At 40.1% G+C, this 576,716-nt stretch overlaps 2 protein-coding genes across 5 annotated transcripts; one reads left to right on the top strand and one right to left on the bottom strand.

The window, feature by feature from the left end:
- Positions 1–17,940: 17,940 nt before the first annotated feature.
- On the top strand, positions 17,941–103,933 carry COL9A1 (collagen type IX alpha 1 chain). Of its 3 annotated transcripts, none has more exons than XM_088840927.1 (38): positions 17,941–17,963; positions 18,464–18,537; positions 19,684–19,761; positions 19,895–20,027; positions 25,937–26,333; positions 41,771–41,858; positions 41,971–41,992; positions 43,831–43,903; positions 44,175–44,210; positions 44,347–44,409; positions 50,413–50,466; positions 50,734–50,769; positions 53,190–53,213; positions 53,540–53,593; positions 54,794–54,847; positions 55,483–55,515; positions 56,237–56,293; positions 58,439–58,492; positions 63,062–63,115; positions 64,406–64,459; positions 67,325–67,378; positions 68,762–68,815; positions 68,930–68,983; positions 69,110–69,163; positions 69,947–70,000; positions 71,045–71,089; positions 72,111–72,164; positions 72,269–72,322; positions 81,084–81,137; positions 81,719–81,790; positions 82,230–82,265; positions 83,132–83,176; positions 84,552–84,584; positions 88,061–88,207; positions 88,476–88,530; positions 90,045–90,233; positions 96,895–96,972; positions 103,657–103,933. In XM_088840927.1, the coding sequence occupies exons 1-38, from the start codon at positions 17,950–17,952 to the stop codon at positions 103,842–103,844; spliced, it is 2,772 nt and encodes a 923-aa protein (XP_088697053.1). In that variant the 5' UTR covers positions 17,941–17,949; the 3' UTR covers positions 103,845–103,933. The 3 variants fall into 3 exon arrangements, with proteins under 3 accessions (XP_088697053.1, XP_088697052.1, XP_088697054.1); XM_088840926.1 differs by lacking the exon at positions 41,971–41,992 and adding an exon at positions 42,567–42,582 and having other exon boundaries at positions 17,950–17,963; positions 41,771–41,859; positions 43,829–43,903; XM_088840928.1 differs by lacking the exons at positions 17,941–17,963; positions 18,464–18,537; positions 19,684–19,761; ... (2 more) ...; positions 41,771–41,858; positions 41,971–41,992 and adding an exon at positions 42,424–42,501 and having other exon boundaries at positions 43,829–43,903.
- Positions 103,934–112,520: 8,587 nt separating this feature from the next.
- On the bottom strand, positions 112,521–565,696 carry COL19A1 (collagen type XIX alpha 1 chain). Of its 2 annotated transcripts, XM_055433811.2 has the most exons (51): positions 565,603–565,696; positions 552,723–552,797; positions 551,786–551,885; positions 506,187–506,310; positions 504,316–504,591; positions 497,267–497,347; positions 490,305–490,448; positions 488,816–488,851; positions 452,390–452,398; positions 449,096–449,140; positions 446,363–446,407; positions 370,386–370,439; positions 358,570–358,623; positions 356,355–356,390; positions 302,337–302,390; positions 245,513–245,566; positions 220,794–220,847; positions 202,646–202,690; positions 196,724–196,786; positions 191,439–191,474; positions 190,364–190,399; positions 190,221–190,274; positions 189,335–189,388; positions 183,814–183,867; positions 183,050–183,139; positions 182,244–182,288; positions 182,062–182,139; positions 179,893–179,928; positions 179,732–179,785; positions 179,579–179,632; positions 178,210–178,251; positions 175,301–175,405; positions 175,159–175,212; positions 174,873–174,926; positions 170,274–170,327; positions 168,859–168,912; positions 166,671–166,715; positions 164,303–164,353; positions 164,173–164,217; positions 163,727–163,753; positions 159,394–159,447; positions 154,783–154,827; positions 147,703–147,747; positions 147,539–147,601; positions 142,776–142,811; positions 142,595–142,639; positions 139,448–139,618; positions 137,651–137,717; positions 125,848–125,976; positions 112,825–112,902; positions 112,521–112,648 (listed from the first exon to the last, which is right to left on the bottom strand). In XM_055433811.2, the coding sequence occupies exons 1-51, from the start codon at positions 565,691–565,693 to the stop codon at positions 112,521–112,523; spliced, it is 3,423 nt and encodes a 1,140-aa protein (XP_055289786.2). In that variant the 5' UTR covers positions 565,694–565,696. The 2 variants fall into 2 exon arrangements, with proteins under 2 accessions (XP_055289786.2, XP_088697051.1); XM_088840925.1 differs by lacking the exons at positions 175,159–175,212; positions 370,386–370,439; positions 452,390–452,398 and having other exon boundaries at positions 490,323–490,448; positions 565,603–565,693.
- Positions 565,697–576,716: the final 11,020 nt, after the last annotated feature.

The following is a 576,716-nucleotide window of genomic DNA, read 5'->3' as shown; positions in this document are numbered from 1 at the left end:
CAGTGTGCTTCAGTTTCAGGGTGTGTGTCTGTCCTTCTTCTTTGAGGACAGATAAGGCATTATTTGGCTCTGAAAGTTTCCTTAGTACTCAGCACTGTGATTTAAATATGCTGTTGGCTGAAGTGTTGACTGCCGATGAATATACAAGGCTGGCTGCAGGAGGTCATAAAGGAAGAGACATTATAAATACTCAAGGTCCCTAACCTGTGAGAGTTTAAAATTTGAGACACATTTTGATATGAATAGAGCCACTTGAAAATATAGAAAAGATCTTTACTACCACTTTTTGTAGTTTCAGCAAAAGCACCCATGAAACAAATCTTTGGACACAGTTTGCTCAGCGAGGGCACCAAGTTTGTGGTCCGTCCAAGGACAAATCTTATCAAAGGGGTTTTTAGCTTGGGGATTTATTTATTCAATTTTTTTAATGTTTCCAATATAGACTATGTTTTTGTACTTTTAAAATGTGGACAAATAAGCGAAACGGGGAAGTAATTACACTACCATGGAAGCTTGGGGTTTGTGAAGAAAGGAAATAATTGTGTCGGAGTAGATGCATAGTAAGGTGAAAAATGTACTTAAGATCATTGCTTATGTGTGTGAGTGTGTGTGTGTCTGTGTGTGTGAGTGTGTGTGTGTCTGTGTGTGTGTGTGAGTGTGTGTATGTGGACTCAGAAACAACAAATTATAGGATGGACATTGGCTCTGGCATCAGATAAATCCAAGCTTAGTTTTGGCATCTCATCTGGAGTGTCCTTTAGAAAGTTTTCTAATGTCTCTGAGCCGCACTCACCTCACTTATAAAATGGCAATAATGGTGAGCTGTGGAGATGGAGAGGATAACACCTTTTCAAGCATGAAGCAGTTCCTGGCATAGCAGAGGGATCTTTTCTCCCATTCCCTCCTTATATTGCACTTTTAGAAAAAGCCCTGGAAGCCTGGGAGGAGCCCTTCGTGGAGACAGACTGGAGTGACACCAGCGGTCCCCCTCTTCGCGTCTGTCAGCGTCCTGTACTCCCCGCCCAGCAGTCCTGCTGGTCCATCCTGGACGGACCTCTGCCTGGAATCCCTGAGCGCTCTATTGCTGGAGCCGTTTCAGCTTGTAGGGGCTCTAAGGTTAGCCCTCGAGGACAAAGACTCTTTATCACCTGCCCACGCGTCAGTTGCCTTTGCTATTCCTGGCATCAGTGGTGGCTCCAAGGGTATTTGAAATGCAGGGAAGGAAAGAGGCAGGGCTCCCCCGTGGTGGCCCTTGGAGCCTCCGGAATGTCTGCCACGCCTCTGCTGCTTTGCAGTTAGTCAGTTGGTTGTGAGTTTAAGGTCCCATGTGGCTTTGAGTGAGAAAAGGAATGTCTTTCAAAAAACCATGGACTGCTGGAAGAATCTGCCCCAGTTACTCAAAGGTTCCTTTCTCCACAGTTATTTTCTCTTTCGAGGTTACTGCAGTTAGATTTAAAAGCTGTAATCTTGATTTCAGGGCTTTCTATTCTGTACGTGACACATCCTTGCATTTAAATTTTGGGAAAGAAAGTGTTCTTTGCAACGTGCATTTACAGAAATCTTGCAGCTGTGTAGAATATGATCACAACTTGCACATAGAAGAGGAACTGGAAAACACATTCTAAATGGTAATAGTGAGTTGTCTCAGTGAGTGATTTTTCCCCTTTTTTCTTTCTCTATCTCTATTTTCTACTTTTCCATGTGTGTGTGCGTAGTCGCTCAGTCGTGTCTGACTCTTTGAAAGCCCATGGACTGTTGCCCGCCAGGCTCCTCTGTCCATGCGATTCTCCAGGCAAGAATACTGGAGTGGGTCACCATGCCCTCCTCCAGGGGATCTTCCCAACGCAGGGACTGAACCCGGGTCTCCCGCATTGCAGGTGGATTCTTTACCACCTGAGCCATCAGGGAAGCCCTTTTCTGTAGTGATCACATATTACTTCTAAAATGAAGAAACCAAATATATATAGAGAGAGTAAGGAGAGAGAGTAAGCAGCAGTTTCACTGTTTTATGCTGGTGGATGGCATTGCCTTTTCTTTGTATCTGCTCAAGATTCAGTCAATAGACTGGGGCACCTCTGTTGTCACCATGAACTTAGGCAGCCCCCTTCCACCTTCATCCATTTATCTAGTGGGAAAACAGGACGGTCACACCTGTCTTGTTGGATTGGTTTGAGATACAAAGGAGATTATGATGATAAATGTTCTTGAAAAATCACAGTGCATTATGAAAGAGAAGGTTTTATTGGTGCTCAAGTGACTTTATGGGGCTCATTAAGAGCAGTTTTGTAGGAGGAAGAATCATGAAAGTGTAGCAAACAGTCACAGATGTGCATACGGAAGGGAAGCGGGGTCTTTCAATTGGTTTCCTTTGATCATTGCGGGTGGGTTTTCCACCAGTGGTATATCATCTAGGAGTTTTAGCTTCTAGCACAACCACACTACCCACACAAGGAAAGCTCTTCTAAGGCGATCTCAACGAGCCATCACTTGTCCCGGCAGAGTGGGGCTGAGTGAGAGAAATAAGTTGAAGAGAGTGAGTTACACCAACAAAAACATTTATGGCTGAAATTTGTTGTGTTCCAGTCACTGTGTTAAACTCTAGTATAACTCTTATAATATACCTGTTAGGTAGATGCTTTTATTATTCATGTTTACACATGGGAAAGCTGAGTTACAGGGAGATTCATGATATCTTCAGGGTTTCCCAGCTTAAACAGGTTAGTGCTGAGATGTGAACCTAACTATAACCCACCCTCTTAACCTTGGGGATTGAGCGATAAGGCTCAATTTGGTGGTGGGGAGGGATGGAGAAAGTGGATGACTCAGCTCTTGGGGCAGAATTAAATTTAGTTGTTTCCTTAGTGTCTTTGTCCTTCAATAGACTTTCTGAACAATCAACGTGCATTGTATTTGTACATTTGCTCTGAGAGCAACTCCAAAATGGAATCATTTATAATACTCCAATGCATACGTATAGAAAATAACCAAGAATGGGATGTTTGCTTAAAATCAAAAGTTGTCTCCTTTAAGACTGGAAATTAGAGCCTAATCTGATGCCTTAGTTTAGGTTTCGAATTTCAGGATTACACTGCCATCTAGTGCAGACAAAACATTTTCCCAGAGTGTGGAAGCTAGTGTGGAATATATATGAAATTTCGTGGGATGCAACATTCAGTTCAGTTCAGTTCAGTTGCTCAGTCGTGTCCGACTCTTTGCAACAATGTTTATTTAAGCATTCTTTCATAGAAGAGAAAGAGTGATTTCAAAATCAAGGATCTTTCTATATATACTGATAAAAGATACCATGGAATTCAGGGACACACTTTCTATTTAATAGGTGATAATAATATAGAAGGGAAGGCTTGAGTTCCTATACTTCATTTAATTTCAAGTAAATTTCTATAAGATATACCTAATAAAAAATTAATGCAGTTGTTTTTTTTTTCCCATGAGCTTTAAAGTTCCTGTAAGTCTTATGAGTTCAACTGATAATTATTTTAAAAACTTTTTCTGCAAATACTTATTAAATGCTACAGTCAATGTTAACTGTGAAAAGGAAAAGTAGCTTAATGGAGCTGAAAACATTTCTTTTATGAGCAGCCTTTCTTAGCCAGTAGCACCAGTGGCACCCGGGAGCTTGTTAGAAATGTAAATTCTCATGCCCATCTAAAATCTCCTGAATCAGAAACTCTGGGCGTTAAAACCCCAGGATGTGGTTTTAACAAGCCATTCAGGTGGTTCTGGTATGCCTTTGGGAACAACTGTTAGAAAAGGAAATTATAGTATGTAGAAAAATGTGCTGAGGGACCAGAATGTGAAGTCTTTTGGAAGTAGAAGAAGAGGCTCAGGATGCATATTAGCTTCCACAAACTGAAGACCCACAGGCAGCAGATGTAGCAATATGTATTGGAGGCACATACTCGGTGGAGGGGAGTTGATTTTTCTCTTTCTTGGGGAAATGGAAACGCTCATATTAATATTTCAGAGGAAGCAAAAGTAACATGTTGAAAGACTTAGGGTGGGGATGGGGTTTGTGTTAAATAACACATTCTTCTATTAATGGCCCATGACAAGAACACATTTATTTGTGAGGGATTTCAGAGAGAAATGGCTTTCATCATGGGGCTCTATTTGCTTGCTATATATGATTAGGCTATGATTACAAGTATAGAATCAAAATAAGCAGACTAAAAATGAGCTTTGACTGTGGAGAAATTTCTTTATAGTAAAAATAACCCAACACAAAACTGAGGAGGTCCTAATTTTAGCAACTCTTCTGATTATCAATCACCTCTCAGGCAGATTTCTATGATACATTTCAGGCTCTCACTGTAGCTAATCTGTGGCAACCTCACACGACTGGTATGTGCCCTTAGGCATTTTGGGTCTTTTATTTTTGAAGAAAAGAGATGGAAGAAAGGTTAAACCTAGATACTATTTGGAAGCTAGTTTTTAAAGTGCCTCTTCTTTATTTTAATCTATAATGTAATCTATAATGTAATTAAGTATAATATATAATATATGTAATAAATATATGTATATATTTATTAATAATAAATAATAAATATATAATAATAAATTTATAATAAATTATATTTATTATAAATAAATAATAAATATATGTAATAAATATAAATATAATGTAATTAAATGTGGGACTCGTGGCATCTTTAATGTTATAAGTTAATGTAATATCACTTCAAATGGATACTTTTTAAAAAGACTTTCATGTAAAAAGCAAGGAACTTGTCCTGCCATCCAAGAGTCTTATTGGGCACCTCAACTATTGTGCCCCATACCAGGAAAAAAGAGGAAAGATACCTCTTGGCATTTCTAGTGCCTGCTATATCTTAATCCAGTGTTTTTCAAACCATGGGTTGCAACCCATTAGATGGTCCTGAAATCAGTTTATTGAGTTGATCATCATCACTCAAAAATGTAATAGGATAAAACAGAAAATAGAACATATCACAATTACATATGTAAGTACTGTCTTCTGAAGCTTCTGTTTCCGTTGTGCGTATTTATGCACATTTATCAAATCCATTTAATCTATCTTTCAAGAAATGCCAGAACCATCTTTCTGAAGACACACCTAAAAACGTTGTTCTTGTCCATAACCTCGTCACTCATTTGCTGAACAGCCAGAATAAAGTCCAGACTCCAAGATTTTCAGGATCCCCGACTCATCTCCTCTTTATGGCCCGCCTAATTGCATTTTAGAAAGCAGCACCATCTCCTCAGTTACTCAAACGTCTGCTCCCCAATCCGGTCCTTTTCTGATGTACCACTCATCAGTCTTACCTCTCCACTCCCGCCGTATCTGAGTCAAAACTTACCCTCTCAGATCAGACTTTGCTCACTCCTCTGTCCAGATCAGCCTCTAAACCAGCCCCTCCCTTCCTCCAGCACACTTGGCCATCTTTCATAATTTTCAAATACTTAAAAAAGGTTTAGTTCCAGCTGAAATTATCTTGTTTATTCTTGTAAACATATTTATATCTGTCTCCCCACCAGCTCAGTTGGTAAAGACTCCGCCTGCAATGCAAGAGACCCCAGTTTGACTCATGGGTCAGGAAGATCCACTGGAGAAGGGATAGGCTACCCACTCCAGTGTTCTTGGGCTTCCCTGGTGGCTCAGCTGGTAAAGAATCCGCCTGCCATGAGGGAGACCTGGGTTCAATCCCTGGGTTGGGAAGATCCTCTGGAGAAGGGAAAGGCTACCCACTCCAGTATTCTGGCCTGGAGAATTTCATGGACTCTATAGTCCATGGGGTCACAAACAGTCAGACAGGACTGAGTGACTTTCACACACCCACACATCCCCACCAGCATGTAAGCTACCCAGGGCAGGGACCTGGTCTTGCTCTGTCTTAATTATGTGCTGAGGTCAGTTCAGGGCTCATGGTAGAAAAGTCAGAAACAAATATTTACTAAGTGAGGAACTTCTCTGCTGTTCCGGTGGCTAAGACTTTCCGCTTGAAATGCAGGGGGCACAGGTTCAATCCCTGGCCAGGGAACTAGATCCCATATGCCACAACTAAGAGTTTGCATGCTACAATGAAGATCAAAGAGCCTGCATGCTACAATCAAGACCTGGAGCAGCCAAATAGATAGATAGAGCGCCCATGCCACAGAAAGCAGGCACGCCCAGACCACACCGGGGATGCCCTTTGAGCACCCAGCTCCGGTGGCTAGGGTAGATTATATTTCTGAGCCCCATGGGACTCTAACCCTTCAATATTGGCAGAAGTAGCTGATTTGCCTAATACACAGAAATAAGTACAGAGAGTCAGGCAAAATGAGGAAATACAGGAATAAGTCCTGAATGAAAGAACAAGGCAAAACTTCAGAAAAAAATCTTTATAACATGGAGATCAGCAATCTACCTGATAAAGAATTCAAAATATTGGTCATAGGGATGTTCACCAAACTTGGGAGAAGAATGGATGATCACAGTGAGAATTTCAACAAAGAGACAAAAAATATAAGAAAATACCAAAGAGAAGTTACAGAGTGGAAGAATACAATTACTGAACTGAAAAATACAATGGAGGGACTCAACAGCAGACTGGACAAAATGGAAGAACAGATCAGTGAGCTGGAAGACAAAGTAATGGAACTTGGAGCAGGAAAGAAAAATGGAATTTAAAAAAGTAAAGGTACTTTAAGGAACCTTTGGGACAACATCAAGCAGACTAGCATTTACCTTATAATGGTCCAAAATAGCAAAGAAGAGAGAGGGCCATAAAAGTTATTTGAATTTAAAAATGGCTGAGGCCCCCTTAATCTTGGGAAGGAAACAGACATCCAGGTCTAGGTACCCTAGAGAGTTCCAAATAAGTTGAACCCACAGATATAGACTAAGACATATTATAATGAAAATGATAAGAGTTAAAGATAATGAGAGAATCTTAAAAGCATCAAAAGGAAAATACCCCATAAGACTATCAGTATGTTTTTTAGCAGAAACTTTGTAGGCTAAAAGGGAGTGGCATGAAATATTTAAAGTGGCCAAAGGGAGGAAAAAAACAAAACCTTTAACCAAGAATTCTCTATCTAGCAAGTTATTTTTCAGAATTAAAAGAGAGATTAAGAATTTTCCAGATAAGGAAAACCTAAAGAAGTCCATCACCACAAAACAAGAAATCTTAAAGGGACTTCTTTTAACTAAAAAGTTGTGTCTGACTCTTTGTGAGCCCATGGACTGCAGCACGCCAGGCCTCCCTGTCCATCACCAACTCCCAGAGCTTACTCGAACTCCTGTCCATTGAGTAGGTGATGCCATCCAACCAGCTTGTGCTCTGTTGTCCCCTTCTCTTCCTGCCTTCAATCTTTCCTAGCATCAGGGTCTTTCCTAATGAGTTGGCTCTTTGCATCAGATGGCCAATGTATTGGAGCTTCAACTTTAGCATCAGTCCTAGTGAATATTCAGGATTGATTTCCTTTAGGATTGAGTGGTTGAATCTCCTTGCTGTCCAAGGGTTTCTCAAGAGTCTTCTTCAATACCATAGTTCAAAAGCATCAATTCTCTGGCGTTCAGCCTTCTTTATGATACATCTCTCACAACAATACATGATTACTGGAAAACCCACAGCTTTGACTAGACAGACCTTTGTTGGCAAAGTAATGTCTCTGCTTTTTAATATGCTGTCTAGGTTGGTCATAACTTTCCTTCTAAGGAGTAAGCATCTTTTAATTTCATGGCTGCAGTCATGGTCCACAGTGATTTTGGAGTAAAAGGAAATAAATTTCCATTGTTTCCCCATCTCTTTGCCATGAAGTGATAAGACAAGATGCATGATCTTAGTTTTTTGAATGCTGAGTTTTAAGCCAGGTTTTTCACTCTCCTCTTTCACGTCCATCAAGAGGCTCTTTAGTTCCTCTTTGCCTTCTGCCATTAGGGTGGTGTCATCTGCATGTCTGAGTTTATTGATATTTCTCCTGCAATTTTGATTCCAGCTTGTGCTTCATATAGCCTGGCATTTCTCATGATGTACTCTGCATATAAGTTAAATAAGCAGGGGGACAATATACAGCCTTGACATACTCCTTTCCCAAACTAAAAAGAAACAGTACTAATAAATAACAAAAGACATACTAAAGTATCTTACCAGAAAAGGTAATTGTATAGTAAATGTAATGGATTAATCACTTATAAGACAATTATGATGGTTAAGAGACAAAAGTACTAAAGTGAACTGAAACTACAATAATTAAGTGATGCATTAACTGCAAACATATAAAAGGTGATGTCAAAAATATAAAACCTAGTGGGGGAAGTAAAAATGTAAAGTTATGGAACATGTTCAAATTTAAGTTATCAACTTACAACAGACCATGATATACATAAAATATTATAGGTGAATCCCACAGTGACCACAAATCAAAAATGTGCAGTAAATACACACAAAAAATGAGAAAGCAAACTAAACATTATATTAAAGAAAGCACTCAAACCGCAAGCGAAGAAAGAGAAGAAGAAAGAAACAGAGAAGAAATACAAAAATGGCCAGAAAAAATTAACAAAATGGCAGTAAGTACATGTCTGTCAATATTACTTTAGATGTAAATGCAATAAGTTCTCCAATTAAGACATAAAGTATCTAAATGAATAAGAAAATAAAACCCATCTATATGTTGTCTGTGAGAGACTTCAGAAGGAAAGACACACTCAACTGAAAGTGAAGGAATGGACAAAGCAATTCCATGACAATGGAAAGGGGCAAAAAACTGGCAGAGATATATTCATATCAGACAAAATAGACCTTAAAACAAAGACTGTAATAAAAGTCAAAGGAGGGCATTGCATAATGATGATGAGTCAATCCAGAAAGAAGATATAACACTTATACATATATATGAACCTAATATAGGAACAGCAAAATAGATAAAAGTTAGTGAACTTATAGGAAAAAATTGAGAGCACTACAAAAATAGCAGGGGACTTTAACACCCCATTTATATCAATAAATAGTGATCATCATGGCAAAAAATCAGTAAGGAAGGTTTTGCCTTAAAGAGCACATTAATCAGATAGACTAAATATATGTAAATGAGGAACAGAGGAAGAAATACAAGAACTGATTAAGTGTATTCTGCTGCTGTTAGATGGCATGTTCTAGCAGAATACATATTCTTCTCAAGTGCATATGGCCCGTTCTCCAAGTTAGATCACATGTTAGATCACAAAACAATGTCTCAATAAATTTAAGAAAATTGAGATCATATCAAGCATTTTTTCTGATCACTATGGTATAAAATTGGAAATTAATTACAAGAAGAAAGTGGAAAAAAATGTGGAGATTAAACAATATGCTACTGAATTATCAAAGGCTCATTCAAGAAATCAAAGGAGAAATTAAAACTTACCTAGAGAACAGTGAAAACAGAAATACAACATACCAAAATCTATGGGATACAGCAAATGAGGTTCTAAGAGGGAAGTTCATAGTAATAGAGGCCTATCTCAGAAGACAAGGAAAGATCTAAAATAAACAATCTAATTTTATATCTATTAATAAAATATCTAGAAAAAGAACAGATGAAGCCTTAAGTTAGTAGGAGGGAAATAATAAAGATCACAGCAGAAGTATATAAAATAGAGACTAAAAAGACAGTAGAAAAGATCAATAAAACTATTAATAAAAGTTGATTCTTTGAGATGATAAACAAAATTGGCAAGCCTTTAACTAGACAAACCAATAAAAAAAGAGTGATTATTCAAATAAAATTAGAAATGAAAGAGAAGTTATAACTGATACCACGGATATACAGAGGACCACAAGAGATTAGTATAAACAATCATAAGCCAACAAGCTGAACAACTTGGAAGAAAAGGATAAATTCCTAGAAATATACAATCTGCCAAAACTGCATCATGAAGAAAAAGAAACTGGAATAAACTGGTTACTAGTAATGACATAGAAATCAATGATCAAAAATCTTACAGTAAACAAAAGTCTAGGACCAGATCTCTTCACTGATGAATTCTACCAAGCATTCGAAGAAGACTTAATGTCTATATGTCTAAAATTCTTCCAAAGAATTGAAGAGTAGAGAATGCTTCCAAATTCATTTTATGAGGCCAGCCTTACCTTGATACCAAAACCAGACAAGGACAACACAGAAAAGAAAATCACAGGCCAATATTCCAGATGCTGAAGAATTGATGCTTTTGAACTGTGGTGTTGGAGAAGACTCTTGAGAGTCCCTTGGACTGCAAGGAGATCCAACCAGTCCATCCTAAAGGAATCAGTCCTGATTATTCATTAAGGACTGATGCTGAAACTGAAGCTCCAATACTTTGACCACCTGATGCGAAGAACTGACTCCTTGAAAAAGACCCTGATGCTGGGAAAGATTGAAGGCAGGAGGAGAAGGGGACGACAGAGGATGAAATGGTTGGATGGCATCACCGACTCAATGGGAGTTGGTGATGGACAGGGAGGCCTGGCTTGCTGCAGTCAATGGGGTCACACAGAGTCAGATAAGACTGAGCGAACTGAACTGAACTGATAAGACACATATATGGACAATTAATTCATGACAGGGGATCCAAGGAGAAAGGAGAGTGTCTTCAATAAACGGTGTTAAGAAAACTGGACAACCACACGCACAGAATGAGACTAGACACCTGTCTTACCCCACACACAAAAATTGCCTCAGAATGGGTTAAAGAGTTGAACATAAGACCTAATATCACAAAATTCCTAGGAGGAGACATATACAGTAAGGCTCCTTGACACCATTCTTAGCAATGCTTTTGTAGCTCTGACTCCAAAGGCAAGAGATAGAAAAGCAAAAGTAAACATACGGGGCTGTATCAAACAAAAAAGCTTCTGCACAGTGAAGGAATCCATCATCAAATGAAAAGGTAACCTACTGAATGGGAGACGGTATTTACAAATAAAATATCTGATAAAGGCTTCACATGCAAAATATGTAAAGAACTCATACAATTCAACAACAAAAAAACCAGACAACCTGATTAAAAAATAGGCAGAGGATCTGAATAGACATTTTCCAAAGAAGTCATACAGATGGCAAACAAATACATGAAAAGATATTCAATATCACTAATTATTAGGGAGATGCATATCAAAACCATAGTGTAATATCACCTAACATCTATCAGAATGGCTATTCTCAAAAAGATAAGAAATAACAAGTGTTGGCAAGGATGTGAAAAAAAGACCCCTTTTAAACTGTTGATGGGAATATAAATTGGTTGCAGCTACTAATTTTAAAAAATTGTGTCCCCCCATGTTTGTTGCAGTATTATTTACAGCAATCAAGAAATGAAAATAATCCATGTCCATCAATGGATGAATGGATAAAGAAGGTGTGATACATATGTACAAGGGAATATTGTAAGCTGCTGCTGCTGCTGCTAAGTCGCTTCAGTCGTGTCTGACTCTGCGACCCCGTGGACAGCAGCCCACCAGGCTTCTCTGTCCCTGGGATTCTCCAGGCATGAATACTGGAGTGCGTTGCCATTTCCTTCTCCAGGAATATTGTGTACTTAGCAATAAAAAGAATGAAATCTTGGCATTTGTGACAACATGGATGGACCTGGGAAGTACTAATCTAAGTGAAACAAAGAAGAAGAAAAATACTATATGATTTCACTCATATATGGAATCTGAAAAAAAATCTCAAGGAAACAAATGAAAATAACAACAACAACAACTCATAAATGCAGAGAACAAATTGGTGGTTACCAAAGAGGTAGAGGACTGGAGGGTCAGCAAAATGGGTAAAGGGTCAATTGTGTGGTGAAGCATGGTAACTAGACTTCGGTGCTGATAATTTTGTAGTGTATATAGATGTCAAAATATAATGTTGGACACCCGAACGTCTATAATGTTACATGCCCATTTTCAGTTCAGTTCAGTTGCTCAGTTGCAAGTAAAAAAAAAAATATATATATATATATATAAACTGAGAAATTTCTCAGCACTCCTAGACCGAGTTCATGCTTGTTTTCAGTGATGGTGCAGTGTTCTTGCCTGGAGAATCCCAGGGATGGCGGAGCCTGGTCGACTGCCGTCTATGGGGTCGCACAGAGTCGGACATGACTGAAGCGACTTAGCAGCAGCAGCAGCAGCAGCATCATATATATATATATATATATATATATATATATAAAGTGAGAAATTCCTCAGTGCTCCTAGACCGAGTTCACGCTTGTTTTCAGTGGTGGTGCATATATATATATATATATATATAAACTGAGAAATCCCTCAGTGCTCCTAGACCGAGTTCATGCTTGTTTTCAGTGATGGTGCAGTGTTCTTGCCTGGAGAATCCCAGGGACGGTGGAGCCTGGTCGGCTGCCGTCTATGGGGTCGCACAGAGTCGGACACGACTGAAGCGACTTAGCAGCAGCAGCAGCAGCATATATACATATATATATATATAAACTGAGAAATTCCTCAGTGCTCCTAGACCGAGTTCACGCTTGTTTTCAGTGGTAGTGCATATATATATATATAAACTGAGAAATCCCTCAGTGCTCCTAGACCGAGTTCATGCTTGTTTTCAGTGATGGTGCAGTGTTCTTGCCTGGAGAATCCCAGGGACGGTGGAGCCTGGTCGGCTGCCGTCTATGGGGTCGCACAGAGTCGGACACGACTGAAGCGACTTAGCAGCAGCATATATACATATATATATATATATAAACTGAGAAATCCCTCAGTGCTCCTAGACCGAGTTCACGCTTGTTTTCAGTGGTGGTGCATATATATATGTATATATATATATATATATATATATATAAACTGAGAAATCCCTCAGCGCTCCTAGACCGAGTTCACGCTTGTTTTCAGTGGTGGTGCAGCCTCTCTCACTGGTTATTTTGCAGTCGTTCCTACGTTTGATTCCCCACTGTGCCATGATCCTCCTCAGGGCAAGGTTGTATTTATTCGTACTTTTTCTCTCTTCAACTCCTGACACTTGGTAGTAGTGGCATATACTTGGGGTACACTTCTTGATTCGAGAAGTGTTTGTCGAAAGACTGAGTGCTCAAATGAAAGAAAGTAGATGATCAAGGAAGATAATTATTTATGATGATGTTCCCCAATTTAAATTGTAAGTAAATGAAATTCTGGGTTGATAGAAAGGAAAGTATCAGCGTGTATATATGTTATATAGAGCACAGTGTCTTGAGGGGGGTTAAGAGAGGTTAAAGCACAATTATTCTGTATCAAATACTTTTGTTTATAAAATGGATCATTTAAAATATCAAGCTGTCTTGGTGCATCTACAGCCTGACATAAATAACCAGATTTCACTTCCATATGGTTTTTCAGGATTAGAACTGTTAGGGATAGTGAAGCAATAGAGTTAATGATGAAAAAACTTGTGTACCTATGATTTTAGGGTGCAGCCTGACCAGATGGGAATAGTGTAGGATCTGTACTGCTCCCTTTGAGACCCTAATGTCATATGAGTCACTCAGTTATGTTCAACTCTTTGTGATCCCATGGAATGTAGCCTGCCAGGCTCCTCTCTGTCCATGGACTTCTCCAGGCAAGAATACTGGAGTGGGTTGGCGTTTCCTTCTCCAGGGGATCTTCCCAACCCAGGGATGGATCCTGGGTCTCTGGCATTGTAGGCAGATTCTTTACAGTTTGAACCACAATGATAGTGGCTAATGTCATGTTAGGAAATATGACTAATAGAAAATGGGGGTGGGAGGAGGAGGGAAAAAGTGTCCTTAAATATGCATGTTAGATAAAAATGTCATATATTAATATATTTTCCTCTGGATTTACATTTTTTTCTTAATGGAACAGTTGCTTGCATTTCACCATCTTAAATAAAACTACCAAGCTGGAAATATGCCAAACCACCTATAAGCAAATCCATTTTCTTCTCTATTCTTTTATCTTTTTTTTAAGTTTGCCTTCAGATCCTAGCTATAGAAGATTCTTCAAAGTCAGATGGGGCAGGAGCAAAAGCAGAGGTGAGATTGCTAAAACACTTAACAAAAGGATTTCTAAAAATACATAATTCCATGGGGAAATCTGCCAGTTCTTTCCTGGAGTAATATATAAGAGGACCTGTTTAGCAAATAGATAACTTCAGTGGAGAGGGTGCCTTTGGAGAAAGCCCTTTTCCCTGTGGATCTAGGGTTTGCTTACCCTGTGTGATTTTGGGATGTCAAAATATCTTCTTTCATGTCTTACCAGTAGAGGGTCAATTCGTTTGTTTGTTTTTTTTAATTGTCATTTTATGTGAATTTTATTAAAGTAATTTTAAAGTTTAATGGCAGCAGATAAAGGCTGATACTACAACCTGGTCTGTGTTGGTTTCTGCCACATAAAGGAGATCTAACAATGATTTTGTACAGGAAGCAAGCATATGCCCCTTTAATTACACAGAGTATAATTAAGTTACTAAGAGGAGAATTGGGACCCATATGGCCCTTTAGAAGCAGAAGTCAGAACATAACAGAGATGAGGATTTCTGTGCTTTCTAACCAAGATGCTGTGCACTAGAAGGTTCTTTTTATAACTAGAAACCAGTGCAGAATTTCATCATTTCACTTGGTCCATTCAAAAGCTTATTGTTCTAAGAATGGCTGTGATGCTGTGAAAGATGCTGAAAAGCTAAAGATGCTAAAAGTTAAAGATGCTGTGAAAGTGCTGCACTCAACATGCCAGCAAATTTGGAAAACTCAGCAATGGCCACAGTACTGGAAAAAGTCCATTTTCATTAAAACCCCAAAGAAAGGCAATGCCAAAGAATGCTCAAACTTTTGCACAATTACACTCATCTCACATGCTAGTAAAGTCATGCTCAAAATTCTCCCAGCCAGGATTCTGCAATATGTGAACTGTGAACTTTTAGATGTCCAAGCTGGTTTTAGAAAAGGCAGAGGAACCAGAGATCAAATTACCAACATCCGCTGGAGCATGGAAAAAGCAAGAGAGTTCCAGAAAAACATCTATTTCTGCTTTATTGACTATGCCAAAGCCTTTGACTGTGTGGATCACAATAAACTGTGGAAAATTCTGAAAGAGATGGGAATACCAGACCACCTGACCTGCCTCTTGAGAAACCTGTATGCAGGTCAGGAAGAAACAGTTAGACTTGGACATGGAACAACAGGCTGGTTCCAAATAGGTAAAGGAGTACGTCAAGGATGTATATTGTCACCCTGTTTATTTTACTTATATGCAGAGTACATCATGAGAAACGCTGGGCTGGAGGAAGCACAAGCTGGAATCAAGATTGCTGGGAGAAATATCAATAACCTCGGATATGCGGATGACACTACCCTTATGGCAGAAAGTGAAGAGGAACTCAAAGGCCTCTTGATGAAAGTGAAAGAGGAGAGTGAAAAGGTTAGCTTAAAACTCAACATTCAGAAAACGAAGATCGTGGCATCTGGTCCCATCACTTCATGGGAAATAGATGGGGAAACAGTGGAAACAGTGTCAGACTTTATTTTTGGGAGCTCCAAAAACACTACAGGTGGTGATTGCAGTCATGAAATTAAAAGCCACTTACTCCTTGGAAGGAAAGTTATGACCAACTTAGATAGCATATTAAAAAGCAGAGACATTACTTTACCAACAAAGGTCCGTCTAGTTAAGGCTACGGGTTTTCCAGTAGTCATGTATGGATGTGAGTGTTGGACTATAAAGAAAGCTGAGCACAGAAGAATTGATGCTTTTGAACTGTGGTGTTGGAGAAGACTCTTGAGAGTCCCTTGGACTGCAAGGAGATCCAACCAGTCCATCCTAAAGGAGATCAGTCCTGGGTGTTCATTGGAAGAACTGATGTTGAAGCTGAAACTCCAGTACTTTGGCCATCTCATGCAAAGAGTTGAGTCATTGGAAAAGACCCTCATGCTGGGAGGGATTAGTGGCAGGAGGAGAAGGGGATGACAGAGAACAAGATGGCTGGATGGCATCACTGATTAGATGGACATGAGTTTGGGTAGGCTCCAGGAGTTGGTGATGGACAGGGAGGCCTGGTGTGCTGTGGGGGTCGCAAAGAGTCAGACACGACTGAGCCACAGAACTGAACCGAAGAATGTCTGTGATAATGCAACCCCTACTTTGATCATTTTGACCCAGTTTGTCATATTTGTGGAATAGCACTTAGTGGATTGCATCATGATGTCACTCTCTATTTACTCACGGAAGTGTGGGCTCTTCTAGGTCAAGGGCTCCAGCTTATGCAGCGGAGTTTTTCTGTCCTCAGTCTGAACAGAATCTTACTTAAGAATGAGTCATCGCTGATGTCTCTAAAGACTAAGTGAGGTTTAGCTAGAGAGTCATTTCTTTGGGCTAGTAAACTGCTCCATTTATATAAGATAAGCCCTGGTTGACTTAGAAGAGTAAGCTAAGGCAGGACCATCTGTAATTCTGTGACTCAGTCAAAATGGCTGCCCAAGGAAATCGTCTTGGGTAGATGGAAAGAGAATGACAGGGATGCATGGAAAACTCCAAACAACATGAGGAAACGGATGTCCCTGCACTGTGGGGAGACAGGACTCCAACAGGTAGGTCACGAGTAGAAAAGCAATGGAAAGCAAATGGGTGGTGGAGTTTGCCTAGCTCCCAAAGCCTTCAGTGAGCTGAGGGAGGCAGAAGAGGAAAGGAATTTTTTTTGGGTGGGTAGGGGGGCAAAGGGAACAAACAAAACATAAGAAAAAACACTGGTTATTTTGCAGTGAAACAAAAAGGTTTAGTTAATTTAAAAATTAAAGAAATGTCAAGGAAGCAAAACTACGTCATGTTAGATACCATGACTCGTTAAGATTTTTAGATCCTCTGTCCCTGAAAGTCCTTGAGTTTGGGCTGGACCGTCCTGAGTGGGTGGGGTGGGGACTCACTCTTGACCTACTCAGGTTCTGGGAGAAGGTGGGTATGTCTGACTCAGGACTGACAGAAATCTCTCTCTCCAGATCTGCGTTCCTTGTAACTTGCACTCAACTTGTTTTTAGAGCATAAGATGTTGCTGATTTCCAAGAATATTCTGCTCAACTCATACTGTAACTATAGAGTTTAGGACGAAATAAGACCTGGGGCTTGAGATTTTATCAGGATCTCCAGCCATCAAGTGCAGAGAGCTCACAAGTGTTGAGTACATTAGCCGTGCAACTTTGAAGTTACAAGTTACTTCATTTTCTGTGCCTCAGTTGTCTCACCTCTAAAGTGGGAATAATTTTAGTCTTACCCTATAATGTCACAAAGCTAAAGGTTATCAGGCTTCAAGTACTTTCAATAGAAAGTACTTTCACATGGTGAAATATTAACTACAATGACACTGATGATGGGAATAATGATGGTTCTCCTGAGCCAAGTGCAAGACTCTGCTTGCTATCCAGTTTAATTCTCTAAACAACTGTTTGGGGTAACTTTTTTCAACTTGTTTTGCAGTTAAGGCAACAGAGCTACAGACGTATTAACTAATTTGCTGGAGGAGATACAACTGAAGAGTGTCGGAACAAAGGGGGTTCAGAACAAGGTGGACTGGGTACCGGGGCCCCGTGAATCCCCACATCCCTACTTTCCTCTAAAAGCTTCCACTGTATTCCTGTAGCAGTTCTCGAAGTTTCCACTGTGTTCTTATAGCAGCTTGCCTGTGAACTTCTCCACATCCTGATTTTTTTTTTTTCTTTTCAGCAAATGTTCCCTTGCTAGTCCCTCCTTTGGTATAACCTCCTTAGCTTTGGGGACACACCCCTGACTAGGCCTGGCCTTACTGGGCGGCATCTCCCCACCCCTTCCGTCTGCTTTGGCTTAAAGTAGCACCAGATGCCTTTGGTCCACTCCCTTTGCTTTTAGCCCTCACAAGGGCAGGAGGGACCAAGGCTGGCCCAGAACTCAGCCCTGGGGTGGCACTGAAGGGGGCTTGGGGGAGTATCGACTCCCCTACGGTCCCGTCTTCAGTGGGACTGTTGGCAACGAAGGAAAGCCAGTTGGGAAAATGAAGAGCTTATGGTAAGACTTTGACATGGAAGACAGTGGTGGGGAGACTGGACTCGGGGGAGCTCGGAGCCAGGGGTCTGTGTTTTTACAGTAGCAGTAGGAGCGGAGGAGAGAAGGGGAGGCGGGGAGAGGAGGGAGATGGAGAGATAGACGAGAGAGCGAGAAGAGAGGGAAAACGACAGAGAAGAGAGACAGTTGCCAAAACGGAGAGGCAGAAAAAGAAGATGAAAGAAAGCAGAGACAGAGATATAGGTGTAGAAACAGCAAGACAGGTAGGTACGGAGAAAGCGAGACAGGAAAAACCAGTCGTTTCATGATCATTTTAGAATAGGAGTTGGGAAATTGAGAATTCATCAACTCTCTCAGTTGAATTTAATAAAGAAAATGGAAAAAAATGAACTAGACTGAGGACCAGTCACCTGCACTCATCAGGTGTGCCACTTTTAAAATAGTGACACAGTCCCCACCTGGAAGGACTCCTGTTTGAGACATTTTTCTTCTCTCCTTTTTAGGAAAATTCCAGTTCTCTTCTTTGTATGCAGTTTCCTGGGGACCTGGGCATCAGTGACTGTCAAGCGTCGCCCAAGTAAGAGGTCCCAGTTTCTCGATTTCAAAATACTACTTGTTGCCTGAAAGGACTAGGCAGGTCTGTGGCTGAGTGAGGCCACCAGGGTCCCTCACACCCTCCTTCAATCCTGCTTTTTTCTGTGGGTGTATTTTGTGGCCGTGTTCAGTGCTGCATGTGGAAAAGTCCTGGCTGTGACCACAGTTGGGCAGGAAACCTAACGTGTGTCTAGCCCAGCACTTAACCTGGTTCAGATGGTGGTTGGTAATGTTAGATGGATGGATGAATAGATAGAAGCCAATGATCTGAGGCCAGATGAGGTATAAAGAGTATGTTTGATGTACTGAAATTGCAGGCCAAAGCTATGTAACTGGAAGATGCTTTTTCTGAAATCTAGGAAGTGTCTGCCACCAGGTGAGTCTCAGAAGGGCACTGGGTTTGGACAGTTACAAGAAGCCTTTTGTGCTGTTGAAAAAAGTGGCCCTCCCTACAATCTTTTACTTGCTAAGAAGCACCAGATTTCATTCTGGGATTTTTCATCCTCTTTGTGATTGAGGGTTTAATTCCCATGATTTCTTTTCTTCTCCTCACTACCCTTCCCCATTCTAAGATGTTGGTGATATTCTAGATGGAACCCTTATTTGATCTCTTAGAAGAAATTTATGAAGTCAAGTGCATTCTCTCTATTTATCTAGGCTTAGGGAATCTTAAGAAATCCTCAGCTCCTTCCTCTACTTGACAAAGATTCTTAAGAACTCCACTCTTCAGAAGTACCATTGAATTGGCCCTGGATTCTCCCAGGATTTCTAAAATTTGTGGTGCTTAAAGCAATATATTCTAGCCCAAACCAAATAGGCTTCTGACACTGTGCCATTCAGAACATCATGCAGATGTGGTTCCAAAAAGAACAAATTCCAAACTTCCCCAAAGGGAACATTTTCCCAACACATGTTATTAAAGCAACTTTGTGTCTTCAACCCAGGATGGGTTGAATATGAATAAATTATAATCATAGAGTTGTAGAGTTAAAGCCAAATATACTACTAGTAATGAAGCTGTTTAGTATAATATTGCACTTTAAATAGTTGCTCAGCTCTTATTATTATTGGTATATTCCTATGATCTCTGTAGGGGCTGAGGTAAGATGACATGCTATCTCTTTTGCAGGGTTCCCTGTTAATTCAAATTCCAATGGTGAAAATGAACTCTGTCCAAAGGTCAGGATTGGACAAGATGATTTACCAGGTGAGTAGCAGTGTATCATATTGACAATCCATGCTTTCTATAAATCTACCTGATACATGTTTTATTTGGAAAGGCTCTGGAGAGGAATTAAACCAGTCTTATTTTACTTTTATCTTGTGTTCCCTTTCTGTAGGATTTGACTTGATTTCTCAGTTCCAGATAGATAAAGCAGCATCCAGAAGAGCTATCCAGAGGGTAGTTGGATCAACTGCCTTACAGGTGGCTTACAAGTTGGGAAATAATGTAGACTTCAGGATTCCAACCAGGTAATACAAAAAAATACTTGATTTAGTTATTTGCTTCAAACACAGTTTAAAAAAATGAAAATCTATCCAATGTTAGAGAGTCTTTCTCAGCTCAATATTTCTTGGATCATGATTTTATTTAAAGATGAAGGAATTTATTTACCTACCTATCTTTAGTGCCCAAATATGTGAATGCTTTTCATGTTTTCAGTGTGTAATTTACTTTCCATTCCAGGAAAAAAAAAATTACTGAGACTATTATACATTGATTCAGGACGTGTTCTTATTACTTTGCTCTCTGTTTTTCTATAATTTGTCTGGCTTTTGCCTGAAAGGACCCTCTGTGAAAAGTGCCAGGGGTTAAGCATAAATTTAACTAGAAACCACCGAGTGGTTAGAAGGCTCACAATGGCGCTGTTCAAGCATCCCAGTGCTGAAATAGATCCACACATCCAATGCTTGGCTCCTGTCAGGAGCCAGACAAAACCAAAACTATAATAATGATAAGAGAAACGATGGCAGTGATAATACTTTTAAAAATCCTGTATCTCTTTCCCTGGAGCTAAGCTTTTTCTTCTTTAAATCATTTATAACTGAGGTGTTTTAATGCATGTGTAAGTATTGAGTCATTACGTTATTATGAATGAGCTTCAGGGTTTTCAGCTTTATATCACTTAAATACCTTAAATGTGATAATGATGCTCATTGAATGTTTTAGGGCACTGTAAAAAATATGGTTAAGATTTCTTTAGTATATGAACAAGAAAATTAGGACTTCGATAGAAATTAAGATGTAAAGGTAAATAATGACTAATTAGAACAGTAAAAGAATATCATAGAAATGCTAAGCATTTATAATAATGAACATTTTGGCAAAATTAGAATATTCTGATATAGTGCCAGATTACATATAGAAATTCATGTTTTGAACATATTATGTTTATAAAATAATAATAGTACATGTATAAGCTCTTTTTCTAGATTTACTAATCAACATCAAATTGCATCCTTATTACAATTTTGTGGTGGGGACATTTTTATCCATATTTCATGGAGGAGCAAACTTAGGCCAGAAAGTTTAAGTTACTTGCATAACGTCACAGGGTGAGGGGTGCTGAGAGGACTGAAATCCAGGCAGAATTGTTTCAGGGGCTGTGTCTCTAACCACTACCACATAGTGACCCTGGAAACCAGTTGCATTTGGAAAGATTAACAGTTGGATTTTTTATATATTTTCTTTTCACGTACAGAAGAGCTGGATGTATTCTTAAATAAGCTTTAGAATACTCTGATTTTTATTTCTTTAATAAAATAATCGAACATGACACCAGATCCTTAATGCTGACCTTTCTTCTCTAAATTTAAGGCACTGTGTGGACTGTCATTAACTCTAAGTTCCGAGGTGGAGGCCATGCAGCCTTCCTTCCTCCTGCTTGTTTTTCTTGTTGTTTTTCTCTAAGCACCTAAAGTGGTCACGAAATATTTTTCATAGGCTTCAACTAATGTCCCATATTCTCTATCTTTCTGACTCCCTGTCCCCACAAAGACTAAAGGCTCTTGTTTAACTTATTAAGATATGAAGAGAGAAGGAGGAAGGAAGTAGAAGAAGAGAGTAGGAGAAAGAAAAAAAAGGGAAGGAGGAGAGGCAGAGCTGAGATGGATGGAGTCCCTTGGGCAAGTTGCTTAAACTGCCTCTGACCCAGTTCGCTCAGGCTAAAATCAGGAGTAACAGTGACAATGCCACTGGTCACCATGGAGTAAATATTACTACACCGAGAGGGCTCCAGGAGAGCCCGGTACACGGGGGCACTGGTGAAGTGTTTACTGTGACAGTGGAGAGCAGTGGAGGGCAGAGGTGCTGATGGGGCCTTTTCACCTCAGTGGACTCTTTCTTTCTGAGTTGCCCTGCACCAACCAACTGAAGTCGCTCAGTCGTGTCCAACTCTTTGTGACCCCATGGACTGTAGCCTACCCAGGCTCCTCCGTCCGTGGGATTTTCCAGGCAAGAGTACTGGAGTGGGGTGCCATTGCCTTCTCCAGGGGACCTTTCTGACCCAGGGATCGAACCTGGGTCTCCCGCATGGTAGTCAGACACTTTACCATCTGAGCCACTGGGGAAGTCCAAGCAGTCCTGCTCAAAAAAAGCAGAAACTGGAATTGTTCTCAAACCATGCATGCAGTAGATTGTCTTGACTTTTAAGGGGATTTATGTGCTGGAGAATATAGGCTGATCTTCATGGGAAGAAGACTATAGCACATGGAGCTAACATGACAGAATCATAATTTGTGGTTATCTTTTCAATTTTTAAAAAAATATTCATAATCACATAATTTTTATGCTTTTAATTCTTTATTTTAGGCATAAGAGTTTTACATTCTCATCTCATGCTTCAGATATGTTGTATTTGTTTGCAGCAACAAATACAGTCTTTAACTTTTCATGGGTTAAGGTCATATGCAAATGTTCCATGGTCCAAGGACTTCTTTTCTTTCATTCAAACTGTATGATTCCCCTTTTAAGATATTCTGTGCAGATTGTAACATAATGAAATAAATCATTTATAGATTCAGCCTCTTTTAAATTATGTATGTTGTCAAGTTTACTTATCGATGTGCATAGCATATTTTCAAGAACCGAATCTTAGGTATTTAAAAAAGACAATGGGACTAACTGTTCTATGAATTAGGCTTGTGAGGATTTTTAAATGGTCTTAGGTATATTCAAGTACATGTATAAATATAACCAATTTGACCACTGAAAGGAATTGTTTCTTCTTACCATGTTTCTCCTCTTACCTTTTAATGCATTAACTTAGTTTGAAAGATTAATAACATGACAATCTTGATTATATTTGTATACACTATTATTATATTCACATATATGGAGAGAGAGAGAGCTGTATACTCTTGGCTTAACAATATGTCCATAAATGAATTCTTCTTTAGTGACCCCAACCACCTACAATTAAAAAAAAAAAAAAACACAACAACTTGCCATTACATGACCAAGTCAGAAGTAAAGGACGACATTTTGTCATGTCCTACCTTCAACATAATCTCTTTGCTTATTTAGCAGGAAAATTTGATGAAGCACAAATTGGGAGAGATCCCTCAGTTAATCTCCTAATTTCTTTGCAAAGGAGTCATGTGAAGAAGTTACTGTGACTTCTAGAATCAAAACAAATAGAGTTGTTTTCTTTGATGAATTTCTACAGCCTTCCCCAGTACATCTTTAAACAAATAATAGATGACACGTACAGTTTTTAAAAGCCTAGGAAGTTAATGCTTTAAGTAAGAGGAGACAAAACATTAGGGTTTATCCTCTTTCTTAGAAAACCTCACGCCTCAACAATAACTATTTTTAACTACCCACCCCAATTCTTTAAGTATCCAGTAAAATCCAGGTCAATTATTGAAAAGAATACTCAAAAGACTATATCTGTAATTTAAATTGCAAAATCGCCAAATTTCACCATTGAATAAAACTTTTAAAATGTATCTCCTAGTTCCAAATTAATTTAGTTGGTTAAATGAGATGTATAACGTTCTGTAAGGTTTTATAATTACACAGTAGGCAGCATCTTAAACTGTCATCAGTGAATCTCTTAGTTTCTTCTCTAGAGGGCTTTCTGGAGTAGGTATAGTCTGAAAAATCTTAAGTCGAAGGAAATAATCTATGTTAAAAAATATTGAAATATGTATGTTAGACATCCCCATCTGGGGAAAATAGGATAGTAAATAGTTGCTGTATATATATTTTCTTCTTTAGCTCCAAAGTGAATCTTTTTAAATGTAGATGTTTAAACCTCCCATACACATGACAGATATAAAATATATGTAGAGAATTGAAAGCTTTTCAAAGAGAATAATAAGCATCACCAGTAATCAGTTAAAAATAAAAGCTGCAAATGAAATTCACCCATTATTATAAATAAAAGACAGTCATATTAGAAAACAATGGCTAAAAGAAGTACTTGGATGATAAGAGTACTCAAAAGAAAAGCTTCACATTTTTGTTAGTTTTATAAAACTAACAAAACAATGACACTTGTTGACCTAGTTGACCCATTTTATTGAGGATTTGCAAAAAATTTGAAGTGAAAGAAGCTATATGTTTGCTTATACTAGAATGAAGATGATAAAAATTTTATAAAGACAGAAAATCATAGCAAGTTGAATATTTTCACTTATAGCTAAACATTCTTGGAACTGAGGTATTTTTTGGTTTAGGGATTTTTGACCCCAACAGTATATTTTAATGTAACTGGCATTGCACATATGGCAACACAATACATTTATATGTGTTGGGGCTTTCCAGGTGGCTCAATCGGAAAACAATCTGCCTGCAATGCAGGAGGCCTGGGTTCGATCCTTGGGTTGGAAAGATTCCCCCAGAGAAGGAACTGGCAACCCAATTCAGTATTCTTGCATGGAAAACCCCATGGACAAGAAGAGCCTGGCAGGCTACAGTCCATGGGGTTGCAAGAGTCAGACATGATTTAGCGACTAAATGATCACGACCACCACCATATTAGTTTGTAATAAATAACCCAATATCCACTTGGATATTTCTTCTTGTCTTTCCTTCTTTACACAGAAGAGGGCTATAAAACTGGAGTATGATCTGAAAGAAGATTATCTGAGGCTTTGGGTCCTGGTTCATAACTGTTTTAAGCAATGTCAAACAAAATTAATTGGCATCTAGTTTTCCTAAACTTACCTGGTGGCTCAGATGGTAAAGCATCTGCCTACAATGAGGGAGACCTGGGTTTGATCCCTGAGTCAGGAAGATCCTCTGGAGAAGGAAATGGCAACCCGCACCAGTACTCTTGCCTGGGAAATCCCATGGACAGAGGAGCCTGGGAGGCCACATGGGGTCGCAAAGAGTCGGACACGACTGAGTGACTTCACTTTTCCTAAGATTTATCCTTTGCTTAATAATTTTTCTGTGCTTATGAGGAGGAAAGTAGAATGACACAACCTTGAAGACAGAGATGTGGAGGTGATATTTACATTTCCTAGGTCCTGAGTTTTAAGTTTGGTCTTCAGCCTTGAGTCGCTGGGTATCATGAGAAGACCACCCAAGTAGCTGGTGCTGCTCCAGACAGCTGCCTCCAAAGATGAGAAGGATGCAGGAGGAACACTGATGTCTTATTGCTGCCACTTAAAGCAAAGAATTAGGAAGGGCCACCGTTTTAACTGGCAGATTGGGGACCAACTGGGTTGCAATAGAGAAGTAAGAACTGGTCACCTTTCCCTTGTCACATGCCCATTGACAAGCAACCAGCTGTTACTGTAACTTCATACTTTGAAGTTCCTGGAAAAGAGAAACATGTTCAGTGTGAAGGGACTGATCTCACATCTGCAAGTGACCGATCCTCAAAATGCTTATGTGACTCTAGGTTATTTTTGGGGAGGAGAAGATCCAAACAATTATGAAAAGAACAAATACTCTTAACATGTTACATCAAAATAAAATTTTAAGAACCTGCTTTAATTAAACATGTAAATTGGTAGCGCTTGTTTGGATTTCAAATGTTCTCTTCTGTCATTTGTGGAAGAATGTTGCCAAGAACTTTGCAAGAATGTGTTTTTTGGCAGAATGTGTTTTTGAGGTGGGATTGCTGAACAGTAGCTCTTTAGGTAGCATTAAATAGTAACACTGTTGAAATTATGTGGCATTTGGGGACCTTCCTTAGCTATGAGGGAGTTTCGTATGTAATATTTATTTTAAGGTGGAACTTTAATGCACATGAATGGACTTCAGTAAAGGTCTTTATGAACAGTCATGAAAGAACAACTAGCACATGGTTTTCACACTGTGGTGTTTCCGTAGGTCTAGAATCTAAAATAGCATAATTAGGAAATATGGTAATACACCTGAGTACAAAAAACAAGAGTTATATTTACTGTCTTAAAATTTCACTCAGGCATTTATATCCCAGTGGGCTGCCTGAAGAATACTCCTTTCTAACCACTTTTCGGATGACTGGAAGCACACTTGAAAAGCACTGGAGCATTTGGCAGATTCAGGATTCCTCAGGGAAGGAGCAAGTTGGCGTGAAGATTAATGGCCAAACAAAATCTGTTTCATTTTCATACAAGGGGCTGGATGGAAGTCTCCAAACTGCAGCCTTTTCGAATTTGCCCTCCTTGTTCGATTCCCAGTGGCATAAGATCATGATTGGCGTGGAAAGGAGCAGTGTGACTCTTTTCGTTGACTGCAACAGGATTGAGTCCTTACCTATAAAGCCAAGAGGTCAAATCGATGTCGATGGCTTTGCTGTGCTGGGAAAACTTGTGGATAATCCTCAAGTTTCTGTTCCGGTAAGTATACAGCCATACACTAAGGGAGATTAAAACGAATCCAGAATGGTGAAAATTAAGACCTCAGCATCTTTAAAAATCACCCGAATATCTTAAACAATAGGCAGTTATTAAGTTTTAAAAAGGTTTTTCAATCAGTTTTTCAGAATGTCTTTCATGCCTATTTTGAGCGTGGCATGGAATGGGGAAGCAGAGCCAGTTGAGTAGACAGGTCCTGGTCCCGAGTAGCTGAAAGTCTACTTGGAATATGCTCCATGACCACCTGAGCGTAGCATGGAATGGGGAAGCAGGGCCAGTTGAGTAGACAGGTCCTGGTCCCGAGTAGCTGAAAGTCTACTTGGAAGATGCTCCATGACCACCTGGAGCACCCAGAATCCTTTGAGGCAACCTGCAAAACCCCACACTGGTGTGATACATATAATGTATAAGTAACCAATGGCCATATTCAAAGTAAGGTTAAGATGATGGTAGATTCAGTTATTCAAGAATCCCATTCTTCTCAGAAGCAATGGAGCTTGACATGGAAGGATTTGAATTGGTAAAAGAAGAGGAGAAAGTGCATTCTAGCTGAGAGCAAAAGAATGAAAGGAAAAAGAGAGAGGAAATAAACCATGTTCAAAGATTGGGAGCCTGGGTGGTTTGGATGAAGTGTACAAGTAAAAATGTGAGTATGTGTGTGAGGGGGCATCGAGGGGGTCAGAGGTAGTAATTGCAGGATGTGAGAAGTGAGGTTAGAAGTCATATGGTATCTGACCCAGAAGATGTAGAAATAATGTAGATGACACAATATTTCTTTAGTTAGAAATAGTCAAGTCTTGCTTGACATGTTATGAAAGTAAAGGATTTTAGAGCTCTGTTTGTGATTTTGCTATAGAGACCTATGGATACAAAGATATGGAATTATATAAGGACACATAAACTGTGCCAACTAGTACCATATAGTTCTATCATTTTGAATTGTTAAACTTGCACTGAGTTATCCTTTGAAAGGATATTATATAATATTACAGAAATTTAAAAACTAAATCTTACTGGGCAAGTGATCTTTTGGGAAAAACTAAAGAATTTAGAGCTCAATAAATAAATGCCCAATCCACTACACTCTCTGCTCTCTCTCTGGTACAGAGTTGTAAAATTCTAGTCACAGAACTCGTATCATGGAGTGTAGCAGGGGTGGCGCAGTGATTTTGAATGGTTCCTGCACGCTTCTCCAAAGAAAGAAAGGTTAGCGGGCATCTCAGTAATGGAATTGTTCAAATAACCTATTTTCAAGGGAAGAATTGTGATTAGTGTGAAGGGTAGTGTGAAATTTCTATTCTGTGATGGACAGGAAGCAATTTATAACTGCCACATTACTGCTCTGGCTTGTAGACACTTGAGCAAGTATTTCTCCAGCTAATGAGTTATCACACCTCAAGTGGCTGGGTTAGAAAGCCAATGGGACCACTGGTGCACCATCTTGAAACTTTGTGCAGCAAAATCTTTGAAATGGCACTGGGGTGGCCTTCAGACAACCCAGCCTCTGCCATGTTTGTGTTACTTCTGGACCATGAGCGAGGAGAAGGAGACTTTAGAGTACATCCTCACTGTGATGACTATCAATCAAGCACTTATATAATTGATTTAATTCACTGTTCTTAAAAATATATCATCATAATTCTGAAATCTACATGCTAGGATGCTATTAAGCTGTCTAATGGCCAAAGCAGTAAAGTCGTACTATTATTAATTATGTTATAGTCTAGCCAGTCATGTCACAGCTAACTGTGGGTTATCTGCCAAGTATAGTCTCACATCATGGTGGAGAACAGTTAGGACCAGTTATCTTTGATTTTATTCTGCCATGTGCAAGAATGCAACAAAATACCTGGCAGCTGGAGTTGCATTTGCTTTTGGTCCACCAAGGAGCTTTTCAGAATCAGCACACTGTCCATGTTAAAAGTATTTGCAACAGGCATGAGCAATTTTTTCCCTTTGTACTGAATTCTGACTCCATCACAAGGAAACACAAAAGAGACTTGAGCCTAAAGTCTCATTAAAGCTCTGTATTCGATGATGTGGTATGGTGACTAAAAATAGATCAAGGATATAGGCCCTCCAAACCCTACTTACACCCAAGGATGGGCAGTGACAACTTCAAAAGTGAAAGTGAAGTCACTCAGTCGTGTCTGACTCTTTGCAACCCCATGGACTGTAGCCTACCAGCTCCTCCATCCATAGAATTTTCCAGGCAAGAATACTGGAGTGGGTTGCTGTTTCCTTCTCCAGGGGATCTTCCTGACCCAGGGATCGAACCTGACTCTCCTGCGCTGCAGGCAGACAGTTTACTATCTGAGCCACCTGGGAAGTCCAAAGTTGTCACCAAACTGTATTCCTCAATTTTTACCCTGTATAAGACAAAGAAGTAGAAAATTCTACATAAGTAAATCCTATTTATGCCTTTTTAGCATCTTAATATCCCTAATATACCATTTAAAGTTTTAAAAGTGCTTTTTTCCCCTCTCATTTACTTACTTTATCCTTTCAACAATTTCATAAGATAGCAAGCACAGATAGGATTAGCTCCATTTTTTTCAGTTGAAGACACAATTTCACATAGATTTTTGACTTGTCAGAAACAGTGTTGGGCATAAAATTTCTAGTCTACCCTATTTTCTCTGTGCCAACTAACTTTCCTTTGAGAAAAATAGAAATATGTGTAACCACATATCTTTCTTTATAAAGGATATCATCATTTTCATTTTGGAAGGTATTTGTGATTTGCATAAATTTTTTAGAATCTACTTTGCAGGACAAATGAAATTCTTTATTTTAAAAGAAAGAAGTTTATACAGTAGAAAACATGACCTTAGACATTGGTCCTACTTGTATTCATTTAGTGGACTTTCACTTTGTGCCTCTATACTGGGTGCACGAGGTGCCAGCCACAGGGCTGGGTGTCCCAGTTCCTGGGAAGGTGAGTGGCTGAGAAGAGTGAGCGATGATAATGTAACACCATTAGGACCAGGAAAGTGGACGAAGGGACACTCTCCTCAGTCAGATCAGGGCAGGCAGGCATAGGAGGGAAGTCCAGGGGTGTTTCCTAGGGGAGGGGCCTGTGAGAGGAATTTGGAGGCGAACAGACTTATCCAGGATGAGATAAATCCAGTGTTCTAGGGAAAGGGACTCTCACATGGGAATTCCCGTATTTGTGAATTCTCCTCTTTTCTAGCTTCATTAATTTCCCTGCACTATTCCTCACTCTTCTAGACTAAGAATAGTCTAATACTCATGCGAGTCTCCAGACAAACCCAAATGCCCATGAATTGTCCCTACACTCTTGTTTTTATTTTAGTTTGTGGTCTGTGATCTTCTCCCTTTGGCTGTAATCTGAAGTTGCTGGCAATTACTGGCCCTTGGAAGACTTACAGTGGTGAATGGTGCTATCTGAGTATACTGAGGGGTAGGAGACATGTACTGCTGGGGCACTTCCCTCTTGATTGGAGACAGCAAATATTCAGTATTACTTGTGAGAAATTTCAAATTAAAATGAAATGTGTCAATAGCATGAAAACAAGTTGCAGAGTATTTTTCCATTTTTCTTCATGAAATTGGATTCCTTCTAATCTTTGACACTCTACATGAATTGAATACTTTTTGCAGGATCAGCACTTGCTTTTCTTTAGAAAAGCAATCATTCCTTCTAAAGGTATTAATTGATGTCAAAAGGTAGCTCTCAGAACTGCATAATGAAAATGCAGTGGAAAATGACATTTGATGGAGCGCTGACGCTAAGAGACTCATTTATATTGCTCTTGTTTGTGATTTCTCCCAATCTAGCCCAACTTTTGTCTCTTTCTCTTTTCTAAATTGGAAAAGGGAATCAATTTCAGGAGGTTTCAAGACAGCTGCTCACATGCACTACAACTCAAATGCCTTCACATCATTCATGGTTATTTAGTGGGCTCAGAGTGTTTATATTTTTCCCAATGTACTGCTATAATACATGGTTAGTTTGATTTCATAGCAATAAATTCCATATTTTCTATTTGCCTTTGTGCCTATATTTTAGGTTGGTGCCATTTATTTCACTGCAAAGCTCAGTTTCCTGGCATCATATCATAAAAACATGTTATTTTATGGCACGTTCTTTATTGTTTGTTGTCAGTAAGATTGCCCAGGAGAGTTATTTGGCACAGCTCTATTAGAAAACAAAGTTAGCCTTTCTACCTTTTTAGGATGTACACTAGGGGTTTGGGCTTATTTGAAAGCCCAAAGGATGAAAGTATATATGGCTTTATAAATACATGATTCAAATCCTTTATCTTATGCATGTTTTGAATAAACCAATGCAGAAAACATGATTAGTCAGACAAATACAATGTTTTTAAAAGTATATTTCAAATGGGTTGCACTATGTTTCTTTTGTTAAATTCGGAGAAAATATAATTAGCAAAACTCATGATGCAGAAGCCACATCCTTCTCTCTATCCCACAGAATTAAATCATACTAAATTCCCTACTGTAAAAGCAAACAGAGCTTCATGAATGATAACACGGGAAAAATAAACTATGAGGCTGTGATTAATATAATTTTGGTGTTTGAAAATATTATAGGGAAGTTATGCTTTTGGTGATTTAAGAAATGCATGATATCTACAGTACAAAATATCTAAGCTATTAAGTTTGCTCATTACATTGTTTTTGACAGGTACTTTTTAAAAATCCTCTTTCAATTGGAAGTATTAAATACAAGAGAAATGATAGTGTTACCTGTACGTGTCCCTCAGTTCAGTTCAGTCACTCAGTCGTGTCCGACTCTTTGCAACCCCATGAATCACAGCATGCCAGGCCTCCCTGTCCATCATCAACTCCTGGGGTCCACCCAAACTCATGTCCATTGAGTCGGTGATGCCATCCAACCATCTCATTCTCTGTCGTTCCCTTCTCCTCCCACCTTCAATCTTTTCAAGCATCAGGGTCTTTTCAAATGAGTCAGCTCTTCGCATCAGGTGGCCAAAGTATTGAAGTTTCAGCTTCAACATCAAAATACTTTTTATAACACTTTGATGTTGTGATTTGATGAGAATATTTTTGAATGCTGTCAAGTTTTTCGAGATAAAGCCTGCTACACTATAGACCACATTAAGAACATCAGCTAGATTTTCTACTAGGTGGCAATGAAACAAGAGGAACACACAGAAAAAAGAGCTCTGCTTACAGAGGAGAAGTCATGATGGGCGAAGGTGCTAAGGATAACTAGAGTAAAACCTAAATGATGGCCAAACTTGCTTTCAATGGAAAATTGAAAATATGAAAATTTTTATCGGCCTCAGCTGTGCCCAGACTGTTGCAACTGAAAACAATCAGTGTTATTAGTATTTCTATTTTTCTTAAAATGTATACAGGCTAAGAACATACAGAAATCTTTGTCGTGTCTTCTAGGTGGCTAGAAGGCAAGAGATTGATTCAATAGCACTTTTACTTCCCTTCATGTTAATCTCTGTGTGGTTAGTTTCTTAGGTTACAACATGGTTTCCATAGAATCCTGGTCTTTCAAAGATACAGGAAACTAAGTCTATGACTAAGTCTATGTGGTTCAAACCTCTCAGTTTATACATGAAGAACTTGACACCCAGACAGGGGAAGGGGCTTTCCGTAAGCTGTAATCAAACCAGAAGGCAAATACTATCAATTCTTTCTTCATTATTTTTTAATCAATATCTATGTGTACATTTAATATTCAACAACTACTTATTAAACATCTGCTAAGTTATAGGCGGAAATTGAAGCTACAGTGGTGCTTGCACTCATCCTAGGGAGAGGAGACAGGGATAGGTGAGTAACTGAGTAACTTTATAGTATTACCAGGTGGTCACAAATGCTATGGAGGGAAAAGAAGAAAACTGGGGTGCTTGGAGAGAAGACCTCCTTGAGGGAAAGAAACCGTTTAGTAGAAGCCTGAAGGAGTTGGGGGAGTGAGCATATATATGTGGTCTAGGGGAGGAGGATTTTAAGAAGAGAGAATGAGTTAAAAACCTGGTGTTGGTGTTGTCCACTGTGTCTGAAGCAAGCCTGGAGACCAGCGTGTCCAGGATGAGATAGAGAGAAGCCGGCCCTGAGGCTGGAGAGGGACCAGACATGAGAGTGGGGAGCAGGTCAACATGCTGGCTTTCCGGCCATGTGTGAGATGGAGAGCTGGCAGATGATTTCAAATAGATAAGCAACATGTTTTCTTCATTTTAAAGCAACTCTTTGGCTGAATTTTGACAATGTATGACAGGGCATTTAGGGGCTTCTTAGAAGGAGACCCTTTTTTTAAAGTATAGTTGATTTGCAATATTGCATTAGTTTCAAGGGGGCAGTATAAGTAGTTGATCTTTCTTGAGATAGTCTTTTTCCGTCTATAGGTTATTATGAGATGTTGGATGTAATTCCCTGTGCTGTACAGTAAATCCTTGTTGCTTATCTACTTTATGTATAGTAGTTTGTGGGCTTCCCTGATAGCTCAGTTGGTAAAGAATCCACCTGGAACGCAAGAGATCCCAGTTTGACTTCTGGATTGGGGAGATTCACTGGAGAAGGGACAGGCTACCCACTCCAGTATTCTGGCCTGGAGAATTCCATGGACTGTATAGTCCATGGGGTTGCAAAGAGTCAGACACAATTGAGCAACTTTCACTTTCACTTGTATTATTTTTTAGATTCCACATAAAAGTTATATTTGTCTTTCTCTGTCTGACTTACTTCTAAAAGCATAACATTCTGTAGGCTCATCCACGTTGATGCAAATGCAAAATTTCATTCATTTTTGTGGCTAATATTCTATTGTGTGCGTGTGTGTACCACATCTTCTTAAGCCAATTGTCTATTGATGGGCACTTGAATTGTTTTAACATCTTGGCTATTGTAAATAGTGCTGCTAGGAACATTGGCTTTACATTTTTTCTGAGTATATACCCAGGATTGGGATTGCTGGATCATATGGTAGGTCTATTTTTACTTTTTTAAAGGAAACTCCATACTGTTTTCCTTAGTGATTGAGCCACTTTACATTCCTACCAACAATGTAGGAGAATTCTCTTTTCTGCAATCCCTCTCCAGCATATATTACGTGTAGACTTTTTGGTTGGTGATGGTCATTCTGACCAGTGTGAAGTGATACCTAATTGCAGTTTTGATTTGCATTTCCCTAATAATTAGTGGCACTGAGCATCTTTTCCAGTACCTGTTGCCCATCTGTGTGTTTTCTTTGGAAAAATGGCAGAAGACCTAAGTAGACCAATTCATTTTTTGATTGGATTGCTTGCTTTTTCCATATTGAGTTATATGAACTGTTATATGAACTGAGTTATAGGAACTGTTTGTGTATTTTGGATATTAATCTCTTGTAAGTTGCAGTCTTTGCCAATGTTCTTTCCCAGTTTCTAGTTTGCCTTTTCATTTTATGTTGGTGGTTTTCTTTCTGTGTAAAAGCTTGTAAGTTTGATTAGGTCCTATTTGTTTTCTCTTGCCTTTATTTCTTTTGCGCTGGGAGGCTGATCTAAGAAAATATTGTTATGATTTTTGTCAAAGAATATTTTGCTTATTTTCTCTTCTAGAGGTGTTATGGTTTCAGGTATTATATTTAGGTCTTTATCTTAAGTGTTTTTGTATATGGTATGAGGGAATATTCTAATTTCATTGCTGTTCATGTGGCTGTCCAACTTTCCCAGCACTGCTTGTTGAAAATCCTGTGCTTTCTCCACCACATTCTTACATTCTTTGTTGTAGATTAATTGCTTATTGGCTGGTTTATTTCTAGGCTCACTATTCTGTTACACTGAGCTATGTGTTTGTCTTTGTGCCAATACAACACAGTTTTGATTACTGTAGCTTTGTAATATAGTCTGAAGTCTGGATGGGTTATATCTCCAACTTTGTTCTATTTTCTCTAAGTCCTTATTAAACCTTTCTTCCATCTTCTCAATCCTTTTCTCCAGGTTATTTATCTGTAACTCCATTTTGCTTTCAAGATTTTGAATCATTTTCATCACCAAAATTCGAAATTCTTTATCAGGTAGATTCCCTATAGCTTCCTCTTTTGTTTGTGTTGGTGGGCATTTATCTTGTTACTTTACTTGCTGGGTATTTCTCTGCCTCTTCATCTTGCTTATATTGCTTTGCTTGGGGTGGCCTTTCCCTCTTGTGGAGTTCTCTTTATTATGTAGTTTCCTCACTGTGTGTGGGGTTGGATGGGTGACTTGTCAAGGTTCCCTGGTTAGGGAAGGTTGTGTCGGTGTTCTGGTGGGTGGAGCTGGATTTCTTCTCTTTGGAGTGCAATGTAGTGTCCAGTAATGAGTTATGAGATGTCAGTGGGTTTGGAGTGACTTTGGGCAGCCTGTATATTGAAACTCAGGGCTATTTTCCTGTGTTGCTGGAGAATTTGCATGGTATGTCTTGCTCTGGAACTTGTTGACCCTTGGGTGGTGCTTTGTTTTAGTGTAGGTTTGGAGACGTTTGATGAGCTCCTATCTATTAATGTTCCATGGATTCAGGAGTTCTCTGGTGTTCTCAGGATTTGGGCTTAAGCCTCTTGCCTCTGGTTTTTGGTCTTATTCTTGGAGTAGTCTCTAGACTTCTCTATCTGTCATTTCCAAGGTGGTTCCCTCTGTTTTAGCTTCTGTTTGCTGGTCTCGTCAGTGTCTAATTTCCGCCCTGATACTAGGGGGCGGGTGGACACTTTTTAAGGCTCAGTTGTTCAGTCCTGTTCTGGGAAGGGAGGAATGCTGCAGACAAATATCTCTGGCGTCTGTGGGGAGTGCTCGTAGCATCTCGGCCACACTGGGTTTGCCCCCGCTCACAGCACGTGTGTTGTCCCAGTCTACACTGCACAGGCTCTAGGTTGCTCCGCCGGGAACTGTCCGAGGCCGGCGCTGGGTTGTATGCACTTCCCAGGTCTGAGTGGCTCAAGTTCAGTTTCTTGTGTACTCCACAAAGGTGCAGACTTGGCTGGGCCTGCGTTTTGTGCCTTCCCTGGTCCGAGCAGCTCAGGTGACCAGGTGTTTGGCGAGCGCAGTCGCTGCGACTTATCGCCTCCCCAGTCCCTGCCACTCGGTTTTCTGGGTGTACAACCGGCGCACCTTCTTAGGTGGATATCGACCAGCCCGAGCCCAAGAAGTCTTGATTAGCAACAAGCCTGCCTGCAGTTTGTATCGGATGCCTTTCTGGGGCCGCGGTTGCCCCCTCCGGCTCTGCCCGACCTCCCTGCCTGTCTCGGCGGGGGATGGGGGATGGGGCAACCACAGCCAGCTCGCTCTGCTCAGTCCTTTGTTCTGTGAGCGGGGTTGGTGGAGTTTTAGGTTAGAGCTTTCCGCCTTTTCGTGGGGAAGCTATCCCAGTCTACTTTGCTATCCCCTGTTAGATCTCTCAGATTGTTCTCACAGCATTCAAGCCCAGTCCTCTCTAAGCAGTTCAGCCGGCTCCTCCCTGCCCAGCCCGCGCTTGCTAATGGTGTATTCAGGCGTCTGCACTGCTTCTCCGCTGGGAGTTACCATTGCCGGGTAATCTGTGGGTTTTAATTATTTCTTTCTTTGTCCTCCCGGTTATGTGGCCCTCTGAGGTTCCAAGGCTTGCCACAGACTAGCCAGTGAGAGTGTTTCCTGGTGTTTGTAAACTTCTCCCTTTTTAAAGCCTCCCTTCCTGGGATGGAGCTCCATCCTTACCTCTTTTGTCTCTCTTTTTATCTTTTATGTTTTTTCCTACCTCCTTTCGAAGACAATGGGCTGCTTTTCTGGGTGCCTGATGTCCTCTGCCAGCATTCAGAAGTTGTTTTGTGAACTTTACTCCACGTTCAAATGTTCTTTTGATGAATTTGTGGGGGAGAGAGTGGTCTCGCCGTCCTATTCCTCCGCCATCTTGTTCCTTCCCTCTGTTCTATTTTCTCAAGATTGACTTAGCAATTCTGTGTCTTTTATGGTTCCATATAAATTTTAGGATTATTTGTTTTAGTTCCATGAACAATATCATAGGTATTTTGACAGGGATTGCATTAAACCTGTGGATGGGTTTGGGTAGTAAGGCTATTTTAACAATATTATTTCTTCCAACCCAAGAGCTTGGGATATCTTTCCATTTCTTTGTATCACCTTCAGTTTCCTTACCAGTGTTTCATAATTTTAAGAGTATAGCTCTTTCATCTTCTTGGTTTAAGTTTATTCTTGGGTATTTTTTCTTTTGATGCAATTTTAAATGGGATTTTTTTACTTCCTCTTTCAGACATTTTATTATTAATGTAAAAAACAGAAGATTTCTGTATATTAATCTTATATCCTACTATCTTGCTGAATTCACTTCTTAACTGTAAGAGATTTTGTGTAGAGACTTTAGGGTTCTCTGTACAGGGTATCATGTCCTCTGCAACTAGTGACAGTTTTACTTATTCCTTTCCTATTCAGATACCTTTTATTTCTTTTTCTAGTCTGACTGCTGTGGCTAGGGCCTCCAGTAATATGTTGAATAGAAGTCATGAGAGTGATTATCCTTGACTTGCTCCTGAATTCAATAGGAAGACTTTCAACTTTTCACTTTTGAGTATTATGTTGGCTGTGAGCTTGTCATAAATGGCCTTTATTATGTTAAGATACGTTCCCTCTGTACCAAATTTGAAACACACTTTTTTCATGAATGGATGCTTAATTTTGTCAAATGCTTTTTCTGCTTCTATTGAGATGATTGTGTTATTTTTATCCTTTGTTTTGTTAATGTAGTGCATCGCATTGATTGATTTGTGTATGTTGACCCATCCTTGTGACCCTAGAGTGAATCCAACTTGATCGTGGTGTATGATTCTTTTTATGTATTGTTGGACTTGATTTTTTAATATTTTGTTGAGGAAAAAAAAATATTTTGTTTTTGTATATATATTCATCAAAAAATTGCCTGTACTTTCCTTTTATGGTCGCATCTTTGGCTTTGTGTCACTCTTCTGAGCTCTGTATGAAGGGGAGCAGGAAACAAGATGGTAACTGAAGGGGCATATGGCACGAGAGGAGGACACCCAGGACACCTCACCATGACTCAGAGTAACTCTTCTTGATACTCTGCTACAGTAACCGCCTCATGCCTCAGAGGACCAGCACATCATCTCCCTAAATGCCCTTCTACATTAAGGCCACCCTCCGTCATCCCATCCCCATAGCAGAAAATCTTTGATGACAATCCTGTAATTATCTACTCAATAATATTCCAATTATTTTCCTTAGAATTCAAGGGGGAAAAATTATTTGCTCAGGGAGTCTGTCCCTTCTCTCTGCATAACTTTCCACCCTTGTGCCTAATTATTGTCACCTCCTTCACCTTCCTGATCTCCGCTTAGGAAAACCTTACATGCCCTTTAGGTCCCCACTCAAGTATTCCAGATTATATGATCCCCCTTGTTGATGGCTTTAGCCAGAAATATATCTTTCTCATCTCTACTACCATTGTATTTATTGTCAAAGCATTTTTCAGCTTAGTTAGTGTCCTATAGCCTAAACATTTTTGTGTCTTCCATAGTCTCTCTCTTGAAGCACATGAATGTTTTATATGAAGATATGCTGAGTTAAAAATGAGTACATGTAAAGCATATTTAACCACATTCCAGCACTATGTCTGGAACTGCATGGCCTAGTCTACATAGAGATAGGGGAGTTTTCAATTTCATGGCAACTCAGAGCCTCCTGCTCAGTTGCCAGGAAGCTTCACCTAGAGGAGTTCCCTTATGATGGCAGAAACCAACATTTCCTCATAAACTAAAAAGAAGCATGAAATCTGTAAATTCAAGTAATTTTTCTAAACCTTTTTTGTACTGTCTAGACAAAAATGTTAATGAAACATATCTCTTGTTCAAGAATTTATCTTTGAAGAGCTAGTTTTTAGGCATTGTGTATAAAATTCAATAATTCAGTTTGCAAAAAAAATTAAGCCTTGTTCCATTCTCCTTAATATTGAGCTAAGTCCCATAGTTTATCATTAGAATTCTCTTTCAGGAGGAAAAGGTAGTTGTCTGCTGTTAGTTTTTGTTTAATTTTTATGAAAGTCTTAAGTAGTTTATTAATATTTATTGGTAGCCTAGCAAAATAAGTAAAAATCTGTAGCCCTAATAAGAATTAAGAGTTAGGGCCAAAATTCCATGTTTTAATGTGTTGTCTTCTGGACCCTACTCTATCTTAGGGGATCGAATTATACCTTTTATGAAAAAGAATTGGGTAATGATGAATTTGGGCAGATGTAGGGTAGCAGCAGCAGTAGCAGCAAGGTAGCTTACACTCACACAACTGTTTTTCTTGAAACAATGCAAAAGTATTTTATGTTGAGAAAGATAGGTTGGCCTAGGGCACTTTATGTTCTGCTTAACAGATTTATAAAAAACACTTTACTTTTTCTCTTCTAGAATTTTTTCTCAAGTGTCACATACTGTAATTCCATTGTGGAAAGGAAAATATCTGTGGTTTCTCTAGAATATTTCCTTAGTGCTTGGCTTCTACTGGGACTTCAAAAGTAAAAGACTAAATTAAAGTATTTGTCACACATATTTTGTCCATGGGTATTCAAAGAGAAAATGACTGCAGGTTTGAAAATGAGATGAGTGGAAATCAACATTTTAGATGTATGATGAAAGTGACTTTTACCAGGAAACTCTGCCAATCTGCCTTCAAAATAATAAGCATAGAAATTGGAATTAATATTGCATGCCCCCAACAGTTATTGTATAGTGTGTAGGTGGTGGTTATGAGGAAGCAGAGATGTGTTCAGAGACCCCTGACCTGGGTGGCACTCTGTCATAACCCACCTGTATTCACAGATGAATTCCATTTCATTCCCTTTTATCCTGCATCACACTGCACCGGGCATACTTACACAGGTGTACCCATTTATCCAGGGAGAATTACACTTCTGAGAAAATAGCTTAATGAATTTTTTTGCATTTGCAATAAGTAACTTAAATGAACTATCTATACAAAGGATATAGGTTTCCTGGTTAGCCATATAATTAAACTTTCTAAAGGTGTTTAAGGTATGAATTATTCTTGAGAATCAAAATATCACATGCATACAGTGAATGCCAGTTTGGTATCAATTTTTGAAGGACTTAGTAAGTAAATAACATTGTATTAGTGGTCTCTTCTGAGAGTTAGGGATGGGGAAACACTTTTTCTTATTTTGGTAAAATACTTATCTGGTCATTAAAGAAGAAAAATCATGTTTCCTATATGTCATATTTTGTCATACACATGAATATGTAACTGCATATAGAAGCAGCTGCTAATTTGGGGAGCAACAGTAGAAATTTTGTTTCTGGATATATTTCTATAATAAGCATGCAAATAGGGAATTTTTTTGTCTTATGGAAATTTCTTAGTCTAGTTCTGAAGTTTTCTAGTACATGTTGGAAGCAAATTTATGCAGTTTTTATTTCTAGATCTGTCTTTTCTATTCATTTTCAATGCAAATGTTCAATCACTAAGTGCTAGGGTTACCTGCTTGAAAAATCATACTTCATTCTGGAGATAGGATGTATTCTCAAAGGAGGCTGACCTTATTTTCAAGTCAGGCACATTTGGAATTCCAGTTCTGACATTTACTAGCTATGTGACCTGTGGCAAATGATTTAACCTCTCTGAGCCCCTTTACCCATATATGACTGGCTTCCAATAGCTGTTGGAGGCTGTGCCTCATGTTTAGCAATCATTAACGGAAAGGCTGGTCCATTCTTTCTTTTATCTTCCTTTTAAAACTTCCACTGCAGTTTAGAACAGAACAAAAATAAAATCCCTCCCAAGCAAATCAGACTATTCTGATTAAAAATAAAGTGTTTGATTAAAGTGATTTCCTTAGCTGCAAGATACTGTGTGGTTTGGAAAGCAGTTCCTTTGTGGGATGTCAGTATGCTATTGTAAAATAATTCACATCAAGAATACATAACTGTGTATGCTGATCTGTCATTATTTTCATACAATTTGTAGATAACTTCCCATTTCAAAATAGGTTTTGATTTAGCTTTCTTTTCATCCCAATTAATTCATTTTCCTAGTTGTCCACATTTTCTGGAGAAAAGGTATGGGAGGGTTGAGGGAAACAAGAAAAACAGAGGAAGAGAACTCCAGGGCAATTAGAATCATGTGAGAAGTGGCATCAGTGTGGGAATGTCAAAGCTTCATGTCTTATTTTCACCCCTTTATAAAATGAAAAGCCTCCTTTTGTTTTACTTTCCCTTCCTCTGTGGGTAGAAGGGAAGGAGTTCATCTCTCCTTCTTTTCAAACTTGATCTTTCATCTAGTAATCTCAACCCTGGATGCTTTTGTAACAATGGGAAAATGCATCTAACAATTCTAGATCGGGTAGATTGAGTCCTTTCCGCATGAGGGATGGAGGGCAAATCACCGCTGGATGAGAGAAAAGAGATCACTTTACCTTATATTACTTTACACTTAGATGCATTGTGTTTAGCTTTGGGACCTGGTCACTTAGATATCTGCATAATGCCAGGAGAATCAACTGATCAAGAAATAGGGATTTGATTGGAAATGCCTGGCGAGGAATTTCCTCAGTGAAGAGGAGCCAGAGTAGTACCTGATGGCAGGCTTCCCTTGGGTACACCAACTTTTTTTATACCTTCTCGCTTGAGGCTTTCAGATTCAGACCTGGCCATTCTTCCTTTTTTCTATTTCTTTTCTGTCCTACTTTTCTCTCTCCCTTAGCACCTGCTAAAATGTAAGAAGCTGTCAGGACACACCTGACTTTTAGTTGTCTAGGAATTTTATCTCTCTTCAACCAATGAAAATGTAAGTATTATGCAAAGTTCAAGTATTTTTTTATTTTCTTGTTTTTCTCTGAGTCTTAGATTTCTCTAATTCCTTCCACTTCTAGATCTTGTTTCCATTTTAGGCAGAGGCACTCCATGGCCAATATCTATCATGCATATTCTCCCAGGGACCTTTTCCCCTTTTCTGTTTCGTTCCTGGTGCCACCTCTTTGCTCGCTGTTTCTAATCTTTTCCTGAGTGAAACCTTATTGAATATGTCCTCTGTGGAGTTCAGTAGGCCTTGGTTCCCATCCAGACTCCGACGTTTATTGGCTTGTGCCTAGAACAGTTACCTCTTCTCTCTGAGACTTATTTTAATAGAATCTACCTCTTGAAGGTTGTGGTGGGAACAGAAATAGGAAGTAAATATCCCTGGTGGGTTTCTTGCCTAGGGCTCTGCTGGAGCAATGCAGAGCTAAGTCATCTATATCCAATGATAGGAGAAACGTGGGAAGGATTTCCAGCCCATTCCTCCTGGAAAAACTGTATTCAAGGAACAAGAGTCCTAGTCCGCTGAGATGAACTGATGACCTGACACAACAGTTGGACCACATTTACCATCGCATCTCCCTTTTAAATGACCCACTTCTGTTCTTCAAAGAGACCTCACTGACTGGCTGTTGTCTTTCTCCAGTTTGAACTTCAATGGATGCTGATCCATTGCGACCCCCTGCGACCCCGGAGAGAAACTTGCCATGAGCTGCCAGCCAGGATCACGGTGAGTCCCTAGACTACCTGCAAAGGCCACTTGCAGCCAGCTTGCCTCTCTACACCGCCGCAAACTCTCCCCGCCCTCACTGTTTGTCTAGAAGAGTCCAGGCTTTTGCTGCACAGGCCAGACATTGAAGAAGCGCGGGTCCCACCCACAGTCTGCGGGTAGAAACCACTTGCGCGGGGGAGGGGGCGGCGGAAGGGATATGGATCCAGCTTGGGTGGCTTACGACCCTCCTCAGCCCCCGGACCCCTCACCCCCCAGCCTCTCTCCGGGAAAATGCCTGTCGACTACTCAAGCCCCCGGTGGCACACAGACTACCTGAGAAGACTCTGGGGGCCGCGAGAGGCTCCCTAAGGGCGGGTGGGGCGGAGGCGGGGAAAGGGTTAAGGGGGACTGTTGTCATTCTATCCGTCCTCCTGGGCCGCCAGCTCTCCTCCAATCCCCGGGACCCTCTCGGGGCCGTTCATAAACAGGAGGAACTCACGCCTCCCGGCCCGGCGCCCCCTTGCATCCCCGGCTCACGGGGCGCTCTTGGCGGGGACGAGAGCCGCTGTGCGCGCGGCGGGGCGGGCATGGCCTGGGCGGCGTCGGGCCGCAGGGCCCTCGGGCTGCGACTGCTGCTGTCGGGGCTCTGCTTGTGCGCGGCTCAAGTAAGTTGTGCGCGGGTTTAGGGGGGCCGCCTTCTCACTGTCTCCTCCCTCTTCTCTTCTCTTATCCAGACCATCGACCAGGTAAGCCGAGGGCGAGAAGCGCTGGAGTGTTCCAAGCGCGCGCAGGGCGAGGCGGGGGTGCAGCCGTCGGGGGAAGAGCGGGGAGACGCGAGCATCCCGCGGGCGGCGTGGCTCCGCTCAGCCTCTGGCGACGCACCTGTAGCGAGCAAGGTGGGAGGCGGGGGCCAGAGGGGACACCCCGAGGGTCTGAGAACCGGCGCCTTCTCACCGACCCGGCCCCACACTGCAGGCTCAGGCCTGGAGGCCCGAGGAGGCTGGGAGCCGGGGCTTTAATTTTCAGACGTGCTCTCCCCCTCCCTCCGTCCCCTCCCCGCCCCTAGACCCGGGCGGGCCCGGCCCGGGGGAGGCGCGATGCCAGGCAACCCCGCATCCCGCCTGCGTGGACTCGGCTGCCCGGGCTCACCTCGGAATTTGGGCCGCCCGCACGGGGCGGGGGCGGGGGGACCCGGCGCCGTTTGAGGTTTCACTTACAAAGACCCCATTGTAACCTGTCTGGTCACCGGGAGTTTAGAAAAACCAAGGTTTCCCTGATGAAAGAAGCCTTTTTATTTTTTTTTTCAATTCAGAAGAGAAAAAACCTAAAATTCCCACATTTCCTAAAACAACGCGTCCAAACTTTCAGAGGCCAGCCTCCGTCGAGCGCCATCAAAGCGTAAAAGGGGTCACACCCTGGGGTCGGCCTGAAATATGGCGTCTTTTTGAGGCGAGGTGCACAGACCTCTTTCAAGAGGAGGATCTGAAGAGAGGCGGGCCCTCGCCGGGTTTCTCGGCCTCCCCTGTCTCTCCTTAAGAGGGCCCGCCAGTTTTCTTCTGAACAGATCTACACAACTGTCCTGGAGTTGACCCGGGGTGGCGCGCCTCTGTTTTGAGTTGTGTCACTTTGTTCAAAAGGCTGACCTGCATTTCCTGATTAAATTCAGGAATTCAGTGACCACCATCTTCATGACCCAACCCCTTAAATAAGAGGCCCCCTCTTCTCCGCAAGCCCCGCTGGGTTGAAAGCTCCGTAGACCGGAGGACCCCACTCTGGGGGCCCAGATTCTGCTCTGTCTCATTGTCAGCCTCGTTCAGAACCTCGAGGAGGGGAAGCAACCGCGTTTCCTTGGAAGTCTGGTCCCCGCGTGTTCCGCTGGGCTCGAACGCGGCCTCCACGGGGCACTGCCTTTGCGGGGAGGCGGTGCGCTCGGGCCCACCTTCTTGTGCTTGCTCTCCGTGCTCCCCTAACCCGCGTGTGCTCTTTTGTCAGAGGGGCCCCCCGGGTGAGCAGGGTCCTCCGGGGCCGCCGGGTCCCCCTGGAGTCCCGGGCATCGACGGCATCGACGTAAGTGTCCACCTCCAGCCCCTGCCCCTCTCCCAGCGGCCTGGGTGGGTTTTTCGAGAGGGCCCGAAGCCCCCTGCCCAGAGGCGGGATGGGACGTGGGTGAGGGCTGGGAGTGGGGCCTGGACGCCTGGGGACTGCGGGGCGAGGTGGTCCTGCGTCCCGTGGCCCGGGCGGTTGATCACAGTCCCGCACCATCTATCCTGTCCCTGTCCCGGAGGGGCCCCAGCACCCTCCACTCACCCACTGCCCTGCTTTCCCTCCTGCCTTCCAGGGTGATCGCGGTCCGAAGGGTCCCCCGGGTCCCCCGGTAAGTACATCAGCGCCTTGGCTCTCCACTTCCATCCTTCCAATGTGCTCTGCAGACCACACTGCATCCGATGAGGCTCAACTTTGCCCCGTTTTCTCTTCCTTCTCTCTCCCCTCCTTGCCCCCTTCCTGCCCAGGGTCCCCCTGGAGAGCCGGGGAAACCAGGAGCTCCAGGCAAGCCTGGCACACCGGGTGCCGACGTGAGTAGTGGGTGCTGGGGACGTGAAGCCAGGCCCAGTGTGTGTGTGAGAGAGAGAGAGAGAGAGAGGAGCGTGCAGCGTGCAGGCGGTTGTGATTCAAACTAAGGCGAGACTGGCTCTGATCGTGGCGGTGCCCGCGGGCTCGGCGCTGAGACGCAGTTTCTGCGTGGGGGTCTGGGGAGCGTGGTGGGGCCCGAGGAGCGCGTGGCACTGGCGTTTCCTCCTCTCTCCTCTGGGAGCAGCGGTGGGTACCCGATTCTGCCTCTCAGCGGCCACTCCCCACTCACCCCATTGTGGGGGTGCTGGGGCTTCGCTCTTGTCCTTTCCCCGGCACCCCCTAAGTGAGTTTAGGGAAAGGGCCTGCAGGTAGGGGAGGACAGAGTCCCCCTAAACCCCAAGGAGGAGACCAGAGAAAGACAGGCTGGGGGAGAGGCTGCCCCCGGCGGGAGTGTGGGGCAGGGCTGGTCCTACGCCGACACGGGCACAGCCACGAGGACACATGTGCATCCACGGCTGATTCATGTCCCTGGATGGCAAGAAACGCTACAGTATTGTGAATTAGCCTCCGATTTAAATAAATAAATTAAAAAAATAAAAAAATAAAATCTAGAGAAATCCAGCTCAGAAGACTCAGATTTGATTGCTTGATGGTTTCCAGAATGTAAGTAAAAACAACCAAACCAAACCTAGCTCTCTGTCTTTCCTTGGTTTGCAGTCACTGACAGAAACAAGCTGACTAGGGTTGCGTGAAGCCTGGGACCAGCAGCGTCTCCCCAGCGTCCCCAGTCACACACCTGCCTTCCTCCGTGGGAGGCAGGCTCAGGTGCTGAGCTGTGTGATAAACCCAACACTAGTTAACATTTCTTCAGGGAAAAGGACTTCAGGTCTCTCCTCTCCTCTCTTTCCTACTGGACTATTGAGAGTTTGCTGAGGGCCACTCCTTGACTTTCTGGCTGGGATACAAAGTAAAGTGATATCTGGACCTCTGCTCTCAGAATACAGACAGTGCTGGGTTCCTTGAGTTATCCTTCAAGTTACCAACTTAAATGGTTTCCCCAAACTAAAGACTTTTCTAAATCAAAGCCCTTGAAAACCTATGATTATAGATTCTGAGAACTTTTGACTAGAGTTTAAGACAGAGTCTTCATTTTGAGCAAAAGAAAAATAGCTAGATGTTAGTGGTTATTAAGATGTGCTTTCTTTATCGAGATTAGTATACTGGGGATATTTGTCTATGCTAGGGACTAAACAACAACAGCAATGACAATTCATTGCTTTAGGAGACTGACTTTGTTTTATGCTTTGAAGACCCTAGTTTGAACTTCCTATGCAGGCAAAATGGCAGTGCATGAGGTCACTAGCGAATAATGTTTGTACACGCAAACTGAATATCAGCCTAATATTTGTATAATATGAATGGAATTAACTTGTTTGCTATCAAACATCTCTTTGAAACACAGTGAATTACTTGGAACTGTCGCATCCAAATAAAAAAGTCTGATGAATGCAAATAAACCAGTAGCTTAAATTTATTTCTGCATTCCTTTCAACCTTGGACCTTATTTTATGCGAAAAGAAAATGGATGATTAAATGACTATATTATTATTATTATTAACTTTTGTCATGGTTGAAACATAAATGAATGACCTGAAGTCTTGTCTTACTTTTGAATTGCATAATTTCAGACTAAGGACTAAACTTGTCTGTATCTGGGTTTCATGATGTTTCTGTAGCAGGCTCAACAAATTCTTCCTCTAGTACCATAAAGTCATAAAGACAATGTCTGGTTTTACTTTATAAAGTAATTTCCACACTCAAATGGAAATAGGATAAAAAAGAAAATTCTTCAGTCTTTAGAAGTACAATGTAACTAATAATTGCAAGTACTTTTTTCTTTGTCTATAATTGCTGTGTCATAGCACAGATTTCCGTTTCCAAATAAGATTTCCAAAGTTAAGAGGTGTAAAATAGTATGGCTTCTTATATCATAGAACTTTAACTCTGTACGATCCTCAGGGAGAAACTGATGAGGGCATTGAATCAATTTTCTGGGATGGCAGAGAAATGCAACAGAAAAATAAAAAGAGAAAGGAGGGAGAGAAAAAAGTAACAAGTTCATGCATGTGCCAATATTTTAGACATTTCTTAGAACTAAGCAAAAAATTATACTGATTTGCATTTGTGTAGAACTTTTTTAAAAGTGCAGTCACAAACTTACTCCTGTTTTTGGTAATGTTACCAAATGGTTAATCAGATGGTGTTTGGAAGAATCTGAAAAGTTATTATCCTGAATTAAGTGGATTTTTGACAGAAAAGGTAAATGAGTCATGGCAGCTAGTCTTGTAGGATTATGGCTTGGGTCTCCTGAACTGAGTGGTGGAATGCAGGAAGGAAATTAATAGTGAGGGCTGCTTGCTTTGCCAAGCAGCAGTGGGAAATTTCAGAATACAGTGGGCTTTAATTTTATCCCGTATAGAACCTTATCTTCATAAACATTCATATGAAAGCAATTCTTTCTGCCACTGGCAATATATTCCTCTGTCATTTCTTTGACAGGTAAGAATGATTGCAAATTGGAGTTTTATGCATATGTTTGTAAATGGAAGTTGTGGGAGACTTATATACATATATATAAAACTCTAAGTTGGTTCTTTTCCCTTATAGACACATAACATTAAAGAAATCCAAGCTTGGTTGCAAGCTCTGTACTCAAAGGACAACTGTGCTGTTATCATTAATAACTTACACTCTTACAGGCACTTATGCTGTGGCATGCTTAGCTCTAAGAGCTCTAAAAGAGTATTTTTTTTCCGTTCTTATATCATCTGTTTAAGATACAGAAAAGAGGAATTAGAATTAAATACATGAATTATAGTTCAGTTATGCGATGTTTTATAGGAGAGAGATTAGAACATCCTCTGAATGTATACAACTATTATCTGTGATGTTATGTGATTAGGATAGTGAATAATAAAGACATTATTCTGAGAGGCAGTGTAAGGGTAAATAGTCAGGCATCAGAGAATGTGAGGGGGCTGTGAAGCACAGTGCCTGTGCTTAATACCTAGATTTTTTGCTTTTCTTTTTTTCAGAATCTCTTCTGAATGAGATTTTAAGCTCCCAGAGAGCAGGAAATGTTACTTCATTAGCTTCTAGGATAATCTGACTACATAATAATGATAATAATAAGAAAAGCTAACATTTACTTAGCATCTGCTGTTCCAGGCACTGTTGTAAACACTCTGTGTACAGTATCCCAGTGAATCTTCAAAGTTGCCATGTGAGGTAGATATTAACATTATACCTGTTTTACAGATTAGGAAACTGAGGCTCTATGCAGTTGAGTAGCTTGCCCACAGTGGCCTAGTACTAAGTGGCAGAGCTGGGATTTGAACTAAAAATAAAGATGATGTGGAGTGACAGGTGTGAAATCCCTCCACCCAGGAGGCTAGCCCGAATCTTCTGTTCAGTAGCCTTCTGTAATCTTCTGTGCTGTATGTGTTAGATGCTCGGGCAGTGTGCTCAGATTGTAATGGACATGGAGTCCTGTCCTCATGGAGCCTGTGCTTTAATGCATGGCTGTGTCACAACAGAGTTCACTAGATTGGATGCCAGAGCACATTCTCATTAACTCACAGCCTCCTCTGTCTTACGGAAGACAGTTGAGACAAGAAGTGTCTGGAAGCAGCCTCCAGGTTATCTAGACACTCTGTTTCCTTATTGTGCAGCTGAAGTTCTGCCTTAGGTAGTAGCTACTGCCCTCCAACTTTGCCAGGGGTTTTAGCCCCTGATTAAAGGTGGTTAGTTGGCAGTGTATGTTGGAACTGACCAGGATGGGTCTTGGAGGGTATATGCGTGAAGTGGGCATTGGAAGTCCCTTTAGTCAGACCTGCCCTGAGGTTTATAAAACACTTGTGTCATATGTGTTTACAGAGAGCTCCTGGGGGTATGGTTTCTTTGCTCACATACAGAAGCCAGTGTTCCATTACCATAGGTGCTCAGCAGCTAAATCGTTAAGGCCTGTTCCCAAGTTAGAGCATTGTAATTATACTAGAGAGACTGAAAATCAAAGTCTGTCAAAAATCCTTCCACGTGTGTTTAATAGCTTTCTTCTTTGGTAAATTTCCAATAATTAATATTGTCAACTTACTCTTTTCTACTTCCTTTGATTCAGTCTTTGGAGTTATAAAGGAAATTAATTGATGCAGAGAAATGTAAAAATGGTGACTGGTGAAATAGTTTTCTATATGCTGCTGCTAAGTCACATCAGTCGTGTCCGACTCTGTGCGACCCCATAGACGGAAGCCCACCAGGCTCTCCCGTCCCTGGGATTCTCCAGGCAAAAACACTGGAGTGGGTTGCCATTTCCTTCTCCAATGTGTGAAAGTGAAAAGTGAAAGTGAAGTCACTCAGCCGTGTCTGACCCTTAGCGACCCCACGGACTGCAGCCTACCAGGCTCCTCCATCCATGGGATTTTCTAGGCAAGAGTACTGGAGTGGCTTACCATTGCCTTCTCCGAGTTTTCTATATAAGTTACATGAATGCATTTTCTTGATATTTATGCAGACTGACAGATTAAATATGTACTTTGGTGATTCATTTTTAAGTCACCAAATATTAAATATTAAATAATAATTAAATATTAAATATTCCTTTAATATTTTCAAGGAATTACTTGATTAACATCATTTTAATTTTTTTCAAAGTCTTGCTAATAGATTTTGCAAGTTATTTATATATGCATGTATATATATGTATGTGCATATATGTATGTATATATCTACATATATTGGTACATATATTTGTATTTTGTAGGGTGTAATTTCAATATTGTATTATAAATGACAACATCTAAAGTAAAGGAAAAACTAAAAAGATAAAAATGTGTCTTCATCCCTTGTGGAAATTCAGATGTACATGTAGTATTATCATGATTTGATACCTATTTTATATTAAGCTGATGGTAAAATAAGTCCTGGTAGGGAAAGCAACAATGGTTGGAAGTGATGCTTTAATAACTACTTTAGCATTATATGTGGTGTGATAAATGTATTTTACAGTAATGGACTTAGAGTCCATACTGAGTGGCACACATGAAAATGTGTATTTAATGATAGCTATTTCACTAAAGGAGATAACCTAGAAACATGCTCTCAAATGATTCAACTTTAAAAGTTACTGTTTTCCATAAGCAGTTGTCATTGCTAGGAGGTAACTGAGGGGCTTTAGGCGGCTCAAAAGCAATAATGAGATTGATTAGTTTTATCACTATTGAAGGAACATTTTAACTCTCAAGGTGTTATTTGAGAGCTACAGAGACATACATATATAAAACATTTTGCTTTATAAATGAAATAAAGAGATATATAACATGGCTAAGAGTCAAAGCTAAGTCCTGTTGTCCCATTCAGTTCAGGTCAGTTCAGTTCAGTCGCTCAGTCGTGTCCAACTCTTTCCGACTGCATGGACTGCAGCACGCCAGGCCTCCCTGTCCATCACCAACTCCCACAGTTCACTCAAACTCATGTCCATTGAGTCGGTGATGCCATCCAACCATCTCATCCTCTGTCGTCCCCTTCTCCTCCCGCCTTCAGTCTTTCCCAGCATCAGGGTCTTTTCAAATGAGTCAGCTCTTTGCATCAGGTGGCCAAAGTATTGGAGTTGTCCCATTAGACTTACCTATTAGATCATTGTAATTATTACTTCCCATGTTTTCAAAACAGAGACAAAAATACTAAATTACTGAATCATGTGATAAACAGTGTATTTAGTGGGAAGTTATGAACAGGATACAATTTATTAACAGAAAGTAACTATAGCAGTCAGATGTCATGTCAGACATTACCTTTGAGTAGGAATATAGAAAGGTTTTTCTTTATAAAGACTTGCACCATACATAGGTAAACTATCCTGCATGTAATTAATAAATAGAATGGAATTATCCGCTTAGTGGCTTGCCTAAGGATGTTGTATTAGTTCTAATATCATCTTGCTTTGTTAGGGATTAACAGGTCCTGATGGATCCCCCGGCTCTGTTGGACCAAGAGGACAAAAAGTAAGTTAGCCACCTGGTATTAATTGCTGGTATCAATTAAATGCTGAAGCATAATTTTATTGTAGTGTTTCCAAATCAGTTAACAGATTAGTTGTGAAGTGGCTGAAATACACTTGTTCAACCAAAATCATGTTTTATAACAGTTGAACTAAATTGCATTCAAACACTAAGATGGAGTGTTTTAATGATTTTAATATTTATGCAGTTTGCATACTTACATGCTCATGCTAATAAAGCTAAGTACAATGGAGCTATTTTTATTTTTAGGGAGAACCTGGTGTGCCAGGACCTCGTGGATTTCCAGTAAGTAAATGTGAAGTGATTTATAATCTTCCTTTAGGTAAAATTCTGCCATTGTGAAATTTTTCAATTTAGTTTTCTATATAATATACATCACAAAGAGATTACGACTTATATGCTATGATAGGCATTCTGACTATGAGTAGAAAATTTCAGAGCAATTTGAATGTATGGTGTAAAATACATACATCTGTTAGCAGGTGGCATTTACCATTGGAAATAATCCCCTCTCTGTTCCCATTGATGGAAACTGTTTCTTGCATAATAGCAGCAAATCTAAGTATTCGGTGTTTAGACCTCGGCATCACACCACTTTCTTCACAACTGGTTTTATGTCTAACGAGATACCAGCCATGTTATCACATCTGCTTCCCCAGCGAGTCTTTCTCCACGTTGCACAATCCAGCAGACTTCTGTTATTTCTAGCCAGAGGAGAACTGGATTCTCAGGCTGCTATTTTTTTTTTTCTATTTGTTCTTCATCCCTTTTTTGTTCTTGCTATTAATCTGTGTTTTTCCTCTTTGTTTTCTATTTGTACTGTTTCCTTTGCCATATTTCATCTTTTCCATTGTAAGTCTATTTTCAGAGATGAATAATTTGCTGGCCTTCCTTCCACATTTTTAACTCAGAGCTCAACATCTTATAGAGATGCCTTTGAAAAAATTCATCAAATCTCTAGGTCTCTTGATAATGAAATAACTTATTGATTACTTTGGTATCTTCAAGTGTAACATTTATTTCCCACATTGATCCACATATTATAATGTTAAAATAGAAGTAATTTTTCAAAGAATGCCTTGAAAACTCCCCATTTACCACTGAAACATATTCATGTGAAATTCATGCTTGTTGTAGCTGTCTAAATAATTAGAAATAATAGCATCATTATCGGAGAAGGAAATGGCAACCCACTCCAGTGTTCTTGCCTGGAGAATCCCAGGGACGGGGGAGCCTGGTGGGCTGCTGTCTATGGGGTCGCACAGAGTTGGACACGACTGAAGTGACTTAGCAGCAGCAGCAGCATCATTATCAGAAGATGTGATTCCCCTGGATGCTTCATATGTGGATGGATATTTTAGAAAATATCTAAGTCTATCTTAGATATTTCTATCTAGAAAATATGAAGTCTGAAAGTACAAGCTGTCAGGAATATGGTGTCAGAGACAGCTGTGCATATGAGGGATTTAAGCCCACAGAGGAGAGAGAGTGACGAGGAGGCCCAATGCTGGGAGACTGAGCCCTGAAGGCAGCAGTGCTCAGTTTTATTAAATTCAACCAGCTCAGTGTTAGAGCTTGTTGTGTGCTAGGCCCTGTGCTTGGAATTGAGGCTTGGAGGCTGCATAAGGCATGATTTCAATCCCTGGTTACACACAGTTTGATGTTGCTCAAGAGATAGTAAATGCAAGGGAGTGGGAGACAGAATGACTGGTTTTAAAATAAAATTCAGCATAAATGAGGATCCCGCTGGAGGTCATTTCAGGAGGGACACCATTTTGTTTTCCATTTCCACTGGATTTGTTGTCTGGACACATAGCCTTACCTGTCAAGGGGTGTGTTCCTAAACACTTTGGTTCTCCCCTTCCTCTCTGTGCTAAACGTTTGGCAATTTCCAGATATCATATTATAAATTTTAGAGCAATGTTGTCTTACTTTTAATGTTGGTTTCTTATAAAACACAAAAATGATATCATTTATATGTGGAAGATAAAATATGCTACAAGTGAACTTCTTTACAAAATAGAAATAGACTCACAGGCATAGAAAACAAGCTTGTGGTTACAAAAGAGGAAAGGAAGGGAGGGGTAAATTAGGAATTTGGGATTAACAAATAGAAACTGCTGCATATAAAATAGATAGACAACAAGGACCTACTGTATAGCACACGTCCACTGTTTCGTAATGAACTGTAGTGGAAACGAATGTGAGAAGTCCAGTTGTGATGCGCCTCTGCGAGTAATGGTGAATTCTCCTGACAGCGAGCACGGATGACCTCTGCTTGGTGTGCTGAGTCGCTCAGTTGTGCCCGACTCTGTGCGACCCCATGGACTATTGTCGTCTGCTAGGCTCCTCTGTCCATGGGATTCTTCAGGCAAGAATACTGGAGTGGGTTTTCTTTACTTTGCTTTTCTTTAAAAAAAGAAAGTTTGAGAAAAATACTACCAGTTAGCTTAGACATCAAAAAAACATTTGAGGAGCTGAAGCAAGCTTCTTCATTTAGAAGTGGAGCTGAGTTTGCTTTCTTTACCCAGTCCTTTCTTTTCGAATGAGCATCTTACGTTTATTTAGTATAGACTTTGTAGTTTATTTTTGAACTGAGTTAGTTCTGTATTTACAGAAGTAACTTCTGTATTTACTTCTGTAACTACTGTATTTATATGAAGTATGGGTCCTGTATCATAATAACTTTTATTTTAACCTTTTAGGGCCGTGGTATTCCTGGACCTCCTGTAAGTATCGTTTCTTGGTTTGTTTTATGTAGTCTATAAGAACGGCCTATTTCTCAGATCCCAATCTTAGTCTCCAGTCAGCCCTCTAGGAATCTTAGGTGGCTACTATGACAGCATCCTTATTCTACTAAAAATATTTTATTAATTTAAGAAATTTCTGTTAATTTTAAGTAATTACTCTTTGGTCAGATGAGTTATTGTCTCATGGGAAGCCAAAGCTAGCTTTGAGTCAATTCTGAGTCAGTTGTTTATCGTATTTGATATCACTTGTCATAAATTGTGAAAACATCATAAATCACCACGTCCCTCTAATTTGTTGATTTCAGGGTCCTCCTGGGGGAGCAGGACTCCCTGGAGAGCTTGGCCGTGTTGGACCAATTGTGAGTACCAGATACACAGACACAGCGTGTTGATAGGATGTTTGCTGACTTAATAGGAGATGTTACTGGGGATGGCAAACTGTCCTATGTGTGTTTCCCCCTGCAAATCCAAGGAATGGCAGATAAGTTTAATTCCAGGTTAAAATGCTGATGAGGACCAGGGTAATGATGCTATCTCATTTTTGTAGAGTGATTTTAATTTTTTTTTCCCCAAAGTTCTCAGCTGAACTTTTTTTCCCGATTCCTAGAATTAGTGATTAAGCCAAGAAGTGTCGCCTTCATTTTACAGACTCAGTTGGGATTGGGGTTCAGTGTCTTTTCTGAGCGAATAGTCTAAAATCATTCCCATGTGTGTTTATGTTAGCATCGTAAAATCTTAAACCAACAGTCGATAGAGAGCTGAACTGCATGGGAGAAATTGATGTTAATATTCAATAAATATTCCAAAAATCTTGAATTAGTGATGTTATCTGAAGAATCGATAATAGTAAATCCGTTGAAAGCGGGAGCCACATATATATCTATCTAGCTTCTCTGTAGGTGCTGCTGTTTGACAAATTTATTTACTGAGTGCAAGAAAGCATATAAAATGATTATAAAGTGGATTGAAAGGTGCTTTTGGTTAGTGATAGGATATTAGAAGGACAAGGTGTGCGGGGAGGAAGCGCTGGTGATTAAGTCTAACTGGAATCCGCTTTCATCTGAATGGCGTATTCAGCCATCTTTGCTCTTTGGTCGCGTTTGCAAGTGCGTGCGGTGACAGAGTGAGGGACAGCTTCGGGAGAAGAGTCCAGGGCTGACTGGCCCTGCAGAGGTTGCCTTCCTGTTTACAGTGTCAGGCAGGCGTGGGCTGCCCTTAGCTGGGCGGCGCTGGCAGTATTGACTATTCTGGTTCCCCTGAAAATCAGCTAGAAAAATGCGTAGCATTTCTAGAGTAAAGTGATCAGTGTATAGAGAACTGGCTTTTTTCCCCAAGTCTCCCTCCACCTTCTCTTACTTTGATGGGGCTGGAACGCCTTTATTCTTCTAGCTTTGTGGAACTAATTGGATTGCGGGTCACCCATCGATTTTGGTGGCAGGTCTATGCAGGCTGAGTTCTGTGGGGTTTGTAGGAATGTCATTTTCTCATACCTCACCTGTTTTGTGCACTGTGTTTTGACGTGTGTATAACCGCTGTGTCACACTTTTCAAATAACTTAGGGCGACCCTGGGAAAAGAGGACCACCGGGCCCCCCTGGCCCCCCGGGACCCAGTGTAAGTTATTTGCAGTTTGAATTTCTCTGTGTTTGAAAGTTTGGATTATAGAACCCTAAGAACCAAAAATGAAAGTACTTTTAAATTGAATCATTGTCCTAAAATTTCAAAATGGCTATGATATTTTCACTCATTCAGAGCATGGTCTTTTAAGGCCAGTATAGTTGAGAAATCACAATAATTTGAAAGGTGATTTTCAAGGGAATGGTTTATGCATTATATTTGAAGTGCTTTGAGGCTTTTGACTTCTCAAATGCTTAAAACTTGGACATATAAAAGGAACATTTTCAAATGAACTAGTTTTTATGAAGGATTTACACAATGAGCAATATGAAAAATGAGGTTAATTGGGAGATAATCCATACTTTTAACTTATGATTCAGAATTCTCCATATTTTCTATTCTGTCATTTTACTTCTCTTCAATCCTGTGAAAGAAATAATGTACTAAAATTTAGATTTCTCCGAACAGAATAGATCCATGAGTGAAGTTTCTAGAATATTAGCATATCTTAGGCTATTTATTCCTTATAGCTTATTGAAAAAATACATTTACTGTATTTGTCAAATGAACAAATGAATTAGTAGGATGAATTAAATATTTCACTATATTCTTAACTTTAACATTTTCTTTAGGGAACAATTGGCTTTCATGATGGAGACCCATTGGTAAGACATTTTCCTTTGAATAAAATACAGTTTTAAGTCAAAGACCAGGAATTCTATTTAGAAGATGAATTCTCTTTAAGATGATCTTGCTAGAATACATTGTGTTTTTATGTTTTATTTTACTCAGATGGCAGAGCAATTTGTTGGACTGGTGGACTGGTCACTTATACATACTCACACTAACTTTTTCATTATAGAATTATCTTTCTTTTTCCATAATCTTTTTTACTTTATGGAGGAGACCTGCTTTTCACCAGAGCACTCCAGTTTTAGAAGATCTAAGTCCAATAATACTCTCTGAGACTTGTTTTATTTATAGACTGATATTCAAACAGTGAGGAAAATTGCACTAAATGCAGTTTTGGTCCATTTGTTGGGTGGAACGTGACCTTTAGGACAGAGCTGTTGTATTGGAGGGGGAGAGGTTGGTCTGCAAATGTTTTATTTCTTGAACAAATTGAATCTGAAATAATACGGCAAAATAGTAGCATTCATTAAATCTGGATAGTGGATACATGGGGAAAGGGTTTGTTATGTTCTCTGTATGTTTCTGTAAGCTAGGAATATTTCTGAGTTTACAGGTAAATAAAAAAGGAAAGAGTAGCCAGAGTTATTAATGAATAGACTTGCATTGGGATTCTGCAGCTGGAAACCCTAAAAGATGAATGATTTTATCACGAAGCAGAGGCTCTCGGTCACTCTCTTTCTGTTTCTCTGGCAGTGTCCCAATTCCTGCCCACCGGGTCGATCGGGATACCCAGGTCTGCCAGGCATGAGGGTAAGACAATAATGTCTGTGCTGTATTCTGACTTCAAGAGTATGATCCATATGAAAAACAGAGGCTTTCCTTGAAGCATTGGCCTTGCTCGTGCACAGACCCCACTCTGACGGGTTAGGCAAGTCTGTGTCTCTTTTTCAGTGGCTTTGTCTGTGGTCCTTTTTCAGTCCTGGAATTTCTTGCTGGTGTGCCGACAGGTGTTTCTAACAAGATGCAGATACTTGCCTGTTCAGTGTTTCTGTTTCTCAGGGAAGAAATATCAATGAAATGCACTGGATTGAGAGACTCTAGAACACCAGATGAAGGTTCAGAAGTTTACTCCAATAGTGAGAGATGGGGGCCAGGGACCGTACATATAATGCATTTCAAACTGTTTTAGTTAAAAAGAAATTGGAAAAAATGTGCAAAATAGAGGAAAAAAAGATACTTTCCAAATGTGTTTTTCTCTCACTCTGCTGTCATAATTGCTTCAAAATTGCCCATTGGAATAAAGAAATACCAAATGCTAGGGTTAATCGGCTTTCTCTCTCCAGTCTATGAGTCTGAAATGATTTTGAAAAATTCCAGATCAGGGGAGTTATGCCAAGATCCAAAAGATTCTGAGGCACTGGGTTTCCCATTGCAGCTTTCTCTGAGGTTAGCTTGGGTATGCGCCCACAGTGCAGAAGATGGGGGCCTGGATGGGTGTCTTATTTTTCATGGAAACTTGAACATTGAAACAAGAACGGTTTTCAGGACAAAACTCTGATAGACAATTTTTGTAATGTTTATTTCATGTTACTGATCCAAAGTGTTAGGACAGGTGTCCTGACAATGAAAGACGGGAATTTCTTCTTGTGCTCTGCAGCCTTTGCTGTTTATAGCTGTCTATTTGTACTTATAAAGCAGAGACATTACTTTGCCAACAAAGGTCCGTCTAGTCAAGGCTATGGTTTTTCCAGTAGTCATGTATGAATGTGAGAGTTGGACCACAAAGAAAGCTGCTGCTGCTGCTGCTAAGTCGCTTCAGTCATGTCCGACTCTGTGTGACCCCATAGACGGCAGCCCAACAGGCTCCCCTGTCCCTGGGATTCTCCAGGCAAGAACACTGGAGTGGGTTGCCGTTTCCTTCTCCAATGCATGGAAGTGAAAAGTGAAAATGAAGTTGCTCAGTTGTGTCTGACTCTTAGCGACCCCATGGACTGCATGCAGCCTACCAGGCTACTCTGTTCATGGGATTTTCCAGGCAAGAAAGAAAGCTGAGCGCCGAAGAATTAATGCTTTTGAACTGTGGTGCTGGAGAAGACTCTTGAGAGTCCGTTGGTCTGCAAGGAGACCAAACCAGTCCATCCTAAAGGAAATCAGTCCTGAATATTCATTGGAAGGACTGATGCTGAAGCTGAAACTCCAATACTTTGGCCACCTGATGCGAAGAACTGACTCATTTGAAAAGACCCTGATGTTAGGAAAGATTGAAGGCAGGAGGAGAAGGGGATGTCAGAGGATGAGATGGTTGGATGGCATCACTGACTCAATGGACATGAGTTTGAGTAAACTCCAGGAGTTGGTGATGGACAGGGAGGCCTGGTGTGCTGCAGTCCATGGGGTCGCAGAGTTGGACATGACTGAGCGACTGAACTGAACTGAATTTGTACTTAAACTGTGCACAAGAAGGGGTGAAAGCTGTACATCTGGGGAAGCCCTTCTTCTGCCTCCAATAAGGCCATGGGTGCAGAGGAGGAAGAGGGTTTTCGGAGGAGGCTCCAGAGAGCAGGGGCAGCCGTCCACTTCTGGAGAATGAGTTACTGATGGTGGAGGAGATATCACCCCTTTGACCCAGCTGTGAGAGGAAGTTGGGAAGAAGGGATCTGGACACCAGCGGGCAATGTCACTATCTTGTTACTGACCTAGGTAATGGAGAATTTGTTACTCCAGGACAGAGTTTGTTAACTGAAACTGATACCTATTATATACAGTCGTGTAGTACACTTGGTGTTTTAAAATTCTTCTAAGGCTGTCATTTCTTTGTGACATAACCTTTCTCTTAGCAGCACGTTGACTTACATTTAGAGGAGCAAGGTAACTTTATGAGCCATCTGATCACTTTCTGTGCCAAATCCAACACATTTGTTTATTTCTCTACTTATGTATTTTTGCATTTGTTAGGGTCATAAAGGAGCTAAAGGAGAGATTGGTGAACCCGGAAGACAAGGTCACAAGGTAAGGACAAGGAATATTTAGTGGGTACATTGTGATTAAGAGGTTGTAATGACTTTCATAGTAAGGGCTTGTAAGGATTAACAAAGCATGATTTTTGCCCCTTCCTTTTCCAGTGATGATTGACAAGTTCTCATAGATGCATCAGTATTCTGACTAAGCATCATATCCTAAGGTTGTTCAGTTACAAAAAAAAGAACAAAGAAAGCACCATACACTTTCATTCCTTCCTGTGTTGCTACTCCTTGCTTTCCTTTTCTGATCAATAATACTCATCTCTTTTCCTTGATCCTTTTGATAGTCAAATGTTATTCAAGCTGGTTGTTCCACTCCACTAGACAAAATTTTATGACAAGTGTTGCTGAGACAAGCGAACAGGGAAGTTGATAATTGGCTTATAGCTTCTCAAGTTCTGAAATAATTTTTGTTTGTTTCTGACTTCATTTCAATATAACTTAGGCTTTGAGTCATCTGGAAGTTAGCAATAGCACTTATATTGTTTTTTGGGTAGAAACTTGGAATCCACAGCACAACTTATAGTGGTGCTAGTGTGTCCTGCAAGGCTGAAATGTAAAGTAAGGTAACCTATTTATCTTTTTTCATCCACTAGGATGAAATCGCCTAGAGTAACGAAGAATTTGACTTCTTATATGGTAGAATATTTGTCCCTGTAAATTCCATAATATTTTTACAAAATCAAACTGTTCTTATTAATGTGGGTCATCTAGACTTTGTTGAATATGTCCATTTACACCTTTACAGGGTGGCAGAAGTCTGTCTTTCGAAGTTAAGAGCTTGAGAAGAAATTTATTAATATCTTCAGGCAGTAATATTCTTGAATTCCTTAGGAAAAACTATTGAACAATCTCAGATAATGAGGATAAATAAACCAATTTTCTGTACCTTATTACAGTGTGAACTTACATTTTAAAAGTCTTTTATCACTTAGGTTCTGAATAGTCGAGCCATTTTATTCATTTGGCATATCACAGGTGGATTCTTGATGACAAATTGGAGAAATTTATAAAAACATCAAGTATTTTGGATGTTTTTCTGTGTGTCCGTTCTTCCATTGAATTTTTAAATTTGTAACAAAAAAACAAAAACAAATATTTATTAATCCCTGTTATGTGCCAGGGTTTATTCTAAGTGCTAAGGGCACAGAAATGAATAAATATGTCTGATGTGGCTAATTTAAGTATGACATATCCATATAATAGACTATCATCTAACCACAGAAACAGGATATTAAACCACATTGAAAGACACCTTGAAGTAATATGTATAGTAAAGCAGATTTAGTGGACTTCTGCTGTTTTGATGCCCTATATCCTTTCCTCTTTTTTTGGTGACCCCTTCTCTTTGGGAAACTTCCACTCCCCCATCCCATGGGGTTTGGGAATGAAATAGTCAATCAGAGGTCTCTCTAATCACCCATGAAACTAGTATTTTTGAGACTTATGCAAGCTAGTTATCTGGACTTCTTAAGTGGGGAACCTGCAAAATTCTTGGTGTGTTAGGTAACTGGCCAAAATTTTCATGAAAAAGCTTTTCATAATTAAAAATTGTTGACTGTTCCTTTAATTTATTTCACATGCATGGGTCACTTAAACTTTCAGTGGCTCTCTTTGAAATTTGATCTATGAAGATAATATAACTCCTTGAAAAATGAAACCTGAAAGGGCTAATGGATGCATTTAGTTGTGAACTGAAAGCAGAAAGATGAAGAATTACGACTAGGGTCTTGAAGTTTGCTTTCAGATTCACAATTCTGCATTGAATTTACTCCACAAATTAGTTATGAATATTTTAAAAAATTGGTTATGAATCTAAGAATGAAATGATAATAAATTGCTATTCCTAAGTTTGTCATTTAGCTTTGTGGTTATTGATTAGTTACTGTGTGCTATTCACCTTTTGGTCAAATATTTAAATCAATTATGTTACTCTAAGTTTTAACAAGAATCAATGGGAAAATACCCAAGCTCTACTAATGAAAAATTATAATCACTGTTGTTTTTATACTTAGGTGGGGAAATACAAGTAGTATTTAATTATACATGTTTTGATTAGCCACTCCATGAACTAACAAAAATCCACTGTAAAAGATTCTCAGTTATTCAGAAATCAAGTGTAAATGATTTAGGTATAGCCTAGTTCTTTGCTTTGTGTGGCCAAATGTTCTATATTAATACTGATACTAAATTTTTTTGGTATTTCTTTGTGTATGTGTGAAAAAAAAAATCTCCAAATACAAAGTTGCAGCCTGTGGAACAAGAAAATTAGTGAATTGAAGCATGTAATAAACAATAGAATTGGATTTTAATCTACTATAATGTACATATATTAAAAATTAAGATATTTTTCTAATAACTAACTTCACAATTTAAGTTATTTATTACCATAGGAAATGTAGGGTAGTATATCTATTATAAAAAACAAAATCCTAGTCAGAGAGAAAATGACTTTCTCAGAGTGCATAAAGTAATCTTTCTGTAAGAAATAGTAGTACTTGAATTTCTGTTTAGAATATCCTGACTTTTAAAAATCTATCAGAGGGACTTCCCTGGTGGTCCAGCCTCTAGGACTCAGTGCAGTTCAGGGAGCCTGAGTTTGATCCCTCGTCAAGGAACTAGACTCACATGCTGTAGCTAAAACCTGGTACAGCCAAATAAATAAAGTAAAAAACACGTGTATCAGAGATTATATAATTTATATAAAAAGTCAAAGCAATAATTAGAAAACATGATGAAAGAGGATTCCATTAGTAGTAGCCACCAGATAGTCAAAATACCTTAGAACACACTTAAGTATTCAATTTGAAGAAAAGAACAAAACTTTATTGATGGAAAGAAAAAGGAAACATTTTGACCAAATCAGAAGATATACTGAGTTCCACAATGGAAAGATTCAGTATTGTAAAGATTATTTCTCTATATAATCTATTAATTTAATGAAGTTCTAATACAAAGCAAGCAGCCTTTTTTTGGTGAAGATCCGCCCAACAATTCTAAAATTCATGTCTAACGGTATACATTTAGGAAAACCTGAAAAATAAGAGTAACTATAAATGAAAAATAAAAGTAAATGAGTTCTCCCAACCAAAGATTAAAATGTATTATAGAATCTCAATAATTAAAATGTTTTAGTATTGACAACATGATATAGTAAACCAGTAGAGCTTAATAGGAAGTCCACAAACAAGTATATTTATCAATTTAATATATGTTAAAAATGAATTTTCCAACCTATGTGGGGAGAATTTATTATTCAGTAAATGATATTGAATAGAGTGCAGTAAGAAGGAAAATAGAAGGGGAAAAAGGGGAAGCAAAGACAGATTTTCTCTTCTTGGGCTCTAAAATCACTGCAGATGGTAACTGCAGCCCTGAAAATAGAAGATGCTTGCTTCTTGGAAGGAAGGCTATGATAAAGCTAGACAGTGTATTAAAAAACAAAGTCATCACTTTGCCGACAAAGGTCCATCTAGTGAAAACTATGGTCTCCTCAGTAGTCATGTACGGATGTGAGTGTTGGACCATGAAGAAGACTGAGCACCACAGAACTGATGCTTTCAGACTGTGGTGCTGGATAAGACTCTTGAGAGTCTCTTGGACAGTGAGGAGATCAAACCAGTCCATCCTACAGGAAATCAACCCTGAATGTTCATTGGAAGGACTGATGCTGAAGCTGAAGCTCCAACACTGTGGCTACTGATGAGAAGAGCCGACTCATTAGAAAAGACTCTGATGCTGGGAAAGAGTAAAAGCAAAAGGAGAAGAGGGCTGCAGAGGATGAGATGGTTGGATGCTTCAAAGGACATGAACCTGAGCAAACTCCGGGAGGCAGTGAGGGACAGGGAGGCCTGGCGTGCTACAGTCCATGGAGTCACAAAGAGTCAGACGCGACTTAGCTACTGAATAACAACAGCAAGACGGAAAAGAGAGATTTCTCCTTTATATTTACATAAAAATAAATTTCTGATAATTGAAGATTTCTGCATAAGAAATTAAATGATGTATGTAAAATTACTAGAAGAAAAATACAGATGAATATCTATTTATTTTTGGGAGGCAGATAAGGCTTTCCTAAGAGTGACACCAAAGGTAGAAGTCATGGGAGAAAAGACTGATTTAAATAAATTTAAAAATTGTGCATGGTATGAAAACTAATAAAAATTAAAATGAAAATCAATAGAAATATAGTTTATGGAAAAGTCTGTGTAGTGGGGTCACACTTCCCTAATAATACCCCCGCAGCACGCACACCCTTCCTCTGAGTCTCTGTGTCTCTTCTGCCCTCCCGCGCCTCCTCTCTCTCTCTTTAGAAAAATTTGGAAAGGATAGCATTTAAAATGTTACTGGTGTTTATAGTTGAAAAGTGGGATTGGGGTGACTTTATTTCTATACTTGTTTGTATTTTCTAAATACTCTTCAGTTAATATGGATTACTCTTATAAAATAATTTAACAAAGTATAATAGACTAATTCAGGGGGTGCAGAGTTAGACTGGTCCCACTTCGGGTCAATTCCTGAAATAGCATTTGGTGCCCTACTCTGTGTTGCTTTTCAGGGTGAAGAAGGAGACCAGGGCGGACTGGGAGAAGTTGGAGCTCAAGGACCTCCGGTTAAGTATTTTTCAGTCTTACGCTGCGTGATCCCAGTGGTCACTGGAGGATATCATTACTTCTGGAGTTTGGGAGAGGACACACAAAAATATTTCTGTAAAATTCACAGTTTTTTCACTTTTTATATAAAATACAGCATCTGTCAAGGAACACACAGATTTGTAAAAAGAATGCTTTTTGGAATATTTATGCAAAAGCTCTCCTTGAGAGATAATACATGTCATTCCCATGTCTCTGCTATTGACCCAAATATTTCTGGAATTCTTTTTGATTTATGATCAGAGTCAGTAAGTGAGCCACAGTCAGTAAGGGAGCCTCTTTAATCTGATTTGGCCACATCTCATTTTGTGTCCTGAGCTGGATCATCTTGAAATGTATATTTCAGGTTGTTCCTAACAGTTCTACAGAGAATTGGGACTGATCTGGATGTAAAACAGAGCTGGTGTGGGGACAGTGATAACACAGGGAAGTGACTGGCCTAGAGCCCATTTGTCTTAAGCCAGTGTGGACAGTTAGCAAGTTGTCTGGAGGTGCCCAGTCCGCTTTCCTGATGGCGTGTCTGCCCCTGTTGTTGTAGGCAGCATGTCTACAGCATCTGTTTCTGGATCCCTGCAGTTTTGGGGCCAGAAGTCTAGAATGGTAACATTCAGGATTGCAGTGGATTCTAGAAATAACACTCTGCATTCTCAGTTTGAGGATTACCCTCTGCTGTGCCTGAAAAAGGATAAAATGGGTTCCTACTGCCCCACACCGAAATTCAGAGTATCTTTTATTGTAGAAACAGTGTAACAAAGAGTGATGTAAGTGGTTGATGGAGACCCCAGCTATATCTATAGGAAGAAGTTTTCCTGGGCTACCTTGGGAGCCTAATTGCCTTGGATGGCATACGTTGGTGGGGAAAAGTTACTCCAAGGTTTAAAATCACTACCCTGTGACATGTAACCAAGTTACAAACCACAGAGGAGGCAAAAGTGGCAGTGCATTCTGTGTGTGAGTTAAAAGTCAAACACTTTATGATAATTCTTTTATGCTAATGGTATTTTCTTTTTGTGTTCAGTCATTATTCCAATTCCAGATTTGTATAAGTCTCCAGAATTTTTCAAAAGGAGTTTTACCTTCAGCAGAATTCCTTTTGGATTTTTCTTCTAAATTAGGAAAGCGTGTCACTCTTCTCATAGTTACCTTTGGTTATGATAGTATCCTTCTGGGTCAGCTTTTGTGATGACATCAAAGCATATGTGCTTCAACTCAAAGAATGTACTTCTCTCTCTTTTTGTTTACTTTTCAAGGGAGCTCAAGGTTTGAGAGGCATCACCGGCGTAGCTGGCGAGAAAGGGGAGAAGGTAAGATGGTGATGCTGGTCATCAGAATCCATACACGTAAACGTTTACGTTTTGGGCCATTTCAGAATATCTTCTTATCTTCAACAGCATCACTTTTTATTTCTTATTGGGTGCTTTGTAGAAGTTTGGTTAGGTTCTTACATTTCTGTATAAGCATAGATGATAGAAATGAGTCATCCACAGGATACTTGTTATGTACTGTGTATCTCAAGTTATTGAGGGTAAGCAGGGTGAGCAGGCTGTTGTCTGTCGTATCTTGTCATTGTCAGTAATTGACCCTGAACAGTACCTGGGGTGCAGGGCAGAGGCGGAGGAGGGTGGAGAAGGAGGGGAAGGCAGAATGCCTGGCCAGACGGAGGCGGCATTGTCATTGGTGGAGAGGGCAGGGCAGGGATTGCTTGGCTGCTGCTGCTGCTAAGTCACTTCAGTCGTGTCCGACTCTGTGCGACCCCACAGATGGGAGCCGACCAGGCTCCACCGTCCTTGGGATTCTCCAGGCAAGAACACTGGAGTGGGTTGCCATTTCCTTCTCCAGTGTGTGAAAGTGAAAAGTGAAAGTGAAGTCGCTCAGTTGTGTCCGACTAGTAGTGACCCCATGGACTGCAGCCCACCAGGCTCCCCTGTCCATGAGATTTTCTAGGCAAGAGTACTGGAGTGGCTTGCCATTGCCTTCTCCGTTGCTTGGCTGAGTGGATAGCAAATGTGAAAACAGCTCAAACTCGCATGTTCATGATGAGCTCAGAAATATGTCTCTTGCTCTGTGTGTGTGTTTACATGAGCGAGGGGGTGTGTCTAACCTCTCGGATTTTAAGAAAACAGTCTGCACTTTTTTAGAAAGTCTATTAAGAAAACCCATTTGTAGGGCTCCAGAAAATTAAGAAAAAGGCACTTTGCCCATCACTCCATCTGACCCTCACCTTATTCTTCACCGGACCTCTGAGACTAATCCTTGTTGCTCTAGACAGAAGCACACAGCCTGTCATTCACAACCAGAAAAGGAGAACGTGCACACTGCAGGCGCTCAGTAAAAGAACTCCAACCTTCTGAGAAAATAGATGTACAGTTTTGTGGATTGAAGGAATTGCTTCGTGAATAAGCAGTTCATTGAATTATAGTTCAGTGAATAATTCCTTCATTGTCATTTTTTTTCAGGTTTTCTCTGTCTCTTTAGGTTTTCTCAATGTACTTGGCTCCCTCTTCCATCTCCTCTGGAACATTTCTTTTCTAAAAGCATTGTGTTTTTAAAAACATATTTTTACATTTCTGTATTCATGTTACCTTAGGTAACATTTTGTTGGTGCTCTTCTGTTACTAAGTAACAAATCCCATTTATTTTGAAGTTGCTGATACCCAGGCTTTTGCTTATTTTCTGGGTTTAAATCATCTCCTAAAATATGTGACCCTTATTTTGAAACCAGTTACCGTTGTTGGTATGCTGTTTATTTGAGGTATTTTGCTACTTGGTAGTTTTCAAAATTTTCTCATTGCCTCTGACTGTGGTCAGATTGCTTTCAATGAAAAGAAAAAAGCTCTTCTGGTGAACTCAGACCCATGCAGTGGTTACCTAGTAACAGCAGTTTGGGTCTGAGCTGGTGCTGAACAGCAATGAGAAAGAGAGAGAGAGGCATCAAAACCTTTCTGTAATACGAGGGCCAGCTCTGCTACCCTCCAGCAACACGAGCTTTGAATTCAAAGGCTTTTTCAGGTCTCCCAAACCTCTTCCTTCCTAGTGGATGGAGAACACCTTCTGCTCTATTCCAGTTTTTAGGGATGAAAGACTTTCAAGGCTCTGTAGCTATCTCTGCTTCTTTGATTCTACCCATGTCTGAACCTTCTATCAAAGGTTTTCTAATTTTTAATTCTTATTGAAGACACCATCCACCTGGTTTTCTTGGCTTAACATCTACCCAATACCTTTCTGACTGTTTTTTTTTTTTTTAATTTCTTTCATCATCTCCTTCTCCCAAGCCTGTTCATTAGGAGAGGGATTTTCTCTTCAAGTGCCCATCTGCCTTCTCATACAAGTGGTAAATGAGAAAAAGATTTCAACAAGGGGAGGCCGCTGTGTTTTGCCATGTAGCGTAAATGGAGAGCACTAAAATCCCCATATTTTTGTTTTGAAATGATGTTTTGATCCTTATAATGAAAATAAGGAGGGGATGTGTACCACAGATAAGGAAGTCAGAGATAATTTCAGGATAATTAGATTTATAAAGCTCTGTGGTTTTAGCCAGCATCACTTGGTAGGGTGAAGCTGTTGTGGAGAAAACAGATCAATCACTTTACACAAACTGAACCTACTGTCTAGTCAGGGTGGAAGAGGGGATGCTCACATCTTTTTTGCGGTTTATGGCTCCAAATCACAAGCCTGGAGTCCTGATTCTAAATGTGGGTGGGAATCCAGAGTCATGGAATCTCTCTCCTGGGTGTGGCAGCTGCAGGGTCCAGGGCAACTGCTATTTAGGTGGCGCCTTGGTCTTCATCATCAATGAATTCCCACTGCAGTCCTGGGAACCCCAGAGCATGATGATCAAACCTTCCCAATAGGCTTTCCAGGTTCTCTCAGTAAGTAGCTCACGTCAGCAATCAGGAGAGGGTGTTGTGTTTGTTCATTTAAGATATCCAAGGTGGTATCAAAGATTGGGTGTGGTACTTTTGATGGAATGAGATGGAAACCAGTGTTTTCACCACTGAGGTTTCTGATTAAATACTCCTTGGGTTCACTGATGAATATCAGTATATACTGCAACACAAGACAGAAAGCCTCTTTTTTACCTGGATGTTGAAATTCTTTAGAAAGACTGAAGTACCCTTAGCATGCATCACTGATCTCGAGTTCATTCACGTTGTCTTGCTTATTTGCAGGGTGCTCGGGGCTTAGATGGAGAGCCTGGGCCTCAAGGGCTCCCTGGTGCACCTGTAAGTACTTTTCATGGGATCCACTGATAGATTTTTTAGCAATGATCAATGGTAGATTTTTTGCTATTAATATATGTATGTATGTGTTCAGGTATCATTTATATATGAATCAAGTGAAAAAATGGGCAATAGTTTTTGTACTTATTAAAATTTTAAAAATTAAGTCACACATCTTTCTTTTTTCTTTTGTACAGAGAAATGTTCTTCTGACTTGACATGGGTCTTGTTTTTCTTATAAGTTTACTCAAAATTTCTTTTTTTTTGCTTGCTGTGTTTTTCCTTTCACTCTGGTTGCAGGATGCCAGGAGTCACAGTAACTCTCTCATTTTAATTTCTTGGATAGTTCTATGCTTTTCCTCTCGTATGATGTCTGATCTCATTATTTGATATTTTGATGGCCATGTGTAGATGTGTCCTTAGTGTGGACTGCCTCACATCTTTTATGGAAGTAAATAAACCAAAAAATAGTTTGTTGATACTCATACCACATAAAAAAGTAGAAAAGGTATAAGTGAAATAGAATTTCCAACTGTCAAGGTCCAGTGGGAAAGAAAGAATGTAATTGGAGGCTAACATCATAAGATCAAGCTACAGACATGGTGTGCCAAGCAGACCTTAAAAGAAGGTGGACCTGCAAACGTGTGAGGTGGGATAGAGCAGCGAGGACAGGTGGGGAGCAGCCCTGTTGGGGTGATGGGGATGTGCTGCTGTAGGGCTGCCACTGCCTGAGTGTGGAGCTCCTGTTAGAAGCTGGGATAGATGAGCTGGGATAGACAAGGTAGAAGTACGTTATGGAATGCTTTATGCCAATCTGGGCAATCGTAAGTGATCTGGTAGCAATCGGAAGCTGTTTGAGGTTTCAGAGCAGCTCAGCAATTCAACCAAAGCCGTATTTTAGGAAGACACGTCCTCTCATCTGTTACTGCCTGATCATGTATCAGCATCAGCTGGATAGTTCTGACAGAAATCATTATTATTGACTGGGGAAGTAAGTAAAATACAGAGAAAAGGTTGGCAACTCATCCAAACCTCAACCCACCACGATAGTCAGTGAGGCTAGAGGATGTGTGGACAGAGTTCCTGATGTCAAGGCTACCTGCAGTGTGGACCTTGATTTTATTATACCTATTTATCCAAAGAGTGCAGAAGCATTATGCATTTACAGTGAAATCAATTGACGTGTAAGTCTTGGTGATCTTTATGGTAATATCAATTTTTAGGACAATATAATTTTTATAAAATGGTTTCTTGAGGCATCCATGATAAATCAAAGCCATTGAGATGAAAGAGCAATGTAAGATAATTTGGATAGAATTTCATCATTTCAAAAGCCTATCAATAAGTTACTTCTGCTCACATGAACACAATTTTATTTTCATGCAGGGTGACCAAGGACAGCGAGGCCCTCCAGGAGAAATAGGTCCCAAGGGAGACAGAGTGAGTCGAATCCACGTTAATCACCAACAGCATGGAGGTCGTGCGGATATCCTTGACGTGACCTGAGTACACGTGGTAACTGTCTCTGTTCTGTCTCCTCCTTCTGCCCTGCAGGGGCCTCAAGGTTCTCCAGGAATTCCTGGTCTCCCTGGGCCCAAAGGGGACACGGTAAGTCCTGAGCTGTAGTCATCAAGCTCATTCTTCAAAGTGGTTATTGTAATAAAACTTTAGAAACTAATGAAAGGAAGAGGGATGTGCTTCTAAGGGACACTGTGTTTCTTTGTGCATCTTTAGGGCTTGCCAGGTGTGGATGGCCGTGACGGGATACCTGGAATGCCGGGAACAAAGGTAGCCATGCAGTTTAGTCTCAGGGTGATGGGGTGGTCTCTGCCCTGGCCTGTCAAGGAGCTTCCATCACTATGTCACTGGGACATTTATTGAGCTGGCTTTGGCTTTTTTCCCTCCTTTTAGTTTTTTACATCAAGGGTCAATTCAAAATACTTCTCAGAAGTCAGAAAGAGAAAGGCAAATACCATATAATATCACTCACATGTGGGATCTAAAATATGGCACGAATGAACTTATCTGCCAATCAGAAACAGACTCACAGACATGGAGAACAGACTTGTGGTTGCCATAGGGGAGGGAAGAGCTAGCAGTTTGGGGGTGGTGGATGCAAACTATTATATATATAATGGATAAACAATAAGATCCTACCGTATAGCACAGGGAACTATATCCAGTCTCCTGGGATAAGCCATAATGGAAAAGAATATTAAAAAGAATCTACGTATGTGTATATTAGTCACTTTGTTATACAGCAGAAATTAATGCAACATTGTAAATCAACTATGCTTCAATTAAAAAAAAACAAAAAGAATGTTTGCTTATTTTCAGAAGCTCAGTAAAACTGCCTTGTCGATGAACATAGGCAGAAGGAAATCACATATTTTGATGGCATTTCCATCCCAAGTCCTATCCCACCTTCCCATCCTGAACAAGGTCACATTATAAAAGTGCACGTAAGGTCAGCTATGCAGATAACCCTTTTACTTAGAAGGTGTTTGTCTTTCCTTTTCTTAAAAGAAAGACAATAGTTCATACAGGTTCAACAAAATTTTTCTTTTTCAGGGGGAACCAGGGAAACCCGGGCCTCCTGGTGAAGCAGGTTTGCAGGGGTTACCTGTAAGTATTTGAGTATTTAAATGTTGATTGGTTTATATACATATTTTGAACATATGCATTTGGGGGAGAAACATATGTTTTAATAAGTTCTGGGGAAGAAAAGATGCTTTAATTTTGTGTTTTTACAGTTGTACATTTTTGTACTTTTTCTCTGAATAACTAGTTATTTCTCCGACAACCACACTAAGATTTAACTTTATATTTTGCATCCATTCCTCTGTTTAGTTCACTCAATTTTCTTTATATCATTTCCCCAACCCTGAGCTGTGGTCCGGACTTTATCCTTCCTCCTACTTTAACTAGTTCTGAAGCCCTAGAACCAGGGTTGAGCCATAAGTTTGAGAGTATGTTCGGGGAGCCATGTGAGCTATAAGATTTCATCTTTTGATTGTGTGCTATTTAGAATTATTTGAATTGGTATTTTCCTGCGTTACTGTGGTAGGAAATTCATGTGGATTATCCCATTTGTTTTCTTGGCTCTTTTTAGGCACATATTTCAAGTTAAAGGGGCTACTTGGTAATGTTGAGGACTGCCCTCTGGTTTATTATGATATCTGACACTTTAAAAATAATCAGAGAATATTAGGCCTCCAGATAGCACCAAATATCAGTTAGACCCAGGATTTTCCTGCCATTCTGTTTTTCTACTTGCTGCTGAGTTTTATTGACAGGTTCCTGTTTTGTATTTTGTACATGAAATCATGCCAGGAAGGCTTCCTGGGGACCTGAAAATAGTACCAGATTCTAATTTGGAAGTTCATCTTTAAAAAGTAACTTTAGTTTAGAGCTAGAATTTGCTTCCAGGGTGTTCAGACATAACAAGCCAAAGTCTCGTGGCTGGTGGATAGGTCTGTAGTCTGTGGCTTGTGGGTATTGTGGACGGTCAGTAAGTTCAGAATTGGGAACCTAGGGAGGCTCTCTCCCACACTGCAGCTTTGAGGTTGTCCTGATGCCCTCAGCCCCTTGGCAGTGTGCAGTGGGCTTGGCATCCCACGGGTTGTCAGATGAGGTGATTGAACACACGTTCCATATGCATTCTTTCAGGGTATACCTGGAATTCCTGGCGCAAAGGGTGTTGCCGGTGAAAAGGTAAAAGATGAACTTTGCAATTAATATTTTTCTCTATTTTTATTCTTTTACTGATCTATTTTGTTTATCACTTAAAATAGTTCCAGCCTGCCTTTGAATTTATATTTGACCTTAAGAGAAATCAAAGAGAACTGCAGCTGCAGAAAGAGTACTTTGACAAGGTGTTACTGATCAGACTTCCTTCTTGAAAGAGTCATCCTTTGCCACTGTAAAACAGAGGTTACATTGCTCTTTACCACTTAAAATAGGGAAGGTATTATTAAGCCACAGAGGTTTTGTCAATGAATATTAAGATGATTTAGTGAAACTTAAAGCGTATTGTTTACAGAATAATCAGTGTTAAGTGGTTATATGCAAGCACTTAAAAACAATAGTTGAAAGAAAAATTTACAAAATATAGCTTTACTTTAAATAAAACATACACTGTGACTAATGTAGAAACTGGCCACAGTTCGTTTACGTGGCTCCAGCCTTTCAGTCATAGTGGCCGGACAGTCTTGAGCTGAGGTGTCCCCCAGTAGCAGACCGTGAGCAATTGATGGTGGAGAGGGCATCCCAGATACTGCTTTCCCCAGAGCTTGCTGGCACATCCCTTGTTTCCTCATGCTGGCATGATCCTTTACAATTTAAATGGTGTCGCTGTCGGGTTAAAATGGCTCAAAGAAGTGTATTGGAGGTGGAAATGATAAAGAAAGGCATATTTAACTAATATTGTAAAAAAAAGAAAAAGCCTCTGTTATTCTTGTCTGGCTAAAGACCTTCCTTTTTTGACATTGGACCTTCTCTTTTTAACACTTTTGAAACCTTATCATACTTCCAGGAATGACAAAACAGTATTCTAAATCTAAAGAACTTTGATGTATACACCAAGAAAGAGAGTCTGCATCCTCCCAAATTCTCAGTGTAAATCAGGAAGTTAATGCTGTTTAAGTGTAGGAAAGACCCGGTCTGGGCAAGTCAGGTTGATCGTTCTGCTTATTTACGTTCTGAATGAGTCCGAATTACTGTGTTCTACCTTCAGGGTAACACAGGTGCTCCAGGGAAGCCCGGTCAGTTGGGGAATTCTGGCAAACCGGTAAGATGTCCTAAGTTCCCTTTTCAGGCCTTGTAACCTGTTGTCATGGTGAAGCAAAGGGTTAGGGAGTTTAACTGTTTCTCTGCCTGCCTTCCTTGTAACAGGGCCGCCAGGGGCCGCCCGGAGAAGTCGGACCCCGAGGACCCCGGGGCCTTTCTGTGAGTATTCCTTCTCTGCAGACCCTCCTGGATTGCCTCCTCTGCTCCCACACCCGCCCTCCCTCCTTCCTTTATTCATCCCTCCAGTCTCTCATCCACAAATGCCTTCTGACATGTGCTAATCCAGATTAACCAGTGAAACAGGAATGCTGTTTAGATCTACAGTATGCTTTTTTTTCCTCTAGAAAGCGGAAATAAAGATGAAATATTTTAAAAAAGAAACATGGTGACCCTTTCTACTCTCATCCCATGTTGAAGGAAGTATTTTACCGTAATATAAAACAGCTCTATAGAGATATTATTCATATACTATATAATTTACCCATTTAAAGTGTACGATCCATTGAGGTTAGTACATTTGCAGAATTGTGCAGCCATTACCACAGTCTGTTTTAAAATGTTTTTATCACCTCGAAAAGAAACTTCAGATCCACTTGCAGATTCAACATTTCCCCTCTTTCCCTTTTAACACTAGAAAACCACTCATCCACTTTCAGTGGATTTGCTTGTTCTGGAAATTTCATATAAATAGGATCATGCAGTATGTGGATTTTTTAATGATTGGCTTCTCTCAGCATAACGCCTCAGGGGTCTTCTATGCTGCCCCGTGTATCAGTACTTCATTTATTGTCAAATAACATTCAGTTCTATCAGTTCAATTCAGTTCAGTCGCTCAGTCGTGTCTGACTCTTTGAGACCCTAAGGACTGCAGCACACCAGGCCTCCCTGTCCATCACCAGCTCCCGGAGTTCACTCAAACTCATGTCCATTCAATTCTATAGACATACCTTATTTTATTCGTCCATTCAGCCATTGATGGGCATTTGGATTATTTCCACTTTTTGTTCCTTATGAATAATGGTGCTGTGAACATTTTTCTACAGGTAGAAAATGTAGACTTTTTTGTGCAGACTTGTTTTGCTTCTTTTGAGTACCTGTGTAGGAGAGGAGTTTCTGGGTCATGCAGTAACTCTGTGTTAATCTTTTGAGAACCTGCCACGCTTCTTTCAGTGTGAGTTTGTGCATTTATTTTGCAGCAAATATAGCTATATACATTTTCTCACTAGATACATTCTTAGTCATCTTAGAGAGTGACCTTAACCATTAGAGAGGAACTGATGCACTCAATTTTAACTTTAAAAGATTCTACCTTGTCTTCATTTTAAGTTCTTGTTTTCAAAGCCTGCTGGGTAACAAAAACAACTCCAAGTGAGGACACAGAAACATTTCCAGGCATCATCGTTGCTTTTTATCCCACTTTATTTATTTATTTATTTTTGATTGAAGGATAATTGCTTTGCAGAATTTTGTGGTTTTCTGTCATACACCAACAAGAATCAGCCATAGGTACACCACCATTACATTTTAAAGAGCATTTCTTGACCATGTTGAGTGAGGGTTTTCACGCTTCAGAAAAGTGAAATATCCCTGTTGAGAGTGGAGCTTCTATTGTGTATCTGTCCACTGGCTTCTGTCAGGTGGTTTCCAGACATTTCTCTGCAGCCAAAGAAGCTAGCTCCTGCCCCTCACGCCTCACTTACCCTTTTCTCCTCTGTTGCTGGAAACTGTGAATTTCTAATTAAAATACTTTCCCTAAGTTGACTGTCAAAGAAATGAGGTCAGAGCTCGATCGCATTTCTAAAATCACACAAAGATTGAACACTGTGGGAGAGGGGCGCTGGAGTTTTAAAAAAGCGGACTGGCATGTGTCATATTCGTGTTATAGAGCAGAAAATTGAGGACAGTCCTGCTGATGGCAGGACCCCCTGCAGATGGTGGGGCCCCTGCTGATGGCCGGACTACGCACTAAACACAAACCTCGTGGGTGGAGCATGCTTGGCCCATCCCCAGCTCTGGGCTATGGGATGTAGAAACTGATGGACTTCAGCTGGGCTGCAGAAGGAGATGGGTTGGGGGTGGTGTTTCGTCCTCCCATGGTGGGGAGGCAGCTCAGAGGGAGTGATTGCTGTGTGAGTTTTCGAGCCTCACTGCAGTGTTGATGGTTCAGTTTCTGTAGAATCCATATTCTTCCCACCATTGCCCTGTGTGTGCGTATGTAGTCACTTCAGTCACGTAGGTCTCTGTGATCTGGGCTGTAGCCCGCCAGGCTCCTCTGTGCATGGGACTCTCCAGGCAAGACTACTGGAGTGGGTTGCCATGCCTTCCTTCAGGGGATCTTCCCAACCCAGGCATCGAACCCGCGTCTCTTACGTCTCCTTCACTGGCAGGCAGGTTCTTTACTGTTTGCATTACCTGGGAAGCCCTGTCTCCTCACCGAGGCTTGAAGCCACGGTGTTCCTCCTCCATCACGTTCCTACCGCAGGGGGACCTGCTTATCCGACCACTGCATCTTTACGGCCTCCCATCTGCCTCTTCCTTTGAAGCCCGTTTCCCACCTCTCCCCATTCCTGGCCCTCCCATGCCAGCTCAGGCAGTTCCCCTCTGCTTGCTTCCTGCATCGTTTCCTGACTTGCCTTCACTACTCACGTCTTCCTTCTTCTGCCCGCGTCTCCCAGCAGGATGCTGTTGGTATTTAGGCCAGGATAGTTGTTCCTGCCCCAGGACTCTGGCACAGGGGGTAGTGTCCTGCATTACCAGAACTCCGGATGTGTCCCCACAGTCCTGGGAGCAAACGCAAAAGCCTGGAGAAGTGTAGGACTCCACATCTGCACGCATCTCCAGGATGATCTTTGCAAAGTTTCCGTCATCACTTCTCTCCTTCATGTAAAAACCTTCAGTGGATTTCCATGGACAAGGAAAGAGTCTGAAATCCTACAGCATCTGTTTGTCCCCCAGTTTTATTTCCCCTTTCTCCCTTGCTCAGAGCCCATGTTCCAGCTAAGCTTGACTTTTCTAATTTCCAAACACTCTACGCTTCTTAGTCTGCCTGTTTATACTTTGTGATACCCTGCAACTGGGATGGGTTTTCCCCTATTTCTCTAACCCAGCATCCCGTGTGTCCTCCTAGATATGACTTAAGTGTTAATTCTGCAATGGAGTCATCTCTTATGATGCCCTATTCCTCTGAGAGACATGATCACTCCTTATTCTGACCCTGTAGCCCTTGGTCTCTTGTTGCCCCCATGGTGTGGACACTGCAGAAAGGCAGGGAAGTGTCTGATCCATGTTTGTGTTCCCTGTGTCTTTCTATCCAGGGCCCACTCTAAGGTTGTGCTCAATAAAGATTCCTTGAAATGCATTGGATGGGAGGGATGGTAACTCTTGCCATGCTGCTTCTGTTCATGATAAGTGACTTCTCACCTACTATAAATTTTTCGGAAGAGTATTATGGGAGGTTATAAATATTATAGTTCTGGAGCAGAATTTTAACACCAAATCTCCTTACTGAAAGAGGCGTTTGTTCTGTCATTTTACATCATTAAATTCATTTTCATAGGTAAGTTCATGCCATGTCAACTATTTTTCACAAATTTGATCAGTTTTTCCTGCAAATCTCAAGTTGGGAAGCTGAGTAGAAGAAATGAAACCACTTCTGATGTGTCCTATGAAAGAATCAAGGCTAACTGAAATATGTCTTTGAAGTTAAGTTGTGTTCCCCACTTTCGTCACCTTGTTCCACCAACTTCTGCCAATGCCACAGCAAAAAATATTGGCATTTTGGCATCTCTTGTGATTACACACAAGCACACATTTTTCCCACTTGGCTTGTGTTTCTGGCTTTTTCCGTTACTCTGCTCTGCAGGGTCAGCACCTGCATCGGGGGACTCCTGGTTTAGAGCCAGCAGGTGGCTGGGACCTCTGCTTTGGTGTTACTGAGCAGTGGCTCCTGGTCCATTTTTCTCTTCCAAGCTCCTCAGAACTTGCCAGAGCTTTTGTCTAGTGGGTTAGGTTTGCTCTGCTCTTGTGGTTTTGACTGGGATGAGTGCCATGCTGATCCATCCCAGGTTTTCTGAAGTTTATGCACCCCTGGAGTGTGTGGAGAAGCCTGTCTCCTTTCTCTTGAAGTCCCGACCCTGACCCCATCAGCAGAAGCTTCAACACAGAGGGCCCACTTGGTGTGCTGTTGAGAGATCTACGCCACCTTCCTGCCCCACCAGGCTCTGGAACACTCCAGAACACTCCTGTCAGTGCTTTATGGACCAGCTGTGATGGTTATAGTGTGAGCAGATTGTTGTCTGCCTCTGTGTGTGAGGAGATATTTAAACCTACAATAGAGAGAAGTATAAACTATCCAATGTGGCAAAATTGAATAGATTAAAAAAATATTTTTATGGCAAAATGATCCTTGTAGTAGGACTAATATGATCTTCAAGTGTTACTATGAAAATGATTTGTAAAAGCAACAGTCTTTAGGAGTCATAACTGATCTTCTAGGTTAAACATATTTTTGCCAGAAATAGGCACTTAGCGTATAATGCAGACTAAGTATAGTGATAGTTTCCCTCTTCTGAAACTGTGAAGGTGCTGAGGATAATGCTCGTTCTTTAGCTAGTTAGCATTTTGGGTAATCAAGCAGATACATCGACCAACACAATCTAGAGCATGGCAGAGTAAAGCCCACTCTTTTGGTAAAATAATTATGACAGCCCAAGTGTAATTGGATGGAGGAGCCTGGTAGGCCGTAGTCCATGGGGTCGCGAAGGGTCGGACACGACTGACCGACTTCACTTTCACACATTGGAGAAGGAAATGGCAACCCACTCCAGTGTTCTTGCCTGGAGAATCCCAGGGACGGGGGAGCCTGGTGGGCTTCTGTCTATGGGGTCACACAGAGTCGGACACGACTGAAGTGATGCAGCAGCAGCAGCAGCAGCAAGTGTAATAAAATGGATTCTTTTCTGTGATATTTTAGAAGTCTGATAGTTCCATTTTAAAAGGGAGACTTCCGGATTGAAGTATCCATTTGTATTTATTGAAATGAGCTTTGCAAAGTAGCTGCTAGTGTTTGCTTATAAAAAGAGTGCCTTCTTGGTGATCAATGGTCTGGACAGAAATTCAAAAAATAAGGACTAGAGACATTTTTCCCTAAGCATGACTTGTGCTTTTAAAGAAATTTGGGAGGTTTGAAAGGCACAGAACATGTAATGAATCATTTGATTGAAAACCATAGTTTTGACTGATGTCTTTCTTCCTTGGATAAAACCTTGGATGAACATAGTAACTAGCATATCTGTGGTGCTTACTATGAGCTGGATATTGCTCTAAGTGCTTCATGTATCTATTTAATCCTCTCCAAACCCACTTAACAGATGAGGAAACAGATGAAGAGCTTCCTTGTAGCTCAGATGGTAAAGAATCTGCCTGCAATGCAGGAGACCCAGGTTTTATCCCTGGGTCGAAAAGATATCCTGGAGAAGGGATTGGCAACCCACTCCAGTGACCTTGCCTGGAAAGTCCCATGGACAGAGGAGCCTGGCGCCTACAGTCCATTGGGTCGCAAAGAGTTGGACACGACAAGACTGAATGGTTAACACTATTGCTACTAGGACAGAAGGGTTGAGTTGCCTGCCTGGACTGAGCTGGTGCACAGCAGAGCTGGACTTCAGATCCGGTCCTGGGGCTGCTGCTGCTGCTGCTGCTAAGTCACTTCAGTCGTGTTCAACTCTGTGTGACCCCATAGATGGAAGCCCACCAGGCTCCCCCTTCCCTGGGATTCTCCAGGCAAGAACACTGGGGCTGAGTGCCGCCAAAGTCAAGGCTTTGCTGGATATCTTTTGTTTGAAGTTAGCTTGGCAAATTCTAATAACACAAAACATATTTAGCAAATTTAAGAGTTTAGTGTTTTTGGAACTTCTGCAGTGAGCATTCAACAAAAGTCTAAGTAAAGCTGGTGAAGACATTCAAACAGAACACGACCCCCAACAGATTCCTGGGTCTTACCTATACCTTCAGAATCAGGACTGGGGGCTGAGGGATGGCCGGTGGAGCGGAATGGAGAGGTGGGGTGGTGAAGACACCAGTGAAATATATTTCTAACAACTCCTTAGAGGATTCTGATGCGCAGGCAGAGTTGGCAATTACTGGTAGAAGTCTGCATCTTTTTTAAAGCTTTGATTGACTTCTTAAATAGAGATGAATTGGCAGATGTATCTTAACATGTTGGAGATACATATGGTGGCTCAGAGCACTCAAGAGGAAAAATAGAGCATTTCCTTAATGGTCTTCACATTTTCAGTGGGAAGATTTTGCGTTCTGTTCTGGTTCCTTCCAATTCTTTTGTTAAAAACCATGAGTTCTGTCGTGAGGTTTGTAATATCAGCCCTGTGGCAGAATAACTATTTCCCTATCAACCTTCCTGGCCACATCTGAAAATATGGTTTCACTACAGCTGTTGAAACATTAGAGATTTATCATTTATTTAGCACACATGTGGTTATTAGGTTAGGGTGAACGGTTCCCTGCAGGATGTATTTAGTTTAACCTGAGTTTTTAAAGATTACTGTTTCTGTCTTAATGGCTTATGCTCATCTTAGTTACAGGTGAAATTAATGGACTAAGGGAAAGAATATGAATGTTTTTAGAACACATAGAAATCTTCAGAATGGCCATGAGAATATCCTGCCCTAACATTTGTAGCTGTTTGGTCATTGTGAAAATAAACTAACTTTTTTTTTTAAACAGTGAGATCATTTCTATAGAAATACCTAAGTTCAGAATGGCAAAGGTTATATAGGATGGAAGTAGAATAGAAACAAAGACCCACATGCTATGTATTTGTGCAGGGGCAGGAGAGTGACTGCTCATCATTGGGTTCTGAGCTCTTCATTGGTTTTACCAAGGGCTGCCAGGGCTTGGAAGAGACTTAGGAACTGAATAATAACAACTTGTGAAAGACAGAGAAAATAAGATTCCAGCAGAGAATCTTTGTATTTGCCCGAAAAGATGATTAATCTCTCCAAAAGTAAGTGAAAGGTTATGTAATCCTTTATTTTCATTTAGCCCTTTGGTTTGTGGAAGACAAAGGTATATCAGTCATCTTTGTCTTGGATAGGATGGCATAATGGTTCATTTACTTAGAAATGAATACTTGAGGTTGTGTCAAGAACCTTGCTTTCCCTTTCTGACACGATTAATTATGTTTTCCACCAGTGACTATTAATTGTTCTGGGAAATAAGGTCATTTTATCTCAATGATATTTAGGATCTTAATCAGAATGCAGTTCAGAAATAATCGGAAAATGCCAGCAGAGCAGATATACTGAAGAAAATCTGCCTTGAACTTCGAAATGCTGGAGCAAAGTAATGGGGCGAAACCCAATCTTTATGTGTAGAGACAAGAAGAATCTATCATAGTGGCTGGCTTTTACCCTACTTGCCTCCTTCCAGCATCTGTCCTCATGAAGCACTGCTTTGGGCTTCCAGGCTGCTCACAAAGGTTAAGGACCAATGTGTCATTCAAACTCACACATTAGGCAGAACATTCATATGAAAGTTTTTGTAAAGCACTTCACTGTCCTTCACTGTCTATCGGATTTTGCTCAAACTCATGTCTGTTGAGTTGGTGATGCTATCCAACCATCCTCTGTCACCCGCTTCTCCTCCTGTCCTCAATCCTTCCCAGCCTCAGGGTCTTCTCCAATGAGTCAGCTCCTCTTTGCATCAGGTGGCCAAAGTATTGGAGCTTCAGCTTTAGCTTAAAGCCCTTAAGAGCATTTTGTTTAAATCACCTATAAGTCATAAGAAATGGCTGTCATGAAATTATAGCTCATAGAAGCTTGTAATTTGGCAGACATTTCTTGATCCTTTAGAGCAATTGAAAATGCAGAAAGTTTATGGATCTTGACATTTTGTTCTTTTTATAGATGAATGAATAGCGTATGGGTCAGATCAGAATAATCTTATCAGAAGCACTTATAAATATCAAACATTAATATGAAGTTGCCATGTCATTTTAAACACAAACTCAAAAGACTACCTTCATTTTTATGTATATCATCCAGGAAATGTAATTATTTATCCAGCAACCTCAGTGTTCAACTTAGCTGAATATTCATTAGAAATGAAACAAGCTTTTAGCAGATTTCATAAAAGTGTATGAAATTCTCAGGGAAAGAAATTGAAGACTTCGTGTGATTCCTTTTCTCAAAGGGCTTAGCGATTCCAATAAAAAATTGAAATTGGTTGACAGAATGAAATTAGAGTGTTCTTTTGGTGCAACAACATTATAAATTGTACTTTCTAAAGTCTTTAATCTTTTAAGACATATGTAGAATGAGTGAAGCAAAGAATTATTTCAGAAACTTTCTGAATTTCTTCTATGTATGTCTTTTTGAAGTTGCAGAGGTAATTTAAAGGCAAACATCTCTGTCCTGAGTCTTTTCACTCTTTTGAGGTTCAAGATCATTTGTCAGCTACTGCTTTAAAATGTACTGTAGACCTGAAATTTACACTGGGTTTTAGACAATTATGTGGGATTCAAAATTTTACTATGCCTCTAGAACACATAGTCTAAATGGGAGGATAAAGCATGTACACAAATAAACATAATCTAAGTTGGATGGTGATGTATGTACTGAAAACTCCTAATTGCTACTTCCTGTGGATGTTTCAGGAGTTATGTCTATTGAACAGTTTCTATTCACAGTGAGCAGCGTTAGGCCTGTCAGAGCTCAGGAGGAACACCGAGGAGGCTACAGACAGTTTATATGAAGGTCTCTGCCTTCAGTTGAAGACGGGAAGAATACTTTGGTGACCTTTATATATGTGTAAACAAAAACCTAGGTAGCTTGGTTGCTTTGTTGATGTAGTAAACATACATTTGCATTTCGGCAGGTTGACTGTCCTGCTTGTGTGTTTCTAGGGCAGCAGAGGTGAAGTAGGACCAGTGGGACCCCCAGGGCCACCAGGTAAACTGGTAAGTAACATTTCTGGTCTTCAGCAGTGGATTTGCTTTATGCAAAACAAAGTAAAATTTTAAAAGGGAACAAAGAGAAAGAAGCAATTTGCAATGGGTAATTGAATCATCCTCATTTGGTTTCTGTTCCTGTGTGAATGTGTGAAATGTAAATGGGGAATTTCAAATTACATCTAGGAGACCCTCAGAGGGTATTTTAATCAGTGTGGTCTGTAGCATTTATTTTAAAACTGGGGGAGATACGAAGTGCTCCATTTGGCCATGGTTGTTCTTGGACTGGGAGAGAACCGTATGTGAAAGCTGCCTTTCACTTCTCCAGCGGTGATGTTTACACAGCTGGGGAGGCAGGGACTCAGCTCAAAGAGCCCACTGTTGGGAAGGGGTGCAAATCCGGGAATTGGGGAGCTCAGAAATGGGATGGAGGAGGGCCTGACTGTCTTCTCCTGAGATCTGGGAGAGTGGGAAGTCTGAGCAGCAGCGTTAAATCAACCGCAGCACTTTTATTCGAGGCGTGAGTTATGTCTGGTGTGTGCAGTCAGCGTCGCAGTAACAGTGGGTCTGGGGGATGTGTTTTATTTCAGGGTTCTCTTGGCAGCCCTGGCCTCCCTGGCTTGCCTGGCCCCCCTGGACTTCCTGGGATGAAAGGTGACAGGGTAAGATACCTGGCCTTCTGGAAAGTTCCTTATTTGGAAGGGTGATTTCTACTATGTTGAGAAACCAAGCTTGCTTTTGGCCCAGTGGAGAATTTTTCTAGACATTGCCATAGAGAACTATCATGAAAGATTTATAAAATTATGGAGAGTTGAGATTAAAGGAAAAATTTCAGCTGTAATCACACTTCCTATTCATGTCTAAATTTCTGTTCTTACTTGTCACATTTCACATGGATGTGGTCAGAGGGCACGCATGTCGCCAGTGATTTTGCATGGTTGTCAGTTTCTCCAGGTCTGATGCGACTCTGGCTAGACAGTGAGGAGATGGAGATTATTCATCCTTGTTCCTGTTCACCAGCCCAGTAGGGGAGTTGGTTCACTTGAGATTGTATAGTTAAAAACCTCAAAATACTGACAAAGCGCATTTGATTCATTGCAGGGTGTAGTTGGTGAACCTGGTCCGAAGGGTGAACAGGTAGGTCCCCGCATTGGAATCCTGTGAACCGTGTGTTTAATGTGTGCTAATGTGTTTTACCAGCAGGGGGCACTGGCTGATCTGCCGGTGTGGGTAGCATGTGGAGGCTCCAAGGGCTTTATTTATTTATTTAAATTTATTTATTTATTTTAATTGGAGGCTGATTACTTTACAGTATTGTAGTGGTCTTTGCCATACACTGACATGAATCTGCCACGGGTGTACATGTGTCCCCCATCCTGAACCACCCCCCCACCTCCCTCTCCATCCCATCCCTCAGGGTCGTCCCAGTGCACCAGTCCCGAGCATCCTGTATAGTGAGTGAGACCCAGGGTCTAATTAGGTCTGTAACCTTATCTACTGTTTTAATAGTCCAAGCTAACGGTGGCCCTGCCTTCCAGAATACACACTATGCTTTCTTTGAAAAGAGTGGCTCTCTCTCCTTCACCAGATGGGGTTACTCCAGTCTGATGGAGCCTCCATAGCCTCATCAGAGTGTTTTGGTTTTTCTTCACTAAGAACTTAGCAAATACAATGTATATGAATTAGAGTTAGTTTTTGTCCTGAGGTTTTTTGTTTCCCCCATCTTATAAGAGCCCTTTTTAAGTCTTACCTAATTATCCAGTTGCTGACACAGTCATTCATTCTTAACTTTAGCTGAAACTCAATGTCACCTTCTGGCTTTTCTCTGGTCTGCCCTGGGTTGGACTAGCCCCTGACAGCTAGGTTGGAAAACCATTAAGGACATGTCGTATTTCTGTGTGCCTTAGGAGCATTGTGGGAACTTCTGAATTTTTATCAGTGTTGACTGGGTAAATTTGAACCAAGGGACTAAGAACTTTTAAAATGTGACTTTTAATTTTTAGGGCGCCTCTGGTGAAGAGGGTGAAGCTGGAGAAAGGGGTGAACTCGTAAGACATTTTTCGTGGATATTGGTGGAGCCTCACTGATTTTGAACTGTATCAGATATGTTTCCTTCTTCTTTTCTCTGGCCCTGATATCCTTGCTGACTTCTTTCAGGGTTAAGATGTTTCTTACATAAACTTGCAAACCACCCCCCAGAACTGAGCCAAGGTCAAATAAAATGCAGGGGAAATACCCCGGTGTTGGTAGACATGGCCTAAAGCACCGGGAGGACCAAGTGTTCCCTTCAGAGGGCACGTTTGCTCATTTTTTTTCCATCTAGAAATTCCAGGTGATTCTTATATGACTGCAGAAAGTCTGTGAATAGTGCCTATCATGGAAAAAAAGCTAAAACTTTATTGTGGTTTATATTAATAGTTTATTGTAGATAGAAAGCTGTGACTCACAAGCTTGACTGTGGGTGTTTTCCACGGTCTTTTTGAGTCTAAAACCAACTCCAGAGGTGGGTTCTGCTGAACCTCCAGGAAGGCAGGGAGAAGGAGAATAAGTCATCACTGCCTGTAGCACTTCTGTCTGATGGCTTTTCCTTCCAGTTACAATGCAGTCAAATGGGACCTACCTAGTGTGGAAACTTACATTTTGTCCTTTGCTGTGGGACTGACAGAATTCTCAGAAAATAGTTTCAGAGGATTTTTAGTTCAGGAGAAAATGCTGAATAATATTTTATTCAGGTTTTTTAGGATTTAGAGTTAATATAAATGTAACATCTGAATTAGACACAGCTTCCTAACTATTAGATAAACTAGAAAAGGATGATTTCAATTTTATATTCTGTTGAAACTGTTCATTTTATAAGCTGAAAGAATGTTTAAAAATTATCCTGTTTTGTAATGTACATGCACCAATGTGCTAAAGTGAGCTGAATTCATACTTAGAGCTAGTGGTAGGAGATATGCAAGTTTTTTTTTTTTTTTAAAGCATGCATATTTGATTTGATAGACTTTGAGGGATTTTTGAGAACACTGCTAGAGTTTCAAAAATGAAGTCATCTGATTTAAATGTCTATTATGTTTTATAACCGCATACTAGTTTAATATCTTTTTACTTACATGTTTTAATTCTCGACACTTAGCATTTTAAATCTGGATGGAACCTTGGAGAGCCCTGATTCAGCCCTACTATTTAACAGACGAGTTAGCCAAAGGCTGGGGGTTTACAAAGTTTACACAGGGTCATGAAGTTAAATAGCAGCACTGGGACCAGAATCCAAATTTTGACTCATATTTTTTTCCTGCAGTGTCAGGGTTCTTCTGTTCATGGTTTTCTATTGACTTTGGCAGCATGATAACCTTTTCAGTGTTTTTTAGTAAACTATCAAATGTGAATACATTGTTCTAATATGATTTCATTTTATTGATTTAGGGAGATATAGGATTACCTGGCCCAAAGGGATCTGTAAGTATAATGAATAGTAATGGTATAAAAATAAAATATCAATAAAGCTATAAAAACAGAATTCTTTGCTTTATGAAATCATTCTGTAAAATTCAATTCTAAAAGGACTTACCTTTAAGGATGTTAATGTATGAATTTATGCTTTAAGTAGTGGATTAGTCCAAAGGAGAAAAAACTCATAACAGTGTAAATGGATCTGCCTTTTGACCTAACCACTCTAAAGGAAGTTTTTTTTTTTTTCATATTATAAATGGCTCACTGAGTATATATTGTAATTTCTTCCACAAATGGATTGTTTTACAAGAACTGACCTGTGCTTTGCAGTGACAAGAACATAACTGAATTTCATTGTCAGTCATATCATTGCAAATATTTCAGTAATTTTCGTAATCTCCTGTGTGTTCTAGTTGGAGAAGTAAGATATAGGCATGGTCCACAAGAAAATATGGATAATTATTAGGGCTAGAAAATGATCATCTCCTTCAGTTTATCACTTTTCAGAAACTAATCTGATGTTCATAGAGATTAAATGTATTCAGAATTATATAATCGATTAGTAGCAAGCCTCGGAGAAGGCAATGGCAAGCCACTCCAGTACTCTTGCCTAGAAAATCCCATGGATGGAGGAGCCTGGTAGGCTGCAGTCCGTGGGGTCGCTAAGGGTCGGACACGACTGAGCGACTTCACTTTCATTTTTCACTTTCACACATTGGAGAAGGAAATGGCAACCCACTCCAGTGTTCTTGCCTGGAGAGTCCCAGGGACGGGGGAGCCTGGTGGGCTTCCGTCTGTGGGGTCACACAGGGTCGGACACGACTGAAGTGACTTAGCAGTAGCAGCAAGCCTAGAATGACTTGCTAATTTGAAAGGAATATACACCTTAATACAATAACAAATTTAAGATATTACAAGGAGAAAGGATGAAGCTCAGACTTCAGTGTCAAGGGCATCTATCAAGAACTTCCATTACTCCCCAAGACCTTCCTTTGTCTGGAATCCCTACCACTCCCCTCTGTCCAACAGATGACAGTCAGTGACATCTAGATGAAAAGATAAAGCTGACATATCTATCCCTCATATCCGCTTAAAACCCTTAGAGAATAGCATTTGTAGAATAAAATCAGACCCTTGGTAAAGAACACAAAACCTTCAATGAAGCGGTTGCAGCCTCACCAGCCTCATCTCTGACCTCTCTGGATGTCATCTGTTTGTGGCTCTTTTTACTTGGCATATCCTGTTTAACGACGTGTGCTGTTCTCCTAGTTTGGGGCACTCTTTCTCTTTCCTTAGATTAGTACCTCCTACCTAAGCATTTAGCCCAATCCTCAACTCAGCCTTCTCCGGGAGGACACACTCAGCCTTGGTTACAGTGCCCTGCCCAGGGCTCTTCACGCAGCCTCGATATGGAAAGTTTTATATTATCTTTCCTGTGTGCATACTGGACTTCCCTCGTGGTTCAGAAGGTAAAGAATCCTCCTGCAATACAAGAGACCTGGGTTCGATCCCTGAGTCAGGAAGATCCCCTGGAGAAGGGAATGGCTACCCACTCCAGTATTCTTGCCTGGAGAATTGCATGGACAGAGGAGCCTGGCGGGCTTCAGTTCATGGGGTTTCAAAGAGTTGGACATGAATGAATGACTAACACACACACACAAATGCACACACCTGTATACATACAACCTCTAAACACATGTGACAGTCAAGCTTCAAGAACATCTTTATGCCTTAGAATGGTTTAGGATTGAGAAACACTGTAAAGGGTAAGCCTGGATAGAATCTGATAATGGAAATCCTACTTCACTGTCTAGAAATAATCAGAAATGTTCAAAGGTGAGAATTCAAGTTATAAAAGAAAAAGGTGGATGAACAATGCAGTTAATTTCATTTAAATTTGGCTGCAACACTAGGAATTAGCTTTCGGTTGATCACCTCCCTTTCCACCCCATCTTTTCTGTCACTGTCCAGGGAATACTGATGAAATTAAAGTGTACTTTTTGGGTTTCCCAGGTGGCGCTAATGGTAAAGAACCTGCCTACCAACGCAGGAACATAAGAGATGCGGGTTCAATCCTTGGGTTGGGAAGAGCCCCTGGAGCGGGGATGGCAACCCACTCCAGTATTCTTGCTTGGAAAACTCCATAGACAGGAGTCTGGCAATTTATAGTCCAAAGGTCACAAAAACCTGGACACGACTGAGCACACACACACACACTGGACTTTTTTAGAAGTTGCTATACCTTGCATTCTAGTGACCTGACAATACCCAACTTTAGTTCCACAGCATATCCTTAGCTTTCTCCCTTGAGCCTAACTCTCAGGAAATCTTTTTAAGCCATAATTTCTTCAAGAAGCAATTTTGACAAGTTGGCTTAGATGAATATCATTTTTTATTTTTTTGTACAAAGAGAGATTGGAAAAAGCATACTCCCTGAGCTTTCTTAAGATGTGTCTCGTGGAAGCATCACTTCATTACCATTTTCCCTTCAGTTTAAAACATCTGAACATTTGAATGAGTTGACTTTTCCTAGAGAAACGTTGGTATGAAAAGGAAGCCGGATGGAGCAGCTTTATGAATATCAGATCTAGAGCAGTGGCATTCCCCCACACTCTTTCACTTTTATCTTCTCATTTTTATCTGTAAACAACAGTCACTGTAACTCCTATGTCACAAATTCCACTGGAGGTAGCTTAACAAAAAGTGAATTAATTTAGTTTCTCTTTAAAGCAGTTTTTGTAGATGAAGACTAGAAAGATGCTTTTTAGTGGTCTGCTTTCAGAAGAAAAATCTAACTGGTATATGGTTTCATTTTAAGGAAATAATTGATTTTTTAAGCATCTTTAATATTTAGATTTTTAACTTCCTGTATCCTCAGGTGAATTATGGACTCACTCTTTTTGTTCTGGTATCTTAAATGCAGAGTTTTAAATGTGTTGATTTAATTCACGTTAGTGTTTTATAATTCCTGGATACATCTGGCTTCCTCAGATTCTTCAGAGAATGTTATAAAGGCTAAATAACTTATGTTCTTGGAAATATCTTTATTTTATGCTTTCTGTATTTGTGATACACGGTGTAACATGTCTTGTGAACTCAGTAGTCTCTCTGTGGCCTGAAAAAGTTAACACGTTTTGTTAAAAACGAACTTGCTCTTAGAAATGGCTTAAAGTATGAAGACTGTGATTTTAAAATGTGTTATTTCCATTAACATTTCGAAATAATATCTAGGCCCCAAAGAAAGATCTTTAAAATGTTTACTTGAATTGAAATTATGAGAGACTGGAGAGTTAATTGTGTGGCATTAAGTGTGTTCACCTTGAGGCTTTGTAACCTCTGAGCGAACACCTATTGGTGCTTAGATTTTTAACTTGGGAGGCAGAGTGTCGGTGAATCTAGTTTCATGTCAGCGCTAATGTCAATCTGAAGCCGGCGCCCTCCTTGTGTTCAGCCTCGACTTGACGTGCGCCCCTGTGTTCCAGGCGGGGAACCCTGGGGAGCCTGGCGTGAGGGGGCCCGAAGGCAGCCGGGGGCTTCCCGGAGAGGAAGGACCCCGAGGCCCGCCCGGCCCGCGCGGCGTGCAGGGGGAGCAGGGCGCCACCGGCCTGCCCGGGATCCAGGGCCCCCCGGTGAGTGCGGCCCGGCTCCGGGCTTTCCTCAGGAGGCGCCGCCCCTTGGCGGGGCTGGGGGCTGGGGGCTGGAGTGGGGTGCTGGGGGGCTGGGGGTGTGGACAGGCGCTTGGGTGGGACCCGACCTCAGCTCCGCAATGAGCGTGGGGCCAGCTCTCCTGTAAATCCAGCCACTTGTCCCTTGCCCAGCCTGTCAGTTTACCATTCAACAATGCCCTCTTTGTGGCTTTGCTCGCGGACAAACTGACTTTTGTCTTTTCCGTCCCAGGGCAGAGCACCGACTGATCAGCACATCAAGCAGGTTTGCATGAGAGTCATACAAGGTAAATAAATCGTCATGGCTTGACTTTTTGTAGGCTTTAAAGGGTGGGGGATTTTGAATAATATTAATTTCACTTCGGTTCTGTACAGTTTGTTGCCATTTGCTTATAGCCTCAAGGAAAAGTAGTACATTTCTGGGTCAGCCTACACACACGCACACACACATACACACACACCCATGCACGTTTTTCCCTCCTTTGGAAAACAAATTCTCAGGCTCTTTCCCTTCTAAATGTCCTACCCCTTGGTGTGTCCCTGGCATTGACCTAGGCGCTCTCTGCAGAGTATATGAGAAATTATTGGTAGACTTCTGCCCTTAAGAAGCTTAATTATTCCCATTCATGCACCACATAGGTAGAAAATCTGTAACTGGAATTAAGCCAAAATGATGATGTATATTTTCACATTTCTTAACCTTCATCTAAATTCATCTGCAGTTATGGCAATTCCTATTTATTGTCTGATTCTAGTTGAAACTAATACTTTCATGAAGAAACACTTAACCTTTTCTGTGTTCGTGAGATAGTCTAGCTTGTCAAGTAGATGCCTAGAGTTTTCCAGGATGAAATTGTCACCTCTATATTTGGAAGCCAATATTGAAGGCATCTTATTTTGAAAGGATTTTTCCATTTTAAGCATTTCATGTTGAGAAAAGTATGACTTTATGCTAACCCTCACTTAAATAAGGCCCACCTAGGGTATTCACATGTGACCAATTTAGAAATTCTGGTGAGAAATATGTTTTGAATTCATTTTCTCCTTCACACCCAAAGTTTTAAAAGATATTACACTAGAACATTTCCCTTAGAGTATTTTAATGGGAAGATGTTCTTATTCTCTGGTTTTAGTAGATGATTCTTGGCCTATTTAATGGTTCCTGAAAAAGCCTACACAGTTATAAATTTTTAAGACAGATTGTGACCATTCCCAAGAAGCAGGCTCTCTTTAACGTCTGGTGTATCATCCAGGCATGAAAAAAACTTGAGAAGGAGAATTATTAGCAAGTCATGGATCCTCAGGATATTTCACGTAAAGTAGTATGTTCAAGCTAAGTACATGAGCCCAGGTCTCAAACGGTGTCTCACTACTAATTCTGGACAATGTCCTTGGCTTTGACACAGCTTCAGGACGTCCACTTGCAGCTATGTTGAGCAGCTTACTTCCTTCCCATCCTGGGTTTTCAGATAACCAGCCAGGTTCAGGTGACACACTCATCCTTTTAGACACGGCTCAGTCCTGAAGGTTAAGGTTCTCTATCCCCTTCCCTGCCTCACGGCAGCAGGACCAGCTCTCCCCACAGAAGGCTGAACATAGCGGCATCAGTGATGCCTCGGGGCAGAAACCTGGGGGAAAACTGACCGAGCTTTATTCATCCCTCACCCCTACCCCCCCCCCGCCCCCATTCTGAAGTTCTGGTGATGCATTTAGAAAAAAGGCACTTGAAATAGTTCACATTTCCCTTGAATCGCCTTTGTGCTTCTGACTTCCCTGGGTGGTTTTGTTTATTACCTTTTAGAGCATTTTGCTCAGATGGCTGCGAGTCTCAAGCGTCCGGACTCCGGAGCCTCAGGCCTCCCTGGACGGCCTGGACCCCCTGGCCCCCCGGGTCCCCCTGGAGAGAATGGCTTTCCAGGCCAGATGGGACTCCGCGGCCTCCCGGGCATGAAGGGCCCCCCCGGCGCTCTTGGTGTGAGGGGCCCTAAAGGTAAGGCCTTTTGCTCATGTGGAACCAGGAACACACACTGGCCTTTTTTTTTAGGTGAATACACTTGTCCTGCAAGTGCCAGGTGTCTGTGATGTGAGATTATCGTTCTGTTCTGTGGGGCTAGTGAAGATTCAAAAGCTGTCATTTGGTAGTTTCGTGACCTTGGTGTGTGATGGTAGTAGACCCAATGCCAGAATTCAGGTTCCTTGACTTTTGGTCTTGATCGTTTCCAGTCATGCTGCTTTGGTTGTAGTTCAAGATAAACTTAAGGATCGTTCAGATTTTTTGTTTGTATTTTGAGACCCTGAAATCATTGTAGAGTTCTCCTAAGATGGCGACTGGCTCTGGAGTCTTTGTATCTATTACTTCAACTAATGAGGTTTGTTAGCAGGACGTCAGAAAAATCTCTTTGCGAGTTAAAGCTGCCTCCCTCTTCTTTTATTTATTTGTTTTTGGCCATGCCAAAAATACGCATATGGGGTCTTGGTTCCCTGACCAGGGATCACGCCCATGCCCCCTGCATTGAGGGTGCAGAGTCTTAACCACTGGACTACCAGGGAAACCCCCTCTCCTTCTAAAGAGTGACATTGTATATCAGTTTTGATGGTTTATTTTTTTCAGCTCTGAAGTACAACTGTATTCCTCATGTAACGTGTTGAGAGGGTGTGAGAGAGTTTGTTTCTTCTTTTATTTAAAGCAAGTTAAGCTCTTGAAACCAGTGTCTTGTAGGAAAATAGGATTGTGAGTGTGTTAGGTATTCTGCAGAATTTGCAAAAGAACGGGCTGCCTCAGATGGTGCTTGCTAGTTCAGGTGAGTAGGTCAGTGTGCCCCGGATAATTTACCTAAAGGACTAAAAGTGAGGAGTTTTTGTATCATGATGAGTGACAGCTTTCTGGGAACTTCAGAGGTGTCAAAAACAAGAGAGGTTTCTGAGCCATACAGCAAATTGTCATTAGCTATCTATGTTACATATGGTAATGTAAGTTTCCATTTGACAGAAAACAAAATTCTGTAAAGCAATTATCCTTCAATAAAAAAAAATAAATAAAAACAGAAAAAGAACAGAGGGACTTCTGTTTCTTAGACAGTGATGCTCCAATTAGGGATAGATATGGTGCAAATGGTCAGAGGTCAAGCAAGCTGTCTTTCTGGATCTATAATTGAATGGGAGATGCATTTAGCTCACAACACCCTCAGCTGGAACAGTGTTGTTCATTACTTTTATTTGGCATGTGAAGAGCTGCATGTTAAAAAAAAAAAGAGCCCTAACTGGGGCCTCTTGTGAACTTGGCACAGTTGCCATGTTTTTGGAGGCTGGACAGCGTCACCTGTGGCGCGAGCTCTGAGTTCAGCTTACAGAGAGCTGGACCTCTTCTCTGAAAGGATCCCTTAGCCGTTCATCTCGGTCCTGCTCTGAGTAGTTCGGGGATTCGCACTGGAGGTGCTCCCTGTGATCACGCTGCCCTCACCCACAAATGTAAACCGTTCTAGGGAAGCCCATACCGTGGTTGGACTGTTGGCTTAGCTGTCTCTGTTGTGCCCCGGCCCATGGTGACTCCTCTGCCTGCGTGTGGTCACTGAAGGGAACCAAAGAGCTGCGATTCACAAGAGTGGTCCCTGCGGCCTCAGCATCAACAGAGACCTTGATCAGAAGGCAGATCCTCCCGCCCACCCAGGCTCACTGAGTCTGGAGAGGGGCCCCCAGCGGAGATGTGCTCTTGCGGAGTGGTTGCCTGTCTTCCCTGGGAAGGACCGCCTTGTAGGGTGATGGGGATCACAGCCCTGTTTTCTCCGGCTCTAAGGAAGCCTCCATTTTGGGGGCTGAGTTTAACCTTGAGTTCGTAGGAGCCGGCTCCTGAAGTCCCATCTTCCGTCTAAGGAAGGAAGAGCTCTGTGTGCTCGTTGAGTCAGGACAGCCTGCCCAGGGGAGACAGCTCAGGCTGCCCACGGGACTTACCTGAGGAGCCTTCAACCCTGCCCGTGTCTGCAGCCCCTTCCCAGATACTGCGATCTACTTGGCTTGGTTACTTGGTGCTAAGTCACTTCAGTCGTGTCCGACTCTGTGCCACACCATGGACTGTAAGCCCGCTGGGCTCCTCCGTCCATGGGATGTTCCAGGCAAGACTCCTGGAGTGGGTTGTCATGCTCTCCTCCAGGGGATCTTCCTTACCCAGAGACTGAACTCAGGTTTCCTCCATCTCCTGCACTGGCAGGCATGTTCTTTACCACTAGCGCCACCTGGTTCCTTGGTGTCAGACTTGTAACAGTATTCTGCAGGTGATCTGAGTGTGCACGCAGGACTGAGGAGCACTCCTCACACACGTGACATGACCTGAAAACTTCCTGGGAAGCTGGGAGTCGCAGTGCAGAGTTATGTCTGGGTGGGGCTGGATGGGCCCCGGCAAGTGAACCTTTTTTTGGAGGAGAGAAAACTATATTTCTATATTTGAAACCGGAGAAGTGTCTCTGGCACTGAGTCCATCCATCAGGCAGAATTTGATCGTATTTGGGACTTCCCCCTGTTTCCTGCAGGATTCATGACATAACTTATAAACTAGAAGTTATGCTGTTCTTTTCTTTTTTCTAAAGAACTTTCTCTCCCTGCCCTCCTTCATGCCTTTCTTGGCATTGGGTTCCATTAAAGCAGCATCTTCTCTCAGTTTTACTTCTTAAGATTGGGGTGTGGACAGAAAGGAATAATCAGATTTTCTGAATGATAATTCAGTGCTGACACACATTTGAAGATGTACGTTCTGGGTAGCTGGACTTGACCTTTCTTGTCCTCCACAGACGTTAATAGTTCTACTTAGTAGAAAACATGTGGTGTTCTAACGCCCAAAGTTTAGAGCTCAGATTTTCCTTGAGAATAAACACTCCATCATTTGAAACTTAACTGTTTTACTGATCAGAGAAGAGATGTATTTCATTGCCTTTTTCTTCGTCCTTAGTAAGAGAAGGGATGATGGGAGTCTGGGTTTGCCATAGTCACTTTGAGGGTGTTTTCCAGAGAAATTCCTATGTAGACAAGTTTAACTATTAATAAATCAGTTTCACTAAGCTTTTAACAGTTCAGGCTGTATCTTAATCAAATTACTGTTTTCTTCCTTGAAAGTTACTTTGAAAAACACAGTGGAACATTTTTACCAGGAGCTAGTAGAAGTAAGCCTCAGACCACACTCAAAGCTTCCGTGTGTTTGTGTATTTTGTTTTTGCTGACATGTTTTACACACTTTTATACAAACATGTTAGAGCTGTGTGCTCGTTTCATGAAAGGTGACCCCTGACTGTTCCTGGGTTCATTGCCTAGAATTAAATAAGTCTTTCTTGTCATAAATACTCTTTCTAAATGTTTGTGGTTTGTTGATTTTAAGCCCCTTTGAGACAGGCTGTGTGTATTTCTAAATCTTTTAGTGGGCCTCAAGCAGACATGTCTCCGTGTTAGTGACAGCTAGGGAAACTACACCCGGCACACCTGAGAGTCTCTTTTTCCAGTGTGCATCCTCACTTGAAGATGGAGCATCGATTATAACTTCCAAATAGATGAGTTCAGTAGCAATTTTGGAGCAATATGGATTTCTCTAGTTTCACCCACTCTGAACATAAAAAACTATTTTTCTACTCAAAGTGTCTATTCCCTTCATACTTTATCCAAAGCATCTTTTATAGGCTTTTTATATGTCCTCCTTTCTGACACAACAGGCTGACAAAGGTGGACTTTAGCTTCCAGGCCAGGTTTCCTACATCTTGGAGGAAGATGTGACCAGTGTTTGCTGAAGCAGATTAACCCTGCGGGTGGCGGAGCCCGTGCACGGTGGCTGCTGCAGGCTGCAGGGCGAAAACGTGTTTTTCTATGACTGACCACCGGAAACAGCATCGAAGCTAAGACAAGGGTCTTTAATTCGTAAAAAAATGTTATTCTACATATCATACAGTGCTGTTAATTAATGTTACTACGCTGTGTTCCCTTCATTCTGCAGTGTCCAAATATGCTGGCAATTCCATCCAATGAATTTTTACTTTCAGATCTTGTATTTTTCAGTTCTAGAATCATGATTTTTTGTTAAGGGTTTTCATATCTCTCCAGAAATTTCACATCGCTTCACCCATTATATCCATCTTTCCTATGACTTGGTTTACACACACATATATATAAGTTATTTTAAAGAGGTAATGGTCTTATTCCTTGCAAACATTTTGAAGTTGGTGTGGCTTCATGCTAGAATGTGCTTAACTGTCACTATCTCTGTGAAAGCTGCATTTTAATTTATAATCTTCATCTCGTGTTTTCAGGAAATGTGGCACTTTCTCACTGCCAGCCTTGAGAATTACAGTGAAATGACATTTAAATTGCCAAGTTAACAAGAGAGCTTAAGCTGTTAGTTTTTAAAATGCTAATTGTCATATCTTCCTATTACAGTAATGTCATATTGATGATGAGTATAAAAAATAGCTAGTGCTAAGAGTCGGAGATGACTGAGCGACTTCACTTTCCCTTTTCCCTTTCATGCATTTGGAGAAGGAAATGCAATCCACTCTAGCGTTCTTGCCTGGAGAATCCCAGGGACGGGGGAGCCTGGTGGGCTTCAGTCTATGGGGTCGCACAGAGTCGGACATGACTGAAGTGACTTAGCAGCGGCAGCAGCAGCAGAGTTCAAGCTGAGCTTGAATTCTATGTATATCCTTACATAATATTTATAAAATTTAAATTATCTTCAGAATGTTGATTCATCATATAAATGTTCACACAAGGACATTCACAGCTAAAGTCAAAGTATGATTACTAAACATTCATTTCTTAATTAGAGATTTTTAACTATTTGACAAATACACAGATGGTTGTACAGATATTCTTCCTGTTTTCTTTCTATGAATGATTTTGTTTTTTAGATTGTAACAAACCTGTCGATATTTAATGAGGTCGGATTGATACGAATATTTGGATGAAAAGATTACGTATAGAACTTTTTGTGAAATACCATTGCATCTTCTAAGGATATAGTATAATAATAGCATACTACTTTGCTAATGGGGTAGTAGAAGTTGTCTTCTACTAGGGTAGTCGATGTCATTTAACACCTGTTAACTAAGGTATTAGGGTGTTTTGTTAATGAGGCCAACTTTCTAAGTTTGGCCTTGGCAGGGGCCAGGACAATGAATGCAGGTTTTGTTCTGTGGCTGCTGAATTCCTGAATTTAGTCAACTGTCTTGCAAATGCACATGGTTGGTTGCAGTCCAAAGTACATTCCCTATAAATAATGAGACAGAAACGAAATGTAGGCACTGTGACAGCGCACTTTACATTTCGAAACTTCATTAATTTTTGGTGATGCTAAATTTACATGGTTCAAGGGTTTTAAATGTATAAAAAAAATAATGAAGAGTGTCTGTCCCATGCCTGTCTCCCATCTGCCTGGTTTCCTTTATCCTTCCATTAGGGAATCGCTGTTCTTAGTTTCCTACATACCCTTACCAGTGACACTGTAAAGGATCTATGAATATATATATATTTTTCCTATGTCCTTTTAGCCACAAATCACATTGTCCTTTAGTAAGTCATCTGGGCCTTGCTTTTTACACTTAACAATGTCTTGGGCATCATTTCACAGACCTTCTTCCTCATTCTTCTTTACCCATGCATAATATCCTGCTCTGTGGAAGTTCCAGAGTGTGTACATCTCTTTAATGGATATTTAGATTGTTTTTAAGCTTCCGTTCACTTTTCTTTCTTTCTTTTTAAAGAGTTATTTATTTAGATTTTTGTCTATGGTGGGTCTTCGCCGCTTCGCCCAGGCTTTTCTCTAGTGGTGAGCGGTGGACGGGCTTCTTGTGTTGTGGAACATGGGTTTGGCAGGCAGGCTTCAGTCGCTGCGGTTCATGGGCTCTGGGGCATGGGCTCAGTGGCTCTGTCGCATGTGGACTCTTCCTGGACCAGGGATGGAACCTGTGTCTCTTGCAGTGGCAGGTGGGTTCTTATCCACTGCACCCCCAGGGAAGTTCCCTCAATTTTCTTTCACATTGGATTTGCATATTTCTAATTAAACTTCTTTTCCTAGTTATTGATGATTTAGTCATCATTACAAATGAGACTTTTGTTCACTGCATCTTATAACTGGCTGTTGTTTATATATATAACAAATATTGATTTCCATGTATTTTGTACCTCGCTGAATTATCTTATTGTCTATAGTAGGTTTTGAGTTGATTTTCTAGGGTTTAAGAAAGCAGTCATATCACCTGAAAGCAGGGATGGCTCAAACCAAATAATAATAGTGATAAAGTGGGCATGTTTATATTAATAATGTCCTGACTTCAGTGAAACAGCTCCTTGTGTTTCTTGTTAAGCTTTGTGCCAGCTTCAAGATTGAGATAGATGGACTTTATCATGTTAGGGAAGTAGCTTGGTATTTGTTTTATTGAATGTTGTATCAATGGCTTGTCAGCATCTACCGATAACTATCATTTGATTTTTTCCCATTAGATATCTTAATATAATTAACTCGATTTTTGCCTCGCTATGTACTTAGTAAGACCTAGTTTGTGGCAACCTCGTAACTTTTTGGTGTCTGAATGTGGGCTTTGCTTTAAGTTGAATTTATATTTATGCTTTATGTTCATTTTTATAGACATATAGGAAAGTAACATTTCTTTATTGACATACAGGTGATGCAGGAGAAAAAGGAGATCGTGGGCCCCCAGGAAGAGGTCCCAAAGGTTTGCCAGGAGCTCCCGGTCTCCCAGGTAAGGATGAAGACAAGATGAGGTGGGAAGTGATATCAAGCAGGTGATCCGAACTGGATCACACTGTAAAGTATGGCTCTTTGATTACCTCTGCTTATCATGTGATAATAATGACCGGCATCGATTTTTGAAGACTACCTTTAATGAAGAGTTAAATAGTCTGTAAATCATGTCTGTCTTCTTTGAGAGAAAAATACATGTCTTGAAATGTTACTTTCTTAAGTCAATGCTTTAAAAATTGTTGAGGTCCAGCCACAGTGCACTTGTTATAAAATTCTGGATGAATCGGGCCCTGTCCATTTCTAGCCCAGTGTTTAGTTTTTTTTAACTAAAAAGTCAGAGCAACAGGAAGACGAATCCAAGTTTTCAGCTATTCATGTTGCACAGGGAACAACTGAAATTTTATTCTGAAAGCTTCTCCTTCAAACACCCAGACCCTCCAGAAACCCATATCCCAAAATAAATAAACCTGCACTTTCCTACTCGCAAAAGTCACTCCAAGGATGTAGCCCAGCTGGGTAGGCTGAGGTGACACGGTCGTGTCTGTGTGAGAGCGGGCACTCTGACTGTGTGTCTCTTCTCCTTACACACCGGCCACTCTGTGGCCGAGGCCCAGGCTGCCCCACATGAATCCACTGGATGCGACCGCCCAGTCCAAGTGCAGAAGTGGCCTCCAGGGGCTGAAATCCAGTTCAGGTGAAGAGTGTGAATAGCCTGAGCCTGCAGTAAATGTTCTGAGCACTTCAGGGCCAAGGCTCAGGAAGGCCCCCTGAAGTCCCTGGGGAGACTAGTCAGGGGAGGGGGCTTGTGCAGCAGAAGGGTGCCCCACACTCCCGCCGTGGATCTGAAAAACTTGGTTGAGGGAAATCTAGCAAAGAAATGATCGTTTTCTAATTCTGCTGGAGGCTTACATAGTCAATCATGGCTATAATTGCAGCCCCCAAACATCATTGTTTTCTAATTATCCATTTCATTGCTCCTGGTGATCACTTTCTCATTTAAAAGAATTTTTAAAAGTATGAATGCATTTGGAGATAGCTCAAATGCTGCCTTTCTAAAATGGTAATTGGTGGGCCTGTCAAGATGTTTTCACAAGTTGATGAATTTCTGTGATTGGAAAAGGAAGCCTTTGTGATCAGAAAAGGAAAGAAAATCTGGCTGGAGTTGAGTGGGGCCCAGGGAAGATTTTAATAAACAGTAAAATCTGGATTCATTGATGGATGTCTAGCAGAAAGAAAAGGAAAACAGACTTTACTGAGGGCTCGTCTCCCTTTTCTGTGGTAGAAATAGAATGTTTGAAGGCTAATAAAATAACATCATTACAATTTACCTAATTATCTATGTGTTTGAAGGAGATCCTGACAGTTTCTCCTTCTCCCATTTTATTAACAAATTACAGTTCCTGGATCAGCAGCTTGTATTGCTGGCACAATTTACAAAAAATACATTATTGTATCTGGTGACTTCTGCTTTCAAAAAATTTGTTGATAAATCCCATTTTGAGTTTAAAAATAGGAAGATGGAGACCAGCTTGCATTTGTGCAGTGTCCCAAGGGGGCGTGTTGTCCTCACCTGCAGTCTGCATGGTGCCCGGGACCCTTGCTCAGCCTGGAAGGGGCTCCGTGGATTTGCTTTCTAGGATGCCAGTCATCCGTGTGTGGCTGAGTGGTCAGGTAGGGCAAGTCATCCCCGGCAGCTCTACGTGACCCTCAGCTGGTCTTCTTTGTGAAAATGATTACATTTTAGTCTTGGAGTTAAGGCTTAAATCTGATTTGTTAAAATCAGGTTTGTTCAAGACTCTGAAGCCTGCCCTTCTGTTTCCTTGTTGCATTTTTCAAGCCCTCACCCCTCCCTTCCTGGCTCTACCTGCCTTTGTGTTTCTGTGCTTTAGTTAATTACTTAGGGTGAACTCAGAGTTACAGATTTGTCTTTAAAGAATAATCGAGGGTCACTTTCTGAATCATGCAGTCGGGTTTGTGTTTACCATGCGCTTTGAGGCACCAGCTGGATCGTCGGTTTTGGGTTGGCTCATATCCCCGTGTCTATGCCTAAACATACTCTGGGAACAGTTTCCCAAATCCATCAAGTCCCTGAACAAGAGATTTTGGAGCCATTCTGCCTCTAAATCGATTCCTCTGAGAGTGGGCCCTTGGGAGTGTGGGCTCTGTGTGGGCTTTACACCTTGACTGTCACTTCCGAGCCTTATTGCGTTGGGCTAGTTTCTGACTGGCTCCGTGCGGCGGTGTCCCCACTTAGAAAAGAGTGATAGTAATCAATAATCCCATCTCCCAGAGCACCTGAAACTTCAGTTATTATTATTCCTCCTGTTATGTTTGAGGAAATACAGACTCACGAAGGTCACGGGCCTCGACAAAGATCTCTCGGGTAGTAAGTGACAAGGCCGACATTGACGTGTCCAGGTTCTTGCTGAGGACAGAGGGATGTGCGTGCTGTCCAGGTGTGTCCTGAGTCTGTTTGCCATTCTGGCCCCTGACTCTGGCACATTTCCTTTTCTGCCCCTGGCCCAGAGCTGTGGGGACGACACTGAGCCAGGCCTCTGGGACCTTGGACCCTGCCCCCTGCCCTCACCTGTCCCATCTCTGTCTCTTAACAGAGACCTTTGGTGAGTGTCTCTTCACCAGGAACTCTTTGCCTGTTGCCACTGAACTTGTCCACTGGGAACCAGTTGCTTCCCACTCTGGGGATTTCAAGAAAAGATATTTAAGAGCGGGCCCTGACTTCTTTGTGTATCTAAACGTGCTGGGAGAACGAGGACCTTAGATGATGGTTGTGTGTGAACGTGGCCCGGACGTTAGACTGACTCGCACTTATGGCACCAGGTTTCTTATTCAAGGTTTGCAGATAGATGAGCTTTGCCTGTGGATCCTGAGTGAAGAAGTCCCCAGGTAGAAAGGGCAAACTTGCTTTAGGCTTAAGTCTGTGTGTGTGCTTTCTAAATCGCTTCAGCCATATCCAGCTCTATGCGACCCCGTGGACTGTAGCCCACCAGGCTCCTCTGTCCATGGGATTCTCCAGGCAAGAGTACTGGAGTGGGTTGCTTTGCCCTCCTCCAGAGGACCTTCCTGAGCCAGTGATTGAACCCGAGTCCTCTACATCTCCTGTGTTGGCAGGTGGGTCCTTTACCACCAGTGGCACCTGGGAAGCCCGGGCTTGAGTCTAGCATAGTCATTTATCCCTTTCCTGCGGCTGTCCTGTTCCCACTTTTATTGGGGTGTGGGGATCTTACGTAAAAAAACCACTTTATACACTAATTCCTGAAACGTGTGCTTTGTCAAGCACTCAGAACAAGGTGAGAAATGTAAGAAATTCCCTTTTGAATGCTGGAAATGATTTCCATGTTTTGTTTTTAAAGCCTGTGTCTTAGTCCCTTTAATTGCATTGTAGGTGTTATTAGGGCCGAGAGGCTGGGCATCTGTCTGTAACACGACTGCCCTCTAGTGTTAGTACAGAGAATGACACAGACGTTCATTTTTAAAAATCATGAAAGGTTTGGCAGTAACATTTCATAGGTCCTTAAAATTTCAGAAAACTCTAATTATTAGGCTGTTAGTGTAGCTCGAACACCCATGAGGCAGGCAAAGCAGAGTGAGAGCAATTTCGATTCGTGCTTTCTCTTCCCCGTAAGAGTTGAAGAGGTTTCTGCCGTACAACTATATATATATATACGTGCATATATGCATAAGTATACATATACCCCCTCCCTCCTGAACCTCCCTCCCACTCCTCCTCCCGTTCTCCAGGTCATCACGGGGCAGCCAGCTGAGCTCCCTGTGCTATACAGCAGCTCCTGCTGGCTGGCTGTTTAGCGCAGTCATTTTTATGTGTCAATGCCACTCTCTTCCTTTCCTGCCCTCTCCTTCCCCTGCTGCAGGACCATGCTTTTTGAGCCCTGAGGGTCAGACAGCTTCTGCTGAAGCCCGAACCTGTGCTTGTGTAGTGCCGAGCTGCCAGGGCAGTGTGCAAACAGCGGACATGCTGTGTCCTGATGGTCCTGTTACCAACTCTGGCGTTGGCTCATGGGCTGCCGTTTGTCCAGCCTGACCACTTAAAGGCATTTATATCTGGCCTCTCTTTTTAAGCCTTAAAAGACCAATTCAAGCTTTAACTGTCTTCGTGCCAGGAAATCTGAACAGGCTCTGTTGAAAGGCAGGGTTCTGCTAAAACCTTGTCAACAGGTGCTGTGGGTTAGGGGTAGACCTTGTCTTGAGAGGGAAACACAGAATTGCCTGCTTCATCACTTGTTGTAGTCAAATGAAGGCTTATGAGGTAAATGAAGGGAAATTACTTATATCTGCTTGTCTACAGCCTTGAGATATATAGAGTCAGAGATAATTATTCTCTTAAAGCTTCACTACATTTTGTCCTGTAATGTGGCTTTTGTGGACCTAATAGTAAGTATAATGGGAAGAATGTTATGTGTAAAGCAGTGTCTCTAATGTAGTTTCCTTCTAAAAGTATGTGGGCTGTGTGATAAGGCAGCTAAAAAAGACCAGATCACTGCAGCAAGACCAACAGAAGACAAATGGGATAAATAAGCTTTTTCTGGGCTCTAAAATCACTGCAGATGGTGATTGCAGCCATTAAATTAAAAGACGCTTACTCCTTGGAAGGAAAGTTATGACCAACCTAGACAGCATATTAAAAAGCAGAGACATTACTTTACCAACAAAGGTTCGTCTAGTCAAGGCTATGGTTTTTCCAGTGGTCATGTATGGATGTTAGAGTTGGACTATAAAGGAAGGTGAGCACAGAAGAATTGATGCTTTTGAACTGTGGTGTTGGAGGAGACTCATGAGAGTCCCTTGGACTGCAAGGAGATCCAACCAGTCCATCGTAAAGGAGATCAGTCCTGGGTGTTCATTGGAAGGACTGATGTTGAAGCTGAAACTTCAGTACTTTGGCCACCAGATGCGAAAAGCTGACTCATTGGAAAAGACCCTGATGATGGGAAAGATTGAGGGCAGGAGAAGGGGACGACAGAGGATGAGATGGTTGGATGGCATCACCGACTCAATGGACATGGGTTTGGGTGGACTCCAGGAGTTGGTGATGGACAGGGAGGCCTGGTGTGCTGCGGTTCATGGGGTCGCAAAGAGTCGGACACTACTGAGCAAGAACTGAACTGAAAATAGGGACGGAAAACTGAAAACTGCTGAGAAACAGGGAAAGGAACTAAATTTAAGTGAATATAATTGAACGTATAGATTTTGTTTTCACCTTTTGGCTTAATAACCAAATTAAGACTGTGGACGCGAGGAGAAATGAAAGTGTTAGTCGCTCAGTTGTGTCCGACTCTCTGTGACCCCATGCGACCTGCCAGGCTCCTCTGTCCCTGGGATTCTCCAGCCAAGAATACTGGAGCAGGTTGCCATACCCTTCACAAGGGGATCTTCCTGACGCAGGGATCGAACCTGCGTGTCCTGCATTGCAGGCAGATTCTTTACCATTTGAACCACTAGGGAAGCCCGGACCCAAGGGAGGATGTCTGTAAACACTGTGTTATCCTGGCACACAGGATTCTTTTTTACATGCCTCTGGTATCAGCACCTTTGCAGGCATCGTGTGACAGCATGCTGGGCAATGGAGAGAATGTTCGCAGAAATGTGTCTCTTTATTATGGGGTCTGTGACTCCATTCTTCACTGCTTCATGGATGGACCAATCTTTGGACTTGACAAAAGAAAGAAAAGCCCCAAAGAGCCTAAGGCACTTTGCAGTTCCTGTTGGGGTAAAACTCTGATGAGAAGGATTTCAGGGAGCTTTGTGGGGTGCATGCTTATTGACATGAAGCAATAATTTTCTAATAGTCATTCATTGGGTGCATTCAGGCAGAGAGTATAGTCTAAGGCAGGCATCATCCATCTTGTGGATGCAAAGACAGGGAGATGAGTGACTCGTATGGCAGAGCTAGGCCTTTCATCCACCTGTCTGCATCTTCCAACGTGCCCAGGGGCACATCTTCCTGCCTGGAACTTGATCACCCGCTAGAAATAAGGGTGGCTGCTACAGGAGCGCAGTCTGAAGAAATACAGCGTGAGGCGCAAATGTGAGTTGGCGTGTATGATTTTAAATCTGCTAGTAGCCAAGTTAAAAAGTCAGAATCAGGTGAAATTCATTTTAATAATTATATACATATGATGATGGAATAATTGTTTAACCCACTGGGTCCAACATGTTGTAATTTCCTTATGTAGTAAGTACAATGGAGAAGGAAATGGCAACCCACTCCAGTGTTCGTGCTTGGAGAATCCCAGGGATGGCGGAGCCTGGTGGGCTGCCGTCTATGGGGTTGCACAGACACGACTGAAGTGACTTAGCAGCAGCAGTAAGTACAAACTGTATCGATGAACTGTTAACAAATTGAGATCCCGGTGTGTTTGGCACCTGAGTCGGCCTGTTCCCGGGCTCAGCAGACGTCTGTGTGGAGAGGCTGCTGTATCCGGCAGGGGATGAGAGATTCCGGGGTCTCCTAACATTTTTAATTTTGCAACGACTCAACTGCCATGAAGGGATCGTGTCCTACCATGCAGATCTACTTTGGCCATCCCGTTGTTTCTGAGCGTCTCTCCAGGCCCTCTGCACACGCTGCCGGGCTGGCGAGGGGGCCCGTGCCTTCCGCGTCTGCGGGTCTCCTGCTCATGAGCGCGCCTTCTGTGTGTTTCAGGTGACCCGGGTCCTGCCAGCTACGGGAGGAACGGCCGCGACGGCGAGCGAGGGCCCCCCGGGCCGGCGGGCATCCCCGGTGTGCCTGGCCCGCCGGGCCCCGCGGGCCCCCCTGGTTTCTGCGAGCCAGCGTCCTGCACCATGCAGGCCGGTCCGCGGGCATTCAACACCAAAGGTCCCAATCAGTGAGGGCCTTGGTGCCACGCGGCTGTTGGTGGAAACGACGCCTGGGGGAGAAACACCCCCTTCAGTGGCATACACTAGGAGTCCCGTCAGGTTTAGGACAATGGTGCTATTCAGCAAATCCTCTCTGCTTTGTCTTTGAGGGAGCCACAGAGCAATGGATCAGACAGACCACACCCCTCCCTTTGAGTGAATCGGCAGTCCCGTCCCCAGGCTCTCGAACTCGCGTGTGCTATCTGTGTGCGGTGTGTCACGGCCGCTGTGCCAATAAACAGAGGCCGCTGTGTGGTTTACCTCAGTTGCCTGGTTACTTCCATTTTGTAGTGAGCGTGTGTTCTGGACGCTCGTTCCAGCTCTGCAAGGATTTGCCATTCCTGTCAACAGAACTGGTGCTTAAGATCCCCATCACTGTGCTCCTGGGGACTCTGCGGTTGCTGTGCCGCTTGGGGTGGTTTCCTTACACCCGTGGGGTTCTCAGTGTCAGCTTGCCTTTCTGCTGAACTGTACTGTATCCAAACCCATTCGTATTTTAGGCTCGTCCATGTGAAAGCAAAGAAAGAATACCCCACCATTCAGTAGTTTTATTGATGAAATTATTTATTTTCAAAGTTTGAGGTCACATCTCTGGTTGTACCAAAGAAGCAATAAATACGATTTCTTACTCTCTTGCATGTTTTTTGATAGCTGTGTTCAATGAAAAGATGTCCCTTACAGTTGTTCAGATATGTAAAGCTTTTTAAATACTGGCATTTCTGTAGGCCTGTGTTTATAATGTTAGTGCTTTGTTCTACAGAGAAATTAAAAAGTCCCTACTGCCCCCCAGAGGGTGTGGCCTTGTGACAGAGTTCTTTGTATGTTGTGTATGGTGGGGGTGGAGCGTGGCAGGTTGGGGGAGGCGGTAGGGGAGGTTTCATTGACCTTTTAGAAATGAAATGAGAGTTATGAGCCCATCCTCCAGAAAAATGTACAAATGCACTTGCACAGAACTGCTTGCATGCTATGGCAGATTGCATGGGCCCCCCAAGTCTAGCTTTGCTCAGGTTCTGGGGGAGAAACTGCTGCCTTCATTTCAGTGTTTTCCTGTTTAGAATTTCACTCCACAAATGATTTATGTTGTACTCAGTTTTTTCTTATAAACTGTATAAAGGCAGCTCAGCTAAAGCACTGTATTCTTATCAATAAGATAGGTATTGCCTGGCCCCTCAAGCACTCCATTACTTTTTACATAATCACACTGTTTTGTCACCATCTGTATTAACTATCAACCGGCCTTAACATAGTCAGTTTGTGTCACAGGGCATATGATCACCTGTCCCAGGCGTAGCACAGTGTGCCAGTCAGGATCTTCTTCGTTTATGGAACTCCGTTCTCTCAAGTCAAGGGGAGTAAGCCCTGATAGGGGTGATGCCTCACCTTATTGGTGAAGCATTTCTTCCCTCAGCTGGACTCTCAGCATTTTAAAATCTTAGCCCCATTCATTTGGTTAAATCAATCAACATGTAATGTGTATTTGGGTTTCTTTAAAGCTGCTCACAGCCTCGAGTTCCATGCTCCTGGTGTGGATTGGGTGTCAGGGGAACAGTTCCAGCTTGTCTGCGTAGGTTGGTGCCATCTACACACCAGGGAGGACGGTCCTCCTCCTTGTGGAAGAGAATCTTTGCAGACAGAGACTGTGGTCATAACTGTTTACATGGTCTCCACATGGATGGCAAACCTTTCCAGGTGCTGTGACATGTAATCCAATAAGTTCAAAGAAATCGCCTTTATTTTCACCAAGGTGGTTTTATTTTAACTGGAGTGACACAGTCAGATACCACAAAAGAAAAATTAGATAAATAAATACGTTTCTCAGTTCTGATAAATAGGTTTATCAGATTCATAAGAAAATTAAAAAAAAATAAAATTTCAAGGAAAAGTTGAATCTACTGTTTTACAAACTTGATATACAAAAGGCTGTACAGCAAGCTCCATAGACACAGCAAACTGGAAACCACCACTTACAAAGCGATTGTGCGAAATGAGCACTTCCCCAACGGTGGGAGTAATCCATCATAAATCCAGTTCAGAAACAGCTTACAGAAGCAGTATAGACTTGACAGAGAAATTGCAAAGAAAACATCTCACTGATCCTCTCCATGAAAGAATGCTGATAAATCTTGAATTAGACCAAATCTCTCACTTCAGCAAACAGAAATCCTCCAGACCTCAGGAAAGTTGGAAGGTGTCCGAGTTGCTGAGAAAAGTGTGGGATAATTACAGGTAGTTAGAAACGTGCATGTTACTTACTCAAGGGCTGATGATCTAATTCTAAGCCAGTGCGTCTGTGACGCTGTGACCTGATTTCCATCCCATAGATCTGACAGGTTGGGTAAGAACTGTGGAAATCACTTCCCAGTGACTGAACACATAAATCCCCAGCACAGTTTGGGATAATTGACTTTGTCTAGCAGAAGGGGATGAATGAGTAGTCGTATCAGTTTCATGATTGGTTTTATTATTTATGGACACACTATTTCAAGCTAACTACATGAATATTGCTATCCTTAAACATCTTAAGTAAAATCTGATTTACTTGCAACCTGAAATAAGCTTAATGTAAATCCCTGCTTTAGAAGATAAATCTCTGTATTCTTTATTTTTTTGGCTCTTAACAGCTTCTCTGATAATTAACATGTCTGAATTTAAAAATAAACTAATACAGGGGGAAGATCACTAGAAATACATACAGTCACACTAAAAATGAAGAAAATGGTTTTTAAACATTTTCTGGGAACCATGGCATAAGATGTGAAAAAGCAATATTAAGAAAAGCACTAGCCAACAAGTAATCCTGCTGTTTACAAACAGGGAATGGATGTAAATTATTTAAAATATCTTTTTAGAAAAAGAACATTTGTTTTAAATAAATATAGGTCAAGTCTCTCTCTCTTTTTTTTTTTCTAGAGTAAAATTGATACTTCTCAGCTATGTGCTGAGTCTTTGTTAGTGAGCTTTGATCCAGGTCATGGCAGTATTAATTCATATGGCTCAGTAAATATTAAATCAGAATTGGTTTACCATAAGAACGTATGACTATAGATACACATGACCGAATGCTCTTTAAAGAACTAACCAGAGGAAGTATAATGCATTGGTTGGCACATTACACAGTTTAATGTATCTGGTTATCAGGAAGAGGATGCTGGCGGATCGTATTTTTGATCTTGATAAATGGGAATCCATGCCAACTTTCCCCTTAACAATCTTCTCACATCTCGCTCTTGAGGCCAGATTTTCTAAGAATACCTACAGAGAAAGCAAATGATGGGAACTGGCTCCAGGAAACTCTTTTAAGATTTGTCTAAATTTGTCTCTGGCCTCCACGTTGAAGACTTTTCTGTGAAAAGACTTCAGACTATCCCTTAGAGAGCGCATGACTACCTTGCTCTTCATGAAGGACCTGAGGGTGAGGATCAGTAAGAACTCTGTAAATCATTTCCCAGTCTAAGCAGGAATCTAAATCCACTGGCAGGTTGTGATGGGATTCATTTCTGTTAAAGAGACATGCTGCGTATTTAACCTAATGGCCCATCACTCAGGATGGAAGAGCTTATGTTTCTGAGAAAAGTTAACTCTGACATTTCTCATCTTGCTTAAGCCCACATGATTTAGTGAGGAGATCACCATGTGTGGTGACCAAAGTCACAGAGGCCTGGATACTGTCTTGTTTCTGCTTTTAATTCTCATCCAAATTCATCAGACCAAGCTTTTTAATGAGTTGCCACTGAGCTGGGCTGTGAATGTAATTCTTACAAGCTAAGTGTGGATTCATGTGACAAACGAAAGTATGATTACGAGCGTGGTATTGACATAAGCCGTGCAACAGGCCAGTCTGCAAACTCCTCAGCATCCGTGGGCTCACACTTGGGGTGTGAGTGTGCCTGCAGCCTCCCTGTGGCTGACACCCGTCAGCAGAACTGAGATGCAGAGCTTCAGCTAAAGAAGAGATGCTGCTAACAACCGCACCTCAGAACTCCCTGATCGAGGGTCAAATCTTTTATTGCTGAGATAAGTGACAAACTCATTATGCAACACAAACATACAGGAATCAACTCCTCAAAGCAGTATAACCACGTGGGATTTGGCATAAACCTAGCGCCATTCCACTTAACAGCAGTATGTTGAATTAAACCTTACGTAGCTTGATGAGGTAAGATAAAGAACAAAGAGAATGGACAAAAAATGCACCCAAAGTCTTATTTTAAAAATAAATAGTTTAAAAATATGTCATAAAACAATCTGAATTTAAATACATTAATACACTGAAAACTATTTATGCCTAAAATGTACTTTAAATAAAAGAGCAAAATAGTTGTGATGCAGTTAGCATCGTCACACCCATATGCTTATCCTTGTCAGGCGACACACACCCTTCTGATAAACTAAATCTTACTAACTACCCCCTAAATTTAGTGAAATCTCTTACTTTATTAGTATTCTCTTTTGGCAAATTCATGAAGCAAGTAGCTAACTCCTGGAGTTGTAACCTATATCACTCACTATTGGCTCTGAAAGTGAAAGTTGCTCAGTCATGTCCGACTCTGTGCGACCCCATAAACGGCAGCCCACCAGGCTCCACCGTCCCTGGGATTCTCCAGGCAAGAATACTTGGGAAAGTTTAAATAGTATTTTGAAAAATAGTGTTTCTTATCTTAACTTTTGTAAATAGTGATACATTTCTAAAAAAATATAATTATACAAATCTAATTGTAAACTTTTAAGTACTTTGAACAGTGTGAAGATTTGGACATTGTCTAATTCTATGAATGGTCTACTTCTTGTGATAAACTAAGTTCTTTTTATTTGCCAAAAGAGACTTTCTATCCTGTTTAATAGATAACATGATTACTCAAGTGTTTTCATGTTAATCACTAAAATATGAGGGTAGCATACAAACTGAAGTTACAAATAGTAAAATTTCAAGTTAGCTAGTCATATAAATACACTTATGAAATAAAACTGAAACAGTCAACAAATCAAATGTTATTGTGCCTGCTTCATAAAGATACTTAAAGTGAGGAAAACATAAATTAACAAGAAATTATTTACAAAAGTAAAAAAAGAGTCAGTGCAAAAGCAAAGGTTTTGATGGTGGTGTCTACTCAGCTGTTTCCAGCCTTTTGTTTCTGCAGGTCTGTTCAATTCTTCTGATACAAATTGCTTAAGACACCATCTTGTGGACAAAAGGTGATATACCACTGGTTCTCTATGGTGGAGAAAGACTGCAGAAAAGCTCAACCTTATTTAACTCCTAAAACATACTCATAAGAAATCATTTTATCATCCAAACATCAAATGACATCTTTCACAGATAATATATCTTAAGATAATTACTGATGCTCTATCATAAAAGTGTCTAAAATTTTAAAGTTTCAACAATGTTATGAAACATAGAAATCAGCATATGGGATTACCAGTACTTTAAAGTCATTAATTAAACTACTTTGATAATAAGGTGAAAAATTTCAAAGGTTAAGACTGGCTGTGTTTCTGTTACAGTTATGAAAAAATGGTTAATGTCTTCAGCAGAAGAGAAGAATAACAAAGTCATGAATTATTCTTCCTTTTTCTAAAGGCCATAAATATTAATTGAAGTCAAATCTTGTTCTTTGCGCAGAAGGATTTCTATCTGACAGTGTTACCTGATCTTGACACAAAATGTTAGACTGGAATTCAAACACTTCTATAGGGCAAACACACAACTTTTAATTGCCATCGTGTGAGTGCGTGCTAAGTGGCTTCAGTCATATCTGACTCTTTGCGACCCCATGGACTGTAGCCTGCCAGGCTCTGTCCAAGCGATTCTCCAGACAAGAATACTGGAGCGGGCTTCCATGCCCTCCTCCAGGGTACCTTCCCAACCCAGAGATCGAGCCTGCGTCTTGTGTCTCCTGCATCGGCACGCGGGTTCTTTATCACTCCTGCTATGTGGGGAGCCTGTTGCCATCACGGCCTGCAATTACTTTGTATTTAAGCACACTTTGTTGTGTGGAGTCCAGACAAGAGATAACTCATGAAATGTGGTCATTCTTCTCTGCTGTGGACACTGCTGACTTCTGTGTGGAAGTGAACAAAGGTTCTGGAATGGAACAAAATGAGACAAGAGAACTGGCCACCACCAAGGCAGTTAGGGAAAGTCTTCACACCCTGTTTGGGGCCTTAATTGTCCACTTTCTTTTTGTTAAAAGAATCAGGCAACTGCCAGGTCTTCACTTTACTGGTGCTGTGTTTGCCGGGTGCAGCCCTTCTTGCTGCGCCTTGCTTCATCTCCTGCACAGGCAGCCAAGCAGAGTTCATTCTGTGTGATGCAGCCCTTTCCTCTGGTTATGCTCAGGTAGGATTGAATCACACGTGTCAGTTGTTTAGAAAGGACCTGAGTCACTGTGACAACTCAAGTTTATAATTGGCATCAACTCCTTAAATCACCTGACTAAATCCAGACCCTTGAAACAGGAATAAACCAGTCCAGCATTAATGGGATTTACAAAAAGAAAGGTTCTGAAATACTTAATTTGTAGAAAGGACACATGAAATATTCTCTGGAATTAAAATGAGCAGAATTTGTAAAACAAGAAAATGAACTGAGTCTTCTTGCGTCTGTGAAGGGATCGACTCCAAGAAAACAATGCATTGATCACCATTGACAAAAAAGTTCAGGAAAGCAGTAAAATGCTAAAATAAATCTGGATTAACAAAGAAGCAAAGGAATAAGCAAACAATTAATATGAAAAAATAATCTTTGAAAACAGATAAAATGTTTTTAGCTTTATGACAAATTCAAGTAAATTAATGAATGGCAGAGGAGTTGTAAGCTTCCAGAAAATTCAACAAATTAAAGCTCCACAAATTAAAAGCTCAAGATATACACATAGCACCAGATTTCAGACCTCTGTACATTTTGTGGGGATAAATGATCATTTTACTAAGAACATGTATGTGCATATTCTGATTGTGTCAGTCTGAAACACAGCACCATTGTAGGTATTGCACAGGAAAGAAAATGAAGGAGAAAATAAATTTAAAATTAACAACACTTGAAATAAATAAAATGACCTTGGAAATGGAAATAAATAAACTTGGAAGTGAAATATACAGTATTTTTCAACATGAAATAACAAAAAGGGTGTACATATGCTCAGCCATGTATATAGTACCTGACCATCAGTTCATCCAACTACAATGAAAACCAGTTCAAACCCCGGGTGCATTTGAACAAAGCTGCCTCCATGGAGGCATGCTGCCCACAAGACCGTGCTCACAGCTTTTCACAATCTGTCCCAATGGCAGATGTCTGTGGCGGGGCGGGGGCTGGGAGGGTTCACGCTCTCCGCATCCCTAGGACCCACCACTCAGATTTCAACAATATCCTCCTGCCCAGAGTTCCAGGAAATCATTTTCAACCAACAGTTTCTCAAAATAATGTACGGACAAGCCATGAAGCTACCATTCAGCTGTTTGGTTGGCAATCACACGTTTTCATCCCGGTCAGAGGATGTGGTCTGGGCAGTGTCTGTGCCCCTGAAGTGCATGGACTTTCGCTCGGTCTTGTGGATTTCCTTCATGGCTCTGAGGCTCTAGCTGCAGCTTCTGAGAAGCATCATTCTTCCTACAAGCTTCTAGGTTTCAGCTTGTTGATATGCATCTGTGGATACCACACCATCTTCTAGCACAAGGAGGTTTCTTTTCCAGTTGCTAGAAGTCCCATCCTTTGTTCTGATGGCTGGTTCTTAATGTCTGAGAGTCATGAGGTCAGAAGGCTAATGGACTCGGGCCCAAAGACTCTGCGAGGCCCTTTAAACTTTGAAAGTACCAAAGACAGCTGGGTGCCTTCACCACAAGACACCTCCCAGAAAAATCAGCTTTCTGTTTCCCAAATGAGAAACTCGGCAAAGGGACCACAGTGCTGGGCCTTGACTTCGCTCCTTCCTTCTTACGCAGGACACACTCGTGCTGGTGGGACTGCTTTGACTGGAGCTCATTACACAGGAGCAACAAAATCATTTCAGTAGTTGGCTCTCGTAGGATTTGGGCTCCCTGATAAGACAGCCTCCTGAGTTTTCTTCCAGAATCTAAGTTATGAAGGTCTTATTGCCTATCTATTTCTCTACATAAGTAGAATGGATAAAGGATGGTATAAGAATTCTTAAGCTATGAAAGTAGTCAAAAACATTCAGCAGGAGCAATGCACTATATCAAAAAAGGTAACGATATGGTCAGCAATGATAGTAAATCTAAATACCAAGGAAACTTCCAGATAAGTCTGGAAATTCAACTTTAAAATTCAGAAATGAAAGGCCAAATACAAGTTGATGAGACTACAAAACGTACATCACCATCAGTCTACTAAATCATAAGATATCACTTTCTCTTAAAGAAGAACAAATAAGATGTGCTTGCATATTTCATAGAAAACCCTGAATAAAAATCATAATAATGGTGAAGCAAGACATATGGAATGAATTTGGAGAAAAATCTAAAAAGGCTGATATCACAGTTACTATAGGAATAGGATTCCAATTTTTGTTTTTAATGTCTGGCCTACACCAAAAAAAAAAGTCACCCACGATCATGAGGGTCTGACAGTATTAAGAAAGCTCCAACAGCAAGGAGAGGTGACTGGCATCAAGTCTTCCTCGGGTGTGGTTACTTCCCACCTGTTCGCTGTCGGGTCTGTGAGATGGGATACAGACAATCTTCTGGGTTACATCTTCCACTAGGTCCTGGGGGGCCCTGGGGCCCTGGGGCACCTGGTGAGCCTGGCAAGCCCGGAGCTAATGAAATAAAAGACCCCATCGGAATGCAGGTCAACATACAGATCTTCCTCCCTCCCTCCAACCAACACGAGTCATTCATTGTCAACCGGAGTGACACCAAAGGGCCACAGGGAGCAGGCATGGCTCTGATTTTTGGAGGCTGGCTCATGTTGCGAAGATAATATCACTATTACCTGAAGTCCCAGGAAGACCCGGGCTCCCTGGAAGCCCAATTCCCGGTTCCCCCCTTTCTCCCTTCTGTCCTCGGTAGCCTAAGGAGGAGATAAACAAAAAGAGAGACAAAAAAGTAAGCGTGTTCTCTGACTGATAGGCATTCAGGAGATACTTTGAGGTGCACATGGAAAATACACCCAGTGGAATACCTTCACACATTTATATCTGAAGACTATGCAGCAGACACTCAGTACAATACTGGATCCAAAACAGCAGTGGCCTGAACACGCAGCACAATACCCTAAATTGATACATATTCAAATGTGAAATGTCACCAGGATTTCTTTTCTATAGCTGACTTTCATTTAACATATGTGAGCAATAAGGAAAAGTGTTTGTAGTTAGGTCATTTGAAAGTGCCCTTCCAAATCTACATTTAAACATTTCTGCAGTAAAATAACATTTACTACCTGGGTGTATTTAATAGTTCCACCTGGTTCCCACTATTACAGAGACTTTGTTAAGCTGACTTTCAGTCATTTCAGTGAATGCTTAATATCACAGGCTAAAAAATTAGGGAGAAAGAAAAATAACTGAAGAAATATGAACTTTTGATTAACAAGGATGAATAACACTGGAACATAATTCCAAAAGAAGACTATATCTGCTAAAAGCTATGTATTTAAGTTCAGTTCTCAGATTTTAATATAATGCAAAATACATTATTCCACATGAATCTCAGTGCATATGAGGTATCATAAAACAAGAAAAAATATTTTATGTATTTGTAAAATAGGATAACATTTATATGTCTCCTGTCAAGTGTAAAAATGTATTTGTACAAAGTTCTTATATCATTAGGTTAATATCTACCTGCTATTAATAGAGGTGTTGAACTGCACAAAGAACATGAGAAATTTTTACTCCAATTTCCTATTAAGGTCCCAAGCTCATTCCTTATGAAGACTGCCCCAAAGCCATAGGGTCATACTTCATAATTGTTTCACAACAAAATTTCATATAGGAATGCTAATAAGGTCAGTAACAGCTTCCCCATTTTTCTAGAATAAGTTTTTCACCCCTTTAGGGCATGCCTCTCCTGAAATTTGGAAAGGACTTGAAGGCTGGTCTGTCTGCAAAGAGACATGATCCTGCATGGTGCAGGATGACAGTTTGGATCAGTGTCGCTTACGTAGGAAAACAAATAAAGCAGCAGCAGTGTCCCCACCCAACGTATCTAGAGGTTCTTGTCATTGAAGAACTGTGTTTGCTGTAGTTTTTCAGGTGGTAGCCTTGGAGATTTCCATTTTGACTCTTGGGGTTTATTTCTAAAGTTATAAGTCAGTGCATTTATATGCATGCTGGAAAAATGAGGTCAGAAAAAGAGTGTTACTGGCATTTGGGAAGGATAATTCTTCATGCAGGGCCTTACAAGCTGTTTGAAGGCCTTATGCCGTTGTTTGTCCTGCCCCCTGATTGACCACTGTGTCCTTCGTCATTTTGACACACACACGCCTCCCACTTTCTAAGGCCCCTACTGTTAACAAATCTGAAAAGTCAAATCTGTATCAGTCACATGAACTACGCTATGGGCCACTGGATTACAAATAACAGAAGGTTTCCCTCATTATGAACCAATAACAGCTGAACTTCATAAATTCAAAAGTAAGAACAATCATTCCCAATACTGTCCCTTCCATGTTGATGGAAGCTAGAAGGCAGGATCTGTTTTCTCCTGCTAACTCCACATCCGCTTAGTGTGCAAGGCTCTTTCTAAAATGGATAAGGCTTTGAAGTGTGGCATCCATTCTTGAGGATTTTCACAGAGGTGGGAAATCAGCATGTGTTTGAGAAAAGTTTAAGTAAAGTTCTTTCAGGATTCCTGATCAAGACGGTGAACTGGAAAGCCCTGAGCGCACCTTCTCCCACAGACACACCAAAACTGCAACTGCATATGAAACACTGTCTCTGAGGATGGATGGCCTGAAGATAGGAGAACAGATGTTCCACAGCAGAGGATATAAAGGCAAGGCCGGATCAAGACGGGCAGGAGGCGCAGAGAAGTGGTCTGGTCAGAGGCCACTCCCCTGGCGTGCTGACCACAAGGGGAGGGACGCCACAGCTGAGAAGGTTACCGCAAGGAGCGAGGGGTCCATGTCCCTTGTGGGGCTCGCCAGCCTTGGAGACCTGCCCTGGGAAGACAAGTTCCCATAACACCTGTCGGTGAAAGCCAGCAGGGGCTATCTCCAGGATGGCCTGAGGGCTGTGGGAAACCAGGCCTCCATCCTTAAGGGCTCCTGCACAAGCCCACTTGCTCCGAGTCCCAGCACACAAGCAGCAGCTTGAAAAGCACCTGGGTCTGCTTTTCGGGGGCACTGCATCCTTCTACTTTTCTGTATATTCATTCCATTAATTTTTGAGAGTTTGATACTGAAACTCCAACTAAAAATCTTTATCTATTTAAAAAACAATTGTAATATATATATATGTAACTTTGTTCAACATTTTCCAAGTCTCCTATAAGTGTTTTATCATATTTTCATAATTTAAAAAATAAAAACGAAAGAGAAAAAAACATTTTCTAATCCGAAATTGCCAAGACTTTGCTTTTTCTTTTTTAAAATCATGAACAGTGTTGAATATAATCAATTAAGTTTTTTTCTGAATCTATTAATATGATCATAAATAATTTCTTTCCTTTATCTGGTTATAAGGTAAATTACATTAATTGATTTTCAAATGTTAAACCAATTTTGCCTTCTTATAGTAAAACTTTACCTTGAAATAGTAAAAAAAATAAGAGTATCTGGGTCATATGAGAAAGTGATTTTAGAGCCTGTGACAAAGGGGCAGGATACAGTGGACACCATTCTGAGGACAGATGTGCTGGTAAGTACTGTGTTCTCTCTTTCCATCTGCTTGGCCCACTGCTGGTGGGCAGCGTTCTGTCACTCCCCATCTACCTAGTTACAACACTGTGTGCCTCCCCCCTGCATTCCTTGAAGAATTGCCCTGCCCAACATATGTGCCCCGGCCAGTCACTCCAAAGCAGTTCCTGTTCCACCCAGTGGGCTGCGCCGGATGGCATGGGTGCCCCCCAAAGCAATTCCCACTCTTAGAGTCTGGCCCCGTCTATCAGTGTGTCTGTCACAGTCATGGCTGGGTCTTGCAGTCAGCCAGCTAGGGGCAAATCTTGCCCATCAGTGCCCCCAACAGCAATCATGACTCAACTACAGCAGGAGGATGCGTAAGTCCCACAGGGGACACCCTGGGAGCACCCCACTCTGGTGACCAGGGGGCATCATGTTCTCAGACCCCACAGGACCCCTTCCACGTAAGGCCACTTTTTCAGACCAGGAGATGTAGCTGATAAACCTAATACAGAGAAACAAACACAGGAAGTTAGGCCAAATGAGGAGATAAAGGAATACCTTCCTCATGAAAGAACAAGATAAACTTCAGAAAAAGAAGTTTTTCTTGAGAAAATTGGAGTAAGCAATTAACCAGATAAAACGTTCAATGTAATAGTCATAAAGATGCTCACTAAACTTGGGAGAAAGACGGATGAACCCAAGGAGAACGTCAATGAAGAGATAGAAAGTGTAAAGAAGAACCAGTCACAGCTAAAGAATAAATAACTGAAATGAAAGATACTGTAGAGGGAATCCATAGCAGATTAGAGGATGCAGAAGAGTGAATCAGTGACTCAGAAGACAGGGCAGTGAAAACCATCCGGTCAGAGCAGGAAAAAAAGAGAGTCAAAAGCTGAGGACAACTCAAAGCTTACTAACATTTACAATATAAGGGCCTCAGGAGGAGAAGAGAGCGAAAGGGCCAGAAAGCCTACTGAAGAAATGAAAGCTGAAAACCTCTCTAACCTGGTGAGGGAGACAGACCTCAAAGTCTAGGAAGCATGTGCATGTGTGCTAAATCACTTCAGTTGTGCTTGACTCTGTGTGACCCTGTGCACTGTAGCCCTCCAGGCTCCTCTGGCCATGGGACTCTCCAGGCAAGAATACTGCAGTGGGTTGCCGTGCCCTCCTCCAGGGGATCTTCCCGACCCAGGGACTGAACCCACGTCTCTTTCATCTCATGTATTGGCAGCCAGGTTCTTTACCGCTAGTGCCAGCTGGGAAGCCCCTAGAAAGCATAGAGAGTCCCAAAGAAGATGAACCCGAGGAGATCCATACCAAGACATATTATGATTAAAGATCTAAAGAATCTTAAAAGTAGTAAGGAAGAAAAAATTAGTTAAGTACAAGGAAACACCCATAAAAATATCAGTTGATAGAAGAAATGGATAAATTCCTAGAAACACACTCTTTCAAGACTGAATCAAGAAGAAATGTTATTTGAATAGACCAATCACTATTAATTAAACTGAATCATAATTTAAAAAAAACAAAACTGATGCAAAGTTCAGGACTTCACAGGTGAGTTCTACAAAACATTTTGTGAAGAGTTAACAATTTTCCTTCTCAAACTACTCCAAAAAATTGAAGAGGAAGAAACACTTCTAAGCTCATTCTATGAGGCACTACTCTGGTACCAGCATGAGACAAGGATGCCACAAGGAAAGAAAATTACAAGCCAACATCCCCCGAAAACATAGATGTGAAAACTGCAACAAAAGATTAGTGAACTGAATGTAACAAAATATCAAAAGGATCATACATCATGACCGAGTGGGATTTATTCCAGGGCTACGAGGACGGTTCAACATCCACAAATCAATCAATGTGATCTGTACTGTTCCATTTAGTCGCTCAGTCATGTCTGACTCTTTGCAACCCCATGAACTGCAGCACGCCAGGCTTCCCTGTTCATCACCAACTCCTGGAACTTGCTCAAACTCATGTCCATCGAGTCAGTGATTCTATCCAACAATCTCACCCTCTGTTGTCCCTTTCTCTTTCCGCCTTCAATCTTTCCCAGCATCAGGGTCTTTTCCAATGAGTTGGCTCTTTGCATCAGGTGGCCAGAGTATTGGAGCTTCAGCTTCAGTCCTTTCAATGAATATTCAGGACTGTTTTCCTTTAGGATGGACTGGTTGGATCTCTTTGCAGTCCAAGGAACTCTCAAGAGTTTTCTCCAACACCACAGTTCAAAAGCATCAATTCTTTGGCACTCAGCTTTCTTTATAGTCCAACTCACATCCATACATGACTGCTGGAAAAACCATAGCTTTTGACTAGATGGACCTTTGTAGGTAAAGTAATGTCTCTGCTTTTTAATATGCTGTCTAGGCTGATCACAGCTTTTCATTCAAGGAACAAGCATGTTTTAATTTTATGACTGCAGTCACCATCTGCAGAGATTCTGGAGCCCCCCAAAATAAAGTCTCTCACTGTTTCTATTGCTTCCCCATCTATTTGCCATGAAGTGATGGGACCAGATGCCATGATCTTAGTTTTCTGAATGTTAAGTTTTAAGCCAACTTTTTCACTCTCCTCTTTCACTTTCATCAAGAGGCTCTTTAGTTCCTCTTCACTTTCTGCCATAAGGGTGGTGTCATCCGCATATCTGAGGTTATTGATATTTTTCCTGGCAATCTTGATTCCAGCTTGTGCTTCATCCAGCTTGGCATTTTGCATGATGCATTCTGCATTTAAGTTAAATAAGCAGGGTGTCAATATATAGCCTTGATGTATTCCTTTCCCAATTTGGAACCAATCCATTGTTTCATGTCCAGTTCTAACTGTTTTGTCTTAACCTGCATACAGATTTCTCATGAGGCAGGTCAGGTGGTCTGGTATGCCCATCTCTTTCAGAATTTTCCACAGTTTGTTGTGATCCACACAGTCAAAGGCTTTAGTGTAGTCAATAAAGCAGAAGCAGATGTTTCTCTGGAACTCTCTTGCTTTTTCTATGATCTAATGGATGTTGGCAATGTGATCTCTGGCTCCTCTGCCTTTTCTAAATCCAGCTTGAACATCTGGAAGTTCTCGGTTCACGTACTGCTGAAGCCTGGCTTGGAGAATTTTGATTCTAGCTTGGAGAACAATGTAGTACAAATGAATAAACAAAACCATGCAGAAGCAGACTCACAGATACAGGGTCAAACCGGTGTTTGCCAGGGGGTGGGTGAGTGGGAGTTTGGGGGAAATAGATGAGAGGGATTAAGAGAGACACATTTCCAGGAATATAATAAATAACTCATGGGAATACAATATATAGCAGAGGAAATATGGTCAATAACATTGTGATAACTTTTTATGGTGACAGATGGTTACTAGACTTGTGGTGATTAATATATAATGTACATAAAGATTGAATCAGTATACTGTACACCCAAAACTAATATAATATTGTATGTCAACTACACTTTAATAGAATTAAAAAATTAAAACCAACAAACAAATAAATAAAAATAAGTAAGTGCTTTCTTATAAAACTATTTCAAGAGGAAAGATCTAGAAAAATTTGCCTCTCTTAAGTAAGAGAGGACCTCAGGAGACCTGAGGTATATGGGACGTCAGCTGGATCATGCTTCCCAGGACTTCTTTCATCCTAATGTGGTACCTTCTTATTCACTCCTGGCAGCAGGAACAAATTAGGTCCTACAGTGAGGACCCAGGTGGGAATGAAGGACACCAGGGAGAGTGCTCCTCTCAGTGCACAGTGGGAAGGCAATGATCAGAAACCCACCGGAGGGCAAAATCTAAAGCTGTCTGGAAATGCCTTTGAATTTAAAAAGGTGTCGACAAGTACCTCTTTTAGGAATTTAGGAAAAATGCAAGTGAGGTGACCCAACTCAGAATCACACTGGCCTCTATTCTTTCTGTAGGAGGATCAGGGTGCTAAAAGAGGGTCCACAAATTTCATCCTCAGAATCTTGGTAGGAGCAGCACTCCCCCATTCAGACTGGATTGTGAACTTCTAAAACAGTCATGTTTGGTTTTACTGCACTTTGCAGATACTGAATCTTTTACAAATTGAAGGTCTGTAGCAACTCTGTGTCAAAAAGTATTGGTGTTGTATTTCAAGTTTTTCATGATTATTATATTTGTTACGGCTCTATAAATGGGACAGCACAGTCTCAGTGACAGCACCTCTGTTTACAGCATGGTTTACTGAGCATTTTAAGCCTACTGCTGAGCCCTATTGCTCAGAAAAAAGATTCATTCCAAAACATTACTGCTCATTGACAATGTACCTGGTCACCCAGGAGACCTGTCAGAAACGTACAACAAGATTCCTGTTATTTTCATGCAGCCCATGGACCAAGGAGTCATTTTGACTTTCAAGTCTCATTCTTTAGAAAATAAATTCTGTAAGGCTATAGCTGCCATAGACAGCGATTTATCTGATGGATCTGGGGGAAAATAGAAAAACTTCCAGAAAAGATTCACGATCCTAGATGTAAAGAGGAACATTCATGATTCACAGGAAGAGGTCAAAATATCAACATTAACAGGAATTTGGAAGAAGTTGATTCTAACCCGCATGGATGATGGTGTTCAAGCCTTCAGTGGAGGAAGTAACTACAGATGTAGTGGAAACAGTAAGAGAACTAGAATTAGAAGTGGAGCCTGAAGATGGGATTGAATTGCTGCAATTTCATGATGAAACTTGAATGGAAGAAGGGTTGCTTCTTATGGATGAGCAAAGAAAGTGGTTTCTTGAGATAGGATTTACTCCTGGTAAAAGTGCAGTGAAGCTTGCTGAAATGACAACAAAGGATTTAGAATAGTGCATAAACTTAGTTGATAAAACAGCAGCAGAATTTTGAGAGGATTGACTTCAATGTCAAGTGTGGATAAAACGCTACCAAACAGCACTGCTGTTACAGAAAAATTGTTTGCAAAGAGAAGAGTCAGTTGATGTAGCAAAGTTCATCATTGGCTTATTTTAAGAAATTGCCACAGCCACCCCAACCTTCAACAACCTACAGTGGGTCCTACCTGTAGGACCCTGATCAGTCAGCAGCCACCAACATGGAGACAAGACTCTCCACCAGGAAGATCACAAAGAGCTAAAGGCTCAGAGGAAGGTTAGCAGAGTTCAGTAACAAAGTAACTGCTAATTAAAGTATACATGTTGTGTTTTTTTAGATATAATACTATTGAATCCCTAATAGGCTACAGAATAGTACAAGCACAACTTTCATATGCACTGAGAAACAAGAAAATTCACATGGCTTGATTCACTACAATGTCTACTTCCTGGTAATGGCCTGGAACCACCCCATATCTGCGGGGCATGCTTGAAGTCTCATGTCAATTTCTCATTGCTCTCCACATGTTCCAGCTTCTCTGATAAGCCAAGAAAATTCTATCAGTTCAGTTCAGTTGCTCAGTCGTGTCCGACTCTCTGCAACCCCATGAATCACAGCATGCCAGGCCTCCCTGTCCATCACCAACTCCCGGAGTTCACTCAAACTCGTGTCCACAGAGTCGGTGATGCCATCCAGCCATCTCATTCTCTGTCGTCCCCTTCTCCTCCTGCCCCCAACCTTTCCCAGCATCAGAGTCTTTTCCAGTGAGTCAACTCGTCGCATGAGGTGGCCAAAGTATTGGAGTTTCAGCTTTAGCATCAGTCCTTCCAATGAACACCCAGGATTGATCTCCCTTAGAATGGACTGGTTGGATCTCCTTGCGGTACAAGGGACTCTCAAGAGTCTTCTCCAACACCACAGTTCAAAAGCATCAATTCTTTGACGATCAGCTTTCTTCACAGTCCAACTCTCACATCCATATATGACCATGGGAAAAACCATTGCCTTGACTAGACAGACCTTTGTTGGCAAAGTAATGTCTCTGCTTTTTAATATATTATCAAGGTTGGTCATAACTTTCCTTCCAAGGAGCAAGAGTCTTTTAATTTCATGGCTGCAATCAGCATCTGAAGTGATTTTGGAGCCCAAAAAAATAAAGTGTGACACTGTTTCCACTGTTTTTCCATCTATTTCCCATGAAGTGATGGGACCAGATGCCATGATCTTAGTTTTCTGAATGTTGAGCTTCAAGCCAACCTTTTCACTCTCCTCTTTCACTTTCATCAAGAGGCTTTTCTATAAAACCCCTTTAAATTTCTGTCCTTTCCTAAGATAATGAATAAAAGTGTCATTCTATAGCACATGCCTCAAACCAAACTATGTCATTTCAAATGAAAAAAAATTTTTTTCCTGAAAAACACTGAAAAAAATGCCCCTTTTAGAAATTTCTGAAGAGCCATCATCAAACAGAATTTGCGTGTGGGCAGAACACCTGGTGTCTTGCTCAGGCCCACGTTCTGTTTCTTCTGTGCTGGGTTTCTCACTTCAGCTTTTCCTCAGACTCAGTCACACTGTGTCAAGAAGAGGACTAATTCAGCTGACAGTCTCTGAGCGTTCATGGTCTCTAGGGTAACAGTAGTTTTTATAATCATCCATTATGCAGAGGGGAACAGTTTTATATGCATATTTTTCCTTTTTGAGAAAAATTTTAAATTGAGCAGAGCAGAACTTTGAAGTTACACTCATAACTGCATATTCTGAGTACTTCATATCTATTTATCTACCAGAGAAAAACCCTTCAGTTCCTGTCAGCAGTGGTGGGGCACCAAGAATTGACCAGTAACCCTTCTCTTTACTATAATAAGGTTTCCTGGTGTCTTTTGACAGGATTATCAGTACAATGACTACAGGCAAGTATTTCTTAAAAACTAATCCCATAGTGCAGTTTTTTTGGACTGCATTTCTGGAATGCAAAAGTAAGAAGTCAAGAAATACCTCAGTTCAGTTCAGTTCAGTCGCTCAGTCGTGTCCGACTCTCTGCAACCCCATGAATCACAGCACGCCAGGTCTCCCTGTCCATCACCAACTCCCGGAGTTCACTCAAACTCATGTCCACAGAGTAGGTGATGCCATCCAGCCATCTCATTCTCTGTCGTCCCCTTCTCCTCCTACCCCCAACCTTTCCCAACATCAGAGTCTTTTCCAGTGAGTCAACTCGTTGCATGAGGTGGCCAAAGTATTGGAGTTTCAGCTTTAGCATCAGTCCTTCCAATGAACACCCAGGACTGATCTCCTTTAGAATGGACTGGTTGGATCTCCTTGCAGTACAAGGGATTCTCAAGAGTCTTCTCCAGCACCACAATTCAAAAGCATCAAATCTTCGGCGATCAGCTTTCTTCACAGTCGAACTCTCACATCCATACATGACCACGGGAAAAACCATTGCCTTGACTAGAGTAACAGACAAACTGGGCCTTGGAGTACAAAACGAAGCAGGTCAAAGGTTAAAAGAGTTTTGCCAAGAGAACGCACTGGTCATAGCAAACACTGTCTTCCAACAACATGAGAGAAGTCTACACATGGACATCACCAGATGGTCAACACTGAAATCAGGTTGATTATATTCTTTGCAGCCAAAGATGGAAAAGCTCTATACAGTCAGCAAAAACAAGACCAGGAGCTGACTGTGGCTCAGATCATGAACTCCTTATTGCCAAATTCAGACTTCAATTGAAGAAAGTAGGGAAAACCACTAGACCACACAGGTATGACCTAAATCAAATCCCTTACGATTATACAGTAGAAATGACAAATAGATTTAAGGGACCAGATCTGATAGAGTGCCTGAAGAACTATGGACGGAGGTTCATGACATTGTTCAGTGATGTACAATGATCACAGGCAGTGATCAAGACCATCCTCAAAAAGAAGAAATGCAAAAAGGCAAAATGGTTGTCTGAGGAGACCTTACAAATAGCTGTGAAAAGAAGAGAAGTGGAAGTCGAGAAAAGGAACGATACACCCATTTGAATGCAGAGATCCAAAGAATAGCAAGGAGAGAAAAGAAATCCTTCCTCAGTGATCAGTGAAAAGAAATAAAGGAAAAAAAATAAAATGGGAAAGACTAGAGGTCTCTTCAAGAAAATTAGAGACAGCAAGGGAACATTTCATGCAAGAATGGGCACAATAAAGGACAGAAATGGTATGGACCTAACAGAAGCAGAAGATATTAAGAAGAGGTGGCAAGAATACACAGAGGAATTGTACAAAGAAGATCTTCATGATTCAGATAATCACGATGGTGGGATCACTCACCTAGAATTGGACATCCTGAAATGTGAAGTCAAGTGGGCCTTAGGAAGCATCACTACAAATAAAGCTAGTGGAGGTGATGGAATTCCAGTTGAGCTATTTCAAATCCTGCAAGATGATGCTGTGAAAGTGCTGCACTCAATATGTCCATGAATTTGGAAAACTCAGCAGTGGCCACAGGACTGGAAAGGGTCAGTTTTCATTCCAATCCCAAAGAAGTACAATGCCAAAGAATGCTCAAACTACCACACATTTGCACTCATCTCACATGCTAGCAAAGTCATGATCAAAATTCTCCAAGCCAGGCTTCAACAGTTCATGAACTATGAAATTCCAGATGTTCAAGCTGAATTTAGAAAAGGCAGAGGGACCAGAGATCAAATTGCTAGCATCCGTTGGATCATGAGAAAGGCAAGAGAGTACCAGAAAAACATCTACTTCGCAAAAGCAAGAGAGTTCCAGAAAAACATCTACCTCTGTTTTATTGACTAGGCCAAAGCCTTTGACTGTGTGGATCACAACAAACTCTGGAAAATTCTGAAAGAGATGAGAATACCAGACCACCTGACCTGCCTCCTGAGAAATCTATGCAGGCCAAGAAGTAACAGTTAGAACCAGACATGGAACAACAGACTCATTCCAAACTGGGAAAGGAGTACGTCAAGGCTGTATATTGTCACCCTGCTTATTTAACTTATATGCAGAGTACATCATGAGAAAAGCCAGACTGGATGAAGCACAAACTGGAATCAAGATTGCTGGGAGAAATATCAATAACCTCAGATATGCAGATTACACCACCCTTATGGCAGAAAGTGAAGAAGAACTAGAGTCTCTTGATGAAAGTGAAAGAGGAGAGTGAAAAAGTTGGCTTAAAGGTCAACATTCAGAAAACTAAGATCATGGCATTCGGTCCCATCACTTCATGGCAAATAGATGGGGAAACAGTGGAAACAGTGGCTGACTTTATTCTTTTGGGCGCCAAAATCACTGCGGATGGTGATTGCAGCCATGAAATTAAAAGACGCTTACTCCTTGGAAGGAAAGTTATGACCAACCTAGACAGTAGAGACATTACTTTGTCAACAGAAGTCCATCTAGTCAAGGCTATGGTTTTCCCAGTAGTCATATATGGATGTGAGAGTTGGACTATAAAGAAAGCTGACTGCGAAGAATTGATGCTTTTGAACTGTGGTGTTGGAGAAGACTCTTGAGAGTCCCTTGGACTGCAAGGTGATCCAACCAGTCCATCCTAAAGGAGATCAGTCCTGGGTGTTCATTGGAGGAACTGATGCTGAAGCTGAAACTACAATACTTTGGCCACCTCATGCGAAGAACTGACTCATTTGAAAAGACTCTGATGCTGGGAAAGATTGGAGGGGAGAGGAGAAGGGGACAACAGAGGATGAGATGGTTGGATGGCATCATTGACTCGATGGACCATGAGTTTGAGTAAGCTCTGGGAGTTGGTGATGGACAAGGAAGCCTAGTGTGCTGCAGTCCATGGGGTTGCAGAGTCAGACATGACTGAGTGACTGAACTGAACTGAGCTGAAACTGATATACTGTGCAAATGTTGAGCAGACAGCTGAGTTAATAATGATAAATAAGCACATATTATTGCTGTTATTATCATAGCAAAATTATTAAATACATTTAGATTAGCAGATATGATCAGCTTTAAATTTGAATGAATAATAGTTACAAATCTATTTCTGGCATGTCAAATATTAACAAGATAGCCTATACTAAATGTATAGTACATACAAATTTATATAATATATACCAAATATACTATATATAATCTATATACATATTTTATATGTATGAATACATGTTTTTAATGTGTATTCTGAAGAAGGAAATGGGGTTGCAAAAGAGTTGGATATGGCTTAGTGAATAAGCAACAAAAACTGTATATTAATATACATAACTTATGACTTAACTGTGATTAGCATGTTATAAATACTGAGAGTGAAATAGTTAGTAGACAAATATTGTCCTTGAAGACTTACCTTGGGGTCCAGGGTCTCCTGGAGGTCCAGGGAGCCCATCCTTGCCTGGAGGCCCAGGCCTCCCATGAGCTTGAGCAGCCAGCATTGCTGCTGGGAGCTTGAGCTGGGATAGGAACACAGCCATCCTCTCTTCATTGATGAAAGGAAAAATAATACATCATGTTACAGAAACACTTTTTATGTCAAAAGTTTTCAAATTTGTTTCTCATGAAATTCAACAAAAATTGACTTGGTTTTCAATTTATGTACATCTAGTTTACCGCCTAGTCTGATGCTAAGAGAATTTTTGATTGTTCAAGTAAAACAATTGTACAAGGCTGCTTCAACATGAAGACAGATAAGTTGTGACAATGAGAGGCTCTAAGGACCTTCAGCAATTCATAGATGTTGCCAACCTAGTGGGCAACATTCTAGAGTCTGATTAACCTCTGTGATGACTTGTGGAGAGAACTCAGGTTTGTATTAAAAAAATGGTTGCTATAGTAAATATAAGCCTCTTTCCAGCAATGCTGTGAATGTGCCTCTGGTGATTTAAAATATGCTGATAAGGTCTTTGACACTCCCTTCCAAGTGCAATTAGGTGGAGCCTAATCCACTCCAGTATTCTTGCCTGGAAAATCCCATGGATGGAGGAGCCTGGTAGACTATAGTCCATGGGGTCGCAAAGAGTGGACACGACTGAGTGACTTCACTTCACTTAATCCTCCTATTACGGAGTGTGGGCTGTACTTCCTTTTACTTTTAATGAATAGGAAAAAGGCAAGTAGGGAGACTAATTCATAAAGGCTTGTGACTTCCTGGCAGCGTTCTCTCTTAGCTTCTCATTCTGAGGGAAGCCAGCTGCCACGTCCTGAGGACATTAACAGACCTACATAGGGGTGAACTGAAGCCATCTGCCAACAGCCACATGAGTGAGGCTGGATGTGGCTCTCCCAGCCCCAGTCAAGCCCTCAGGGGATGTCAGCTGGCACTGTGAACATAATTCATGACAGCCTGAGTCAGAACCATGCAACTAAGCAACTCTGGAAGTCCGCGACCCAGAAAAAATGTGTGATGATAACCACTGTTGTTTTAAGCTACTGACGTTTTGAGAAACTTGCGTATGCAGCAATAGATAACTCATGTGGTAGGTGACACTTTATAGCATTGAACAAAACTGCATTACTGGACTTCCCTGGTGGCACAGTGGATAAGAGCCCACTTGCCAATGTAGGGGACAGGGGTTCTATCCCTGGTCCAGGAAGATTCCAGTGCTGTGGAGCAACTAAGCCCGTCGCCACAACTACTGAACCTGTGCTCTAGGGCTCTCGAGCCGCAGCTACTGGGCCACAAGCCACAGCTAATGAGCCCCTGTGTCGCAGCTACTGAAACCCATGAACCTACAGCCTGCGCTCGGCAACAAGAGAAGCCACAGCAATGAGAAGCCCGAGCACTGCAAGAAGAGTAGCCCCTGCTCTCCACAACTAGAGAGAGCCCATGGGCAGCGACCAAGACCCAGCGCAGCCACAAGTCAACAAATACAGCAGTGTGCACAGGTCAGAAAGCCACATCATTGACAGAGGTTTATTTATTGAAAGGATGTCCACTGCCATGAAATTATAGTGATTTCATGGCATTGTTTAATTTCTAAGCTGGGCTAATGTTTTACTTTGTCAAAAACTAATGTACACTTTTAAAATAAAATGTCTTGCTATACACCCTCATTCTTCTTTTTTTTTTTCTGGTTTGATTTCCAGTTAATTCCATTATCCAGCCTAAATCTGAATAGGAAGGATATCTCATTTGGCCAAAGGGAGAAATACACCATTGGTGCCAAGAAGCACGTGCCCAGGGAATGTCAACTGCAGACAGTGAAAACAGCAAAAAGCCTCTGTACATTTCTATGAGCCTCGAGAAGATGCTGAAACTGGGAACACACAAGTTGCAGGAAGCTGACAAGTTATTCAGAACATTAAACACCTTTTACCAGTGTTGAGTGATGTGACCTTTATGCACTGAATACATCCTAAATCTTCTCAAGGACATAGCACTGCCACCTGCCCTAGGTTCATCTACCAGGCTGCCTGTCATCGGGGACCTAAACAGAGAGGCAAGGGAGGGCAGCGAGGACTGTACCCGAGTGCTGCCTCCAGAGAGCTTGGCTGGCGGGTCATGAGAGTATCCTCACAGGTGGAGTCAAACATCAATGCACTGCTGCATGTAAAATGAACAACCACGGACCTACAGTATAGCATAGGAACTCTGCTCAACGTTCTCTAACAATCTAAATGGGAAAAGAATCTGAGAAAGAATAGATACGTGTATACATGTATATGTGTAACTGGCCCACTTTACTGCACACCTGAAACTAACGCAACAGTTTTGGTCAACTATATACTCCAATATAAAATAAAAAGCTACATGTCAACAAAAAAGTGGCTATGCAATGTAGAATATTGGGATGTTAGTAACTCTTAACATTTAAACAATTTGAAAAATGAGGAACTTCAAAAAAGGTAAATTTGAAAATATAAATAAGGATTTTCACTCTAGAATTCCTAAACAAGTCGTATTATTAACTAAATTAAACATTCTCCATAAACAGGGCCTAACATTTTCTGTATTCAGTGCTCTTGTTGTGGGATCAAGGAGACACCTTGAGAGAGATGATCATTTCAGTAACAACTATTATCCGTGTTTTTATAAGTCCCATGCACTATAATGATTATCTGCTGATAAGCTTTATTTTATGACTAGAAATCTGTCATATAATTATTCTCAGAATTATTTTTCTAATAATCAAGTCACAGTTATTAGTATAGAATTCTTGGTTATTAATATCACATAGACCATTGTTTAAATTTCACTTCAGAAGCATATTCAATATTTTACCACTATGTCATTGGGAAGATCCCCTGGAGAAGGGAACAGCTACCCACTCCCGTACTCTTGCGAGGAGAAATCCATGGACAGAGGAGCCTGCCAGGCTATAGTCCATAGTGTCTCAGAGTCAGACATGACTGAGTGACTAACACACTTACAAAGCTCATTTTTAACAAATCTAATATATACACAACCAGATTTAAAACAGAAAACTGGAGGAGGGCATATCCTTGCTATGACAAAAAGAAACAGTATTCTTTTCACGTATTTTCTTTAAAAAGCAAATTCAAATGATTTCATTTGTGAAACTAACTACAATTTTTTGAAGATACAGCTAATAAGTATTAAGAAATGAATCTTTCATGTGAAAAATTCCAGGAAAGTGTTTTACTGATTACATTAGTGTTAATTTTGCAAGTAAGGACAAAATGACTGTAACACATTAGAATCCATAGCTGCCAGCTGGGAAAAACAAAGGCCAAATCATAGAGACCTGTAAAGAGGAACCTCAGCTTTCTCCAGACTTTTCACTCAGTGTAGTTTTATTTGAACTTGAAAGATACTTTTCAGTTAAACAGATACGTCTGTTTTATAAATTTTTGATAAAGAGCAAGTTACTCTTGAGAGTAACCTATTTTTCAATGGGCTTTCAATAGAAAAATTTGTTTAAAAAATGTAGGTCCATACACTGTTTAGGAAATAAAGCAAAATTGTTTTCAAATAGAATTATTAAAGAAAAAGCCCCAACAAACGTGGAGTATTAGCTGTACTTACCAAAAGAGTAATCACCCTTCACTCACATTCTGAAATCAAGAAGCCAGAATGGAGACAGGACAGTGTCCACAGGGCCAGAGTCTCCAGCGAAGATTTACTGACTGTGATGGTGGGGTATGAGGACTGATGGCTCATCTCTAAAAGTGACATCAAGTCACTGACTTTCCAGTAACACTATTCATTACCTTTCTATCTGGGGCATGTTTGCTTGATGTGAGTATATCTGTTTTGAGTAACAGTATATAAAACAAATTTGCAATTAATATATATATAGTTTTGCAAATCATCACATTGAATATAGATAGAATACCTTTACACTAATTGTAAACTGAGTACTTTATAAAAATATGAAATTCAATGTTTACAGCTTGAAACTTTGCTTATTAGTTATTGTTTTGCACTTAAAAGACAGATATATACTTCAGTACAATTTTTCTTGAGACATACCTCTTTGAATGCCTTCAATGTCTAAACAAAATATTCCTGTCACTACTTTTTCCTCTTTAATGTATGAATTGAATTTACAAGTACTTTCCTTTTGATGCTTTTAAATATTTTCAGCAAAACAGTTTTTTTAAATTTTTAAAAATTAATTTATTTTAATTGGAGGCTAATTACTTGACAATATTGTGGTGGCTTTTGCCATATGTCGACATGAATCAGCCATGGGTGTATGTGTGTCCCTCCCATCCTGAACACCCCTCCCAACTCCATCCCCTCCCCATCCGGATGTATTTTTAAAAATTTATTATTTTTTTTATTGAAGGATAATTGCTTTACAGAATTTTCCTGTTTTCTGTCAAACCTCAATATGAATTAGCCATCAGTTCAGTTCAGTTCAGTCACTCAGTCGTGTCCGACTCTTTGCAACCCCATGAATCACAGCATGCCAGGCCTCCCTGTCCATCACCAACCCCCGGAGTTCACTCAAACTCACATCCATCAAGTCGGTGATGCTATCTAGCCATCTCATTCTCTATCGTCCCCTTCTCCTCCTGCCCCCAATCCCTCCCAGCATCAGACTCTTTTCCAGTGAGTCAACTCTTCGCATATAGGTGTACATATATCCCCTCCCTTTTGAACCTCCCTCCCATCTCCCTCTGCCTCCCACCCCTCTAGGTTGATACAGAGCCCCTGTTTGAGTTGCCTGAGCCATACAGCAAATTCCCTCTGGCGATCTATTTTACATATGTTAGTGAAAGTTTCCATGTTACTCTTTCCATACATCTCGCCCTCCCCTCCCCCCACGTCCATAAGTCTATTCTCTGTGTCTGTTTCTCCACCGTTGTATTCTAACACATTTATATGGAATCTAGAAAAACGGTACTGAAGAATTTTACAGGGCAACAATATTGTTTTTTAACAATATTTTTAAAAATAATTACTTCTAGCTGTAAATTATCTAGCTTTAAATACACTCAGGGACAGTCATTTAGCATAAGAGTAATTACTTCCTCTGAACCATACTCTAATGCGCTATAATTTTAAATAATACATTTCTGAGCCAGTAAATAAATTATAAAGACTTGTATTCTTAATTGTTTTTCCTCTGTTTTCACGGATCTTTGGTCAATAAACTGTTTTTGGCTACACTTTCTAATGAGGCAGGAAACTAAAGAGTCTGGATAGGAGCTTGCATAAAGCAGAAACACAGAGCCCATCTGCCAAGGCAAACCCAGAGCAGTCACAGCAGTCACAGCAGTCATTCTAACAGATGAGACCAAGGGCAGGCCTTCCTGAGAAAGGGCTCGTTAATATCAAGCAGACATGAATATTAATGTGGTGATAAGAGAAGGAAGGGACATTCACACATCATCTGACCCACGGTCTACCTTCTATTTCACAGGTAGAATTTGTAAATATTTTCAAAGAGAGATTCATCTTTTTCTCCTAAAGCCCACTCAAATGTTTACTTGTGTATTTTCTTGATAGAGCTTCAAGTTATTTTCTTTTGTTACTCCATTATGGAAAAAGAGACTAGTTACTGAGTGATTTCCCTTGGGAAATCAATCAGTCATCAATTTGATAATATTGTTACATCTTGGTCTTCAGGTTAAGTAAATTTTATTCAAAGGCTTGGTAATCTGTTCTGTAATTCACTTTTTGGTTCTACTATTCTGGGGCTTTCCATATATCTCTTAAATGTGGAAACCAAAATTAAATACAGTTATCTCCTAATGAACAAAAATATCAGAAGAGCAATTTCCTTTCAAATCTTAAGAATGACTCTCCAGTCTCATGTTAACTGTTAATCCAGCAGCATCATTTGGTGGCTTCATATTCGCTCAGGGGCTCATCATGACTCAAGGGTTTTTACTGCTACATCTAACTCTGGCTCGAGCTAATCCTTTGTTACCTTTGTTGCTTTGAAATGTTATTACGAGTAAAGATGGGAGATTGAATACATGTGTCTGCTTTAACTCTTTCTTATATTCCTACAAAAACAATGATAAATTATTTTAAAAGGCATAAAACCATGAGAATAGGAGAATGACATCATGAAAGGAAATGACATTAAACTCTGGAAGCTGTCAGATGGTGGAGTGTGGATAACTTTGTAGACTCACAAAAAACAAATCTTTACACTGGAAGCTGAGGGACAGGCTGTGTCAAACCATAAAATCTTTAAAATATTCAGAATTGACTGCATGAGTCCCATGTGGAAGTGAGGGCGAAGGAGGGGAACTGAAATGAGGGAGATTGGTTGGAAGCCTGTTTAGGAAATGGTCTTAGAAATCCCTTTTTCTGCTTGTGCAGCTGGCTTACTGCCCCTTCCCAATTCCAGCCTGAAGGTTTATTATCTGAAAAGCGTAAACAGACCATCTCTGCATGGAAGACCGCAGACTGTGTTGAGACCCAGGTTTCCAGACTGAGAACAAGGAGAAGAGATGGAAACTGCAATGCTTGGAGCTGAGGCCCCAGCATGAGCCTCCGACCCTGCTCCCCAGATGGTAGCAGCCAGGCAGGGAATGCAAGTGTTTCCTCTGGGGAATCTGATCAGAATGGACTTCAAGACACTGAAGTTGAGGGTCCTTCAATTAAAAAAAAAAACAACACAACTAAACTGCCTACAGTAAAGCTCATGGTTGGCAATCCCATCCTTCACTCCTAATAGTCCATCAGTTTTTTCTAGCACCCACGCTTTTGTATGAGCAGATGGCTAAGGGTGACTGGCACCGAGGAAGCCCTCCAAGTTGTATGAAAGACCTAAACAAACTGAAAGAAGCAGAGTGCAAGAAATAGAGACTATGATGTGGCAAATATTTTTAAAAACTACATCTCCAACTACGTCTCCCTATGAGACGATATGAATATGTACAAATTTGTTGTTGTTCAGTCCCTAAGTCGTGTTCGACTCTGTGACAACACGAACTGCGGCACACGCGGCACACCAGGCTTCCCTGTCCTTCTCTATCTCCGGGAGTTTGCTCAAACTCATGTCCATTGAGTCAGTAATGCTATCTAACCATCTGATCCTCTGTCATCTCCTTCTCTTCTTGCCCTCAAATTTTCACAGCATTAGGGTCTTTTCCAATGAGTAGCTCTTCGCGTCAGATGACCAGAGTATTGGAGCTTCCCCTTCAGCATCAGTCCTTTCAATGAATATTCAGGACTGATTTCCTTTGGAATTGACTGGTTTGATCTCCTTGCTGTCCAAGGGACTCTCAAGAGTCTTCTCCAGCACCAAAATTCAAAAGCATCAATTCTTCAGTGCTCAGCCTACTTTATGGTCCAACTCTCACATCCATACATGACTACTGGAAAAACCATATCTTTGACTATATGGACCTTTGTTGGCAAAGTGATGTCTTTGCTTTTTAATACACTGTCTAGGTTTGTAATAGTTTTTCTTCCAAGGATCAAGCGTCTTTTAATTTCATGACTGCAGTCACTGTCTGAAGTGATTTTGGAGCCCAAGAAAAATAAAATCTGTTACTGTTTCCATTGTTTCCCCATCTATTGCCATGAAGTGATGGGGATGGATGCATGATCTTTGTTTTTTGAATGCTGAAATTTAAGCCAGTTTTTTCACTCTCTTCTTTTACCTTCATTAAGAGACTCTTTAGTTCCTATTCACTTTCTGCCATTAGAGTGGTTATCATCTGCTTCTCTGAGGTTGTTGATATTTCTCCTGGCAATCTTGATTCCAGCTTATGAGTCATTCAGCCCAGCATTTCACATGATGTACTCTGCAAATAAGTTAAATAAGTAGGGTGACAATATACAGACTTGATGTTCTCCTTTCCCAATTTTGAACCAGTCCATTGTTCCATGTCCAGTTCTAATTGTTGCTTCTTCTCCTGTATACAAGTTTCTCAGAAGGCAAGTAAGGTGATCTGGTAGTTCAATATCTTCAATAACTTTCCAGTTTGTTGTGATCCACATAAAAGCTTTACCGTAGTCAATGAAGCAGATGATTTTTTTGGCATTCCCAGGCTTTTTCTATGATCCAATGGATATTGGCAACTTAATCTCTGGTTCCTCTGCCTTTATGAGTCCAGCTAATACATCTGGAAGTTCTCAGTTCATGTACTGTTGAAGCCAAGCTTGAAGGATTTTGAGCATTACCTTGCTAGCATGTCAAATAAGCACAACTGTATGGCAGTTTGAAGATTCTTTGGCCTTTCTTTGGGATTGGAATGTAAATTGAGCTTTTCCAGTCCTGTTGCCACTGCTGAGTTTTCCAAATTTGCTGACATATTGAGTGCAGCACCTTAACAGCATCATCTTTTAGGATTTGAAATAACTCAGCTGGAATTCTATCACCTGCACTAACTTTCTTCGTTGTAATGTTTCTTGAGATTCATTTGACTTTGCACCCCCAGATGCCGCGCTCTAGGTGTCACCCATCGTCACGGTTACGCAGGTCACTAAGACCTCTTTTGTACAGCTCTTCTGTGCATTCTTGCCGCCTCCTCTTAACATCTTCTGCTTCTGTTAGGTTCCTACAGCTTCTGTCCTTCCGCATGCCCATTCTTGCGTGCAGTATTCCCTTGATCTCTCTAGTTTTCTTGAGGAGACCTCTAGTCTTTCTCATTCTATTGCTTTCCTCTGTTTCTTTGCATTGCTCACTTAAGAAGGCTTTCTTGTCTCTCTTTGGTGTTCTCTGGAACTCTGCATCCAGTTGGGTATATCTTTCCTTTTCTCCTTTGCCTTTCACTTTTCTTCTTTTCTCAGCTATCTTCAAGGCCTTCGCAGACAACCACTTTGCCTTCTTGCATTTATTTTTCTTTGGGATGGTTTTGGTCACCACATCCTGTACAATGTTATGAACCTCTGTTCACAGTTCTTCAGGCACTCTATCTACCAGATTTAATCCTTTGTATTTATTCGTTACTGCCACTGTATAATCATAAGGGATTTGATATAGGTCATACCTGAGTGGCCTAGTGGTTTTCCCTACTTTCTTCGATTTAAGCCAAAATTCTGAAATAAGGAGTTCATGGTCTGAGCCACGGTCAGCTCCAGGTCTTGTTTTTGTTGACTGGATAGAGCAGGTATACAAATACACATATAAATCAGTATTTTCATTGTAGATATATTGAAAGAAGAGAATAGGATAATACTTATTAATGTGTGTGTGGTGTGCTCAGTTGTGTCCAACTCTTTGTGACCCTATGGACTTCAGCCCTCCAGGCTCCTCTGTCCATGGGATTCTCCATCCAAGAACACTGGAGTGGGTTGCCATCCCCTTCTCCAGGGAATCTTCCTGACCCAAGGATTGAACTCAGGTGTCCTGCATTGCAAGCAGATTCTTTACTGTCTGAGCCACTGGAGCTTCCCCTTCTAAAGGTTCGGGGCTACTAGAGATGCAGATGTTACCTGAGATCTCAGGTGTCCTGACTTTGACGCTGACTTTACAGATGTGCTACCTTCCAGCCTCAGAAGGTTCCCCTGCTTGGTCTAATGTTCTGCTTCTGCTTTCTTATAATTCTTAATAATTTTTGAACAATGCACTTGCATTTTCCTTTTGCACTGAATCCTAAAAATTGCCTGGTCCTGCCTATGCCTCTATTATTTTTCACTGTTTCCCTGAGAGCTTGAGATGTCTTTTTCCTTTTCAGATGTTTGAGGGATGCTTGTTGTGGGGGAATGTCTGGATTGCAAAGTTTGGAGCCTATTTCATGATGCTTGATCCCAAAGTCAAAAAAGAAAAGGAGATTTTAATATATAAGGGCAACATTAAAATTACAAGGAGAAAGCTTGTAACTAAAAAAAAAAAAAAGGATAATTGTATTAAAAACTATCAGGTCAGAGCAAGATAAAGATACTTAGTAGAGAGCAAAGTGAAATCAGCAGCATGAATTCATGACCTTTGAAAAAACATTTTTTTTTATATTTTTTCACTGAAGCGACCTAAGTCCCTGGGCCACTCTGCTCTCTCTCTAGTGCTCACGTGAAATAAGATGATGTCCGCTAAAGTGCTGACGTTTTGTTCTGTCTTACTAATTTCTGCTTAAAATCACCAGGCTTCCTGGAGAGAGGATAACTCCATGTTGGCAGTGAAAGCCTTAAGATGAACTTGAGGTATCCTGTAATCTTACTCCCTGGAAAATTCAATAATGCATGTTTAGCTTAGCATAGCAGGAACCACGAACCAATGTGGATTTATTTTCTAAAGACAATTCCCACCTTATTACGCTCATGGTTGAGGGAAATGATCTTGATTTTTGCAAATCACTTGACAAAATTATGCAATATCCTTGTAAATAAATAAATGTGGATTAGATTTTAAGACAACTATTTGGATTCAGAGCTTGCTTAAATAGATTAAATAGATGCTTTAGGAATGGGCAGGAGGAACTCAATGGTGTTCAGACCTAATCCTTTTAACTCAACATTTCTATAAAAAGTTATGACATGCCTATGAAATTTAGAGATGACACAAAGTTATGAGGGTCAGGCAACCTGCCCTACAATGAGACAAGATTCCAAAAGTTATTTTCAGGTTGGAACAATGTATGCACAAGAATCACTTGAAGTTGAGTAAAAATAGACAAAAATCACATACTTACATTTAAAAAATGAACACAAAGCATTATGAGAAATATTCAATTTTTTAAAAAGTTTCTATAAGGTGGATGGAAGGTTATTATCTCACTTAAAAGTCAAAATGAATCAACAGTGTGATACGGATACTTTTTTTTAAAGGAACGCTATCTTAGGCTGCATTATTGAAATGTCTAAATCAGGGGTCAGAAAGCTTTCTTGGTGAAGGGTCCCAAAGTAAATATTTGAGGCTTGACAGGCGACACAGTCCCTGTCATATACTTAACCCTGCTGTCCAGCATGAAAGCGAGCAGAGAAAATACATAAAGAAAGGAGTGTGACTGCACTCCTATGACACTATTTATGGACACAAAGTTGAATTTCTGATTGTTTCGCATGTCATGAAATATTATTTTGATTAAAAAAAAAACATTTAGAAATGTATCCTCCTTCCATGGGCTTCTCAGGTGGCACTAGTGGTAAAGAACCCGCCTGCCAATGCAGGAGACAAAAGAGACGAAGCTTTGATCTCTGGGTTGGGAAGATCACTGGAGGAGATAATGGCAACCCACTCCTGGGAAATCCCATGGAGAGAGGAGCCTGGCAGGCTACAGTCTATAGGGTCACAGAGAGTCAGACATGACCGAAGCGACTTAGCACGCAAGCAAACACCTCCTTCCACCTGCCAAAAAGGGAAAAGCGATTCTTAGCTTGTGGCTGTAACAACATGAGAGGCAGGTAGACAGGGCTGGTGGCCATGGCTCCCTGAGCTGGTCGAGGTCCACAGACACTGCCTCTGCCTGGTCACAACACTCCTGGGGAATGAGGGCCGTTCCTCCAGGGCGACGGCGTGGGGGAACCGGACATGTTTGCTCCATGGAGGAGAAGACGAAGGAGGGGTGCTGTGGGTGCTCACTCAGAGGGCTGTCGTGTGAAGAGAGGGTCCTTTCCCTGTGGTGGCTACAGACCAGGAATAAGGAGAGAACTTACAGGGAGGCAAACTTAGCTCCATGTAAGTAAGAAGCTCCTATCTGAGCTGCCCCATCCTAGGACAGGCCACCTCTTAAGGTGGATGGTGCACAGCATCTTTGGACAAAAGTTGCTGGAGAGACTGTCGACAGCAGAGGGGAAGGAGGAAGCAGGGACAATTCAGGAATGTGTACTCAGCAAATCTCACCTTCAAAAATCCTCAGAACTTCTTGATTAATATACTTCTTTATTTCTTCAAATGAAACCACATCAGCCTAAAGAAGAGGAAGAAAAGGTCTGTTAATACAGAACCTAGCACAAATGAATAAAGAACAGAAGTAGTGGGTTGGCATGCATGCTGGAAACGTCTGTAGAGACCCATTGATCTAGCAAAGTAGTTTTGTCCTTTGTAATAATCCCTGGATACTGGTAAAGTCAATATCTAACCGATTCTATTATGTGTCTGCAAAGGATGAGCACTCTAACAGGGCTGGTTCTTTAACATGTTTCATTCATGAGCTAAAGCTTGCTAAGTTTTACCCACTTCATGGTCACGTTTATTTTGCAGTTTACACACTGCAAGCAAACCTGTATTAAGCAATTTTCTTTTATTTATTTTTGGCCGTATTGGGTCTCTATTGCTTCGCGTGGCCTTTCTCTATCTGTGGCGATCGGGGACTGCTCTTGAGTTGCGGTGCTCGGGCTTCTCACTGGTGACCTCTCTCGGTGCAGAGCACAGGCTCTTGGGCAGACAGGCTTCGGCAGCTGTGGTGCGTGGTCACAAGCTGTGGTGCATGGGTTCAGTTGCTCCGTGGCATGCGGGGTCTTCCCGGACCAGGGATTATACCAGCGTTTCCTGCATTGGCAGGTGGACCCTTAACTGATGGATCACTGGAAGTCTGAAAGTTTCTTGATAGAAAATGCTGTGGAGTCTGGTAAAGGGAAGTAGGTAGATGATGCCACTTGACTTTTAACCCCTTTACAAATAAATCGAAATGAATTCGACCAGGAACCTAACATTTATAATAGCATTTAACATTTATAATAGTAATGTTTTATTTCAGTACCTTGATAGTTTTAAAAGGGAGCTATCATTTTTCACAGTGGTTAAGGCTTCAAAGTATGTTGTTACTCTTCTTTGTATTTGCTGGTTACTATCCAGGGATACATGTGTGGCTTTAAAGACAATATGATGGGCTCACAGAATGATAGCTTCTGTGGAACAGAACAGTTCTAATTTCACAAGATTTTATTTTCACTATTTGAATGAATGCATCTAATACCACATACTGGCACAGCACTGAGAGTTCATTGCACAGCCTTGATTCAAGCAGAGCGTAGCAAGAGTGGGTAAAACAGAGTATGGTGGGAATGCCCAGTTCGGTCCAGTCTCTGGATTTAGCTGTTTATCAAGGGACAGCATGTCCTTCATTCTCTGGCCTCACACTGGGACTGCCCCCCTCTCTTCCTGATGAGGACATACTCTGATTCAGTTCCTCTGCAGAATGGCCACCCGCCAGCTCCTGAGGGTGCATATAAAGACATGGGCCTCCTTAGCCAGATCCTCTCTTGGGCCAATGGGTTTCCACTTCAAAGCACCACTCAGGGCAGAGTCTGACAGTCAACAAAATGGAGTTTTGACATAAATAGATGTGTGTTTTCTGTGTAGTGGAAGGGGACATCATCGATTGTATTTGAGGGCAAGTCCCTGGAGGCGGTCAGAGCTGGGTCTGTCTGACCCCTAGATCAGTGTGACCCTGGACAGGTCAGAGTTTGGCTTCTGCATTTGTCAAGGTGGAAGGAGAGGTCACCTGTCCTCTCAGGTTAGTTGTGAGGCTCTAAGGAGGGAATGCTCAGTGAGTACTCAGTGTGGGACCCAGCACATCACTTGAAATAAATGACATGATTGCTGCAATTGTAGAGGCAAGCTTCGGTTCACTTTATCTGGAGAGGTTTATGAATTGCAGTCCCAGCCAGGAGCTCCAGGAGCTCTCTGCCCACTTACCGGGGAGCCGGGGAGGCCGGGGAGGCCTGGAGGGCCCTGGTGCCCAGGGGATCCTGGGGAGCCCTTGTTTCCTGGGGGCCCCACAGGACCGATGGCCCCTTTGATCCCTTGAAGGCCTGGTTTTCCTTGTTCACCTTGTGGGCCTCGGTCTCCTGGGATTCCCTGATCACCCTGTTAAGGGAAAAAATGAATTAGAATGATCTCTTCTAGAACCATGTTAGCAAAGTTTCTGGATTCATACTGGCGTGTGTTAGCTGTGGAGCCTTTGGTAAGTGGATTAAATTCCCTGCACCCTGCTTCCTCTCCCTAAAGGGGGGCTATTAGCAGTATCCACCAAATAGATGATGCTGAGAAGTGAGTTAACTCACTAGAGTGCCTAGAGTGGCACTGGCACTCAGAAAGCGCTAGTTCAAAGTCAGTGATGAGCTTATTTGCACCCAGTTGTTAGTCCAGAGTGATGACATTTCTGAAAGTCCACAGTGGCGCTGCCACTTCAGGCCTGGGTCTCCTTTGCAATAACAGAGGAAGATGGCTAAGAAGATTTCATCATTGAAAGCTTCCAGGACGCTCAAAAATCTCTCCTAAATCAGGTACTTTATTCTTAATATGCTTTCTCCTGCATGTTTGGTCTTTGTTAGTTTCTGTGGGTTGGTTTCTGCATTCATGTTTTACCCATGTGTGCACTTGTGTGTGTGTGTACATGTGTGAGTGCATTCTATGTCCGGAAGGGACATGACTGAGGAAGGTGAGAAAAAACAGCCTTTGGGAAGGTTCAAAGCAGGTGACTGGGGTGGAAGCTCATTCTGTTCTGTTCCGTTCAGTCGCTCAGTCATGTCCGACTCTTTGTGACCCCGTGGACTGTAGCTTACCAGGCTTCTCCATCCATGGGATTCTCCAGGCAAGAATACTGGAGTGGGTTACCATTTCCTTCTCCAGGGGAATCTTCCCGACCCAGGGATCGAACCCGGGTCTCCCGCATTGGAGGCAGACGCTTTAACCTCTGAGCCACCAGGGAAGGTCATTACTGAGACCATTTATTCAATAATGTAAATGAACTATAAGAAAATATGCTTGAATCTGAGAAGTTTCTTTAATGTTGACTTTTTCCTGCAAGGCGTTTACTATGTATAAGTTTGTGCATGAGAGTATGAAAGAGTGAGGGAGAGAGAGAGGGAATATAAATGAATGGATATGTGTGTATGTTGGCAGATGTTTCAGTTTCCATATTTCAAATATTAGTTCCACAGCTCCAGGAGGTGATGATCACACTGAATATGAGAGACTGGTACATTGACCTGCCCCTTATTTTACTGTGTTATTCTTCTATTTGTGATTCTTCTGCAAAAGTCCAACTCTATTTTTCCTGATTTAAAAAATAATGAAATGAATGAATAGTTACTGAGATCTATCTGATCTTAAATGAAGAGATATAGAAAGAAGCCATGTACAAAGAAGAAAATAATTTGGACCTAATTTAAATTCTACTGCCTTAGTTATAAAAATATGTTTCATACGAGTATATCAACCCAGGTCACATCTGGAAAAATATCTGAGATGACTAAGACAAAAAAAAGAAAAAAGAAAAGAAACAGGAGAACTACTAGCCCACCTTGAGTATGTGCAAAATAAACACAATTAAAATTATTTATAATTTATGTACAAGTATGTTTATTATAGTAAGTTTATTATGAAAACTAGAAAGAACCTAAGTATTCCAGGAAAGGGGGCAAGGTATTTTCTAAATACCTTGGAAAAGGTATATCCAAACACTGGAATAACATATAGCCACTAAAAGGTCCATGTGGATCTAGGTTTACTGACATGCAAAGATGGTCATCATGTTAGGTGAAAAAAGTCATTTACCAAACAGTATGAGCCCATTTTTTTAAAGTATATGCTCACTTGCATCGATGCATTAAGCAAATGTGTATATTACCTTATGTATGACAGTGAGAAATAGGTCCAAAAATATCAATGGTGCTTATCTCTGTGTAGTGACGTAAGGTAGACTTCTTTTTTCTTTATGGTTTCTCTGTTTTTGTACTTCCTTCAGTTATCATGGATTATTTGTGTGGTGCTGGCAGTGGTTCAATAATCAAGTCATGTCTGACTCTTTGTGACCCCATGGAACCCTTGTGACCCCATGTCACCTGCCAGGCTCCTCTGTCCATGGGATTTCCCAGGCAAGAATACTGGAGTGAGTTGCCATTTCCTTCTCCAAGGGGTCTTCCCAACCCAGGGATCAAACCTGGGTCTCCTGTATTGCAGGCAGGTTATTTACCACTCAGCCACCAGGGAAGCCAGATAATTTGTGTAATGATAAGTAAAATAGACACCAGTGCATAAGAACGTGACCACACACACACACACACACACGCACACAAGCCCTCACTAGAACCCCTAAATAACAAAGCTCAAGGAACCTGTGGCTGAGGAATAAATCCAGTTCTAGTGGAAAATGTTAAGGTTTCTTAGAGAAAATAATGGGAAGTTGCAACACTGGTCTCAACAACCAAAACGACGACACCAAACGCACTCACCAGAACTGGCATTACTAGTGGCGCTGTATGTCTTTCTCCAGCCCCGACCCCAGTCTCTTCCCAACCCAGCATTATTCCCCCAGATTGGGGCGGGGTGGTCTCAACAACACCTCTGCTCCCTGGGAGGCATGTGAAAATGCAAGGTGACAGTTCTGGAGGGAGGCTCTGGTACAGCGTCTAGTGTGGAGGCCAGGCATACTGCTGAACATCTTAACAAAGCACGGGACGGGCACCTACGGCAAAGAATCATTGCCCCCAAACACCAACAATGCTGCGGTGGAGAAGCCCTCCTCTAGGCGAAAAGCACATGGGAGATGGTTACAGTGGGTCATGTACCTGACACAGGAGGCTGCAGGAGCTTTCCAAACAGGGATCACAAACCAGACACAGTTGTGAATAAAGACCAAGCAGGTAGGTGTATGTGCTGTGCCTACTGCTGGGTCCTTGCATGGCCCTGTTTCACGCCTGGCAGAGATCTTGGTTCATGTACACCCTAAGACTCTTCATATCAAGAGATTTCTAGTGGGTCTAAAAATATCACGGTGTAATTCAAATGATAGGGCAGCTGTGGAGATGGACTTAACAGTCATAGTAGGAACGTACATACCCGTTCTCCTTTGGGGCCTCTCTCTCCAGGCTTACCCATGATGCCCTGAAAAACAAATGTCAGCACTAAAAAATCACTGCATGCCAAGATTCCTCATCAATCTACTCCACCAGGAATTCTGGCAGGTGATCTGGATGTAGTTTTGCATTACAACATTTATTTCCAATGGCATTTTCCATACCTGAACACCTGGTAAACCATCTTTCCCATTTATTCCCTGTAAAGACAAATAATGGTCAGTATTTCTGATTCTGCATTAACAGAAATAATTAAATGCCACAAAAGGGTAAAGTTTCAAGGACTGTATCATATCTCCACTGAGATTTTGGTGAGGCAGTGTGGTGAAATAGAAAACAAAATTGACAGAATTAGCTGCAAGTTTAAATTCTGACTCTATAACTTACAAGTTCCATTAACTTCAGGCAGTTTACTTAACCTTAATAGCATCAGCTTTTCTACTCACAAAGCGAGGATAAATAATGGCCTTAAAACTAGGAATTTAGTGAAATAACAGAAAAGGCCTAGCTCGCTATAAACAGTCACCAGGGTCGTTCTCCTCACTTATTCCATTAGGTCCATTCTGAGAAATAAGAAGGCTTCCTGTGGTGCTGGGTGGCCACTATATGACATTCATTGTTCACTTTCAACAATTTTCCTACCAAAGAGAGTCATTCTCAGTAAAGGGCCTCTGTTGCTGCTTGAGAAATTTCATAACATGGCTAGAGCCTGATCCTGCTATGAAATAAACTGTCAGCCAGAGACAACTGCTATTTTTCAGTTGGAAAATATGAAAGGACAGTGACAAATCTGTAATTGTGCTTTCTGAGAGTATTAAATACTGGTTTCTTCTTAGTAAACGGGAAGCTTCTCAAACTCTACAAGGCATTTCCGTAGTTGATAATAAAGCCTCGTCCTGCTCGCAGATTCGTGAGCCCAGGAGAAGCGCCGGCTGGTAGGTGTAAGGAGGGAAAGCACTCAGGGTCACATCAGATACTGAGAGCCCCACAGCAGGTTTGTCTTTGAGATTTGATTTCAAGAAGGAGACCAAGGCCAGGAAGTGATTTCTCGGCAGCAGGCAGGTGTATGGACTCCCTCCTCTGCAAAGCCTGGGAGGCTTTTGCTGGGCTGGGACGGCGTCTACAAGGATGGCTCTGCCGACAAGCAGTGTTTCCACTGCTGTAATCACCTCCCTGAACATCCTGGGAATTACCTAGACCCTGTTGCCTGAAGCATCGAGTTCTAAGGACTTATGCCATCCAAAAACACAAGCAAAAGATAAAGCTGGTTAAGGAGAGGATGTGAAAGAAACAACCATGTCATTTGAATAAGAGAAGATGAACCTGGTGTAAAAGTGTAATTCATGTTTTTGGCAACAATACAAGAAAATGAACGAACGTACAGATAACTTTTTGTCTTCTATGACTCGTTAGTGACTGTCATGTATGTTCTCTTTTCTCCGCTACTGCTGCTTCGTTGCTTCAGTTGTGGCCAACTCTGTGTGACCCATGGACTGTAGCCCGCCAGGCTCCTCTGTCCATGGGATTCTCCAGGCAAGAACACTGGAGTGGGTTGCCGTGCCCTCCTTCAGGGGATCTTCCCGACCCAGGGATCAAACCCGGGTCTCCTGCATTGCAGGCAGATTCTCTACCACTGAGCCATCAGGGAAACCTGTCTCGTTTCTCTATGAAGATGTTATTAACTTGTTCTTTAACACCAGTGGGGGGTGGGGAAGGTCCCGGTTTCAGAAATTTTTACAAAAGCCTCAGTGGATTTACCTTCCTTTCTCCCTCTCATTTTACTTATCTGAAAGACCCCTACTCTTCTTTCTAACTCAGGTGTCCATCTCCCACATGCCTGCCTTTGAGCAGTGGCCTGAGGCTGCAGAAGAAGGGGGCCCTTGCTCAGGTGTTCTCATCTGCACCTGTGGCAGCAGCCCTCAAGCAACCCCTTGGTATTTCTCGATTTGGCTCCTTCTTCCCCAAAGTCCCTGCACATATTTTCCTGGTTCATGAGACCTCCAGCGTTACCATAATTTCCAGCCCATTCCTCATGGTCAGTGACGACTTGCATCCTTTATGGGGAAAACAGCAGTAGGGGACCCACTCACTGTTCTGCCTCCAGCCCTACCCACCTGTGCTCACGAGAACTCTGACTTCTGCTCCTTGCTCCTCTTAAGAAGGAGGTTCTGCCCTGTTCCTTGTGAAGACCAGTTTCTACTTGTGAGTCTTCTCTCCTGACTCAGAACCCACTCTCTTATATCTTCCAATGTCCCCTTTCAACAGAGTCATTCTTTTTTTTATATTTGTGGCTCAGCAAAGAATCCTCCTGCAATGTGGGAGACCTGGGTTCGATCCCTGGGTTGGGAAGATCCCTTGGAGAAGGGAAAGGCTACCCATTCTGTATTCTGGCCTGGAGAAGTCCATAGACTGTATAGTCCACGGGATCGCAAAGAGTCGGACACGACTGAGTGACTTTCACTTTTCATTCTTTTATGAACGGGTCTCTGCTGCTGTGTGTGGACGTTCACTGCTAGCAGTGCATAGGCTTCTCACTGCAGCGGCTTCTACCGCTGCGGAGCACGGGCCCGAGGCATGCAGGCTCAGTAGTTGCGCCTCACAACGTGGGCTCAGTAGACGTGCTGCGTGGGCTTAGTTGCTCTGTGGCACGTGGAATCTTCCCAGATCAAGGATGGAAGCCATGTCTCCTGCATCTGCAGGCAGATTCTTAACTCCTAGACCACCAGGGACGTTCTCAAGCAGGCCATTCTTATCATGATACCACCATGCTGTACTCTCTCCCCCAGGGATGCCTACATTTCCAAACCCAGGGGAGAATTTTAAACTCCCCTGATACTCTTTCATAAACACTTGGCTCCTTCGACATACAGGAATTCTCCTTCGCCTGGCCTTCTTCACCTCTCACTGGCTGCCCCTTCTCGGTCCTTCTGCCAGAGCCTCTCCTAACGGCTCTGTTCTCTTCCCAGTTCACAGTTGCCTCATTTCATCCACGCTCAGGTTGAAAGACCCAAATCAGTCTCTGCAGTCCTGGCGTGTCCATTAGTTCCAGAAGGATATATTCACCGCTTACTTGATATTTCCACTTGGCAGTCTACTAGTGCTTCAAGACGAACATTTTATATCAGAGAACTCCTGGTTTTTCCTTCAAAATTCACCCATCTCCTGTCTTTCCTGTCTCTCCAAATGTACCACACTGACCAGGTTGCTCAGACTCCAAACCACAGCTTTGCTATCTCTTTCTCACACGCTGCGTCTGGTCCATCAGCAAGTACTGATGGCTCTGCCTTCAAGACACATCATGGCAATGCTTCCTCAAGGTTCTGTCTGCTTCTACCCTGCTCCCTATGGTCGGCTCTCTAGGCAGCAGTTAGAGTGGTCTTTGAAAATGCAGTCCAGCCATTTTCTTACCCACTACAAATGCTCCAAAGGGTCTCCATCAGACTTCAAATGAAGCCCAAACTCCATCCCTGACTCAGAAGTTCCTCACAGTCCAGCCACTGCCTGCCTCTCCCTCTGTGTCTTTCCTGTTCTCCTTCAGCTCACCTCCCTCTTGACTTTGTGCCTTCTGCCCTTCCTACAACACAGAAGGTTGTGCTAGCCTTCCCTTTTTCTTGAAACAATGTGCCCTGTTCCCATCCCTGCTGTCTACCTGACCTCCCCATGGCTTGAGCTCTCCTACCATATAGGGTTTGCTCCAAAGCTGGATGCTGTTTGACTGCCCTATTGAAATGCTACTCTAGGGCTTTACCCTGCTTAGATCGTCTTCTACCTGAATCATGCATGTTTGTTTCTGGTTCGTATCCCTACACTACAGTATAAATCCAAGGAGCTGCAAGCACCCAGAACAGTGCCTGGCATGTCACAGGTGCTCAAGAAGCGTTCACAGACTGAATAAATTGCTTTTTGCATCACTCCCTGGGAACGTAATGGCATCTGAGAGTGCCTTACAGGGGCTGGGATGGGGAGTTGGTAAAAGGCAGGGGCAAGGAGGTAGAGATTGAGACTAGTGTTACCGGACCGTCTTCCATGGCAGGCACTGGACGTCAAACCATGTCATGTGACCTCAGTGACTCACAAACCCTGGAGACATATCGCAAACCCAGACCTCCCTGACTTTAAACTGCATATACTTCCTGTGTTTTCACGTTTCTCCTCTGGGGAGACGGTGGCCAGGGAGTGCCCCAACCCTGAGGCTTCATAGGGACTGATCAGCCCCTGAATTCTGTGCTGTTTGGTCACCTTCAGCCCCCCTCTCCTAACAGCAGCCGGTTCCCACCCAGTTCACGGCACAGAAACAAGCAGAGGGAGCAGGGCTTCTATAAAGAGCACCCTGTCTATTCCTCTACATATCCCCACCTTCAGGGAGCAGCACACCATTAGCACACAGCAGCGATGAGCTGAGCATATGTTGAATTGAATGGAATTAATCAGAATGATTGTTACAACGTCACATCAATATTATGTCTCAGTAGCCAAGAGCTCTTTTAGGACATGAGTGGGTGATGTGTTTGGCAGTGATTAACAAAGGTGTAAGAACAAGTCCACAGATAAAGGAGGGAACCTGAAGACAGAGCCTCTTTCTACTGTAGCTCCACACACAGGTGTTAAATCTGCGAGTCTGCATATTTCAGGATATGACAGGCCATTTCATTTTTCACTCCGCTGAGAACATTAGACCTAAGAAATAATGAGTCTAATTTCCTGACACTTAAAATAAAAGGCCTCATTGTTCCCATGGTGATTTAAGACATACTCACAGGGAGCTGGGCCCTCAGGGAGAACCATACCCCAAGAAGCCATTGGCAGACCTGCTCTCACTTCCTCAGAAACTCTGTGTTCAGATCTCACCTTCTGAGGTGACAAGTAAAGAGGCAGTGCTGAGAACTTTTCTTAAACAGGTAAATTTTAAATAATGAAAAAGACTTACAGGCTTTCCTGAGGGTCCTTCTGGTCCAGGGAAACCTACGTCTCCAACAGGGCCTCTCTCCCCCTGCAGACATGTCCACAGACAAACGTCAGTTGCCAAGAAAACCTTTAGAACGGCACGTGGCAAACACAAGGACACAGCTAAGTCAGAAACAGGCAACTCACCGGTTCTCCTGGAACTCCTGGGGGGCCTGGGGCTCCGGGTTTCCCCTGAGGAATCAGATTACCAGGAAATGTTAGGAGCTACATTACTGAATAAGGCCACGTGTTTTCCTTCCACACCCGCGTGGGTAGCACCTGTGCTGCAGGTGTGGCTCTACACTGATGCGCCACCCCTGCTGGTCAGAGTCTGCGGCCCACACTCCACGGTGCAGATAGGAAGGCAGTCCCTCAGTGCATGTGTGGGTGTGTGGTGAGGGATGGGAGGAGGGACGATAAGAATTATGGAAATGCTTTCATCAGTGTTTTATAGTTTTCTGTATATAGGTCTTTTGTTTCTTTCCGTTCCGTTCTGTTCCATTCAGTCGCTCAGTCGTGTCCGACTCTTTGCGACCCCGTGGACTGTAGCCTACCAGGCTTCTCCGTCCATGGGATTCTCCAGGCAAGAATGCTGGAGTGGGTTACCATTTCCTTCTCCAGGGGATCTTCCCGACCCAGGGATCGAACCCAGGTCTCCCGCATTGGAGGCAGATGCTTTAACCTCTGAGCCACCAGGGAAGCTTTAGATAAATTTATTCCTATATATTTTATGAATTTTCCTTGGAAGAAAACTATGACCAACCTAGACAGCATATTAAAAAGCACAGACATTACTTTGCCAACAAAGGTCCATCTAGTCAAGGCTATGGTTTTTCCAGTAGTCATGTATGGATGTGAGAGTTGGACTATAAAGAAAGCTGAGCACTGAAGAACTGATGTTGGAGAAGACTCTTGAGAGTCCCTTGGACTGCAAGGAGATCCAACCAGTCCATCCTAAAGGAAATCAGACCTGAATATTCATTGGAAGGACTGATGCTGAAGCTGAAACTCCAATACTTTGGCCACCTGATGCAAAGAGCTGACTCATTGGAAAAGACCTGCTGCTGGGAAAGATTGAAGGCAGCAGGAGAAAGGGAACGACAGAGGATGACATGGTTGGATGTCATCACCAACTCGATGGACACGAGTTTGAGTAAGTTCCAGGAGTTGGTGATGGACAAGGAAGCCTGGTGTGCTGCAGTCCATGGGGTCACAAAGAGTCAGACATGACTGAGCGACTGAACTGAACCGAAGTATTTTATTCTTTTCATTGCAATGGTGAATGGGATTGTTTCCTTAATTTCTCTTTCTGTTTTTTCATTGTTAGTGTATAGGAATGCAAGGGATTTCTGTGTAATCTTTCCTGGAGAATGTTCTGTGTGCACTTGAGAAAAAGGTGAAATCCATTGTTTTTGGGTGAAATGCACTGCAGATATTAATTAGGTCTAACTGGTTCATTGTATCATTTAAAGTTTGTGTTTCCTTGCTAATTTTCTGTTTGGTTGATCTATCCATAGGTGTGAGAGGTGTATTAAAGTCCCCCACTATTATTGTGTTCCTGTTAATTTCCCCTTTCATACTTTTTAGCATTTGCCTTATGTATTGAGGGAATTCTTTGTTGGGTGCAAATATATTTATATAATATAATATATATATATATATATATATCTTCTTCTCGGATTGATCCATTGATCATTATGTAGTTTCCTTCTTTGTCTCTTATCATGGTCTTTATTTCAAAGTCTATTTTATGTGATATGAGTATTGTTACTCCAGCTTTCTTTTGGTCTCCATTTACATGAAATATCTGTTTCCAGCCCCTCATTTTCAGTCTGTATGGGTCCCCAGGTTTGAGATGGGTCTCTTGTAGACAGCATATTGTCTCTTGTAGACAAAAACAACACAGGGGTTTTGTTTTTGTATCCATTCAGCCAGCCTTTTTCTTTTGGTTGGAGTATTTAACCCACTTACATTTAAGTTAATTATTGATAAGTATGATCCCATTACCATAGATGTAGAAATATACTATGTTCGTAGACTGGAAGAATCAATATAGTGAAAATGAGTATACTACCTAAAACAATCTGTAGATTCAGCACAATCCCTATGTCAAGCTACCAATGGTATTTTTCACAGAACTAAAACAAATAATTTCACAATTTGTATGTAAACACAAAAAACCTTGAATAGCCAAAGCAATACTGAGAAAGAAGAATGGACCTGGAGGAATCAACCTTCTTGACTTCAGGAAATATTACAAAGCTACAGTCATCAAAACAGTGTGGTATTGGTACAAAGACAGAAATATAGATCAATGGAACAAAATAGAAAGTCCAGAGATAAATCCAAGCACCTATGGACACCTTATCTTTGACAAAGGAGGCAAAAATATACAATGGAGAAAAGACAAGTGTTGTGCTAGGAAAACTGGTCAACCAGTCAACCACATATAAAAGAATGAAACTAGAACACTTTCTAATGCCATACACAAAAACAAATTCAAAATGGATTGAAGATCTGGATGTAAGATCGGAAACTATAAAACTCTTAGAGGAAAACATAGGCAGAACACTCTCTGACATAAATCACAGAAAGATCCTCTATGACCCACCTCCCAGAGTAATGGAAATAAAAACAAAAATAAACAAATGGGACGGAACTAAACTTAAAAGTTTTTGCACAATGATGGAAAAATAAACAGCCTTCAGAATGGGAGAAAATAATAGCAAACAAAGCAACTGACAAAGACTTAATCTCCAAAATATACAAGCAGTTCATGCAGCCCAAGACCAGATAAACAAACCCAAACAAAAAGTGGGCCAAATAACTAACCAGATATTTCTCCAAGGAAGACATACAGACTGATAATAAACACACAAAAAGATGCTCAACATCATTCATTATTCAGTTCAGTTCAGTTCAGTCGCTCAGTCGTGTCCGACTCTCCGTGACCCCATGAATCACAGCACACCAGGCCTCCCTGTCCATCATCAACTCCCGGAGTTCACTCAAACTCATGTCCACAGAGTCGGTGATGCCATCCAGCCATCTCATTCTCCGTCATCCCCTTCTCCTCCCGCCCCCAATCCTTCCCAGCATCAGAGTCAGTCTTTTCCAGTGAGTCAGCTCATCGCATGAGGTGGCCAAAGTATTGGAGTTTCAGCTTTAGCATCAGTCCTTCCAATGAACACCCAGGATTGATCTCCTTTAGAATGGACTGGTTGGATCTCCTTGCAGTCCAAGGGACTCTCAAGAGTCTTCTGCAACACCACAGTTCAAAAGCATCATTCTTCGGTGATCAGCTTTCTTCACAGTCCATTCATTATTAGAGAAAGGCAAATCAAAACCACAATGAGGTATCATCTCACGCAGGTCAAAATGGCCACCATCAAAAAGTCTACAAACAATAAATGCTGGAGAGGGTGTGGAGAAAAGGGAACTCTCCTACACTGTTGATGGGAATGCAAACTGGTGCAGCCATTATGGAGAACAGTGTGGAAATTCTTTTAAAAACTGGAACTAGAACTGCCATACAACTCAGCAATCCACTGTTGGGCATACACACCGAGGAAACCAGAATTGAAAGAGTTACATGTACCCCAATGTTCACTGCAGCACTGTTTAAAATAGCCAGGACATGGAAGCATCTTAGATGCCCATTGGCAGAGGAATGGATAAGGAAGTTGTGGTACATATACACAATGGAATATTACTCAGCTATAAAAAGGAACGCATTTGAGTCAGTTCTAATGAGGTGAGTGAAACTAGAGCCTATTATAAACAGTGAAGTAAATCAGAAAGGGAAACATCAATACTGTATATTAATGCATATATATGGAATTTAGAAATATGGTAATGACAATCCTATATGCAAGGTAGCAAAAGAGACACAGATGTAAAGAACTGACTTTTGAACTCTGTGGGAGAAGGCGAGGGTGGGATGATTTGAGAGAATAGCATTGAAACATGTACGTTACCATATGTAAAACAGATGACCAGTGCAAGTTCGATGCATGAGGAAGGGCACTCAAAGCTAGTGTCTCTGGGACAACCCAGAGGGATGAGGTGGGGAGGGAGGTGGATGAGGGGTTCAGGATGGGGGAATACATGTGCACTCATGGCTGATTCATGTCGATGTATGGCAAAAACCACCACAATATTATAAAGTAATTATCTTCCAATTAAAATAAATTAATTTAAAAAAGAATTTTGAAAATACTAAACAAGTATATCCTCATTTCTGGGAACCCCTCTTGCTTGACAGGCAGCTCTTCTTCACCTTAGGGGAAGGAGGGCACAAAGGGTCATAGAAGTCCTAGACTTTGAATTTCACAAGAAGGTTTTTGCATTCATAGCTGTGATTCATGGGGTCGCAAAGAGTCGGACACGACTGAGTGACTGAACTGAACTGAAGATAGCCTGAAAAGAAGTATATTTGATTTGCAAAACCTTTTTGTTGGAAAGGAGAGGACAAAACTGGTCTGACCCAGCACAGAAGGCCTGGAGGACTGAGGGCAGAGACACTGTGGACCGGAGAGACCTCTGAGACAGAGCAGAGTGGGAGATGGACCAGCGTAGGCAGCAGTGGGCATGAGCCCAAGTGGCCAGACCAGGTCCAAGAATCCTGTCTTTGAGGAGCCACCTCCTGCCCCTTGAACCTCATGTGGATGGGAATGTTGGTGTGGGGCTGAGACCATAGAAATCCCAGCAGGTTTCCAGGGAAGGAAACCTGGGCTTTTCCTCTACTTGCGGTGTAGAACTCTTGGCAGGTCTTTTGGAGGTCAAGAAGGCCCCTTGGCAGGTCAGCGATGGCTGAGTGGTGAAGCAAGGCAGACAGAGGCCTGAGATGGCATCCTGGCCCCCCACTGCCCAAGTGCAGCAGGAGCTCCTGGAATCTCATGGACCTGAGTTGGGGCATGTGTTAGAGCTGAGAAAGCCAGTGTTCCAAAGGGCCTTGGCATGGACTCAGGGGCGCAGGGAACTCACGCCTGGAGTTCCAGATGAAGATCTGAAAGTCCAGGCAGTGCCAGCAGTGATCTCAGAGGACCTGGGAAGGGCACGGTGCCCCCGGTACCCACCTGCTATCCTGGGAGGGAGGAGAGGAAGAGCCAAGGGAAGGCCCTGGATGGCCTGTTTACACACTAGGATGGGACAGACTTCTAGGCGGAGTAGGACTGGGCCCTCAGATTCTCAGCAGAGGTCTGTGATGGGCAAAGCAAGTGAACATCCCTGCTTCAACCAGAACCATCACCTTAAATTTTTTTTTTAAATTGTGGTGAAATATACATAATGTAAAATCCACCATTTTCAGTGGCATTAAGTACGCTCACACTGGTATGTAGCTATTTCCAGAATCTTTGAACTATTTCATTTTCTGAGCCACAGTAAGGTCCAGTTATAAAAAATAAAGTAACAGTTTTTAAACTTTATAGCCAGTTTTATATATACAGCATGCAATTTTTTTTAACCCTTCCCCATTTTTGTAATTGTCAGTTAATCTTCTTAATGATGAGATACGAAAACTGCATTTTAGGTAAATGTATTAGATCTACCCAAACAAGTAGCAGGGCAGCCTCTAATTTCAATCATGCTGCATCCTTCAAAAATATTCTTGGAATTATTCATTTGGATTGTCCTTTGAGTCTGTCACTGATCTTTTAAATACTTCAGTGGTTGCCAGTATTTTTCCTTTTATGGCAGACTTAGTTGAACATAACTAAGTCCCACCTGGATGAATAAAGCAGGGCGTTACACTTCACCATACCATACAGAAACAAAAACGGGGTGTGAATATGAGAGACGCAGGTTCTAAGGGGACCCAAGGTGATCGCAAAGGCAGGTGCAAATATGTTGCTAGGAACAGTAGGGAGCTGGGGAGAGTGGGGAGGAATGGGATTAAGTGTGAGCCAGTTTTCAAGAAGAATGCTTTCTGGTATAAAAACTCTTGGATGGCATCCCTGATTCAAAGGACATGAATTTGAGCAAATTCCAGGAGATAGTGAAGGACAGGGAAGCCTGGTGTGCTGCAGTCCATGGGGTCGCAGAGTTAGACAGGACTTAGTGACTGAACAATAAAAACCCTGCAGTGCTTGTTAAATAAGATATTTTCATGTGACTTTTACAATCATACTAAGACCAGACTTGACCTGAAACAGCTAAAGAAGGGGATGTCATCCTCCATACAGATGCTTCTCTATGGAGTTTGTTAGTCATTCAGTTGTGCTTGACTCTTTGCCACCCTATGGCAAACCCTATGCCCACCAGGCTCCTCTGCCCATGGGATTTTATAGGCAAGGAGACTGGAGTGGTTTGCCACGTGGACGGGTCTTTATTTTTTGTTGTTAAGTTCAGCAATGGAACAGCGGGCAGCAGAGTGGCTGCTGACTTTTTGAGGGATGGCAGGGGGGCGGTTATTGGGAGGCTATGGGTGCTGGCGGGTGTTGGCAGAGGTCAGTGGGTGGTGCGGAGATGGTAGGGCCCTTTCTTGTCTTCCTCATGTTCCTGTGATTGAAGCACAGGGCGTCCACTGACTTTCCTACCCTGGCTCACCCTGCAGGGCACCTGGTGAGGATAAATGGGCTCTTATACATAAAGCCTGACCACAAAATTTTAATTAGAGCATCATGAATGAAGATCAAAATGATCCCTCGGGCTCTGAGAAATGATTTTAACCTTTCCTGGAGCACTTCCTATTCATTTGAAAAGACCTTGATGAGATTTAAAACATTTGACACCAGAGAGCAACAAAAATGATTGAGAGGCTTAAAGGGCTAGTTTATGAGGAAACATTAGCAGCAATAAAGCTCCGCTAATAACACCAGGCTGAGGGAAAACTCAGGCAGATGGCAGCTTAATACGAAGATACTGAAGCACATTGCCTGAGGATAGGAACTTTGCCTTTTGAAGATTAAGAAACCTTGAAATATTACAAGAATAGAGAAACCCAACAAGCTTCTCAGAGCTGTGTGGTACTGATGCATTGGCACAGGTAATGGGCTTTCCCTCCCCACGTGAAAGTGAGTTGGGAAGAAAAAAACAAAGGAAGAAGTTTAAAAGATGAAAATAAAGACAGGAGCATTCTTGAGGTGGGAGAGGAAAAGGTGGGTTTAAAAAAACTTTTTTTTTGGGTTTTGTTTCTTAAACTGGGAGTTCCAGGAGTCACCCTGTGCTCCCAGCCCTTTTGGCGGTTGGTACCTGTGTGGACAACATGAGATAAACTGAACTCACCGAGATTCCTGCCACTCCCGGGGGACCTGCCGGCCCTCGATCTCCCTGAAAAAAAAAATATATATATACTGCTTAGAATCAAACCCATACAATCTCCACTGCCAAAACTGATGCTCAAATAATGATTTGGATTTGGTAAAGCTTCTCTTTGGAACTTATACATGTTGTTGATATTAGCTGGTGTGACACTAGAGGCCAGATGGGGAAAGGACCAAATGAGAACTGCAGCCAGTGGAACCTACTAAAGACTTCTCTCTCTCTTTTTTCCCCATAATACCAAAGTTAATAATAATACTAATGAAAATAAGCATTCACTGTATCATTTCTGTTAACCTATTCCTTAAGACAGAACCCCATAATACTTACAGGTAAAATTAGCCAATACTTTTCTTCCACATATTCAAAAGTAACTTATTACGAATAATTAAAAGACTAAGACCTTGAATGTCTTCTGAAAAGCTTCCAATAGACTTGTCTCATTGGATGTAGGGTTAAAACGAATGTGTTTAGAACCAAGGATTTTGTAGTTTCTCCTCATGAGGCCAATAAGAAGACCCCTGGAATTTCTCTGAACAGTGGAATGACTCAACCTTTTTTCCAAAGGCAATGTGGTATTTTAGATAAAGCTGACAAGGCTAAAAATACTTATGGTTATATATGGGGCAATAAAATGGCAATTTTTGTTGGGCAGAATCGACATTAAAAAACTTCGTAAGTTCACTGAGGGACATAAAAGAAGATTTGATTAAACAGAGAGAGATGTTTGGTTCTTGGAGGGCAAGACAGCGCTGTAAAGGTGTCATTGCGCCCAGACTAATTTATAAATTTAATGCAATTTTTACAAATTGCAGCTTGATCAAATGATATTAAAGTTCACTTGGGATAATAAATATACTTGAGGATAAGAGAAAAAAGTAAAAGAAGAATAATAAAGACATTAGCAATACCATATTTCAGCATGCAATAAAGCTATAATAATTGAAATATGGAATATTGGCCCAAGATTAAGCAGTATATCAATGCAATATAACAGCAACTTCAGCAACAGACCAACATTTACAATAGCGTTTTAGTAAAGAAAGGGCTGTATTATTCAACAAATAGTGCTAATAATTGAATAATTTCTTTGAATAAGTCTAATTCCTCTCTATACATTATACTCCATATAAATTCTGTAAGATTAAACATAAAACTGAAAGGCAAGGACCAACTAGGATAAAGGCTCCATCATATAATATAGAAGTAGTGTCTTCATTATATAAACCATAGCTACAGTTAAAAAAAAAAAGAACTAGTACAAAAATGGGTGAAGGACCTAAACAGATAGTCCTCAGTTCCACTTTGCTCTTTTAAACTGCAGGTTTTTACCCTGGAAATGAATGTACTGGGGCTTTTCATTCAATGGAAATATTTGCATATCTGATAAAGATGAAGTTAAGAGGGCTCCTGTCTGATAATATGGTCCTTGCAACAACTGAGTCTCACAGTACTTTGAATCAGTCTAATTTAATTATCTGGCAGGACTCTTATTTCCATAATTATACCTGAGACCTTGTCAAAAACAATATCTCTCTGTACCCTCCACTGCCTGCATTCCAACCTTGGACCACCATTTTCCATCATTGTACATCACTCCCTTGAGTGCCTTGAACCCCCCAAAATTTTGATGTCACAAAGACCTCTAATCCGTCCCTGGTAGAAAAGTTTTCATTCTCCTTCACCCCCTAGATGGCCCCTCTTGCTTGTGTCTCTAGTTTAGATCCCACGGTCACTGGTTATAATCACTCCCCATATACTGCTGGCTCACAGTCCCATCCTCGTTTCTCTCACTTATTTGTCAAAACGGGAGCTTGTTTAAACCCAGCTCCCCTCCTGCTCTCTGCGTATGGACACGATCTCACTGACTGGTCTCATTTCAGTTCATGACCATGAGTCTCGAGGGGCTTCTGCTCAGCCACCACACTCTGTGGTTCCTGGACTTGCCCTCTCGTAGAAGACCTTTTCCTCAAACTTCCAAACTCTCTCCCTGCCTCACTCTCAGATGAGACCTTCATCCTCCATCTCTGAGAAAACTGAAGCAATCAGAAAAGAACTTCTATAGACTCCAATTGATTCATGTGCCCATGTCCCCGCTCCTGTACTCCTGTATTTTGGTTCCAACCAGCTCCTACAGATGAACTATCTGGGCTCCTTTCTGAAGCCAAGCCCCGCATTTATGCCCCAGGTCCCATCCTGCTTAGCTACTAAGGACGCCGTTCCAGCATTTCTCCCCTCTCCTCCTATCTCATCGCTCCTTCCCTTTTACTAAACTAGACTTTCCTTTAGCCTAGAAACAGTCTGGTACTTCTGCGGTCTTAAAATCTATTTTATGGAACCTAGCCCTGCTTCCTCCTGTAGCTGCTGGCCTGTTTCTTTACTCTTCTTTGCAGCAAAAGTCCTTGAGCATTGTTTTCACTTTGTCTAAATCATTTTTTTTTGTCATTCTCTCTTAGACCATTCAAGCCCAGAAATTTTTCCTACCACCACAGTGAAACAGTAATCATTTCTCTGATGAACGGTTCCTACGTGGCCATCCTACTCTACCTATTTGCAGGATATGAGACAGGTGATCACTCTTCTCGATACACGATCTTCACTTGATTTCCAGGACACCAACATTTCCTCTTATTTCTCTGGTCCCTTCATCTCAGTCTCCCTTGCTCACCCCCTGCTTTCTTCCTGATCTTAATACTGGAGGGCTTCAAGGCTCAGTCTGTGATCCTCTTCTCTTTTAAAAAATCCACTGTCATTCTCTTGGTGATCTTATACAGCCTCTTGACTTTCAGATAGCAACTATAGGCTTACACAATCAATTTATGTCTCCACTTAGACCTCTTTTTAAACTCTCTACTTTTCAATTGTACCACCTACTCCAGTACCCCTACTATACTGTCTAGTAGATAATTCCCATAATTGGTCCCACGTCCAAAATTATACTATGGATCATTCTCATCCCACCCTCTCCGAACAGACTCTGTGTAGAGCTTTCCTCATTTCTGTTGATAACATCCCATCATCTCAGGTGCTCAGGTCAAGCACCGTGGAGCCACCCCTGACTCTTCTCTTAGACCCACATGCCGTCACTCCTGTTGCCCTTCCTTCACAACATGTCCAGAGCCTCAGCCTCCTCATTAGCTCCAGTCATTCTGCTCTTATCTGAGCTGACAACACTGCCCCATATGTGGGAATAATCTGTGTCTTCCCTGTCCCATGGGGCTTCCCAGGTGGTGCTACTGGAAAAGAACTCACTTGCCAGTGCAGGAGATGTAAGAGACATGGGTTTGATCCCTGGGTCAGAAAGATCCGCTGGAGGAGAGCATGGCAATCCACTCCAGTACTCTTGCCTGGAGAATCCCATGGACAGAAGAGCTTTCCTTACACTCCAGCTGCAGGTCCGTCACTTTTCTACTCAGAAACCACCACTGGCTCCATATTTCACTCAGAGTGAAAGAGGACGTCTCTACGATGGCTGATAAGCCTCTTTATTAATTAGTGCTTCTCAAACTACCTGTGGTGAAGGAGCACTTTACTTGCTTATTTATTTTTAATGCATTATGAACCAATGTGGGTCACATGTTTGGAGATTACGGCAATGTCAAAAGTCAAGTTATTTAAATGCTGGCTCTCCATCTCTGTGCTTACCCTGGCCTCAAACCCCTGACAAAACTTGCAGACTGGCCGTGGCCCTCCAGGGGCCAGCGAGCAGCACTGCTCACCCCCACCCCACCTCTCCTAGCATTCTCCCCTCGCTCACTCCCTGGGTCTCCTTGAATGTACAGGAATGCTCCTGTCTCAGGGCATTTAAGACCTTCTTTGCTAGTTGTGTATATTTAAGGTGTGTAGTTTGATGATGTGATATACATATATATCGGTAAATGATCATCATAATCAAGCTAATCCACATCTCCATCACCTCACACAGGTCACTGTGTGTGTGTGTCTGTGTGTGTGTGTGTTGAGAACACTTAGCGAATTTCAAGCATACAGTTTAGTATTGTTACCTAGCATCACCCTGCTATACACTACATCTCAAGAACTTACTCATCTTTCCTGGAACCTTCTTCCTTCTGGCTTCAGGGGCTTAGCTAACTGACTATCCTCCAACCCCTTCCAAGTCTTTGCTTAGTTCCTGATTTCTCAGACCACCTGATTTAAAATCAGACCCTCCTCTTCTGCACTCCTGATGCCCTTTAATCTCCTCTACTTTTTCTTTCTTTCCACAGCACTTCAGTTCAGTTCAGTCACTCAGTCGTGTCCGACTCTCTGCGACCCCATGAATCACAGCACGCCAGGCCTCCCTGTCCATCACCAACTCCCGGAGTTCACTCAAACTCATGTCCATCTAGTTGGTGATGCCATCCAGCCATCTCATTCTCTGTCTTTCCCTTCTCCTCTCGCCCCCAATCGCTCCCAGCATCAGAGTCTTTTCTAGTGAGTCAACTTGTCGCATGAGGTGGCCAAAGTATTGGATTGGTATCCCCAAACCTAAAACAGCTCCTGGTCCAATGGTAGGTGCTCAATAAACATTTTTGAATGTTGAACTGGTGAACACATGCTTAACCTTGCACTTACCTTTATACCAGGAAATCCTTCTAGTCCTGGCAACCCCATTGCACCAGGTTCTCCCTGTTAAATATGAACATAAGAACACAAAAGCAACAATCAAAGGTTTTTAAATCATTGATTTCAAAAGCAAGGATTTTTTATTTTTTTGCCTAGAAAGTACTCTCTTAAACACTGGTTGGTAATTTAGCAAGTAAATAGTATGCTCTATTTTCAAGCATCTGTATTCTTACATTTGGTATTTGAAAATAGAAAATAAAGCTATTCCCTGAAGTATTTTTTCTAATTAACTATTTTTATACTGATTAAGAATCTGCTCTGAATGAATTTCTCTAGTCAGTATTAACTCCAATTACAATAAGAGATAGAAGAAAAGGCTGGGCTTTAATAAACTTTGCATTTGTGAGGTACCTAAGGCTTCCAGATTGTCAGAAAACAAGACTAAAGATGGAGCTCTCAAATCAAAGTTTATCATCCTTCAATATTCCCTGGAGCTGGACATGAACTGTGGGTGCTTCAGAGGACAGGGCCAGAGGCAGTCACTGCTGACGGGTCACTGAGAGGAGATGAGTAAGCCTTTCTGTTAAAAAAATCTGTTACATACGCTGGTGTATGGTCACAGCACTGTAAACTTTAGGTCCTCAAGGAACTCGTTTAGCAAGGTTAGGATGAAGGAAGCTGCTAACTTATAACAATAAACATTAGGGGTTCTAAATTAAAGAGACAAAGTGGGTTTATTGTTGTCGTTCAGTCACTAAGTCATGTCCAATTTTGCAACCTCATGGACTGCGGCATACCAGGCTTCCATGTCCTTCACTATCTCTCACAGTTGACTCAAATTGAAGTCCACTGAGTCAGTGATGCTATCTAACCATCTCATCCTCTGTCGCCCTCTTCTCCTTTTGCTTTCAATCTTTCCCAGCATCAGGATCTTTTCCAATGAGTCAACTCTTCATATAAGGTGGCCAAAGTATTGGAGCATCAGCATCAGTCCTTCCAATGAATATTCAGGGTTGATTTCCTTTAGGATTGACTGGTTTGATCTCCTTGCAGTCCAAGGGACTCTCAAGAGTCTTTCTCCAGCAACACAATTTGAAAGAATCAGTTTTTCAGGGCACAGCTTTCTTTACGGTCCAACTCTCATATCTGTACATGACTACTGGAAAAAGCATAGCTTTGACTAGATGGATCTCTGTCAGCAAGGTGATGTCTCCATTTTTTAATGTTGTTTATGTTTGTCATACCTTTCCTTCCCAGGAACAAGATTCTTTTAGTGTCAAGGCTGCAACCACTGTCTGCAGTCATTTTGGAGCCCAAGAAAATAAAATCTGTCACAATAAAATCTGTTGTTTCCTCCTATTTGCCATGAAGTGATGGGACCAGATGCCATGATCTTAGTTTTCTGAATGTTGAACTTCAAGCCAGCTTTTCCACTCTGTTCTTTCACCCTCATCAAGAGTCTCTTTAGTTCCTCTTCACTTTCAGCCATTAGAGTGGTATCATCTGCTTATCTGAGGTTGTTGATATTTCTCCTGGCAATCTTGATTCCAGCTTGTGATTCATCCAGGCTGGCTTTTCACATGATATACTCTGCATGTAAGTTAAATAAGCAGCCTTGATGGACTCCTTTCCCAATTTTGAACCAGTCCATTGTTCCATGACCAGTTCTAACTATTGCTTCTTGATCTGCATACAGGTTTCTCAGGAGACAGATAAAGTGGTCTGGTATTCCAATCTCTTTAAGAATTTTCCAGTTTGCTGTGAGCCATGAATTAATGTTAACTACAAATATTTCCTCAGGACACTGGATGCTTTCAACATAATCATATAGAAAATGTAGCTTTCCAAGTTCATTCTCTATAAATGTATTTTTGCATGCCTAATGCTAATCTACTTCAAAAATATTACCAACACTAATTTCTATTATGAGTGATAATATTGTCCTTACTATGAGATGCTTAATGAAAAGCATATGATCTGGATACTTTCTTTGCTCTAAAAATCTTTTTAGACATCTACCAATAAGTAACCTGCCAATCAGAAAAAAGATGTCTAGATTCTCTTCTGCATGAAGCTCTGTTATAGAGGCCTTGGGTCATTGACAAAGGAAATAAGCTCTTTGATTCTCTTTGTTTATATTCTCAGTTATTCTTAAGACAGAGGAATTAGTTGAACAGTGCTCAGCCAATCAATCAACATTTGCTTGAAAGTAGCTAATAATAAATATTTAATTGAAAACCAATTATAAATTGAATACCAAGGGAATGAAATGGATCACCTCAGGAAAGAATAAATTCAATTAAGGGTGATTTTTATCTGCAAAGTTTCACTGAGAAGATTAGAAACAGTGATGCAGATCTGGTGGCCTGGGGTTTGAAGGAGGCTGGAAGAGTAAATCTTCCCTCAAAGCCCCAAGGGGAGTTTTCATTGTCGATTCAGTGACCTGTAGCTCAGCTGGTAAAGAATCTGCCTGAAATGCAGGAGACCCTGGTTTGATTTCTGGGTTGGGAAGATCTGCTGGAGAAGCAATAGACATGTGGCTCAGCTAGTAAAGAGTCCGCCTGCAAGGCGGGAGACCTGGGTTCGATCCCTTGGTTGTGAAGATCCCCTGGAGAAGGAAACAGCTGCCCACTCCAGTATTCTGGTCTGGAGAATTCCATGGACTGTATGTATAGTCCATGGGGTAGCAAAGAGTTGGACATGACTGAACGACTTTCACTTCACCCTATTCAGTGACCTGTGACTCCACCGTTCTTGGCTTATCTCTGTGGTATGAGGTAGTACTTCTCTACCTAGGGGCAACTGGTAACATGAATTCCAAAGGAATAATCTAAAGTTTCATCTAAGATAAACCTGAAGGATTACACAGTAGTTAATTTCATGATTTCACATTTTATGTTCCAATTTTGTGCTTCACTCACTTAATTCATGTCTCTAAAAGCAAGCAGCACCCTTCACTTAGTTTTTATTCTTTATCCTTTGTTGCACCCAAGAAAAATCAAAGCCTCATCTCTTCAGATTCTACTCACATCTGTATACATTTTTGTTACCTCCCACTTTCCAATCCAAATGAATTATAACTTATCCTTTATTATTATCCTTTTTTCTCACCTTAACTTACAGTTCCTAATGAAAAAACTTTGGTGTTTCGGGGAAGGCAGTGAGAAGCCTATGTGCTCCTAAATGATCCAGAAAGGATGTTTGTGTGTGTGTGTGAGAAGGAAATACCAAGAGGAAATTTTTATCGATAAGATGAAAGGAGATTGGAATCAGAATGAAGGATACAGTGGATGAAAGTGTTAAAAAATGTTACAGATAAGAAAAGCACAGCATGAGTAATAAAACAAAGGAAACACCCACATGACATATTTGGAAAATGCTTCTAACTGGGTTAAATCATGATTTTAGGGGAAAACAAATCAGTTTTTAATTGCCTAATAACAACAACAAAAAGCTCTTTCATGCATTTGAAAATGTATTTAGATGCAAAAAGATTGCTTTTTATGGCTGTCCTGGTTGTTTAAAATTTATCCATCTAGTTCTACCAAAATTTCCTGTAACGAAAGGGCCTTCAGTCTCTTCTCACAGCAATGGAAAGTGCTTTGAAAACTTATATCAGTTTCAGGTACATCTGAGTTTCAAGCATATATCCAAAGGTCAAAGAACAGAGAAATGAAATATGAAGGACAGAACATCTGCTTGTAAAGGACATGACAGAAAAGTCAGCCAGGGAATAAAAGTAATCTAACTGCATTTGGCAGAACTTTTCCAGGGACACCTCGTGGTTGAGGAGGATGCCTGACCACAGTCATCATCCTTTGGGGGCTGGAGGACAGGATCTCTCCTCAGGCGGAGGGTTAACCTCCCGACACAGCACTCCCAGTAAACGGGGTTATCACAGCTCACCAAATCTCCTCCAGAAAAACTGCATCAGACTGAAAGTAAATAAACTGCCCCTATCTCTGTTGTCGTTGTTGGGAGATATGGCAGACACCTGAAAGAATTTCTTTTCAATAAATATTTTTCTTTCATGATCCACTAATATTTTTCTTTCATGATCCACTTTCATGATCATCAAAATAGTCCTATTGGAAGAAAGTGCTCTGTTTCTCAGAGCTTTATATGCATCTCTTTCCAGCCCCGGGTGATTTCTACAAATGCACTGATGGGGGAGTGTCAGGAGCAGTGACATCAGGACTGAGCTTTCTGAGATGAGGAGCGGGCCTGCTGCCTCCATGCTCACTGACAAACATCTCAGAAGGCAGGCATCCCTCCTGAAGCTCTTCTTAACACTAATAAAGATATATTTTCTAAATGACACAAAACATGGGAATATACATACCACCGGGCCAGGATCACCCTTGGGGCCCTATAAGAAAAATGTGAGAAGTCACCTTGAAGATAATGACTGAAGGAAAATCACAAACTATGAAGAATTTTTGTCCAATTTGCTTTAACACATGTAAAAATATGTGCAAGCCTTGCTTTGCTACCATTTGGATTTGAAGCATAAGATGAGGAGATATAGCTTGATAGAACTCCCGTGACGGCGATCACCTGGACATTGATTTAGTTCTCAGATTTCCAAAATGTGACACCTCTACGCATAATGCAATTTTTCTTTATTTTGTGTACAATCTTATTATTACTGGTTTCATTTATTTCCTCCTGCAGAACATTTTGGTTATATTTCTAACACACAATTTTCAATGTACTTAGGATGTCTTTTTGTTGTGTATGTGTGACTGTTCAGTAAAAATATGCTTCATGATAAACAACTATACTCACAGGGGGGCCGGGTGGCCCTGGGTAACTGGGAGCGTTCACACCTCCCTTCAAAAGAGAAAGAAAAAGGTGAGAAAAATTTGTAGTCACCTGGAACCAGAATGTGACTTTACATAATTAGAAAAGTAAATACCTGGATTTTATATAAACTGCTCATTCCATTCCCTTCATTGAATGGTATACCCTTAGAAGAGAAATGAGATACGGAATTATTCTTTTATGTAAATAGTGAGAGTCTCTAACTTTGTTGTTTCACCAAATGATACTTTTCCTATTCTATTTTAGAAACTGAGCTTAATTCTAAAAATAACAGTGTTTAAAAATAACAGTGTTATTTTTATTAATTTAAAAATAACAGTGTTTCCATTTTTGGTTTTTCTAAAGCAAATGTAGAGGAAAAACCTGAAGGCATGTGAGCTCCACCTGGAGCACACACACACACCTTCTGCAGGACTGTGATGAATGTGCTGATTTGACAGATGAGACACTAATGTATTCAGAGGAAAATATTATTTGCTCATTAAAATTCAGTTTCTGAATTGCCAATTTATGCTAACTGTTTACAGCCTGCTGACCTGCGGCCCATAATACAGGAGTGCTGATGAAGATGTGAATGGGGAGCAATTTGGCTACTGAAAGGTAATTTTTACCCACAGTCTTTTCATACTGAATAGAAAATTAAGAGAAACAGGGGATATGACTTTATTCACAACCCTGTGTGGATGTACTACAAAAATATATACTTTAAAACAATAGGGAATAGAAACTTCCTAATAAAATTGATCTGTGAATCAAGTCCCAGGGTAACACTTTAAAGAGAACTCATCTGAGAGGCTTTCATAATCATACGTTTTAGCATTCAGGAAAAATTTGCACATGAAAATTTTAGTTCAGATCTTTTAGCCTTTAAAAAAATCCCCATAGAATCAATAACTTGCATTTTCATTTATTGTGATTTCCACATTTTAGCTGCAAAACTGAAGATCCCTCATTGCCCTGCTTTTGGACCATGGTAGCCAGCAGTGCTCAGGGCACATGACCTGCGTGCATCCTGCAAACACTTGTGAAGGAAGGAAAAAAGCTTTGTTCATTTATTCCTTTAGTATTTCACTCATCCATCTGACAATTCAATTCAGCAGTTTGACAAATGCTGAATGTCTACTGTATATAGTCCTCGAGGGCAAAGGATACTTTTGTCTGAGATTTCTAGGGCCAGGGTGGGAGGGGTTCCCAGGAGAGACAGCATTTAATTTGTTTTGGACCAATATTTATTAAGAATAAATAGCTATGGAGGATCTGGGTGGGAGGAGGGAAGGTGATTTCTTAAGTCCATTGTAAAATACAGGTTCCTTTTGTGGGCTCCTGTTGCACTCTGCTGTGCTGTCCACTAGGGAGGGAGTGCATTTTAGTGTTCGAGCCTCAGGTGCTGCCCGCCCTGCTTCCGTGTCAAGGGAGAAGGTAAGTATAAAAGAAGAGCAGGTTTAGGAAAACAGATGCCGATGTCTTCACTGAAGTGTGCAAAGCACACAGACACGCAACCTATCTTTGGAATCTCAAGAAACTTACCAATGGAGAAAGCTAAGACATAAATCTGCACAACAACATACACTTCCTTTCTTTTGCTTTTTGGTGAAGACGGTATTTCAAGTGATGACTTGGGCCATTTCAGGGAGTTTCCCTTGCATATAAGAGGTGCACGTGTTATTAAACTTTTGATTATTTTTCTCCAAAAAAAGTCACAGATGACTTTTGCCCGCTTTGGGTGAGTTTGGCCTCTTAAACTCTCCCTCTGAGGCCAGTGGGAAGGAACATTTGGTGAGATGGAAGCTGTGATGCTGTTCAAGCGAGACCCCACTTGAGGGCAGACTTGCTCCAGGGAGAGGCACCTATCTTCTCCCCAGCCTCCTGACAACATCTGTCTCAGCCCTGAGGAGAACACTGATGGCCCTTGTACATTTCATTCACTAAGCGCTGTATAAATAGAGTTTCCTAGCATCTCAGGCATCATGGATAGTAATAAACACACACAGCACAACATAATTTTTCTACCAGCTCACATAACTGGAAGGGATCACTTTATGGCCCCTCTATTTTCCATGAATGAGGCTCATTGAGGTTAAATGACTTTCCGAGTGTCCCCCAGGCTGAAGTGGTGAGTCAGGTGCACCCCCAGGTGAACTGAACCCACAGCAGGGAGGCCCACATGCGCAAAGCTGAGCGCTGTGCCTCAGGGCTGAGCTAACAGGGCAAGTCAGAGCTGCCCTAAGCCATATTGGCTGCCATTCAAATTCATACATAAAACTCAGACGACTTTTATCCTTGAAGGTACCTAAATGGAGTCCAACCCCTTTACAAAAGGCTTTTCCCCCGCTTTTTCCATTATGATATGTTTATTACAGGATACTGAATATAGTTCCTTGTGCTAGACAATAGGACGTTGCTGCTTATAAAAAGCCTCAAGTAGAAGCATGCATTTATGTTTTAAACATGAAACAACTCACAGGTGGTCCAGGTGGTCCAGGTCTCCCCGGGGGCCCCTCACTGCCCTGCAAAGGGCAGACAGACCAACATCAATGACAGACATTTCTACCCCAGGTTTATGAACCAAACATTCTGAAATTGATATGACTTGTCATTTTGTCAGCCTTGCAAAGTCTTACTCAGTTCGGCTTTTTTCTTCACCTGGGGAATTACTAGACCACAGGAAAGCTAAATGTCTTTTCCCACAGGCATTCAGATCTTCACCGTTTGACCCCCAGGGACAAAGCTTATTTTTAGATGGAGCCAGACAACCAGGTGATGAGGTCCTGGGCTTTGAGTGCAACTGGGGGAACCCTCCCCACCTTGGGGTGCAGAGCAGCCTTCCTGAAAGCGGGGGTGGCTCAGGGACTTGGCTCTCTGGGGCAGACCCTCACCCCACCACCTTCATCTTTGGGGAACCAGAGAGGGCATCCACATAGTTTAACTAAAGTGGAAAATTGCAATATGAGTTGTGTCTGCAGGGGGAGAAACCTCTCTCACTTCCTAAGTTAATGTCAGGCATGTCCCCTTGAGCAGAGGTGACCGAGGGACAGCGCTATTTAAAGGAAACATTCTATACAACGTAAACAGCCTCAGACATTCTGCTTCCAGGCAAGGCAGACTGAAAATGACATCTGTGAAAAATGAATTCAAGCTGAAACTTGAAACATGGGATTTGACTTATATTTTTATAAAACACAGGCTGGTTATTAGTCCATGATAAGCAGAGGCACGATACTCCCTTTGGTGTCTTTAACCAGTTCTTCCTGAAACTGCTTTTTTTTTTTTTTTTTTTAAGAATAGCCTCTAACAATCTCCTAAGTCTCTTGATTATCAGGGGAAATGGCAAGAAATGGTTAATTAAAGAAGAATCAGACAGTAAATTCTTACTTATCATGCTCAAGAATTTTGAGGGATTTTAGTCCATTTTCATAAACTTGATGGGTTTCATTCCAATCTCCCCATTTTTTTTTAGTAACCAAATAATCATATAAACCTTCTGATTGTGTCTTTATCAATAAAGACCAACTGTAAAGTTTTTCTTGCCATGTATCTCTCTGAGGCTGAGTAACAATGAGTGTACTGTGTGTTTCTCTCTAAGACACATCAGGTCCTGCGGGCTGCCGGCAGAGTCCTTCAGAGAATCATGTCATGGTTCTGAACTGCACGAGGACAATAAACAAGCAAAACGTGTGCCTACTGAAAGGACTTTTTCTTCTGGCACAATTAAAAGTCATATTTTCATTCTCGACTGTGGCCCAAAGTTCATCTCTGTGTGGAATTCCCACTAACTTCAAAAGGCAATCTCCAACAGAATAATTTCCATCAAGAACACAGAGAAAAGGCTGGGATGGGTTGGGCAAGCTCCCTGGGATGCTGTCAGAGAAAAATGTGTGAGACTGTCTAGAATACGCACACGGTTGCCTTTCAGTTTTGGGGAGGAGGATTCCTCTGCTCCTTGATGCTATTATATCCATTGTGGGCATTTCGGGGTATGAGCCACTGAAGTGACTCATGGATTCCTGATTCTTAAATTTCTCAAATCTGAATAGTTAGTTCATGTGACTCAGGTGCTGGCTTTATCACACTGTGGTGGGCTGTGGTGGTGGGGGGCTTCAGATATTAAATCAGGTACCGTGTGAGCTTCCTGCTGAAACCCCTCTTTTGCTGCCCTTCCCTGCTGACTCATTGACTGGACTCCCCATGAAGCAAGCTGTGATGGTTCTTTAGAGGACTTGCCCTATGACTCTCAAAGGATGGAACTTCCAGATTTCCTCAGCAAGCCCATCAGTTACTGGAATCCTGATGCTGAGAGCCGTGAGGTGTTGGGAGCCTTGGCACCTGTGGCTGGATGCCCCGATACTAGCCACCTTCCTGCATCTCATCAGGAGGTGGCTCTCACCCTGCCTTCCACAGAGTGGATGCCCAGGACCTTGTATCCAGCCTGGAGCTGGCATGTGGTACCCACATTCCATTCATCCTTTTCACTGGGAGCATATCTCTTGTATCAGACCAATTTCAGGACCTATGTCCTTCTAAGCCCCCTTTCCTGACACCTGTCCTACTTTGAAGCTTTGCTTGATTTTACAGACTTTCTCTAAAAGTGGTCTCACCTTGCATCCACCCCAAACCCCAATTTGGACAGTAAGTGAGATTTTCCCTCTGTACCTTGTCACCCTTTGTTCCCATGGGGCCAGGGTGTCCCGTTCTTCCTAATAAGCCCTGTAAAACACAAAACTAAGTTTGTTACCAAAACAACAAGAAAAGCCAAGTATGTTGGAAGTTGGTTGCTCAAACTGATACATTTTGAAGGTCATTTGATCATAATTAAATCAGTCCTATAAGCGTATATTTCTTCAGGCTGATACTGCAGCTGTATCCTGCTGATAAGCCCTTGGAAGGAAAAAAATTGTATCTGTGGTCGCTTTTTCACCTTGGCCAACCACATTTAATGACCTTAATTGGAACCTTTTAATATATTTAAAAATTTAGCCTTGCTGTTTAAATGGCAATTTACATAGCATTATGCCTTCCTAAATGAGCTATAATTTTGGTAGTGATCAACATTTTAATACTTCATAGAGCAGAATTAACAAGGTGCATATTGAGTTATGCGATCTGCATTTTACCAATGGAAAATAAAATTTAATTTAAAATCTTCTTTGAGAACAGTTAGCTATAATTTCCATGATTTCTTTCACAACTTTTGCTCTTAACTTTTAATTTTAGCATACAATTTAGACTCAGGTTTGTTCAATATAACTGCGGTGAAAGCATAAATGGTAAAATTTTCATTATGGCAAATCCATGATTCAAAACATTAAGGAACATCATTACATTCCTACATACCATTTGCATAGGAACTCTAAGGAGAGGAGGATTGCAAAAATTGAGGCTTGAATAGGATTGCTAGATTTAACAAATAAAAATACAGTATTTGGGACAAACATGCTATGAAACTATTTATATGAAATTAAAATTAAACCTTATATCCAGTATTTTAACCAGCAACTCTAGTTTTAAGTGCTGCTTTAAGGAGAGATTGGGTTTAACAGGCAGGAAAGGAAAAGAGATTTCTGTTTTAAGAAAACAGGATACCTAAAGACACAAAGAATGTGATACTGTGTTTGAGAGACAGTGAAAAAAGGTGCCAACTAGAGCAGAGCATATTTTAATTAATAAATTGGAATAAAATGAAATTGAATCTGATAATCCCTGACCTTTTTTTTTTTTCCATCTAGAGAATAAATTCTTAGTTTATGGTGCTTAACATGTAAGGTGTAACCATCTGAGTATCCCAAAGGTCAATGCCAAAAAATTATAACTAAAAGAGATAATGTTCTCTTCTATATCCAACTTCTGTTCAAATTGACTTGCTTAATCACAGACAAGTCTCCACAACCCCTAGCAGCCTCAGGTAACACTAACAAAAATCCGAGACGTCAGATGCTACTTTTCCAGGCAATGCTTGAAAAATCTACATGGAGGAATGGAGAATAAAAAAGCAAGGAGGAACATTAGTTCACTTGGCATCATCTCAGCAGACACGAGTTGTGAGAGAAATAGTTTTAGCAAATACTTACAGGCGGTCCTGTGGGGCCAGGAGCACCTGGAAGGCCTGGAATTCCTTGAAGACCCTAGAAGAGATAATTTCTACCATAAAATCTGTTATATTATTGGAAAAAAAGCATTTTAGTTCAGCAAATATTTTGACTATTGAAAACAAAACATCTATGTTGGCTAATCAAGAAACAAGGCATTTGTCATGTGCAAAGACCCACTTTCAAAGAATAAGGATGTTGAACTAAAATGTTGTGGCATGCATGGCATCTGTAATGAACATAATTTAATGTGTTTGGTGATTCATAGAATCTTTTTGATCTCACATCTCATGTATCCTCACAATCATCAATAGCATCTTTGAGAAGCCGGCACTGCTAAAGCATGAAAATACAAATTTCAGAGGCACAGAATGCCATCAAAGAAATACATCATTAAACAAACACTTCATTCAACTAGTGGAACAATGGAATCTGCGTTATGATATAATATTTAGTTTAGCTGGCCAGTTCATTTTAAGAAATTTGGCTCATCAGTGAATTTAAATTTGGAATCCTTTAGTGGCTTAAGCATAAAAGTGAACACAAAGCCTCTCTTGCTCTTAGATTTGTAGCATCATGTTAGTTACACTGAATACATTTATATATTCAAGGAAGAATTGCGAAGATTAACTGATAATTTGTGTAATTAATTTGTTCCTTTATCAGATATGTCAGCAACAGAATATTAAATTTAAATAAGCTCATAATATGAAATATTTCACAACTGTTAAAATCATGTTTCAAAAGCTATTGAATAGTATAGAAAAAGGGAAAGTTACAAAATGTTACATAGGGTAAGGTCCAAATTATTAAAAATTTAGAAATGCAGTTCCTGAGAGATGAGACTGATGGAGGCTCATAATGTCTTATCTGGAAACTTTATATCAGATGTGCTTCAGAGTACTGAATTTTCAGATTTGTTTTAAAGGAAACATATGTGCTTATACTGGTATTACATAATGCTCCCAGTGGCATCTAAAGCAGCACCCGCTAATGAACTTGCAAATATTTCTATCACAAAACACATGATATTCTCACCAAATGGGATACATAGATTGGCTCCATTTGACTTCAGGTCAGATTTTTCTGCCGAAGAAATTTAATCCAAACTTGGGAAAAATTTCTCAGGTTTTCAGAGGCATTTGAGCTTTGGAATTGTGATCCGAGATTGTGGACCACAACAAGACTTTTACCAACAGTCTGAGAAGCACAAATTGGAGTAATTTTTACTCTTTTTAGTGTTTTTGTATATTTCTCAGATTTTATGTAAGAAACTCAGATGACTTCCTTGATGAGAAAAATATACTTTAAAATACCCATTTATTATCTCAGATAACCATATGATGTATCAAGTTCTATTCTGAATGGTTCCACTTTTTCAGGATTCAATTTTCTTTACTAAGTAATCCTTTTATAGTGCTAAATCATTCACTGTTATCGTAAGTTCCCTTACCTTTCACTGTGATGAAATATGCATGTGGTACATGTTGTAAAATCAGGTAAAGTAACTGTGGTAGAATTGCTACATAGTAAATTGCTACCTAGCTATTTATGGGAGATCTACAGGAGCAGGGTTCCACAGGGTCAAGGTTCAAGCTCTATGGAATATGTCCATCTAATGCCTAATGGGATCATACATTCCTTCAGGTTTTTCATGTGATAGGAGGTGAATGCTGAAAGGACTCTTCTTGGGAGTGCTGAAATGCCTCCTGTAATAAAAGTCTTGGGTAAAATCTTATTCACACTTGTGTTAAAGAATGTGGATCTAAACTTGCTTCAAGATGGGTTCTTCCTCACTAGCAATGATCTGTGTGTGTGTGTGTGTGTGTGTGTGTGTGCACGCACATGTGTATGCATCTGCGGGCGGTACACATTAGCATGCTGTTTTGACTCTTTTTATTCCCCCACCATTAACTTGTTTATGGGGTTATAAGTGAAAAGGAAAAAAAAACTTCCTTTGGGAATGGACCTCTGAGTATCTAGAGATTATAAATGGTATGCCACAAATTGCTTTATCTCAAAATACCCACATTTCCATAAAATTCTCTCTATATGTACATGTATAAGATATGTATGTTCCTGTGTATTCTTTTTGCTACTTTTAGTTTCAAGACTGAATCAGTCTAGAGATGCTGAGTCTTTAGGTAGTCTAATTTATAAGCTTGGGACTCATTAACCTTTGATGACCACATTAAACTTTAAAATAAACCTCAGTCCATAAATAAAAAAATCGTTCTCAGCAGTCTTTCTCTGAACAAGCTGAAATTCTGTACTAAGGGTAAAAGTTACTGTGGATGTATAAAGGGCAAGAAGATAATTTTAGAAGACAAGAACGTCATTAAAGAAGACAAATACATATTAAAGAGTAAGACAGTCGATTTAGCATATTGTACCAAACCAAAATACAAATTAAAATTTATTACATAGATAGTCAAGGATCATTAGAACTAAGTTCTTTCTCTGTTCTGATATTTTGATTTTACAAGTCATAGTTCAGTTGCTATCAGGAATATTTATTTTTCCACTGCTACAATTTATGGCTGAAGATATTCTGCAAGCCCCACTTATTGATTATTGTTCTAAAATACTATAAAAAAGACTTGCATTCCAAGCAAGAATTTCCTCTGACTATAAGAGGTGAGTCTGTGTTCTATCAGTATCTGCCAATTTGTTACTTTGAGTTGTGACAGAACATCTGTCACAACTGGACAGAGGACAATGTCACTTTTGTAAAAGCAATAACAACAGGCAACTCTTCTCTTTAAGTTTCCAAATGGATTATGATCATTATTAAATAATAATTGGGAATTCCTCAAAGAGAGAGTGTGATGTCATTCTATATCTTTTCCAGTAAGGATAGGACAGACATCTTCAGTTCAGTTCAGTCAGACATCTCAGATCTTGTATAATTAGATATTGGTGGTGGTGGTTTAGTTGCTAAATCATGTCCAACTCTTGCGACCCCCATGTGTATTAAAATAGTATAATTTATTGGCCAGTTGGCCATACATATGTTCTTGGGCAAAGTTTCATTCACTTAAACAAATCAACAAATTAGAATTTCAGGGAGTATCTGAGTCCAAGAAGACAAGATGATATTCAGTATTTCCTATCTGTCTGAGAGGGACAAACTGCATTGACCCATACCTCCTGAAAGGCCCAACTGAGTTATATATTACTTCAGGTATATTCATACTTTTCATGTGATGTGAAGAAACAATGAAAAACAATCTCCTTATGATATAGCTGGAATTGAATGTCTAAGAGTCTTGTGCAATATCTGCGTACCCTGTGTTAAAGAAATTCACAAGTTGTACTCAAGGAAAAGCACACTAAAGTGTGGAGGAATTAAGGCGGGGTTCAGTTCACTGCAGGATCAATAAAAGTTGACTTCTAATAAATTTAATTTAGAATCACTTATAAAAAAACCTGAATTCCAATTATTTTCTGATCTTTTTGCTATTACCTTCTCAATTGCCTTTAAAGCCTACTTCTTGAACCTAGGCAGGTAAAAGCTGTTAGACTATTAAAATCAGATACTGCGCTTGTACTTTAGTGCAACTTTCTGTGGAGCATGAAGATGCAAAAGCTCAATAACTCTTCCTTACTTCGAAAATAAAATGCCTTTACTCTTTTATTTATGGATGAAAATAAATGCTGTATTTCTTTGCGCTTCAATTTTTAACTTGGAAAAAAACAAGCCAATCCTTACTGTTTTCTTGAATAGAATCAATATTAATTAAAAACAATAACATGGTAATTTATAACGTGAAATATATAACTCCAACTCAAAAATAGATCTACTTTATATTGTCATGATTTTCTACACTAACATTAAGGTTAATATATGCCAGACGGCTTACTTACTTTCATTAAGAATTATTAGTATCAAAACTGTTTAAACTAACAACAATTCATCATCCTAATTGGTTTTTCTAAGAGTTAATGTGAATTATGCAGGAAAGAATGCTATCCTGAGATCGGCATGGCTGAGAGTCAGAAAATTATATCACCATCTCGAAAGCACATTTGACTTTGAGCCTTAGTGGGAGGGTGGGCAGATGATTAAAGCCAGTCCAGGCAGACCCTTTTGATGTGTGTGTGTGTTTTCTTCCCAAGAGTTTGAAAGTTGAGCAGAGATACAGACAAACCAAGGTCATTGATATTGAGTCATGTTACAGCAGAGGACCAGGAAGTTCTATTGAATTCTGCAGCTGCCTTTATCCCTAGGCTGGTTGCTAACTAGCCCTTCAATTCTATGAGCTCCTTTAGGATTTTTTTCAGTAAGTTTCCTCTTTCCCCTTGCTTTTGTCTTGAGAGACCTAGAATTTTTATCTCCTGCATGAAAACATATCAATTAACTGATATGTTAAGTTTGTGCTTAAATTTCCTTGTCCTCAAAACTGGACCACTGACAACAATCAACATATTATTTAAAGTGTGCTAACATTTGGAAAAAAACAGTTTTTATTTTTATTTGTTTAGCATCAGACATGAGCTATAGGAAAACTGATGTCCTTTTGTTGTGTCCTGTGTATGAAGGCTCAGCAGGAGGGTTCCATGGTCAGAGGAGTCTTTTACCTCGTCACCTTTCTCCCCAGGCACGCCAGGGTAACCCCGCTCGCCTTTGTTCCCCTAGAAAGACAATACATTTAGTTAGTATGCTCAGTCATTTTGTCATCTTTGGAAAATGAAAATATCCTTCTAAGGACACTTGGGGCATGTAATTTGGACAGAACTGGGAAACAAATCAATGACATATGCAAATGGCTTTTCCAAGATATTTTTAGAAAAGGTATTGTATTTTAAAATGGATTTTTTTTTTTAACCCCAAATTGAAGGTTGCACAGAAGAGAGATTTCCCTACCTTTGGTCCCTCTCTGCCTGGGATTCCTGGAGGACCCCGTGGCCCTAGATCACCCTAGAGGACAGAACAGTTGCAGGTAAGAGAAGGCACCATGTGGGAATTCCAGGGTCTCCTGGTCCACACCCAACCCCCGCCTTCTTACCTTCCGGGCCGCAGAATCAAACTTTCCGGGCTCACCAGCACTTGATTCTTCTCCTTTGTTGCTTTTCAGCCCAGGGACACTGGCTTGGCAGTTGCCACAGAAATTCTAATGAGGATAGAGATAAGATCACTTAGTGATTCATCAAAGTAATGTATAAAAGTGAGTTCTGATTGGATTTGAACTTCTATCTGAACCTTTGTGAGAGCTGAATGACCGTCACTGCTATGTCATTCTACAATTTAATCGGTTAGAATGACTACTCTTGGGGGGGCAAAAACTATCTTAAAAGACAAACTCAGTGGACTCCCCTCATTGTCCAGTGGTTAAGGCTCCATGCTGCCGATGCATGGGGTGCAGGTTTGATGCTTGGTCGGGGAACTAAGTTCCCTCATGTCTCACGGTGTGGCCGGAAAAAAAAAGATAAACTCATAATTCAAGGGCATAGAGCTCCAAATGCTTAGCAGTATGTTAAAAAAGAGGTAGCAATAAAGTTTGGAATAATCAGCAAGGTCATACAACCAAGAGCATAAATCCGTAGAAAAGAAAGGAAAAAGAGAAAGCTCTGAAGAAAGGATTTTTCCTCTGAGAGCCCGATCAGTTGGAAACCTATACACGGCTTTCTAACATTTTGTTAGTTGAAGCACTCATGTGGGAAGTAATTACTTGAGTGACTTGGACTTGACTTCTAAGTCAAATCCAAGTGCAGATAGGAAATTTAAGTGGAATTACCTTTCTGTCACCTTCTCTGTAATCTTTAGCTGATCTGGAAAGGCTTGAATTTAGGTGTCTGAGCTCACAAGATAAACTTCTTATCATGTAAAGCTCTACAGAGGCTTATTTTAAAATACATTGTTATAAAAATATGGTCAGGAAAGGCATAAAATAGGGACCACTGAGTGGGGGAGATAGTTTAAATTTAACAACTGACCAAAGGTAGGATAATAGAAACCTCTATTCTTTCATCCTTTTAACCAAGTGGAAAAATCTTTAAACATGAAGTGGGAACTGATATTTGCCACTGATGAGAAGTTGACAAGAAAGCCCATGATTATTCAAGTTCAGTATTTTGACCCAGTGTATATGAGGACAAGTTTGATTTCCAAACATATGCTCCATGGAAGACAAATTTTGTATGGTATTGAAAAAGGTTCTGAGGCAATTTGCCTAAAAAATGCTGGGTTAGAACAATTCTCTTTATGGTGGTCCTTCTTAGTGCTGGAAAACATTAGAAGGAGCTGGAGTGTGCAAAGTTTCCCAAACCAATTTGACCACCAGGATCATTTCATTTAGTTAATGTGCTGGTAAGGAGTTAAGAAACACATACCTATACCTAATTGGAGGACAACAACTATTAAATCTGAAAAATTATGAAGGTAGTGAGATGCTTGAGGACTTAGGAGAACCAAAAAGCTTTCTGTATTTCAAAAAGTATAAAGAAGGTGAATTACCATATCTGTAAACTCTGGCAATAAATAATAACATTTTAGAATGGATTATTCAATTGATTTTTTAAAAACTGAAGTATAGTTGATTTACAATGCTGTGTTAATTTCAGGTACATGGCAAAGTGATTCAGTTATATGTAGATATATATCTTTTCAGATTCTTTCCCACTATGCTGCTGCTGTTAACTTGCTTCAGTTGTGTCCGACTCTGTGCTACCGCATGGACGGCAGCCCACTAGGCTCCTCAGTCCCTGGGATTCTCCAGGCAAGAATACTGGAGTGGGTTGCCATTTCCTTCTCCAATACACGCATGCATGCTAAGTTGCTTCAGTCGTGTCCGACTCTGTGCGATCTGGTGGACAGCAGTCCACCAGGCTCCTCCATCCACAGAATTCTCTAGGCAAGAGTACTGGAGGGGGTTGTCATTTCCTTCTCCAGGGGATCTTCCCAGCCTAGGGATCAAACCCAGGTCTCCCACATTGCAGGTGGATTCTTTACCAGCTGAGCCACCAGGGAAGCCCTGCAGCCCATGTGTGTGTTTACAAATATACTGTCCATTCATACATTGACAGATACTACGCATGAGGTTCAGTGAAATGTAAAAGTTTCAATCTTAGCACTCCACAAAGAAACAGGCAAATACATAACCTACATATGTTCCATTATCATCCTCCCCCATCTGTTTTACAAATAAAATAAAGGGAAGTATTAGAGAAAAAAAATGGCAGTGAGGTTAATTCCCTAGGAGGTGGATAATAAGTAGAGATTATTTTTATTTAGTAGAGTTACAGGTGTTAGGGTAATTGTCAGCTTTGGAATTTTGTAATGCACTTTGTAAAATCCCATGACATAAAACTCAGCCTTCAAACTAGCTGTTTCTTGAGCAGCTTTTCCTTCTGGACTGGCCAGGGCAGATACTGTGAGGACTGGGTTTCACAGTGGAGAGCCCAGGGGGTGGTGAGCACTATTAAGAGAAAGCTATCACTCCAGAGACAGAACGGTCTGCTCAGGGTGTTAATGGCACTCTTCCTCTCATACTGCTGCTGCTGCTGCTAAGTCACTTCAGTCGTGTCCTACTCTGTGCGACCCCATAGACGGCAGCCCACCAGGCTCCCCCGACCCTGGGATTCTCCAGGCAAGAACACTGGAGTGGGTTGCCATTTCCTTCTCCAATGCATGAAAGTGAAAAGTGAAAGCATAGCTCACCTCAAAACTACCCACTCCTCCCTGCACCCCGGCCCCCCACCCCTCCAGTCCCAATACGAGAGGCCAGTAAAGAAGAGAGTCAGGGGACCAATGGCAGAAGACACAGATGGATACATGTTCCTTTTTCTGTCTGAAAGATGCTCTACCATTTAAAAAAAATTGGAATTTTAGTTCAGGCTAACTCAACCCCTGGTAAAGATTTCCTTTCTGATTTTTCCTGGAATTTAGCACACAATTTCTTACATGGCAACACAATACCTTGAACAAGGCCCCGATGTCTCCCAAGAGAGGAAGTGCAATCTGTGGATAAGGAGAAAAAACCAAATACAGGTATTTAGACATATACAGGCACTTACAATACAAACATACAACAAATGTAGATATTTTCTCTCAAAATGCTGGGCAGCTGAGATTTCTCATCATAAGGCTTCTAAAAGTCTCCCATTGCCATCATGATGGTTGGCTAACATGAGGCTTCCTCTTCAGAAACAAATATAGGACACTAATTCTGAGAAATAGAGAAATACCATTTCTTTACCATGAACACAGAAACACACACATGTCATCGTTTCAATTCTGAGTCATGCCAGGCAACTGTCATGCCAACCTTAACGTATCATTGACTTTAAATTATACATAAAGACAAATCATTTGTTAAAAGGAAACCACTCCTCTGCCAAGCAAATCATCAGGCTGTTGAGAAATATGGAAAGTACAGGATGTTTGCCTTAAAGCTGTTCCTCATTGAATTCAAAAGAGCCAATAGGTGGCTTAAGTGATAGGCAAAATAGACACTGGGTCTCCCTTGTGTCTTAAAATGTTCTTTCAGAGAGATACCATAAACCCCAGTAACGCTTCAGACTCCCAGACAAAACACAGATGATTCAGTACATTGGGGATTTAAAGGCCAAAATACGTCTCTGCACATAGCTTATGAAGGCAAGTAAGGCCCACATGGTGTGAAAAGCAGAGGATTTGTGAGACTTAGAACGGAGAGGCTAGATTTGGATTTTATTATACAAAATTCTTAATACAATGTCATGTACCATATGGCTTCTTAAATTATAACTGCGGATTCTGAGGCTATTTAAAGGGATTTCACTGTCGCTCAGAGCAAAGTTTAACCTAAAATAAAAGTTTGGACACACAATTAGTGCCTAAACCCCTTTTGAAAGAGCCTACTCAAGGCAGTTTTGTAATTTAATCATTTCAGCATTTTTAAAGCCACAAAATCAATAGATATGTACCATATTGTGGGAAACTTATCCGCAAACATTCATTTAGGAAAATGAAATTCATTTAGTCACTAGCATTAGAAAGAATAGAATCTGTGGCTATGTATTTTAACTCAGTTTTCCATGGGATTGAGACATTATAGGCCAAGGTTCAACTTGGGGCAAAATTGTACAACTGAATTATGTCCTCAGGAAATAAGTATTCACCACACACACAAAAATGCTGATGTAGCTTGAATTTTTTTCCCCTTTAGAAAATAATGGGGATAAACAAAAGCACCAAGCAGTCACTGAGCATTCTAATTGGTTTGGACAGCAAAACTTGCTTGGTAGGCTGTTTGGCTTCTGGGTGCATTAAAGATACATAAATCAGGCACAGTCTGTCAACATACCGGGTCACCTGGGGGGCCTGGCAGACCTGGCTTTCCATCCCTCCCTGGAGCTCCCTGAAAACAGAAACATCATGTTCAAATATTTGCACCTTGGCACAAGAGCAGATTAAAACAGGTTGGGGGAGAGGGGAAGCAGGTAAAAATTGTTCTTACATCATTCCCTGGGGTCCCTGGAGTTCCTGGCAACCCAGGGAGACCTCGAGGACCCTGCAAAAGGGGGAAAATTGTTACTTACAAGAACAGTCCTTTAGTAATTTCCCCCCAGGTCAGCAAAGTAGATTTGCGGTGCCAAATAGCTTGGTTAAGTAGCTTACCTGAATCCCTGGCTCTCCAGCTGGTCCTTGGGAGCCCTGAGTAGAAGGAGATTCAGTGATCATAGTTCTGCTGGGAATGTCCATAAATTATTCACAAGGGATAAGGGAACAAATACTGTCACGTACTTAGTGGAGCAGTGGGGCCTGCCACCACGCACACCCTGAAAACTCTCTGCAAAGTTTGTTAAGATTCTGGGTGGCAGGTAGACCCCTGACCACATGCAGTGCTGGAGGTACCACCATGACTGCACTTCGATGCCTGGGACATTCGTCTTGGCCCTGCCATGGTTCCTGCACACTCATGAGTGTACAAACACCACACCTGAGTTCTGTCTGTCAGACACTGACCGCCCACAGGGTAACCAGCTCAGGCTTCCTTCCTTCCTGCTTTTTACTGTGAGTCCTTTCTCTGAAGAAATTGCCAGAACCGGTTTTCAGTAATAGGAGTAGGAAATAAAACTTCAATCAATTATTCTTTTCTATGTTAGAAAAGTGGAATTTAGGGGTAACTAAAATTGCAGCCATGGAATTAAAAGACTCTTACTCCTTGGAAGGAAAGTTATGACCAACCTAGATAGCATATTAAAAAGCAGAGACATTACTTTGCCAACAAAGGTCTGTCTAGTCAAGGCTATGGTTTTTCCCGTGGTCATGTATGGATGTGAGAGTTGGACTGTGAAGAAAGCTGATTGTCGAAGAATTGATGCTTTTGAACTGTGGTGCTGGAGAAGACTTTTGAGAGTCCCTTGTACTGCAAGGAGATACAACCAGTCCATTCTAAAGAAGATCAATCCTGGGTGTTCATTGGAAGGACTGATGTTAAAGCTGAAACTCCTTTGGCTACTTCATGCGAAGAGTTGACTGGAAAAGACTCTGATGCTGGGAGGGATTGGGGGCAGGAGGAGAAGGGGACGGCAGAGAATGAGATGGCTGGATGGCATCACCGACTCGATGGACATGAGTTTGAGTGAACTCCGGGAGTTGGTGATGGACAGGGAGGCCTGGCATGCTGTGATTCATGGGGTCGCAAAGAGTCGGACACGACTGAGCGACTGACCTGAACTGAACTGAACTAAACTGAAAATGGGCTAGAAGATTACTGGTGACCTAATGGTGACAGATCCTTCCCTCCTGCATGACTATGGACCTCTGGCTGAGGAAGTGACTGACTATCTGGGTAAGCAATGAGCTGGGGTCCCAGTACCCGACTTCACTACCTGCTTGCTGCCTTCTCTCTTCTTACTTTGAAATAAATATTCCTATTGTCAAAGCTACATTTTTCCTTCCTTGCTATTTATTCTGTGTTTAAGTTATTTTTGGTTTGTTGGTTTATTATTTTTTCTTGCTTCAACCTCCTTCACTCCCCTAATAACTTCCTAAACTACTTTTTTACTTTGTTTAGCCTCCCATCTCCAGTCGTCTTTACCTTCTCACCCTGGAAAATCAAACAGCAGTCAAACACAGTACAACCATTTACTATTTACATCTTCTTTTACCTCTCAGGATAATTTCATTTTAAGGCCAATCCCCAAATTAATGTCATTAGAATAACTGTCTATCTCACCTTTCTTGTGTAAAAATCTTTTATGTTTTTTCATAGTAAATATGAAGTTTTATATCTTACTGCTATTTAGTCCACAAGCATATATACAGTGGTCATTATTATCCTTATAGCAAAAAACTGTCAAAAACTGGCTATTATTTGTCTTAACTATCACAAAAAATTTTTATTATCTCTTCTCTAAGATAATACATACAGATTTTTGATATTTCATTTATATGCACTCCATTAATATTAAGTTTTCATTTTATTCTAATTGAAAATAGACAGTAATATAGAATAACCTAATATTGGGGCATTCTCATAATCTTGTAAACATGAGTTTGTACTTTTTAATATATAGAATGGAGGAATAAAGGGTTAAGTCCATGTTTTCTTATTCAAAAATCAGTGTATGTGTGATAAGCATCTGTAAATCAATAAACAGTGGCTACCTTCTGTGTTAGGATGTAACTACAAGGCCCATTAATTCATGCCCTCTGACTAGCATTTTTTTTTTTTCTTCCTCTGACCATTTCATTCTTTTCTATTATTCCGATATGTCACAGGATCTTATTTCACAATAGTGGGTCAACCGGGTTTCACGAACTTGATTGAATTTCACTTACAGTTCGGCCAGGAATTCCTATCCCTGGGGGGCCTATGTCACCTGGCGAGCCTTGGACACCTGGCAGTCCTCTTTCCCCCTGTGAAATGAGATGCTTCTATTAGTGAGAGGCTTGAGGGACATGAATTTTCTAGCACATTTTGCAAATTATTAATTCTTTAAAAATTATCTTTGATATTTTACCTTTGGCCCTCGTGGACCAGGTGCCCCAGGACTTCCATCTAATCCCTAAAGAAAGAAAAGAAAATGAGGTGAATATATTTTATTTTTCTAAAAAGTTTACTTACATCTTAGAAGTTATAACTCAAAAGTATTTCATTGCTACTCATCTTTTTTTGCATAAACCTTTTTCTATAAAAGAATAAAGAACAGGGAATACAAATTTTACTAGGTTATAAATTTTGTATAGTTACTTTAAAATATAAGATGTTTTCATCTTTAAGATGAGGCACCTGATATTGAGAACTGTTTATTATTATTATATAAAAGGTCAAAGGGGATGAGGAAGAAAAGGCATATGAAATAGGTATATGGTTTAGATTTTCCAGCAGCTTTCTACATCCTTGGATTAGCCCAAGCCACAAGGACTTTTTTTTTTTAATAGATGACTGCCTATGGCCACATATGCAGAGCCTCTAGTAGAGACATTTCAGGCAGTTTGTTTAAGACTGTCCAAGGAAGGTTCATGTTTTAAAGCTAGCATACCTTACTAGGCTTCTTCCATCCCTAAAGAAGATTCGGGGTGGTGGGGTGGGGCTGTAAATCTTCCAAAATTGTATGTAAAATGGTATGTGTATGTGCATTGTCTTCAGAAGAGAGGCCTTTGTATCAAATTTCCAAAAAGATTAGATCTCTGATCTAAAGAATAAGATGAATACTTCTTTTTTCTGCAGTCCTAATCTTATTCCTATACCTGTGATCAGAAATAGGGAGTACACAGTGATTCATCAGCTTTCAAAGGAAATATAAGCAAAAGGGTTGCTACTTACTGGTTCCCCTGGCAGGCTTTTTCCTGGAGGACCAGCCTCACCCTTTGGACCTGGAAGTCCAGGAGGGCCTGTAATCCCACCTGGGTCTCCCTGAGGAAACAAGGTAAGATTCTCACTTCACAGCTCAGGTCCACGGTGGGTGGTGTGGCAGCAACAGCTTCCATATTTTAAATTGCCATCACAGTCGGTCACACTGCACTCTCTCACTCACTCACGTCACAATGTGCCCTGAGTGCCCAGTCCACACAGACTCTGTTCTCTTAAGTGCGCCTGGGCCTGTGGAGAGCCACGTTAGGATAAGTTTATGGCCTCCTGAAATGTATGTGAGTGAATAGACAGATGCACAGAAGGGAAAATCTATTCTTCATATAATTTTTACATTTTCTTAAGTTATTCTCAAGTAATGGTTCAATATTAATATACTATTTCTTTGTAGACATCAAGAAACACGTCACGAGGTTGAGACTTCTTAGGTCTATACCTGTGCTGTCTATAACTGTAGCTGAGCATGAAACAGACTTTTCAAGTTCTGAGATCTTCATCTCCAAAGCAGTGCATTTTGTCACATTGTGTTTCAGTGCCAGCACCCTGCTGTCACAGTGAACACCTCCAGAGAAGCCATTCCTTAGTCCATGTGAACATCTATCCCCTGTGCAACCTCAGCTACCATGTCCTGTCCCTTCACTTCTCCAAAGTCTTATGATCCTGTCTCACACTCATCCTCAGCTACCTAACATACAGAGTGAGTGAAACAGAAGCCATACCTTTTCTCCTTTAATGCCTTGTTTGCCTGGGATACCGTGTTCTCCTGGTAACCCCTAGAAAATTCAGAATTAAAGGGAAAGAGCAATTAGAACATTTCTTATTGTAAAAACATTTATATCTTTGAGTCTTTGTCAAGAGAGCTAAATTTTAACATATGGGAATGTGCTGATTTTGGTCTCCTGGAGAGAGAAAAACATTAATAAAAGTATGTGGCTTACTGTTTCAAGTGAGGAAACCTGGATGTAATGGAAAAAAATAAATAAATAAGGGAGAACTGAACCAAATGCCCATCCATATTACTGCCCCAAATGGGATAAACAGAAAATATACTTTGACTTGGCAACAGAGGCATTTTCTCTTTTTGTTCTCTTTTTTAGCCTAGTCCTTATCATGTAACCTCATTTCTTACATATCCTGTGGTTCCGCCTGTGCCACCAGCATTTTGTTCTTTTTTTGTAAGATCTCTCCATTAGGCTCACCTGCAATGGTTCACTAAATGGTTTGGGGGCACAACAAAAAGTTTCACTTCATGAACTGAATGTTCAAAGTACCAAATGACCAAATGTGCTGAAGGATGAAACCCTGGAGGCTCAGCCTGGGAGCATTGATAATAGAGCCAGATGTCAAGGGGCTGCTCCCAAAATGATGGGAAAAGGAGAGATTCTAACAGTTTTATGGAGCATAATCAAATTGCCAGACAGAGGTCAGTGTCCCAGAAGCATTTTCCTTGTTTTGCTCAAGTGAGGACTGATGGAGAGGTTTTGACTCCCAAGATGTCAGATGGACAGGGAATTTGCCCAAGGGACACAAAGCTGACATCAGGGAAGGGATAGAAAAGTGAATTTACTCAATCAAAAAAATAGCAGAGCACACATGCTTACTCTTTTCAGGTGCACAAGGAACGTTCTCCAGGCTAAATCACATGCTAGGCCACAAAACAAGTCCAAATAAATATAAGAGAGTAGAAATTGGATCAAGCATTGTTTCCAACCAAAACAGTATGAAATTAAAAATCAATTACAGGAATAAAAATGGGATAAACACAAAAACATGGAGACTCAACAACATGCTACTAAAAAACCAGTATGAAAATGAAGAAATCAAAAGGAAATCAGAAAACACATCAAGACAAATAAAAATGGAAACAATGCTTCCCCAAATCTATGGGGTACAGCAAAAGCATTTCTAAGAGTGACACAAGCTTAACTTGAGAAATAAGAAAAAAAAATCTCAGGTTAAAAAACCAAACCTACCAACTGAAGGAATTAAAAAAAGAAGAACAAGCAAAACCAAAAGTCTGCAGAAGGAAATAACAAAGATCAGAGAGGAAATAAATGAAATAAAGACCAAAAACCCCACCAAACAATAGAAAAGATAAAACAAACATCTGTGTTTTTTTAAAAGATAAACAAAAGTGGTAAACTTTTCATGAGAGTTCATCAAGGAAAAAAGTGAGAGGACAAACAAAATAAGAAAAGAAAGAGGAGAAATAACAACTATTACCATGAAGATACAAGAAGATAATAAAAGAACACTACTGTTATATGCCAACAAATGGGACAACCTAGAAGAAGTAGACAAATTTGTGGAAACATAAAATTTTCCAACACTGAATCAGGAAGCAATAGGCAATCTGAACAGGCTGGTCACTAGTAGTGAAATTGAATTTATAATAATAATAATAATAATAAAATTATAGAAAGTAAATAACTGGAACTGGACAGCTTCACAGGTAATTTCTACCAAACATATAATGAAGAGCTAATGCCTATCTTTCAAGATTACTAAAAACTGAAGAGGAAGAAACACTCCCAAATTCATTCTATGAGGCCACCATTATTCTGATACCAAAACCAGAGCAGAACAGAAAATTACAGGCCAATGCCACTGATGAAGGACTTCTCTGGTGGCTCAGTGGTATAAAATCTGCTTGTCAAACATAAGACACAAGTTTGATCCTTGGTTTGGGAAGATCCCCTGAAGAAGGAAATGGCAATGCACACCAGTATTCTTGCCTGGGAAATCCCATGGACAGAAGAGCCTATCAGGCTATAGTCTACGGAGTCTCAAAAGAGCTGGACATGACTTAGCAACTAAATAACACAACAACACCTCTGATGAATACAGATGTGAAAATCCTTCTCAAAATATTAGTAGCAAACTGAATTCAGCAATATATAGAAGTAATCACATAGCATGAGCAAATGCGATTTATTCCAGGAATGCAAGTATGTTTCAATATCCATGAAGCAATCAATGTGATATACCACATTTACAAAAGAAAGGATAAAAATCATGATAATCTCAAAAGCTGCAGAAAAAGCACTTCACATAATTACACATTCACTCATGACAAATGCTCATCCAAGCTGGTATAGAGGGAACATATCTCAATATCATAAACACCATTTATGACAAATTCAAAGCTAACATCACACTCAGTGGTGAAAAGCTGAAAACTTTTTCTCTAAAATCAGGAAGAAAACATGTACGCCCACTCTACCACTTCTATTTAACACAGTATTGGAAGTCCTAGCCATAGCACTCAGAAAAGAAAAAGAAATAAAAGGCATCCAAATTGCTGTGATTTTCATCAGTGTTCCACCTGACTCCTCTTAGAGTTTTGTAGTTTCTGGTCTTATAAGAAGGTGGAGTGCTGAAGAACTGATACCTTTGAGCTGTGGTGTTGGAGTAGACTCCTGAGAGTCTGTTGGACAGCAAGGAGACCAAACCAGTCAAGCATAAGGGAAATCAACCCTGAATACTCATTAGAAGGACTGATGCTGAAGCAGAAACTCCAGTATTTTGGTCATCTAATGCAAACAGCTGACTCATTGGAAAAGTCCCTGATGCTAGGGAAGATTGAGGGCAGAAGGAGAAGAGGGCATCAGAGGATGAGATGGCTGAATGGCATCACTGATGCAATGGACATGAACTTGGGCAAACTTTGGGAAATGGCGAGGGACAGAGAGGCCTGCTGTGTTGCAGGCCATGGGGTTGCAGAGTTGGACATGTCTGGGCAACTGAACAATGACAACCTTTTCTCCATTGTAAGGGCATCCAAATTGGAAAGAAATAAGTAAAACTGTAACTATTTGCAGATGACATATTATATATAGAAAACCCTAAAGTCTCCACTGAAAAAACTATTAGAACTAATAAATGAATCCAGTAAAATTGCAGGATATGAGGTTAATATACAGAAATCTGTTGCTTTTCTATATATTAATATCAAACAATCCGAAAGAGAAAGCAAAACAATTACATTTAAAACTGAATTAAAAAGAATAAAATACCGAGGAATATACTTTACCAATGAGGTGAAAAAAATATATTCTAAAAACTATAAAACACTGATGAAGAAAACCAAACAAAATATAAAGAAATGGAAAAATACCCTGTGTTCATGGATTGGGAGAATTAATACAGTTAAAATGGCCATACAACCCAAAGCAATCTACAGATTTAATGCAATCCCTATACTCAACTAGGACAAATAATCCTAAAATTTATATAGAAGCACAAAAGATCCCTAATTGCCAAAGCAATCTTGAGAAAGAAAAACAAAGCTGGGAATATCATACTCTCTGACTTCAGAATATACTACAAAGCTACAGTAATCAAAACAGTATGGTACTGGCACAAAAACAGGGATAGCTCAGAAATAAACCAATTAATGGTCACTTAATTTATGACAAAGGAGGCAAGAATATACAGTAAAGACAATATTTTCAATAAGTGGGAAAACTGAACAGCTACATATAAAAGAACAAGTTAGAACATTTTCTCACACTATATACAAAAATAAACTCAAACTTAATTAAAGCCTCAAAGATAAGACCTGAAACCATAGAACTCCTAAAAGAAAAAATAGGCAGAACACTTTTTGATGTAAATTTTAGCAATATATTTGAATCTGTCTCCTAAGGCAAAGGAAACAAAAGCAAAAATAAACAAACAGGGCCTAATTAAACTTAAGTTTTTGCATGGCAAAGGAAATCATGGACAAAATGAAAAGTCAACGTACTGAATGGGAGAGACTATCTGCCAATGATATGGCTGAAAAGAGATTAGTATAAATATATATATATATACACACACATATCAATCATACAATTCAATATTAAGAAAAACAAACAATCTGCTTAAAAAATGAGCAGAAGACCCTAATAGACATTTTTCCAAGAAGACATACAGATGGCCAACAAGCACATGAAAAGATGATCAATATTGCTAATCATCTAGAGAAATGCATATCAAAACCACAGGAAGGTATCACTTCACAACCATCAGAATTGCTATCATCAAAAATTCCACAAATAACAAATGTTTGAAAGGATGTTGCAAAAAGGGAACCTGAATACACTGTTGGTAGGAATGAAAATTGGTACAGCCACTAGAAAAATCATTATGGAGGTTCTTCAAAAATCTAAAAGAGAATCACCTAATGATTCAGCAACCCCACTCCTGGTTATATATTCAAAGGAAATGAAAACAGTAATTAAAAAAGATACATGCACCTCAGTGTTCCTAGCAGCATTATTTACAACTGCCAAGATATAAGTGTCCATCAACAGATAAGTGGATGAGAAGATATCACATATATTTAATGGAATGCTATTTGGCCATAAAAAATGAAAGAAATTTTGCCATTTGCAATAGTGTTGATGGACCTAGAGAGTATTGTGCTTTATTAAATGTCAGACAAAGACAAATATTGAATGTTATCACTTATGTGTGGAATATAAAAAATAAAATGAATGAATATAACCATCTGTAACAGACTCACACATACAGAGAACAAACTGTTCCCAGTGGGGGAAAGGGAAGGGGGAAGATAGACGAAAGGGATTAAGAAATACAGACTATTGTGTGTAGAATAAATAAGCAAGAAGGGTGTACTGTATAACACAGGGAATTTAGCCATTATTTTGTAGTCACTTTAAATGGTGTATAATCTATAAGCATATTGAATTATTATTATGTACACCTGAAACTAATACTGTAAATCAAGTATAATCCAATAAAAGAAAAACAGTGCATTTAAGGGGTGTGAGGATATGTATGTACGTGTGTGTGTGTGTGTGTGAGAGAGAGAGAGGGAATTGTGAGTCCAGTAAAGCTAGGTTATAATGCAACCTGAGGATCTTTCACCAATCGCATTATAGAAGTATTTTCAACCAAATGATTTTCCCCCTTTTTGGAGACTTCTGCAAGAATACACATCAGAAGCTTTGGGAATGTCTTTCTTGAATGGAGAATTTAATCAAAAGCCATGTATAATGATGTATAATGGAAATGTTAACTTGGGTTTCAAAGACTGATTTGTTAGGTTAATAATATTCAAAAGGATCTCACATAACTAAATGGAGATATGAGCCTTCTCAACAGCCTCTGACATTAGGTGTGATCAGTTTCAGTGGTAGAGATGATCCCTGCCCTTGGAAAATGCAGTATAACTCATTTGCATCAACAGATGCTGACATTCTTTAAAACAACACATGCAACTACTATACATACAATATCTCCTGGTGGTCCTCTGGGTCCCACAGAGCCTGCAGGTCCTTGCTGACCCTAAAATAGAAGGAGATATATACTTTATTTGTGCTAAAAATATAGTCTGTACCTGAACATATGTAAAACATGCTGTGATCTTTATCTTTAGAAAAGTATCCAGGCTCCTCTGTGTAACACTGAAATGTGCTTTGGGCTTACAGTTCCAAGACATTTTCATTTAAATGAGTCTGTTCTCATGCAGGTTTGATGCCTGGGTTGGGAAGATTCCCCTGGAGGAGGAAATGGCAATCTTTTCCAGTATTCTTGCCTGGAAAATCCAATGGACAGAGGAGCCTGATGGGCTACAGCCCATGGGGTCTCAAACAGTTGGACACGGCTTAGCAACTGAGCACACATGCATGTTCTCACCAGCAGGTGCGGTCTGGATAACCTGCTGTACACATGGGTGGGGGCACATTACACAAATCCTTCTAGTGCCTCCTAGCAGTGGGTCTCCTTTGGGACAGTCCTATAGAATCCCGTGTGGGAAACTCAAGTGTCTGTGGGCTGCAAAATTTGGGCTTCGGAAATTAAATCCTGTTCTCTAAGGAAACAGGGTCATAGATGTGGCTCATATTTTTTTACTCTTAAAGCTTTGGATGCTATTGTGAATATGGTCTGAAAAGTGCTTAAATACCCTATTGTGATTCAAAAGACAGAGGTGCCATGCATGTAATAAATGCAGCCAATACGGGAGAGTGTCTGTGGGAGGAATCGCTATGAAAACATGATAAAGTCCCTGACAACATTTGTGATGAAATGAGTGGTACATCAGAGCTCCTTGTTTTACACAGAAATGGTTATATCTTCAAAACAACTTCCACATTTCCCTGAGTTATTTCTTATGTACCTTTAGTCCTGGGCTTCCAATTACACCAGGTGGACCAGGATCTCCAGGCTCGCCCTAAACACATGGGTTGGAAAGACATGGTTACTTTAATTTTCACAATCTCATTATGTTGGAGATGCAAGAGAAGGCTGTCAGGGAATTACCTTTATTCCTTGTGATCCTGTTATTCCAGGTTCTCCCTGTAAATGAAATAATCACCATACATGTGTTTAGATTCAGATGCAGGACAGCGTCTCTAATGCTGCAATTCATTTACACTTTCACTAGCTGACATGCGATAAAAGAGGAAATTATGGAAGACATGATGAAGTCAAGAAGGGTTCATCCTAAAATATGATTTAAAATAATAATTGCTAATAAAAAATTTCCTGTTTTCCTTTCTTCTCTGTAACAGGTTTTCTCCAATGTCACTTTTGACACTGTAATCATCGTGGCCCATTAGCAATCACTGTGTCCTCTCTCAACTGACATTGTTATTAGCTGGTTTGTCACCAGCTAATCCTACAGCTCAGAGAAACAAAACTTCAGATAAGGGCAAAAAAGAAAGGGTAGAATTTAAGTTGATATGTCATGGAGGTTCTACTATCAGGTTCATGTATTTAATGAAACAAAAATCACACAAAATTTAAAGTTACACAAAAGAGTACAAAGCTGGCCACAAAGAGTTCACTTTAATTAAATTATTTTCGATGACTTAATCACTGATCCTTTTATTTTTCTTTGGCTGTTCCACAGGATCTTAGTTTCCAGAGATCAAACTTGTACCCCCTGCACTGGAAGCTTGGAGTCTTAACCACTGGACCACCGGAGAGGACCTATCATTGATCCTTTTGATAAAACCATCCTGTTTGGTAAGTCCAATTTATATCATTAACACAAATTTTGGAAAAACTATCTTACACAATAATTTTGTACCTGCAATATCCTTGGTGTATATCTTTCATTACACTCATGTCCAATCACAAATAGTAATGTGTTACAGAAAATAAACACTACCTGAACCAAATGTTGAAGTGTTATCACATGATAAAACTTAACAAGGTTTAAAATTTCATACTTATCAAAATGAAAGAGTCAAAATTCACAGAGGAAAAAGCAGAATGCTCAGGGAGCTTATCTTATCGAATCTATTAGGCTCTAAAGTAAACATGATAGAAATCGGAGAGGAAGAAATCAATGAAACAGAAAACCCAAGATAGTGATAAAACATCCACTTACTCTGTCTCCTTTTTCACCTTTTGTAAAGGGTTCCCCCTAGGAAAATGCATAGAAAAAAGAATCAACTATAAACCCCTTTAAAAATAATCTCTCCAAACCTGGATGTGAACAAATCCTGCAGGTCAAACTCAGACCTCCATTGCAAACGTGTAATGATCCAGAATGTCACAATGTCTGCCTGTGCAGCTTAGAAGACCAATATGCAACTGAATTAGAAAACCCTTTAATATTCCCAAATGACCAGTAACTTAATCATCTTAATGTTATTTTGAGAATCCTGAGTGGTGGACAAATTAGAATATGGTCCAAGGCCAAAGCTTCCTCTGGTGTGGTTCAAAGAGAAGATGGTCACACACACACACACACACAACACAAGCATCCAAAGAGAGGCAGAATGAATGTGAAGATGCTGGAGGGATCAGTGGAAGGACATTCATTTGAATTCTTCCAGTTACTTAAGTTGGTGCTTAAAAAATATAGCCAGAGTTCTAAATTAGTGTTTAAAATTACAAAGTCATTACCGTAAAAATGCTTACTAATTTTCACTTTCCTTTTAATGAAAATGACATGAAGGGATTAATTACTGGGTGAATAACAGTACAAGTCTGTGGAACTGATACCAGTTCTTGTTGTTGGGTTTAGGCTTGAAGGTTCTGGTGGGAGTCAAAGCTTGGCAGGAATGCCTCTTACGACACGACACTTTCCCCGTGGTCACTGTGTTATTGACAACACAACCCTTCCTCACACACACACATGCACGCACACACAGAGGGGGAGGCTTCCCTGCATTAGCTTCTGCTCTTGAAGGTACATATCGTGATGTCATTTGACCTTCACTACACTGCTGTGAAGGAGACATTGTCCCACTACCAGAATGAGAAGAGATTCAGAAAGGTTCTGAGGAACCCTAAGTTATTAATGTTTCTCCTAAAGCAGCATTCACACAATGTTTCCTGTTCCCTTGTTTATCTTGTCTACAAAATCTGTGAATGAAGAGATATAATTCACCTTGATTATCATAGCATCTCTGGGGTACACGTCTGTTGTCCAGTGAAATTTATTAAATTAGGAAATTTAAAGTTTTACAGATAAAACAATAATTGCTGACATTTATTGAATTCTTACAGTGTATTAAACCCTGTTCTAATCACGTTATATACATTAATACAATTAACCTCTTGGGTCAACAGGGTAGTTATTGTTAGTACATTCTTTTACAGAGGGGGAACTGAGGCACAGGGAAGTTAATTCATTTCCCCAAGGTCACAAAACCAATAAGAAGTCATTGAGGATCTAAACCCAGGCAGCCTGACTTCAAAGTCAGACTTTGCTTACTCAGTCTGTTTGATATTATTTATAATTTAATTGCTTTATTACGTGAATTGAGTGAATGGATAATAAGATGGAAACCATACATATTAAAACATTTTATTTTGCATCTGAAAGTAAAGGGAAAGGCTGAGGACCACTATGCTAGGCAGTGCTGCTCTCAAAGGTCCTGGTAAGGATTTGACCTTTAGATCACCATAAGGAGGTGAGTGGTTACTGAAAAAACTTCATACCTCATGACCTGGGGACTTCTGGGGGCTCTGTCTTCTCCCCCATGTCTCCAACCTCCCTGCAGTTACGTGGGGGCAAGCTGCTGATTTTGACTGTGAAATGTGTCCGGCAGGGCTGTGGGGCCCTTGAAGGCTGAGGCGTGCGGAGACCATTCACCACGCTCCAGTCCTGCTGTCCTGGCAGTGGCGGCTGAGAAGTTTGCGCCTGTCAGAGGGCATAGCTCCCTGGTGCTTACCAGCCTGCTGGCTGGTTACTGAGGGTTGTGTGGAGCAGGACACCCACTCCCCCCACCCACACTGGCTGGGAAGTATGAACAAGAGAAAGCTTTTCTTGGGGGTAAAACCACAGAAATTTCAGGGTTAATTTGTTACTTAGCATAACCTACCTACTCTGACTAATATGGCCCATATCTATCCAACATGATTAAATCTCTTATTAGATAATTTCTATTAGATATATAGAGAGCTTTATTTATATTCTTGTGTTTCAGTCTTAATTCTAAAAATCAATTCGATTTTTAAGATAAGAGGTGAAGTTAATGGGATGTGAGCAATGGGCTACATTGTTTTTGGAACTGCTTGTTTCTGATTATATTACATTACTTATGTAACTGGTTATTTAGAACCTCTGCCAAGCTACAGTGACTAAAGTAATTTCTAGTTGGGGCAGAATAAGCAAAACCAGGAGCCTGGTTGTCTAGAGAGCTGATATTTTGTTTTAATTCCAGTGGCTACTATCTGGGGCAAGTCATTTACGTTTTGAAGCTTCTTTTTCCTTATCTATAAAATCCTGGGGTTCAACTAGATGATATTTTCACTCCGATATCTAACCTAGTCATGTAGTAAATGTCTTGTAACAGCTACAAACTGCCATTTAAAGTACCACTCAGGCTCAGAGTTCAGATTTGGATGAAGATTATTTTTCTGTTTGGACCTTCTGGTTATTATGTTAAGTACAGATCGTGTTCCAGAATAGAAAGGCTGAGACCACAGAGAGCTAGACTGCTTGATTAATGATGTGAAATTTGTGTTTTTTCCTGTGGGAAGCTGGGAGAAAGGTAGGCAAAGATGTATTAATATAAGGAAGGTGGGATAATTCACAGATTAAGAGGGATAATTCACAGATTAAGAGGGATAATTCACAGATTAAGACAAGGAGAAGAGCTGGGAGGGTAAAGTAGATGGGGAGAAAGGTGGTCTCAGGGGGTGGGCTTTGGCAACAGGACAGAAAGTTAGAGGAAAACCTTCATGAACTGTGAAGTTCTCCAGTTCTTGCTACTCACAGCACGGCCCAGGATCCATAGCAGAAGCATGGCCTGAGTGCGTTGAGAAATACACCTTCTCAGTCTGAAAGCGGCTCTTTTGCCCCTTTCCTGTTTCCCCATTTCTGTTCCCCTCTGAACTTAAAAGAACCTAAATATAAAAATGAGATCACCAAGCAATTGAAACTAACTCCTGACTTATGCTGTCCTGAATGCATGCCATGCCTTGCCTAAGCTATTGATTTTTTCCTAGATAAAAAGAATGAAGAATTAAACCATTAAAAAATGACTAGTTCTCTCTCTCAATGGCCCCTTGTAATCCTACAGGAGATCATGCATCAAGATTACATTTGAAGAGAGAGTAAGCCAGTCTGCACTCGAAGGGAAAAAAAAAGATTCAGATTCCAACTTCTTGCCTCAATGACTCACTGAGATTCTTGCCATTCCCCCTGCTCCCCGACCCCATTATTTTTCCGTTTAAAAACTGTCCTGGCTGAAAAGAAACTTGGGAGTTGGTCTCAGGACATGAGTCCCCCTTCTCCCCAGTTGCTACCTTTTCTGATTAAAGTACCTTTCTGTTGACACTTGCCTCTGCAACTGTTGGCTTATGAGCAGTGAGCAGCTGAACTGAACTTGGGTTTGGTAATAAACCGCTACCCAGACCTGCTGAACTAGGATTAGCATTTCAAAAGGATCTTCAGCAATTCAAGTTCACATTTAGCATGAGAGGCATTGCTCTAATCCACTCAAATTTCTCTCTCTGCTCTTCAAGTCCCGGCTATCCCAGTAGAATTTTAGTCAATCTTAGGTCCTGGTTTGCCATGCAGCATGTGGAAATTAAGAGGTGTCAGTGCTGCAGTGTGGAGGGGAGATGGGGTGAGGGGCAAGGGGCAGAGAAGAGGTGAGGAGAGGTGCCCATAAGTGTGGCGCTATAGGAGTCAGTTGGCAGATGGAAGGCGCAGCAGACCCCGGGCTGATTTGTGGAAGAGAGCAGATTTCCTAGGAAGGCTTGGAAATCCTCAGGTGTGGAACCCCAGTAAGGACTGTTACTGGTTTGCACAGAAAACCAAAGGCAAGAGTGACCCCTGAAGGAGGAGAACTTCGGAGCACAAGGGGGACAGCATGAACTCGAAAGCTGTCAGAAGAATGAATGTCATCGCCAAAGATGCTTCATTTTTAAAGCTGAAGCACAAGGAGAATTTGACTTTGTGATATTAAATACCCTTTATATTGTTCCCGTTTGGCAGGCGTGCAGGCATTTTAGTGACCTCTTCATTTTTATCTCTGGCCAACCAATATTCTCTGTTCATTCCAGCAAGGGAAGAGGGAAAAGTAAATTTTTTAAAAGTGTTACAATTTTTTTTAAATCAAAGATGAAACGTTTGTTAAGTCATTCTTGCTGATTCCTGAGGGCTGCTGTGGGGTTTTGTTTTTTTTTTTTTAAAGCAGAGTTTTAAAAAATTATTTTTGTAATTAGGATTCATGCATGTCATCTCTTTAGGTAGTCCCATTTGAATATAAATAATACTGAAGGTAATTTTTTCCACCAAAAGAACTAAATTTTGGAGGAACCTGGCCTCAGTAATATTTAAGAAGTCATTTTGATCTAATAAAACCTAGAATAACTTCAGAGACTATGCTGAGAGTAGTTGTTTGAGCAAAGATAAACTTCTCTATTTTGGGGGATAAATTAGCCCTTTTGATATGCTCATTTTATTACTCATTTTAGCTATTCAGTTCAGTTCAGTTCAGTCGCTCAGTTGTGTCCGACTCTTTGCGACCCCACGAGCCGCAGCACGCCAGGCCTCCCTGTCCATCACCAACTCCCAGAGTCCACCCAAACCCATGTCCATTGAGTCGGTGATGCCATCCAACCATCTCATCCTCTGTCGTCCCCTTCTCTTCCTGCCTTCAATCTTTCCCAGCATCAGGGTGTTTTCAAATGAGTCAGCTCTTCGCATGAGGTGGCCAAAGTATTGGAGTTACAGCCTCAACATCAGTCCTTCCAATGAACACCCAGGACTGATCTCCTTTAGGATGGATTGGTTGGATCTCCTTGCAGTCCAAGGGACTCTCAAGAGTCTTCTCCAACTTTAGCTATTATCTTTACTTATAGCAGGGCAGTTTAGTGATTTTTAAACCCTGGGTTCTGGAATCAGCCTACCTAGGAGCGATTCATGGTTTCAGTACTTCCTAGCTTAGGGACCTTAGGGAAGTTACTTAACCTTTCTGTGCCTCGGCTTCCACATCTGAAGAATGGGTTTTTTTTTTTTTTTTAATGAACTAATTGAGCTAATACATGTAAAAACTTAGTACCTCATTTAGAGAACATGACCAAATATCTGATCTATTGTTCCTTATGCCAGGGACAACCAACATACATGGAATTGGGGCTGATTAAGCAAAATATCTTAATTCTATCTTTTGGATATTCTCCCTCTGCTCTCAAAGCTAAAATACTTACAGATTCTCCCTTTTCACCTTTAGGACCAATAGATCCTGGAAATCCTGGTGGTCCAGTTTCACCCTTTCAAGAAAAGCAGAAGACAGTTTTTGCATGAGGCTAGGTGAGTCCTGTTGTGACCTTCAGGATGAGAGCACAACTTGTACCCCTTCTAACAATGGAATTTATCTATTAACCCCCAAGTGGCAGTGGGAAGCTCTGAATCCAGTAGGTTATTTGCATAATAATGTGTTTATAAGTACTCCACAATGCCTTTAGGTCTTTTAGAAATCCACAATATTCATTATGATCTTTAAAATTAATGTGAGAGAAAAGTCAATTATTTTTCAAGCAAAGAACATTTAGAGAAAATAATTATAATTATGCTCTGCTGCACCAAAAAATAAAAAATGAATTTTTGTGGCCTTAAAGACATCACATTATTTAACTGACACAGTAATCCAAATTCATTTTATTTCATATATTTCTTTCTTTTTTCAAGTAGGGGGAGATACAGGAAGAAAAAGACATCTCTCCACTGTTTTAAGCACTCATTTGCCACTGTTCGGTTGCAAAGAAGGCCTTCTTGATGATGTGAGGACAGCAGCGGCTTAGAAAAGTCTAAGAGTTTCTGATAAAAAATCCAGAAGAGGGATTTGTATGGGACATATAAAGAGTATTTTGAGAAAATAAAATTTTAGAAATAATACTTGTGGCAAGGAAGTGTACCACTAATTAAATGACAGAGATATCTCAGCGGTGTGCTTCTGTTCACTGTTAACCAACAGCCCTATATACCCACACAATTGTTAAGTGCATCCACTAGGACGCATGTAGGGCTTTCCCGGTGGCTCTCGCCAATGCAGGAGACATGGGTCTGATCCCTCGGTTGGGAAGATCCCCTGGAGAAGGAAATGGCAACCCACTCCAGTATTCTTGCCTGGGAAGTCCCACGGACAGAGCCTGGAGGACTGCAACCATGGGGCTGCAGAGTTGGACACAACTGAGTGACTGAACGGCAACCAGAACTTATACAACGCTGGGCTGTTTTCCAACCCCATGAGCATTTTTGCAAAATGGTGTTCATCATTGCATTTCCAAGCACATAGTTTTTCTGCCTCTTGTGTCTTATTTCAGAAAAAAATACAAAAAAGATAAAGTTGAATATGTCAAACCTCCATGGACAAAGCACCCAAGATGGAAAAAAACAATGTTACATCAAAGAGGAAATTTCATACTCCCTCTCTATTTCTGTGCCAGAGAGTCACTGTTAAGAATTTAGTACTTACATTTTCAGTCTATGTTTTTGTACTTTTACTGCTTATGTGGAACGATAATGGTATGCTATCTTGGATATTTAAAACAAATTTTATAAAAGCCACTGGTTAATCTTGTATATGACATTCTGTGACTCCCCCCAACTCCATGTTGTGTTTAATATCCATCCTCTACTGATACACAGAGATCATTCACTGAAACTTTGGACAGTATTATAGTGTGTTAAAGGATCAGGGGTCATCTAAGCCCCACTCATGGGTATTTGGGGCTTCCCAGGGGGCTCAGTGGTAAAGAATACACCTGCCAATGTAGGAGATGCAAGAGGCATGGGTTTGATTCCTGGGTCGGGAAGATCCCCTGGAGAATGGCAACCCACTCCAGTGATTTTGCCTGGAAAATTCCATTGACAGAGAAGCCTGGTGGGCTACAGTTCATGGGGCTGCAAAAGAGTCAGGCACAACTGAGAGACTGAGCACAAAAGCGAATTTTGTTGTCTTATAAACAGGGTTTCAATGAACCCTCTACACATGTCCCCTTGTGTGGATATGTTTATCTGTTTCTTTTGAAGCCTCAAACAGTCTGCCCTAAAGACACTTGTTTACTTTTATATTTCTATCCTAATCAGTACCTTGTGATTTAGCTTAGAGGAAGAGGGAGTCAGTCATTCATAATGGATAGACAATGTCATGTGTTTTGTTTTTTTTTTAAGGAGGCTTCTAGATTTCTGGAATATATTTTGTAAATTTAATCTTCATTTATTAATATAAGTATTTTCCCTTATAGTGTACCATCTAAACATACAATGTAACATCAGTTTTACATTTATCATATTGTAGGAGAATCCATTTTCCTATAGGTAGTAAGTTCTATCCATAATGAAAAGAGGAAGAAATTGGTGGAGACATTAAGGGACTGATTGCTGTTGGTTTGACAGACTAAACAATTGGCCTTGTAAGTGTTAGACTGTATAGAGTGATGGCCTTCCTATCACCCATCTGATAGATGTTAAAAGCCTCATTGCACTGGAGAAAAAAATATGCCCAGTAATTCAAGCCAGCTGCATAAAGTAAATCAAGGAAAGGGTCTAGGAGTTACTATAAAAGTCACATCTGCTTGGTACCAAAAGGTAAGGGGAGAGGAATATGCCTGAAGGAAGAGTAACTATATTAATTCACAGTTGCTAAGTATTTAAAACAATGCATACAGGTCTCCGTTGAAATGCAGAAGAAGGATCAGGCAGAGGCTTTGGTCCACCTCTGTTTGGTATGGAGGTGTGGCTGGGCTTGGAGGAAGTCTTAAAGACCAGCTCCCTGATACAAAACTCTATAAACAAAAGCATTTCCCACCTGAATCTTAAACACATATGGAGTTGTTCTTCATATTTAAAATGGATGTTCAGTAATTTATCACTGTAATTATGAGTTGAAAGATCAGTGATGGATTTACTTAGCTTCGGGAAAGGCAGTCATTTAAATTGACACTCTGGATGCCATTTGAAAGGTCTGGTGATGTTGAGCCTCCATCTTTTTCCTCTGACAGTTGCTCTAAAAGACACCACTAATTTCTCAGGGGTCCTTAGATATTCCACCTCCTGAGCTCTACCCAGCCGACTTGCAGATACATCATCATCCCATCACTGCATCCTGTCTTTCTCAGAAAGCTACAGAGCAGGGGTCACCATTTCCGGATGCCTGGGTCTCTATCACTATTTACCATTAAAAGCTGGTAGTATTCATTGTTCTTTCTTCCTGTATCTTGAATCAGAACGAGGCTGCTAACCTAGGAGTGCTTTGTGTGTCAGTTCTATTGCTGCTTGTATTGACTCTGGTGATTTACTAGAAGTGTGTGCATGCTAAGTCGCTTCAGTTGTGTCTGACTCTGTGGAACCCGACGCGGACTGTAGCCTGCCCGGCTTCTCTGTCCACAGGATTCTCCAGGGAAGAATACTGGCGGGGATTGCCACGCCCTCGTCCAGAGGATCTTCCTGACCCAGGGATGGAACCCCCGCTCTTTTATGTCTCCTGCACTGGCAGACGGGTTCTTTACCACTTTGGGTTCCAAATGGTAGGCTGGCTTTGTGATTCTATTCTGCCAGCCGGTGCATTGAGAAGTGGAGTATGACACAGCAAAAGTCATGTATATGTTGAAATTGTACTTCTGGCTCAGTCTTACATTCTACAACATAAATTGAATCTCTTCATCAAAATTATGGTGGGAGAAGCAAAGATGATCAAGACTGGATGTTTAGTGTGATAACTATGAATACCAAAAACACATAAATATACTCCATGAGAAGAAAGAGAGTCTAGAATGGATGAACAGTGAGGAACAAAGTGTTAGTGAGGGCTTAATATACGTCAGCCATTGTGCTTTGGGTAAGGTCATCTCATCTCATTTGATTTTAATCCTGCCATCAACTCTGTGTAGATATAATTTTGCCCATTTCACCAATGAGTAAATCGATGACCAGCGGATTGGAGTGTCTTTTCTGAGCTGTTAATGGCACAATCAACTTTTGACCCCAGAGCCCAGGTTCCTTCCATCACTCAACGGTTCTCAACGCTGGCTGCCGGGTGGAATCATCTGAAACTCTTTTAAAAAAGCAACATGGACCCCACCCCAGATCAACCAGAGACATGAGTTCTGCCCCACATCAGAGTCCTGGAGATAGGGCCTAAGACCGGTTATTTCCAAAAGCCCTCAGGGGACTCCAGTGTGCAGCCGAGGTTCAGAACCACAGGGGTCCACCAGGGGTGTGAGCAAAGGTCCGAGGGAGCAGCTTGAAGGTGCCTTAAATTCTCTGAACAGCATCACCAAGAACGGAAGTATAGACTCAGCCCAGGTACTGAGTGTGCACAGGTAGAGGTGATTCTGCTCCTCCAGCAAGGGCGGTGCTTCCATTTTAGAATTCATCCTATGCATTTTTTACTGGGAGAGTCTTTCTCCTGTTAATTAAAAGTCCTACAAATCATTTCACATGGGCATTTATATCAGGTACTGTATCCAGTTCTCTGTAGACTCCTCTGGGTTATTTCTTTGGGTGGGAAGAGGGAACAGTCATGCCACTGGCTTTTTCTAATTCCACTTAAGATTCTGAAGCAATTAGAAAAGATTTTGAGCCATAGAAAGTGTCCTTAGAGTTAGAAATACACCTGTTTTACAGAATCAAATTTCTCAACATTGAGGTCTTCAGAATTCCTAAGTAACATGTGTTTCCTAATGAACAGAGCAGAACGGGAGCCAGCTGCTTTGTTTCAAGGAATGAATCATAATTTAAATACTTTAAAAGTGCCACAGCTCTCTTTGCTCAGCTGTCCTAAGTGACAAGCTCTTTTTTTTTTTCTCCTTAGTCTGCATGTGTCCTGCAGTAATTGCTTAAAATATAATGTGTTCGTTATGGTGGTGTAGGAATTCCATAAGCTATTTGGTTACAGGAAATAATGCTAATGTACTAGCAGTGCAATCCAAGACACATAAATGACATTACTGCTGTATAATCAATTTTTAGGGACGTCTTTTTAAGAATGTCAAGATTTTTATTTTCATTTTTTGCAGGAAAATTCATTTGCAATGGTCAATCTATAAGAAGCTCCCCGTTCTGTGAAGACTATCTGCTAGCAGTTTTTTTTTTTTTTTTTTCTGGTGACGGAGGTATGATCTTGTGAATAGATGGGCTGCACGGATTTATAAGGCACGGAAATCATATTTTCTTGGATTCATGTCGAAATACCCTGCCCTCAATCATGAGAATTTTTACTGGGTGAATGAAGGAAGGGAGCACTCACAGGCCATGTTCCTGCAGAGTGTTTTCAGTCCTACTCATCTCTGTCTGTGGACTTGATGTGCATTGTTTCTTTCGTCTTTTTTTCTTCTTTAAACTGAAGTATAGCTGATTTACAATGTCATGTTAGTTTAAGGTGTACAGCAAAGTTATTCAGTTTTACATGCATATATGTATCTTTTTTCAGATTCTTTTCCCTGATAGGTTATTACAAAATATTGAATATAGTTTCCTCATTTTTTTTTTTCTCTTGACAGTGGCACTTTCCCATTGAATCTAAGGTCATCACAATTGCAGGATCAAACAGCAGTGAGTCATCTTTTTGAGAAGGCAAGGGCCTTTGTCATCTTCACAGCTAATATAATGAAACTTGTGAATGATGACAATGAGAAAGCAATGGAAATTCACCAGCGTTTAAATTTTAAAGCTGTTTTGAAATAATTATTTGGTTAAACTGTGACTGTACACGATAAAACCCCACCCAAAAATGCTTGCATGACAGCTTATGCTTGGACACTTAAGAGGACAGAAAAATAGCAAGCCTCAGGCATCCTGTCACAGGGCATTTCAGATTGTTTTTGCCACCTATGTGGATCCAAGAAACATCTAACTGTAAACTGAAACATGTGTCCTAATTTCATTTACCTGTGACAGTTATGTGACAGCTATTTCCCCTCACTGTGAAAGTGTTCCCTTCCTGTGGTCAGCTCCTCAGGGCTTCAAGGGGAGGCAGAGCTCAGTCCTGCTTGGTCAGGAGGCAGGTATAGTGGCGCCCCCTGCAGGCTGACGTGGAAGCTGCAGGGCAGTAGGGCTGCCCTGACGTGTGAATGTGTGAATTGGTGTAAAAACCTAGATGTCTCTACTCACTCTGCAAATTTGATTACCTTCTCTCCTTTTAGACCACCAGCTCCATGTTCACCAACATTTCCCTAAGTAAACATGAAACAAAAATTTTTAAAAAATCCATTTATTTTTAAAACAGTCCCTACTTTAACATAAAAATAGACAATAGCACGGCAACAGCTTTTATCCCATTTGCCTCTCTCACACTCTGTCAAATATTCCTGAAATATTTGCCTCTGTCAAACATTCCTGCTCACTTTTGAGACCCTACTTGTCCTCGCTGTGACCTCCACCCTACCTGGTCAGGAGGTGACGCTGGAGAAACAGCATATCTCTAGGGGTGAATTAGCAAAACTCCAAACTAGTGCCCCGCAACCTCGTTTGGTTTTGATACGACCTTGGACACTAGTAGTGGTATCTTTGTTGCTCAGTGTAATGGATGTTCCATTATCGACCTTTTGGCTGCACTTGGTACGCTCATGACTTGTATTACATGTACTCTGTTTCTTCTTCCTGTCTCTCTGACCTCTCCTCTCCAACCAGCTCCTCACTGGTCAAGCCTGGACCTCCTCGGGACTCCATCCAGCTCTCTTCTTGTGATTCAACCTTTTGTCCCAGGTACGCTTATCCATTCCATGACTGAGGCATTATCTACACGAGGACAGACAAATCTGTAAACCCAGCGCATGTTTCCCTTCTGGGTTTTGACCCCTGTATCTACTTTTCTACTTAGTGTGTTCACTGGTAAATTCTAGAAGAGTTATATTCAACAAGTTCAAAACTGAATTTAAAAACACAGAAATGCAGCCATATATGAGTAAGAAAGATAAGAGAATAACTCATTGCTAACAGGTGTTAGTCCAGAAGTGGGAGGATGATAATTAACTTCTTCCTAAGGTATCTCTGCAGTTTGACTTGTGAAAATGAGTGGTGATTTCATTTTATAATTGAAAAAACTACATAAAGAAAGAAAATCTGCATCCAACCTCTCCTGTCCTTAGACTCTTCTTCCATCTAGGTGTCATTTTTAACACTGGCCTCCTCTACTTCCCTGGTGGCTCAGATGGTAAAACGTCTGCCTACAATGAGGGAGACCTGGCTTCAATCCCTGGGTTGGGAAGATCTCCTGGAGAAGGAAATGGCAACCCACTCCAGTATTCTTGCCTGGAAAATCCCATGGACAGAAGAACCTGGTAGGCTACAGTCTGTGGGGTCGCAGAGAGTCGGACACGACTGAGCGACTTCACATACTCTACTCCTTAAGGACAACGTCATCCCACCCAGGTGCCTCTGCCCCAAGTCTCTTCACTCCAGCTGGCTCCACTGGAAGGCCACCAACACTCTTGCAGGATCATTGCAAAGGCTCCCTTATTGGCCCCTATAACCTACTCTTGCTCCTCTGACACGCTCTCTATAGGAGGTCAGAATGTAATCTTTAAATGACGTTCTGACTTCCTTTCTTCAAAACCTCGCAGAGTCATGTAAAGGGTCTTCTCCGAGCCCCTCAAATGGCCTAGGATCCTTCCTGTCTCTCCCTGTAGCCCCCACTCTGTCCTCACCTCTTCGCCTGGCTAGCAAAGACTCAGATCCCAGCTATTACAAAATACATTCTGAGGGTCTCCAGACAGGTTCCCCTCACACCTTCTCATGGGACATTGTGTTTCGCCTTCTTAACACTAACTAACATTTAAAAGTTTGTATTTCTTCAAAAATTCTTATGTTAGCATGTAAGACCTATGAGGCCTGGAACTGAATGCCCACTCCATGCCTATAGCAGTACCTAACATACAGGAAGCACTCAATAAATATTTGTTGAATAAATAAACCAATCACTGTCTTTACAGTTTAACATTTTAAATGTGCCTTCATATTACTCATGTTGCTCCAGTTAAAAAGAAGTAGTTTAGGGGCTTCCCTGGTGGCTCAGTGGTAAAGAATCTGCCTGCCAATACAGGAGGCATGGGTTCGATCCCTGATCTGGGAAGGTCCCACATGCTTCAGAGCAACTACACTCACGAGGCACAACTATTGAGCCTGTGCTCGGTAGCCCACACACCACCATTGCTAAAGCTTGCCTGCCTGGAGCCCTTGTTCTGCAAGGAGAAGTCGCTGCAATGGGAAGCCTGCACATGGCAACTGGACAAGTGCCTACACAGCAATGAAGACCCAGCACAGACAAAAATAAATAAATAAAAAAATAATTTTTTAAAATTGAAAAATTAAAATAAAATTTAAGGAGAAAGAAGCTAAAAATTCTATGAAAAAAAAATAGTTTATAACTGCTGTTATAAATAATACCGGTCCTGTGATAGTCTCTCATTTTTCCTACGTACCTTTGATCTCAGATACCTAAATTGAAAATAAAAATTGTAGTCCCCAAATCTCAAGTTATAAATCATTTGCTGCTGTTGTTCAGTCTCTCAGTCGTGTCTGACTCTTTGCGGCCCCATGGACTGCAGCAGGCAGTCCCTGTCCTTCACCATCTCCCAGAGTTTGCTCAGCTTCATGTACATCGAGTCGGTGATGCCATCCAACCATCTCATCCTCTGTTGTCCCCTTCTCCTGCCTCAACCTTTTCCAGCATCAGGGTCTTTTTTAATGAATCGGGTCTTCACCTCAGGTGGGCAAAGTGTTGGAGTTAGCTTCAGTATCAGTCCTTCCAATGAATATTCAGGACTGACTTCCTTTAGGATTGACTGGTTTGATCTCCTTGCATTCCAACGGACTGTCATGAGTCTTCTCCAACACTACAGTTCAGAAGCAGCAATTCTTCGGTGCTCAGCCTTCTTTGTGGTCCAACTTTCAGATCCATACATGACTACTGGGAAAACCACAGCTTTGCCTATATAAACCTTTGTTGGCAAAGTAATGTCTCTGCTTTTAAATATGCTGTCTAGGTTTGTTATAGCTTTTCTTCCAAGGAGCAAGCATCTTTTAATTTTGTGGCTGCAGTCACTGTCAGCAGTGATTTTGGAGTCCCCCAAAATAAAGTCTGTCACTGTTTCCGTTGTTTCCCCATCTATTTGCCATGAAGTGATGGGACTGGATGCCATGATCTTAGTTTTTTGAATGTTGAGTTTTAAGCCAGGTTTTCCACTCTCCTCTTTCACTTTCATCAAGAAGCTCCCTAGTTCTTCTTCTCTTTCTGCCATAAGGGTGGTGTCCTCTGCATATCTGAGGTTATTGATATTTCTCCTGGAAATACTGATTCCAGTTTATGCTTCATCCAGCCTGGCATTTTGCATGATACGAAACGTATAAGTTAGATGAGTAGGGTGATAATATACAGCCTTGACGTACTCCTTTCCCAGTCTGGAACCAGTCTGTTGTTCCATGTCTGGTTCTAACTGTTGCTTCTTGACCTGCATAGAAGTTTCTCAGGAGGCAGGTAAAGTGGTCTGGTAGTTCCATCTCTTGAAGAGTTTCCCATTGTGATTCACACAGTCAAAGGCTTTGGCATAGTCAATGAAGCAGAAACAGATTTTTTTTTTCCGGAATTCTCTTGCCTTTTCTATAATCCAACAGATATAGGCGATTTGATCTGGTTCCTCTGCCTTTTCTAAATCCAGCTTGAACATCTGGAAGTTCTCAGTTCATGTACTGTTGAAGTCTAGCTTGGAGAATTTTGAGCATTACTTTGCTAGTGTGTGAGATGAGTGCAATTGTGCGGTAGTTTGAACATTCTTTGGCATTGCCTTTCTTTGGGATTGGAATGAAAGCGGACCTTTTCCAGTCCTGTGGCCACTGCCGAGTTTTCCAAATTTGCTGGCATGTTGAGTGCAACACTTTAACAGCATCAGCCTGTAGGATCTGAAATAGTTCAGCTGGAAGGAATTCCATCACTCCCACTAGCTAGATTCCTAGTGATGTTTCCGAAGACCCACTTAACTTCACACTCCAGGATATCTGACTCTAGGTGAGTGATCACACAGTCGTGGTTATCTGGATCATAAGATCTTTTTTGTATAGTTTCTTCTGTACAAGGACATATATGAAAATGAGGTGTGACACTCTGAGTCACATACATAAAGAATGAACAGTTATGAAATGGTGAGTTATTTGAATGCAATCTCCTCAGAAACGAAGAACTTTAGGAGTTTCCTGAAAATACTGCTATCTGGGCCTGAAGCCAATTACCATGCACAGCCCATCAGAGTCTCTGCCTGGCTGTGCTTGTGTTAAGATACGTGGGGAAGGTGGAACATGTTTGGCCTAAGACAGTGGCCCCTAATCTTTTTGGCACCAGGGACTGATACTGTGGAAGATAATTTTTCCACAGACAGGGTGGGGGGATTGTTTCAGGATGATTCTCATAAGGAGTGTGCAACCTAGATCCCTTGCATGCACAGTGAACAGTAGGGTTTGCACTCCCGTGAGAATCTAATGCCACCACTGATCTCACCACTGGAGGGGCGCTCAGGTAGTAATGTAAGTGATGAGGAGTGGCTATAAATGTAGATGAAGCTTTGCTCGCTCGCCTGCCCACTGTTCCCCTCCTGCTGTGTGGTCCAGGGGTTGGGGACTTCAGGTCTAGGACACAGGTTGTCCAGGGATGGTTTTGGGCTGGGAGGCCCCGTGCTTTGACTGTCAGAGCAGGAGAGTACTCAAGGGACACCTGCTGAGAGCGTCTCACAGCACCGTGGTTTAGGCCCTCCTCCCTAGCTGATCCCCCAACCTCCTAAAGGGCGTCACAGATGCTGGTAGACGAAGAGATGCCTCTGCAGCACCACATCAGATTATTCTAGCCATATACTCTATTGTTCTAAAATCTTGACTTTTCTGGGGGTTTTCACATCCAGAAAAACAACATGGTATTTACTGCCAAGCAGAGTATCATGTGGTTGCTTCATGCAATAGCTATTTCAGGAAACCTATCTAAATAAGGACCTCGGTGGCCTTTGTAGGTGTTATCCACTCTTTGGCTAACAACACTCTAGGCAGAGGCAAACTTGAACTTCATTTGCATTGATTTGTTGACCTGTGAGATTCTTCTCTCTGCTTTCTCCAAGCTAATTGTACCAGACAATTACTTGACTATAGAAATAATATGGCTTTCCTTGTGGCTCAGCGGGTTAAGAATCCTCCTGCAATGTGGCAGACCTTGGTTTGATCCCTGGGTCAGGCTACCCACTCTAGTGTTCTTGGGCTTCCCTTGTGGCTCAGCTGGTAAAGAATCCACCTGCAATGTAGGAGACCTGGGATTGATCCCTGGGTTGGGACAATCCCCTGCAGAAGGGAAAGGCTACCCACTCCAGCATTCTGGCCTAGAGAATTCCATGGAGTGTACAGTCCTTGGGGTTGCAAAGCGTTGGACACGACTGAGCGACTCATACCGCACAGAAATAATCAGAGACTTGTTGCTCAGTTGCTCAGTCACGTCTGATTCTTGGAGTCTTAGTCCTTATGTTTCTGGGACTCACAGTTCTGCCTCAGATGTTACGCTAATTTTACCAGGTCACTTTGTGCCTTGCTGCCATGTTATTTGAATGGTTCTCAGAAACCTTTTGAGTAGCTTTAATAGATGTACAATTTTGAATATATTGTTGAAAAGTTTCTGTGGTGCAGTGATGAGGGTTATTTTGTGTGGGGTGATGCTCAGCCTACACATTTCAGGAATTCTGGGGAGATCAGGATGGCACAGTAGGCGGCACTGAGTTCACCTCGCCCTTCGAACACAATAACACACCCACATGCAGAGCAACTCTCACTGCAAACAAACTAGAGACTGGCAGAGAGACTCTTACACAATCAAGACTGTGAGAGAGGTGCACACAAAGTCAGGTGGGAAGGGAAGAGAAGCGATCAGGTGGGGATTGTGCCCGTAGCGAGGGATACAGCTGAGAAGGGGGATTACACAGGCTCAGAGATTCTCCCTGGGGAGTGAGCAGTTTGAACCACATTTTGGGCACCCCAGTCCTGGGGACTGATGTCAGGAGGATACGTTTTCTTAGCTGGCTTAAAAAACAGTGTCACTGACAGTGAGCATGTAAGAAACCTAAAGTCTGCTTGTGAAGAGAGCACACACACTGGCTTATCCCCAGTAAGGAAGGAAGCAGACAAAAATGATCCCGAACTCTGCAGGGTTTCCTGCAGCTACCTCAGTGTGTGCCCTGGCACAAGCTGAGTGCCCAGTCCAACTCGCTTGCTCTGTGGCACAGCGCCACACTAGGGTAAGGACTGCCATGGCCAAGGGAGGTATACAGTGGCAGGGGGATGAAGCCCTGGCACAGCATCTGAATGGGGGGCAGCAGCCATTGCTGTCACTCCTGGAGGCAGCAGATTGGGAGCTGTCCAGAACTCCAATGGTCTCAGGACCACCACAGCCTGATCGCTGACCCACACTAAGCACCCATTCCAGGACCTCTTGCTCCAGCACTGCTTCCCTCTAAGGCAAGGGTGCTGGTCATGGGAGAGGCAAGAGCACACACACAGAGGGAATGGAAGCATCTCAGGCCTGACCCTTGTGACTTCTGCTCCAGCAACTGGGAACCTGCTCCCACCCCCAGTGGGGTGGTGATGGTCATGAAGCAGAGGAGAAGCCCTGAATCACACCTGGAGCCAGCTCCAACCCGATCTCACACTCCATTTTCTACAAAAGTGGTAGTAGTAAGCACATCCTAGGGGAAGACATGACTCAGGCTCAGGTCAGCTCCAGCTTTCCCACTGGGCACATACAGGCTATATAGGGATGGTCCCACTAAAGGACACTCCTTCAAGACCATACAGATAACTGTTTCACCTAATGTCAGAGACAGAGAAAGTTAGCAAAATGCGAAGACAAATTTGATTCAAATGAGACAAAAGAAAACTCCTAAGAAAACAAGCAATAAAACAGAAATAAATAATTCATCAGTTAAAGAGTTCAAAGCATTAGGAATAACAATGATAAGTGATTTAGAGAAAAGAATAGATGAACACACTGAGAATTTAATAAGGAACTAGAAAATATAACAAAGAACCAGGAAGAACTGAAGAATACAATAAATAAGCAAAACACACACACATACACACGAAGGAATGAACAGCAGACTAGGTGACACAGAATACACAAATGATCTGGAAGATATAATAATGAAAATCACCCAATCAGAGCAGAAAAAAGAAAAACAAATTTTAAAAAATGAGAACAGTTTAAGGGGGCTCTGAGACAACATCAAGCATATCTTTGTGTTATTGTGAACTCAGAAGGAGAAGACAGACAGAAAGTAGTAAAAAAGTGCATTTGGTGAAATTATGTCTGAAAACTTCCCAAACCTGAAGAAGGAAATATTAACCAAGTTCAGGAAGCATTCAGTTCAGTTCAGTTCAGTTCAGTCGCTCAGTCGTGTCTGACTCTTTGCGACCCCATGAACCACAGCACGCCAGGCCTCCCCGTCCATCACCAACTCCCGGAGTTCTCTCAAACTCATGTCCATCGAGTCGGTGATGCCATCCAGCCATCTCATTCTCTGTCTTCCCCGTCTCCTCCCGCCCCCAATTGCTCCTAGCATCAGAGTCTTTTCCAGTGAGTCATAGAGCGTCCCTAATAGGATGAACCCAAACAGATGCACACTAAACATATAATTAAAGTGGCCAATGTTAAAGTGAATTCTAAAGGCATCAAGAGAGAAACAAAGAATCATATACGAGGGAACCTCCATAAGGCTGTCAACTGATTTTATAGAAACTTTGCAGACCAGAAGGGAAAGTGCTGGAAAGGAAAAACCTACAACCTAGAATAATCTACCCAGAAAAGTTTTCATTTAGTATTGAAGGAGAGATAACGTCTCAGACAAGAAAAAACTCAAAAAGTTCATCAATACTAAAATTACCCTAAAAGAAAAGTTACAGAGTCATCTCTATATGGAAAAGAAAAGGTTATAGTCAGAAGGGAGAATCTATGGAAAGAAAAAATCCCACTAGAAAAGGGAAAAATAGAGCAACGACTGTGACTCAACTATTTAGTTACCAAGATTAAAGGAAATAAAATTATAACATATACTATAATAAACAGTGAAGGGACAAACTTGAAGGTGTAAAATAGGACATTAAAACACAAAATGTGGCTGAAAATAAAAAATATAAATATTTTAGACTATGATTGCACTTAAATGACTACCAGTTTAAAACAAAAAGAAATAGTTACAGGTCAACATACATGTAACCACAAATCAAAAACCTAAAATAAACACCCAAAAAACTAGAGAGAAAGTAATACAATCACACCACGAAAGAAAATGATCAAACCACAAGGGAATAAACTGCAACAATAAGAAAATAACAGAAGAATTACAAAAACAACCAGAAAACAAGAAAATGGCAGCGAGTACATACCTATTAATTCACTTTAAATGTCAACAGACTAAATGCTCCAATCAGAAGAAACAGAGTGGCTGACTGTACAAATACAAGACCCATCTGTATGAGGCTCGTAAGAGACTCACTTCAGAGGTGAAGAGAAGCAAACTGAAGGTGAAGGGGTGGAAAAAGGTAGAAATAACAAGAGAGCAAAGGCAACATGATTCATATCAGAGAAAACGGACTTTCAGACAAAGTCTATAACAAAACACAAAGCACTGTAGAATGATGAAAAGATCAATGCAAGAAGAGATATTATACTTGTTAATATCTATGCACCCGATACAGAAGCACCGATATATACAAAGTAAATATTAACAAGTACAAAGGAAGAAATTGACAATACATTAGTGGTATGGACTTTAATATTCCACTTACATCAATGGATAGATCATTCAGAAAAGAAATCAATAAGGAAACTGTAGTCTTAAGTGACACACTAGACTAGTTGGACTTAATAGGTAAGTCCTGTTGGACTTAACAGGGCATTCCATCCAAAAACAGCAAAAGAAACATTCTTTTCAAGTGCCCATGGAATGCTTTTTGGGATAAATCACATGTTAGCCTGCAAAACAAGTCTGAACAACTTAACAGGACAGAAAATATATCAAGCATTTTTGCAAGCACAATAATATGAAACTAAACATCAATTATAGAAGAAAGATGGGAAAAACACAAACACGTGGAGGCTAAACATGCTACTAAAAAAACAATGGGTCAATGTAGAAATCACAGAGGAAATCAGAAAATCACCTGAGACAAATGAAAATAAAATCACAACTTTCCAAAACCTGTAGGATTTAGTAAAAGCAGTCCTAAGAGGGAGGTTCATAGTGAGACAGACCTATCTCAAGAAACAAGCAAAAAACCTCAAGTAAAAAAATCTAACTTATCATATAAAGGAATGATAAAAAGAAGAACAGCAGAAGGAAATAATAAATATCAGAGAGGAAATACATAAAAGCAAAAAAATAGAAAAGATCAGTGAAACCAAGAGTTGGTTGTTTGAAAAGATAAACAAAGTTGATAAGCCTTTAATGAGGCTCATCAAGAAACAGAGAGGATCCAAATAAAATAATAAATGGAAGAGGAGTAGTAAGAACTTATGTCATGGAGATACAAAAATCATAAGATACTACTACAAACAGTTATAGGCCACCAAATTGAACAGGCTAGAAGAAATGGGCAAATTTCTAGAAACATACAATCTTCCAAGACTGAATAAAGAAAAAATAGACTATCTGAACAGATCAGTCACTAGCAGTGAAATTTAATTTGCAAAAAAAAAAAAAAAAAAAGTTCAAGCCCAGACAGCTTCACAGGGGAATTCTACATAATAAATAAAGAAGAGTTAAAATCTATCTTTCTCCAACTATCCCAAAAAATTGAAAAGAAAGGAACACTACAAAATTCATTCTATGAGGCTATCATTACTTTGATGATGAAATAAAAGAAAATATCTCTGATGGATATAGATGCAAAAACCCTTAAAAATATTAGCAAACTGATTTTGACAATACATAAAAGGGATCATAAATCATGATCAAGTGGGATTTATTCCAGAGATGCAAGGGTGGTTCAATAAACACAAATCAATCAATATGATACAAAACATTAACAAAGGAAAGATAAAAACAATCGGATAATCTCAATAGACACAGAAAAAGCCTCTGACAAAATTCAATCCATTCATGATTAAAAATGCTCATTAAAGCTGGTGTAGAGGAAACATATCTCAACATAATAAATGACATTTATGACAAACCTTTAGTTAGCATCTTCAGTCAGTTCAGTTCAGTTCAGTCACTCAGTTGTGTCCGACTCTCCGCGACCCCATGAATCACAGCACACCAGGCCTCCCTGTCCATCACCAACTCCCGGAGTTCACTCAAACTCATGTCCACAGAGTCGGTGATGCCAGCCAGCCATCTCATTCTCCGTCGTCCCCTTCTCCTCCTGCCCCCAACCTTTCCCAGCATCAGAGTCTTTTCCAGTGAGTCAACTCGTCGCATGAGGTGGCCAAAGTATTGCAGTTTCAGCTTTAGCATCAGTCCCTCCAATGAACACCCAGGATTGATCTCCTTTAGAATGGACTGGTTGGATCTCCTTGCAGTATAAGGGACTCTCAAGAGTCTTCTCCAACACCACAGTTCAAAAGCATCGATTCTTCGGCGATCAGCTTTCTTCACAGTCCAACTCTCACATCCATACATGACCACGGGAAAAACCATTGCCTTGACTAGACGGACCTTTGTTGGCAAAGTAATGTCTCTGCTTTTTAATATACTATCAAGGTTGGTCATAACTTTCCTTCCAAGGAGCAAGCGTCTTTTAATTTCATGGCTGCAATCAGCATCTGCAGTGATTTTGGAGCCCCAAAAAATAAAGTCTGACACTGTTTCCACTGTTTTTCCATCTATTTCCCACGAAGTGATGGGACCAGATGCCATGATCTTTGTTTTCTGAATGTTGAGCTTCAAGCCAACCTTTTCACTCTCCTCTTTCACTTTCATCAAGAGGCTTTTGAGTTCCTCTCTTACTCAGCAGTAAAAAGCTGAAACCTTTCCTCTAAAATCAGGAAGAAAACATACATGCTCACTCTTGCCACCTCTACTTAATGTAGTACTAGAAGTCCTAGCCATAGTAATCAGACATGGAAAAGAAATAAAAGGCATCCAAATAGGAAGGAAAGCAGAAAAATTGTCACTTTTTGCAGATGACTTGATACTCTATATAGAAAACCCCAAAGTCTCCACCAAAAAACTATTAGAACTAATAAATGAATTTAGTAAAGTTGCAGGATATGAGACTAGCATACAGAAATGTTGCTTTTCTATACACTAATAATGAACTGTCTGAAAGAGAAAGCAAGAAAGCTACTATGTTTAAAATCAAATCAAAAAGAATAAAACACCTGGGAGGAAACTTAACTGAGAAAATGAAAGATTTATGCTCTGAAAACTCTAAAACAATAATTAAAGAAACTGAAGATGAAACAAAGAAATGTAAAGATCCATATTCATGGGTCAGAAGACTTAATATTGTTAAAATGTTATACTACCCAAAGCAATCTACATATTTAATGTAATCTCTATCAAAATATCCATTACATTTTTTTCACAGAACTAGTTTCATCTAGTCAAAGACATGATTTTTCCAGTAGTCATGCATGGGTGTGAGAGTTGGACCATAAAGAAAGCTGAGCGCTGAAGAACTGATACCTTTGAACTGCGGTGTTGAAGAAGACTCTTGAGAGTCCCTTGGACAGCAAGGAGATGAAATCAGTCAATCCTAAAGGAAATCAGTCCTGAATATTCATTGCAAGAACTGATGCTAAAGCTGAAGCTCCAATACACTGACCACCTGATGTGAAGAACTGACTCACTGGAAAAGATCCTGGTGCTGGGAAAGACTGAAGAAGGAGGAGATGGGGACAACAGAGGATGAGACAGTTGGATGGCATCACTGACTCAACAGATATGAGTTTAAGCAAGCTCTGGGAGTTGGTGATGGATGGACAGGGAAGCCTGGCATGCTGCAATCCATGGGGTCACAAAGTTGGACATGACTGAGTGACTGAACTTAACTGAGAACATTCTCCAACACCATTTACAAAAATAAACTCAAAATGGATTAAAAACTAAATATAAGACCGAATACTTTAAAACTGCTAGAGAAAAACATAGGCAGAATACTCTTCAACATAAATCATAAGAATAATTTTTTGGATTTGTCTCCTAAAGCAAAGGAAACAAAAGCAAAAATAAACAAATGGGAGCTAATTAAACTAAAAATTCTTTGCACAGCAAAGGAAACCATCAACAAAACAAAAAGCAACCTACTGAATGGGAGAAGATATTTGCAAGTAATATGAATGATAAGGTGTTAATATGCAACATACATAAACTGCTCATGTAACTCAACATCAAAAAATAAAAAACACCTAATTAAAAATGGGCAGAAGAAATGAATAGACATTTTTCCAAAGAAGACCTTCAGAGAACCAACAGTCACATGAAAATATTCTTGAGATTGTAATCATCAGAGAAACAGAAATCAAAATCATAAAAAGATATCACGTTATACTCATCAGGATGGCTAATTCCAAAACTCTACAAATAACTAATACTGGCAAAGATGTAGAGAAAATAAAACACTTGTACACTGCTGGTGGGATGTAAATTGGTGCAATCACTGGAAAACTGTATGGAGTTTCTTCAAAAAGCTAAAAATAGAACTATCATTGATCCAGAAATTCTACTTCTGGGTATATATCCAAATAAAACACACTGAGTTTGAAAAGGTACATGCACCCCAATGTTCATACCAGCACTATTTACAATAGCCAGGATGTGGAGGTAACTTAAGTGTCCATCAACAGATGAATGGATAAAGAAGGTGTGAAGTATATATAATGGAATACTCCTTCATTATAAAAATTATGAAATTCTGACATTTGCAGCAAAATGGATGAACTTATAAGGTATTAGGCTTAGTGAAATAAGTTGGACGGAGAAAAACAAATACTGTATGTTATCACTTATATGTGGAATCTAAAAAATGAAAGTAGATGTATATATAAAAAAGAGAAACAGACTTGCAGATATAGGGAACAAACTAGTGGCTACCACTGGGAAGAGGGAAGAAGAAGGGGTGAGATAGGGGTATGGCATTGAGAAGTACAAGCTATTATATATAAAATAAATAAGCAACAAAGATATATTCTACAGCACAGGGAAGACAGCTAATACTTTATAATAAGTTTAAATGAGTATAATCTATAAAAATATAGAATCACTATGCTATATACTATACCTAAAATCAGTATAATATTATTAATCACCTATGAAAGTGAAAATCGCTCAGTCGTGTCTGACTCTTTGTGACCCCATTGACCATAAGTCCATGGAATTCTCCAGGCCAGAATACTGGAGTGGGTAGCCTTTTTCTTTTCCAGGGGATCTTCCCAACACAGGGATCACACCCAGGTCTCCCGCATTGTAGGCAGATTCTTTACCAGCTGAGCCACCAAGAAAGCCCAAGAATGCTGGAGTGGGTAGTCTATCCCTTCTCCAGAGGATCTTCCCAACCCAGGAATTGAATTGGGATCTCTTGCATTGCAGGTAGATTCTTTACCAACTGAGCTATCAGGGAAGCCCATTAATCACCTATAGGTCAACAATTTTTTTTTTTTTAATTTTGTAAAAGCATTCTTGGATGTGAGAACATGTCCTTTGTTTCCTTGTGGGAAATGGCTAACGTAATCTGTAGTCAGGCAGGTGGAAGACTCAAGGTATTTCAACTGCCCTCTGGAGGGTATTCTCTGGAAAGATGGACGTTTTCAGAAATCTGCAGGCTGCACAGTAGCAGACAGCCATCCCTATAGGCTCCCAAGAGTCAAATGTCAGCTCAGTCTAATAAAAGAGACCAAGGACTCAAACCCCCTCATAGGACATGAGGTAATTTAAAATTCCACAGATTAGTTCTTAGGAATTTAATGCTAAGCATGAGGAGACATAAGGTTCAAAAAAACCTGGTTATCTATTATGCACTGAATTGTGTCCACCCCCGTCCCCTCAATTCACATGTTAAAGTCCTAACCCTTGGTACTTCAGCATGTGACCTCACTTACAAGTACTTTTTATTTTTTTTCAGAAGTCATTACTTCAGGTGAGGTCATACAGGAGCAGGGTGGACCCCTAAATCAACATGACGGTGTCCTTATAAAAATAAACTTTGGACGCAGAGACATGCACATGTTAACACCGTGTTAAGGGAACACCGCGTTAAGATGAGAGTTATGGGGTCACAAGCCCAGTGAGCCACCAGGAGCTGAAAGCAAGGCCTGGAACGCACCTCTCCCAGAAGCTTCAGAGATGGTGAGGCCCTGCCAATACCTCCGGAGCTCTGAGGTTACATGTTTCTGATGGTGAAGCCACTCAGAGTGTGATGCTTTGTTAGAGAAGTTCTAGCAAATTAACAGGCCTAGGAGGGCTGTGCTCCTTTGGAAAGAAAGCCCAAGGCTGACTCTCCATCCAGCAACTCAGGGCCTCACAGGAACACACTTCACCTGGTCTGAGTGTGGTTGTCCTTGGAGGGGAGGAGCGGACCCAGGTGAGTGTCAGGATTCTCTATGATAATGCTAAAAATCCAAAAATCCATGTCTGTGCCCAAATCCATGTTTTCCAAAGCTAGTGGATCATATGGCACTGGGAGGGGGAAGGCAAAAAATTACGACTGAAATTATATCTCTAAATCTTCAAGGCCCAGAAGGGTTTCCTGCAGTGCCTCCTAGGAAGCCTTCACGTTCTGTGCCATCTTTGGGTTTAACTCACTGCTCAGAAAGATCTTGAATTTTTTATTTTGGAGAAGTGTTTTCTGTCCTTGCTAGTCTGTACATGTGAAAATGAAGTTGTGATTTGATACTCAAAAGGAAAAATAGATTATTTTGCTGGCAAATCGGTTTTTTTGGATCAATGATTTGGAGAAGTGAAGGCTGGAATTGGTTGCCAGGAGGCAGAGCATCCATCTCCAACAGATGAGTCTGATTCTCTGCAAACTGCACTGAGTGTGATGATGTTAAGATAACCAACTACACATTTTCCATGTGGATCTTTAAAAAACAATATCAAATGTAAAATCTGCTGCTACGTGGCCTCCAGAGAGAACACGATTTTTTTCCTTTTCAATCTAGATTGTAAGGAGCTCTGGTTTCAACGGCTTTAGCAGTTGACAGAGTCTATCAAATTTTTATTACAATCCCCAGAGCTGGAGACAATGCAGAGCAGTTTGCTGGATTGTGAGCAGATTTTCCTTGAGGGGAAGAATATGCTCAGCATTGCTGCTTCTTTGCAAACAGTCTTGCAGGATGGGAGCAGCTGTTCTGCAAATTATTTTTCTGATGGAGAGGAAAGTTGACCTTTTACTCATTGCATCCTCAAGAGCGCATGCAAAAATGCATAGAAACACACTTTTAGAATTGTCCCCATCTCCCTCCTTGGGCTCTATGTTCCTTGCTTCCTTTTTTTTTTCCTAATTCAATTTTTGTTTTGTGCTGTGAGAGGAGAGGGCTTCTTACGCCTGAGTTTCTTCCTTTGATGAAAAGGAAAATGTAGAGGAAAATATCAACTCTCGTACAGGGGCCAACGGCAATTCCTTTGCCTTTGAGGATTCCCGGTACAAGGGAATGAGCCGGGAACTCTTTCAGGTGAAAACACAGAGGGGAGGGGTCTGAGTGGTCTGCCACTCATCCCTCGGGGTAGCTGCTTCAGCAGAATCCTGGCTGCAGGACGGTTGGAGCTACCGCAAGCTGAGGTGCCGAGGCCCAGGACTCAAATGCAGATGTTACATCAATCAAAGCCAATTTAACCAGGAAGATTATTTTAACCTTGGAATGTCACTTTATGTGTTTCAACACATGGTTTATCAGTTAACCTCCAGGAAAGTTTCACTCAGGGCCCCCTTTGTTTCTGTGCTTATTCGGACAGCCAGACCATCAGGCATGTGATGAATTGCAAATTGAAACAACTTCAGCATCCCCCAGTAGATAGGGGTGGCATGGGGTGGGTGTGGACACACCAAGTGAAAACCACAATCACTCAGGGTGGTATGTTTGCCCCTTTATTTTGTGGAGCTGAGGGTGAGGAGGTGGTGGTTACAGCCCAGAAAGGTAGGCTACACCTCCTCCATCCATCCTATAGGCTGACCTCAGAAGAACAGCCTGATCTCAGTGGAAGACGATTAACTATTCTCAAAAGGAAACAGTCAAGCATTTGGAAGTTACCGTCCATTAATTTCCAGGTGGGTCTAAAGCCTTCTGATGTTAAATGGTAACAATGTTTCATCTGGGGAAGAGAAGCCAAGGTCTCCCCTGTTTACACAGCCATGCTCTGATTCTGAAGTCATCTTCTGAGCCCAGGTAGACTAAATACCTTGAGCCTCAGTCTTGTAATGTTAGTAACAACAGCCAGAGTTCTTTTAGGTGTTGCTGTTGTTTAAGTTGCTAAGTCATGTCCAACTGTTTTGCGACCCCATTGTAGCTCTCTAGGGGCCTTTATCCATGGATTCTCTAGGCAAGAATGCTGGAGTAGGCTGCTATTTCCTTCTCCAAGGGATCTTCCTGACCCAGGGACCGAACCGTGTCTCCTGTGTTGCAGGCAGATTTTTTACTGCAGGGCCACCAGGAAAGCCCTCTTTTAGGTGAGGCAACAGCTAAATTCAAAGAACTGGTTTGCTGTCAGAAAGACTCTCCACTCACCTGCCCTGGTCAGCCCTATTTTGGGGGAAATAAAATATTAAAGTTTAAAGATTTATGTTCTCAACTTTAAACTCTAAAATATAAATGCACTATATATCTTCATTTAGGGGAAAACTGACTCATTGGCAAGATAAACTATATATAGAAGTGGTGTTGAGAGACTTGTGTACAGATATGAACTTTAAAAGTTGTGCAAGAAACAGCAAATATTCAAGTAGTTAAGTAGCAACTTGGTAAATTTTATACTAAGGGTGGTAGTAATATATTGTAGTATTCAAGTTTTTTAGCCGACACTGTGACATCAGAGATAACTCATTCTCACTAGTTTGAAGCATTTATACTAAGCCCTACTTTGTACCAATAGATGTCGTTACAGAAACACACCATATCCTAATTGATTAATTTTAGATATGCTTCTCTTACTTTTTTTCATGGAGGCCAAGACTTATGGTCTTGAAAAGCCAGTATAGATAGATCTATTCAGAAAATGTTTACTAAAGAATTATAAAATATACCTCAAACATTCTTCCTAATATACATTAGAATGTAATAAACATTCCTTTCCATTTTCCCTGGAAAATCCAAGTAAATGAGAAAATTTAAGACAGGATTATTCAGGAAGTGGAAGAGACTTTCCATGCTTTTGATTTTAAATTTATCAGCTACAAACAATCCATGTTTTCATGGTGAACTTAATCTGATGAGATAAGAATTGGGGCTTTGAATTAATTAGCTTGTCATTTAATAAGCACTTTTCTGATCACCTGCTACTTTTGAGGGCCCTGCTGGCACGGGCATCGTGTTTCTTTGGGATTTTAAACAAAGGAGCAACAGTAGTCAGCAGGAATGGAGACCAGGAACACAGGAGAGACATGAAGGGAGTGTCTCCAAATCTGCAGCTTATCAATGATCAAGTGTGATGTTACAAGGGATCTGAGTCAGTGGCTAGGATGCCCCACACAAAGCGATCAGATCCCAAACATGTGATGGATGATGAGTCGCTCGATGGTCTCACTCGGGTCTCTGAGTCCCACTCAGTGGCTCACAGCCATTCTTCTGCATCTGCTCTGCTTCCTTGTAGAACTGGGGGCAAAACTCTCGGGTCCTTCCAGGTCACATTCCATCCAAACTAACTGTAGTTTAAAGCCTTGGGGAAGTTAAAGTGTCTCCTTCCTAAAAGGTGGGAGATGTCAGTCTTGACCTAGAGTGTATCAACCTTTGTTTGAGATTTTAGTGTAGCACCTGGAAGTTTGCTAAGAAATCTATCACCTGTTGCACTACCCAGAGCTCTAAGAAAGTAAATCAGCTCTGTCTGCCCTCAGGGAAACTAAACATATGACACTATCACTGGTGAAGCATGGTTTTGCATTAAGTTTTTCACATGAAGTTTTGCAAACTTTGAAATGAATTTTTAAAAAATCCTGGTTTTGTAAAAAGATGCTGAGCAAAATAGTTTTTTGGAAAAATATTTTCATTATAGAAAGATGTTAAGCACATGTGATTATGCTTCAAAGTCTGAGCAGTTAGCAATTATTTTTCAAATATAACATCAGATGAAATCTCTGTATACAAGATGTGAGTGAAAGAAACCATACCTTGTGATAATATCCATCAAGAGTCTGTTGCATTCCTTGTACTCCAGGGGGTCCCTGTATTAGAAACAAATCAAAGGCATATGCAAACATTTATCAAAACAATATGTATTTAAACAACATGCCTAAGAATTCTAGAAATCTTACAGGTAAGAAAAAGGAAGAGTCTGTTTAAGTCAAGTATTCTAATTAATAGAGAATTACATGGACAGTAACTTATTAGGTTCCCAAATATATTTCTAGGTTAAATCCTACATGAATCCAAAGAAAGGTCCTAACTGGGAACATGTAACATGTTACTAGACAGTCAGCCATCAGCTTCTTCTTAATTGAAAGGAATTGTACCCATGAAACTCCTCAAGGGAAGAGCTGAAGGGCTCCAGTTTATTGTTGATGCTTCTTAGAAGCCTTTGATCAATGTGTTACAGAAATAAATGTGTTCCATCCACGTGTTATTAACTTAAAAAATAAAGGAAAAGCAGTTTTCCTTTTTCCTACTGCTTTACTCTTTTTGAATTAGTTGGGTAAAAATGGGCTGCCCATGAACCTTCAGGCCACAAAAAGGTATTTGCTGTGTAATGTCAGGTTTGAGACATTTAAGTACATGTGGTTTTCAGTTGATATGGGGATATTCACGAAGCACTATGGTGAGCTGCAGGCAGATACAAAGAAAGTAAAGAAACCTGTATCTCCCTAAAACTTTCTGTGCTTTTCAAGGATTACATTTTGGGGAAAGGGGTATAAGAAAATGCAAAGATTAGCATGATTTTAATTCAAGTAAAATTTTTGCTTAGTTCAGGCTAAGATAGATTCAGCTATCTAAGAAAAGAGACTGCATATTTCATCTACACTTCAAAAGCTTCTAGGAGGAGAGAAAATGTTAGAGAAGCAAAGTTCTCAAAAGGGAAGATGCCAAAAGACTGTGACTGAGCAAACCAAAGTCACTAGTATACAAAGATTATTATTTTAAAAAGGGATAAGAAAGCTGTGGTACATATACACAATGGAGTATTACTCAGCCATCTAAAAGAATGCATTTGAATCAGTTCTAATGAAGTGGATGAAACTAGAGCCTATTATACAGAGTGAAGTAAGCCAGAAAGAAAAACACCAATACAGTATACTAATGCATATATATGGAATTTAGAAAGATGCAAATGATAACCCTGTATACGAGACAGCAAAAGAGACACAGATGTATAGAACAGTCTTTGGGACTCTATGGGAGAGGGTGAGGGTGGGATGATTTGGGAGAATGGCATTGAAACATGTATGTTGTCATATGTGAAACGAATCAGCAGTTTAGGGTCGATGCATGTTACAGGATGCTCGGGGCTGGTGTGCGGGGATGACCCAGAGGGAGGATAAAGGGAGGAGGGAGGTGGGAGGGGGGTTCAGGAAGGGGAACTCATGTACACCTGGGGCGGATTCATGTCAATGTATGGCAAAACCAACCAATATAATATTGTAAAATAATTCAGTTCAGTTCAGTTCAGTCACTCAGTCATGTCTGACTCTCCGCGACCCCGTGAATCACAGCACACCAGGCCTCCCTGTTCATCACCAACTCGCAGAGTTCACTCAAACTCATGTCCACAGAGTCGGTGATGCCATCCAGCCATCTCATTCTCTGTCGTCCCCTTCTCCTCCCGCCCCCAATCTTTCCCAGCATCAGAGTCCTTTTCAGTGAGTCAACTCGTCACATGAGGTGGCCAAAATATTGCAGTTTCAGCTTTAGCATCAGTCCTTTCAATGAACACCCAGGATTGATCTCCTTTAGAATGGACTGGTTGGATCTCCTTGCAGTAAAAGGGACTTAGCCTCCAATAAAAAATAAAAATAAAAAAAAAGGAACAAGAGCTTTGAAAAGTGAAGAAACATTTTAAGAGGCAAACATTATGGAGAACAATATGGAGGTTCCTTAAAGAACTAAAAATAAAGTTTCCTTGTGATCCAGCAATACACTCCTGGGCATACTTGCAGATAAAAATATAATTCAAAAAGATCCACGCACCCCAATGTTCACAGCAGCACTTTTTACAATAGCCAAGGCATGGAGGCAACCTAAGTGTCCACTGGGCTTCCCCGGTGGCTCAAATGGTAAAGAATCTGCCTGTGATGTGGGAGACCCAGGTTTGATCCTTGGGTCAGGAAGATCTTCTGGAGAAGGGAATGGCAACCCAAGTATCCACTGACAGGTGAATGGATAAAAAAGATGTGCGTACATGTACAGTACAATATCACTCAGCCATTGAAAGGGTGAAATAATTCCTTTGCAGCTACATGGGTGGACCTAGAGAGTGTCATACTGAGTAAAGTCAGACAGAGAAGGACACATATCATATGCTGTCCCTTATACGTGGACTCTAAAAGATGACACAAATAGACTTATTCACAAAGCAGAAACAGACCCACAGGAAACAGACTTGTGGTTGGCAAGTGGGGAGAGGGCTGGATTGGGAGTTTGGGATTAGAAGATGTATACTATTATACACAAAATCGATAAATAACAGGTCCTACTGTATAGCACAGGGAACTATATTCAATATATCCTGTGATAAACCATAATGGAAAATAATATGAAAATTATAAAAATGAATCACTTTGCTGTACACCAGAAACTAGCCCAACATTGTATATCAACTACAATTAAAAAAAATAAATAAGAAACATTTGCTATCTGCACTTACTGATATGGTTTACACCTTGAGTATATTGAAAAAGATTAACATTGTTCAACATTTATGACAGGTATTTCTTATGAACGGCCTGTGACATCTCTTCTAACATGAAGCCTTTGCTTTGTGTCATTAAATGTTGAAGACAGGAAGATGTAATGATGGATGATGGAATCAGGGTGGTGTAACTCGTGAGAAAATAATAGGCCTTGTGAGGAATGGCGCTTACTGCGGTTGGAAAGACAAATGATGCTGTTACCTTGCTGGAATCAAAACAGAGCTAATGTCAGAAAAGAATTCTCAAGGTGTTATATATTTTTCAGGTTCTCTTCCCATCAGCCAGCTTTGCGTGATGTATTCTAGGTCAGGTAGTTGAAGTGAGGAGGAAAGCAATCACTGAGTTGGGGTTATTTCACAAAGTGTCCAGCCAAGAAGGTGTGGGTTAGGAACTCATTCTTGAAACTCAGCAGACAGGAGACTCCATACACATTGATCCTTCTGCAACTATTTTTAATGGGGCAAGCAGAAATCTTAGATATCATATATATCTAGTAGTAGCCACAACAGGTAGCTTAGGGGCAGATGCATGGTAGGCATTTGGTGAATGGTGAATGTGTGTTGATCATAAGGCCAATTAGATCAAAGAATAGTGATGTGGTGGGTAAATTTAGCTTCAGACACATTCATCTTAACTAAAAGTGAAAGGCTGAACAATTAAGGTGCCGAATATAGCAGAGCAATTAATAACATCTCTCAACTAGAGCATAAGAATCAATCAAATAATAATAGCAGACATTTATATAGTATGTATTGTGTGCCAGGCATCACACCAAGGGTTTCAAATAGACTAACTCATTTAATCTCTACAATGACACCACAAGGTACCTACTCTCATTATTTTCAGCTCAAAGGTACAGAAAATGAGCATTTGGAATGGTTAGCCAGCCCAAGGTCACACAACTGGTAATCGGTAGGGCTAATATTAAACGGAGGCAACCTGGGTCCAAACTTACTTCTTATTTACTCTACTCTTTTAATGTAAAGCAGACTCTCAGCCTAAAATAACTTCGGGGGTAATTTTTTTGTCATGCTGACCATGACCTGAAGAGTACAGAGTGTTTGATTGCTTTTTCCTGTTTTACTTACAATACTGAAATTGAAAATAAAATAAGCAAAACTGGACTTAGCACTTCATATGAGCCAGCAGTGTGCCTGACACACTGTCTCTGGAGGCAGTGCTGCTGGAGGGCTGAGCGAGGCCTCTCTCTAAGTCCCGAATCTATCTTCATATATTCTCTCCAGTCATGATAGGGAGATTTTGCCTGGCTATCCCCCCAGATACCTCCCTATCACAACTATACTCAAAAATGCATCTTGTCTTCCTTTGCAGAGCTTGACCGAGAAGGTGGTTGGAAGGCACTGCAGAGGGCCTCTGGACGGGTCTTGGAGGAAGCAGCATGGTAGGGACTTCACAGCACAGGACGGGTGACACGGTGGGCGAGGACAGTAAAAATTATGGGGTGGGGCTAATCTTTTAAAAAGTTGGGTGAGAACTGGGTCTGGTCTTTCACAGACTGGTTATCTGTCTGCAGCGTGCACCTGTTTTCCGTGAATATAGAATGTATTCTTCACCCAGAAGCCTGTGGGTAAGCACACCCCTCAGGGCAAGGCAGGGGAGCCCAGGGCTGCTCTTCCCTCTAAAACAATAGCAAGAGCAGAGCCGGCTGAACAGGATCACCGGTCAACAGAAAAGTCCGAACAACATTCTTCAGATGCCCACAAGATTAATAAACCTATAAAAATTACTTCCACACTCTCTCATGTCCTGTTCTTGCCATAAAATGTCAGACTCATAGAGTGTCTTCCAAATGAGGCCAACCAGAAATTTTAGGCTCTGGGGCTTCATCTGCTGATGAGCACTTATGATGACTTTTTCTTTCTTGTTCTTTCAGTCCCTGGGATATATTGGGTACCATAAATTCCAAACATAAGGTAATAGAGATTTACAGCTAACAGTCTAGCCTGCAGGTAGCACTTCACATGAACTCTCCCAGAGGACAGAAAAACCCTGCGGGGATTGGCAGAAGAGCCGGGATTGGGGCCTCTGTCCTGCCTGACTACAGTCAGGGCTGAAGTGCCTCCCTGCACTGCTCAACCTCCATCAAGACGGGGATAGTGACCACAGAGAAACAGGGTGCACAGAAACGCCAAAGGCAGTTCTCTGCTTACTGTCAGAAAAACAATGTAGACACCAGGGTCTTGGAATCAGTGGTTGCCCTATAGCCACATCCCCTAGAGATGTGCTATTTTTCTATTTTCCATGCTGATACAAAGCATGGCTAGAGGAGAGCCAGACTCATTTGTTTCCAAGTTTATTAAGAGCTGTCAGTCCTATAGATCATCAACAAGGCATGAGGAGGAAGACGTGAAAGACGTGTGTAAGTGACTAACATGGCATCACATGGTATTAGTAGATGCTCCTGTGTGCTCAAGAGGTGACTTTCTCTGAGGAAGATCCCCTGGAGGAGGGCATGGCAACCCACTCCAGTATCTTGCCAGGAGAACACCATGGATCGGGGAGCCAGGCGGGCTACAGTCCATGGGGTTTCAAAGAGTCGGACACGACTAAAGCGGCAGCACACATGCATGGCAAGGAGATCTGCTTAGATAACTCAGGCCCAGAAGAGAGGCCAGCCATGGAGGGCATGTCAGCCTTGGCCAACATTCTCAGGGGCTCTACTAGGAAAACCAGCTGAAGGTTTATGGAGAAGAAACGTGTCCCGATAGCCTGTCCCTGACAATGACCCGCAGTGAAGTTGTATGGATATCATGGCTGCATAACATTTGTCTCCTATGCCACTCTGCTGCTGCTGCTGCTAAGTCGCTTCAGTCGTGTCTGACTCTGTGCGACCCCATAGACGGCAGCCCACCAGGCTCCCCCACCCCTGGGATTCTCCAGGCAAGAACACTGGAGTGGGTTGCCACTTCCTTCTCCAATGCATGAAAGTGAAAAGAGAAAGTGAAGTCGCTCAGTCATGTCTGACTCTTAGTGACCCCATGGACTGCAGCCCAGCAGGCTCCTCCGTCCATGGGATTTTACAGGCAAGAATACTGGACTGGGGTGCCATTGCCTTCTCCGATGCCACTCTGCTTTACTCTGTTTGTGTTGGATTGGGATACACAGGACATGTGGGCTAATGTGATAAGTACACAACCACACAGCAGTTTTAAAACACTCATGAACTCCAGTGAGACACACCTGTTCAGAACCCAACTGTGCTCATGTGTTAATTATCTGAGCGGTTTATCAGCCTCATGTCGGGAGAGACCCACATGCTGTTTCGTGCTGTGAAGAATTGGACTGGTGTGAAGAAGTGAATGAAAGCTGAATTCAACTTGGGAACATATACTGTTAGTGGTAGTTTAAAGCATTTTTTTTTTTTTTTTTTTTGCTAACACCTTAGTAGAGATGGAATACAGAGAAACAACATAATGTCGGTCACCAGCATCATGGGATGCTAGTGTGGAAAATGATAAACTGTTGGCCTTATCACTTCCTCAGATTTCAGTCTGGGCTATAGATTCCCAACGTTTGAAGGATGGAAAGGTTCTCTGTTAAGGCTTCTTCAGTCCTGGTCTTGGCTGCGCTTTCGCTTTTCAGCAGTTCATGCAGTACACGGAGCTTGAATAATCCACTTTTGCCTTTTTTCCTCTCCTTGGCCTTTGCTGTAAGCCCTCTGTGCCCATCAGGGCTGGGCCTTTGGGTTAGCTTCAGCACCCGCTCAGCGCTCTGAACCGAGGCCTCGGTGGCTCTGTAGTCACTCTGCTCCCTCCCTGGCCCTCTCCTGAGCTGTTTTCCTTCCTCCCTCTCTCTGAAAGTATCCTTCAGTTCTCCGTAACTGCTGACGGGGCCTCCATGCACCATCTGGGTACTACTCATCTCTGCACACCAAAGCTCTTCAGGATCTCTCATCAGGAGCTCCTTTCAGCATTTACAAACACATATTTTCAGGTTGTGCTCAACTGCTTTCTGGCCTTGTGGGTTTCCTAAATTAACTTTGCTAACAACCTTTGAAATATCAAAACCCTAACTATGAAAAAAGTTGTACTAATCAACTTTCTTCAAAACATGCTAAAAAGGCAACTTTTCTATAAGGAGAGAGATAATAGAAAGTTTGTTACTTAAAACTCATTTGGGTTAATTTTCAAGAAATATTTTAAATTTTCTAATGGCTAGTAGAAAAGGCAGAGATGGGTAATTATTTTTCTGATATTAAAAAATGATTAGGAAGCCTAACCTCATCTGCTGGAATGGTAAGATGAGGCGATATTAAAATAATACATTAATTTTGGGGAAGTTAATGTTAGAGTGAGTTTTTCTCATATACATCAATATATTTCCATTTATAACTTTATGTGGAAGTATATTGATGTATATGAGAAAAACTCACTCTAACATTAAGATCAATATATTTCCATATAAAGTTATAAATGGAAATATATTGATGTATATGAGAAAAAATCACTCTAACATTAACTTCCCCAACATCAATATATTTCCATTTATAACTTTATATCGGAGAAGGCAGTGGCACCCCACTCCAGTACTGTTGCCTGGAAAATCCCATGGACAGAGGAGCCTGGTAGGCTGCAGTCCATGGGGTCACTAAGAGTCGGACACGACTGAACGACTGCACTTTCACTTTTCACTTTCATGCATTGGAGAAGGAAATGGCAACCCACTCCAGTGTTCTTGCCTGGAGAATTCCAGGGACGGGGGAGCCTGGTGGACTGCCATCTCTGGGGTCGTACAGAGTTGGACACGACTGAAGTGACTTAGCAGCAGCAGCAGCAGCATAATTTTATACATAACTTAGTGAAGCACCTTTACACTGATTATGGTGGTTTGAGTACACGTCGATCTTTTCAGCTGGAATGAAAAGTCCTTGAAGATGAGGAGTTTCCATCTTTTTAATCTTATCATACACATAGTAACCCCCCACCCCCCACCGTTTGCTGAATTTAACAGAATCTTTTGAAAGAAAGGTTTTGAAGGTATAGCCAGTTTCTCACTTGTTGGTTTTCATTTCAGTTAGCAATGGTAGCAACCTGAGCAGTGGCATTGCTGCTTTCAAACTCATGGAAGATAAGGCCAACAGGTTCAGATTAATGTAAGAATATGGCTAAATTATTGAAAACAAAGTTGCAGCCAGCTCCACTTAAGCAGAGAAGAGTTCATAGATGGATTTTTTTACCATAATTACAACACGGAAAGTTGTCTCCTAACTCTGAGAGAAAAATCAATAATACTCTTTAGAAAATCTTTGGGAAATCAATTTCTTTTTCTTTTAAACACAGATCCTTTTATTTATCTAAGTATTTGCTCTAAATGAGTTTTTTCATTCTCTTGGAATTTAATTAAGTTAAACAGTGGTAATTTTAGAGTAGATTATTTTTCTGAGAATGTTTCTGCTACAAATTTTTAGTGGCTAAAAAGATAACAACACTCCAACCCCCATGCCCCTTCCTCCATCAAACTGCAAAGTATGATTTATGAAGCAAGGAGGGGATTCATTAAGTGTTTATACTATAGTTCTATTTTAACACAGAGACCTCAAGTTCTCCTTCATAGGATTAAAATGGGAATGTGGGTCAGATAGTACATATTTGGTGAAATTTAAGGTTCCTGGGAAGGGGCTCTTCATTTTGAAAATGTCTCACCCACCTTCTGGTTTAGGCCTAAAACTCCATAAGGAAAGATTGGTTTATTCAGTGTTGGGTTTCTTCATGGACTCAAACATGAATGTTCTTGGGAGATGTTTCATATTCACACAGCTCTGCTGCTGCTGCGTCACCTCAGTCGTGTCCGACTCTGTGTGACCCCATAGACAGAAGCCCACCAGGCTCCCCCGTCCCTGGGATTCTCCAGGCAAGAACACTGGAGTGGGTTGCCATTTCCTTCTCCAATGTGTGAAAGTGAAAAGTGAAAGTGAAGTCGCTCAGTCGTGTCCGACCCTTAGCTCAGGATGACTCTAAATAAGTTTTCACTTATATTTTCTTAGATGGTAGGGTCATGTGACTGCAAAACATGTCACCTTATTTGATTCTCATAAAAACTAAGTGAGATGGATATTTTCCATCTGACATGGGAAAACAGAGGTTTACCCCCAAATCACACAACAAACAAGTGGTAGAACCAAGTCTAAGAGTTGTTGTACTACTGTTGTTGAATATGTTCTTACGGATCACTCAGTGAGTACTTCCTGAGAGCAAGCTGGATGGGACAGAAAAGGAGAAGGGTGAAGGGCTGGTGTGTGGAGGTGGGATGGTGGAGACAGTGCTACGGGAGGAGAGGGCACAGAAAGGGGGTGCAGATCCTGAAGACTGCAGCTTCTCAGCCTCCAGCCTTAGGACCCACCTTCTGGCATGAGGTTCTGAGAAATGGAGTTAAGTCTTAAGACAAACTTGGACTGTCAGAGGTAGGACTCAGAAGAAAAATCTATATGAGAACTATAATCAAAGAATCTGGCAAAGCATTAACACTTTTGCTTTAGAATTGGGAGGTCCTGGATTAAATCTGGGAAAGAAAGTAAATAATAATGAGCAGATGGCAGAGAATGACAAAACGGGATAATGACAATAATAGTCATAAATAACAATAGATATCCTCAGAAAGTAATAACCCTGTGCAGGGATATTTGCTATGGCATTTTACTCTTACAACAACCCAATGAAGTAGAGATTAACCTTATTTTTCTTATAATAAAAAGTTAACTAGCTTACCCAAGGTCATACAACTAATAAACAAGAGCTAGATTTCAACCCATGTTGGCCGGACCCTATGGGGGTCAGTTTTGATATTTTAACTCCTCTATTGGCCTCACAGTGAGAGGAGGGATGACAGGAAAACAAAACAAAACAAAACAAAACAATCACCTTAAAGCTGGTTAAAAATATCAAGTAGGGCATTCAAGCGTAAGAGATCACAGATCTATTCGTGAGAGACAGAATCTACAAGTACCAAGCACAGAGAGCTCTGGGGCGTGGTGTAGATGTCCATCTTCAAACATGTGAATGACAAGAAGAGATGAAGGGGAAAGTGAGCAGAAAGGGAGGAAGGTGGGGATGAGAGAGAGAAACCACTGGCAGATACGAGGAATGTTAAAATCAAGGGGAGCTTAGACTAAAGGGGGATAAGGAGAGGCAGATTTCTGAGAAGAAAAAGAAAAGAAGCTGGCAATCTTGGTCAGCATCTTAAGTAACTTTTAAACATTGAATGACACCAAATGAGGGGTGGAACCTTGGCATGTATGAGATGGTAGAAAACCCCAAACTGGTCAGAGTTGGTGGGAAAAGACAACCTAACCAAGAGATAAGACTGCTTAGGGACCATTTTGATTGGCTGACCATTCCTATGAGCATGAAATTGCAGTGGAGAACAGTCATGGGAAAGAAGTCACACTTAGTAAGAAGATGAAATATGCTTCAAGTAAGACTACAATCGTGCTATTGTGTTTTTGTGGAAGAGAGATTTGTGTATCAGCATGTGGGAATGGAAAGGATTCAAGTGATGCGGCAACACACTGGTTCAGGCATTTGTCAAGGGCGCCTTCTGGGGGCTCCCTACAAGAAGGTAAGAGCAGCTTTGTTAGAAGCCAGCAGCCAACGCTTATTCTGGGTGAACCTCTGGAATTTTGAGAAGCAGTGATCTTCTCTTGTCTCAGCCATGTCCCTGCCGTCCCCCCATACCGCCCCCCTAAAGTAGCATATACCTGCATTATACTTAGAAAGATCAACAGCTCCTAAGTGTCTGCCTAAGTTATTGCCAGCAGCCCTGGTTCAGAAGTTCAGAAGCAGCAGGATTAACAGGTGAGGGATTGCAGTGAAGGCAGCTTTTGGATCTTGAATGAGAATTTTTCACATCTGCCGCTTTGGACATTTTTCAAACTCATCCCTCTGTGTATTCCAGGAGTGCTCACTTGAGCTGGGCCGTCTCTTCTGGCCTGCACACTGAGCTGTGTAATTGAGGGAACTCAAGCAGAGGCAGTTTATGGTTGTATGAATAAGCAAAATACTCAATATGTGACCTGATTGTTTTCCAAAATTGCACAGTCTCTGGTTTTACTTGTCATTCTGGAACAGGAGTGGGAGGATGAGGCTGTGACAGTGAATGCGTTCAATGGGTGTAATTAACCCATTTCATAAAAGCAGATTTTCTAAATTATGCTGAGAAGCTCGGGAGGTTTTAACACTTTACTTTCCAAGGAGAAAAAAAAGGAGTTTATTTTCCCCGATACCATGAAATAAATCCATCTAACTGGTAGAAAGCCCACTGCATTCCTGATAGAGTGCATTGTTGGGCAACTGTTGGCTGATTTCTCTGCCATGATAGTTAGGAAAAAAAAAAAAAAAAGATTCCTCCCCTAATGCTGTGATTCTGCTTATCCATCCATAAAATGTGTCTTACTCATCTCTCCTCAGTGTGTTCTGCAAAAGCAAAAATATTATTTGTCAGCTTCCTGTAATCTAAGGAGCAGCAGGGGTCTGGCGAGTGGCTTGCCTCCCCACAGAAGCAACATCACTGACCCCGCACAAGGTGATGAAAGCCACAGGGGTATGAGAACTAGTAAGGATGGACATCGTGAAACAAATTATCTGCATCCAGTGATGCATCCCCCAGTGTTCACCATCAACAGAAACCATATGTGAGAGACAGCGGTGCCTCCACTATTCTCTGCTCTGACTTCAGGAATCTCTCAGTGTGCCTCTCAATTCCAGAGAGGGGCTGGCTTCCACAGCCTGCACCTATCAAAGCTTTGAGTTTCCATTTGCTAGAACTGGTAATATTCACTCTCTTTAAAAAGGCTAGTGCACATCAGTCCCAAACTCCCTAACTATCCCTCCCCCAACTCTTCTCCCCATAACCCTAAATTCATTCCCTAAGTCTGTGCTCAATGTTATGCAAAAACCTAAATGGGAAAAGAATTTGAAAAAAAATAGAAAAAAAAGAATAGATACATGTATACATATAACTGGATCATTTTGCTGTACACATAAAAGTAACACAACACTGTTAATGAGCTATATTCCCAAACAAAACAAAACTTTTTTTTAAAAAAGTGTTGCTGGGATGACAATGCTTCCTATGCAGAGGAAACTGTGATTTCCAAGGCAGACTGCTGAGACTTAACCATGGCCAGGCAGATGACACTGGCTTGGGCACTACCAAGCTGCTGGAGACCAAGGGTATGTGCCAAACTCAAATGGTTGTGGACATCCTGGACAAAGAAAGTGAGGTTTTATTTTGGGGGTGATTGTAGGTTCCACTTTTAGCTCAGATGTGTGACATCAAGGTTTCTTTCTGATCTGTAGGTTGTACCGATGTTACATCTGCAAATGACATTTCTTGGCTCAATTGAACTGCGTGGTTACAGACAGTACATGAAGGGAAGTTCTAGAAAAAATTACTTAAAGATTTCATTTTTGAAACACTTGGCTCCATTCTGCAAAGGATTTTGGGCAAAAGAGAAGATGCTGACACTCTAGGCCACTGAAGAAGAAATTAGCGGTACTAACCTCAGTCTGTCCCATTGGGTGCATTTCCTATTTTGTCAAAGAGATCTGGAATAGTTCAAGCATGCTAACATGTACAGAATATAATATGATAAATCCCATGAATCCACAATCCAATGTTGTTGACTCATACCACCTGCCATATTTGCTTTAGATCTTTTTACTTTTTAATGAAACTACAGATATAAACGAAGCCCCCTCAAATCTTCTTTTCTGCAGAACTTCTTCTCATGTTTCAGGTCCCCCAGGTAATGCCGAAAACTTGCTGCTTCTCTACTCGTGTAACTTCTTTTTTTCTCTCCTTTGATGAAAAGGTTGTAGTTGCTGTGCAGAGAAAACCAACTAAATGGATTTAGCTAAACCCCAGACTTTCCTTATTGTTAAAATGGAGATAATCTTTTTTTGCCTGTTTCATAGAGTTATACAGCAGTGAAATTAAATACTGTATGGAGATACTTTTGGAAACTATATCATCAAACACAAATTATAAGATATTTAGGAAACAAGTCTCCCTTTCTGAATATTTCTCAAAGGCCAATCAGATTTATTAAATCCTTACTGTTTACCTACCACAAAAAACAGTATTTAATCCAAGCACCGAGCCAACTAATAACAAGCTTGGTAACCATATATCAAGGATTTCAAACATGCTGTCCCATCACAGCTATACACAATGCATGTCACTCAGAAGTCTTAATAGTTGGTTTCAATAACATGACTTGGAATGAAAAAAAGGAGTCAGTGGCCATAAGAACATAAAATGCTTTTCTTCCTGAGTGTATTTATAATTACTAAAAAAAAATCTCAGGCAGTCAGAAAATGGCTAATAATGTCTCACTAATGCTGTTCATGGGGAGAAAAAGAGAGAAGCAGTTAGGGTATGGAACCCACGTGCTAGCTTCACATTCTCAACCTGAGGCCCCAGCTGCCTCACACGCATGTCTATGGATTCTACGCCCGCACAAGGTGACAGTGGAATTTCAGCAATGTTGGCAACAGCTGTCTCGTCTGGGACCATGACCCTGCTGGGGACAAGTGGCAATAAAAATGATTAAATGACCATGTCTTCATTTTATAGGTCTTTATTTTTAAATCCGAGGAAGTCATCTTATTTTTATTAAGAATAAAATTACTATTCCCAATGACATAGATAAACGGTTAGGTTCATTTCCTCTGAAGATACTATCATTACAGTACATGGCCTTTAGTTGTTTAATAGGCCAAAGAGACTAAGGTTCTTTGCTGAAAGGAAAACTGAAAAATGGAAAACCCTGGTTAGTTCAAGGTTTGTAGATGAACGTTAAGATCATGAACTGGATTCCTGTTGAGACATGATGGATCTCAAAATGCCCATAGTCACACACAGAGTGTTTTAATAAAAAATGAAATGTTTTAATTGGACACTTTTGTCCTCCACTTTGTTCAGTGGCCCAAAGTATGTTTGGGGTACTGACTTATTACAGAGGGGGACCTTGCTATTGGCTGAAACATTAACTTTGCACCTTGAGTCCTCAGTGCATAGGAAATAAGTTTGGACATGAAGACAGAAAAGATGGGGAGATGGATAAATAACAAGGCACAGATGCAGGAAGGCATCGGTTTCATGGTGTTTCCAGAGCACGTACTTTCATAGTTAGAGTGCTCATCTCACTGAATCTGCAGCCTATCAGGAAGGAAGCCTTAGGTCTAGGTGTGGCGAAGAGGGAAGAATGACTTATATGTGACCAGAGTCTCCATCTTGAAGGAAAAATATGGTGACTCCTGGATTTAGGCTGGGCAGAAATGAAGTTGGCTACTCTCAAAGCTTTGTCCGTTTCCTTGTTTTGTCAGCAAAGAAATCTATTCCTCGTCCGAGGAAAGAGGGGACACGGTGTGCTACAGTGACGATGCCTTTTGCGTTATCAGTAGGGATAACTTCATCACATCAAAGTAAAAATCTAATCCCCTAAGACAAAAACACATCCAAAAACCCAGAAGAGGGAGATGCGACTGGTTGATTATCTTCCTTATCAACTGATTACCCACCCTCATAAGGCCAAGCCACTCAACTCCAAAGTGCCCTCTGATGCCATTCTTCTCCCAGCTCCTTTCTGCTTATCGAAGCCGGCAGCCTCTTTGCCACCTCAGGGCCTCTGCACATCCTGGTCTTTCCAGTTGGAAGGTTCTTGATCTGGGCCTCAGATGGCTGGTTCCTTCTCAAGTAAGGTCACCTAGATGCTCAGAGATGCCACCTGGACCACCTTAACTAGAGCAACGCCTCTTCCTTTCAAACCACTTGCACGTTGCCCTGCTTATTTCCCGCAGCACCTCATATTAAGCTGACATTGTTTGGTCTACCTATGGAATTGTGTCTTAATCATCCCCCATCCCACCCACATGCTAGAGGGTAAGTTACTAAGCGTAGAGGCTTTGGGTTTGTTTGTTGCTACATTTTTGTTTTTAAAATAGTGTGTTCTTGTGTCCTCAAGGTTTGTAATCATGATTAACACACTGGAAGATGATCGATAAATATTTGTTGGATAAATGAATTCAATTTCACACCCTAAATTTACTCCTTTAAACATGTTCAAAAGATTAGATCTGATAGAGTGCCTGAAGAACCTTGGACAGAGGTTTGAACATTGTACAGGAGGTGGTGACTGCAGTCATGAAATTAAAAGACACTTGCAAAAAAAAAAAAAAAAAGACACTTGCTCCTTGGAAGAAAAGCTACAACAAACCTAGACAGCATATTAACAGAGACATTACTTTGTCAACAAAGGTCCATATAGTTAAAGTTATGGTTTTTCCGGTAGTCATATATGGATGTGAGAGTTGGACCATAAAGAAGGCTGAGTGCCAAAGAACAGATGTTTTCAAACTGTGGTGTTAGGCAATACTCTTGGAGAGTCCCTTGGACTGCAAGGATATCAAACCAGTCCATCCTAAAGGAGATCAGTCCTGAATATTCATTAGAAGCACTGATGCTGAAGCTGAAGCTCCAATCCTGTGGCCACTTGGTGCAAAGAGCTGACTCACTGGAAAAGACCCTGATGTTGGGAAAGACTGAAGGCAGGAGCAGAAGGGGACGACAGAGGATGAGGTGGTTAGCTGGCAGCACCGACTAAATGGACATGAGTTTGAGTCAACTCCGGGAGACAGTGAAGGACAGGGAGGCCTGGGGTGCTGCAGTCCAAGGAGCAAAGAGTCGGACACGACTGAGCAACTGAACAACAACAAGTGCTGTGTGACCATAACCTTCAGGACTGAGCTACAATTCATGCCCAAAGGTGAAAGGAGTTCTACACTGAAGTCAAAATGAAAATAAAAACAACACGGTTGTATACGTTTTAAATCATATCGTTGCTTTAGAAAAAAAGCATAAATTCCACTGGAGTCAGCTCCCACAAAGCTCATACTGGAGTTTTATAAACATGTTACAATAGGTCAGCATTTTAGAGATCCATGAGCTAGGGGATTTCACTTCAAGAGGGCACCAAGTTGACATTGAAAATGACTGTTGATGAACTGGTGCATGCATGCTCAGTGACTTCAGCCATACCCAACTCTTTGCAACCCTATGGACTGTGGTGTGCCAGGCTGCTCTGTCCATGGGGATTGTCCAGGCAAGAATACTGGAGTGGGCTGCCATGCCCTCCTCCAGAGGATCTTCCCAACCCACGGATTGAACCCGAGTCTCTTATGTCTCTGGCATTGGTAGGCAGCTTCTTTACCACTTGAGCCACCTGGGAAGCCCTGATGAACTGGTATTTGTTTTTAAAATATAGGATAAGCAGCAAAAGAGACAAAGATGTATTGACCAGCCTTTTGGACTCTGTGGGAGAGGGCTAGGGTGGGATGATTTGGGAGAATGGCATTGAAACATGTAAAATATAATATGTGAAATGAATCGCCAGTCCAGGTTTGATGCATGATACAGGATGCTCGGGGCTGGTGCACTGGGATGACCCAGAGGGATGGGATGGGGAGGGAGGTGGGAGGGGGGTTCAAGATGGGGAACATATGTACACCTGGGGTGGATTCATGTCAATCAATGTATGGCAAAATCAATATAATACCGACTCGAAGGACATGAGTTTGAGTGAACTCCGGGAGTTGGTGATGAACAGGGAGGCCTGGCGTGCTGTGATTCATGGGGTCGCAAAGAGTCGGACACGACTGAGCAACTGAACTGAACTGAATTGAAAGTAAAATTAATAAATTAATTAAAGAAATAAGATGTAACAAAACCCTGAAAATAAAGTTTGAAAATAGTGCAGCTTTATAATTAAGCCTCATACACTGAACAGTTTCCAGACATTGGCTCAACATTCTTTTCCTAGAGCTCTTCCAGTGGAAACAGTAGAGGGAGCTGCTGCCCCATGTTACAAATTACGTGAATTTCTCTTCAAATAAATCGCTGTGCTGAAATGTGACTCATGTGAGCCCACTGCTCAATTCTCTAACCACAACAATGAAACAATGCGCAAAGACAATACCAGAAAACAAAGAAAAGAAAAGAAATCAAGAGCTCTGCCTGCAACGGAGAGGAATAATAACACAGTTTCAAATTATTGCAGTTTTTAATAAACATGTTTACAGTGATGATGAATGAGAAGTGAGGCAAATGTCAGAAGGGTGGGCTCAGATATACGGCTTTTAATGGCTCATTAGTTAAATGCTGTGCTCCGCCTCACTGCCAGCTCCTCTGCTCTTACTTCTCAAGGAACAAAAACCCAGAGTACTTGGAAATAAACTAAGGCATTTTACGTCCTGAGACTCTCCAAGCCTTATCCTAACACAAGGTCACTATTTTCCATTCTTTATGCTGCTCAGACGACTGGGAGGCTTGAAAGACAAATTTTTTTTTTTTTATTTTTTGAGAGTAAGTGAGGATGGCCGGGACTTAGAGGACATGACGTCTAATAAAACTCAGCAGCTCGCCACAGACAAGCAAGTCCATGAGGATGTCAGTCCCACAAAATAAGCCAGGGGAGAAGAAGACATCCTTGTCGATGTGCTGATAGCATCGCCTGATGGGAGTAACTTGTGTGTGTCTTCAGGAGCAGGTTTATACGCCCAGACAGGCTATTACATACTCATTTACAGAGCACGCAGTCTTGCACTTGAGCAATTCACTGACAGACATTTCAGTTTGGGTTAACTGGATTTTGAACAGAGGAGTTCAAAATAATGTAAGTGTATTTAGGGTATACTTAGATAGAGATCTACATTTCCAAAAAGTTCTTTCACGTCCATGGCAGGTGACTCTTGCAGCAACTGTGGGAGGCAGATGAAGCAGGTGCTATCAAGTTTAGGGAAAAGGAAGCGGGGACCTGGAAACGTCCAGTGAAATGTCCCGGAACGTCTACTCAATCCCAAGGCACCGCAGTGCTGGGCTTTCATGTGGGAACATCAAGTCCTGTTCTGGGTTTGCTTAAGTAAGGCTGACCCTAGTCCAGCTGCAATGCAGAAGCTTGTCTTTCACACCTGGGATCTAGCAGAATAAAGGTAGGTTTAGGGATCCATTCCTGGGTTTCAACCCCTATTTATATTTGGGGAAGATCGCCTGGAGAAGGAAATGGCAGCCCACCCCAGTACTCTTGCCTGGGAGATCCCACGGACAGACATGCCTGGTGGGTTGCAGGATGGGGTCGCAAAAGAGTCAGACATGGCTTAGTGACTAAACTACCACCTACACGTGAGCCATCCCAGTCAAGTCACTTGATGCTTCTATGCCTTCTTTACCCCACTGCAGAATGAGCATCGTTTGCGCTCTCACAAGAGCTGTGAAGATGAGGCACTGGCAGCGGAGCACTGAACACAGAACTAGTGCCGTAACTGTCTGTCCCGACTCATCTTGCTCTGCCTTTAGAACTATTTCCTCGGGTTTCTGCTCTTTCCTTCCCCAGGCAGATGCTTAATGATCTTGTGCTTCTTCTCTGAAAACCTGCTTTCAATCACAATCTTAGGGGATTTGCAGGTACTATCAATCCAAGACATCGCGACATACTAGTTTCCCTCCAATGAAGAATATTCATTCAAACTAATATGAGAGAAGTCACTTGGGGGGATTTGAGAGCTCTCCTCTGTATAGGAAAGATCAGCTCTGCTTACTAACAGGAAACCGGACCAAAATTTTCTAAAAGGCGTGTTCATCATAAAGGGTTGTTGCCAGCTCTAATATTGAGTCAGTTGCTCCTCAATTACCAGCATTCCAATTGAGAGCAGTTTTATCACATGCAGATTACATGCATGCAAACTTCAACTAAAGCTTCCTCAAAGAGAAAACAAAATTGCTATTAAGTATGGAGAGCTCACTTGGAGTAATACACATGACTTTGATGAAACAATAGTCTTTTTTTGATGAAAGAAAATCTAATAACATCAGTTCAAAAAATCTACTTTTAGTAAATGTTCCTTTATTAGAATTTTTTCCCCTAGGAAATGTACTTTCTTAGGGTGAAAAAGGTTGTCCTTCCACACACACAAAGTGGTGGGAAATTATTTTTTGAATACAACTTATCTTTTTGACACACAAAAATAAGTTTCTTAAGAAAGTGGAGAAAACACAAATTTGGCCTCAGAACAAAGAATCAAAAATAGAATGGTTGGTTAAAACTTTTTAATTATATGAGATGCTTCAGGCCATTCAAGAGTTCTTTCTTTAATTTTCTAAAATCTTCTTTGACATTCCCCTGAATAACAACACTATCTCTGATTTAGGGAATATTTAGGGAACATGTCTTAAAGCCTTGGAGGGAAAAACATTTTCTTGAAGAAACTGAGCAAAGTATGCTGTTATCCAAGGGTCCATGCCTCCTGAAAACTCCTATTCCTTGGTTCTTTTCAGACATTCACACTGATCAGAATTAATCAATAAAAGAATTTCCCCTAACTTTTCTGAAGGCTAATTGCTCAAACACATGTGCGAAAATTTTATGCTACACTATCCACTCATTTGAGGGACACTGCATATTATTTGATTATTGTTCGATGAGCGAGAGAGTTGATAGTTTTTCTATTTCACGCTGTCGTAACATGCACTTGAGGAGCCTCACAGGCAGCCAGCAGGGTGAGTCAGACGCCAACCCCCACTCTCAGTCAGAAGGACCTTGGCTCTATCAACCTCCCTTCTCTTGTTACCTTCCTTCCTGCTGTGAAGTGGGGCTCAAATCACACACGGTATAATGTGGAAAAAGACAGACAAATGAAAAACATTTTGATCTAAAAATGCCCACAGGTAAAGGGGTGCATCTCTAAAGCTGTATGTGAAAGTGAAAGTCGCTCAGTTGTGTCCGACTCTTTGCGACTCCATGGAACACAGTCCATGGAATTCTCCAGGCCAGAATACTGGAGTGGGTAGCCTTTCCCTTCTCCAGGGGATCTTCCCAACCCAGGGTTTGAACCCAGGTCTCTCTCATTGCAAGCAGATTCTTTACCAGCTGAGCCACAAGGGCTTTCCTGATAGCTCAGTTGGTAAAGAATCCACCTGCAATGCGGGAGACCCTGGTTCAATTCCTGGGTCAGGAAGATCCCCTGGAGAAGAAATAGGCTATCCAGTATTCTTGGGCTTCCCTTGTGGCTCAGCTGGTAAGGAATCTGCCTTTAATGCAGGAGACCTGGGTTCGACCCCTGGGTTGGGAACATCCCCTGGAGAAGTTATATGTAAGTGGTAATAAAATACAAATGGCTGTATGGGACACACTGACAGAGATAAAAAATACTCTGCTGGCCTTTTGAACAGTAAGTCCTATGAGAGCTGCAAAGGATCTCACTCTCTCAACAATCCAACCACTCTCCCAGTGGAGTCACCGATCAAGAAACCTGTGCCTGGGACTCTCCACTCGGAGCTCCCACAGACTCCTCCTGGCTTCCTGGGACTTGTGGCACTCACAGCAGGTCTGCCAGGACACTTGCCAGGCTGGAGCCGATCTGTCAGTGTTGGGGCCACAGCTGCCTGGCTCCCTGGGGCTCCGCACCTGTGTTTCTGTTGAGGCTACTTCCCTCTGTCAGCAGCACCCAGCTTGCTCTCCCCTTCCCTTCTATTTGCTTTACTGGACGAATCTCCCCAATTTTAATATTAATAGAAACAGCTTTGTAGAGGCATCTGCTGTGTGTGTGCTCAGTCGTGTCCGACTCTCTGTGGCCCCCATGGACTGTAGCCTGCCAGGCTCCTCTGTCTAAGGAATTTTCCAGACAAGGATACTGGAGTGGTTGCCACTTCCTACTCCAGGGGAACTTCCTGACCCAAGGATTGAACCCGCATCTTTTGCATCTCCTGCACTGAGAGGCGGATTCTTTGCCACTGACACCATCGGGAAGCACAACTGGTGTACAAAGACTTGCACATATTCAATGTGTACAATGTGTTGAATTTGGACAGATGCAAACACCCGTGATCCAATCCTCACAACCAAGGTAACTGATACACTCAGCACCTCGCAGGGTTTCCTTGTGTCCCTTGTGTGTGTGCAGGCGTGTGTATGTGGTAAGAACACTTAATGTGAAATCTGCCTTCTTAACAAGCTTTGAAACGCACGCTACTCTATCACTAGCTATAGGCACCATGCTGTACAATGGATCTCAGGAAAGTAATCATCTCACAAAACTGAAACTTTACACTCAGTGAGTAACAACTCCCCAGTTCCCCCACCCCTCAGCACTGGTAGCCTCTACTGTATTCTCTGCTTTGACAAGTCTGACCATTTCAGAAATCTCATGAAATGGAATAAGGCAGTCCTTGTTTTGGAGACTGGCTTATTTCACCCAGCATAATATCCTCCAAGTTTACCCATGTTGTCATGATGAGCAGGAGTTCCTCCATATTTTTAAGGCTCAATCTTTATGCTTCAGCTGTCAGTTCCAGAAAGAAACCACCTTGGCATTATTTTTTCTAAGTTTTCTTCCTCTAGTCCAATTTTGTGTGAGCTAAACCTAAATACGTGAAGGGCAAGGACCGTATCATATCCATTTTTGCAAATCCAGCTCTTAACAGGGTGTTAGGCACAGAGTAGGCCTTAAATAAATGTTTAGTAGTTAGTGAAACTATTAAACAATGTGAATTAGGGACAGGTTAATTTTTTTAAGCTCATTTTCTGAAAATATTAGTTAATATGATCATGAAAGGGCTGATTTGGGAAAACTCTGATCATTTCTAACCAGTTGGGAAATAAAAGTTCTCTTGCTAAAGTACATTATGTTTAGAAAAATTAAACATGAAGATGGCATAGAAAAATATGGGGAGCCAGGTATTTCACCTCTATTTTCAATGCTGCTCTTAACTAATTCCTGCAAGAATGACCAGCTGCTTCATGGGAATTTTTACAGTATGGTGGCATGCATGTCATCAATTCAACCATGTAGATAACTAAAAATTCAAGGTGATAAAAAATGCACCCCAAGATAGAGTTTTGATAATACTTGTATCAGAGAAAAGATATTTTAATTAACTAGAGGAGTTATCCTAGAATTAAATTCATGTTGTGAATTGTATGGCAGAAACCAACACAACATTATAAACCAATTATCCTCCAATTAAAACAAAACAAGATAAAAGACAAATAGTTTCCATGAACCACAATTCTTAAACAAAAATGAGCTGATGGTATAGTCTAATACTTTTAAAACAAAAGCTAACTGTGAATAAAAATCTTTTTGGGGGGCCATAGATTCTTCTCCCTTAGTTTGCAGTTTAATAAATTGATATTTTCTATATTACAAAAGATAGTAAATCATTTTTCTTTTAAATACCATGTACTCAGGATTTAACGAATACTGTGTATCAGACCCATAGCTGAGTTTATATTCTAAATCTAACACTTGAAATAAAATAACTACATCTCTCTCCCAAACACTCTGACAATAAACTAAAACCTGTGGAATTGACTATTATAAACTCTTTCATATGGCTGCATGTTCCTTAATCTTCTAAATTCTTCAGTATAGTCATTTGATCTATAGCTTAGAACTCATTCCAGGATTTGGTATAATCCTCTTCTCTCCTAGACATTTGGCAAGCTTGTCATAAAGACCTTCATCATTCAAATTCCTCCTTTGAGACAACAATTATCTTGTCTTGAAAGCACTGTCATACATTTAGAAAACTATGTGATGGTCTAATCTTGCCTGTTAGCTTGTACCAGCTTTTCTTGTTTATAGCAGGAGATAATTACTGAAAATCCTACAATGTGTCCTCTCTTGCTAGAAAATCTGGAATAACAAAGCTGATTCCTTTAAAGACTGGATTCCAGGATGCTCAATTTATGCTTCCCCCCAACTTGTTTCATAACCAATATCAACTGACACCAGTACATTGCTAAGAGAACAATTTACTTGAATGGCTAAATGGATGAAATGAAACCAGGATAGAGCAGCAATCTTGTTCATTTTTGGCACGTGACCACACCCTAAGTGACTCCTAGGAGGTCTAGTGGAGAAGGAAATGGCAACCCACTCCAGTGTTCTTGCCTGGAGAATCCCAGGGACGGGGGAGCCTGGTGGGCTTCCGTCTATGGGGTCACACAGAGTTGGACACGACTGACGTGACTTAGCAGCAGCAGCAGCAGGAGGAGGTCTAGTCTAGAGCCCTCTAGTGCTGGTACAGGTGCTTCTGGTCTTTAAAAAAGAGACTCAATTCACCATCTTCATTTTCTCATCTACAAAGTACATTCATTTGTTGACTCGTTCATTAAATAATTAATAATCACATGCTACATGCCAGAAACTGTGTTATGCAATTATGATAAAGTAGAGGTTCAAAATAGATACACAGCAGTGGCCAGAAAGATAAGAAAAATAAGAGTTGAGTTACAAAACAATGTGCTCTGTCTGCAGGAGGTTTAAGCTCATAGGATCGTGGAAGATGACCCCCATGTGCTGAAAACACCTGACAGGGCTGCATGGGAGATCTAGGGACTGAGCGGAGCCCGACAGATGGGGGAGCTCACCTGGACCTCAGGGAGAGCATTCACAACCAATGGCATTTTGAGATTGTAAAGAAAGGTGACGTTATAAGTTGCAAAAGAAGGAAGGGCACAAAGAAGGATAGACAAAGAGAGGCAAAGGGCAAACTATGAAGGGGTTAGAATGGTCTGTAGAAAATACGGAATCCATCTAGAAGGAAAGGGATATTATTAAAGAGCTTTCAACCAAAGACCTACACAGAGTTATGATTTAAAATACGACTCCACTTGTAGAAAGTAGAGGCCAAGAGACCAGCTGGGAGAAGGCTACAGAAACAGATACAAGTTGACAAGGGCCTAAATAAGGTAGTGGCATGAAGAATGAGAGCTGCTAGTACACAGAATTCACATGATTTAGGAACTATTTGGATGTGGACATAGAGAGAGACAGCAAATATCTAGGATCATTTCGAGTTTGTGGCAAGCAGGAGACTTCCAAGTGCAGATACTGAGCAGGTGGAAGGGTGTAGGAGTCTGGAGCTCAGGAGGAAGTCTGGGTGGAAAGAGAAGACTGTCTTTAAACCATACAACACAGAAATAAGGGAAGAGGGAACAGCTTTAAGAAAGGAGACCGAAAGGATGGATCCAAAGATAGGAAAATATCAACATCAATGAACCAAGAGAATAGAGAGTTTCAAGGATGACAAGTCAACAGTGTCAATTCCTATGTGTGCGTTGTGTTGTGTGTTTAGTTGCTCAGTTATGTCTGACTCTCTGTGACTCTTGGGACTGTCGCTTGCCAGGCTCCTCTGTCCATGGGAGTTTTCAGGCAAGAATATTGGACTGGATTTCCATTTCCTCCTCCAGGGTATCTTCCCAATTCAGGGGATCGAACCTGCATCCCCTGTGCCTCCTGCATTGTAGGTGGATTCTTAATCTGCTGAGGCATCAGGGAAGCCCATATAGCAGTGAAATAAAGTGAAACTTTAAAAGTGCCCAGGGGATCTTGTGACTCAGACACACTGGTGACCATAGAGGATGCAGGGCAATGCAGTAGCTTGGACACAAACCTGACTCTAGGGAGTTGAAGAGTGAGCAGGAGCACAAGAGATGGAGCATTTCTTGTAGAAGCTTGCCATAAAGGACAAGATCAGATAACTGGCTATGAGATCTTTATGGCTATCTTTAGCAAGAACATTCTATGAAATTTTACTGGCAATGCAGCTGTATCAAGAAAGGTGGGCAAACTGCCACAGACAACTAACTGACCACCAGGCTGGATGTGAAGACACTGAGGAGATGGGGCTCAGGTGGGTCCAGCACGGGATTTGCTGATCTGGGTTTTGGCTTGGGTCACCTGTGCAGGTGGTGTACTTATTCATGTCCAGGAATGAGGTGGGTGGGAACCAGGGCAGCCAGTGTCCAGCATCCTTGACCTCTTGGTTTGTGATGTGAAAGGCATAGGGAACATGACCACGTTAAAGAGTGGAGAGATGGAAATTATTATCTACAGGGGAATAAAGTGACCTGCAGACGAACACACAGTCATACAGAGAGGCTTTGATGAAACACGCTACTGTCTACTCACAGGTGGTCCTGGAGGCCCTGGTTTTCCTGGAGGCCCTGGTTTTCCTCGTCTTCCCTGGAAACCAAAGAGAAACATAATAAATACTGTGATTCCATTTTATTTTAAGATGAGACAGTATTAAATGGAAGTTCAAAGACAGTAAAAATTAACTCAAAGTTAAAAAACAATCCCAAGTCCATATGACCTTTAAAGGTCAGTGAAGTCTAAAAGCTATGGGACAATTCTTAACAACCAAGATGAGAACAATAGTTCCGGGAATGACTAAATCATGACTCTTATTAGCAGCCCTTTAAAGGCTGTCTACCTTGACTCTCTAGCAAAGTAATATAAAATATCTGAAAGGTTGGCTAAGATTAGCATTTTATCTGATAATTCAATGGGTTCAGGTGCAATAATCAATGCATTTGTCACCTTAAATTGGTATTTTCAGAGAGTGATCTGAATTTCAATTTTAAAGGAGTTTCCTAAGGGTCAGATTAAGTATTCAAAATATATTTTTCTGGGCTCCAGCCTGGAATTACCAGTTTAGAATCCCTGGGGAAGGGATCCATGAATCTGCATTAAAAAAAAAAAAAAAAGCACTTCAGGTAATTCTCATGCTCACTAAAGTTTGAAAAGCACTTCACAAAGTTATATTATAATTATATATATTGTGCAAAGCATATTACCTAGCTCTTTTCTTCCCTTTGGATGGCTAAGCTGTTTTATAAGTGAACTAAAATGTTCACTCCTTGCTTATTAATCTTCATTACTGTAAGTGAATGTTAACTCGCCAAGTTTACAACTAGCTAAATTATAATAGCAAGAGTCAGAATGACAGTTCTAAGTATCTGTATATTTGATATCATTTGAAGAGCATTTATTTATTACACACTTATTTTTTTAATTTATTTTTCTTTTCTAATAGAAGGAAGCAAGCTTAGGTATGGAAAGCATACATTTTGAAAGAGAAGCATTTCTAAGTATGGTTTCTAAATATGATCATTCTCTTTCATTGTTATTAATAACTTCATTTTATTACCATATTGATAGTATGTTAATACATATTAAGGCTTGCCACTTCAAAGGTAAAAGTATTAAGGATCTTTCAACTCTTTTTGAGGAGAATTGTGAGAACAAACTCTCACAAAATTGTGAGAAAGGCCCAATTTCACTGATTAACTTTTTTGCCCTGAAAGCATCAGGCAAAGTTTCCTGATTTCTTTGGTCTTCACCTAGGTTTGGAGTGGGGTAAGAAATCCAAGATAAGCTGAAGCATCAGAGGAAACTTTGGAAGGTAGGTTAGCACATAAGACCCTGTGATTGCATGGGGGAATGTTGAAGGCAAGTTAAGTTCCTCCTATCAAAGACTCTAACGACAGCAGTTATTTTCAGAAAAAATCCTGGTTAACAAATACAGAGTAGATTTTTTAATAATTTTATTAAAACCAGAAATATATTTAGTGGTGTTTTCATGTAACTTCTGTTTTAGAGTTCTGAACCCTGGAGTTCTTTTTAGGGGTTGTAAGATTGGAATGAATATATAATATTCTGTATACTGAATAAAAGTTATACATAGGTACATACTTTACTAGTCTTGCAGTTTACACATTCTGAAAATCAATATATTGCATCTTTTAGTATATGCAAGTCAATCAGCCCCTGAGGATTAATCAATGATAAAAAGTTGGCTTAGAAAGTGGAAGTGCTGTAGAATATTAATTCACAGGAGCACAAAGAAACAAAATCAATGACATGGGAGGAAGTGATCAGTTCTTTCTTTTAGATTGAGGTAAGTTAAATCCACAGGACCAGCTTCTGGTGCAGTCTCTTTTCCTTAAAGGCGACATATATGTTGCTTGGGGCAGAAAGTGGGGAAAATGAAGCTGCTGCTGCTGCTGCTGCTAAGTCACTTCAGTCGTGTCCGACTCTGTGTGACCCCATAGACGGAAGTCCACCAGGCTCCCCTGTCCCTGGGATTCTCCAGGCAAGAACACTGGAGTGGGTTGCCATTTCCCCTTTTATAACCCCAGCGTTCATGTTAAAGATAAACCAACTCTCAGATATTGTAACACAGCATCGGCAAGGCTTAGGGTGAGGAGGAAAAAGCATTCATGATTCCATATGGTATGGGCAAGCTTTTGAATTCTTGAACATCACTGCTGATTTACACCATCATTCAAGTCAGCCTTGCAATTATCGGAGTGTGCGGGTGTGTCTCTGGAGGAGCACAGGGGGAACTCTTCACGTCTCCTTGCTAAGAGTGGACAAGCAGGCAAATGTTTTTGAGCAGGGGTCCTCATTCTTTCTGGCACCAAAGACCAGTGTCATGGAAGTCAAGTTTTCCACGGATGGGGGTGGGAGGGATAGTTCAGGCAGTGATGCAAGAAATGGGAAGCCACGGCAAGTGGCTGATGAAGCTCCACTGGCTTACCTACCGCTCACCTCTTGCTGTGAGGCCCAGTTCCCCAAATAGGGGTTGAGGACCCCGGTTTTTGAGGACTGTCAAATTATCAGAACATATACACAGCAACTTCAGCCAGCACGTATACGCAGTTTAAATGTTTGAATTTCTAGTAACATTCCGAAGCAGACTTGAATACTTTCTTTTCCAGCTTTACTGAGACATACATGACATGTACTATTGAAAAAGTTTCATGTGTACAAACTGATGACTTCATAAAGTTAGCGAATACTTCCATCGCACTACATAATTATCATTTGTGTGTGCTGAGAACATTTAAAATCTACTCTCTCAGGAACTTTCACATATAAACACAGCATTGTTAACTACGGTCACCACGCTGTACATTATAATTTCCCCAAACATGCTCATCTTCTAACTGGAAGTTTGTGCACTTTGATTGGCATCTTCTCATTCCCAACACCCACCCGCCCTCAGCCTCTGGTGGCCAACATTCTGTCTCTGCTTCTGTGAGTTTGGCTTTTTTAGATTCCATATTCTGGGGCTGGGGCTAGGAGTACCCCCTGATGAAGACGGAGGAACCATTTTTGTGTATTTGTTTCAACTTTTGTCCTATGTCAGGCCATTCCTTACAGGGCTCACTCTAGACCCCTTGTAAAGTGAGATAAGAAATAGAGACTTGGATGTGGATCAGGATGAAAATCCCGGCAAAATACAGATAAATGCTGAGCTGGGTATGGCCCATACTGACCAGGCAACTGGTAACAGGTGGCCTTTTGTTCAGGAGCATCTCTGACCAGTCGGAGTCTGGCTGAATCTCCAAATGGTTGGAGACATGCTGTTTCAGCATAATTACAATTGGACTAATCCAATACTTTTCTTAAGATTGGAGTATGAAGCATAAAATGCAGATTTGCCATATCAGGTGCCCAGGACACCTCAAAGTGCTCAACATGTAAGTTTCCTGTTTGGCAACAGTGTGAAGGTTATTAGACTGCAGTTTCCGTGTTTGTCCAGTGCTTTAAACCCAGTGGTGCTCTAACCTTATCACACATCAGCATCCTTAGGGGCCTACTTGAAGCCTCAGGAGGCCTCGTTGAAACAAACTGCTGTCCACACTTCCAGTCTGAGATGGGACTTCACGTTTATAACAAGTTCCCAGCAACGCTGCTGCTAGTGGCCTGGAGACTACACTTGGAGAACTCCTGTCCTAAGCCTCAATCTCCTATTTCAAACTCAGGTGATCTTATATAGCTCTTCATTCTAATAGGTTAGAACAGAAGTGCTGGGTTGGTTCTGTGATTGCATGTCTCTTTAAGAATAAAAACCTTACTGTCAATTTCAGGATCACTTGGATTGGAATCCCAGTCTTTTCTCTTATGGAAGCTTATTGTGCCACGATGTCACTGCTGTAAAATTGGTACTTATACTTTGTAGCCCATTTGTTAATTAAAAAAGAGATCATATGGAGAACTCCCACTACACAACACACATTAGAATGGCTAGTTTCAAAAAACAAAAAAAACAGAAAATAAGTGTTGGCAAGGATCTGGAGACAGCAGAATGCTTATGCACTACAGGTGAAATTGTAAAGTGGAGCAACTGCTATGGAAAACACTATGCAGATTCTTAAAACTACCATGTGATCCAGAAATCCCACTTCTGGGTCTATATCCAAAAGGACTGAAAATCAGGTCTTGAAGAGGTATTTGCACAGCCATATTCATAAACAGCACTATTCAGAATAGCCAAGAGGTAGAATCAATCCCAACTTCCATGGACGGTTGAGTAGGTAAAACAAAATGAGGTGCAAACAATGGGATATTATTCAGTAAGGAAGATAATTCAGTTACATGCTACAACAGGGGTAAACCTTGATATATGTGTGTGTGTGTTTAGTAGCTTAGTTGTGTCCGACCCTTTGCGACCCCATGGACTATAGCCCACCAGGCTCCTCTGTCCATGGAATTCTCTAGGCAAGAATACTGTGTGGGTTGCTAGTCCCTTCTTCAGGAGGTCTTCCCAGTCCAGGGACTGAACTTGGATCTCCTGCACTGCAGGCAGATTCTTTACCATCTGAGCCATCAGGGAAGACCAAACCTGTATGACATCATGCTAAGTGAAACAGACATAGTGAAATCAGTCACTAAAAGACAAATACGGTATGATTTCACTCATATGAGGTACTTAGAGTTGTCAAATTTATAGAAACAGAAGGTAGAATAGTGTTGTCCAGGACCTGGGGGGTTGGCAGATATGGGAACTTATTTAATGGGAACAGAGTCGTAGTTTTACAAGAGAAAAGTTCTGGAAATCTTTTCACAGCGATACAAATGTACTTAACACTACTGGACTGTACACTTGAGAATGGTTAAAATGGTAAATTTTATGCTACCTGCTTTTTTCCACAATTAACAACAAAAACAGTCCTACTATAATATCTGATAAAATAGTAATAATAAATGTTCTTTTTTGCCCTGTCCTTCTACCATCCTTTAGCCAATTATCCATTTTTTCATTTAAAAATAAACAAAGTACATTGTTTATTCATACAGTGTAATACAATATGGTGATGGAAATTAATGGAGTGCATTGATATGGTTGAAGTGTGCAAACATGATGGTCATCAATTTACATAAGGAATAAAAGCAGGCAATACCAATCTAAATTGTGAGAGGCTGCAACAGGTCACCGATGTGGGAGTTGGGAGGAATTGGGAGCATCAGAGGCTTACAGGGTTGGTGACACTGATGTTCTGTTTCCTGGACCATGTGCTGGTCACAAGGGCGTTTGTGCTTGGTGAAAACTCAACAAACTTGTATAATTAGGATACATGCATCTTTCTGAACGTATACTATATTTCAATAAATATTTTAAAAAAACCCAGGAGATTTCTACAAAGGAATGATTTTACTTGAATTATCAAGTGACTTCACCCATCTGCATTTGCGGCATGGGTCAATATTGGCAGAAGGGGGGAAAAATCCAAGTCTATTTAAATAAATGACGTCTACAAATTTTCAACAGTAAAAATAACCTGATTCTTCCAGGATGACTTGCAGTATGAGAGCAAATGGATCTTAAATTAGCTACTTGATTTATAAACACTTGGACATCCAAGAGCATTAAGAAGGCAAGAATGCAAATAACGGATGACTGGTACTTATCTGACAGATGGTTTTTGTTGTTGATAAGGATGATGATGAGAAGGATAAGTTACAGGAGTAATCAGACTGAAATAAATGGCGGCATGCAGACCTCAAGCCCACAGAGGAGACGTGTATAAGTAATCTCTCTAATTGCTAATGCAGCTGGCCACTCTCCAGAATTCCCTCATTCCCACGTGTGTATGTAGCACACTCTTAGGCATCTGCTCAGCCTGAACAAGGTACCAAGGAAATGTCAAGGAAGAGGAGACAGACCCTTGAATGGCACCCACAAATGTGAAGGAGGTGTTAATTACACAGGAAAACATTACAGGCTATCCTGGAAGTTTAATTTTCCTTTTTACATTGTGAACGGAAATATGATTCATGACTGATGTAAAAAGTCAGCACATTTTGAAATCAACGACATGTGAAAAAATGGGAGAATCCTTGTATGAGCAATGCATGATAGCCTAAGTGAATTTTATGTCTTAACATCTTTAAAAATACATCTAAGACAGTAACGAGGCTAGTCATAAAGGTCTCATTATTTCAGGGATCATACAAGTAGCTCTTGTAAGGACATGGGAAGAGGATGTAATTCAGCATGAACAAAGAATCTGATACAGGCTCAGAGCTAAGGAAAGATGAATCCATATTGTGGTGCTATTCCCAGTGTTGCTTTCCTCATTTAAGTTAGGATCTTAAAATGTCTAAATCATGTCACAATTTCCCCATCTCTCTATTCCCTTCCTTTCTTCCCCTTGGCTGGAGTTTACCTGTAACGAATGTGGCTTTTCAAAAACAAGATAGAAACGTGACAATATTAACTAACCCCTGCAGCTACAATTGACTAAATGATGATCTGAGTAAACAACACTTCACTGAAGCATTGGCCTGGGCCAAATGGTCTGGTCTGGGGTCAACGCTGTTTACAGTCACTGTTTAGTATTTATGGTGTTACTAATTTGACCATAAAGATAAATTAGTCAAGGTCTGACCTCTTAAGCACCCTCTGATTGGGTGAAATCAAAATCAACTTTTCCTTGTGTTCTCCAAGCTGTCCATGCATGAAGAAACATAAAAGTCTATGACAAATGATTATTAAAATGGTTACCACTGATCAAATGCTTGCCATGGGCTAGTCACTGAGTGCTATACACATGCGTCCATGCTAAGGCGCTTCAGTCGTGTCCAACTCTTTGCAACCCTATGAATCATAGCCCACCAAGCTCCTCTGTCCATGGGATTCTCCAGGCAAATATACCGGAGTGGACTGCCACGCCCTTCTCTGGTGATCTTCCCAACCCAGGGATTGAACCCACATCTCTTGTGTCTCCTGCATTGGCAGGCAGGTTCTTCCACTAGCGTCACCTGGGAATCCCCTTACATTATTTCCTTTAATCAGTCCAAAACCACTGCGGGTGGGTGATACTGTTCCCATTTTACACAGAGAGACATGTTAAACACTGAGCTCCAAATCACTCTCCTTTTAATTGGTGGGGCTAAAATTTAAACCCTAGTGTATCTGATCGTAACACCCATAATCCTCAGGATTAAGGTTTCCTTAGGGGCACGCGGTATTCTGGTCATTCACAATTTCAGTTACTTTGCTGCTCTAACTGTTGAGGTTCTCTTGTTTTCTCACCACCAAGCCAGACTTTCAGATGTCCCCGCAGCTTGTTACTTTGCCTTTTGGAATTTAGGTCTTCCTGGTTCTCACCTGCTCCCATGATGGCTGTGCACCCCTGCCTACTCCAGCAGGCCGACCACAAGCTTCCACGTAGGCTTGTCTGGACTCCTGAGCATCTTGCCAAACCACCAGCTCTCTCAGTCCCAATCATGAGCTCTGTTTTCTGTGCCTGCCACTGGCAATCTCTGCCAAGTCACTGGGTTCATCTCGGCTCACGGTGGGGGTGGGGCAGTGGTAGGATGTGGCTTAACTGCTTCCTGACCATCTGTGACACATTTTATCATCTCTGAGCGGCAGTGAGAGGGTGGGTGCTGGAGACATTCCTCCCCCCAAATCTCGAAGTTCACACAGGCTGCTCATAGATTGGAGGGGAAGAATCAGGCTTGGACACTGCCGCCCTTGTCCAAGAGCTATGCTCTGAGAGGCTCATCTCTAAGGACACTCAGAGCCTCAAGCTTCTTTCACTTTTATTAAGGGAACTGTCCCATTTTCGAGACCTAGAGTAGGTAAAATAAACATGTAGAGGGACAAACAATTGCACGTAGACAAATAGCGTCTTATTTAAAAGAAATGTTAATAGGAAAGCAACAATCTGCGGCTCTTCAGCACACTTCAGTCAGGCCAGAGCCGCAGCCCTTAAATAAGAAGGAACTCAGCTCTGTCAGTCAGCACTGGAACAAAGAAACCATTTATGACATGATGACACACTTTAACATATGAAATGTACCCTCAAGGGGTGGAATTTCAGCACTGCAGTTTTGACGAGAAGGACTGCATTGACCAGCACACCAAATAAATTCGTAGGAATACATTTTGTAGCTATGCAACAACTGCCTGTAAGCAAAGAGAACTCCTGAGGATCCAGGAGATGAAACTGTGAGGGTCATCCCATTTTGAGACACAAGAATTTTCAGTGCATAATTCTCAATATGCCTATTTGAATTTAATGGCTAAAATTGCATTTAGAAATTTAAACTGACTTCAAACCCTATCAAAAAGATGAGTAAATTTATTTGGTAGAAATGTACTGTCTTACATACTGTTCTAGGGGGAAATAGGGCTTCCCTCATGGCTCAGATAGTAAAGAATCTGCCTGCAATGCAGAAGACCCAGGTTTGATCTTTGGGTCAGGAAGATTCCCTGGAGGAGGGCATGGCAACCCACTCCAGTATTCTTGCCTGGAGAATCCCATGGACAGAGGAGGCTGGTGGGCTATAGTCTGTAGGGTCGCAAAGAGTCAGACACAACTGAGTGACTAACACTGCTGCTGCTGCTAAGTCGCTTCAGTTGTGTCCGACTCTGTGCGACCCCATAGACGGCAGCCTACCAGGCTCCCCAGACCCTGGGATTCTCCAGGCAAGAACACTGGAGTGGGCTGCCATTTCCTTCTCCAATGCATGCATGCATGCATGCAAAGTCGCTTCAGTCGTGTCCGACTCTGGGCGACCCCATGGACAGCAGCCCACCAGGCTGCTCTGTCCACGGAATTCTCCAGGCAAGAGTACTGGAGTGGGTTGCCATTTCCTTCTTCGGACTAACACTAGGGGAAACATATTAATGATTAAGGCCTGGATCTTGCCTTCAAGGTAGAAGAGGAGAGACAGTTATTCACAACAGCTGTTTGGAGAGTGTTGTTCATTTGTTGTAGGTAAACTCAGGAGTTCCTGGGAGGGATGGTGAGACTGTAGTTCCTTCCCAAACCCTTCAATAACTCTCTCCAGCTTTTAGTTTGGCAGGGGAAGTGTGTGTGGTAGGGGTCACCGGGATGGGACAGAAATGTTGGGGGAGAAAGCTACCTGCACACCCTTGGCAATGAGAAGGGGCTAGAGCCCCTCTGACAGAGATGGCTTCCCCAGACACTTGTGCCCTGACTCAGATGCGTGTCCTCTGATACTTACTGCCAACTTTTCAAGCAACTGTGCTAAGAAGGCATTTCCCAGTCCACCACTACTTGCTCTTTCATAATTGACCTAAGTATTGGGACTACATATTGATGACCTTCAAACACTGAATGCCATTATGTAAATAATAGGTATGCTTTTTCTTGAATACTCTTTTCAAAACCTAGCATCCAAGGTCACTTGCCAGTGTGACTGGGTAAAGGGAACTCTGAATCTGTCCTCATCTATCAGCCTTCCCACGGTTTCTCCTTCAGACCCAATCTTTCCCCAGAATAATGTTAGGGTGCCCTGACAACGGAGAAGGCAACGGCAAGCCACTCCAGTACTCTTGCCTAGAAAATCCCATGGATGGAGGAGCCTGGTAGGCTGCAGTCCGTGGGGTCGCTAAGGGTCGGACACTACTGAAGTGACTTAGCAGCAGCAGCCCTGACAAAGCTGGTACCTCAGTTAGCCCTGCAAGAGACAGCTGTGGGTCACTTGCTGGATTCTTTTTATGTCCCCCTTTGACTTTTCCATCCCCTTTAGAGAAGTATTCTTCAGGGAGAAACCCCAGATACATCTTATCCCAAGCTACGCAGTAAGTACATATATACATACATATATATACATATGCACATAAAACCTAATCAACTCTGCTTTTTCAACCACTTGATAACTTTTAACTCATCATTTGCTCACCTGTGTGCAGTCAGGTCATTCATGATGGCTGTTCTTTTGCTCTCTGTACATCCCCTGCCCGACTAGTGCCTGCTTCACCTACATCAACTGACATGACTGACCTTCCTACGGACTTGCTCCAGGTCCCAGCTGTGATTTTCCTTATCAGAGAGCAGTTAGGGGTCTCACAGCCCTTTGTTGGTTTCCCTGGTAACTAACAAGTCCACCAGTCAGCAGTTCAGTTCAGTTCAATCGCTCAGTTGTGTCCGACTCTTTGAGACATCAATTCCCCCATAGCTGGTAATGGCCCCAGGACCTTGTTTCAGACATATAAGCTCCCTATCCATTAAACCACCAAAGCCTCTGTTGCTGACTCTGGCTCTTTCTTTGGTCTTTAAGCTGGGCACGTACAGGCCTTATTGGCCTGTGGGATGCAGTCCACCACCCTGCCACCTCTTCACTGCATTTTTGTAATAGAGCATATATCCCAGTCTCAGCTGGCATGTGTCCAGATTCAATCATTAATTCATTAAACAAACATTTAATGAGTCCTTACTGTGGGCCAGATCCTTCTCTGTGCTCTAGAATTACCTCTAATCCATTCTGTCCTCATGGAGCTTTTACTCTAGTGGGAACACTGATAGTAATACATAATACAAGGTTTTTTCTCTCTGTCAGACATTGTTTAAAACAGTTTACATCTATATACCCATTAAATCCAGCCACAGGACTGGAAAAGTTCAGTTTTCATTCTAATCCCAAAGAAGGGCAATGCCAAAGAATGCTCAAACTACCGCACAATTGTACTCATCTCACACACTAGCAAACTAATGCTCAAAATTCTCCAAATCAGGCTTTAACAGTACATGAACTGTTAACTTCCAAATGTCCAAACTGAGTTTAGAAAAGGCAGAGGAACTAGAGATCAAATTTCCAACATCCATTGAATCATAGAAAAAGCAAAAGAATTCCAGAAAAACATCTACTTCTGCTTTATTGATTACACCAAAGCCTTTGACTCTGTAGATCACAACAACCTGTGGAAAATTCTTAAAGAGATGGGAATATTATACTTCCTTACTTGACTCCTGAGAAATCTGTATGCAGGTCATGAAGCAACAGTTAGAACCGGACATGGAACAACAGACTGCTTTCAAATTGGGCAAGGAGTACGTCAAGGGTGTATATCGTCACCCTGCTTATTTAACTTATACTCAGAGTACATCATGAGAAATGCTGGGCTGGATGAAGCACAAGCTAGAATCGATTGCCAGGAGAAATATCAGTAACCTCAGATATGCAGATGACACCACCCTTATGGCAGAAAGTGAAGAGGAACTAAAGAGACTCTTGATGAAAGTGAAAGAGGAGAGTGAAAAGCTGGCTTAATACTCAACATTCAAAAAACTAAGATCATGGCATCCGGTCCCATCACTTCATGGCAAATAGATGGGGAAATAATGGAAACAGTGACAGACTTTGCTTTTTTGGGCTCCTAAATCATGCAGATGGTGATGCAGCCATGAAATTAGAAGATGTTTGCTCCTTGGAAGAAAAGCTATGACCAACCTAGACAGCATATTAAAAAGCAGAGACATTACTTTGCCAACAAAGGTTCATCTAGTCAAGGCTATGGTTTTTCCAGTGGTCATGTATGAATGTGAGAGTTGGACTATAAAGAAAGCTGAGCGTCGAAGAATTGATGCTTTTGAACTGTGGTGTTGGAGAAGACTCTTGAGAGTCCCTTGAACTGCAAGGAGATCCAACCAGTTCATTCTAAAGGAGATCAATCCTGGGTGTTCATTGGAAGGACTGATGCTAAAGCTGAACCTCCAATACTTTGCCCACCTGGTGCAAAGAACTGACTCCTTGGCAAAGACCATGATGTTGGGAAAGATAGAAGGCAGGAGAAGTGGACGACAGAGGATGAGATGATTGGATGGCATCACCGACTCAATGGACCTGAGTATGAGCAAACTCTGGGAGTTGGTGATAGACAGGGAAGTCTGGTGTGCCATAGTCCATGGGGTTGCAAAGCGTCGGACATGACTGAGCGAATGAACCGAACTGATCCATTAAATCTTCAAAGTCTTCAAAATATCTGTGAGGTATCTGTTTTACAGATGAGATAACTGAGTGACAGAGCTAGTTGCCTGAGGAAACTTGGCTGTGTCATTTCTGGTCATCATCATTGTGCTGTACTGATAACTGTGCTGTACTGTGCAAATCTGGTATCTACATGAGCAGAGATACAAATCCTGAATAGCAATATGAATCACAAAAAGTAAAGCAAGGGCAAAGGGATACAGAGTTAGAATGTGTGCAGCTTCAGATAGAAAAGTCAGGGGAGGTCAGCAGACACCTGAACCAAGTGAGTCTGTGGGCCGTGCAAGGGCTGAGAAGGGACATGAGCAGAGGCAACATTGAGAACGCAGCCCTGAGCACAAGTGACTGAAGAGTCAGCAAGAAACAGGGGTGGCTGGAGAATAACAAGCCACTTGATGGGTGGTTGGCAGAGCAGATTAGCTACTTTCATCGTGGTGGGAAACCACATAATGAGCCTGACCTAAGTACTTGCCTGTGCAGATAACACAGGAACAACTGCTGTAAACTCACCATTCAATTCAGAGGCTCAATAGAACTGCTTGTAGGTTATCTGATTTAGATTGCTTAGGGCAACATTTCCTTCCATTTGTGTAGATAATCAGGAGTTGATTATCTATATAGCACTTTGTGATGCTTACGTTTACGCCTCAAATTGGCTGAGCCAGGGTGCCCAGGTATTTGGCCGAACATTTTTCTAGATGTTTTTGTAAAGGTGGTTTTCGAGTGAGATTAATATTTAGACGGTGGTCTTTGAGTAAAGCAGGCTGCACTCAGTAAGGTGGGTGGGCTCACCCATCAGTGCAAAGCCTGAATGGATCAAAGACTGGCCTCCCCCAGGTAGGAAGGGACCCTGCCGGGAGACAGATGGCCTTGGACGTGAACTGCACCTCTTCACCGGGTTTCCGCCTCGCACATTTTGGATTTACCAAAATCGACAATTGTGTGAGTCAATTCCTTAAAATCAGTCTCTGTCTCTCTGTACACGCATCCTGCTGGTTATGTTTCTTTTTTCTAGAGAACTCTGACACCCATTTCCACTTACAGGTACAAAGGATTTTTTACCTTCCTTACTTTGGCCACCTCATGCGACGAGTTGACTCACTGGAAAAAGAGTCTGATGCTGGGAGGGATTGGGGGCGGGAGGAGACGGGGACGACAGAGAATGAGATGGCTGGATGGCATCACCGACTGGATGGACATGAGTTTGAGTGAACTCCGGGAGTTGGTGATGGACAGGGAGGCCTGGCGTGCTGTGATTCATGCGGTCGCAAAGAGTCAGACACGACTGAGCGACTGAACTGAACTGAACTGAACGGGGTAGCACAGAGTTGGACACGATTGAAGTGACTTAGCAGCAGCAACATTACTGACCATAATATCTATTATTCTCTGATATTTCCCTAGCCCATTGGGTTCGACTGAAAAAAAGATATGAGGAAGTGAGATATACTTTATCCTTCACTGGGAACCATGGTTTGAAATAGAGAAAGCTGTATTATTTAAGTAGTCTTGCAAGACTTATATAAGGATATTAATAATTTAATGAACTTGTACTCAAGGGAAAAATGTTCTTGAAACATGTCAGGATGAATTTTCAAGGGAAAGACCTAATTAGCAGTGTCTGAAGACTATGTCATCACATTTAGAAAACAAGAACTAGTCCCCGTGGACAGAATGGTGAGTTAGACTTTAAAGCTTTAACTACTCCCGTTAATATGTATGATTAATGAGCAATATATCAGTTGGCTGGCCTCACTCAAGTGAAAGACCTTGCAGGGGGAAAAAAGGATGTTTACATTAATATACATGGAGATATGCAAAAGCAATTTATAATCTTTTTTTATATTATGATTAATGACTTAGAGTCTCTATTGAGAAAGGATGCCATAGTTTGTTCATCTTTTAAAATACAGAATCAAAGCTACAAAGATGTCTGAAAGCAACAGACGACCAAAGGTCCCAATGACTTCATGAATTTGAACTCTGGGAGGCTGTGCAGAAATAATTATTTGTTACATTACTCTTTTTATATATGTGCAAAAAAAAAAAGCTCTCAATGTTAGATCACAGCTGAAAAATCAAAAGCTAGGGGAAAAAGCTTACACTGAAGTACTTATGTCATTCGGAGAAGGAAACAGCAACCCACTCCCGTATTCTTGCCTGGAGAAATCCCATAGACAGAGGAGCCTAGCGGGCCATAGTCCATGTGGTTGCAGAAAGTTGGACACGACTGCAGCGACTGAGCATGCACGCAGTTATGTCATTATCTTGTCCTTACATATAATAAAGTACTTTTACCAGATGATTATTTGGAGAAAATCACATTTAAGATACAAGAGTTAAGTGCATTTAAAGGAGAGAGCATGTGAGGTGGGGTCTATTTGATGTCAAGATCTTCAAAGCCAAAGATAAAAATCTGAACACCTGTTTATGTGATTCTAAACATAAAACTATTTGGTAATATTTGCACGTTCATCTGGATGTCTGGGTTTCTAAAGACAGAACCTTAATTTAAGTCCTTCAGAAACACCGATAGCTAAAACTACAAGAGCCAGTGTTGAAAGCGATCAAAATAACAGATCTATTTGGAACTATAATGAGAAATCAACTGCCAGAAGAACACAATGAGTGGAGAAATGTAGTAAACAGATAATCTTCATCAATGATGAGCACAGCTGCATTTAACTGCTTACTATATGCTGAATATCGGAGATTGAAGAGAAAATTGACACAGATCTTACCTTTGGCATGCTTTAATTGTGTGGTGTGGTCATGTTTCTCTATGCATAGGTGGAAGTGAATATAAATTTTAACATATATTTATGACAAAATAATTGATCACCGGCAAACAACAAAAACAGGATGGAAAAGTGTACAATGTACTGAGAAGGTAGAGACTTGACCATTAGTACCTTCTCTTGTGTTTGTCAGCTAACCAAACCTGAGCCAATCACATCATTTCCCATATATATATGTGGGAAATATATATATATATATTTATATATATAATTGTTGTTTAGTCACTAAGTCATGTCTGACTCTTTTGCAACCCCCTGGACTGTAGTCCACTGGCCTTCTCTATCCATGGGATTTCCCAGGCAAGAATACTGGAGTGGGTTGCCATTTCCTTTTCCAGAGGATCTTCCCAACCCAGGGATCGAACTCGTGCCTTATGCATTGGCAGGCAGATTCTTTACTACTGAGCCATCTGGGAAGTCCGCCCCCCCCCCCCACATACACATATATAGTTTTTACTGGAGTATAGTTGCTTTACAATGCTGTGTTAGTCTCTGGATTTCTCTTCTATACAGTAAAGTGAATCAGCCCTATGGACACATATATCCCCTCTCCTTTGGATCTCCTTTCATTTAGGTCACCACAGAGCACTGAGAGAGCTCCCTGAGTCGCATTCTCCTTAGGTGTCTATTTGCGCACAGCACCAATAGTTACTACGCGTCAATCCCGATCTCCTAGCTCATCAGGCCCTCCCTTCCTCTGTGCTGTCCACACATGTGGTCTCTCCGTCGGGGTCTCTATTTCTGTTTTCCAAAAAAAAAAGGACTCTGATGCTGGGAGGGATTGGGGGCAGGAGGAGAAGGGGATGACAGAGAATGAGATGGCTGGATGGCATCACCAACTCGATGGATATGAGTTTGAGTGAACTCCAGGAGTTGGTGATGGACAGGGAGGCCTGGCGTGCTGTAATTCATGGGGTCGCAAAGAGTCAGACACGACTGAGCAACTGAACTGAACTGAACTGATGATACCATTTTTTCAAAAGGACTAAAAATATACCTGCCTAAAAACAATGGGCTGGAATATATGAGCACTTGAGAAATGTTTACTTTAAGAGAAAAATCAAAGTTTTAAAAGTGCCTTCTGTAATCTTTCCCCATAATCAGCCTGTAACCTCCTTGAACACGGGGACGGTATCTGGCATCAAGCAAGTTCTCCCCTGGTGCCCATCAGTCCTCCTGAAAAGGACGATCCGATCTCGTCCAGAGGGAGGGGCTACACTCCATGGAATATGGGGAAGAGGGCCCAGGACAGCCAGGTATACAGCTGGTGGATCAACTACATTCTTGGCAAATAACAAGAAAAAATATATCCCGAATATTCATTTTGAAATGTAGTGCTATTGAGGTTCATCTCCTGGCCCAAATCAAAGCCTTACAGAGAACACACTGATACTAGCATGTCAGCATGGCTGACTCATTGGATAAGCCACGTGTGCAGGAGTGTATTTCAAATGTGATACTATCCAGCCAAATCAGCTCGCCTGTTCTCTTCTCCAAACGCTGGTCAGAATCGACAGGATGGCCAAGAGACTTAGAGTTGAAATTTTCAAATGTAAATAGTGTGTTGCCTAAAAATGTGGGATCCATAGTTTTGTCCTCAGTCTTTCAGTGAAATTAATATTCTTGATTTTACAAAGGACGAACCAAGGCCCTTAATCAGAGTAAGAGCCCAGTTCCTCATAGCAGCTTGCAGGGCTTGGCTCCACATCCTCTCCTCTCACACCTGGCCATACACAGCTTCCTGCAGCTCCCTGCAATTTCTACCTCAAGCCATGGCAGCAGCTGCTTCCCCCAGACTGCCGCAGTCTGTCCCTCTCCTCCTCTTCAATCTTGGCTCCTAGGTCATCTTTGTGACTTGGCTTTCTCCAGCCTCCCCACAACGCTCCCTGACCCCTTCTCCTGCTTCCTGATTCTCAGCTGCACGTTTCATCACCAGTCACTCCAAGATATCTATTTTCTCATTGTCTGCCTGCAACAGACTGTGAGCTCCATGGAGGGAGAGGTTTTTCTCTACTGCAAGGGTTGGCAAGGTTTTCCTCTGAAAGGTAAGATGGTAAATACTTCACTCTGGCATAGTACTCTGTTGTAGAGCAGCCATACACAATATGTAAGCGAATGAGCATGGATGTGTCCCAATAAAACTTTATTTACAGAAACATGTGGATCAGATTTGGCCTGAGGGCCATAGTTTACTCTCAGTCTAGTCTTTTCATTGGCTATCTTCAATGGCTACTAGTGCCTGGTAAATAGTAGGTGTTTAGGAAATGTTTGTTCTGATTTTTGGTCTGAGCTAACAATTAAAATGGAATTAAGCATAATGCTTTGAAAAGATAACCAGACAAATGAAGATTCTGCACTAATGAGGAAAATAGCATGATCTCATTCATTAATTCATTACTGTACTTTTAGACAAGGATCAACACCAAAACTGCGGGATTATGTCTCAAAAGTTCTTTAGGATCTGGTGGTGCTTTTAATATTATTGTTGTTAATGATGTTGGAGAGAACACAGGACAAAAACTCCATTAGTTTGAAGTTATTTTGCTGAGAAAGTTTTAAAATGCACATATATAAAAAGAGCAATGTAACAAATAATTATTTCTGCACAGCACAGAATTAACAACTGGTAGTGTTTTGCAATATTTTCTTCAAGTCTTTCTAAAAGTAAATAAAATGTTATAGATTTAATGAGAATAACTCTCAGGAACTGGTTGCTACCCTTCTGGTTCATGTACTTGATAAGCACACACACACATAGATATACACACACAGATATATACACATATATGTTTGTGTATATGAATAAATAAGTAGTATCCAATATTTTGAAATTTGTAAAAATTATTTTTTGTATGTATCCTTTAACAAAATTTTTTGCACTCAATATTATGTTTCTAAGATCTATCCTTGTTGGAAATATTTGAGTGTGTGTATATAGATAACATTTGCAAATAAAAATATTTTCAAAGTAGCAAAATACAGAAGTACAAAAAGTGCAACAATGTTTATTAAAAGGCAATCTCCACTGTTTTTTCAGATTTTCTGTGTTGAGGTTTAGGGTTGCTTAAGTCTTTCACCCAAGAAAAGAATGGCCCAAGGAATCCAGGAATTCAGCACCATTTTACTTATCGCTGCTGGAAAAAATTTTATCCTGTAAAGCCTCAATTCAATACTAACATACAGTCATTGTGGCAAGAGCATAACTCACTTCTAATATTTCAATTTATGCAGCTAAACTTTAAAACACCTAGTTGGGGATAAAATAAACTTCCAGTTACACAAAACAGTGGTCTCTGTAACAGCACAATAATGGCAAATATTTTAAATGGGGTTTAAAGTGTAAACTGAGCAAGCTGAAATCAAATCTGGGTCTACTGATCCCAAGTATCAGTTTCTGTAGAGCTTTGAATCAGAGTATCCGTTTTCAATAAGCTAGATAAATGGTGACCTTAAAAAAGCCTCTGTCATATTTCATAACATCAAGGAATGGGAGGAGAAGGAATGAAGAATCCTTATGCAACATCTGCAGTCCATAAAACACTTCAAAAAATATTCTATCAACCTATGCTATAAATAGTTATCCCTGATGTGCTGCTTGATGGTGTGGTGTCTGTGTGATGACAAAGAACCTCTCACAACTGTTCTGAACACCATGAGAAGTACAAATATTGGGGGGGAACCAATTACAGTGAAACTGTATTCATCTAGCACTTTATTATTGGAAAAGGCCACCGAATGGTACTTCCAGCTCCCATACGTGAGTGCTGACTTTGATGACCCATAGGATGGGCCATCAGTGAGCTGATACATGCTCTTGTGCAAATGAGGAAAAGGCACCTTCCTCCTGCTGGTGGAAGTCTCACACTGGGCACACAGCTGGCTAGTGGGTTTCAGCCCCTAAATACCCGTTGACTCACTGCCCTGCTTCAGGGCGATTATGCTAGGTGACAAATCCATACACGTCTCTGGGATTCTCAAAGAAGCACTAAATGGTTCCCACGGTTTCAGTGCTAGTGGATTTTGTTGTGCTGTAATATTGGAAATAATGTTGAAAGTATGACATCATAAATAACAGTCATTGAGCCCCTGCTGTGTGACAGGCCTGTATTTTTCTAATCATAATATATATTTCTAATCATCACTTTGGGATACGTGTCATTAGCATCATTTTGGTTGTATAACTGAAAAGACAGGGGCTCCGAGAGGCTGGGTACCATTCCCTGGGTCACAGAGCCAGGGCTTGCCCAGGAATGTGCATCACTCCAGGACCTGTGACTTCTGAGGGCTTTTACTGATGCAGAGGTTGACATTTTGCTAATAAAAAGTTCATGGAACTATTTCCCCATATGGAGTATGAACCAATCAAATGTTGAATGGTCCTTCCATTGACTGGCTGCCATCACCCAGGCCACTCTCCAGCAGGAGAAGCGTCTTCACTCACCAATTAGTATTTATGTGCACGAGTGGGAGTCGGGAAGAGCAGGAGAGGCGACAGGGTAGGGAGAGAGGGAATCAGGCCAGCCAGCCCAGATGGAGGGGGCTGGTGCTGGGCAGAGGAAACAGGCAGACAAGCTTCAGACATCACTCATGTTCCCTGAGACTGAGTAAACTGTTTTGTATGAAAGCATCTGTCTAATTCTGAAAAACAAACAAACAAAAAGACTGAATGTGATCCATGAAGCTGATTTCTGACCTGTTAATGGATCATGATACACAATCTGAAAAAACAGCTATTGTGTGACCAGAGTTTGGCATCAGACTTTGGTTGGAACTTGACTCTAAAAACGTTTTGCTCTGTGGCCCTGAACAAATCACTTTAACTTCACGAAGCCTCAGTGTCTTCATCTGAGAAGCGGAGAGATTAATCCTTAACACAGAAGGATGTGAGTAATCAGGGTAATATAGAATTACCATACATATTATTTTTACTGCTACAGTACTGCATATATTATTGTTATCACTGTAATATAGTACCCACAACTGATAAAATGGTCCAAAATCTGGCAGTTTGGGGACCAAGCCATCTTTAGCCTTGTCAAACTTAGGCACCATCTTACCCAAAGAAAGTGGTCAGCCTGAGCCTAAGATGGGCATGAAAGTTGGTTCTCTTCACAGACCCTTACTTGGATACCTTCAACTATATCTTCTTATTTGCCTATCTATACGCCTATATCCATCACATTGTGTAAATGATCCTCAGATCTTAAAAAGGTAAGTCAGGGGCTTCCCTTGTGGTCCAGTGGCTAAGACTCCTGTCTCCTATTGTTGGAGGCCTGGATTTGATTCCTGATTAGAGAACTATATCTCACATGCCACAACTGACATTGCACAGCCAAATAAAGAAAAATATATAAATGTTTATTTATATATATATATTAAGGAAGATAAGTGTTCACACTTTATCCCTAACTTCCTTTTCTTCTTCCCAGGCAGAAAAGAAAGTGAGAGAGGAAAGCACTCTTAGAATACTTTTTCAGTGACTCCATTTACAAAAAGTCTTCATTTAAATCACTTTTAGCCCTACTAGTTGTCTTGACCTGCACAGAGATTCCAGGAGAACTAACTTAGGCAGCAGGAATAAAGCAGAGCAGACAGTTAAACATGTTACCCCTCTGTACTTTATATAGAATATGGCTGCTAGCTTATACTGCATAGCTGAGAACTCACTGGATATTTTAATAGTTAATTCCTAGAGTTTACCAGGCTATGTGCACATTTCCCTTAATTATCACAAGGTTAAACTATTTTAAAAAGCTTAATTCAGTTCAGTTCAGTCGCTCAGTCGTGTCCGACTCTCCGTGACCCCATGAATTACAGCACGCCAGGCCTCCCTGTCCATCACCAACTCCCGGAGTACACTCAAACTCATGTCCACAGAGTCGGTGATGCCATCCAGCCATCTCATTCTCCGTCGTCCCCTTCTCCTCCCGCCCCCAACATTTCCCAGCATCAGAGTCTTTTCCAGTGAGTCAACTCGTCGCATGAGGTGGCCAAAGTATTGGAGTTTCAGCTTTAGCATCAGTCCCTCCAATGAACATCCAGGATTGATCTCCTTTAGACTGGACTGGTTGGATCTCCTTGCAGTATAAAGGACTCTCAAGAGTCTTCTCCAGCACCACAGTTCAAAAGCATCAATTCTTCGGCGATCAGCCTTCTTCACAGTCCAACTCTCACATTCATACATGACCACGGGAAAAACCATTGCCTTGACTAGACGGACCTTGGTTGGCGCGACGCGAGAGACGCCGGCCCCGGCGGCGCAGACGCGACGCGAGAGACGCCGGCCCCGGCGGCGCAGACGCGACGCGAGAGACGCCGGCCCCGGCGGCGCAGACGCGACGCGAGAGACGCCGGCCCCGGCGGCGCAGACGCGACGCGAGAGACGCCGGCCCCGGCGGCGCAGACGCGACGCGAGAGACGCCGGCCCCGGCGGCGCAGACGCGACGCGAGAGACGCCGGCCCCGGCGGCGCAGACGCGACGCGAGAGACGCCGGCCCCGGCGGCGCAGACGCGACGCGAGAGACGCCGGCCCCGGCGGCGCAGACGCGACGCGAGAGACGCCGGCCCCGGCGGCGCAGACGCGACGCGAGAGACGCCGGCCCCGGCGGCGCAGACGCGACGCGAGAGACGCCGGCCCCGGCGGCGCAGACGCGACGCGAGAGACGCCGGCCCCGGCGGCGCAGACGCGACGCGAGAGACGCCGGCCCCGGCGGCGCAGACGCGACGCGAGAGACGCCGGCCCCGGCGGCGCAGACGCGACGCGAGAGACGCCGGCCCCGGCGGCGCAGACGCGACGCGAGAGACGCCGGCCCCGGCGGCGCAGACGCGACGCGAGAGACGCCGGCCCCGGCGGCGCAGACGCGACGCGAGAGACGCCGGCCCCGGCGGCGCAGACGCGACGCGAGAGACGCCGGCCCCGGCGGCGCAGACGCGACGCGAGAGACGCCGGCCCCGGCGCAACGAACCACACAAAGAGGTGCGGCCGTGAGGAGCTACCCCACGCCTGAGGCCAGGGCCGGCGGCCGAGAGGAGCTACCCCACGTCCAACAGGCGGTGGCTGTGCGGGCGCAGGAGGGCCGAGAGGAGCTACTCCGCGTTCAAGGTCAGGAGGGGCGGCCTTGAGGAGATACCCCTCGTCCAAGGTAAGGTACAGCAGCTGCACTTTGCTGGAGCGGCTGTGAAGAGATTTTCCACGACCAAGGTAAGAGAAACCCAAATAAGACGGTAGGTATTGCTAGGGGGCACCAGAGGGCAGACAAACTGAAATCATAATCACAGGAAACTAGCCGATCTGATCACATGGACCACAGCCGAATGTGGTCCACTGGAGAAGGGAATGGCAAACCACTTCAGTATACTTGCCTTGAGAACCCCATGAACAGTGACAAAGGGCAAAATGATAGGATAATGAATGAGGAATTCCCCAGGTCGGTAGGTGCCCAGTATGCTACTGGAGCTCAGTGGAGAAATAACTATAGAAGGAATAAAGGGATGGAGCAAAAGCAAAACCAATACCCAGTAGTGGATGTGACCAGTGATAGAAGCAAGGTCCGGTGCTGTAAAGAGCAATATTGCATAGGAACCTGGAATGTTAGGTCCATGAATCAAGGCAAATTGGAAGTGGTCAAACAGGAGCTGGCAAGAGTGAACGTCGACATTCTAGGAATCAGTGAATTAAAATGGACTGGAATGGGTGAATTTAACTCAGATGACCATTATATCTACTACTGTGGGCAGGAATCCCTTAGAAGAAATGGAGTAGCCATCATGGTCAACAAAAGAGTCCGAAATGTAGTACTTGGATGCAATCTTAAAAATGACAGGATGATTTCTGTTCGTTTCCAAGGCAAACCATTCAATATTACAGTAATCCAGGCCTATGCCCCAACCAGTAATGCTGAAGAAGCTGAAGTTAATCGGTTCTATGAAGACCTACAAGACCTTTTAGAACTAACACCCAAAAAAGATGTCCTTTTCATTATCGGGGACTGGAATGCAAAAGTAGGAAGTCAAGAAACACCTGGAGTAACAGGCAAATTTGGCCTTGGAGCACGGAATGAAGCAGGGCAAAGGCTGATAGAGTTTTGTCAAGAGAATTCACTGGTCATAGCAAACACCCTCTTCCAACAACACAAGAGAAGACTCTACACATGGACATCACCAGATGGTCAACACCGAAATCAGATTGATTATATTCTTTGCAGCCAAAGATGGAGAAGCTGTATACAGTTAGCAAAAACAAGACCAGGAGCTGACTGTGGCTCAGATCATGAACTCTTTATTGCGAAGTTCAGACTTAAAAAGCTTAATTAGCATTACTTAAATAAAATAAATTCTGCTGGTAATAAAATGTTTGTTATTATGGTTTTAGCCTATAATCAATGTAACTCACTACTTTGTGGTGAAGAACTGGTTTTTAAATTTCCATTTTGTTGTAGACCAGTACTTTTATAAACTACAGTTAACCTAAATTACTAGGAAAAAAGAAATAAGGACATACAGAGTGTTAAGTACCAACGTTTATCACTGGATTCAACATAAAATTACACTTTAGTAAATATAATCAAACCAACAACAGATGGAGGAAGGAACAAAGTATAAAATTGTCCACATTGTTGAAAATGTGTATATATGCTAATAAAAAAGATTTACTGTTATATTTGGAACTTTCTGTTGTTTTGCAATTATAATAGAAAGAGAATTTATGAGCAAAATAGTGATTCCCCATATTAAATATCTATATATACTGTTTGAACAAACAAACACTTTTATATTGGATTTAAAATTTTTAACATAAGAAAATGAACTTGCTTCTTGTTTGTGGACATACCAAGACGACGTGTGTAAATCGCCCCCTTTCCCCAGGATTGTCATATGGGTCACTAACAGTGAGGGACTGTAACAGGGAAGAACAGATATGACTCCACGTTAGGTCTGTTTCTTTTACTTTAACCTCCGCATTCTGCTGTTTATGTTACAAGAGAAGAATGTTGCCTACTGCCTGAAAGGTACAGGACAGCCCATTCTGGAGGGCCTGACCTTTAAGGGCATAACACGTTTCTATTCGTATGGAGATATAAAACTGCAGAACGGAGGGTAACATCTGTCTCCTTGGAGGTTTACAGGAACACGGTGACCAGACCTACACGGACAGCTACAGGAACAAAGGATCCCTGCACTAAGGCGTTTACAGCAACCTGCCATACCCTCCCATTTCAGTACAAAAGAAGCCTGAGTTCTTACTAGGGGACAATGGCTCCTTGGGACACTAAGGTCAAGATCTTGGTCTGCTGGCTTTCTGAACAAAGCTGTTATTCCTTACCCCAACTCACCTCTCACTTTATCGACCTGTTGTGTGGCGAGCAGTATGTGTTTGGGCTCAGTAACACTTGTAGGGCACAGCTTTTATCTATAGTTCAGTTTGTTTTGTTTGAATGACATTCAGTATAGAAATCTCTTTAACAGAGGTATGTTGAAAGGAATGGACTAAGACTTTTCAAACTGGCTTCAACAAACCCAGAAGAATATAAAAATCATAATTTCTTTGATAACTATTGTGAAACTAAGGGAATATATTGTGACAGTCTGTAGAAACTTCAGTTTTTACTCTTCAATTTTTTCAGTCATTGAAAAACACATTGCATTCTTACTTTGCATGGAAGTACTGATACTATTGGGCTTTCCTAGTGGCTCAGTTGTAAGGAATCTACCTGCTAATGCAGGAGACAGAGGTTCAACCCTGGATCAGGAAGATCCCTGGAGAAGGAAATGGCAACCCATTCCAGTATTCTTGCTTGTGAAGTCCCATGGATAGAGGAAACTGGAAGGTTATGATCCATGGGGTCACAGAAGACTTGGACATGACTTAGCGGCCAAACAACACTGATACTATTAAAAAATACTGAAGACGTGAGACAAATAAGCACATCTACCCATCAGATTGTCCAAATTACATTTTCTTAAAAGGTGAAAAGCAACTGGTTTCTGCTTTTTTTTACCCCCAATTTCCCTCATCTCAGTCCTCAGTAATCACCATTCTAGTCTGTTTCTATGAGTTTGATTTAGATTTCTCATATAACTTATATACAGTATTTGTTTTTCTCTGTCTGACTTATTTCACTTAGCACGATACCTTCAAGTCCATCTGTGTGGTCTCAAACAGCATAATTTTCTTCTTTCTCATGGCTGAGTAATATTCCACTGAATGTGTTTTATATATATATCATCTTTATCCATTTAATTCATTGACAAACAGGTTATGTCTTGGCTATTGCGAACATGCCGCAGTGAACGTGGGTGCATATATCTCTTTGAGATCCTGCTTTCATTTCCTTTGGATACACACCCAAAAGTGGAATTTCTGGATCAAAAGGTACTTCTGTTTTTAGTCTTCTGAAGGCCTTCCATTCTGCCTTCCACTGTGGCTGCACGAATTTGAAACCCCACCATACGTGAATCCGGGTTTCCTCTTCTCTACATCTTCTCCGACATTGGCTAGCGCTTAACTGTTGATAACAGCCCTCCTAACAGCTGTGATGTGACAGATCATTTTGGCTGTGGTTGTGATTTGCATTTCCCTGGTAATTCGTGACTGGTTTCTTAATTGCCAGAAACAATTATTTGATTCTCTAATGTTAACATTCCTAAGTTTTTATCCTTGATAGCCATCAAAGTACCTCAGTACGCAAAAATCATCGTTTTGACCATTTTCCATATTACGTCAAAAATTTAAAATCTCATGGTTAGCATATTAATTTTTACAAATTCACAATTTTGTTTAGGTCAGCTGACATTCCTTTGCGAGCAAGACTCTCAATGAAGGAAGCAGGGTATTAGCTCACATTCTGGCACAAACTTCCTAATTGGGAAACTGCTCTTGACTGTTTCCTACCATTGCAGCTGCACCATCAGAACACGTTCCTGTACAAAAACTGAACTCCAAAGCGTGTTTGCTGACAAGGTTTTTATGTAGTTCAATGACTATGTTCATAGGTTTTTTTTTTTCCAGCTCAGGGTTAGTTATATTTGTTGGCAAAGCAGAAGAAGAAATAATTCTACCTAATATTACTATCATCTTCAATTGCACATTTACCAAGAGAATTGCAACATGCGCATTACCAGTGCATTTGTCAAGATGCAGCAAAAATGTCTTGCTAGGTTTGTTTGTTCTTTGAGTTGGTATTAGCTTGTTTTTTGAAATAGGTCAAGCAAAGGAATCTTTGCCACATATTCACTCAATTGTGTCATGTGTGTGTTCAACATTTCCAAGCAAATATCTCTGATGTCATCTTTCGCTAATGGCTCCACAACCACATGCTATTTTCTAGCCTCAGAAATCTGAAGTATGACTTTAAAAGACATCTCCAAAACACTAATGTTTAAACATGAAATACTGAACCTCACTTCAATTGCCTTTTAAGTCTGTGTTTATGCTTTCGAAATTGTTTTAGTTCTGAACTTATGTTTCCTGTGTAAGAAGTTGCTAACTTTCAGTGATCTTACTGCTTCATTAGCCAGTCGACTCCTGCACATAACTTGTCATGATTTAATACTTCACCTTCAATTAACTAAATTCAGTATATGAGTGATCATACTTCCTAGTAAAATCAGTATCAATTCTTTTGCTCTTCATTTATTTGCAATCACTTCCATGGACATCAGGCAGTTCATTTCCGTATTGAAAACATATGTTCAAAAAACCTATGAAGCTTGTTTTACTATTAATTTTCATTAATGATTAAAATTAAATGATGTAAATATTACTTCTGTAACTTAAGATTTAAAATAATAAAAAATATAATTTAGAAAGTAAATGCTTACAATTTCTCAGATTTTTTTTTTTTTTATTACAATTGACAAGCTAACTTTAAAATGTCACGGGGTGGTAGTATGGTCCTGCTGTTTGTGACTTGCAGCCAGCCGGCCCTCTTACAACTCCCAGCATTTGTTCAACAACATGCCAACTCATCCACAGCTTGCTCTACTGGATAAACCTAATAGTCACACATTGTTAATTTGTTATAAAACTTTCTAACACATATTATCAATCTCTCTGTTTATCATGGTCCAGTAACACTCTGAGTACCATACTTGAGCAACACTGTACTACACAGCACCTCTGGTTTATTAACACCTATCTCTTGTATAAAAGCAACCATTTCCATTCTTCTGCTTTCTTTCAGATCCTTTTAACTAGGTGGACAGTAGTCCATGCTTTAAAAGAAAGCAAAGACAGGGCTAGGTTAGAAGCAAATGCAGATAAGGCAGGGTCAGTTTTCTCTAACTTTGTCTCCATCACACTGTCCTCCCAGGGATGCTGTGGGCACAGGGTCCACGACAGTGTTGTTTCATTGACTGACTCTTCCCCCTCAAATTAGTCATCTATCGCAGTGTTGGTTTAGCTCATCCTAATGTCTCTAGAAAGTGATGATGCTGATATTTTTGTAACGAATCAAATGACTGAGTGAAACAATTTTACGTCAGAATGTTTTCCAAGAGTGTTCTAATTTGGTTTTTCAAGGGAAGACTTTCAAAATCTGAACATGAATGGCAATAAGATCTGAGAAAGTTTCATAGATTTGTTCAACTTTGTAATTATGTTATTGCTAGAAAATGTCTAATTGTTGGAAATGATGTGGCAGAAAAAGAAAGCAAATCAATTGTTTTTGAGAAAACTCATTATAGGTAATTAGATTTAAAATTGAATAGCAAGATATAAAGAAGGAACATGGAGGTGCAGCATAAGGCAGACAATTATGAATGTGTAAATTTTAAGAAGAAAATATTTAAAATGAAAGTTTTAGTTCTTTTTAGTTCTTCTGTGTATGAGAGTTGGACTGTGAAAAAGGTGATCATCGAAGAATTGATGCTTTTGAACTGTGGTGTTGCAGAAGACTCTTGAGAGTCCCTTGGATTGCAAGGAGATCCAACCAGTCCATTCTAAAGGAGATCAATCCTGGGTGTTCATTGGAAGGACTGATGCTAAAGCTGAAACTCCAATACTTTGGCCACCTCATGCGATGAGCTGACTCACTGGAAAAGACTGACTCTGATGCTGGGAAGGATTGGGGGCGGGAGGAGAAGGGGACGACAGAGAATGAGATGGCTGGATGCATCATCGACTCGATGGACTTGAGTTTGAGTGAACTCCAGGAGTTGGTGATGGACAGGGAGGCCTGGCGTGCTGTGATTCATGTGGTCGCAAAGAGTTGGACATGACTGAGCGACTGAACTGAACTGAACTGAACTGATGTGTGTGTGCTCAGTCATGTTTAACTCTTTTGTGACCCCATGGACTGTCAGGCTCCTCTGACCATGGGATTTGCCAGACAAGAATACTGGAGTGAGTTGCCATTTCCTCCTCCAGGGGATCTTCCTGACCCAGGGATCGAACCTGAATCTCCTGTGGCTCCTGCGTTGGGAGATGGATTCTTTACCATGGAGTCACCTGGGAAGCCCTGGCTCATCTAACACTAGATGTTATCTAATAGAAGTATATAGGACACACTCTAGCCTTGCAATTTTGATGAAATAAAAAAGAAAGTGAGTAGGGCACCATTTGCAATATTAAATTAGAAGCATAACTTCTTTTGAATTAGTAATTTTTATGACATCCTTGGTTTACTTTGGAAAAGTTTTATCTCTATGGAAATGACTGCAGAGAAATATGCCATGTTTATTTCCATCAGCTCCCAATGAAAAAGATTTTAAGCCTATAGAAAGTTAGCAGTACAGTATACAAAAATTCATAACTATAACCACAAGAATTTATTGACAAAAAGACACAGGCAGAAATACTTAGATGGTAAACCATTCCCTTGAAATATTCTAGCTTGGGAATTATACTTAATTAGACTGCAAGGATATCCAACCAGTCCATTCTAAAGGAGATCAATCCTGGGTGTTCATTGGAAGGACTGATGCTAAAGCTGAAACTGCAATACTTTGGCCACCTCATGCGAAGAGTTGACTCACTGGTAAAGAGTCTGATGCTAGGAGGGATTTGGGGTGGGAGGAGAAGGGGATGACAGAGAATGAGATGGCTGGATGGCATCACCAACTCGATGGACATGAGTTTGAGTGAACTCTGTGAGTTGGTGATGGACAGGGAGGGCTGGCGTGCTGTGATTCATGGGGTCGCAAAGAGTTGGACACGACTGAGCGACTGAACTGAACTGAACTGAACTGAGCATGTTTCAGAAATTTATATCATTTGAGAAAAGAATGGCAGGCTCCAGAATGTGTACAGAGATATAAAAAGTTAAGATTTCCAAAAGCAATAAAGATAAGAACAATTTAATTTTGGTAATGTTTTATACTGTCATCATTTATATCAATAAAGAAAAGTTTTCCAAGGAGTTAGGATTGTATTCTAGCCAAATGTATTCTAGTTATAAAACAAAATAAATTCAGATCAATGGCTGATAACAGAAATGCTCTTCTAAGAGACCACTGGTAATTTACAAAGGAAAAAAGGTGGCGATAGGAGTAAAATGAGGTGCCTGCATTTTACCAGTCACTTGAGGAATCCAGCAAAACTCTGAAATTACAATAGGCCTTTCCTTCTCCCAATGCCCTATGCCTCCTATCCTATTTTTCAGTTCAGCTTCCTCTAACTTTTATATTTCTCTCTGCTTTTACTTGACTGAATTGGGCTTGCTGTTCATGAAAGAAGAAAGTAGTAGGTGCACATTTTAGTGGCCTGAAAACAATGCATAGTCTTGAGACCCTTGCCTCTTATTCACAGCAGAAGTCTCATGAAATTGTGTCTACACTGGAAAACCCTTTCTGTAAGAGACACGTGCTGCCTTGATTTCTGCTTTGTCCCCAGGGTGTCCACGCCTCTTTCTTCCTATATACTCTCAGCTTGTGTCTTATCTTTCAACCTTCCCTGGCAGTTCTAGATTGCTTATTATTAGGAATAATAATCTACATGGCTTGCAACTTCAGTTTCCCCCTATTTATTGGCTTCCTTGCCTCAGTTTGCAAATGGACTCAAATAAAAAATAATCTTTTCCTTGACCTCTCCAAATGTTATCTTATACCACCTCTTTATAGCCCAGCTTCTGAAAAGAATAGTCCATAATCCTGTGGATGGGCTTCCCTGGTAGCTCAGTCGGTAAAGAATCCACCAGCACCACTCCAGTATTCTGGCATGAAGAATCTCCATGGCCAGAGGAGCCTGTTGGGCTACAGTTCATGGAGTCACAAAGACTTGGACGTGACTGAGCAACTAAGCACAGCAATCCTGTGGATAAACAATGCTACCTTTATTCCAATGAACAATCAACGGTGATGACATCAAGCCATCAGCCACGGTAGCCACTCCCCTCCCCTTCCAACAGTGTGTCCTGAGGGGATTTCAGGATGGAGAAAAATAGGAAACATTCTGTGCTGGATACTGGTCCTAGACAGTTAAGATGCATATCTTAGTAATTTTAATGAACCCAGATTCTTGCATCATCCCATACATAGAAAAGCAGTAAAACAAATTAACTTTAGATGTCTGTTCTTTGTAATTAGCAGTAATATTTTGACATTTGAGTACATTTAATTTTTTTCAGCCAAAACTCCTATATATCCTGGTTCCTCCCTTATCTCTTGGAACAGTTCCTCAGAGTTGTCTGAGAGGCTGTCTCCCAGGGTATAGTCCTCATATAGAGTTCTTATGTTTTAAGGCCACCCATAAAAATATAACTCACAACTTTCAGGTTGTATGTGTTTTTTTCAGTCCATACTCCCTTTTTCAATACGTACTACACTCCCAAGACCTTTTCCCAAGGTGTGAAAAGTCATGCCTGCCCATGCACAGCACAGTTACTCTTAGAGACCAGCCGCATCCAAGGTCACCGATGGCATTTCCTTAGCCCTCATGGCAACCCACTCCAGTGTTCTTGCCTTGAGAATCCCAGGGATGGGGAAGCCTGGTGGGCTGCTGTCTCTGGGGTTGCACAGAGTCGGACATGACTGACACGACTTAGCAGCAGCAGCAGCAGCAGCAGCAGCAGCAGCAGCATCTGCCTTCATGCCTCAAAAGCTTTTCCCATCAGGTGACCACCTCCCTCCCACTTCAAAACTTTTCTCTGTTTCTATTTCTCTATACTTTTAACTCTCTCATTCACCTGCATACCCACTCTTAAATATGTGCTGTGCTAAGTCGCTTCAGTCATGTCCGACTCTTTGTAACCCCATGAACTTTAGCCTGCCAGGCTCCTCTGTCCATGGGGATTCTCCAGGCAAGAATACTGGAGTGGGTTGCCATGCCTTCCTCCAGGGTATCTTCCCAACCCAGGGATCTAACCCAGGTCTCCTGTATTGTGGGTGGATTCTTTACTGCCTGAGCCACCAGGGAAGCCCAAGAATATTGGAGTGGGTAGCCAGTGGGGAGCTGAAACGGCAGAAATTTCAGTACTGCAGAGGAGTGTGACTGTTTTCTTCAATGGTGTTTAGGTCTTTTCATTGTATTTTTAGGGTTAATTTTAATAAGACATTATTATTATTTAATTAAAATGTATTGAATGTGTATAAATTATATGTGAATTCATGACATGAAATATACTTTCAGATACTCTTTTTCAGTATCCCATGGACACACTGCTAACATCTCTGACAATAGAAATACAAGTAACAATTCTAGCTAGCATTTAACGTATGCCACTATTTAGTGACTTTAGTACCACAAGTGACAAGGAACATAGTGTCATGGTCTGAGCACATGTATATACTTATGGATTTGAAAAGCACAGAGATAACACTCACACAGACATACATGTAAGCAAATGCTTCTGCTGAACATATTAAAAAGTGTCAAATGTGTGTCGAATGTATCTATAACGATTCATGCTGCTGCTGCTGCTGCTGCTAAGTCGCTTCAGTCATGTCTGACTCTGTGCGACCCCATAGATGGCAGCCCACCAGGCTCCCCCGTCCCTGGGATTCTCCAGACAAGAACACTGGAGTGGGTTGCTATTGCCTTCTCCAATGATTCATGAAAAAAATCCAATTAAAAGTTTACTGCTTTTAAAGGAAAATTAGGAAAAGTGGTTCTAAGCTATTTTCGTGGAATTCGAGAGCTATTCTGAATATAATTTCAAATTTACAATCCATGAAAGAGAAATTTCTAACTTTTCTTAGAATTGTTACACTGTATTTATTTTGCTATGGCTCTATTCTCCCCTGAGAATTGAAATATAACATACTCAAAAGACTAACGGGAGAGAAAGTTAAATTTGCTGTGAGAATTCTGTACTAACACCTAAAGTATCTCAAGATACTATGGAATTTTATGAAGTCAAAGCCTTGTAAAGCTTATTAGAAATAAGCATAATTTGCTGGCTTTAAAGTCATTCAGTTCAGTTCAGTTCAGTCGCTCATTCGTGTCTGACTCTCCGCGACCCCGTGAATCACAGCACGCCAGACCTCCCTGTCCATCACCAACTCCCGGAGTTCACTCAAACTCATGTCCACAGAGTCAGTGATGCCATCCAGCCATCTCATTCTCGGTCGACCCCTTCTTCTCCCACCCCCAACCTTTCCCAGCATCAGAGTCTTTTCCAGTGAGTCAACTCATCACCTGAGGTGGCCAAAGTATTGCAGTTTCAGCCTTAGCATCAGTCCTTCCAATGAACATCCAGGATTGATCTCCTTTAGAATGGTCCAGTTGGATCTCCTTGCAGTCCAAGGGACTCTCAAGAGTCTTCTCCAATATCATAGTTCAAAAGCATCAATTCTTCAATGATCAGCTTTCTTCACAGTCCAACTCTCACATCCATACATGACCACAGGAAAAACCATAGCCTTGACTAGACGGACCTTTGTTGGCAAAGTCTCTGCTTTTTAATATATTATCAAGGTTGGTCATAACTTTCCTTCCAAGGAGTAAGCGTCTTTTAATTTCATGGCTGCAATCAGCATCTGCAGTGATTTTGGAGCCCAAAAAAATAAAGTCTGACACTGTTTCTCCATCTATTTCCCATGAAGTGATGGGACCAGATGCCATGATCTTCGTTTTCTGAATGTTGAGCTTCAAGCCAACCTTTTCACTCTTCTCTTTCACTTTCATCAAGAGGCTTTTGAGTTCCTCTTCACTTTCTGCCATAAGGGTGGTGTCATCTGCATATCTGAGGTTATTGATATTTCTCCCGGCAATCTTGATTCCAGCTTGTGCTTCTTCCCGCCCAGCGTTCCTCATGATGTACTCTGCATCGAAGTTAAATAAGCAGGGTGACAATATACAACCTTGACGTATACCTTTTCCTATTTGGAACCAGTCTGTTGTTCCATGTACAGTTCTGACTGTTGCTTCCTGACCTGCATACAGGTTTCTCAAGAGGCAGGTCAGGTGGTCTGGGATTCCCATCTCTTTCAGAATGTTCCACAGTTTGTTGTGATCCACACAGTCAAAGGCTTTGGCATAGTCAATGAAGCAGAAATAGATGTTTTTCTGGAACTCTCTTGCTTTCTCTATGATCCAGCGGATGTTGGCAATTTGATCTCTGGTGCCTCTGCCTTTTCTAAAACCTGCTTGAACATCTGGGAGTTCACGGTCATTAGGCCATAAAAATGTTTCGTGTTCCAAATGTTTTGCATTTTTGAAAACATGTATATTTCCCAAATTAATATAATGTGCGTGAGCTTGGTTGCTCAGTCATGCCCAACTCTTTGCAACCTTTTGTACTGAGCCCACCATACATCTGCCCATGGAATTTTCCAGGCAAGAGTATTGGAGCTGGTTGCCATTTCCTAATTCCCATTTCCCATTTTCTATCAAGGGGATCTTCCCGACCCAGGGACTGAAACCATGTTTCTTGCATCTCCTGCACTGGCAGGCGGATTCTTTACCACTGTGCCAACAAAGAGTGAAAAAGAGCTGCCAAGGGGCTCAGTGTGACACTCTGAGAAAAGGCACTGATGTGCACACGAGCACTAGCATGTCACCGCCCTGGCAGAAAGTGCCTCCGCCTTTTCCATTCTCGTTGGGTGTTTCTGTAGCCGAGTAGGAAATAGTTATAAGATTCTTTCATAGAACACAGGGCTTCCCTGGTGGCTCAGACGGTAAAGCATCTGCCTGCAATGTGGGAGACCTGGGTTCCATCCCTGGGTTGGGAAGATCCCCTGGAGACGGAAATGGCAACCCACTCCAGTACTTTTGCATGGAAAATTCCATGGATGGAGGAGCCTGGTAGGCTACAGTCCATGGAATCGCAAAGAGTCACCTTCACAGAACACAGGTCACCAGAATTCATTCAGTGCTTCCAGCTTAATCCTGTAATCTACCTGAGGGCTAGATTGTGATGAACTAGATTAGAGTCTTGAGTGATTTGCCTGAAGTCACAAATTAATCCAATCCTACAGCTGGAAAAAGAGCTCTGATTTCACCCTAATCTCCCAACCCCATCCCCTTGCTGGTCAGGCAGTGCTGTCCCAACTCTTGGTTCAAGATAAGCAGGGTTTGGGGCTGCAAGTGCAGGCTTTACACCATTTATGTGGAGACCACAAAGGGACCAATTGTACCTATTCACATTTGTCCCTTTTGATGTGTGGCCTTAATTAGAGAAATAATATTCAGTTCAGTTCAGTTCAGTCGCTCAGTCGTGTCCGACTCTTTGCGATCTCATGAACCGCAGCACGCCAGGCCTCCCTGTCCATCACCAACTCCCAGAGTCGACCCAGCCCATGTCCACTGAGTTGGTGATGCCATCCAAGCAGCTCATCCTCTGTCATCCCCTTCTCCTCCTGCCTTCAATCTTTCCCAGCATCAGGGTCTTTTCAAATGAGTCAGCTCTCCGCATCAGTTGGCCAAAGTATTGGAGTTTAAGCTTCAATATCAGTCCCTTCAATGAACACCCAGGACTAATCTCCTTTAGGATGGATTGGTTGGATCTCCTCTTGTAGTCCAAGGGACTCTCAAGAGTCTTCTCCAGCACCACAGTTCAAAAGCATCAATTCTTCGATGCTCAGCTTTCTTCACAGCCCAACTCTCACATCCATACATGACCACTGGAAAAACCATAGCCTTGACTAGATGGACCTTTGTTGGCAAAGTAATGTCTCTGCTTTTTAATATGCTGTCTAGGTTGGTCCTAACTTTCCTTCCAAGGAGTAAGCATCTTTTAATTTCATGGCTGCATTCACCATCTACAGTGATTTTGGAGCCCATAAAAATAAAGTCAGCCACTGTTTCTACTGTTTCCCCATCTATTTGCCATGAAGTGATGGGACTGGATGCCATGATCTTAGTTTTCTGAATGTTCAGCTTTAAGCCAACTTTTTCGCTCTCTTCTTTCAGTTTCATCAAGAGAAATAATGTGGCTTTGGTTAAGTTCTCAACATGCAAATCTGGATTTTGGCATGAGGCCACAAAACAGACAGTGGGTACTTCTTATCATACAGAATAATGAGATTAATAGTCCTGCAGCCTTGGAAAAATGTCAAATATTTCCCACCCTCAGTTTCCTTTATTGGTGGATTGGAATGATGCAACCAGTTGCCTTGTAGCTCTAAAATGTGACAATTTAATGTCCCTGAAATGCACCCCCAACCTATTTATCTGAAATGGCTCCTAGCTTTTCTATGCCTCAGGGTCTGAGTGCCTCCAAACTGGAGGCAATGGAGATAGTGGTCTTCTTCCACAGCAGAGACCAGCTCTTGGGCACACTCATATAAATAAATAAGCCATTCTGGGTCAGGATCCTATTGGGAATACATGAAACGTTTCCTCTTTACCAATCCAAATAACAGAGACAGCTTATAAAGCCATGCTGCTACAATCAATAGTGTCATCTGAGCCTTCAGTTAAATAAATAAGAACCTAAGCAGGTTGTTTAATGATCTATACAAGAATCATTGGAACAAAACCACTGATTACAATCTTATTCTTGTTGCAGCCTTTCTAGGGCACTTTGGGTCTTGCGCTTCAAGAGCACTGCAGAGACTTCCCAATTAGAGTGAAGTTCACCACAGTGGACCACAGGCTCACCATCATTAACAAATGTGATCTTTAACTTTATCTAAGGGGTTGCCTGGTCTCACAAAGTCAGGGTTACATCTCTACCCTGTCTCTTTTTTCCACCTGATTCTAATTAGACTGAGCTGGATATTGTCTCGCAACATTTTGTTCTTTCAATTTATCTTTCATTCCAGTACAAGTGTGAGCAAAAGTGGAGGATTCTTTTCCTGGTCATACAACTACTCCCTTGGAGACATTTGTTTGACATTAACAAATATTAGCCTCTTTTTCTTCTTCCTGCCTTATTTCATTGCTGCAGCAACTATATTTGAGGCAGTTTTGGGGGAAATCAAGCTATAGTGAGCAGGAACACCTGGGTGGCAGGATACTAGGAGAAAATGTGAAGTACAAATTTTACCAATGTCATTCCTTATAGTTTTTTTCAAAGTTCTCTAAAATTCTTATTCTGTATCTTGAAGAACATCTAACTGACAAGAACTCCAAAATACTATTAAGAAATCTCACAACTATTTAATCATATCTTATTATGTGAACCAGTTGATGGTGAAGTCAAGTGCGTCTCTGACCATAGGGGGACACCACAGACCCCACCCTAACGCATGCTGAGTACCCACCTCTCCTCTTTTACAAGCACAGCTCCCTCTGGGGTGAGGCTGTTGGTGCTTGGGAGTGGAGACAGCACACACTGGAAGGGACCTAAACCTCAAGGCTCTTGCTTCAGCAACTTGAGACCTGACTCCACCCCCGAGAGGGTAATGAAGATCACTGAGCAAAGGGGAAACGCAGGTTCAAACCTGGTTCTGACTCCAGCCCCACCATCTGAAGCCCTTCCTCCTATCACACTAACGATTGTCATCATACCCTGAGGCAAGATACAGCTTTTGTTCACATCAATCCAGCAGTACCACCAAAGTCACAGGGTACATGCAGACTACACAGGGACACTCCCACATAAGGACATTTCCCCAAGACCATCATAGGTAATTGTTTCACCTAATTTCATAGAGATAGACAAAATGAGAAGCTACAGGGATTTGTCTCAATTGAGAGAGGAAGATAAAAACCCCTAATATATACATATATTTACATACATATAATGAAACAGAAAACTTACCAGATAAAGAAATCAAAGCATTAGCAATAAAAATGCTAATTAAATTAGAGAAAATAATAACTGAACACAGTAAGAATTCTAACAAGGAACTAGAAAATACAATAATCGGACAGAAGTAAATAATTAAATAACTGAATCGAGAACACACTAGAAGGAATGAATACCAGTCTAGGGGATAAGGAAGAACACCACTCATCTGCAGGAAGAATAATGCAGATCGCTCACATGGAAGAGAAAAAGAGACATATATTTTGAAAAGCACAGTTTAAGAGATCTACGTGACAACATCAAGCATACTAACATTCACAACATAGGGGCCCCAGGAGGAAAGGAGGGAGAGAAAAAGGGGCCAAAAATATATTTGCTGACATGATGACTAAAACCTTCTCAAAGATGAAGAAGGAAAGAGAGCTTTGAGATATGGGAAGCACAGAGAGGCACAAACAAGATGAAGCCAGAGTCACACCAGTCTATACAATCAAAATGGCAAAAGTTACAGGTAAATAGAATTTTAAAGGCAACAAGAAACAAACAGAGTCATGGGGAGCAATTGTAAGACTATCAGCTGATTTTTCTTCAGAAACTTTCCAAACAGAAGGCAGTAGCATGATATATTTGAAGATTGAAAGGGAAAATCTACAATCTAAAATACCCTATCCAGCAAGGTTATCATTCATAATTTTGTTGTTTTTGGTCAGTCGCTCAGTCATTTCTGACTCTTTGAAACCCCTTGAACTGAATTAAAGGAAAATTCTGAATTAAAGCAGAGATAAATGTCTAAGATGAGCAAAACACTAAAAAAAATCATCAAAACTAAACGGACTCTACAAGAAATGTTAAAATGTCTTCTCTAAGTGGAAAAGACTACAAAAGAAGTAAGAATTTAGAAGAGAGGAAAAATCCCACTAGTAAAGGCAAATATATGGTAGGCTTTACAAATAGCTGTGAAAAGAAGAGAAGTGAAAAGCAAAGGAGAAAAGGAAAGATATAAGCATCTAAATGCAGAGTTCCAAAGAATAGCAAGGAGAGATAAGAAAGCCTGCCTCAGAGATCGATACAAAGAAACAGAGGAAAACAACAGAATAGGAAAGACAAGAGATCTCTTCAAGAAAATTAGAGATACCAAGGGCACATTTCATGCAAAGATGGGCTTGATAAAGGACAGAAATGGTATGGACCTAACAGAAGCAGAAGATATTAAGAAGAGGTGGCAAGAATACACAGAAAAACTGTACAAAAAAGATCTTCACGACCAAGATAATCACGATGGTGTGATCACTCACCTAGAGCCAGACATCTTGGAATGTGGAGTCAAGTGGGCCTTAGAAAGCATCACTACGAACAAAGCTAGTGGAGGTGATGGAATTCCAGTAGAGCTATTTCGAATCCTGAAAGATGATGCTGTGAAAGTGCTGAACTCAATATGCCAGCAAATTTGGAGAACTCAGCAGTGGCCACAGGACTGGAAAAGGTCAGTCTTCATTCCAATCCCAAAGAAAGGCAATGTCAAAGAATGCTCAAACTACCGCACAACTGTACTCATCTCACACGCTAGTAAAGTCATGCTCAAAATTCTCCAAGCCAGACTTCAGCAATATGTGAACCGTGAACTTCCAGATGTTCAAGCAGGTTTTAGAAAAGGCAGAGGCACCAGAGATCAAATTGCCAACATCCGCTGGATCATGGAGAAAGCAAGAGAGTTCCAGAAAAACATCTATTTCTGCTTCATTGACTACGCCAAAGCCTTTGACTGTGTGGATCACAATATACAAGCAGCTCCTGCAGCTCAATTCCAGAAAAATAAATGACCCAATCAAAAAATGGGCCAAAGAACTAAACAGACATTTCTCTAAAGAAGACAAAAAGATGGCTAACAAACACATGAAAAAATGCTCAACATCCCTCATAATCAGAGAAATGCAAATCAAACCCACGATGAGATACCATTTCACACCAGTCAGAATGGCTGCTATCCAAAAGTCTACACGCAATAAATGCTGGAGAGGGTGTGGAGAGAAGGGAACCCTCTTACACTGTTGGTGGGAATGCAAACTAGTACAGCCACTATGGAGAATAGCGTGGAGATTCCTAAAAAAACTGGAAATAGAACTGCCATATGATCCAGCAATCATACTCCTGGGAATATACACTGAGGAAACCAGAATTGAAAGAGACACATGTACTCCAATGTTCATTGCAGCACTGTTTATAATAGCCAGGACATGGAAGCAACCTAGATGTCCATCTGCAGAAGAATGGATAAGAAAGCTTTGGTACATATACACAATGGAGTATTACTCAGCCATTAAAAATAATGCATTTGAACGAGCTCTAATGAGGTGGATGAAACTAGAGCCTATTATACAGAGTGAAGTAGGCCAGAAACAAAAACACCAATACAACATACTAACGCATATATATGGAATTTAGAAAGATACAAATGATAACCCTGTATACGAGACAGCAAAAGAGACACATATGTATAGAACAGTCTTTGGGACTCTGTGGGAGAGGGTGAGGGTGGGATGATTTGGGAGAATGGCATTGAAACATGTATATTATCATATGTGAAATGAATCTCCAGTTCAGGGTCGATGCATGTTACAGGATGCTCGGGGCTGGTATGCAGGGATGACCCAGAGGGAGGATAAGGGGAGGAGAGAGGTGGGAGGGGGTTCAGGAAGGGGAACTCATGTACACCCGGGGCGGATTCATGTCAATGTATGGCAAAATCAACCAATATAATATTGTAAAATAATTAGCCTCCAATAAAAACAAATAAACTGTGGAAAATTCTGAAAGAGATGGGAATACCAGACCACCTGACCTGCCTCTTGAGAAACCTGTATGCAGGTCAGGAAGCAACAGTTAGAACCGGACATGGAACAACAGACTGGTTCCAAATAGGAAAAGGTGTACGTCAAGGTTGTATATTGTCACCCTGCTTATTTAACTTCGATGCAGAGTACATCATGAGGAACGCTGGGCGGGAAGAAGCACAAGCTGGAATCAAGACTGCCGGGAGAAATATCAATAACCTCAGATATGCAGATGACACCACCCTTATGGCAGAAAGTGAAGAGGAACTCAAAAGCCTCTTGATGAAAGTGAAAGAGGAGAGTGAAAAGGTTGGCTTGAAGCTCAACATTCAGAAAACAAAGATCACGGCATCTGGTCCCATCACTTCATGGGAAATAGATGGGGAAACAGTAGAAATAGTGTCAGACTTTATGTTTTTGGGCTCCAAAATCACTGAGGATGCTGACTGCAGCCATGAAATTAAAAGACGCTCACTCCTTGGAAGGAAAGTTATGACCACCCTAGATAGTATATTAAAAAACAGAGACATTACTTTGCCAACAAAGGTCTGTCTAGTCAAGGCTATGGTTTTTCCAGTGGTCATGTATGGATGTGAGAGTTGGACTGTGAAGAAAGCTGATCGTCGAAGAATTGATGCTTTTGAACTGTGGTGTTGGAGAAGACTCTTGAGAGTCCCTTGGACTGCAAGGAGATCCAACCAGTCCATTCTAAAGGAGATCAATCCTGGGTGTTCATTGGAAGGATTGATGCTAAAGCTGAAACTACAATACTTTGGCTACCTCATGCGACAAGTTGACTCACTGGAAAAGACTCTGATGCTGGGAGGGATAGGGGGTGGGAGGAGAAGGGGATGACAGAGAATGAGATGGCTGGATGGCATCACCGACTCGATGTACATGAGTTTGAGTGAAGTCCGGGAGTCGGTGATGGACAGGGAGGCCTGGTGTGCTGTGATTCATGTGGTCGCAAATAGTCGGACACGACTGAGCGACTGAACTGAACTGAACTGATGGCTTCCCCGATGGCTCAGATGTTAAAGAATCTGCCTGCAATGTGGGAGAACCAGGTTCGATCCCTGGGTCAGGAAGATCACCTAGGGAAGGAAAGGGCAACCCATACCAGTACTCTTGCCTGGAGAATTCCATGGACAAAGGAATCTGGTAGGCTACAGTCCATGGGGTTAAAAAGAGTCAGATGTGACTGAAGGGACAGAGCACACATGCATCAACACTTAAGTAGGCAAGTATGAGGATTAAAAGACAAGAACTTTAAAATCAACTGTAATGAACATAAACATGGGAAAGGGAAGTAAAAAATGAGAAAGGAGAATTAAAAAATGTCTTTTAGAATATGTTTAAACTTAAATAATTATCAGTTAAAAATACATAGATACAGTTATAGGTCAACATATGTAAACCTTACAAATCAAGAACCTACAATATACCTGCACCCTGAACCCCATGGCCTGCACCCCACAATCCATGTCAGGTCTGAGTCCTCCACCAGTATCTCTGTCTGCACCTGCTATAGCTCCAGGGATTCAAATCCCAGTGCTCTGGCATGCCTGCCATCCCGCTCTCAGATCCTACAGAGAACTGGGATGGGAAGTAAGGTGCAAGGGAAGCCCAAGAGGTGTGGACTAATGGGCTTTTCATCATCTCTAGCCTGGGTGAAACATTCTTTGAAACCAGCTAGAAGGAGCTGTCCACAGCTAGCTAAGTTTAGGGAGCATCATCTCTGGCCTCCTTGCCCTCCAGTCCCCCAGGGAAGACACAAGTTGAGGAATCTCAGGGGAAAACACTGAAAGACACTGCCCACAGCAAGTGAAGCTTGGGAAGGATCATCTCTACCTTTCCTTCCCTCTAGGGTAAGACCCAGGGTTAAAAACTCCATGAAACAGACAAACAAAAAGGAACCTACAATAGATATACAAAAACTTGGAACACAGGCATACCACTAAAGGCAATTATCAAACCAGAAGAGAAGAAACTAGAGGAAGAAGAAAAGAACAGAGAAAATGACAAAACAGAAAACAAATGAATGGCAATAAGTACATACCTATCAATAGTTACTTTAAATGTCAGTGCACTAAATACTCCAATAAAGACATAGGGTGGCTGGTTAGATTGGAAACAAGACCCATCTATATGGTGCTTACAAGAGACTTACTTCAGAGCTAAAAATATATAGACTGAAAATGAGGAGATGGGAGAAGATATTTCATGCAAGTAGAAATGACAAGAAAGCAAGGATACCAATATTCATGTCAGATAAAATAGACTTTAGATCAAAGTCTATAATCAAAAACAACAAGGACATTGTATAATGACAAAGGGATAAATACAAGAAGAGGATATCACTTGTCAATATATAAGCAACAAAAATGGGGGTACTAAATATATAAAGCAAATATCAACAGACAGAAAGGAAGAAACTGACAAAAACACAACAATAGTAGAGGACTTTAATAGCCTACCTACATCAATAGGCAGCTCATCCAGACAGAAAATCAACATGGCAGCCTTGGTCCACAATAGACCAAATGGATTTATAGATATCTAGGAGAAGGCAATGGCACCCCACTCCAGTACTCTTCCCTGGAAAATCCCATGGATGGAGGAGCCTGGTAGGCTGCAGTCCATGGGATCGCGAAGAGTCAGACATGACTGAGCGACTTCACTTTCACTTTTCCCTTTCATGCGTTGGAGAAGGAAATGGCAGCCCACTCCAATGTTCTTGCCTGGAGAATCCCAGGGACGGGGAAGCCTGGTGGGCTGCTGTCTATGGGGTTGCACAGAGTCGGACACAACTGAAGTGACTTAGCAGCAGCAGCAGAGGACATTTTATCCAAAAGCAGATGAGTAAACATTCTTCTCAAGATCACATGAGACTTCTCTAGGACAGATCACATGCAAGGCTACAAAACAAATCTAAATAAATTGAAAGCATAGAAATTATAACAAGCATAATTTTGTAACCACATGGTATGAAATTAGAAATCAATTACAGGAAGAAAAATGGGAGGAATACAAACAAGTAGAGAATAAACAACATGCTAGTAAAAAACCAATTGGTCAATGAAGAAATAAAAGAGAATATAGGAAAATACTTCAAGGAAAATGAAAATGGAAACATAAGACTCCAAAATCTATGCGATGCAATACAGGCCTACTTAAATAAATAGGAAAAGTCTCAAATAGCCTAATCCACGATCTAAAGGAATTAGAAAAAGAACAAACAAAACCCAGAGTCAGAAGAAAGCTGGAAAGAACAAAGATCAAAGAGGAAATAAATAAAATAGAGACCAACAGTCAGTAGAAAAGATCTATGAAACCAAGAACTGCTTTTTTTTTTTTTTAAAGACAAGAAAAACTGATAAAACTTTAACCAGGTTCATCAAAAAGAAAAGACTCAAATAAAATAAATAAAATAAGAGAAAAACAGCTGATATCATAGAGACACAAAAGTCTTGCTGCTGCTGCTAAGTCACTTCAATCGTGTCCGACTCTGTGTGACCCCATAGACGGAAGCCCACCAGGCTCCCCCGTCCCTGGGATTCTCCAGGCAAGAACACTGGAGTGGGTTGCCATTTCCTTCTCCAATGTGTGAAAGTGAAAAGTGAAAGAGAAGTCGCTCAGTTGTGTCCAACCCTTAGCGACCCCAGGGACTGCAGCCTACCAGGCTCCTCCATCCATGGGATTTTCCAGAGAAGAGTACTGGAGTGGCTTGCCATTGCCTTCTCTGGCACAGTTTCAGTTCAGTTCAGTTCAGTTGCTCAGTAGTGTCTGACTTTTTGCGACCCCATTAATCACAGCACGCCAGGCCTTCCTGTCCATCACCAACTCCCGGAGTTCACTCAAACTCATGTCCATCCAATCGGTGATGCCATCCAGCCATCTCATTCTCTGTCGTCCCCGTCTCCTCACACCCCCAATCCCTCCCAGCATCAGACTCTTTTCCAGTGAGTCAACTCGTCGCATGAGGTGGCCAAAGTATTGTACCAGCAAATTGGACAACTTAGAGGAAATGCACAAATTTCTAGAAAAGTACAACCTTCAAAGACTGAATAAGAAAGAAATAGACAATTTGAATAGACTGATCACTGAGTGCTAAGTTGCTTCAGTCATGTCCTACTCTTTGCGACCCTGTTGACCCCAGGCTCCTCTGTCCACGGGATTCTCCAGGTAAGAATGCTGGAGTGAGTTGCCATGCCCTCCTCCAGGGGATCTTCCCAACTCAATGATCAAACCTGGATCTCCTGCATAGACTGATTATTAGTAGAGAAACTGAATTTGTAATTTAAAAAAAAATCCCAGCAAACAAAAGTCCAGGACTGGATGGCTTCACAGGGACATTCTACCAAACATACAAAGAGGAGATCATATCTATCTCCTTCCACCTATTGTGAAAACTGAAGAGGAGGGAACACTCCCAGATTCATTCTATGAGCCCATCATTACTCTGATATCAAAACCAGACAAAGACACTACAAAAAAAGTCACATGCCAATATCTGTGATGACTATAAATGCAAAAAAATTCTCAATAAAACATTAGCAAATCAATTCCACAAAATATAAAAAAGAATCATACCCTATGTTCAAGTGTGATTTATTCCAATGAGGCAATGATAGCTCAGTACTCACAAATCAGTCAATGCGACACACTATATTAACAAACTGAAGAATAAAATCACATGATGCCCTCAATAGATGCAGAAAAAGATACCAAGAAATGGAAAGATATTTCATGTTCTTTAATTAGAAGAGTTAATATTGTTAAAATGTTGATACTATCCCCCAAACTTACAGATTTAATATAATCCTTATCAAAATATCCATGATATTTTTCACAGAAGTAGAACAAATAACCCTAAAATTTACATGGACCCACAAAAGACCCTTAATTGTTAGAGAAAAAAGAACAAACCTGGAGTTACTCTGCTCCCTGACTTCACACTATACTGCAAAGTTTCAGCCATCAAAACAGCATGGTTTTGGTACAAAAACAAACACATAGATCAACAGAACAGAATAGACAGCCCAGAAATAAACCCACACCTTTGTGCTCAGTTAATCAGTGACAAAGGAGGCAAGACTATGCAATGGAGAAAAGATTGTCTTTTCAGTAAGTGTTGGTGGGAAAACTGAACATCTACATGTAAAAAATGACACAGAACATATTCTTATACAGTACACAAAAATAAACTCAAAATGTGTTAAAGATCTAATTGTAAATTTTCAGGCATGAAGACCATAAAAATTCTAGAAGAGAAGAGCAGAATACTCTTTGACATAATATAGCAATATATATATTTTGATCTGTCTCCTAAGGAAAGGAAACAAATACTAAAATAAATGTGACCTAGTTAAACTTAAAAGCTTTTGCACTTCAGAGAAAACCATTGACAAAAGTGCAACCTACTGAATGGAGAAAATATTTGCAAATAATATGACTGATAACAGGTTAATATCCAAAATAAATATATAACTCATGCAATTAAATGTAAAAAAATAGTAAAAAAACCCAAAATTCAATTTAAAAATGGGCAGAAGACCTGAATAGATATTTTTGTAAAGAAGACATAGAGTTGGCAAATAGGCACATGCAAAGATGTAATCATCACAGAAAGGCAAAATCAAAGAAATATCACCTCACACCTGTTAGAAGAGCTATCATAAAAAAGACAAAAAAGAACAAATACTGACAAAATGCAGAGAAAATGAAAGCCTTATCTACTGATGACGGGTATGTAAATTGGTTCAGTCACTGTGGAAAACAGTATTGAGGTTCCAACCAGGGGGATGGGATGGGGAGGGAGGTGGGAGGGGGGGTTCAAGATGGGGAACACATGTACCCCCCGGGGCAGATTCATGTCAATGTATGGCAAAACCAATAAAATAATGTAAAGTAATTAGCCTCCAATTAAAATAAATAAATTAAAAAAAAACCCTAAAAACAGAACTACCATATGATCTCACAATTTCACTTCTGGATATATAGTTAAAGAAAATGAAAACACTAATTTGAAAAGATACACGCACTGTGATGTTCATAGCAGATTATTTACAATGGCTAAGATACGGATTGATCTCCTTTAGAATGGACTGATTGGATCTCCTTGCAGTACAAGGGACTCTCAAGAGTCTTCTCCAACACCACAGTTCAAAAGCATCAATTCTTCGGTGATCAGCTTTCTTCACAGTCCAACTCTCACATCCATACATGACCACGGGAAAAACCATAGCCTTGACTAGACGGACCTTTGTTAGCAAAGTAATGTCTGGAAGGACTGATGCTAAAGCTGAAACTGCAATACTTTGGCCACCTCATGCGACGAGTTGACTCACTGGAAAAGACTCTGATGCTAGGAAAGGTTGGGGGCAGGAGGAGAAGGGGACGACAGAGAATGAGATGGCTGGATGGCATCACCGACTCTGTGGACATGAGTTTGAGTGAACTCCGGGAGTTGGTGATGGACAGGGAGGCCTGGTGTGCTGTGATTCATGGGGTTGCGGAGAGTCGGACATGACTGAGCGACTGAACTGAACTGAACTGAACTGAAGATATGGAAGCAACCTAAGTGTCCATCAACAGATGAATAGATAAAGAAGATGTGATATATATTACACATACAAATTGGAATTTATAACCATAAAATGAATTAAATTCTGCCATTTGCAGCAATGTAGATGAAGAGTATTATGATGCAGGGAAAGGTTGGGATCGGGAGGAGAAGGGGACGATGGAGAATGAGATGGCTGGATGGCATCGCCGACTCTGTGGACATGAGTTTGAGTGAACTCCGGGAGTTGGTGATGGACAGGGAGGCCTGGCGTGCTGTGATTCATGGGGTCATGGAGAGTTGGACGCTGAGCGACTGAACTGAACTGAACTGAACTGATGCCTAGTGAAATAAATAGTACAGAGAAAGCCAAATATTGTACGTTATCACTTATATGCAGAATTTAAAATATAAAAGAAACAAATGAACATAACAAAACAGAAACAGACTCACAGGTATAGAGAAAAAACTAGTGGTTACCAGTGAGGAGAAGGATGGGAGGAATCACAAGACTGGGATGTAGGATTAAGGGATACAAGCTATAATGAATAAAATAATAAGCAACAAGGATATATTGTACAGTACAGGGGAATACAGCCTTTATTCTGTAATAATTTCAATGGAGTATGAGCTATTAAAATGTCAAATCACCACACTGTATAACTGAAACTGATATAATACCAACTACATTTCAATTAAAAAGCAAAATAAACCAACATATGATTTATAATATTGTAGAAATCATATAACAGTATATTTTCTCACCAATATTAATTTAACTCAATAAATGTTTTCTCAGTTGTTGACCTTTTATAAGTGTTAATTTTGATAGTCTTACAGGTAAACTGTGGATAGCTAGATAATCCTAAATGGTGAGTTTCTGGAAAGAAAGTCAGGTAAAGGCCAAGTTGGCAGTATTAGGTACTGGAACAGCAGTAACAGTTCCCCAAAGTCGTCTATGGAGCCCCACAAACAGGAGTGCTGGGACATGTGGAGATTTGATGGATTCCATCCTCTGAGCCTCATGTTACTTTTGCGCATTCACAGAAGCCATTAGGAGAAAGAGGCATAGCTCTCTGGGCCTGCATAGGGTACACACTTGCCCAGTTTCCTGCCTAGACGGCAGATAGGCTCAAAGATGGATGGTATCTCTCCAAAACTCTCAAGGTAATCCTTAAGGAGAAATCTTAAGGAACTGTCACAGGAAGTAAATGGAAAAATGTGTCATCTGAAGGCCAGAACTTTAACATGTGCAATAAACATGAACCATCAGTTACAGAATGCAAAACCTCTCAGTTGTCATTCACAACATGTATGTTTACATATTTATACATGTGCCCAAGCAAAAAAACAATAAATACAAACAAACAAACAAAAAAAACATGCTTTCCCTCTGTGTTTATATGGAGGGTGAATCCTCCGTGCTGTTTAGGACCCAAGGAACCCCAGATGCAGGCTGCAGGGTGGCTTGGAGCAAGCAGTTGAGGGAGAGCAAAAAGTAAAATTTGCAGAAGAATGTTAAAAGGAGACAATTAAAGGGATGGCTGCCTGGAGGGGATGAAAATGAGAAAAAAACAGGCAGGCACAGGCAGAGAAGCTAAACTGAGAGCAAGACAGAGGGTGACTTGATTTAGTCACTTCAGTTCAGTCGCTCAGTCGTGTCTGACTCTTTGTGACCCCATGGACTACAACACACCAGGCTCCCTTGTCCATCACCAACTCCTGGAACTCACTCAAACACATGTCCATAGAGTTAGTGATGTCATCCAACCATCTCAACCTCTGTTGTCCCTTCTCTTCCTTCCTTCAATCTTTCCCAGCATCAGGATCTTTTCCAATGAGTCAGCTCTTCACATCAGGTGGCCAAAGCATTGGAGTTTCAGCATCAGACCTTCCAATGAACACCCAGGACTGATTTCCTTTAGGATGGACTGGTTGACTCTCCTTGCAGTCCAAAGGACTCTCAAGAGTCTTCTCCAACACCACAGTTCAAAAGCATCAATTCTTCAGTGCTCAGCTTTCTTTATAGTCCAACTCTCATATCCATACAGGGCTTTTCTCATGGCTCAGTGGTAAAGAATCCGCCTGCCAATGCAGGAGATGCAAGAGACCTGGGTTCAGTCCCTGGGTCAGGGTGTTTCCCTGGAGAAGGAAATGGCAACAAACTCCAGAATTCTTGCCTGGGAAAATCCCATGGAGAGAGAGACGAGCCTGGCAGGCTGCAGTCCATGGGGTCACAAAAGAGTCAGACAGGACGTAATGACTAAACAACAACAAATCCATACATGACTACTAGAAAAACCAAAGTTTTGACCAGATGGACCTTTGTCGGCAAAGTAATATCTCTGCTTTTTAATATGCTGTCTAGGTTGATCATAACTTTCCTTCCAAGGAGCAAGCGTCTTTTAATTTCATGGCTGTAGTCACCATCTGCAGTGATTTTGGAGCTCAAGAAAATAAAGTCTGTTACTGTTTCCAATGTTTCCCCATCTATTTGCCATGAAGTGATGGGACCAGATTCCATGATCTTTGTTTTCTGAAGTTGAGTTTAAAGCCAACTTTTTCACTCTCCTCTTTCATTTTCATCAAGAGGCTTTTTAGTTCCTCTTCACTTTCTGCCATAAGGGTGGTGTCATCTGCATATCTGAGGTTATTGATATTTCTCCCAGAAATCTTGATTCCAGCTTGTACTTCATCCAGCCCAGAGTTTCTCATGATGTAATCTGCATATAAGGTAAACAAGCAGGGTGACAATATATAGCGTTGATGTACTCCTTAGTCGTGTCCAACTCTTTGTGACCCCATGGACTGTAGCCCGCCAGGCTCCTCTGTCCATGGGATTCTCCAGTCAAGAATTCTAGAGTGGGTTGCCATTTCCTTCTCCAACAAAGTGACTTATATGGCATTTAAAATATAAATTCTCTATCCAGCATTGAAATTAGGATCCAACAGCAGAGAAAGTAAGAGTGTGGTGTCACCTAGGTCCAGCCAAATGATCTCATGTTTGGGGCAGTCCCTAGCTGATTCACCAATAAATGTTCTTTCAGAGACCTAGAGCGACTAACAACAGGCCCTGGTTGTTCCAAACCATGAGGTTGTTCAGACATGCACTTAATGTGACTGTAAGGAGAAATCCAAGGGCACATAAAATGATAATTATTTTTTATGTTTTTGGAAATGTTATTAAGAAAAATAAAAGTGAAAGTTTCTCAGTCACGTCTTAATCTTTGTGTGACCCCCATGGCTTATTTAACTTCTATGCAGATTACATCATGAGGAACGCTGGGCTGGAAGAAACACAAGCTAGAATCAAGATTGCCGGGAGAAATATCAATAACCTCAGATATGCAGATGACACCACCCTTATGGCAGAAAGTGAAGAGGAACTCAAAAGCCTCTTGATGAAAGTGAAAGAGGAGAGTGAAAAGGTTGGCTTGAAGCTCAACATTCAGAAAACAAAGATCATGGCATCTGGTCCCATCACTTCGTGGGAAATAGATGGGGAAACAGTGGAAACAGTGTCAGACTTTATTTTTTGGGTTCCAAAATCACGGGATGCTGAGTGCAGCCATGAAATTAAAAGACGCTTACTCCTTGGAAGGAAAGTTATGACCACCCTAGATAGTATATTAAAAAACAGAGACATTACTTTGCCAACAAAGGTCCGTCTAGTCAAGGCTATGGTTTTTCCAATGTTCATGTATGGATGTGAGAGTTGGACTGTGAAGAAAGCTGATCACAGAAGAATTGATGCTTTTGAACTGTGGTGCTGGAGAAGACTCTTAAGAGTCCCTTGGACTGCAAGGAGATCCAACCAGTCCATTCTAAAGGAGATCAATCCTGGGTGTTCACTGGAAGGACTGATGCTAAAGCTGAAACTCCAATACTTTGGCCACTTCATGTGACGCGTTGATTCACTGGAAAAGACTCTGATGCTGGGAGGGATTGGGGGCGGGAGGAGACGGGGATGACAGAGAATGAGATGGTTGGATGGCATCACCGACTTGATGGACATGAGTTTGAGTGAACTCCGGGAGTTGGTGATGGACAGGGAGGCCTGGCGTGCTATAATTCATGGGGTCGCAAAGAGTCGGACACGACTGAGTGACTGAACTGAACTGATGGACTATACAGTCCGTGGATTTCTCCAGGCCAGAATACTGGAGTGGGTAGCCTTTCCTTTCTTCAGCGGATCATCCCAACGCAGGGATCGAACCCAGGGCTCCCGCATTGCAGGTGGATTCTTTACCAGCTAAGCCACCAGGGAAGCATAAGGAATCTATATGTTAGAGGGAATTTGTACAAATGCCAGTTCTTTTGAGATGTTCCCTGTGAAATTTCACAAACATGCTCAGCCTTGTGAAATATTCCCCTTTTCACTAAGACATCTCCTTGGGCTCCCATGCAGTTCCCATCCTTTTCTCCCCCCAGATTCCCCATCCCTGCCTCTCCTTCCTCATAATGCACCCCTAATTCCCTCATATCTTTTCTTGCAAATTTTGTTTCCATTGCTCTCCCATTTATTCAACTAAACCTTCTCTCTCAGTTGGCACCAGTTCCAGTCACCTCTTCTTTTAACCAATATCTCCCCCCTAACTTTGTTTCACATTTTAATGCTGCTGAACCCTCTGTGCAACCTGAAACTCTCTTCTCCTTCCTTCCTGGCACTTCAGTGTCCTGTTTGCCCTCCTGGGCCTTCTGTGTCATCGTGGTTGGACATCTCCTTGGTCTCCAGGCAAGTGTCCCCAGTATGCCCTTCTCTACTACTCCCTGATAAACCCTCACCTGAGGCTTAGGGTCAATATTCAACATTAGTTGACTTTTAAAAACTGTGTTAATCTATAAAAGATGTTAGACCCAAACAGGAGTCAGTCAAATGCTTTACATGTAGGACTTCAAAAAGATAACAAAGGGAAAAAATAATTGCCTATAAAATATTCAAAGAAGAAATAAGGAGGTTAAACAGAAACAGAAGACCACAAATCTCAGATATACATCACCATCAAACACTGTTACAGGTAACAGCAGCTTTTAAGTACAAGAAGTACACTGCTACCATATTTTATTAAATGAACACATAATCTGAAATTTAGTAGCTTATAAGAAAGTGAAGAAGATAAAATCAAATAATGAAAATTTAAACAGAATTTTTGATGTGGTACTTGTGAAAAAATAATGTTCTTACTGTGCATATAGAAAACTGCACAAAGGGTTAAAAATAAAAGGAATTTATCAATTAGAGTCCTTATGCCTTAATAGAAATAACAGTAGTATTATTAACATTTTTCTATGATGTTTTATAGAAACATTATTTTTTTAAGGTATGTTTACATTTGACACTCATGTCTGATATTGTAGAATAGAAGATACTCTCTTTTTAATCATTGAGAAAAACTAACAAATCAATGATTTCTTCTACTTTCCTTAAAGATATTATACCTAGGAGTAAGGTACATAAGCTTGCACGTATTATATATTTCATTTCAATAAACTTAGTGATAGTCAACTCCTTCCTGATCAAACACCTGTAAAAAGATATGGGTTTGCTTGAGAATAGGTCAATAGAAAAGAAGGTTAAATTCCTAGCTTTTTCTGTTGTTTTCTATTGCAAATTTCAGAGAAATTAAAAATTATTGGTCTTAGCTTTCAGTGTGTGCATCTGTTTGTGCGTATGTACACACACACACACACACACACATACACAGACATGTACCTTTGTGTGTCCAAAAGAGCTGTGTGCTGCTTGACTCTTGAGCAGAGAAGAAATAGTAGCACTAAGCTGGGCCTAAATGAAAATATTTAAGAATACTTATTTCTTTAATGTGCTTCCCCTTCAAGTAACTGAAAAGCAGAACGAATCATTGAGCACATTTGGGAATAATCATTTGTAAATATGGATAACATCAATAATACCTGACCTAAATGTCTTCCTTTAACTATACGGCCTTTGTGAAAAAGCAGTAGTAATAATATAAAGCTTGCCTAACATTATCTGTAAAATTCTACTACATTCTTTACTGTTACTCTTGATAAGATAGAATTAAAAGTAATATAAAATTACCTGGACTATACATATTTATAAATGGAGTAAATTTGCATAATATAGTGGTTGAACTTTATAATTTGAATCTGTTCCTTCATAATTATCATGAAGAATACATAAGTTTGAATTACTCATTAACTCACCTTCTGAAATGTAAGTTTTGCTAGGGTACAATTTCAATTTGAAGCATCATTATTTTTAAAGAACCTCATTTGAATATTTTTCATTTCAGCTAGTCTGACAAAGACTCTCATAATTATCTTACAAGACAGTTTAAGAAATGTGGGTGGGAAGGAAGGAGAGGCCAAATGTATTTGTACACGATTTGTATCACGCCACACGAACATCAAGGGTAGACAAGGTGTGACAGCACAGGCCTGTCCTGCTCAGGATTTACTAGTGATGTGAATGAAGACTCAGAGGGTAGGCTTATCAAAATTTAAGGCGGTGCAGAGCTATTTCACTGGGAAAACACCTAACAGAATGGTGTTAGAAACCAAAACCCAGAAGATGAAATTTAACGATGACAAGGATCAGTTCCTACTCTGTGATTCAGAAAGGCAACTGCACAGTTGTAGGACCAGTGAAGATCTGACTGGGAAGAAGTTTTCATTAAAGTAAAGGAGGTGGTGCCTTGAAATGACCACATGTCAGCCCAAGTTGGAAGTACAGTTTCACTGTAAATAGAAACAGACTCAGGGATATAGAGAACAGGCTTGAGGTTCTAAGGGGGAGGGGATTGGGGGAGCTACAGAGAGGTAGGTTGGGGTTAGCAGATGCAAGCTTTTATATATAGAATGGATAAACGACAAGCTCCTATGCTATAGCATAGGGAACTATATTTAATATCCTATGACAAGCCATCATGGAAAAGAATATTAAAAAGGAATGCCAATATAACTGAGTCACTTTACTGTACAGCAATAATTAACCTGACATTGTAAATCAGCTATACTTAATTTTTTAAAAGAAGTACAATTTCATTGTATACTTAAAATTTGTTAAGAGAGTAGACCTCATGTTAAATGTTCTTACCACACAAATTAAAAAAAAAACAAACACTGCTGCTACCGAGGGAGGACGTTAGACACACTGCCTACCTTCACCCACTTAGCTCCATAATTTCCATCTCAAACTGCCCAGAGACTATAAGCTATTTTCCGGAGTTGAAATTAAAACTCTGTTTCTTAGTTTTATTATCATTCTACTTTATTGAGTCATTGTTGAAAATTAAAACTGTGTATATTGAAGGTATACAACTTGATCTGATATACTTAACACATCATGAAATAGTTACAATAATTAACAGATTATTGTAATAATTAACAGTTACAATAATTAACAGATCCATCTGCTCACAAATAGTTACCTCTTTGTGGTGGAAACCCCTAAGACCTACTCTTTCATCAAATTTCAAGTATGCTGCTGCTGTTGCTGCTAAGTCACTCCAGTCGTGTCCGACTCTGTGCGACACCATAGACGGCAGCCCATCAGGCTCCCCCGTCCCCGGGATTCTCTAGGCAAGAACACTGGAGTGGGTTGCCATTTCACATGGTATTATTTTCACTCCCATTGCTGCACATTAGGTCCCCAGAACTTATTCATCTTGTATATCTAAAACTTTGTACCCTGTGACCCACATCTCCCCTCTCCCCATCCTATAGCAATCACCACTCTACTCTCTGCTAAGGATTTTTACATTTTCAGATTCCACATGTAAGTGAGCATTTGTCTTTCCATTACTGGCTTATTTCATTTAGCCAAGTTCATCCATTTTGTTACAAATGGCAAGATTTCCTTCTTTATTAAGGCTGAAATAATATTCCACCGTATCTGTGTGTTTAACTGTATTTTCTTTATTCATTCACCTGTCATTTAGGTTGCTTCCATATCATGGGGGCATGCATATTTCTTCAAAATACTGGTTTCATTCCTTTAGACATGCACTCAGAAGTGAGACTCATGGCTCATAAGGTAGTTCTACTTTTTGGAGGAACCTCCATACTGTTCTCCATGGTGGCTATACCAATTTACATTCCCACCAGCAGTGAGCCTGGGTTCCCTCTTCTCCATAACCTTGTCAGTGCTCATCTCTTGTCTTTCCGATACTGGCCGTTCGAGCAAACGTGGGGTGATACTCACTGTGGTTTTGATTCGTTTTCCTTAATGATTAGCTACATTGAGCACCTTTTCATACAGCCGTTGGTCATTTGTATGTTGTCTTCTGAGAAGTGTCTATTCAGGTCCATTGGTTGAAAACTGGGTTATTGCATGTTTTGCTACTGAGTTGCATGTGTTCCTTACATATTTTGTTCCTTATATATTAACTAGGGGGTATAATTGATCACTCAGTTTCTATGAAGGGGTAGTTACTATGAGCAAAATGTACCCTGGATGCTGAAGACAGAAGTTAATTCAGAAACACGGTCCTAGATGGAACAATCATCTTGGCCACGACTGTGAGAATATAAGAAGCTTAGGCATTAACTATACAAGGTCATTTCATCTAGTCCTCTGCCTCCAGTGGGTAAGATGCTTAAGACAGCCTCAAAAGCACAGATCTAGGAAAGTAATCTTCAATTTTTTCCCTAGACTATTTAAAACTTTGATCAGGCAGATTAATGAACTCGGATAGTGAGCTGAAGAGCTAAAAAGAGGAAACTATAATTATACACATAGGTGTTGAGAGTAGAACCCAAATGTGACTACTTTGTAAATAGTTTAAAAATATCCACATAATCCATTTAATAGCAATGTGTTCTATTCAGGCTCCTGAACAAACTCCGTTTCCCTGTGAGCACTGTAGTAGAATCTACCTCACAGAGCTACTGTGAGAAATAAATGAAATTAGAAATGGGTAGCCCATAAATGTTACCTATTATTCACAACATTTTTCTTTTGCTTTTTTTCATCATCCAAACTTATTAAACCCTATTATGTTCACTGAAATAGCCACTGGGAAAAAGAACTGGATACAGAATTTTTTAACTGAACAAACTTTGATGTCATCTAGTTCATTTATTTTTCTAATAAACTTTTAATTGTAACTCTGGAAAACAAATTCTAAAAAAGAGAGCTGCCCTAGTAGAAGGAGTTAGGAAAAACAAAGTGTGATGCCATTCACAGAAGCATTGGCTCATCTTAGGTTGCAATAGAAGCCTGTGATCATAGGCACAGGGCACATTTGCCACACTTAACTCTGCCCTAAATACCATATACACCTCCAGTTCCATTACTGACACCTTCAGAAGGTTCATGACTGTTTTCTGGGAAAGACCATTGGCATGTTAGGTAGTCAGTAATCCAGACAAGAGGAAGAGCTTAGAAGATGTGGATTTTATTATCAACCTGACAAAAGGCAAACCTTGGTAAAAATACCATTGGTCTTCAAATATTTGAAGGACTCATATATCTGAGGCAACAGACTTATTTGCCAGGGGGCAGAACAGGGAATAATAAATTTAAATGACTAATAAAGAGATCTGGGGTTAACATTCTGAGACAGTAAAAGAGAACATGAAATCCAAAGTCAGAAAGCCCAAAGTCAAGTCCTAGCTTGATTTTTGATTGGTTCTATAACTTTAGGCAAGGAATCTACACTCCATGAGTCACACAATTCTCATCTATAAGGTAACAAAAGTTAAAAAAACACTACTCATATAGAAAAGCACATATAAAATGTTTGGAATCTTTAGCATGATTTGAAAATAGGTAATAACAATTAGCCACAGGAATGGGGTACCCCATTGCAGAGAGTGTTCACAGAAGGCTGACCAAGTCTCACTGCAGGGCTTCCTTTTACTGGGAGCTAGTAAGCCTAACTGAACTGGAAGGTGACTGCTATACTCCCTTGGCAAGTACAATGTGTTCATGTAGTACATACATATCTCAAAGGTAGGAAAATTTAACTACAAACAGTCACTAATGTCAATAATTTAGTTTGGCTAAAAATGCACTTAATATCCACAGTCTTTCCAGAATTCATGAACAGGCTGCTGCTGCTGCTGGTAAGTCACTTCAGTCGTGTCCGACTCTGTGTGACCCCATAGACGGCAGCCCACCAGGCTCCTCCATCCCTGGGATTCTCCAGGCAAGAATACTGGAGTGGGTTGCCATTTCCTTCTCCAATGCATGAAAGTGAAAAGTGAAAGTGAAGTCGCTCAGTCGTCTCCGACCCTCAGCGACCCCATGGACTGCAGCCTTCCAGGCTCCTCCATTCATGGGATTTTCCACGCAAGAGTACTGGAGTGGGGTGCCATTGCCTTCTCCGCATGAACAGGCTAAAACTCCACAAAGATAACTCATTAAACTTAAATCAGCAAAGATGAGCTTAGCTCAAAAACCCCAAAATAGGATCACATGTTCCAGATCAAATTACAGTTAATTCATTTCACCCAAACAGTATCTCCACACTTGTGCTGCCAATCTGGAAAATATATAGAATTTTCTGGATTGTAAAAGCTCTGTCAAAATCTCAAATTTCAGCTTTCAGATAGTTGATATTCTCCCACTGTCCATTTGCCTGCTGTATTCCAATTTATTTTTATAAGTGTTCAGAAATAAGTAACCTCTGAGTTAGTATGCCTGCCAGTTGTTCTGAGTTTACTTACCCTCTGACCCTCTTTTCCAGGTGGACCTTGGGGGCCTTGTATCCCCAGGGAACCCTACAAGGGAAAAAGGACACATATTAGTAGATTGCTTCAAGCATGCTTGCCTTGCAAAGAATGCTGTGAAAATTAATACTAATTTTATTGATTATACAAAAACGTTTAAAGTGATCTGAGCTCTTCCAAGCTTAGACTATGCAATATATTAATAATGGTGAACTGTCCTTCTTTGACTGGTTTATCTTCAGAGTTAACATGACAAAAAAAAAGATTCTTAACCAATGATCACTCCCAGGGATGACTCTCATATGACTGGAACCATGTCTTTTTCTTTTAAATCAACATTCCCTCAATAAGTGGTAACTATATTTACAGGCAGAAAAAAAATGCCTCTTCATATATTTAGACTCTATAAATGCAACAACATTTTTGGCTGAAAGTGGCTCTGAAGTTTTCCTCTGAGAAAACACCTGGTTATGACATCAGCTTCAACATTCATCTATTCATAACACTTAATTTTTGGCCTCATAGACATTATTTAATACTTTCTCATGAAAAGTATTCTTTCAAGTGGTAGAAAAAATGACCTTTTTTTTTTTTTCAATTATACAAAAGGCGCAGGAAGGCCCAGGTGCACTAATCTGAATCTCCCGATTCTCACAGATAATTAATATTACACAGAAATTCTCAGCACAAAAACCAGAATGATGATACCACTGCTGTTTAAAGTCTTTGGGCTTGGTGGCTAGTTGTTACCCCTTGGAGGCGTCTCAGTCTCTCTGGCTGCTTCCTCCTTTCCTATAACGCCTTTCAGTGTGAGGGTGTAGGCCCATTTTCTCCCCATTCTCCTGCCGTGATCTCATATTATACCATGGACTTTGGATTCTCCAGGCCAATGATGCCATGATTTTTACTGAGTTTATATTTGAGCTTGTAGGTCCACACATCCAACTGCCTGCCTGATACACCTACTCTGCTCTCACCAGCATGTGAATTTAGCAAAGCGGCACCACATTTAGGACCCTCCCACCAAAACTGGGGCCTTTTCCAGCACCTCAACTCTGTAGACCCACGCACCATCCTGCTAGAGCTCTTGGGAACCTAGAACTCGCCTTCCGTACTTGCCTCTCTCACTTCTCTTTCACATCCAATCCCCAAGTCCAACTGATGTAGCTCCAAATAGATGGATTTGATCCATCTATTACTCTCCTCCATCCTTCTGCTGCACCACCCGCTCACTTGCTCACCTGTAAGAGCTTTCTAGGTGACACTAGACACAGACCCCTCCATCCTCCAGAGCACAAACTGACCTCAAGAAAACCCAGCCTGACCTCCCTGGACTGTCCACGTAAAGAGATGAATGCCTTATTGCATTAGTCTTAAGGTGCCTGTACTTGTCCTTTAAATTATTCATCATAATTCCATTTAAGTAATTATTTAGGAAATGATTCACCAGACTGTAGGGCCAATGGTAGAAAAACTGCCTTATTCAACACCAGGCAACTGTTAATGAAAGAAAAAAAAAATCATAATGAGAAATCAATCCACTGTTTAAAAAAGAAAAGCTTTTGGGTAAAGCCAGAAATTTTAAAGGGTTTTTAAAATATGTACGGTTGAGCATTTTTTCATGTGTTTGTTAGCCATCTTTATGTCTTCTTTGGAGAAATGTCTGTTTCGTCCTTTGGCCCATTTTTTGATTGGGTCATTTATTTTTCTGGAATTGAGCTGCAGGAGCTGCTTGTATATTTTGGAGATTAATCCTTTATCAGTTGCTTCATTTGCTATTATTTTCTCCCATTCTGAAGGCTGTCTTTTCACCTTGCTTATAGTTTCCTTTGCTGTGCAGAAGCTTTTGATTTTAATCAGGTCCCATTTGTTTATTTTTGCTTTTATTTCCAATATTCTGAGAGGTGGGTCTTGGAGGATCCTGCTGTGATTTAGAGAGACAGATGTATAGAACAGTCTTTGGGACTCTGTGGGAGAGGGTGAGGGTGAGATGATTTGGGAGAATGGCACTGAAACATGTATATTATCATATGTGAAACGAATCGCCAGTTCAGGGTCGATACATGTTACAGGATGCTCGGGGCTGGTGTGCGGGGATGACCCAGAGGGAGGATAAGGGGAGGAGGGAGGTGGGAGGGGGGTTCAGGAAGAGGAATTCATGTACACCCGGGGTGGATTCATATCAATGTATGGCAAAACCAACCAATATAATATTGTAAAATAATTAGCCTCCAATAAAAATAAAAATTAAAAAAAATATGTATGGTTAATCTATTATATATTAAATGCCTTAAACTCTTTGGAATATGAGAAATCTAGTAAAGACACACTTGAACATCTGAATTCACCTTCATCCCTTCAGGAGAAGCTTTATTATCTAATTAAAAAAAATTAGGATTCATTTTTATAATGTAACCATTTTCTTTAAAAGTCATAACTACATTTAAAGTAAAATATCAGGTGTGCTTGTGAGGATGTATTTATAATGTATACATTTTTTGGTTTTTCATAGAAACTAAATTTTCATAAATGTCATGGCATGGTAATTTCACCATCCAAATTTATTTAGAATAAAAATATCACAATATATTTTAATTTTTCACTCTGATAGCTTTTCTTTGATTAAAATTGTCAGAATTTAGTATAAATTCCTGTAATTAATTTTGAAAAAACATTTATACAAAAAATTCTCCATGTATCACCAAAGCTTGTGTGTGTGTGATCAATCGCTCAGTCAAGTTCTACTCTTTGTGACACTATGGACTGTAGCCTGCCAGGCTCCTCTGTCCATGGGATTTTCCTGGCAAGAATACTGGAGTGGGTTGCCATTTCTTCCTCCATGGGATCTTCCCGACTCAGTGCTCGAACACATGTCTCCTGTGCCTCCTGCACTGCAGGTGAATTCTTTACTGTTGATCTACCTGGCAAGCCGTCAACAATGCTCAGTGTTCCCCAAATCTTCCTGAGTCTTCCTCCACAAAGTATTCATAAAATGTGCAGAAGGAAATGGCAATCTATTCCAGTATTCTTGCCTGGAAAAAGCCCATGGACAGAGGAATCTGGTAGTCTACCATCCATGGGGTCTCAAAGAGCTGCACGTGACAGAACAACTGAACAAGGATTCATAAGATATATGTATTTATTCTTTTACCTATTTTTGGAAAAATTAATGTTACAGGGGCATGTAGAGCCTAATTTTATTGATATCAGTTCAGTTCAGTTGGTCAGTCATGTCCGACTCTTTGGGACCCCATGAACCGCAGCATGCCAGGCCTTCTTGTCCATCACCAACTCTCGGAGTCCACCCAAACCCACGTCCACTGAGTCAGTGATGATATCCAACCATGTCATCCTCTGTTGTCCTCTTCTCCTGCCCTCAATCTTTCCCAGCATCAGGGTCTTTTCAAATGAGTCAGTTCTTCGCATCAGGTGGCCAAAAGTATTGGAGTTTCAGCTTAAATATCAGTCCTTCCAATGAACAACCAGGAGTGAACTCCTTTAGGATGGACTGGTTGGATCTCCTTGCAGTTAAAGGGACTCTCAAGAGTCTTCTCCAACACCACAGTTCAAAAGCATCAATTCTTCAGCACTCAGTTTTCTTTATAGTCCAACTCTCACATCCATACACGACCACTGGAAAAAAACCATAGCCTTGACTGGACAGATCTTTGTTGACATAGTAATGTCTCTGCTTTTTAATATGCTGTCTAGGTTGGTCATAACTTTCCTTCCAAGGACTAAGCGTCTTTTAATTTCATGGCTGCGTTCAACATCTGCAGTGATCTTGAAGCCCAGAAAAATAAAAGCAGCCACTGTTTCCACTTTTTCCCCATCTATTTGCCATGAAGTGATGGGACCGGATGCCATGATCTTACTTTTCTGAATGTTGAGCTTTAAGCCAACTTTTTCACTCTCCTCCTTCACTTTCATCAAGAGGCTCTTGAGTTCTTCCTCACTTTCTGCCATAAGGGTGGTGTTATCTGCATATCTGAAGTTATTGATATTTCTCTCGGCAATCTTGATTCCAGCTTGTGCTTCCACCAGCCCAGCATTTCTCATGATGTACTCTGCATATAAGTTAAATAAGGAGGGTGACAATATACAGCCTTGATGTACTCATTTACTGATTTGGAACCAATCGGTTGTTCCACGTCCAGTCCTAACTGTTGCTTCCTGACCTGCATACAGGTTTCTCAAGAGGCAGGTCAGGTGGTCTGGTATTCCCATCTCTTTCAGAATTTTCCACAGTTTATTGTGATCCACACAGTCAAAGGCTTTGGTATAGTCAATGAAGCAGAAATATATGTTTTTTCTGGAACTCTCTTGCTTTTTTAATGATCCAGCAGATGTTGGCAATTTGATCTCTGGTGCCTCTGCCTTTTTTAAAACCAGCTTGAACAACTGGAAATTCACGGTTCACATATTGCTGAAGTCTGGCTTGGAGAATTTTGAGCATTCCTTTACTAGCGTGTGAGATGAGTGCAATTGTGTGGTCGTTTGAGCATTTTTTGGCATTGCCTTTCTTTGGGATTGGAATGAAAACTGACCATTTCCAGTCCTGTGGCCACTGCTGAGTCTTCCAAATTTTCTGGCATTTTGAGTGCATCACTTTCACAGCATCATCTTCCAGGATCTGAAATAGCTCAACTGGAATTCCATCACTTCCACTAGCTTTGTTCATAGTGATGCTTTCTAAGACCCACTTGACTTCACATTCCAGGATGTCTGGTTCTAGGTGAGTGATCACAACATCGTGATTATCTTGGTCGTGAAGATCTTTTTTGTACAGTTCTTCTGTGTATTCTTGCCACCTCTTCTTAATATCTTCTGCTTCTGTTAGGTCCCTACCATTTCTCTCCTTTACTGAGCCCATCTTTGCATGAAATGTGCCCTTGGAATCTCTAATTTTCTTGAAGAGATCTCTTGTCTTTCTCATTCTGTTGTTTTCCTCTATTTCTTTGCAGTGGTCACTGAGGAAGGCTTTCTTATCTCTCCTTGCTGTTCTTTGGAACTCTGAATTCAAATGGGTATATATTTCCTTTTCTCCTTTGTTTTTTGCTTCTCTTCATTTCATAGTTATTTGTAGGGCCTCCTCAGACAGCCATTTTGCTTTTTTGAAAAGCAAAATTTTTTCTTTTTCTTGGGAATGGTCTTGCTCCCTGTCTCCTGTACAATGTCAGGAACCCCTGTGCATTGTTCATCTGGTACTCTATCAGATCTAGTCCCTTAAACCTATTTCCCACTTCCACTGTATAATAATAAGGAATTTGATTTAGTTTATACCTGAATGGTCTAGTAGTTTTCCCTACTTTCTTCAATTTAAGTTTGAATTTTGCCATAAGGAGTTCATGATCTGAGCCAGAGTCAGCTCCTGGTCTTGTTTTTGCTGACTGTATAGAGCTTCTTCATCTTTGGCTGCAAAGAATAAAATCAATCTGATTTTGGTGTTGACCATCTGGTGACGTCCATGTATAGAGTCTCCTCGTGTTGTTGAAAGAGAATGTTTGCTATGACCAGTGCGTTCTCTTGGCAAAGCTCTTATTAGCCTTTGCCCTGCTTCATTCTATATCCCAAGGCCAAATCTGCCTGTTACTTCAGGTCTTTCTTGACTTCCTACTTTTGCATTCCAGTCCCCTATAATGAAAAGGACATCTGTTTTGGATATTAGTTCTAGAACGTCTTGTAGGTCTTCATAGAACCATTCAACTTCAGCTTCTTCAGCATTACTGGTTGGGACATAGACTTGGATTACTATGATATTGAATGGTTTGCCTTGGAAACAGAAATCATTCTGTCGTTTTTGAGGTTGTGTCCAAGTACTGCATTTCGGACTCTTTTGTTGACCATGATGGCTACTCCATTTCTTCTAAGGGATTCTTGCCCACAGTAGTAGATATAATGGTCATCTGAGTTAAATTCACCCATTCCAGTCCATTTTAGTTTGCTGATTCTTAGAGTGTCGATGTTCACTCTTGCCATCTCCTGTTTGATCACTTGCAGTTTGCCTTGATTCATGGACCTAACATTCCAGGTTCCTATGCAATATTGCTCTTTACAGCATTGATCCTTGCTTCTATCACTAGTCCCATCCACAATTGGGTGTTGTTTTAGCTTTGGATGTATCCCTTCATTCTTTCTGGAGTTATTTTTCCACTGATCACCAGTAGCATATTGGGCCCCTACTGACCTGAGGTTGATATTTATTGATTTAGGCAGGAATAAAAACCAGGGAATGAAAAATGTGATTAGGAGGGGGTTCAAGATGAGGAACACATGTACACCTGGGGCAGATTCATGTCAATGTATGGCAACACCAATACAATATTGTAAAGTAATTCGCCTCCAATTAAATAAATTTAAAAAAAAGAAAAATATTATTTATTTTTTTTAACCAAAATCACCTACCAAATACTTTATTTTTTTGGGCTCCAAAATCAGTGTGGATGCTGATTGCAGCCATGAAATTAAAAGACGCTTACTCCTTGGAAGGAAAGTTATGACCAAATTAGATAGTATATTAAAAAGCAGAGACATTACTTTGCCAACAAAGTCCATCTAGTCAAGGCTATGGTTTTTCCCGTGGTCATGTATGGATGTGAGAGTTGGACTGTGAAGAAAGCTGATCGTCGAAGAATTGATGCTTTTGAACTGTGGTGTTGGAGAAGACTCTTGAGAGTCCCTTGGACTGCAAGGAGATCCAACCAGTCCATTCTAAAGGAGATCAATCTTGGGTGTTCATTGGAAGGACTGATGCTAAAGCTGAAACTGCAATACTTTGGCCACTTCATGCAACGAGTTGACTCACTGGAAAAGTCTCTGATGCTGGGAAGGATTGGGGGCGGGAGAAGGGAATGACAGAGAATGAGATGGCTGGATGGCAACACCAACTCGATGGACATGAGTTTGAGTGAACTCCGGGAGTTGGTGATGGACAGGGAGGCCTAGCAAGATGTGATTCATGGGGTCGCAAAGAGTCGGACACGACTGAGTGACTGAACTGAACTGAAAGAAATTTGCCTTATTAGGTCAACTTTAGGATGGTAAATTCCTGATGTGATAAGAAAAACAAAATTTCAAATCAAAATATACCATAGATTAATTACAAGATAATCACAAGGGCTTGTGTCATTTTTTTAAGATTGACACAGTCTTGGTTTCAGATAAAACTCTTCCCCTTTACCCTTGAAAACTATTATAATTTCATGAATAGTCAAACTTATACATAACATTTTTGATATACATCCAAATGTTGACAGATCTTTCAGTGTTTTTAAATGTGTGCTACTAAAACATACACAAACTGAACATTCATCAAGAGGGTACAATTAATTCTGAGCCATATGTAATAAAAATTCCATTCCGTTTACTAGTTAAGAAAAATTACATCGCAAAAGCATACAAAAGATGAAAATATTAAACTTGACTTGGAATGTATTCAGTGGATTAAAAAAATTTATGAGAAACTTTTTGTTAAAAGCCCCAAAGTAAGGATGGTATACTCACAGATAAACCCATTAATATGCCTCCCAGACAGTCATGATTCTAAGCATTCCCCCACTCCTGACCTTTGCTAACTCTAGGACCCAACCAGGAATTTGATGAAAGTTGGGATTATTTTTCATCTCCCATGATATTTTTAATCCAATTCACTATTTGGATTATCCATGACCAAATTTTAATCCTAGCTCTACTACATTAATATTCAGAATATTTTTGATCTGACATTATTAAATATTATTAATTTACAAAGAAAAATAATACCAATATTATCATTAGCAAAACATAGGTCAACCAAGTATAGAAAAAACATATTTTTTCCAGAATTAGGAAATTAAAATTTGAGGATGATCCAACCAGTTCATCCTAAAGGAGATCAGCCCTGGGTATTTGTTGGAAGGACTGATCAATCTGAAACTACAATACTTTGGCCACCTGATGCGAAGAGCTGACTCATTTGAAAAGACCCTGATGCTGGGCAAGGATGAGGGCAGGATGAGAAGGGAACGGCAGAGAATGAGATGGTTGGATGGCATCACGGACTCAATGGATATGAGTCTGGGTGCACTCCGCAAGTTGGTGATGGACAGGGAGGCCTGGCATGTTGCAGTTCACGAGGTCACAAAGAGTCGGACACGACTGAGTGATTGAACTGAACTGAACTGAACATTATTTGCAATTCTCCAGCTAACTATTCCTTGCATTTAGTAAAGTCAAACAATGGATTAACCTATCACTTAGCAAAATTTATATTGAGGCTGAAGTGCCTCAAATTAAACTTGGGCAGATCTCAGCATTTGCCTCAGAACCCTTCAATAATTCCCTCTTACTCTAACCTTGTAAATGCCATTATATGTATGTTCTACTTATCCTCTTAGTTGATTATGAGTTTTAGAGGGCAAAGAGTCACTTTTTTCTATCTTTTACCATACTTACAGAAGAGAATTAGTAAGTACTTATAAAACTAGATCATCAGGAACTAAACAGAGATAGAATAATACTGAGCATCAGTGGTAGGAAACAGGTTCCTGGTCTACATTTAATTATATATATTTTCAAAATTTTGCCTTGGACTTAAATACCACATTGGAGGACTTTCAGTCTTGTCTCTATTTCTCATCTGAAGTGATCATTTCACCCTCTGATGTCTAAGAGTAAAACTGCCTTACAGTTCATCTAAGAATTAATCATCTACTCTTATTGTAATAGAATAAAAAACCATGAGCGCTTGCTCTGATTCTTGATCTGGATTTTGGTATCATGGGTATGTTCAACTGCTCTTATTCTTGATCTGTATGTTGGTAATGTGGATATATTCAATTGTGGATATATTAAAAAAACCTTTTGAACTACAACTTGTTATATATACTCTTCTGTATATATGCTATATATATACAGCAGCTTCCCTGGTGGCTCAGAGGTTAAAGTGTCTGCCTCCAATGCGGGAGACCTGGGTTCGATCCCTGGGTTGGGAAGATCCCCTGGAGAAGGAAATGGTAACCCACTCCAGTATTCTTGCCTGGAGAATCCTATGGACAGAGAAGCCTGGTAGGCTACAGTCCACGGGGTCGCAAAGAGTCGGACACGACTGAGCGACTTCACTATCACTATCACTATATATGCTATATTTCAAGAAACAAAAATACTCTGAAGTCTGTGAAAGCTCAAATAAAAAAAAAAGAATTATCATCTACTATTTGTGACATCATCTTTATTATGATTATTTAAATCTTTGACTACTATTGATGTTTTACATGTTTATACGATTTTCCTATTTGGGGAATCATGTCTTAAATATCTTTGTGCCTACATAATTTTTGTGTAATCTATGCATTATTTTCTTCTTCAATTTAATTTGGTGAAAAATAATTTCTATCCATATATATTTTTTACTTTTTCCATCTACTTAGGCTTTATGAAAATAACTTTAAACTTCGTTATTCTTAAAATTTTACAATCATAAAGATTTATTGCCTTTCTGAAAGAGAAACTTAAGACTGTATTTAGGATATTCATGATGTAAACATCCCCATACAAGCATTCATTTTAAAACAGAACTCTGGACATTAGAAATGTTGACAAGGAAAGAATTCCTAAAGCTGTTACCTCTTTTAGCTAGGATAAAACTATGCAAAAAATAGTACCAACCAGCTAAATCATTTTAAGTCCTAGTGAGTTGCTATTACAGTGTGTTACACTGGACAATCTGCTGATTATTTAAGACAGGCAAGAGCTTATCATCATGAAAGCCCATGTAAATATTTCACTGAGAAATTACTTAGAATTAACTGGTTCACAGCAGAATTTTGAAGTGTTTAACAAATACAATGTTTCATAGAGTTAATGTGGTAGATTAATTGCATTTTAACACATTTTCATTTGTGAAATGAGGGCAAAATATATTCATAACTTCTCAATCAAAAAAAGGAGCTGAAGTGAAAAATGGAAGTTTCATTTTAAAATATTCTTTGTACTCTCTTGCCAGAAATGTTTCAGAACATATGATCCCTAAAACCCACTTCAACAAAAATGTTATGCAAGTAAGTGTATTTTAAGTGTTATGATTATTACTTTAGAATATGCCTTATAGGCCTGAAACACAAAATTAAGCAGAATCTGTATAAATTCTTTGGCTACCACCATGGCATTCTCTGTCTTTCTAATAGTGTGTAAAAAATTAAGATGGAAAACAAAGTTTTCTGTCTTTATAGAAAATTTCATGCCTTTAATAAGTTGGAGGTATCAGAATAAAACACAAAAACAAGTAAGTAAAAGTATAATAAAGTCCACAGTCATGGGAAGCAATTTTCATACAAATTCTGAGAAGTGGCATTTAAGAATATTTATGATGAGAAAGGAGTGGCCAGTTTTATACTATTTCACAGAATTAGCAGGACTAACACAAGAAAGAATTTCCCTTAGGGTGTGTAAGTATTCAGCAAAGGAATTCTACATTACACATAAAAAGCCTATCATTTTATCATAAGCAGTTGTCACACATTAAGAAATAGATGCTTTTGAAATAAAAACAGTAGAACCTTTTCTATATACTGAAAAAGCCCTTGCAAAACTTTTCAGTGACACTGACAAGAGAAGGATAAGAGCTGTCGCCAGAAAGAAATCTTTATGACAGATTTGTGTGAACAGGAACGTTTCAATCATTCTCAGTCACAGTAAACAGGTTTCATAATTGGATAGACAATTTTATCCTACCTTCAACAATTTAAAAAATGGAGGTCATTCACTGTGCTATCAAAACTTAACAATTTCATTTGAAAGCTTTGGCAGTAGTTTAGACATGAAACACAATGAATTATTGTTTCTTGTGACTGCAGGGTAAATTTTAACACTAATCTTTTTCTATGTTTACTGAACTCAGAAATCACATTTGTTCTTATTATATAGATTCTGATAGCATTTCTTCAGTCACTATTGTTTCAACCAATCAAAATTAGAAATATTCTAAATTAAATAATAGAACATAGTCTCTGACTCTGGAATGCTGTGGGACATATGTATGTCGCACAGATTTTTCTCTATCAGTGACTTTTCCCTCTAAGATGAGGCATTCCACTTCAAAAGTTATATATATACATGTGTATGTGTATATATATATATATATATATATATATCTCCTCAGTTCTATGTCCCTCTGCATATTATCTAGCAATATGGACTGTATTTAGGAGGCGGTGAATGGATGAATGACTGCTAAGATTCTGATTCTTTACACTTCTCCTGGTACTTCTGCTCCACTGAGGATATTAATTGCCATAGCTACAGAAATTCCAATTTAGAAACCTATATTCTTCATCCTCAAATCCCACTTGGTACCAAAATAATCCAAGTTATTTAAAATTCTTATGTGGTAGTACTGCAAAGTAGATGCTACACTTCTATTTGGAGGAGTTTGCCCTTCATCAGATGGAGAAATATAAGCTTCTTTCTTTAATTTATCTCATACTGATGAGGATTAAGTATTTACTTTTTGAAAATACAACATGAACTTCAGAGATGAAAGTATCCGTGTAAACCATTAATTACAAAGAAATAGATCCAACTGAGTTATCTTAAATGCTTATTTTCATCTAAAATAATGTAGTTTCCTATTTGGCAATTATTCTTGACTCACTTTTATTGATTAGTCATAAGCAATTTCATATTTTAGTAATTTCATATTTGTAATTATTCTTGGCTATGAAAATCTTTATGTTGGCCCATAAAAACTTAATACATGAAACAGCTTGATTTCAGTTAAACTCAAGCCTCTGTTGACAAATAAAAAATTGTTGGGCCATGGTCTGTCAAATCCATTTGTATCATCTGCTTTAATTATTTGTGTGAGGGAGAATATGATTGATTAGTTTTAATATTAGTTTGATTCTCATAACAATCTGTACCTTGGGCAGGCGTTGCATAGCTCAGTGACCACAGGAAGACATATTTCTACTGCAGGGAGAGGGAGAGTCTGTACATAGGCTGTTTTCATACATCTTCCAATGTCTTCTGAAGAATAGACATCATGATAGAAATAAAATTCTAAATTTAATAGTATCAATAATGTTTGCATTTGGGCTGTGCAACATAAATGAGTAGGCTGAAGGAAATAAGATAGTAAATTTAGGATTAAAACAGAAATAAGTATACAGAAATATTGATACACCATATAAAAGATCTAGGAGTTTAACCAGATAACTGAAGATGGTTTATATAATATAAGGTTACGTAAGCTGCAATTGAGTAAGATGGTGAAAACCAAACTTCCAATGGGGAAAATGTTTTATACTATAACAAAGAAAAAATTATAAATATTAAAATATACATTGAAGACTTTTCACTTTTTAACTTCTTTTGACCTCCCTCCTTTCTGCCAAAGGGATTAATTTTACTCAGGAGGACTAAGGTAATAATAGTATAAATGTAAAGACAATGGAAGAGTCAACATAGACATAGATGGGGGCTGAAAATTAGACTCTATCAGCAGAAGAGTGTTTCTAAATGTCATCACTGTCTATCGGGAGATGTTCCCATAGATCATAAAGTTTAACCATAAATCACATGGCACAGAGGAAGGAGCAGATACAAGGGTACTTTTATCCATTTGGAAAGGGAATGGAAAAGAGTGTCTTTCCACTCTGTTTCCCTGAATGAAGAGTTTCAGGAGAAGAATGGTGATGTAATCAGAAAATAGAATTCTTGCTTTCTCTTTTCTTAGAAAACTAGGAAGAAAAAAGAATTCATAAAACATCAGATTTCTCAGCAACATCACTGATGCTAAAAGATAATGAAGCAAAACTTTTGTAATTTTGATGGAAATAATTCTCAATCTCGAATTCTATACCAAGACAAACTATCAACTGAATGTGAGTAGAATAGAAACATTTTTAGACATGTAAAAACTCAGAAAATTAACTTCCTTTTTACATTTTCTTAATAATTTTTTCAAGGATATGTTCACATAAATGAAAGAATAAAATGAAGATAGGAGATGACAAGGCAAAGAAACACTGGAGTCAACCCAGGAAAAAAATAAAGGGAATCACAGAATGAGAATTTCATAGTTGGCCTCGAAAGCTTGTAGCTAAGGATGAGTAAGAAGTCTGAAAGGGACTCCCTCAGGTGAGAGCATTTGCAAAGTATGGAAGATAACTGCAGGGGAAACAGATAACTAGAAACACTAGAAAACAACAATAAAACAATTCAAGAAAGGAAAGTACACTACTTGGCTCTGCAAATACTAATATTCATGCAGTCATAAAAATGTGAGCATTTTATATTTTTGCAATAAGTACTATAACTCCTTTAACCATTCACCTGTGGTGGGCATCTAGATTGTTTCCATTTTTTTACTATTTCAAACACTGCTGAAATTTTACCCTTGTATATGCCTAATATCATAAATGAGGGAAACTATCTGTAGCTATATTTTCTAGAGAAAATTTGAAATGTTGGTAGGCAGAATCAAATCTTCATCCACAAAGACTGCATCCTGGCATTCTTCTCTCAGAATATATGAGTGTGTTTCTTTACATTTGTGCACATATACTGTACCATCAAACTCTTAGACTTTTACTGATCAATTTTTTTATTATGGTAAGAATTTTTATCATGAGATCTACCCTCTTAATAAAATTCTAAGTGCACAACAGAGTACTGCTAACTTTGAGCACAAGGGTGTACAGTAGATATCTAGAACTTATTAATCCTGTATAACACGCACTTTCTATTTTTTACAGCAGCTCCCTAATTTCCTCTCCTCCCATCTCCTGGCAACCTTCATTCCACTCTCTGTTTCTGTGAGTCTGACTATTTCAGATACAAATGGAATCAGACAGTCTTTGTCCTTCTGTTGAGTGGCTTATCTCAGTTAATGTCTTTCAGGTTCATTCATGTTGTAGAATAGGGCAGGGCTTCCTTCTTTTTTAAGGCTGAATAATATTCCACTGTACATATACACGAGGCTTCCCAGGTGGCTCAGTGTTAAAGAATCCACCTGCCAAGCAGAAGATGTGGGATTGATCCCCAGATAAGGAGGATCCTCTGGAGAAGGAAATGGCAACCCACTCCAGTATTCTTGCCCGGGAAATCACATGGCTACAGTCCATATGGTCACAAATACTTGGACGTGACTTAATGACTAAAACCACCAGCGCCACATATGCATCACATTTTTTATCCATTTATCCATCAATGGACATTTAGGTTATTTCCATCTTGACACAGACATAGAAAAAATATCCTCAACACCACTAATCATTAGGGAAATGAAAGCCAAAACCACAGTGAGATACCACCTCACACCTGCTAGAATGATACTGCTGAAAAAAAAATGTTAACAAAAGTGTGGAAAATTGGAACACTCGTACACTGTTGGTGGGAAAGTAAAATGGTACAACTGCTATGAAAAACAGTGTAAAGTTTACTAGAAAAACTAAAAATAGAATTACCATATGACCAGAAACCCTACTTCTGAGTATATATCCAAAGAAATTGAGAGATGTGCCAAACTTGCAGGTGAAAACTGGTATTTCAGAGTCATTTTAGTTTACATCGATCTATTATAAGTGAAATAAGATTTTTTTTAATATGTTGAAGAGTGATCTTATTCTTCCTTTTCTAGGAAACCTGTTAACACACTTTTTAAAATTATCACTTTGTCTTTAGATTCAGCTTTGTACTTCAATTCAGTCACTCAGTCATGTCTGACTCTTTTTCACCCCATGGACTGCAGCATGCCAGGCTTCCCTGTCCATCACCAACTCCTGGAGATTGCTCAAACTCATGTCCTCTGTTCAGAGAAGGAAATGGCAACCAACTCCAGTACTCTTGCCTGGAGAATCCCGTGGACAGAGGAACCTGGTGGGCTGCTGTCCATGGGGTCGCACAGAGTCGGACACGACGGAAGCGACTTAGCATGCATGCATGCATTGGAGAAGGAAATGGCAACCCACTCCAGTATTGTTGCCTGGAGAATCCCAGGGATGGAGGAGCCTGGTTGGCTGCTGCCTATGAGGTCACACAGAGTCAGACACGACCGAGGAGACTTAGCAGAAGCAGCAGCATGTCCTTCAAGATGGTGATGCCATCCCACCATCTCATCCTCTGTCTTCCCTTTCTCCTCCTGCCTTCAATCTTTCCCAGCATCAGGGTCTTTTCCAATGAGTTAGTTTTTCGCATTAGGTGGCCAAAGTATTGGAGTTTCAGCTTCAACATCAGTCCCTCCAATGAATATTCAGGACTGATTTTCTTTAGGATGGACTGGTTAGATCTCCTTGCAGTCCAAGGAACTCTCAAGAGTCTTCTCCAACACCACACTTCAAAAGCATTAATTCTTCACCACTCAGCTGTCTTTATGGTGCAACTGTCACATCCATACATGACTACTGGAAAAACCATAGCTTTGACTAGATGGACCTTTGTTGGCAAAGTAGCGTCTCTGCTTTTTAATATGCTGTTTAGGCTGGTCATATCTTTTCTTCCAAGGAGCAAGTGTCTTTTAATTTCATGACTGAAGTCACCATCTGCAGTGATTTTGGAGCCAAAGAAAATAAAGTCTGTCACTATTTTCATTGTTTCCCCATCTATTTGCCATGAAGTGATGGGACCAAATGCCATGATCTTCACTTTTTGAATACTGAGTTTTAAACCCGCTTTTCCACTCTCCCCTTTCACTTTCATCAAGAGGCTCTTCAGTTCCTCTTCACACACTGCCATAAGGGTGGTGTCATCTGCATATCTGAGGTTATTGATGTTTCTCTCTCCAATCTTTCTTCCAGCTTGTGCTTCATCAAAACCAGCATTTCACACGACGTACTCCGCATAAAAGGTAAATAAGTAGGGTGATGATAAATAGCCTTAATGCACTCCTTTCTTAATTTGAAACCAGTTTGCTGTTCTATGTCCAGTTCAAACTGTTGCTTCCTGACCTGCATACAGGTTTCTCAAGAGGCAGGTCAGGTGATCTGGTATTCCCATCTCTTGAAGAATTTTTCACAGTTTGTGGTGACCCACACAGTCAAAGGCTTTGGCATAGTCAATAAAGTAGAATTTTTTCTGGAACTCTCTTGCTTTTTCGATGATCCAACAGGTGTTGGTGATTTGATCTGTGATTTCTCTGCCATTTCTAAATCCAGCTTGAACATCTGGACATTCTCCGTTTATGTACTGATGACGCTTGGCTTGTAGAACTTTGAGCATTTATTTGCTAGCATGTGAGATGAGTACAATTGTGCGGTATTTTGAGCATTCTTTGGGACTTGAATGAAAACGGACCTTTTCCAGTCCTGTGGCCACTGCTGAGTTTTCCACATTTGCTGGCATACTGAGTGCAGCACTTTCACAGCATCATCTTTTAGGATTTGAAAGAGCTCAACTGGAATTCCATCACCTCCACCAGCTTTGTTCGTAGTGATGCTTCCTAAGGCCCACTTGACCTCGCATTTCAAGATGTCTGTCTCTAGGTGAGTGATCACACCATCGTTGTTATCTGGGTCATTAAGATCTTATCTTGTATAATTCTTTGGTGTATTTTTGCTACCTTTTCTTAATATCTTCTGCTCCTGCTCAGTTCAGTTCAGTTCAGTCGCTCAGTTGTGTCCGACTCTTTGAGACATCATGAATCACAGCACGCCAGGCTTTCCTGTCCATCACCAACTCCCAGAGTTCACTCAAACTCATGTCCGTCGAGTCGGTGATGCCATCCAGCCATCTCATTCTCTGTCGTCCCCGTCTCCTCCCACCCTCAATCCCTCCTAGCATCAGACTCTTTTCCAGTGAGTCAACTCTTTGTATGAGGTGGCCAAAGTATTGGAGTTTCAGCTTTAGCATCAGTCCTTCCAATGAACACCCAGGACTGATCTCCTCTAGAATGGACTGGTTGGATCTCCTTGCAGTCCAAGGGACTCTCAAGAGTCTTCTCCAGCTAGGTCCATACAATTTCTGTCCTTTATTGTGCCCATCTTTGCATGAAATGTTCCCCTGGTATCTCTCATATTTTTGAAGAGATCTCTAGTTTTTCCATTCTATTATTTTCCTCTATTTCTTTGTATTGATCACTGAGGAAGACTTTCTTATCTCTCCTTGCTATTCTTTCGAACTCTGCACTCTGATGGGTATATCTTTCTTTTTCTCCTTTGCCTTTAGCTTCTCTTCTTTTCTCAGCTATTTGTAAGGCCTCCTCAAACTACCTTTTTGCTTTTTTGCATTTCTTTTTCTTGGAAATGGTCTTGATCACTGAATCCTTTACAGTGTCACAAACCTCTGTCCACAGTTCTTCAGGCACTCTATCAGGTCTAAACGCTTGAATCTATTTGTCACTTGCACTGTATATTTGTAAGTGATTTGATTTAGGTAATAGCTGAATGGTCTAGTGGTTTTCCCTATTTTTTTCAATTTAAGTCTGAATTTTGCAACAGGGAATTCATGATCTGAGCCACAGTCAGCTCCCGGTCTTTTTTTGCTGAGTATAGAGAGCTTCTTCATCTTTGATTGCAAGGAATATAATCGGTCTGATTTTGGTATTGACCCTCTGGTGATCTCCATGTGTAGAGTCATCCTTTGTGTTGCTGGAAGAGGGTGTTTGCTATGACCAGTGTGTTCTCTTGGCAAAACCCTGTTAGCTATGCCCTGTTTCATTCTGTATTCCAAGGTCAAACTTGCTCGTTACTCCAGTATCTCTTGACTTGCTGCTTTTGCATTCCAGTCCCCTGTGATGAAAAGGACATCTCTTTTGGGTGTTAGTTCTAGAAGGTCTTGTAGGTCCTCATAGAACCACTCAACATCAGCTTCTTTGGCATTAGTGATTGGGGCACAGACTTGGATTACTGTGATGCTGAACGGTTTGCCTTGGAAACAAACAGAGATCATTCTGTCATCTTTGAGACTGCGCCAAGTATTGCATTTCAGATTCTTTAGTTGACTATGATGACTATACATTTCTTCTAAGGGATTCTTGCCAACAGTAGTAGATATAACGGTCATCTGAGTTAAATTCACCCATTCCAGTCCACTTTAGTTCACTGATTCCTAAAATGTTAATATTCACTCTTGCCATCTCCTGTTTGACCACTTCCAATTTACCTTGACTCGTGGACCTAACATTCCAGGTTCCTATGCAATATTGCTCTTTACAGCATCAGACTTTACTTCCATCACCAGTCACATCCACAACTGGGGGTTGTTTTTGCTTTGGCTCCATCTCTTCATTCTCTCTGGAATTATTTCTCCACTCTTCTCTGGTGGCATATTGGGCACCTACCAATCTCAGGAGTTCATCTTTCAGTGTCCTATCTTTTTGTTTTTTCATACTGTTCATGGGGTTCTCAAGGAAAGAATACTGAAGTGGTTTGCCACTCCCTTGTACTTACTGATGGCAGAACAAAGGAATGGCCTTTACAGATTACACAAGCGTAGTTAACTCTGCAGAGCACTTGAAGAATGCCAGGGTGGCTGCTTAAATATAACAGATAATTCTTAATTCACAAAATCAGTGAGAACTCTCTGTGAATTAAGAATGAACTATATGGTGCATTCTGGTGTTTTATGCACTAATGGGTAAAGTAGTTGCCTTATCTGTTTATTGATTTTTTTGTGAATTTTAAATGAGAAAATGCATGCTAATGGTTTTTTATATTGACCAAAAAGACTAATCCTTGAAAAAATATTAGAATCCTGGACTTCGTTAAATACATTTGAGAGCTTAACTCCATTTCTGTGGAAATTATATTGAAGTTCAAAGGACAAATTAGTCCATATGTAAGTATTGTTTTAAACACAACCTTTTATAAATGGGGTCAAACCTTACCCTACATACTCACATTTATTTTATAGAGTGAATGAATTAATGCCGTGTCTGTGTACCTCCACTTCAGTGCACATAACAGCCATAAGATTAGTTTCATTGTGTCACATACACCCTCCAGGAGCTGTTTCTGTGTCACTTTTCAATCTGCTGGGTTGGTAAAATGATGTATCTTCCAAATAACCAGAATGTTATTTATGAAAATATTATCTATGAAAAGCCAGGAACAAACCCTTTAATTTTCAATCTACCAATCAAACACTAGAAAGTTGGCATGAAAGTAAATTATAATTGATGTTTTCTTAATATTTCAATGAAATGGAGCATTCAGAAAGTTATTTTCAAGCTTCTGAAAAACAATAACTAGTTTATCAAGTGAACAAATCAAGATAATTTGAGTCAGTGTACTAACAGAAAGCTGTTACAAGCAGACAAACAACAGTGAGTAAAAACCAACGTGAACAGGGTAGAAAAAGACTCTCCTATTAGCACAGAACCAAAAGGCAGATGATCTAGTGCAGAGGTCCTCAACCTCTGGGATCTAATACCTGATGATCTGAGGTGGAGCGGATGTAATAATAATAAAGTACACAATATATGTAATGGGTTTGAATCATTCTTAAACCATGCCCTTCACCCTGGTCCATGGGAAAAATAATGTCTTCCAAGAAATGTCCCTGGGGCCAAAAAACTTGGGGACCGCTGCTCTAATGCAACAGTTCATTATCATTTCAGCAAACCCTTTGATGATGTTCACACACTCACAATCAAAAAGAGGAACAAAATAGGAACTGGCACTCTTGAGTACCTGCTATCATGTCAGGAAGTCTACTAACCACTTTACATGATTTTATTTAGTTCTAATAACTTTAAGAAATATAATTTTCCCTTTTAATAGATGAGAAAACAAACTTCCTGAAGATAACACCAAAAATAAGTGAGGGACCTGAGGTCTAAAGTCAAGTGTGTCTGATCCCCAAGCCCTATTCTACCTTGATAATATTGTACTTCCACTTCCAAAGAATTATTTGGAACATATGATTTATTTGAATATGCATAGTCTTAAACCACAGATTGCATTCCAGGTCAATCTTATATTTAAGATCCTCAACATTATTATTGATATATGAAGATATTAACATTTCCAGAATATATTATACTGGGAAACAGTGGTTGTGAAACAGGATGACATTCTATTTAAAAAAAAAGGAACTAAAAGCCAATAGCATAGACTGAAGGGAAGTTAAGAAAAACAAAGCTGACATTTGAGTATTAGAACTGGTAAGAAGCTGAATGAGGCAGCAGTACAGTTAGCAGTAGTGTGGTAAACAAAAAATCAATTATTTGATAGGATTTGTTTTGGAGACAATTCTCCATAAACCTTTTGCATTTCTGCCAGTTTTGCGAGTGAGCACCAACTGCTCAATATTCTGAACTATCGTTTCACCCTGCAGGTGGCAGCCTAACCAGAAGGCGACCTAGAGAATTCAGATGTAATTCTAGCTCAGTCACCTAGCTGCTCTTGTTGGCTGGATTGAAAAGATAATGGCCACTTGGTTTACCACACGGATCACTCAGCACCCTTACAGCAGCCCACCAGGCTAAAGTGAGAGACAGAATGGACCTCTGTAAGTTGTGTTAAAAATTTGTTATGTCCTTACTTTGGCCACCTCATGTGACGAGTTGACTCAATGGAAAAGAGTCTGATGCTGGGAGGGATTGGGGGTGGGAGGAGATGGGGATGACAGAGAATGAGATGGCTGGATGGCATCAACAACTCGATGGACATGAGTTTGAGTGAACTCTGGGGGTTGGTGATGGACAGGGAGGCCTGGCGTGCTGTGATTCATGGGGTCGCAAAGAGTCAGACACGACTGAGCGACTGAACTGAACTGAACTGTTGTTCCTGGTTTAATGTTTCAAGTCAAGGGGAAAGGTCAATTCAAAAACTTGACAAAATCATCTGGTTTTCTAAAACAGAGTTGGATGTTTCAGGTGGTTTTCTCAGCAGGTTGGGTGTGGGATTCTGGGGAACATGGTGAGATCAACACTAACGGTTCACCTCAGGTTGCTTGGCATCCTATTAATAGTGGCCCTTGTTAAATGCTAGATGAGACAAGTTGAAAGTTTGATTCCAGCTTCTTTTGGTGAGGCTAATCCGAGAGGCTGAATGAGAGGCACACTCATTGGGGAAATTTCCCTTTTAAAGTTCAGACAGCAGAGATAGGAGAGGCGGGTGTTATTGGGAGATAGTGGGTCTTTCCATGGCTCTTGCATATTTCTGTGTATCTCGTGAGGGAAGTACAAATTGCCTTTTAGTTCTGAACTATCTCTTTAAGGATGTGTAGCATCTACTCCTGAGGCTTGGCTGCAAGGGCAACACACACAAACATGAAGTTACTGTTTCTGACCCAGGAGTCTCATGTCCTCTGCCAGGACCCATGAGACTATGGCAGGCTAAATTGTAAAATTTTATACCCTTCACAGTTCTTGAGACTGGTAAGTCAAACCCTTTCTCCACGCTTGTGATATACCTAACTTTATCATTTATATTTAGTCTTTATACTTTTAACATAATGTGACAAAATAGAGTTCAAAGAAAAAAATTATCAAAGGGATAGATATTAGATCATGTGTAGCTAGACAAATAGAATCCCTTAGGAAATGCAGAAGGGAAAATAACAGAATTTTAGAGTGGGGAAATTTTAAAACCCCTAATATTAGTAAGTGACATGCCCAAGGTAAAATAAACAAACAAATAAATAAACAAAAATAGTTCCATCTTTCAGGATAGATTAGGTTTCTAGTCTCCATATCCAGTGTTTCTTTATTTCTCAAAAGCTGACTTTAATAATGGATTACAAAATATAAAGCTTCTGTTTATGATTACAATATAGTAAACAAAAGGTAGGATTCTTCAACTAAGAAGATAATTCCAGGTTCCCACAAACAACATGATTCTCAAACTGATTTTTAACAAATCAGGGACAATAAGTGACATCAGGACTGCCATTGTTGAAAAATTTCAAAGTGAGAGAAAGAGAATCTCTACCCTAAATAAATTAGCTTCAGCTGGAGAGCATCTACTTTTCAATATGATGCTCAAGTTCAGTGATTTTAATTTTTCCTACTGACAATTTAGGACTTCCCTGGTAGCTCAGCTGGTAAAGAATCTGCCTGCAATGCAGGAAATCCCAGTTCAATAGGCTACATAATACTCCTGTATTCTTGGGCTTCCCTGGTGGCTCAGACGGTAAAGAATCTGCCTGTAATGTGAGACTTGGGTTCAAATCCTGGGTTGGGAAGATCCCCTGGAGGAGGGCACGGCAACCCACTCCAGTACTCTTGCCTGGAGAATTCCCATGGACAAAGGAGCCTGGCGGGCTACAGTCCGTGCAGTCTCAAAGAGTCTCAAAGCACAGCAAATCATTGACATTTTAACTGTAGGATTTGGTGATATTTTGTTTTCATAACATTTCAGCTTCGCAGTGCTGGAGTGGCGAGAAGCTAAAAGGAGATATCCTATGTCCAAGGTCAGAAGCGTGGGCTGTGAGGATATACCCCACGTCCAAGGTCAGAGAAACCCCAGTAAGACAGTAGGCACTGAGAGAGGGCATCAGAGGGCAGACAGACAGAAACCACAATCACAGAAAACTAACCAATCTAACCACATGGACCACAGCCTTGTATAAAACAATGGAACTATGAGCCATGCCCTGTAGGGCCACCCAAGACACACGGGTCATGGTGGAGAGTTGTGACAAATGTGGTCCAGTGGAGAAGGGGATGGCAAACCACTTCAATATTCTTGCCTTGAGAACCCCATGAACAGTATGGAAAGGCGAAAAGATAGGACACTGAAAGATGAACTCCCCAGGTCAGTAGGTGCCCAATTTGCTACTGGAGATCAGTGGAGAAATAACTCCAGAAATAGTGAAGAGACAGAGCCAAAGAAAAACAACACCCAGTTGTGGATGGGACTGGTGATAGAAGCAAGGATCAATGCTATAAAGAACAATATTGCATAGGAACCTGGAATGTTAGGTCCATGAATCAAGGCAAATTGCAAGTGGTCAAACAGGAGATGGCAAGAGTGAACGTAGACATTCTAAGAATCAGTGAACTATAATGGACTGGAATGGGTGAATTCAACTCAGATGACCATTATATCTACTACTGTGGGCAAGAATCCCTTAGAAGAAATGGAGTAGCCATCATGGCCAACAAAAGAGTCTGAAATGCAGTACTTGGATGCAATCTCAAAAATGACAGAATGATTTCTGTTTGTTTCCAAGGCAAACCATTCAATATTACAGTAATCCAAGCCTATGCTCCAACCAGTAATGTGGAAGAACCCGAAGTTGAATGGTTCTATGCAGACCTACAAGACCTTTTAGAACTAACACCCAAAAAAGATGTCCTTTTCATTATAACGGACTGGAATGCAAAAGTAGGAAGTCAAGAAACACCTGGAGTAACAGGCAAATTTGGCCTTGGAGCATGGAATGAAGCAGGGCAAAAGCTAATAGAGTTTTGCCAAGAGAACGCACTGGTCATAGCAAACACCCTCTTCCAACAACACAAGAGAAGACTCTACACATGGACATCACCAGATGGTCAACACCGAAATCAGATTGATTTTATTCTTTGCAGCCAAAGATGGAGAAACTGTATACAGTTAGCAAAAACAAGACTGGGAGCTGACTGTGGCTCAGATCATGAACTCCTTATTGCCAAATTCAGACTTAAATTGAAGAAAGCAGGGAAAACCTCTAGACCATTCAGATATGACCTAAATCAAATCCCTTATGATTATACAGTGGAAGTGAGAAATAGATTTAAGGGACTAGATCTGACAGATAGAGTGCCTGATGAACCATGGACGGAGGTCATTGTACAGGAGACAGGGACAAAGACCATCCCCATGGAAAAGAAATGCAAAAAAGCAAAATGGCTGTCTGAGGAAGCCTTACAAATAGCTGTGACAAGAGAAGTGAAAAGCAAAGGAGAAAAGGAAAGATACAAGCATCTGAATGCAGAGTTCCAAAGAATAGTAAGGAGAGATAAGAAAGCCTACCTCAGCGATCAATACAAAGAAATAGTGGAAAACAACAGAATAGGAAAGACTAGAGATCTCTTCAAGAAAATTAGAGATATCAAGGGAACATTTCATGCAAAGATGGGCTCAAAAAGGACAGAAATGGTGTGGACCTAACAGAAGCAGAAGATATTAAGAAAAGGTGGCAAGAATACACAGAAGAACTGTACAAAAAAGATCTTCATGACCCAGATAACCATGATGTTGAGATCACTCACCTAGAGCCAGACATCCTGGAATGTGAAGTCAAGTGGGCCTTAGAGAGCATCACTACGAACAAAGCTAATGGAGGTGATGGAATTCCAGATTGAGCTGTTTCAAATCTTGAAAGATGACACTGTGAAAGTGCTAGATTCAATATGCCAGCAAATTTGGAGAACTCAGCAGTGGCCACAGGACTGGAAAAGCTCAGTTTTCATTCCAATCCCTAAGAAAGGCAATGCCAGAGGATGCTCAAACTACTGCACAATTGCACTCACCTCACATGCTAGCAAAATAATTCTCAAAATTCTCCAACCCAGGCTTCAACAGTAAATGAGCCAGTGAACTTCCAGATGTTCAAGTTGGTTTTAGAAAAGGCAGAGGAACCAGAGACCAAATTGCCAACATCCACTGGATCATCAAAAAAGCAAGAGAGTTCCAGAAAAACTATTTCTGCTTTATTGACTATGCCAAAGCCTTTGACTGTGTGGATCACAACAAACTGGAAAATTCTGAAAGAGATGGGAATACCAGACCATCTGACCTGCCTCTTGAGAAACCTGTATGCAGGTCAGGAAGCAATAGTAGAAGTGGACACGGAACAGCAGACTGGTTCCAAATTGGGAAAAGGAGTACGTCAAGGCTATATAATGTCACCCTACTTATTTAATTTATATGCAGAGTACATCATGAGGAACGCTGGGCTGGATGATGCACAAGCTGGAATCAAGATTGCCGCGATAAATATCAATAACCTCAGATATGCAGATGACACTACCCTTATGGCAGAAAGTGAAAAAGAACTAAAGAACCTCTTGATGAAAGTGAAAGAGGAGAGTAAAAAAGTTGGCTTAAAACTCAAAATTCAGAAAACAGAGATCACGGCATCTGATCCCATCACTTCATAGCAAATAGATGGGGAAACAGTGGAAATAGTGACAGACTTTATTTTTTGGGCTCCAAAATCTCTGCAGATGGTGACTACAGTCATGAAATTAAAAGACGCTTACTCCTTGGATGGAAACTTATGACCAACCTAGACAGTATATTAAAAAGCAGAGAATCACTTTGCCAACCAAGGTCCGTCTAGTCAGGGCTATGGTTTTTCCAGTGGTCATGTATGGATGTGAGAGTTGGACTGTGAAGAAAGCTGATCGCCAAAGAATTGATGCTTTTTTAAAAAATTTTTACTTAATAAATGGTACAAAGTACAATGCCATAAAGATTAATAGTTAAAATTTCACCAAATGAAAAAAATACGATAGAATACACAGTTGCAAAAAGCTACATTAAGTTATTTTACAACTGCCTCAAGCTGCAGAAAGAAAAAAACCCAGTGCCATACCTAAAGAGACCATAGCAAAAATCAAAAAAGCCAAAAGCTGGTTCTTTGAGAGGGTAAGTAAAATTGACAAACCACTAGCCAGACTCATCAAGAAACAAAGGGAGAAAAACCAAATAAATAAAATTAGAAATGAAAAGGGAGAGATCACAACAGACAATACAGAAATACAAAGGATCATAAGAGACTATTATCAGCAATTATATGCCAATAAAATGGACAACTTGCAAGAAATGGACAAATTCTTAGATAAGTATAACTTTCCAAAACCGAACCAGGAAGATATAGAAAATCTTAACAGACCCATCACAAGCATGGAAATTGAAACTGTAATCAGAAATCTTCCAACAAACAAAAGCCCAGGTCCATATGGTTTCACAGCTGAATTCTACCAAAAGTTTAGAGAAGAGTTAACACCTATCCTACTCAAACTCTTCCAGAAAATTGTAGAGGAAGGTAAACTTCCTAACTCATTCTATGAGGCCACCATCACGCTAATACCAAAACCTGACAAAGATGCCACAAAAAAGAGAACTACAGGCCAATATCACTGATGAACATAGATGCAAAAATCCTTAACAAAATTCTAGCAATCAGAATCCAATAACACATTAAGAAGATCATACATCATGACCAAGTGGGCTTTATCCCAGGAATGCAAGAATTCTTCAATATCCGCAAATCAATCAACGTACTATACCACATTTACAAATTGAAAAATAAAAACCATATGATTATTTCAATATAAGCAGAGAAAGCCTTTGACAAAATTCAACATCCATTTATGATCAAGACCCTCCAGAAGGCGGGAAAAGAAGGAACATTCCTCAACGTAATAAAAGCTATATATGACAAACCCACAGCAAACATTATCCTCAATGGTGAAAAATTGAAAGCGTTTCCTCTAAAGTCAGGAACAAGACAAGGATGCCCACTCTCACCATTACTATTCAACATAGTTTTGGAAGTTTTGGCTACAGCAATCAGAGCAGAAAAAGACATAAAAGGAATTCAAATAGGAAAAGAAGAAGTAAAACTCTCACTGTTCACTGATGACATGATCCTCTACACAGAAAACCCTAAAGACTCTACCAGAAAATTACTAGAGCTAATCAATGAATATAGTAAAGTTGCAGGATATAAAATCAACACACAGAAATCCCTTGCATTCCTATACACTAATAATGAGAAAATAGAGAAATTAAGGAAACAATTCCATTCACTGTTGCAACGAAAAGAATCAAATACTTCGGAATATATCTAATTAAATAAACAAAAGACCTATATATAGAAAACTATAAAACATTGGTGAAAGAAATCAGAGAAGACACTAATAGATGGAGAAACATACCATGTTCATGGATTGGAAGAATAAATATTGTGAAAATGAATATATTACCTAAAATAATTTATAAGTTCAATGCAATCCCTATCAAGCTACCAAAGGTATTTTTCACAGAGCTAGAGCAAATAATTTCACAATTTGTATGGAAATACAAAAAGCCTCACATAGCCATAGCAATCTTGAGAAAAAAGAATGGAACTGGGGGAATCAACCTGCCGGACTTCAGGCTCTACTACAAAGCCACAGTCATCAAGACAGTATGGTACTGGCATAAAGACAGAAATATAGATCAATGGAACAAAATAGAAAGCCCAGAGATAAACCCATGCACCTATGGACACCTTATCTTTGACAAGGGAGGTAAGAATATTCAATGGAGAAAAGACAATCTCTTTAACAAGTGGTGCTGGGAAAACTGGTCAACCACTTGTAAAAGAATGAAACTATAACACTCCCTAACACCATACACAAAAATAAACTCAAAATGGATTAAAGATCTAAATGTAAGACCAGAAACTATAAAACTCCTAGAGGAGAACATAGGCAAAACACTCTCTGACATAAATCACAGCAGGATCCTCCATGACCCACCTCCCAGAATATTGGAAATAAAAGCAAAAATAAACAAATGTGACTTAATTAAAATCAAAAGCTTCTGCACAGCAAAGGAAACTATAAGCAAGGTGAAAAGACAGCCTTCAGAATGGGAGAAAATAATAGCAAATGAAGCAACTGATAAAGGATTAATCTCAAAAATATACAAGCAACTCCTGCAGCTCAATTCCAGAAAAATAAATGATCCAATTAAAAAATGGGCCAAAGAACTAAACAGACATTTCTCCAAAGAAGACATAAAGATGGCTAACAAACACATGAAAAGATGCTCAACATCACTCATAATTAGAGAAGTACAAATTAAAACCACAATGAGGTACCATTTCACACCAGTCAGAATGGCTGCTATCCGAAAGTTTACAAGCAATAAATGCTGGAGAGGGTGTGGAGAAAAGGGAACCCTCTTACACTGTTGATGGGAATGCAAACTAGTACAGCCACTATGGAGAACAGTGTGGAGATTCCTTAAAAAGCTGGAAATAGAACTGCCATACGACCCAGCAATCGCAATCCTGGGCATACACACCGAGGAAACCAAAATTGAAAGAGACACATGTACCCCAATGTTCATCGCAGCACTGTTTCTAATAGCGAGGACATACATGGAAGCAACCTAGATGTCCATCCGCAGACGAATGGATTAGCAAGCTGTGGTACATATACACAATGGAGTATTACTCAGCTATAAAAAAGAATTCATTTGAATTAGTTCTAATGAGGTGGACGAAACTGGAGCCTATTATACAAAGTGAAGTAAGCCAGAAACAAAAACACCAATACAGTATATTAACACATATGGAATATAGCAAGTGGATAACGATAACCCTGTATATGAGACAACAGCAGAGACTTGGATGTGTGGAGCAGTCTTTTGGACTCTGTGGGAGAGGGCGAGGGTGGGATAATTTGGGAGAATGGATTGAAACATGTATTTTATCATATTTGAAATGAATCTGATGTGGTTGGGGGCTCTCCACCTCAGCACTCTGTGGATTTAAGAGGCCATTCCTTCCGGAAGTGTATAAATTAGCCTGGGATAGAACCTGCATGCTGAATTTACTAATTAAGAAATGAGAAACCAGAACTATAAAGGTGGCATAGAAATACAAGAAACTATTCTTAAGTAATCTTTTAAAACTTTGAACAGAGTTACAGATTTTGCCATTTGTTATAAACTGGTATATGTAATTTAACCAGAACCATGAGAAAGTTGGTATTGTGTGAATTCTGAGGCACTTCAACATGTTGTAGGAGTGATGTGGACTTTCTTGAGTTTTACACATTCATGAGTGAGTGGTCTGTATCTCGTGCCTTTGTTGGTTTTCTGTGAGCTGTGGTTTCTGGGAAATGAGCAGCTCTCATTCCTGTATCTCTTGTAACCCAGTCATTCGTGTGCCTTCTTCATGAGGATTCAGTGCGGCTGTGGTGCTGTTATCCCTCTGATAGGAACTCTAAATCGGTGTAAAGCCCTAAAGATCTGTTACTTATTTTTATTTTATATTGTACTACATTTTATTTACAGTGTTGTGTTTGTTTTAGGTGTATAGCAAAGTGATACAGTCATATATATTTATATATGAATTAACAAAAGCAGTTCCCGTCTTTTGATGGGGAGTTCATGGCTTAGAATTGATACTTTTGAACTGTGGTGTTGGAGAAGACTCTTGAGAGTCCCTTGGACTGAAGGAGATCCAGCCAGTCCATCGTAAAGGAGATCAGTGAGGGTTCGTTAGAAGGACTGATGTTGAAGCTGAAACTCCAATACTTTGGCCACTTGATGTGAAGAGCTGACTCATCTGTAAGACTCTGATGCTGGGAAAGATTGAGGGCAGGAGAAGGGGATGACAGAGGATGAGATGGCTGGATGGCATCACCAATTCAATGTACATGAGTTTGAGTGAACTCCGGGAGTTGGTGATGGACAAGGAGTCCTGGTATGCTTCAGTCCATGGGGTCATGATGGTCAGACATGACTGAGCGTCTAAACTGAACTGAGCTGTTGTCATAATATGTTCATCAGTGAAAAATATTTGTTTCCTTTACCTATTAATAAGAAATATTTATTGGATCCATATACTGCACCGAGTATTTTTGGTCTGTGTGGCTATAGTTGCATATAAGGTAGACAATGTTCTGCCCTCATGGAGATTATACTAGAGGTAAAATTTAAAATAGTTCAATTCAGTTTATTAGTTTTCTCAGATAAAAGAATGCTAACCATAAGGATGATTATACAAAATTTCTCTTTAAACGTTTCTTGGTGATTCCTTCATAAAGGCTTCATTCTTATTGAAGAAGAATTCTTCATTCTTCATTCTTTTTGCCCCTGGATAGCAGTGTAATGATGGTAAGAACACTTGCTAAAAGTTGAACAATACTTATGCTCACTAGAAGCCAGTCATTATTCAAAAGATTTTACATGCACTAATTAATTTAATCATCACTACAACACTATGCAATAAGAAATATAATCCCATTTTTATATGATCAAATGTGGGCATAGAAAAGTCAGGCAACATGGTCAGGTTCAAAGCCACTACCAGTCAGTCTGGATCAAGGGTCTGTGTAACTCCTAAGCTATAACACCTGAATTTTTGGTTTGCTAAAACCAATGAAATGGGTAACCGGAATGAATATAATTCGAATCCTTTTAGAGAATGACCATTTTAAGGTTATACTTTATAGATCAATATGAAGTTTCTACTGAAAATTTTTCTAATGCTTAAACAGAATGGAATTGAGCTAGTTTCTGTGCAGGTTTGTGACTTAAGTACATGTTTTCTTCACATACTTTTTCAAGAGCTATCTCTATTTTATAATTTTCTAATGGTATTTGAGATACATTTTAATGCATTTTTTCTAGGTTGCTGAGTATCTCAACCTGAAATAAAATAGCTCTATTTCATAAAAGTATTAAATTGCCAATGAATAGCACTTTTAGGAAAGAAAGTTTTACTACTGAGTTTTAAGAGGCATAATTTAGAATTTTGATGGAAACAATTTAAATGTCACTTGAAGTAGAAGCAAACTATAAACGAAGGGCAGAAGGAGCTATTCTCAAATCATTCACCTAATGAAAAATATATAAATCACCTCCTTATCAAATGAGCTGATGGTAAGTTTTTGCAAAACATAAATCTTCTTTGAGGCTAAGCATAAATCTTTCTAGGGCCTTAAGCAGCAACTCCTCTATATTTCTGTACAGAATCAATAAAAATAGTTTTATAATACAGAAACATCCTCTATTTTAATTAACTAATTCATTTACATAAGTCTTTTGCCCATAAATTTTAAAAAGGATTAATTTTTAAAATACATTTCAACTGCCTTCTTTCTGCTGACATACCAGTACCCTAAAAATCTCAATAATCTCAATATTGGCTGGTTAATAAGAATTAAATATGAGTTATACAACTTTATTAGACAAATAGTATTAATTCAAATTCAGGCAATTCATGGAAAGACTGTATAAAGAATTTTGATATGTAAAGAATTCAAAATAATCTGAAATTTAATTGCCTGTCAATTACTATGCTATAGTACATATTTCTTCAGTTCAGTTCAGTTCAGTCTCTCAGTCGTGTCCGACTCTCCGCGACCCCATGAATCACAGCACGCCAGGCCTCCCTGTCCATCACCAACTCCCGGAGTTCACTCAAACTCATATCCCGAGTCGGTGACGCCATCCAGCCATCTCATTCTCTGTCGTCCACTTCTCCCACCCCCAACCTTTCCCAGCATCAGAGTCTTTTCCAGGTATATATAAAAATGTAAAATGCTATGGAGCATATATTTATTCTCGTAAAAGCAGAAAGAGAAAATATGCTTTATGGACATTTAACAAGAACTTCTACTTCATTTACCTGAAAAGAGATAGCTACAATTCATTAGGAATATTAATAAGAAAGCATCATTTAGTTGTTGAGCCTGTGATTTAAATATATTCAAAGTAAATAATTTAAATTAGAGCATAAAAATTCCGGTAAAATATTTCTTTTGAAAAAAATAATTGTACAGATATTTGTACACTATTTGTATTCTAATCCCAAATGACCAGTTTATAAAATGATCAGCTTTAACTAACTGGTAGCTTTTTCCTTAAACTATATGGGTCCTGTGAAGGCAGTGACAGTGAATGTTTATCTGTGTCCCCAAGATGTAGCATAGTAACTGATACATAGTTAGCATTCAAATAAATAGAAGTAGGTAAAAGGGAGGGAGGAGAGGGAAAGGGACCAGATCACCTACTAAACTGAATTGTATCTTGTACATACTATTTTGACGGTCCCTGGTGGCTCAGTGGTTAAAAATCTGCCTGCAATGTAGGAGACACAGGAGATTCAAGCTCGATCCCTGGGTCGGGAAGATCCCATGGAGGAGAACATGGCAACCCACTACTGGATCCTTGCCTAGAAAATTCCAGGGAGAGAGGAGTCTGGTGGACTACAGTCTAAGGGGATGCAAAGAATCAGACATGACTGAGCACACATGCAAAACAACGCAACACACTAGTTTAGAAAAAAGCATTATTTCAAGGCTCTCATTAGGTGAACACTATATGATCTCTAAGGAAAGATATAAGTATCTAAATGCAGAGTTCCAAAGAATAGCAAGGAGAGATAAGAAAGCCTTCCTCAGTGATCAATGCAAAGAAATAGAGGAAAACAACAGAATAGGAAAAACAAGAGATCTCTTCAAGAAAATTAGAGATACCAAAGGAACATTTCATGCAAAGATGGGATTGATAAAGGACAGAAATGGTGTGGACTTAACAGAAGCAGAAGATATTAAGAAAAGGTGGCAAGAATACACAGAAGAACTGTACAAAAAAGATCTTCACGACCAAGATAATCACGATGGCATGATCACTCACCTGGAGCCAGACCTCTTGGAATGTGAAGTCAAGTGGGCCTTAGAGAGCATCACTACGAACGAAGCTAGTGGAGGTGATGGAATTCCAATTGAGCTATTTCAAAACCTGAAAGATGATGCTGTGAAAGTGCTGCACTCAATATGTCAGGAAATTTGGAGAACTCAGCAGTGGCCACAGGACTGGAAAAGGTCAGTCTTCATTCCAATCCCAAAGAAAGGCAATGCCAAAGAATGCTCAAACTACCACACAATTGTACTCGTCTCACATGCTAGTGAAGTTATGCTCAAAATTCTCCAAGCCAGGCTTCAGCAATATGTGAACCATGAACTTCCAGATGTTCAAGCTGGTTTTAGAAAAGGCAGGGGCACCAGAGATCAAATTTCCAACATCCGCTGGATCATGGAGAAAGCAAGAGAGTTCCAGAAAAACATCTAATTTTGCTTCATTGACTATGCCAAAGCCTTTGACTGTGTGGATCACAATAAACTGTGGAACATTCTGAAAGAGATGGGAATACCAGACCACCTGACCTGCCTCTTGAGAAACCTGTATGCAGGTCAGGAAGCAACAGCTAGAACTGGACATGGAATAACAGACTGGTTCCAAATAGGAAAAGGAGTACGTCAAGGTTGTATATTGTCACCCTGCTTATTTAACTTCTATGCAGAGTACATCATGAGGAACGTTGGGCTGGAAGAAGCACAAGCTGGAGTCAAGATTGCCGGGAGAAATATCAATAACCTCAGATATGCAGATGACACTACCCTTATGGCAGAAAGTGAAGAGGAACTCAAAAGCCTCTTGATGAAAGTGAAAGAGGAGAGTGAAAAGGTTGACTTGAAGCTCAACATTCAGAAAACAAGATCATGGCATCTGGTCCCATCACTTCATGGGAAATAGATGGGGAAACAGTGTCAGACCTTACTTTTTTGGCTCCAAAATCACTGCAGATGCTGACTGCAGCCATGAAATTAAAAGAAGCTTGCTCCTTGGAAGGAAAGTTATGACCAACCTAGATAGCATATTAAAAAGCAGAGACATTACTTTGCCAACAAAGCTCTGTCCAGTCAAGGCTATGGTTTTTCCTGTGGCCATGTATGGATGTGAGAGTTGGACTGTGAAGAAAGCTGATCACTGAAGAATTGATGCTTTTGAACTGTGGTGCTGGAGAAGACTCTTGAGAGTCCCTTGGACTGCAAGGAGATCCAACCAGTCCATTCTAAAGGAGATCGATCCTGGGTGTTCATTGGAAGGACTGATGCTAAAGCTGAAACTCCAATACTTTGGCCACCTCATGCGATGAGTTGACTCAGTGGAAAAGACTCTGATGCTGGGAGGGGTTGGAGGCAGGAGGAGATGGGGACGACAGAGAATGAGATGGCTGGATGGCATCACCGACTCGATGGACGTGAGTTTGAGTGAACTCTGGGAGTTGGTGATGGACAGGGAGGCCTGGCGTGCTGTGGTTCATGGGGTCACAAATAGTCGGACACCACTGAGCGACTGAACTGAACTGATATGATCTCTAGTGCACTAGGGCCATCTGTTAATTTGTCATATGATTTATAAAAGACCAGCTGAGATCCTCTTTCAGTCACTTTTGGTATTTAAGGTGGTTATAGGGTGAAGTCTGTGTCCCCTCTGTGCCTAAAACTCACCAAGCTGGATTTATCTGACCCCAGGACTGCATTTAAAGTGTCATTTAGTGTGTATGCCTGAGACATTTCTGCTCTTGATTAACCTAACCTCTGACTTCTGTGTCAACATTTGTTGCCCTCTGGGTGAGTATTTAAGAACTCCCCAAAGGGACAAGGGCGGAACCACACAGGCACTTTCCTGGGAGCTGAAATCGTGGACGTAGTGTATGAGCGAGCGCTGCCCCACCATCCTTCCCCTGTCGCTCCTGACTCAGGTGTAAAGGCCAGAGGAGGAAGGCAGGAGGGTGAGGGGGCGTCAGCTGACTGCCTCATTTCAGAACAGCCGCTGCCCTGCTTCTGAAGCTCCTCTCGGGGATCTTAGCAAGGCTTTAAGAAAAAACAGTAGTATATTATCTGGCTGAGGAGACTCTCATAGTAATCAGAATATAAAACACACACGAGAGTTTTAAAGAGTCATCTATATGAAGATACAGTACATTTACACAAAGTTAAGACTGTAACAACGAATGACAGAGAATGAAGAACATTTACTTATCACATCTGAATATTTAAATGTATAAGATTTCTCTTTAATATTTAAACATAAAAAGCTTGTGCAAAATATCATAATTCAACTAATGTAAATAAACCATAAAATATCTACCTTTAATAAAAGATTATTAGGTCAAAACCTTCATGATTTCAGAAAAATTTATCAGAATCTTGTAAAATATAAATTCAAATTATGATCTCAGAATAAACTGTATTTTGAGCAAACAAATTTGGATGTTATTATTAATATAATGTTTTCCTTATTGAATTTTAGTTGTAGCTTACAGAAACAAATATCTTCTTTGTAAGTTATAAATATCAACAGAAGAGACATTGCAAATTTATCTGTAACTCATGTTTTTCCTGGATTTATTGGGATACATCAGACTGTGTAAGTTTAAGGTTCACAGCTCGATGATTTGAGATACATATATGTATAGTGAGATGATTATCACAGTAAGGTTAGTTACCACCTCCATCACCTCATGTTGATACCTTTCTTTTATATGTGTGGTGATAACATTTAGATCCAGTCTTTTAGTAACTTTCAGGCATATAATATAGCACTATTAACTAGAGCCACCATGTTGTATAGTAGATTTCCAGAACGTATTCACCAGAAAATTAGAAGTTTGTGCATTTTGACCATTTCCCTATTTCTCCCGTGCTCCATTCCTCCCAATCACGCTTCTACTATCTGTTTCTATGAATTCAGCTTGTTCACCTTCTGCATAACAGTAGGCATGCATAGCATTTGTGTTTCTGTCCTATTTCATTTAGTACAACAGCCCAATGGCTCATCCATACTGTCACAAGTGGCAGGATTTCCTTCTTTTTATGGCTAAAAAGTTGTGTGTGTGTGTGCATGTATGTCTGTGTGTGTATCTCCATGTTCTTCATCCACTAATCACTGTGGGGTTGTTTCCATGTCCTGGCTATTATTAAGAACACTGCAATAAGTATGGACATGTAGATATGCCCCTGAAATACAGTTGACCCTTTAACACACAGGGGTTAAGTGAAAAGAAAGTGAAGTCACTCAGTCGTGTCTGACTCTTAGCGACCCCATGGACTGCAGCCCGCCAGGCTCCTCCGTCCATGGGATTCTCCAGGCAAGAATACAGGGGTTAGGAGTACAGTAAAAACTTGTGTACAACTTTGCAGCCAATCCTCAGTATCCATGGTTCCACATCCTTGGATGCTACCAACCATGGATCAAGTGGTAAATCTGTATCAAAGTAGGCCTGTGCAATTCAAATCTGTGTTGTTCAAGGGTCAACTGTACTGACTGCTTTTCTTTTGGATGTATCCTCGGAAATCAGACTGCTAAACCATATGATAGTCTTATTTTTAATTTTTTAAAAGAACCTCTATATGGTTTTTCATACTGTCTGCACTGATTTACGTTCCCACCAGCAGTGCCTGAGGGTTTCCTTTTCTCTGTATCTTGGCCAACACTTGTTATCTCTCACCTTTGTGGTAACAGTGCTTCTGACAAGTGTGAGGGGAAACTTCATTGTGGTTTTGATTTGCATTTCCCTGATGACTGGTGATGTTGAAACACCTTTCATGTACTTGTTGGTCAACTGAATGTCTTCTTTGGAAAAAATATCTATTCAGGTCCTTTGTTCATTTTAAAATGTGACTATCTGGGATTTTACTATTGAGTTTCTTATATATTTTGTATATTAAGCCTTTGTCAGATATATGGTTTGAAATATTTCTGCCAGTCCATAGTTGGCTTTTTATTTTGTTGATTGTTTCTTTTGCAATACAGAAACTTTTGAGTTTAATGTAGTCCCACAATTTTATTTTTGCTTTTTCTACTGGTACTTATGGAATCATAGCCAAAAATTTATTGCTAAGACCAATGTCGAGTAGATTTTCCTTATGTTTTCTTTTAGGAGTTTCGTAGTTTCAGCTCTTAAATGTAACTCTTTAAATCATTTCAAGCTAATTTTTGTGAGTGGTATAAGATAGGGATCAATTCAATCTTTGGCATGTGATTATCCAGTTTCCCCCAAACCATCTGTTGAAGAGACTGTATTTTCTCCAGTAAGTACTGCTGGCTCCCTTATCGAGTATGAGTTGACTGTATACGCAAGGATTTATTTCTGGGCTCCCAGTTAAGTTCCAGTGGTGTATGTGCCTGTTTTTATAACAGTTAACATACTGTTTTGATTAATACAACTTTGTAATACAGTTAGAAGTTAAGAAGTGTGATGCCTCCAGCCTTGTTCTTCTTTATCAGGATTGCTTTGGCTTTTCAGGATATTTCATGATTCCATAAGAGTTCTAGGAGTTTTTTTCTATTTCTGTGAAAAATGCCATTAAAATTTGGATAGGGATTGCACTGGATCTTTGAATGGCTTTGGGGAGTATGAATATTTTAACAATATTATTTCTTCCAACTCATGAAGACAGCATATATATTTATTTATTTGTGTTTTCTTCAATGTCTTTTACAAAAGTCTTATAGTTTTCTACACACAGATCTTACTATTTCCTTGTTTAAACTTATTCCTAGAATGTTATTGATGCTAATGTTAACAGAATTGCTTTATTTCTTTTTCAGTATTTTGTTAGTGTACAAAAATGAAACTGATGTATCCTTCAGCTTTCCTGAATGTGTTTATTAGTTCTAAGGGTTTGTTGTTAGAGGCTTTGAAATTTCTACATAAAAGATCATAAAATCTGCAAATAAAGAAAGTTTTGTATTTTTCCTTTCTGATTTAGATGCATTTATTCTTTTTCCTTAATTTCTCATGCTAAGACTTCCAGTTGAATAGGAATGGGAAGAGCAGGCACATTGCTCTTATTCCTATTGTGTTGTTCAGTTGCTCAGTCAAGTCTGACTCTTTCCAAACACATGGACTGCAGAACACCAGGCTTCCCTGTCCTTCACCAACTACTAGAGTTTGCTCAAACTCCTATCATTTGAGTCAGTGATGCCATCCAACCATCTCATCCTCTGTCCTACACTTCTCCTTCTGCCTTCAATCTTTCCCAGCATCAGGGTCTTTTCTAATGAGTTGGGTCTTTACATCAGGTGGCCAAAGTATTGGAGCTTCAGCTTCAGCATCAATCCATCTAATTAATATTCAGGATTGATTTCTTCAGGGATTGACTGCATTGATCTGCTTGCAGTCTAAGGGAATCTCGAGTCTTTCCCAACACCATAGCTTAAAAGCATCAATTATTTGGCACTCAGCCATCTTTATGGTACAATTCTCACATCCATACATGACTACTGGAAAAACTATAGCTTTGACTAGATGGACCTTTGTCAATAAAGAAATTTCTCTGCTTTTTAATATGCTATCTAGGTTGGTCATAGCTTTTCTTCCAAGGAGTAAGTGTCTTTTAATTTTATGCCTGAAGTTACCATCTGAAGTGATTTTAGAGCCCAAGAAAATAAAGTCTGTCACTGTTTCCCCATCTATTTGCCATGAAGTGATGGGACTGGAGGCCACAATCTTAGTTTTTTGAATCTTGAGTTTTAAGCCAACTTTTTCACTCTCCTCATTCACTTTGATCAAGAGGCTCTTTAGTTCCTCTTCACTTTCTGCCATATGGGTGGAGTCATCTGCACATCTGAGTTTATTGATATTTCTCCTGAAAATCTTGATTCCAGCTTGTGCTTAATCCAGCCCAGCATTTCACATGATGTACTCTGCATAGAAGTTAAATAAGAAGGGTGACAATATACAGCCTTGATGTACTCCTTGCCCAATTTGGAACTTTGTTTCATATCCAGTTCTAACTGTTGCTTCTTGACCTGCATACAAGTTTCTCAGAGGCAGGTAGGGTGCTCTGATATTCCTATCTCTTGAAGAATTTTCCACAGCTTGTTGTGATCTACACAGTCAAAGGCTTTGGTCTAGTCAATGAAGCAGATGTTCTTCTGGAAGTCTCTTGGTTTTTCTATGATCCAACAGATGTTGGCAACTTGATCTCCACTTCCTCTGCCTTTTCTAAGTCCAGCTTGAATGTCTGGAATTTCTTGGTTCACGTACTGTTGAAGCCTGGCTTAGAGGATTTTCAGCATTACTTTGTTAGCAGCTGAAATGAGTACAATTGTGTGGTAGTGTGAACATTATTTGGCATTGGCTTTCTTTAGGAATGGAAAGAAAATTGACCATTTCCAGTCCTGTGGCCACTGCTGAGTTTCCCAAATTTGCTGGCATATTGAGTGCAGCACTTTCACAGCATTCTCTTTCAGGACTTGAAATAACTCAACTGGAATTCCATCACCTCCACTAGCTTTGTTTGTAGTGATGCTCTCTAAGGCCCACTTGACTTCGCACTCCAACATATCTGGCTCTAGGTTAGTGATCACAACATCATGGTAATTGAGGTCATTATGATCTTTTTTACATAATTCTGTGTATTACCGCCACCTCTTCTTAAAGTCTTCTGCTTCTGTTAGTTTCATAACATTTCTGTTCTTTATTGTGCCCATCTTTGCATGAAATATTCCCTTGGTATCTCTCATTTTCTTGAAGAGATCTCTAGTCTTTCCCATTTTATTGTTTTCCTCTATTTCTCTGCATTGATCACTGAGGAAGGCTTTCTTATCTGTCCGTCCTACTCTTTGGAACTCTGCCTTCATTTATTTTCTCCTTTCCTTTCACTTCTCTTCTTTTCTCAGCTATTTGTAAGGCCTTCTCAGAGAACCATTTTGCCTTTTTGCATTTCTTTTTCTTGGGGATCACCGCCTCTTGTACAATGTCACAAAGCACAGCCCATAGTACTTAAGGTACTTTGTCTGCTGTTGTGAAGTTGCTTCAGTCATGTCTGACCCTGTGGGACCCCATAGATGGCAGCCCACCAGTCTCCTCCATCCCTGGGATTCTCCAGGCAAGAACACTGGAGTGGGTTGCCATTTCCTTCTCTGTCTACCAGATCTAATTCTTTGAATCTATTTGTTACCCCACAGCACTGGTTTCAAATTGGGAAATGTATGTTACAATATACATCAAGGCTGTACATTGTCACCTTGTTTCTTTAACTTATATGCAGAGTACACCATATGAAATACTGGAATGGGTGAAACACAAGCTGGGATCAAGATTGCCGGGAGAAATATCAATAACCTCAGATATGCACATAACACCACCTTTAGGGGAGAAAACCAAGAGAAACAAAAGAGCTTCTTGATCAAAGTGAAAGAGAAGAGTGAAAAAGTTGGCTTAAAACTCAACATTTGATACAAGTTGTAATAAAAAATCTTCCAGCAAACAAAAGCCCAGGTCCAGACGGGTTCACAGCTGAATTCCACCAAAAATTTAGAGAAGAGCTAACACCTATTCTACTCAAACTCTTCCAGAAAATTGCTGAGGAAGGGTAACTTCCAAACTCATTCTATGAGTAAAGACCCCACAAAAAAAGAAAACTACAGGCCAATATCACTGATGAACATAGATGCAAAAATCCTTAACAAAATTCTAGCAATCAGAATCCATCAACACATTAAGAAGATCATACATCATGACCAAGTGGGCTTTATCCCAGGAATGCAAGGATTCTCCAATATCCGCAAATCAATCAATGTAATACACCACATTAACAAACTGAAAAATAAAAATCATATGATTATCTCAATAGATGCAGAGAAAGCCTTCGACAAAATTCAACATCCATTTATGATCAAAACCCTCCAGAAGGTGGGAATAGAAGGAACATACCTCAACATAATAAAAGCTATATATGACAAACCCACAGCAAACATTATCCTCAATGGTGAAAAATTGAAAGCATTTCCCCTAAAGTCAGGAACAAGACAAGGGTGCCCACTCTCACCACTACTATTCAACATAGTTCTGGAAGTTTTGGCCACAGCAATCAGAGCAGAAAAAGACATAAAAGAAATACAAATTGGAAAAGAAGAAGTAAAACTTTCACTGTTCGCTGATGACATGATCCTCTACACAGAAAACCCTAAAGACTCTACCAGAAAACTACTAGAGCTAATCAATGAATACAGTAAAGTTACAGGATATAAAATCAACACACAGAAATCCCTTGCATTCCTATACACTAATAAAGAGAAAATAGAAATAGAAATTAAGGAAACGATTCCATCCACTGTTGCAGCGAAAAGAATAAAATACTTATGAATATATCTACCTAAAGAAACAAAAGACCTGTACACAGAAAACTATAAAACACTGGTGAAAGTAATCAAAGAGGACACTAATAGATGGAGAAATATATTGTGTTCGTGGATTGGAAGAATAAATATTGTGAAAATGAGTATACTACACAAAGTAATTTATACATTCAATGCAATCCCTATCAAGCTACCATCGATATTTTTCACAGAGCTAGAACAAATAATCTCAAAATTTGTATGGAAATACAAAAAACCTCGCATAGCCAAAGCAATCTTGAGGAAGAAGAATGGAACTGGGGGAATCAACCTGCTGGACTTCAGGCTCTACTACAAAGCCACAGTTATCAAGACAGTATGGTACTGGCATAAAGACAGAAATACAGATCAATGGAACAAAATAGAAAGCCCAGAGATAAACCCACACACTTTTGGACACCTTATCTTTGACAAAGGAGGCAAGAATATAAAATGGAGAAAAGACAGTCTCTTTAACAAGTGGTGCTGGGAAAACTGGTCAACCACTTGTAAAAGAATGAAACTAGAATACTCCCTAACACCATACACAAAAATAAACTCAAAATGGATTAAAGATCTAAATGTAAGACCAGAAACTATTAAACTCCTAGAGGAGAACATAGACAAAACAGTCTCTGACATAAATCACAGCAAGATCCTCCATGACCCACCTCCCAGAATATTGGAAATAAAAGCAAAAATAAACAAATGGGACCTAATTAAAATTAAAGCTTCTGCACAGCAAAGGAAACTATAAGCAAGGTGAAAAGATAGCCTTCAGAATGGGAGAAAATAATAGCAAATGAAACAACTGACAAAGAATTAATCTCCAAAATATACAAATAGCTCCTTCAGCTCAATTCCAGAAAAATGAACGACCCAGTCAAAAAATGGGCCAAAGAACTAAACAGACATTTCTCCAAAGAAGACATACAGATGGCTAACAAACACATGAAAAAATGCTCAACATCCCTCATAATCAGAGAAATGCAAATCAAAACCACAATGAGATACCATTTCACATCAGTCAGAATGGCTGCTATCCAAAAGTCTATAAGCAATAAATGCTGGAGAGGGTGTGGAGAGAAGGGAACACTCTTACACTGTTGGTGGGAATGCAAACTAGTACAGCCACTATGGAGAACAGTGTGGAGATTCCTCAAAAAACTGGAAATAGAACCTCCATATGATCCAGCAATCGCACTCCTGGGCGTACACACCGAGGAAACCAGAACTGAAAGAGACACATGTACTCCAATGTTCATCGCAGCACTGTTTCTAATAGCGAGGACATGGAAGCAACCTAGATGTCCATCTGCAGATGAATGGATAAGAAAGCTTTGGTACGTATACACAATAGAGTATTACTCAGCTATAAAAAAGAATTCATTTGAATCAGTTCTAATGAGGTGGATGAAACTGGAGCCTATTATACAGAGTGAAGTAAGCCAGAAAGAAAAATACCAAAACATTATACTAACTCATATATATGGAATTTAGAAAGATGTTAATGATAACCCTGTTTACGAGACAGCAAAAGAGACACAGGTATATAGAACAGTCTTTTGGACTCTGTGGGAGAAGGCGAGGGAGGCATGATTTGGGAGAATGACATTGAAACATGTGTATTATCATATGTGAAACAAAGCACCAGTCCAGGTTCGACGCAAGATACAGGATGCTTGGGGCTGGTGCACAGGGATGACCCAGAGGGAAGATAAGGGGAGGAGGGAGTTGGGAGGGGGGTTCAGGAAGGGGAACTAATGCACACCCGGGGCGGATTCATGTCAATGTATGGCAAAAGCAACCAATATAATATTGTAATATAATTCAGTTCAGTTCAGTTCAGTCACTCAGTAGTGTCCGACTCTTTGCGACCCCATGACTCACAGCACGCCAGGCCTCCCTGTCCATCACAAACTCCCAGAGTTCACTCAAACTCATGTCCATTTTGTCGGTGATGCCATCCAGCCACCTCATTCTCTGTCATCCCCTTCTCCTCCTGCCCCCAATCCTTCCCAGCATCAGAGTCTTTTCCAGTGAGTCAATTCGTCACATGAGGTTGCCAAAGTATTGGAGTTTCAGCCTTAGCATCAGTCCTTAATTACCCTCCAATTAAAAAAAAAAAACCTCAACATTTGGAAAACTAAGATCATGGCATACAGCCCCATCACTACATGGCAAATAGGTGGAAAAGCAGTGACAGACTTTATTTTCTTGGGCTCCAAAATCACTTCACATGGTGACTGCAGCCATGAAACTAAAGGACACTTGCTCATTGGAAGAAAGGTTATGACCAACCTAGACAGCATATTAAAAAGCAGAGACATTACTTTGCCAACAAAGGTCTGTCTAGTCAAAGCTATGGTTTTTCCAGTAGTCATGTATGGATGTTAGAGTCGGACTATGTGAAATAGATCACAAATCCAAGTTCAATGCATGAAACAAGGCATTCTAATCTGGTGCTCCGGGACCACCCTGAGGGATGGGATGGGGAAGGAGGTGGGAGGTTATTTCGGGATGGGGGACACATGTACACCCATGGCTGACTCATGTCAATGCATGGCAAAAACCACTACAATATTGTTAAGTACTTTGTCTCCAATTAAAATAAATAAATTAATTTAAAAAAGGAAAGCTGAGCACTGAAGATTTGATGCTTTTGAACTGTGGTGTTGAGAAGACTCTTGAGAGTCCCTTGGAATGCAAAGAAATCCAGGCAGTGCATCTTAAAGGAAATAAGGTCTGAACATTCATTGGAAGGACTGATGCTTAAGCTGAAACTCCAGTACTTTGGCCACCTGATGCAAAGAACTGGCTCATTTGAAAAGACCCTGATGCTGGAAAAGATTGAAGGTGGGAGGAGAAGGGGACAAGAAGGGATAAGATGGTTTCATGGCATCACTGACTCAATGGATGCTAAGTTTGAGTAAGCTCCAGGAGTTGGTGATGGACAGGGAAGCCTGGCTTTCTATAGTCCATGGGATTGCAAAGAGTCAGACACGACTGAGCGACTGAACTGATCTGAGCTACAGTCCTGTTTTTGCTAACTCTATAGAGCTTCATGAGGAACGCTGGGCTGGAAGAAGCACAAGCTGGAATCAAGATTGCTGGGAGAAATATCAATAACCTCAGATATGCAGATGACACCACCCTTATGGCAGAAAGTGAAGAGGAACTAAAAAGCCTCTTGATGAAAGTGAGAGGAGAGTGAAAAGGTTGGCTTGAAGCTCAACATTCAGAAAACAAAGATCATAGCATCTGGTCCCATCACTTCATGGGAAATAGATGGGAAAACAGTGGAAACAGTGTCAGACTTTATTTTTTTGGGCTCCAAAATCACTGTGGATGCTGATTGCAGCCATGAAATTAAAAGACGCTTACTCCTTGGAAGGAAAGTTGTGACCAACCTAGATAGTATATTAAAAAGCAGAGACATTACTTTGCCAACAAAGGTCAGTCTAGTCAAGGCTATGGTTTTTCCAGTGGTCATGTATGGCTGTGAGAGTTGGACTGTGAAGAAAACTGATCACCGAAGAATGGATGCTTTTGAACTGTGGTGCTGGAGTCCCTTGGACTGCAGGGAGATCCAACCAGTCCATTCTAAGGGATATCAATCCTGGGTGTTCATTGGAAGGACTGATGCTAAAGCTGAACCTCCAATACTTTGGCCACCTCATGCGACGAGTTGACTCACTGGAAAAGACTCTGATGCTGGGAGGGATTGAGGGAGGGAGGAGATGGGGACGACAGAGAATGAGATGGCTGGATGGCATCACCGACTCGATGGACACGAGTTTGAGGGAACTCTGGGAGTTGGTGATGGACAGGGAGGCCTGGCATGCTGTGATTCATGTGGTCACGGAGAGTCGGACACGACTGAGCGATTGAACTGAATTGATGTTCCTTCTAGACTAAATTTGTTGAGGGTTTTTTCATTAAAGGTTTTTGAATTTTATCAAATGTTTCTTTCTGTATCTATTGAGATGGTTATGATTTTTATCTTTCTTTTAATGGAGTGTATCACACTATTTGACTTTGTATGTTGAAACATCCTTGTGCTTTAGGGATCACAGTGTATAATTCTTTTAATATGGTTCTGATCTCAATTTGCTAGTATTTTGCTGAAAACTGTTGCATCTAGGATATTTGTCTTGAGTTTTTTATAGTGTCTGTATCTGGCTTTGATATAAAGGTAATGTTGCCCTCATCTTATGAGCATGGAAGTGTTTCCTCCTCTTAAGTTCTTTGGAACAATTTGATAAGGACAGGCATTAATTTTTCTTTAAATGTCTGGTGTAATTCATCCATAAAACACCTCGCCCCAGACTTGTTTTGTTGAGAGGGTTTTGATTACTGATACAGTTTTTTCACTCATTATTAACCCATTAAATTTTTTATTTATTCATGATCCAGTATCTGGTTTGTTGGCGTATAATTGTCCATAGTAGTCTGTCATAATCCTTTGTGTTTCTATTGTATTATTTGTAATGTTTGCTCTTTTATTTCTGATTCTATTTATTTACTTTTCTCTTTTTTTCTTGGTTAATCTAAGTTTGTAAAAAACCAACTCTTAGTTTAGTTGATATTTTCTACTGTTTTTCTATTATCCATTTACTTCTGTTCTGATCATTGATTTCTTTTTTTTTTTTTTTTAATTCTGCTACCTCGGACTTTGTTCTTCCTTTCCAAGTTCCTTTATGTATAAAGCTATACAGTATTTGAGATCTTTATTTTTTCTAAATTTAGGAATTTATAGTTATTTATTAGTTATAGCTAATTCTGTCAGAATTGCCTGCACCCCATAAGTTTTGGTATGTTTTGTTTCCATTTTAAGATATTTTTGAATTCCCTTTTAATTTTTGACCCATTGGTTGCTTAGGAGTCTGTTGCTTAATTTTCACATATTTTTGAATTTTCAAATTTTTCTATTTTTATTGATTTCTAGTTTCAGATTGTCTTATTTCATCTGTACATTTTTGCCTCCTTTGTTGAAGATTAACTGACCGTATGTGTGTGGGTTTATTTTGAGGTTCTTTATTCTTTTTCATTTGCATATATCCCTGTTTTTGTGCCAATACTATGATGTTTTGATAACTGTAGTTTTGTAGTATTATCTGAAGTCTGGGAGGGCTATGCCTCCAGCTTAACTCTTCTTCCTCAGAGTTGCTTTGATAATTCTGGGTCTTTTGTGGCTCCATATAGCTTTATAGATTATTTGTTTTAGTTCTGTGAAAAATGTTATGGGTAAATTGATAGGGATTTCACTAAATCTGTATATTGCTTTGGACTGTATGACCATTTTAACAATATCAATCCTTCCAATAGAAGAGAAAAGAATAACTTTCCATTTTTTTGAATCATCTTCAATTTCTTTTATCTATGTCTTAATAGATTTCACCATATAGGTCTTTCACTTTCTTGGTTAGGTTTATACCTAAGTATTTTACTATTTTATGTGATTTTATATGGGATTTTTAAAACTTTATTTTCCTGGTATTTCACTTTTGTTGTAAAGAAATGCAGTAGATTCTATATATTAATCTTGTATCCTGCAACCCTGATGAATTTATTTATCAGTTTTAATAGTTTTGTGTGAAGTGTTTAGGGTTTTCCATATAGAGTATCATGTCATCTGCGTAATGACTATTTAACCTCTTCCCTTCCAATTTGGATACCCTTTATTACTTTTTCTTGTCTGATTGCTCTGACCAAGTCATCCAAAACAATGGTGAATATAAGTAGAGAAGGGGCTTCCTTGCTTGTTTTAGAATGCAACAGGAATTTAGAAAGATGGGAACAATAACCCTGTATACGAGACAGCAAAAGAGACACAGGTGTATAGAACATTCTTTGGGACTCTGTGGGAGAGGGTGAGGGTGGGATGGTTTGGGAGAATGGCATTGAAACATGTATATTATCATATGTGAAACGAATCACCAGTTCAGGGTCGATGCATGTTACAGGATGCTCGGGGCTGGTATGTGGGGATGACCCAGAGGGAGGAAAAGGGGAGGAGGGAGGTGGGAGGGGGGTTCGGGAGGGGGAACTCACGTACACCCGGGGCGGATTCATGTCAATGTATGGCAAAACCAACCAATATAATATTGTAAAATAATTAGCCTACAATAAAAATAAAAATTAAAACAAAAAAGACTGTAACAGGAAGAGTTTCCTCTTTTCATTGCTAAGTACTGTGTTGGCTGTGGGTTTGTCATAAATGGCTCTTATTATGTTGAGATATGTTCCCTTTACTCCCACTGTGGTGAGAGATCTTATCAAAAGTGAATGCTGAATTTTATCAGATGTTTTTCTGTGTCTATTGAGATGATCATGTGGTTTTTGTCTCTTCCTTTTCTAATGTGATATATCACATTGGTTGATTTGAGCATGTTGAACCACTCTTACAATCCTGGTGTTTGTCCAGTTTGATCATGGTGTATGATTCTTTTCAAGTATTGTTGGATTCAATTTGCTAATACTTTGTTGAGGATTTTTGCATCTATCTTCATCAAAGATATTGCTTTATAATTTTCTTTTTTTGTAGTGTCTTTCTCTGATTTTGGTATCGGAGTAATGGTGGCTGCATAGAATGAGTGAACACAATGAGGGAACACAAGAGTGTTCCCTCATCTTTAATTTTTTGTAATAGTTTAAGAAGGATGAGTATAAATTCTTATTTGTATATTTGGTGGAATTTCCCAGAGACCCATCTGGTCCTGGACTTTTGTTTGTAGGAAGTTCTTTATTTTTTTCATTACAAATTCTATTTCACTTCTAGTGGTCAATCTTTTTCAAAGATTTGTTTCTTCTTAACATAGTTTGGAAGGTTGTATGTTTCTAAATACTTGTTTTTTTCTTCTAGGTTGTCCAATTTGTTGGCATATAACTGTTCACAGCATAATGTTATTTTTGTTTGTTTGTTTTTCTGTGGTACTTGTAGTTATTTTTCCTCTTTCATTTCTTTTTTTTGATTATTTGGGTCCTATCTCTCTTCTTGATGGTGAATAAGGCTAGAGATTTGTTGATTTTGTTTAAGAAAAACCCATTTCTTAGTTTTATTGATCTTTTCTATTATTTTCATCTCAATTTTATTTATGCTTCTGATATTTATTATTTCCTTTCTACTATTGACTTTTTTGGTTTCTCTTTTTATAATTCTGTCAGGTGACAGTTTAGGTTGTTTATTTGAGGTTTTCTTGTTTCTTGAAGACAGCCTGTAACACTATGAATTTCCCATTAGTACAGGTTTTGCTATATCCCCTAGATTTTGTGAGACTATGTTTTCACTGTTGTTTGTCCTGACTGATTTCTTGCTTCATTTCATCGCTGATCCATTGGTTTTTTCATAGCATGTTGTTTAATCTCCATATTGCTTTTTTTTCCTTCTTCTTCTTCTTTTCTTTCTGCGGTTCATTTCTAGTTTCTTACCACTGTGGTCAGAAAAGATGTTTGAAATAACTTCAGCACTTTTAAATTTGTTGAAACTCGTTTAATGTCTTAGTATGTGGTCTGTCCTAGAGAATGTCCCATGTACACTTGGAATGTGTATTTTGGGTTTTTTGGATGTCGTTTCAGATATCAATTAAGTCCAGCTGTTCTACTGTGTCATTTAGGATCTCTGTTGCCTAACTGATTTTCTGTCTAGAAGACAGGTCTTCTGATGTCAGTGCAGTGTTTAAGTATCCCACTGTCATTATATTCCTGTTACCTTTTCCTTTTACGTCTGTTATTATTTGCTTTACACGTTTAGGTGCTCATACATTGGCATATATGTTCAGTTCAGTCACTCGGCTGTGTCCGACTCTTTGTGACCCCATGGACTGCAGCATGTCAGGCTTCCCTGTCCATCGCCAACCCCCAGGCTTACTCAAACTGAAGTCCACTGAGTCGGTGATGCCATCCAACCAGCTCATCCTCTGTTGTTCCCTTCTCCTCCTGCCTTCAATCTTTCTCAGAATCAGGGTCTTTTTCAAAGAGTCAGTTCTTTGCATCAGGTGGCCAAAGTATTGGAGTTTCAGCTTCAGCATCAGTCCTTCCAATGAATATTCAGGACTGATCTTCTTTAGAATGGACTTGTTGGATCTCCTTGCAGTCCAAGGGACTCTCAAGAGTCTTCTCCAACACCACAGTTCAAAAGCACCAATTCTTTTGTGCTCAGCTTTCTTTATAGTCCAGCTCTCACATCCATACATGACTACTGGGAAAACCATAGCTTTGACTAGACAGACCTTTGTTGGCAAATATATCAATGAGTCTAATATCTTCTTGTATGGATCCCTTTATCAGTATCTAATGTCATTCTTTGTCCTTTGTTATTCACTTTGATTTAAAGTCTATTTTGTCTGATCTGAGTATTGCTATCTTTGGCTTTTTGTTGCTTTCAAGATATCTTTTCCCACCCCCTCATTTATCAATATGGCATCTTTAACCCTAAAGTGAGTCTCCTGTAGCTACATATTGTAGATACTCATTTCTTTTTTTTTTTTAATCCAACCTTTGAGTCAATTCCTTTTGATTGGAGCATTTAGTCCATTCACATTTAAAGCAATTACTTATAAGATATATTTACTGTCATTTTAAACCTTATTTTCTCTTTTTGCAGTTCTCTTTGTTTCTTTCCTTTTGTGGTTTGATGGTTTTCTCTTGAATTAACTTGAGTTTCTTTCCTCTTGGAGTTTTGTGAATCTATTGAATGTTTTAGATTTATGGTCACTCTGACTTTCAAGTATGTTAACCCAGAATTATATCTGCTTGCATTAGACTGATAGTTGTATAAGTTCAGGCATATTCTAAAAAAAAAAAAAAATTCTACAGTCTTTACTTCCTTCTGCATTTTGTGATTTTTATATCCTATTTTACAGCATGATGTTTATCTTTTAGCTGTTAACTGTAGTCATAGTTGCTTTAATAAAATATTTATTGTTTTAAATCTATGTATTAGTTTCTTCTTGCCTAGAAAATCCCACGGATGGAGGAGCCTGGTAGGCTGCAGTCCGTGTGGTCGCTAAGGGTTGGACATGACTGAGCGACTTCACTTTCACTTTTCACTTTCACATATTGGAGAAGGAAATGGCAACCCACTCCAGTGTTCTTGCCTGGAGAATCCCAGGGACGGGGGAGCCTGGTGGGCTTCCGTCTATGGGGTCACACAGAGTCGGACATGACTGAAGTGACTTAGCAGCAGCAGCAGCATTAGTTTCTTCAAGAGATGTTTAATCCTTATTTTTAACTGGCCTATCCTATTGTGGTTTTACCCTTTCTTACGTATTATTGCTTCTTTTCTATTTAGAGAAGATCTTTCATTATCTTTTAGGATACACTTAATGCTGTATTCTTGTAGTTTTTGCTTGTCTGAGAAATTCTTTGTTTCTCATTCTATTCTAAGTGATAATCTTAATGGGGAGAGTATCCTAGGTTGCAAGTTTTCCCCTTTCAGAACTCTGAATATATATTGCAAAATATATATTCTGGTTTGCAAATTTTAACCTGTGGGGGTTCCTTTGTAACTGACTCTTTGTTTTTCCTTTCCTTACTTTTGAATCCTCTTTAACTTTTGTCATTTTAATTATGGTATGTTTTGGTGTGGGTCTACTGGGTTCATCTTGTTCAGGACTCTCTCTACTTCCTACACCTGTATATCTGTTTCCTTCTTTAGGTTTGGAAAGTGTTCAGCCATAATTTCTTCAAACACATTTTTGATCCTCTTCTTTTTTTCCCTTCTGGGATCCCCATTGTGTGTAGGTTGGCGTGCTTTAAATGATCCCACAGAGCTCATACTCTGCTTTCATTTTTTGCTTCCATTTGTCTTTCTGTCTGTTGTTCTGCTGGTGTTATTTCCATTATTCTGTCTTCCAGATCAGTTATTTGTTCTTCTGCATTATTTAGTCTGCTTTCAGTTCTGTTTTTCTCTCAGCAATTGAGTTGTCTAATTTCGATTGTTTCCTCTTTATAGTTTCCAGCTCCTTGTTACAGTGACCTGCATTTCTATTGAAAATCTTTCTTAATTCCTTTAACATTTTTATTACTTTTTTCAATTCAGGATCTAGTATACTGAAGAGGTCTGTTTCATTGATTATTTTTAGGGGATTTTGCTTGTTCTTTTTATTGAGAGTAGTTCCTTTGCTTCTTCATTTTACTTATACTTCTGTGACTCTACAAATTTGAAGAAATAGTTACTACTGTGGTCTTGAGGGCTGTTTTTATGTGGAAGCATCCCTATATAGACTATGTGAGTCTAATATCTTTCTTTGTCTTGACAGCTGTCTTTGTTATGGATGCCTGTCACATCTTCACCCAGAGTGTGCTGGCCATTACTCCCTTGATAGAGGTTATGACTGGTGTTGTGTAGAGGTCCTGCACTGGATGTTGGGCAGCACCTCCTCTTCTCTTGTTGGGGATTGGGTCTACTTCCCAGTTGTTGCAGTGGAAGCCCTGAAGTTTGTGTGTGAGAAGGTTCTGCTGCTCTTGAGTTTGTGCTCTGTAGCAAGGAGATGAGTGCTGAAGCAAGAGAGGCTCATATGGTCACAGCGAATGTGTGCACCACCTCTGCAGGCATCCAAGGTTCTGCTTAGAAGCAGCCCATGTTGCATCCCTTTCTCTGTCGTGTTTGTCCCTAACCTAGTGTAAGGCTGGCCTGTGGATCAGGGCACTGTGGCTGTAGAAATGTAAGTGGTTGAGCTGCCACCTGAGACCTGAGCTTCCTCTGTGGTAGGGCTCTTCCAGGGCCTGTTCCCTCAGATTTTAGCTCTAAGCTTTGTATGAGGTGGGTGGAACTGGAGCACTCTTGCTGGGAAAGGAACCACTGCAAGCTTCTTCCTAGGGCCTGTCCACTGGAGACGTGATTCTGTGGATTATGCCCCTCACCTGATATGCACGTCAACAAAGTCTGCTGCTGCAGGACCCCTGACCTCCACATGTCCTTGCTGTGACAGTGCCGATTATGGGTTCAGATATCAGCCTCTTCCCCATAGTGTGTGTACTCACAAAACCTGCCAGTGGAGCTGTGCCCTGCCACGAACAGACTAACAGTGGGCTTTCTGATGGTAAACCCACACCCTGCCATGTGTGTGCCAACAACAGGCTCTGCTCCCCAGTTGTTGCAGTAGAAGTCCTGAAGGTTGCATTTGAGAAGGCCCTTAAGTTGGTGCTCTGTCCTAAGGAGGTGAGTGCCGAAGCAACAAAGACCCACGTGGTCGCTGTGAACCTATGCACCATTTATGCAGGCCTCCACGGTTCTGCTCAGAAGTTGTTCAAGTCACATCTCTCTCTCTGCTGTGCTTGTCCCTGACCTAATGTAAGCCTGGCCTGGAGGTTAGGCCTGGACTACACTCCTGCCCTCTGGGCTGTTTCTGCACATCTAGACTGAGTCCGTTCCCAGGGTCCATCCACAGAAGCCCAAGTTTCAGCAGCTGTCCACTCAATGTACTAGCAGCTCCACCTGAAGTACATATAAGGTTGGGAAGTGCATTGAGGTGGCAGCCATCAGAGCCAGTCTCTCTCTGTCCTGACAGCTAATAAGCCAGCACATGCAGACTCCTCATGGGCAGAGTCCTGGCCCCTCCAGATCCTCTATCTGGCCAAATGGACCTACCAGCCAGTGAAGGGGGTTCCCAAGGGGAGGGGTCATCGGTATGGACTTTTCTTCTTTCACAGCTCCCTCCCAGGGGCACTGGCTCTGTTCCAATGCCTTTTTGTTATCCTACCAGTTGTGTGGGGATCTTTCTTGTAGCTTTGGCTGCGTAAGATGTCTTCTGCTAGTTTTCAATGACAATTTTACCACATGTAGATGTCTTTTTGATGTGTTTTGGAAGATGGTAAGCTCCACATCCTTTTAAATCACTCTCTTAACCTCCCACTTTGGAGTCTCTCTCATATCTTTAGATAAGTATGAAAATCAGCTTGTACTCCTTTAGTGTCTGGCCGCTGAATAGTGCAAAGAGACATCTAAAGGGTGTTACTTGGCAGAAAGATGTCAATTGTCACTTGACATTGATATAGTCCAATATAATATTCTGGCTGAGAGGCCAGATTTGCTTATCAGGTGAAATGATACAGACAGATTGCATTTTAGTTTTCAAACACAAGTTGCAAATGACTGTGTAATCAGATAACTACACGGAATGATTGAGCACATAACTCAGCTGAAGACAAATAAACATGTGATTTAAATAAAATGAGCAAACTTTAAATCACTGCCAAATAATTTAAGAAATAAACTCCACAAATTATAAAAAATTGAGTATATGCAGTTAAAGCCTCCTCTCAAATAGTTTTTATTCTTATCTTGAAAATCAAAGCTTCAAGCACAGAATTCCACTCTAAATTGAATTTGGTTATTCCTAAGAAAGTCATTTGTTTGTTTCCTTAGATTTTCCATTTATGAAGAAATATTTGCATTCTAAGTGAACACTGCAAAGATTGTTTGTGTAAGACAGTATTAACATAGTGTTCAGAATGATATTTTCAAGTACAAAGATAAATATAAATGTTACCAAAGCCACATAGCCTTTGCAAGTCCTGTGCTGCCCTAACGGGACCCCCATCCAAACGCTAGAAGATTCCTTTAAACTTGGCCTTCTATGATCAGGATAGGGCTCAGGAAACTGATGATTTAAATTCTTAATTTATGTCATTAGCTAATATCAACATAAAATTTGAGAGGCCTCAAGCTATAAATGATCTTAGTTAAACATCTTTCTTCTTTTCCATTAAGCTTAGTGTCATTCTCAGACCAAATCTTTAACTTAAATGAGAAACCCTAATGGCCTATGAAGAAAATCTATAACAGCAAATCGTATCCAAATATGAAAGCATTACATATTTATGACTAAATGTTTAATAAATGATGAACCATTTAATTGAGAGCAATGCCATTATGTGGACATTATAAACTTTTCTCATAAATCTGTTACTGAAATATCTCTATTTTATAATTTTCAAATCTTAGAAGCAACTCACATAGGAAAAAGCAATGGGCTTGAATGGATTTTGGAGAATGTAACAATCAGTTTAAACAGGCAGCTATTTTTACAAATTGGGTGATTATAGTTTATTCTTTTATAGTTTTTAGAGTAAGAACTGTCTCTGCTTCCATTAACTTTAAATGTCATGTTAAGAAGAATGTATAATCAAACCCTTAAGGGGAAAAATTATGAACCATATGGAGGGTGGAGAAAATTGCTTAGGTTAAGTACTGCTTCCAGACTTTTCCAGTGACTACCTGCATGACCTCAGGTTAAGCCCTTCACTGCTATGGGTAGAAGCACCATCTTTAAAATCTGGAGGTTTGCTTAGATCTACTTTGAAGTCCCTTTCAGTTCTCAAAATATCCAGTGGCTTAAATTCTGATATAGTCATGATGTACTGTGAGCAGTCAACAGGGTAACATATTTCAGTTATGAATTTTGATTTCAAAAATACTTACAGTTAAGGTTGGTGGTCCTGGCGGTCCCATATCTCCCTAAAGGATGAAAGAAAAGCTGCAATTACCAATAGTCCCTTCTTACTCACATCATTTACACATTTTAAGAATGGATCAAAGCAATATCTAGATAAATCTGGATGGAAAGAAAAGTAGAATTTTATCTTGATAAAAGTGTCTTCACAATGAAAAATTTATCACATGCTTTTAGCTATCATGATATAAAAATCACCTTGTGCATCCCCATGCTTTCTGCAGCAGCAGAACTTGTTTTGAAAAGCTAAAATAATCTAATTTCTATTCTTTTGTCTACTAATCCAAAATTAGAGTATTTCTTCAAATATGGTTACTTGCCAATGGAGCAGCTGGGAAGTGTCACAATGACAGATTATATTTCTGACAAAGTTAGCACAGTAATAATAAGTGGGTCAGCAAAAATAATAAGTGGGTCTCCCCACTTCATGCCTTCAGCAGCCCCATTGTCTCTTTTAAAGCTTTGCTGAACTGACCTTGTACTTGTGAACACTTGTAATAGGCTTTACCTATAGTCATGAAATTTTAAATATTAACGTTGCTTTGCTGACCATTACATGAATACAAATATATTGAAAAACTATTCAAAATCTAAAGAATATGGTTAATCTAAATGTTTATTATTTTTCAATTTATAAATATGTCACCTATATGCTTTATTGTATCACTGTATGTATTTATTTCATGTTAACTCTTGGTCATTAAGATCTAGCATCACAGAGAGGCAAGACAGGGGTAGGGAATTAAGAGGTACAAACCACTATGCACAAAGTAAATAAGCTACAAGGATATATTGTACAACACAGGGAAGATAGCCAATATTTTATAATAACTTTAAATGGAATATAAGCTAAAAATTTTTTGAATCACTATGCTGATTCAAAATGAATCACTATGCTGATTAGTATACCTGAAACTAATAAAATATTGCAAATTAGACTATACTTCAATTTAAAAAAAGGGGGGGCTTTCCTGGTGGCTCAGAAGGTAAAGAAGCCATCTGCAATGCAGGAAACCCTGGTTCAATCTCTGGGTCGGGAGGATCCCCTGAAGAAGGCAATGGCAACCCACTTCAGTATTCTTGCCTGGAGAATCCCTTGGACAGAGGAGTCTCATGGGCTACAGTCCATGGGGTAGCAAAGAGTTTTTCAATAAAAAGTGAATACTTTTTTAAAAGGTAAGTCTTAAAATGTTAAATTTGACAATTAGAGACCCTCCATCTCATCAAATTCCCTCATTTTGTAGATAAATATATTGAACCCCAGAGTGCTGATGTGAATTAAAGTTATCGCATAAAGAAAAAAAAATCAAGTATCGCTGTCATAACCCATCTTCAAGTGGACATTATGGAACCAACACTGTGTGGCAGGGGGCACTGGATATTGTATTCTCATGTGGGAGTATCTCTACAACATTCTCTTTTCTCATTTAACAAAATCACCTGAAAAGTGAAGACTTAGCCTCGTGTAATCATTATATTGGGAACAACTGAATAAAAATAACCAGTAGTGGTTAAAGAACATTGATGAAGTTTAAATCAGTCATTGGGACTAATTTACAGTCAACTTTATTGCAAAGGTAAATACTGGAGACAAAGATTCCTAAATATGCTGAGAATGGAGAACAAAATACAGTGCAAAATGCTTATATGTATAATTGTCATCAAACTAGGATCACCCAATGGCCTTACTCAAAACAACTCTTGCTTTTACTATCTCATAATTTTCTTTTCAAGGTCCCTGCCAATAGGCCACTATAAAATGACATGAGAAATGTGGCAGGAAGAAGGGCATTCAGATTAAGGCTGAGATGCACAATCAACCTCTTTCCCCACAAAGGCCACCTGCTTCACCATGGGAGCACCTCAGTGCTACTGGCAAAGCTCCCCAGCGCAGGACATAGCTACTAATTTGTGATGGAATGAATACCTAATGGTGTTGAGTGAGGGAGAAAAAAGGGAAATCTTATAAACACAAGTTACTGTTGACTAGCAATTGTGCATTTAGTCTCTTCAAACTAATTGAATGAACCAAAAGGCTTTTCTTGTTCAGTTTTTTTTTTTTTAACATAATACCTTTTGGTTAATTTTAACAAAATTACATTTTGGCTGTTAAACAGGATCAGTGAAAAGTCCCTGCATAGGTTCTCAGGGTTTTCTTGAGAAAAGCCTGGGTAAATACAGTACCTTTTCTCCTTTTGGGCCAGGCGGACCACGAGGACCCAAGTCACCTTTCACACCCTGTACAAGGAACACAACCAATGTGATTTCTATACGCAGTTCACAGAAAGCTTCAATTTCTAACAAGTACTAGTTGAAATTTAAAATCATAATTTACTGTACTCCGAAATTCCATTCTTCAGTGTGAGGTATAGAAAACCTGGCACTGAAATGATATACAACATCTGTGCTGTGGTGGGTACAGATACATTAAGTCAATGCAAGGCCACGATGCTGCATATTAGTGCAGTTTTGCTCCCTGCTAAAATTACATTAATTCACCATCTGGGAGAGCATCATCTAAAGATCTATATGAGCTTTTAAGTATCCACTTTGACTTAAATTTGTCAATCTTGTAAATACCTCTGATTTAGCTTTGATTTGGCTTTTTTAAAGCTTGCCCCTAAAATTCAAGGTTTAAATAAAAAACATTTTTTTGTCTCTATGGAGAAATCTAATTGTGAGGGGAAAAGGGATGAAGAATATATTGTTTTCCCATCCCTCATAAAGTTGGAGCTAAAATGCAGTCTCTCTCCTGTTTTAAAGCCTGGTTCCTTTCTCTAATTCTTATTTCTTTTTTTTACCTGGATTTATAAAGACAGCAGTAAAACTATATAAGATATAGCATATCTGATAAACATATTCATGAGTCTTATGGACTGTTGGGTGTTTTAGTGGGTATTTGGTTGATCTGATTCAGAATTTGACAGCTGTCAGGAACACCACAATAGATTTCACTGGAGATCAGTGTTACAGCTGAATGTTTTCAGTGTAAACAGGAAGAAAAGACAGACATGTCCTGTGTGGTAAATAGGAAAAATACTTTTTATTAACACACTGGATGAGGGAAGAACAATAACAGAGAAAAATATTCTGAAGCCACACAATGCACAGTAAATCCAGGCATCTCACTGTTCCCAATTGAGGAATCCAGCTCTTACTGCTCTGACATTTTACAGAGAATAAACAATGCCAAATGCTATCACTTGTAGCTACCCAATATAGAAGCTGATGATGAATTTAAAGGAACAAAAGAAAACCAGATATTTAAAATAATCTTGTTAAAACTTGTTATCTTGTGAAAACTGCAGTCTTATATTTTAAGAAAAAAATTTAATAGATGAAAATACCTAATTGCTTAAAAAAGAAAAAATTAAAACACATTTGTGGTTGTATAAACTCCTTTGTGGATAAAATTCATAGCTATGCTTTCTTCCTTTATTACCTCTGGGTATTTATGAAACAAAGATGAGTGAAGAATTAAATTATAATTGAAATGTGATATTCTCTTATTATTTGAAATATCCATTCCTTCTCAAATCAAGCAACACATACTCTGTTTATACATGCCTCTGGAGTAAAACTTGGCACCAACATATTCTGAACACTTGCAGAAAGAAAATGGCCATTTCTGTGAATCAAGTTTATTCTTAGTTCACTCATCCACTTATTCATGGACATTTATTGGATACCCTTTGTACAATCATCACTACAGTCACCAGATGTGCACTGCCCAATATGTAGTCCAGGGCCACATGCAGCTTTTCATCCTTGAAATGTGACTGGTCTGAATGGAGATATCCCATGAGTGTAAAATACCATTGGGTTTTCAACATGGTACAAAGAAATGAATGTACAGTAGTTCCTTAGTAATTTTTATGTTGGTTATGTGTGGAAAAGATAACGTGCATATAAGATTAAGTAAGATATATTATTAAAATTCTTTTCACCTGCTTCTTTTTACTTTCTAAAATGTGGCTATGCGAAGTATAGTGTATTTATATTTGTCTTGAAATTATAATACTTTGGCCACTTCATGAGACGAGTTGACTCACTGGAAAAGACTCTGATGCTGGGAAAGGTTGGGGGCGGGAGGAGAAGGGGACGACAGAGAATGAGATGGCTGGATGGCATCACCGACTCTGTGGACATGAGTTTGAGTGTACTCCGGGAGTTGGTGATGGACAGGGAGGCCTGGCGTGCTGTGATTCATGGGGTCGCGGAGAGTCGGACACGACTGGGCAACTGAACTGAACTGAAATTATATTTAAAATCTATTACATACTATATATTTTATTTATATTAGATAGCGTTATTGAGAGACATAAAGAAAAGAACAAGAAGTTCAAAAAGACTCTCTCATTAAGCAAACCTGAGTTGGGTTCCTCTGAGCCCTCTCCTTGACTAGTCCTCAAACCTGGCCCCTGTCCATCCTGCCTGGCCCAGTTTTAGCAAGAGTCTTGTTAACTCAGTTTAGAGAATCCCCCAGCCTTGATGTCTGTTCTTAGCAATATTCCATTCAATGACCACATGTCTCTATTCCTTGGCTATAAATCCCCATTCATCCTTGCTGTATTCAGAGTTGAGGCCAATCCCTCTTCCCTATTGTAATACTCGTATTGTGATAATCTTGACTAAAAACTCTTCTTTACCATTTAGGGCTTCTCTGGTGTCTCAGAGAGTAAACAATCTACCTGCAATGCAGGAGACCCAGGTTCAATCCTTGGGTTGGGACGTCCCCTGGAAAAGGAAATGGCAACCCACTCCAATATTCTTGCTTAGGGAATTCTATGGACAGAGGAGCCTGGCGGGCTACAGTCCGTGGGGTTGCAAAGAGTCAGACACAACTGAGTGATGAACACTTTCACTACTTTTTCACCATTTTAACAAGTGTCAGGATAATTTTTCCCTTAGCAAAGTCAGATTTCCCGCTGCAGTGGAATTCATGGTGTAAAGGAGGGTGACTGGCAATGACAAGGTCCACAGGCTGAGTGTGCTGAGTGCAGGGCAGTGCGGGTAGCGGCTGGAAATGGGCTCTGTGTAGAGGAGGTGTTTGTTGTTGGATAGGATCCAGCCTTGCACCAATCCTGGGAAACAGTGTTGGGGGAGGGATAAGGGACCAGCAAGCATGACAGCCCCCGGATGGAAAGAGTGTCATGAGCAAGAGAGGAGGTGGGGAGTGGGACATGAACTCAAGGGTAGTTGGGGATCATGGCACATAGAGAACTGTAGGCTGTGGAGAGAAGGCAGGGTTTTGATCTAGGAGCAAGGGGAAGCCATTTAGGGTTTGACGGTGTTTCCCGAAAAAGAGAGTTTTGGCTACAACATGAAAATAGATTGCAGGCAGCAAGAGCAGAAGCAGAAAGGGGTTCTCACAGCTTTGCAGTCAAGAGAACAAGATGGCCAAAAGTGGGAATGGAGTTGCAGAAATTCTGGAGGTGGGCCCCAGGAAAGGAGGGACTGAGGCTGGTTTGTACTTGGCTTCCGGATTGGCTAGGAGGCTGGGCTGTTTACTAAGCTGAGAAGTGTACTAAAGAGGGGTCTTTTCTCTTCATGCTGGTAGAACATCATTCAGAGGAAAAACAAACAAACAAACATGAAGAAAGAAATAGCTGAGAAAGACAGTGAATATTCATTTCTGCAACAAATATTATGGAACATCTATACACAAGCAAGACAGAACCCTGTATTACCATGAACAGATGAGCAGGAAGAAATTGTTTTTAATAATGGGAAGGAATATGAAACACAATATTCAGGAAAATGATTAACTCTGGAGTGGGCATGGCATTATGTTGAGTTCTGGGTACATTCTACGATTCATAATCATCATATATGTTATACGTTACAAAAATACTATTTGAGGTATAAACTAATACATTAAAAATTTCAACACTCCTACCCGACAGACTAACTGTAATTGCAGTTTCTGGAGAAGAGACTACTTGCTGATGCGTCAAGCAAGTACTTGAACTATCTCTGGTTCAATCATCTATGGTCAGGGACAGTTCAGTTCAGTCAGTCGTATCTGACTCTTTGCGACCCCAAGAACCGCAGCACGCCAGGCCTCCCCGTCCATCACCAACTCCCAGAGTCCACCCAAACCCATGTCTATTGAGTCGGTGATGTCATCCAACCATCTCATCCTCTGTCATCCCCTTCTCCTTCTGCCCTCAATCTTTCCCAGCATCAGGGTCTTTTCCAATGAGTTAGTTCTTTGCATCAGGTGGCCAAAGTATTGGAGTTTCAGCTTCAACATCAGTCCTTCCAATGAATATTCAGGACTGATCTCCTTTAGGATGGACTGGTTGGATCCCCTTGCAGTCCAAGGGACTTTCAAGAGTCTTCTCCAACACCACAGTTCAAAAACATCAATTCTTTAGTGCTCAGCTTTCTTTATAGTCCAACTCTCACATCCATAGATGACCACTGGAAAAACCATAGCCTTAACTAGATGGACTTTTGTTGGAAAAGTAATGTCTCTGCTTTTTAGTATGCTGTATGGTCAGGGACAAGGTGCAGTAATAAGGCAACCAGCCACAGGCAGACGTAAACACTGAGGGCTATGATAAATGTGCCAGCAGGAGTGAAGGGGGCAGGTCCTGGAGATGCCTAACTCTTCTGGAGATGCTCATGACTTCAGACACGTGGAGTTCAGAAGAGTCAATAAAGGATTCACGCATTTTTCTCATGTAAGTTATTTAAGTTTCCCTATAAAATAGGTATAAGTAATAGTTGTCTTTATGTAAACAATATAAATGTCCATCGACAGATGAACGAATAAAGATGTGGTACATATATATAATGGAAGACTCCTCAGTCATAAAAAGAATGAAATAATGCCATGTACAGCAACATGGATGGACATAGAGATTGTCACACTGCGTGAAGTCAAGTCCAAAACAGAAAGACCACTACCATATGATGTCACTTAAATGTGAAACCTAAAATATGACACAAATAAACATACCTACGAAACAGAATCATAGACATAGAGGACAGACTGGTGGTGGCCAATGGAGAGGGGGTTGGAGGAGGGTGGGGTTAGCAGATACAAGCTTTTTATATATAGAATGGATAAAAAAGAAGGTTTTACTATGTATACAGAGAACTATATTTCTATGATAAACCATAATGGAAAAGAATTTATATATAAAAGAATGTATATATGCATATAGCTGAATCACTTTGTACAGCAGTAATTAATAGAACACTGTGAATCAACTATCCTTCAATAAAAGATAATATCTGTCTTGAAAAGTTGTTCTGACACCCATCTGTTTAAAAATACTTGGCACATCTAAGGTACTTGATAAATGTTGCTTGTGCTTTTCAAGCTGAATTCCAAGGGATACCTAATTGTTCTGTCCAGTTTTGTAGTCAGTTTGATGGACATGTAACAACTGTCCTTTAACTCACATAGAATAAAATGCAATTGGGAAGTACTGCACTCATCAAGCCTCTACTTTTGTCGTTGGCCACTGAAGTGCATCCATGGACCTCATGTACCATGTTGTTACGGTCATGGCATCATAACAGGCTCTAAGAAGCAGATCAGTCATGCTTTTCTCAAGTGTAATTTTTCTCCTCATGTGACACTAGTGTTGCTATTCAGTATTGGAGAAAAAAAGACACAGCACTCACCATAAAGCATATAGAATCAAATGGAACAGAGTCTGCATTTAATAATTAATAAGACAGGCATCTATTACCACTGTTCTCTATAAAATGTTTGTATATAAAGATGCTCAAAAGCACAGTAGTGGGCTCCATATGTTATGAGAGGCGGGTACTCTTATCCAAATGCAAGATGAACTTACTTACAAAACAGAGACAGATTCAGAGACTCACAGACATAGAAAACAAACACGGTTGCCAAAGGAGAAGGGGTGGAGGGATGAATTAGAAGTTTGGGATTAAAATATATGAAATAGATAACCAACAAGGCATGGGGAACTCCACTCAGTATCTTGTGATAACCTATAATGGAAATGAATCTAAAAAATAATACATATCTGAATCACTTTACTGGATACCTAAAACTGACACAGCATTGTAAATCAACCATATTTCAATAAAAATTTTAAATGCACAATGAAAGCTGAAGGCAAGTAGAGTTATAAAAGCACGTAGACTATGAATTAATTTTCATTGCAAGAGCTACTTACTAACAGTATGTCGCATCTTTAAAGATCATTTGATACACAGTAATGGTATTTGTTAAAAACATTTCCCCATCTATTCATCATTCTCCTCATCCTCTATTGACTGCTTCTCTTTCCCTAGCAACGGCACCAGCTGTCAGCAGCCAATATTGCAGCTTTGTGATTCCAACATTTTTGTATTCAGTATACAGATTGCATTGGTGTAAGGAGATTAACGTGACAATTTTAGAAACATCAGATGCTATAATTCTGATAAGAGTTGTTTGAAAGACAATAATAAAGTTGCAGAGGAAGAGACTAAACTGAATGATTGAAATTCACTTTTCCAAGATTACATAACTCCACAAAAAACAAATTAAAAGATCTATCTATCTCTTTATCTATTAGAGAAAATGTGTTTTCTAACCCAGTTTCTAATAATAGTAAATGTTTATATAGCTCTTCTGTATGCAAGACTCTGACTTAAATGCTTTAGGTTTGATGACCCCTTTAATCCTAAAAAAAAGACTATGAGTTAAGTGATCTTAATATTATCATTCCATTGTGCAAATGAAGAAATAGGCACATAAATAATAAATAATGTGTTAATCAGTACACCAGGTGGGCAGGGCAGAGCTGGCATTTGAGCCCAGATTGTTGGTTTTAAGGATCACATTAACTTTATGAGATGCTCCCTCAAGTGTGTTCTCAGATGCCAGTGTTGAACATATCCCAGGGTAGGTCACAGTCAAAATCATTTAATTATAAACTAGAATGTGTGAAAAGTCGAGGTCTTATATTTTGAAGGCTAAATTCTAGCAACTCAAAATTTTGACAATTTCAATATGTTTGATATGCATTATTTAAACTATAATGTAAATATGAGTCCAATATCCTAGTACCATGAGGATCAATCAAAGTTCACACACACACACAGAGAGTCAAGAATGCATTGAGAAAGATATCAAAGCAATTTTTTTGCCCTAATGACTAACAGTTGTTACTGCTGAGCATGAAGGATGCTATACATTCTGCTTTTGCAAGACAGTCCCATGAGGCAGAGTACCATCTTGACCAAAATGCAAGAGAGTCCCATTAAGAAAGCTGAACTGCTGCATACTTCCCTTTAAAGGAGGTCTACATTTTCCAGAGTGAGCTCATCCACTGCGTGGGAAAGCTGGCACGGAAGAAATTATTACCAAAAGGCACATTTACATCAGTATATGTTTAATATATAAGAATAAAGACCATGAAAAGGCTCTGGATTCATTTCAAGGGAAGATTAAATTCTTTTAATTTTCTCTGAGGTGTTAAGTAGCTGCAGTGAGCTGACGTATTGAGGTTATGCAGTCTGTGTTCCAACAGTATATTCCTGAGATTATGATCTCCATCATGGCTTGACTTCAGTACAGACTGAGATAGCTATTATAATGCCTTTCATTCCCTAAGAATATGTACCTACACTTATTGAAAGGCAGAGTGAACTGTCATAAATGCTGAGTGATTTTGGTTTGTGGAGTCAGTTTATTTTAGCATTGAAAAATAGACAATGAGAAATGTGGTGTGACTTAGTGGGGAAATAGACTTTTCGGTCAAACGGGATAAAGACTCACTTTACCATTTTCTAAAAGAAAATTTCTTACTTTCTTAAGCTCTATTTCTTTACTCTAAAAATTGGGATACTCTCACCTCCTGCACTTTCTAGCCCATAAAATTGAGGAAAGGATTGAATTTCAAATTCCTCATGAAACCAGTTTTTGAAGTATGGCACAATATTTAAAACCACCACCACCACCAATGGAATAAATAACAGCATATGATTCTTTACCCTTACTCAACATTCAAAAAACTAAGAACATGGCAACCAGTCCCACCACTTCATGGCAAATAGATGGGGAAATAGTGGAAACAGTGACAGACTTTATTTTCTTGGGCTCCAAACTCACTGTGGATGGTGACTGCAGCTATGAAATTAAAGGACACTTGCTCCTTGGAAGAAAAGCTATGGTACAGCTAGATAGTGTATTAAATAGCAGAGATACCACTTTGCTGGGAAAGGTCTGTATAGTCAAAGCTATGTTTTTTCCAGTAGTCATGCACAGATGTGAGAGTTTGACTATAAAGAAAGCTGGGCACCGAAGAATTGATGCTTTTGAACTGTGGTGTTGGAGAAGGCTCTTGAGAGTCCCTTGGACTGCAAGGAGATCCAACAAGTCCATTCTAAAGAAGATCAGTCCTGAATATTCATTGGAAAGACTGGTGTTGAAGCTGAAGTTCCTATATTTTGGCCACTTAATGCAAAGGGCGAACACATTGGAAAAGACCCTGATGCTGGGAAAGATTGAGGGCAGGAAGAGAAGGGGGTGACAGAGAATGAGATGGTTGGATGGCATCACCAACTCAATGGACATGAGTTTCAGCAAACTCTGGGAGACAGTGAAGGACAGGAAGCCTGGGGCTTTGCCATGGGATCTCTTTGCCATGGGATCGCAAAGAGCTGGGCATGTCTGAGTAATTGAACAACAGCAAAGCACTTTTGTAATAGAAGGGAAAAAGAGAACTGTCATTACGTTTTCTTGTTTCTCATTAGGCATGACTCCTGAATACCTTTCGCAAAATTAAGGAAAAGAAAATGATATCAACTGCGTGTTAATTAAGTAACCAAGTGAGAAAATGTGCTCTGTCATGCTTTGTAACGTACCTAATGAGCTATAAGAGGCAGTGATAGTGCTGAAGGAATAACACGCTTGTGGGTGGGGGTATGTGAAGGACTCTTCCCAGATCACTGTCTAAGAGGAAAGGTCACACTGCCCCCGAGGCCAGGAGCTCTCTCAGCAAGACAGTTTTAGATCTGAGCAAGTAGAAAGCATGCAAATATGTGTGTACAACTGATTAATTCTGAAAAGTCAAGTCACCTTGCTTTCAGACCCCATTGAAAAAATTTCCAAATCTCTTAAGTTAACATGAATATATTTCAGGCTCCATCCCCTCAAACCTCCTCTTGGTTTTGAGTGTTTGGATAAATTCTTTCTCTATTTCTACTCTAACGCTATCTTGACAAACTTCTAGAAATCTTTGTTTTGCTCCTCTATTCCAGGAAGCTGCCACACATGTAGCTTGGATACCTTTTGCAAGTGGAGTTAATCTCTGTCAACACTCCTACGTTTATCAGAAGATAACATCCTTCCATAATGAATGGTCAAAACCTTGGGCTATTTTTTGCTGCAGTCAAGCACCAAATTGCATATATACAACCTCTGCAATATCACTGTGTACTCTCTTCCATCTGTTTTCCTGGTTTAGGTTCTAATTACTTGTATTTTAGACTATTATAATAATATCTTAATTTTTAATATGAAAATTTAGCAAACAACTACTCCTTACTCACTCCAAACATTTCCTAAGTACTAGCAATTCCAAGAAATGGTCTTTGTTCTCATAAAGAATATGATAGAACAGAGCCACAGGCAACAGCTTCAGTTCTTTCCATTGTGTAGAACACACTGCAGAGGGAATCTTCATGTGAACACAGCATGAGCCACATGCCCCCTTCAGAGGAGGGAGGGCAAACCTCCACACACAGAGCACTGTCCATGCCCAGCTCCAGTTGGACTCTCACTGTGTTTTCCCTTCATGCAACTGGAGTCCCAAAAGCCCGAAGGAAGGCTTCAAATTTCATCATACTTTTCAAGACTCTAATCCTAATCGGTCTTAATGATCTCTTTGTATTAGATGAGAGGACATTGCAGTGATGGGGACTTCAGAACCCAACAGTCTCTGAGGAGTGGTTTTCTCAACAAGTGACAGAATTGGGACACACACTGAGCTCTCCTTCCCACCGTAGAACTCTGACCACTACACCAGGTATCTCCAGTGACAGGGTAGTGGGGAATTAGTAGCTCTATTACTTGGCCAATGGCCAGCCAGCACCCTACTGTGCTATAAAGAGGCAGAGAGATGCAGACTCTCCTAGCTCCAAGACACTGGTGCTAACTCCCTCTCTCTGGTGAAGAAAAATCCTTCCTAAGAAGATAGGAACAAGAAGCATATCATATTAAAGGTGAAAATAGGGCTTCTTAGGAAGTAAGAGAAGAAAGTTGTGGGGGTCAGAGCCTCAAGCTTGGGTAAATTAGTAGGGTTAGCTTCTGGGATAGTTCTCTTTTGGACCCCTCCCGGTAAAAGGGAATGAAAACTATGACAAGTCTAGACAGAATATTAAAAAGCAGAGACTTCACTTTGCTGACAAAGGTCTGTATAGTCAAAGGTATGGTTTTTCAGGAATCACGTATGTGTGAGAGTTGGACCATAAACAAGACTGAACACCGAAGAATTGATGCTTTTGAATTGTGATGCTGGAGGAGACTCTTTGAGAGTCCCTTGGAGAGTGGGAGCTTAAACCAATCAATCTTAAAGGAAATCAACCTTGAATATTCATTGGAAGGACTGATGCTGAAGCTGAAGCTCCAATTAGGGTCACCTGATATGGAGGGTTGACTCATTGCAAAAGACCCTGATGCCGGGAAAGACTGAAGGCAAAAGGAGGAGATGGCAGAGGATGAGATGGTTGGATGGCATCACTGACTCAATAGACATGAACTTGAGCCAACTCTGGGAAACAGTGAAGGACAGGGAAGCCTGGTCTGCTGCAGGTCGTAGGGTCGCAAAGAACAGACACGAATTGGGAACTGAACAACAATAACAAACCCTCCAGGTCTTACTTTGTTCACAGGCCCCAGGACTACAGTGTTCAGCCTCCCTTCCCACTGTGCTGCAGACCAGACGGATTTTACAACATCTGGCATTAGGGAACCTGATCTAGCTTATTCCTTATTCCTCTGTCCAGAAAGTAAGTAGTATGGCCCTTCAGAACCTTCTTAAAACATTTTTATGAAGTGAAGAAGGGAAACCATGGGGAAAAAAATAATTTTCACTGTGGATACTTGCCTTAGTAAGGAGTATATCTACAGTAGATGGTGAATCTTATGCCCTGAATGGAGAGTAACCTACATTTAAAGGAAAACCCAGGTTTTATCTACGCTCCAAATTCCATCATAAGAACATAAGTGAAATTCTGGGGGGATAATTGCCTTGGGGTGAGGGGCAGGTGGGAGGACTTGATGTTACCTGGGACAGGAGCCCTGAGCTTGGGGAACAGGTGCAATGGAGGGGGAGTGACACAGATACACAGAGTCCCGTCCCTTTCTTCTTTTCATCCCTGAGATATGACCTCAACAGACCCCTCAGCAGACAGAGACTGAGGGTAAGATGCAAAGTGGGGCCTGGGTCATAACACAGGTCACAGCAGCATATATGTAAAAAGAAAAAGGCCTAGAAGAGAGAAGAAATGGAAGCCAGAATATCAAGGAAGAAAGGACCATGAAGAATGAGTATAATACGAGGAATATAAAACCAGGGAGCTACCTGATCGTTTAGACAGGAAAAACATTGGGCCTGCTTGGCATTGGCACCGCATGTGTCCTTTAGTCATTCCCGGAAAAGATCTTCAATTTTCTTTAGCACCAGAAATTGACCCATGATCACACAGCCCTCCCCCCTATTCCCTGGTCTGTTTTATGCTATTTGCCCTCTTTTTTGGCAGAACAGTCACTGTCCTTGTAAAGCTTTTTAAATCAATAAAGGCCATGGCCTTCAAAAAAAAACCCCAAAAAACAAAAAAATTGGGCCTCTACTGAGCCCCACCCCACACACAAAATAACTACCTTGATTCTTACTTTGCAATAATTGAATAATTGTAGCTGGTTCTTCCAAGGATAGTCAAGTCTCAGTAGCATTAGACAATAAGCGTATTTCAGTGGCCAAATGTAAACACGATGTTAGAAAAAAGGAAGTTAGGCTTACATCTTGTCCATTAACTCCTGACAAACCTGGATCTCCTTTTTCTCCTGGTTCACCCTAGAAAGAAACAATTAATACAGTGAAAAATGTTATATCTGAAGATCTTTACTAAGAGAAAATAAAAGAGTTACATTGTTTGGGTATTTATAACAACATGATTACTTTGCTAATCCCTTGAAAGAAACATGTATTAAAAAACAATTCTGAGTCCTAAAACCAAAAAGAAGTTTAAAGGTTCAAAGAAAAGCTGCATAAAAATGATTAAAGTGTATAAATAGAACAAGGATTATTTTTTTTTTCTTTGAGCAACAAAGAACTTTCTGGAGGGCAATTTGGTAATAAATAACGAGGGTCTTAAATATGTTCATTTCATCAGGACCAGTGATTTTACTGCTAAGAATGAATCCCAAGAAAATAAACAGAGATGAAAAGTTTTAGGCACCAATATGTAGAGCGCAATGCTGTTCATAGCAGGAAAAAGAGAGACATTCTTAATGTCCAGTAATAGGGAACTGGGTAAATTACAGCATAGAGATATAATGGAATACATACAATCACGTTTATGAATTTTAGTTTAAACTATAGGAAAGTTCTTATGATATAAAAAGATACAATTATTTAACAAATTTAGTGAAGAAATGTTAATGAACACCTGTTTTTTTTCAACATTAAAGATAATTTATTTATTTATTTTTAAAATTTTTTTAAGTAAGTAATTTATTTTTTATTGGAGGCAAATTATTTTACAATATTATATTGGTTGCTTTTGCCATACATTGACATGAATTCGCCCCGGGTTTACATAAGTTCCCCCTCCTGAACCCCCCTCCCACCTCCCTCCTCCCTTTATCCTCCCTCTGGGTCATCCCCGCACGCCAGCACCGAGCATCCTGTAACATGCATCGACCCTGAACTAGTGATTCGTTTCACATATGACAACATACGTGTTTCAATGATTTGGGAGAATGAACACCTGTTTTTACTACTGTAAAGCTACAAGTGTTCATAATGGCCACTAATAACATTGTTGATGACACATCTCATAGTTGCCTGTATTTTTGTTTGATTACTATCTGAAAGGCATATGCTTTTATTGGTATACCCTGCATTTCTATGGTGGGCTTCCCAGGTGGCACAGTGGTAAAGAATTCACCTGCCAATGCAGCAGATGTAAGAAACGTGGGTTCAATCTCTGGGTTGGGAATATTGCCTGCTGGAGGAAATAGCAACCCACTCTAGTGCTTTTGCCCGGAAAATTCCATGGAGAGGGGAGCCTGTTGGGCTACAGTCCAGAGGGTCACAAAGAGTCAGATGAAACTGAGTGGCTGAGCATGCATGCTGCATATCTATGGTATTATTAAAAAAATAAATTAAAGTCTGTCTACCTAACCATCCACCTATCTGTGTCTAAATTTACCTATGAGTCTCAGAAGAACTAATGAAAGAAAACAGATCAGAAAAATAAAAGTAATCTATGCATTCTATGACTATGGGCAATTTTATTTTCTTTAGTATATTCTTCAATGATTTCCAATTTTTAAAATAGACATGTATTATGCGTATAATTTGTAAAGTGTTTAAAAATAAGAGAATATGCTGTGTGTAGAAAGAACTCATTCCGCCCTAAGTGCATCGCACATTCCTCTCTGTGTAAAGCAGTAAGAGTAGCAGCAGTAGTAGCATTAATAGTTCTCTCTGCTTTGTGCCACCAGGGTGGTTTTTATTCTCCCTTTACATAATCTTTTGCTCTTTGTTTTTTAAGACAATATTATTCTTTTTATCTGCAAGAAAAGGAAAGCAAGCGCTTCCTGGGCCAAGATGGTGAAGTAGGAAGACCCTGAGCTTACCTGCTCTCCTAGATATTCCAGAATCACAACTCTTTATAGAGCACCTACCAGTGAAAACTAACAGAAGGGCTCTTCTACAACTAAAGATATAAAGAAGGAACCACAGGGACAGGTAGGTGGGATGGAGAATGGAGGTGACGTATAGTCAAACCCTATACCCCAAGGTGGGCAACCCACAAAAGGGAAAGTAGTTACAACTGCAGAAGTTCTCCCAAGAGGCAAGGGATCCAAGCCCCACACTGGGATCTCTAGCCCTGGGATCCTGCACTGGAAAGAAGAGCCCCTAAAATATTTGGCTTCTGGAGACCCAGAAGACTGTGGAAAATAGAGACTCTGCACTTAAAAGGCACACACAAAGACTCACATGATTTAGCACCTAGGATAGAAGCAGTAATTTGAAAGGAGCCTGGAGCAGACCCACCTGCTGATCTTGGGGAGTCTCTCAGAGAACAAGGAGGCAGGTGGACCTCACCCTGGGGACACAGACACCAGCAGCAGCCATGATGGGGAGCTCATTCTACCACATGGACACTGGTGCTGGCAAGTACAGCTTTGGAATCCTCTCTAGCTTATTAGCCCTAGAACCCAGACCTGCACTAACTCGACACCCTGTAGGTGCCAGTACCGGATGTCTTAGAACAAGCAACGAACTGGGTAAGGACAGAGCTCATCAGGGAACAGGCTGCCTTAAGACTCCCTGGATTTTGTTGTTGTTGTTGTCAAGGCAAGGAATAAGACTTGGTTCAGAAGCCTGTCTGAGAAGACAGCAGACTAATGTCGCACAATAACCTTCTGTTGGGGTCTGAATGCCAGGTTCTTTTATATAACCACAGAGAGAAGCAGTGAGGAACTAAAGTCAAAAGGCAGAGTAGAGAGGGACAGGTGATGGTGAAGGAAAATAAGACTCCCTGGTCTTCACCTGAGCCCACAGATGCCCCTGGATACATCCCTGCCTACCAGGGGACTGAGGATCCAGTTCACACACTCGTGTGCACACACTGGACATGGGATGTCCAGGGCCCTGTAGCCAGAGACCTATGGCCTGGGCCTACCATCTAGCCTGCTCTAGACTCAGTACCAGCCTCACCTACCAGTAGGCAAGGACAAGTTACAGGACACCCTGGGATTCAGCTCCACTCACCAGATGACCAACATGAGCTTTGAGACACCTTGGGCCACCATTCAGCCAGCTGCCCTGGACTTGACACCACTCATCACTAGGCTGAAACAAGCTTCAGAACACCACAGACTCTGTAGCTAGCTATGTCAGGAATCAGGCTCTTCTACTAGTGGTCCCAAAGCAGCTCTGGAACTCCTGGGCTCTGCACCTAGAGGCCTCAGGACCTGGCTCTGCCTGCCAGTTGCAAGAGATACAGATCACTATGGATAAAATAGAAAAGCAACATGAATGTAGTGTACAGTATGGGGAAATATAGCCATTATTTTTTGATAGCTTTAAATAGAATACCATCTGTAAAAATACTGAATCACTATGTATTACACCTGAAACTAATAAAATAGTGTAAATCAACTACACTTAACAAAAAGGAAAGCTGGAGTAGCAATAATTTTTCAGACACAATAGATTTTAAAACTATAAACGAGACAAAGAAGATCATTACTTAATGACCAGGGGCTCAATCTAAAAAGATATAACAATTGTAAATACATATGAACTCTATACAGTAACACTTCTATACACAAAACAAGTGTTAACAGTCAATGAAGAATTATAACCAACACAATAATAGTAGGGGGACATTACCATCCCACATACATCAAAGAGCAGATCATTCACACAGAAAATCAATGAGGCTTTAAGTGACATATTAGATCAGATGAGTTAAATATATAAACATTTCAGTAAAAAGCAAAGGAATGTACATTATTTTCAAGTGCACATGGAACATTCTCCAGGATAAATCACATTCTAAGCCACAAAACAAGTCTCAGTTTTAAGAAGATTGAAATTATATCAGTCATCTTTTCTGACCAGAATAGTCTAAGATTAGAAACCAACTACAAGAAAAAAATTCAAAAAAAACCCAAAAACCCACAAACACATGGAGGCTAAACAATATGCTACTAAACAACCAATGAATCTGTGAATAAATCTGAGAATGAATGAAAAAATAAATGGAAAAAAATGAAAACACAATAATTCAAAAACCTATGGGATGAAGCAAAAGCAGTTCTAAGTGGAAAGTTTATAGTGATATGCAAGACTACCTCAGGAAATGAGGAAAATCTCAAAAAACCAATCTAACCTTATATCTAAAGGAACTAGAAAAAGAAAAATGACCAGAATCCAAAATTAGTAGCAAAAAAATAAATAAATAAAGATCAGAGGAGAAATAAATGAAATGAAGACAAACAACATAAAATAATAGAAAATATCAATGAAATCACAGCTGGTTCTTTGAAAAGATAAGCAAAATTGATAAGCTTTTGGCCATACTCATCACAAAAAGGGGAAGGGGAGTCTAAATCAATAAAATCAGAAATGGAAAAGGAGAGGTTACAACCAACACCACTGAAATACAAAGGGCAATAAAAGATTGCTCTGAACAACTATATGCCAATAAGATGGAAAAGCTAGAAGAAATGGACAAATTCTGAGAAATATATAATCTTTCAACCAGGAAGAAATACTAAATATGAACAGACTATTTACCAGTAATGAAACTGAATCAGTAACAAAACAAAACTCAAGTCCAGGACCAAATAGCTTCACAGGTGAAATCTACCAACCATTTTGAGAAGAGTTAATATCTATCCTTCACAAACTATTCTAAAAAATTTAGAAGAAGGAAAGCTTCCAAACTCATTCTACAAATCTAGCATCACTAGACAAAAATATCACAAAAAAATTATATACCAATATCCCTGATGCTAAAATCATTAATAAAATAGCAAGCTGCATCCAAAAATAGATCAAAAGGATCATATATCATGATTACGTGGAATTTACCCCAGGGATACAAAAATAGTTCAATATTTGCAAGTCAGTACGATTACCACATTAACAAAGTGAAAAATAGAAGTCATATAATCATTGCAATAGATACAGAAAAGATTTTTCAAAATTCAACATGCATTTACAACAAAAACTCTACACAAAGTGGGTAGTGAGGGAACATACTTCAACATAATGAAAGCGATATATAATAGGCCCATATTTCACATCATAATCAATAGGGAAAAGCCGAAAACATTTCCTCCAAGATCAGAAACATGCCAAGGATGTCTTTTATCAGCACTTAAAGTCAAATAGTATTAGAAGTCATACCCATAGCAATCAGACAGAAAAATAAATAAAATCATCCAAATTAGAAAGGAAGAAGTAAAACTATCACTTTTGTACATGACATAAAACTATACACAGAAAACCCTAAAGACATTGCCAAAAATCTACTAGAGCTCATCAATGAATTCAGTAAAATTGAAGGATACAAAATTAATATACAGAAATCTGCTACATTTCTGTACATTAATTCCTATGACTAGAAGACCAAATTTTCCAGACTAGAAGACCTAAGCCTCAAATTTGTACAGAATCTGAAATGACCCCAAATTGCCAATGAAATCTTGAAAAAAACAAAACAAATCTATAGGTATCACATTCCCTGACTTCAGACTATTCTACAAATCTACAATAATCAAAACAGCATGGCACTGGCACAAAAAACAGATATATAGGGAAATGAAACAGGAAAGAAAGCCCAGAAATAAATCCATAAACCTATGCTCAATCTCTGACAAAGGAGGCAGGAATATATAATGGAGAAAAGACAGTCTCTTCAATAAGTAGTGCTCAGTAAACCGGATATGTAAAAGGATAAAGTTAGGACATTTTCTCATATTATATAAACTCAAAATACTATACACAGAAAACCCTAAAGACATCATCAAAAATCTACTAGAGCTCACAACAAATTCAGTAAAATTTCAGGATACAAAGTTAATATACAGAAATCTACTTCATTTCTATACACTAATGAACTATCAGAAAAATGGGTTAAAAGCCTAAATGTAAGTCTGGAAACCATGAAATTCCTAGAAGAAAATATAGAACACTGACATAAATAATAGGAAAGTTTGCACAGATCTGTCTCCTAAGGCAAAGGAAACAAAAGCAGAAAATGAACTAATTGGAACTAACTAAATACAAAAACTTGCACAGCAACAAAAACAAAAAGACAGCATAATGAAATGGGGAAAATATTTTAACAAATGATATGACTGATAATGGGTTAATATCCAAAATACATAAACAGCTCATATAACTCAACAGCAAAAAAAAAAAGAACAATTCAATTGAAAATGGACAGAAGACTGAACATTTTTCCAAAGAAGACAAACAGATATACTTCAGTCAAGAAAAAAAAAATGCTTAATACTGTAATCTTCAGAAAAATGCCAGTCAAAAATACAATAAGATATCACCTCACACCTGTGAGAATAGTTATCATCTAACAGACCCCAAATGATAAATGTTGGCTAGGATTTGTAGAAAAAGGAGCCCTTTTACATTGTTGGGGAGAATGCAAATTTGTGTAGTCACTGTGAAAATCAGTATAGAGGTTCGTAAGAAAACTAGAAATAAAACTACCATATGACCCAGAAATTCCACTATTGGTCATATATCCAAAGAAAATAAGAACACTAGTTTGAGAATGTATCATGCACCCCAATGTTCACATTATTATTTATAATAGCCAACATATGGAAGCAATCTAAGTGTCCATGAACAGATGAATAGATAAAGAGGATGCGGTGTACACACACACACAGACCACACACACAATGGAATACTACTCAGCCATAAAAAGAATGACATTTTGCCATTTGCAACAGTATGTGGAGATGTGGAGGGCACTATGGTTAGTGAAATAAGTCAGACACAAGACAAACGCTCTATGTTGTCACTCACATGTGGATTCTAAAACATAAAATGAGTGAATGTAACACAATAGAAACAGACTCATAAAGACAGACAGCAAACTAATGGTTATCAGTGGAGCGGGGAAAGGGCACGAGAGAGATATGAGACGAAGAGGTACAAACTACCATACACAAAATAATAAATTACAACAATATATTATACAGCAAGGAATATATATAGCCATTATTTTGTAGTAACCTTAAATGGAGTATACTCTATAAAAATACTGAATCACCATGTTGTACACCTGAAGCTAATGTAATACTAAAAATCAATTATACTTCAATCAAAAAAGCAAGCACTTGATTTTAAGATATATTATTTTAAATATTCTACAAGTAGAAATACACAGGTGCAGTCCCAATTAAGCGGCAACAGCACATGCCACCCCAAAATGTGCCACTTGGGTATGTGGGCTGCCTCGTGCTAGAGGCAATTAAGCCAACATAACTCTCAGGAACAGCTTTGTTCTCTCCCTTACTTGCCTAAAAGAATTTAATAGGGGGCTTGGCCCAGAAACGGAGCTACTACCAGAGCTCACCTTTTATCCAAAGACTTAACTGCATGTCAGGCAAACATCTGATTACCACTCATATGCCCTTATTCGCCTGTGAGTTGTCTTCTCTCTGAAGCCTGGCCCATCGCACTCCTTAGCTCCCAGGGCAGATAAACCTCAACTTACCTTTAGGTGTCATATTTTTATAGGGCTCTTGTACTAAAACTTTTTCTCCTGTTAATCTGTCTTTTGCTGATTTAATTATTAGACCAAAGGCCAAGAAGGGAAGAAGGGAAAAGTGTTCGACCACTGAACAATCATCTAAGACTATGCATTACTACTGTATTGAAAAACGCAGGAAATGGAGCAAAAAATAATTTGGTTATACTTGGAATACAAGAAATACATATTATATATAGGACAAACAAAAGGCCACACAAACACATTCAGTGAAATAGGGTTAAGTTACAATGAAACTGAAGATGTTGAACTGGAAATGGAGGGTAAAGAGATGCCTGTAGAGTGGTTTCTCCAGGATGGTAGCCACTGGCTACACGTGGCTATTTAATAAAATTTAATATTCAGTTTTTCAGTTACCCTAACCACATTTCAAGTCCTCAGTAGTGCCGACTATATTGGACTGTGCAGGTTAAAATATTTACATCACGACAGAAAATTCCACTGGACTATGCTAATCCAGAGAGTGGCATATATGACAGAAAACAAAATAGGAATTAAGAGCTTCAGAAATACCCAGAACAAAATATTTAGTTAGAGTATCCAAAACAACACATGTTTACATATTGATATAAAATGTGTTCAGTACAAGTTAATAAAGAGAAATTTTTGACACTAGATGACAAATATAATTCCATAGATATAATCATCAACTTACAGACGCAACTAAAAATTAAATACAGTCATTATTCAAAATTAAAGGTTCTGATAGAAAACATAAGCAACTCCATATACTAAAGAGATAAGTGTCTATGAGAAAACCTTCAACTTGACAGTAATAAAAGTTAAATAATAATAATAATATGAACAATAATGTAGAGAACAGATTTGATATTCTGATGGGGTTTACATTGCATGGGAAGAGGACAAGAGATATGGCAGACAGCTAAAGAAGAAATGTGCCACTTCAGATTAATCAGTGGCAAAATTGGCAATGAATTTTTAAAGTATTATTTTTAATGTAAAAACTAAGCATATAGTTCCTCATGATGTACTCTGCATATAAGTTAAATAAGCAAGGTGACAATATACAACCTTGACGTACACCTTTCCCTATTTGGAACCAGTCTGTTGTTCCATGTCCAGTTCTAACTGTTGCTTCCTGACCTGCATACAGGTTTCTCAAGAGGCAGGTCAGGTGGTCTGGGATTCCCATCTCTTTCAGAATGTTCCACAGTTTATTGTGATCCACATAGTCAAAGGCTTTGGCATAGTCAATGAAGCAGAAATAGATGTTTTTCTGAAACTCTCTTGCTTTCTCCATGATCCAGCGGATGTTGGCAATTTGATCTCTGGTGCCTCTGAAATTAAAAGACGCTTGCTCCTTGGAAGGAAAGTTATGACCAACCTTGATAGTATATTAAAAAGCAGAGACATTACTTTGCCAACCAAGGTCCATCTAGTCAAGGCAATGGTTTTTCCCGTGGTCATGTATGGATGTGAGAGTTGGACTGTGAAGAAAGCTGATCGCCGAAGAATCGATGTTTTTGAACTGTGGTGTTGGAGAAGACTCTTGAGAGTCCCTTATACTGCAAGGAGATCCAACCAGTCCATTCTAAAGGAGATCAATCCTGGATGTTCATTGGAGGGACTGATGCTAAAGCTGAAACTGCAATACTTTGGCCACCTCATGCGACGAGTTGACTCACTGGAAAAGACTCTGATGCTGGGAAAGGTTGGGGGTGGGAGGAGAAGGGGACGACGGAGAATGAGATGGCTGGATGGCATCACCGACTCTGTGGACATGAGTTTGAGTGTACTCCGGGAGTTGGTGATGGACAGGGAGGCCTGGCGTGCTGTAATTCATGGGGTCGTGGAGAGTCGGACACGACTGAGCGACTGAACTGAACTGAAGCATATAGTTATACTTAGGGGGTCACTGTGATCAAGTAAGGTTCATAAAAAGTCATTTACTTGACTATTATCATTGCTACCAATGTTTCTATAATGTTTACTATGTGCCAAGCACTGCTTTAAGCATCCTGCAATTCTATGACAATCTAGAGTAAAGATACAATTATTACCCTCATTTTCCAGATAAAGGGACTGAAAACAGAGAGGTTAAGTAACTTGCTCAAGGTCACACAACTTAAAAGGGGCAGGATGCCAATTCAGCCCAGGCTCCACAGGCTGCACTCTAAAACTCTTAAGCCCATTAGTTTTAAAACAGACCAGGGAAAACTAAAAATGCAATGTAGAAATCTGGGTTTCTGCAAAGCAGGAGGCAAAGTCTCTGACAATGCCTCCCACAGGCATCAGCCAGGTAACATCACTATTGAGCTTGTAACTGGCAAAGGTCTCTCTCCTCTCCTCTCTCTTATCAAGCTCTTAATCTTGCGTTATTGACAATTCTTCCTTGTGGGGGCTGTCCTGTACATTACAGGATGTTTAGCATCATCCTGGCCTCTATTCAGTATTAGCCAGTAGCCAGTCTCCTCTACACCCTCTCTGTCCTCAGTCTTGACAAACAAAATGTCTCCAGATACTGCCAAATTTCGCATGGATGGTGGAATTGTTTCCACCTGAGAGCTATTGATATGCATTATGAATATATATGTATATATAAAACAGATTCATGATATGAAATGTTACAGCAGACTGAAACAATATGCTATAATAAACACCATAGACTTGATTAGGAGTAACTGTGCAATCTTGCTTTAAAGTTAACTCTGCATGGGTTAGAGAACCCACTTAAAAACAAAAATATTAAAGGAGCAGAAGGAATTATAAGTGAAACATAGCTCAGAGCTCATGGCGAGTAAGGTGTCTAAGTGTAGAGACAAAAGAAGATATTCATAATAAAAACAATATATTTTACAAAATATTAATTATAACCTTGTAAGTAAAAAATATTATAAACTAAAGGGTAAATGATAAAATGGGAAAAGCATCATATGATGGCTTAAAGTTTAACATCATTAGTACACAGAGGTTTTATCATTCATACGAAAAACAATGATATACCAAGTGGAAGTGGTGCAAAGGACACATCAGGCAACAACCCACAAGGAATACAAAAGAAATGCTAAATGACAATTGTAAATATTTTAGCAGGTATTAATTCAACAGGTTATATATTGGGAGCTATATAATACTAAGTGAGCTCTAAAGCTTCTTTATTGTAAATTCTATAATTCTTTGAAAGCAGTGGGAGTTCTACATCCAGACAGAAAAAAAAAAGATATTCAAGAATTGCATACTTAATAAATCCCAAACAAAAGAAAGTTGACAATAGTAACCAGCTGTTCCTTTTTTCCTCCATTGAGAAGAAAATGAGTGAAAACAAAACTATGGCTTTAATAAGCTAGAATTAAAGAAAATTTATTTGACACCAGAGGTTGTTAGACAGTAGTTCCATTTATATTTTTTCTCAGTGTTTAGATAAGTTCAAAAGCAGAAAAGATTCAAGAACATAACCAAGAGAACATCTCAGGAGATTTCTTTGAAAATACAATAAATCATTCTAGTCTTACAAAACGTAAATGTGATCCCAACCAAAGGAAAGAAGATAAATGAAAATTAGATTACATTAAAATTTTTCCGATACTCATTCCTTGATGAAACTATTTTCAAAACTATACCAAAATTTATGAGATAATACTTTTTGCAGCAACATGGATGGACCTAGAGATTATCATATTAAGTGAATTATGGTTTTTCCAGTGGTCATGTATGGATGTGAGAGTTGGACTGTGAAGAAAGCTGATCGCTGAAGAATTGCTACTTTTGAACTGTGGTGTTGGAGAAGACTCTTGAGAGTCCCTTGGACTGCAAGGACATCCAACCAGTCCATTCTAAAGGAGATCAGTCCTTGGTGTTCACTGGAAGAACTGATGCTTAAGCTGAAACTCCAATACTTTGGCCACCTCATGCAAAGAGTTGACTCATTGGAAAAGACTCTGATGCTGGGAGGGATTGGGGGCAGGAGGAGAAGGGGACAACAAAGAATGAGATGGCTGGATGGCATCATCAACTCAATGGAGGTGAGTTTGAGTAAACTCTGGGAGTTGGTGACGAACAGGGAGGCCTGGCATGCTGTGATTCATGGGGTCACAAAGAGTCGGACACGACTGAGCGACTGAACTGAACTAAACTGAAGTGAATTAAGTCAAAGACATAATCATATATCACCTACATGTGGAATCTTTAAAAATGATGCAAATGAACTTATGTGCAAAACAGAAATAGACTCACTATTATAGAAAATAAACTTATGGTTACCAGAGGGGAAAGGACAGGAGGGATGAATTAGGAGTTTGGGATTAATGTATACAAAATCATTACATATAAAAGACAAAAAAGAACCTACTGTATAGAACAGAAAACTATATTCAGTACCTTGTAAAAACTTGGAAAAGACTGAAGAAGGATATATATATATATATTCTTTTTGCCAACCCAATATAATATATATAATGTATATATAATATGTTATACATTATATATATATAATGTTATGCATTATATATATAATATATATAATACATATATAATATATAATATGTTATACATTATATATATATATATAAATGAAATTGGGTTGGCCAAAGATTTAATTTAGCTTTTCCATAAGATGCAATGCCAAAGAATTTTCAAACTAATGCACAATTGCACTCATCTCACATGCTAGCAAAGTAATAATACTCAAAATTCTCAAGCCAGGCTTCAACAATTTGTGAACCGTGAACTTGCAGAGGTACAAGCTGGATTTAGGAAAGGTAGAGGGACCAAAGATCATATTTCCAACATCCACTGGATCATCAAAAAAGCAACAGAATTCCAGAAAAACACATCTCGGTTCAGTCCAGTTCAGTCGCTCAGTTGTGTCTGACTCTTTGCGACCCCATGAATCACAGCACGCCAGGCCTCCCTGTCCATCACCAACTCCCAGAGTTCACTCAAACTCATGTCCATCGAGTTGGTGATGCCATCCAGCCATCTCATTCTCTGTCGTCCCCGTCTCCTCCCACCCCCAATCCCTCCTAGCATCAGACTCTTTTCCAGGGAGTCAACTCGTTGCATGAGGTGGCCAAAGTATTGGAGTTTCAGCTTTAGCATCAGTCCTTCCAATGAACACCAAGGATTGATCTCCTTTAGAATGGACTGGTTGGATCTCCTTGCAGTCCAAGGGACTCTCAAGAGTCTTCTCCAGCACCACAGTTCAAAAGCATCAATTCTTCGGCGATCAGCTTTCTTCACAGTCCAACTCTCACATCCATACATGACCACGGGAAAAACCGTAGCTTTGACTAGACGAACCTTAGTTAGCAAAGTAATGTCTCTGCTTTTTAATATGCTATCTAGGTTGGTCATAACTTTCCTTCAAAGGAGTAAGCTTCTTTTAATTTCATGGCTGCAATCAGCATCTGCAGTGATTTTGGAGCCCCAAAAAATAAAGTCTGACACTGTTTTCACTGTTTCCCCATCTATTTCCCATGAAGTGATGGGACCAGATGCCATGATCTTAGTTTTCTGAATGTTGAGCTTCAAGCCAACATTTTTACTCTCCTCTTTCACTTTCATCAAGAGGCCTTTGAGTTCCTCTTCACTTTCTGCCATAAGGGTGGTGTCATCTGCATATCTGAGGTTATTGATATTTCTCCCGGCAATCTGGATTCCAGCTTGTGCTTCTTCCAGCCCAGCGTTCCTCATGATGTACTCTGCATATAAGTTAAATAAACAGGGTGACAATATACAACCTTGATGTACTCCCTTTCCTATTTGGAACCAGTCTGTTGTTACATGTCCAGTTCTGACTGTTGCTTCCTGGCCTGCATACAGGTTTCTCAAGAGGCAGGTCAGGTGGTCTGGTATTCCCATCTCTTTCAGAATGTTCCACAGTTTATTGTGATCCACACAGTCAAAGGCTTTGGCATAGTCAATGAAGCAGAAATAGATGTTTTTCTGGAACTCTCTTGTTTTCTCCATGATCCAGCGGATGTTGGCAATTTGATCTCTGGTGCCTCTGCCTTTTCTAAAACCTGCTTGAACATCTGGGAGTTCACGGTTCACATATTGCTGAAGCCTGGCTTGGAGAATTTTGAGCATGATTTTTCTAGCGTGTGAGATGAGTGCAATTGTGCGGTAGTTTGAGCATTCTTTGGCATTCCCTTTCTTTGGGATTGGAATGAAGGCTGACCTTTTCCAGTCCTGTGTCCATTGCTGAGTTTTCCAAATTTGCTGGCATATTGAGTGCAGCACTTTCACAGCATCATCTTTCAGGATTTGAAATAGCTCAACTGGAATTCCATCACCTCCACTAGCTTTGTTTGTAGTGATGCTCTCTAGGGCCCACTTGACTTCACATTCCAAGATGTCTGGCTCCAGCTGAGTGATCATGCCATCGTGATTATCTTGGTCGTGAAGATCTTTTTTGTACCGTTCTTCTGTGTATTCTTGCCACCTCTTCTTAATATCTTCTGCTTCTATTAGGTCCATACCATTTCTGTCCTTTATCGAGCCCATCTTTGCTACTTCTGCTTTGCTGATTATACCAAAGCCTTTGACTGTGTATATAAAAACAAACTGTGGAAAATTCTTCAAGAGGTGAGAATACCAGACCACCTGACCTGCCTCCTGAGAAATCTGTATGCAAGTCAAGCAGCAACAGTTAGAACCGGACGTGGAACAACGAACTGGTTCCTAATTGGGAAAGGAATACAACAAGACTGTATATTGTCACCCTGCTTATTTAACTTACATGCAGAGTACATCATGAGAAATTCTGGGCTGGATGAAGCACAAGCTGGAATCAAGTCTGCCAGGAGAAATGTCAATAATCTCAGATATGCAGATGACACAACCCTTATGGCAGAAAGTGAAGAGGAACTAAAGAGTCTCTTGATGAAAATGAAAGAGGAGAGTGAAAAAGCTGGCTTAAAACTCAACATTCATCAAGACAGTATGGTACTGGCATAAACACAGAAATATAGATCAATGGAACAAAATAGAAAGCCCAGAGATAAATCCACGCACCTATGGACACCTTCAGAGAAGGCACTGGCACCCCACTCCAGTACTCTTGCCTGGAAAATCCCGTGGATGGAGGAGCCTGGTAGGCTGCAATCCATGGGGTCGCAAAGAGTCGGATATGACTGAGCAACTTCACTTTCACTTTTCACTTTCATGCGTTGGAGAAGGAAATGGCAACCCACTCCAGTGTCCTTGCCTGGAGAATCCCAGGGACGGAGGAGCCTGGTAGGCTGCCGTCTATGGGGTCACACAGAGTTGGACACGAGTGAAGTGACTTAGCAGTAGCAGCAGCATGGACACCTTATCTTTGACAAAGGAGGCAAGAATATTCAATGGAGAAAAAGCAATCTCTTTAAAAAGTGGTGCTGGGAAAACTGGTCAACCACTTGTGAAATAATGAAACTAGAATACTCTCTAACACCATACACAAAAATAAACTTAAAATGGATTAAAGATCTAAATGTAAGACCAGAAACTATAAAACTCCTAGAGGAGAACATAGGCAAAACACTCTGACATAAATCACAGGAGGATTCTCCATGACCCACCTCCCAGAATATTGGAAATAAAAGCAAAAATAAACAAATGGAACCTAATTAAAATTAAAAGCTTCTGCACAGCAAAGGAAACTATAAGCAAGGTGAAAAGACAGCCTTCAGAATGGGAGAAAATAACAGCAAATGAAGCAACTGACAAAGAATTAATCCCAAAAGTATACAAGCAAGTCCTGCAGCTCAATTCCAGAAAAATAAGTGTCCCAATCAAAACATGGACCAAAGACTAAACAGACATTTCTCCAAAGAAGACATACAGATGGCTAATAAACACATGAAAATATCCTCAACATCACTCATAATCAGAGAAATGCAAATCAAAACCACAATGAGGTACCATTTCACACCAGTCAGAATGGCTGCTATCCAAAAGTCTACATGCAATAAATGCTGGAGAGGGTGTGGAGAGAAGGGAACCCTCTTACACTGTTGGTGGGAATGCAAACTAGTACAGCCACTATGGAGAACAGTGTGGAGATTCCATAAAAAACTGGAAATAGAACTGCCATACGATCTAGCAATTGCACTTCTGGGCATACACACCAAGGAAACCAGAGTTGGAAGAGACACATGTACTCCAATGTTCACTGCAGCACTGTTTATAATAGCCAGGACCTGGAAGCAACCTAGATGTCCATCTGCAGACAAATGGATAAGAAAGCTTTGGTACATATACACAATGGAGTATTTTTCAGCCATCAAAAAGAATGCATTTGAGTCAGTTCTAATGAGGTGGATGAAATTGGAGCCTATTATACAGAGTGAAGTAAGCCAGAAAGAAAAACACCAATACAGTATACTAACACATATATATGGAATTTAGAAAGATGAGAGACAGCAAAAGAGACACAAATGTATAGAACAGTCTTTTTTTTTTTTTAAGCTCTTGCTTCTTTTTTTTTTTTACCGTCTCATGCAGTTTATTTTAATTGAAGTGAAAGTCACATAACACAAAATTAGCCATTTTAAAGCAAACAATTTAAGCACACTGAATTCTGATTTTAAAGCAGGAGCTTTTAACAAGACCTTGCCATTTTCTGTCTCTGTTGCCTTGGCATTGGTCCCCAAATCTATCAAGGTCTACTCCCAATGCTACCACCTCTTGGACATCTTCCCTGGAGACTGTTGGCACCCGTCTAGACGTCTTCCGGATTTCTTTTTTTTAATTTTTTTTTTATTTTTTTTATATCTAAAAAAGAATTTTATTAAAAAAGCACAAATGCAAATAAATGAACAGAGGAAAATTTATGCGTCGAACCTGGACTGGTCACTTATGATAATATACATGCTACAATTCCATTCTCTCCAATCATTCCACCTTCACCCTCTCCCACAGAGTCCCAAAGACTGTTCTAAATGCCTATGTCTCTTTTGGACTCTGTGGGAGAGGGCGAGGATGGGATGATTTGGGAGAATGGCATTGAAACATGTATATTATCGTATGTGAAATGAATCGCCAGTCCAGGTTTGATGCATGATACTGGGTGCTCGGGGCTGGTGTACTGGGATGATCCAGAGGGATGGGATGGGAGGGAGGTGGGAGGGGGGTTCAAGATGGGGAACACATGTATACCCGGGGCGGATTCATGTCAATGTACGGCAAACCAATACAATATTGTAAAGTAATTAACCTCCAATTAAATAAATTAAAAAAAAACCTCAACATTCAGAAAACTAAGATCATGGCATCCAGTCCCACTACTTCATTACAAATAGATGGGGAAACAATGGAAACAGTGATAGACTTTATTTTCTTAGGCTCCAAAATCACTGCAGCCTTGAAATTAAAATATAGTTGCTCCTTGGAAGAAAGTGAAGTGAAGTGAAAGTCGCTCAGTCATGTCTGACTCTTTGTGACCCAGGCCAGAATACCGGAGTGGGTAGGCTTTCCCTTCTCCAGAGGATCTTCCCAGCCCAGGGATAGAATCCAGGTCTCTTGCATTGTAGGCAAATTCTTTACCAGCTGAGCCTCAAAGGAAGCCCAAGAATACTGGAGTGGGCAGCCTATCCCTTCTCCAGCAGATGTTCCCAACCCAGGAATTGAACCAGGGTCTCCTGCATTGCAGGTGGATTCTTTACCAACTGAGCCTAGATAGCATATTAAAAAGCAGAGATATAACCTTCCCGACAAAGGTCTGTCTAGTCCAAGCTGTGGTTTTTCCAGTAGTCATGTATGGATGTGAGGGTTGGACTATGAAGAAGGTTGAACGTCGAAGAATTGATGCTTTTGAACTGTGGTGCTGGAGAAGACTCTTGAGAGTCCCTTGGACTGTGAGGTGATCCAACCACCTTATTTATGTAAGGTGATTTGGGAAATTAGTCCTGAATATTCATTGGAAGGACTGATGCTGAAGCTGAAACTCCAATACTTTGGCCACCTGATGGGAAGAACTGACTCATTTGAAAAGACCCTGATGCTAGGATAGATTGAAGGCAGGAGGAGAAGGGGACGACAGAGGATGAGATGGTTGGATGACATCACTGACTCAATGGACGTGAGTTTGAACAAGCTCTGGGAATTGGTGATAAGACAGGAAAGGCTGGCGTGCTGCAGTCCATGGGGTCTCAAAGAGTCAGACACATCTGAAGAACTGAACTGAGTAGCACTTCATTGTCTTTAACTTAATTCAAAACAATTTTTTAGATTGTATTGTAACAGTTGTCATATCAGTGTGCCTTAATAACTTACCAAAATTGGTGAATTTTTATGTAGCCATTTTAGTTTTTCTCCTGTAATTGAGATCCAGTCTTATTGCATTGTGGTCAGAAAAGATGCTTGGAATGATTTCAATTTTTTTGAATTTACCAAGGCTAGATTTATGGCCCAGGATGTGATCTATCCTGGAGAAGGTTCCGTGTGCACTTGAGAAGGTGAAATTCATTATTTTGGGGTGAAATGTCCTATAGATATCTATTAGGTCTAACTGGTCTGTTGTATCATTTAACTTTTGTGTTTCCTTGTTAATTTTCTGTTTAGTTGATCTATCCAAAGGTGTGAGTGGGGTATTAAAGTCTCCCACTATTATTGTGTTATTGTTGATTTCCCCTTTCATACTTGCTAGCATTTGTCTTACATATTATGGTGCTCCTATGTTGGGTGCATATATATTTATAATTGTTATATCTTCTTCTTGGATTGAGCCTTTGATCATTATGTAGTGTCCTTCTTTGTCTCTTTTCACAGCCTTTGTCTTAAAGTCTATTTTATCTGATATGAGTATTGCTACTCCTGCTTTCTTTTGGTCTCTATTTGCGTGGAATGTCTTTTTCCAGCCCTTCACTTTCAGTCTGTATGTGTCCCTCATTTTGAGGTGGGTCTCTTGTAGACAACATATATAGGGGTTTTGTTTTCGTATCCATTCAGCCAGGCTTTGTCTTTGGTTGAGGCATTCAACCCATTTACGTTTAAGGTGATTACTGATAAGTATGATCCTGTTGCCATTTTCTTTATTGTTTTAGGTTCGAGTTTATACACTCATTCTGTGTTTCCTGTCTAGAGAAGGTCCTTTAGCATTTGTTGGAGAGCTGGTTTGGTAATGCTGAATTCTCTAAGCTTTTGCCTGTCTGTAAAGCTTTTGATTTCACCTTCATATTTGAATGAGATCCTTGCTGGGTACAGTAATCTGGGCTGTAGGTTATTTTCTTTCATCACTTTAAGTTTGCCCTGCCATTCCCTCCTGGCCTGAAGAGTTTCTGTCGAAAGGTAAGCTGTTATCCTTATGGGGATCCCCTTGTGTGCTATTTGTTGCTTTTCCCTTGCTGCTTTTAATATTTGTTCTTTGTGTTTGATCTTTGTTAATTTGATTAATATGTGTCTTGGGGTATTTCGCCTTGGGTTTATCCTGTTTGGGACTCTCTGGGATTCTTGGACTTGGGTGATTATTTCCTTCCCCATTTTAGGGAAATTTTCAACTATTATCTCCTCAAGTATTTTCTCATGGTCTTTCTTCTTGTCTTCTTCTTCTGGGACTCCTATGATTCGGATATTGGGGCGTTTAAAATTGTCCCAGAGGTCTCTGAGATTGTCCTCATTTCTTTTAATTAGTTTTTCTTTTTTCCTCTCTGCTTCATTTATTACTACCATTCTATCTACTGACTCACTTATTCTATCTTCTGCTTCCATTATTCTACTATTGGTTCCCTCCAGAGTGTTTTTGATCTCATCTATTGCATTATTCATTGTATACTGACTCTTTTTTATTTCTTCTAGATCCTTATTAAACCTTTCTTGCATCTTCTCAATCCTCGTCTCCAGATTATTTATCTGTAACTCCATTTTGCTTTCAAGATTTTGGATCAATTTCACTATAATTATTTGGAATTCTTTATCAGGTAGATTCCCTATCTCTTCCTCTTTTGTTTGGGTTGGTGGGCATTTATCCTGTTCCTTTATTTGCTGGGTATTTCTCTGCCTCTTCATCTTGCTTATATTGCTGTGTTTGGGGTGGCCTTTCCGTCTTCAGGCAGTTTGTGGAGTTCTCTTTATTGTGGAGTTTCTTTGCTATGGGTGAGGTTGAACGCATGGCTTGTCAAGGGTCCCTGGTTAGGGAAGCTTGTGTCAGTGTTCTGATGGGTGGAGCTGGATTTCTTCTCTCTGGAGTGCAATGAAGTGACTAATAATGAGTTATGAGATGTCAATAGGTTTGGAGTGACTTTGGACAACCTGTATAGTCACTTCCAAGGTAGTTCCCTCTGTTTTAGCTTCTGTTTGCTGGTCTCTTCAGTGTCTAATTTCCACCCTGACACTGGGGGGTGGTGGTGGACACTTTTTAAAGCTCACTTGTTCAGTCCTGTTCTGGGAAGGGAGGAACACTGCAGAAAATTATCTCTGGCGTCTGTGTGGAGTGCTCGCAGTGTCCTGGCCACACTGGGTTTGCCCCTGCTCACGGCGTGTGTGCTGTCCCAGTCTACACTGCACAGGCTCCAAGTTGCTCTGCTGATAACTGTCTGAGGCTGGCGCTGGGTTGCATGCACGTCCCAGGTCTAAGCCACTCAGGTTCAGGTACTCGGGTACTCCACAAAAAAGCAGATTTGGTTGGGCCTGCGTTTTGTGCCTCCCCCGGACCGAGCAGCTCAAGCGACCAGGTGTTTGGCGAGCGCAGTTGCTGCAACTTATCACCTCCCCAGTCCCTCCCGCTCCGTTTTCTGTGTATACAACCAGCGCACCTTCTCAGGCGGATGTTAACCAGCCAGAAACCCAAAAAGTCTTGGTTAACACTAAAACCTGCCTGCAGATTCGTATCGGATGCCTCTCTGGGACCGCGATTGCCCCCTTCTGGCTCCGACTGCCCTCCCCTGCCTGTCTCAGCGGGGGATGGGCGGTCCGCAGCCGGCTAGCTCTGCTCAGTCTTTTGTTCTGTGAGCGGGGCTGGCAGAGTCTTAAGTTAGGGCTTTTCACCTTTTCGTGGGGTAGCTACCCCACAGTCTGCTCTGCTATCTCCAATCAGCTCCCCCAGACTGCCCTCATGCCATTCAGGCCTGGTCCTCTCTCTGAGCAGTTCAGCTGGCTCCTCCCTGCCCAGGCCCCGCTTGTTAATGGCAGATGCGGGCGTCTGCTCTGCTTCTCCGCTGGGAGTTACCTTTGGACTCCTAAGCTGTGAGGTTTAATTATTTATTTCTTTTTCTCCCGGTTGGCTGTGTTGTCCTCTGAGGTTCCAAGGCTCACCACCACCTGTGAGAGTGTTTCCTGGTTTCAGAAACTCCTCTCTTTTTTTATGCCTCCCTTCCCAGGACGGACTCCGTCCCTACTTCTTTTGTTTCTCTTTTTTATCGTTTATGTTTTTTCCTACCTTCTTTTGAAGACAATGGGCTGCTTTTCTGGGTGCCTGATGTCCTCTGCCAGCATTCAGAAGTTGTTTTATGGACTTTACTCAGTGTTCAATTGTTCTTTTGATGAATTTGTGGGGGAGAAAGTGGTCTCGCAATCCTATTCCTCCGCCATCTTGTTTCAGCTCCTTAGGATGTCTTCATTTGTGTGGGTTTAATCTCATTTGCCATCTCACCTCTGTGTCACCTTTCTGGGCTTTGATGTAATTCACTACGTAGCCATTTTAATACTGATGATGAAAGGAAAAAAGCAACATTCTAGCATACTCTGTTTTATTATTTTAAGAAAGGTAAGAATGCAACTGAAATGCAAAAAAAAAAAATTGTGCACTGTATGGAGGTGGTGCTGTGACAGAACAAATGTGTCAAAAGTGGTTTGTGAAGTTTCATGCTGGCAGTTTCTTACTGGACGATACTCCATGGTCAGATGGACAAATTGCAACTGATAGTGAACATATCAAGACTTGAGAACAATCAATGCACACATATATGGGAGACAGTTGGCATACTCAAGATATCCAAATATAATGTTGAAAGTAATTTACACCAGCTTGGTTACATTGTTCATTTTGGGTTCCACATAAGTAAAGGGGGAAAAGAAACCTTCTTGGTTATATTTCTCCATGTGGGTCTCTGCTGAAACATAAAGAAAATATTCCATTTTTAAAACAAACTGTGATGGGCAATGAAAAGTGGATACTGCACAATAATGTGGAACTGAAGAGATCACAGGGCAAGTGAAATAAATCACCACCAACCACACCAAAGGCTGGTCTTCATCCAGAGAAGGTGATGTTGTGTATAAGATGGGATTAGAAGGGAGTTCTCTGTTATGGGCTCCCTCCAAAAAATTAAAAGTTTAATTCCAAGAAGTACTGCTCCCAATTAGACCAACCGAAAGCAGCACTTGACAAAAAGCATCTAGAATTAGTCAACAGAAAATGCATAATCTTCCATCTGGATTATGCAAGACCTCATGTCTCTTTGATGAGCAGTAAAAATGGTTACAGCTTGGCGGAAGTTCTGACTCATCCACTGTATTCAACAGACACTGCACCTTTGAATGTTCATTTATTTCAGTCTTTACAAAATTCTCTTATAGAAAAAATTCAGTTCCCTGGAGAGGCTTCTGTAAAACATCTACAACAGATTTTTGCTCAAAAAGATAAAAAGTTTTGGGAAGATGGAATTATGAAGTTGCCTGAAAAATGGAAGAAGGCAGTGGAGTAAAGCAGTGACTACACTGTTCAATAAAGTTCTTGGTGAAAATGAAAAATAGGTCTTTTATTTTCACTTAAAACTTGAAGGTCACACAGAGTCGGACACGACTGAAGTGACTCAGCAGCAGCAGCAGCAGCAAAACTTGAAGGAGCTTTTTGGGCACCCAAATACACACACACACAAAGGGCATCTGAATTCACACCCACCCACCCACTCACACACACACACACTGGACTTTCCTGGTGGCTCAGCTGGTAAAGAATCCGCCTGCATTGCGGGAGACATGGCTTCAGTCTCTGGGTTTGGAAGATCCCCTGGAGAAGGGAAAGGCTACCCACTCCAGTATTCTGGCCTGGAGAATTCCATGGACTGTATAGACCAGGGGGTCACAAAGAGTCGGACACAACTGAGCAACTTTTACTTCAATACACACACACACACACACACACCCATAACTGAATCACTTTGCTATACATCTGAAGCTAACACAATATTGTAAATTAACTATAATTCAATTTAAAAAATTAAAAAAAACGATACCAAAACTTAAAAATGCAGTGCAGTGCCAAAATATTGCATTCAGGTAAGCAGTGAAGCTCTTTTAGAGTTTGAATTAATCTATTATCCACAATGCAGATAGTTATTAATGTTACTGATATTTTAATAGATAGCAGCAATATTACTCTTGCCTGGAAAATCCCATGGATGGAGGAGCCTGAAAGGCTGCAGTCCATGGGAGAAGGAAATGGCAACCCACTCCAGTGTTCTTGCCTGGAGAATCCCAGGGACAGTGGAGCCTGATGGGCTGCCATCTATGGGGTCGCACAGAGTCAGACACGTCTGAAGCGACTTAGCAGCAGTAGCAGCAGCAGCAACAATATTACACTAGCTTCCATTCTATGTGCTTTAGTATTTGCCAGGCTCTGTGCCAAGCACTTTACATAGAAAGGGCTCATGTTAATTCTAGAAGAAACTCTGAAAGTTGCACATTCTCATCGACTTTTTCTAATGACAAATCAACAGCTAACAGGACAAATGTAACTTTCACACAGCCGAAGGGCTCCTCATATCATCCCAAGTTATTTGCTCAGTTGCTTTAATTTCATGGGGCGTTCATTCACTTGCTATAATTTACGTTGTACCACATGCCCTTGGCTCAGCTCTCAGTTGAAGCTGACTTCAGTTCCTATGGACTCCTACATGCTGTCAACATTTAAGGGAGTGGGAGGATTTAAGACCCCTTGAAGTAATCCTCTACCAAAGAATAATAGGAGTCAGTAGATTAATGTGTCAACTCCTCAAGGGTCCCCAGCAAGACTCAGCCCCAGTTGCTTACAATGATAAGCAGCTGAAAATGTGCCTTTTTTATTATCCATTTCTTGTTTCCTGACTTATTCTCCCCGTCCCCTTACTCCTGTTTCTGGAGATCCCTCTTAAATAAACTACCTGCTTTTAAGAACTCAAGTGAGAAAAATGTCTATCAGCCCACAGTGTCTTCACTGTTGCCCACATCAATGATCTCTCACTTCAGCTGCTGTCACCACTACTCTGAACACACTTGTTCTTGTCCCTCTGCCAGAGCCACCCTCAGTGCGTCCGACTGTGCACCTTCTCTATTGTTCCTTGTTGACTGATCCTAGGGAGAGTCGCACAACTGGACAGACAAGTACCACCATCAAGCCACGATCACTAACCTCACTCTAGGCCCTTAAACTGCTGCTTCCTTCAAACCCCGGCATGAAGACTCCTGCTCTTCCTCTTCCATGACCGTGCTTCCTACAGAGGCTGCCATGCAAGCGTTCCCTGAATGCCTTGAAATCTATGAATTCACTTACGTCTTTACCGTCCTTTCCTCTACTCTAAATCATGGAAGAATTCTTTCACCCTCTTTTCCACCTTCTTGGCTCCACTGAAATACACTACTGAATCTTCTGTTAAAACAAAAAGCTGTCAACTCCCTCTCGCCTGTCAGTTCTTGCTTCATCTGCTCCTTCCACTTCCAGATAAACTCTTGGAAACAGGCTCCCACACTTCCTGTCTTCATTCTGTTACCTCTCACTCACTTTGCAGGCCACTCCCGCTGACTTGGAACCTCCCCGCCGCTCAAAAACCACTCATGCTCAGGTCTTGCGTGACCACTGAATACCTCTCAGTCTTTTTCCTCCTTTGATCCAGCAGTAGCATTTGATACATTTTTAACCAGCTTATTTGCTTGTGAGATACTATATTCCTTTCATTGTTATTCTACTTCTGTAGCCACATTTTCTTTTTTTGCTGCATCGTCTAAATACTGCTATTCTATAGGGATCTGTAGAAAACAGTTTCTTCTGTTTTCCTTTTCAGCAGACTTTCCTGTGTCATCTCTACTTTTATAGCTAGAGTCATCTAGATGCTGATGAGCCTCAAATTTCTACTTACAGGCATGGAAGAATTCTTTCACCCTCTTTTCCACCTTCTTGGCTCCACTGAGTTTTTAATAGTTTTATTAAGGTATAATTTATATACCATAATATTGACATGCTTTATAGGTACAGTTGGTTGAGTTTTTATAAATTTACATATTTCTGCAATTTATATATTTCATCACAGTTCAGAATTAAAATGCCCTCATGTAGAAAAGTTTCTTGTCCCCATTTGTAGTCAGTTGCCCCTAACAGCTGCAGCTGAGGCAACCACCGATTTGATTTTAGTCTACAGTTTTGCCTGCTTTCTAGAAATTTCATATAATAGAACAACACAACAGGAGTTGTTGTTTTTTCAGTCTGACTTCTTTGTGCAGCATAGGTATGTTACATAGGTATGTTGCTACATAGGTAAGTAGTTCATTTCTTATTTCTGAGTAGTGTTCTTTGTATGCGTATACCACATTTAGTTTATCCACTCATCAGTTTCCCATTTTTCAGTAATTCTAAAAACAATTCTTCTGTGGACAATGGCATAAACATCTTTGTATGGACATGGGTTTTATTTCTCTTGAGCAAATGCCTAGGTGTGTAATAGCCAGGTCACATTGTAAGTGTACGTGTAACTTTTTAGGAAATTTCCAAACCAGTTTCCAAAGTGCCAGTATCATTCATCAATGTAAAGGTGTCAAATTACTACTGCTTCTCACCAGTAGTTGGTAATTTCAGTCTCTTTAATTATAGTCATTCTAGTGAGTGCATAGAGGTATCTCACTGGTTTCCACTTGCATTTTCTCAATAATTAGTGATTTTTCATGTGCTTATTACCCATCCACATTATCTTTTTCAAGGAAGTGTCCATTCACATGTTTTGCCTACTTTTAATGTTTCTCTTGTTATTGAGCTTTAAAAGTTTTTTGACTATTACATCTGTTGTTCAATTGCTAAGTTTTGTCGACTCTTTGCAACCCCCATGGACTGCAACATGCCAGGCTTCCCTGTCCATCACCACCTCCTGGAGTTTACTCAAACTCATGTCCATTGAATTGGTGATGCCATCCAACCATCTCATCCTCTGTCGTCCCCTTTTCTTCCTGCTGTCAATCTTTCCCAGCATCAGGGTATTTTCCAATGAGTTGTCTCTTCACATCAAGTGGCAAAAGTGTTGGACCTTCAGCTTCAGCATCAGTCTTTCCAATGAATATTCAGGATGAATTTTCTTTAGGATTGACTGGCTGGATCGCCTTTCAGCCCAAGGGACTCTCAAAGGTCTCCTCCAGCATCACAGTTCAAAGGTATCAATTCTTCAGTGCTCAGGTTTCTTTATTGTCCAACTCTCAAATTTGTACATGATGATTGGAAACCACAACTTTGACTATATGGACCTTTGTTGGCAAAGTGATGTCTCTGCTTTTTAATATGCTGTCTAGGTTTGTCATAGCTTTTCTTCCAAGGAGCAAGCATCTTTTAATTCTGTGGCTGCAGTCACCATCCACAGTGATTTTGGAGCCCAAGAAAATAAAATCTGTCATTGTTTCCACATTTTCCCCCATCCATTTGTCATGAAGTGATGGGATCAGGTGCAATGATCTTAGTTTTTTGGATGATGAGTTTTAAGTCAGCTTTTTTCAATCTCCTTTTTCACCCTCATCGATTTCACCCTCTTTAATTCCTCTTGGCTTTCTGCCATGAGAGCTGTATCACCTGCATATCTGAAGTTGTTGCTATTTCTCCCCTCAATTTTGATTCCAGCTTGTGATTCATCTATCCTGGCATTTTGCATGTTTTAATCTTCAAGGACTGATGCTAAAGCTGAAACTGCAATACTTTGGCCACCTCATGCGATGAGTTGACTCACTGGAAAAGACTCTGATGCTGGGAAAGGTTGGGGGCGGAAAGAGAAGGGGGTGACAGAGAATGAGATGGCTGGATGGCATCACCGACTCTATGGACATGAGTTTGAGTGAACTCCGGGAGTTGGTGATGGTCAGGGAGGCCTGGCGTGCTGTGATTCATGGGGTCGCAGAGAGTCGGACACAACTAAGCGACTGAACTGAACTGAATCTTCATATAAGTTAAATATGCAGGGTGACAACACACAGCCTTGATGTACTCCTTTCCCAATTCTGAACCAGTCTATTGTTCCATGTTTGGTTCTAGCTGTTGCTTCTTAACCCGAAAAAAGGTTTCTCAGGAGACAGGCTAGGTGGTCTGGTATTCCCATCTCTTTAAGAGTTTTCCATAGTTTGTTGTAATCCACACAGTCAAAGGCTTTAGTGTAGTCAATGAAGCAGAAGAAGATGTTTTTCTGGAATTCCCTTGCTTTCTCTATGACATAATGAATACTGACAATCTGACTTCTGGTTCTTTGGCCTTTCCTAATTCTAGATTGTACATCTGAAAGTTCTCGGTTTGCATACTGCTGAAGCCTAGCTTCAAGGATTTTGAACATAACTTCGCTAGCATGTGAAATGAATGCAATTGTATGGTAGTTTGAACATTCTTTGGCATTTCCTTTCTTTGGGATTGGAATGAAAACTGGCCTTTTCTAGTCCCGTGGCCACTGCTGAGTTTTCCAAATTTGCTGGCATATTGAGTGCATCACTTTAACAGTATCAAGTTATAATTTTAAATAGCTCAGCTGGAATTCCATCACCTCCACTAGCTTTGTTCATAGTGATGTTTCCAAAGGGCCACTTGGCTTCATACTCCAAGATGTCTGCCTGTAGGTGAGTGACCACATCATCATGGTTATCCAAGTCATTTTGTTGGCTCAGATAGTGAAGAATCTGCCTGCAATGCAGCAGACCCGGGTCCAGTCTCTGGGTTGGGAAGATCCCCTAGAGAAGGGAATAGTTACCCACTCCAGTATTCTTGCCTGGAGAATTCCATGGACAGAAAAACTTGGTGGGCTACAGTCCATGGGGTCTCAAAGTGTTGGACACAACTGAGCAAATAATACACTGACTATTACATATACATATCATTTACCAGATATGATTAGTCAATAAATTTCTCCCAGAATGTGGTTTGGCTTTTTATTTTTATAATGGCATTTTTTAAACTTAAAAAATTTTAACATATTCACTGAGGTATAATTGACATACTGCACATAATAAATATATGCAATTTGATGTTTTGACATATGTATAGAACCATGAAACCATCAAAACAATTAAAATAACACCCATTTGTATGGTCTTTTAAAATTTGTTGTTTTTGCATTTCCATAGTGACTATGTTGAGCATTTTTCCACATGTTTATTTGTGATCTCTATTGGGAGGAATTGGGGGCAGGAGGAGAAGGGGATGACAGAGAATGAGATGGCTGGATGGCATCACCAACTCGATGGACATGAGTTTGGGTAAACTCTGGGAGTTGATGATGGACAGGGAGGTCTGATGTGCTGTGATTCATGGGGTCGCAAAGAGTCGGACATGACTGAGCAACTGAACTGAACTGAACTGATTTTTTGGGTGGTATACTCAAATTATTTATTCATTTTAAAACTTTATTGTTTAGCATAATTCACATATTTTGGATAAATGCTCTTCACCTTATATGGGATTTGCAAAGATTTTATCCATTGTGTGGTTTGTTTTTTCATTCTCTTGGCAAAGTCTAATCAAAGACAGTTTTAATTTTGATAAGGTCAAGCAGCTTTATCTCTAATGGGTTGTACTTTTAGTGTCATATCTAAGAATTTATAAATAAACTTATTTATAAATAAATGGAAAATTGAAATAGATAATGTGGAAGATGTGGATTAAAATTCTTCCTTTTTGACATAGATGTCTAATTGTTCCAATAGTCTTGTTGAAAACACTATCCATTGACTGAATTGCTTTTGTAATTCTGTTGAAAATAAGTTGTACATATATATTGGGGTCATTTCTGGATTCTATACTTTTCCATTTGTTTGTTTGTCTGCTACTACATGGGAACCCACTCCAGTGTTCTTGCCTGGAGTATCCCAGGGACGGGGGAGCCTGATGGGCTGCCAACTATGGGGTCACACAGAGTTGGACACAACTGAGGCAACTTAGCAGCAGCAGCAGCAGCAGCACACTAACATTACCCTTTCTTGATTACTTTATCATAAATGTTGAAACCAGGGAGTTGTAGTCACTTAGTTTTGTCCCCCCACCACCAAAGTTGTTTGTCTATACCAGGTCACTTGTATCTCTGTATGACTTTTAGATCATGTTAAATGTAATTATTGGTACGGTGAATACCCATGTGCAAAAAATGAACTTTGATCCATAATATTATGCCCTACTGAGAATTAACTTAAATGGATTTTAGACTCCAATGTAAAACCCAAAATCATAAAATTTCTAGAATAAAATATAGAAGAAATCTTTTGTGATACGGGGCTAAGAAAGTGACTGTTTTGTGTTTGACTTCAATATCTCATTTTTTCATTCCTTTGTTCTTTCTTTCCTGCCTCATCTTGCTCAAAAAACATTTTTAACATAATATTTTAGTTTTATGAATACTTAGTATTTTTTGAGATTTTTTAAAAAAGTGGTTGTTCTATTTTACATATGGCAATGTGAGTTTCCACGTTACTCTTTCCATACATTTCACTCTCCCCATGTCCACAAGTCTATTCTCTATGTCTGTGTTTCCATTGCTGCCCTGTGAATAAAGTCTTCAGTACCATTTTTCTAGATTCCATATATATATGTGTTCAGTTCAGTTCAGTCGCTCAATCGTGTCCGACTCTTTGCGACACCATGAATCACAGCACGCCAGGCCTCCCTGTCCATCACCAACCCCCGGAGTTCACTCAATCTCATGTCCACAGAGTCGGTGATGCCATCCAGCCATCTCATTCTCTGTTGTCCCCGTCTCCTCCCGCCCCCAATCCCTCCCAACATCAGAGTCTTTTCCAGTGAGTCAACTCATCGCATGAGTTGGCCAAAGTATTGGAGTTTCAGCTTCAGTATCAGTCCTTCCAATGAATACCCAGGATTGATCTCCTTTAGAATGGACTGGTTGGATCTCCTTGCAGTCCAAGGGACTCTCGAGAGTCTTCTCCAGCACCACAGTTCAAAACCATCAATTCTTCAGCGATCAGCTTTCTTCACAGTCTAACTCTCACATCCATACATGACCACGGGAAAAACCATAGCTTTGACTAGGCAGACCTTGGTTGGCAAAGTAATGTCTCTGCTTTTTAATATGCTATCTAGGTTGGTCATAACTTTCCTTCCAAGGAGTTAAGCGTCTTTTAATTTCATGGCTGCAATCAGCATCTGCAGTGATTTCGGAGCCCAAAAAAATAAAGTCTGACACTAAATCCACTGTTTCCCCATCTGTTTCCCATGAAGTGATGGTACCAGATGCCATGATCTTTGTTTTCTGAATGTTGAGCTTCAAGCCAACATTTTCACTCTCCTCTTTCACTTTCATCAAGAGGCTTTTGAGTTCTTCTTCACTTTCTGCCATAAGGGTGGTGTCATCTGCATATCTGAGGATATTGATATTTCTCCCAGCAATCTTGATTCCAGCTTGTTCTTCCTCTTGCCCAGCGTTCCTCATGATGTACTCTGCATAGAAGTTAAATAAGCAGGGTGACAATATACAACCTTGACGTACTCCTTTTCCTATTTGGAACCAGTCTGTTGTTCCATGTCCAGTTCTAACTGTTGCTTCCTGAACTGCATACAGGTTCCTCAAGAGGCAGGTCAGGTGGTCTGGTATTCCCATCTCTTTCAGAATGTTCCACAGTTTACTGTGATCCACACAGTCAAAGGCTTTGACATAGTCAATGAAGCAGAAATAGATGTTTTTCTGGAACTAGAATATGGTATTCTTCTTTCTCTTTCTGACTCATTTCACTCTGTATAATAGGTTCTAGGTTCATCCACCTCATTAGAGCTGACTCAAGTGTGTTCCTTTTTTATGGCTGAGTAATATTCCTTTGTGTATACATACCACAGGGAGGGAGATGGGAGGGAGTTCCAAAAGGGAGGGGATATATGTGTACCTATGGCTGATTCATGTTAAGGTTTGACAGAAAACAGCAAAATTCTGTAAAGCAATTATGTTCTAACACATAATACGCAAATTTTCTGCTGCTGCTGCTGCTACGTTGCTTCAGTCGTGTCCGACTCTGCGACCCCTTAGACGGCAGCCTACCAGGCTCCTCCGTCCCTGGGATTCTCCAGGCACTGGAGTGGGTTGCCATTGCCTTCTCCAATATGCAAATTTAAATTATCACAATTTATTCTAGCTAATCTTAATTTCAGTGAACTATAGCACATTTGCTCCATTTCCTCCCTCTTTCTGTGTACCATTATTGTCATATATGTTATATCCATATGTTATAAACATAACAATACAGTCTTATAGTTTTGCTTTAAAATATGCTTTTAAAAATTCATAGAAAAGGATATAAACAGATAGGTAGAAATAGCTACACACAAAATCTTTTATATTTACCCATATATTTATAGTTTTCAGTTGAAGAAACACTGCAGCTGAACGAAATTCCAGCTTTCTTATTAAAGAACCTGAAAGCAAGCCCTGCAGTAGACTGCTGAACTGTAAAAGCGGAATTTACCCAAAATTCTGAGAAAGAAAATGTAAGGGACACTCTATTTTTTCCTGAAAGTTTGAAACCTTCTGAAACTTTAAAGCAAGTGAGTAGTATGATTCAGTATGCACCTTCTTAGATGTAAAGCAACTCAGACAGTTGCCAAAATTATTTCAAAACTCTAACCCTTTTCATTCTTTCTGTGGATTTAAGTCCACAGGTATCTGATATCGCTTATTTTATTTTTCAAAAAATTTTATTCATTTGTTTTTGGCTGTGCTGGGTCTTTGTTGCTTTGCACAGGTTTTCTCTAGTTGCAGCAAGTGGGGACTACTCTTTGTTGTCGTGTGTGGGCTTCTGGCTGCAGAGGCTTCTCTTGTTGCAGAGCACAGGCTCTAGGCATGCAGGCTGCAGTAGCTGGGGCACACAGGCTCAGTCATTGCAACTTGTGGGCCTAGTTGCTTCAAGGCATGTGAAATCTTCCTGGACCAGGGATCAAACCCATGTACCCTGTACTGGCAGGTGGATTCTCATACACTGTGCCACCAGGGAAGTCCTGATACCATTTATTTTAAACTTGAAAGACTTTCTTCAGTAACTCTTCTTGTCATGTTTGCTAGCAAATAATTAATTTTTGCTATTTGTTATCTTTACTTTTGTTTTCATATTTAAAATATAGTAAACCCGGGGCGAATTCATGTCAATATATGGCAAAACCAACCAATATAATATTGTAAAATAATTTGCCTCCAATAAAAAATAAATTAATTCCTTAAAAAAAATAAAATATAGTTTCACTGGATATAGAATTCTTGGTTGATATTTTATTTTTGAATATGTCATTTCATTGCCTTCTGGTCTACACTTTTTCGGAAGAGGTATTAGCCATTATTTTTATTGTGGTTCCATATACATGAGTTGTTTCTTGGTGCCTTCAAGATTTACTGCTTATCTTTGTTTTTCAAAAGTTTGACTATGATGTGTCCAGATGTGGTTCTTTTTGTATCTATCCTACTTTGGATTTACTGAGCTTCTTGGGTCTGTACGTTCATATTTTCCATAAAACTTGGGAAGTTTTTGACTCTTGCTTCTGGCTTGTTTATCCATCTCTCTTCCTTCTGGGATTCTTCTTACATAACTGGCTTGTCTCACTGAGATCACACCTCTGTCCAAATAGGTCAGTCATCATTCAGTGATCTGAAAAGAGTTGTGTTCTAGCACCTCAAGCCCATGAGGCTCTCATCCTTTTCTGATGGATGGTTTGGAGAATGCATTCAAAGCTGCAGTCCTTTTTCAAGTCTTCTTTGGATTTTTCTTTCTATTTGGCTTATTTGGATTTCTTCTACATATGCATAGAGTTTCCCAACCATCCTTCCACCTTATATATGGATTTTATGCTTCATATAACATAACCTTGAACAGCAAAGGTTTGACCTGCAGGGGTCCACTTATATGCAATTTTTTTCAATGGTAAATATGTACAGAACTACAAATCTGTGGTTGGCTGAATCTGTAACTGAGGAACTGCAAATACAGAAAACTGACTATAAAGTTATACCAGAATTTTCAGCTGCACAGACAGCATCCGTAATGCCTAGAGTCATTCAAAGGTCACTTTGTGTGTATATCAGTCTAAACCTTTAACAAAATAAACTTAATATGGGAGCTATCTGATTCATTATTATCTGGTCTATTGGAATGAAGATAAATCTACTCAATATAGGAGATCAGAAACAATTAAAACACATTTCTTTTGTGAAGAAACCTTAACAACCTTTCTTGTTAAGGTTTAAAGGTTTCAAATAAGTTTGCAACAAAATTAATTTTTCAGTAACTTAAACCATTAAAATATATTGTTTTCTATTCACCATTAAGACTCAATAAGTTAAAGAATACCATTTTAAGCAAAATTCTTTTGCCTAAATGTTTCAAATTTGAAAACTAAAAGAATACATCTGTAGTATACAGTTGACTATTGAACAGTTAGGGAGTCAGGGGCACTGATCCTCTCAGCAATGGAAAATGCATATATAACTTATATTTGGCTCTCCATATCTGCTAATCCTCCACATCCAAGTTTCCTCCTCCATGGATTCAACCAGCCAAATATGGTGTAATACTGTAGTATTTACTGTTGAAAAAACTTCTCATGTAAGTGAACCTGCACAATTTAAAGGTAACTGCATTCAGTTCAGTCCAGTTCAGTCGCTCAGTCGTGTCTGACTCTGTGCAACCCCATGAATCACAGCATGCCAGGCCTTTCTGTCCATCACCAACTCCCGGAGTTCACTCAAACTCATGTCCACAGAGTCGGTGATGCCATCCAGCCAACTCATTCTCTGTCATCCCCTTCTCCTCCCGCCCCCAAACTTTCCCATCATCAGAGTCTTTTCCAGTGAGTCAACTCGTTGCATGAGTTGGCCAAAGTATTGCAGTTATTACTAACCCACATATACATAGATTAGTTAATGAAAAACAGTTACAAAATAGAACTTTTCTTTTCCAAATAAGAACTTTGTTTCTAACTTAAAATATCTGTGACTTAGCATCTTAATATAGCTTACAATTGGTAGCAGTTTTGTTGCTTGTTATTAGGGATAATGATGATGACAAAGATGTGACTAATTATGTCTCAACAGCATATTAAAAAGCAGAGACATTACTTTGCAACAAAGGTCCATCTAGTCAAGGCTATGGTTTTTCCAGTAATCATGTACGGATATGAGAGTTGGACTGTGAAGAAAGCTGAGCACCAAAGAATTGGTGCTTTTGAACTGTGGTGCTGGAGAAGACTCTTCAGAGTCCCTTGGACTGCAAGGAGATCCAATCAGTCCATCCTAAAGGAGATCAGTCCTGGGTGTTCACTGGAAGGACTGATGTTGAACCTGAAACTCCAATAATTTGGCCACCTGATTTGAAAAGACCCTGATGCTAGGAAAGATTGAGGGCAGGAGAAGGGGACGACAGAGGATGAGATGTTTGGATGGCATCAATGACTCAATGGACATGCATTTGGGTAAACTCTGGGAGTTGGTGATGGACAGGGAAGCCTGGCGTGCTGCAGTCCATGGGGTCACAAAGAATTGGATACGACTGAGTGACTGAACTGACTGAACTGAATTGTGTCTCCAGCTAGAACCATGATAGATTCTCAAAAGCTGCTTTGCCAGAGTTTAAAGTTCCAGCTGTTATCTAGTGAAGTGAGTTTGGTGCTAGGAAGTCAAAGGCCTGCATCTAATCACGAGCAGGCATCCCTGTCCTTCACTGTCTCCTGGAGTCAACTCAGATTCATGTCCATTGTGTCGGTGATATTATCTAACCATCTCATCCTCTGCCACTGCTTCTCTTTTTGCTTTCAATCTTTCCCAACATCAGGGTCTTTTCTAACGAGTTAGCTCTTCACATCAGTATTGGAGTGGCCAAAGTATTGGAGATTCAGCTTCAGCATCAGTCCCTCCAATGAGTATTTGGGTGCATTTCCTTTAGGAGGGACTGGTTGGATCTCCTTGCAGTCCAAGGGACTCTCAAGTCTTCTCTAGCATCACAATTCAAAAGCATCAATTCCTAAACACTCAGGCTTCATTATGGTCCAACTCTCACATATGTACATACTGCTGGAAAAACCATAGCTTTGACTATACAGACCTTTGTCAACAAAGTGATGTCTGCTTTTTAATACGCTTTCAAGATTTGCCATAGCTTTCCTTCTAAGGAGCAAATGTCTTTTAATTTCATGGCTGTGGTCACTATCAGCAGTGATTTTGGAGCCCAAGAAAATAAAATCTATCATTGCTTTCACTTTTTCCCCTTTTAGCTGCCATGGAGTGATAGGACCTCAAGCCAGAATTCTGCTCTTTCACCTTCACCAAGAGGCTCTTTAGGTCTTCTTTGCTTTCTGCCATGAGAGTGGTATCATCTGCATATCTGAGGTTGTTTTCTCCCTTCATGTTTCTCCCCTCAATCTCGATTCCAGCTTGTAATTCATCCAGCCTGACATTTTGTATGGTGTAATATTCATACAAGTTATGAATTCATACAAGCAGGGTGACAATATACAGCCTTGACGTACTCCTTTCCCAATTTTGAACCAATCTGTTGTTCCATGTTCAGTTCTAAATGTTGATTCTTGACCTGCATAAAGGTTTCTCAGAGACAGGTAAGGTGGTCTGGTATTCTCATCTCTTTAAGAGTTTTCCACAGCTTGTTGTGATACACACAGTCAAAGACTTTAGCATAGTCAACAAAGCCGAAATAGATGTTTTTTTTTGAATCCCCTTGCTTTCCAATATAGTGAATGTTGGCAATTTGACCTCTGGTTCTTTGTCCTTTTCTAAGTCCTGAAAAGTTCTCAGTTCACAGACTGCTGAAGCCCAGTTTCAAGGATTTTGAGCATAACTTTTCTAGCATGTGAAATGAACTCAGTTGTATGGTAGTTTGAGCATTCTTTGGCACTGCCCTTCTTTGGGCAGTCCTCCTTGCAGTTCAAGGGACTCTCTAGAGTCTTCTCCAACACCACAGTTCAAAAGCATCAACATTAACTAAGAGAAGCAAATAACTTCTCAGCCTTCATGAACAGTGTTCTTGCAATGATCTTACAAAATAATTTATATGTAAAGTGCTACATTATGAGTTATATTCCCAAGGTTCTTTTAAAATAATGACTTCCTTCCTAAGACTCAAAGAATGAATAGAGATAAATCCTAAGACAACTTTACATTCAGAGACAAATACCCCTGCTCTTTGAAGTCTCAAAGAGAGTTCGTCTTGATAAACTTATTTGTTATGTCACAAATTGTTTGAGAATCTTTTATCTAAATGGATAGGAGCCAAGATTACTCACCTAATTCCTTTTGTCACATAAACCTAATTATGTTATCTCTCCAAGAAGGATAAAGAACTTAATGTAAAAGAATAACTTTTACAGAATCACTTTATATCAAATTCCTTTAATAACTAAAAATGTAGATCTATTGATAATTATAGATTGTAAACTTAATTTGTTGCATATATCACATAAGAAGAGAAAATCCTTTCAAGAAACACTTTTACTGATGTATCAGTAATGATTTCCCCAGATCTAGTTGGCAGTCCATTACTGGATTGTCAAATAATTTTAAACAAAAAATGTGAGGATACTTAAAGAGCTTAGTCCTTGGAGTTCAAATTAGGAAGAAGTGGTCTACGCTTTGATTTACTCACTAAACAATGGCATAATTCTGGTTAAACAAATGTACAGTTTTACATAAGCTTAAGTCAACCATTATCAAGCTTCCTTAGTTGTGGCTGATCAGTTAGCTGGCTAATTGCTGTGAAAAGAAAGACACCCAACTGATATTTGGATGAGGTCAAGATTCTCTTCTAGAAAGCTAAGCCTTTGGAAAATCTACTATTAGGCAGTGGTGTTTTATGTTTGCTAATGTAGCATCTGAACTTCCAAGCTTCTTAGAAACTGATTCTGCAGTACAGGGACAAAGGAAACATTCAAAGAACTGATGCTGTAACTTCTACAGAGACTAACATATGACAGCGAACTGACACATCTGCAGAAATGGTCCCAGTGTACAATGCTGACAAGCTGGTATGTCACAGCCCACTCTCTTCCTTTGCCTAAAATTGTGGTATGTACATTAGGAATGACAAATAAAAAGACACAGGTTATTTTTATACTGACCGAGGGGAGAGAAAGAGAGAAAGAATGTGAATGAACCAGACTTTAAAAAGGAGGGAGCCACAACAGCAGGAATAATCCTGAGTCTTTGTGGAAGCCAGGCCGAAGGCGATGTATGCGCAGGCTGACCGAGCCTGGGCAGGGCATGAGGCTGGGTAGGATGTGAGATGTGCTCATCCCTCAGCAGCATGGGTTTGTCTGCTTCATCTCAGGTGCCTGCAGGCAGAGGCACACAGTAGGCCTTCCCAAATGTCCCCTGTATGAAGTATCATCAGCAAGAATTCTGAGTAAAATAAAGGCATTTTAAATGACAGTCTTGAAGGGTGACTTGGAGTACATGTAGAATGAATTCTCAAAACTGACAAATCATCTGTGCATTTGTGTGAAAATGTTCAAGTTATAGCAATGTCTGTAATAATATTTCAGGCCTGTGCAAAATTCTCCATTTCATTTCATTTTGCTGATGAAGAAAAGAGCTGAAACCTTACACTCAAATGGGAGAGACAGCTCAGTCCACCGCAGCTGCTTCCTGAGAACCCAGGGAGAATGACAGATCTACAAGGAAACTCTCCACAGTCATCAAGGGCAAATCTCAACCAGCCCGATGACTCACTCTTCCCACGGCTGCCAATAGCCAGCTCTTGGCCTGACTAGGATGAAACTCTTCCTTGCTTGTTTTCAAAATAAACCTTCTACAAACTTTTCTATGAAGTCTCAGTTTAATTAGAGTTAGCAAGACGTAAAGAGCCAAGAACTTAACCTCAGTAAAATCACAGCCTTTGTAGGCTTGTTTCTTTATAAATGTGCATATGTGCTAAGTTGCTTCAGTTGTGTCCGACTCTGTGCAACCCCATGGACTGTAGCCCACCAAGCTCCTTTGTCCATGGGGATTTGCCAGACAAGAATACTGGAGCGGGTTGCCGTGCCCTCCTCCAGGGGATCTTCCTGACTCAGGGATGGAACCCTCATCTCTTATGTCTCCTCTCTCAGGCGGGTTCTTTACCACTAGCACTACCTGGGAAGCCCTAAGATGTGTTGCTGCTGCTGCTGCTGCTAAGTCGCTTCAGTCGTGTCTGACTCTGTGCGACCCCACAGACGGCAGCCCACCAGGCTCCTCTGTCCCTGGGATTCTCCAGGCAAGAATACTGGAGTGGGTTTCCATTTCCTTCCCTAATGCATGAAAGCGAAGTGAAAGTGAAGTCGCTCAGTCATGTCCTAGGACAACTAAAAAGATGAAAGACTGATTGAGACTAGTGGAAGAGTGTGACTGACATTAGGAAAGTTAAATAATTATGGCAATAGATTGAAAGAAGAGAATCAGGGATCAGAACAAACTTAGTCTAACAATACCTTCTAGCTCTTGGCTTGATGTTGAGCTGCTGCCCGTGAAAGGTGCTTACAACCTGCCCACAAATGTTACTTTTTCATTAAATATCAAAACAGGTAATAAATTAATGTAAACTTATGAAGCTGATAATTGTACTGTGGTTATACAAGAGAATAGCTCTATTCTTAGAAAATACACAATCAAGTATTCAGGGTTAAGAGGCCATGATTTAAATAACTTATTTTCAAATCATTTGGAAAAAACTATATGTAAACATGATTATATAACATAAATATGTATAATATACAAACACACATATTTTATATATTAATATTTTATATTAGAATTATATTTACTTTATAAAACATAATCTTTTATGTATATTTCATGTGTAATATATTATGTAAATTATTATGTAATATATGATATTAAATATGTTACATACATTTTATAGATATATATATTATATGTGTATTTGATAGATATGAAGAGGGAGGGAGAGAGAGATTAAGAGAGAAGGAGAATACAAATGATCTACCATACGAGGTAAAGAATATATCAGTGTTTTCTGTAATATATTTTGTTTATAACTTTTTCTGATATTATTTTTATGAAGTTTGTCATTTAATTTTACTCATTGAATCTTGACTGAAGAAAGATTGTACACACAAGATCAGGATGTCTTAAACTACTGATACTTAAGATTTTCAAACCCTATAATAAGCAAGATTATTTACATTAAATTCTTGAAGGCTTAAGTATTTTAAGTCTCTGTAACTAGAGAAAATGAAGTAATCAAACTGACTCCATGATGACTACAATAGAGAAAAACAGGCTCACAAAACTGAAAAGCAAAGCAAAAAATAAGTGGTAAACACTGGAAGATACTAGAGAATCAGTTCACTATTTTGAAAAATGGTATAAGGAATGGAAAGAACCAAGCATTGAGCAGGACTTGCCTGTGTGAGCCACACCACTGAGAAGTCAGAGAGCAGATGAGGGGAAGTTCCCCCATATAGAAACATTCCAGCCAATAAGTGTGGAGGGGATGAGGAAATTAAACTATTACCATCGTGCAACCCTAAATGAATTAATGGCATAGGTACTGATGATCAGTGGCTGCTATCCCCACAAAAAGAGGGATTTCCAGACATTAGGTCCCTTCTGACAGGAGAATGCCACACCACTTCTGAATTCGTCTTGCCCCAAACAGCATGCCTAAGGCTGACCTAAGGCTCCATTTAAAGGAGACACACAGGAGAGAAGAACATATTAAATTACACCACGGAGATGTAACCAGATCCCCACTGGAAAATTTTTCAGTACAAACAGCTCTGCTTCTTTAACAAATAATATAATGAAAACAAAATGACACAGAGAGAGGAAATGACAGATTAATAGACACCTTAAAGCATGGTAACCAACGGGAATGTGTGAGTCTTCATTTAGATCCTGACTAAAGAAAACTGTTTTTAAAAACCTTATGACTTTTATTCCATCCTTGGAAATCTGAACAACAAATGGTGACCTAACGATGCTAAGAAATTATCATTCAGAATTTTAAGTGTGAAAGTAGTATAGTGCTTCTGCTTTTTAACAGCTTTCATTGGAAGACACTTACTGAACTGTTCATAGATGAAACCCAGGGATGGTCCCACAGGGCTGAGACAAGATCAGCCAGGAGTCAAAGCCAGTTACACACACAGAGGGAGTCATAATCCTCTGCTATTGACTTTTGTGATTGTTTGAAATGGTCCATAATATTTTCCTTAATATGCCTGAGTACTGGTTCTATACATAAAGATACGTGAAGTGTATTTTTTCACACCCACGAATAGTGACTGCAGCCACAAAATTAAAAGATGCTTGCTCCTTGGAAGAAAAGCTATGACAAACCTAGACAGTGTATTAAAAAGCAGATATAACACTTTGCCAACAAAGATCTGTATAGTCAAAGCTATGGATTCTCCAGTAGTCATGTACACATGTGAGAGCTGGGCCATATGAAGGCTGAGTGCCGAAGAATTGATGCTTCTGAATTGTGGTGCTGGAGAACCAAGGATATCAAACTAGTCAATCCTAAAGAAAATCAACCCTGAATATTCATTGGAAGGACTGATATTGAAGCTGAAACTCCAATACTGTGGCCACCTGAAGGGAAGATCTGAGGTACTGGAACAGACCCTGAGGCTGGGAGAAGAAGGGGACGACGAGGATGAGATGGTTGGATGGCATCACCGACTCAGTGGACATGAGTTTGGGTGAACTCTGGTAGATGGTGAGGGACAGGGAGGCCTGGCATGCTGCAGTCCATGGGGTCATGGGGAGTTGGACACGAGTTGGCGACTTGACAACTATTGAGAGATAATTTATGTACTCATACATATTCATAATTAAACTTTCTGATACCCACATGAGAATTTGCTTAGGTAAAGTTCTACAAATGAAGATAACAGTTACCCATTCACAACTGGTGTCTAGAATTTATAGAAGATCTTACATGCATGAGACACTATTCTCAGAGGTTTAACTTCAAGTAACTAATCTTCACCACAGCACCATGCAGTAAGTACTACTGTTTTCCCCATATTCTAGATAAGGAAACTGAGGTAGAGTAAGATAAAATATCTTGATAAGTCAATAAGTGGGAAACCTAGGGTTTGAACTCCAGCAGTTCCATTCTAGGGCTCAGGCTCTTCAATTTTAGTCTATATTCAACTCTGTACCTAATTTCTGGGCAAGTTTTCATGTTTTAGGCATGGTCCAGATCACAATAAAAGAGGAAATGCTCTTCCAAAACAAGGGAAAGGCAAGAGTAAGGCAGAGATCTAAGGACTAGCAAGTTCCTAGGTTTGGGTGAAGCACAGGATTCTGCACAAGATCAATGCTATGAAATAAAGTCAAAAGACAGGAAGGATTAAATTGCAAAGGTCAGTTAGGGAGTGAGGACGTCCTTGGGTAGCAATGACGGAGGCAATGACTTTCTGAGCAGAAGATGTGCACTGTATTTTATGGAGATGAAAGGAGAGAGGCCTGTAGGACACATTCCTGCAACAGCGCAGGAATGAGAAAGCAGAGCAGCTGTGAGAAATGAGATGCCACTGAATAAAGAGACAAGAGTTAACAAAAACTAGAGGTCTGGGCCTTCACAAAGCTTAGGAGGATAGTGAGGTCATCACCACAAGCACAGAAGAGCAAGTGCAGGAATAGGAACAGACAGAGAGGGACGTGGAAGGGTTCTGTCTGGGGCACTGATACCCAGGAGGACAGGTCTGTTTGGAAAGTGGAGATAACTCAGGTGCAGGGCATAGATTTGGGGATCATCCTCCTGAGAGGTGACAGCTGAACTGATAATGCAAACTGAGTCTACCAAAGGGAAGCAGGGAGGTAGTTTGGTTTGAATTTCCAACAGTGTTATGAGTTTCCTAACACACAGAGTTTTTCCTTCAATAATTTTTATGGAAAGAGAGATTCTTCAAATTCTACACCATTTTACAATTTTCAAACATTTTACACACATGATTTCATATAATTCCATAACAGTTTTTTCCTACCCCTGAATTTCGGTTCCTTCCCCTCTCCCCACTGGTAACCCTTGGTTTATTCTCTACATCTGTGTCTGCTTCTTTTTTATTCACTAACTTGTTGGTTATTTTAGATTCCACATATAAGTGAAATCACATGGTATTTTTCTCTGTCTGACTTTTTCACTAAGCACAATACGCTCCAAGTCCATCCATGTTTCTGTAAATGGCAAAACTTCATTTTTTTATGGCTGAAGAGTATTCCTTTGTGTGTGTGTGCGTGTGTGTGTGCGTGTGTGTGTATGGTATATATGTATAATATATACACTACATCTTTATCCATTCATCTGTTGATGGACACCTAGATTGTTTCCATAACATATATTTTTTACAATTCTCCCAAATCATCTAGCATAGGACTCAGCAAACTCTCTTGTTTGATTCATAAGGAGATATGAGAGGTGCTAGGAGTCTTTTCATAAGCAGAGTTCTGATCTCCCAAATGATCCCAGTACAGCATTTATTTATCAATAGCAAGGGTGTTTGGTTTCTTGCCTTACTGTTTCATCTGGGAACCAGCTAATAGGGAAAGGCCAATCCCAAAACCAAACCTGTAGTGCAGGACAAAGAACCCTTTCCAGGTCATTCAGATACACAACTCTACTATATACGGAGCCATCTTTATCTTCTGGCCTTTACTACTCAAAAAGTGATCACGTCAGGATTCACTATTGAATTGCTGGTCAAGTCTCACGCATCATCAAGTATTTGCTCAGTCATATCCAACTCTTTGCGACCCCATGGTCTGCCAGGTTCCTCTGTCCATGGGATTCTCCAGGCAAGAATACTGGTCAAGTCTAGCCAGTAGGAAAAGTAGAGGAAATGATACCTGTCTCTAACATAACTAACCACTGACAAATAAGGCTACAGTTAGTTAAGAATGAAACTACAGGAATGAGGAGAAATGAGGAGAAAAAATTGTAACAACTCTGTGCTTTTGCACATTTAAATAATTGCTAATTTAAGTTTAAAATCTTTAAAAACTAGAAGAAAGGCCTGTTTCTAACAGCAAGGCCAACAGCAAATCACTTCTGAGTGTTTCCCAGAATTTATATGTCAGATACTTAGTTTAAAGCTTTAAGGGATCCAAATAATATATTTTTTGAACTTCGTTTATTCCTCCCATGTCAGAACTTGATGTTCATACTTAACTTCAAACTTTTCACATTTCCATTTATTGCAACCTTGGGTTATGAAAGCCCACGACTTCACGAGATTTTATGGGGCAATTTTATGGTGTTAACAACTCTATTCTGATAGGGGTTCTCCACAGGGGAAGGAAGAGTATAATTCAGAGGGCTCCTAAGTAAGCACAGTTGGGAATCCTTCTCCACAATCAAGAACCATCACCTCCCCTCCAAGGCAGTTAAGCACAGTTGGGAGGCATTTTGTTTGGTCCTGGTCCTAGAAGCTTGTGAACTGAAGATCTCTGATACCAGTGGTGGTGCTTATGACTCTAACTTTTAGAAAACTTCTCAAGCACATAAGCACCTCTAGATGATTTTCTGTGTTACAACCACTTTACTGTGAGTGAAACCAGTAACCAGGGCGTCATTTTAAGGACTTCAAGCCATTAGTGTGAAATTTGTTTTGAATTTATTTCAGCCATAAGAGTTGATGTGTCTCAGTAGCAAATGAGGAATTTTCCTTTAATGTAGCCCTGTAGCTGGGCCACAGATAAATGCAATTTTCACTGGTGAGGGGATATTGCTTGTACTTCTAAAATAAGATAAAATAGTGAAAAAATTTGAGATAGGGTTATTTGTTATTAATATAATTCAATTTCTGAGGAAGATTACAGAGTGAGACAGCACAGCAGAGGTTTTGCTCACTGTCTCTGGTGTTGGTGGGTCCAGTGGTCTGCTGTAGCTGAGTGTCAGTGCCAGCGCTGAACATCCTTAGGGCTTCAGTGGATACCTCTGGAGTGGTGTATTTTGATTTTTAAGAATTGACATGATATGTATCCTGTGAAGAATGTTTAAGGTGTGACAGAATACTCTCTGAGGTCCGAGTGCATGTGCAGGTAGCAGGGTTCAGTCCAGATAAGACTCCAGGATTGGACTACGTTATAGGTTTGTAGATTAAAATAAATGCTGCTCTCAAATTTTTCTTAATGTGCAAGATTCTGTAATGGCAAGTCACTCCAGTACTACTGCCTAGAAAATCACATGGATGGAGAAGCCTGGTAGACTGCAGTCCGTAGGGTCGCTATGGGTCGGACACGACTGAGCGACTTCACTTTCACTCATTGGAGAAGGAAATGGCAACCCACTCCAGTGGTCTTGCCTGGAGAATCTCAGGGACGGGGAAGCCTGGTGGGCTTCCGTCTATGGGGTCACACAGAGTCAGACACGACTGAAGTGACTTAGCAGCAGCAGTAGCAGCAGCAGCAGCAAGATTCTGTGAGGGAACTGATTAAAATGCAAATTTTAATGATAAAATTTTTGATCCAGAAGACCTAGCTTGGGACTCAGAAGCAGGCATTTTAAGCACCCAAGAAGCCCTTATGTAGGTGGTCTGAGGATTACATTCTGAAAAGCACTAGATATAATTCACATGCAGTGATTTCATTAAATATACCCAATGATAAGTAACAATTAATAATCTCAGATTAACCTGAAACACAGATACCTTCACATTTCTGACACACAGAAGGAAGACTTTTTATATATATAATAATAAAACTTTTACTGACAGCTATTATCTTCAATTGACCCTTTTCTCTGTACATTATTTGAAACTAAAAACAATACAGTTGCTTGCAAAATTTGCTTTCTTCTTGACTTAGACTATGTCACTGAAAAAAATCTTACTTTTCAATTTTTATTTTTAACTCAGCAAGACAAACACATTCAAGCTCTTGGTTACTAGAACAAATTCCCTACGTAGAATATGACACCAAGAGAAAATATGCTTTAACAAGACCCTGAACTGTGTTTTTACAAAGACCTTAATAGTCCCACTGTAGTTGTTACAATTTATTAAATTCAATTTATGTGGGTGGAAAGTCCTTAAATATACATTTTATGAAAATGTGCATTTAAGATGTCCCCTGATATATATTATGCATACTGCTAGACCATAATGGATATTAACTCAGTAAAATGAATAATATGCATTTTAAATGATCTGAACTTTCAAAGACTCCCAGAAGATATTTTTTAAGTGAAATTTTTGAAATAAGGCAAATTATTACAATTCTGCAGACAAAGAAATGTTTCAGGAAGTTTTGAAGACGCTCAGGGATGGTGCAGGAACACAGGCTCCAGGGTCCCTGTGGGTCTCCCTTCCCATCGTCTTCATTCACTTTCCAGTGGCCCTGGTTTCTTTGGATTAAGCTCTCTCTCCAACAGACCTAACTGCAAAATCTCTGTGTCTCCTCTCATCCTTATCTTCTTTTATATCAGCGCTGAGCTCACACTGGACAATGGAACTGGATGTCCAGAAGGGAGTTTCTACTCAGAGGAAACAGTAAAGAAGTGATTGTAAAAAAAAAAAAGAAAAGAAGTGATTGTAATGCCTCCATGTTTGGCATTAGTTCTTCTCCACTGATTCACTTGGAGTATCTTCTGCTGAAAGTTAGAATCAATAAGCTAAAGAATCCAAGACCATCCCACACAATAAAACTCAGGTTAAATACAAGTTTTAACCTTGTATTCTCAGAACTTCAATACTTGAAAAACTCTTTTTCAATATTAAAATGCCCAGGGGAAAAAATCCCTTCCCTAAAAGGCATGTTTGATGTATATTTTATATTTTGACCCTACCTCCTCAGGTAGGGAGACTTTTTGTACTGATACTTACCCAAATTAAGTCTAAAAAACAATCAATTGCCATCAAGTGCTACCAGCTCTTAAATGAAGCTCTTAATTTGGTTATTGTATTTGCAATAACTCCTTTAAAGTGAAGAAAATTATCAATGTCTTATGAAAAGGTTTAGGGTGGTCTCAGATAATATCACAACAGCATTTTTGCACTGTTTGCAGATGGCATGACACTGTGTATAGAAAACCCTAAAGATCGTATCAGAAAACTACTAGAGCTAATCAGTGAATTTAGCAAAGTCTCAGGATGCAAAATCAATACACAGAAATCACTTGCATTCCTATATTCTAACAATGAAAAATCAGAAAAAGAAATAAAGGAATCAACCCCCTTCACTGTTGCAACAAACAGAATAAAATATCTAGGAATAAACCTACCTAAGGACATGAAAGAATTGTATACAGAAAAGTATAAGACACTGATGAAAGACATCAAAGGTGACATAAACAGATGGAGACATGTTCCATGTTCCTGGGCAGTAAGAATCAATATTGTGAAAATGACTATACTAACAAATGCAATCAACAGATTCAATGCAATCCCTATCAAATTACCAATGGCATTTTTCATAGAAGTGAAACAAAATATTCACAATTCATATGGAAACACGAAAGACCCCAAATAGCCAAGGCAGTCTTGAGAAAGAAGAATGGAGCTAGAAGAATCAACCTTCCTGACTTCGGATTATACTACAAAGCTACAGTCACCAAGACAGTATGGTACTGGCACAAAAACAGAAATATAGACCTGTGGAACAAGATAGGAAGTCCAGAAATAAATCCACACACCTATGGGTACCTTAATTTTGACAAAGAAAGCAAGACTATACAGTGGGGCAAAGACATTCTCTTCAATAAGTGGTGCTGGAAAAACTGGACAGCTACATGTCAAAGAATGAAATTAGAACACTTCCTAACATCATACACAAAGATAAAAACAAAATGGATTAAAGACCTAAATGTAAGACCAGAAACTTTAAAATTCTTAGAGGAAAACATAGGCAGAACACTCAATAACATAAATCAAAGCAAGATCCTCTATGACCCACCTCCTAGAGTAACAGAAATAAAAACAAAAGTAAACAAGTGGGACCTGATTAAACTGAAAAGCTTTTGCACAGTACAGGAAACTATAAGCAAGGTGAAAAGACAACCCTCAGAATGGGAGAAAATAATAGCAAATGAAACAATTGACAAAGGATTAATTTCCAATCTACACAAGCAGCTCATACAATTCAATACCAGAAAAACAAACAATCCAATGAAAGAGTGGGAAAAAACCTAAACAGACATTTCTCCAAGGAAGACATACAGATGGTTAGCAAACACATGAAAAGCTGTTCAACATCACTCACTATTAGAAAAATGCAAATCAAAACTACAAGATTAAAACTTCACACTAGTCAGAATCAAGTCAAAGTCAAAGTGAAAGTGGCTCAATCATGTCTGACTCTTTGAAACCCATGGACTGTATAATCCCTAGGACTCTCCAGGCCAGAATACTGGAGTGGGTAGCCTTTCATTTCTCCAGGGCATCTTCCTGACCTAGGAATTGAACTGGGGTCTCCTGCATTGCAGGCAGGTTCTTTACCAACTGAGCTATCAGGGAAGCCCCTAGTCAGAGTGGCCATCATCAAACAGTCTACAAACAATAATGCTGAAGAGGGTGTGGAGCAAAGGGAATGCTCTTGCACTGTTGGTGGGAATGTAAATTGATACAGCCACTATGGAAGACAGTATGGAGATTCCTTAAAAACTAGGAATAAAATCACCATATGACCCAGCAAACTGACTCCTAGGCATATACCCTGAGGAAATAAAAATTGAAAAAGATACATGTACCCTAATGTTCATGCAGCACTATTTAGAATAGCTAGAACATGGAAGTCACCTAGATGTCCATTGACAGATGAATGGATAAAGTCGTGGTACATATACACAAGGGAATATTACTCAGCCACAAAAAGAAACACATTCGAGTCAGTTCTAATGAGGTAGATGAATCTAGAGCCTATCATACAGAGTGAAGTAAGTCAGAAAGAGAAAGAAAAATATCATATACTAATGCATATATATGGAATCTAGAAAGACGGTACCAAAGAATTTATTTACAGGGCAGTAACAGAGAAACAGACATAGAAAACAGACTTATGGTGGACGCAGGGAGAGGGGAGGATAGGGTGAGATGTATGGAGAGAGTAACATGAAAACTTACATTACCATATGCAAAATAGATAGCCAATGGGAATTTGCTGTATGTTTCAGGGAATTCAAACGGGCTCTGTATCAATGTAGGGGTATGGGATGGGAAGGGAGATGGGAGGGAGGTTCAGGAGGGAGGGGTCATATGTATATCTATGGCTGATTCATGTTGAGGCTTGACAGAAAACAACAAAATTCTCTAAAGCAATTATCTTCAATTAAAAAATAAATAAAATTTAAGAAATTTAAAAATAGCCTAAAACACATGGAAATTTTATGTAAGTTCCTAAACATGATCACATAAAATATATTTTAGATTTAAAAATGTTGTTGTATAAAATATTTGACTTATTCTCAAAAATATATGTATCCGTAAATTTATATAATAGGTAAATATTTATACATATATTTTATGAGTATAAAATTTATAAGGATGATATATTAAATTTATAAATAAGAAATATTTCAGATATAAAATATTTTAAAATATAAAGTATACATATATAATGTAAACAACGAAGTATAACAATAAATACCATTCCTTTTCCCACACTTTTTTGTTTTTATTTCTTCTCTGAATGCTAGACCTTAGCTATCAACTTTGTAGGTAACCTTCCAAACTTTCCATCCAAACTCATATAATCATTGCTGGATACAGACACACACACACACACACACACACACACACACACGGGCTTACACACACACGGGCTTACACACACACTAAGAATGTCGTATCTCTTTTTCCCTTAAAATTGGTTATAATATACACATTTTCTGCATCTTATTTTCTCCCCCAACATTGCTTTCTATAAATCAATTTAGATTACCCAGTACAGTCCTAATATATTCTCTACAATAGTTTCATAATATTCTCTGATATAGGTGTACCATAATTTGTTCAAGTGTTTTCTTGTTAATGATTATTCTGTTTCCACCTTTCTACCACAACAAATTACACTGCAATAAACATCATACATACAGTATACTTTACCTAGATCAGAGTCTTAAGATTAAGCATTAAATGTCTTTTAAAATAGATGTTGCCAAATTGCTTTCCAAAAGAGTCTGCAGCTCTAAACATACCAGTAGCAATGTATGGGAATGCCTTTGTCTTTGAATCACATCCAGCAACAGGTGCCAGGCTATCGTGTAAAGTCATAACTCAAAATTGCTTTAAATTACATACTGACTGCTAGTGAATCTGAGCCTTTTATATGTTTATTAATATTCTGAGCTTTCTCTTTACTCAACAACCTGTTCATATCTTTTCTTCACTTTTGAAAATGAAATTGTTCATCCATTCTCATCCATTTTAAAAAACTTTCTGAAAAGTTACATGTGTTAACAGGTTGCCTTTTAATTACATTATAATATTACCAGAACAATTATTTTCTAACTGATTTTGACTACAGTCCTTCACCATTGAAATGTTTAATTTTTGTCTAATATATTTGTCATTTACTTTACAGTTTTTGGCTTCAAAATCATGGTAAATATATCCTTGTCCTTCAGTTCAGTTCAGTTCAGTCGCTCAGTCGTGTCCGACTCTTTGCGACCCCTCTTTCACCAACTCCCGGAGTTCACTCAAACTCATGTCCATCGAGTCCGTGATACCATCCAGCCATCTCATTCTCTGTCGTCCCCTTTCCTCCCGCCCTCAACCCCTCCCAGCATCAGAGTCTTTTCCAGTGAGTCAACTCATCGCATGAGGTGGCCAAAGTATTGCAGTTTCAGCTTTAGCATCAGTCCTTCCAATGAACACCCAGGATTGAGCTCCTTTAGAATGGACTGGTTGGATCTCCTTATCCTTGTCCTTAGATTGTACAAATGCAAAATATTTACTGTTTTGTTTTATTTTTCCATAAAAATGTTCCATCTGGAATTTGATCCATCTGGAATTTATTTTTGTATGGGGTATAAGATATTTTTCATGTGTACAGTCAGTGGTAGCAGCACATCTGTGGAATAATCCATCCATTTCTACTGAACTGAAATACAGTATTTATTAAATTCTCATAAAATCAGAGGTTAATTTCTAAATGCTCAGTTTTGTTCCACCTATATTTTACTACATGTTATAACATTTATTTTATTATGGTAACTTTATAGAATGTTATAATGTCTGACAGAGCAAGTCTACCCTCACTATTGTTTTTAATTTTTTTTCTTTTTTTTTTTTTTTACTATTTCTAGGTATTTATTTGGCCCTATAAATTTTAAGCAGTCTTATCCAATTTCAAAATAAATCCAATTTTAAAATATCTCAGCATTTTTATTTGTATTGCATCAAGTTTACATATTGACTTTGAATTATTGAACTTTTAATATTTAAACTTTTAAGGAAATTAGATCTTTTTCATGTGCTTTGATTTTCTTTGTATGCACCACATTCCTTTCTTAATCAAAATTCCCTAATTCTTACTGCTTTTACAACTTATATCAATAGAACATTTCCTATTTACCCTTGTGAATGTTTGTGTCTAAGATAAAGAAGAACTTTTTCAATATATCTCTGATATCTAACTAATTACCCAAATATCTTAGAAATTGAAAATTTTTTTCCCGCCGAAGTCTTTTAGGCTTTCTACATATACAATCCAGACTTTAGTAAAAAAGGTAGAGGTTCATCTCTTTTTTCCAAAGCATGTGTGCTGTGCTGTGCTTAGTAGTCATATCTGACTCTTTTGACACCATGGACTCCAGCCCGCCAGGCTCCTCTGTCCATGGGGATTCTCCAGGCAAGAATACTGGAGTGGGTTACCATGCCCTCCTCCAGGGGATCTTTCCAACCCAGGGATCAAACCCAGGCCTCGTGCATTGCAGGCGGATTCTTTACTGTCTGAGCCACCAGGAAAGTCCTTCTAAAGCATACAAGTTATTTTATTTTCTTGTGATACAATGGTGATGACAATTTACCTCCTTTGATCTAACTTTGCTTGTTTAATTTCTAATATAGTTTTCCCCATTTTAAAGAATAATATTTGCTGTTGGAGTTTAGTAAAAATATTCCATCAAAGAATAATATTTGCTGTTGGAGTTTAGTAAAAATATTCCATCAATTCCTGTTTTACTTGGAGATTTAATTATGAGTGATTATTGCATTATTATGTATTATCCAAAGATTATATATCTATATGATCACATAACTTTTACACTTTATGTGTAAAAGTTATGTGATCTTTTACATAACTACAACATATCATGTAGTATGTTGATAAAATCCCTTAAATTGAATCACCCTTGACTTTCTAGTAATTGAGCTTTCTTTTACTGAATTGTTGAATTCTATTTGCTAGCATTTTATTTTTAAAATATATATCTATATTATATTCATAAATAAAATTCAGTTATAGATTTTTTATTAGGCTTGTTATTAAAATTGTGCTGACCTCTTAAATTCTGTCCATCTTTTCATTGGTTTAAAATAGTTTCAATAACATGAGCTAAATAAACCCTGCTAAGTGAAGTCAATTTCCAACTATTCTTGATATACTTTTTGCATTTTGGGGAGAAAGTCATCCATTTTTCCAGGTCATAAAAATCTTTTCTTTAGAATTACATACAGCAGTCTTTCAGAATTTTTTAGTCCACATGCTATCTACTGTCAAATCTATATTTATAAATTTTCTTTCTTATTTCCAATTTGCCTCACTTCTTTTTTAAAATTTTCTATTTCCTAACTTAATTTTATTTATTTCATTGGTAATTTTATTAAACTGGATTTTGGATTTGTTTATTCTTTTAGCATTTAAAAAAAAAATTCTGTTGAGATTAAATTCTGCCATTTGCAGCAGTGTGGACAGTCCTAGAAGACGTAATACTTAGTGAAATAAGTTGCCAGAGATACAAGTATTTGCATCTTATGCCTTATATCACTTACACATGGAATCTAAAAATATATATATAAATGAATATATATAGCAAAACACAAGACTCACAGATATAGAAAACAAGCTAGCTGTTACCAGCAGGGAGAGGGGCAGGGGGAGGGACAAGTTAGGGGTATGGGATTAACAGATACAAATTACTATGTATAAATTAGACAAGCAACAATGATATATAGCACAAGGAATTATTATCTTTTAGGAGAAGGAAATGGCAACCCACTCCAGTGTTCTTGCCTGGAGAATCCCAGGGACGGGGGAGCCTGGTGGGCTGCCGACTATGGCGTCACACAGAGTTGGACACGACTGAAGCGACTTAGCAGCAGCAGCAGTAATTTTTTAATGGTATATAACGTATAAAAATACTGAATCACTATATGGTACACCTGAAACTAATATAATATTATAAATCAACTATATGCCAATAAAAATTGTTTTATCAATTTTAATGATTATACTTATTAATCTCTTCTGCTCTTTTGATTTGTTGCTCTCATTATTGCATAAAATAGAAGTTTATTCTCTTTATTTTTATATTTTCTCCTTTATACTTAAACTTGTTTTGCATTGTATACTTTCACCCACAGTATAGCTTTTTCATGCTCCATATATTTTGATATAAAGTATTTTCTTATTCATTAATTTCTATGAATTATCCTTTTTACTTACTCTTTGGCTCAAGGGTTATATTTAGGAGTGTTTTTCTTTATTTCCTAATTCATTATTGTTTATACACAGGAATGTATCTTTCAAAATGTCTGCCTTTTAAACTTATTTTTCTCCCAAGCAGTCATAATTTTTACTAAACATGCTATGACTATACAAAATGATCATCTATTGGATAACTGATTCTCCCCCTCTGTCTCTCTGGCTGTCTCTCACTCCCAGCAATCAGTCTAAGGGAATGGAAACACAGAGAAGCCTGCAGGAGCCAGCTCACATTAGACCTGGAATTTCTTCCTCTTCTCAAGACTGAAAGAGGGAAAGGCAGCAGCAAGGCCTACTGCTGACTCCCACAGTGATCAGAGGGAACACACAGAGAATTCCTAAGGGGTCTAGTGACAATTTTAGGAGGGAGATTACAAGAAAAGTTTCAACATCTGGTTAGTAATTACTGAAATTTAGATCAGTAATTGGATTTGTCTATAAATATGACCGTGGCTATTTGTTAGCATGGGAATTCACCCCTTAGACTTTATGTTCAAAGGCTAAAAACTCATTTGATTCATATAAAAAGTGGCTATATTTCATTACCTTTTCTTTCTTTAACTGAATAAAGGATAAGCTAACTTAGATTAAATAGCCTCAGAACCACAAACAGCAGAATAAACCTAGACTACAGGTCAAATCCATTTTCCCTCTTAGGCTAAAACTGTCAGTTTCTATAAATGGCAAGAATAAAGAAATTAGAGAGCTTCAGAAATTCCTGGGACATGCCAAGCAAAAGGCTGAACTAGTCTGAATAAATCCAGCCTGAGTCTTTCATAGGGACACTGGCCTTCAGATGGGTGTTCTGGTGGAAGGATTCTCTCAGGATAGTAAGGCTCCCCACTATACTGACTGCTTGCTTGGGATCAGGCAGTGCTCCCACCAGGTGATAGCGAGCTGAACTGGCCGCTCAGAGGGAGTCGTGCTATTCTCTGATGACAATTCTCCTGCTTGAGTGCTCTGCGTGAAGCTCTGCTTTAGTCAGTTTTTCTTTTTTCTTAAGTTCTTTTTTCTTCCTTCTGGAGGTCCTTGCTTTTCTTCTCTTTTTTCTTTCTTTCTTATTTTTTGGTACAATACACTCTGTCTGGTTCCCCATTCAACTGATATTACTTGCCCCACTCTTAGCCTTTCAGTTCAGTTCAGTTCAGTCACTCAGTCATGTCTGACAATTTGTAATCCCATGAACCGCAGGACGCCAGGCCTCCTTATCCATCACCAACTCCCGGAGTCCACCCAAACCATGTCCATTGAGTCAGTGATGTCACCCACCATCTCATCCTCTGTCGTCCCCTTCTCCTCCTACTCTCAATCTTTCCCAGCATCAGGGTGTTTTCAAATGAGTCAGCTCTTTGCATCAGGTGGCCAAAGTATTGGCGTTTCAGCTTCAACATCAGTCCTTCCAATGAATATTCAGGACTGACCTCCTTTAGAATGGACCGGTTGGATCTCCTTGTAGTCCAAGGGACTCTAAGAGTCTTCTCCAACACCACAGTTTAAAAGCATCAATTCTTCGGCGCTCAGCTTTCTGAGCTCAGCACTCAGTCCAACTCTCACATCCATACATGACCACTGGAAAAACCATAGCCTTGACTAGACGGACCTTGGTTGGCAAAGTAATGTCTCTGCTTTTTAATATGCTGTCTAGATTGGTCATAACTTTTCTTCCAAGGAGTAAGCATCTTTTAATTTCATGGCTGCAATCACCATCCGCAGTGATTTTGGAGCCCAAAAGAATAAAGTCAGCCACTGTTTCCACTGCTTCCCCATCTATTTGCCATGAAGTGATGGGACCGAACGCTATGATCTTAGTTTTCTGAATGTTGAGCTTTAAGCCAACTTTTTCACTCTCCTCAAGAGGCTTTTTAGTTCCTCTTCACTTTCTGCCATAAGGGTGGTGTCATCTGCATATCTGAGATTATTGATATTTCTCCCAACAATCTTGATTCCAGCTTGTGCTTCCTCCAGCCCAGCATTTTTAATGATGCACTCTTATCCTTTATAAGTGGACTATTCTGTTTTCTTCTCCCTTGTTCAGGAGAACTCCTACCTATGCATCAAGACTCACTAATGAGCCTTCTCCAGCTCACTTCCGTCTGCCAGCAGAGTTTTCACTCCCTTCTCTTCTTGCCACAGCGTCCTATACAGACCATCCAACATTTCACATACGCTCTCTGAACGTGCATTCTCCTTTATCTGTTGTACTAGTGCTGAACACAGTATCCAATATACAACAGATAATATACCATCAAGTAAATGGACAACTGAACAAACAAATGTGTTCTAAAATCAGTCACGTGTTTTGAAGGAAACCAGGATCAAGTTAGGTTCCAGTTGCCATCAAATTACTTTGAAAATAAACTGAAAGCTTTTTAATTCATTGATTCTAGACAACTACCCTTGAGACCAGACAGACATTAAGGTATAAGAAGATAGATTAAGGACAGATAACCAAGAGCTCATGGAAATTAGCCACTGACATGAATTTCTTAGAAACTGGGAAAAAGAGAAAATCTAGATCTAACAATATTTCCTTATTTAAAAAAAATATCTATGAATAATGAGTAAGATGAATATTGATTCTTGGCAAAATTCTAGAATTAGTTATTAACAAAATTAGTTTTATGCTCTTAATAAAGAATAAGATGATTATCAGAAGATATATCATATCTAGAAACAAAAACCATGAACCATGAACTTGCAGATGTTCAAGCTGGATTTAGAAAAGGCAGAGGAACCAGAGATCAAATTGCCAACATGCGCTGAATCACTGAAAAAGCAAGAGAGTTCCAGAAAAACATCTACTTCTGCTTTATTGATGACACCAAAGACTTTGTGTGGATCACAATAAACTGTGGAAAATTCTTCAAGGGATGGGAATAACAGACCACCTGATCTACCTCCTGAGAAATCTGTGTGTGGGTCAAGAAGCAACAGTTAGAACTGGACATGGAACAACAGACTGGTTCCAAATCGGGAAAGGAGTACATCAAGGCTGTATATTGTCACCCTGCTTATTTAACTTCTATGCAGAGCACAACATGTGAAATGCAGTTGGATGAAGCACAAGCTGGAATCAAGATTGCTGGGAGAAATATCAACAACCTCAGATATGCAGATGACACACCCTTATGGCAGAAAGCAATGAACTAAAGAGCCTCTTGATGAAAGTGAAAGAGGAGAGTGAAAAAGTTGGCTTAAAGCTCAACATTCAGAAAACTAAGATCATGGCATCTGGTCCCATCACTTCATGGCAAATAGACTGAGAAACAATGGAAACAGTGACAGACTTTTTTTTGAGAGGGGGAGGCGCTCCAAAACCACTGCAGATGGTTACTGCAGCCATGAAATTAAAAGACGCTTGATCCTTGGAAAAAAAGCTATGACCAACCTAGACAGCATATTAAAAAGCAGAGACGTTACTTTGCCAACAAAGGTCTGTCTAGTCATAGCTATGGTCTTTCAAGTAGTCATGTATGGATTTGAGAATTGGACTATAAAGAAAACTGAGCACTGAAAAATTGATTCTTTTCAACTGTGGTGTTGGAGAAGACTCTTGAAAGTCACTTGGACTGCAAGAAGATCCAACCAGTCCATCCTAAAGGAAATCAGTCCTGACCATTCATTGGAAGGACTGATGCCGAAGCTGAAATTCCAATACTTCAGCCACCTGATGGGAAGAACTGATTCATTTGAAAAGACCCTGATGCTGGGAAAGACTGAAGTTAGGAGGAGAAGAGGACGACAGAGGATGAGATGTTTGGATGGTATCACCGACTCAACGGACGTGAGTTTGGGTGAACTCTGGGAGTTGATGATGGACAGGGAAGCCTGGTGTGCAGCAGTCCACGGTGTCGCAGAGTCAGACATGACTGAGCGATTGAACTGAACTGAGAAACAAAATTATTCAATGCTAAAAGATTGGTTCATTTCGTTCAGTAAGGCATTTAACAAAATTTCTTGGGATGTCAGATAAATGTGGGTTAAACTGCAGTGAGGTAAGTGTTTAAATAAACTAACTTTATATCTATTTATGTTTAGTTGTCACTGAAAGAGTACTCCAAGAGAGTGCTACAGAGCTGTGCACCAGGCCTTGTCTTATTCAATATTTATATCAGTTATTCAAAAACTCAGAATTTATGTGTGCAAAATTAATAGCTAAAATTACAGAATTACAAAGTTGAAAAGTGACTATTGAAATAGATGTCAGAATCAAGAGTTAAAATTTAAAGGTAGGAAAATCAGGGGTAAACCCCAAAATAAAAGCACATATAAATGCTTACACTTTGATGCAAGTATCACAATTACTATTGCTTGACAACAGTACAGACCTTTTATATTTTGAGGTTCATTCTAGCTCTATACATTTGCGGTTCTTAGAGGTAATCTTGCCTCATCCTCTTCTTTAGCAGATGAGATTCTGGAACAGCTATGCAATCAGCTAGAGCTGGAGCCAGGCTTAGGACTCACCCACACTAAATCCACATTCCTTCACTCTGTTTTACAGCCTGTTTTACCCACTCCAGAAACACATCAGAAGATCTTGTCAACTTGTAAGCATCACAGCAACAGTACCTTGATAAGCCACAGTAACACAAGGTAAAGGCTATGAGGATCATGAGGGCTTATGGAACCATGAGGTATGAAAGAAAAACTTGAAATCCTGATATAGAGTGTTCAGGAGAAGGCATACACCACTGTCAACTCTTCAAAAGCCTGTCAGTCTCTTGAAGAACAACCCGAGAATGCTAAGGGCATAAATTGGTCAAACTGGGATAAACTGATTAAAATAACAAGGAATACCTTTTGACTTAAAGAACCTAGAATTGTCTGTTATTACCATTAGTGAGTAGAGCCTGGAAGTTGTCAAAATCCAAACAAAGAATGAGGGTCAGAGGAGATGACCTACTGAGTTTCCCCTAGAAGGAAGAGACCTTGGTTTGACCTCTATCTACTGGGTGCTATTTGGGGACTTGGCCCTCAGTTCTCACCAGGAACTAGCTCCAGGAATACACACAAGTGCACCTTACATAGGAGGAAGGACCACTACCCGTGAGCCCTGGAGCCCAGCCAGCGGGTGACACCATCTGCATTGCCAGAGTCCACCCCAGAATTGGACAAGTGCGGGACTTAAAACAGCATTCCACAAAATACTTGCCCAAAGCATTCATGCTTTACCATTTTGTCATTATTTTTGATCTCACGGTATGATTTTCAGCAGAACATGAAGAACATCAAAGAAGAACGTAGAAAAGACAAAGCCAGTATTGATTGCTTTCTGTAGCTTCTCTCATTCATCCTCTATTGTTATTAGAACAGGTGATGGGAGTTACTTTTATGTCTTACAAAAAGACTGTGAAGATTAGCAAGCAAAATAAAAACCAAAACTAAATTCTTTAAGATATTAAACTCAGAAGCAAGAGATGCTCATAAGTCCAGGCAATAATTTGTCACATGGGCGGTTGTTTGTACAATGTCCACTAAGATAGCAGCTGCTTGAAACCTCTGCTTTCTGTGCAGTGGAATTCTGCTATGTCAGGCTGGCAGGACACTTGTTCAGTGAAGACTATACAGCAAATTGCTTTTACGTTGACTGTGAGAGAAGCTCAGATGCCACTGGGTTCTAAATAAAAATGATGCACCTGTCATCTAATATTTGGTGACATTGAATTAATTATTTCCCTGCCATCTGGAATCACCTCCAACAAAGAGATGTAGTTAATGAGGTATATTTATTAACTGAGATTCAGTGCAAACAGTGAGACATTTTGAATATTTGATGATTATATTAAGCAGAAGCAATTGCCAGATTAATTTTTAAGTTCATTTCTTTTTCTAATTTGTAAAAACCACATCTTTCTTATACACTAAAATCTGTTACCTTTGCTAAACTAAGTTGCTTCAGTCGTGTCCGACTCTTTGCGACCCCATGGACTGTAGCCCACCAGGCTCCTCCGTCCATGGGATTCTCCAGGCAAGAGTACTGGAGTGGGTACCTTCCTCTTAATTTAACACCTGGTTTAATTAAGGAATGCTCTCATATGAGAGGAGACCTACATGATGGATCTTTTCCTTGTTACTGAATCCACAAAATACTCAAGTCGCCAGTTCATGAATTTATATGTTTATATTAAAACTTATCTTCCCTCTCAGAGCTACCTGAAATAAAAATGGAAAGAAAGGAACTGGAAAAGGGACTCAGGCTTGGATGAAATGAAAGCAGAAGAAGTAGGAAAGAAAGCTGGAGAGGCAGCAAGATTATGGAGATGTTGTAGCAAAAGGAGCTGGGGAAAGTGGAGGAGACTGAATCTTTGCAGAGGGTGACCCTGAGCAAGGGACGGTAGGATACAGCAAAGGAATGGATGCCTGAGCCAGCACTGGAGCCAGGAATAAAGAAACAGGATAACTGGAATAAAGGTCAAAACAAAAGCAAACTTCAAACAGTAAACCACCCCTTCAGAATGCTCAGCTCCTACTAATGCGAAAAACTATCCAAAGTCAAGTTGTCTTAATCATCACATAAATGAGGATTGTGCCTTGTCTACTTATCTTTCATTATGTGCCCCAAATTTCCATATTTCTTTGTCCTTAAATTGCATAAAATAGTTATTTAATAAATTCCCTTGCAAAACCAACCTAAGGTCACTGTTATTAACAGTTCCAGAATTCCACTGTAATTGCAACTAAAAATTATGACACCAGACTCAATAGACCACCCTTAACACCACCACAAAGTTAAAAAGACACTGGTATTAAAAGAACTGTATTATTTTGTCATTTTAGAATAAGGAGCTAAACAGTGACTGCCAAAGGCAAGGAGTGAAAAATATACCTATGCTAACTGATTCCTTCTCTGCACATTTTAGTATACTACTAAATATAGCCAAAATCACTGCAGATGCTGATTGCAGCCATGAAATTAAAAGACGCTTGCTCCTTGGAAGGAAAGTTATGACCAACCTTGATAGTATATTAAAAAGCAGAGACATTACTTTGCCAACCAAGGTCTGCCTAGTCAAGGCAATGGTTTTTCCCGTTGTCATGTATGGATGTGAGTGTTGGACTGTGAAGAAAGCTGATCGCCGAAGAATCGATGCTTTTGAACTGTGGTGTTGGAGAAGACTCTTGAGAGTCCCTTATACTGCAAGGAGATCGAACCAGTCCATTCTAAGGGAGATCAATCCTGGGTGTTCATTGGAGGGACTGATGCTAAAGCTGAAACTGCAATACTTTGGCCACCTCATGTGACGAGTTGACTCACTGGAAAAGACTCTGATGCTGGGAAAGGTTGGGGGCGGGAGGAGAAGGGGACGACGGAGAATGAGATGGCTGGATGGCATCACCGACTCTGTGGACATGAGTTTGAGTGTACTCCGGGAGTTGGTGATGGACAGGGAGGCCTGGCGTGCTGTGATTCATGGGGTCGCGGAGGGTCGGACACGACTGAGCGACCGAACTGAACTGAAATATAGCCATGTTTTATATACTGTCTTTTTTGAAACACAATTTCTTTTTTTAATTTATTTTATTGAAGTGTAGTTGATTTACAATGTTGTGTTAGTTTCTGGGGTATAGCAAACTGATTCAGTCATATATATATGTCACACACACACACATATATATATATATATAAAACCTTCTTCATATTCTTTTCCATTATGGTTCATCACAGAAAACAGTTATTTGCCCTATACAGTAGGACCTTGTTGTTTATCCATTCTACACATAATAGTTTGCAGCTGCTAATCCTAATCTCTCTATCTAACCCTTCCCCTACCTACCACTTTGGCAACCACAAGTCTATTCTCTACACCTGTGAGCCTGTTTCAATTTCATCAATAAGTTCATTTGTGTCATACTTTAGATTCCACATATAAGTGACGTCTTTGAAAGACAAATACCATAAAAAACAGAATTTTAAGTTTCATACATATGAAACTAATTTTTATATCCACCTCACAAATTCAATAGATGAAATCTGAAGAGGTAAGGTTTGATACTGAGCCGAATAAATAAAAATAACCATTGTTAAATACTTCAGAAGGTTGAAAGGAAACACTAAGCCTTGTCTACGCTGATCTCCTCCAGCACTGAATTAACCAGCTGAATTCTTCTATGTACTGAGCATTATGCTGGTTGTCTGAGATGAAGATGTAAACAGACATGGTCTTTCCCTTATGAAGCTACTGTTCTACTGGGGAAAATAGAAAGGAAAAAAACAAACCCACATGAGTAAATTTATGTGGTATAAAGGGTGAAGTGTAATATCCAACGAATAATGAAAAATTAAACAAGAGGAGCTGATTTTCACTGGAACATCACGAAAGCCTCCCCTGAGAAAACGACTTCAAAATGTGATAAGTAAAAGAGTGTTGGACAGTTCTGAGGCAGAAGGAAGGTCGGCCAGTTCAAGGAACTGGAACCAGGCCAGTGGCTGGAGCAGAAGGAGAAAAGAGGAGTGAATGAGCTATGAGAGGCAACTACAGGAATTTGGGATTTCTAACTCAATGAGAGCAACTAAGTATTTCAAGCACAAAGGGCCCGTGAGTAGCCTTGTAAGATCTGACTTTATAATCAGAGGCTGGATGAGAGGAGAGCCAGAGTGAAGAGATTAGTCAGGGGCCGATAGAAATGATCATGACTTATTGGGATCGGGGGCTATGGAAAGAAATGTACAGAATTGAACTATAAGTTGGAAGGGAAACTGACACTTGCTGAAGATTTCAGAACACTGTTACATAGTAATGGTGATACCTTTTCTTCTTGATTTTCACAGGAATTTCTTAGATATTATTATTGGCGTAAGTCTGCTATTCCTCATGGACTGTAAGCCATTTACAGCTTCTGCATGAGTGAGCTCGGCCCGTGCTACTCTTTTGGGCTCCATATTCATCAAGCATTCTTTCCTCTCACGTTCTCGTGCTTTCGTTGGATCCTGGTGCATCAAAGTTTCTTCTTCCATAATCCACCTCAGCTACTGCTGAGCCCCCTTCACAGACACTTCTCAAGGGGGTTTTCTGCATGCTCTCTTCACTCTCCCACCTGTGACTTATTCTTCAACAAACTGCACTTGAAGTCAGTCCTTATTTTCCCCCCAAAGTCACCAGTGCCCTATAGGGATGATTTCACATGCTCATCTAGGGAAGCAGTGAGTTAGAGCTCTGGTGTTTCCTCTGCTTTCTGCCCCTGTTTTCTCTTCTACGGAATGGGGATAAGAACAGCAGAGAGCTGTTGGGAGGATTAAATGAGGCAACAATTCTTATGAAGCTCATAGAAGATAAATGCCCATGTACAGTAAATGCTCAATAAATATTAGCTGTAGACAGAGTACAGTCCCCTATGTATGAATGAGTTCCATTCTGAGGGCACGATCACAAGTCCAATCCATTTGTAAGTCCGACAAAGTTATTCTAGGTACCCAACTAACACATCTGGCTACATAGTACTGTACTATAATTGATTTATAAGACTCTTCACACAAATAATATGTAAAAAACAAGACACAAAAAATAGAGCGTCTTTAATCTTATAGTACAGTGCCTTGAAAGGTACGTTAGTACAGCCCAGTGGCTGGCACAGAGGGGCTGGCACTGAGTGGACAGGTAAGAAGAGATACTGACTGGAGGGCAGAGAGAATGTGATGAGGGTACAGCTGGGGGACCCTCAGCAACAGGAGACAGAGGGTAAGCTGCAGCTTCACGCACATCTGACACTGGTGGGATGCACGTCCACATCTTTGAAAGTGTACAACTTGAAGGTTCGTATGTGGGGAACTTACTGTATTGTGATCCGATATGACTGCTAAGCAGCACTTTGAATATCTAAACACTTTTTTTCCATGTGGTAACATATTTTACTGGTTTTCCCTGTACTTACTTCCCCAGATGCATCTTCCCTATGCTTTTCTCCCTCCACTCAACGTCTGGATGTTTAAGCCTTTTGGTTCACAAGCATAGGATTTCTACTTCCAACTCCTTTCCTTATGCAATCCCATTTCTACAGCCTATCACCCCCCACTTTCAACTGGAGTACAGGCTTTTTTTTTTTCTGAACGCCAGGCTCAGATTTAAATGCATCACATACCTCAAACTCATTGTATAACCCACCACCCAAATTTGTTCGTTTTCCAACATACAGCGGCCAGAATGTGACAATAATCTCTCACCACCACCACCTTCTCTCTCATTCCCATATCAGCAAAATCAGCTGGAGCTCTCTCCAAGTTAACTTGAAATCAGCCTACTTCTTTCCACCTCCAGAAAAATTTCAAGCTGCAATTATCTCTTGCTTGGCTACTGCAGAATCTCCCAAGTATTCACCCTACATGTACTCTTTGCAGCCTGCCTTTTCCAGCAATCTACAGAAAGACGTGAAACATGAAGGGAATTAAAACAATTGGAATAAAGAAGCCAAAACACGTATTCTCTATGACACTGTCACAGCCCATTTTTCAGTGGAAAAATTAGTAGAATTAATAAAATTATCAACTAGAATCAATAAGAGAATTGGGTAAAGTGACTAGAGGGTAGATAAAGATACAAAAATCAAGAGCTTTCCCCTAGGTCAGCAATACTCAGTCCTATGACTGCGTATTACCCTCTTTTCACCTCACACACCTTCTTGAAAATTCTGTGCTCTTTCTGTAAGTTGGTTAAGTTGGCTGAAGGGCTTTCCAGACTCAAGTGATGGAACCAGAGGTGCATCACCTACAGTCTCCATACTCAGAATATGGGCATGAGACCCATTGGTGGCAGTACATGATTGGCATGGGCTAACGTAGTAGTGCAGAGAAGGGGATGGCACCCCACTCCAGTGTTCTTGCCTGGAAAATCCCAGCGACAGGGGAGCCTGGTGGGCTGCCATCTATGGGGTCGCACAGAGTCGGACACAACTCATGCGACCTAGCAGCAGCAGCAGCAGTAGCAATGTAGCAGTGCAAGCCGGGGGACAAGGCTGCCACTCTCCCATCTAATACTAAGTGTACCAACGAGCAAGCAGAGTCAGGCTGTAAGACGAGCAGGAGAACAGAGCAATTTCACACAAAAGGAGAGATCGTGCAGCCAGAGAAGAAAGTGGAGGAAGCAGAAGTGTCCTGGTTCTTAATGGCTCTTTAGTTTCTCACTCCAACCAGATCCTCTGAGGCTCAGCACACTCTGCTCTATCCCAAAGCAATGTGTATAGTTAAAATAAAACGAATAAAATTACCAACAGTTATATTTTGGAACTAGGAGAACAAAATTAAATTCATAAAGAAGACAAAAATAAAAGCAAGCACCTTTTCAAGATCTTACTCTATGACAGGCACTGATTAGGATCCTTTGATGATAACATCATTTAAGTTTGACACCAATAAAATAAGTATCATTATCATTCTCTGTTCAAGGATGAGGAAATCAAAGAGTGGGTAACCACCCAAATTTAAACATGTGGTGAATAGCACTATAAATGGGTGAAAATATACAAGAAAACATTTTAAAAGAAGAGTAATGAAACTTTATTTGCAGTGTGTGTGTTAGTCGCACAGTCGTGTCTGACGCTCTATGACCCCATGGACTGTAGCCCACTAGGCTCCTCTGTCCATTGGGATTCTCCAGGCAAGAATACTGGAGTGTGTTGCTATGCCCTATCTCCAGGGGATCTTCCCGACCCAGGGATCAAACCCACGTCTCCTGCATTGCAGGCAGATTCTTTACCGCTAGGGCTACACGGGAAGCTCCTTTGTTTGCAGTGTTAAAATGCATCAAAAGTTAAAATAATGTGGCAGAAATATAGAAGTTAACAGATAGATACCCCTAACATGATCTTAGTATGTAAGAATTAGTATATGGAAAGAAAGCATCATGAACAAATGTGTAGGGAAATTATTATCAGACAGGTTTTGAAGGAAAATTTGTTTCATCTTCATCTCAGTAAAATCACCAAAATACATTTTAGGTAGAAGAGTTACAGTGTGTAAAAGGAAAACTAGAAGGAAAGTGAGTATTTCATCAATTTCTTGAAAGCATGGGATATCAAAACTAGAAGGAATGAAAGAATTAGGGAAGAAACACCATCAACCAAAAAATTTATAATTTCTGTATATCAATTAACAGTAAATACTAAAGGCAAACCTTAAGATGAAAACAATACTCATAATATATATGATGTAGAATTGTTGTATGTGTAAATGCTTAATCTGATGTCATTAAAGAAATAAAAATTTAAAGGGAAATAATGTTTGTTGACTAAAAATTGAAAAATGTAATACTTAAAGCTAGTTTGTAAACGAATTGAATAAAACTCTGGCAAAAGTAATTTGAGTACATGTAATAAAGTTGTGCCTATTCATCAACCCAATAATTCCCATTTCAGAAATCCAATTTAAAGAAAGAACAAGAGGTATACTTAAAGATGCCTGTCAAAGTATGCTGATTCTGCATTACATGTACTAGCTGAAGCAATCTAAAAAAATACAGAGGAAGGATATATTTCCAACAAGGGATTGGTCAAATAAAATATTATATATCCAAACAGTGAAATATTAAGCAGCTATTAAAAATGATGTTTTAAAAGACTAATAGTCATGAAATAGAAAGCCCCAGATGGTTATTCTTCTCTTTTTCATATCTTGTTTTTTGATATTTTACTTTTTCTATAACTGCTATTAAAATACATAGCAACTTATTTGACATAATCTAGAGTTATTCACTGACCCTGTAAAGAATGAAGAAAATGATACATGATCGGTGGAGACTAATGTTAAGCCTCCAGCCTGGCTGTGGGATTATCATTACACTTCCCCACTGCCTGCTGCCACGGCTAATTGAAAATTGGCATGGTTGCTCTCATACCAATTGGCATTGGCCACAGATAAACTGCTGTGTATTTTGAAATCAGAGTTTTATTCTGCTCCATCTGTTCTGCTCATTTTTCAAGTCAGCTGTCAAATTAAACAAGTAAGCCCTTCCTAAAAGTTGCAGAAATGTTACATGTTACCAAGGTAAATGAAACCATTGTCCAACATCCAACATGTTCATTAGATTCTACAAGGGGAACCAAGAAAGAATTCACAGGAAATAAGATGACACGTTGACAGTCACTTTAAAGTGATGATCGGCAAGTACTATACTTAATAATAACAGTATTTTACATTCTTGCACTAGTTTGAATACTAGGCATTTTTGCCAGGAAAGCTTTAATGGTGAAATGTTACAAATACATTTCAACTCTGATCTGCTTTTTCCAGTTGTCTGGTTTCAGTATTTAGCTAAAATTTATAACCACATGAGACTATGTAAAAAAGTACTAAGTCATTTTTAGAGAGAATGAAAATTCTTAAAGAGATGGGAATACCAGACCACCTGACCTGCCTCCTGAGAAATCTGAATGCAGGTCAGGAAGCAACACTTAGAACTGGACATGGAACAATAGACTGGTTCCAAATTGGGAAAGGAGTAGGTCAAGGCTGTATATTGTCACCCTGCTTATTTAACTTATATGCAGAGCACATTATGAGAAATGATGGACTGGATGAAGCACAAGCTGGAATCAAGATTTCCGGGAGAAATATCAATAACCTCAGAAATGCAGATAATATCACCCTTATGGCAGAAAGCAAAGATGAACTAAAGAACCTCTTGATGAACATGAAAGAGGAGAGTGAAAAAGTTGGCTTATAATTCAACATCCAGAAAATTAAGATCATGGCATCTGGTCCCATTACTTCATGGCAAATAGATGGTGAAACAATGGAAACAGTGACAGACTTTATTTTCTTGGGCTCCAAAATCACTGCAGATGGTGACTGCATTGAAATATGCTTGCTCCTTGAAAGAAAAGTGATGACCAACCTAGACAGCATATTAAAAAGCAGAGACATTACATTGCCAACAAAGGTCCATCTAATCAAGGCTATGGCTTTTCCAGTAGTCATGTATGGATGTGGGAGCTGGACTATAAAGAAAGCTAAGAGCCGAAGAATTGATGCTTTTGAACTGTTGTGTTTAAGAAGACTCCTGAGAGTCCCTTGGACTGCAAAGAGATCCAACAAGTCCATCCTAAAGGTATCATTCCTGAATATTCATTGGAAGGATTGATGCTGAGGCTGAAACTCCAATACTCTGGCCACCTGATGGGAAGAACTGACTCATTGGAAAAGACCCTGATGCTGGGAAAGATTGAAGGTGGGAGGAAAATGGGACGACAGAGGATAAGATGGTAGGATGGCCTCACCAACTCAATGGACATGAGTTGGAGCAAGCTCCAGGAGTTGGTGATAGACAGGGAAGCCTGGTGTGCTACAGTCCATGGTGTCGCCAAGAGTCAGACATGACAGAGTGACTGAACTAAACTGATCTGAACTAAGTTATTCCTTGACTTAGTTGTTTGATACATTGTAACTCTATTTCCATTCTAATTACGAATTCATTTTCTATAATATTTTCCTATTATACATAAAGCATCTCTACCATTTCAAATACGGAAATATCTTTTGACACAGTCTCCAAGTCCCACTGTCTAAACATAACTTCAGAATTATACTGCAAGTCAGGGGAGAATGAGAAGGAAAATGAAGTATGTAAATATCTATTCACCCATTTTGCTCTGAGGGAGAGTTCAACTGTTATCCTCAGACAAGGAATCTTTATTTTGTGTTAAATTTACTACAAAAATGACCCCATTTTTCATCCCTCTAAGTATCCATAGGCTTTGCAATGAGATTTTTCAGCTGCCAAGGGGTGGCATCTGTTTTTCCACCCCTTGAATCAGGGATGGCTTTGTGACTTGCTTTGGCCAACACAGTGTGGCAAAGGTGATGGTATGCTGTCTCTGAGTGAGGCGCCTCAAGAGGCCTCATATGCTTCTGCCTGCTCTCTTTGGTCCACCTTTACCTTGAGAACAAGACCAGGATAATTGCTGGAGGATGAGAGACCATCTGGAGTTGCATGTTGTCCATCAAAGCCCAACCTACACCAGCCATCCTCAGCCAACCTGCCAGCCAAGCAGAGCTCACGAGCAAACCTCAACAAAACCAGCTGGGAACAAACTCACTGAGCTAAGCCCAGTCTAAACTGCTAAACCAAAGGCACACTGGCTAAACAAATGAATGTTATGTTAAGCCACTAAAGTTTGCAGCGATTTGTTAAACATGCATACTAGGTAGCTAATATATCCTCTTGTCTTTTGTTTACTTGTTTAGAATAGGAAATAGTACTAGGCAAATAAAAAATTAGACCATAATTATATCAAATCTATTTTTCTCAAATATCAATACTGACATTTTTCCCACATTTTGGCTATTGGGGATACAAATATTTCCTGAACACCTTTTACTTACTTATTTTACCCCCACAATAATCTTGTAAGATAGGAACTATATTTTCTAGAAAAGGAGACTAAGGTAAAGACAGCAAGGAACATGTCCAGATTCACACAGCTGGCAGGGCAGACCTGGGCTAGAACATGGGACACAGGAATGTGAATCCATCTGTCCCACCATGCTCACCTTCAGTTCCACAATAAACTGTTAAGTATAGCTTATCTTTGGAGCAGTTCTACAGAAACTAGGAATGTTTGTTCCCTGTCAAATGACCTAGATGCTACCCTGGAAGGTTCTGAAGACTACTTTATGCATATTGTATAGGCTTACTCATTCAGGCTTTTTCTCATTCTCCAAAAATTTTTGAATGGGAAAAATATTACAGCTATGCCTTCAAATTCTCAAGTTCTATGTGCAACTACGGTAACAAAAACTGGATGGAAAACTGACTAATGCAAAGTGAAAATATCTTCCAGTATAAAAGATTTTGATTTAGTTGAAGACATAATTTTTGTTGCTAGGAGTAAATGATTATTATTGATTGACTTACTGACTATAACCAGATGATACTGAATGCTAGAAGTCAATATTTTAGTTATTTATAGGCAGTCATGTATGGATGTGAGTGTTGGACTATAAAGAAAGCTGGGCACCAAAGAATTGAGGTTATTGAACTGTGGTGTTGGAGAAGACTGTTGAGAGTCCCTTGGACTTCAAGGAAATCCAACCAGTCCATCTTAAAGAAAATCAGTCCTGAATATTCATTGGAAGGACTGATGCTGAAGCTGAAACTGCAATACTCTGGCCACCTGATGCGAAGAACTGACTCATTGGAAAAGACCCTGATGGTGGGAAAGATTGAAGGCGGGAGGAGAAGGGGACGACAGAGAATGAGATGGTTGGGTGGCATCACTGACTCAATGTACATGAGTTTGAGTGAACTCCGGGAGCTGGTGCTGGACAGGGAGGCCTGGTGTGCTATAGTCCATGGGGTCGCAGAGAGTTGGACATGACTGAGCGACTGAACTGAACTGAATATAAAAGTATTAACTTCTAACTTTTGTTATCAATTAAATATAAACTTTAAATCAACCTATGAGAAATAAATCAATAAAATGCCGCTAAAGAAATGCCCATCCTTCTCATTGTTGTTCAATCACTCAGTCGAGTCTGACACTTTGCGACCCCACGCACTGCAGCACGCTAGGCTCCCCTTTCCTTCACTGTCTCCCGGAGTTTGCTCAAACTCATGTCCATTGAATCAGTGACGCCATCAACCATCTCATCCTCTGCCTCCCCCTTCTCTTCTTTCCCTCAGTCATTCTCATTCAGTTCAGTTCAGTCGCTCAGTTGGGTTCGACCCTGCGACCCCATGGACCGCAGCACGCCAGGCCTCCCTGTCCATCACCAACTCCCGGAGTTTGCTCAAACTCATGTCCATTGCATCCGTTATGCCATCAACCATCTCATCCTCTGTCATCCCCTTCTCCTCCTGCCATCAATCTTTCCCAGCATCAGGGTCTTTTCCAATGAGTCAGCTCTTCGCATCAGGTGGACAAATTATTGGAGTTTCAGCTTCAACATCAGTCCTTCCAATGAATATTCAGGACTGGTTTCCTTTAGGATTGACTGGTTGGATCATTCTCATTAGGCTAGCATTTATGTATCAAGACAATATATGATGTGTCACGGATATAAAAAGCAACAGAATAACAGGAAATGGATTCAGTGCTGTTGCTCTTCAATATTCACTTGAGTGGAAACCAAGAGTTCATGAGTTATGAAATAGATAGGAAGGATATTTTCTAGCAAGCATTTTCCATTTCTCCTATCACATCTTTAGAAGCACCCATCAAAGGCAAAAGGCTGAACATCATACATAAAATCAACACTATGTCTAAATGTATATTTTCTTCTAGGCTAACCTATGAAAATTTGAGCTATGTCATCTGAAAATTAAGAAATACAAATGATTGGATGCAGAAAATTCTGGATTAATAAAGCATACTTAACTGTACATTATAACAAGTATTTTAATAATTTTATTCATTTGAATATCACATTTTCTAGAAAAGAATATTATAGATTATATTACTTATATCATGGTAATATAATACAACAATATGTTTTAAATAAATTCACTAAAAACAGGCAACAGTGAGACTTTTTCCAGTGACTTTCTGTCAGATAAAATATTTGCAACAGCTATAAAACCAGAGTAATGAATATTTAAATATGATTTTCTAGTTTAAACAAATATATTTTAAGGTACTTTAGGACCTAGACAACATTCTTGTAAGAAGGAAATAAAAATCACAAGTAAGTCACTGGAAATTTACAACAACCTGTTTTCCAAAGTTTTAAGAGATGAATTAAAGCAAGAATCATATGCTTTTGTTAGTTTTGCAGTTACTGTTATTAGTTTTACTCAGAGTAAAAGAAAATATCATTGATCAAGATGCTTCCTGTAATTTTTAAAATGAGTTAGAACCTGCTGAATCACAAACACTCTGGGCTTCAGAATATGTCAACTGTTGCACACTGTCACATCTACTAGAGCTGTGGACAAAAGTAATTTGGTGATTCTTTTCCTTTTCACTAAACTTAAGAGATCTTAAAGAGATCAAATAACTTTAAAATCAGATGGAACAGGTTTACACTTGCTGAAGCATCTGAGATCCTTGTAAGGATCTGCTGCTATGTGTGCCCATGTTGGGCTTCCCAGGTGATGCTAGTGGTAATGCAGGAGACATAAGAGATGTGGGTTTGATTCCTGGGTCGGGAAGATTTTCTGTAGGAGAGCATGGCTAACCACTTCAGTACTCTTGCCTAGAGAATCCCATGGACCGAGGAGTCCAGAAGGCTATAGTCCATAGTGTTGCAAAGAGTTGCATATGACTGAAGTGATTTTAGCATGCACACATGTACCCATGTTATCTTAAATGTCACTGTTGAATAAACCAAAATGGGCACTATTTTAGCTGGAAAATATCAGGAACACTGTGACATGAGTAACAGTTGGTACTTCAGGATTTTCATGATTGAATGATATTTAACAATAAAGTACAGCAGAATCAGGTTTAATGCTGAAGAAATGAGTTTTAAACTTTAGTTAAGGCTTGATTGATGATATAATAAATTATAATTTTAAAAGCAAACTAAATTACATGATCTGAAACAACTGTTTACAAATATTGAATTCTGTTTTAAAGTAGATGTTTACATTTGCTTTTTTTTAACACACATATTCGCTTTTATTCTAATCTGATAGTTTTAGCTTTCTATTTACTCTTTCCTTTCATAAATGCAGCCAAGTAATATCCCTATTTTCACAAAGATCTAAAGTAAATACTGGGATCAAGGTTTAGGAATAAATACCACCTCACTGAACCTCTGCCAAACGGTCTTTTTCTAAAGTGATATTCATAGTCTAATTCTTGCCTTTATTTCTGGTCATATAACAAGAAATGATTTGGCTACATCAAAAGAGTTGGTGGACTCTTCAATACCTCACACCAGTTAGAAAGGTCATCATTAAAAAAATCTACAAACAATAAATGTTAGGGAGGGTGTGGAGAAAAGTGAACCCTCCTGTACTGTTGGTGGAAATATAGATTGGTGCAGCCACTAAAGACAACAGAATAGAGGTTCCTTAAAAAATTAAAACTAGAACTACATATGACCTAGCAATCTTGCTCCTGGGCATGTATCCAGGGAAGACTATTAATATAATTCCAAAAAGATATATGCACCCCTGTGCTCACCACAGCACTATTTACAATAGCCAAGAAGCCTGGAAGTAACCTAAAGTCCATCAACAGAGGAATGGATAAAGAAGATGTGGTACCTATATACAATGGAATATTATTCAGCCATAAAAAAGAATGAAGTAATGACATTTGCAGCAGCATGGATGGACCTAGAGATTATCATATGAACTGAAGCAAATCTAAGAGAAAACTAAGTTAAAGTAAGAGAAAGACATGTGGGATCTAAAATATGACAGAAATGAACCTATCTACAAAACAGAAACAGTGTCACAGACAGAGAACAGACTTTTTGCTACCAATGGGAGGCGCTGGAGGAGGGATGGATTAACAATTGGGATAGTACAGGGAGCTACAGTCAGTATCCTATGGAATCTTCCATAATGGAAAAGCATATGAAACAGAATATATATATATATATCTGAGTCATTTTGCTGTACAGCAGAAATTAACACAACATTGTGAATCAACTATGCTTCAATAATATGAATTTAAAAAATAAGAGTGAACTCTTCTCTTTGTTTATTGCTAGTGGTAGCCACATAACATCTATGGTAATACTGAAGGAACCTAAGGAAAATCTCTCAAAGAAGGGATGGTTATGACCACTCTGACAGAAACAGAGAAATTCCAATGTAGACCTCAGCTGGGGGTCAATTCCTCAGCCAGAATATGGACCTCTCCCTTCCTGTCTCCTGGGCCATGCTGTCAGAGATCCAGGGATCCCTGGATGATTCTCTAACCAGGAACAGGGCAGTGAGTCAAGGTCGCTCCTAAGATAAACCAAAACATGGCAAATCTGAAGAGGACTGTCTTCTGGGAGAGTCCTACCAGTACCATAAACTAACCTTTGAGAGGAAGAATGATTCTCTCAAGTAATTTTCACTTCAGGACTGACTTGTCTGGTCCATGTCCAGGTAATGAAGTATTTATGTTTCTGTCATGTTATAAACTGCAATAGACTCAGGAATATGCTTTTAAATGAGGTCCGCTATACTTGTTCAAGTTTCACTGTGTGTGTGTGTGTGTGTGTGTGTGTGTGTGTGTGTGTGTGTGAGAACTGAGTGCAGCTTCTTCAATACGCTGAGGAGCCACGTGACAGGTTTGGATTAAGCCACCCTGAAAGCTCCTTTTCTAGCCATAAAGAAAAGCAGAAGATTTCTCTACTTGGTTTATTATATTAGGTTATAGAAATGTCACCTGAAAACCATCATGTGGCATTTTCTTTTAGTTGGTAAACTTTTCCTTTTTTGGTCAGAAGCCATGTGGCTGTGGTAGATATGCTGTCTCTAACAATAACTTCCTGAATTATTTCACTTTGCAACTAATGAATTATGTCATTTATAACAGTCTAACTTCAAACACAGTAAAGGCCACATTAAAGTAACTAAGGAAGAAAGGTGAGTCTTATTTTCCCTGCATACTCAGTTTTCCACAAAGAACTGAAATTAAAGTGAGATTGTCTTTGTTCAGAAAACAAATTGTGACATAAGCAGTCCAAAAATTTCATTCTGGCTTCACACAGAAATGAGTGCCTCACATAATTTTCCTGTTTAACATAATTTTTTGTTTCCAGAAACAAAAAGCTACTAATCTAGAAACGAAGGCTTAATGTCAATCATTTATCTTATGGAAAAATATGTGTGGTCATGTATCATAATTAAACAGCATTAACACTGAAAAAACTAAAACGTCCCACAAATGGTAAATAATAATCAAAGCAGAACACATTTTCTAACATAAGGATTTTTATGTAAATCTTACATTTGACTATTAACCACTTGAAATGTACTTATCATTCAAGATACCGTGTTTTCTCTTTGGTGCTTTCTTTCTTTCTGATATCTCAACCATGTTCTCTATAAATATTTTCACTCTTGGTGAAATGGACTATTTGAAGGCAACAGTTAACATATATAAGGAATTAGAAGGAAAATCTTTGAAGCCAAATGTATTGAATGTTTTTCTGTAACTCATAACCTGTGAGAAACTATTTATTACTGAGCAATACCAACTCTATATGTAAAATATCAAAATAGCCACCAAGATTTTAGTGAGATGGTGACTTTAAATTACAGAAAATATATCTATTTTTCTTACTCATTCTCACTTATTCCTATAGGTAAAGTCCCATTAATAAAATAGGAATGTATGTAAATACAGCATTCATGTAATGCCATGGTCTTGCAATGACCATTATTCTAAAGCAAAAATATCCAAGAGATTCCTAAGAAGGAAGATTCTTTTAAAAAATAACCATCGCTCAGTGGACTGCTCCTCAGTTATAGGTTTATTGTATAGCTGTCCTGCCTCTCTCTCACTGTTCTGTGGGAAACGTAATTACCAAATAGCTTATAACATGCATAATTTATCTTGAAATTATAATAGATGCTCATTCTCTCTATAAACACCTAATGAAGAAGCAAGTTACTGACCACTGCCCAGAAAACTCAACACAGGCCATCCAGTCTAATTTGAGATGATCTTTTTCCCCTCTAGCCTCCATTCTGGCTGTCCAATTACATGGCATTTTATGAAACAAAGGAATGGTGCTGTTTTTGCTCTATGTGAAAATAAAGTTAGACATATGAAATGCAGAAGAATGCAAATGATTGTGTGAAGGGCAGTTCTGGATGACTAAGACACTTCTGTCCTCTACAGTGGCTCAGTGGTAAAGAAGCCACCTGCCAATGCAGGAGATGCAGTTTCAATCCCTGGGTCAGGAAGATCCCCTGGAGTAGGAAACGGTCCAGTGTTCTTGCCTGGAAAATTCCCCTCTTACACTGTTGGTGGGAATGCAAACTACTACAGCCACTATGGAGAACAGTGTGGAGATTCCTTAAAAAACTAGAAATAGAACTGCCATACGACCCAGCAATCCCACTCCTGGGCATACACACCAAGGAAACCAGAATTGAAAGAGACACGTGTACCCCAATGTTCATTGCAGCACTGCGTATAATAGCCAGGACATGGAAGAAACCTAGATGTCCATTGGCAGACGAATGGATAAGAAAGCTGTGGTACCTATACACAATGGAATATTACTCAGCCATTAAAAAGAATACATGTGAATCAGTTCTAATGAGGTGGACGAAACTGGAGCCTATCATACAGAAAGAAGTAAGTCAAAAAGAAAAACACCAATACAGTATACTAATGAATATATATGGAATTTAGAAAGATGATAACGATAACCCTGTATACAAGACAGCAAAAGAGACACAGATGTATAGAACAGTCTTTTGGACTCTGTGAGAGAGGGCGAGGGTGGGATGATTTGGGAGAATGGCATTGAAACCTGTATATTATCATATGTGAAATGAATCACCGGTCCAGGTTTGATGCATGATACAGGATGCTTGGGGCTGGTGCACTGGGATGACCCAGAGGGATGGGATGGAGAGGGAGGTGGGAGGGGGCTCAGGATGGGGAACACATGTACACCCGGGACGGATTCATGTCCATGTATGGCAAAACCAATACAATATTGTAAAATAATTAGCCTCCAATTAAAATAAATAAACTAAAAAAAAATTTAAAAAATATAAATAAATAAATAAAATAAATGAATTTATATTAAAAAAAGATTCTTTTCTTTATGATTATTCTGTTTACCTTGCTAACTTCTTAAACTGGCTGTATACTTGTAGACTCATTGCTTTTCCTTTTCATGTAAAGTCTACTACATTTAAGGCCTCAGTGGATAATGTTTTCCATATCCCATAGGTTTTAAGACTTGGTATTTTTGTTATGTTTCTGTAATGACGTTGCTTTTAAATACCATGTACTCAGTGAGTGATATAAACACATTGTAAATTTCAGTTTTCTAATAAAAATTTAAGAAAAAAAAGAAAATTCCATGGACAGAGGAGCCTGGTGGGCTACAGTCCATAGAGTTACGAAAGAGTCAGACATGACTTGGCAACTAAACAATAAGACACTTCTATCTTCCGTGCTTTCAGTTCAAAGTCAATTGCTTTGAACTGAAATTCAAATGATTTCAGCTTGAATTGATTCAGAATGATTGCTTGAACAGAGGGGTTAACAACTTGCCTCGGCTCCAATCTGCAGCCCTTTCCACATGAGTTCTCTTTACCTCTGAGTCTGGTAACCAGCAGTCTGAGGGGATTTCAGGAGTTCCCTATGTCCGATCTGTGATATCACACAGTCTTAGTTTTCCAAAACACTGCCTCTGCCTTTTAAATATTCCCTTTATTCAACTGTTTCACACTGTTCTGTTTTGAATGTGCCACCCATTTTCTGTTGGATCCTGTCTATTACAATTTATTTAGTTCTACCTATTTATTTCCCCAGGGAAAATTCCCCTGATGGCATATAAATAAAGCATTTATTTAGGCTTGGACACGTCATGGCACATCAGTGCTGTTATGGCACAAAAACACAGTAAACATTTGAATCATTTCTATATCAGTGGAATGATTTCACTAGAAATGTGTGGAAATAACTACCACCTAAACAAGTTTAGAAAGATGTCTGACAGTCATTGATTTAGTAAGTCTACTCTAAGTGAGACAAATATTTTACAGAATTTCTATAAAATCACTGAACTGATTTTATGGAAAGCACAAAATCAAATTAGATATTCTAGTTTAGAATGTTTTCAACACAGCTTGTTCTCACAGTTAAATATGAAAAGCGATCTTTACCTTCTCTCCAGTTTCTCCTTTGCTGCCTTCAAAACCTTGCTCTCCCTGTAGAAGAGGAATACAATCTGTATAATAACAGGTACACTACTTTTAAGACAAGTAATTATTACAATAAAAGTAATAGTTTCTAAACTTGAAAAACCAATAACTGTATATATTAAAATGTTTCTACAATATAAGCTCAAAACCAATATTAAAGTTACACAAAATTTAATTACTCACTGAAGGAATAATTTTCCAGGGTATAAGCTCTAGTTTCACTACTTCCAATGCAATTTGATACCCATAAGCCTGAATTTCTCCATCCGTAAGACATTTCTCATAGGTTTTTTGACAATTGAATGCATCAAATAGTGTGCCTGGCAAAGACTGTCAGTCACTGTTGCTATCACTATTCTCACTGTTTATTCCACTAGACCCAGTAGGAACGTCCTTCTCACGCTGACTTCCATGAGGCAGTTCCAGGGAGAAGTGTGTGATGAACGAGCCGAGAGTTCTGGCTCCAGCTCTGAGGCCAGCGCCAGGCTCCTTCCCGCCCAGATGGCCTGCCTCTCCAGCACAGAACAGGGTGGGCTCTCACCCACCGTACTCACTCTGAGAGGTAGCAGCCCCCTGTTCTTCAACTAAACCTCTCTGATCTGACAAGCTTATTTTCCCACTTAACTCTGTACAGATATTTAGAGCACTGATGTTTCATTCATACAATCAATAACTATTCATTGAATGCCAAATGTATGTCAGGCACTCGTGACAATATAGCCAAAAAGGAAATGCTACAGGAGGTGCTCAGTAAACACTTCCTGAGTGCGGCGAGACAAGGGGATGAAGGATTTTCATCTCCAGCTTTTTCTGCAATTCTTCAAACAAAGTGACACAACATAATTTACATTCATACACTAGAAAAGAAGCCTTTTCCTATGTGTATATATAGTCTATTATATATATAAAATCATATGTATGCGCATATATGGACATATATATACATGATTAAATAATTACTTCTGCTTCATATGGTGTCCTAGACGGTAAAGAATCTGCCTGCAATGCAGGAGACCAAGGTTTTATCCCTGGGTAGGGAAGGTCCCCTGGAGAAGGAATGGCTACCTATTCCAGTATTCCTGCCTGGAGAATTCCAAGGACAAAGGAGCCTGGTGGGCTACAGTCCATGGGATCGCAAAGTGTCAGACACAACTTAGCCAGTAACACATTCACTTTCTGCTTTATCTAGCCTCAAAAAAGGTATCAGGAAAGAAAGTAAGTTAGATTTGGGTACATTTGCCACTGAAGGTGTGGTCTATCTTTTTCTTGCCATTTTTCCTAAAATATAGACTTTAACTTGATCTGTTTTTTCAAGCTGACACGAAGCTGCTAAATGGCCCGTTTCCCCAGCCACAATGCCGGCATGAGGCAGCCACCACAAACAACTGCTGGAAAGTCCAAAACTGTTTCCCAGCAGATAAATCTACACAGCCCTTGGCTGGCAACTTGACTCACAGATGCAGCGCATGCTGTATTACTGGGTTTTGTCTAGAGCTGCGGGGAAGAAACGCAGAGGCTTGCCATTTCTTCTCGGCCAAATCAATCTTGGTATCTTCATCAAGCAAGTAAAGGAAGATTTCTTCAAAAGCGATAACTGTAGATAACTGCCTATCTTTTTATGGTAATTTTTAGCTACAGAGCAAAACCTAGATGCTATAGTAACTTCTGACTTCCGGTTGCTAAGTCTGTGAAACATCTCCAGAGCATAGAAATGACATGACTGGTGGACATCTAGCATTGCATTAATAATGCTCTCCCCTGTGGTGGTTTATCTGGGTGGTATCATGACAGCTGGCCCCACCCAAAGTGGCCTCTCATCTCTTCAGAAAACTGGAATAAGCCAGTCTCCATGTTTCCAATAATGCTGGTCACATCCAATCATATTTCTCCCCGGGAGAAGAAATCAGCCGTTGGACAGTAAAGGATGAAATGAAGTTCACCTTGGTGAAGAGAAAGATTCTAGGCCCAAAGAATTTGGCCAATGCAAAATCCTTATTATTTACAAATTTATCATTCTGAAACATTTTTTGAGGAGATCACTTGCAACATCTTTGCAATGTCTAATATTTTATGCCATTGTAACTATTGCATTTAGCTCAATCTGGGAAATAACAAAAAAGGGAAAAAAGTAACCACAAATAGTCAAAAGCAGTCAATCCTGTTCTAGACTTCATTTAGCTTCCCTGGGGGCTCAGCCGTTAAGAATCCACCTGCCATGCGGAGACCTGGGTTTGATCCCTGGGTCAGGAATATTCCCTGGAGAAGGAAATGGCAATGCACTCCAGTATTCTTGCCTGGGAAATCCCAGGAATGGAGGAGCTTGGCAGGCTACAGTCCATGGGGTCGCCAAAGAGTCAGACACGACTGAGTGACTAAACACCACCAAAATTTAGACTCTTGGTGAAAACATTCCCAGAGCAGCTGTCACACTCCCAGGCCCCAGAAAGCACCACTACCCATTCTCCAAGAAGTGTGTGGCCAAGTCCCTCTGATAAAGCTCTCCCCTAGAGGAGCTCCTCTGAGAAGGGATCGCTACCATGGGTTCTCTTTGGAAGAAAGATCAAGTGGTGGTCGAGTCAGGGGACTAATTCAGTCTCACCAAACTTCCTATATCTTCACTATATTATGTGCAACTTCAACTTTTGAGATGTTAAAAGTTCTTAACTAATATGAAACATTAAAAAAACTGTTTACCTTTTGACCAGGTAAGCCTGGAGTGCCACGTAAACCATTTTCACCCTAAAAGAAACACACAGAATAAATTTCATTAGTCACAAAACACAAATGAATGAAGAAATTCTGCATTTCTAACCATTTGTTCTAGAGTTGTGGGGCAAGGCACCCTAATGCTGAATGTTCGCTGAGTACAGGGACTTTGCATCCACCCCTCAGCTGCCTGCTCCAGGACTAGTGCTTTCATTCAGAAAATAAGAACGTGGAGGCTCTGACAGGTTTCACCTAACTAGGAGCATCATCTGAGGTTTGAACATAGGTCTCTCTGATTCGACAGTCTATGCATTCCCATATGTCCATTTTATTTTCTCTTTCAAATCTCTGGGCATAACGTTCTAGCCTGACACAGGTTCTCTATGGGCCAAGTACTGTTCTGACAACAAACTGTTATGGCCATCTTCTTACAGATGATTATACAATCAGGAGATAGAACTGGAATTAGAGTCCACATAATTCATTTCTGTGCATCTAACCAGAGACATTACTTTGCCAACAAAGGTCCGTCTAGTCAAGGCTATGGTTTTTCCCGTGGTCATGTATGGATGTGAGAGTTGGACTGTGAAGAAAGCTGATCGCCGAAGAATTGATGCTTTTGAACTGTGGTGCTGGAGAAGACTCTTGAGAGTCCCTTGGACTGCAAGGAGATCCAACCAGTCCATCCTAAAGGAGATCAATCCTGGGTGTTCATTGGAAGGACTGATGCTAAAGCTGAAACTCCAATACTTTGGCCACCTCATGCAACAAGTTGACTCACTGGAAAAGACTCTGATGCTGGGAAAGGTTGGGGGCGGGAGGAGAAGGGGACGACAGAGAATGAGTTGGCTGGATGGCATCACCGACTCTGTGGACATGAGTTTGAGTGTACTCCAGGAGTTGGTGATGGACAGGGAGGCCTGGCGTGCTGTGATTCATGGGGTTGCAGAGAGTCAGACACGACTGAGCGACTGAACTGAACTGAACTGAACCACACCCCTGCACTGTCTCATGGAAGAGATTTTGTTCTGGTGACTTCTTATCTAAAAACTTATGTGTGTGTATGTGTGTTTGTATATATATATATATATATATATATATATATATATGGTTGTGTGTATTTATATATATAGCACCACCAACTCAACGGACATGAATTTGAGCAAACTCCAGGAGGTAGCAGAAGACAGTGGAGCCTGGCATGCTACAGTCCATGGGGTCACAAAGAGTCAGATACAACTCAGTGGCTTAATAACAACAGCAGCAACTATATATATATATATATACACACACACATATATATGTATACATATATAGAGATATATATGCATATATACACACACACACATATATAAATAGCATATACTTTCTTGCTCATTCCTGTCAATTGTCTTATGATCAGTTTTAAAGACATGCCTGATGCTGTTTTACTTGAAACAATTACTTGGGAGAATTTTCTGTTCTTTCCAGTCCATCTGGCTCCTGTGCTGGTCTGAGGGTTTTCAGCAGAGGCCAATCAGTTTCCATTACTGGAATCCACGGCCCATCTCTTCGACAAGCCTGCTTTGCAAACAGCACACGAGCTAGAATGAGATGCCCCAGGAGGATGTCCACACTCCCAGTGGAGCCTCAGGAGCTCAGCTGCTCCAGGGAAGTGACTTGGGCTCCCAGGTTTCCAGGTTTAGAAAGCTCAAAACAAACTAGCAATTCTATTGACCACTTTATTTCCAGCAAACATTTTTAAGGCAATAGTTTTTTAAAGTATTACCTAAAATGAAGTTAGATATCACTTCTTAGAATTTTTTAAATAGAATTCAAATATATGAAAAAAAAATCCTGTCTTCAAATTTTAAAACAGCAATAATATATTCTGTTTAAGCCTAAAAATATATCTATCATTTCATCAGTTAGTACACTTCTGGAAAGGTTCCATCATTTTGAGCAGCAGCGTCCTGCTCTGTGTGTGCTCAGTCGCTAGTTTGTGTCCAGTACTTTGTGACCCCAAGGACTGTAGCCCACCAGGCTCCTCTGTCCACAGGATTTTCCAGGCAAGAATAGTGGAGCGGGTTGCCATTTCCTCCTCCAGGGGCTCTTCCTGACTCAGGGACCGAACCCACATCTCCTGCACCTCCTGCACTGGCAGGCAGATTCTTTCGTCACCGAGCCACCAGGGCTGCCCCATACTGCTATATACATGCACAAGATGTTAAAGACGAAGGCTTTTCTTCAGTTAAATTAAATTATCTGTGTTGGACAGTAAACCTGCTATTATCACAGAATACACTGGACACCAAAGACAAAACTTTGTGGCTAAGTTTAAGAAGTGTTGAAGGAGCAATAAAATACAATGTACTTATCTATGTAATAAGTATATTTATATTATTTTAAAAGGTATATAGTTTTAGACCTCAGGCATCCCACAATTACATAAGAAACTTCCCATTTTGTTTAATAAAGTGATAGTCAAAGCACATTAAGATTTGACCCCAGGGTGCATTCTATGGAAACAGCTTCTGTTACTCATCACAGAAGTATGCCCATTTGTCCATGAGGAACAGAATTATTTTCATTGGTTGGTTCAACATAACATTTTATATCATATTACAGGTTACACATGATACCAAGATATGGTGTGTAATCCAGTAAAGTACACTGACACAGTGCACATTGCCAAAAACATGTTTTGGAAAAAAGAAAGTAGTACCAGGAGCTCCCTGTTTTCTTTGCTCACGGCTCACTCTTCTACGCATGTGCTGTGAGAAATGGTACCTAAAGACCCACGTCTGGGGTTGTGTAAGGTTAGGGTCATACCTGGATGCACTGGCAACTGGGTACCAAAAGTCCTTAAAAGGAAGAATGTTTCTCTTTCTGATGGACATTGGTCTTATGACTGTTATAGTGAAAATGTTTTCCTATGGCCAGTGTTAATTGGTCTCTGCTCTTTCCTGACCAAAAATTTGTTTTGTAAACATAATTCTAAACTCCATGATACCCCGATTGACAGCACTGATCACTCTCCCAGGAAATGAGTTGGCTTCATGACACAATAACATGTGAAAGATTTTGAGATATCAGGAAACTTTTGATGCTTAAAGTGTGCAACTCTAGTATTCAGAAACATACTGATTTTCTTCTCACAGATTTTCTCAAAGTTACTAGGGAGGTCTGACATAGAAACTTATAATCATTTAAAACCATTTGGCATTTTTCCAGTCCCTGAAGGACAGGTTAGCATATTTGTTTTCGACTCTATCACAAAATATTATTAAGTAGCATAACAACTGGCCTTCCCTGGTGGCCCAGCTGGTAAAGAATCCACCTGCAATGCAGGAGACCCCACGTAATTCCTGGGTCAGGAAGATTTCCCTGGAGGAGGGATAGGCTGCCTGCTCCACTGTTCTTGGGCTTCCCTGATGGCTCAGTAAAGAATCCACCTGTAATGTGGGAGACCTTGGTTTGATCCCTGGGTTGGGAAGATCTCCTGGAGGATTGCATGGCACATAGCAACCCACTCCAGTATTCCTGCCTGGAGAATCCCCATGGAGAGAGGTGCCTGGTGGGCTACAGTCTATGCGGTTGCAAAGAGTCATCCACGACTGAGCGACTAAGCACAGCATAGCATAACAGCTGAAGGAGATAATAGTCTTAAAGAGCAAAATTTTGTTTAAGAGATTAACAGACTATGTTTCTCCTGTCAAGACTTTATCTAAAACCTAATTTGTGTCAACAGAATGAGCCTTCCTAACTGTGAATCACAGTTTCAAAACTCTTGTGCCCTGCAGCTTGGGATCAAATTGAATTCTATTCAATGAATGCCTGCCTGAAATTACCGGTGGAGCTGACATTAGCTGTTTTTTCTAAACTCTTGCTGTCCCTTGGTATTCCCAGGTTCAACACAGTAAGAAATAAGAAGCTTCTTTGGTTTCCCATCAGTATTTTAGCCCATTATTGAAAGAAAATTACAATCAATGCTTCTAGTCTCTACTATAATGTTCAAAGCTCGTTTCTGTGGCATGTACTTCTACTTCAGGTTTTTCCATTAAAGGGCCTAGGCTCCTTTCTTATTATGAATTCAAACTCCAAATGGGCCACAGATGAATATGAGTAATAGAAAGCAGGGGAAAAAAAAATCTAACATTGCTTCTGAGAGCATTGTCACCATGTTATTACTGCAATACATAGCCTGTCTTCAACTTCACACTTCAGTTCAGTTCAGTCACTCCGTCATGTCCGACTTTTTGTGACCCCATGGACCGCAGCACACTAGGCCTCCCTGTCCATCACCAACTCCAAGAGCTTACTCAAACTCCTGTCCACTGAGTCAGTGATGCCATCCTACCATGTCATCCTCTGTTGGCCCTTTCTCCTCCTGCCTTCAATCTTTCTTAGCATCAGGGTCTTTTCCAATGAGTCAGTTCTTCTCATGAGGTGGACAAAGGATTGGAGTTTCAGCTTCAGCATCAGTCCTTCCATTGAATATTCAGGACTGATCTCCTTTAGGATGGACTAGTTGGATCTCTTTGCAGTCTAAGGGACTCTCAAGAGTCTTCTCCAACACCACAGTTCAAAAGCATCAATTCTTCAGCACTCAGCTTTCTTGATAGTCCAACTCTTTCTTTATAGTCCACATTCATACATGACTACTGGAAAAACCATAGCCTTGACTAGACGGACCTTTGTTGACAAAGTAATGTCTCTGCTTTTTAATATGCTATCTAGGATGTTCATAACTTTCCTTCCAAGGATCAAGCGTCTTTTAATTTCACGGCTGCAGTCACCATCTGCAGTGATTTTGGAGCCCCCCCCAAATGAAGTCAGCCACTGTTTCCCCATCTATTTGCCATGAAGTGATGGGACTGAATGTCATGATCTTAGTTTTCTGAATGTTGAGCTTTAAGCCAACTGTTTGACTCTCTTCTTTCACGTTCATCAAGAGGGTTTCTAGTTCCCCTTCACTTTCTGCCATAAGGGTGCTGTCATCAGCATATCTTAGGTTGTTGATATTTCTCCCGGCAATCTTGATTCCAGCTTGTGCTTCCTCCAGCCCAGTGTTTCTCATGATGTACTCTGCATATAAGTTAAATAAGCAGGGTGACAATATACAGCCTTGATCTACTCCTTCCCCGATTTGGAACCAGTCTGTTGTTCCATGTCCAGTTCTAACTGTTGTTTCCTGACCTGCATACAGTTTTCTCAAGAGGCAAGGCAGGTGGTCTGGTATTCTCATCTCTTTAAGAATTTTCCACAGTTTATTGTGATCCACACAGTCACAGGCTTTGGCATAGTCAATAACGCAGAAGTAGATGTTTTTCTTTTTCAATGATCTAGCGGATGTTGGCAATTTGATCTCTGGTTTTTCTGCCTTTTCTAAAACCAGTTTGAATATCTGGAGGTTCAAAGTTCACATATTGCTGAAGCCTGGCTTGGAGGATATTGAGCATTACTTTACTAGTGTGTGAGATGAGTGCAATTGTGCGGTAGTTTGATCATTCTTTGGCATTGCCTTTCTTTGTGACTGGAATGAAAACTGACCTTTTCCAGTCCTGTGGCCACTGCTGAGTTTCCAAATTTGCTGACATATCGAGTGCAGCACTTTCATAGCATTATCTTTTAGGATTTGAAATAGCTCAACTTTTCCCTCTAATGAATTAATATTCATTAATGAAAATTTATTTAAACTGAGTGTTGAGTGAAATAGCTGAAACAAATATCTGAAGTGAAATGCCAGAATTCTAGCATGAAAACTAATAAAGGAGGAAGCCAGAAGTAAATCTGATTTTGCTTTTGTGTATCGCTAACCTGACCTCTGCATTTCTGACAACAGTCCTGCTATACTTAGACCATAATCTTTTTTGACTGAATTTTTATATGGTTCTTACATTCTAGCCACTCAACTTAATATTTTAGGAAATACAACATACACCGCCTATGTTTTTTTCAGATATGTCATCCAATCAGAGTCCTTTTATTTCAGGGAGGAGTATTTTTTCCTCCTATGTGTGAAGACTTCATTTCAAAAGCTAAATTGTTAAATTTAAAAAGCTATATACTGCCTAGGATTGAAAACTTCAAACTTTTTTAATTCTTGTATTTGTTGGATCCTTTATGCAGCTAACACATGGGGACATATTCACATGAATGTTCAGAATAAGGCAAATTTAAAGCATTCTTAATAAAAAAATGAATGAGATCCTATTACTTATTTTTGTGAATATTTCAAAGAAGAGAAAGCCAGCCCACCAAAGGTAATACATGGTCAATACATGTCTTAATCACAGTAATATAAACGTGGGGAGTTAGTAACAGGTGAACTCAACATCTACTGCTAGTAGAAACTTTTAACCTGAGTCTATGTGTGTGCACAGTATATGCAGACAAATACACTAGAAAACAAGTAGGGGGAGTATTCTTAAACACAGGTCAGGGGTAAATTTATACATTTGTATCCACCAGCTTCACCAAAGAATATTAAGGTACTAACCCAATGGCAACCCGCTCCAGTGTTCTTGCCTGGAGAATCCCAGGGATGGGGGAGCCTGGTGGGCTGCCATCTATGGGGTAGCACAGAGTTGGACACCACTGAAGCGACTTAGCAGCAGCAGCAGTAACCCTACTGAAAGCTCTTTACAGTCAGGCATGTTTGCGGTTTGGTTTGTATTGTGGAGCACCAAACAACACAGTTTGATGTATGGATACTAAAATAGTGTCTTCTGAGCCCAGAATTTCTGCCCAGTGGTCTTATTTCACACAGGACAAATATCACATGGGTCTTACACATGACCTCCCTTTCTGTCAGAATCAAGCTTATTCAGCAAGCCAATCATTTTTCAAATGAGTCTTTGGAGTCCTTTAATGTCATAGTACCTGTCCCCTGGGCACACACACTCCTTTAAAATGTGACACTGAGAACTCAGTACATTATTTATTCTACACATGATCTCAAGTGCACAGAGTAGAGATTAGGACTCACACACACACACAAAATCTTATTCTGGATATTACACAATACTTGCATTACTATGACTTGCTTTTTCAAGGCTAAATTGCTTGTATATACACTCAATTTGTAGTCATCTAAAACTGCTAAGTTCTCCTTTCAAAGAGGATATTTTTACAATCTTTTTCAAATTACTGGAGTACAGATTATACTGAAAAAGAAAAAAGAAAGAAAGTGAAAGTTGCTCAGTCATACTGACTGCTTATGACCCTATGAACTGTAGCCCTCCAGGCTCCTCTGCCATGAGACTCTCCTGGCAAGAATACTGGAGTGGGTAGTCAGCCATTCCCTTCTCCAGGGGATCTTCCTGACCAAGGGATCCCAAGTTTCCTGCATTGCAGCTGGACTCTGTACCATCTAAGCCACATTATTCAAACAAGAAAACAAAAAATTTTGAAATAGTTTGGGGAAGTAAACATCTGTTTCCATTTATAGCCAAGGTAGGGAGTTCAGTTTTGGCCAATGTTGCTGACCTCATTACAAAATCTGGTCTCCAGATTTATGTCATCAGAATAGCTTTCTTAAAGTGGATCTGTTAAGAATGAGTGTGTGGATGTTTCACTTGTGAGAACAGCTAGAAGGCAGTCTTGAAGTGATCTTGAAGCATCACAAAAGTACCAGGGAAGCAGAAGACAACCGAAGTGAGTCATCCACTGAGATATCTGGAGAGGAGTAGCGGACATCTGAATCAAGTATTCTAACACATGGAAGAAGAGGGGGACAGTGTCATCAGTAAGCTCCTGTTGCGGACAGCGAGACACCGTGACTGCAAACTGCTTCCGGTCCGTAGTGCTCGTGTTGAGTAATTTATAGGTCTACTCCGTGTCAGTTACTTCAACACACTGCAGGCACTGAAGGCATCAGCTAGTCCTGAGGGAAATGGTTGTGAGAGTCTGGAGGAAGAACACACCTTTGCAATGTTGTAAGGAAGTCAGGAGATTTCCAAACCTAACACAGAGGACAAGACAGCAAGATCACCTGGAGACTTTTGCTTGAGAGAGAAGGGACAGCCTGTTTGCTCCTGGGGAAATGGGAAGCCAGTTCTGGCGCTGCACACTCTCCCCTCTCTTTCTGCTTCCCCGAACTCCACTTCCACAGACAGTACCAGAGACTTTCACTGAAGCCTTTCAGCATCTGGGGGGCCTTTCCAATCCTCCCTCAGAATGATTTTCTAACAATCACCCTGTGTTTCTCTTCTCTATTGTCATGGAGCTCAGTCCCCCTGAGTTCTGAACAGCTCAAAAAGCATTAGGCAGAACCAAGCAGGTCCCACGTGCTGGCCAGGTGATGGGGTGACAGGTGTGAGGGGCACCCCAGCCCTTGTTCTCCAGGAGCTCACACTGGGGACCGGGACACAGACTATGTGGGTAATGTAAATAAAGTGCTATGTGAGCAGAGTCCAGGGCTGCTAATTCTGCTAATTCTGCCTTGTGGCCAAGAAGGCTTCATGGAAAAGATGCAATTTTTCTTGTGTTTTGAATTCAGTAATCTGTGAAAATGCAGTGATGGTGCGAGAAAGAAACATACTGACTGTCTGTGGTTATCCTCCAGAACCTTCTTCTCTGACCTAGCAGGCTCAGGAAGGACCTTCCACGGGCTATGACGTCCCTGACCAAGCTGCTAAAATCTCATTTAGACCCATCCACATTAAGAAAATCCTAATATCTGAGCTTGTAGACATCTACAGAAAATACCAGGTGCATCTCTAAATCCACTACTGCATATCTCAGTAATCTACACCAAGAATAAAATAATGAGGACAAAACTGCAATTAGAAAAGACACATGCATCTCTATGTTCAAGCAGCACTATCCACAATAGCCAAGACATGGAAACAACCTAAATGTCCACTGACAGACGAATGGATAAAGAACATATGGTACCCACAGAGAATGGAGTATTTTGGTGTTTGTTGTTGTTTAGTCTCTAAGATTTATCTGACTCTTTTGTGACCCCTTGGACTGTAGGAAGACAAGTATCATATGATGTCACCTTTATGTGGAATCTAAAAGAATGACACACATGAATATATCTACAAAACAGAAACAGACTCACAGACGTAGAAAACAGACTTGTGGTTGCTGGAGGGCAGGGGGGTAGGGTGGAGTGGGAGTCTGGGACTAGCAGATGCAAACTATTATATATAGGATGGACACACAACGAAGTCCTACTGCACAGCACAGGGAACTATAGCCAATATCCTGTGACAAACCAAAATGTGAAGGAATATGAAAGAGGATGTATATGTATGTATATATGTATGTACGTATATATATGTGTATATTACATGTATAACTGAATCAATTTGCCACACAGCAGCAATTAGCCCAACATTGCAAATCAACTATACTTCAATAAAATAAACTCTAAAAAAGAATAAAACAATTAGCCCCTAAACTATGCAGAGAAACAGAGACTGTCTGATCTTTTTTATGGCAATGTTTTAATATTTGTGTGCTAGATTCTCACAGTGCATTAAAGCAAACAGGGGCATTAGCAGACTAGCGTCTTAGAATCTGGCTAACTGTTTAGCAAATAAAAGTCGAGTGCCTGGGTGCCAGAGAGACTGCATGTGTCGAGCCTGCCATCCATCTGTTGTGTTCTCTGCCAACTGCTCCACTTGGGGTGTGAGTGGAAGGCATTAGGAGGGAATAAGAAACCATTAAGAAATGAAGTCAAGTGCAGGGTGAGCAAGTTTCTTTTTCTTTTTCCTGTTCTTCTATTACCTCTGTCCTTCTCAGGTTTCTGTTTATTTTGGTGCTAGCTGTATCAATATACTGCTCGCAGATAAGACAATTAAATGAGACTCATGCTAGGTAAAGCCCGTCGCTTTTCACGGATAATTCAAGTATTATTCTTGTAACTTTAGTAAGTGAGGCCAACAAGTAGTCTGACAAAACCGATTTCTTTGTGGTCATTTTTTTTCCATAAAAAGACATTGGTTATGATAAGAAGTTCAATCCTATGTCCAGATTTAACTATACCTTCATTTACTGCAGAATTCTCTGAAATACAAGAGTATACATGTGATTCTCTGTTACAAGGTATTTTCTCTAACATAGAGCCTGTACCAGTTTTATAAATCTTGACAATTCACAGAACGGAAATATCCCATTTTTAGAATAAAGCTGTGTTGCACTTTTTTTCTCCTTATTTAGTTTGCAATTCAGACAATAAGTTGTCACATATAAATAGATATTTTAACTTTTTTAACTTGGGAAGAACTCTGAAATTAGTCTTAATTCTTAATCTCACTGGCAAGCTGGGTGAAACCAGATAATACAGGGAGAAAGCCCAATGACAAAAATTCTGTAGTTTTTTCAAAACACTCCTATAAGTTTCAGAGTTTCTCAGACATTAATGCTACATCTGGACCAGGGCTGCTGCCGAGTTCATTGTAATTCACAACAGCTACCACCCTTGTCTGTGCTTTCATAAACTGTACAGCATCTGTGTTTATTTCCTGAAGCTGCAGTCTTCTCATAAAATGTCTTTTTAAGGGAAAATTGAGATGCAAAGATCAGAGTCATTTCGTTTTCCAACAGAAAAGAAATACAAAGACAGTTAGGGAACAATGGATTTGCCCGGTTTAGTCTCATCCTGCTACAAATACTGGGGGCTTCAGAGTTTATGGTGAAAAGACCTGTCACACATAACAGATCACAATGAGGATAGTTAGGCTGGCTATTTTTAAGAAGTGCAACTTGGCAACTTTTACCACGTTATCAGATACACTATTCTGGCGCCTTAGAGCATGTGACTTTTTACCTCTATAAGTTTCATTTTTTTTTTTTAATAAAGTCATGGCACTAAGTGAAAAACTTGTATTTTTGATCAAATTAATATCTAAATATTTTTGGTCAAATGAATGAAAATTATACATATTTAGATATCAAAAACATATTTGGTGGAGAGCATAAAGAGAGAATTTTTTGGTTAGATGTTGAGATTAGGTTAATCTGGAGAGTGTTCCCATGACTGGCCTGCCCGGAGGTGGATGTGCAGGGCAGACAAGATCTCCATAGAGTCAGGTGTGGCAAGCTTGAAAGAATATTTCAAATATAATTTTGAATTTAGAAACGAAACAAAATAAAACTGTATTGTTTTCATAGTACTCATTTCAGAAGGTAAAACTACACAAAATCCTTTCATTTAGTGAAAAACATGCTGATGATTTTCAAGAGGTGGACATAATTTTCTGATGTTGGGGGGGTTATCTCTAAGGACAGGCAGATTATTGACATTTCTCAAAAGAAGTCATACAAATAGTCAACACGTACATGAAAAGGTGTTCAGGATCATTAACTTAAAGAAATGCAAATCAAAACCACAAGGAAATATCATTTAACATCTGTTAGAATGACTTTTATATATAAAAAAAAAAGACAAAAGATAACAACTGTTGCTAAAGATGAGGAGAAAAAGAAACACTTATGTACTATTGGTTCAAATGTATTTTAAATAAGCAAACTAAATTTCATTTTTTCCTACTAAATCAAAATATTGAGCCTAAAATAAGGGTCTATAGATTTCACATTTAATTTCCAAATACATGTGGTTTCTAAAGTATACTTGATATAAATTTCTCATTTTGATGTTAATTTTTCATTTAAATGTTTTTTTCTCTGCAGTCACCCTCTGTGTTTTGTCAGTCTTTTAACTTTACTGAGACTTTCAATGGCTAAGTCAAAGATGTCTCTTGGTAAATGTCACATTGCATTTTCAATTATGTGGGCTATTTTCAAATAGCTTTTGATATTGAATTTCTATAATAACATAATTCCACAGTAAAAAGAGAACAGACTCTATGTGATTTCAGTACCTTTAGACCATGAAGATTTTTCACCTTGTTTTGTCACCCTGAATATATTCCAGTGTCTCTTGGTCTATGGGAACTTAGAATTTGTATCTTACTGTTGTATGAAAACTGTATAAATCTTAATTATTTTGAATTGGTTCATAGTACATTTCAGGTCTATTATATCCTCCTACTTTTCTGTCCATTCTATAAATTTTTAAGAGTTTGATATTGAAACTCCAATTAAAATGTTAATTTATCTACTTAAAAAGTAATTGCAATATACAGTTGAACTATATGTAACTTTGTTCTGTATTTTCCAAGTCTCCTGTAAATGTGCTATCATACTTTTATAATTTGAGAAGGAAAAAAGAAAGAATAAAAAAAGGAATCCATAGACTTCAAGACAAGGGACACTGCTCTCCCTGGAATAGGAAGGAGGAAATCCCCCTGTGCAGTTCCCTCTCTAGGCTGCACATCTAATCGGAACTGTCTGCAAAAAAATGTGAGCCATTCAAGGGCACTTCAGAGAAGAAAACATGGTAAAGGTACAAGAACCATGGATTCATGTGGGTAGAGATTCGGATTCTGATTCCACTATTTACTCAGTTCAGTTCAGTCACTCAGTCGTGTCTGACTCTTTGCGACCCCATGGACTGCAGCACGCCAGGCCTCCCTGACCATCACCAACTCCCGGAGTTAGTGGTGAAAATTTGGGGAAGTTTCTCCATCCATGAAACAATGACAATAAATCATACCTCATAGAGATATAGTGGGGAATTAATGAGATAATGGAAAGAAGTCTCTTGACACATAATAAACATTTAGCACATAATAATCATTTAGTTAATGGCTGCTATTATTATTATTGTAAAAGTTTGTACTCAGGAAATTTTCAGCTAGGTTGAAAATTCATTAGAGTCCTAATATCCCGTTTGTTTTAAGAAGTCAAAGTTATCTAAGATATGCAACTTTTATTTTAAAATTTCCACTCAATATATTTTGAATAAATAATATATATTCACTCAAATGAGTTCTAGTTTATTTAGTCTTTTAGTAAGCTAGAGTTTAGAATAATAAAATAATCAAACCGCTTTCTTTTAAAATTATTTCTATTGTTTACCAAATATTTATATATCAGGTCCTGAGCTGGGACTGTCATGAATTATTTCAGCTCATCTTTAAGACAAAATTCGGGGGAGCACGGGAAGATGGCAGAGGAATAGGACGGGGTGACCACTATCTCCCCCACAAAATCAGCAAAAGAACATTTGAACGCTGAGTAAATCCCACAAAACAACTTCTGAATACCGGCAGAGGACATCAGGCACTCAGAAAAGCAGCCCATAGTCTTCGAAAGGAGGTAGGAAATAGTATAAAAGATAAAAAGAGAGACAAAAGAGGGAGGGACAGAGCTCTGTCCCGGGAAGGGAGGCTTAAAAAAAAAAAGAGAGAGAGAGAAGTTTCCAAACACCTGGAAACACTGGCGAGTGGAACCTCAGAGGGCCACATAACTGGGAGACAAAAGACATAAATAATTAAAACTCACAGACTAAGTGCCCAGAGAAAACTCTCAGCAGAGAAGCGGCGCAGATGCCCGCGCCCCCCACTAGCAGGCGGGGGCTGGGCAGGGAGGTGCGGGCCATCACTTAGAGGGAGAACCGGGCTTGAACGCCCCAGGGCAAACTGAGGGCATGAACTTAAAATAGCGAAGCAGACACTGCAGCTAAAAAGCAAAAAGGCTACGAAAAACCAACCAATATAATATTGTAAAACAATTAGCCTCCAATAAAAACAAAAATTAAAAAAAAAAAAACCTGCAAAAAGCCCCAACCCAAGACCCGCCAGCCCCACCCACAGAACAAATCACTGAGCAGAGCGAGCCGGCAGCCGGCGGGGAGGGCAGCCAGCGCCAGAAGGGGCAGCCGCGGCCCCAGAGAGGCTTCCCATACCAAGCTGCAGGCAGGCTTCCTTACTAACCAAGTCTTCTGAGAAAGTGCGCCAGTTGTACTCCCAGAAAACCGAGCAGCAGGGACCGGGAAGGTGATAAGTTGCAGTGACCGCATTCGCCAAACGCCTTTTCACCTGAACTGCTCAGACCGGGGAAGGCACAAAACGCAGGCCCAGCCAAGTCTGCGCCTTTGTGGAGTACCCAAGAACCTGAACCTGAGCCGCTCAGACCTGGGAAGTTCATGCAACCCAGCACCAGCCGCGGACAGCTCCCGGCAGAGCAACCTAGAGCCTAAGCAGAATAAACAGGGAAAGCACACACGCCTCGAGAGGGAGCATTCCCAGTGTAGCCGAGACACTGCGAGCACTCCCCACAGATGCCAGGGATATTTTTTAGCTGCGTTCTTCCCTTCCCACAGCAGGACTGAACAGGTGAGCCGGGGAAAAAAAAAAAGTGTCCACCACTGAATCCTGGTGTCAGGATGGGAATTAGACACTGAGGAGACCAGAAAACAGAAGAGCTTTTTCAACAGAAGGAACTGCCTTGGATGTAACAGAGGAAGAAGCCTTGAGCCTACTGCAAGAATAAGACTGAAAACTAAAGCCACTCCAAACCCATTGACATCTCAAACTCATTACTGGACACTTCATTGCACTCCAGAGAGAAGAAATCCAGCTCCATCCACCAGAACATCGAAACAAGGTTCCTTAACCAGGAAACCTTGACAAGTCACCCATCCAACCCCACACACAACGAGGTAACTACATAATAAAGAGAACCAAACAAACTGCTAGAAGACGGAAAGGCCACCCCGAACACAGCAATATAAGCAAGATGAAGAGGCAGAGAAATACCCAACAAGTAAAGGAACAGGATAAATGCCCACCAACACAAATAAAAGAGGAAGATATAAGGAACCTACCCGATAAAGAATTTCGAATTTTAATTGTGAAAATGATTCAAAATCTGGAAAGCAAAATGGAGTTACAGATAAATAAACTGGAGAAAAGAATTGAGAAGAAGCAAGGAATGTTTAATAAGGAATTAGAGGAAATAAAAAAGAGTCAATATACAATGAATAATGCAGTAGATGAGATCAGAAACATTCTCGAGGGAACAAACAGTAGAATAACGGAGGCAGAAGACAGGATAAGTGAGCTAGAAGATAGAACTGTAGAAATAAATGAAACAGAGACGGAAAAAGAAAAAAGAATTAAAAGAAATGAGGACAATATTAGAGACATATGGGACAATATTAAACGCCCCAACATTCGAATCATAGGAGTCCCAGAAGAAGAAGACAAAAAGAAAGACCATGAGAGAATACTTGAGGAGATAATAGCTGAAAACTTCCCTAAAATGGGGAAGGAAATAATCACCCTGGTCCAAGAAACACAGAGAGTTCCTAACAGGATAAACCCAAGGTGAAATACTCCAAGGCACATATTAATCAAATTAACAAAGATCAAACACAAAGAACAAATATTAAAAGCAGCAAGGGAAAAACAACAAATAACACACAAGGGGATCCCCATAAGGATGACAGCTGATCTTTCAGCAGAAACTCTTCAGGCCAGGAGGGAATGGCAAGACATACTTAAAATGATGAAAGAAAGTAACCTGCAGCCCAGATTACTATACCCAGCAAGGATCTCATTCAAATATGAAGGAGAAATCAAAACTTTGCAGACAAGCAAAAGCTGAGAGAATTCAGCATTACCAAACCAGCTCTCCAACAAATACTAAAGGACCTTCTCTAGACAGGAAACACAGAAAGGGTATATAAACTCGAACCCAAAACAATAAAGAAAATGGCAACGGGATCATACTTATCAATAATCACCTTAAATGTAAATGGGTTGAATGCCCAAACCAAAAGACAAAGGCTGGCTGAATGGATAAAAAAACAAGACCCCCATATATGTTGTCTAAAGAGACCCACCTCAAATCGAGGGACACATACAGACTGAAAGTGAAGGGCTGGAAAAAGATATTCCACGCAAATAGAGACCAAAAGAAAGCAGGAGTAGCAATACTCATATCAGATAAAATAGACTTTAAAACAAAGGCTGTGAAAAGAGACAAAGAAGGAAACTACATAATGATCAAAGGCTCAATCCAAGAAGAAGATATAACAATTATACATATTTATGCACTGCAATATGTAAGACAATTACTAACAAGTATGAAAGGGGAAATTAACAATAACAATAGTGGGAGACTTTAATACCCCACTCACACCTATGGATAGATCAACTAAACAGAAAATTAACGAGGAAACACAAACTTTAAATGATACAATAGACCAGTTAGACCTAATAGATCTCTATAGGACATTTCACCCCAAAACAATGAATTTCACCTTTTTCTCAATCGCACACGGAACCTTTTCCAGGATAGATCACATCCTGGGCCATAAATATAGCCTTGGTAAATTCAAAAAAATTGAAATCATTCCATGCATCTTTTCTGACCACAATGCAGTAAGATTAGATCTCAGTTACAGGAGAAAAACTATTAAAAATGCCAACATATGGAGGCTGAACAACACGCTGCTGAATAATGAACAAATCATAGAAGAAATCAAAAGAGAAATCAAAATATGCATAGAAATGAATTAAAATGAAAACACAACAACCCAAAACCTCTGGGACACCATAAAAGCAGTGCTAAGGGGGAAGTTCATAGCAATACAGGCACATCTCAAGAAACAAGAAAAAAGTCAACTAAATAACCTAACTTTACATCTAAAGAAACTAGAAAATGAAGAAATGAAGAACCCAAGGGTCAGTAGAAGGAAAGAAATCGTAAAAATTAGGGCAGAGATAAATGCAAAAGAAACAAAAGAGACCATAACAAAAATCAACAAAGCTAAAAGCTGGTTCTTTGAGAAGGTAAATAAAATTGACAAACCACTAGCCAGAATCATCAAGAAACAAAGGGAGAAGAACCAAATCAATAAAATTAGAAATGAAAATGGAGAGATCACAACCGACAACACAGAAATACAAAAGATTATTAGAGAATACTATCAGCAATTATATGGCAATAAAATTAATAACTTGGAAGAAATGGAAAACTTCCTAGAAAAGTACACCTTGCCAAAACTGAGCCAGGATGAAATAGAAAACTTGAATAGACCCATCACAAACACGGAACTAGAGGCTGTAATCAGAAATCTTCCAGCAAACAAAAGCCCAGGTCCAGACGGCTTCACAGCTGAATTCTACCAAAAATTTAGAGAAGAGCTAACACCTATTCTACTCAAACTCTTCCAGAAAATTGCTGAGGAAGGGAAACTTCCAAACTCATTCTATGAGGCCACCATCACCCTAATCCCAAAACCTGGTAAAGACCCCACAAAAAAAGAAAACTACAGGCCAATATCACTGATGAACATAGATGCAAAAATCCTTAACAAAATTCTAGCAATCAGAATCCAACAACACATTAAGAAGATCATACATCATGACCAAGTGGGCTTTATCCCAGGAATGCAAGGATTCTTCAATATCCGCAAATCAATCAATGTAATACACCACATTAACAAACTGAAAAACAAAACTCATATGATTATCTCAATAGATGCAGAGAAAGCCTTTGACAAAATTCAACATCCATTTATGATAAAAACCCTCCAGAAAGTGGGAATAGAAGGGACATATCTCAACATAATAAAAGCTATATATGACAAACCCACAGCAAACATTATCCTCAATAGTGAAAAGCTGAAAGCATTTCCCCTAAAGTCAGGAACAAGACAAGGGTGTCCACTCTCACTACTGCGAAGTCGCTTCAGTCGTGTCCGACTCTATGTGACCCCATAGACGGCAGCCCACCAGGCTCCCCCGTCCCTGGGATTCTCTAGGCAAGAACACTGGAGTGGGTTGCCAATTCCTTCTCCAATGCGTGAAAGTGAAAAGTGAAAGTGAGGTCGCTCAGTCGTGTCCGACTTAGTGACCCCATGGACTGCAGCCTACCAGGCTCCTCCATCCATGGGATTTTCTAGGCAAGAGTACTGGAGTGGCTTGCCATTGCCTTCTCCGACTCTCACTACTACTCTTCAACATAGTTCTGGAAGTTTTGGCCACAGCAATCAGAGCAGAAAAAGACATAAAAGGAATACAAATTGGAAAAGAAGAAGTAAAACTTTCACTGTTTGCTGATGACATGATCCTCTACACAGAAAACCCTAAAGACTCTACCAGAAAACTACTAGAGCTAATCAATGAATACAGTAAAGTTGCAGGATATAAAATCAACACACAGAAATCCCTTGCATTCCTATATACCAATAATGAGAAAATAGAGAAATTAAGGAAACTATTCCATTCACTGTTGCAACGAAAAGAATTAAATACTTAGGAATATATCTACCTAAGGAAACAAAAGACTTGTACATAGAAAACTATAAAACACTAGTGAAAGTAATCAAAGAGGACACTAATAGATGGAGAAATATACCATGTTCACGGATTGGAAGAATAAATATTGTGAAAATGAGTATACTTCCCAAAGCAATTTATACATTCAATGAAATCCCTATCAAGCTACCAATGATATTTTTCAGAGAACTAGAACAAATAATCTCACAATTTGTATGGAAATACAAAAAACCTCGAATAGCCAAAGCAATCTTGAAGAAGAAGAATGGAACTGGAGGAATTAACCTGTTGGACTTCAGGCTCTACTACAAAGCCACAGTCATCAAGACAGTATGGTCCTGGCATAAAGACAGAAATATAGATCAATGGAACAAAATAGAAAGCCCAGAGATAAATCCATGCACCTATGGACACCTTATCTTTGACAAAGGAGGCAAGAATATAAAATGGAGAAAAGATAGTCTCTTTAACAAGTGGTGCTGGGAAAACTGGTCAGCCACTTGTAAAAGAATAAAACTAGAACACTTCCTAACACCATACACCAAAATAAACTCAAAATGGATTAGAGAGCTAAATGTAAGACCAGATTCTATAAAACTCCTAGAGGAGAACATAGGCAAAACACTCTCCGACATAAATCACAGCAGGATCCTCCAAGACCCACGTCCCAGAATATTGGAAATAAAAGCAAAAATAAACAAAAGGGACCTAATTAAAATCAAAAGCTTCTGCACAGCAAAGGAAACTATAAGCAAGGGGAAAAGACAGCCTTCAGAATGGGAGAAAATAATAGCAAATGAAGCAACTGATAAACGATTAATCTCCAAAATATACAAGCAGCTCCTACAGCTCAATTCCAGAATAATACATGACCCAATCAAAAAATGGGCCAAAGAACTAAACAGACATTTCTCCAAAGAAGACATAAAGATGGCTAACAAACACATGAAAAAATGCTCAACATCCCTCATAATCAGAGAAATGCAAATCAAAACCACAATGAGATACCATTTCACACCAGTCAGAATGACTTGGCTTCCAATCCAAAAGTCTACATGCAATAAATGCTGGAGAGGGTGTGGAGAGAAGGGAACACTCTTACACTGTTGGTGGGAATGCAAACTAGTACAGCCACTATGGAGAACAGTGTGGAGATTCCTCAAAAAACTGGAAATAGAACTGCCATATGATCCAGCAATCGCACTCCTGGGCATACACACCGAGGAAACCAGAATTGAAAGAGACACGTGTACTCCAATGTTCATTGCAGCACTGTTTATAATAGCCAGGACATGGAAGCAACCTAGATGTCCATCTGCAGATGAATGGATAAGAAAGCTTTGGTACATATACACAATGGAGTATTACTCAGCCATTAAAAAGAATGGATTTGAATCAGTTCTAATGAGGTGGATGAAACTGGAGCCTATTATACAGAGTGAAGTAAACCAGAAAGAAAAACATCAATACAGTATACTAATGCATATATATGGAATTTAGAAAGATGGTAACCTTAACCCTGTATACGAGACTGCAAAAGAGACATAGGTATATAGAACAGTCTTTGGGACTCTGTGGGAGAGGGTGAAGGTGGGATGATTGAGGAGAATGGCATTGTAGCATGTATATTATCATATGTGAAATGAATCACCCATCTAGGTTTGACGCATGATACAGGATGCTTGGGGCTGGTGCACGGGGATGACCTGGAGGGAGGATATGGGGAAGAGGGAGGTGGGAGGGGGGTTCAAGAAAGGGAACACATGTACACCTGGGGCGGATTCATGTCAATGTATGGTAAAACCAACCAATATATTAATGTAAGGTAATTTGCCTCTAATAAAATAAATTAAAAATAAATAAATTTTAAAAAAGAAAAAAAAAGACAAAATTGGAAATTGATACAATATAAATTTTATTTCATAAAAAGAGAACTCAGAAACAATAAGAGATATGCCCTAAATTACACGAGCAAGGCTTTGAGCTGGGATTCAAACCCAAGATGTTTCTAACTCTAGGTATTTAGTAACTGATGGTAAACAATGATGGCTATCACTTACTGCACGCTTGCCCCATGAAAAGTAAAATTAACTTTCTGAAACTTTTCCCTCGAAAATAAACATTTTAGGACAAATTCAAAATCTTTCAGAAGATTAAAAATTTTGTTTTAGCATAAATTAGGCTCTATATTTATTCAATATTTTACTATCACATTATTAGGATGAAGATTATAATTATTCATATTTTAAAAAACTATCCTTAGAAAACATATCTGATACATGAAATAGGGAGTGAAGCAGTTTTTTATCTGCAATATTCAAGTAATGAAGGCAAGCATGCTCTGAGTGAGAAGTCTGGAGGTAACACAGAGGGAAGGATTTGCTCCCAGTGTCAAATCTCATTTTCCCACTGCACATCATGAGGATGTGAGTTGTGAGTACATGTCTGGGTGTGTGCATGCTGCATATATGTATGTACGCACTTGCGGGATCTTATTAAACCACTAACTCTTTCTGGAAACTGGACCATCCAAAGTGCTCATTTTGACTGACAGTGGTTTCTGTCCAAGTAAGCTTACCAGAAGTCATTTGTGACTAACATCTAAAAACATTTGCTACATAGAGTAGATTTTCTTTTATGAACCCAGAACAGGAAGCTTACCAAATCTCTTAGGCAAAATCCTAGCTAAGTTGAATAATTGTAAAGGGAGCAGTTATTTTCCTGCCATGTGTTGGCAGTAAGGTCACATATTATCAGGTTAGAAAATCTATGCAAATCTGTGCAAGGTGATACATATTATAATTACAAAAGAGCATAATTAAATATTATAGTTCTTATCTTTAAAGTCTCCATGATTCCATAATCTATCAACTGATTTCATAATATAGTGTTCACTATACCATGCTGGGCTGGAAGAAGCACAAGCTGGAATCAAGATTGCTGGGAGAAATATCAATAACCTTAGATATGCAGATGACACTACCCTTATGGCAGAAAGTGAAGAGGAACTCAAAAGCCTCTTGATGAAAGTGAAAGAGGAGAGTGAAAAGGTTGGCTTGAAGCTCAACATTCAGAAAACAAAGATCATGGCATCTGGTCCCATCACTTCATGGGAAATAGATGGAAAAACAATGGAAACAGTGTCAGACTTTGTTTTTTTGGGCTCCAAAATCACTGCAGATGCTGATTGCAGCCATGAAATTAAAAGACGCTTGCTCCTTGGCAGGAAAGTTATGACCAACCTTGATAGTATATTAAAAAGCAGAGACATTACTTTGCCGACCAAGGTCCGTCTAGTCACGGCAATGGTTTTTCCCGTGGTCATGTATGGATGTGAGAGTTGGACTGTGAAGAAAGCTGATCGCCGAAGAATCGATGCTTTTGAACTGTGGTGTTGGAGAAGACTCTTGAGAGTCCCTTATACTGCAAGGAGATCCAACCAGTCCATTCTAAAGGAGATCAATCCTGGATGTTCATTGGAGGGACTGATGCTAAAGCTGAAACTCCAATACTTTGGCCACCTCATGAGACGAGTTGACTCACTGGAAAAGACTCTGATGCTGGGAAAGGTTGGGGGCGGGAGGAGAAGGGGACGACGGAGAATGAGATGGCTGGATGGCATCACCGACTCTGTGGACATGAGTTTGAGTGTACTCCGGGAGTTGGTGATGGACAGGGAGGCCTGGCGTGCTGTGATTCATGGGGTCGCGGAGAGTCGGACACGACTGAGCGACTGAACTGAACTGAACTGAACTGATACCATTTTTCTCCTGAGCTCCAGAAGAAAAATGCCACCTCATGAAACTAATACTTTGTTCAGGGCCTTGATTTAAAAATATTTACTGCTATCAAACTTCAAAGTATAGGTTTATTTTAGGATAATGGGATTTACATGCAAATCACTGAATTTAATACATTGTATCACATTGTACTTAAGTGTTCAGTTCAGTTCAGTTCAGTTCAGTCGCTCAGTCGTGTCCGACTCTCCGCGACCCCATGAATCACAGCACGCCAGGCCTCCCTGTCCATCACCAACTCCCGGAGTACACTCAAACTCATGTCCACAGAGTCGGTGATGCCATCCAGCCATCTCATTCTCCGTCGTCCCCTTCTCCTCCCGCCCCCAACCTTTCCCAGCATCAGAGTCTTTTCCAGTGAGTCAACTCGTCGCATGAGGTGGCCAAAGTATTGCAGTTTCAGCTTTAGCATCAGTCCCTCCAATGAACATCCAGGATTGATCTCCTTTAGAATGGACTGGTTGGATCTCCTTGCAGTATAAGGGACTCTCAAGAGTCTTCTCCAACACCACAGTTCAAAAGCATCGATTCTTCGGCGATCAGCCTTCTTCACAGTCCAACTCTCACAACCATACATGACCACGGGAAAAACCATTGCCTTGACTAGACGGACCTTGGTTGGCAAAGTAATGTCTCTGCTTTTTAATATACTATCAACATCCGCTGGATCATGGAGAAAGCAAGAGAGTTTCAGAAAAACATCTATTTCTGCTTCATTGACTATGCCAAAGCCTTTGACTGTGTGGATCACAATAAACTGTGGAACATTCTGAAAGCGATGGGAATACCAGACCACCTGACCTGCCTCTTGAGAAACCTGTATGCAGGTCAGGAAGCAACAGTTAGAACTGGACATGGAACAACAGACTGGTTCCAAATAGGAAAAGGTGTACGTCAAGGTTGTATATTGTCACCTTGCTTATTTAACTTATATGCAGAGTACATCATGAGGAACGCTGGGCTGGAAGAAGCACAAGCTGGAGTCAAGATTGCTGGGAGAAATATCAATAACCTCAGATATGCAGATGACACTACCCTTATGGCAGAAAGTGAAGAGGAACTCAAAAGCCTCTTGATGAAAGTGAAAGAGGAGAGTGAAAAGGTTGGTTTGAAGCTCAACATTCAGAAAACAAAGATCATGGCATCTGGTCCCATCACTTCATGGGAAATAGATGGAAAAACAGTGGAAACAGTGTCAGACTTTGTTTTTTTGGGCTCCAAAATCACTGTAGATGCTGATTGCAGCCATGAAATTAAAAGACGCTTGCTCCTTGGAAGGAAAGTTATGACCAACCTTGATAGTACTTAAGTGTAATGTGCAGTTATTATAGAAATTCTACTCTGTGCTGCTGAGGGCAGACTTCCCTTCACTAATATGACTAAGGTTTCTAGTTTAAATATTAAACCTTAAAAAAACCTTCACTTTGAGAATATTATACCTGAGATACACATTCTATGGCACTTTGCATATGTTCTTGTTCTGAGTGAACCAATTCACCGTTTTTTATTTTGCCTTGTAACAGAACTCTTAATCACTTCTAAGACAACCAGAGAATCACAAACGTGGAGAAGCAGAGTCCAAGATGAGCTTGGAGATGCTGGTTATGCCAGGTGATGCGTTAAGACTATGGGAGCACACCTTTGAGGATACATGATACTTTAGGAAGGATTTTTCTTTGGGAACTTAGAATCAAGTTATTTTCATTATAAAACAATGGAAATATTTTACCCCAGACATAAGTAACCATCTTTACAATATAATTTAAAATTTCTGAAAGTTTAAATTAAAAAAATTGATATATCTTTATTGGACTCAAATATTTAAAACTTACACATCATGCCATCAGATAACATAGCAGCTTTATCGCACTTTTCATTTTGCATATATTTATTAGAGATATTTTAAATAAATGGTAACCTGTGGATTACAGAAGTGAGAAAAACACTCTTGAGGTGACATTTCTTCACTGATGAGTGTTATAGCCCTTTAACAGCTAAATGAATGACAAGTTAGAAGCAGACCTAGCCCCATCAGTGGTTGTGTGACCTTAAAGAAAGGCTTTGGTCAACGACTTGGTGATTCTACAGACACTGCGAAGGTCCCAGAAGATGCCAGAAACCAGGATCCAAGAGCTGAGTGCAGCCCGATACCGTGTTTAGCACCACAGGAGGCTTCACAGGTTCTCTGCTTGTCTGTGAGGCTCTTTGAGAGCCACTCAAGTAAGTTCAAGCCAAGCAAACTGCTCTGGGAAACATGAAAATGGGTTTGCCAGGACAACTGCACCAGGGCTACAACTTCTCTACCATGCTAGCTTTTAAGTTCCCCGGAGATGGTGTCTTCACTCAGACCTTGTGAGACTCACTCCTGTCATCTTTTTGACCAAATGGGCCCCTGGGACTGAATATTCCTGTTCCCAGAAATACCAGCTCCAAATGAATCAGCTCCAGCTGGAATGTTCTCCTGTATATATTGAACTCTTACTATAGGTAGAGTGTAGGATGAATCATCACATGAAATGTTCTCTACAAATTTGGGCTTCTAAAAACAGGAGTAGCAGCATATTGAATTCTGAGTCGTGTGTGTCTCTGTAACACCACATTTTGCTCCAGTTCCTTCGTTCAGCCTAAAATGCCCTCTCTTTTCTAAGAAACCCTGTATTTTTCTGGAGAGTTTCTTGACTTTCGTTCTTAACTTCCTTGCTTGCTGCTTTCTTACTCTCATGGCCCTTGATAAAGATGGATTTGATCAACTTCTGCCAGGGTTGAACCTCGGAAGCTCTTATACTGAGCCCCATCTGCTGAGAGCACCTTTTTAGGAGTTGAGAGCCTCTTTCATAGACAACCTTATACCTAGTTTTATAAGTTTTGGAGTGTCTGCAAATAGGATCCAAGAAATGTCATCTTGGTGCACAGAATTCAATTAACAGTATTCAATACCAATCTTAGTAAATTATGTTTTGGAGTATAACAGGTGGATTTTATCTGGTTTCCCATCATTCATCATGTAAACACATTATAAATCTTACTTTACACCCCACAATAAAGAAATCTAATAGTCTATTTTATAGTCCAAGTTCTCCAGTCATTCTGTACTTGGCTTAAAAAAAAGTTTGCATATTCAAGTAATTTTTAAAACCCCAATGATCTGAAATCTTAACAATCTGATTGTTATTTTAGGAAGAGATTGGTGAAATGAATGTACAAAGCAAATGTGGATGGAGCAATCTCTTTTAAGAGTTAGGAAATTCAGTAGTGTTCTCTGAAGCATACTGCATTTTGAAGGAATTAGATCTTTAAACAGGTATCTGAAGAAAATTTCACTTATTGAAGAGCCTTTGTTTAATGACAGCAGCCCAAATAAGCCCAAATACCTTGTAGCAAGGTATCACTATTTGACAAATTTTGTTAGGTTTTACAGAGTTTGACATTTACAAGAGTAAATAATTTGCATATTGGACTGAATATTTCCTAAGAAAAACAAAGCAGCAACAATGAAGCATTCAGACATCAGAAACATGCTTAAGAAGGACTCAGAAAGTACCTTCTGAGCCTCCTAGAACTTCAGCTTCACTCTAGTGACAATGTTAGGTTAATAACCACAGGGTCACAACCATCTAGATAATGAGGCAGTAATTAGTGCAGCTAGAACAGCTATGGAAATTTATGTTGAACTTATTGTACTGAAGAAGACAATTTTCTTAGCATCAAACATGTGAACTCTAATAATTTAACAATTTAAGTGAAAAACAAGACAAGGTAATTGCTGTTTAATTTACAAATATAGCATTTTTTTTCAAGTTTGCTGAATAAGCACGCTAACCTCTTGTGAGTGGATTCATTATTTAGAATCATCTTTATAATATTAGGGTGGACAATGTAAAAACAATTTTACTCATGGATTGAAATAGATTTCTTGTATTGTTATTTATCATATCTCATGTGGTACTATATTTTTAAATGTTTAATTTATGTCTGCAGTGAAATGTATATTAAAAGATACTATATCATATAGTTGCTTATTTGAGGATTCTAAAAAAAAAAGGTATAAACTTATTTCCAAAACAGAAATAGAGTCACAGATATAGAAAACAGACTTGTTTATGGTTTCCAAAGAGGAAAGGAGGGGAGGGATAAATAAGAAGTTGGGGATTAACATATACATACCACTAAACATAAAACAGATAAACAAGGGCCCACATACAGTACAGGGAACTATATTCAACACCTTGTAATAACCTGTAGGAGAAAAGAAGCTGGAAAAGTGTAGATTTATTTCATTAATATCTATCTATGTAAATAGATATAGATATATATCAGTGTGTGTAACAGAATCATTTTGCTACACAACTGAAACTAACATAACCTTGTAAATCAAAGAAAAAGAAAAAAATTGAAGTCCCTTAGTCATGTCTGACTCTTTGTGACCCCATGCGCTGCAGCACGCCAGGCCTCCCTGTCCATCACCAACCCCTGGAGCCTACTCAAATTCATGTCCATTGAGTCGGTGATGCCATACGACCATCTCATTCCATGTCGCCCCCTTCTCCTTCTTCAATCTTTCCCAGTATCAGGGTCTTTTCCAATAAGTCAGTTCTTCACATCAGGTGGCCAAAATATTGGAGTTTCAGCTTCAGCATCAGACCTTCCGATTAATATTCAGGACTGATTTCCTTTAAGATTGACTAGCTGGATATCCTTGCTGTCCAAGGGACTCTCAAGAGTCTTCTCCAACACTACAGTTCAAAAGCAACAATTCTTCGGTGCTCAGCTTTCTTTATAGTCCAACTCTCACATCCATACATGACTACTGGAAAAACCATAGCTTTGACTAGATGGACCTTTGTTGGCAAAGTAGTGTCTCTGCTTTTTAATATGCTGTCTAGGTTGGTCGTAGCTTTTCTTCCAAAGAGCAAGCATCTTTTAACTTCGTGGCTACAGTCACCATCTGCAGTGATTTGGAGCCCAAGAAAATAAAGTCTCTCACTGTTTCCATGGTTACTCCATCTATTTGCCATGAACTGATGGGACTGTATGCCAAGATCTTAGTTTTCTGAATGTTGAGTTTTAAGCCAACTTTTTCACTCTTTTCTTTCACATTCATCAAGAGGCTCTTTAGTTCTTTGCTTTCTGCCATAGGGTGGTGTCATCTGCATATCTGAGGCTATTGATATTTCTCCCAGCAATCTTGATTCCAGCTTGTGCTTCATCCAGCCTGGCATTTTGCATGATGTACTCTGCATATAAGTTAAGTAAGCAGGGTGACAATATACAGCCTTGATGTACTCCTTTCCCAATTTGGAACCAATCTGTTGTTCCAGGTCCAGTTCTAACTGTTGCTTCATGACTGCATGCAGGTTTCTCAGGAGACAGGTCAGGTGGTCTGGTATTCCTATCTCTTTAAGAATTTTCTACAGTTTGTTGTGGTCCACACAGTCAAAGGCTTTGGCATAGTCAATAAAGCAGAAGGAGATGTTTTTTCTGGAACTCTCTTGCCTTTTTGATGATCCATCAGATGTTGGCCATTTGATCTCTGGTTCCTCTGTCTTTTCTAAAACCAGCTTGAACATCTGGAAGTTCACGGTTCATGTATTGTTGAAGACTGACTTGGAGGATTTTGAGCATGCTTTGCTAGTGTCAGATGAGTGCAATTGTGCAGTAGTTTGAGCATTCTTTGGCATTGCCTTTCTTTGGGATTGGAATGAAAACTGACCTTTTCCAGTCCTGTGGCCTCTGCTGAGTTTTCCAAATTTGTGGCATATTAAGTGCAGTATATTCACAGCATCATCTTTTAGGATTTGAAATAGCTCAACTTGCATTCCATCACCTCTACTAGCTTTGATGTAGTGATGCTTCCTAAGGCCCACTTGACTTCACATTCCAGGATGTCTGGTTCTAGGTGAGTGATCTTGACATCATGAATATCTGGGTCATGAAGATCTTTTTTGTACAGTTCTTCTGTGTACTCTTGCCATATCTTCTTAGTATCTTCAGATTCTTTTATGTCCATACCATTTCTTCCCTTTATTGTGCCCTTCTTTGCATGAAATGTTCCCTTGGTATCTCTAAGGTTTTTGAAGAGATCTTTCCCATTATACTGTTTTCCTCTATTTCTTTGCATTGATCACTGAAGAAGGCTTTTTTATCTCTCTTTGTTATTCTTTGGAACTCTGCATTCAAATGAGTATATCTTTCCTTTTCTCCTTTGCCTTTAGTTTCTCTTCTCTCAGCTATTTGTAAGGCCTCTTGAAGACAGCCATTTTGCCTTTTTTGAATTTCTTTTTCTTGGGGATGGTCTTCATCACTGCCTCTTGTACAATGTCATGAACTTCCATCCATAGTTCTTCAGGTACTCTGTCTATCAGATCTAGTCCCTTGGATCTATTTCTCACTTCCACTGTATAGTCATAAGGGATTTGATTTAGGTCATGCCTGAGTGGTCTAGAGGTTTTCCCCACTTTCTTCCTCTGGCCTTCTCCCCCTTTCCTCCCTCCTCGGCCTCCCCCGTGCACCCGGTGGGGCCAGAGAGACTGACAGGTGGTTGTGATGAGGCATAACCGGAGGCCACGAAACGTGGATGGCTGCGGGCTCAGAGCCGGCGATGCCAAAGCAGGACCAGGGAACCTGGGAAACACACTTGAGTTCACAGTTGGCCTGTGGGTTTTACATCTCATCAGAGAGCTCTCCCCATTCACATTGTGGATTAGAAGGACATGAGCTCTTCTCCTGCGAGAACTCCAAAATCACACCTTGCTGCTGAACAACCATCAACAGGAGAATGTTGGATCCAACCAAAAAAATATATCCCAAATCCAAAGACAAAGAAGAAGCCCCAGCAAGACGGTAGGATGGGCAAAATTCCATTAAGAATCAAACCCCATCCTTGTGCGCACCAGGACACTCCACAGACACTGAAGCAGACCTGCCTTTGAGTGTTTGAGTGTCTCCTGCGGAGGTATGGTTCAGCAATGGACTGCTGCAGGGGCAGGGGCTCTGGGTGCAGCAGACATGGTATGGCATAAGCCCTCTTGGAGGGGGTCACCATTAACCCCACCACAGAGCCACCAGAACTCACACAGGACTGGGGAAACAGAGTCTTGGAGGGTACAAACAGAACCTTGTGCACCAGGACTCAGAAGAAAGGAGCAGGGACCCCACAGGAGACCGACCCAGACTTGCCCAGGAGTGTCCAGGAGTCTCCGGTGGAAACGTGGGTCAGTGGTGGCCTGCTGCAGGGTCAGGGGCACAGCAGGCAGCAGTGTGTGCATGGGACCTTTTGAAGGAGGTGGCCATTATCTTCAATATCTCCACCATAGGTTAAAAAAACAGGGAGGGAACACAATCCCGCCCATCAACAGAAAATTGGATTAAAGATTTACTGACATGGCCCCGCCCATCAGAACAAGACCCATTTCCCCCTCAGTCAGTCTCTGCCATCAGAAAGCTTCCATCAGCCTCTTATCCTCATCCATCAGAGGGCAGACAGAGTGAAAGCCACAATCACAGAAAAGACACTATACCAAACATAAAACAGTGAAATTAAGAAGCCTAGGGTCTCTTGGAATAATTGCCAACGTTCTGGAGCAACTGTTTTTTGGCAAAGGACCAGACAGCAAACATTTTATAATCTCTGCCACAATCACCAAATGCCACTGTGGACCACAAAAGCAGCCTTAGCCTCTGTGAAGACACATGAGCATGACTATGTTCCAGTAGAACCTGATTTACAAAATCACACAGCAGGCATTTTTGGGCAGCCCTCTGGCAGGGCCACAGTTTGCTGACTCACTTCCACCTCCTCCCAAATACCAGACTTTTCTGGGCACTTTCCCTTCCCATGTGACACAACTGAGTAAAACAGCCACAAAGTTTAATAAAGTAACAAATCAGCATAGCTTTTCCCCAGGAATTCCAGGAGTACCCAATTCACCTTTAAGACCAATCACTGGAAAAGACCCTGATGCTGGGAGGGATTGGGGGCAGGAGGAGAAGGGGACAACAGAGAATGAGATGGTTGGATGGCATCACCGACTCGATGGACATGAGTTTGAGTGAACTCCGGCAGTTGGTGATGGACAGGGAGGCCTGGCATGCTCTGATTCATGGGGTCGCAAAGAGTCAGACACGACTGAGCAACTGAACTGAACACACTGAAATATAGGAATAATCATTCGGAGTTTTTCAAACGTGTACTAACTGCTCAGGTTGTCATAGATGAGTTGCTTTTGCATGCACTAAAGAGTATACCTTAAGTTCTTTCTTCATATTTTTCACAAATTATTAAATTACACTGCTGACAATAAACCAATAGAAAGTTAGCAACAATTATCAAAGAGCTAATCAAAACGCAAACATTCTCCACACAGACATAAACAATTTAGCTTTGTTATTTCATTTACATTTATCAAAGATAAGGAATGATTCTTTCTCTGTTCCTTCAACTAGTACCTGGTGTTTTCAAATCAAATAAGTTATGAAATTTCAGACTCCAAGATACCTATATTTTTATATTTAGTGTGCCTGACCTTCCGTTGCATCCTCCAGGAAAATCCCCGAAGCTGGGTTACTCCATTTGTCTGCTTCCTGCCCTTCTACCTGCCTGGAAAAATTTGCTCAGTGAAGCTGATGAACTACCTTTAATTGCTTTGATGGCTCTTTCACAAATTCAGTCTAATAAACTTATCCTTGAGACAGTGAAAACTAATGTAAACTGTTTGAATTTCTCTATCAGTGATGCTTAGTAGAGATTAATAAATATATCAGAATTTTATGAGTATATAATACCATTATTACACTGATATTCCATGTTGATTTAAGGTACACAAATAAATGTCAACTTCAAATTCCTACAAATTAGATGAGATTATATCAGATGCACTAAAATTACAAAAACAAAAAGAACTTGTCAATTAATCAAATGCGTTCAATATTGTATTGCTGCTGCTGCTGCTGCTAAGTCGCTTCAGTCATGTCCGACTCTGTGCGACCCCATAGACGGCAGCCCACCAGGCTCCCCCGTCCCTGGGATTCTCCAGGCAAGAACACTAGAGTGGGTTGCCATTTCCTTCTCAATATTGTATTAGAAAGGATGAAAAAATATTCTTTACTTCCATAATGACATAGACAAAAAGTCAAAACCATAAATATTAAGTCCTACTTCTCTGACGTTATTACTAAGGGGAAAATATTCCTTCTTTAAATATTATGAACATATTTTGATTCAATTGTTTATTATTGGTGTGGTGTGTCTTTGGAAGGGGCATATAAGTATGCTGGATCGGAAATAAAGGGAAATTCACTAGCAATTTCTGGGTTAACCGACTAGACTCCTCAGAGTGGAAACTTTCATAGACTGAGATTAGAGGGTAGGGGTAGTGGAAAAAAATCAATATTAAAATTTTGCATTATAGAGTCAAGTAAGCTAACAGCTTAAATTATTTTGATTTTCTTTGAAACTATACCAGCAAAGCAATTATTTCATAAAGTCTACACTTTGGGGGAAATGAACTTGATAGGGAAGATAATAATACAAAAATAAACTGGAAAATTATTCCCCAAATAGACCTCAGATCATACTTCCCCTTAGGTTCAGGAACATTGAAATTGAGCTGCTCTTTTATAAAACTCTGAGGGAATTTCAACTCTGAAGTGGATAAAGATATTAACAAGGGTCTTAAAAAACTGAGAAAGTAAAGTGGTTGCTAAGTAATTAGGTTGCTAACTATACTTGCTAAGAAAAGGGAATTAAAAGATTCATAAAATTAAGATAATTGAGTCTAAATGAAAGAAAAGCATTAATTATTATTTCATGTAATGTCATCCAGAGTTTAGTCTTGGAGAGAGGGCATGGTTAGAATGGTTTGATTAGGTGACCTGACACAGAATGCTCATCACAGCTGCGTGTTTTATGAGCAGTGGTTGAATCTCAAATCACCTTTCTCCATGAGAGCAGGTCATCAGCTTTGTGAAGAAAAAAACAGCCATAAATCATACTAATGAAGCTTCACAGTGTGGAGGAGAAAATAGGCAGTAAAGACAAACATTAAATCAAGCCAAAACTTGGGGCATTTTTCCAAATATTTCTGATTCTTCACTAACTAGTTGGCAATATCAAGCTAAGGCTATGTAAAAGTTTTTTCTAAAGCTTTTGCTTTTTAAAGGAAAAAGTGTAATAGAACATTAGTGAATAATATAACAGATCTTTATGATTTAGCTTGCCAAGTTCTTTCTCTACAACCTGACTCTTCACCTTGCCTGGCAAGGGCCCCGAGGCAACTGGGCACAGAATTCACAGGTTCTAGAAACAGCTGAGTTGATGACTCAGACTTTCTTTGTGGTATAATATTCATTCATTCATTCAACACATTTTTAGCTCCTATTATGTGCTGTTCTATGTATGGTGCTTGCAGAACTCATTCTAGTGGGGAAATAAACAGAGGCATAATAATAACATGGCAAGTAACAATAAAAGTGTTAAGAAAATAAAGAACATAGAGGTAGAATGAACGGATGCTTTTCACATAGCAATATCAGAAAGACATTTCTATTTTAAAGTGATTTATGAGACAGAGCCTAAACGATGTGACGGAAAGAGCCAAGTGAAAATCTAGAACATTCCAGGTATAGGTAGCCTGGTACACTGACCCTGGAACAGGCATGAATGGGGGGAGTGTAGGAGCTAACATAGAGACGGTTAGTGGGGTAGGACGGGCTTGACTCGTTGTGGGGAACACTGTGGCCCATGGAAAGAGCTTCAATAGTACCTTGAGGGAAACAGGAAGCCACTGGTGGGTTTTGATCCACTTGAAACAGGATTTACTTACAGGACTATTCAGAACAGTTGTCTAACTCATAGCAAACTGGCATAAATAAAAGTAAAATTTGCTCTTTATGAAGCAGACACAGATTACAGTAAAGATTCTCAAAATTTAACACCTTTAGGAATGTTGTAATGAGTAGTACATAATTTGGAAAGAGATTTGGAAACCGTGTTCTCAAAATCTGTTTCATTTTATCTCCTTGGGCCAAAAATAAAGTGCACCAAAAGACTAGTAATATATACCTTATAGTTAATGAGAAAAATTAAATTACAGTTACCTCTGGATGGTTCCTAACCAGCATCATCTAAGCATAACAATGTAAGGAATCTCTTGAAAAACTAGCACACTATATTTAAGAAAAGTTTTGTCAAATAATATTGGGAACAAAATAAACAGATTTGAATGAATGACTTAAATCATTGATCTTTTGAAGAAATAACTATCATTAAATTATTAATATTTATTATAAGTTTCCATATAATAACAGCTCAAAATTTTTATAACCTAAAACATTTAATCAATTGAATATACTAAGGGAATCTTTCACAGAGATTTGTTTGCTTTTGATCAAGCCACAAAATAAATTAAACTCAACATAAAAGGATTATCTCCACCTCTCTTTCAACATGTAAGCAATTACACTGTAGATAGGAAAGCAGTGAAAACATACATTTATTATCTACTCTGTGCCAGTTCCTAGTACTAAGTATTTCTTCTTCATAATAAGCTGCTGACTCAGCATTATAAAGCATCTGTTTCAAAGCAAGTAAGAGATAGACAGGATTGAATCCCAAATGATTCAGGCTCCAAAGTGGACTCCTGCTAATATACTGCCCCATCAACCTAAATATCCTTTCTTGGTCTTAACAGACCAAAAGGAAAACTTTGAGAATACCATCTGGTTGGCTCAGTAACACGCTACTTCTGATAATTACACAAAATTGACTATTCAATATGCCTAAGAGCAAAAATGACTTCTGATCTTCAAACTATGCAGGCACTAATTTGAGCATCTACTCTTAATAATGAAAATTATACACAAGACTCAAGCACAGATGGACAGCCATCTTTATTTACTGCAAATGGACAGGGAGGCCTGGCGTGCTGTGATTCATGGGGTCGCAAAGAGTCGGTTACAACTGAGTGACTGAACTGAACTGAACTGAACTGAAAGCTGCAGTATCAGAAAGTACAAGAACAGAAATTTACTCATAATCAAACCCTCAAAAGAAAACAATACACCTATGTTTATTACAAGTGCAAAGAAAGCTGATAACATTCATGCTATGGTCATCTGAGTTCATATTTGCACAGCAAGGGTTATGCTGGCTTAATTAAATGCTGGTGCATGTACTGAAACAATAAAGGAAGTATATTGCTGAATTATTTGCCTTGTTCTCTAGATTATCAATATATTTTATCCCAGCTGTTTTTGCCTTGCCAATAAAATCTCTTGTCATTATGACTTTTGGGTAGTCTGGAAGTTAAAACAAATGCTAGTATTTTTTAAATGTACCATAAATGGAAAATTATTTAGTACAATATAACTCATACAGTTTTGCATATTTTATAGACTTGGCATTTAATAAACCTGCTTGCAATTATCATTGGTATTTCTGTGATATAATTTATGACATGATCTCTTTCATTTTTTATTTTATTTGAGTCCTCTCCTTTTCCTTTGTGAATCTAGCTAACTATAGGCAGGTCAATTTTTTTATCTCTTCAGAAAATCAGCTCTTAGCTTCACTGATTTTCTCGATTATATTTTATTCTTTATTTCATTTATTTCTGTTCTAATTTTATTTGCTTCCTTCTTCTAACTTCAACTTCATTCATTTTTCTTTTTCTAGATTGTTAAGGTAGAAAGTCAGGTTATTTATTTAAGCCGTTTCTTGTTTCTTGAGGCAAGCACCTATCACTATGAACTCCCTTCCTGGAACTGCTTTTGTTGCATCCCACAAGTTTTGGCATATTTCCAGTTCTATTTGTCTCAAGGTACTTTTTGATTTCTTTTTGATTTTTTCTTTCATTCATTGATTACTCAGTAGCAGGCATTTAATCTCAACATCAATGAATTTTCCAGTTTTCTTTGTGCAATTAATTTCAAGTTTCATACCACTCTGGTCAGAAGAATATGCTTGATATAATTTTAATTCTTTTAATTCATTAAGACTTGTTTCATGGCCTAAAATACAATATATTCTAGAAAATGTTCCATTTACACTTGAGAAGAATATATTCTATTGCTTTAAGAGGGATTATTCTATATATATCTCTTAAATTCATCTGGCTCATCTGTCATTTAAGGCTAATGTTTCCTTATTGATTTTCTGTCTGGATGAGCTATCCATTGATGTACTGGGGCATTAAAATTCCCTACTATTATTGTATTACTTATTACTTTTCCCTTTATGTATGTTAATATTTTCTTAATATATTTAGCTTTATATATATTAGGTGCATAAATATTTACAAATGTTACATCCTCTTGTTGGACTGATCACTTTATCATTATATAAAACTGATCTTTGTCTCTTTTGACAACTTTAAGGACTATTTTGTCTTATTAATATAGCTACCTCAGCTTTCTTTTGATTTCCATTTGCATGGAATACCTTTTTCCATGCCTTCACTTTCAGTTTTTGTGTGTATTTACATCTAAAGTGGGTGAACTGTAGGTAGTATTTAGATGGATCTTGTTTCCAAACTATATTATAAAGCTATAGTAATTAAAACAGTTTGGTATTTGCACAAAATAGACATATGGATCAATGGAACAGAATGTTGTTATTGTTTAGTTTCTAAGTCATGTCTACCTCTTTTGTGAACACATGGACTACAGCCTGCCAGATTCCTCTGTCCATGGGATTTCCCAAAAAAGAATACTGGAGTGGTTGCCATTTCCTTCTCCAAGGTATCTTTCAAACCCAGGGATTACACCTGCATCTCCTGCATTAGCAGGCAAACTCTTCACCACTGAACCACCAGGGAAGTCCATGGAACAGAATCAGTTCAGTTCAGTCACTCAATCGTGTCTGACTCTTTGCGACCCCATGAATCACAGCACACTAGGCCTCCCTGTCCATCACCAACTCCCGGAGTTCACTCAAACTCACCTCTATTGAGTCAGTGATGTCATCCAGTCATCTCATGCTCTGTTGTCCCCTTCTCCTCCTGCCTCCAATCCCTCCCAGAATCAGAGTCTTTTCCAGTGAGTCAACTCGTCGCATGAGGTGGCCAAAGTATTGCAGTTTCAGCTTTAACATCAGTCCTTCCAATGAACACCCAGGACTGATTTCCTTTAGAATGGACTAGCTGGATATCCTTGCAGTCCAAGGGACTCTCAAGAGTCTTCTCCAACACCACAGTTCAAAAGCATCAACTTTTTGGAGATCAGCTTTCTTCCCAGTCCAACTCTCACATCCATACATGACCACGGGAAAAACCTTAGCCTTGACTAGATGGACTTCGGTTGGCAAAGTAATGTCTCTGCTTTTTAATATGCTATCTAGGTTGGTCATAACTTTCCTTCCAAGGAGTAAGCGTCTTTTAATTTCATTGCTGCAGTCACCACGTGCAGTGATTTTGGAGCCCAAAAAAATAAAGTCTGACACTGTTTCACCTGTTTCCCCATCTATTTCCCATGAAGTGATGGGACCAGATGCCATGATCTTTGTTTTCTGAATGTTGAGCTTCAAGCCAACCTTTTCACTCTCCTCTTTCACTTTCATCAAGAAGCTCTGTAGTTCTTCACTTTCTGCCGTAAGGGTGGTGTCATCTGCATATCTGAGGTTATTGATATTTCTCCCGGGAATCTTCATGCCAGCTTGTGCTTCCTCCAGCCCAGTATTACTCATGATGTACTCTGCATAGAAGTTAAATAAGCAAGGTGACAATATACAGCCTTGATGTACGCCTTTACCTATTTGGAACCAGTCTGTTGTTCCATGTCCAGTTCTGACTGTTGCTCCCTGACCTGCATACAGGTTTCTCAAGAGGCAGGTCAGGTGGTCTGGTATTCCCATCTCTTTCAGAATTTTCCACAGTTTGTTGTGATCCACATAGTCAAATACTTTGACATAGTCAATGAAGCAGAAATAGATTTTTTTCTGGAACTCTCTTGCTTTTTCCATGATCCAGCGGATGTTGGCAATTTGGTCTCTGGTGCCTCTGCCTTTTCTAAAACCAGCTTGAACGTCTGGAAGTTCACGGTTCACATATTGCTGAAGCCTGGCTTGGAGAATTTTGAGCATGACTTTACTAGTGTGTGAGATGAGTGCAATTGTGTGGTAGCTTGAGCATTCTTTGGCATTGCCTTTCTTTGGCACTGGAATGAAAACTGACCTTTTTAGGCCTGTGATCACTGCTGAGTGTTCCAAATTTGCTGGCATATTGAGTGCAGCACTTTCACAGCATCATCTTACAGGATTTGAAATTGCTCAACTGGAATTCCATCACCTCTACTAGCTTTGTTTGTAGTGATGCTTTCTAAGGCCCACTTGACTTCACATTCCAAGATGTCTGGCTCTAGGTCAGTGATCACGTTATCGTGACTATCTTGGTCATGAAGATCTTTTTTGTACAGTTCTTCTGTGTATTCTTGCCACCTCTTCTTAATATCTTCTGCTTCTGTTAGGTCCATACTATTTCTGTCCTTTATCGAGTCCATCTTTGCATTAACAGAATAGCAAACCCCAAAATAAACACACACTTGTATGGTTAATTAAGTTATGACAAAGGAGTCAAGAATATTCACTGAGGAAAGGACACTCTCTTTAATATATAGTGTTGGCTACTTACCACAGCTAAGACATGGAAGAAACCTAATTTGTCCATTGACAGAAGAATGGATAAAGAAGAAGGTTTTACTGTATAGCACAGGGAAATCTGCTCAATGTTATGTAGCAGCCTGGGTGGATGGAAAGTTTCAGGGAGAATGGATAAATGTATATGCATGGCTGAATCCCTTGCTGTCCACTTGAAACAACAACATTGCTAATCAGTTACACTCCAATATAAGTTTAAAAAAAGATGTGGTATGTATATACAATGAAATATTACTCAGTCATAAAAAAGAATGCAATTATGACATTTGTAGCAACAGGGATGGACCAAATGAAGGTCCATACTAAGTGAAGTAAGCCAGATGGTGAAAGACAAATATGATATGATATTGCTTATATGTGAAATCTGAATGGAAGTACTATTTGCAAATCAGACATCTGGTAAGACATATATAATTTTATATCCAAAATGCATAAAGAGGCTATACAACTCAACAGGAAAAAAGCATACAATCCTATTCAAAGTGGGCAGAAAATTTGTATAGATATTTTCCCAAAGAGGATATACAGGAGGCCAACATCACTAATCATCAGGAAAATGAAAATGAAAATCACAATGAGATAACATCTCACAACTGCTAGAAAGGCTATTATCAAAAAGACAAGATATAACAAGTGCTGGTGAGGATAGTTTGGTTGAAGCTTCCTGTGCAACTTTGATGGATCAGTCATTTAGCAGACTTCAGTCTCTTATCTTTTAAAATAAGGAGCCCATGTCGATTATGTAAGTAATTTAAAATCATGGGCTTCCAAGTTAAGACCTGAAAAGGACTTAAATCTGCTTTACCTTGGAAAACAGTAAGAATATAATCAATTCTAAGCTTAGCAGGAATTAATCTATCTAGTAGTTAGCTGAAAAAAAGACATGACTCAAAGAGTGGGGAAGAGGACAGTTGCATTCTGAGAAGAATGGGGAGAAGGGAAGGGAAGTGTCTAAGCATGAATCCTGGCTAGAATCAGATCCACACGCATCTGGCTGTCACCATCTCCTCCAGCACACTCTCTCCCAGACTGTTCCCTTAGGGTCCCGGTAACCCTCTACAGGACCTATTGCTTGAGGCATTGTAAGGTCTTCTATCTCCTTGCAGATGTAAAAATCCTCGCGAACAGGGAACACATCCTATTCTTTCTATTCCCTATAACATCTAGTACTAGTCATGCAGAGAAGGTGTTCAACAAAGGTAAGCCGTTTGAATAAAGTGATGAAAAATCTCCAGTGGAGATCTGTCAGCAAACAGGAGTTTGTCAGTATTTGAAGAAGAAAATGCTAAACCCCAGCTAAGAAACAGACTTTCTTGCTTCACAATTTTGCTTCTGGTTTGCAGGTACATTTTGAAAGTGAAATCACTCAGTCGAGTCCGACTATTTGCGACCACATGGACTGTAGCCTACCAGGCTCCACCATCCATGGGATTTTCCAGGCAAGAGTACTGGAGTGGGTTGCCATTTCCTTCTCCAGGGGATCTTCCCAACCCAGGGATCGGACCCAGGTCTCCTGCATAGCAGGAGAATCAGTTAAGTTCAGTTCAGTCGCTCAGTTGTGTCCGACTCTTTGCAACCCCATGAATCACAGCACGCCAGGCCTCCATGTCCATCACCAACTCCCAGAGTTCACTCAAACTCATGTCCATCGAGTCGGTAATGCCATCCAGCCATCTCATTCTCTGTTGTCCCCATCTCCTCCCGTCCCCAATCCCTCCCAGCATCAGAGTCTTTTGCAGTGAGTCAACTCGTCGCATGAGGTGGCCAAAGTATTGGATTTTCAGCTTTAGCATCAGTCCTTCCAATGAACAGACCAGCCTAATTAGGAACCCAAAAACAGATTTACATGTTGAAGGAAATGGTGACCCACTCCTATATTCTTGCCTAGAGAATCCCATGGAGGGAGGAGCCTGAAAGGCTATAGTCCACGGGGTTGCAAAGAGTCGGACACGACTGAGCTACTTCACTTCACTATAGTCTTCCATATTTCAATAATCAGCACTTAAATATATTCAATAGCTTTTTACAGAAATGCGCATTTGTGTGGGACACAGAAAAAATCAGGTGGAAACAATTTTGAAGTCACTTTTGAGCACATCCTCTTTCATCCTGACAGCATTCGGTGGTGTCTTACCTGTTCTCCTTTCTGTCCAGGTGAGCCTGCTTCTCCCTGAGCAGAAATGAATTTTGTGTTAACACATATTCTGTCACACTGAACTAAATACATATAGTTTACAAATCAGCTGACAATAGTAAGACAAAGCTGTGCTCTCCTGGGAGTTGATGCAGAGCCCTCTGCAGGGTGTCTTTTCTCCCCTCATCAAAGGCTCACTACCCACGTCTTCCAAACACCTGCCAGCATCATCTCTTCCTGGAGCTCTGTCATGGGCTGGGATACGTGCTCTCTTCCACGCCCCCTGCACCTCGTACGGCCTTTCTCACTGAGCTCGCACTGTGGTACTGGTTGCTAGAGGAAATGTAAGGTTCCTCTAAACTTCTAACTCACCCTCCTCCCCACTCCTCCAGCCAGGACAGGAAGCCCTGAGCCTGAGCACACAAGAAGTCACAGCACCTTGGACCTCTAGGAGCTAGGACAAGTTTTCCTACCCTTGGGTACTGGTATAGAGGGAGGCTATCCAGAGGTCACACAGCCTACTTCAAGGACGGGTCCCACGATGCCATTAACATCCACAAAAGACATTCATGTCCCTCGTGGGACCCAGGCTTCCCGGCTAGGAAAGGACAAGTGAAACAAATACTTTGGGCAAAAACAGCCCTTCTGCATCCCCCGCACAACTCACAGCAGAGGGGAAATCTGGGTGGGTATTTGGAGTAGTGGACAGAAACAGTCTCCACACGACAGAAACACAGTATGTGAAGTACCTTTGGGTATGTGTTGAAGGGCAGACACTGTGTTTCCATCAAGTTGTGAATTCCCTTAATTGAAAGTAAAGTGCTCAGTTGTGTCTGACTCTTTGTGACCCCATGGACCGTCACCTACCAGGCTCCTCCGGCCATAGGATTTTCCAGGCAAGAGTATCTGCTGCTGCTGCTGCTAAGTCACTTCAGTCGTGTCCGACTCTGTGCGACCCCACAGGCAGAAGCCCACCAGGCTCCCCCGTCCCTGGGATTCTCCAGGCAAGAACACTGGAGTGGGTTGCCATTTCCTTCTCCAATCCATGAAAGTGAAAAGTGAAAGGGAAGTCGCTCAGTTGTGTCTGACCCTTCGTGACCCCGTGAACTGCAACCTACCAGGCTCCTCCGTCCATAGGATTTTCCAGGCAAGAGCACCTGACTGGTTGCCATTTTCTTCTCCAGAATTTCCATGACTGCAGCCTACTCCTGGCATGTGTTTCATCCTCATACATAGCCTGTCGTACAGGTGGTTCCTCCCTTTATTTTCCTTTTATTCTACTTCCCACCCAGGAAAGAAGGTCAGATGGCCTTGGAACTATCCAGATTTAAATTGAGGGAATCCTAACCCAAGACTGTCTCTTTAATCCACCCAGAGACTGAGGGGCCAGGCACCTGATTCAACTCACACTAGAGGGCAAGCTGCGTTCTGTGCACCAGGGTCACACATAGGCCTGGCTCACAGTGGGGAGCGGCTTTCCCGTGGGCACAGGTGAAGACGAGCATACCTTGTGTGGCTTGCACTGGCACTGGTCTGCGAGTTTCTGCTTTGCTGGCAGAAATGGAGATATTCTGCTGGCATGAGCAGGTGCTGGTGATGCTGCAGTACCTCCAAAGCCAGGCTGCTCTGGGCACTGAAATCCAGAAAGAGGCTTTAGGATACAGAGTCAATTCCAAACACTGTGACATTCCCAGCACTGATTCCCACCAAACTAGGCATGGTTGGGTTTACCTGCAAGAACTTCCTCCTAACAACCAAAGGTTCACACCAGCATGTGAAAATCCATAACGACTCTGCCCTTTCACTAGCCTCCTAGTTTCTGTTACAATGACAACACACTAGAATTGTATTAAAATGCCAGGTTTGGTGAGAAATTCTAAAGCTATTATATGTGACTTTATGACAAGTACAGCAACATCAAACATTTATAAGAACTGAATTGTTACAGTGAAATGCTTTACACAAATAACATTGATATATGTGTTCTGGAAACAAATTTAGAAAAAAAGAATGTAATTCGAACTTGTAAAACGTTTACTTCAACAAGATGATGATCAGTTCAATTCAGTTCAGTTGCTCAGTCGTGTCCGATTGTTTGCGACCCCATGAATCACAGCACGCCAGGCCTCCCTGTTTATCACCAACTCCCGGAATTCACTCAAACTCATGTCCATCGAGTCGGTGATGCCATCCAGCCATCTCATCCTCTGTCATCCCCTTCTCCTCCTGCCCCCAATCCCTCCCAGCATTAGAGTCTTTTCCAATGAGTCAACTCTTCGCATGAGGTGGCCAAAGTATTGGATGACGATAAAGACATGTAAAAGTAAAAAATAAACTCTTTTATGCTCTAAGGTGGTATATATTCACTCAAAATATGTATATCTTATTCCATTCCATTGTTATATAAAGTTATTAAAATCTTCCCTGTAACAAAGTGATGACTTTTATCATTTCTCCACTGGGTTCATAACATGTTGGGACATGAAGTAAAATTTGGTTTCAAAGAAATGAACTTTTTTTCTATCAAAAAATAAACCCAGATGGAGCATCTGAAGAAGATAAATGTTTCCTTTCCCCTGAACATCATTTACAAGAGTCCTTACCACGGTTTGTAACTCTGAATCTGCAATTTCATGAATTTACAATTTCATATCTCTGAATTTGCAGTTTAGGGGGAAGGCTTCACACATTACTTTATATACTACAAATTATATATATCTGGGAAAGTATTGTCAGGATACAAAATTAAAATATTGTCCATGGTTATTTATCGTAGTGAGATCACCGTTGATATTTACTTCCTTCTTTGAAGTTGGCTATATTTTCCAAATTTTATATTGTAAACATAAATTGCTTTTCAAACAAAAAAAAATTTTGAAAAATGGGTAGCATTCTAATGCTTTTGAGCACAGTAAACACTATAAGAAAAAGTACAGTTTCCTGTCTTTATCACTAGTTCTATCAAATTTACTGTCTGCAGATTTAGTAATTAGCTATTCAGTTACTGACATTAAATTTCCAAGTTTATAGTCTAAAAATTACATTAGAATTAAATACACAGGATTATCACTAAAACAGTCCATTTATCTCATATGATTTGATACAGTTTTCCAGCCAGGTCCTGCCCTGTGTCTCATGGGTTCAGTTTAGTTAATTGAGATGCAGTTGAAGCTCACAATTTTGCTCTGGATAACTGATTCACTACTTTATATTGGGGATTTAAATGACTTTAAAAACATGTCTCAGGCTTCACTATAAAGCTGCCCACACATTAAAAAAATGTGCCAACATGGAACATAAGACATACAAGTAAAGTCCCCGTTCTTCATAAAACCTTTGGTTTTTATTTCAGTTAATTAGCCCTCAACATTTTAATAATCTCTCTCATTTATTTTCAACAAATGTTTCTTATTTTCTCTTTCTCTCCTTGTTTATTCTTCATTCTCTCTGTCTAGGTCTGTAGTCAGAAACATGAAACCTGACTGCTTCAGATAAAGAAAAGCTAATTAATATCAGCAAGGAAATATATTTATAGATTATCCTGAATAAATTTCACTTTTGAAATATGCTATAAAATATTAATAACAGAAAGGATGTCTGAGTTGAATTACAGGACAAAATTAGATTTTTAAGCAAGTACATTAAAATTTCCTAAGTTCAAATATTGAAAAAATATATAGTTTATGCCAGAATTATAGCAGATGTACTGAATTAACTTTCCAAAACATACATTTCTATTAAATGTAAATGTAGCATGTTCTATTTTCTGTTAAACAGGAACATAATGGTGATGCCCCCCATAAATACTTGTGAGCAGGAAAAGAAGATGTCTTGTATTATTTTTTCCAAGGCTGGAGATGAATTCCTACCTTATTTTCTACTCTTTAAAACTAAATCTTTTTAAAACATGATTTTTTCATGTGTGCGGTCATGTCACTGTTTTTAATTATCAAATCATGCAATTGAATGTATTGCCTCTTTCCTTAAACAATTTTCTTATAATTCAAGTTGGAGTGACTGTTGGTCAAGAATATAATATTTAGGTACAACAAAACATCATTACATGAAAAATCAGAAAGAGAAATTAAGGAGTCAATACCATTCACCATTGCAACTAAAAGAATAAAATATCTAGAAATAAACCTACTTAAGGAGACAAACGACCTGTACACAGATAACTATAAGATACTGATGAAAGAAATCAAAGACGACATAAACAGATGGAGAGATATTCCATGTTCCTGGGTAGGAAGACTCAATATTGTGAAAATGACTAAACTACCAAATGCAATCTACAGATTCAATGCAATACCTATCAAATTGCCACTGGTATTTTCCATAAAACTAGAACAAAAGAATTCACAATTCATATGGAAACACAAAAGACCCCAAATAGCCAAGGCAGTCTTGAGAAACAAGAACAGAGCTGGAGGAATCAACCTTAGTGACTTCAGGTTATACTACAAAGCTACAGTCATCAAGAGAGTATGGTACTGGCACAAATGCAGAAATATAGACCAATGGAACAGGATAGACAACCCAGAGATAAACCCAGGCACCTATGGGTACCTTATTTTTGACAAAGGAGACAAGAATAAGCAATGGGGCAAAGGCAGCCTTTTTAATAAGTGGTGATGGGAAAACTGGACAGCTACATGCAAAAGAATGAAATGAGATCACTACTTAACACATATACAAAGATAAACTCAAAGTAGACCAGAAACTATTAAACTCATAGAGGATAACATAGGCAGAATACTTGATGACACAAATCAAAGCAAGATCTTCTATGACCCACCTCCTAGAGTAATGGAAATAAAAACAAGTGGGACCTAATTAAACTTAAAAGCTTTTGCACAGCAAAGGAAACTACATACAAGGTGAAAAGACAATCCGCAGAATGGGAGAAAATAATAGCAAATGAAACAACTGTAAAGAATTAATTTCCAAAATATACAAGCAGCTCATACAACTCAACACCCGAAAAGCAAACAACCCAATCAAAAAGTGGGAAAGGGACCTCAAGAGACATTTCTCCAAAGAAGACATACAGATGGCTAACAGACACATGAAAAGATGTTCAACATCACTCATTATCAGAGAAATGCAAATCAAAACTACAATGAGATAATACCTCACACCAGTCAGAATGGCGATCATCATCAAAAAGTCTACAGACAATAAATGCTGGAGAGGGTGTGGAGAATAGGGAACACTCTTCCACTGTTGGTGGGAATGTAAACTGATACAGCCACTATGAAAGATGGTACGGAGACTCCTTACAAAACTAGGAATAAAACCACCAGAAATCCCACTCCTAGGCATATACCCTGAGGAAATAAAAACTGAAAAAGACACATGTATCCCAGGGTTCACTGCAGTGCTATTTACAATAGCTAGAACATGGAAGTAACCCAGATGTCCATCGACAGATAAATGGATAAAGAAGTTGTGGTACGTATATTCAATGGCATACTACTCAGCCATAAAAGGAACATATTTGAATCTGTCCTAATGAGGTGGATGAAACTACAGCCTGTTCTAATGAGGTGGACGAAACAGAGTGAAGTAAGTCAGAAAGAGAAATATAAATATTGTATACTGATGCTTTTGAACTGTGGTGTTAGAGAAGACTCTTGAGAGTCCCTTGGACTACAAGAAGATCCAGCTGCTGCTGCTGCTGCTAAGTCACTTCAGTCATGTCCGACTCTGTGTGACCCCATAGACGGAAGCCCACCAGGCTCCCCTGTCCCTGGGATTCTCCAGGCAAGAACACTGGAGTGGGTTGCCATTTCCTTCTCCAATGTGTGAAAGTGGAAAGTGAAAAGTGAAAGTGAAGTCGCTCAGTCGTGTCCGACCCTTAGCGACCCCACAGACTGCAGCCTACCAGGCTCCTCCATCCATGGGATTTTCTAGGCAAGAGTACTGGAGTGGCTTTCCATTGCCTTCCAGCTAGTCCATCCTAAAGGAAATCAGTCCTGAGTGTTCATTGGAAGGACTGATGTTGAAGCTGAAACTCCAATACTTTGGCCACCTGATGCAAAGGGCTGACTCATTTGAAAAGACCCTGATGAAGGGAAAGATTGAAGGCAGAAAGAGAAGGGGATGACAGAGGATGAGGTGGCTGGATAGCATCACCAACTCAATAGACATGAGTTTGGGTAAACTCCGGGAGTTGGTGATGGACAGGGAGGCCTGGCATGCTCATGGGGCCACAAAGAGTCGGACATGACTGAACGACTGAACTGAACTGATACTGACATATATATATATGGAATCTGAAGAGATGGCACTGATGAATTTATTTTCAGGTCAGCAATGGAGAAACACGCAGAGAACAGACCTATGGACATGGTGGGAGGAGAGGAGGGAGAAGGGGAGATGTATAGAGAGAGTAATATAGAAATTTACAATACCATATGTAAAATGGATAGTCAATGGGAATTGGCTGTGTGACACAGGGAACTCAAGCAGGGCTCTGCAACAGGCTGAAGGGTGGGATGGTGAGGGAGATAGGAGGGAGGTCCAGGAGGGAGGGGCATGGGTATACCTATGGCTGATTCTTGTTGATGTATGAGAGAAGACCACAAAATTCTGTACAGCAATTATCCTTCAATTAAAAAACTTTTTAAAAAGAAAATGAACCATTATATTACTTTTCAATCAAGGAAAATTATTAGTTTTAAGATTTCTCACATAAAAGAAGCATAATTGATGAAAGAAAAACTTTTGGAGAATTCACATCTTCAAGATTTAAACGTGTGGCTCCAGGAGGTCTAGGTATTTCAAGTCTGTATATCGGCATTCTAAATTATCTTTTCAGATATTTATAGAAAGATATTTGGCTGGCTTTCATTGAAATGAGAGCCATGAACTAGGCTGGAGATACAATTTATTAAACCAAGTTACATAAGCAAAATATACAATTTTAAGAGATTCAGCTATGCTTTGAGTCAGTTGGTCACATTATTATTCTACTACCCAAAGTGAGAGATAAAAGTTTAAAACATTTTTAATTACTAAATTATTAATAAAATTTCATTTTCAATGGTTTAAGTGTAGAACTTCTGGGAAATCTGACACAAAGAATAATATTTTCACGTTTTGCTTTTAATTTTTATATGTTATTTCTGTTAAAGACTTCTTATAATTAATCCCTTTCAAACTACAGTCAAGAAACAATGTTTTGACCCCTTTTACAAACAAAGCACTAGGAATCATAAAAGAAGCATACAAAAGTATAATCCCATCAATGAATTTAAAAGGTAGTTGAATAAATTGAAAACAAATACAGCTATATCTAATGATATAAGGTGCACACATGGCCATTGCAATAAGAGATACTTAAAGTACTGAACTGAGTACTCTTTGAATGAAACGTTAGTATAAGAAAGCAATAGTTGCAGAGTTAGGTGGAGGATATTAAGAATTAGAGGCTAAGAAACTGCATAACTTGCGGTGAACAGAGAGTGACCAAAGGCTTGGACAGAGGGATGAGTAGAGGGCAGAGAATGTGCCTTATTGATGTTAGCTAGTGGAGAAGGCAATGGCAAGCCACTCCAGTACTCTTGCCTAGAAAATCCCATGGATGGAGGAGCCTGGTAGGCTGCAGTCCGTGGGGTCGCTAAGGGTCGGACACGACTGAGCGACTTCACTTTCACTTTTCACTTTCCACTTTCACACATTGGAGAAGGAAATGGCAACCCACTCCAGTGTTCTTGCCTGGAGAATCCCAGGGACAGGGGAGCCTGGTGGGCTTCCGTCTATGGGGTCACACAGAGTCGGACATGACTGAAGTGACTTAGCAGCAGCAGCAGCAGCAGCAGCAGCAGCAGCAGCAGCAGCAGCCTTGTTCCTTAGCACAATGCCCAAAAGATCAATGCTTTCAAAGAACAGATGTTCACTGGAAGAATGTAAATGAATCTACAAAGTAGTGATTTGGAGACTTATTCTGGTTGTACTGGGGATGGGAAAGGCTGATGGCATGATAATGCAACAGTCTAGGCACAAAGTAAAGGCAAAAACAGGAGCAGGGGAAGATGCAGTGGAAAAAAATCTCTCACAAAGGAAAATTGCCCAGAATGGGTGGCAGGCTAGAAGAGAGAAGTGAGTAAGGATAACATGATCACAGATGTAAAACCCCTGTAACTGGAAAATGATGACCCTTCTGTTAGAACATGTCAGAACACAGTTTAGGAATAAAGGCATGGATGGATTCTCTTTTACTCATGTTGAGTCCAAAGTAAGGCCATATCACTCCTGAAGTTCGGGATAAAACACTGGGATTAAAATGGTGGCAAGAAATGATGGGAAGGCCTCAAGAGGGGTCTCTGGCTTGGAACTATTTGCTCAACTGGTTTCAACAGCACATGTTCTGGGCTGCTGTACACATGACTCTACAGCCCAGCAACTGGCCTTCTATGGTCTTCACACATCAGAAAATGAACTTACCTTAATGTCTGATATCTCGCAACATGTTTCTTGGGCTATGAAGTTCCAGTTGCAGTAGATCTGAAGCTGGTGAAGTTCAATCTATTAAAAAAATTAGTAATAAGATTAATGTTGTTTGAAAATCACATTGGGGCATTTGAAAATGTTGTTAACTGGAAAGAAAAAAATAAGTTAATACAAATAAATCACTGGCAGATATTTTGGGTTTTATTTCATTTAGGATTCATGATTTTTATGGACAGTTTGAGAAGTAGTAATGGACCCAGTTTTTGAGACAGATCTATATGTAAAGAAAATCACATAATAAGAGCAACTGCAAATCTTTTCTCCTTGTTTCAAACCATGAAAAAAGAAGTATTTAATTAGAGATAATGCACTACAATAAAGTATGCTCACAAAATGAGGAATATTTCAAAGTAAAAAAATTCTGGAGAAAAAGTAAAGTAAAAGGTATGAGCTCACGATGGAAAAGCCTTTATCTGTAGTTCCAGACCTCCAACTTGAGAGACTAAAACAGATGCTCAATTCCCAAGGTGGGGAAAAAATGGTATTTAGTTTTATCTATTTTTCATGGATTCTGTTTAATACCTATGGATTTTACATTATATGACATACTCCTGACCAAGACTCACAATTTTTTCAAAAATAATTGATTCTTCTCTTTGCTCAGCAAATTCACATTTGTTGGTATTTGGATATGGAATTAAAAGTAGTTTCAGGAAAGTACAATCATTCCTGTAAAGGCAAGGTCAGATAACCACATCAGAGAAAGCAAATGGTATAGACTATTGGCAAAATTTCAGTATGAGAGAAGGGCAGAGGCACTGTTTTAAATTAGCCTATGGTTTCAAATTTAATAGATTATTAATGATTAATCATATGATGATTTGACACATAATATAGGCCATAAACAGCCTCTTCCCCCTTGCCTTCTATTCCTCCTCCCCATCTTTCTCTCTCTCTCTCTCCTCTTCTCTTCCCCCTCTTTCTCTGTATCCTAATGTAACAGAGGTAGATTATATATTTCTTTGAGATTATTTTCTACAGTGAGACCCAACTGTAATAACAGTTAATTCTATGATAACAGAAAGCAAATATCTGTGGTTAGCTCTGAATCTCTACCCCAACACCAAAAAAGCAAGAAAGGAGGAAAAAAGCTGTAACTATTCTCTACACTGAAATGAACAGAATCATTTCAGCTCATAGAAAGCATCAAGAATGCCAGACGTCTTTCGGATTCATGAGCAGCTTAAGATTTGCAGCCAATGCAAAATTCTGAGATGAAATGAAAAATGAAACGTAATGATTTCTTCTCTATAACTTTTCCCAAGGTTATTGAAGTAAGCTTGTATTTATAAAGCTTAAGTACACTGTCTTACATAGTCTAATGAAACAGCAGGCAGTAACATACCCATTAAATAGAATGAAGAATGAGGAGACTCCCATTAATATTTTCCTTAACTAAAACTAATTTATCATCAACACTGTTACCTGAATAGTCAATAAATATTGAAATTCTGTTATGTATCATCCACTGTTCTAGGCCTTCATATGAATTATTTTACTTAACTGAAGATAGATGACCAATTTTTCATGGATTAGAATCTAATAAAGTACGTATGACACTGAAATTATAATCAGCCTAGTTTAATTATGCTTTTTTAATTCATTAGTTACTTTAGAACCTTTCATTGACACAGTGCTTTAGAATAAGCATACACTGATTCTGTCACAAGGAATTTGTTTTAAAAAATACTTTTATCAGTTATGTCACCTATTTCTCTACACAAAAGCTCATGGGTAGTACATGTGCAATCAAATGTAATCACTAAAAGTTTTTATCAATAAATCAGTTCAGTTCAGTCGCTCAGTCGTGTCCGACTCCTTGCGATCCCATGAGTCACAGCACGCCAGGACTCCCTGTCCATCACCAATTCCCAGAGTTCACTGAAACTCATGTCCATCAAGTCGGTGATGCCATCCAGCCATCTCATTCTCTGTCATCCCCTTCTCCTCCCGCCCCCAATCCTTCCCAGCATCAGAGTCTTTTCCAGTGAGTCAACTCGTCGCATGAGGTGGCCAAAGTATTGGAGTTTCAGCTTTAGCATCAGTCTTTTCAATGAACACCCAGGATTGATCTCCTTTAGAATGGACTGGTTGGATCTCCTTGCAGTCCAAGGGACTCTCAAGAGTCTTCTCCAGCACCACAGTTCAAAAGCATCAATTCTTCAGCGATCAGCTATCTTTACAGTCCAACTCTCACAGCCATACATGACCACTGGGAAAACCATAGCCTTGACTAGACGGCTCTTGGTTGGCAAAGTAATGTCTCTTTAATATACTATCTAGGTTGGTTACATTCTGAATAAACAAAACATTTTCACATTACAACAGACCTTATAAATCACAGAGTTTGTATGGAGATGATAAAAATAATTAGTCTACTTACAGTTTTAGTAGGATTAAGAATATTTGAAAAATAAAATGTATTTTACTTGTCTAACTTAAATAGTGAATATCTCTTTTAAAAGCTCCATCATTGTGATAATGGCTTAATATTATTCTTAAGTGAACTACGATTCCACATTAAACCATAAAATCATTGTAAAACTACAATGTTCACACTGTATCTTTTATCAGAACACACAGAGATATTCTTTAGTCTCAGATTGTTCCCTTGAGTAAGAAGTTAATCAAACACAGGACACATTACTCAACCTCCAGAGAGGAGCTCTGAGCCAGAACCCACTCTTGCAATAACTTGTTCCTCTCTCATTGCTACCTCTCTCTCAAAGCCTAGGCACTTATATCCTAATCCTAAAGCTCTTTGGTTCCTGCAGTTCCCCACTTTACCCTCACTAGCCATGTGGGAGATCAGATTCCACTCAATAGCAGAGTTCCAGCAAGAGCAACCATCACTCCCTACTGTTGTCCTCAGAATTTCCTGAGATCACTTCCTATCTATCTACACTCCTCCCATTGCTGGAAGTTACATCTCAGGTTTAGCTGCTGAGACCCACTTCCTCCTCTGACTTTGGAGAGACCATTCTGAAAGGTCTGCCTAGGACTGCGGTCAATCAATTCAGTTCAGTTCAGTTGCTCAGTCATGTCTGACTCTTTGCAACCCCATGAACCGCAGCATGCCAGGCCTCCCTGTCCATCACCAAATCCCGGAGTCCACCCAAACCCATGTCCATTGAGTCGGTGATGCCATCCAACCATCTCATCCGCTGTTGTCTCCTTCTCCTCCTGCCCTCCATCTTTCCCTGCATCAGGGTCTTTTCAAATGAGTCAGCTCTTCACATCAGGTGGTCAAAGTACTGAAGTTTCAACTTCAACAGCAGTCCTTCCAATGAACACCCAGGACTGATCTCCTTTAGGATGGACTGGTTGGATCTCCTTGCAGTCCAAAGTACTCTCAAGAGTCTTTCCCAACACCACAGTTCAAAAGCATCAATTCTTCAGCACTCAGCTTTCTTTATAGTCCAGCTCTCACATCCATACATGACCACTAGACAAACCATAGCCTTGACTAGACAGACTTTGTTGACAAAGTAATGTCTTTGCTTTTTAATATGCTGTCTAGGTTGGTCATAACTTTCCTTCTAAGGAGTAAAAGTTTTTTAATTTCATGGCTTCAATCACCATCTGCAGTGATTTTGGAGCCCAGAAAAATATAGTCAGCCACTATATAAAATATAAAATAAAAATATAAATAGCCACTGTTTCCATTGTTTCCCCATATATTTGTCATGAAGTGATGGGACCAGATGCCATGATCTTAGTTTTCTGAATGTTGAGTTTTAAGCCAACTGTTTCACTCTCCTCTTTCACTTTCATCAAGCGGCTCTTTAGTTATTCACTTTCTGCCAAGTGTGATGTCATCTGCATATCTGAGATTATTGATATTTCTCATGCCAATCTTGAATCCAGCTTGAGATTCCTCCAGTCCAGTTTTCTCATGATGTACTCTGCATATAAGTTAAATAAGCAAGGTGACAATATACAGCCTTGGCGTACTCCTTTAGGTATTTGGAACCAGTCTGTTGTTCCATGTCCAGTTCTAACTGTTGCTTCCTGACCTCTCAAGAGGCAGGTCAGATGGTCTGATATTCCCATCTCTTTCAGAATTTTCCACAGTTTGTTGTGATCCACACAGTCAAAGACTTTGACATAGTCAATGAAGCATAAATAGATGTTTTTCTGGAACTCTCTTGCTTTATCCATGATCCAGCGGATGTTGGCAATTTGATCTCTGGTTCCTCTGCCTTTTCTAAAACCAGCTTGAACATCTGGAAGCTCACGGTGCACATATTGCTGAAGCCTGGCTTGGAGAATTTTGAGCATGACTTTACTAGCATGTGAGATGAGTGCAATTGTGCAGTAGTTTGAACATTCTTTGACATTGCCTTTCTTTGGGATTGAAATGAAAACTGACCTTTTCCAGTCCTGTGGCCACTGCTGAGTTTTCCAAATTTGCTGACATATTGAGTGCAACACTTTCACAGCATTATCTTTCAGATTTGAAATAGCTCAACTGGAATTCCACCACCTCCACTATCTTTGTTCGTAGTGATGCTTTCTAAGGCCCACTTGACTTCACATTCCAGGATGTCTGGTTCTAGGTGAGTGATCACCCCATCGTGATTATCTGGGTCATGAAGATGTCTTTTGTAGAGTTCTCCTGTGTATTCTCGCCACCTCTTCTTAATATCTTCTGCTTCTGTTAGGTCCATACCATTTCTGTCCTTTATTGAGCCCATCTTTGCGTGAAATGTTCCCTTGGTATCTCTAACTTTCTTGAAGAGATCTCTAGTTTTTCCCATTCTATTGTTTTCCTCTATTTCTTTGCATTGATCGCTGAGGAAGGCTTTCTTATCTCTCCTTGCTATTCTTTGGAACTTTGCATTCAAATGGGTATATCTTTCCTTTTCTCCTTTGTTTTTCGCTTCTCTTCTTTTCCCAGCTATTTGTAAGGCCTCCTCAGACAGCCATTTTGCTTTTTTGCATTTCTTTTTCTTGGGAATGGTCTTGATTCCTGTCTCTTGTACAATGTCACGACACTCTGTCTATCAGATCTAGTCCTTTAAATCTATTTCTCACTTCCACTCTATAGTCATAAGGGATTTGATTTAGGTCATACCTGAATGGTCTAGTGGTTTTCCCCACTTTCTTCAGTTTAGGTCTGAATTTGGCAATAAGGAGTTCATGATCTGAGCCACAGTCAGCTCCCAGTCTTGTTTTTGCTGACTGTATAGAGCTTCTCCATCTTTAGCTGCAAAGAATATAATCAATCTGATTTCGGTGTTGACCATAACAGTCAGTTAATACTGTGATTACTACTGGCAGCCACCATTTACTGACAGACTTATTCCATCTTTACTGATACAGACTTAGTCTTAAAGACCTTTGAGAGAGGAGTAGTAGGCTTTGTTGTTGTTGTTTTCAGTCTTTAATGCCAGGAATGAACAGCATGTGTTGTGCTGTGTTGTGCTTAGTCACTCACTCATGTCTGACTCCCTGCGACCCCACACACTGTAGCCCACCAGCTCCTCTGTCCATGGGGATTCTCCAGGCAAGAATACTGGAGTGGGTTGCCATGCCCTCCTCCAGGGGATCTTCCCAACCCAGGGATCAAATCCAGGTATCCTGCTTTGCAGGTGAATTCTTTACCATCTGGTCACCAGGGAAGCCCACTGAATGGCATGTCAGGACCTAAATAAATAAATAAATATACAAAGAACTGACCACACACTATACATTATGGCACATACTCTATGAAATTACAACTAGTAAGTCTATCAATATTATTTTATAACTGAGGATTCTGAGACTTAGAAAAAATAATAGGAAGAAGATAAATTACCAGGTCATTAAAGCTAAGTGGATGAGTTATGATTTAAAACCTCATATTTCTGATCCCCAAGCAAGCTCACTCTCTCTGATGCCAGGATGTCTTATCTCCTGAACTGGCTTCTGCTCTAGCCTATTTTAGTAAGCATCAGTGAACCCTAGTTAAGACATTCTCATTGGTTTGTTCATTGTCAAAAGAGAAGACAGTTTAAAAATAATATTTTACTGGTGATATATATTTATATATAAGTAATATCTGTCTATATATCTATCTGTCATCTATCTCTGATGCCTTCCACAGGAACTTTTAAAAATAATATGCTAGCCAAACATGTACTTGCACAGAATCATGCTTTCGAAATAAAACCTAACTGTGAAGTGCTTTGTGTTAACAATTCCTGTTGGTGGTCTGCACTCAGATTATTTGTATGGGTTTTCCCATCATTCCACCCATAAGAACATGTGAAGTCATCAAATTTAGATATACCTCCCCTCCCCTTTTATCCAACAGAACTCTGAAAAGCCATTATAAATTAATGAAAAATAGTCTGCAACACAGACACTTGTGAATCTGAGGATGAATAAATAGCCTATTGTTCTTCGATGTAAACTTCAGATACTCTGGACCCATTTAACTTCATCTTTTTCTAATCTTTCTATTCAAAGCATATGAACTTAGATCAAACTTATGTGTATGTATGTGTTAGTTGCTCAGTCAGGTTCGACTCTTTGCAACCCCATGGACTGTAGCCTACCAGGCTCCTCTGTCCATGGAATTCTCCAGGCAAGAATACTGGAGTGAGTTGCCATTCCCTTCTTCAGGGGATCTTCCCAACCCAGGGATCGAGTCCAGGTATCCTGCATGGCAGGCAGATTCTTTATCATCTGAAGTACCTGGGAAGCCCAGATCAAGCTTAGTTTTGTATAATATTTTCAATTTTTACTAAAATTTAATAACTTTATTTTTAAGGCATTAGCTAGTTCTTTCAAATTCACAGGCTAGAGAAAAATAAGTTAAAACAGATAGAAAATAATATATATGAAAATATGACTGGAAATACATAGCTATGCTTCAGACATCTGATAGCAAATTAAGCAGTGTTGAGAAAGAAATATTTTACATAGCTATTAAAGGCAAAAAGGTTTTGGTAAGACATTTTCTTTAAAGTTACAGATGTTACTAGTTCACAACTCACATCCACAGGTTTGCCATCGGAAGCTCGGGCAGCAATAACAGTCCTTCCATGAAAGTCCACAGTGCCCTTTCCATCAGTATGCCGACTTGCAACTAAGTTACAATCCACATAGAGTGAAATGGCCTGGGATTGTATACCAAAGCCAAGTTTATGCCACTGACGATCAAACAAAGAACGGAGTTCTTGATTTTTAAAAATGTAGTTCAACACATCTCCTTCCGCAGCTTGGAACATCAATTCCACCACCTTCCTTCCACCATCAACTATTACAGAAACCTGCAAAAATGCAAATTATCTTTAAATATTTGAAATTCAGTTTTAAAAATTATTAAAGATACAAATAAAAACTCAAGTTTCATGTTAGTAGAACTGGGGCACTCAGTAAAATGTTCTAAAGGACATTTGTGTCCATCAGATTTATTAACATAAAAGAACAGTAAACATCCAGCTACAAAAATGATTTAAATATGTGGTATTTGGTGAGTGTAGTATGCTCCTTTTGTGAGAGGACATCTAGGAATATATACATGTGTGTGTCTGTATAAAAAACTCTCTATAAGGAATTTAATAATTAAATGATACTAATTTAAAAAGAATAAGAGATGATCCCTTCCCTTAGCATGGAAACTGAGATCAACCTCTTTAACCTTTGATGCTTTGCATGATGTAGAGAAAATACATTTTCACAGAGTGTATATTCTTCCAGTTCAAGTCATATTTCCATCATAAAATTGTGACTATAATAACAGATATAAAAGATCAGTAAAATGAAAACTTTAAAAAAAATTTTTTTAAATTAATTATTTTAATTGGATGCTAATTACTTTACAATATTGTAGTGGTTTTGCTATACATTGACATGAATCATCCATGGGTGTACATGTGTTCCCCATCCTGAACCCCCCTCCCACCTCCCTCCCCATCCCATCCCTCTGGGTCATCCCAGTGCACCAGCCATGAGCATCCTGTCTCATGCATCGAACCTGGACTGGCAATCTGTTTCACATATGATAATAAAAACATTTTGATGGATATGTACAGAAATAAACACAGATAGATGATGCCCATCAGTAACTGTGATGTCTACCTTCACTCCCTGGAGCACCTGCTCCCTTCCTTTCTGACCAACCTCTCTCACAAGTATTCCTAGATCCCTGCTCCCCTCGTGGCCCATCTGGGGGAGCTGTCTTTTCCACACTGACACAGTTCTTACCCAACTCCAAACTGTCCTCAGCTATCGCTACCCTGCGATCGTGCTCCAATGTAGCATCCCCAGACCTTAGGCTCCCTGAGAACAGGAATCAAGCTTTGTCAACTTCTTATTTTGTCACTAACTAGGAGAATCCCAGGGACAGGGAAGCCTGGTGGGCTGCCGTCTATGGGGTCACACAGAGTCGGACACGACTGAAGTGACTTAGTAGCAGCAGCAGCAGCATCTAGCATGTGTTCAATTATTTTCTATTGATGGAATCAATATTTATATCTCATTCCCTAATTCATTAGGGATGTCAGATGAAATGATTAACAGCTTTTAAGTATATAATAGGAGATATCAGAAATGATAGGAGATGAAGAAGTTGTCAGTGAGATGCACTTGGTGTCAATGAAGCAGTTGTAAAGAAAGGGTAGTCAGTTTGAGTGTCTTCATACAAAACAGGAATCCAGAAAAAACAAAACTCTAATCTTGTCTCACCCACCAGGCTCTCCAATTATGTATCTCATTGAGACCGCCCCCCAGCTCTAAGAATACTTCCATTTCCTGTGGATGATTCCTCTGAAAGAATACTCTGATATGAGATCTGCTCCCAAATTTATGCCCACAGTTTGAAGAGAGAACACTCATCAGCATACCTCTCTGGTTCTGTCCTTACCTGTGGCATATTACGCTGGTTTAAAACCTGCCACAGGAACCACCGTTCCTTCTTTGCACTCCTTCGTATCCGAAACATGGCAGCTATGGCAAACTCCTCAGGAAGGCCTTTGGGAAATATCTTACTGTGGGAGGGAAACAAAGAACCATTGTGTGGAAGCTGAAGGAGGCAAGGACAGAATATCTCAGTATGAAGGTTTCTATAACTCAATATCTCAGCTGTATTTTCTCAATGAATTTATAACTCATTACAGTTATCTACCTAATGAATACAAGAAAACAGTCACACCTACAGTTACTTATGGAATTTTTATCCTGTTCTTTCCCTTTTTATAAATTTCCTGATAAAGTTTTGCTAAAGCCTGAGGTGTGTAAAAGTGAGCAACTTTCAGACTATTGTACTATGGGGTGAAATTCCTTTACTCAAGATAATCCCATAGAATCTTGGAATTCACTGCAGTCTTGCAAAGAGTAGACACTTGTAAAGAAAATAAATAATACCTCTTGGTTTTATTCGTAGAGAGAAGTACAGGGCATTTTAAAGAGCACTATTAACAGTTAACATGTATATTATTCCAAAGAAGTTTTGCCACATTAAACTCTTGCAAAATAAATTCCTAATTCTGATTTCCTAGGTATCAATTTAAGACTGAAACTAAATATCATAAAGGCATTTTAGTTCATTTTTTCATTCTTACAGGAAATAAAAATACGCAAATTCTTCCTAGGTAGCAGAGAGAAGTTTAAAGACAGTCCAAGTATACTTTTGCCTCAATCTTGTTTCAAAATACTGGTCTCACTGGATGCATGAGGAAACTTTGGGGAAAAAAGTCACAATGAACACATATCATATTTAGACTTTCATTGAAAAACATGGGGAAATACATTCCTTCATGTTGACTTTTAAACTTATCCACATCGTATGTAAATACTCTGCAAGGCAGGAATCTTGCTTTTCTTTTAAAAAATCATGAGTAGCAGATACAAATTCTCTTGAGGCTAACACAGCCAGAGCTCGTTCATATAGATAAAATATCATATATTGAGATAAGAACTACTAACTGGGACTTCCTCGGTGGCTCAGATGGGAAAGAATGTGCCTTCAGTGCAGGAGACCTCGATTCGATCCCTGAGTCAGGAAGATCCCCTGGAGAAGGGAATGTCAATCCACTCCAGTATTCTTGCCTGGAGAATTCCATGGACAGAAGATCCTGGTGGGCTATGGTCCATGGGGTTGCAAAGAGTCAGACACTGGGAATATCACACCAAGCTCCACTGAAACTGACAACCAAACTCATGGAGAATTCTGAAACTTTGGTTTCACACTTTGTGTTAGAGACAAAGTCACATGTAGTGAGGAAATCAGGAAAAAATATGAAAAAGCTATGCTGGACTAAAGTTCTTACTTGGTTAAATACATTCACACACATATTATGCATACATGTGTATGTTCATACATGTACACAAGCATACCTCAGGAATATTGCAGGTTTAGTTTCAGATTACTGGAATGAAGTGAATATCACAGTAAAATGAGTCACACAAATTTTCTGGTTGCCTAGTGTATGTAAAAGTTGTATTTACACAATACTGGACGAGAAAGCAAGAGAGTTCCAGAAGAGCATCTATTTCTGCTTCATTGACTATGCCAAAGCCTTTGACTGGGTGGATCACAATAAACTGTGGAACATTCTGAAAGAGATGGGAATACCAGACCACCTGACCTGTCTCTTGAGAAACCTGTATGCAGGTCAGGAAGCAACAGTCAGAACTGGACATGGAACAACAGACTGGTTCCAAATAAGAAAAGGAGTGCGTCAAGGATGTATATTGTCACCTTGCTTATTTAACTTCTATGCAGAGTACATCATGAGGAATGCTGGGCTGGAAGAAGCACAAGCTGGAATCAAGATTGCCGGGAGAAATATCAATAACCTCAGATATGCAGATGCTGCTGCTGCTGCTAAGTCACTTCAGTCGTGTCCAACTCTGTGTGACCCCATAGACGGCAGCCCACCAGGCTCCCCCGTCCCTGGGATTCTCCAGGCAAGAACACTGGAGTGACACTACCCTTATGGCAGAAAGTGAAGAGGAACTCAAAAGCCTCTTGATGAAAGTGAAAGAGGAGAGTGAAAAGGTTGGCTTGAAGCTCAACATTCAGAAAACAAAGGTCATGGCATCTGGTCCCATCACTTCATGGGAAATAGATGGAAAAACAGTGGAAACAGATTTTTTGGGCTCCAAAATCACTGCAGATACTGATTGCAGCCATGAAATTAAAAGACGCTTACTCCTTGGAAGGAAAGTTATGACCAACCTTGATAATATATTAAAAAGCAGAGACATTACTTTGCCAACCAAGGTCCGTCTAGTCAAGGCTATGGTTTTTCCCGTGGTCATGTATGGATGTGAGAGTTGGACTGTGAAGAAAGCTGATCGCCGAAAAATTGATGCTTTTGAACTGTGGTGTTGGAGAAGACTCTTGAGAGTCCCTTGTATCGCGAGGAGATCCAACCAGTCCATTCTAAGGGAGATCGATCCTGGGTGTTCATTGGAGGGACTGATGCTAAAGCTGAAACTCCAATACTTTGGCCACCTCATGCGACGAGTTGACTCACTCGAAAAGTGATGCTGGGAAAGGTTGGGGGCGGGAGGAGAAGGGGACGACCGAGAATGAGATAGCTGGATGACATTACCGACTCTGGGGACATGAGTTTGAGTGAACTCCAGGAGTTGGTGATGGACAGGGAGGCCTGGCGTGCTGTGATTCATGGGGTCGCGGAGAGTCGGACACGACTGAGCGACTGAACTGAACTGAACTGTACACTATTATATCTATATCTGGCATTATATCTAAAATGTACATAAAATGTTATTGCTAAGAAAAAATGCTAGCCATCATCTGACAACACACATGTGTCACAAACCTTCAATATGAAAAAAAAGAAAAATCAGCAATATCTGTGAAGCACAGGAAAGTGAAACGTAATAAAAGGAGGTTGGTCTGTACATAGATACAGATATAAACTCTAGTTTTGCCTTCTTCACTAATCTACTTACCCCCAGCCTGGAGGCTATCTGACTCTCTGGTCTGGCTGGATGATGAATGAGGAAGTAACCCAGGATCTCCTTTTCATCACTCGAGCACGCGCACACACACACACACACACACCCTTCCCAGCCTCCACAGGGGCTCTCTGATTCCTCCCTGGGTTGAGCCTCTCCTGGTGCCTGGGGAAGGACCCTGGCCCATGTGCCAGCAGCGCCCACCTAGTAGTTTCCTCCTCTCTGTGCTCATGACTCCACTGCTTCCAGCCTTCCAAGAATGTATCATCTCTTTCTCTGTTGTTCCATCTCCCATTCTACAGCCATTTTTGTACTTCAGATGTTCACACTCCATTTGTGTCTCCCATCTCTCCCTCACCAATACCCCTTATCTTGGTTGACAAATATATGCATATCTTCATCCTCTTCCCTGCTGTAAAACAAAGCTCTCTCCATCCTCACTACAGCATTATATTAATATTACCTGTATATATCCACCAAACCTCTTAAATGAGTACTGGGAACACCTACACTGTCATAGGTCTCAGTTGTCAGCCTTCCTGCATTCTGGAAGCATCGCTCTCTGCTCTGGCGAGGATGCTCAGCCCACTCCTTCCCCGCGACGACCATCATGTGATACAGCCTCACCCAATCGGCGAGTTGCGGTTTTTCCAGTCAAATAAAATAACTCTTCTCAGTGGACCAGCGAGTGCAAGCGACCTTCTGAGGCGAGCTCCAGGCAAGCTGGGAGCTGCTGCAGCCACCAATAACAAAAACAGACCAGCCTGTTCATTCAACTGACCTACAACCCAGCAATCCCACTGCTGGGCATACACACTGAGGAAACCAGAACTGAAAGAGACACATGTACCCCAGTGTTCATCATAGCACTATTTACAATAGCCAGGACATGGAAGCAACCTAGACGTCCATTGGCAGAGGAATGGATAAGAAAACTGTGATACATATACACAATGGAATATTACTCAGCCATTAAAAAGAATGCATTTGAATCAGTTCTAGTGAGGTGGATGAAACTGGAGCCAATTATACAGAGCAAAGTAAGTCAGAAAGAAAAAGACCAATACATTAACACATATATATGGAATTTATAAAGATGGTAATGATGACCCTATATACGAGACAGTGAAAGAGACACAGATGTAAAAACAGACTTCTGGACTCTGTGGGAGAAGGTGAGGTTGGGATCATTTGAGAGAATAGCATTGAAATGTGAAGTAGATCACCCATTAGGTTCAATGCATGAGACAGGGTGCTCAGGGCTGGTGCAGTGGGATGACCCTGAGGGATGGGATGGGGAGTGAGGTGGGAGGGGGGGTCAGGATGGGGGACACATGTACACCCATGGCTGATTCATGTCAATGTATGGCAAAAACCACCACAATATTGTAAAGTAATTAGCCTGAAATTAAAATAAATAAATTAATTTAAAAAAGAAGTTAATATAAGAACCAGATGCACTTATTTCCAAATGGAATTTCCACCTGTAATGAATAACTTTGGGGTTTATACTGTTCGCAGAACCCATCAGAAATATCTCCTTTGAAATTCTAGAAATATCCTTGCTGTGAAAGCTTGCCAAATTTTTTTTGCTTTGTTTTTGTTTCATTTTTATTTTTTGTCTCTGCTTTTAATTAAGATGTTGGAAAACAATGAAATAACGAAACGATAACCCCTTCTTAAACATTATTAAATCCTCCTCACCCAGACATTGGCAAGCTGGTCATTTTGGAGCATGTGGAGTATTGAAGCACCGTCTGTCACTCCATACTCGCACTAAAAAGATGATCTCCTTCTCTTTCGGTTTCCACAATTCCTGTGCCTAAATCTCCTCCAATGAGAAAACTGACAACCCTGGGCACTCTCTTTGCACACCCGTGCATCAAGTGCCTGAGTCCTGAGTGACTTTGAACCATTTGAGTAGCAGCAGTCAGGTGGGATCTGACAAAGATTTTAGGCCGAATCTTGGCCTTGGGAAGGGTTCTTTGGGTAATTCTTGAAGAAGGTGAGTTGAAAATGCTGTGGGCGAGGCCATGGTCACCATCGCCTGGATGGAGGAGAGGTCAAGTGACCCACCAGACAGCACAGGGGCTGCAGTGAGCTGAACTCTGCAGGAAGATGTCACTGGTGTCACAGAAGAGGCTAGAGGTGCCGTGGCAGCTGAAGGCCAGGCGGAAGGCCCGGCTGACATATCCTGAGAAGGCCCTTTCATGCTCGATGCGGACCGAGGAGGGAGCCCTGATTGAGGGAGTGGAAGAGCAGGGCCTTTCTCAAGCTGCCCGGGGCTGAGACCACGTTCGGGGAGGACTGGCCAGAATGGAGCGTCATATCATCCGAGGGACAGGGCGCACGGTGGTTCTGCGGGATGCCCCAGCGACCCAACCCTGGGGCTTGCCTCCTTCCTCCACACTCCAGACCCAGCATGCTTGGGACGTGGGGTCTGGCCCCAGAGGACAGTGTCTTGAGCAACTGTCCCTGGAGTCCAGCCCCAGAGAACTGTGTCCTGGTCCTTGAGCTCCTCCTGCCCAACCCAAGCTCCCACATGGCAGGACTGCAGCCCCTGCCACTCCCACCCCCATGCAGACAGACCCAGGGTGACGACTCAGAGTTCCGCTCACTCGTCACCCAGCGACACTGTCACCCAGATGGCTAGTGGCGAGGGAGTGGGGCCGCAGGATTTCCTGTGATTTCTGATGCAGAGTTCTTTCTGATATGGAAAGTCATTACGAGCATACATTTTGTGTGTACATGGCCATGTGCTGGGTCACCGGTGCACTGGTGCTGCCCAGGTAGCCTTGTTCACATCTAACTAATGGTGCCAGTCACCTTCGCCACACAGTGACTGACGGGTGTCAGAGGGCGGCTGGGACCTTCCAACACAAACTGCAGGGCTGTCGCTAGCAAGCAGCCAGTAAGATTGCTGCATAGACTGCAAGACAGTGGGAAGAACAAAAGGGGGCACTGTATCGGGTCAGCTCTGGTCAGCATGGCTGCCCAACTGAAAAATCTCACTCAGAGAGAGGAGGACAGGAGAGACCTGGCACCATGTTTAAGAACCCAAAATGTCGACTTCGAAAGTGTCTGTTTCTGTTACTAGCTTCTGATCAGCACGATGGCAGATGTTTCTGTGCTGATCTGTCTTTTATGTCCTTTGAGTAAAACTGATAAAATCAGTCACGAAACGCCCCCTCCCATGAAATAAATCATTCCCAATCACCTAACCCACTGGTCTCTTCTCAATCCTCACTACCCTCCATCCTTCTGAATGTTTTAATACTGGAGACATCCTTCCCTCGCTGATATAAACCAAGAGTCACAACCACATGGCTTTAGGGCCCAGCCAGGAAACTAGAATGTAAGCTTCCTGAGGTTCTTTGTCTATCCTATTCACCAGCATCTAGAAGAGTAGGCAATGTGGGCACTCAATAAATATTATTGAAGGAATCAGTTTATGAACGTAATTCATATTTAAACATCTGAAAACAAAAAGAAAAATAACACATGGCCCCTTCTAAGTCTAGTTTTAGATTTTCTATCATGAATAAAAGTGTGCATATAAGAAATTTTCACTTTCTTCCTAAGAATTGTATAGAAAAAGCACATAGAGCAAGTGAGTTGCTAACAGCACTGATAACTGTCCTCATGCAGAGGACACACGTGTAGACTAAGGGAAACGTAGAGCCAGCCCATCCACAGGAACAGCTGCTAATTAGCTTCAGCCAGCTCTTACCACATAGGGAAGCAGGTCCAGTGTTACCAGTTCAGCCCACTTTTTTTAAGACAAGCCAAAAACCCAGATTTTTTTTCTGAAAAGCTTAAAGTTTTAAATTTGGCAACTATTTTGGATTTTTCATAAACACTGTCCAGACCAACATCATGCAAAACCAAATCAGCCACTGCTAGTTAGCAAAGTTTGGATATGCACAAATGTTTCTTGAATACCTACAGAGGTTTATAAAGACGGTAAAAGGGAATTTCCTGCCCAAATTGGTTTTTAAGATCAGAAGAGGAAAACATTCACAGAAAATAAAAGGAAATAATATAATTTGGAAGACAGTAGGTAAATACAGTGCCTGGAGAAAATTAGAACTCAAGGTTATGAATGGAAAAAGTATTAGGAATGGGATTGCTTTTAAAATCTTATAACAGTGGGAAGGTTTCCTTTTAAATCATTGAGCCTTGCTTTTTATAACATAATATATGGCTTACTCTGGAGAAAGTTTCATGTGCAGTTGAAAAAAATGTGTATTGTTCTATTGTTGGGTGGAATGTTCTACAGTCTGTTAGGTCTAATTGGCTTGTAGGTTTGCTCAAGGCTTCTATTCCCTTACTAATCTCCTGTCTAATGTTCTATTGATTTTTAAAATGGGGTATTGAAGTCTCCAACTATTACTGTTGAATTGTTTATTTCTCCCTTCAGTTTTGTGAGTTGACTTGTTGTACAGTATAATTTATATAGTTGATGTACAGTATATCTTACAGGTGTGCAATATAGGGATTCCCAATTTTTAAAGGTTATAATCTTATTATGGTTACTATTATAAAATATTGGTTATATCCTCTGTGTTGTACTTATTCTTTTATAATAGCTTATTTTTTCCATTGCCATCTTTATTTTTTATTTTATTGAAGTATTCTAGATTTACAATATGGTGTTAATTTATTCTGCACAGCAAAGTGACACACTTACATATATGTGTGTGTGTGTATGTGTGTGTGTGTGTTATATAATATGTATATGTATTATACATATATTTATTCTTTTTCACATTCTTTTCTGTTATGGTTTGTCATGAGATACTGAATATAGTTTCGTGTGGTATGAATTAGGACCTTGTTGTTTATCCACCCTATATATAATAGGTTGCACCTGTTAGTCAAAACCTCCCCACCTTCCCCTCCCCTACCACTCAACTACCTTGGCACTACAAGTCTGTTCTCTATATCTGCATATGTTTTAATTTCATAGATATACTGATTTGTGTCATATTTTAGATTCTACATGTAAGTGACATCATATGGTATTTGTGGTTCTCTTTCTGACTTACTACACTTTAGTTTAGTTCAGTCACTCAGTTGTGTCTGACTCTGCAACAGCATGGACTGCAGCACGCCATACTCCCTGTCCATCACCAACTCCTGGAGCTTGCTCAGACTCATGTCCCTTGAGTCAGTGATGTCATCCAACCACCTCATCCTCTATCATCCCTTTCTCCTCCTGCCTTCAATGTTTTCCAGCATCAGGGTCTTTTCCAATGAGTCAGTTTTTCACATCAGGTGGCCAAAGTGTTGCAGTTTCAGCTTCAGCATCGGTCCTTCCAATGAATATTCAGGACTGATTTCCTTTAGGATTGACTGGTTTGATCTTCTTGTAGAAAACAGACTCTCAAGAGTCTTCTCCAACACCACAGTTCAAAAGCATCAGATTTTTGGTGCTCAACCTTCTTTATGGTCCAACTCTCACATCCATACATGACTACTGGAAAAACCATAGCTTTGACTAGATGGACCTTTGCCAGTAAAGTAAAGCAGAGACCTTTGTCTCTGCTTTTTAATATACTGTCAAGGTTGGTCATAGCTTTTCTTCCAAGAAGCAAGTGCATTTTAATTTCATGGCAGCAGTCACCATCTACAGTGAATTTTGAAGCCCAAGAAAATAAAATCAGTCACTGTTTCTATTGTTCCCTGTCTATTTACCATGAGGTGATGGGACCAGATGCCATGATCTTCGTTTTTTGAATGAGTTTTAAGCCAGCTTTTTCACTCTCCTCTTTCAGTTTCATCAAGAGACCCTTTAGTTCCTCTTAGCTTTCTGCCAAAAGGGTGGTGTCATCTGCATATCTGAGGTTATTGATATTTCTCCCGACAATCTTGATTCCAGCTTGTGTTTCATCCAGCCCGGCATTTCACATGATGTACTCTGCACATAAGTTAAATAAGCAGGGTGACAATATACAGCCTTGATGTATTTCTTTCCCAATTTGGAACCAGTCTTGTTTCATGTCTGGTTCTAACTGTAGCTTCTTTACCTACATATATAATTCTCTTTAAGAATGTTCCACAGTTTGTTGTGATCCAAACAGTCAAAGGATTTTAATGTAGTCAATGAAGCAGAAGTAGATGCTTTTCTGGAATGCTCTTGCTTTTTCTATGATCCAGCAGATGTTGGCAATTTGATCTCTGGTTTTTCTACCTTTTTTAAATCTAGCTGGAACATCTGTAACTTCTCAGTTCACATACTGCTGAAGCCTAGCTTGGGCAATTTTGAGCACTACTTTACTATTGTGTGAGATGAGTGCAATTTTGTGGTAGTTAGAATATTCTTTGGCATTGCCTTTCTTTGGGATTGAATTGAAAATTCACCTTTTCCAATCCCAAGGCCACAGGTGAGTTCTCCAAATTTGCGGCCATATTGACTGCAGCACTTTCACAGAATCATCTTTTAGGATTTGAAAGAGCTCAACTGGAATTCCATCACCTCCATTACCTTTGTTTGCAGTAATGCTTCCTAATGCTTACTTGACTTCACACTCCAGGATGTCTGGCTCTAGGTGAGTAATCACACCATTGTCATTATCTGGGTCATGAAGATCTTTTTTGTTTAGTTCTTCTGTGTATTCTTGCCAACTCTTCTTAATATCTTATGCTTTTGTTAGATCCATACCATTTCTGTCCTTTACTGAGCCAATCTTTGCATGAAATATTCCCTTGGTATCTCTAATTTTCTTGAAAAGATCCCTAGTCTTTCCCTTTCTATCATTTCCCCCTATTTCCTTGCACCGATCACTTAGAAAGGCTTTTTTATTTTTTAATCTCTCCTGAATAGTCTTCGGAACTCTGCATTCATATCTTTCACTTTCTCCTTTGTCTTTTGCTTCTCTTCTTTTCTCAGCACTTTTAAGCCCTCTTCAGACAACCATTTTGCCTTTTTGCATTTCTTTTTCATGGGGATAGCTTTGATCACTGCCTCCTGTATAATGTTATGAACCTCTATCCATAGTTCTTCAGGCACTCTGTCTATCAGTCTATCAGTTCTAATCCCTTGAATCTATTTCTCACTTCCACTGTATAATCATAAGGAATTTGATTTAGGTCATACCTGAATGGTCTAGTGGTTTTCCCTACTTTATTCAATTTATGTCTGAATTTGGCAATAAGGAGTTCATGATCTGAGCCACAGTCAGCTCCTGGTCTTGTTTTTGCTGACTGTATAGAGCTTCTTCATCTTTGGCTGCAAAGAATATAATCAATCTGATTTCAGTATTGACCATCAGGTGATGTCCATGTGTAGAGTTGTCTCTTGTGTTATTGGAAAAGGGTGTTTGCTATGACCAGTATGTTCTCTTGGCAAAACTCTGTTAGCCTTTTCCCTGCTTCATTTTGTGCTCCAAGGCCAAAGTTAATCCAGGTATCTCTTGACCTCCTACTTTTGCATTCCAGTCCCTGATGATGAGAAGGACATCTTTTTTGGTGTTAGTTCTAGAAGGTCTGGTAGGTCTTCATAGAACCATTCAACTTCAGCCTCTTCAGCATTAGTAGCTGGGGCATAGACTTGGATTACTGTGATACTGAGTGGTTTGCCTTTTGAAACGAACAGAGATCATCCTGTTGTTTTTGAGATTGCACCCTAGTACTGCATTTTGGACTCTTTTGTTGACTTTGAGAGTCACTCCATTTCTTGTTGGCAGACACAAGATGCCGGCTCCAGTGCAACCGACCATGTGCAGAAGCCTGGCCGAGAAAAGCTACCCCATGCCCAAGGTCAGGGGCCGCAGCCAAGAGGAGCTAATCCATGTCCAAGAGGTGTTGGCTGCGTGGGCACAGGAGGGCCGAGAGGAGCTACTCCATGTTCAAGGTCAGGAGGGGCGGCCTTGAGGAGATACCCCTTGTCCAAGGTAAGGTGCAGATCATAAACTCCTTATTGCCAAATTCACACTCAAATTGAAGAAAGTAGGGAAAACCACTAGACCACTCAGGTATGACTTAGATCAAATCCCTAATTATTAAACATTGAAAGTGAGAAATAGATTTAAGGGACTAGATATGATAGACAGAGTTCCTGATGAACTATGCACGGAGGTTCGTGACATTGTACAAGAGACAGGAATCAAGACCATCCCCAAGAAAAAGAAATGTAAAAAAGCAAAATGGCTATCTGAGGAGGCCTTACAAATAGCTGTGGAAAGGAAGGAAGTGAAAAGCAAAGGGGAAAAGGAAAGATATACCCATTTGAATGCAAAGTTCCAAAGAATAGCAAGGAGAGATAAGAAAGCCTTCCTCAGCGATCAATGCAAAGAAATAGAGGAAAACAATAGAATGGGAAAGAGTAGAGCTCTCTTCAAGAAAATTAGAGATACCAAGGGAACATTTCATGCAAAGATGGGCTCAATAAAGGACAGAAATGTTATGGACCTAAGAGAAGCAGAAGATATTAAGAAGAGGTGGAAAGAATACACAGAAGAACTGTACATAAAAAGTATTCATGACCCATATAATCTTGATGGCGTGATCACTCATCTAGAGCCAGACATCTTGGAATGTGAAGTCAAGTGGGCCTTAGAAAGCATCACTACGAACAAAGATAGTGGAGGTGATGGAATACCAGTTGAGCTATTTCAAATCCTGAAAGATGATGCTGTGAGTGTTGCACTCAATATGTCAGCAAATTTGGAAAACTCAGCAGTGACCACAGGACTGGAAAAGGTCAGTTTTCATTCCAATCCCAAAGAAAGGCAATGTGAAAGAATGCTCAATCTACCACACAATTGCACTCATCTCACACGCTAGTAAATTAATGCTTAAAATTCTGCAAGCCAGGCTTCAACAATATGTGAACCATGAACTTCCAGATGTTTAAGCTGGTTTTAGAAAAGGCAGAGGAACCAGAGATCAAATTGCCAACATCCGCTGGATCGTGGAAAAGCAAGAGAGTTCCAGAAAAAAATCTATTGCTGTTTTATTGACTATGCCAAAGCCTTTGACTGTGTGGATCACAATAAACTGTGGAAAATTCTGAAAGAGATGGTAATACAAGACCACCTGACCTGCCTCTTGAGAAACCTGTATGCAGGTCAGGAAGCAACAGTTAGAACTGGACATGGAACAACAGACTGGTTCCATCCAAATAGGTAAAGGCGTACATCAAGGCTGTATATTGTCACCCTGCTTATTTAACTTATATGCAGAGTACATCATGAGTAATACTGGGCTGGAGGAAGCACAAGCTGGCATCAAGATTCCCAGGAGAAATATCAATAACCTCAGATATGCAGATGACACCACCCTTACGGCAGAAAGTGAAGAAGAACTACAGAGCTTCTTGATGAAAGTGAAAGAGAAGAGTGAAAATGTTGGCTTAAAACTCAACACTCAGAAAACAAAGATCATGGCATCTTGTCCCATCACTTCATGGCAAATAGGAGTTGGTGATCTAAAGGGAGGCCTGGCGTGCTGCTGTTCATGGGGTCACACAGTCGGACAGACTGAGTGACTGAACTGAACTGATGGCTGATAAGTATTCCATTGTGTGTGTGTGTGTGAATGGATGAAGAAGATACATCTTTTTTTATCCATTCACCTGTATTTGGACACTTAGGTTGTTTCCATGTCTTGGCTAAGGTAAATAATGATGCTTTGAACATAGGAGTGCATGTACTTTTGAATAATAGATTTGTATGGATATATGTCCAGGTGTAGGATTGTGGGATCCTATGGGAACTCTATTTTAGTTTTTTGAGGACCCTCCATACTGTTTTCCATAGGGGAAAGCAATGGCAAGCCACTCCAGTACTATTGGCTAGAAAATCCCATGGATGGAGGAGCCTGGTAGGCTGCAGTCCATGGGTTGCTAAGGTTCAGACACGACTGAGTGACTTCACTTTCACTTTTCACTTTCACACATTGGAGAAGGAAATGGCAACCCACTCCAGTGTTCTTGCCTGGAGAATCCCAGGGATGGAGGAGCCTGGTGGGCTTCCGTCTATGGGATCACACAGAGTCGGACATGACTGAAGTGACTTAGCAGCAGCAGCAGCAGCATACCTTTTTCCATAGTGATTGAACCAATTTACATTGTCACCACATCCCCTTCAGAGTTTGTTGTTTGTAGAATTTTCATGATGGCCATTCTGACCAGTGCTGGGTGACACTTCACTGTAGGTTTGATTTGCATTTCTGTAATAATTAGCATGTTGAGCATTTTTCTTGTGTCTGTTGGCCATCTGTATGTCTTTGGAGAAATAGTTCTTCTGCTCATTTTTTGATTGGGTCTGGTTTTTGTTGTTGAGTTGTATGAGCTGTTTATATATACTGCAAATTAACCACTTGTTGATCACATCATTAGCAAATATTTTCTGCCAGTCTGTAAGTTGTCTTTTTGACTTTGCTTATGGTTTCCTTTGCCGTGTAAAAGCTTATAAAGTTTATTAGATCTCATTTGTTTATTTTTGCTTTTATTTCCATTGCCTTGGGAGACTGAACTAAGAAAACACCAGCACAATTTATGAGTTTTATGGTGTCTTGTCTTATATGTAGGTCTTTAATCCATTTTGAGTTTATTTTTGTGAATGGTGTGAGGGGGTACTCTAACATCATTGATTTTCATGTGGCTGTCCAGCTTACCCAAAACCACTTGCTGGAGAGACTGTCTTTTTACCATTGTATATTCTTGCCTCTTTTGTTGAAGATTAATTGACTCTGAGTGTATGGGTTTATTTCTTTGCTCTCTATTCTGTTCCACTGATAGGTACGTTTGTTTCTGTGTCAGTACAATATTATTTGATTACCATTACCTTATAGAATATTTGAAGTCTGTGAGAGTTATGCATCTTGCTTTGTTCTTTTTCCTCAGGATTACTTTGGTAATTCTGGTATTTTATGATTCTACATAAATTTTAGGATTACTTGATCTATTTCTGTGAAAATATCATGAGTAATTTAATAGGGACCACATTAAATCTGTAGATTGCTTTGTGTAATATGGCCATTTTAACAATATTAATTCTTCCAATCTAAAAGCATGAGATATCTTTTCATTTCTTTAAATCATCTTTAATTTCCTTTACTAATATTTTGTAGTTCTCAGCATATAAATTCTTTACCTCCTTGATGAGGTTTATTCCTAAGTATTTTATTTGTGGGGAGGGGTGTGATTTAAAAGGCATTATTTTTTTTTTTTTTACATTCCCTTTCTGATATTTAATTGTTAGTGTAAAGAAATGCAACCAAATCCTGTTAATCCTGTTAATATTGTATCTTGCTACCTTGCTGAATTCATTTATTAGTTCTAATAGCTTTTATTTGGAGTCTTTAGGGTTTTCTATATATATTATCAGGCTTCCCTGGTGGCTCAGAGTTTAAAGCGTCTGCCTGCAATGCAGGAGACCTGGGTTCGATCCCTGCGTCAGGAAGATCCCCTGGAGAAGGAAATGGCAACCCACTCCAGTATTCTTGCCTGGAGAATCCCATGGATGGAGGAGCCTGGTGGGCTATAGTCCATGGGGTCGCAAAGAGTCAGACACGACTGTCAACTGTATATAATGACAATTTTACCTCTTCCTTACCAATTTCAATACCTTTTCTTTTTCTTGTCTGATTGCTGTGGCTAAGAATTCCAATACTATGTTGAAGAGATGCCATGAGAGTAGGTATCCTTGTCTTCATTCAGATTTTAGCAGGGAGGCATTCAGATTCTCACCATTGAGTAATATATTGACTATGGGTTTGTCATAAATAACTTTTATTATGTTAAAATGCATTACTTCTATACTCACTTTCATAAGTGTTTTATCATGAATGGGTATTGGATTTTATTGAATGCTTCTTCTGCATCTTGATCATGTGGTTTTTGTCCTTTCTCTTATTGATTGGTGTATCACATTGATTGATTTGCATATGTTGAACCAACCTTGTTACTCGGATGAATCCAACTTGGCCTTGGTATATGACCTTTTCTGTTAGATTCAGTTTGCTAATATTTTCTTAATAATTTTTGCATCTATATTCATCAAAGATATTAGTCTATAATTTTCATTTTTTTTAGTAATGTCTTTGTCTGGTTTTGATATCAGGGTGATGGTGACTTCATAGACTGTCTTTGGGAGTGTTCCTTCCTCTTCAGTTTTTTTGGAGCATTTTGAGAAGAATCAGTATAAGCTATTGTTTGTATTTTTAGTAGGATTCCACAGTGAAGTCATCTGGTCCTGGACTTCTGTCAGGAGCTTTTTTAAAATTTATTTATTTTTAATTGAGAATAATTGCTTTACAACATTGGGTTGGTTTCTGCCATACATCAGCGTAACTCAGCCATAGGTATACATATGTCCCCCCCCTCTTGAACCTTCCTCTCACCTCCCAACCCACCCCATCTCTCTAGGTTGTCACAGAGCCCCAGTTTGAGTTCCCTGAGTCATACAGCAAATTCTTACTGGCTTTCTATTTTACATATGGTAGTGTATATATTTCCATGCTTATTACAGTTGCTATTTCATTTCTTTTGATTGGTTTGTTCAAATTATCCATTTCTTTTTGATTCAGCTTTCATGGCCTCCGTGTTTTTAGAAAGTTTCCCATTTCTTCTGGGTTGTCAAATCTTTTGGCATATAATTGTTCATAGTATTCTCTTAAGGTATTTTTAGTATTTCTGAGGTATCAGTTGTGCTTTATCCTCTTTCATTTCTTATTTGGGTCTTCTCTCTTTTCTTCTTGGTGATAATGGCCAGAGGTTTGTCAATGTTATTTGCCCATTCAAAGAACCAGTTCTTGGTTTCATTGACTTTCTATTTTTTAAATCTCTACTTTAATTCCTCTCTGATCTTTATTATCTCCTTCTTTCTGCAGATGCTATGTTTTGCTTGTTCCTTTTCTAAATCTTTTAAGTGGTAGATTAGGTTGTTTGAGATTTTTCTTGTTTCCTAAAGAAGAGCTGTATCCTTATGAGCTTCCCTCTAGAACCGCTCTTGCTGCATCCCAGTGAATTTTTATGGTTATGTTTTCAATGTCATTTGCCTCAAGGTATTTTTTAAATTCTTCTCTGATTTTTATCATTGACTTATTGGTTTTTTAATAGCATGTGGTTCAATCTACATGTAATTGGTTTTTTTTGTTGTTGTTCATTTCTTTTTCCGTGATTGATTTCTAGTTTCATATAATTGTTGTCAGAAAAGATACTTGAAATAATTTCTATACTCTTAAATCTGTTCAGGCTTGTTTGTACCCTAGCATGTGGTCAATCCTACAGAATCTTTCATGTGCACTTGAAAAGAATGTGTATTCTGCATTTTTTAGATGTAATATATTTTGTCGATATGAGTATTGTGACCCCTATTTCTTGTTATTCCTGTTTGCATGAAATATCTTTTTCCCTCCCCTTACTTTTAATCTATGTGTGTTCTTTTCCATAAAGTATGTTTCTTGTAGGCAGCATGTTGTAAGCTCTTGTTTTTTTTTTTAATTCAATTTAACTCTGTGTCTTTTGAATGGAGCATTTAGTCCATTGACATTTAAGGTAATTATTGATAGATGTGGCTCAGCAGTAAAGAACTGCCTGCAAGGCATGAAATGCAAGTTTGATCTGAGTCAGGAAGATCTCCTGGAGAAGGAAATGGCAACCCACTCTAGTATTCTTGCCTGAGAGAATCCTGTGGAAAGAGGTGCTTGCTGGACTACAGTCCATGGGTCACAAAAGAGTCAGACATGACTTAGTGACTAAACAACAACAATGTATTTATTGCCATTTTAAACCTTGTTTTCCCATTGACTTTATATTTCTTTTCTCATTTTCCTTTTGTGATTTGATGATTTTCTTTTGTATTATGCTTTGTTCTCTTCTTTTTGTCTTTTGTGAATCTATTGTATTTTTTTTTTAATTTGTGGTTGTCCTGTTTTTCAAGTATGTTAACTCCTTCTTATATCTGCTTTATTTTAGATTGGTAGTCATATGGGCCCAAACATGTTCTAGAAAAAATATCTACACTTTTGACTCTCCTCCCATACATTTTATGATTTTGAAGTCCTCCTTTGAATCCACATTTTCATCTTTTTACTGTTCACTCTCCCATCCAAGTACTAACCAGGCCCGACCCTGCTTAGCTTCCGAGATCAGACGAGATCGGGCGCGTTCAGGGTGGTATGGCCATAGACTTACTGTTCACTCTCGTTATCATCACTTTCCCAGAATTTTTTTTGGTTTTTGTTTGCTTGCTTTTTAAATCTGTATACTGCCTTAAGTAATTTAGTTCATAGTTGTAATTTTCTCTTCCCTATGTATTCTTACTTCTTTTCTACTTATAGAAGACTTTTCAATATTTCCTTTAGGGTAGATTTAGTATTGCTGTATTCTTTTAGTTTTTGCTTGTCTGAGAAATTCTTTTCTCCTTCTATTCTAAATGTTAATCTTGCTTGGTAGAGTATCCTAGATTGCACTTTTTTCCCTTTCAGGACTTTGACTATATCTTGTCACTTCCTTCTGGTCTGCAGCATTTCTGTAGAGAAATCAGCTGACAGCCTTATTTGGGGGGGGGTCCCTTATAATTGACTCTTGGTTTTTTCTCTTGCTGACTTTAGAATCCTCTCTTTAACTTTTGCCATTTTTATTGTAATATGTCTTGATATTGGTCTGTTTGGATTCATGTTGTTCAGGACCTGCTGTGCTTCTTGTTTCTGGATATCCATTTCCTTCTTTAGGTCTGGGAAGTTTTCAACCACAATTTTTTCAAATACATTTTCAAGTTCCTTTTTTCTTTACTCTCTTTCTGGGATCCTTATTTTGTATAGATTGGCATGCTCTGTATTATCCCATAAGTCTCTGATACTGCTTTCAATTTTTTTTGTTTCATTTTCTGTCTGCTGTTCTAATTGGCTGGTTTCCATTGTTATTCTTCTTGGTCTAGACAATTATTCTAGATCACACTCATCCTTCTGAATTATTTGTTATATTATTCATAGTCTTTATTCAGTTTTTGTCTCTTCAAATGAATTCTCTAATTTTTCTGGGCTTCTCCTTATACTTTCTATTTCCTTTTTACAGTCACCTGCACTCTATTGATAACCTTTCTTAATTCCTTCAGCATTTTCATTATCTCCATTTTGAACTCAGTGACTATTAGACTGGAGGTCTGTTTCATTGCTCTTGATCTTTTATTTGGGAGTGGTTCCTCTGCTTCTTCATTTAACTTATATTTCTTTTATCTATTAATTTAGGAGAAACAATTATATACTGTAATCTTGGAAGGCTCTTTTTTACATGGGAACAACCCTGTGTAACCTGCCTGAGTTTAATATTTTTTGATGTGAGAGCTGTTTTTAGTATGGATGCCTGACACCTCTTTCCTCAGTGTATGCTGACAATTATGTCCTTGATAGGAAGTGTGACTGATGTTATGGTGAGCAGAGCCTGCACTGGATATTGAGCAGGACCTTTGCTCTGTGGTTATCACTGCCCTGTCAGGGGCAGAGTCTGCTCCTTGGTTGTTGGACTAGAAGCTCCCAGGTCCATTTCTGAGCTGCATTTCTGATCTGCAGTACTGGGTGTGCATGATTGGAGTGTTCCCACAATGAGAGGAGCCACTGAGTATACCTCTGCTAGAGCAGTGAGTGTGCTCTGTTGTGTCAGCTTTCAACCTTTTGTGGGCTCACTTATATATAGTAGTTTGTACTTCTTAAGCCCCTACCCCAGAGTTGCTCTTCCCCCTTCCCTTTTCTACTGGTAACCACTAGTTTGTTCTCTATATCAGTGAGTCTGCTTCTTATTTTTTGTTTGTTTTATTCACTAGTTTGTTGTATTACTTAGATTCAACACATAAGTGATATCACACTGTATTTGTCTTTCTCTGACTTATTTAATTTATTAGAATACCCTCTAAGTCCATCCATTTTGTTGCAAATAGCATTATTTCATTCTTTTTATGTCTAAGTAGTATTCCATTTTATATATATATACATATTCTTTACCCATTCATCTATTGATGGACACCTAGGTTGCTTCCATACCTTAATAATTATAAATAATGTTACTGTGAACACTGGGGTGCATATATCTCTTTGAATTAGTGGTTTGGTTTCTTTGGCTATATACACAGGAATAGAATTGCTGGATCATAGTTTTTAGTTTTTTGAGAAGCCTCCAGACTGTTTTCCACAGGGGTTGTACCAATTTACATTTCCACCAACAGTGTACAGGTTTAAACTATACTTTAAATCTGGTTTTTAAATCCGTTTTTTCCATGTCCTTGCCAACATTTTTTATTTGTGGGTTTTTTTTTTTTTTTGAGGTTGGCCATTCTGACAGGTGTGAGGTGACATCTCATCATTATTAAAACACCTTTCCTTGTCTCTTTAATATTTCTCCTTAAATCCATTTTGTCTGATATTAGTGCTGTGGACTGTATTATGTCTCCCCTAAATTACAATGTCGAAGCCCTAACCCTCAATGAAATTGTATTTGGAGATGGGGCCTTGGGGAAGTAATTAGGTTCATAGATATTATGAAGGTGGAGTCCTCATGGTGGGGACTACTGCCCTCATAAGAAGAAACTAGAGAGCTCTCCCTCAGCCTCTCTCTTTCTCTCTGTGTGTGTGTGTGTGTGTGTGCCACGTGAAGACACAGAGAGAAGGCAGCTATCAAAAGGGTCTTTACCAGAACCCAACCATGCTAGTACCCTACTCTTGGATTTCTGGCCTCCAGAACTGTGAAAACTATATTTCTATTGTTTAAATTACCTGGTCCATAGTATTTTGTTATGGCAGCCCAAGTGGACAAAAACAGTTAGTGTAGCCACTCAAAGATCTTTCCATTTCTGTTTTCATGATATGTGTTTTTTCCATTTACTTTGAATGAATCCTTTTTAGTTTTACTTTGAATCTAATGTGTATCTTTTTTTGATAGCACACAGTTAAATTGTGTTTTATATTTTAATCCATCTTGCAAATCTTTGCCTTTGTGTTTAACATCCAATGTTTACATTTAATATAATTGCTGTTAAACTAGGATTTGTGTTTGTTATTTTCCTATTTGTTTTCTACATCTTTAATGACTTTTGTTAGTTTCTTTGTTCCTCTACTACTGCCTTCTTCTGTGTAGATATTTTCCAGTGTGCCATTTTTATTCCCTTGTATTGTTTACTTTATTTTTTTTCTAGTTATTTCTCCAGTGGTTGCCCTGAGAATTACAACTGACACCTTTAATTTACAACCATCTAGTTCAGATGTAAACTAATTTCATTTCAATAGTATACAAAAATATTGCTCCTAAAAAGTGGTTTCCTCTTCCTTCCTTTGTGCTATTATTGTCATACAAACTGTTATCTTTAGACTTTATATGCCCATCAACCTAGATTTATCATTATTGCTTTATTTATTTTTCTGTGTTTTATACAGCTATACTTTAAATCTGCTAAGAGAATGAAAAAGTTAACAAACAAAATATGTTTTGTTTTGTATACAAAATGCATACTATTTTTTAAATCTATCTATGTAATTAACTGTATTTCTTTGTGTGAATTTGAGTTCCTGTCTAGTTTCCCTTCATTGTCTGAAGTAATTCTTTTAATGTTTCTTGTAGGGCAGATTTTCAAGTGGCGACTTCTCTCAGGTTTTAATCTAGAAACATCTTCGTTTCATCTTCATTTATGAAGATTTAGTGTTCATCCATTACCATACAGCTTCCCTCCTTCTCTCACCTGCTGTCCCCACTGCCCCTTCCCCTCTAGTAACCACTACCCTGTTTTCTGTGTTCACATGGTTTTTTGTTTGTTTGGTGTGTTCATTTTATTTTTGTTTGTTTTTTATAGTACACATAAAAATGAAATCATACAGTATTTGTCTTTATCTTACTTATTTCACTTAGCATAATATCCTCTAGATCCATCCATGTTGTTGCAGATGGCAAGATTTCATCTTTTGGGGGCTGAGTATATATAAATATGTGCCACATCTTCTTTATGCATCGATGAGCACGTAGGTTGCTTCCATATCTTGGCTACCATAAATAATGCTCCAAAATAAACATAGGTTTCTTTAGATAAATACTCAAAATTGGAACAGCTGGATCACATGATAAATCAACTCTTTCAGAAATCTCTTTACTGTTTTCCACAGTGGCTGCACTAAGTTACATCCCTACCAACAGTGTGTAAGGGTTCCCTTTTCTCCACATCCTCACCAATACTTATTATTTCTTGCCTTTTTGATCATAGCCATTCTAACACGCATAAGGCGATATCTCACTGTGGTTTTGATTTGCATTTTCCAAGTAATTAGTGATGTTGAACATCTTTTCATGTGCCTGTGGACCATCTGTATGCCACTGGAAATGTGTCTATTCATCTTCTCTGACAATTTTTTAATCAAATTGTGTTTTTTGTTCTTGCTGTTGAATTATATGAATTCTTTATATATTTTGAATATCAACCCCTCTTTGGATATATGATTTGCAAATACTTTCTTCAATTTGGTAGGTTGTCTTTTTTGTTTGTTTTGTTGATAGTTTCCTTTGCCGGGTATAAATGTTTTTGTTTGATGTCATCCCACTTGTTTATTTTTGTTTTTGTTCCCCTTGTCTGAGGAAACGCATTCAGAAACTTATTGCTAATACTGATGCCAAACAGCATGCTGCCTATGTTTTCTTCCAGGAATTTTATAGTTTCAGGTCTTACATTCATGTCTTTAATTCACTTTGAATTGATTTTTGTGTGTCTTTTGCATGTGGCTGTCCAGTTTTCCCACCATTAATTATTGAAGAGATTATCTTTTCTACATTGTATATCCTTTGCTCCTTTTGATAAGACTTCATTTTTATAATTTCCTTTAGTTCATTAGACAGTTTCCTTTTGTTATTTAAACATATTTAAATAGCTGATTTAAAGTCTTTACCAAGTAAGTCTAATAACTAGGTTTCCTTAGGAATAGTTTCTATTAAATGCTCTTTTCTCTGTGTATAGACCATATTTTTTTCTTTGCATATCTTGTATTTTTTTATTGAAAAGTAGAAATATTAAATAATATAATATGGCAACTCTGGGAATCAGATTATTCTCCATCCATCAGTATTATGCTATTGTTGCTATTTGTTATTTTTATCATAATGGTGGCTGTAGTTGTTTGTTTGCTAGTCACTTTCCTGAACTAATTTTGTAAAGTGTGCATTCTTTGTGATGTGTGACCACTGGAGTCTGCTCAGTTAGTTTAGTGGTCAGCTAATGATCAAACAATTAAGTGGCTTTGATCTATAAGCATTCAAGCCTCTGCTGAGGTACTGTGTGTGCATGTTGAAGAATGCCTTCAATGCTCAGGCAGGCAGCTTACAGTTCTCTTCAGTTCAGTTCAGTTCAGTCGCTCAGTCGTGTCCGACTCTCCGCGACCCCATGAATCACAGCACGCCAGGCCTCCCTGTCCATCACCAACTCCCGGAGTTCACTCAAACTCATGTCCACAGAGTTGGTGATGCCATCCAGCCATCTCATTCTCAGTCGTCCCCTTCTCCTCCCGCCCTCAACCTTTCCCAGCTTCAGAGTCTTTTCCAGTGAGTCAACTTGTCGCATGAGGTGGCCAAAGTATTGCAGTTTCAGCTTTAGCATCCGTCCTTCCAATGACCACCCAGGGTCAATCTCCCTTAGAATGGAGTGGTTGGATCTCCTTGTGGTACAGTTTCAGACTTGGTCAGGGCAATGAGCGTAGGGCCTTTTCAGATATTTCCTGGGTTTTCACAAATCCCTCTGCACACACCTAGGTGTAGATTTGCAAAAATACATCAAACTTTCTAATGCTTTCTATGGATATCTCTTCCCCCAACTTGTCCTTTTAAATGTTTTGGTCATCTTCTCATTTGCCCCAATTGTAATTGCTGTCTTGGGAAGCTGCAATGTCAAACAATTGCTATTGATTATTTTCAACAAATGTCAGGGGGAAAGGACTGTTCTTACTGTGTAAGCTGAGTAAGGTCAAATAAAGACAAACAATGTGAGTAGGGGTTTCCAAGAAACAACTAGTCAGGTAAAATAATGACAACTCTCTAGAAATAGGGCTTTTATTGACCTCTAAACTCATTCTCCTCCCTTCAATAACTGCTAGGTTGCACTTGTGATTATAGAGCTGTTGGTTTTCAAGCCTACTATTGTGTTGGAGAGGCAAGTGAACAGGACAAGTTTAAAATGCCACAAAGCTGTTCTATTAACAGTCAGTGTTTTTCTTAAATAAAACCCATTCATTAATTGTTGCAAGCTCTTGGTTAATTCCCGGAGTGCTGAAATATTGATTTTAACCATTTATACTATGTTCTCATTGTTTTTATGAATGAGTACATTTTCTGAGCTTTTCTTACTTTACCATTCCTGCTGACATCATCAGTAATCTTCTTGCACCTTCCAGTTCAGACCAACAGCAAGCTTAATGCTGCTCAGTGACCTGAGTGAACAACTCAGGAAGCAGAACCATATAGATAAATCCTGGGCCTTTTCTAACTCACAAAATCACGAGAAATAATAAATTGTTCTTTCAAGCCATTTAGTTTTGCAATGACTTGTTACAAAGAAAAAATAATGAAAACACTTTTTCCCTCACTTTCTGCTCAGGATTATAGTCACAGAGGTACCTGTCACATTTCATCATGAGATTACAATTCTTTGAAGGCAAACAGAGCATTTAATCTATCTTTATATCACCCACAAAGCTTACTTACAATACCAACAGGACACTCTATAACCATTTGTTAAATGAGTGGTGTGAGCAATCCAGCAAGTGAAGCAGCTATTTTTAATACTTCATAAATAAAACTAAATATAATTATTTCAAAAAATTAAAATCTAACTCAAAAATTAGAAGTGTTTTATATTTCATGAAAGAGTTCTCTGACAAAAATAATAAAACAAAATAATATTATTAGTATTATAGTAAATATAGTTTTAAAATAATACATTGAAATAAATTTAGTTATATTTAGAGAAAATTTATTTTTTCTTAGCCTAAGTTTATAATGGATGAAAATCTCTATAATTACTATATTTACCTTTCCGGCTTTCAAGGCCAAATATGATTTTGCTTGCCAAGACTGTAATTTTTGAAGAAAAATTTTTGTATTTAAAAAATAATAGCTTACAAAATGTGTCAACTCTTAGAGACCACAAACAATGCTTTTTGTTTATATCACACATATACCAACACTTAATGTGACACAGAATAATTTCCCTGCATCTTGCCAAAGTTTCTGCTGTAAAAGAGGCCATATTGAATTACTGGGCTGTTACCAGAGAGACATAATGACAGTTTGCAATGTCTAAGATATCCATGCTTGAATATTTTTGAATGGAGTGTAATTTCCTATAAGAAATTCTATCCACTGCTTATTCAGTGATACGCCCATTAAGAAAATTATTGGTGAGCATTGCTTGTCAAAGTCATTCATAAGTATATTAGGCTAGAAATTCTCAATGGAATATTTTCTACCTTCCCTCCATTTTATACACATTGGATCTAGTACAAAGTTGTAAATGAATGATTCATCCACAGAAATTAATATTAACCTATTTTTGAAGAGCTCAAAATTTAGTGAAATTTAAATATAGTTAATCTTTTATTTTTACTTTGCTACTTTTATTCACATAAATGAAAGTCATTTAAATATTCATGGACAGGTGCAGAGGTATGCCTAATTAACAAAATGTTCAATCTGAAATCAATTTTTTAAAAATATGAGTAAGTAAAAGTCATAGAGAGCCAAAATAAAGTCATTTCAAATTACCCAAAGATGCCCAAGACACTGCCTCCAAAGTTCTCTTTACACTGGCTCCTGAGAGTTCTAGATATAATCTGGAGTGTCTCTGAAACCCTTTGTATTTTGCATATTTTAGACTCTTTTGAACTTGCAATTTATTAGATTGTTAAAAAAAACTCTAAAATTTAGTTTTCATCTGCTTTCTGATATTCTGTATGCATAGCAGCCCTCAGTTCAATCATAATATTGGAGGAAATGCTATAAAACTGTAGGGGAAGTGGTGGAAGATGAGAAGTGGGACTCCTTATAATGACCAGCTATGGCAGAAAGCAATTTCCAGATCTGAGACTTTGACCTCAAAATTGATTTCATGAAGATATTTACATTACAATGCTTCCCTCTTGGTATTAAAATTAAGAGATTTTTATTCTTCTTTGTATATTCTTTGTATCTTTTGCAATGAACACAAATTATATGAGCGATCATTGTTTTTCAAAGTACTACTATTTTCAGTTTAGGAAATTGGAGAAGATTCTTGAGAGTCCCTTGGACTGCAAGGAGATCCAACCAGTCCATTCCAAAGGAGATCAGTCCTGGGTGTTCACTGGAAGGACTGATGCTGAAGCCGAAACTCCAATACTTTGGCCACCTCATGAGAAGAGTTGACTCACTGGAAAAGACTCTGATGCTGGGAGGGATTAGGGGCAGGAGGAGAAGGGGATGACGGAGAATGAGATGGCTGGATGGCATCACCGACTCGATGGACATGAGTTTGAGTGAACTCCGGGAGTTGGTGATGGACAGGGAGGCCTGGCATGCTGTGACTCATGGGGTCGCAAAGAGTCGAACACGACTGAGCAACTGAACTGAACCCTAAATGACCTATAAATTCACCTTATATTTTTCAAGGACAGAGATGAGGAAGAATTAACACTAACAAACATTATTTTTGCTACTATCAGAGGAAAAATATGAGTCATAAAATCTACAAATCCCAATTCATAACTTTCATGATAAGTAAGTCACTGAGGTATTAACAGAAAGTGAGAAACTTCAAATAAAAATACACCTTTTCCAATACTTTCTCCATATGCTTTCAACAGAATATTTAATTACAAAGTACTAGTAACCATATTTGTGGAGTTAGATTTAAAATTATCATCTTATTAATCATAAAGGACTTATAGGACTTTAAAAATGGATTGTATTTGTCTAAATAGCATGAGAGCTACATTCTCTAGGGAGCTTCCCAGGAAGTTCAGTGGTAAAGAATCTGCTTGCCAAAGCAGGAGACATAGGAGATGGGGCTTCAGTCCCTGTGTCAGGAAGATCCCTTGGAGGGATAAATGTTTTCTTCCCACTCCAGTTTTCTTGCTTGGAAAATCCCATGGACAGAGGAGCCTGGCAGGCTACAGTCCATAGGGTCACAAAGAATTGGACATGACTGAGCACACATACACTACATTCTCTAGATCTTCCCTACAACTTGACTAATGAAAAATCCTCTCTTGTTCAGAATTTATTTAAAATCATTCAGTTCAGTCACTCAGTCATGTCTGACTCTTTATGAACCCATGGACCACAGCGTGCCAGGCTTCCTTGTCCATCACCAACTCCCAGAGCTTACTCAAACTCATGTCCATCAAGTTGGTAATGCCATCCAGTCTTCTCATCCTTTGTCGTCCCCTTCTCCTCCTGCCTTCAATCTTTCCCAGCATAAGGGTCTTATCCAGTGAGTCAGTTCTTTTCATCAGGTGGCCAAAGAATTGGAGCTTCAGCTTCAGCATCAGTCCCCTTCCAGTGATTCTTCAGGACTGATTTCCTTTAGGATTGACTAGTTTGATTTCCTTGCAGGCCAAGGAACTCTCAAAAGTCTTCTTCAACACCACAGTTCAAAAGCATCAATTCTTCAGTGCTCAGTTTTCTTTATATAAGGTCCAACTCTCACATCCGTACATGACTACTGGAAGAACCATAGCTTTGACTAGACGGACCTTTCTCGGCAAAGTAATGTCTCTGCTTTTTAATATGCTGCCTAGGTTTGTCATTTTAAATCATTAGAAAAAATACAAATCAAATGATGATGTATAAGGCATTTGTATTACAGGAACGATATTGGCACAGGATGAAGCATTTAATCACTCTGTGTGTATAATGTTGTTTAGTACCTAAGTTGTATCCAACAATTTTTTGACCCCTGGACTGTAGCTCACCAAGCTCCTCTGTCCAGGAAGTTCTCCAAGCAAGAACAGTGGAGTGGGTTGCCATTTCCTTCTTCACGGGATCTCCCTGGACCAGGATCCAACCCACATCTCCTGCATTGCCAGGCACTCCTTTACCACTGAGTCATCTGGGAAGTCCCTGTGTGTGTGTATTTGTAATTATATATTCAATGGAATTCTTCACTCACTGTCTTTTGTATGTGCTGTGCTAAGTAGCTTTAGCCATGTCAGATTCTGCAGTCCTATGGACTGTAGCCTGCTAGGCTCTTCTGTCCATGGGGATTCTCCAGGTAAGAATATTAGAGTGGATTGTTATGTCCTCCTGCAGGGGATCTTCCCAACCCAGGAATCAAATGCTCATTTCTTATGTCTCTTGCATTGACAGGCAGGTTCTTCACCACTAGCACCACCTGGGAAACACTCTTTTGTATATGTGATACTGACATTCTCCCTAACTGTGAAGTTCTTTCACTGAGAAGCCAAAACACTTAATACTCTCCTATGAGGGAGCTTTCTTTCTTTCTGGAAAATGCATTTTATAAACATAAGCTCTGTTATCATTAAAACAGTCCCCAGAAACCAGTCACACTTTACTGTTAATAACAAACCATCTAATAATTAATTCTCTCCTTGGAAAACATGGATCCAGGATCTACAGGAATTATTATAAAGCACAGAAATTTAAATAAGGCACGCACAAGGCGGGAGGAATAAATCCAGAGCAGGAATTGCCCTAAGTTAGCCAGACCCAGATGAGATGCCCTGGGCAGCAAAAGTGTCCTGTGAAAGGAGTTTAGGAGGAACGTTCCAAAGAGAAGGAGTGAAGCCAAAGAGTAGATGCAACCAAGATATTCCCCTTACCTGTACTGTGAATTCACACACCTAAACTCCTCACATTATCTCTACTTGGATATTAAAAGAATCTCTAATTAAATAACTGAAATGAACTCCTTGCTTTCTACCAAACACATCCCTTTATAAGGACTGCACATCTCAGTAAAACACATGACCATGCACCCAGGGACTCTAAGCAAACACCTAAAAATACCTAATTTTTGCCTTTCCTTATGCCCCCCACCCCATCCACATCACTGGCGAGTGTTTCCACCATGTAGTGGATCCTGACTCCATCCACTTCTCTCCAGCCCCACCGTCACTCCCCACCGCAAGCTGCCACCTCTCGCCCTGGACTCATGCTACATGTCTCGGTTGCCCTCGTTCTGTTTCCTCCTACAGCCAGCACACAGTAGCTGGAGTGAGCTTCTTAAGTGCAGACCAGGTCCCTTCCTTCCTTATCACCTCCCTGCAGGGCCCCACGGTTTCTAGAATAAAATGCACATCACTGATCACAGGTCACAGAGCCTAAAGCTCCGATCCTAGCCTTCCTCTGACACATCGCCTTCTATTCCAGTGTCTGGGTGGCACCTACACTCCAGTGACAGTGATCTGAATTTTGTTCCTGAACGCATCATTTTCATTGAGGTCTTGGCCCTTTGTACTTCCTGATTCCTTCCTAGGATGGCTGTTCCCAGGAGTCATCCCAAAGATGCTTCTCCTCACTATTCAGATCTCAGCTCTAATGTCCCTTCTCTGAAAGGTCTATACAATATAAGACTTACCATTGTTTTATTTTGTTCATAGGCTTATAACAGTCCAAATTTTTTTTTAAAGAAGTATTAGTTTACATGTGTATTGCCTGTCTCCACCAAATAGAATGTGATTTTCATGACAACTGGGGCTCTGCCAGACTTGTTGCTCTAAATCAAGAATCTAGACCAGCCCCTAGCATATAGGAAGCATTCATAAAATTGTGTCCATTTCCATTCATGGAAAATCCATGATGATGCCTATGACCGGTCTTGGCAGGTGTCAAACATTTTATTCAGTGTGAAGTCTGTGTTACTCTGCACAATGCCTTAAAGTCAACGTCTTTTAAGCCTGGGCTGTATCACATTCAGCATGAAAAAGAGTGCAAGGAGAAACAAACCCTATGCAATCCTAAAGCAGGCTAATAAAAACATTTGGCACAAAACAATTCCCGGAAAAAACACAATCAGTGTTCTTACTTTCAAAAAGAAGTTTAACATCTCTATAGACTATAACAAAATAAAATCTCTGCTTCAAGAAGATTTCTCTAAAAGTGTCCATGAGCACAAGTCTCCTTGTCCTCGGAAATGTTTCAGTTACAAGAAACCACACATGAGGGCTTCCCTGGTGGATCAATGGTGAAGAATCCGCCTGCCAATGCAGGATACACAGGTTCATTCCCTAATCCAGCAAGATCCCACAGGCTACAGAGCAACTAAGCCCACGCACCAGAACTATTGTGCCTGCACTTTCAGTTCAGTTCAGTTCAGTTCAGTTTAGTCGCTCAGTCGTGTCCGACTCTCCGCGACCCCATGAATCACAGCACGCCAGGCCTCCCTGTCCATCACCAACTCCTGGAGTTCACTCAAACTCATGTCCACAGAGTCGGTGATGCCATCCAGCCATCTCATTCTCGGTCATCCCCTTCTCCTCCCACCCCCAACCTTTCCCAGCATCAGAGTCTTTTCCAGTGAGTCAACTCATCGCATGAGGTGGCCAAAGTATTGCAGTTTCAGCTTTAGCATCAGTCCTTCCAATGAACACCCAGGATCGATCTCCCTTAGAGTGGACTGGTTGGACCTCCTTGCGGTACAAGGGACTCTCAAGAGTCTTCTCCAACACCACAGTTCAAAAGCATCCATTCTTCAGTGATCAGCTGTCTTCACAGTCCAACTCTCACATCCATACATGACCACGGGAAAAACCATAGCCTTGACTAGATGGACCTTTGTTGGCAAAGTAATGTCTCTGCTTTTTAATACACTATCAAGGTTGGTCATAACTTTCCTTCCAAGGAGCAAGCGTCTTTTAATTTCATGGCTGCAATCAGCATCTGCAGTGATTTTGGAGCCCAAAAAATCTGTTTCCACTGTTTTTCCATCTATTTCCCATGAAGTGATGGGACCAGATGCCATGATCTTTGTTTTCTGAATGTTGAGCTTCAAGCCAACCTTTTCACTCTCCTCTTTCACTTTCATCAAGAGGCTTTTGAGTTCCTCTTCACTTTCTGCCATAAGGGTAGTGTCATCTGCATATCTGAGGTTATTGATATTTCTCCCAGCAATCTTGATTCCAGCTGGTGCTTCTTCCAGCCCAGCATTCCTCATGATGTAATCTGCATATAAGTTAAATAAGCAAGGTGACAATATACATCCTTGACGCACTCCTTTTCCTATTTGGAACCAGTCTGTTGTTCCATGTCCAGTTCTGACTGTTGCTTCCTGACCTGCATACAGGTTTCTCAAGAGGCAGGTCAGGTGGTCTGGTATTCCCATCTCTTTCAGAATGTTCCACAGTTTATTGTGATCCACACAGTCAAAGGCTTTGGCATAGTCAATGAAGCAGAAATAGATGCTCTTCTGGAACTCTCTTGCTTTTTCCATGATCCAGCATATGTTGGCAATTTGATCTCTGGTGCCTCTGCCTTTTCTAAAACCTGCTTGAACATCTGGGAGTTCATGGTTCACATATTGCTGAAGCCTGCCTTGGAGAATTTTGAGCACGACTTTTCTAGCGTGTGAGATGAGTGCAATTGTGCGGTAGTTTGAGCATTCTTTGGCATTCCCTTTCTTTGGGATTGGAATGAAGACTGACCTTTTCCAGCCCTGTGGCCACTGCTGAGTTTTCCAAATTTGCTGGCATATTGAGTGCAGCACGTTCACAGCATCATCTTTCAAGATTTGAAATAGCTCAACTGGAATTCCATCACCTCCACTAGCTTTGTTCGTAGTGATGCTTTCTAAAGCCCACTTGACTTCACATTCCAAGATGTCTGGCTCTAGGTCAGTGATCACATTATCGTGACTATCTTGGTTGTAAAGATCTTGCACTTTAGAGCCCGAAAACTGCAATTACCGAGCCCATTTGCCACGCTGCAATTACTGAAGCCTGCGCACCCCAGAGCCCATGCCCAGGAGAAGCCTCCACAATGAGAAGCCTCTGCAGCAACTAGAGAGTAGCCCCACCTCACTCGCTGCAACTAGGGAAAAGCCCATGCAGCAACAAAGACTTAGTACAGCCAAAATAAGTAAACACAATTATTTAAAATTGTTTTTTTTTTAAAGAAATCACAATGACAATTTCCAGTAATCCTACACTTGTAAAGCTGAAAGGGACCTGAACAGTGATTTAGAGCAAACATCTCACTTGACAAATGAGAAATTAAAGCCACAGAAGTGAAATAACAGAGGTCAGGATGGGACTTGAACTCGGGATTCCTAATTCCAAGGTCAGATTTTTCCAGTATATCAAGTTGCTTGCATCCTCTAGGCTAAAGATAAAGTTTCCCTCATCGTTACTGACCTGACTTAAAAGTTAGGTTTGAGGATTATAAGGGAGAAAAAATTATTTTTCTGAGTATTGGGTGGGGGCAGGGTCAGTGTAAATAAATGTAAAATATTAATGTCAAGAAATGAGTAAGTAATTAAAATGTTTACCATCATGCTGTAATATTAATAACAACAATAAATCACATTTTGGGCTCTGAGCAAGGATTCATCATGACATTTGCACATCCTAGGTGACCAGTAGTCCTGAGGGGTAGATTATTACAGTTCCTTCTTCTAATGATATTTGAGCACATATCAGGAAGTATCATAAACCACACAGTAATATCTTTAAAATAGGGATAGTATCTGTTGGGTTTTAGCAAGACATGCATGCTACAGAAGATGATAACCAATTAGGAATGTTCTCTCTGTATTCCTTAGAGACTGTTTATTAGAAAAATATAAGATTTTTCACCAAGCATTTCCTTTAAAATGAGTACAATTTGGGGGAAAGACTGAAAAATGTGAGAACAGTGTATATACTAAAAACCATGTAATGTGAAGAAAGCATGAAGTATTCTGATAAAAGCTGCCTCCGTTGTTTATCCCACTGGTGAGAAGTAATATGTTGGGATTTTAATACCTTAGGAAGAAGATCACTAGAATGGTTACCAAACTAAAAAGACATGGAATTCCCTGAGATGTAAAATTAATGATCCTTAATGTGACTATTGGGCTTCCCTGGTGGCTCAGAGGTTACAGCATCTGCCTCCAATGCGGGAGACCCGGGTTCGATCCCTGGGTCGGGAAGATCCCCTGGAGAAGGAAACGGTAACCCACTCCAGTATTCTTGCCTGGAGAATCCCATGGATGGAGAAGCCTGGTAGGCTACAGTCCACGGGGTCGCATAGAGTCGGACACGACTGAGCAACGGAACGGAACGGAATGTGACTATTTCAAGAGATTATGGAAAGAAAGAGAACCCTGAGCACTAACCCTCCATTAATGCTTCCCTGGCCCAAGGGTCAGTGGAAGCTTCCATTCCATTCATCCCTTGAGCTGTGGAATCCATGACTCACAGAACTGTACAGAAAGTTACTTTAGGGAAGGAGAGGCATCTGGTCTCTCAGGGACAGGAGGATGTCAACTGAACAAGTAATGGGTGGTCCTAGAAGTCCAGTTCATGAGACACCAATAGGCACTGCTTTATGAGGATAAAGTGCTTTTCCACACTCCCCCTAGATGGAGAGCACTGAAAGCATGCAAAAGCCAGGTAAAATTGTTAAATTAAAAAAATAATGCATTCTAGGGAGTTCTCTGGTTGTCCAGTGGGTAAGACGTCACTTTCCAGTGCAGGGGGTGTGGGTTTGATCCCTGGTTGGGGAGCTAAGAGCCACATGCCTCATGGCCAAAAAACCAAGAAGAAAAAAAAAAGAGGAAGCAATATTGTAACAGCTTCAATAAAGACTTTAAAAATGGTCCACATCAAAAAAACCTTTAAAAATACTAAATAATGAACCATTGTAAAGTACATGCAAGTATTTATTGATAAAGTTGTTTTGTGGAGAGATGGAACTAGGGAGTAGATCTTATTTTTTCTCACTATACCCTGGTGGTTTGTGTCAACAAAAATAAAAACCATAATGAAACTTATAAATTTCTTTACATATTAGAATATTAAGTAACTGGAAATTTCATTGTACAAGTTCAATTTGATATATTTGTTCAGTATTCCTAAAAGAATCCCAGTTTGTCATGTGGCAAGTAATATCTCTATTTCATGTACAGGAAAATAAAGGACAAAACCAAACTACAGAATAAGAGAAGATGAGAAAGAAAAATCCATGACTACCAGTTTCTTTTTTGCTCTTTCACCTAACTAAATAACAAGGAGTGTAAGGCAAGAAGTGCAATGTAATAAGGAAAAAAACAAAGATGAATAAACTTTTCAAATTACAGTGATCATAGATTGAAAGACAAGATGACATAATTATTCTCAAGAAATTTCATTTTGTAAGTGGTGTTTCAAAAATCAAGTGTGATATACACTTGGAGAACAAAATGTTTAAAAAGTTTAATTACTCATCCCAATGATTCCAGGGGCAATTCCACGAGCTCATAGCACAAGCCTCAAAGCAAAGCCCTTTTTTAAAAAGTCTATTTTGGTAGAGCTGAAGTTAGTTTTCCAGATCATATTTAGTAAGACCAACCTTTATTTTTTTTTTTTCGCTTTAAAAATGAAATGGCTAAATGGAAAAAAGTCTATTTTTAAATATCAAGAACTGGCTTCCAAATTAATTCTTCCATTCTAAATAGGCGTGAGGCAGGGTTTATGAAGAACTTCCGTATTTACAAGTATCAGTGGAGCCTTTGACTTGCTGAATATCTTCCAGGAAGAGAAATCTGATACAAGTTACATTTCCTGAGAGTGAAGTGAGAGATGCTTGGAGTTTATAGTAAGTCATTTCTTGTCCAGCTGACATCCACCATCACCTGTCACGTTACAAGCAATTTGGCTCGTGGGGTTGAGGGTTTGTCTGAAATGCCTTCTCCCCAAGCTGGGGGATGATGATTGAGTTCCAGAGCCACAGAGACTCTGAAATCTTAGCCATTTTGTGTTTGCCGAGGGGATTCAGGCAGATAGGTTGTTAATGGGAAAACAAAGCTTGGATGGCTCTCTAATATTACGGCTGTTACAGTTAGCACTTGTTCATTGTGACATTGTAAATGACTTCCCCTTGAAAACAAGCCCTCCTTTTAGGTGACATTCAGATAACAAAAACTGAGGATCGACCAGAGAACCTAACTTTCAGAAAGTTTTTTTAAGGGTCTCCACCCCCCAAAATATAGAACAAATCTCATGTCAAACCCAACAACTCCCCAAACAATCCTCTGAATTGTGAAGCGTCCTCTGAGTCTGGAGGTTTGGGTTCTGCTTCAGAATCAGTCTGGGAGCTCCAGGTCAATACTGAAGCTGTGATTTTCCCAGTGGTGTATGCTTAGCTTTTTCTAGAATACAACACTATTGTTTCCCTTTCACTCTTTTGAAAAAGTCTTTGTTGAGGTATAATTCATTTCTCTTCAGAGTCCAGACATCTTTCACCTTTCATTTCCTTTTTTGATATGAGTAAAGTTCAAATCCCTTAGCCTGACCCAGAGGGACTTTCAGAACAGCACCTCAGACACCCTTCAGCCTTCACCCCCAGAGTCTCCCCGTTGTGTTTACTAACCACATGGGTTTTCTCACCATTATGCAAATTACATTGACCTTTAAAACCCCCACAATACCTCCTCCAACTACCACCTGGTAAATCTGTGCTTATCCTCAAGCTTCTACTTTTCATATCCTCTGTGAAGCTTGTCCTGGTTCCCCGAAGGCTTCTCTGGTTCTTCCAGCATCCACTATACCTAATATCTAAAGACTGTTCAGTCAGTTCAGTTCAGTCACTCAGTCGTGTCTGACTCTTTGTGACCCCATGAATCACACTACGCCAGGACTCCTTGTCCATCACCAACTCCCGGAGTTCACTCAAATTCACATCCGAGTCGGTGATGCCATCCAGCCATCTCATTCTCTGTCATCCCCTTCTCCTCCCACCCCCAATCCCTCCTAGCATCAGACTCTTTTCCAGTGAGTCAACTCGTCGCATGAGGTGGCCAAAATATTGGAGCTTCAGCTTTAGCATCAATCCTTCCAATGAACACCCAGGATTGATCTCCTTTAGAGTGGACTGGCTGGATCTTCTTGCAGTTCAAGGGACTCTCAAGAGTCTTCTCCAGCACCACCGTTCAAAAGCATCAATTCTTCGGTGATCAGTTTTCTTCCCAGTCCAACTCTCACATCCATACATGACCACTGGAAAAACCAGAGCCTTGACTAGACGGACCTTGGTTGGCAAAGTAATGCCTCTGCTTTTTAATATGCTATCTAGGTTGGTCGTAACTTTCCTTCCAAGCAGTACAATTCTGTAATTCCCAGACAGAAAGAACTAAGACTTTTATTCTTAAATTCTCAGTGCTTGACACACAGTGAGTATTCAATATTATTTGGGAATTGAGTGAAATCATTAGAATTTCTTCTTTCATTGGCATTAAAGGTGAACTTGGAAATAATGGGGACTGTATCATGAAATACTTTTTCCTACACAGCTCTCTTAAGCAAAGCGAATTTCATATTCTTATCATGGACAAATGGGAAGAGAGCTATTGTCTGAAAATATTAGAGAGGATTGCCTAGTATCCATATCATTGGGTTTTTGAGCCCCGCAGAGTTGGTTGCCAAGAGTTAGTTGAATTATATTTGTTAAATACACTGTGAGAGGGAATTCCCTGGAGGTCCAGTGGATACAAATCAGTGCTTTCACTGCTGTGGCCTGAGTTCAGTCCCTGGTCCAGGAACTAAGATCCCACAAGCCTCGCCACACAGCCAAACAAAATTTCACCGTGAGGCTCTGTATGCAAGCAGCACCGCCTTGGGATCCACAGGACAGCTAAGGGTCACAGAGCCCATGCCACCGTCCTCCAAAGCACACACAAGCCCCATTTAGCCACAGACTGAAGAGGAACTTTGGCTTTGAAAGCTGATAATAAGCAGTCATGAGTGGAGGTTGACTGGGTCCTAGGGAGAAGCCTTTCCATGGAGGGGACCAGAGCAAAGGCAGAGGTGATAAGCACTTAGAAGGAGATTCAGATCCAGGAACAGAAGTACACTAAGTGATATAAGCCAGATCCAGAAGGACAAGTACTGTAGGATTCCACAACCCTGGAGGAGTCAAGAGACAGAAATTAGAATGATGGTTATCAGGAGCTAGGGGAAGAATGATGAGGAGCTATTGTTTTATGGGTATGGTTTCAGTTTGGGAAGGTGAAAAAGGTCTAGAAGTGGTGGCGGTGATGACTGCACAACAATGTGAAGTTACTTAATGCCACTGAACTGTACACTGACAAATGGTTAAAATTGTAACTGTGATATTGTAAGAAAGCAATAAATCACTCACCCACAAAAAACAGAGACACACTTCCTTCTGAACATGAGTGCATGTGCAACGCTCATGGGGCTCCCAGAAATAACAAGCACAGCCTTCAAGAGGGAGCTGAGGTTCTGCAATTGTGCAGGTAAAAAGTAGGACACCTAACAATGTAGGCACTGATCTTACTATGACATGATTTGAACCCACACAGTAATGAGTCCTGGGAATATTTAGATTATCTGAGCCAGAGTGAGAGCTCAGCATTATATAAAAACTATTTGAGAAGTGTTCAGTTGTTCAGTTCAGTCGCTCAGTCGTGTCCGACTCTCCGCGACCCCATGAATCACAGCACACCAGGCCTCCCTGTCCATCACCAACTCCCGGAGTTCACTCAAACTCATGTCCACAGAGTCGGTGATGCCATCCAGCCATCTCATTCTCTGTCGTCCCCTTCTCCTCCCGCCCCCAACCTCTCGTATTGGATCACAAAAAAGAAGGAAACTTGCTTGAGGACATCAGTGAGGGCAGAGTGTAGATCAACTTTCTAGAATGTGTAGGATTCCACTGTGCAGAAATGGTGGACAGCTGTGACAGAGAGAAATGAGTCCACAAAGGCAGGTCTGAGCCGCACTTAGGTCACTGGCATTGGATGCCAGACAGTGGTCACCAGTGACTTGGAAAGAGACATTTCCAGAGTATTCAGGAGTCCTAGTCATATCTGAATGGGTTACGGGGTGTGTGAGGAAGTGACAGTGGTGAGTTACTTTCTTTGAGTAGTTTGGGAGGAATAGGGACTGTCAAGGGAATATGTTTCTAGAACAAGGAAGAATTAAATATGTATTTGTAGATTAAGGGGACAAGATCCTGTGAAGAGGGTATCAAAAACGAGCAAAGGGGATCATGTGTGGATCAAGGTCTTAAAGGAGGTTGACAAGGAGAAGATTAAGAGCACAAGTGAAGGGGGTTAACCTTTGGAAACTGGAGGTTCCCCATGGAAGAGGACAGCTGAAGCAGAAAAATTCCAAGGTGGAAAGCCCAAATTGAGATGGTTCAAATAAGAGAAATAATTGTTGACACAACATCTGGTCAATCCAGTCTCATAGTCAACCAACCAGATGTTAATTCTACATGGCATCATCACACGTGTCCACATAAGTTAAGTTTCACTGAACCTGTGATTGCTTCCAAATTACAGAGCCAGAGGGATAGAAATTATTAAAGTCAATTATTTGAATATATTGCTTTATAATTTAAAATTATAAAAACTGTAACCTAATCTGGAAAACATATTTTAGGAAATGTAAGTACTAGTTAAATCAAGGCATGGACAAGGTGTTACCATACTGGTGTGAGTCACATAAAATAACATGAGAAGCTTTATGACTTCCATGTTTATTTTCTGATTAGACTTTATGGTTAAGTTGAAAGAATTGAAGTGATAATATATTAATGATTTATTAGTTGACACAATTATTGTTCTTGAATTGACATAGATTTCAAAGTTTATAACTGAAATCATAATTGTATCTTCCTATCTGATTCTGTGTCTGAGAATGAGGATTAGACTATCCAGTGCTATTTCATGAAACATTAAGTCCTGTCAATCAAAAAAATCTAAAGCTATTCTCAAGCACTAGTATAACAAAACATCATATATTACTACAATCAGTGCTCTGGTTTACTCATAAATTTAAGGTCATGCTTAAATTTGGGTTTATAGCCATTGTAAAAGCAGTACATTTGCCACCACTAAAGATTAATAGCTAATTAATCTTCATAGCATTTTTATGGGGCAAATAAGATTAAAGATGACTTAAGGATGTGCCTCCATGCTTTCTTTCCTTTGTGTATTCTGGAAACCTGCATTGCACATTCCACAGACATGAGTGGACATATATATAACCCACACCCAAGCAAAGTCTCTTTGCTTGGTCTCTTTGCTGTTGTCCCTTATAAGATTTGATTCATAGGATAAAAAGGCAGGTGAAGTAAAAAAATGTAATATTTAATCCAACCATACAAGTACATTTAATTAATGACTGTCAAAGTGGCCCAAGTAATTACCAAAATAGGACACCTTAATTTTATTACTGTATCTGCATTATTATGACTCCTAAGTAGTAGATTTAACTGGTACTTCACTATTTTCAAGATAAGTGGCATAAGGATATTTAAGATAATTTACACGTAATTAGCTATAATTGAAAAGAAGATAAACTCTAGAGATCTGCTGTACAACATTATACCTCTAGTCAGCAATGACATATCGTTCACTTAAACATTCATTAATACAGTAGATGGGTCCCTGGTGGCTCAGATGGTAAAGAATCCACCTGCAAGACAGGAGACCTGGGTTCAATCCCTGGGTGGAGAAGATCCCCTGGAGAAGGGAAAGGCTACCCACTCCAGCATTCTTGCCTGGAGAATTCCACAGAGGAGCCTGGTGAGCTACAGTCCATGGGGTTGCAAAGAGTTGGACATGACTGAGTGATTAACACTTTCTTTCAAGATGGTAGATAATGGTCAATCATGTGTCCAAAATAAAATAAAGCAAAAAAATTAGATATGAATGTTGTAGAATCTACATGTGCTTGCCAGACTCCTCTGTCCTTGGGATTCTCCAGGCAAGAATACTGGAGTGGGTTGCCATACACTCCTCCATGGAAAGGTTGCCATTCCCAACCCAGGTAGAATCTATATACATATGATCAATTACTGACACTTTTCAATTTTACCCCCAAATATTGAATTATATAAAATTATATAAAATTCAGTTATATAATTATATAAAATCTGAAGGAGGAAAATCCTTACTTAAATTGATGATAATTTTAAATGTTTCTGTTAAATGGACATACTAAGCTGATAATATTCATATGGTATTATATTTTAGAAGTGTTGGAAGAGGTCATTGACAGGATTTGCCCACCAGATAACCCATGAGCTGGTCCCGGGCAACCAGAGGCTCCAGACCTTCTCCCCTGTCCTTGGAATGTACTCTTCTGCCTGCCGTTTCCATGGTAGGAATTCTTTCAAGGGTGCAGCCTTGAGAGAGTAATGTGTAGCCGGGACCATCTGGGCAGTGTACATGACTGACCCCTATGAAGGCTCTACATAAACTGTGATTCTGGCTGGTGGCTGTAGAGATCTACTGCTCTTGTGGCATGCAAGAAAAGCCTCACATGTAAGTTGCCTTGCTCGGTAAACCTGCCGTCGGCCCATCTGGGTTGCTCTGCCCTTTTCTGCAGTCTCCCTTTGCCCCCTGTGTTTAGGGGCCAATTTCAGATTTCATCTGGGGAATTTCTGTGGTTGTGAACCAATAAGTAACCATCTCAACATAAGCAGTTAACGGAATGTACTAATATCCCTTAATTTTCTAGAAAAAGATAAGAGGCTGTCGTGATAGGGAAGTAAATATTTCCACGCATTCTTAAAATCTGTATAATAACTCTTAAAATTATCTTCTATCTAATATATAAAATTTGCCTAAATTGCATTAAAAAGAATGAAATAATGCCATTTACAGTAACATGAATGGACCTAGCGATTATCATGCTAAATGAAGCAAGTCAGAAAAAGAAAGACAAATACCATACAATATCACTTATATGTAGAATCTAAAATATGATACAAATGAACTTAACTATGAAACAGAAAAATAGACTCACAGACATAGAGAACAGACTGGTGGCTGCAGAGGGGGAGAGGAGGTAGGGGAGGGATGTATTGGGCGTTTGGGATTAACAGATGTAAACTACAATATGTAGAATGGATAAACAGTAAGTCCTGCTAGATAGCTCAGGAAACCACACTTACTATCCTGTGATAACTCATAAAGGAAAACAATATGAAAAAGAATTTATTAATATATATGTATTACTGAATCACTTTGTTTTATAGTAGAAACTAACCCAATATTATAAATCAACTATACTTCAATGAAAGAAATTATAAAAAATAAAATAAAATGTGGATAAGTTGTATGATTTTTAAAAATTTATTAATTGTGAACCTATCAGGTTTTTCCTTTGTCTTAAGAATGTATGATTCAATGACTCACTGCACGTTTTTGGTATGCCGAACTATAGTTAAGGAGATACAGCGACAGAAAAATTATCATGGAGAAGAACGAATCTGACTCTATAGTGGATCTGTTTCTCTAACTTTCGTTAAAGGTTCTAATGTTTTTGCTGTAAGTTAATCTATAAAAAAATGTTGCCTATAGCCTGAAATATACACGATAGCCTATCTTCACGACTCTAACCTTTAAAGGTAAAGTGCTTCTCCATTCATACAGAGATAAAAAGTTGCAGAACAGAGAATAACATTTGTCTTGTTGAGGGTTTATAGGAATACTCTGAAACCAGACGTATGGATGCTATAAGAACAAAGGATTCCAACACCAAGAAGTTTGCAACAACCAGCAACACTCCCTCCCCTTTTAGTAGAAAAGAACCCTGAACTCCACCTCAGGTAAGATGGTTCTTTGGGACACTAGTCCACCATCTTCTCTCATTTTATTGACTTGCTGTGCAGCAAGCAGTATCAGCTTGGACCGGTTAGCAGAGTTATGTGCAGCTGTCAGTCAATTTCATGTAAACAGCTGGACAACTTTTTACTAAGTCACATTTCATTACATGGGAAACTTCCTATATAGAATGCCCCAAATGAAATCCAAGGAATGCATAAATATTCATTTTCTATAGTTTAATGAAATGATGAAATAATCCTCCCAAAATTTTCAGCAATGGGAAACTTTAGTATCAGAGTTCTGAACGTAATTTTAAGATTTAGAATTTAGCTGGTTTTGAGAACTTGGAGAGGTCCCAAACAGTAATAAAAATTAAACATGGTTGGAAAACTGGCTCTTATGATGGAAGGAAAGAAGATACTGAAAATCAGCCTGTGTGTGATGCTTAAGGAAGTGTAGATTTTACGAGAAGAGCTGAGGGCTTTGAGTCCAGCAGCCTATGCTCAAATGAGAGAACACAACTCAGTTTCTTCTCAGGTCAAGGCAAGAACAAAGTGTAGCTTTTCTTTGCATTGTGTATCTTTCCAGCAGGCTCTGGGAAGGCAAGATTACACCTGCATCCTTCACCAGTACAATCCCAGAGCTTAAGGAAGTGCTCAGGCCATTGTAAGCTAGTAAATGTTAAATGAAAGGATGAGCTCTGGACTAGACTGGATTCATTTCAGTGACTTACTGAATGCTCCCTCTTATTCAACCCTTAGCAGAAAAGAAAATTTCAGGAACCCCTAAAATACTTTTTACAGTAAGCTACAACTTTTATTTATAATTGTTACAAGTTGTGAGTTAAAACACAGAACTAAATAACAAAAAAATCTAATGCCACTGAAGAAACTGGGTGATATCTGCATATCAAATGCAAATAGATGGGTAAAAAATGATGGAACATAATTATAAGTATAGAGCAAAATCTCTAAAAACATGCTTGGATTTCTACTCAAAAAAATCAATCTTATGGATTTTTTTGGCTCAATAAACATTTACTGAATGAATGGACACGTGAAGAATAAACAAGGAGGCGATGGATGAGTAAGTGGTGGGTCTTAACTGGCCTCTTTAGTTAGAAAAACAGAGGAAACAACCTTCTGGTACACTGTAGTGTTATTTAATATAATACAGTAATAAAAATCTGAGCATAATGTGAAGGTTTGTATAGAAAAGATATGCCCATAGTGTAAATCATTCAATAGTAGCAGACTGGGGGCTGATGATGCTCTGCAATACACATAACATTTTTCCCATATTTAGGAATATTTCCAAGGGAACTGTTAAGGCTTAAGATGCCAGAACAATAAAAAAAAAAAAAAAAACTGAAAACCTCCTTAAAAGCGCTATACATTTTCTATGTATATAGTGTGGGGTTTCCTAGTTGCTGAGGATTATTATGTATTACAAAATACAAATGAGAAGAGCTTCCTCCAGCTCATTTTTTCCATGTAAAGCTGTGAAATTAAATAGACCTTTGCTTTCAGAATGCAAACACCAGTTTAATGAAAGGGACAGAGAGACAACTCCTCTTCACTGGAGATGTATTTGTTTGTAACAAAAGCAAAGGGGACCATATCTGTCAATTATTCCAACTGTTTCTAGCTACACTATCCAAGTTCACAAAATCTGACTAATCCATGCTGATTATTTTTTCACACATAGCCTCATTTTCCCCCATTCTTGGGAAATGTTTCAGTAGCAAAAGCCACCAGCTCACAGGTATCATCCTAAATTGGAGAAGCTACAGACTTGAGACATATGTGAACCCTCCCTTCCCCCGCCCTTTTTGCTAATGGGCCATAACACTCCAACATACTGAACTCAACAGGGCCTCAGAATCATTCTCAACACATTATTCTGTACAGACACCAAACCTGAGAGATAAGGCTCTTAACCATCCTTGAATTCAATAATAAATCAGGAAATTCACTTTTTATGTTACATTTTAAATTTATGTATTCACCTACTAAGACATTTTTATTTGAAAACATGCTTATACCCAAGCAGCTAATGAAAGAATTATATTATACCAAATAAATAAGGTGCTCCATACCATATGCATGTTTTATGAAATTTTCTCTCAAAACGTCCCCACTTTCCTTGATAATTGCCAAAACACAATTTAAAGATAATCAGAGCATGATCATCTGGAATATTGCTCTCAATGTGTATAGAAATCATTATTTCTTCTACACAACCAGAGATATGTAACTTGTAGATTAAAAAAAAATGCTAAGGGAATTTCCTCTAGAAAGATGATTCTAGAAAACTAGGTAGCAAGCCCCAAATACTTATCATTTCCTAGCCTAAGGAATACTGAAGATGGACATGAATTGAAAAGAAAACCATAGAAAGTTCGTCAGATGTTCCTGAACCTGTGCGACCTTTTTGGGAACAACAATGTTTACCTGAAGGACCCCTGCAAGAGTTGCCTTTGGGTCCTGAGGCTAAAGGCAGGCTAAAGGCACTAAGTGTCCATTGGGTAGTGACCAACAGTGCATAAGATATCTCCCCTCCTAAACCTGGAAGATGCCAGAACAATAAAAAAAAAAAACAAGCTCAGGCATAGAAAAAGTCCCAATTTCCATGTGAGTTAGCATCTGCCTTTTCACATGCTGATTCTGCAAGGCAGCTAATTTACAAATATATAAATAGCTGCAACTTTACTCCAGTCTCATTGAAAAATCAAGATGGCATCATGTGAGAGAAGCATCCTAGCATCTTTGGCTCACAGAGCAAAATGTAAGTGGAGATGAGCCAAGCTACTTGACACTTGCTAGTCAGCTTAACCAGATCCCCTCCAGTTTCCTGCAGTGGAGGGACCAGAGTTCTCCTGTGCAGAGCTGGAGACTTAATTTACATTGATTGCCCAGCAGTTGCACAGTGATTTAGAGCCCAAAATCAAAAAATAAATTTCAAGTGATCAGTTCAGTTCAGTTCAGTTCAGTCGCTCAGTCGTGTCCGACTCTTTGCGACCCCACGAACCACAGCACGCCAGGCCTCCCTGTCCATCACCAACTCCTGGAGTTCACTCAAACTCACGTCCATCGAGTCGGTGATGCCATCCAGCCATCTCATTCTCTGTCGTCCCCGTCTCCTCCTACCCCCAATCCCTCCCAGCATCAGATTCTTTTCAAGTCATACATAGTATTTATTACCACACATACTCAAAAGAGAATGGTACTGTCTAAATGTGGCAACAAGTTTTCCAGTGTAGCTGCTTAAAATTGTCACTCCTATACTTTGGCCACCTGGCCAGAATTAGAGGGGTTGATTCATGGGGTCGCGGAGAGTCAGACACGACTGAGCAACTGAACTGAACTGAACTGAAATCAACAGGAAAAGGTGAGAGAGAACATGAATTTTAATTTTTGGAAAAGGATTTATTGGCTTTCTTAAATTCATTAATTAAGTTTATGTTTAAGAAACATCTAAAGTAATATATATGAAATATGAGACACAAACGGACTCTTCTTTACTGCATATGAATACCCAAACAGAGAGCTGTCAAGCCCTGAGGGTTTAATGCGTGCGTGTGAAGCCACTTTCAGGCTTAAGACACCCACGATAGCACAGGTCTGTACAGAGACATCTGCTGAAGTTCTCCAGCAGACAATCACGGTTACATCCCCTGATATCAAATTACCCTCCTCCTTAGCCCTCTGATTTCTTACCAATTAATGAACAGTTTACTTTTAAGGAACCATATCATTAAACTAAAAGTATCTAAAGGATCACAAAATAGAAAATTTAAAAGAAAATTTTCTCAAGGAGTTAGGAACCTGGTTTACATGATACCTCTGAGGATGGGCAACAAGATATTAACGCTATTTCTCTTTGAGAATTTCAAAGCTGAGATTCTCAACAGCTCTACCTGGTAACTCAAATATTAGAATACCCATCAGGAAATGGAAACATCCATGTGTGTTTTCACACAGAAACATCTGTGTTGCATATTAAACCAAGAAGAATTTTATGCTTTATTCATTGCAGTGTAGTCATACACTGGAATGTTCATCTTGGACTCAAAGGCTGAATATCAGAACCATATATGTTCTATCTGCCTTCTTGATGACTCAGGCTTTCTGATTTACTGTTGATCCATCCTCCAGTTACCTATAGTCAACCATACAGTGAATTATTGCCTTGTATAATTGCTGACCAATTGGCAATATTTAAATGGAAAGTGATTCTTTTTAATCTCATTTATCAGAAGTATAATAAAGATCACTAACAATAAAAAAAGCCTTAGGTAAATCCATTTTGAAATAAGTATCAAGATCAAAAGAAAAAAAAGAAAAATGTTTTTTATTCTACTGTTTATACAATATATACAATGAACAAGGGCTAAATTCTTTTAATTTATCATAGAGCTTATCTCTATGCATGAAGCACATGGAAATAAATATAATAAATATCAGTCTTTTGTCTCTAAGTCTACATTGGTCTTATGTTTCAAATTCACATTTTAAAATCTAACTTTGGTTAGTCTATTTAAACATAAATAATATTTCTTCAAAAATAGATTTAATTACTATTTTATAATAATCATACCTCTGTCTATACATGTAAATTAACACCACAGAACAAGATCAATTTGCAAAGATTATTAAAAACCACAATATAAAAATATCACATTTACTGCAGCATTCAAATGATTGTGATACTGTCAAGATAACTTTTTATTTTTAAACAAGTTATTTGGAATCTCTTTAGAGAGTAGTTTATATAGTATTAAAAAACATAAAAAAATTATTATTTTACTTACACAGTGTCTCTAATAAGAAGTGAACTTCCCAATTTGAAACAGGTTTTATCACCTTCACAAAACACATGTCTCAGAGAAAATCGCTCTGCTAGGTCAAAACCTGTGAAGTGTGACAAATGATTTAATCCAGCAGTTTTATTAAATATAGTAAACTCACAGAGATACTGATTTTTAAATAGGATTATTTTGTAGTCATTATCTTCCAATTGATTATTTCAGGTTAAATCGTAAATTTCTTGATTTCCATTTCCTCTCTTTAGGATATAGGAGGACAAAATATATTTCAGTAGACTCAAGTATTGATTTTCTTTGATCTAGGAATGATTTTAAATAAATAATCAGAGTAGCTTATTGTACCCACTCTGATAGCTAAAGACAGAAAACTAGTTAAATAAAAAGCAGCATACCCATCCAATTGAAATCTAAACAGCCTTTTTAAAAATACCATGCTTTAGAAAAATATGTTGGTGTGGAGGGATGCGTGGATTTCAAATGCAGTATATAGATTATGATTACGTGTACATGAGTCAGAGGTGAGGGAGGGTGGAGAGAGAAAACAGAGGGTCAAAGGGAAAAAGAAAGAGAAAGAAGGGTAGGGACGTTCCAAAATGAGCGCCATCGCCATACTGGGGTATTGAGATCTTCTTTCTCATACATTTTCATTTCTTTATTTCACATTTTCTACAATAGATACAACTTTAATAATTTCAAATAATTTTTGTTTTCCAAGAGGTTGAGTTGTTGGTCATCAGGTTAAACAATGTAGAATTCTGCTCTCAGAAATTTTTGTATATCATCTGCCTGCTTTGCTTTTAATTTTATTGATATTGGTCTTATCATCTTAAATTACAATGTCAAGGAGTCATCTACAATACACAATATGTTTGGTTATAATTTTACATAAAAATGCTTCCTTGTGAAAGATTACCATGCTCACCTGAAACTTCCAGTTTATCTCCGTTGTCTTGTGTAAACTGGTGTCCCTCTGTTCTCAGTATAGGACATTGTTTTTCTATTAAAAAAAAATTGAGAATTTTCAGTACATTGTCTATTGAATAATGTATTTATTTCTCTTTGAATAAATGTGAATCATTTAATACAATCAGAAATGTAAGATAAAATGGAAAGAAATTAAATCATTTTATAAAATTTCTTTTAAATGAGGATAAGAATATTACCCACTTCATTGTGTGTTCATGAGAATTACATGTGGTTATATACGTGAAGTGTCTGGAATACAGACAATGCTTGTTAGTCTCAGCTATTGTTAGAATTTTATTGCTCTAATATTCTAATTGCTACAATATACTTGACAGTAGGAAATTAGCTAGCTTTAATATTGTTAAATTTTCATATTCAAAGTATATTCTAATATTAGAACAAGTGAACTACTACTATTTTAACACAACTTTTATTCAGGTTTTGGTATTAGTGATATTAAACTTTAGAGCAGGAGACTGCAATGGACTAAATGCATCCCTCCCCAAATTCCTATTCTGAGGTCTTAATCTCCAGTGTGATGGTATTTGGAGGTGGGGCCATTAGGACTTGATTAAGTTTGGATGAGGTCATAGGGGTGCAACCCTCATGATGGGATTCATATCCTTTACAAAAACTGGAGAAATAGGAGTTCTTTCTCTACACCTTGTAAGGAAATCAGGAAGAGGGTTCTCACAGCTTAGCCAGGTTGGCACACTGATCTCAGACTTAGTCTCCACAACTGTGTTAAATAAATGTCTGTAGGTTAAGCTCCAAACCCTATGGTATTTTTGTTACAGCAGCCTGAAATAAGTTATTAAAATAAAACTAAAAAGCAAAAGCTGACTTCTGCTATAGTAAAGTGGTCTGTAATGAAAAATAAATGACATAAAAATCATTGCTGCTGCTGCTGCTAAGTCACTTCAGTGTCCGACTCTGTGCGGCCCCATAGACGGCAGCCCACCAGGCTCCTCCGTCCCTGGGATTCTCCAGGCAAGAACGCTGGAGTGGGTTGCCATTTCCTTCTCCAATGCATGAAAGTGAAAAGTGAAAATTAGGTCGCTCAGTCGTGTCCGACTCTTCACGACTCCATGGACTGCAGCCCACCAGGCTCCTCGGTCCATGGGATTTTCCAGGCAAGAGAACTAGAGTGGGTTGCCATTGTCTTCTCCAAAAAATCATTGAGTAAATACTAATTATGTATTGAGGCAGTTACTGATGTTCAAAGAAATGATAAAGTTTTCTTCCACTCACAGTGGATTTATACATACATTTTTAATGTAGTCGTGTATGGATGTGAGAGTTGGACTATAAAGAAGGGTGAGCACCAAAGAACTGATGCTTTTGAACTGTGGTGCTAGAGAAGACTCTTGAGAGTCCCTTGGGCAGCAAGGAGATCAAACCAGTCAGTTCTAAAGGAAAACAACCCTGAATATTCATTAGGACCGATGCTGAAGCTCCAGTACTCTGACCATATGATGTGGAGAGCAGACTCATTGGAAAAGACCCTGATGCTGGGAAAGATTGAAGGCAGGAGGAGAAGGGGACGATGGAGGATGAGATGGTTGGATGGCAACATCAACACAATGAACATGAGTCTGAGCAAACTCTGGGCGATAGGGAAGGACAGGAACGGTTGGTGTGCTGCAGTTCGAATCAGACATGACTTAGTAACTGAACAACAAGATTCTAGGAAATTAATAGCCATTTCAGGTGTAATTGCAGCCAGTTTTTATAATGTGCCAACTGTACCACTAGACAACTCTTAACCTAAATTGAGAAATATTTTGCCATCTTACAATCACGACCTTATTTTTCCAAAACTCCATGTTTTCTGAAATTTACGTTTGGGTTTAATGACCTCAAAGTTTGTATGACACAGAGATGAACTGCTGAAAATCACACTGTGTCCTGCTCCATGGAAAGTGGAAACTACTGATTCTCCTGGTCAGCTGCTCAGCCTCTCAGTCCTTCACTTCACAAATGCATCGTAGACTTCACGGGTGGTGACATGGCCTCAGCTTAATATACTTAACCAGAAGCATAAATCAAGTTATAAATAGTACTACCACTCAAGCAGGTGTATAAGATGTGACACACACAATGAAAACATATAGCCCTGCATAATTTTAAAGAATATTTAGCTACTTTGGAAACTCCTATCTCAGAGATCTTAACATGATTACAAGCCCTACATAATAACAAAACTGGATATTTTGTAAATGCTGCCCATTTTTTTTAAGAAAATTGAAGTCATATCCATTTTTATCTGAGTTCATCATCATTTTTATAAAAACCAAATATCCCATCAAGATCTCTGCGCTGAAAATGAGATGGTGTTGCAGAGAGAAATTAAAGTCCTAAATAACCTAATGGACTAACCAAGTATTTAGACTGAAAGACTCAGTATTGTTACGATGTCAACTCTCACTTTATCTCTAGGTGTAGCTCAGTACCAATTAAAATCCTGGCAGGTTGTGTGTGCATTCCTATGTGAATGTGTATGTGAAAACTGACAAGCTGATTCTCAAATTTAAGTGCAACTCCAGAAAAACTAGAATAGCTAAGACAAAACTGAAGAAGAACAAGCCAGAAGATCCACAATATTGTACACCAGGGGCTTTTATAATGTAGTGCTGGTGCACATATAAACAAATCAGTAGAAGAGAGTCCAAACAAAGACCTGTGCATGTATAGTCTCCTGATTTACCACCAAAGGGCCAGTGCAGTTCCAATGGGAAAGGGATGGTCTTTTCAAATCAATGATTCTGGATCAATGGAACATCAGCATAGAGCAAAACTGAACCCTTACTTCACACTATGCACAGAAATTAACTGGAGATTACCTTAGACATAAATGTGAAAGGTAAAACAATAAAGGACTACAGAAATATGTAAAATCTTAATGAACTGAGGGTAGAAAATATTCATTGATAGGGACACAGAAAGCAAAAAAGGTTGACAAATTGGCCTTCATTGAAATTTAATAATCAAAAGATAAGGTTAAAGGAGTGAAAAGGCTATCCAGGGACTATCACAATATGTATCTCCAACAAAGGATCATATCCAGAACATACAAAGAATTTTCACAACTTGATTAGGAAAAGTTTGAAAACCCTATCATGATAATGTGAAAAAAAAATTGCCAATCTGCACAGAAAAGGCGCTCAACACCATTAGTAGTCAGGGAAATGCAAAGCAAAATCACAGTGAGACCACTAAATGGCTAAAAGTTAAAGAATAGAACAAGTGCAAATTGAGGATGTGGAGCAGGAAAGATTCCCTGTGTTGCTGCTCATGGGAGTGGAAATCAGTACAGCTACTTAAGAAAATCGGTAGCATTTCTTCAAGCTAAATAGTCATGAACTCTATCACCTGGAACATCAGTAATCCAAGAAAAAGGAGTACAGAAATGGTGCAAAAGGCTCTTTTATAAGGGAATATTCCTTGTAGCATTACTCATAAGCATCTAAAACTGGAAACAACCAAATGTTCATTGACAAGAATAAATAAACAAATTGTGGTACATACAATGAAAAAATGTAGCAATAAAAAAGAATGAACCACTGCTATATGCAATGACCTGGATGAATTTCATAGATATAATAAGTGGGGAAAAAAATACCATTCTCCAAAGAATACAAACTTTAGAATTCCATTTATATGAAGTTCAAGAGATTGCATGACTAATCTATATCAGAGTACTGGTTACCTTGGTAGGGTGTCAGCTGGGATGGGATCCAGGAAAGTCTTCTGGGGTTCTGGAAAGTTCTATAATTGGATCTGAGCGGCAGTTTCACAGATGTGTAAATGCATATGCAAAAGTTCACTGCACCGTGCACCTAAGATTTGTGGACCTTTGTGTGAGTAACACCTCAACAGAGTGAGGAAAACAGCGTGTCCTTGAGAAAGCACTGTAAGCTAAAAGTAATTTTTATAAAACAAAACATCAAAGTTGTGATCAAATTTTTTACAATGACTTTGAATGACTATATGACTGTTGTAAATGAGGTTAACTTTAAATTCTTCACAATGTGTATAGGGAGACTCCAACAGATGATTGGTAAGCACATATCCAGACTATGGAAGGAACTTCCTACTATGATGCATTGGTAATGAGTGGAAGGTATGTTAGCTTATTGCCAAGTTGGAAACAGTATATATCTTATTTAAATTCTTCTGCGGACTTAATGAATATACGATGATGCCAAGATAATACACCTGTCACTTTGAAGTAAATAAAATTGAACATTTCCAGTAATATTTATGAAAATGCTTTTCACTAAAGTCTTCAGTTTATAAAAATCAAATACAGCTTTATATCTCTAGTATATGTGCTCTGTTATGAAAAGCTGAACCAAAAAAATCAAAACTAAACGTTAATTTAAGTGAAGTCAAAGACAAATATCTTAATATCACTTTATATGTGGAATCTAAAACTATGATACAAATGAGCATATTTACAAAACAGAATTGACCCACAAACATAGAAAACAAACTCCTATAGTTACCAACAGGGAAAGTTGGGGAGAGGTAAATTAGAAGTTTGGGATTAATATATGCACACTACTATATATAAAATGGATAACCAACAAGGACCTACTGTATAGCACAGGGAACTATGCTCAGTATCTTATGATAACCTATAAGGGAAGAGAATCTGAAAAATAATATATATGTCATGTTTATATATATATGACTTTTCTGTACACCTGAAACTAACACAATATAGTAAGTCAACTATATTTCTGTTGAAAAAAACAACTAAATGTTAATTCCTTGGGTGTAAGACTTAAGGTACAATAAGCTGAACACATGGGTCTCATGGTTCATTGCATAAAAATGGCAATACAATAGAAGTGGATATAAAAAGTTGGATATGTTAATTTCTTTAAGCAATGACACATTTTAGAATAAAGTAAATCATACTTTTGGGGTGAATGTGCATGTATCTTGAAGAAATACTGATAAGACCCAAATATCCAAGCATCCTATCAGATAAACAGGAGAATTTAGGCAGGGGTAGCGTTTCAAACGAAGGCAATGGCAAGCCACTCCAGTACTATTGCCTAGAAAATCCCACGGATGGAGGATCCTGGTAGGCTGCAGTCCGTGGGATCGCTAAGGGTCGGACACGACTGAGCGACTTCACTTTTACTTTTCACTTTCACACATTGGAGAAGGAAATGGCAACCCACTCCGGTGTTCTTGCCTGGAGAATCCCAGGGACGGGGGAGCCTGGTGGGCTTCCGTCTATGGGGTCACACAGAGTCGGACACGACTGAAGTGACTTAGCAGCAGCAGTAGCAGCAGCGTTTCAAAGGCTCGTGGTAAACTTTCAAAAGTAATTACTAAAAATTCACCACAGAAGATGCACTACTTAGGGGCCCTTAATCAACAGAACTTTTCAGTGTTAATGCAGAAGTCTTTGACAGACCAATCTTAAGATGCTGTCGGTGACTGGCAGACCCCCTCTCCGCCTGACTTAGCGTGAAGGGCCTGGGCAGTTCGTAGGGTTGGAAGGGTACTGCAAGGGGGTAAAGCACCAGACAGGAAGGCTAGGTCAGATTTGGGAAGGATTATCTGATTTCATCAGGATTATCTACAAAAATTACATATATTTTAAAGAGATTTTTATCCTTCTCTTCCTCTAAAAATTAGAAACCCGAGGGCCTGAGAACAAGTCATTTAAGAGAAGTTGTGTGACTTTTCCCCAGATTACACGGTGACTTGATGGCAATGATTAAATAAAACTCATTTCCCATAGTCCTGCTTTCCCCCTGTATTGTACATGCTTCTTAAAATCACATTCCAAACAAACTGAGTACCTGTGATATTCTTCTCATTATTTAGTAGACATGTGTTTTGTCCTCACTCTCAGTTTGAAACATGTGCCTGAAAAAAATCACTTGTTCCCTTAATCTCTAAATCCTTCTCCTTGTTCTCACCTGCTGACTTGGCCTCCTATTCAACTGGTAAGCGTTCTAGTCCAGAAACTAGATCACATGCCTTTTGCAACATATTTTTCCTATCATTGCTCTGGTCTTTCCATGCCCACTTATATGTAAAAGTCGTCAGTTTGGTATTTGTGAAAGGCAGTTTGTATTCCTTCCTTCTCCTCTCAAATAGCACAGGGATGGAAGGGATTACATGGGAGCAATGTGTGTGATGCTAGAAGGGAAGAGGGCCTTAGCTGCCTCCTGAGAAACTGCAACGTGTCTCTCTCTTATCTGTTTGACTGCTTTATTTTTTCTATTTCTTCATATCCTCGGGGGTACACATACTGTGTTATGGAATTGTGTGTGTTAGTTGCTTAGTCGTGTCCAACCCTTTGCAACCCCATAGACTGCAGCCTACCAGGCCCCTCTGTCCATGGGATTCTCCAGGCAAAAACACTGGAGTGGGTTGCCACCTCCTTTTCCAAAGGGAACTATAGAAAGAAAGAAAGTGAAGTCACTCAGTCGTGTCCGACTCTTTGCGACCCCATGGACTGTAGCCTACCAGGCTCCTCCATCCATGGGTATTTCCAGGCAAGAGTACTGGAGTGGTTTGCCATTTCCTCCTCCAGTATTATGGAACTATTACCTCTATAATCACAGTTAAGTCTGTCCAGTTTCACAGGCGCTCTGTTTATCACTCTTCTTTTTTTTATTGAGGTATAGTTGATGTACAATGTTATATGTTTCAAGTGTGCAACATAGCTGTATAATGTTTAAAGCTTATACTCCATTTATAGTTATTATAAAATATTGGCTATATTCCAAGCGCCAATGCTTATACTTACAGCATATTTCATTCACAATAGTTTGTACCTTTTAATCTCCTACCCCTATATTACCCCCTCTCTCTTTCCCTCTCCCCACTGGTAACCAGTAGTTTGTTTACATTTGTGGGTCTGTTTCTTTTTTGTTACATTCGGTAGTTCATTTTGCTTTTTAGATTACATCTCTCTCTGTCTGACTTATGGGCTTCCCAGGTGGCACAGTGGTAAAGAATCTGCCTGCCAATGCAGGAGATGCAGGTTTGATCCCTGGGTCAGGAAGATTCCCCAGAGAAGGAAATGGAAACCGGCTCCAGTGTTACTGCCTGGAGAACCCCATGGACAGAGGAGCCTGGCAGGGTACAGTCCATGGGGCATATCATTTAGCATAATACCCTCCAGGTCCACCCGTGTTACTGCAAATTGCAAAATTTCATTCCTTTTTATGGCTGAATGTTCAGTTGTGTGTGTACCTGCTTTATCCTTTATTCTTTATCCATTGATGGACACTTAGGTTACTTCCAAGTCTTGGCTACTGTAAACAATGCTGCTATGAATATTGAGGTGCATGTATCTTTTCAAATTAGTGGGTTTTTTTTCACATATATACCCAGGTGTGGAATTGTTGGGTCATGCGGTATCTATTTTTGGTTTTTTGAGGAACCTCCACACAGTTTCCCACAACAACTGCAACAAGTTACATTTCCACCAACAGTGGACAAGGGTTCCCTTTTCCCCACACCCTCGCCAACATCCGTCACGTGCGGTCTCTTTGGGGGCAGCCATTCTGACAGGGGTCACTCTTGTTTTCTAACATGTATTGAGGAAAGTTGTTCTCTTTACCTTTACTGACAAAACTCATGACACAACATTTGTCTCAGGGTTACAGTAGAGGAGATGAATAGCAGTTTACCACAGATGTAGAACTAGCTTGTACTTTTTTCATAAATGGATCAAAATAAGAACTTTCAGGTACTTTGCATTTTTTTTTTTTTAGGCTGAGAGACTTCCTATTGACAGAGGCCTTTCTTTTGATTGTTACTAGTAGTCAAGGCAATGGTTTTTCCCCTGGTCATGTATGGATGTGAGAGTTGGACTGTGAAGAAAGCTGATCGCCGAAGAATCGATGCTTTTGAACTGTGGTGTTGGAGAAGACTCTTGAGAGTCCCTTATACTGCAAGGAGATCCAACCAGTCCATTCTAGAGGAGATCAATCCTGGATGTTCATTGGAGGGACTGATGCTAAAGCTGAAGCTGCAATACTTTGGCCACCTCATGCGACGAGTTGACTCACTGGAAAAGACTCTGATGCTGGGAAAGGCGGGGGGCGGGAGGAGAAGGGGACGACAGAGAATGAGATGGCTGGATGGCATCACCGACTCTGTGGACATGAGTTTGAGTGAACTCCAGGAATCGGTGATGGACAGGGAGGCCTGGCGTGCTGTGATTCATGGGGTCGCGGAGAGTCGGACACGACTGAGCGACTGAACTGAACTGAACTGAACTGAGTTGTCCTTAGGACCCCTGTACACTATACTTTGCTAATACCTCTGATAAAGGATTAGGGAGTATCCTAGGTGGGGAGAGAAACAATGGTTAGCAGAAAGAGGTAAAGAACATCAGACCAGAATATAACCAAAGAAATATGGAAGAGTGACCAAACAAGAAAAAAACCACAACACAACTATTCTAACAAAGAGGTAACAAAGGGGTCACAGAACCTTCACTGTTTATTTTTTGTCCAGAGCTGTTCCTCCAAAGGAGAATACTTGGTTAGAAGCTATAATCTTTATTTAAAAATTCTGAAGCTTTATTTAATAATTGTGGTTAGGAGCCATAACCGTGAAGTTTTCCAGCACTTTAAACCTGAGGAGTTACAAAGTACATTTATCAGCAGTAGTAGGACTTGTGCGTGTGTGTATGTGAAAGTCATTCAGTTGTGTCTGACTCTGAAAACCCACGGACTGTAGCCTGCCAGGATCCTCTGTCCATGGAATTATCCAGACAAGAATACTGGAGTGGGTAACCATTCCCTTCTCCAGGGGATCTTCCTGACCCAGGGATCAAACCCATGTCTCCTGCACTGCAGGCAAATTCTTTACCCCATCTGAACCACCAGGGAAAGACTCTTAACTTCGTACCATATTGAACATGAGAAATTCTTCAAAACATAATATAAAATTCTCTACATAATAGTGTACCTCCTCACCTTGTTTTCTGTTTTTATTACTTTTGATGATAATTTAGCACACTTGCCTGAGATTAAGGAGCGTGCATGCATGAAGTCCCTTCAGTCATGTCCGATTCTTTGCGACCCCACGGACTGTAGTCCACCAAACTCTTCTGCCCATGGGATTCTCCAAGCAAGAATACTGGAGTGGGTTGCTATTTCCTCCTCCAGGGGATCTTCCTGACCCAGGGACAGAACCGGTGTCTGCTACTTCTCCTGCATTGGCAGGCGGGTTCTTTACTACTAGCGCCTGGTGGCTCAGATGATAAAGAATCCGCCTGCAATATGGGAGACCCAGGTTTGATCCCGGGGTTGGAAAGATCCTCTGGAGAAGGGAAAGGCTACCCATTCCAGTATTCTTGCCTGGAGAATCCCATGGGCAGAGGCACCTGGCAGGCTACAGTCCATAAGTTTGAAAGGAGTTGGACACGGCTGAAGCCACTTAGCACAGCACATTACAGAGCCAACTGAGAATCTCCGAGATTAAGGAGAGTGCAGGAGAAAGAGGAACCATATGATACATAAGCTTCTATCATAGAGGAATTTTTTAAGAAAGTGATTAAAGCCAGTCTGGAGCTAATGCATGCAATATATATTTATTAATACAAGTCTCTTCCCCACCATTTGACAACTGAGCTGAAATGGCCACATTCAAATTGTTTATCTGCTGTGTGAAAACACTTAAATATGCTTTATAATCTCAACATAATGGTAACACTGACCAAAGAATATGAAACCACTAATTCTGAATAGCTTCAGGATTTTAATTTTCAAGGTGTTATTGAATCTCTCTGTTATTCTTGATTCCACCTCAACTGGGCCAATATTGCAAGTAACCTATAAGTACTCCATTGAGTTCAGTAAAGCAATTAAAAGACTTGAATTATCCTTCGTATATTCAAGTTTAACAGCAGACTGTTGACAACTTCACAGGCTCCAGAGTTGAAATCCTAGCCTCTCCCTCAGATTTGTTATATTTTATTTTTAGCTATAATCACTTCCCTCCGGTAAATGGTTAGTGACCACACGCACAGGTCTGCACATGAGGAAACTAAAAAGGGAATCTTGCGTGTGAATCAGACACACAAGACACGAGAAGAGCCCCTGTCAGGTCAGGCTCGGAATGTCATCTTCTCCAGTAATCCTCATGACAGGCTGTGCTGACAGTTTCAATTAATGCAAGTGATACTTTCAATCAAGTAACTTCCACGGCAGGTTTAGGGTGAGTTATTTCACGAGCACCTCCTACCAGACAGTCTGATTAAATCAACTCTTCATCTTTGGTCATTTCTCTCCGTACTTCAAGTTATATAAAGCTTACTAGACTTTCGATCAACTTGGAATTCACACCCAGGATAATCTTTCAGAAAGATTAATTTGGTGGAGTAAATTGAGCCAGAACATATGCATCCCAATTTCCCTATATATAGTAGACCTGATTAAAGAATTGGGATAGAAAAGTACACGAGCATCACATTCGGGGAAATCCCAAGGTGGGGGAGTTTTGGTTCTGCAAGATGATTACATTCTAGAGATCCATAGCGAACAATGTGGTATTATATACGTAGAAGTGTGGGGATCCCTGGTGGTTCAGTGGTAAAGAATCTGCCTGCCAATGCAGGAGACACCGGTTTGACTCCTGATCCAGGAAGATCCCACACGCCGCGGAGCAACAGTTCCTTGTGCTGCAACTACTGAGTTTGTGCTCTGGAGCCCATGAGCTGCAGCCACTGAGCCCACGTGCCACAAGTACTGAAGCCCATTCACCCTGGAGCCTGAGCTCTGCAGCAAGAGAAACCTCTGCAATGAGGGGCTCGTGCACCGCAACTGGGGAGCCCCCCACTAGCCTCGACTAGGAAAAACCCTTTGCAGCAATGAAAACCCAGCAGTCAAAAATCAATAGGTAATAATACATTTTAAAAATAAATAAATGGAAGGTCACATCAGCTATAAAAATAAAGAAATGTTTTACTGGGGTAGAGCTCATGTTAAATGTTCTTACCTCTCTGAAAAGACTTATTAAAGTGTAAATTAATAGTAAACAAATAAAAATAAAAGGAACCTGGCAGCATAAGATAACTAACTGAGGAAAAAAGAGGCAATTATCAAAAAGGTGAGTGTTTCTTTATTTTCCTAAAACATACGACATTAGAGTCACCTGGGAAGCTGGTTAAAAATGTCAATTCCGCCTCAGGCTGCCCTGCATCATAGATGTCTCTGGAGTGGGACCGGGGAATCAATACTACAGATGATCCTTATTCACACTGAAACTGGAAAACCATTTGTGTAGATCCTTCAAATCATCATCAGGGACACTTATTACACACTAGCATGTGCCTGGAAACTGATTCACTCTCCTTTCTAGCCAAAAATGTCCTATCCCCTCTGATTAAGTAGTTACTTGCATTACCTGCTATGTCTCTTAAAATGAAGAGACATTAAAAAAAAATTCAGGAGAGTAGCAATATTATCAGAATAAACTCCCTGCCCTATGTATTTCTTTTTGCCATGAGTCATTCCTGATTTTTCTGATAAGAGTTTTCCCCACCCCAAAAATGTATGAGAGACACAGGATGTCCTTCGTATGGTATTAGCATATTCAAACTCCCATGTAGATTATTTTATGAAATGTACCTCCTGCCAAATTAGTGAAAAATCATAAAGACTTCCATAATATTCAAGAGACTCAGATGTGTTATACCTTTATAAGAGATTATTATAAAAGTCTCAAAATTCTCTGCTGGGGTGTATTATAAACCTGTATATACCTTGTTAGCCAACATTCTGAAAGAAATATTCAAAAGAACAACCACAAGACAACTCATACTCTCAGGACATATCATCATATGTGACTACTGTCAGAATTCATCATGTGTAGTCATTTGCATGGAAGGCAAGTCAAAGCTTCTTTTTGTTCAACAAATGGCTTTTCAGGGTGTCTAGTTAAACTTTTTATAATATAGAGTGCACATAGTCAGTAATTTACACATACTCAATGTTCAAGAAAAGGTTTCCAAATTAGCCACTTGATTCATTTTTAAAAATCAGAGATGGAAATAAATGTTTCAAATTGCCTTCAAATCCTTTGGAAATATTTATGAGGTTTATAATTTAACAATTGCAAGTAAATATTAGGGCTTCCCTGATGGCTCAGTGGTAAAGAATTAACCTGTCAATGCAGGAGTCATGGGTTCGATTCCTCGGTTGGGGAGATCCCTTGGAGAAGGAAATGGCAACCCATTCCAGTATTCTTGCCTGAGAAATCCCATGGAAGTGGAGCCTGGCAGACTACAGTCCATGTGGTTGCAAAAGAATCAGACACAACACAGCCACTAAATAACAACAATTATCTATTTAGGTCAAAAAGTACTCTCAAGATTGTTATTTTGCTGTTCACTTCATCTGAGACACTACAAAACTGACATATAATTAAGCTACATTTCATTTTCTATTTTAGTCTGTTTTCACTTTCCCTAATTAACATTAAATACGTCCCTTAATACTAACTGGGAATGAGTTTCCATATTACAATCTGAATAATTTAAGTAACATCATTTAAAGGTGAAAGGGAGAAATAGACACATGGATGCACAATGCATGCTGATATTTGTAAATATCAATAAGATAAACAAAAGCTATTTAGACTAATACATATATTGAAAAATGTAAATTTAGGCATTCTTAATGTGTGTCTTGAAAGTCAATGGGGAAAACAATAAATTCTTATCCATTTTTTACTTGTAGATTTAATCTATGTCCTCTTCAGCCATAAGACTTATTTTAATAATTTTTTAAAAATAAAGACTACAAATAACATCTGGAGACTGGACACAAAGGCGACCTGAATACCTGGCTTGTCCCTGCCCATCACGGAGGCGGAAACAGGAAGCAGGAGCGTTGCTGCCCAGAGCCAAAGCCTCCAAGAGCCAGCGAGCCTCATGGCGCCTCTGAACCACGGGGACCAGTGGCCACAGATCTGCAACAGAATAAAACGTCTGAATTGAGCTAGTGTATTCAGTTCCTTTCATTATCATCCCCAGAAAATCCTCAGCACCAAGGAGAACACAATAGATTTTTACATTATATATAATTATGTAATTGGATATCTGATTATATATAATTTGCTGTTGTTGTTCAGTCACTAAGTCATGTCTGACTCTTTGAGACCCCATGGACTGCAGCATGCCAGGCTTTCCTGTCCACCACCATCTCTGAACTTGTTCAGACTCATGTCCATTGAGTCGGTGATGCCATCCAGCCATCTCATCCTTTGCCATTCCCTTCTCCTCCTACCTTCAATCTTTCCCAGCATCAAGGTCTTTCTAATGAGTCAGACGCTCTTCGCATCAGGTTGCCAAAGTATTGAAGTTTCAGCTTCAGCATCAGTCTTTCCAATGAATATTCAGGGTTAATTTCCTTTAAGATTGACTGGTTGGATCTCCTTGCAGTCCAAGGGACTCTCAAGAGTCTTCTCCAACACCACAGTTCAAAAGCATAAATTCTTCAGTGCTCAGCCTTCTTTAAGGTCCAGCTCTCACATCCATACACGATACAGAAAAAGCTATAGCTTTGACTACATAGACCTTTGTTGGCAAAGTAATGTCTCTGCTTTTTAGTATGGTGTCTACATTTGTCATAGTTTTTCTTATAATTAGACACTATATACTAATGTAGACTTTATTATGCACGAGAAAGCTCTGAAAATATTTTCAGATTAGTTCCTATTTATTAATGTCCATACACCCTCTTATTTCTCTTCTTTGAAATCTTTTTAAAACCACACCATGTATACAATGATTTGTATATATATATCTTTATTGGGGGGTAGCAGGGGGGTTTCCCTGGCAACTTGGATGATAAAGTATCTGACTGCAATGCAGGAGACCTGGGTTTGATCCCTCCGTCAGGAAGATCCCCTGGAGAAGGAAACAACTACCCACACCAATATTCTTGCCTGGAGAATTCCAGAACAGAGGAGCCTTTAATCCTAGCAAAATACAAATACTGAAATTTACCATCGTAACTATTTTTAAGAGTATAGTTCAATGGCATTAAGTACTTCACATTGTATGTTCACCTCCACCATCTATAACGTTTCATCTTGCAAAACTGAAACTCTGTATCTATTAAACAATAACTCATCATTTCTCCCACCCCCAGCCCCTGGCAACCACCATTCTGTTTTCTGTCTCTACTAATCTGACTGCCCTAAGTCACATATATGGGGAATAGTGCTGTATTTATCTTTTTGTGACTTTATTTCACCTGGTGTAACACCCTCAAATTTCGATCATGTTGTAGCCTGTGTCAGTGTTTTCTTCCTTTTTAAGGTTGAGGAACATCCCACTGTATGTACATACCACATTGTGTTTGTCCATTCCTCCACTGAGAGACACTGGGTGCTCCCCTTTTTAGCTGTTGTGAATAATGCTGCTATGAACATGAATGTGCAAAAATCTGTTCAAGTCCCTGCTTTCAATTCTTTTGGGTACATACTCAGAAAGGGTCATATGATAATTCTACTTCTAATTTTCTGAGGAACTGCCATACTGTTTTCCTGAGAAGCTGCAAATTTTACATTTCCACCAACAGTGAACCATGGTCTAATTTCTCCAATCCTTGTCAACATTATTAGTTTCTGGTTTTTTCTTTGTTTCATTTTTGTTGTTGTTGTTGTTTTTAAATAACAGTCATCCTAACTGTGTAAGATGGTATCTCATTGTGGTTTTCACTTTCATTTTCCTAAGGATTAGTGATTTGAACATCTTTTATCTGCTATTTGTATATCTTCTTTGGATAAGTGGCTATCTAAATCCTTTGCCCATTTTTTAATCTGCTTCTTTTGTTTTTGTTGCATTGTAGAAATTCTTTGTATATTTTGGAAATTAATCCCATATCAGACATGCATGTTTGCTCAGTCGCTTCAGTCATGTCTGACCCTTTGTGACCCCATGAACTGTAGCCAGCCAGGCTCCTCTGCTCATGGGATTTTTCCCAGCAAGAACACTGGGTGGGTTGCTATGCCCTCTTCCAGGGAATCTTCCCGACCCAGGGATTGAACCAACATTTCCTGCACTGCCACCAGAGAAGCCCCCTTATCAGCATAATGATTTGCAAACATTTTCTTCCATGTTGTATATTATCTTTTCACTCTGCTAATTATGCCCTTTGCTACAGAGGAGTTTTTTTTTTTTTAATGTAGTTTAATTTATCTTTTATTTATTTATTTCTTTCTTTTCTTGCCTGTCCTTTAGGGCACCCCTTGTGGCTCAAGTGGTAAAGAATCCACCTGCAATGCAGGAGACCTGGGTTCAATCCCTGGGATGGGAAGATCCCCCAGAAAAGGAAAAGGCTACTCACTCCAGTATTCTGGCCTGGAGAATTCCATGGACTCTATAGTCCATGGGGTTGCAAAGAGTCGGACATGACAGTGATTTTCACTTGGCCTGTCCTTTTGGTCATATGATTTATATTTTAAAAATAGAATTATATTTTTCGCAATTATTTTCTCTTCTGAATAGTAATCTTTCCTTCTATTTGAAGAGAAAAAAAGAATATATGTAATGCCTACCTCATCTGAGCCTGACTTGGCATCATTTTTAACTTTACTTTGTTACATCTCATAATTGTTTATCTTTCTGATGTAGGTTACTACTTTGTACATATTACAATAAAATTTTCATAAAACAAATCCCTGTAATGGAAAACATAAACGTTACTTAAGTTATTTTCCATTCTAAAGGAGATCAATCCTGGATGTTCATTGGAAGGACTGATGCTAAAGCTGAAACTGCAATACTTTGGCCACCTCATGTGACGAGTTGACTCACTGGAAAAGACTCTGATGCTGGGAAAGGTTGGGGGCGGGAGGAGAAGGGGACGACAGAGAATGAGATGGCTGGATGGCATCACCGACTCTGTGGACATGAGTTTGAGTGAACTCCGGGAGTTGGTGATGGACAGGGAGGCCTGGTGTGCTGTGATTCATGGGGTTGCGGAGAGTCGGACACGACTGAGCGACTGAACTGAACTGAACTGAACTGAACTAACATGGAAATAGAACCAGACATGGAACAATAAACTGGCTCAAAATTGGGAAAAGGGTACATCAAGGCCTCTTATTGTCACTCTTATTTAACCTCTATGCAGAGTACATCATGTGAAATGCCAGGCTGGATGAAGCACAAGCTGGAATCAAGATTGCAGAGAAAAATATCAATAACCTCAGATATGCAGATGACACCACCCTTATGGCAGAAAGTGAAGAGGAACTAAAGAGCCTCTTGGTGAAAGTGAAAGAGGAGAGTGAAAACGTTGGCTTAAAGCTCAACAATCAGAAAACTAAGATCATGACATCTGGTCCCATAACTTCATGGCAAATGGATGGGGAAACAGTGGCTGACTTTATTTTTCTGGGCTCCAAAATCACTGCAGATGGTGACTGCAGCCATGAAATTAAAATACGCTTGCTCCTTGGAAGAAAAACAGTGACAAACCTAGACAGCGTATTCAAAAGCAGAGACATCACTTTGCTTTGTCGTCATCGTCTAGTCGCTCAGTCGTGTCCAACTCTTGTGACCCCATAGACTATAGTCCACTAGGCTCCTCTGTCCATGGGAGTCTCCAGGCAAGAATAATGGAATGGATTGCCATTGCCTTCTCCTTACTTTGCTTACAAAGGTCCATATAGGCAAAGCTATGGTTTTTCTAGTAGTCATGTATGGATGTGAGAGCTGGACAATAAAAAAGGCTGAGCGCCGAAGAACTGATGCCTTTGAACTGTGGTGCTGGAGAAGACTCTTGACAGCAAGGAGATCAAACCAGTCAGTCCTAAAGGAAATCAACCCTGAATATTCATTGGAAGGACTGACGCTGAAGCTGAAGCTCCTGTACTTTGGCCACTTGATGGGAAGAGCCAACTCATTGGAAAAGACTCTGATGCTGGGAAAGATTGAAGGTAGGAGGAGAAGGGGACAACAGAGGATGAGATGGTTGGATGGCATCACCGACGCAATGGACATGAGTTTAAGCAAACTCTGGGACATAGTGAAGGACAGGGAAGCCTGGTGTGCTTCAGTCCAAGGGGTCTCAAAGAGTCAGACTCGACTGAGTGACTGAACAACAGCAAAAACATGGAAGCAGACTGCAAGTAAAAATATAATGGCCCTCTCAGTATATTTAATTGCAGTGTTATTAGAGTAACTATTGCAAGAGTTTTAAATATACAAATCATATTATCCCATTTTTGCCATAATTCAAAGTTTATTCACATCAAATAGAAAAGAATGCATGACACCAAAGGCTAGATGTTGTCAACAGACACTCTTTAGGGAAAAAACAAATAAACTAAAACCACCATCTCTGATATTCTGCCTGTGCCAAGTACCTAGATCAGCATTTTAAAATTAATTCAAGATTTAGATATTTCTGCATGAATAGCTAGAAGCAGTAATTTCAATATGAAAACCACATGTGTGGTTCTAAAAATCAACCAGCTGGTTTTATGCTTATTTCTTTTGAACTCTTTCATCCATCTACAGTCATAATCCTCATATGACTTTACAAACTTATCCCAGCTATTATTTCAAGTCAGTTGGTAGCTGTTAAAACAGTTCTATTTCAAATAAATGAGCTCCCAAATATTGATCTCAACTTCAGAGATATGCTTGATTGTTTGCATTTTTAACCAAAGTGATTTTTATGAGTTGATAAATTAGCAGTGTAGTACAGTGTTTAAAACTTCATGCCCAGGCTCTGCCTGCTTATGGACATTATGTAACTTCATCAAGACTTCATTTATTCATCTGAAAACTGAGAAAATTCTACAACTATATCACTTAATACCTGGAGAAAGTATATCACAGGGCACCGAAAACAGTAAGTGTTCAAAAAAGTTTCTGCTATTATAATTATTTACTCCACATATTATAAATAACAATTAGTGAAAATTTATGATTATATTTATCTATTCAGCCTGAGATTGATAGCGATAACTGAAGAATGGAGAAGTGTCAAGCATCCTAAAAATCTATGTTCATTGAAGCTTTGGTTCCTGTTTCAGTAACAAAGAAGCAGAGAGCTATAGGCATAAGCATATGAGTTCAATCTTGAGGTTTCCCAAAATATTCGAGTCACTTGGAGGATAATAGTACTTAATTTCAATCTCACTTATTCAAAATGTTTGAAGAATAGACGTTATATTTAGTTGGCTAAATGTTCTAGTTATTAAAGAATTGCCATTCCACTACTCTACTGAAATGTTTCTGGCCACATTCAGCAAAAACTTGAAAGAAGAATCCTTTTCTCCTGGTGTCTTAACTCCACCCTCCGTGACATTTTCAAAGCTGACCCCTCCCTCCTTCTTGAAACCCTCCCTTCTCATCAGCCTCCCTCCCTAGCCTTTGCTGGTATTTCTGTCTAAATCCCCTTCTCAGATCTTTTTTCTAACTGATTTCTTAATGGTGGTATCTGTGGGCACCTGAGGGTAACTGAACATTGGTATCTTCCTCTCCTCTCTCTTTATATGGCTCCTCAGGCCATCTTACCCATTCTCTCTGCTTTAAGTAGTATCTGTCAGTATTGAGTCTAAAATTCACGGCTCCAGTCTAGCCTTCTTCTCTGAACTTTGGATTGTGCATCCAGCCACCTACTCAGTAGTCCCTCCCAGACATCACACAAGCATCTATGTATATCTCAACACCAAACTAAATGCTTGCTTCTTGGCCATGTTCTTCCTCGTCTCCATAATTCACCCTCACCAAGATGCTCCAATGAGAATCCTAAGCATTCTTCCTCCTTCCCTACTGCCATCTCACGCATCCCCACCCAAAAGTTGCATCAGTGTTACTCCAAACACTTCTGAGAGCCACCCACTGCTCTCTACACCTCTGCCTGGCTCAGACTGCCCTGGTGAAGGCTCCTCTGCAGGCTTCTCACCATTCCTCTCCACTACAGGCTCCTGACCAGGTTTGCTCTCAACACGGCACTGGAGAGCATTCCTTAAAATCAAAGTTAGATCACGTCAAGCCCATCTCAAGCCCTTTCACGGTTTCCCATCAAATTTGGAGGGCTTCCCTGGTGGCTCAGGAGTAAAAAGTCTACTTGCAATGTAGGAGATGTAGCAGGAGTTGTGGGCTTGATACATGGATGGGGAAGAACCCCTGGAGAAGGAATAGCAAGCCACTCTAGTATTCTTGCCTGGAGAATTCCATGGACAGCTCAAGGGGTCTCAAAAGAGTCAGACACGACTTAACAACTAAATAACAGCGGTCAAATTTGGAACATAATCCAGAAGCCTTTCTATGGCCTAGAAAGAAGCCCCGAGTAACCACCTCTCCAGCTGATGTCCTGTACCTCAAATTCCTTGACTTTTTCTAACCTCAGGGCCTTTGCACATGCTATTTCCCCATGTAATAGTGTGTTGGGTCCTGTTCATCCTGCATCTTTCAGTTTAAATATTACTACGCGGAAGAGCCCTTTCCTGACCAATAGATGCTCTGACCCTGCTATTCTCTAGCTCAGACTCTTCTGTCTGTACCCAAGTTTATTGCCCTCACTTTACTCTAAACTCCTGCAGGGCAGGGACTATGTGTCTTGTCCGTCACTGTATCTTGGTGCTGAGAATAGTACCTGAAAAAGCGGGGCCTCGATAGATATCCTTTGAATTCAAAAGTATTGGAAACTGCCAACTTGCAAATCTTGAGACACAGTGAATTACACTTAACATTTGAATCTCTAGTAATAATAACTGAATATTTTTAATTATTAAGGCATTTCAGAATCTTACACTATTTTAAGGGTTATTATACTATGCATCATTCCTTTCTGTATGCTTTTAATGTGTTTGCTGTTGGGGGTTTCTGTTGTTCCAGTCCTGATTAGAGATGTACTCCACTCAGCCAGGAAGATTTGAAGAAACTTTTTACCAAGGTCTCAGAATGAATCCTTGTACACTTAGACACACACACACACACACACACACCTTTCCTTGATCTTAACCCTCTGCTGCAGGCAATTCCAAGGTCGACTCCAATACCGCTCTCAAGGGTACAACCTTCTTGAGGTTTTCCTGGCCCTCTACCCCAGCTCCTTCCCACTGTCCCCAGACACGTGCTGGGGACGGTCCTCGGGCTGCTCCTTGCTGTCCTCCACCCGCCTGTGGGGCCTTTCCTGGATCTCTCAATTCTGGGCTTTGTCGCCATCCCAAAGTCTCCTTCCTCATTGAAACTTGCCTGTTTTCTCTGCTGTCCCCTCAGACCCCAGCCTGTTGACTATCAAGATAGTTTTACAAATGCATCCAGGCCAATGTTATCATAGTTGAATGTGTTACTCTTCCCAGGTAAGATTTAAAGTTTAATCTTCAATATAATACTTTACCAATGGAGTGACTTCCCTGAATCACTTTTTTTCAAACTTGTACAAAGACGGCTTTTGAAGCATTTTAAGAAAGACATGGAGATTACTGGTCACACACATGGTCTTGTTTTCTGAAGAAGAATTTCTTTTATATATGATATTTTATTTAATACTCATAATAAGTTGAGAGCCAGGCACGCTGGCTCTTAACATTAGCAGGGTGTAAGGCAAGAAATCTATATTCCATATGTTTAAATGTTTAAAAGTCAAAACTAAAGGTAATAAAACTGGTAAAAAATGGGTGTTTCCTCCTTTCCTCTTAGCAAATATTTCATGAAGACTAAAAGTCAAGGCCACTTTTAGAACTGAACAGAGCAGGCTGCAAGGATGCGCTGGCCTCTGGCCTGGACCAGAGCTCCTCCTGCACTGTTCCCCATTCCTGGCTCCATGCCATTCGCTTCATGACAAATAGATGGGGAAAATGTGGAAACAGGGTCAGATTTCCTTTTCTTGGGCTCCAAATCCACTGTGGACGGTGACTGCAGCCACAAAAGTAAAAGATGCTTGCTGCTTGGAAGAAAAGCTATCACAAAACTACACAGTGTATTAGAAAGCAGAGACGTCACTTTGCCGACAAAGGTCTGTATAGTCAAAGCTATGCTTTTTCCAGTAGTCATGTATGGATATTGAGAGTTGGACTATTAAAAAATGGCTGAGCTCTGGTACTGGAGAAGACTCTTGAGAGCCCCTTGGACTGCAAGGAAATCAAACCAATCAATCCTACAGGAAATCAATACTGAATATTCATTGCAAGGACTGGTGCTGAAGTTGAAGCTCCAATACTTTGGCCACCTGATGAGAAGAGCTGACTCACTGGAAAAGACCCTAATGCTGGAAAAGATTGAGGACAAGAGGAGAAGGGAAAGACAGAGGATAAGATGGTTCAATGTCATCAGTAACTCAATGGACATGAGTTTGAGCAAGCTCTGGGAGAGAGTGAAGGGCAAGAAAGCCGGGCGTGCTGCAGTCCATGGGGTCACAAAGAGTTAGTGACTAATGGCAACCTAGCTCCATCTGTACCAGGAGGGGCTTCACTCACATGTGTGAGAACTTGCCAGAAAGCTGAATTTTGTCTCCGGCACCTGCAGACACCTCTCCTTGACCACCCCTTTGGCCTAGAAGTGTTCACACCAGTGGCTTAGTCTGTCTCTGGGAAGAGGGACCTGAGGAGGAGGTTGCTGGATTCTGCAAGAGGACTGAAGGCCAGTTTGTCCGGGATGCCAGGATCTTGGGTGCCTAGAGCCTGGTCTAAAAGCTCTGGCTTTGGGTAAGGGCAGGGTCCCTGATCTCTGTGGACTCCTTTCCCTGAAAGCAGATGCATAGACAGAGCAAGGCCACGCCAGAGCCTTCTAAAATGTAGGGCCCAGAGAAGGAATTTTCTTGCCTGGCACAGACACAAAACTTTAAATATCATAGTGAGGCTCCCTGAGTTCAAGCCTAGGTCTGCTTAACTGAAAACCCTCTGCTAATACACCATGATGTTTACTGTCAGGATGTGAGGCAGACCTGTCACATCCCTACATGCTTCCTTCTCAGATTTTAGCTCATCTACATCAAGATTCTAGCCAGAGCCTTCACAGTTTCTTCCCAGCACTGCAGAGTACCAACGTCACCACTGTACATGTGCCCAGCACAGGGCATCTCGGGCAGACAACACTCCTGGAGACCAGGAGTCCTCTCACATCATCCAGACAGCCCTGCCTGCAGTGGATTTCTCACTGCCCAAACAGCCAAGCAATGATGGCTGCCTGAAGGCTGGCCTGTGAACTCCACCCACATCCCTTGTTCTCACTCTCCTTTGGCAACCAGAATTATTTGCAGAGACTGGTTGGGTTTAGGGAACTTTAAAGAGCCACTGTCCTTTCAGTTCAGTTCAGTTCAGTCGCTTAGTCATGTCCGACTCTTTGCGACCCCATGACTCACAGCACGCCAGGCCTCCCTGTCCATCACCAACTACCAGAGTTCACTCAAACTCATGTCCATTGAGTCAGTGATGCCATCCAGCCATCTCACTCTCTGTTGTCCGCTTCTCCTCCTGCCCCCAATCCCTCCCAGCATCAGAGTCCATTCCAGGTTCCTATGCAATATTGCTCTTTACAGCATTGGTACTTGCTTCTATCACTAGTCATATCCACAACTGGGTATTGTTTTTGCTTTGGCTCCATCCCTTCCTTTAAGCTTCCTTAATCCAGGTCTTGAAATCCTAGAAAACAACTATCAAAACCAAGAATATTTGAACTAGGACATAGATTTTTTTTAAATTCCATATTGATCCATATTTGTGTACAGAGAGCACAAAGAAGACAGGAAGAACAATGGGAAATCTTAATCTTTCATCCCATCAACAGGATGAGGTCCTACTATATGCCTGTGGGGATATAGAAGTGAGCCAAACAGTCCCTGGGTCACTCTGGTCAGGGAGATTGCAAATAAACAAACTCTTAAGTCATCTTTGAGAAACAGACAGTAGGAAGCAAAGGAACACAGAAGATGTAGACAAAATAATGGACTGGAACCTTGCTAGATAAGATTGTCAAGAACCGCTTCAAAGGAAACCAAAGCAAATCTTCCTACAGTGGAACATGAAGATTTTACTGTCGTCATTGTGCAGTCGCTGAGGCGTGTCTGACTCTTTGTATCCCCATGGACTGTAGCACAGCAGGCTCTCCTGTTCTCCACCATCTCCCAGAGTTTGCTCAAACTCACGTCCTTTGAGTTGGTGATGCTATCTTAACCATCTCCTCCTCTGCTGCTCCCTTCTCCTTTTGCCTTTAGTCCTTCCCAGCATCAGGGTCTTTTCCAGTGAGTCAGCCCTTCACACATGGTGGCCAAAGTATTGGAGCTTCAACATTAGTCCTTCCAGTGCATACTCAGGGTTGATTTCCTTCAGGATTGATTGATTTGTTCTCCTTGCAGCTCAAGGGACTCTCAAGCGTCTTCCACAGCACCACAATTCCAATTTTACTGTTGTGCCATCTAACAGTTACCAATGCTTGTTTTACATCTCTGAAATTTGGCTTTAGCTAAAGGTTTAAAGCATTAGATCTAACACCAAAATAGAAAATAATACAGCAAAGACAAATGAAAGAAGAAAAAACAAAAACAGAGGAGAAAATAGAAAGGGAACACTGATTCATTTTACATAGGCTGCTAAATGAGCAACACAATATTTTGACATAAAAAAGCAGGCTTCGGACTTGCCTGGCAGTCCACTGGTTAAGGGACCTTTCTGCGGGAGGCTTGGGTTCAATTTTTGCCTTCTGCCCATACTTGTGGACAGCCAAAAAAGAAAGAAACCATGGCTAGATTTGTGAAATGACTGAGAGAACCCCTGTTTTCAGAGCATTCAATACAACAAGAAATGCCATGTGAGTGGGGAGTGGGTTGATTTTTAAACCAGACCTTCTTGACTATCCTCCAATGTGCCTCTACGTAACTCCACCAAGGAAATCTGGCCATACTGTTTTGAAGAGACACATCTTATAAATAAGCAAAAGCAACAGGTGTTACACATTTGTTCTTTTACCAATCTTTAGACTCTATCTTTA

This window comes from Moschus berezovskii, chromosome 10, assembly GCF_049115385.1.
Source record: "Moschus berezovskii isolate FMDL1 chromosome 10, NW_MosBer_1.0, whole genome shotgun sequence".
Lineage (NCBI taxonomy): Eukaryota > Metazoa > Chordata > Mammalia > Artiodactyla > Moschidae > Moschus > Moschus berezovskii.
This window is presented reverse-complemented; position numbering and strand designations above follow the sequence as displayed.

Excerpts from the sequence above, each read along its gene's own strand:
- COL9A1 (XM_088840927.1), top strand. Across the intron at positions 50,770-53,189 it reads CAGGACCTCGTGGATTTCCA|GGCCGTGGTATTCCTGGACC; the intron begins GTAAGTAAATGT and ends TTAACCTTTTAG. Across the intron at positions 53,594-54,793 it reads TTGGCCGTGTTGGACCAATT|GGCGACCCTGGGAAAAGAGG; the intron begins GTGAGTACCAGA and ends CAAATAACTTAG.
- COL19A1 (XM_055433811.2), bottom strand. The coding sequence starts at position 565,693 with ATGAGGCTCGCTGGCTCTTGGAGGCTTTGGCTCTGGGCAGCAACGCTC. Across the intron at positions 174,927-175,158 it reads CAGGCAGAGAGGGACCAAAG|GGGAACAAAGGCGAGCGGGG; the intron begins GTAGGGAAATCT and ends TTGTCTTTCTAG. Across the intron at positions 142,640-142,775 it reads ATGGTTTACCAGGTGTTCAG|GGCATCATGGGTAAGCCTGG; the intron begins GTATGGAAAATG and ends TTTGTTTTTCAG.